Source organism: Fusarium flagelliforme (genome assembly GCF_020744385.1).
Source record: "Fusarium flagelliforme strain FIESC 12 MPI-CAGE-AA-0113 chromosome Unknown B0J16scaffold_4, whole genome shotgun sequence".
Taxonomy (NCBI): Eukaryota; Fungi; Ascomycota; class Sordariomycetes; order Hypocreales; family Nectriaceae; genus Fusarium; species Fusarium flagelliforme.
In genome coordinates, this window is record NW_025763506.1 from 3530324 (window position 1) to 4042108 (window position 511785).

The 511785-nt window shown below is 49.0% G+C and overlaps 153 protein-coding genes and 5 non-coding genes across 158 annotated transcripts; 66 read left to right on the plus strand and 92 right to left on the minus strand.

The window, feature by feature from the left end:
- Positions 1 to 428: 428 nt before the first annotated feature.
- On the minus strand, positions 429 to 2304 carry B0J16DRAFT_139913 (uncharacterized protein). The gene is made up of 7 exons (XM_046121878.1): positions 1734 to 2304; positions 1600 to 1675; positions 1069 to 1534; positions 989 to 1020; positions 865 to 938; positions 702 to 772; positions 429 to 652 (listed from the first exon to the last, which is right to left on the minus strand). The coding sequence occupies exons 1-7, from the start codon at positions 1832 to 1834 to the stop codon at positions 552 to 554; spliced, it is 921 nt and encodes a 306-aa protein (XP_045983367.1). The 5' UTR covers positions 1835 to 2304; the 3' UTR covers positions 429 to 551.
- Positions 2305 to 2392: 88 nt separating this feature from the next.
- Positions 2393 to 4250, plus strand: B0J16DRAFT_139987 (uncharacterized protein). Its single transcript, XM_046121880.1, has 3 exons — positions 2393 to 2551; positions 2629 to 3728; positions 3802 to 4250. The coding sequence occupies exons 2-3, from the start codon at positions 2776 to 2778 to the stop codon at positions 4013 to 4015; spliced, it is 1167 nt and encodes a 388-aa protein (XP_045983368.1). The 5' UTR covers positions 2393 to 2551; positions 2629 to 2775; the 3' UTR covers positions 4016 to 4250.
- Positions 4251 to 12054: 7804 nt separating this feature from the next.
- Positions 12055 to 13281, plus strand: B0J16DRAFT_384782 (uncharacterized protein; the record flags this gene model as incomplete). Its single annotated transcript, XM_046131455.1, has 3 exons — positions 12055 to 12312; positions 12377 to 12441; positions 12516 to 13281. The coding sequence occupies 3 exons, from the start codon at positions 12055 to 12057 to the stop codon at positions 13279 to 13281; spliced, it is 1089 nt and encodes a 362-aa protein (XP_045983369.1).
- A 5521-nt stretch (positions 13282 to 18802) lies between these two features.
- On the minus strand, positions 18803 to 19941 carry B0J16DRAFT_140151 (uncharacterized protein). Its single transcript, XM_046121883.1, has one exon. It carries the CDS (start codon positions 19756 to 19758, stop codon positions 18907 to 18909), a length of 852 nt encoding a protein of 283 aa, XP_045983370.1. The 5' UTR covers positions 19759 to 19941; the 3' UTR covers positions 18803 to 18906.
- A 1-nt stretch (position 19942) lies between these two features.
- Positions 19943 to 21449, plus strand: B0J16DRAFT_140144 (uncharacterized protein). The gene is made up of 2 exons (XM_046121882.1): positions 19943 to 20171; positions 20221 to 21449. Exons 1-2 carry the CDS (start codon positions 20050 to 20052, stop codon positions 21248 to 21250), a joined length of 1152 nt encoding a protein of 383 aa, XP_045983371.1. The 5' UTR covers positions 19943 to 20049; the 3' UTR covers positions 21251 to 21449.
- A 2734-nt stretch (positions 21450 to 24183) lies between these two features.
- On the plus strand, positions 24184 to 26483 carry B0J16DRAFT_399573 (RING-9 protein; the record flags this gene model as incomplete). The annotated part of the gene is made up of 2 exons (XM_046132448.1): positions 24184 to 26105; positions 26159 to 26483. 2 exons carry the CDS (start codon positions 24184 to 24186, stop codon positions 26481 to 26483), a joined length of 2247 nt encoding a protein of 748 aa, XP_045983372.1.
- Positions 26484 to 26868: 385 nt separating this feature from the next.
- B0J16DRAFT_342506 (uncharacterized protein) lies at positions 26869 to 28665 on the minus strand. Its single transcript, XM_046127907.1, has 4 exons — positions 28367 to 28665; positions 27990 to 28244; positions 27193 to 27933; positions 26869 to 27140 (listed from the first exon to the last, which is right to left on the minus strand). Exons 1-4 carry the CDS (start codon positions 28395 to 28397, stop codon positions 27073 to 27075), a joined length of 1095 nt encoding a protein of 364 aa, XP_045983373.1. The 5' UTR covers positions 28398 to 28665; the 3' UTR covers positions 26869 to 27072.
- Positions 28666 to 28707: 42 nt separating this feature from the next.
- On the minus strand, positions 28708 to 30789 carry B0J16DRAFT_342508 (PQ loop repeat-domain-containing protein). The gene is made up of 5 exons (XM_046127908.1): positions 30195 to 30789; positions 29988 to 30087; positions 29313 to 29808; positions 29213 to 29262; positions 28708 to 29157 (listed from the first exon to the last, which is right to left on the minus strand). Exons 1-5 carry the CDS (start codon positions 30306 to 30308, stop codon positions 28949 to 28951), a joined length of 969 nt encoding a protein of 322 aa, XP_045983374.1. The 5' UTR covers positions 30309 to 30789; the 3' UTR covers positions 28708 to 28948.
- A 606-nt stretch (positions 30790 to 31395) lies between these two features.
- B0J16DRAFT_342510 (phospholipase C/P1 nuclease domain-containing protein) lies at positions 31396 to 32823 on the plus strand. The gene is made up of 3 exons (XM_046127909.1): positions 31396 to 31778; positions 31834 to 32493; positions 32552 to 32823. The coding sequence occupies exons 1-3, from the start codon at positions 31712 to 31714 to the stop codon at positions 32731 to 32733; spliced, it is 909 nt and encodes a 302-aa protein (XP_045983375.1). The 5' UTR covers positions 31396 to 31711; the 3' UTR covers positions 32734 to 32823.
- Positions 32824 to 34608: 1785 nt separating this feature from the next.
- Positions 34609 to 36562, plus strand: B0J16DRAFT_140251 (uncharacterized protein). The gene is made up of 3 exons (XM_046121884.1): positions 34609 to 35150; positions 35205 to 35290; positions 35342 to 36562. Exons 1-3 carry the CDS (start codon positions 34819 to 34821, stop codon positions 36472 to 36474), a joined length of 1551 nt encoding a protein of 516 aa, XP_045983376.1. The 5' UTR covers positions 34609 to 34818; the 3' UTR covers positions 36475 to 36562.
- Positions 36563 to 37855: 1293 nt separating this feature from the next.
- On the minus strand, positions 37856 to 38554 carry B0J16DRAFT_140264 (uncharacterized protein). The gene is made up of 2 exons (XM_046121885.1): positions 38144 to 38554; positions 37856 to 38079 (listed from the first exon to the last, which is right to left on the minus strand). Exons 1-2 carry the CDS (start codon positions 38290 to 38292, stop codon positions 38064 to 38066), a joined length of 165 nt encoding a protein of 54 aa, XP_045983377.1. The 5' UTR covers positions 38293 to 38554; the 3' UTR covers positions 37856 to 38063.
- Positions 38555 to 38654: 100 nt separating this feature from the next.
- On the minus strand, positions 38655 to 41600 carry B0J16DRAFT_342516 (uncharacterized protein). The gene is made up of 6 exons (XM_046127910.1): positions 41154 to 41600; positions 40881 to 41041; positions 40076 to 40825; positions 39949 to 40021; positions 39686 to 39898; positions 38655 to 39631 (listed from the first exon to the last, which is right to left on the minus strand). The coding sequence occupies exons 1-6, from the start codon at positions 41194 to 41196 to the stop codon at positions 38988 to 38990; spliced, it is 1884 nt and encodes a 627-aa protein (XP_045983378.1). The 5' UTR covers positions 41197 to 41600; the 3' UTR covers positions 38655 to 38987.
- A 723-nt stretch (positions 41601 to 42323) lies between these two features.
- Positions 42324 to 45596, minus strand: B0J16DRAFT_140282 (autophagy-related protein 13-domain-containing protein). The gene is made up of 3 exons (XM_046121886.1): positions 45145 to 45596; positions 44986 to 45081; positions 42324 to 44933 (listed from the first exon to the last, which is right to left on the minus strand). The coding sequence occupies exons 1-3, from the start codon at positions 45370 to 45372 to the stop codon at positions 42471 to 42473; spliced, it is 2787 nt and encodes a 928-aa protein (XP_045983379.1). The 5' UTR covers positions 45373 to 45596; the 3' UTR covers positions 42324 to 42470.
- A 1673-nt stretch (positions 45597 to 47269) lies between these two features.
- B0J16DRAFT_342520 (uncharacterized protein) lies at positions 47270 to 52782 on the minus strand. The gene is made up of 2 exons (XM_046127911.1): positions 51640 to 52782; positions 47270 to 51591 (listed from the first exon to the last, which is right to left on the minus strand). The coding sequence occupies exons 1-2, from the start codon at positions 52299 to 52301 to the stop codon at positions 47484 to 47486; spliced, it is 4770 nt and encodes a 1589-aa protein (XP_045983380.1). The 5' UTR covers positions 52302 to 52782; the 3' UTR covers positions 47270 to 47483.
- A 1890-nt stretch (positions 52783 to 54672) lies between these two features.
- B0J16DRAFT_342528 (mitochondrial carrier domain-containing protein) lies at positions 54673 to 56538 on the plus strand. The gene is made up of 7 exons (XM_046127912.1): positions 54673 to 55011; positions 55093 to 55115; positions 55175 to 55185; positions 55241 to 55270; positions 55331 to 55411; positions 55465 to 56083; positions 56133 to 56538. The coding sequence occupies exons 1-7, from the start codon at positions 54966 to 54968 to the stop codon at positions 56238 to 56240; spliced, it is 918 nt and encodes a 305-aa protein (XP_045983381.1). The 5' UTR covers positions 54673 to 54965; the 3' UTR covers positions 56241 to 56538.
- A 637-nt stretch (positions 56539 to 57175) lies between these two features.
- B0J16DRAFT_320518 (uncharacterized protein) lies at positions 57176 to 60089 on the plus strand (the record flags this gene model as incomplete). Its single annotated transcript, XM_046125575.1, has 3 exons — positions 57176 to 58096; positions 58155 to 58655; positions 58737 to 60089. The coding sequence occupies 3 exons, from the start codon at positions 57176 to 57178 to the stop codon at positions 60087 to 60089; spliced, it is 2775 nt and encodes a 924-aa protein (XP_045983382.1).
- Positions 60090 to 60599: 510 nt separating this feature from the next.
- B0J16DRAFT_287569 (nuclear protein 96-domain-containing protein) lies at positions 60600 to 67591 on the minus strand. The gene is made up of 6 exons (XM_046124135.1): positions 67002 to 67591; positions 66822 to 66935; positions 62967 to 66727; positions 62627 to 62857; positions 60981 to 62576; positions 60600 to 60923 (listed from the first exon to the last, which is right to left on the minus strand). Exons 1-6 carry the CDS (start codon positions 67108 to 67110, stop codon positions 60813 to 60815), a joined length of 5922 nt encoding a protein of 1973 aa, XP_045983383.1. The 5' UTR covers positions 67111 to 67591; the 3' UTR covers positions 60600 to 60812.
- A 714-nt stretch (positions 67592 to 68305) lies between these two features.
- B0J16DRAFT_140368 (uncharacterized protein) lies at positions 68306 to 69630 on the plus strand. Its single transcript, XM_046121888.1, has 2 exons — positions 68306 to 68776; positions 68834 to 69630. The coding sequence occupies exons 1-2, from the start codon at positions 68618 to 68620 to the stop codon at positions 69278 to 69280; spliced, it is 606 nt and encodes a 201-aa protein (XP_045983384.1). The 5' UTR covers positions 68306 to 68617; the 3' UTR covers positions 69281 to 69630.
- Positions 69631 to 69712: 82 nt separating this feature from the next.
- Positions 69713 to 72215, minus strand: B0J16DRAFT_140362 (ENTH domain-containing protein). The gene is made up of 4 exons (XM_046121887.1): positions 71846 to 72215; positions 71711 to 71780; positions 71415 to 71635; positions 69713 to 71365 (listed from the first exon to the last, which is right to left on the minus strand). The coding sequence occupies exons 1-4, from the start codon at positions 71916 to 71918 to the stop codon at positions 69981 to 69983; spliced, it is 1749 nt and encodes a 582-aa protein (XP_045983385.1). The 5' UTR covers positions 71919 to 72215; the 3' UTR covers positions 69713 to 69980.
- A 912-nt stretch (positions 72216 to 73127) lies between these two features.
- On the plus strand, positions 73128 to 73987 carry B0J16DRAFT_342535 (uncharacterized protein). The gene has a single exon (XM_046127913.1). The coding sequence runs from the start codon at positions 73312 to 73314 to the stop codon at positions 73951 to 73953; it is 642 nt and encodes a 213-aa protein (XP_045983386.1). The 5' UTR covers positions 73128 to 73311; the 3' UTR covers positions 73954 to 73987.
- Positions 73988 to 74121: 134 nt separating this feature from the next.
- B0J16DRAFT_399584 (uncharacterized protein) lies at positions 74122 to 74841 on the minus strand (the record flags this gene model as incomplete). The annotated part of the gene is made up of 3 exons (XM_046132449.1): positions 74122 to 74510; positions 74570 to 74695; positions 74748 to 74841. 3 exons carry the CDS (start codon positions 74839 to 74841, stop codon positions 74122 to 74124), a joined length of 609 nt encoding a protein of 202 aa, XP_045983387.1.
- A 259-nt stretch (positions 74842 to 75100) lies between these two features.
- B0J16DRAFT_320523 (uncharacterized protein) lies at positions 75101 to 75709 on the minus strand (the record flags this gene model as incomplete). The annotated part of the gene is made up of 3 exons (XM_046125576.1): positions 75101 to 75414; positions 75480 to 75563; positions 75616 to 75709. The coding sequence occupies 3 exons, from the start codon at positions 75707 to 75709 to the stop codon at positions 75101 to 75103; spliced, it is 492 nt and encodes a 163-aa protein (XP_045983388.1).
- Positions 75710 to 76182: 473 nt separating this feature from the next.
- B0J16DRAFT_320524 (uncharacterized protein) lies at positions 76183 to 76826 on the plus strand (the record flags this gene model as incomplete). The annotated part of the gene is made up of 3 exons (XM_046125577.1): positions 76183 to 76216; positions 76269 to 76349; positions 76414 to 76826. The coding sequence occupies 3 exons, from the start codon at positions 76183 to 76185 to the stop codon at positions 76824 to 76826; spliced, it is 528 nt and encodes a 175-aa protein (XP_045983389.1).
- An 804-nt stretch (positions 76827 to 77630) lies between these two features.
- On the plus strand, positions 77631 to 78728 carry B0J16DRAFT_320525 (uncharacterized protein; the record flags this gene model as incomplete). The annotated part of the gene is made up of 1 exon (XM_046125578.1): positions 77631 to 78728. The coding sequence occupies one exon, from the start codon at positions 77631 to 77633 to the stop codon at positions 78726 to 78728; it is 1098 nt and encodes a 365-aa protein (XP_045983390.1).
- Positions 78729 to 78746: 18 nt separating this feature from the next.
- Positions 78747 to 82794, minus strand: B0J16DRAFT_415075 (uncharacterized protein). Its single transcript, XM_046133492.1, has 3 exons — positions 81779 to 82794; positions 81682 to 81729; positions 78747 to 81634 (listed from the first exon to the last, which is right to left on the minus strand). The coding sequence occupies exons 1-3, from the start codon at positions 82479 to 82481 to the stop codon at positions 79044 to 79046; spliced, it is 3342 nt and encodes a 1113-aa protein (XP_045983391.1). The 5' UTR covers positions 82482 to 82794; the 3' UTR covers positions 78747 to 79043.
- A 203-nt stretch (positions 82795 to 82997) lies between these two features.
- On the plus strand, positions 82998 to 83830 carry B0J16DRAFT_342537 (uncharacterized protein). Its single transcript, XM_046127914.1, has 4 exons — positions 82998 to 83196; positions 83252 to 83348; positions 83450 to 83544; positions 83599 to 83830. Exons 1-4 carry the CDS (start codon positions 83149 to 83151, stop codon positions 83617 to 83619), a joined length of 261 nt encoding a protein of 86 aa, XP_045983392.1. The 5' UTR covers positions 82998 to 83148; the 3' UTR covers positions 83620 to 83830.
- B0J16DRAFT_320527 (uncharacterized protein) lies at positions 83783 to 85012 on the minus strand (the record flags this gene model as incomplete). The annotated part of the gene is made up of 2 exons (XM_046125579.1): positions 83783 to 83790; positions 83887 to 85012. The coding sequence occupies 2 exons, from the start codon at positions 85010 to 85012 to the stop codon at positions 83783 to 83785; spliced, it is 1134 nt and encodes a 377-aa protein (XP_045983393.1).
- Positions 85013 to 85597: 585 nt separating this feature from the next.
- B0J16DRAFT_415077 (50S ribosomal protein L30e-like protein) lies at positions 85598 to 86839 on the plus strand (the record flags this gene model as incomplete). The annotated part of the gene is made up of 4 exons (XM_046133493.1): positions 85598 to 85648; positions 85770 to 85841; positions 85896 to 86405; positions 86456 to 86839. 4 exons carry the CDS (start codon positions 85598 to 85600, stop codon positions 86654 to 86656), a joined length of 834 nt encoding a protein of 277 aa, XP_045983394.1. The 3' UTR covers positions 86657 to 86839.
- Positions 86840 to 87554: 715 nt separating this feature from the next.
- B0J16DRAFT_140407 (uncharacterized protein) lies at positions 87555 to 88456 on the minus strand. The gene is made up of 6 exons (XM_046121889.1): positions 88265 to 88456; positions 88186 to 88203; positions 88044 to 88108; positions 87908 to 87979; positions 87748 to 87849; positions 87555 to 87691 (listed from the first exon to the last, which is right to left on the minus strand). The coding sequence occupies exons 1-6, from the start codon at positions 88272 to 88274 to the stop codon at positions 87581 to 87583; spliced, it is 378 nt and encodes a 125-aa protein (XP_045983395.1). The 5' UTR covers positions 88275 to 88456; the 3' UTR covers positions 87555 to 87580.
- Positions 88457 to 89756: 1300 nt separating this feature from the next.
- B0J16DRAFT_384809 (uncharacterized protein) lies at positions 89757 to 91592 on the minus strand (the record flags this gene model as incomplete). Its single annotated transcript, XM_046131456.1, has 3 exons — positions 89757 to 90107; positions 90163 to 90515; positions 90566 to 91592. The coding sequence occupies 3 exons, from the start codon at positions 91590 to 91592 to the stop codon at positions 89757 to 89759; spliced, it is 1731 nt and encodes a 576-aa protein (XP_045983396.1).
- A 1132-nt stretch (positions 91593 to 92724) lies between these two features.
- Positions 92725 to 94354, minus strand: B0J16DRAFT_415080 (tubulin-tyrosine ligase). The gene is made up of 3 exons (XM_046133494.1): positions 94107 to 94354; positions 93868 to 94052; positions 92725 to 93810 (listed from the first exon to the last, which is right to left on the minus strand). Exons 1-3 carry the CDS (start codon positions 94107 to 94109, stop codon positions 92871 to 92873), a joined length of 1128 nt encoding a protein of 375 aa, XP_045983397.1. The 5' UTR covers positions 94110 to 94354; the 3' UTR covers positions 92725 to 92870.
- Positions 94355 to 96176: 1822 nt separating this feature from the next.
- On the minus strand, positions 96177 to 98923 carry B0J16DRAFT_287581 (uncharacterized protein; the record flags this gene model as incomplete). The annotated part of the gene is made up of 4 exons (XM_046124137.1): positions 98716 to 98923; positions 98557 to 98661; positions 98218 to 98504; positions 96177 to 98166 (listed from the first exon to the last, which is right to left on the minus strand). Coding segments are annotated over exons 1-4 (2424 nt in total), but the record flags the coding sequence as incomplete, so codon positions are not given.
- A 267-nt stretch (positions 98924 to 99190) lies between these two features.
- Positions 99191 to 106705, plus strand: B0J16DRAFT_305309 (CCR4-Not complex component, Not1-domain-containing protein). Its single transcript, XM_046124744.1, has 4 exons — positions 99191 to 99881; positions 99946 to 100270; positions 100327 to 106283; positions 106338 to 106705. The coding sequence occupies exons 1-4, from the start codon at positions 99630 to 99632 to the stop codon at positions 106374 to 106376; spliced, it is 6573 nt and encodes a 2190-aa protein (XP_045983399.1). The 5' UTR covers positions 99191 to 99629; the 3' UTR covers positions 106377 to 106705.
- Positions 106706 to 107954, minus strand: B0J16DRAFT_342549 (uncharacterized protein). The gene has a single exon (XM_046127915.1). It carries the CDS (start codon positions 107684 to 107686, stop codon positions 106757 to 106759), a length of 930 nt encoding a protein of 309 aa, XP_045983400.1. The 5' UTR covers positions 107687 to 107954; the 3' UTR covers positions 106706 to 106756.
- A 3556-nt stretch (positions 107955 to 111510) lies between these two features.
- Positions 111511 to 113105, plus strand: B0J16DRAFT_140626 (uncharacterized protein). Its single transcript, XM_046121890.1, has 2 exons — positions 111511 to 112099; positions 112164 to 113105. The coding sequence occupies exons 1-2, from the start codon at positions 111666 to 111668 to the stop codon at positions 112918 to 112920; spliced, it is 1191 nt and encodes a 396-aa protein (XP_045983401.1). The 5' UTR covers positions 111511 to 111665; the 3' UTR covers positions 112921 to 113105.
- Positions 113106 to 113290: 185 nt separating this feature from the next.
- B0J16DRAFT_267448 (S-adenosyl-L-methionine-dependent methyltransferase) lies at positions 113291 to 114541 on the minus strand (the record flags this gene model as incomplete). The annotated part of the gene is made up of 2 exons (XM_046123444.1): positions 113291 to 114335; positions 114396 to 114541. The coding sequence occupies 2 exons, from the start codon at positions 114539 to 114541 to the stop codon at positions 113291 to 113293; spliced, it is 1191 nt and encodes a 396-aa protein (XP_045983402.1).
- Positions 114542 to 114769: 228 nt separating this feature from the next.
- B0J16DRAFT_342556 (uncharacterized protein) lies at positions 114770 to 116667 on the plus strand. The gene is made up of 2 exons (XM_046127916.1): positions 114770 to 115005; positions 115059 to 116667. The coding sequence occupies exons 1-2, from the start codon at positions 114893 to 114895 to the stop codon at positions 116425 to 116427; spliced, it is 1482 nt and encodes a 493-aa protein (XP_045983403.1). The 5' UTR covers positions 114770 to 114892; the 3' UTR covers positions 116428 to 116667.
- Positions 116668 to 117528: 861 nt separating this feature from the next.
- B0J16DRAFT_t139 lies at positions 117529 to 117610 on the plus strand. Its single transcript has one exon. It is a non-coding gene; the product is annotated as a tRNA-Ser (tRNA).
- A 1087-nt stretch (positions 117611 to 118697) lies between these two features.
- B0J16DRAFT_140652 (cell division control protein 2) lies at positions 118698 to 120192 on the plus strand. Its single transcript, XM_046121891.1, has 3 exons — positions 118698 to 119065; positions 119164 to 119839; positions 119893 to 120192. Exons 1-3 carry the CDS (start codon positions 119029 to 119031, stop codon positions 120155 to 120157), a joined length of 978 nt encoding a protein of 325 aa, XP_045983404.1. The 5' UTR covers positions 118698 to 119028; the 3' UTR covers positions 120158 to 120192.
- An 8457-nt stretch (positions 120193 to 128649) lies between these two features.
- Positions 128650 to 129792, plus strand: B0J16DRAFT_384818 (uncharacterized protein; the record flags this gene model as incomplete). The annotated part of the gene is made up of 1 exon (XM_046131457.1): positions 128650 to 129792. One exon carries the CDS (start codon positions 128650 to 128652, stop codon positions 129790 to 129792), a length of 1143 nt encoding a protein of 380 aa, XP_045983405.1.
- Positions 129793 to 131213: 1421 nt separating this feature from the next.
- On the minus strand, positions 131214 to 135187 carry B0J16DRAFT_140796 (E1-E2 ATPase-domain-containing protein). The gene has a single exon (XM_046121892.1). The coding sequence runs from the start codon at positions 135040 to 135042 to the stop codon at positions 131689 to 131691; it is 3354 nt and encodes a 1117-aa protein (XP_045983406.1). The 5' UTR covers positions 135043 to 135187; the 3' UTR covers positions 131214 to 131688.
- A 3644-nt stretch (positions 135188 to 138831) lies between these two features.
- Positions 138832 to 140878, plus strand: B0J16DRAFT_140861 (Sodium:dicarboxylate symporter). The gene is made up of 2 exons (XM_046121893.1): positions 138832 to 139228; positions 139280 to 140878. Exons 1-2 carry the CDS (start codon positions 138943 to 138945, stop codon positions 140428 to 140430), a joined length of 1437 nt encoding a protein of 478 aa, XP_045983407.1. The 5' UTR covers positions 138832 to 138942; the 3' UTR covers positions 140431 to 140878.
- A 123-nt stretch (positions 140879 to 141001) lies between these two features.
- Positions 141002 to 142168, minus strand: B0J16DRAFT_342585 (uncharacterized protein). The gene is made up of 2 exons (XM_046127917.1): positions 141756 to 142168; positions 141002 to 141700 (listed from the first exon to the last, which is right to left on the minus strand). The coding sequence occupies exons 1-2, from the start codon at positions 142007 to 142009 to the stop codon at positions 141205 to 141207; spliced, it is 750 nt and encodes a 249-aa protein (XP_045983408.1). The 5' UTR covers positions 142010 to 142168; the 3' UTR covers positions 141002 to 141204.
- A 511-nt stretch (positions 142169 to 142679) lies between these two features.
- On the minus strand, positions 142680 to 144069 carry B0J16DRAFT_305324 (peptidase S8/S53 domain-containing protein; the record flags this gene model as incomplete). Its single annotated transcript, XM_046124745.1, has 2 exons — positions 142680 to 143603; positions 143719 to 144069. The coding sequence occupies 2 exons, from the start codon at positions 144067 to 144069 to the stop codon at positions 142680 to 142682; spliced, it is 1275 nt and encodes a 424-aa protein (XP_045983409.1).
- A 2808-nt stretch (positions 144070 to 146877) lies between these two features.
- B0J16DRAFT_342590 (uncharacterized protein) lies at positions 146878 to 150459 on the plus strand. The gene has a single exon (XM_046127918.1). The coding sequence runs from the start codon at positions 147167 to 147169 to the stop codon at positions 150362 to 150364; it is 3198 nt and encodes a 1065-aa protein (XP_045983410.1). The 5' UTR covers positions 146878 to 147166; the 3' UTR covers positions 150365 to 150459.
- Positions 150460 to 151984: 1525 nt separating this feature from the next.
- B0J16DRAFT_t149 lies at positions 151985 to 152068 on the minus strand. The gene has a single exon. It is a non-coding gene; the product is annotated as a tRNA-Asn (tRNA).
- A 3368-nt stretch (positions 152069 to 155436) lies between these two features.
- On the minus strand, positions 155437 to 156920 carry B0J16DRAFT_355995 (FAD dependent oxidoreductase; the record flags this gene model as incomplete). Its single annotated transcript, XM_046129447.1, has 3 exons — positions 155437 to 155704; positions 155814 to 156057; positions 156134 to 156920. The coding sequence occupies 3 exons, from the start codon at positions 156918 to 156920 to the stop codon at positions 155437 to 155439; spliced, it is 1299 nt and encodes a 432-aa protein (XP_045983411.1).
- A 3678-nt stretch (positions 156921 to 160598) lies between these two features.
- On the minus strand, positions 160599 to 161454 carry B0J16DRAFT_384825 (uncharacterized protein; the record flags this gene model as incomplete). Its single annotated transcript, XM_046131458.1, has 2 exons — positions 160599 to 161022; positions 161087 to 161454. 2 exons carry the CDS (start codon positions 161452 to 161454, stop codon positions 160599 to 160601), a joined length of 792 nt encoding a protein of 263 aa, XP_045983412.1.
- Positions 161455 to 163377: 1923 nt separating this feature from the next.
- Positions 163378 to 166849, plus strand: B0J16DRAFT_141215 (fungal-specific transcription factor domain-containing protein). Its single transcript, XM_046121894.1, has 6 exons — positions 163378 to 163909; positions 164303 to 164935; positions 165012 to 165298; positions 165361 to 165974; positions 166172 to 166376; positions 166513 to 166849. Exons 1-6 carry the CDS (start codon positions 163645 to 163647, stop codon positions 166687 to 166689), a joined length of 2181 nt encoding a protein of 726 aa, XP_045983413.1. The 5' UTR covers positions 163378 to 163644; the 3' UTR covers positions 166690 to 166849.
- B0J16DRAFT_399603 (histidine-specific methyltransferase) lies at positions 166681 to 168131 on the minus strand (the record flags this gene model as incomplete). The annotated part of the gene is made up of 3 exons (XM_046132450.1): positions 166681 to 166938; positions 167038 to 167735; positions 167830 to 168131. 3 exons carry the CDS (start codon positions 168129 to 168131, stop codon positions 166862 to 166864), a joined length of 1077 nt encoding a protein of 358 aa, XP_045983414.1. The 3' UTR covers positions 166681 to 166861.
- Positions 168132 to 176033: 7902 nt separating this feature from the next.
- On the minus strand, positions 176034 to 177323 carry B0J16DRAFT_141281 (nucleoside phosphorylase domain-containing protein). Its single transcript, XM_046121895.1, has 3 exons — positions 177110 to 177323; positions 176543 to 177034; positions 176034 to 176487 (listed from the first exon to the last, which is right to left on the minus strand). The coding sequence occupies exons 1-3, from the start codon at positions 177135 to 177137 to the stop codon at positions 176084 to 176086; spliced, it is 924 nt and encodes a 307-aa protein (XP_045983415.1). The 5' UTR covers positions 177138 to 177323; the 3' UTR covers positions 176034 to 176083.
- Positions 177324 to 182579: 5256 nt separating this feature from the next.
- On the minus strand, positions 182580 to 183276 carry B0J16DRAFT_384830 (uncharacterized protein; the record flags this gene model as incomplete). Its single annotated transcript, XM_046131459.1, has 3 exons — positions 182580 to 182984; positions 183033 to 183167; positions 183223 to 183276. The coding sequence occupies 3 exons, from the start codon at positions 183274 to 183276 to the stop codon at positions 182580 to 182582; spliced, it is 594 nt and encodes a 197-aa protein (XP_045983416.1).
- A 2443-nt stretch (positions 183277 to 185719) lies between these two features.
- Positions 185720 to 187121, plus strand: B0J16DRAFT_415100 (zinc-finger of the MIZ type in Nse subunit-domain-containing protein). Its single transcript, XM_046133495.1, has 2 exons — positions 185720 to 186728; positions 186779 to 187121. Exons 1-2 carry the CDS (start codon positions 185802 to 185804, stop codon positions 186980 to 186982), a joined length of 1131 nt encoding a protein of 376 aa, XP_045983417.1. The 5' UTR covers positions 185720 to 185801; the 3' UTR covers positions 186983 to 187121.
- A 209-nt stretch (positions 187122 to 187330) lies between these two features.
- B0J16DRAFT_287611 (Alpha/Beta hydrolase protein) lies at positions 187331 to 189930 on the minus strand. The gene is made up of 2 exons (XM_046124138.1): positions 189126 to 189930; positions 187331 to 189069 (listed from the first exon to the last, which is right to left on the minus strand). Exons 1-2 carry the CDS (start codon positions 189579 to 189581, stop codon positions 187498 to 187500), a joined length of 2028 nt encoding a protein of 675 aa, XP_045983418.1. The 5' UTR covers positions 189582 to 189930; the 3' UTR covers positions 187331 to 187497.
- Positions 189931 to 190827: 897 nt separating this feature from the next.
- B0J16DRAFT_266942 (S-adenosyl-L-methionine-dependent methyltransferase) lies at positions 190828 to 191745 on the minus strand (the record flags this gene model as incomplete). The annotated part of the gene is made up of 1 exon (XM_046123431.1): positions 190828 to 191745. One exon carries the CDS (start codon positions 191743 to 191745, stop codon positions 190828 to 190830), a length of 918 nt encoding a protein of 305 aa, XP_045983419.1.
- Positions 191746 to 192428: 683 nt separating this feature from the next.
- B0J16DRAFT_342633 (DHBP synthase RibB-like alpha/beta domain-containing protein) lies at positions 192429 to 193861 on the plus strand. The gene is made up of 2 exons (XM_046127919.1): positions 192429 to 192829; positions 192892 to 193861. Exons 1-2 carry the CDS (start codon positions 192769 to 192771, stop codon positions 193536 to 193538), a joined length of 708 nt encoding a protein of 235 aa, XP_045983420.1. The 5' UTR covers positions 192429 to 192768; the 3' UTR covers positions 193539 to 193861.
- Positions 193862 to 194387: 526 nt separating this feature from the next.
- Positions 194388 to 195913, minus strand: B0J16DRAFT_141348 (Formamidopyrimidine-DNA glycosylase N-terminal domain-containing protein). Its single transcript, XM_046121896.1, has 5 exons — positions 195837 to 195913; positions 195640 to 195779; positions 195556 to 195590; positions 195450 to 195499; positions 194388 to 195400 (listed from the first exon to the last, which is right to left on the minus strand). The coding sequence occupies exons 1-5, from the start codon at positions 195853 to 195855 to the stop codon at positions 194517 to 194519; spliced, it is 1128 nt and encodes a 375-aa protein (XP_045983421.1). The 5' UTR covers positions 195856 to 195913; the 3' UTR covers positions 194388 to 194516.
- A 2033-nt stretch (positions 195914 to 197946) lies between these two features.
- B0J16DRAFT_399607 (Clr5 domain-containing protein) lies at positions 197947 to 198962 on the minus strand (the record flags this gene model as incomplete). Its single annotated transcript, XM_046132451.1, has 3 exons — positions 197947 to 198356; positions 198412 to 198795; positions 198844 to 198962. The coding sequence occupies 3 exons, from the start codon at positions 198960 to 198962 to the stop codon at positions 198086 to 198088; spliced, it is 774 nt and encodes a 257-aa protein (XP_045983422.1). The 3' UTR covers positions 197947 to 198085.
- Positions 198963 to 201026: 2064 nt separating this feature from the next.
- Positions 201027 to 202635, minus strand: B0J16DRAFT_267843 (uncharacterized protein; the record flags this gene model as incomplete). Its single annotated transcript, XM_046123461.1, has 3 exons — positions 201027 to 202256; positions 202320 to 202445; positions 202540 to 202635. 3 exons carry the CDS (start codon positions 202633 to 202635, stop codon positions 201027 to 201029), a joined length of 1452 nt encoding a protein of 483 aa, XP_045983423.1.
- Positions 202636 to 204346: 1711 nt separating this feature from the next.
- B0J16DRAFT_305349 (uncharacterized protein) lies at positions 204347 to 206774 on the minus strand. The gene is made up of 4 exons (XM_046124746.1): positions 206595 to 206774; positions 206386 to 206529; positions 205553 to 206315; positions 204347 to 205497 (listed from the first exon to the last, which is right to left on the minus strand). The coding sequence occupies exons 1-4, from the start codon at positions 206657 to 206659 to the stop codon at positions 204670 to 204672; spliced, it is 1800 nt and encodes a 599-aa protein (XP_045983424.1). The 5' UTR covers positions 206660 to 206774; the 3' UTR covers positions 204347 to 204669.
- A 4850-nt stretch (positions 206775 to 211624) lies between these two features.
- Positions 211625 to 214380, minus strand: B0J16DRAFT_141503 (WD40-repeat-containing domain protein). The gene is made up of 9 exons (XM_046121897.1): positions 214263 to 214380; positions 214049 to 214185; positions 213418 to 213983; positions 213195 to 213362; positions 212752 to 213137; positions 212414 to 212699; positions 212112 to 212294; positions 211962 to 212037; positions 211625 to 211849 (listed from the first exon to the last, which is right to left on the minus strand). The coding sequence occupies exons 1-9, from the start codon at positions 214265 to 214267 to the stop codon at positions 211767 to 211769; spliced, it is 1890 nt and encodes a 629-aa protein (XP_045983425.1). The 5' UTR covers positions 214268 to 214380; the 3' UTR covers positions 211625 to 211766.
- A 1236-nt stretch (positions 214381 to 215616) lies between these two features.
- On the plus strand, positions 215617 to 217960 carry B0J16DRAFT_141521 (mitochondrial Rho GTPase 1). The gene is made up of 2 exons (XM_046121898.1): positions 215617 to 215837; positions 215950 to 217960. Exons 1-2 carry the CDS (start codon positions 215828 to 215830, stop codon positions 217821 to 217823), a joined length of 1884 nt encoding a protein of 627 aa, XP_045983426.1. The 5' UTR covers positions 215617 to 215827; the 3' UTR covers positions 217824 to 217960.
- Positions 217961 to 217984: 24 nt separating this feature from the next.
- On the minus strand, positions 217985 to 219621 carry B0J16DRAFT_342662 (mRNA capping enzyme-domain-containing protein). The gene has a single exon (XM_046127920.1). The coding sequence runs from the start codon at positions 219529 to 219531 to the stop codon at positions 218098 to 218100; it is 1434 nt and encodes a 477-aa protein (XP_045983427.1). The 5' UTR covers positions 219532 to 219621; the 3' UTR covers positions 217985 to 218097.
- A 579-nt stretch (positions 219622 to 220200) lies between these two features.
- On the plus strand, positions 220201 to 222241 carry B0J16DRAFT_141572 (26S proteasome subunit RPN7-domain-containing protein). Its single transcript, XM_046121900.1, has 4 exons — positions 220201 to 220239; positions 220296 to 220851; positions 220923 to 221728; positions 221786 to 222241. The coding sequence occupies exons 2-4, from the start codon at positions 220393 to 220395 to the stop codon at positions 221982 to 221984; spliced, it is 1464 nt and encodes a 487-aa protein (XP_045983428.1). The 5' UTR covers positions 220201 to 220239; positions 220296 to 220392; the 3' UTR covers positions 221985 to 222241.
- A 1-nt stretch (position 222242) lies between these two features.
- B0J16DRAFT_141532 (pyridoxal phosphate-dependent transferase) lies at positions 222243 to 224437 on the minus strand. The gene is made up of 2 exons (XM_046121899.1): positions 223791 to 224437; positions 222243 to 223740 (listed from the first exon to the last, which is right to left on the minus strand). The coding sequence occupies exons 1-2, from the start codon at positions 224179 to 224181 to the stop codon at positions 222689 to 222691; spliced, it is 1443 nt and encodes a 480-aa protein (XP_045983429.1). The 5' UTR covers positions 224182 to 224437; the 3' UTR covers positions 222243 to 222688.
- Positions 224438 to 227020: 2583 nt separating this feature from the next.
- B0J16DRAFT_342673 (uncharacterized protein) lies at positions 227021 to 227790 on the plus strand. Its single transcript, XM_046127921.1, has 3 exons — positions 227021 to 227105; positions 227183 to 227299; positions 227357 to 227790. Exons 1-3 carry the CDS (start codon positions 227093 to 227095, stop codon positions 227398 to 227400), a joined length of 174 nt encoding a protein of 57 aa, XP_045983430.1. The 5' UTR covers positions 227021 to 227092; the 3' UTR covers positions 227401 to 227790.
- Positions 227791 to 233427: 5637 nt separating this feature from the next.
- B0J16DRAFT_141640 (uncharacterized protein) lies at positions 233428 to 234287 on the plus strand. Its single transcript, XM_046121901.1, has 2 exons — positions 233428 to 233833; positions 233884 to 234287. The coding sequence occupies exons 1-2, from the start codon at positions 233656 to 233658 to the stop codon at positions 234156 to 234158; spliced, it is 453 nt and encodes a 150-aa protein (XP_045983431.1). The 5' UTR covers positions 233428 to 233655; the 3' UTR covers positions 234159 to 234287.
- Positions 234288 to 234415: 128 nt separating this feature from the next.
- B0J16DRAFT_384847 (WD40-repeat-containing domain protein) lies at positions 234416 to 236834 on the minus strand (the record flags this gene model as incomplete). Its single annotated transcript, XM_046131460.1, has 2 exons — positions 234416 to 236384; positions 236722 to 236834. The coding sequence occupies 2 exons, from the start codon at positions 236832 to 236834 to the stop codon at positions 234416 to 234418; spliced, it is 2082 nt and encodes a 693-aa protein (XP_045983432.1).
- Positions 236835 to 237220: 386 nt separating this feature from the next.
- Positions 237221 to 241836, plus strand: B0J16DRAFT_320569 (mediator complex subunit 13 C-terminal-domain-containing protein; the record flags this gene model as incomplete). Its single annotated transcript, XM_046125580.1, has 2 exons — positions 237221 to 237259; positions 237313 to 241836. The coding sequence occupies 2 exons, from the start codon at positions 237221 to 237223 to the stop codon at positions 241834 to 241836; spliced, it is 4563 nt and encodes a 1520-aa protein (XP_045983433.1).
- Positions 241837 to 241963: 127 nt separating this feature from the next.
- Positions 241964 to 243468, minus strand: B0J16DRAFT_415118 (uncharacterized protein). Its single transcript, XM_046133496.1, has 2 exons — positions 243191 to 243468; positions 241964 to 243131 (listed from the first exon to the last, which is right to left on the minus strand). Exon 2 carries the CDS (start codon positions 243117 to 243119, stop codon positions 242220 to 242222), a length of 900 nt encoding a protein of 299 aa, XP_045983434.1. The 5' UTR covers positions 243120 to 243131; positions 243191 to 243468; the 3' UTR covers positions 241964 to 242219.
- A 919-nt stretch (positions 243469 to 244387) lies between these two features.
- On the plus strand, positions 244388 to 245519 carry B0J16DRAFT_399637 (uncharacterized protein; the record flags this gene model as incomplete). The annotated part of the gene is made up of 3 exons (XM_046132452.1): positions 244388 to 244917; positions 244969 to 245101; positions 245184 to 245519. 3 exons carry the CDS (start codon positions 244388 to 244390, stop codon positions 245517 to 245519), a joined length of 999 nt encoding a protein of 332 aa, XP_045983435.1.
- An 819-nt stretch (positions 245520 to 246338) lies between these two features.
- B0J16DRAFT_305371 (uncharacterized protein) lies at positions 246339 to 248516 on the plus strand. Its single transcript, XM_046124747.1, has 2 exons — positions 246339 to 247706; positions 247757 to 248516. Exons 1-2 carry the CDS (start codon positions 246601 to 246603, stop codon positions 248490 to 248492), a joined length of 1842 nt encoding a protein of 613 aa, XP_045983436.1. The 5' UTR covers positions 246339 to 246600; the 3' UTR covers positions 248493 to 248516.
- On the minus strand, positions 248517 to 250154 carry B0J16DRAFT_363003 (uncharacterized protein). Its single transcript, XM_046129837.1, has 3 exons — positions 249694 to 250154; positions 248822 to 249633; positions 248517 to 248766 (listed from the first exon to the last, which is right to left on the minus strand). The coding sequence occupies exons 1-3, from the start codon at positions 249734 to 249736 to the stop codon at positions 248629 to 248631; spliced, it is 993 nt and encodes a 330-aa protein (XP_045983437.1). The 5' UTR covers positions 249737 to 250154; the 3' UTR covers positions 248517 to 248628.
- Positions 250155 to 250174: 20 nt separating this feature from the next.
- Positions 250175 to 253736, minus strand: B0J16DRAFT_141668 (uncharacterized protein). The gene is made up of 5 exons (XM_046121902.1): positions 253478 to 253736; positions 253321 to 253416; positions 251920 to 253104; positions 250920 to 251866; positions 250175 to 250855 (listed from the first exon to the last, which is right to left on the minus strand). Exons 1-5 carry the CDS (start codon positions 253615 to 253617, stop codon positions 250476 to 250478), a joined length of 2748 nt encoding a protein of 915 aa, XP_045983438.1. The 5' UTR covers positions 253618 to 253736; the 3' UTR covers positions 250175 to 250475.
- A 6172-nt stretch (positions 253737 to 259908) lies between these two features.
- On the minus strand, positions 259909 to 260784 carry B0J16DRAFT_320575 (uncharacterized protein; the record flags this gene model as incomplete). The annotated part of the gene is made up of 1 exon (XM_046125581.1): positions 259909 to 260784. The coding sequence occupies one exon, from the start codon at positions 260782 to 260784 to the stop codon at positions 259909 to 259911; it is 876 nt and encodes a 291-aa protein (XP_045983439.1).
- A 322-nt stretch (positions 260785 to 261106) lies between these two features.
- Positions 261107 to 262386, minus strand: B0J16DRAFT_141703 (uncharacterized protein). The gene has a single exon (XM_046121903.1). The coding sequence runs from the start codon at positions 262177 to 262179 to the stop codon at positions 261382 to 261384; it is 798 nt and encodes a 265-aa protein (XP_045983440.1). The 5' UTR covers positions 262180 to 262386; the 3' UTR covers positions 261107 to 261381.
- A 1976-nt stretch (positions 262387 to 264362) lies between these two features.
- B0J16DRAFT_384857 (uncharacterized protein) lies at positions 264363 to 265965 on the minus strand (the record flags this gene model as incomplete). The annotated part of the gene is made up of 2 exons (XM_046131461.1): positions 264363 to 265866; positions 265934 to 265965. 2 exons carry the CDS (start codon positions 265963 to 265965, stop codon positions 264363 to 264365), a joined length of 1536 nt encoding a protein of 511 aa, XP_045983441.1.
- Positions 265966 to 267483: 1518 nt separating this feature from the next.
- B0J16DRAFT_399638 (uncharacterized protein) lies at positions 267484 to 270329 on the minus strand (the record flags this gene model as incomplete). The annotated part of the gene is made up of 2 exons (XM_046132453.1): positions 267484 to 268568; positions 268653 to 270329. 2 exons carry the CDS (start codon positions 270327 to 270329, stop codon positions 267954 to 267956), a joined length of 2292 nt encoding a protein of 763 aa, XP_045983442.1. The 3' UTR covers positions 267484 to 267953.
- Positions 270330 to 271198: 869 nt separating this feature from the next.
- Positions 271199 to 272016, plus strand: B0J16DRAFT_384859 (formyl transferase; the record flags this gene model as incomplete). Its single annotated transcript, XM_046131462.1, has 3 exons — positions 271199 to 271373; positions 271453 to 271687; positions 271749 to 272016. 3 exons carry the CDS (start codon positions 271199 to 271201, stop codon positions 272014 to 272016), a joined length of 678 nt encoding a protein of 225 aa, XP_045983443.1.
- Positions 272017 to 272590: 574 nt separating this feature from the next.
- B0J16DRAFT_141933 (FAD dependent oxidoreductase) lies at positions 272591 to 274300 on the minus strand. Its single transcript, XM_046121906.1, has one exon. The coding sequence runs from the start codon at positions 274043 to 274045 to the stop codon at positions 272624 to 272626; it is 1422 nt and encodes a 473-aa protein (XP_045983444.1). The 5' UTR covers positions 274046 to 274300; the 3' UTR covers positions 272591 to 272623.
- A 585-nt stretch (positions 274301 to 274885) lies between these two features.
- On the minus strand, positions 274886 to 276169 carry B0J16DRAFT_141770 (transcription factor TFIID-domain-containing protein). The gene is made up of 4 exons (XM_046121905.1): positions 275734 to 276169; positions 275585 to 275672; positions 275115 to 275529; positions 274886 to 275059 (listed from the first exon to the last, which is right to left on the minus strand). Exons 1-4 carry the CDS (start codon positions 275976 to 275978, stop codon positions 275043 to 275045), a joined length of 765 nt encoding a protein of 254 aa, XP_045983445.1. The 5' UTR covers positions 275979 to 276169; the 3' UTR covers positions 274886 to 275042.
- A 3553-nt stretch (positions 276170 to 279722) lies between these two features.
- Positions 279723 to 282328, minus strand: B0J16DRAFT_141765 (uncharacterized protein). Its single transcript, XM_046121904.1, has 2 exons — positions 280358 to 282328; positions 279723 to 280293 (listed from the first exon to the last, which is right to left on the minus strand). Exons 1-2 carry the CDS (start codon positions 282160 to 282162, stop codon positions 280194 to 280196), a joined length of 1905 nt encoding a protein of 634 aa, XP_045983446.1. The 5' UTR covers positions 282163 to 282328; the 3' UTR covers positions 279723 to 280193.
- A 1068-nt stretch (positions 282329 to 283396) lies between these two features.
- On the minus strand, positions 283397 to 284038 carry B0J16DRAFT_399642 (uncharacterized protein; the record flags this gene model as incomplete). Its single annotated transcript, XM_046132454.1, has 2 exons — positions 283669 to 284038; positions 283397 to 283451 (listed from the first exon to the last, which is right to left on the minus strand). Exons 1-2 carry the CDS (start codon positions 283983 to 283985, stop codon positions 283397 to 283399), a joined length of 372 nt encoding a protein of 123 aa, XP_045983447.1. The 5' UTR covers positions 283986 to 284038.
- Positions 284039 to 284615: 577 nt separating this feature from the next.
- Positions 284616 to 286596, plus strand: B0J16DRAFT_415131 (uncharacterized protein). The gene is made up of 3 exons (XM_046133497.1): positions 284616 to 285007; positions 285064 to 286202; positions 286255 to 286596. Exons 1-3 carry the CDS (start codon positions 284702 to 284704, stop codon positions 286352 to 286354), a joined length of 1545 nt encoding a protein of 514 aa, XP_045983448.1. The 5' UTR covers positions 284616 to 284701; the 3' UTR covers positions 286355 to 286596.
- On the minus strand, positions 286482 to 290477 carry B0J16DRAFT_142041 (uncharacterized protein). The gene is made up of 3 exons (XM_046121908.1): positions 289798 to 290477; positions 289539 to 289738; positions 286482 to 289492 (listed from the first exon to the last, which is right to left on the minus strand). The coding sequence occupies exons 1-3, from the start codon at positions 290295 to 290297 to the stop codon at positions 286758 to 286760; spliced, it is 3435 nt and encodes a 1144-aa protein (XP_045983449.1). The 5' UTR covers positions 290298 to 290477; the 3' UTR covers positions 286482 to 286757.
- Positions 290478 to 292302: 1825 nt separating this feature from the next.
- On the plus strand, positions 292303 to 295471 carry B0J16DRAFT_142045 (uncharacterized protein). The gene is made up of 3 exons (XM_046121909.1): positions 292303 to 292530; positions 292671 to 294827; positions 294883 to 295471. The coding sequence occupies exons 2-3, from the start codon at positions 292705 to 292707 to the stop codon at positions 295004 to 295006; spliced, it is 2247 nt and encodes a 748-aa protein (XP_045983450.1). The 5' UTR covers positions 292303 to 292530; positions 292671 to 292704; the 3' UTR covers positions 295007 to 295471.
- A 1-nt stretch (position 295472) lies between these two features.
- B0J16DRAFT_142057 (uncharacterized protein) lies at positions 295473 to 297932 on the minus strand. Its single transcript, XM_046121910.1, has 3 exons — positions 297055 to 297932; positions 296558 to 297005; positions 295473 to 296509 (listed from the first exon to the last, which is right to left on the minus strand). Exons 1-3 carry the CDS (start codon positions 297506 to 297508, stop codon positions 295738 to 295740), a joined length of 1674 nt encoding a protein of 557 aa, XP_045983451.1. The 5' UTR covers positions 297509 to 297932; the 3' UTR covers positions 295473 to 295737.
- Positions 297933 to 299177: 1245 nt separating this feature from the next.
- B0J16DRAFT_342717 (heterokaryon incompatibility protein-domain-containing protein) lies at positions 299178 to 301827 on the minus strand. The gene is made up of 2 exons (XM_046127922.1): positions 300219 to 301827; positions 299178 to 300158 (listed from the first exon to the last, which is right to left on the minus strand). The coding sequence occupies exons 1-2, from the start codon at positions 301390 to 301392 to the stop codon at positions 299443 to 299445; spliced, it is 1890 nt and encodes a 629-aa protein (XP_045983452.1). The 5' UTR covers positions 301393 to 301827; the 3' UTR covers positions 299178 to 299442.
- A 370-nt stretch (positions 301828 to 302197) lies between these two features.
- On the minus strand, positions 302198 to 304765 carry B0J16DRAFT_142104 (uncharacterized protein). Its single transcript, XM_046121913.1, has 3 exons — positions 303489 to 304765; positions 302566 to 303436; positions 302198 to 302508 (listed from the first exon to the last, which is right to left on the minus strand). The coding sequence occupies exons 1-3, from the start codon at positions 304549 to 304551 to the stop codon at positions 302343 to 302345; spliced, it is 2100 nt and encodes a 699-aa protein (XP_045983453.1). The 5' UTR covers positions 304552 to 304765; the 3' UTR covers positions 302198 to 302342.
- A 1383-nt stretch (positions 304766 to 306148) lies between these two features.
- B0J16DRAFT_342723 (ribosomal protein S7 domain-containing protein) lies at positions 306149 to 307643 on the minus strand. The gene is made up of 3 exons (XM_046127923.1): positions 307355 to 307643; positions 306930 to 307295; positions 306149 to 306876 (listed from the first exon to the last, which is right to left on the minus strand). Exons 1-3 carry the CDS (start codon positions 307586 to 307588, stop codon positions 306424 to 306426), a joined length of 1053 nt encoding a protein of 350 aa, XP_045983454.1. The 5' UTR covers positions 307589 to 307643; the 3' UTR covers positions 306149 to 306423.
- Positions 307644 to 308801: 1158 nt separating this feature from the next.
- On the minus strand, positions 308802 to 309538 carry B0J16DRAFT_142139 (uncharacterized protein). Its single transcript, XM_046121914.1, has 3 exons — positions 309291 to 309538; positions 309173 to 309232; positions 308802 to 309118 (listed from the first exon to the last, which is right to left on the minus strand). The coding sequence occupies exons 1-3, from the start codon at positions 309340 to 309342 to the stop codon at positions 308934 to 308936; spliced, it is 297 nt and encodes a 98-aa protein (XP_045983455.1). The 5' UTR covers positions 309343 to 309538; the 3' UTR covers positions 308802 to 308933.
- Positions 309539 to 315935: 6397 nt separating this feature from the next.
- Positions 315936 to 317846, plus strand: B0J16DRAFT_320592 (glycosyl hydrolase; the record flags this gene model as incomplete). Its single annotated transcript, XM_046125582.1, has 2 exons — positions 315936 to 317674; positions 317726 to 317846. 2 exons carry the CDS (start codon positions 315936 to 315938, stop codon positions 317844 to 317846), a joined length of 1860 nt encoding a protein of 619 aa, XP_045983456.1.
- A 107-nt stretch (positions 317847 to 317953) lies between these two features.
- B0J16DRAFT_287689 (uncharacterized protein) lies at positions 317954 to 319272 on the minus strand. Its single transcript, XM_046124140.1, has 2 exons — positions 318759 to 319272; positions 317954 to 318707 (listed from the first exon to the last, which is right to left on the minus strand). Exons 1-2 carry the CDS (start codon positions 319077 to 319079, stop codon positions 317967 to 317969), a joined length of 1062 nt encoding a protein of 353 aa, XP_045983457.1. The 5' UTR covers positions 319080 to 319272; the 3' UTR covers positions 317954 to 317966.
- A 1026-nt stretch (positions 319273 to 320298) lies between these two features.
- On the minus strand, positions 320299 to 323347 carry B0J16DRAFT_372588 (uncharacterized protein; the record flags this gene model as incomplete). The annotated part of the gene is made up of 4 exons (XM_046130476.1): positions 322716 to 323347; positions 322628 to 322638; positions 322229 to 322479; positions 320299 to 322179 (listed from the first exon to the last, which is right to left on the minus strand). The coding sequence occupies exons 1-4, from the start codon at positions 322898 to 322900 to the stop codon at positions 320299 to 320301; spliced, it is 2328 nt and encodes a 775-aa protein (XP_045983458.1). The 5' UTR covers positions 322901 to 323347.
- On the plus strand, positions 322752 to 324771 carry B0J16DRAFT_287695 (cytochrome P450; the record flags this gene model as incomplete). The annotated part of the gene is made up of 1 exon (XM_046124141.1): positions 322752 to 324771. Exon 1 carries the CDS (start codon positions 323183 to 323185, stop codon positions 324767 to 324769), a length of 1587 nt encoding a protein of 528 aa, XP_045983459.1. The 5' UTR covers positions 322752 to 323182.
- A 548-nt stretch (positions 324772 to 325319) lies between these two features.
- B0J16DRAFT_269045 (general substrate transporter) lies at positions 325320 to 326915 on the minus strand (the record flags this gene model as incomplete). The annotated part of the gene is made up of 1 exon (XM_046123500.1): positions 325320 to 326915. The coding sequence occupies one exon, from the start codon at positions 326913 to 326915 to the stop codon at positions 325320 to 325322; it is 1596 nt and encodes a 531-aa protein (XP_045983460.1).
- A 727-nt stretch (positions 326916 to 327642) lies between these two features.
- B0J16DRAFT_399655 (uncharacterized protein) lies at positions 327643 to 330064 on the plus strand. Its single transcript, XM_046132455.1, has 8 exons — positions 327643 to 327737; positions 327803 to 327816; positions 327914 to 327924; positions 327977 to 328073; positions 328122 to 329619; positions 329668 to 329696; positions 329744 to 329863; positions 329914 to 330064. The coding sequence occupies exons 1-8, from the start codon at positions 327681 to 327683 to the stop codon at positions 330017 to 330019; spliced, it is 1932 nt and encodes a 643-aa protein (XP_045983461.1). The 5' UTR covers positions 327643 to 327680; the 3' UTR covers positions 330020 to 330064.
- On the minus strand, positions 330023 to 331912 carry B0J16DRAFT_342743 (uncharacterized protein). The gene is made up of 4 exons (XM_046127924.1): positions 331322 to 331912; positions 331201 to 331273; positions 331058 to 331153; positions 330023 to 331006 (listed from the first exon to the last, which is right to left on the minus strand). Exons 1-4 carry the CDS (start codon positions 331720 to 331722, stop codon positions 330110 to 330112), a joined length of 1467 nt encoding a protein of 488 aa, XP_045983462.1. The 5' UTR covers positions 331723 to 331912; the 3' UTR covers positions 330023 to 330109.
- A 2267-nt stretch (positions 331913 to 334179) lies between these two features.
- On the plus strand, positions 334180 to 336089 carry B0J16DRAFT_342745 (uncharacterized protein). The gene is made up of 6 exons (XM_046127925.1): positions 334180 to 334516; positions 334642 to 334661; positions 334757 to 334790; positions 334846 to 334919; positions 334979 to 335448; positions 335503 to 336089. Exons 1-6 carry the CDS (start codon positions 334321 to 334323, stop codon positions 335945 to 335947), a joined length of 1239 nt encoding a protein of 412 aa, XP_045983463.1. The 5' UTR covers positions 334180 to 334320; the 3' UTR covers positions 335948 to 336089.
- Positions 336090 to 337232: 1143 nt separating this feature from the next.
- On the minus strand, positions 337233 to 339540 carry B0J16DRAFT_363023 (uncharacterized protein). The gene is made up of 5 exons (XM_046129838.1): positions 339239 to 339540; positions 339040 to 339159; positions 338841 to 338988; positions 338721 to 338789; positions 337233 to 338638 (listed from the first exon to the last, which is right to left on the minus strand). Exons 1-5 carry the CDS (start codon positions 339277 to 339279, stop codon positions 337289 to 337291), a joined length of 1728 nt encoding a protein of 575 aa, XP_045983464.1. The 5' UTR covers positions 339280 to 339540; the 3' UTR covers positions 337233 to 337288.
- Positions 339541 to 341689: 2149 nt separating this feature from the next.
- Positions 341690 to 343119, plus strand: B0J16DRAFT_320601 (uncharacterized protein; the record flags this gene model as incomplete). The annotated part of the gene is made up of 7 exons (XM_046125583.1): positions 341690 to 341845; positions 341901 to 341928; positions 341984 to 342155; positions 342208 to 342344; positions 342396 to 342450; positions 342497 to 342643; positions 342690 to 343119. 7 exons carry the CDS (start codon positions 341690 to 341692, stop codon positions 343117 to 343119), a joined length of 1125 nt encoding a protein of 374 aa, XP_045983465.1.
- Positions 343120 to 344933: 1814 nt separating this feature from the next.
- B0J16DRAFT_267980 (P-loop containing nucleoside triphosphate hydrolase protein) lies at positions 344934 to 348448 on the minus strand (the record flags this gene model as incomplete). The annotated part of the gene is made up of 2 exons (XM_046123466.1): positions 344934 to 345269; positions 345578 to 348448. 2 exons carry the CDS (start codon positions 348446 to 348448, stop codon positions 344934 to 344936), a joined length of 3207 nt encoding a protein of 1068 aa, XP_045983466.1.
- Positions 348449 to 350263: 1815 nt separating this feature from the next.
- Positions 350264 to 352153, plus strand: B0J16DRAFT_142439 (uncharacterized protein). Its single transcript, XM_046121916.1, has one exon. It carries the CDS (start codon positions 350477 to 350479, stop codon positions 352007 to 352009), a length of 1533 nt encoding a protein of 510 aa, XP_045983467.1. The 5' UTR covers positions 350264 to 350476; the 3' UTR covers positions 352010 to 352153.
- Positions 352154 to 354304: 2151 nt separating this feature from the next.
- B0J16DRAFT_267784 (uncharacterized protein) lies at positions 354305 to 357301 on the plus strand (the record flags this gene model as incomplete). Its single annotated transcript, XM_046123459.1, has 2 exons — positions 354305 to 355165; positions 355214 to 357301. 2 exons carry the CDS (start codon positions 354305 to 354307, stop codon positions 357299 to 357301), a joined length of 2949 nt encoding a protein of 982 aa, XP_045983468.1.
- A 544-nt stretch (positions 357302 to 357845) lies between these two features.
- B0J16DRAFT_t140 lies at positions 357846 to 357935 on the plus strand. The gene has a single exon. It is a non-coding gene; the product is annotated as a tRNA-Glu (tRNA).
- Positions 357936 to 358102: 167 nt separating this feature from the next.
- On the minus strand, positions 358103 to 361752 carry B0J16DRAFT_142479 (uncharacterized protein). The gene is made up of 4 exons (XM_046121917.1): positions 361587 to 361752; positions 361382 to 361532; positions 359362 to 361328; positions 358103 to 359306 (listed from the first exon to the last, which is right to left on the minus strand). The coding sequence occupies exons 1-4, from the start codon at positions 361649 to 361651 to the stop codon at positions 358226 to 358228; spliced, it is 3264 nt and encodes a 1087-aa protein (XP_045983469.1). The 5' UTR covers positions 361652 to 361752; the 3' UTR covers positions 358103 to 358225.
- Positions 361753 to 362809: 1057 nt separating this feature from the next.
- B0J16DRAFT_142493 (ESCRT-II complex subunit-domain-containing protein) lies at positions 362810 to 363805 on the plus strand. Its single transcript, XM_046121918.1, has 2 exons — positions 362810 to 363552; positions 363610 to 363805. Exons 1-2 carry the CDS (start codon positions 363102 to 363104, stop codon positions 363720 to 363722), a joined length of 564 nt encoding a protein of 187 aa, XP_045983470.1. The 5' UTR covers positions 362810 to 363101; the 3' UTR covers positions 363723 to 363805.
- An 83-nt stretch (positions 363806 to 363888) lies between these two features.
- B0J16DRAFT_384886 (BRCT domain-containing protein) lies at positions 363889 to 366591 on the minus strand (the record flags this gene model as incomplete). Its single annotated transcript, XM_046131463.1, has 4 exons — positions 363889 to 364512; positions 364561 to 365977; positions 366028 to 366461; positions 366514 to 366591. 4 exons carry the CDS (start codon positions 366589 to 366591, stop codon positions 363889 to 363891), a joined length of 2553 nt encoding a protein of 850 aa, XP_045983471.1.
- Positions 366592 to 367073: 482 nt separating this feature from the next.
- On the minus strand, positions 367074 to 369205 carry B0J16DRAFT_142519 (uncharacterized protein). Its single transcript, XM_046121919.1, has 3 exons — positions 368433 to 369205; positions 367810 to 368382; positions 367074 to 367758 (listed from the first exon to the last, which is right to left on the minus strand). Exons 1-3 carry the CDS (start codon positions 369023 to 369025, stop codon positions 367278 to 367280), a joined length of 1647 nt encoding a protein of 548 aa, XP_045983472.1. The 5' UTR covers positions 369026 to 369205; the 3' UTR covers positions 367074 to 367277.
- Positions 369206 to 371164: 1959 nt separating this feature from the next.
- On the plus strand, positions 371165 to 372538 carry B0J16DRAFT_356040 (uncharacterized protein; the record flags this gene model as incomplete). Its single annotated transcript, XM_046129448.1, has 3 exons — positions 371165 to 371344; positions 371392 to 371970; positions 372020 to 372538. 3 exons carry the CDS (start codon positions 371165 to 371167, stop codon positions 372536 to 372538), a joined length of 1278 nt encoding a protein of 425 aa, XP_045983473.1.
- A 339-nt stretch (positions 372539 to 372877) lies between these two features.
- B0J16DRAFT_142536 (uncharacterized protein) lies at positions 372878 to 375238 on the minus strand. Its single transcript, XM_046121920.1, has 4 exons — positions 374808 to 375238; positions 373791 to 374730; positions 373355 to 373740; positions 372878 to 373297 (listed from the first exon to the last, which is right to left on the minus strand). Exons 1-4 carry the CDS (start codon positions 374948 to 374950, stop codon positions 373180 to 373182), a joined length of 1587 nt encoding a protein of 528 aa, XP_045983474.1. The 5' UTR covers positions 374951 to 375238; the 3' UTR covers positions 372878 to 373179.
- Positions 375239 to 375641: 403 nt separating this feature from the next.
- B0J16DRAFT_142610 (uncharacterized protein) lies at positions 375642 to 377394 on the minus strand. The gene is made up of 3 exons (XM_046121921.1): positions 376804 to 377394; positions 376083 to 376753; positions 375642 to 376030 (listed from the first exon to the last, which is right to left on the minus strand). Exons 1-3 carry the CDS (start codon positions 377182 to 377184, stop codon positions 375748 to 375750), a joined length of 1335 nt encoding a protein of 444 aa, XP_045983475.1. The 5' UTR covers positions 377185 to 377394; the 3' UTR covers positions 375642 to 375747.
- Positions 377395 to 377635: 241 nt separating this feature from the next.
- B0J16DRAFT_342772 (glycoside hydrolase superfamily) lies at positions 377636 to 381374 on the plus strand. The gene is made up of 7 exons (XM_046127926.1): positions 377636 to 377727; positions 377795 to 378146; positions 378297 to 378415; positions 378468 to 379751; positions 379801 to 381029; positions 381080 to 381166; positions 381216 to 381374. Exons 2-7 carry the CDS (start codon positions 377917 to 377919, stop codon positions 381231 to 381233), a joined length of 2967 nt encoding a protein of 988 aa, XP_045983476.1. The 5' UTR covers positions 377636 to 377727; positions 377795 to 377916; the 3' UTR covers positions 381234 to 381374.
- Positions 381375 to 381546: 172 nt separating this feature from the next.
- On the minus strand, positions 381547 to 382721 carry B0J16DRAFT_384892 (ketopantoate reductase PanE/ApbA-domain-containing protein; the record flags this gene model as incomplete). The annotated part of the gene is made up of 3 exons (XM_046131464.1): positions 381547 to 382512; positions 382565 to 382631; positions 382708 to 382721. 3 exons carry the CDS (start codon positions 382719 to 382721, stop codon positions 381547 to 381549), a joined length of 1047 nt encoding a protein of 348 aa, XP_045983477.1.
- An 8468-nt stretch (positions 382722 to 391189) lies between these two features.
- B0J16DRAFT_372607 (uncharacterized protein) lies at positions 391190 to 392488 on the minus strand (the record flags this gene model as incomplete). The annotated part of the gene is made up of 4 exons (XM_046130477.1): positions 391190 to 391514; positions 391747 to 392041; positions 392119 to 392387; positions 392451 to 392488. The coding sequence occupies 4 exons, from the start codon at positions 392486 to 392488 to the stop codon at positions 391349 to 391351; spliced, it is 768 nt and encodes a 255-aa protein (XP_045983478.1). The 3' UTR covers positions 391190 to 391348.
- Positions 392489 to 392698: 210 nt separating this feature from the next.
- B0J16DRAFT_142701 (uncharacterized protein) lies at positions 392699 to 394454 on the plus strand. Its single transcript, XM_046121923.1, has 3 exons — positions 392699 to 392983; positions 393058 to 393216; positions 393294 to 394454. The coding sequence occupies exons 1-3, from the start codon at positions 392908 to 392910 to the stop codon at positions 394337 to 394339; spliced, it is 1281 nt and encodes a 426-aa protein (XP_045983479.1). The 5' UTR covers positions 392699 to 392907; the 3' UTR covers positions 394340 to 394454.
- Positions 394455 to 396855: 2401 nt separating this feature from the next.
- On the minus strand, positions 396856 to 397657 carry B0J16DRAFT_342785 (uncharacterized protein). Its single transcript, XM_046127927.1, has one exon. It carries the CDS (start codon positions 397449 to 397451, stop codon positions 397023 to 397025), a length of 429 nt encoding a protein of 142 aa, XP_045983480.1. The 5' UTR covers positions 397452 to 397657; the 3' UTR covers positions 396856 to 397022.
- A 5385-nt stretch (positions 397658 to 403042) lies between these two features.
- B0J16DRAFT_142792 (uncharacterized protein) lies at positions 403043 to 404444 on the plus strand. Its single transcript, XM_046121924.1, has 2 exons — positions 403043 to 403546; positions 403609 to 404444. The coding sequence occupies exons 1-2, from the start codon at positions 403403 to 403405 to the stop codon at positions 404293 to 404295; spliced, it is 831 nt and encodes a 276-aa protein (XP_045983481.1). The 5' UTR covers positions 403043 to 403402; the 3' UTR covers positions 404296 to 404444.
- A 1158-nt stretch (positions 404445 to 405602) lies between these two features.
- Positions 405603 to 410177, plus strand: B0J16DRAFT_342792 (ubiquitin carboxyl-terminal hydrolase-domain-containing protein). Its single transcript, XM_046127928.1, has 11 exons — positions 405603 to 405907; positions 406028 to 406135; positions 406195 to 406370; positions 406427 to 406553; positions 406601 to 407184; positions 407235 to 407654; positions 407702 to 407952; positions 407999 to 408252; positions 408305 to 408704; positions 408753 to 408966; positions 409017 to 410177. The coding sequence occupies exons 1-11, from the start codon at positions 405887 to 405889 to the stop codon at positions 409882 to 409884; spliced, it is 3423 nt and encodes a 1140-aa protein (XP_045983482.1). The 5' UTR covers positions 405603 to 405886; the 3' UTR covers positions 409885 to 410177.
- A 497-nt stretch (positions 410178 to 410674) lies between these two features.
- On the plus strand, positions 410675 to 413058 carry B0J16DRAFT_399686 (uncharacterized protein; the record flags this gene model as incomplete). Its single annotated transcript, XM_046132456.1, has 2 exons — positions 410675 to 410734; positions 410791 to 413058. 2 exons carry the CDS (start codon positions 410675 to 410677, stop codon positions 412963 to 412965), a joined length of 2235 nt encoding a protein of 744 aa, XP_045983483.1. The 3' UTR covers positions 412966 to 413058.
- A 65-nt stretch (positions 413059 to 413123) lies between these two features.
- On the minus strand, positions 413124 to 414981 carry B0J16DRAFT_342796 (uncharacterized protein). Its single transcript, XM_046127929.1, has one exon. The coding sequence runs from the start codon at positions 414886 to 414888 to the stop codon at positions 413200 to 413202; it is 1689 nt and encodes a 562-aa protein (XP_045983484.1). The 5' UTR covers positions 414889 to 414981; the 3' UTR covers positions 413124 to 413199.
- An 885-nt stretch (positions 414982 to 415866) lies between these two features.
- Positions 415867 to 416483, plus strand: B0J16DRAFT_384900 (uncharacterized protein; the record flags this gene model as incomplete). The annotated part of the gene is made up of 2 exons (XM_046131465.1): positions 415867 to 415912; positions 415966 to 416483. 2 exons carry the CDS (start codon positions 415867 to 415869, stop codon positions 416481 to 416483), a joined length of 564 nt encoding a protein of 187 aa, XP_045983485.1.
- A 101-nt stretch (positions 416484 to 416584) lies between these two features.
- B0J16DRAFT_142823 (cytochrome c/c1 heme-lyase) lies at positions 416585 to 418072 on the minus strand. The gene is made up of 3 exons (XM_046121925.1): positions 417672 to 418072; positions 417006 to 417616; positions 416585 to 416953 (listed from the first exon to the last, which is right to left on the minus strand). The coding sequence occupies exons 1-3, from the start codon at positions 417750 to 417752 to the stop codon at positions 416686 to 416688; spliced, it is 960 nt and encodes a 319-aa protein (XP_045983486.1). The 5' UTR covers positions 417753 to 418072; the 3' UTR covers positions 416585 to 416685.
- Positions 418073 to 418244: 172 nt separating this feature from the next.
- Positions 418245 to 420727, plus strand: B0J16DRAFT_415168 (uncharacterized protein). The gene is made up of 2 exons (XM_046133498.1): positions 418245 to 420455; positions 420507 to 420727. The coding sequence occupies exons 1-2, from the start codon at positions 418431 to 418433 to the stop codon at positions 420549 to 420551; spliced, it is 2070 nt and encodes a 689-aa protein (XP_045983487.1). The 5' UTR covers positions 418245 to 418430; the 3' UTR covers positions 420552 to 420727.
- Positions 420728 to 420905: 178 nt separating this feature from the next.
- Positions 420906 to 422708, minus strand: B0J16DRAFT_266460 (uncharacterized protein; the record flags this gene model as incomplete). Its single annotated transcript, XM_046123421.1, has 1 exon — positions 420906 to 422708. One exon carries the CDS (start codon positions 422706 to 422708, stop codon positions 420906 to 420908), a length of 1803 nt encoding a protein of 600 aa, XP_045983488.1.
- Positions 422709 to 424575: 1867 nt separating this feature from the next.
- On the plus strand, positions 424576 to 425848 carry B0J16DRAFT_142866 (uncharacterized protein). Its single transcript, XM_046121926.1, has 3 exons — positions 424576 to 424832; positions 424894 to 425593; positions 425648 to 425848. Exons 1-3 carry the CDS (start codon positions 424782 to 424784, stop codon positions 425731 to 425733), a joined length of 837 nt encoding a protein of 278 aa, XP_045983489.1. The 5' UTR covers positions 424576 to 424781; the 3' UTR covers positions 425734 to 425848.
- Positions 425849 to 426070: 222 nt separating this feature from the next.
- Positions 426071 to 427319, minus strand: B0J16DRAFT_384905 (P-loop containing nucleoside triphosphate hydrolase protein; the record flags this gene model as incomplete). Its single annotated transcript, XM_046131466.1, has 5 exons — positions 426071 to 426426; positions 426622 to 426846; positions 426895 to 427014; positions 427068 to 427194; positions 427257 to 427319. The coding sequence occupies 5 exons, from the start codon at positions 427317 to 427319 to the stop codon at positions 426071 to 426073; spliced, it is 891 nt and encodes a 296-aa protein (XP_045983490.1).
- A 325-nt stretch (positions 427320 to 427644) lies between these two features.
- B0J16DRAFT_372618 (protein BFR2) lies at positions 427645 to 429436 on the plus strand. The gene is made up of 2 exons (XM_046130478.1): positions 427645 to 427746; positions 427801 to 429436. The coding sequence occupies exons 1-2, from the start codon at positions 427686 to 427688 to the stop codon at positions 429369 to 429371; spliced, it is 1632 nt and encodes a 543-aa protein (XP_045983491.1). The 5' UTR covers positions 427645 to 427685; the 3' UTR covers positions 429372 to 429436.
- Positions 429402 to 430141, minus strand: B0J16DRAFT_142904 (uncharacterized protein). Its single transcript, XM_046121927.1, has one exon. The coding sequence runs from the start codon at positions 429824 to 429826 to the stop codon at positions 429431 to 429433; it is 396 nt and encodes a 131-aa protein (XP_045983492.1). The 5' UTR covers positions 429827 to 430141; the 3' UTR covers positions 429402 to 429430.
- B0J16DRAFT_342808 (uncharacterized protein) lies at positions 430134 to 434165 on the minus strand. The gene is made up of 5 exons (XM_046127930.1): positions 432853 to 434165; positions 432467 to 432483; positions 431289 to 432357; positions 430971 to 431237; positions 430134 to 430924 (listed from the first exon to the last, which is right to left on the minus strand). The coding sequence occupies exons 1-5, from the start codon at positions 433684 to 433686 to the stop codon at positions 430214 to 430216; spliced, it is 2898 nt and encodes a 965-aa protein (XP_045983493.1). The 5' UTR covers positions 433687 to 434165; the 3' UTR covers positions 430134 to 430213.
- Positions 434166 to 436166: 2001 nt separating this feature from the next.
- On the minus strand, positions 436167 to 438320 carry B0J16DRAFT_142950 (thiolase-like protein). The gene is made up of 3 exons (XM_046121928.1): positions 437981 to 438320; positions 437292 to 437926; positions 436167 to 437231 (listed from the first exon to the last, which is right to left on the minus strand). The coding sequence occupies exons 1-3, from the start codon at positions 438109 to 438111 to the stop codon at positions 436636 to 436638; spliced, it is 1362 nt and encodes a 453-aa protein (XP_045983494.1). The 5' UTR covers positions 438112 to 438320; the 3' UTR covers positions 436167 to 436635.
- A 1043-nt stretch (positions 438321 to 439363) lies between these two features.
- B0J16DRAFT_356053 (cytochrome P450) lies at positions 439364 to 440954 on the plus strand (the record flags this gene model as incomplete). Its single annotated transcript, XM_046129449.1, has 3 exons — positions 439364 to 439482; positions 439550 to 440771; positions 440814 to 440954. 3 exons carry the CDS (start codon positions 439364 to 439366, stop codon positions 440952 to 440954), a joined length of 1482 nt encoding a protein of 493 aa, XP_045983495.1.
- A 34-nt stretch (positions 440955 to 440988) lies between these two features.
- B0J16DRAFT_142968 (Bud-site selection protein) lies at positions 440989 to 442569 on the minus strand. The gene is made up of 2 exons (XM_046121929.1): positions 442264 to 442569; positions 440989 to 442204 (listed from the first exon to the last, which is right to left on the minus strand). Exons 1-2 carry the CDS (start codon positions 442447 to 442449, stop codon positions 441023 to 441025), a joined length of 1368 nt encoding a protein of 455 aa, XP_045983496.1. The 5' UTR covers positions 442450 to 442569; the 3' UTR covers positions 440989 to 441022.
- Positions 442570 to 447557: 4988 nt separating this feature from the next.
- Positions 447558 to 448590, plus strand: B0J16DRAFT_356054 (mitochondrial carrier domain-containing protein; the record flags this gene model as incomplete). Its single annotated transcript, XM_046129450.1, has 2 exons — positions 447558 to 448486; positions 448542 to 448590. The coding sequence occupies 2 exons, from the start codon at positions 447558 to 447560 to the stop codon at positions 448588 to 448590; spliced, it is 978 nt and encodes a 325-aa protein (XP_045983497.1).
- A 554-nt stretch (positions 448591 to 449144) lies between these two features.
- B0J16DRAFT_t141 lies at positions 449145 to 449227 on the plus strand. Its single transcript has one exon. It is a non-coding gene; the product is annotated as a tRNA-His (tRNA).
- A 561-nt stretch (positions 449228 to 449788) lies between these two features.
- On the minus strand, positions 449789 to 449871 carry B0J16DRAFT_t148. Its single transcript has one exon. It is a non-coding gene; the product is annotated as a tRNA-His (tRNA).
- A 69-nt stretch (positions 449872 to 449940) lies between these two features.
- Positions 449941 to 451104, minus strand: B0J16DRAFT_342830 (uncharacterized protein). The gene has a single exon (XM_046127931.1). It carries the CDS (start codon positions 450957 to 450959, stop codon positions 450180 to 450182), a length of 780 nt encoding a protein of 259 aa, XP_045983498.1. The 5' UTR covers positions 450960 to 451104; the 3' UTR covers positions 449941 to 450179.
- Positions 451105 to 452776: 1672 nt separating this feature from the next.
- Positions 452777 to 458043, plus strand: B0J16DRAFT_342832 (uncharacterized protein). Its single transcript, XM_046127932.1, has one exon. It carries the CDS (start codon positions 453022 to 453024, stop codon positions 457888 to 457890), a length of 4869 nt encoding a protein of 1622 aa, XP_045983499.1. The 5' UTR covers positions 452777 to 453021; the 3' UTR covers positions 457891 to 458043.
- On the minus strand, positions 458044 to 460740 carry B0J16DRAFT_342833 (uncharacterized protein). Its single transcript, XM_046127933.1, has 2 exons — positions 459870 to 460740; positions 458044 to 459821 (listed from the first exon to the last, which is right to left on the minus strand). The coding sequence occupies exons 1-2, from the start codon at positions 460671 to 460673 to the stop codon at positions 458172 to 458174; spliced, it is 2454 nt and encodes an 817-aa protein (XP_045983500.1). The 5' UTR covers positions 460674 to 460740; the 3' UTR covers positions 458044 to 458171.
- Positions 460741 to 461261: 521 nt separating this feature from the next.
- On the plus strand, positions 461262 to 462652 carry B0J16DRAFT_143020 (uncharacterized protein). The gene is made up of 3 exons (XM_046121930.1): positions 461262 to 461640; positions 461688 to 462051; positions 462103 to 462652. Exons 1-3 carry the CDS (start codon positions 461418 to 461420, stop codon positions 462539 to 462541), a joined length of 1026 nt encoding a protein of 341 aa, XP_045983501.1. The 5' UTR covers positions 461262 to 461417; the 3' UTR covers positions 462542 to 462652.
- Positions 462653 to 462868: 216 nt separating this feature from the next.
- B0J16DRAFT_415182 (uncharacterized protein) lies at positions 462869 to 465087 on the plus strand. Its single transcript, XM_046133499.1, has 3 exons — positions 462869 to 463640; positions 463686 to 464123; positions 464168 to 465087. The coding sequence occupies exons 1-3, from the start codon at positions 462925 to 462927 to the stop codon at positions 465012 to 465014; spliced, it is 2001 nt and encodes a 666-aa protein (XP_045983502.1). The 5' UTR covers positions 462869 to 462924; the 3' UTR covers positions 465015 to 465087.
- On the minus strand, positions 465065 to 466761 carry B0J16DRAFT_342839 (uncharacterized protein). The gene has a single exon (XM_046127934.1). The coding sequence runs from the start codon at positions 466281 to 466283 to the stop codon at positions 465159 to 465161; it is 1125 nt and encodes a 374-aa protein (XP_045983503.1). The 5' UTR covers positions 466284 to 466761; the 3' UTR covers positions 465065 to 465158.
- On the minus strand, positions 466663 to 467811 carry B0J16DRAFT_143099 (uncharacterized protein). Its single transcript, XM_046121932.1, has one exon. It carries the CDS (start codon positions 467632 to 467634, stop codon positions 467041 to 467043), a length of 594 nt encoding a protein of 197 aa, XP_045983504.1. The 5' UTR covers positions 467635 to 467811; the 3' UTR covers positions 466663 to 467040.
- Positions 467812 to 467849: 38 nt separating this feature from the next.
- Positions 467850 to 468999, minus strand: B0J16DRAFT_143048 (uncharacterized protein). The gene is made up of 3 exons (XM_046121931.1): positions 468526 to 468999; positions 468315 to 468331; positions 467850 to 468262 (listed from the first exon to the last, which is right to left on the minus strand). Exons 1-3 carry the CDS (start codon positions 468756 to 468758, stop codon positions 467988 to 467990), a joined length of 525 nt encoding a protein of 174 aa, XP_045983505.1. The 5' UTR covers positions 468759 to 468999; the 3' UTR covers positions 467850 to 467987.
- Positions 469000 to 470362: 1363 nt separating this feature from the next.
- B0J16DRAFT_267934 (uncharacterized protein) lies at positions 470363 to 471246 on the plus strand (the record flags this gene model as incomplete). Its single annotated transcript, XM_046123464.1, has 2 exons — positions 470363 to 470445; positions 470499 to 471246. 2 exons carry the CDS (start codon positions 470363 to 470365, stop codon positions 471244 to 471246), a joined length of 831 nt encoding a protein of 276 aa, XP_045983506.1.
- A 158-nt stretch (positions 471247 to 471404) lies between these two features.
- On the minus strand, positions 471405 to 472351 carry B0J16DRAFT_415187 (uncharacterized protein). Its single transcript, XM_046133500.1, has 3 exons — positions 471892 to 472351; positions 471768 to 471838; positions 471405 to 471714 (listed from the first exon to the last, which is right to left on the minus strand). Coding segments are annotated over exons 1-3 (195 nt in total). The 5' UTR covers positions 472015 to 472351; the 3' UTR covers positions 471405 to 471713.
- Positions 472352 to 472977: 626 nt separating this feature from the next.
- B0J16DRAFT_372634 (uncharacterized protein) lies at positions 472978 to 474457 on the plus strand. The gene is made up of 2 exons (XM_046130479.1): positions 472978 to 473416; positions 473468 to 474457. The coding sequence occupies exons 1-2, from the start codon at positions 473099 to 473101 to the stop codon at positions 474290 to 474292; spliced, it is 1143 nt and encodes a 380-aa protein (XP_045983508.1). The 5' UTR covers positions 472978 to 473098; the 3' UTR covers positions 474293 to 474457.
- Positions 474458 to 474767: 310 nt separating this feature from the next.
- Positions 474768 to 476508, minus strand: B0J16DRAFT_372635 (uncharacterized protein). Its single transcript, XM_046130480.1, has one exon. It carries the CDS (start codon positions 476450 to 476452, stop codon positions 474962 to 474964), a length of 1491 nt encoding a protein of 496 aa, XP_045983509.1. The 5' UTR covers positions 476453 to 476508; the 3' UTR covers positions 474768 to 474961.
- A 762-nt stretch (positions 476509 to 477270) lies between these two features.
- On the minus strand, positions 477271 to 478139 carry B0J16DRAFT_399701 (uncharacterized protein; the record flags this gene model as incomplete). Its single annotated transcript, XM_046132457.1, has 1 exon — positions 477271 to 478139. One exon carries the CDS (start codon positions 478137 to 478139, stop codon positions 477282 to 477284), a length of 858 nt encoding a protein of 285 aa, XP_045983510.1. The 3' UTR covers positions 477271 to 477281.
- A 3372-nt stretch (positions 478140 to 481511) lies between these two features.
- B0J16DRAFT_320647 (uncharacterized protein) lies at positions 481512 to 482482 on the plus strand (the record flags this gene model as incomplete). Its single annotated transcript, XM_046125585.1, has 5 exons — positions 481512 to 481814; positions 481867 to 481975; positions 482026 to 482125; positions 482180 to 482337; positions 482397 to 482482. 5 exons carry the CDS (start codon positions 481512 to 481514, stop codon positions 482480 to 482482), a joined length of 756 nt encoding a protein of 251 aa, XP_045983511.1.
- Positions 482483 to 486099: 3617 nt separating this feature from the next.
- B0J16DRAFT_342847 (uncharacterized protein) lies at positions 486100 to 487737 on the plus strand. Its single transcript, XM_046127935.1, has one exon. The coding sequence runs from the start codon at positions 486314 to 486316 to the stop codon at positions 487697 to 487699; it is 1386 nt and encodes a 461-aa protein (XP_045983512.1). The 5' UTR covers positions 486100 to 486313; the 3' UTR covers positions 487700 to 487737.
- A 3532-nt stretch (positions 487738 to 491269) lies between these two features.
- Positions 491270 to 492030, plus strand: B0J16DRAFT_320649 (uncharacterized protein; the record flags this gene model as incomplete). The annotated part of the gene is made up of 4 exons (XM_046125586.1): positions 491270 to 491399; positions 491496 to 491547; positions 491626 to 491809; positions 491863 to 492030. The coding sequence occupies 4 exons, from the start codon at positions 491270 to 491272 to the stop codon at positions 492028 to 492030; spliced, it is 534 nt and encodes a 177-aa protein (XP_045983513.1).
- A 728-nt stretch (positions 492031 to 492758) lies between these two features.
- B0J16DRAFT_305509 (Homogentisate 1,2-dioxygenase) lies at positions 492759 to 494378 on the plus strand. Its single transcript, XM_046124748.1, has 2 exons — positions 492759 to 492925; positions 492980 to 494378. Exons 1-2 carry the CDS (start codon positions 492858 to 492860, stop codon positions 494322 to 494324), a joined length of 1413 nt encoding a protein of 470 aa, XP_045983514.1. The 5' UTR covers positions 492759 to 492857; the 3' UTR covers positions 494325 to 494378.
- B0J16DRAFT_342858 (uncharacterized protein) lies at positions 494379 to 495598 on the minus strand. The gene has a single exon (XM_046127936.1). It carries the CDS (start codon positions 495103 to 495105, stop codon positions 494392 to 494394), a length of 714 nt encoding a protein of 237 aa, XP_045983515.1. The 5' UTR covers positions 495106 to 495598; the 3' UTR covers positions 494379 to 494391.
- Positions 495599 to 500061: 4463 nt separating this feature from the next.
- On the minus strand, positions 500062 to 500331 carry B0J16DRAFT_256068 (ankyrin repeat-containing domain protein; the record flags this gene model as incomplete). Its single annotated transcript, XM_046123122.1, has 1 exon — positions 500062 to 500331. A coding segment is annotated over one exon (270 nt), but the record flags the coding sequence as incomplete, so codon positions are not given.
- A 4080-nt stretch (positions 500332 to 504411) lies between these two features.
- On the minus strand, positions 504412 to 505462 carry B0J16DRAFT_372641 (uncharacterized protein; the record flags this gene model as incomplete). The annotated part of the gene is made up of 2 exons (XM_046130481.1): positions 504412 to 504772; positions 504822 to 505462. The coding sequence occupies 2 exons, from the start codon at positions 505460 to 505462 to the stop codon at positions 504412 to 504414; spliced, it is 1002 nt and encodes a 333-aa protein (XP_045983517.1).
- Positions 505463 to 506200: 738 nt separating this feature from the next.
- B0J16DRAFT_320654 (integral peroxisomal membrane peroxin-domain-containing protein) lies at positions 506201 to 508160 on the minus strand (the record flags this gene model as incomplete). The annotated part of the gene is made up of 2 exons (XM_046125587.1): positions 506201 to 506728; positions 506778 to 508160. 2 exons carry the CDS (start codon positions 508158 to 508160, stop codon positions 506201 to 506203), a joined length of 1911 nt encoding a protein of 636 aa, XP_045983518.1.
- Positions 508161 to 509018: 858 nt separating this feature from the next.
- B0J16DRAFT_399713 (uncharacterized protein) lies at positions 509019 to 511113 on the minus strand. The gene has a single exon (XM_046132458.1). It carries the CDS (start codon positions 510848 to 510850, stop codon positions 509246 to 509248), a length of 1605 nt encoding a protein of 534 aa, XP_045983519.1. The 5' UTR covers positions 510851 to 511113; the 3' UTR covers positions 509019 to 509245.
- Between the last annotated feature and the right edge of the window lie 672 nt (positions 511114 to 511785).

The following is a 511785-nucleotide window of genomic DNA, read 5'->3' on the forward strand; positions in this document are numbered from 1 at the left end:
GCAATTGGGGATGGTACTCACAACCTACCTATATCCGCCACGGAAAGCGAGTATATGATATCAAGGCAGTGAGGAAATCATCTGCGTATTGATTCTTGCTAAGTAACCATCTCGAAACACTCACAGATCGCCGAAGTCACGGACGGCTTCAACATGCAGAAAAGACAAATCAGGAGAATGTTGCGAGGCATGTGTTGACATTGTAATGAGACAAAGCGAGACGGGGAAAGTTTTTGTGGAATAAAAGAAGTCAAGACATCGGAAATAGTGCCTTCTATCCTCATTAATAGTTCCTTCCTTCCCATAATATTGAGCCGGCGTGTAGAGAATCTCCCCCTCTGCCTTCCATTTCCGAGAAATGCGCTTCCTGAAGCTCCCGGGTATGGCAGGAAGAATAGCAGCCCTTATTTTTGTTTTCCCAAACTTGACGTAACAGCAAAATAAAAGCAAATCTGTATTACTTGACACCTGCCCATGTTTTGTTTAACATGTTTCGCAGATGTCAAGTGTTGCGTGGCCTTGAGGCTTAGAGTGTTACGAAGATCAAGTGTTTACTCGGCCTTTTCAGCGGTTTCACGCAGAGTTGGGGCGGTTCCATCAGTCATTGAGGTATCCTTGTCCTCGATATCAGCAGCCCAAAGAGCAGCACCAACTAATCGATGTTAGTTCCTACGTATGGTAATAATGCATGTGTGACTCACCTGTGTTGCTGAAAGTGAAGAACATTGAAGCAACAGGAACCATCTCGAGGAGCGTAGCAACCAGTCCGAACCTAGAAAACTTTGGTCAGCTAAATTCAGATCGTAGCGTCTGGCTAGAAAATAAACGACGGCAAATTAGGTGGTAGCTCAACGGGTTACGCACGCAGTGTAAGGACCAACGTTCTTGGTAAGCCAGTCCTCCCTCTTGGCTTGCGACCATCGCTTCAGCTGGAAGTACTAGAGCACCGTTAGCATGGTTGCGAAGCCTGTAGATGGAATATACTTACTCGGCCATGAACTCCCTTGCCTCGAGTGCGGCCTAGAATGGATTAGCATATCTAAATATACATGAATACACGATTCCCACCTTGAATGAGAATGAAGATCACTGTGCCAACAACCGGGATGGCGTTGAGAGGCAAGTACATAATGTACCTAATGATTGCCTTGGGACTGAACTTCTCGAAGGGACTCTTGATGATTTTACCCAGTTTCTGCATCGGGTCTGCTCCCGACTTGACCTCACGCCCCTCGCTGACAATTTTGGTGTCTCCGCGAGCGAGAAGGGTGCCGTCAAAGACATCCAGCAGCGCATCTTGGAGAAGATAGGAGCGAGATACAAGGTTGATGATGGTAGTGCTCTCGTTCAGAACCAGAAGAACAGTTGTGAAAGGTGCAATAGGGCCGTTGACGAAGAACAGGACGGCGAGCTGTGGCAAGTATGTGAAGAAGAACATGCCACCAATAACGCCAGTAGATAGGAGGATCAGAGGACCGAGCTTAGAGACGAAAGGCTTCCAGAGCGAGCGGTGGGAGAGGAAGTAGAAGATGCCCTGTCAAAGACACGATGTGTTAGCGAGTGATCATCGTGGAACTTGATTCCCTGTCCTTTTCGTACCTTAATGGGGTAGAGGTAGGATCTACTCTTGGCAGCATTCGCGACATGGTCCCGGGCCTGGGCATAGTCCTCCTTGCTAGTTGAAGGTGTTAGCTTGAAGAATGTATGGGAGACAGTCGTCGTTTCAGCCTTACAAGACCTCTTGGGCTTTTTCGTTTACAGTGTCGACGACTCTGTTACGCTGAGAAGCTTGCTGCTGGTGATCAGCTCCCGAGGCTTCAGCTGTGTCGGCCATGATGTAGTGTCAGTGTCAAGATGAAGGGCTGCAGTAATGGATGTAGGTTCGTTGAGACCAAGCAAATCTGATGTTGTAGGATGAAGAGTAATTTATTTCTGGGTGCTCTGCTTTGTTCTTATCACGATGGCGAGGCTGGCAATCACAAGCTTTCCATTCCAAGTTCAAGGGAGGAACGAAGCTCTCATCGATGTCGTCATTACTACCTGTGTAGGTACGTACGTAGTACTGTAGAGCTCGCGGGGCCCTAAGGTAATAGTGGGGCTACCTTAAATCGTCAATCCATCAAGCAATACCTCCTCTTTGAGCAGGTGATGATGAGTTTGTTACGCTCCTTGACGACTTTTGATATAACAATTTCATCAATCCCAGGTCTCCAAAGTCACTCAAGCATTCTGCCAAGGAAAATCATGCGCTCTCCACCATGTTCTAGGTCGCCCTTTCAGCATTAGGCTGAACTTCTAAGGTCACCCGCTACAACGTCAACTTGCAGATCGCCCGGACAAAACATCCCATTAGACCCACCTCGACCGGGGAGCTCATGACCCACCATCGGTCCCCAACTGCTGGGAGCACATATAAGACTTCGGCCAACTGACGTCTATTTGTCTTGAGCTATAAGCCGATCGACCTTGAAACAAGGCAGATCAGTTTCATGTTTGCCTTATAGCCCCTACAAACCTTCTGAAAGAGCCTCTTGTCACTGATGTACTTATGGTAGGTCATGTCGCGTGAGCCTCGTTGCCCCCCTCCTCCAATTGCATGGTAACGAATTGCTGATCACCTCCCGAAAGATGAAAGGTATGCGTCACAGGATACCACGCTTATAATATCATGTCGAGCCCAAAGTTGACGACAACCTCATCTAGACAATGACAACCCGAACACGTTCTCGATAGTCCCAATCCACAGTGACGAATGCATGCATTAACACCACAGCCATGGCCCAACGATACATCTCGAACAACCTCCCTGCTCAGAGTCTAGGCTCAGATCCCAAAGAGCTGCTAACTTATGCGCTTGAACTTGTCGTCAGACACACGCCACCCCGCGAAGTGTACCATGAACGTCACCTTGGTGGACTATTCACCGGATACACTGGTCTTGCCTACTTGTTTCTTCAACTATCCGAATGGTATCCAGACCTGCAGATATCTGGCAAGAAGCTGATATCATGGGCGGAACGATATCTTGAGGGAGATCGGGGGAAGCTTGTCTTGGAGAAGGGTAACTGCGGCATCTCATCTGAAAAGATGTCTTTCCAGGCAGTAAGAGCATGCGTGACAAAGGATGAAGACCACTTGATCGAGTTCCTCAGCGGTATTCCAGTTCTGCTTGGTCCATACACGTGCCCCCAGGAAGACGCTTTTCCTTCAGAGATAGCATACGGAAGAGCAGGTACGTTGTACTTGCTACGTATGGTGCGACACTGGATGCCAAGGAGTGAAAGTCTCATCGAATCTCCTCTACGACGATTGACAGAAAGGATTATGTCCACTGATGATGATGGACGAGGCAACTGGGAGTGGCATGGAAAACGATACTTTGGTGCAGCGCATGGGGATATTGGTATAATCACGCAGGTCGTTCTTTCAAATCCATCGCTCGCTCCGCAACTCGCCCGACGACTGGAGAAGTTACTCGAGCTTCAGCTATCAGATGGCAACTGGCCATCAAGCGCGCGGAGTCTCAAGGAAGGCAAAACTGCAAGCTTGATCCAGTGGTGCCATGGCGCCCCTGGGTTCTTGTACTCTCTCCAATCCCTGCGCCCTTACTTCCCCGAACTTCAAAACCGGATTGACTCTGCTATTGAAAAGGGGCAGAGCATAATCTGGAGACATGGACTACTCACCAAGGAGCCCAGCTTGTGCCATGGAATCTTTGGGAACGCATTGTACGTTTATCCTACATTTGACCTAATCATCTGGCGGTCTCTAAGACCTTGGTTTTGACTGACCTCTACATAGGGTGCTCCCTAAGGGACCCAAACGACAACATTTCCTGGCGTTAGCAACTGCTGACGCCGTGGAGAAAGTGCGACGACATGATCCGAACCTCTTTGAGCCTGCATCTTACGGCCACAAAGCTGCAGTTCTCATGAATTACTTGCCGAGCGCCGCATGGACATGGGCTGTTTGTGAACAAGAATATCCCCAACTTATCATGTACAATGATGTGTAGCGGAGGGGAGTTGCACCCGTCGTTTTGTTATCGTCAAGAGGCACAGGCCTTGGAATTGTAGTTTGCAGTTGCGCAAGGGTGATGTCGAGCAGCACTGGCGTCTGTCCCTTCCATGTATCAGTTACACGTTCATGACGGGCCAATGTATGAATCAATGGCATTAATCCGAGAAATCGAAACATGGCCGTGATTGTCGGCAAAGTTAGAAGTGGCTACTTAACCGAGGATATGGCATTCTAGAATACTGTCAGACTGTCACAGGCTCGGCCTAGAAAACTCTCGATTCACGATAGCCCCATGGCCCCAGCTGAGCTGTAACGTCTGAGCTCGGCCCATCCCTTGGCTAGACGAGTTGCAATCATGCAAACACCCAGGAGCCGATAGAACAAAGACAGGTGTGCACTCTTGCGTGATGAGTCGCCCGGGGTGGTTCTTAAGGGTCCACTGTCACGTTGCGATGCGCCCATGGTCAAGGACCCATAAGTCGGGCGTAACTGGAGAAGAATCGGCGTTTGAAATTTTTTTGAGGGGTGACCAAAACCTGCAATACTCTATGTGAAACGCCGTGCCATTGGTTTGTGTCATTGAACAATGGCAGCTGAAGACAGGCGCGGTGAGGCTGATCATGCCGACAAGGATCTCGACGCCAATACCGAATCCCGTATTTCAAGGTACCATACCTTATATGGGGGATAACTTCAAGATGAACTGATGATGAGGATTGAGTGAAGCTCCATCCGGGCTCCATATCAACTGACTCCTGTAGAGACCCGGCCTAAGGGTGGTAGTCCTCGGCTTGGCCGAACGAGTACTGTCATTAATAATAAACGACAGAGGGAGACTTGGAAATCATAGCCATGTGAAAGCACGGCGGTTTGCTTGTGAAAGTGGTAGAAGCTCCAGAATCAGACGTCCGAAAAGCAAGGATCTCACTAAAACACAGATATCGCGAAACAATCATGAGGTTGTCGTGTTTATCATGTGAAGTCGATACATAGCCCATTGAACTGGAGGTACGGAAATTAACGTGGTTTGAATCGACGGGTTTCGGCCGGGAAAATCGCCTGGTGCGGCGCCGACCCACATCGGCCGAGTGGGGCCGAGGAACGGGTTATGAGCCTCACATGGACAAGGCATGACATTGATATTGGCACTGACAGCGGCACGTTCTGAAAAGAGTCTAGTTTAGTGAGGCGAAACGAATTGCCAAAGAGAGGAAGTGGAAAAAAGAGACTGAGACTCTGAAGCTCAAGGAAATAACTGTGGTTCATACTGTTGATTGTAGCCGTTCCAACCGTCATAGCCGTTCTTATGCAGGATTCAGCTGTGTGTAGGTAGGTAAGCCATAATCCTTGGACAAAAAGTCAAGGGTCGGATCGACAATCGGAATATGAAAACGAAAATAAAGAGGATGAAGGGGCGTGCAAGTGGGCTTCCTCAGCACAGTCCTTTTCTCTCTCATCTCATCTAGTCTTGTGAGGCATTTCTCAAAATGCCGACCTTGGTTCATGTGCAACACAACCCTGAAGATCATCAATCCTTCCCAGGGTTGCGACGTCGTTTAGAGAAGGTGTCAGCAGCCAACGGGCATAGCACGCATATAATACTGCAACAATCACATCGTCATGCAGAAGAAAGCCGACGGGGTCTTGAGTTGGAACCAACCTCGGAGGTTTAAACGCCGACTCGACAGCGAGTGGATCGACAGGCTGCAGTGAGTGTACAGTACTGTACACCCTCCCTCGGCACGGAGGTAGATGGAAAGTCGGGTTATTCAAACGGGTATCTACTTTGGCAGATCAATCGGCCTGGACTGGACTGGGCCGGATTGATAAGTGGTTAGCCCTGAATATCAAAACCGCCGCTGATCTCATCTTATTCTAACATTAGATACTTTCGTCTTCTTCAACAGCAGTTAGCAGAAACTCTCAGTAGAATAAACTACGATAATGATGTACTGTAGTACCTAGTCTACCTGCAGCAAGCCCAGAAGGAGACGGGAGAACCCCCCACATCGGCACCGAACGAGATGATGGAGAGTCCGTGCTGAATCGAAGCAGATATGGACGATGGACCGTCTTTTCACTATTTCGGTATCGCCCGAAAAGACTTGCTAACGATTTGACAGGCCTGATTGATCCAAGGGCCCTCAAATATTGCACAGTACAGTACCCACAGGTGCCGTTCCGGTGCCGACGTGGGATAAGGCCGTGGAAACCCCGCGGAATTCTCAGTATTCTAGAAAGACTTTCACCTAAGAGGAACTCCAAGCCGTCTCCTGATGGAGAAAGCCAAGCTTTCAAGTACCGCAATGCCGTAGCGCGGCTGAAAGGATGTGATCCCATAGGGCCAGCCTTGGTCGGGGAAAAGACATCATCTTGCATCACGAATAAACATAACGTTGCTCGGCTGGCGGTTGCCGAGTTGGCCAACCGCCTTTATCATAATCAAAATTGAAGAATTCTTGTAGAGTCTAGATTGTCTGGGCTATTACGACGCGCGCAATTGAGTGAAATCAAGAACTCAACCGCCTTGTTTCTCACGCATGTAGTTGGTTGTTAGCTGTAATATGACGCCAGGTCGAACAACACAGCAAAGTTACAGTAACCCGTAGACTACTGTAGGTACTGTACTGTGCCGTGTCTACGCCCGTTGCAGGTCACGTTTGCTGCACATGGTCTTTATCTCCGGTGTCTAACTTAGCTTGTACAGTATCAAGGTTCGATAGGTGATATTGCATGCTTGTGTAAACATAGGGTGTCTGATATCATATCTGACAATGCGTGTTGTTGTTTTGAGATGATGAGATGGTTACAGAATGGCTACGAGAACAAAGTCGATGAGAGGTATTTGATCAGTTGTGATGCGATATTGAGCAAAGACAGACGGTGGTCGAGTCATAGATAGAATTTACGTATTAGAGCCTTGATAGCGTTATACCCGGCGCGTGGGATCTATTTCCGGCCACCCATAAGCCAAGCCGATGCCTGGTAAGCTAGTGGCTCTCCCTTCTGGCGATCAGGGTTTTTCGCTTTTCCTCTGTGTTGGTGTCATTGACTAACGTTCCCGTTCCTTGTCACACGCCCTGCCTGACCTTGACTCCATCAAGTTCAAGTTTCTTCTTTTGGAGTTGTGACTACAGCATCTTTCTTCTTTTTCCAGGCTCCAGCATTAAACAGAGTTTAGTCTAAGATAAGTGCCGGTGAAACTGAGCAAGGCCGCCAAGTGCCCTACTGTACGTTCGTTGTGCCTCAGAGTCCCAATCCGCTCAAGTGGGATGGACTTTTGGTTGATAATCAAGCGCACATGACGTCGACGGTTAGATGCTGTTACCTGTACCGCTAAGTTGTGGGGAAGGAGAGTGGATAAAGAAGAAAGATGCATCGAAAAAAAGAATGCGAAAAAAGAGGGAAAGAAGATTTGGAAAGAAAAAAAAGTGATGGGACTTGACCACACCTTGGAGATTTGTGCGGATTTGATTCCGCTCTCGGGGAGCCTTATTCACTGACCCGTCTCATGCAGTTGTTAGTTTAATCGGGTACGTACTGCACTGTATTCCCATTTATTCATGTATCTTGACCAAGCTAATGATTGTTAAATGGCCTGATCTTGACTCACAGTATACTAGTTACCTAGTTAAAGAAAGAATTTGCATGTCATCAAGATCCAAGTCTCTCTCTTCGATCAGATCTGTATCCATCCGCATTTCTCAGCTATTGACACGTATGTAACGTAACAGAATCACAGCTGTATCAACTAACATCTGTGATACTCGGAAACATGGTCTCAATCGAGAGAACCAGTTCATTCATGCAATTGTCTCACTGTCAACTTTCAATGATTGATTGGTCCACAAAGACTCAGCTCCATCTTGGCTCATGATGAGAGTATCCACGATGCAAGATTGAAAGTGGAATCTCGCTTGACCAGGGGCATTTTACATGAAGAGTCTGTGTGTTTCTATGTACGGAATCATGAAGAAGCAGAGACTCTCGGCAGTGTTGCAACAGAGAAATAAGGAAGAGCACGAGCACACAATGAGATCATTCATTGTATTGCCAATACAAGCCAATGTTACAGTATCTATCACATTTCGCTAGTACTGGGTTTTCGGGAATCGAAGCACGGAGGTTTTCGTCCATTCGGCAGTTGCACAAAGGTGATCAACTGATCGACCACTACATAGCACCCTGTCTGCCTCATCTTTTGATCTCGGTTCCTCACTTTACGCAACAAGCACATGCAAATGGTTTCATTATTATGAGCAGGTTGAAGCAGAACAAAGAAAAAATAATAAAGTGTAAACCTGTAGATACACTAAGGGGTGATAATATGTGGAAACATGTTCCGCTGCGGACTCCGAACGGTTTCGGCATCATGGAGAAGCCCGGGCAGTAGAAACCCTTAAACACACGCAAAACAAAGACAGATTGAGAAGATAACCTCATACCTGGAGTAGGTTCTGTAATACCACCCCCTCAGTGACAGATGTCTTGAAGCCTTGTGCGTCACCGACTCTTGGGAACAGACAACACCAAGACGCCCGTGAACGCAAGCTAGACAGCTTTGATGTGTATATCCGCGGCATTAAGAAGGTATCATCGCGGCAGTTCAACGGTGAGACGGTACATTCTCGAGAGTTTTACTTCCTGATCACCGTCACTGTCACTCAGCTCAATGATCAGCCCTACAGTGCATATGTATTCGTATCATGAATCAATTAATCAATTCCCGAGCCAGCACAGCACAAGGAAACGGCACTTGTCGCGGCACATTGTAAGGGGTTTGTGCCGCTGACAGAAATGAAATTTCGGGGACGGGAAGTTGTACTTGTCAACCCAATGATGAAGCTCAAGATGAGAAAAAACGACCCCGAGAAGCTAAACCCTCTGACGCTAGATTACCCGCGTTTAAATTTCCCGCTTACATATGGCAGTGTTTTACTTAGCGTTATCAATGTTGGTCTTCAAGAGCATGAGTAGCAGTAGCCTCAATGATCCAACTAGTTATCTTGGAATGAGATCAAGCAAGTTGATACAGTCTCTAGGTGGGTAACAGAAGAAATGTTCTCTAAGGCTTAGGCTACAGAAATAAAGTAGCCTAAATGCTAGCCTAAGCTGGCATAAAGTGACCAAATTATTTCGTCTCTTATGCTTTTGGCGATCAATTCTTCTGACACCCTGCGGAGTCTGCAAATTGTCAACGACACCGAGGTAGACCCATATAATTAACCTTTGAAAAGAGGACGATCGCTCGCTGATTTGCCACGTACCTGATGAGTGTCTTCATCGGCGCCGGTTGTTGCAATCGGCGCCGAGTATCGATGCCCCTGTTTTGACAATAACAGAAGAAACCAACCCCATGGATTAGAATTAGTCACATGAAGCATCACGACTGCCCTTTGTTGTCGCGTAAGAAGAAGGTTGATAATGTCGGAAGTTGCCGCATGCCACGGACCGATATGCATCCCGTTTCATTGTGCAACGGCCGCAGGGCGAGGCCATGAGAACTTTAAGATGGTCATGATCCTAAATATCCTTGCACGTCAACCGCTGTCAGTTCATCAGTAAAGAAATGAGATATTAGACGGTATCCGTATTTGTCATTGAGACTCTACAATAGGTACGTCTCTCTTGTCTTGTCCTTGGCAAGCTAAACTAGCGAATTCCTGTTCGATCCGCCGCGCTGGAAACGTGTGGGCATGTGGATATCACTAATAGATGGATGTTACAGCAACGGACCCGAGTATTAGGTACTGTACGGAGGTCGGTGTCACGGAAGACCGACAAGATTCCGCGACTCCTTGAATCGACCAAGCCTCGGACTCTTACTCTCGCTCAAGTGCTTCGGAATCGGGCTTAGGCTTAGGCTTAGGCTTAGGCTTACAGCACCGTCCTCACCTTCTAGAAACGCCAACCATCCAGTCGGTGGCAATAAGAGTGGTGGATTTACGGCAATAAGTGGACGGAAGGGTACCCTGTGGGTGTTGAGCCGCCTCCACTGAACTGAATGATCTAAAATTTGCCCAAGAGTCGATATCCGCGATGCATCAGTAACAAAGGTTGGTTATCCATCAAGCAATGACCAAGAGATCGATCTGGAAAAAGTCTTCAACCGCAGAGAAGCGTCTTGGATATATATTCTTCTTCGGTGCAGAAATAATTGTGTGATGTGCTGGGTGGATTCACCCACACTTGAAGCAGTCAAGTAATCCATCCATATCTTACACACATGATAATATCTGACAACTGTTGGTGTTGTTGTACGCACAAAGCGATTAATTCCGTCTAGTTGAACTATAATGTACATCTGTTGCAACGAATGATAAGCATGAATTGACCCGTCTTACCACATTATAGGTATCTCAGTCAGGGTTGAAAGCAGTGCAATCAATCATTTGCCGTTCTGAAACCTCAGAAACAAGCTTCATAAGCCGGAGTGTCAAATCAAATCAAATCACCACCTAGCTCAACGACACGGCAGTCAGCACAGCGCTGCATTTCCGTCCGTATTAGGTTTGACGGTCATTAATCACGGAGGTTTTGGTATTACTCTTTAGGTTTAAAGCTATGGCAACTGTAATACGCAAATACGTATACGTACGTACGTAGGTGCACATACATACTTACCGCTGCCCAAGATTGACAGACAATGTATCCGTAATTATCGTAGTTACAATTCACAGCCACGGGGCAGCGAAACGAGGCAGCGTCAGAAGAAAAAGAGACGATCGTCAAACCCCAGCTCGCTTGGCTTGGCTTACCTTGACTGAACTTGGCCTGGCTTGGCTTTACTTGGCTTGAAGGTACGGTACTGTACGAGAGGGTCTGTTCTCGTTCTCGCTCGTACACGTCCCCTAATCTGATCAAGCATGGTCCTGGTCTTGACTTTGATCGCCTTGCCTTGCCTTTAGGTTTTGGGTTCAATTTGCATGCGCCCTGAAAATGCGTTTGATCCTCACTAAATCAGAAAGGATCATGGATGCCCAATCACGGTTGCATTCTAACGGCCACGCAATGAATTGCACCTGTCAATGCGCCCTTCTCTCTCTTTTCTACTCAATGTAAGCACCATTAGAGATGAAGCAGCAAAGCCTCCCGTAAGCCATGATACCAGATGGATGGGACGGAATGGGATGGGATGAGATGGGATGCGATATGGATTGGATGGATGATAATGACAGTGATAGCCCAGTGGAGGTACGCCTGCTGCGTCTCTTAAGTCCGCACGCTACGCGGACTTTTGCAGTGCGTTAGGCCCCCGGGCATGGGCCTCTAGCCTCTGAATGGAGCCCTGTAGTCTACTGCCTCCAGAGAGCTGGAGGTGCAGAGCACTATACCTACTGTACCGGAGCCCAGGCCCACACCATCAACTCATCATTATAGTGGGCCTCCCCTGACCTTACCTGGTCGGTCGGGTCGCTCCATAATCCCTGTTTGATTCTCTCTCACTCATTCTCATTCTCTCGCTTTCTCGGACATAAACACCACGCCGATTGACTATGCACACGCCCTGCCCTTCTCTCCTTTGCGGGCGGGAACTTTCCTACCGCTACCTGCTAATAGCTTCCGAGCACCGTGACTGGGTGTGAGATCAAGATCCCGTCAGGATCACTGCACTGTAAGTTAGTAGTAGTCTGCGGGCTTCTCACATAATCTCCATCCATAATTCCAAGGCCGTTGCTTGCGCATAACTTGGGTTCCATGACTGCCACTGTACTGTGTTGTACTGTACAGTCAGTCACACAAGCTTGAACTTGGCCTCGTCTGCTATTATTAAGCTCCTCGATCCCTTCTCTTCTTTGCTTCCCTCCCCCCAGTCCCAGTCTCCCACTTCTTCTCAATATCAGTTTATTATACATACTCTCTCCCCCTCCATCTATTCCTGTCCCAGTTGCTTGGCTCTTTCTCAGACACTCTTACTCTTAGTACCTACCCCAATATCTAATCCTTCACCTTCATCGTGGATCGCCTTCAACCCCAACATACTTTGCTCGGCATATAATAGATACTATAGCTTCTGCTACTGCTACTGCTACAATGGGATCAGGTAGCTTGCCCTCTCCTCCCGCTGAGGATCATAAGTCGACTCTTTCTCGAAAGAGCACATCATCAAGTACAAAGTCCGTCAAGCCTGTGCACCGCACCTCTAAAAGAGCCAGCTCAAATGCTGCCGCAATTCACCACCACGATCATGTCACACATACAACTGGCATGGACGGTCGACATAAGCGTGTGTGGAAGGCTTGCGAACGATGTCGCATGAAGAAGACCAAGGCACGTTTTCCTCGTACTCCTGTCCCCACTCTCAACTAACACAGCAATTAAGTGTGACGGTGAATTTCCCTGCAAACGATGCAAGGACGACGGTCTAGTTTGCACTGCTGGTGTACGAAAGAAGATGGAATACAAGCAATTGCCTCGAGGGTATGTGGTATCCCGCAAAGGAAAATCAAGCAACCAATACGGTGGACATGTCACTTACACGAATACCCAAACAGTTACGCCGAGGTTCTCGAGAACACGCAATTCGCTTTAATTGCTACCGTTCACAAGCTTTACTCAATGGTTCGAAACAACCAATCATGGGACTTGGGCGAGCCCGAATTAAACGATCGCGGCCAGCCCGTAATCCACAACATCGCCCAGAAGCTCGGATGTATCCGTCCCAACAGCGATATCGATCTTCCCGTGCATTCGGTATTCCCTGAAGACGAAGCTGGTATGGCCGAGCTGGCTCGACAACTCGAGGACCAGCAGAAGGAGCACGAGCCTCAGAAAGAGTCTGTCAAGGATACGGATTCTTCAGTGTGCAACCGAACTGAGCGAGCGTCATCATCGGAGCTCGATCACTCCGATATCGATGTCGAGTACGACTACCGAAAAGCCGCCTTTGGTAACACCAACGCCATGACCCTTTCACCGCAGAGCTTCACAGGCTCTCCTGACTTCGACTTCGCCCCTCCACCACCTGAGATCGACGCTTCAACTCTCTTCCCCTCGCAATCGCCCTCTATGAACAACTTTCCCGCCTGGTCAATGGTTAAACCTCAACTCACCGACCTCACTATGCAATTTCTACAACAGCAGCAACAACAACAAAACGGCATGATGGCAAATATGGATATGTTGAACCAGGGTCTCGTGGAATCAGAATTCGGAACAATTAAGCCTCACGTCCTCTCATGTCCCAACCCTGAGGTGATGCTGGGCATGGGCGATCCTATGATTTATTCAGGCTACGATGGCGAGCCAATGCGATTATAATCGAATCGACCGACAAACGAACTGAATCTTGACTGTACAGTATGATTAGACTTGATTACGGCCATTCTTTATTTCGTCGAAAAACTTGTCACGCGGCACGGTGTTTGTGGTATTTCTTCAACTACTCCAAGGGGTTTTGGGTGTTTCTTTTTCGGGTGGGTTTATACCCGTAGGGGTTCGGTGTTCAAAGGCACAGATTCACAGAAATGGTGCGGCGTTGTATGTTTTCCGAAGACCGATGTGGTCATGGATGGGATGGATATGGGACCAAAGATTTGGCACGACTGCAACATTGAAGTCGAGGCCATACAGAGGGATGGAGTAAAGTTAGAAGGCATATTTGGATAGACTCATGCATTACCATACCTAATCCAACTCCCGAAATGATCATCTTCGAAAGTTACTTGACATGTGCTGTGCTCTACTGCCATATCCAGTGTTTGCCCTGTCTAATCTAACTAAGCAGAGTTACATTGAGTGAGCCGCCCGCAATAGCATCGCAGCGTTAATACTGTACCCATGCGCAGCTCTTAAGCCACAAACAGGCACATCATCTTCTACCCTCCATCAGACCATGAAGCCAGTCGGCTACAATCTCACTGAAACGGTCTAGACCTACAGTATTGATCCCCGATTTCAAGCCTCCTACTGCACAATGCACTGTTCTTTTTACATCTCTTTTTAGGGTCTTGGGGTCTTTTGAGGGTCCATAGTGCAAATCACCGAGCTGTCAGATTCCGTCCCCCCGTGTAAATGCCGTAGGTCACACACACACACACACGCACACCTTCTCTGCAACGAACTTTGCAGTAGCACGGACCCTTGATGAGTGAGTTATTCCTAACAGTTATGGTTAAGCTAAAATACCTACCTATTTACTTTGGTTTGCTAGGGTCCACCCTGGGAAAGATTGATTGCAAATCAACTCGACTCATCGAACTTGAAAGGGGAAGAAGCGCCGAGTCTATGATAAATTCCTGAAGGTTTTCTGCCATCACAATTATTCTACCTATAAGCTCTAAAACAGTGACACTCAGGAGCCGTAGGGTTAAAGACACGCCTCTGCCGATTTGGTCCTAGTATGGAAACTCGGAGCTAAGCTGTAATACAGCAGGATGCCGCGCGGTACCTTTTAAATCCTTTCCTTTATTCAGAGTGAGCCGTAAACCCGGGAGAGGTTGTTAGCATTCAGTAGAGCTTTCAAATGCAATGTGTTTGATGACCAATGATTGAAAAGCTCCCTGGGGCTCTTCCTGTAATGTCAGTCTAGTCTGTTTGAGGAAGATAGCATAAGAGTCATCATTGATCATTCATCAGTCAAACATCAGATCAGCAATGGATCCTACTAGAGGCAAAAGAAAATTCATTGGTTCCTCATGAAATGGGCTCAATCCGTCATTGAGGTTGCTGCTGTAGCTAGCTGCAGCTTCTGGGTACAGTAGCAGCCCGGCCGAGTATGGCGGGCTGCTTACAATAGCATTAAAAGGCTTTTCATGGGAAAAGTCTTGCACCCCTTGGCATAACGGGATACTGAGGCAGTTTAGTAATACATGTGGATATGACTGTTGCCGATGGCGTATTTTAACCCCATTGTTCTCTTTCAGGAGTAGTACGGTAGACGAAGGATTGATTGATTGATTGATTAGTTTATTAGCTGGATTGTAGAGCAACATCAATTGATGATAAGTCAGACGAGGTTGGGAATGCATGTATGTGTGTCACTGTCAGCCCTAGCATGTTGTTGTTGTTGGGCGGACGAACCAATGCCGAGTCGGACAACGTAACGGCCGAAAGAGACGTTGAAGCTAAAGCCGCAGCTTTAGATGATGACACCGTACTGTACTGTATTGTCCGGCACTGTTCACCTTTGGATGCATGCAGTTGAAAGGGTTTCAACCTCAACATTTCACTACCTACTATTATATACTGCATCATTATGATTTCTCACCAGCGTATACAATAATATGTGCTGCAACTGTATCAGTGATGGTGGATCATTGCAACCTGGAGGTGGTCAACTACCTACCAGCATACATCACGTCATGGATTACAGTACTCAGTTGTCACTGATAGATAGACACATGAATTACACAAGATACATAACCCTTGTTTAATGAACAAGGAATATCAATCAGCTGTTTATTTAGGTGGTCTTGGTCGTTTAGACTGCAACCTCCTCCGCGGAGCCCCAAGTGGTCCCCGCCCCGCGGAGTGCGGAGTTAGAAAGAGACCAGAAAGAAGACGGACCAATGATGATTGATGGTGGAGACCGGCTTTCGGGGTTTTGCTACCCTCCGGTGCGCAGTGGGTCCACGGACGGTCACGGCTTCGGTCAACGGAGTCATCATAACTCAGGAGAAGGAGAGAAAGAAAAGAACCCCCAAAAAGAGAGAACGAGCAAGAGACAAACAGACAGGGGTGCTGTTAAGGATCGAAACCATCCCTTGTCCCTTTTGGGGTAAACCGTTGTTAAAACTCTTGTCTTTTCGGCAATAACTACTTGGAGTAAAAGGGTCAGCCACTGAAACGATTGTACCGACGATGTGGGCAACAGATCATATGCGATCCATGAGGACACATTGAAGAGCAAGTTCTTTAAGCTTTTAGCTAACGTGGATGTGTAATACGCAGTAAGCGTATTACGTTGGATAGCACCGCATAACATACCAGAAATAACCTGGGTGTCGATCAATTAGGTAGATGAAGCTACGATGATAAATTTTGATCTTGTTCAAAAGCTGTATATCATCCAGTTGGTTGCTCTTTGTGGAAAGCCCATGTATGATCTGAGGGAATTGTAAACGCGTTTTTTTTTTTTTTTTTTTTTTTTTTTTCGCATACCTCGCATTCTCTTATGGAAGTTCGTTTAAGAGAAAACGATCATGTGGGGCTTCTTGAACTTGACCTTGAACTGTCAATAAGCCAAGCCAAGCCAAGCCAAGCCATGCCATGCGGCAGGTGCAGTGCAGGCGTGCATGCATATGTGGGGCCGAGCTGCGGGAGGCAGTTGCTAGATAGAAGGTACCTACCGTACTGGACTGGACTTGCCTCATTGACTGTGACCATGCTCCGTAGAGGTAAATTCCATTTTGAAATGCCGTGCCGCTTATAGCGAAGCGAGTCCGAATTTTGAGATACTGATAGAGAGCATCTTATACGTATCACTGCATATTGTTGAGCCCACGATGACTTTTCTTCTTCATCTAGTATTGCTCCAGTCTGCTACGTAATTAGACTCATCGCTCAGCTACCGTATGCTTCTCACCTTGATGATTTACAACCAGGGTTTTACGTAGCCAAGATCGACATGTCAAGTCTTAACCAACATTCTCAAGGAACCTTTATTTTCGTATTTCTTTGCATTTCCAACCTCGCCAAACACCATGACTGGATCCATGTTGTATTTTGCACTGCACCCACAAAGAATCACATACGCCACGGGTCATTGTCACCCTGTATGTCTATATGTGTGACTGTACATACAATCAATCAATCACTGCTCCAATGATTCAACACCGAGTCCGAGAGCAGAACATGTACGGCGCAGTTCAATTCACAAAATACAATCCATGATATCAGACATCTCATTGACAAAACAAATAATCCATCGCCTGGCTTGGCTCTCTTGATTGCTTGTCTGCTCATTTCCCTGGCAGAGGCTTAGACCGTTCGTCCACGTAACGAAACCAGCCAAGCTCTTCCAAGCCTCCATCTTCCTACGCGTACAGAGTACTGTACAGTTAGCTGGGCGACTGTATACGCCGTAATTGTTTGACTTGCACGCGCACATGCTCTTCTGTTCTGGGTAAACCATTCGATTCGACTCCATACTGTGCTATGCTATGCCATGCCATGCCCCCCTGCAAGTTCGGTACATACAAGGGGCATGGCATGATAGCAGAGCTAGGAGCTATCTAGGAGCTAAGAGACCGAGCGAGCTGACTTTTGCGACAATGAGATGCTGCGCGGCAATTAGTGGTTGGAAGGCAGAAAACGAGATACGAAATCCCCATCTTAGCCTCAAACTTTGTCGCAATCCTGCTCGCCATTGCAGAGCCAAGCCTTGGACGAGATGCCCTATGCTTGGCTTGGCACGGCGTATTCCCCTCTCTTCTCTTCTCTTCTCGTTCTCGGTCTTGGAGCGAAGAGGGTTAAAACCCTGGACTGACAAAATAACAAAGACATTTGTTAGAAGGACACCTTTGCTTCACGGGTCCCGATCGACTTGGCCTGTCCTCGCTGTTACACAGCCAATTTGTCCGTACAGTGTCCGAGTCGGGCTTTGCTATTCTCCGCGTAAACGAGTCGCATATCAAACTTGAATACGCGTATTGCTCTTCCACAATCCGATCGGGGTTTAGAAAATTCTCCTCCAAGCTTAAGTGACAAAAGCCAAATGCACAATAGCTGGTTTAAACTCACACCATGTGATCAAATTATTTCGTCTCCTATAATGTCGGCCGCCAAGCTCATGATACCCTGATGGCACGTTTAATAAACTAGCAGGTTTCAAGAACACTCGAATAGACAGTCAGGTTTTATGAACGAGCAGGTTCGACAGGTAGTTTACCGCTGCTCTATCCAAATGGACCAGCTTGAAGAGATTGCTTGCCTTTCAGTAACTTTTTCTAGCTAACTGAGTCAGAGGGACAATGTAGCTGAGAACCTGTGAATAAATATCTTCGGGTTTATAGAATCGAGAGTCTTATAGACATTTTGCTGGTTTGCTTCGTAGCTAGGCCTATTATGTTAGGGGATGAGCAGCAAGATATAAACATAGATGATGAGTTTAAACAATGAATCATTCTGGTTTAGAAGCTGGCTTTTCATATACCAATGTTACGATGTATCACTTATACTTTAGATTTAGAAGTCATTCAGATCTGGCAGTCTGGTGTATGAGTTGTATCATGGGACATGTTCTTCATAAATGTATAACTATAAGCCACAGCGAGAGACTAGTACATAGAGATTATTATGATCTACTGAGAGCCGCGGCGATGAGCATCGACAAAATGTTGAAGAAGAAACTGGCAAAAAGAAAGAGAACGAAGAACGGAGAACTAGAACTTCTTAGACTCAAGTTGCATTGGTGGATTAGTTGGTCGCAGGGTTTGGCGGAAAGTGTTATCACCGCGTCGATATCTCGTCTACGATCCAAGTAATTCAGTATATCACCAACATTCTTGAGAGCAAGTCTTCCTTGTGGGCTTAGGTATATCTTGTTGTATGAATGACTGACTGGAGGTCGAATGGCGAGTACGTGTGCCGCTGTGTGGGCTGCTTTTCAGGATCATCTTGTTCCCCTGGAGTGCTACAAGCTAGTCGTGTTACATAGTACATTTGACGGGCTCGTGAGGGCGAGGCTGGCGTGAGCATAGCTTGGCAGCTGTTGAGCGACAGGTACGTGTTTGTCATGGTTGAAGTTCGGTTAGATGAGAGATTGTCCGAGCAAAATGGTGCTCGATATTAAAGGAGAATATACTGAAGTAACCAAAACTCCGGAGCAATAAATACCGTCAGCTAGCAGTATAGCCCTCAACGCCTCTGTTCCAGGTCCACATTCCTATCCTTCCAACGCCAGCCCATAATTCCATCATTCATACATCCATCCGTGAGCCGAACTTAGTTCTTGATATCCAACACCTGGGTCAATACACCCTCACTGGCTCTCCACCAGCGGGCTCTCTCCTCCAGATCGTCTGCTGCACCACCCAGAGCCGCCTCCTTTCTCCTCCTCGCCTCACGGGCGGCAGTCGCACTGTTCTGGCGCTTATTCTCGAGAGGCTGAAGTTCAATACGAAGTCTGTCGGCTTCCTTTCTCTTACGGGGGACCTTGGATTGTAGAGACTCTAGTTCTCGCGCGAGCTCCTGCTGCTCGAGTTTTCGTTGGTTGACCAGATCTTGTGTTTTGGCCAGGGGCAAGTTCATGCTAGGGCTGGTTCCTTCTGGCATCTCTTGCTCTTCGCGCAGCGTCTCAATCATCTCTTCCAGTTCTTGGATCTTGTCGGGCATCTCGCGCAATTTGGTTGTTTCGAGTTGTACACTCTCGTACTTCTTGCTCAGTTCGATACCTCGTCTCTCAAGATCGGTCACCATATCCGCGACTTCGGTCTTGAGTTCTTTAAGTTGCTTCTTGACAACCATATTTTCCTTCTCAAGCTCGAGGTTCTCTTCCATGGTGACAATCATAGGCGGGTCGCCAACAATGGCTCGGATGAATTTCTCCTTTGTGACTTGTTGCACATAGGAAAACCGTAACTTGGCGAATAGTTCCTTGTAGTGAGCGAGATCTGCTGTTAAGCTTGCAGGAGTTGGTGCGTCAAATGCTGAGTTCGACGCATCTGAAGTGCGTTGTCGTGCATCTTGAGGCTTTGAATTTGAGATGGGTTCACTGAGTTTGATGATTGAGATTTCTTGAGTTGACTGGAGCCTGGTTATAGTGTCCAGTACCTTTTGCGCATCGGGCTGACCCATTATTATAGATTACTGTTTGCCGATTCGATGTTGTATAAAGATCCAATGAGATAAAAAAGAGTTTCATTGATGGTGAGCGCGGATGTGATGTTGACAATAAGCCCAATCCGGATTAGTGCGGATCATGCGAGGCGGTCAAGGGCGGCAGATGCTCTGACATCAATTACAGGCAACTTCAAGCTGAAAGCCGATAGCCGCAACTTCAACTCGAATCTCTTTTTTGGCGCAATTTCTTAATTGACATATATACCTTGAAGCTGGCTCAGTTTGTACTTTTGAGAACGCGCGAGCATGTCGAATAATAACGAGCTTTTGACCGATGATTATGTCGCAGACCTTCTTGCGCAAGAAGCAAGCGACTGCTCCTTAAAATACTCAGCCATGGGCATGGACGCATATCGCACGAATAAGAAGTAATAGACCCGACGGATTTTGGCAAGTCTGTTGCTGACATGGCTTCAGACCTGCGAATATGATGAAACCGAACACCCGATTCTTACGACACATTATTAAAGATACCGATAATCACAACAAGGCGTTGTTGGCCAAAGAGGCCGCCGAGTCCAAAGCGCGCTTGCAGGATCTGGAGCGCACTGAAGAGATCAAGCGGCGCAAAACGAACCCGAACGTCAGCGACATCAGACGGCGACAAATGGGCGATATCCATGCCATTCTAGGAGGCAAGCGACGATCAAGAACTGAGGATGAGGCTGGACCCTCGTCTAGAGATTCAAAGCGCAGAGAAAAGGACCGAAAATCTGAGCGCGAACAAGATCAAGATACAGGCGACCTCTTCACAAATAGGCGCAGCGAGCGCAGCCAACACGGTCGATTGTCAAGGGAAGATCGCCGCAATAGGACAGACGACGACTCGAGACGGTCGGATAGGTCGCGGCGAGAGCACAAGCGACGTGACAGGTCACGGAACAGAGATAGAGACTCTGAGGACGAAGGCCGTCATGGCCGCAGTCAAAGGCGGAGAGATAGGTCTAGATCCCCCACGCGCCGACGACGGTCTCGATCACCCAGAGAATCTAAGAATAAGCATCGACATCGATCACCTCTGGATAAGAAAGAAGACCGCAAACGGAAAGAAGAGGAACAAGAAGAGGACTCGGATGTCTTGGAAGATCTCATCGGACCCGCACCACCTCCGAAATACCGGGGCCGAGGAACAGTGAGAGGGTCCTCGGGTATCGATCGACGATTTTCAGAGACATACGACCCCAAGACTGATATACAAATGGACGAAGACGAGGATGTTAATCCCTGGGATGATGCAGTGGAAGCGTTTAGAGACCGCCAAAAATTACGGCAGAACCAGGAGCAACGTTTGAAAGCAGCCGGTTTTGCAGATGAGCAGATACAACGAGCAAGTGGTACAGAGGAAAAGTCAGCAGAGAACGTTCAATGGTCCAAGGCTGGAGAAAAGAGAGCTTGGGACGTTGGCAAGGTGATCGGGGCTGACGGAGTGTTACAATCAGAAGATTAAGTAGTTGAACGTGGTTACGGTCGATGTGACGGATTGGGTTGGAGGTTGTGAGCCGAGACAATGATTCAGCGGTGATTGGATATAGCGTAACCTTCATTATCCTGTTTTTGAGGAGTTGGGTTTTTGGTAACACTTTTATCATGATAAGCAACGGTCAGACTAGAACACTGACGTACCTTGGAATATACGCATTGGGTTATAAAGAGTCGACTGGTCGATCGATGGAGAGGCTCAATCAATCTTTACAAAGCCTCCACAACCAACCCCAATCCGGCGCAAGCGAGCAAGGAATATTTGTCGAGGCTTAAAATAAACGCATGGGCATGATTATTAAATTTGATTTGAGTTTTGAAACAGCCCTTCGTACCTGGATCCGGGCGACAAAGCTTCAGTGGCGTCAATGGCGACATGGATCTTTCAACGCCATGTTTGACCAACAGAAACGAGATAGAGCTTTAGCAGAGAAGCTTGTACCACAATGCAATACAACATAATACAATACACGACCGATTCTGGTAACGACATCTGAACGTGGATGGGAAACGCCGATCAAGCGATACAGTTGAACCACCAAAAGCAGTGGCCGACCACCTTGAGACCTAAGGTGGTTACTTAGATACATAGCAGTCTAACAGATACCCAGGACGGTCAGGAAGGGGTTCTATCCAACATCAGGTTGAGCCCAAGCTCAAACAACCCCTTTGCTTTGAATCTAGATTTGAGATTTGTTGCTAAACAATAAACAAAGGGATGATATGAAATGGCAGAAGCTCAAGCCATTGGATTAGGGATGAATGAAGCAAAGTCCAGAACTCGAAAGCTTGGTCCAGGTATCTATTTTAAGCTAAAACCTTTGACATCGGTAGACTTACCAAGTTGAGCAGCTGTAGATCAGGTACGAGATATGAAGGGAGATCGTATGTAAAGTAATTTGCGTGTTGCAAAGATCCATTGCTGGGTTCTCTGGATTGGTCTTATACGAGGTTGATTGGTGAAGTCGTATTGAGTGTTGCGCAAGCATCTTGAAGATGATTGGAGGGAGCGTAAGCCCAAACAGAAGAGTTATTTGTTTATATGGATATCCAGTCCACTAAATGCCGAGTTTAGCGGTATGATTTGTAGGAGTGTTGAGTCTGGATTGCGGATGAGAATGCAATTGTTTCTTGTTCCCTTCAATCAGCTTTGTTAAGCCGACCTGATGCTCTCACGTGTCAGGGCCCGTGGGCAGGTACCTACCTAGGCAAATGACAGGCGACAGTGGAGGCTTCAGGAAACAGAAACAAACCATTGACAGAGTCAGAGCCTACCGTTTCACCGACGACAGGAAGAAAAACACGCGATACCTCATTAGCTAATGGATTACGACGTTGCACTTGTACAAGAACATCCATGCATGCATTCTCTGTTACTTGTTCTTGTTTTTGTTCTTGTTGCACGACAAATTCAGCTCAGGTCGAATCGAGGCTTGGGAGATAAACAACCGTTTGCGGTACAACAAGAGTCATATTCTAGACCAACTATTCTCAGGCACAAACAGGTACAGCGTGATTAACTTTTACGGCATCAAAGACTAGCTCACGATACGAATGGAGCAGCCTGCAGATGGCTGGGGTGAGCTGGCTTAGCTTTCTAGCCTTTGCCGCAACGTGACGTGATGTGACTGCCAAGTCCAAGCGAAGAGGACCCTGGTATTGGTTTTGGTTTCTTTGGAGGGCACCTGATCACGATGGGACAAGACAAAGACTGCCCAGCTGAGTTGGTTGGGTCTTACCTGGGTAGAGACTAGAGAGCTAGGTCCATTGCTGCAGGTAGTATCCGTAAGTAGGTTTCGGAATAGTCGTCATGGTCTCGGCTTGATCCAGGTCTCAGTCACTATCCGTTATCTTCTTTTCAAGTACTGTACTGACCAACTGATTCTGAGACGATGTTGGGTAACATCAAAAGCCCAAGTCTCCGCTTGGCCAAGGAATCTAGAGCTAAGCTTTTTCTTTTACTGTGAGTCGACAGGTCAAAGTGTAAGCCCAGCTAAGCTAAAAAGCCAGAATCAGAGAGTCAGGTCTGTTCCCCTGCTGTGAGCGCTGTAACCGACCCCCTGTAGCCTATTTCTGTTTCTCGAGGCCCCGCCCAAAAGCACCTCCACTTACGGCACATGGCCCTCAATATGCCGCGTGCGGCCAGTGGAGCTGGACCTTTTCCCCTCTGTAGATGAGTTCTGTTCTGGGCTGGACCCCTCTCATCAGCTCTAGCTTCCTTCCATTTCCTTTGTATTGTCGTCACTGACTGACTGTGACTGATTTTAGATCTTTTTGCTGCACGAGTGACCTTATGAGCTGCTTCTTTCCCACTCTTGCTGTCCGGTCCAATAGTTCCATGATACATACACGTACCTGCCTCTGTTTTCTTTTGTGTACCTCTTGCTCTCTGAATGGTCCTGACGGTTTAGTTGGTTTAACTTTTTAATCAGCCACACTGACATCAACCTCCTCTTCGTTGCATCCTCATCCCAAAGCTTCTTGTTGCATAGCACCGCATAGCATAAACCTTTGTTGTTTTCGACATATTTCTCTTAAAACCCCACTCACAGTCTGCAGGCCATGTCATAGTGTCCTTCTCGTCTATTCTCTCTTTCTCTATCATCCGATTATCTTCTTTCCATTCGACCTTCCATTCAGACTGGGCTAGATCAGACCAGACCATACTCAGTAACCAGCGGGTGATCGGTCTAGGCCCGAGGTGACGTCTTTGGTATATCTCCGACTGACCCCAAGGTCACCTCACCTCACCTCACTCGCTCACACCTCAGCTCATCAACCAACCAACCTCTCCTTCTCCTTCTCTTTTACTCTCCTCCTTCTACTCTTTCCTTTCTCTTCTTCTCGTTCTGCTATTTCTACTCTCCATTCAACCTTGGAGATACTTATCGACCGTACAAAATGCGTCCTCCACGCGTTTTCATTCTTATACTTTTCATCGCAGTTTCTCTCTTACTCTTCTGTCGCGCTATATCGTCCTCGCTTCGATCCGCCTACGCAGATTACCCCGCTGGGAGGAACTTCAGGTCCAAAACAACAAAGACTGGCTCCAAGTTTCCGGGGTCTCATGATGACCATGATCATGACCATGACAATAATGACAGCCCAGAAAAGTCGCCAAAGTCCGTTTGGAACTCTATGTACTATAACACGCCTTTTTCATTATTCCCACCAAATGCTGCCATCAGCTTGACCGACGACAACAGTACTTCCTTTGCCGCCCGTCCCGCCGCTTTTGGCCCCAAACTCGCCATTCGTGGTCTAAGTGGTCAATTATGGGTCGGTAGCGGTTTCGCAGAAGACGCACTTATACATGGCACTGGCGAGTTGGGCTGCAGCGATGTCCCAGGATGGAACGAGAGGGCTGAAGCCATTGCTTTACACAAGGCATTGAGGGCTGCTGTCCCTTCTATTGCCGGTTCCGAGTCAGGCTCTTCGGCGCATGCCAAGCGAGGTCGGGTTGTCATCCCTAATGCTGGCAATGGTCACACCACCTCTAGCCATGTTTCTGCGACGCACGACCGTTCCGAAATCGACGGCAAGGTTGCCCTCCTCATGCGAGGCGGCTGCGGTTTTCTCGATAAAGTAATGTGGGCGCAACGAAGAGGCGCTCTTGCAGTCATCGTTGGCGATAACCAGAAAGGCGGCCCTCTTATTCAAATGTTCGCTCATGGTCCCGAAGTTGATAATGTCACCATTCCTTCTGTTTTTACTGCCCGCACCACCGCGCAGCTTCTGTCTGCGCTCACACAGCCCGGCAGTTTCATCGAAGATACATTAGATAACCAGGGAAACCCGGTTCTGAGAGTCCAGCGAGGTCCCAAGTCTAAGAAGCATCGTGGAGGTGCAGTCAAGTCCACCATCACCGCTTCGACCCATGATAGACGGTCCGTCGATACAACGCAGCATAAGAAGCGCTCTACCAAGCCTGCATCTAGAAAGCGAAAGACAGCTGTTAGATATTCCAAGAAGACAGTCAGTCGAAAGAATGAGATCATGAAAGAATCATCAAAGAAAATCCGAAATCCTCTTCTGCCTGAGGACAACTACGATGATTGGACATCTGAGACTACTTCTAGAAAGTACAAGCCTGTTCTACACCCAAAAGCTTCCCTTATCCGGCACGAGACAAATGATGACGGCTATGAACTTGACGAAGAGGAAATTCTCGTCGAGTTCTTGACAGAAGATGAAGAGAACACACTTGATTTTACCATTGACCGATCCGGAGAGCGACACGAAGACCCCGACGAAGTCGACGATGACGCACACGATGGCCTTTGGGTCACCATCACCCCCACGAGTAATGCTAGCCCGTTTTTCGATACGCTTCTCGTACTGGTCATTAGTCCACTGGTCACATTGACCGTTGTATACGCCCTTCTCATTCTTCGCGCCCGAATCCGCCGAAGACGTTGGAGAGCTCCCAAATCGGTCGTTGAGCGTCTCCCAGTCCGTACATTTCATACAGTCGCTCCTTCGCCGACTCTCACGCCGAGAACGCCCTCACCATCAGCACCAACGCCTACCACTCCTCTCCTACAGGAATCTCATTCACAGGCGAGACCTCGATCGAGAGGCTCAGCTAGTGCGCCTGGAGATGAAACGCGATCAGTACCCAGCGAAGCCATCCCAACACCCTCGAACGCAGCCAAGAACAACGCAAAGTCTGAGCGCGAGAAGGGCTCCGGTGGTTTCTCTGCTGAATGGAAGAAGTATATGGGACGTCAGGTCGAGTGCGTAGTCTGTCTCGAAGAATATGTCGACGGTGTAAGCCAAGTAATGAGCCTGCCATGTGGCCACGAATTCCATGTCGAGTGCATGTGAGTACCAAATATTCTGTCTGTTTTATGATCAGTCGCTAATCTTGTTACAGCACCCCTTGGCTGACTACCCGCCGACGAACTTGCCCGATCTGTAAGGGCGATGTTGTTCGATCTCTCGCCCATGGTTCATCTTCAGAGCCTCATTACGAGCCATATCGCGACGACGCAAGTGATGACGACGATGACGATGACGACGAAACGATCGCAGAGGGTTCCGGAGCCCGTGCTGATGACCGAGAGCCCGACCTTGAACAGGGCTTGCAATCATCTGATCCTAGATCCTCACGATGGAACCGACATGATGGTTGGTTAAGCATTTTTTCCAACGGACTCACCAGGGCGAGGTCGCCTTCTCCTGAGGATCGTAGCCGCTGATGCCCCGCGCGGCCTTCTTATTGAAACAGTCAATAAGCCATGGGATTTGTCCTTTTGTTTGTATATCATTGGAGTTTTCTGGTATCTGTTGGGTGGCGTATTGGAATGGATAGCTGGCGCACTGGGATACAGAGCACAGCATGGATTATTGGAACTTAGATCGCATTTGGTTATAGCTATTGGGTCGCGCATTATGGGTGTCGAGACACTTGCGCTGGAACGGGAATAGATAGGTATACCCTTGGTCGGCGGCTGTGTATATTTCACAGACGATCTTGAACAATTAACATATTCATATCGTACCGACTGCAGTTCTGAGCATGACATAAATATATGCTCAATACGGTCTATATGCAATATCCTGAGAAATCTCGTAAAAGCTGGGACGGGCTTGGATAATCCATTATAAATTCGGCCAAGCAAAGCATTCAACCATGAATTTTGTCAAGATTCTGGTGCATTCAGGCATTCTATTTGCATCTATCATCACAGCATTGTGGTCAAATATGAACTTGAAACCAGTATTTGTATCTATGTCGTTTTCTATTTAACCAATCTTTTAGCGCTTCTCCTATCCAGCAAGTCCTTTTTAAATGTAACCCTTGAGAATAGCAGCCTCGGCGTTCAATATCGAAGAGCCAGCAGCACCAATGACGGCTGAAACAGTCAGTATAAGTCAGTTTTTGGAAATAGCGCGAACTGAACTTACTGTTATGACTCAGCGCAGTGAACTTGATGTCAAAGATACCAGCCTCATCCTCACGCACACGGCCAACGCTAACTGTGTAGCCACGACCAAGGTCGCGGTCGAGGCGGGGTTGAGGACGGTCAGGCTCGTCGTCGCCAAAGACCTTGATGGCGGGCTCAGGTGCTGAAGGGCAACCAAGGGACTGGGCTTCGCACTTGTAGTCGCGCAGAGCCTTGCGAACCTCCTCGGCTGAAGGAGAGGGCTTGCGCTCGAAGCTCAAGCTGACACAGGCAGTGTGGCCATCCAGGACGGGAACACGGTTGCAGGTAGCCGAGACACGAAGGCCTTCCTGCTCGACGAAGGCAGTACCACTCTCGTCGATGCGACCAAGAATCTTGCGGGCTTCAGTCTCAAGCTTGTCCTCCTCGCCCGAGATGAAGGGAACAATGTTGTCGAGCATGTCCATGCTGGAAACACCAGGGTAACCGGCACCAGAGACGGCCTGGAGAGTAACGATGGAAACAGTAGAGATAGGTCCAAAGACAGCCTGGAGAGCGGCGAAGGGGCCGACGAGGCCAATGACGGCGCAGTTGGAGTTGCAGACAAGGAAGCCCTTGTTGAGCTTGTGAACGGAACGCTGGTGGGGGATGAGGTCGAGATGAGGAAGGTTGACTGTGGGAACGACGAGGGGCACGAGAGGATCGCGGCGGTAGTTCTTTGCGTTGGAGAAGACGGGGATGTCGGCCTTGATGAACTCCATCTCTGTAGAGAATTAAGGTCAGTAGGCATATATCATGAGATGTTGGGGAAGAATATACCGATATCGCCAGCGACATCCGAATCGAGACCACTGAAGACAACATCACAGTCCTTGAACTCCTCGGCCTTACACTCCCTCACGACCATGTCGGCGATGTCGCCCATGGGGGCGGCCTGCTTCCATCGCACGGCGTCCTTGTACTTCTTGCCAGCAGAGCGAGACGAGGCGCCGATGGCGTGGAGGGTGAGGTAAGGGTGCTGAGCGAGAAGGAGGATGAAGCGCTGGCCAACAGAGCCAGTGGCGCCGAGAACACCTAAGAGACTCAATTAGATTTGCATCTTTCGAAGACGACGAAAGAGATCAGATGGTGACATGAGAACATTGGTTGTTGCGAAACCGGATGGAGGGGTAAAAGAAGGGCTGAAGATAACATACCGCACTTCTTGGTAGGGAATTGAGAAGCCATGATGGGTATTGAGTATGTAGAGCCGCTGCAAGGGGAATATATAATATCCAGATCAAGCCAGATAATATCGGTTGGGAGGTTGCAACTTTTTAAATTTTGGTGTTGAGGCGAGTGAGTCTAAAGTTACAGTAGACTAATGAGGTGAAAGCTGATAACCCCGCCAAATTTCTCCCGTCATCGGAGTTGACTCGCCATTAGTCGACGTTGACCCCCACTATGGCATGAGGATGGATTCATTCATGGGTCGAGTTTATTGTCTAATTCAAGGTCCGTGTTTTTATAATGGGTCATGTTTAGGATCTCCAATGACATCAGAAGCACGTTGAAATCTTTATCGAATTGATATAAAAAGTAAACCCAATAATTCGACCAGCAGTATGTCTCATGAGCCTCTATCCGGAGGTTTAATCAAGTCTCAACCCCTCATGCCACCATAAATCACCTAAATGTCAAACTTATGATTGAACGCCATTTCATGCACATTAGACTCCTCAAATTTGTCCTCTTATGCTTTCCAAATCTCGGTAATATGCCATGTACCCAGTTGTCGATTAGGGCTCAATGGCACTTTCTCGGTTGATGTTGGAGTAAATTCGGAACTGGGCGAAGATGATGAGATCCTCTGCGATAGTGCCGATGGAGCCAATCAACCAAGGAAGCGCGTTGAGCAGGTACTTCTTGTCTTGGGAATAGGCAATCAGGCTGATACCATACGTGAGGTTTCCACTCATGGAGAGCATGAAGAAAAGCAATGCAAGGCCTGTGAACAGTTAGCCCGATGTTATTATGTCATAAGAGGACAGAACAGAACCCACCTTCGCAAGACTTTTCACGGTGATTCTTGATGATCTGGGGAATTCGAGCACTACGAGACGTTAGCATAGTTCCATACTTCCTTTCCGAATGAAAACATACCATAGATATAGGATTGCACTGATATACCCCAAAATGAGTCCCGCGAGCTCCATTGGAGTCTGTGTATCTTCAGGCGCATCGGGGGTACCAGGGTCACCACTTTCCCAGGCACCAACCTTGTATGAGACAAACCAGCCAGCAAACCCAATGACGTATACAGCGAGCAGGCTCAGAGTGTTGTGGATCCAAGGGTTGCTATCGGGTGTGTCGTCTTCGCCGGTCACAATCTTCCTCAATGGATCCATTGAAGACTCGGTATGCGTCGCGTGGCGGCGCTGAGACCCTGGGAGGCCATAGGAAGAGCTTCGCCTGCGCGGCCGGTTGATGAGAGGTGATTCCTCTGAAGGATCAATTGGTCTGGCTTCTTCGGAACGACTCGCTCGACGGGCATTGAGGGCGTTGTAGTAAACCGCCTGGCCGATGAGGACAATATCGGCAATGCAGAAATAGCCTGCCAGGGCAATGGCGGTGGGAGCTAGGCGGGTGAACATGGCTCCTAGGGATACAAAGTTAGCGAATATCAAGGTTGGCGTGAGCGCAAGCCACTTCTAGCCGATCCCAAATTTTCTGACAGGGCGTCAAGAAATGTCGTAACAACGGCATTTGTCTCGGTGCTGCGGACAATTTCTGATTCGGAGTAGGTATGTAAGAATGCGCTTTTCAATTGGAACTCACCGATTAGATTTGTAACGTCGCCGAGAAGCCAAACAATGAGGAAGGCCATGCTGAGGCCATCAGCACTCTTGGCCTTGTAATTGGCGAACAATTGGGGTAGCTGCAGAGAGTGGTCAGCCAAGCTGTGCCAAAGGGCTTGCGACATGCGACATGCGACAGCGATTGCAGCAGCAAAATGCAACGCAAAGACGCGCGAAGGAGACTCACGAGGAGGCATATCCAAGAAGTTAAGCTGATGCTGCCAAAGATACCAGACAAAGCCAATGTAACTGGTAATGAATGCGCCGCAGCGGCGATTGAGGTTGAAGCCAGCAGAGGCATGGCAAAGTTTATCGTCGTTTGGCTGGAGATTATGGAACGAGAGGAAGGAAGAAGAGGTAGAAAGACAGATGAAATGAGATCAGATCTAAGATATGGAACCAAGACCAAGTAGTACGGTGGGAATATAAGAGGAGGTGGTGCGACAAAGGTGGGTATCACGAGGGCAGTGAAGAAAGGAACAAACGAAATCGGGGGATCTGGTTATCTGACTGCAGGAAGCAGCTAACGTTGAGCAAGTGCAGTGTATCCGTAGATCTTTCCGAAAACAAGGGTCGTGTTGACCCAATGCAAAGCTTTTAGATTCAAAGTTGACCGGTACTGTCACACTCGAAGTCGTGAAAGAGAACAAAACAAGAATTCAAATAAAAATTCAAATAAAAACTCAGAGTCAGCTACAACACACAATTAGAGTAAAGTTGCTCCACGAACGGTTAATCAAGGCAAAAGGTAAAGGCGATGGGACCTAGAGTGAATAACTTGGCTCACTACCTAGGTAGGCACCCTGGCTGATAAGGGAATCCTGTCCGTTTTCGGGTCTGATGTGTAGGTCTTATCGCTATCGTTTGCTAACCAGTGCTCTTGTATTGGTCAGTTGAGGAGCGCTTATCGTTAACAGTGACGCACTGGGCTTGGAGATCTTGTGAGCTAAAATATGGGGAATTCCAAGGCGCGTGAGTCTTTTTTTCATCTGCGATAATAAGAGGTAAAAGGTGAGAGACCCTGCATCTCTCGGGCCGCCTCCGATATCACACCGATAGCCCTTATTTGGCGGAGTTCATCATGATACTATGTTTATATAGACAGATTCACTATGATGGCTAGGGATATTGACGGAAAGACGCACTTATTCAACTCCTCAGCAGCGTTTAACCAATATAGGGTAGATTTACAACTTCAGCTCAGCCAACTTGATCTCCCTTCTTCCCAGCCACGCTCAATGTTTCACAAGGGGCGGCACATGCCCCTCATGATTCGCCATAAGCTCTGCTGTTGCTGCTGGCCGTCCCGCCTCCCCCAGCCTACATACCGTACTAAATGTAGCTTTGCCTTAGTCTAGTAGCTTGGACCCCTGACAGCTCATGAGAGACTATCGATCACGCTCCAGACCCAGGTAACATGCGTCGTGCGTCTTGCGTAGGCAACGTCAACCTCAGCCAACCACTTCGCGTCAGCTCTGCAGCTTCAAACGCTTTGATCCAATTTAGAATTCGCCTCTTCCCCAAGGGCGATTTACTTTAAACATCTGCACTCGCATCCTCAAAGTTCTAGTATTGTTTTGTTTCCTCCATCCTGTGACCATCAACATCCACCCTCACAAGCCATTGTTCACGGTCCTCCATCAGTGTCTCATCCTGTAGCTTCACACCATCTATCATCTCCAGTAAACAACATCACTCTCCATTATGAAACTCTCCAGTGGTGCATTGGCTCTTGGCCTAGCCAACTTGCCCGCCACTTTTGCCTGGGGCAGTAAGTGCTTTCATCCCATCATGAAACCATTCTCAAGATAGCTCACAAACCATAGGTCTCGGTCATATGACCACCGCTTACCTTGCTGGTCATTTCGTCGCCAACACGACCGAGGCACATTTCAAGTATATCCTCTACAATGAAGAGGATGACTATCTTGCCAAGATTGCTTCATGGGCCGACTCGATCCGATACACGAACTGGGGCCGCTTCTCAAAGAACTTTCACTTTATCGATGCTCACGACAGCCCGCCTAACAAGTGCGACGTCAATTTCGAACGTGACTGCAAAGACGACGGTTGCGTAATCACTGCCCTTCACAACTATACTCAACAGTCCGTCGAGCCTGAGTTGCCATTCTGGAGGCGTAACCAAGCCGCCAAGTTTGTCGTCCATTTCGTGGGCGATCTTCACCAGCCTCTACATAACGAAGATGTTGAAAAGGGAGGTAATGGGCTCTCAGTGATTTTTGATGGCAAACACTTCAATCTTCACCATGTTTGGGACAGCTCCATTGCCGAGAAGCTGTTGGGCGGCCTTCACGGCGACCCCTCCAAACTGGCTAGCAACTGGGCCAACCAGCTCGCCGTTGAGATTACCGATGGCAAGTATGCAGAGGCCAAAGAGGCCTGGTTGAAGGACCTGGACTTTGAGAAACCCATTGACACGGCACTTGCCTGGTCCCGAGAGACTAACGCGCTTGTTTGCACTCATGGTAAGGCGATCGTCCCGGCAACAGTTTGCATTTCACTTTATCTAACATGGATCTACAGTTTTGCCCGAAGGACCCGACGCTATTGTCGGTCAGGAACTTGGGGGCGAGTACTTTGAGAAGGCAGCCCCTGTCCTCGAGGAGCAGGTTGCCAAGGCCGGTTACAGAATGGCTGCGTGGCTGGACAAGATCGTGGAGGCTTACAAGGATGCTGAGCAGAAGCAGATTTCTGAGGAGCTATGATGTACACTTTTTGTTGGTGAGCATATTTGGATGATTTGTGCACACATACAGTTTGATATTCAAACATATTTGCCTACTGCTTACCTTCCCACATCGCCATTCTTATACTTCTTTCTGCGAAAATGCGATGTTGTGAAATGACCACCATAACAAAACACTAAGGCATATTGGCCTTCACATACAAACAAAAGGTATGCTCTGGCATGACATCATTAAGATAATGATATATAAACCATCTCAATAATACTCGCCAATGGGATGTCACTCGGCGCCTGAGACAAACGATAGCCCGGTTGTCATGCGGGAAATTTACGTGCAAGAGTACGGGATGAAACTGGAACGTTGGGGTAGACAAACAGAATTTTTGGAAATTCCATGTAAGCTTAACTTAAAGAAATGCGATGCATGGATATCGTCACAGGTGCAGTTACAGAGCAAGGGCCAAAGTATATTGATGCTACCTTGTGGCTGCAACGTTCATGTAGGGTACATCCATGGTTGCTATTGCTCGCCTGTGACATTTCTGCAACATGCGCATGACTATCAATCATCCTTTGAAAACCGGCTCAAAGAAACAGTATTGTTGTGTTGGAGAACGCGTAAGATTTGGTTGATAGATTTTCAGTTCATGTTGCCCTTTGAACTTTCGGGTCATTGCTCAGCCGGCTTAGACCTGTATATTAAGTTTATTCACATGTTTTGTTATGGACCAGGTATACGAGCGATAGCAACGGCGACTATGATATATGTTTGCATATGACATCCACTATCGCTTGGCATAGTTTTCAGATAAGAATTGAAACAATAGTAATTACATTCGGTGGAATATGACTGAGCCAAGCCAATGCTGCAGAATTCTGCAATCGAGAGAAAATATTGACAGTTGAAGAGAAATCTTTGTTGACCTCATTGAGGAGCTTTTACAGAGAGGCATGGCATGTAGGTACTGTAACAGAGTGGACACTCTCCGATACTTGGGCTTAACGTTGACGGTTTCGAAGATTTAGAGGGCGAAACACGCTGTGCCCGTGCCCCCTGACAGCAGCTGCAGGTACAACACGGCAGCCATTCTGATTGGCTACACCAACCGTTGCAAATTCCGTAAAGGGAAGGAAGGAGACACGGGATGAGACGCTTCCAGCCGCATCGCAACCTCAACAACACAGCAGGAGAATCAGATCTCGTTGACTCATCCGTACCTTCTCTCTTGGTCAGGCAGGTTCTTCGCTTCGGGATTATGTCCACCCGCCAAGTTTAGCCAAGCGCTAACCAACTTGCCCTGCTTCCTCACATTTCACTAACATCCTCCAACGTCTCTTGTTACACCAACTATCAGCCACCTGAGAGCGAACCATTATCTGGGCCTGCTATTGATTATTCAACTCAGGCATTGCTACTATACCTCCCTAGGCCTTGATGACTACGTGCTCCGCATCAGGTCGCCTGCTACTCTTGCCGCCGTCTCATGTCTCCGTTTTTGTTTCTCAAACACAGCTAGTGCTGTCTCTCGGCTCTCCGTTCCACGATGTTCTCTCTTGGTGTTTCTCATCAGGTTTGATCGCTGCCTCTTGGCCTTACCCCTTGGCCCTACAAGATTACATCCTTACCGAGCAAGCGAGAGGCGATCGTTTGCCTCGAGCCTCGCCCTCGCTCATGGAGTTGTGACCCTGAACCGAACCCTCGCCCCCCCCGACCGCCCAGAATCCATCCGGTCTGATGTGCGAGCCCGAGACGTTGAATTGTCTGGGATTGTCATAATGGAAGCCAGCATCCCTCTCGGCAACTTCGTTTCCGATATCATCTAGAGATGACATCTCCAGTTTTCCACAAGGCTTTAAACCCTCGTTCCACCGTCCCAAAATCGAACCATCTTCTTACTTTCTCTTCAGCTCTGGTAGTCTCCTTTCTTCCATTCGTTCCTTTGAGGCCCTAATTGAATTCCTTGTGTCTGTGACCATTCTTTTATCTTTGTTTCGAGTTGGTCTGGTACCATTCGAAAACTTTTAGACAACACATTATTCTCCTTCAGCCTTTTCATCCTTCCCTTTCCTTCAACAAGACAGTACCGATATACACTTATTCAAGATGCAAGTCAAAGGTGTAATGGTTGCTCTTTTGAGCATGTCTGTTATTGCAGACGCCGCCGTGGTTCAACGAAGACATCCCTTGGCTCGCGCACTCCAACGACGACAATTTGGTGGCGGCGGTGGTTTCGGAGGCGGCAACAACGGCGGCAACAACGGAGGTAACAACGGCGGTAACAACAACAACAACAACGGCGGCGGCGGCAACAACGGAGGCAATAATGGCGGAAACAACGGCGGCGGCGGCAACACTCTCCAGGGCAACGCCGTACAGACCGGTTCACAGCAGGACGGCAACAACCCCGGCTCGGATGAGCAAGCAGCCTCACAAACGTAAGTCAGAACCAACGCTTCTCAAAAAACGAATGCATCACTAACATAACTCAGAGACGATAACAACTTCATCAACTTCTGTTCTGGCCAAACACTTACCAACGGAGAGCAAAACCGAGATGGTTCATGTAACGGTATTCGTAAGTGGTAACTTATTCTTCTTCCTCGAATCTTATTAACACCTTTTGCAGCCATGGGAAAGATCCCCTCAGCTAACAACATGGTTTCTTCTGTCTTTACAAACCCTAAAAATGGCGACAACATCCAAGCCAACCAGGACTTTGACATCTCAGTGCAGTTTATCAACTTTGCACCTGGCTCTTTCACCAATGCAACGACCACTTACTATTCGGCTCCTCAGGATCTTGATGGTGGCGGTAACATTATCGGTCACACCCACATCACAGTCCAGGATACCGGTAACGATTTGAATCCTGAGCAGCCCCTGGATCCTCAGGTATTTGCCTTCTTCAAGGGTATTAACGATGCTGGTAACGGTCAGGGTCTTTTGACGGCCAACGTCGAAGGCGGCTTACCTGATGGCAACTACCGTATCTGCAGTATGTCTGCCGCTTCCAACCACCAGCCTGTCCTTATGCCTGTTGCGCAACGAGGAGCTCAGGACGACTGCATCCGTATCACCGTTGGAGGCAACGGTGGCGGCGGCGGCGGTAACAATGGTGGTAACAACGGAGGCAATGGTGGTAACAATGGAGGTGGCAACAACAACGGCGGCGACCAAGCCCAAGATAATGGCGGCCAGGGAGGTGACCAGAACAATGGCCAAGGCGGTGATCAAAACGGTGGTGACCAAGGAGGTGATCAGGGAGGCCAAGGTGGTGACCAAGCCCAAGGAGGTGATCAGAACAACGGCCAAGGTGGTGACCAAGCCCAAGGAGGTGATCAGAACGGCGGCGATCAGGGAGGCCAAGGTGGTGACCAAGCCCAAGGAGGTGATCAGAACAACGGCCAAGGTGGTGACCAAGCCCAAGGAGGTGATCAGAACGGCGGCGATCAGGGAGGCCAAGGTGGTGATCAAGCCCAAGGCGGTGACCAAAACGGCGGCGATCAGGGAGGTGATCAGGGAGGCCAAGGTGGTGACCAAGCCCAAGGCGGTGACCAAAACGGCGGCGATCAGGGAGGTGATCAGGGAGGCCAAGGTGGTGACCAAGCCCAAGGAGGTGATCAGAACGGAGGCCAAGGTGGTCAAGGTGGTCAAGGTGGTGGCTTCGGAAGAGGCGGCTTCGGAAGAGGTCGTTTCGGAGGCTTCCAAGCTGCTTCAGCAGAGGATGGCGCTGCCAACAATACAACTACGGAGGCATGAAGACAATGATGAGTTTCCAATGGCACAGGCAGAGCCATTCTACTTGACCGTGGCCCTGGCGGTTTTCGGTATGAGTACCCAGCGGTGGTCCCCGAGTCGAAAATATTACAATATTTGGCCAGACAGATTAATGAGGGTGGAGTTTTGGTATCTGGCTAGTTAGAACGGTTTGGGTTTACATCCACCTATGGACAATGTGATGATAGGATATTAGGTCTTGGAGGTGAATGTACGTCAAGATATGTTGTTTATTAGTTGAATAAGAAATGGTCACTTAAACACAATTGCTCATTGAATGGTGACTTAACTATCAGGATCCCATGAGAATTCATCACTAACTCTTCTCAAAAGATAAAAAAGGAAATCAGACAATAGGATAGATCAACTATAGATAGAACCTTGTCATAGGTCTGATGTGAAACGGGTATAGCATGACTCAAACTGCAGGAGTTTCGTGATAAAGAAATACTAAAGCCCTTTTGGTAGATGGATGAATAGGAGGGTGTTTATTATGACTTTGAAGTCTCAGACAGTGTTAGAATTATACACAGTAGGTAGCTTCTTGTATTGTGAAGGCATGCCTTGTGGGCAAATTAATGGAGGCGGGAGGCTTGCCAGGTCCACCAACAGCCGGTACTCAACTCACCCGGTATAGAGTTTTCATGCTTTCTGGTCCTTCACAACCCAGATAATATCAATACCATCAGGGGTCCCCCCTAAGGTATCGCTGCATGTCCTTGGAAGAGTGTAGAGGTTCTATGTATTCGTTAACTTCACGAGAGGCTCTGCCTGGTTTCTTGTTCATGTCGTGTGTTTAATGTCCTATTAATAAGTGCCTATTCCGTTACATGTGTTATTGAGAGCGTAGCCGGGCTGCGTGGGTACTACACTTCTCTGTGAGTCTCAGGGAATCGGTCTGGTCCGTCTATTACTGGGTCTATCTATTCTCAAGACAGTGCTTTTGCTTAAGCTCTGTATGTATGAGTGTTCTCAACCCAACAAAGACTGGACAATACACCCGTGTGTCTTCTGCACTACGATCTCCTTTCTGGCGCCTTCCTGGGTGTTTCTTGTTTATCCAGGCCTGGAAAATTTCCCGATATGTGATGTTCTCAAGCTTCTGCAGAAAAAGAAAGCTTCTAAAAGTCAAAGTCTGAAATCATTGATATCGACTCAGAGCAAATGGTAGTCGATTGTCACACGTATCTGTGTGGCGTTCACACAGTAGGACCATCTCGCCCATGTTCAGTTTCGTGATATTTGTTGGCGAAGGCTATTGTTCAAGATTCACTACTTTTGGATATTAGTTTTGCAAAATACGAGATTCGGCGACCATCTATGGCAATACTTGTACTGCGATGGAGGAGGGACTTGTACGAGACTGGTTATGAAGCCATCGTAGTATTCAACAAATCACGCAAGTTGTCTGCATGTATTATCAATGAAAGAAAGACACGCTTGAAGGGTATTATTTCTTCGCCCATCAATGAATGGCACGACCAAGTTGAACAGTTCCTTAGACTGACGTCTATTCCATACAGAACCAAAAACAAAAGCAGACACTCCCAATTCACCCAATAAGCCAAACTCTAACCACGCTGAGGACTATTCAGAGAGTCAGTATCAAAATGGACAGCCGGAAGATGCACTTGGAAGAGTAACAACTTACGCGCAACCCTCAGGTGTAACTACACCAAAGGGACAATCGCCTGACAGCTTCTCAACGATCTGATCGAAGAAGACGGGCGTAACGACGATGCCGGCGCTGACGAGAGACGCAGCAGCAGAGAGAAGCGTGACAAAGATTGTAGTCTTCATTGTGCAGTGTAGTGGCGTGATAGTGAAGATGAAGATGAAGATATGTGGGGAATGTAGAGAAGGGAAAGGCTTGAAGTTACAGAACCAGCTGAAACACAAGAGAAGAATAGGATTAAAAAGGCTGACAAGGGAGAGAGCGTAGCGCGTGAGGTAAGTTAATTAATTTTTGGTCAAGTTCAATGAATGAAAAGTGAAGAACAGAGGAGCGAAGGAAATCGAGACGGGGGGATATGGGGCGGGAGGCGGCAAAAAAGGGACTGTTACAGGGGCGTAACGGTCAAGGTTTCAGGTTATGAAACGAAACCACTGCTTAACTGGTTGATACAAGGGACACACTATTAATGAACCAATAGGGATATATAATCCGAGTCAGTATAATATAATATGTTAACATTCACAAACTATCAACATTAACATCCGCTGAAATAAATTCTGCAAGTGTGCATTGGTATTTTCCCCCTTCCTACAAACTACCTAGAAGCCTCTCTTCAACATTGAATAGCAACCTGGTATTTCAAAAATGTAGCAAAGTTTACCATACCCAGTAGACTGACATAAAAGCAACCATCGTATGGGTGAACAGAATAACTAGGACACGGAATTCGATAACCAGAAACCTCATAAATAGAGGAATGCAATGCTTGTTATTGAACCCTGTAGTAAAGGTCGACCATCAATCACGGGCGTCCAGGTCTCTAATAAGCCCCACCATTTTGATAGTAACTGTCTGGTGCTGGAGCAGAGGGGCCATCGCCGGGCGGGACATATGGCTTATACTGGCTCTGTCCACTATATCCGGCAGCATTGCCGGGTTGCAGAGGCGGAGGGGTCATGACGCTTTGAGGAGGAGGAGGAGCCGAGCCTGTTGGCATAGGAGGCACTTGGGAAGGATTGTAGCTCTGATATTGCTGAGGTTGTTGATGGCCACCGTAGGGACCAGCAGGCGGTGCACTTGCATTCTCGTCCTCTGGAGAATAGACTGAACTGGAAAACGTAGCAGATGAATTAAGCGGTTGTGGGTTGTTGGTCGCAATAGGTGAATCGTAAACAGAAGTGGCCAACTCTTGGGCTCCGTATGTGCTTCCTGGTCGGCCTCCCATAGGTCCTTGCGCATAAGGATTGTTGCTCTGAGATTGATTGTAAGGATTGAAGTTCGGACCGGGTGTCGAGGTGTTGATAGGGGCTGGCTGTTTGCCATTGGAAGGAGACTCATTCCTAGGAGGGTATGGTTGCGAGCCAGCGGGCACCTCAGTTCCTGCTACATAAAAAGGAGCCGCCTGGCCCGGGGCTTGGTTCTGGAAGTTAGGAGGAGGGGAAGAGGCTTGGTACGGAGGTTGTTCTAAGCGAGAGTTAGGACGAGCTATGCAGGCCATTGTTTAGAAAAGCTACTTACCTCCGGGTCCAGGTGTGTAATACCGTGATGGATCCTGAGGGGGTCCTCCTTGAGGGGGGTATCCGCCAGCTTGAGGATAACCCTGACCAGGAGCCGGTCGCATAGCATACTGCTGATAGTTATGCTGGGGAGGATGGGCCATGGAAGACTCCAACAAGGCCTCATAATCCCTTCGGGCCTTGATGAACTTTTCGTTCAACTGTGTGAAGTCGTCTAGTATTTGTTAGTCATATCCCCGATGGAAAACAATGCTCTTTGCTAACCCTTCTTCTGAGAGTACTTCTCAATTAACTTAATCAGCTTCGGCCGAATAGCGAGCGTCTGGTGGTATAGCTTCTGCAAATCATGTTAGCACGGATCAACTCGCCATGCTTGATAGCCAGAACATACAGAAATCTCCTCGTTATCCTCCTCTCGGGGTGCTGTGTTGGAAGTGCTGAGCAATGTAAGAAGCTTCTCAACATTCTTGATCTCGGCAAACACCTCGGCCTCCATCTGAGCTTCACGCTGCAACTCATCCGCCGTGGGGTCGGCGAGCTTCTCGACATAGTTGAGTGGAAAGATACCAGTCTTGCCTCTGAGAGATCCTCGCCACCAATCCTTGTAGACACTCTCAAGAACAGCAATTACATCGCCCTTCTTGAATTCAAGCTCGCCAGGCTCAGAAGGCGCAAAGTCGAAGAGAGCGCGCACTCGGCTCACTGTAGCGGCTGTAGTACCGGCTTGAGCTGCAGGAGCAGGACTTTCTGTCTGGTCACTGGGGCCAGCTTGAGCTCCTGGGCTACTGGCAGCAGCCTTCTTGCGTTCCTCCTCTTGAAGACTAAGTGTGAGTGCCATTTGCAATTCTTCCTCCTCTTTCTGGCGATCGACGTCGGTGAGGCCCTGTTTTTGAGGGGCACTTGGGGGCTGAAGGTTCGGGTTGCTTCGTGTAGCGCGGTTGTATGAGTCGCTCATAATACCCAGCTCAGGATCGTTACTAAACATATCGGACCAGCTCTTCATGTGCTCAATGATCTTTGACTTGACTTGTGTATGGGTATTACGGTCGTTGGTGAGGCGGAGAAGGGCGTCTGTAAAGGCTCGACTGGAGAGTTCGCGATGCATGTTCTTTCCGCAGTTTTGAGCAAGCGCATGCGCAAGCTAATTTGGGGTTAGCAAGTGACTGGCGACGGTGGAAAGTAGGACTTCAGCATACCTCGAGGGTGTAGAGTTGGACATTGGCGTTGCGGTGCGCAAGACGCCTGATGATGCTCTGAACAGCCTCCTTAGGGCCATTTGGATCGTTGCTTACTTTGTCGCAGACCTCGATAATGGCGCCCCAATCCTCGGATGTGAGGTTCTCGTCTGTAGCCTTGACTATGCTGGAGTTAGTCGCACGCACGAATAGACGGATGGGAGCGAGCGCCTGCTACAAAAGGCCCGCTTTGTATGTTTTGGGGATAATAATAATGAGAGGCGCATAACATACTGACGACATCATCGTAAGGGCCTGCTGCTGAGGCTCGGAACATGATGGTTGAGTTGGGTATCAGTTATCGACGGGCGGCGGGGAAAGTATGTCAACGCGGTAAAGGCGCGTGGGGAATTCGTTGGCTAGAAGCCTTGGGTATCTTGTCGGATATCGATCGTATGGCGTGAAGAGGAAAACCAACCAAAGTGACGAAGTTCCAGGTAGGTAAAGGCAGGATTGGGTTGGTGATAGCGATGCGAGATGGAGATGTACGGTACCAAGACCCTGGTTACGTTGGCCCTTGCACTCCACACGCACGTCACTTGATATTGAGGTAGTGGGCAGTTAGGTACTGTATGTCGTTCTTAGGTGCCTTTGTAGTTGGCTTGATCACTTCAAAGGTATAGCGACTGGTGAACAACTCGACTAAAAACTAAGGTTGTCCTGTAGAGTTGTAGGTGATAGTAAGGTAAGGTAGCGAGTGTTTAAACAGGCTTCCACCCAGCTTCTTTACCACTGATGACGAACGAGCGGCGAAGGAAGCAGTGGGGCTGAGCTAGGTACCTTGTCAAGCTCCCCTGTCAATGTTCATGTTCATGTGGCTAGAGGCCACGCGTGCGCCACACTTTACACTACACTACACCTTGGAGTCTAATGTGCACAGCCAACTTCTTTCCGAGAGTACTGTAATCAAACGATCAACATGACTGACTGCATCAAGATTGATTCCATCGTTAGTTCTTTCCTAACATTTAGCTTGGGTTTATTGAAGATCCGTACAAGTGTGATGAGCCTCGGACTTACAATATGCATCCGTTAGTCCATAATATAGGTAGTCTAGGTAGTCAGCCATCACCGTAAAATAGCCCTCATTACAACCTTCAACACTCTGCCTACAATTGTCGTGGTCAGTTGCGCGTCCTGGCTATGTTTGGTGACGTCCTTGCGTGGCGTGGCGCTACGATTGGGCATCATCGTACAAAACCTAAGCACTTCATATCAAGTGGGCATTGCAAGGGTCTCTGGTTTAAGATATGAGTAATATTCAACAGCATAAATGACTTTGGCCCTTCTCAAAGAGAGAGATGCCTCCTACTAGCTACTTTGCCTCGACCCATACTAATTTATACAAGTCCATGTACGCCATTCCTTCCATACCTAGCAATCTACTGTATCCATTAGGCAACCAATGCGCCATCCTGCCGGCAACTCCATCGTCTTTGAAAACGAAACGCAGAATTCTAACCAAGTTATGGATTCATGTCCATCGTCCGTCGTTAAACAACACTGTATATGTAGCGTATCCAAAATATATGCATAGATGGTATGTCGTTCTTACCAACCCCGTCTTGAAGCGCTGCGGCTTTCATATCCTCCCCTATCTGGCCCAATATTTGGCCCTCCAGATGCGCCACTGCGCGCCTCTTCGATGCTTCGTCGGCCTTGTGGATCCATTTCTGAAAGATCGAAAACCAAGGGCTCCTCGTTAACCGAATCATCATCACCGCGAACCTGTCTGTTGAGAGATCCAGTAAAGCTACCACGAGATGACTGTGGTGGGGTTTGTCTATGTGAAGCCATGCCCATATATCGGCGTCGGCCGAATGGTGAGCTAGAAGTCGCTGCTGGAATCAGACCTTCAGGTGGGTTCTCTTCCGAAAGCCCTTGCTGCAAAATGTCTGGTGTCTCAGCACTCCCAGTGTTGGCAGCTGGTTGAAGTCCGTCCGATTCTCTTTGTGTAGATTCCTCTTCAAGTTGCATTTGTCTCCCCAGTAGAATGCTCAACGTAGGCGGCTCTCTATCGTCAGCACCCAGGCTGATACTTCGGTGTGCAAAAGCCGAATCTGTTTCATCGTCATCAACCATTGAACGGTTTTGAAGTGCAACCGAGCTCGCTCGTCGTTGGTAAGTCGCAAGCCGGGGCGAAAGAGGAATGTCAATGGCTGTTGTTCCGTCCTGCGTAATTGTGTTTTCTCTAATAGTTCCCGGCTGAGTACTGTCAGAGGTTCGTCCTTGACGTGAAGTAATCCGTCCTTGGCCAGTATAATCGATAATTGAGTTTTCGCTCAATCTGGATGGGATAGCTGGCGTATGAGGTGTGTGTGGTGAAAGCGGCTTTCCAGGCGATGATGAAGCGGACACAGATGCTGGAGCAGTCATTCCAGGTACGCTTGTCAGTTGCCTACTGGATGAGCTCGATGATCTCTGCATCTGCACGGACGATGTCATCGACTCAGTAAGTGCGTTGTTTGAATCCTTCATCATGTGGAAGCGAGAGAGTTGCGCCACCGTCTTGTTCGTCGCCGATTCACCCTTTTTTGACGGCTTAAAACTCTGCAAGGTCTTCTTGCTGTCCAGAGCTTTAATAAAGTCCTCGAGTTGTTCATTGTCGTCACGGAGAGAATCTGAGCTAGTACCCGCAACCTCAGCAAGTAAACCTGATCCTGGCTGAGCCACTGATGAAGCCAGACTCTGCCTTCCGCTACTGCTCTGCTCATCGTCTCCAGCTCTGCTAGCGCCTCCAAATGAGAGGCGACCGCGGCGGTGGGTGAAACTGCTGCTATATCGACTAGTCGACGCGGGCCGTGGAGAGCCTGCAACTGCAGTATCTCCCGACGTTGCAGGTGGGCCACCTCGCAAGGAAGCTGGCATGCCAGCAGTGAGTGATGTACGGTTACCTGGCTGCCTGAGTGAAGGGATGCCTGACCGTGTCAACGATTGAGGGGAGGCTGGTTCAGCGTCGAGTTGTCTAGGGACAGGCGACCCCGAAAGGGACCCCGCCTTAAAAGGCTGAAAAGATACCGAGGGCCTTCTACCTGAGCCTTCAAAGGTTGGCAAAGGTGGTCGTGTTGTACTTTGGCGGACTGGTAGGGAGCTCGGGCCATCTACATCGTGTTGTGCTGGGACAGATCCTGGGGGTGAGCTTGTGTCAGAGCCTGGTGGTCGCACTGATCGCAAAGCCGAGATCGGGCTGGTCCCCACGGGGACATTTCCGTGAAACGTTGATAGGCTCCCATAAGCTTGTTGAACATCGCTGAGGTTTGGCCGGGAGCGATGATCGCGTAACGAGCCTATCTCAGCCGCAGGTGCTCTTGATGCATCATGCTGCTGAGGAAGAGAGGGCCTGAAGAAGTTCTCGTCCACACCCATGAACCGAGAGCTCAGCAGAGCCTCAGAATCATCTACACGAAAGTTGCAATCATTGCGATACGTGACAACTGTACTCAATCGTCCAACGGGCACCTCCAGATCGCCAAACACATACTCTGTCACCGGATCTGGCCTGCCGTCAATAGGAAGACGCAGCTGATCATAACGGGAGCGTTCCGGATGAGACAGACGTATCCGACAACGGGGAACCAGAGCTTGATGTGAGTTTTTCGCAGCTCCCTGGCTGGCAAACTTCCATGCTGGAAGCAATCGGGTGGTGATGAATAGCGATCGGAAGAAAACAATAGCCTTCTTATAGACAGTCGGTAAAATCGGGCCAAAGTCGGTGGACGTCATGCCTGAGTGCTTCAACTCAACTTGCCACCGCTCGATGACGACTTCGTTGTTTCTTCGTGATGCGCCAGATGAGCTGTCGGTAGAAGATCCGGACGAGTTCAACTGCTCCATTACATCCCATCTCTTGCCATTCTCATCAACAATGACAAGGCTTTGACTATCCTTCAATCGAGAAGCGTCCAGATAGACCTCTATAACCATTGGAGGAGGGTGGTTATCAAGGCTACCGCAATTCTTCCAGATCTTTAGTTCATCTCTAAAGTCGTCAATCTCATCGGTCTCTATTTGGAACTATTCGCGAATTAGCTGGTGGAGGATCTATACAGATAGGTAGTAAACCTACCCATTTATTTGGCTTCCTTGCGCCATTAGCACCGCGCGCAGGTCTGGATTTGATACGTGAGTCGAGAACAAGCACAGCTGCCTTTGCGTAAAAGTTCTATGCGGAGATGGTATCAGCATCAGGTGGCTAACTCAGTACAGGATGTCATCCTATCCCTACCTGTATTATTTGATCAAGCTTCCTCACAGAGTCAGCAGGAGGTGCCGGTGTCGGCGGACTCTCGAGATAAGGTGAATTCGGGACATCTCTACCGGCGATGTTGGAGCCGGCGCGAGGGCGAGAGCCCAGGACAGCCTCCCGGGTGCTATTAGATCGAGACGGCAAGTTCGGCTGGGGCGTTGCGCCTGGGGATGACACCCGGGCTGGGCCACGGGGTTGCTGATGCATAGTATATCGTGTTCGTGTACGCAAAGGAAGGAGGTAATGGTTGTCTGCTATCGGATTGATCACGAACGTATGGGAATCTTGATCGGCCAGGAGACCTGCTCATCCATGGTTCATATCGCTGCAGATAGATCGATCGAGAGAAGGGAGACTCGGCTTGGTATTCGGCGGTCTTGTCCTCCGGGATTGGAATTAGGAACGGAATCGGGAGAAGAGGCGGAGGAAGGTCGTATGTAGATGCAAGTGTGAAGTGTAAAAAGAGACAGAGGGACCGAAGGAAGCTTGGGCCGTTGGATATGGTCGCCGTCGGTGAGATTGGATGCAAATGCAATGCAGAAGAAAGCACAAACAAAAGCAAAAGCCAGGCAGGGTAGGACTGGACAGGCAGCTTCCAGGGTCGTTGTCGATAGATGTATGGATAATGGGCGAAGTGAGGTGTGAGAGAAGGGGATCTAACACTGTACTGGTCCCCGTAGGTACGTAGCACTAACAAGAGCAACTACCAGTAGAGTGCCGCGGCTGTCTGTGTATCGTATTTGTCGATTTATTTGTGCCCAGCAACAAATACTAAATAAACAACGGGTTACTGCAGCATGGGCCGTTGCAGAAATTACGAATGGGGAGGATAAAGTATGATTGTTTCGTTTGAACCGAGATAATAGAATACAACCTTAGACTACTACTACCTACAGCACAGAGACAGCCTGCCCGAGCTGGGCTAGAAGGTCACCACTCAGGACCTCGTGATGAGCGACTGGGGCTGTCGTCATCGGCTAGAGCCTCACGTCACAGGGCTCATAGGTATGGTACCTTATGTATGCGCCTGAGTCGAGTCAGAGACCAAATAAAGCCAAGGTAATCTTTGAAAGATTCAAGATTTACCGCAACTTGTCGATGTCCAAGATGGACAACTTTCATCGCTTGATTGTAGCCATGTCTTGTGACCATAAATCAATGAACTCAGTACAGTACGGATACGTATCGCAACCAAAAGATAACGATTCATATCAATGCACCTCCATGGACCTCAAACAGCGTTTTGGAGGGGGGCTCAAGCTCGGATCACCACCCAAACAGGGGTTTACTTTGAATCTCTCTGGGGCAGCTCCAGTGCTGTAACAGCGGTACGAGTAAGCGCCTCAAATCTCCATGCTGGCTCTTTCTTCGGCTGGATCTTTCAGGGTCTATTGGTCCCCACAAAGGTTCTCTTTCTCATCTGGGACTTTGTATTATCACGCAATCCAATGGAAAGAATATGTGCAATAGAAACTGCACCTCTAACGATACATTTAGGCAACTTCACTTCTGGTTGGTTCGTGATGGCTATCACATCTCAATGCCAGTCATCGACAGGTGTTGACTCATGACATCCATCCCTCTCTATTTTCCCCTCTTCCATTTTAGAGCATTTACATTCACCACGGACAACCCAAATAGAGGAAAAGATAAGCCGACTGGTTGAGATAAGCTGCGCTCACTTCACTTCACTTCACTTGACTGTCTGCCTGGCCACGCCCACAATGCAACTCACTCTTATCGTACAATCTCTATCTACAGTACTCTGTCTCCGATACGCGTTCTCTTTAGCCTCCTTTATTGAGTCTAGCCTTGTAGATCCGGAACGTTTTGCGTCCTTGATCCCCACAGATGCATCGCGTATTGTACAAGGATAGGAGTTACATGCCATAGCTTCTGTGTACGCATTCAGTAACCTTGAGAGCCACGGATGGCCAATTAGATATATGTCACCTTGATGGGGGCATAGTGGCATATTCCAAGCCATGAATACATGGTGGGACTGACTGGGATTGCATGATGGTACAAGAACTAACATACCTGCATACCTACTGGAATAGTGACTTGTAAACAATCGCAAAAAGATCTGTACGTTGCAGAAAATTGGTCTATTAGACAGCTCGAAACTGCTTTCAACTATTCTTCTATTGCATCCGGAGATTGTCATATATACGTTTGCCTTGTTAACGTACTAACCAAGGCCAGGTCAATAAATACACTGAAGCAGACCCGCCGACTAGGCACCACTTGGTGTTCCAATCCTATACCATGTCTCTTTGAGTCCTATGCTCCTCAAGGTCAACACCGCTATTGCCATGTCATGTTGCCTGGGACTTGTTACCACGTCCCTTCCCTCCCCTGCCTCGACTGCCTCCGACTCCACCTCGTCCTCCTCCAGCTCCAGATCCCCGGTTGCTAGTGCCTGGGCCTGCAGCACCGCCGCCTCTAGCTCCGCCAGCACTGCTCTGTTCGGTGTTTGCAACCGCTTCACCGGTGCTCTTAACCTTGCCACCACGTCCTCGTCGACTCTTCTTCGACCCCTTGCTGTCCTTTTCTCGACCATCTTTCTGCTTCCGTCGAGCCTCTTCTTCTTGCGTCCTGCGACTCTCTTGGTCCCACCATTCTTGGAACGCTTGCTCTTGCTGGATCTCTTGCAGTGACCGCTTCGCAACGGCTTCCTTGACGGCCTCTTGCTCGCGCTTCTGCTGACCAATGATATCAGCCATACTGAACCCGAGCGATGGCTCCGCCTTGGGTGCCGGTGTAATGTACGACTTTGAGTGTGGTACCAAGGGCTTTCTGGGCTGCTCTGTTGACGGGCCTGCAACAACTGCGGGGGAGCTGTTGGTTCGACCTTGACCCGGAAACCTTGTGTCGGGCGACGCAGTGCGTCGTGTTGCCGATTTAGGTTTCGTTTCTGAAGCGACAAGAGGTTTTGCGTTGGCAGATACCCCTTTAGGCATATTTGATTCAGCAGACATAGCCTCCTTGAGAGATGTCTTGGGCCCGGGGCTTGCTGATTTCCAAGGAGCTGGTCTCCCCTCTTCTGGGTTTGTTTCCCAGGGCACATGGTTTGCCGACTCGTCCTTGGCTGCGGCTTCTGCTGCCGCCAATGCTTGAAGCTGCCTCTTTCGTTCCTTTTGAGAAATTCTGGTCTGCGGTTTGTTTGCGGCTGCATCTTGAGTCCTTTGAGCATGTAGTCCTGCTGTTAAAGCGGATGTGGAAGACGCTTCGGACATGATATCTTTCAAGTCCAGTTTGGAAGTTGCTAACTTGGAAGATGGCCAAGGAACCCCAGATATTGAAGAAGTGCCTCTTGGCGTCTTCAAGCTACCCAGGTTAGATGGCTGAGATTCTGGAGATAAAGAGAATGCCAACGGAGCTGGACTGTGTGCAGAGCTTGCAATCTCCTTGCCCTTCGACTCCCGCCATGCTCTAGGAAGCCGGGGCATGTCGTCTGTGTCAGGAGGTGAACGAAGATTTGCAACTTCATTCGAAGGTGACTGTGGCTTGGCAGACAGAGATCCATACTCATCTTCCATGTCAAAGATCATGTCTGCCTGTGATTGTTTCGGTCGTAAAGTAGGACTAAAAGGCTCATTGCGGCCACCTCTAGACTTCCGCCGAATTGTATCTGGGGTCTGTAAGGGGCTACCTTCATCCATGCTGCCAATTCGCGTCTTAAACGAGGATGCCAACTTCTTCTCCTCATCCCTCTGGGTTGTTCTGTAAGCCATCTCCTTTACTCTGATCTGGCGCTCCTCGTCAATATCAGCAGCTAACTCAGGATTGCCTTCATGTAGCAGGAGTTCTGCTCTCCCACTTCGTACAAAAGGAAATCGTGCAAGTTGATTATCTCGAACTACATCGTCGAGCTCAAGCAGTAGATCCTCGTCCAAGTCATCAAGAAGATGGTTTTCAAGCATTGACTCCAGCTGGAGGCAAATATATTCAAGCCCGGTATCCTTGAACTCTGTGATTGAACATGGACTGATCTCATTAAGCAAGTTCGCAATATTTCTTGTCGTCACAAACTTGCCTATCAGAGCTTGGCAGACTTGTGATAATCTGTCAAGCATCAACTCGTTTGCAACGCTCATTACGTCAAGCACGAGCTCTGATAGCTCATCCAAGTTAGACACCGTGACATTGTCGAAGAGCTCTGGGCCAACATCGGCATATATGAAGGACAGGACATAGTGAAATGTTTCGGGATCGACGTGGTTGAGGTCGACTTTAATTCTCTCCGTAGCATCCATGCCATCACGGCGTCCGGCAAGCCACTGGCCTTGAGATCGGCCATTGAACATGCCCTCAAAGAAGGGGCACCGCTGACACAGCAACTGACTATGAGCCATGACGTCCTCTCCATCAAGCTCGATAATGATATCGCCATCATCAAAGAACGAGGGATCGGCAATTGCCAGTTTAAAGTCACTATGAAGTGATTCTTCAACACCTCTTTGTAAGCGAACTGCCGTTTCTAGTGTTGGTAGACCGAGATGAGTTGCGACTTTCATCAACTCTGTCCGAACATGTCGGAAACGGGGTGCAAGTAGAGGAGCCTCGCGCGTGTACTTCCATACAGGTACAAAGGTGTCCTGATATGTATGAACTACGACATTAAGAACAGTGTAAATGTCAACCTCGAAGAGTGTCAACAAAGGCTTATCCCCAACGAGCTCAATGCTGAAAGAGTCTGTACTGAACGTTGATCCTTGATTGCGCAGATCCGACAGCCCACGCCGTAGAACCGGGCTCCTTCCAGCAAGCACCCAGCTATGAACCGGGATCTTGATATCGGGCAGAGATGAGGAACAGATTGCCATATTCAGGTCGTCGTACTGGAACAGATTCATGTCTAGCCAGCGCCGCAGGTCTGACTCAATGTCGCCTGACCGGAGAATTTCGTAGGCAACAGGGTCACGTCGTTCTCTGACTATGGCTGCTTCCCATACTTTCCGAGCGTTTTTGGTTTCGTTCTGATATTGTGAGGCTTCGAAGTCGTTGATACACAACAAGGAACCGATGTCGTCACGAAGTGATTTGTCGCCAATCACAATCTCCTGCGCCATGACCTTGCTGTCCTGTCTAATAGCTGCGAAAGCGCCAAAAATGGAACTGCGAACAGCCACACAGTTGCTGATGTACGGCACTCGTTGGAACTTGACGTCTTTGCGTTTTGCGCCGTTCGATCCGGCAAATCCAGTCATTTTACCTTTGGTGCGTTTGACTCGGTTCCATACAGCCCCCGACTCTGTACAAATGATGACTGAGCCATGTTCACCGACTCCAACAGAGGTAACGCCGTCCTTGCGAGAGTCCCAGATACATTGTGGCTGTGTTAGAGCATTCTTAATCTTGACAGGGTTGGTGGTAGAAGCCACAGATTGGCTCGAGTCTCCCTTGTCGTTGAGATGCAGTGTAAAAAGGTCTCCGCGAGCAGTAACTGCCGCTATTGTTTCACCACCTGCGGTGATAAAATCTATCTCTCTTCGGCCTCCGGATTCGTAGCGTGTCATGGTGATATTGTTCGAAAAGACGTCTGGGAATGGAAACTTGACTAGATTGTAACCATAGTGGCTAAAGACCCAGACGGTATGGTTAGACAGGAGACAAATCGTAGCCTTGTCGATAGCCGATACCATCTCAATTGGGGCAGCCAGAAGTGAAGCAGCGACTTTTCGAGGGGTATGCTGGATATCAAGGGATCTTGAATCGGCGTCCATCAGAGCGAGCTGCCCTACGTTCCGACCCCAGGTAAATAGTGAGGATCCCGTGTGCGCTACTGAATGATTTGCAGACGCAGCGACCCCCAAAACAATCTCTTTCTTGAGGGATCCAAAGACCTGACGTGGGGTAAGGCTCATAGGCTCTTCGTCTGCCTTCAATGGCGCTGGTAGAGTGTACCCAAGTTGCGAGGCGGAATTGAGGCCCCATGTCCAAAGTTCTCCGTTATCAACCACGGCCATTGTATGGTTCTGCCCCAGGGCCACTTGATGAACTTTCTTGTCCAAAAACGGGCCCTGAACAGGAACGAACTTGAACTGTGTGTTCTCGTCTCCTAATCCAAGCCGTCCTCCACGGCCAACGCCGCATATGTATAGATTTGAGACTGGATCGGTGGTCAAAATGGCGCTGTGGAATTTGGACATACACACGTCTTGAATGACGATTGGTTGGTTTCTGACCAGTGTAGGAATGTCATCAATCTTGAGTGAAGATGGTGCCTCCACATCTTGCTCTTCCAGATGCGAATGATATAGACGGTGCACGAGAAGGTCGGGCCTAGGTAGATGGATCCGGTCAGGATACTGGCGGTCATCTTCATCTCCAACCCCAAGAGAAACATTCTTGTTGCTGCCAAAAACAAAAAGCTCATCGCCGCCAATCGAACTTTTTAAGCCATGCGAAGTTTTAACCATGCTGCAATAATGATCAGTTATGTCGGTATCACTAGTTCTATAGACTCACTGATGCATGCCATCACCTCCGCTGTCAACGCTTTCGGCGTCGCTATCTGAGCTGTTGCCATCTTCCATGCTCTTCAAAGACCTTGCGGCAATGGTCGAGTTGTAAACATCGAAAGGACTGTTGCCCTCATGGTCCTTAGTCTTGATTAAAAGACCTACTTTGTTGACGGCATTCAAATTGTGACTGGTCAAGTCCACTCGTTCCTGTTCCAGTAACAATCGCGCAATCGAAACGTTTCCAGCATATAGAGACCGGTGGAGGGCATTCCAGCCACTCTCAGGATCCTGCGCATAGAGATCGATTGCAGGGTGTTCGACAAGGGCCCGGACGAATTCATGGGCATTCGGGTCGGTGGACGAGGCGGCACGGAGTAGGATAGTAAGTCCAGCATGGTCGCGACTGTTGACTTCATTCCGTCCTAAATGTGTATTGCTGTCCTTTGATTTGCCTGGCGTCTGCGGATGACCGGATGTACGTCGCTGCTTTACTGCTGGCCTTGGAGAAGTCCCAGGAATACCAGGGCTTCCTCCAAAAAAGTTACCTGACCCTCCTACCGCAGGACTCTTTGATACCGACTGAGCATTGTAGCTGGTTGGGGCCAGCAGACGCCGAAACCGGTCGACATCGTTTTCCCAGTAATATTTCCACAGTAGGTGACTCATGGGCAGGGGAAAAGAAGACTCTCCCGGGCGCGAAAGGCACCTCGCTGTGACTCTCGATGGGTCACGGCTTATTTAAAGGTGCGATTTGAAGCGCAGGAGAGCTTGAGATAGATTCAAGCTCCAGATGGCGCGAAGATTGATGCTGTTGGCGCAAGTCAAATTGCGACAATTGAAATCGGTATAAGTTGCCACCGAAGGTAGATTTGATCGGCGAGGGATAGACAGGGCAGAAAGGGGCACTGATCGGTTCTAGGCTTCGTTCGAGATAATGGGTCGTCGATTAAACGTCTTTGGATGTTGTGTAACGATGATATTTGAGTCGAAATGACAAAAATGGCCGAGTTTGTCGGGTTCAAAGGTTGAAGAGGCGATATCGTTAATGACTTGGAGATAGATTCGATTCGAGGTACGGGTTAGCGAGGGGCCAATTGTGCGCGTCAGCAAGTGCCCGCCTTAGAATCTTCCATGAACGTCGGGTGCGTGCCCCAAAAAACGTGCGGTGGCCCAAAACAGGTAGGACCTACCCCGCCATGCAACTGCATGCAATCATTAATAGTAGCTGCTACCTACAGATTGAGCCAATGACGGCTCTTTTCTCAACGGTGTGCAGCTCGAATCACTACAACATAATATGAGACTTCACCACATGGTCCTGATAGATGCATTTCATTTGTCGCTCTTGATATTCGTTACCGGCTGAAAACTTGGTGCATGCGTGTGGTAGGAGATGTGCTATGAAGTTTGATCTGAGGCAACAGAAGGAAGTCTTCGAAAGACATAAAATGCTCTTCAGCTGCAGAAATGAAGAGCAAATAACGTCCAGTGCTATGATCTTGATCAATGTTTTCTTTTTACACTCTCTCGGAAACTAAAGCGACATGGCAATGGCTTGAAAGTAGCTGGATCTTCTGATAAGTGAGCAGGATATTCCAGACAATCATGGGCCCCTGTCACTCACGTGGGAGCAATGGAGAGGACCAACGGATTGGTGTAGCTGTTGATGTTTGAGTAAATATGGCTCCGGAGGCCCGAGTTCATGATCTGCCAGTCGTTTCGAATCGGATCTCTTGCCGTGGTATTGAAAGGAAGGAAGTCAGAGACATCATTCAGCAGAGTTGGGGAACAAATATATATCTTGGCGTTGGCATCAGTTTGCGGGGATCAAGAATTGGAAAAGGAGCACATTGGCTCTGTATAATATGAGATTCCCTTCAGTCTTTCTAAATATTAAGAATAAGTTAGTGCCGTACTACGACTTTATGCTCCAGGCTTATGACTAGGCCGGTACTACAATAGCATGAGCCCTTAACTGTTACCTGTGGCCTCGGGGTTTTCTCGTCTTATCCATCACGGGCTAAAGTGCCCGATCCGCTCGGTCGACGGGGATGGAGACCGGTGCACGGTGATCAACATCGCGGGGAAGAGGGATCAAGGATGTTGATTATGTGCAGCTAGGTTAGTGCCCAATTATACAGCACTCGTCAAGATTACATGTTCAAGAGAGACTATATCTCAATATCTTTAAATATCTAATGAAGAATATAGTCTTTCCAGTCTCTGGAAAAGTCATCCATTGAACACCCAACCGGCAAGTTTCCGCGGTATTTTCGATACCAAGAACAGCAGCTCATAACAATTTGGGCGATGTGTACCTGGGTTCCATTTAGTCAAATATTTAGTCCGCCGTGTCTCCAAATTCCTTCCTTTATTGGAATTCGATTGCTGTGCTCTATAGTCATGTCCGCAATACGTTATTTCTTCAACAAGGCTTCCTCGGACAGTGTCCGTTTATCTTTTGTAATGGCTTGATTACCTGTTCTTGATGATCAAAGATCCCAGCTCCGTGGAACCGCAAGTGCGTTCTTGCGCTCTTATTTACAACAGAGCCTATCAGGTATAAGTAACTTGTAGTCAAGGACAAGGGGCCATTTGGCGGCTGTTTAGGAACCCACGGCTTGAAGGCTAATTATGGCCGAGTATGATTTGGCTGAGGGTAGATATCGGGCATTCGGGCTATGTCTATTTGGTGGTGGTCTCAAATTGTTTGGAGGTTAAAAGATTACACAAACACAAACACAAACGTTCTTTGTGTCTTCTGGAATATGATGTCGGGTACCTAGTAATAAGTGCAGCCAAGACATTATCGATCGTAACCAGTTGCCTAAAACAGTAACTTTGGCAGCGTCGGAGAAGAATCGGAGACTGAATTAAACAACCTACCATGGATCGGTTGCTTGCCGTCTCCGGACGAGGATAGGACAGGGCATGACCCCTCCCCCAGGTCTTGACTGTATCTAGGTACTCCACAGCTGATTGATCCATTCGGCTTCGTTGTAATTAACGCCGTTACTGAGAACACACAGCGGCTAGGGTCCACTACAAATTAGGTCCAGTAGGTCCAGTACCTTACGGAATCTTATCACCAAAGCTCAAACCCGATAAGACAAGACAAGACAAAACGAACCACCAAAACAAATTCCCTCCACTCTCCGGCCCGGTCTTCGCTCGGAGCTCGTCATCTTCCCTTCCGTTATTTCGAATTGACTTGACTTGACTTGACTTATCCTCTTGTCAACTTGCGACAAACTCTCCACTCAATCTCGACTTCTCGTTCTTGTTCTTTCTTTCTGCATCATCTCCTCGGTCGTCAATACAATCGTCAATATGTCTTCCGATCAGCCCCTCCCCTTCATCTACCAGTTCGCCGCAGGTACGCAATTCGTCCCCGTTCGCCCGTTCAACTATAAACATTTCCCCCGGAATCAATGGATGGCTAACGTTTGGTGATCAGGCGCCATTGCTGGTGTCTCAGAGGTAAGCTCCTCTGAGTTTCGCCCGTTTGAGAGCCAATGCTAATTTTATCTTGACTGTAGATTCTGGTGATGTAAGACCACTTCTGTCTGTCGCGTGCTCGAGACATTTAACTAACAGCATTGCAGGTACCCTCTTGACGTTGTCAAGACCCGAGTGTATGACTAGCCTTGTGTGCGCTTTTTGAAATAATATGCAATTGCTAACTAAACAACCAGCCAGCTGCAGACTGGCTCTGGTGCCAACGCTGAGTACAATGGCATGCTTGACTGCTTCCGCAAGATCATCAAGCAGGAGGGGTACGCTTTGCGCCCAACACGACATTGCGATCGCAGCTAACAACATGCGCCAGTTTCTCCCGACTCTACCGTGGTATCTCTGCCCCCATCCTCATGGAGGCTCCCAAGCGTGCTACCAAATTCGCCGCCAACGATGAATGGGGCAAGGTCTACCGCAAGATGTTTGGTATGGACAAGATGAACCAGCCCCTCTCTGTCCTGACTGGTGCTACCGCTGGTGCCACCGAATCTTTCGTCGTCGTTCCCTTCGAGCTCGTCAAGATTCGTCTTCAGGACAAGGCCTCCGCTGGAAAGTACAACGGCATGATCGACTGTGTCCTCAAGACAGTCAAGAACGAGGGTCCTCTCACTCTCTACCAGGGTCTTGAGAGTACCATGTGGCGCCACATCCTCTGGAACGCTGGTTACTTCGGCTGCATTTTCCAGGTCCGACAAATGCTCCCCAAGGCCGAGTCTAAGAAGTCTCAGATCACAAACGATCTCATTTCTGGTGCCGTTGGTGGTACTTTCGGAACCGTTCTCAACACGCCCCTCGACGTCGTCAAGAGTCGAATTCAAAACACCCCCAAGATCCCTGGTCAGATCCCCAAGTACAACTGGGCTTTCCCTGCTGTCGGAACTGTGCTCAAGGAGGAGGGTTTCAGTGCCCTGTACAAGGGTTTCTTGCCCAAGGTAAGTCGTCTGGTAGAGAAATGAGTGTGGCGTACTGACAATCATTCAGGTTCTTCGTCTCGGCCCTGGAGGTGGTATCCTCCTGGTCGTGTTCACAACTGTTATGGACACTTTCCGCAGCTGGCACTATCCCGTTACCAGCGCCCTTAAGAACTAGGCTTTGAGATGAGATCGAGGTTAAAGGAACAAGTAAAAAGATACCAAAAACGTATTGGATAGCACGAGAAGGCCTCCGGAGGGCATCTGGTTATGGAACGACATACTAGAAATGGATTGATATATACGCATCCTGTTCAAGCCCCATCATACGGTTCGGATGAGCAAGAGCAGGTCATTTGCTTTGATGTAAGCTAAAGTATTGAATAGAGCTTGAGTCGAGTCATTTCACATTTCAAAATTCACGATGTACTTCATAGTTCTGTGCAATGTTTATCTGAATGAAAAGCAGAGCTACCACTGACATGCTTTTCAGAAATTAGCGGGTCATTCTCATACAATAACACGGCCGGCTTCATCGAGTTACCAGATGCCAAACCCGGGTGTGGAGTTTTGACGTATATCATCTTGTATGTGAGCGTCCCTTTATAGTCCACTCTGTATAGTGGTAGCCTATTTTCATCTCCACGCAGCCGCTGACTTACACGGAACTTCACAACTTGGCTTCCTTTTGGCTCCACCCCTTATCATCTAAACCTCATCACCACTTTCATGCCTCTCTTCTCTAAGCTTCTTCCCCTTAGTTCATTCTTGCCTCTTGATTCTCTTGACAGTGAATCATCATCCCTTTCAATACGTCTATAAAAGGCTCCCCTCTTCTCTCTTCTCGTTCCTCTTTCATCTCTTCCCTAACACAACATACCTCTTGGGCCTTTGAGATCTTCTCTTCTACCCTCAGACTTTCCCCCTTGGTTCCCTTCCACCTATTTCTTGACTCTCTTGATTCCTTTGACATTGAACCATCATCCCTTGCACTGCGTCTATAAAAGAGCCTGTCCCGTCTTCCATCTTCTTTCTTTCATTCCTTTATTCAACTTCTCATATTTTTAAGCTCTTCACTCAAGCTTCCCATTTCCTACAACAGAGCTTTCAAAGATGTCGGACGGGAGTCAGTCCGACTCGGAAGCCGAGATAGTCGATCTCACTTCCGAGGACGATCTTCCAGAGGCAATTCAAGACGATGGAACACCTGCCCCCATCGAGATCGTTATGATGGTCGATGGGCACGGCGAAGCGGTTAATCATACCGTTGAAGGGCCCGATTCGATTGACTCCATGGACAGTAGGGAATCCGATGTGAGCGACGATGAGATCGAAGATAATGATCCTGTCGATGACGATCTGAATGACAGCGATACAGGCGACGCAGGTGGTGATTCCGACGACGATGGCGATGACGAAAATGACGGTTTCGAAGACGACGAGCCAGATGATGATTCCTGGTCAGACGCTGGAACAGAGACCGACACCGACGACGACCCAATCAATAACGATGATGTGGAAGGAGACGTCATGCATGGTCACAAGAATGAAAACGCAACTATTGCGCAGTGCCTCGAGGAAGAAGGCATCCGCGTTCCAGAGTGGAACAGTAACTGCACCGAAACATGCCAACCCGGATGGAATAGCCTGGAAAGAGGATTTCAGTCATACCGAAACAGGTTTCTACAAAAGCGAAACGAATTGGCAACATGCAAAGCCAGGAACAGGTACAGATTAACTCAGAAGAACCGGTTCATCAGACCATTCAAGGAGGCAGTCAGAGAGTTTTACAGGGCGACTCGAGCAAACATCGACATGAATCGAGCTCTTCACGCAGAGAACGCTGCTCTTCGCCGGCTCGTCCGGGAAGAGGATCTCGAAAATTTCCCTGAACCCGTCGATTTGCCTCTCAATGATATGTGGGCGGCTTTGCCTCACGCGTTGCGAAGAGAGCTGCCTCCAAGATACAAAAAACGTGTAAGGTGGTTACGGGAGTCACAACAGCCAGGGGCAAGACCTCGAAAGACCGAGAGAGTAAGTATTCATCATGATTTTCTTTCTTGATAACGTTCAATTGACTTACATGCTGTAGGAGTGGCCACAGAAATATCGGGTATGGCTTCAGCATCAATACCAACCTGGTATCAGTAATTGGGGAGACATTTACAAACTTTCATGCATGGAAGAAAACATGTCATGGGCTTTCAGCCAGACCCAGAGACCTAAGACGCACCCTGACCTCAGACTCCGTCCTCCGACCGATGCAGAAGAAGAGAGAGGAATTTTGGAACGAGCCTGCACACCAAAATTTGATTCTGAAGACTCAAGCTCGAACGACGAAGGAGAAACCCAGTCATTCCGCTTCCAAGCCCTTTCACGAAAGGTCCAGCTCAAGATCCTTTGCTACGCTCTTGTCTTCCATGGCGATGCAGTTCACGCCATCTCCCGGCTAGATCCTTACTACGAGCTAGACTCGCTTCATCGAAACTGCAATGGCCGAACAGCGCTTCTTCATCGCTTTCATATCGGGAAAGAGCCTGTGTCTCTAACATTTGGCGCTGTTCATCCACAGTGGCTTCTCGCTCCTCTCTTGGTATGCAAAGACTGGAACCTTATCGGTTCTCACTTGTTCTATGGAGCCAATACCTTTGCCTTCTCTTCCATTGGCGAATAGGGTCGCTTTGCGAAGAAGATTGGGTGCAAACTTCAGATCCTACAACATGTCGAGTTGCTATGGATGGGTTCCCAAAACCTGACTTGGGAGGTAGATGGTCGAGGAAAATACACGTCTCGTCGAACACATGACTTGGCCGGTCTTCCCGAGGCCCGTCGCCTCAAGACGATCTCTGTTCATATCCCTGAATCTTCGCGGGCGTGCATGCGACGTAAGCATGAGCCGCGAGACATGATCCAATATCTGGGACGAAAGACGAAAGAGCAGCCGAACTACCGGCTATTCCGCGCATTGCGCACTGTACAGGGGCTAGACTACCTGTACTGCCTTCGTGGTCTCCAAGGGGTAACTTTCTGGGACTACGACAAGTGGTGTGCGACTGAGGAGAAGGTGCCGGTTCGCGACTGGACCTTCATTCAGGATGTGAACAATGCTGTGCGTCGAGACAAACTGCCCAGGGATGAGTTTTTGTCGAGAATTCGATACCTGGCGCCCATTATGGAGGGTTGTCGTCCCACCGTAGCACTTGCTGCGAGACTGGAAAGGTTCATCAATCCACCCTCAACAGGACTCTTATCACCACCACCTGATCTGTTCCCACAGCTGCAAACTGCTGTCCATGATGCTGAAGATGGAAGTGGAGATGAAGCTACTGACGATGAAGACTCCGACACAAGCTCTGAACACGATTCTGATGGCTCTGACTCTGATTCTAATGACGATCTTGATGACGATCTTGATGATGACCCTGATTCTTCTCATCCTGGTCCTAACATGGGCCTTGATACTGATTCCGATGCTGGTGGTAGCAATATGGATCCCATTGATCTAACCAGCGATAATGAGGATGAAGATGAAGATATGAAAGACGATGAGGATATGATTGAAATACCTAACCCAGAAGCAGCCGAAAGATCTGCTATGCCGCCTCCAGAAGTTCCTATTCGCGAACCACCCTTGGATGGACAGGGAGGGGAGCCGTCATTATTCATACCTCCTACTCCAGAGGTGTCTCCTCAGCCGCCGTTTGAGTTCAAGAAGGAAACCCCGCCTGAAAGCACCCCTGAAAGAAGTCGTTCTGAGAGTAGTTCCCTATTCGTGAGCCCTCTTTCTGCCCAGCAGAGTCCTGATCCGAGAGAGGGAGGGATGGACTCTCCTATCGACATCACTCAGGATTTCGACCCGCAGGGACAAAAGAGGCCTCTATCCTCCGTGAATGACGACGATGACGAGATTTCCTGCACAGGAAGCTCTCCCAAAAGGGCTCGAACTGATGATGGGAACAGTGATGGTACTGGAACCGTTCCCAGGGGGCCCACTGTACCTTTTTTGATCGAGGACGATGATGAATGATTGAAGGATGGAACATTGGAGTGAATGGGGAATATTTTGGGATGATATGCCGGCGAAATGCTCAGGACTTGATGATATTGCTATGGAGTTAGTTTACGGTTCGGATGAGACATCTTGAAGGAAACGTGCGCGATATATTCAGATTGACAAAGCGCCTACACTGAGGTAGATACCAGGCAGATACCAGGCAGATATGTATCTACGATACTAATAAACCCCCCCAAATTGCACCAAGATGTTGCGAAAGGTCCTAAGCTTTAGGGCGACAATAACAAAACGGCGTGATACTTAGTCCAAATCTGCATAAAGCGACCATATTGTCTTGTCCATTATACTTTGTGTCGCCAAGTAATTACAGAAGAACCTCTGAGCTTTGGGGCAACAATAACAAAACGGCAGGATACTGAGCCTGAATCCGTATAAAGTGTCCAAGTTATCTGTCTCATGCTCTCGGCGATGACCAATTCTTGATACTTCACAAACATAAACAAACATCACGATTGAGAAGATCTAAATCCTAAACCTTTTCCCTTAATGCTCCGTATGACTATTTAGACTATTCTACAATTTGGTCTGCTTCCCGAGACCATTAATGCCCCCGCTTTGACTCAACTTCCAGACGTACTCGTTTTGCCTTCTCCAGAAAAAAAGATATTACTAAACCATCGTAACGCCACTCAAGTGCGGCATCATTCCTATACAATCACGATCCGAGTCCTTCTTCTAGTGGGACATTACTTCCCGGTATCGATCCATGCTCAAGTCAACCGAATAGGCCAACAGGCGGTCTTGTGTCAGAGGCAAGTTGAGAATCCTTGACCTAAGTTCCTTGTCCTAAAAAACGTCAAATTAGTTTTTAGTCGCGAAGAAAGCATATCGGCTCAAACATACCTGTTTCTTCTTGCTGGCCTTGATAATCTCCTTAGCAGTCTCGTCCGCCATATCTGACACAGCAGCATATCGCACGACGCCTGCCTCGCCTGCATCCTCATCCATCGCGTGCAGACCAGCGAGAAGCTTTTCTAGAACATGCTGTGGTGCGATCTCATTCTTGGCGCGATGTTGGATCAGAGTAAGGAAGAAGCTGTAAATCTCCCCACCCAATGACCAATCCGAGATGAGTTCCTGTCGGCCATCAAACTGAGAAATGAGCGCGGAGAGATTTGCGTAGTCACGCTCGACAATAGCGAGTGGTGCGACCTCCTTGACGAGAACACGATGGGCCTCCACAAAGGAACGAGCACGTAGTAGGCACTGCACTTCCGAGTAGGCATCCTTCTTCACGCTACGCATGTACAGGGCTAGAGCTTCCCAGATCCATAATGATGGAACCAGAAACTTCTCAGTAAGGATGTTGAACGCGGACGAGTTCTCGTCTCCAATAAGACCAGCATGACGAGCAAGATGCTCCTGGATGGCCATCTTTCGAGCGAGAGGCTTGCTCAGATGCAACAGAACAAAGACAGCCTCGAGCCATTCGCCAGCGCTGGTGAGCTGAGAAGCGAACGCAACAGTAGCTGCGTCAGCCTTCTCGAAGCCATGCTGTCCAAAAGAGACCTTGCCGCTAGAGGAAAGGGCAAGACCAAGCTGCCATGTCAGGCGCGTATCGAGAGGAGAGAGTTGGGAGTTCTCGGGACGCAACACAGCCTCAAGGTCGGAAGCATCGTTAGCATACAGCTGCAGAAGACCCCAGAGAAGATCTTGTCGTTTTTCAGCGTCGGCATCGTCCCATAGGGGCTTGATGCCTTGATCGATATACCAAGGCAGTGGCAGATATTCTCTCTCCTGATCAACGTCATTCTTGAACCCGTTCACTGCAGCTGCCAAATCGTCGTCCTGTGCAATCGAATACCAAAGTCGAAGGCCAAAAGCCTGCTTCCAATCGAGACCAAACTTTTTCGAAATAACGAAAGAGTCCAAACGATCCTCAACAGGTACACCCTTCATACCTTCACAGACGCATGCGTTGCCCGAAAGAAGTTCATAAATGGTACGGATCGATTCCGAGAATTCCGAAAGCATTTTCGATTCATGCCAAGCCTTAAGCTGTTCTCGCATGTCTTTCTTGGCGGCGTCGCTGGTGCCAATAAGGGGAACTAGTGTGGCAAGGCGGAAGTTCTTTCCATCAAGAAGGTGCTTACAAGCATCAACAATGCGGTGGCCGGCCAAGCAAGCAACAGCCTTTTCCTCATTTGACCTTGCGAGGCCGATGGTTGTTGATGAAGCCGAGTCGACCAAATTAGACCAGAAATGAGAGAGTTTGGCTCTCCGAACGAGATGTTCAGGTTGTGTTGAATCATGAATCGAGTCGAAGAGGATGCTGGCCAAATCCCACACATGCTTCTCTTGCATGCTTGCAGGGTCGTTCATATCTTGATGGTGGAAGACATCCTGGAGCTGAGCAGCGTTGAGTGATGCAAAAGGGACATCGTCAACGATTCGAATGTCAGTAAGCTTGTCCTGGTTACCTAGATATCGCTTGGAGTGCTATAAGGCCAATCAGTGAATGCATACCAACCATGTCCGGAACAACAAACCTCGGTTGCAAAAGTCGCCAGACGAAGCTCTTGTTTATCAGTCTGGACCGTCGAACGCTGGAAAGAAAGGATATCGGCACTGTGAGTAAGGGACCGTCGACCATCCTGCGAAGTCAGGCGTCGAGGCACAACAAGCATCTCATCCGGACCCCAAGTAGGTCGGCCAGCGTCGTGGAAGGTTTTCTCGTAGCCGTCCAGGTGCATCGTTTTGTCTTGTCGCTCGTAGGGCCACTATTCAGATTCAAATTTAGCATCAATTCATATAATATAAAATCATAGATACATAAACCTCCAGCGTATTATATTCTGGGGTCAATCAGGATACGACTAGGGAACCGACCTTGGGAAAGCCTTTGCCAGACATCGAGGCTTGAATCTTCTGGGGCACTGGCTTGGGTTTCTCAAATAGAGAGTTCATGAGGTCGATGCTGGTCGCGAACCCACGACCTTTATCCATACCAATGGTGCTTGCCGCAAGATTATCCAATCTATCATTCTTTGCCATACTCTTCCTCCAATTTGATGATTTTCTCATGGTGTCAGCTCCACTCCTGTCGAGATCAATCAACAGGCCGGTTTGTCTCGATGGGGACTCATTGATTTCTCTCAAAAGCTGCCGATCTCGCTTGACTGGGCTGACAGTTTTCCTCAACATTTCCATCCAATCGTCGCCATCTGCGACTTCGAGCTGCATTGGACCAGCAGAGTCCTTAACAGCTCGCATTCGAGCTCTGAGAATGCCTCCTGGGGTAGCTTTGACAGCTTCAGGAACACCCTCGGACGAGTTATCGTCAAGCTCCGCGGCCAGATGCTGTTCGAGAGAAGACCTCGCCATGTCTTCATCCTCGGACACGTCATATTCGTCACCCATGTCATCGGCGTACTCCTCCTCGAGGGACAGCCTGACATCGTTGGGTGCAGAATCCGCGGAGCTAACCCCTAAAAAAGACTGCTGGGAGAGCTGGGTTTCAAGAGTTTGTTGCTGTTCATCAAACCCACCAGGTAGGCCACGATGCCTTTTGAATTCAAAGGTGTCGTCTTCCATAGGTGAGTTAGCAGAATCAGGGGAGGTATCAAGAGCCATTTCTTGAGGAGCAGCAGACTCGTTCTGAGCCATCTCCTCATCATCAGAATCGTCATCATCATCAAGACCATAGGTAGTGAAATGTTCGACCGAGAAGACCCAGATGCCAGTATCCTTGTCGTAGCTCTCGAAAGTGGTGTTTTCGATTCGCTTCAGACGCTCCACATGCTTGTTGAACCGTTTAGGGTCACTAGCAATCTTCTTGTCACGACCGCCGCGAGGCCAGGATTGCTCAAGAGCAATTCTAGCGGGAACGTTGAGACCCTTTCCAACCGGTGGCTTCTTGGCGGAGACGGGGTAGACGGTAGCAGAACGAGGCTCAAGCACAATCAGAGTACCACAAATGTCAGCAAGATCAATGTTGCTAATATCGACGGGAACCTTGAAAGAGACGTAGCCGACATTGTCACGGCCTACAGTGAACTGATCAACCTTTTGTCGCTGCATGCGGTTGAGCTTCTCAAGATCTTCCATAGGAGGTGAGATCCAATACTGTCCGGGAGTGGTGTCAGCGTTGCCAGTAGACGCCTCGGGAGTCGCATTGCTGTCCTCCTCCTGGACGATCGCCAACTCATTGCCCTTAACCTCCTCCATCTCAGGAGTCTTCGAGCCAGCAGAGACGTTTGAGACATTGGCTGCGCGAGACTGACGAGGAGTCTCGTCGTTAGCCGGGCTATCGACATCGCCAGCAGCAGGAAGAGCACCACGGACAGGAGTGCTATCATCCATGTCAACATTGCTGGTATCGAAACTGACACGCTTGGACAGCTTGCGAGAACCGGTTCCGGCGTCTGTTGCCTTATCCTTTTGAGGGGTAGAAAAGAGATCACTTCTAATGTCTCGGTTGATGATCAGCTTCTTTGAGCCGGTGCTGCCGTACCATCTGGGCTGAGATCCATTAGAGAAAGCGCCAGGGGCAAGGATACTGTCTTCAGTATTGAAGCTGCGGCGCAAGTTGTTGCCTGATAAGCTCTTGCTGAGGCTGCCAGATCTGCTAGATCCCAAAAGGCTGTGTCCAAGGTTGCCGGGTGTACTAGAAATGCTGCTTGCTGGGCTGCCTGAGGCGCTATAAGAGAATCCAAATCCTCGCTTTTGAGGGGTAGCATATCGGGAGGCAGATGCAGGGGCCAACTTGTACATGGGCAGAATCGAGCTCCTCCTAGGTTTGGAACCGCCGCTAAGAGGAGTAGCAAGAGGACCAGGGTTCTGAACCTCATTTCCTCCCAACCCAGCGAACAGGCCAGGAGATCCGAATGCAGAGACATCGTTGAGGTTAGCAGTCAAGCCCTGAGGAGCGTTGGCAGACTGGCTGTTGCCGAGAATTGAAGAGCCATTCTGCTGCTGCAGTTGGTTTGTGCTGCCACCGAACAGTGAGTTACCAGCACTTTGGTTGTTTTGGCCACCGAAAAGTCCGCCATTGGCGTTCCCTGTGCTGCTACCGAAGAGACCTGGCTTCTGTTGCTGGTTATTGGCGTTACCGAAAAGCCCGGTGCCGGTGTTCTGCTGGGCTTGGTTGTTCGATCCCAGTCCACCAAACATTCCTGTACCAGTGGTGTTAGTCTGGGCGGTGGTGTTTCCTCCAAATAGACCTCCACTAGCAGCAGGCTTGTTGCCGAACAGACCGCCAGAAGCGTTGTTGTTGTTAGCCGCACCAAATCCTGCGGTATTTGTTTGTTGCTGGTTGTTTCCAAACAGACCACCACCAGTACCAGTCGTTGCAGTATTGGTGTTTCCGAAGAGGCCAGTACCTGCGGGCTTCTGCTGAGCTGCATTGCCGAACAAGCCACCGGATTGTTGCTGGGGTTGGTTATTGTTTTGGCCGAACAGGCCAGAGCCGGTAGTTTGCTGAGCCTGGTTGTTGTTCTGGCCGAAAAGACCACCGCCCGTGCCAGCCGCCTGGGTGTTGTTGTTGCCACCGAAGAGGCCACCGCCCGTGCTCTGGGCCGTGTTGTTGGCCCCGAATCCGCTGTTCGTCGCTCCAGCTCCAAATCCACCTGTAGTAGTAGTGTTGGTGTTTGTGTTGCCGAAGCTGAATCCGGTACCAGCAGGCTTGTTCTGAGTGTTACCAAAGAGACCACCAGCAGCATTGTTGGTGTTCGTTTGACCAAAGCCGGCTCCAGCGGTGTTCGTAGCGCCGAAACCACCAGTTGTGCCAGTGTTTCCTCCTCCGAAAAGGCCACCACCAGTCGTATTTGTCTGCGCAGTATTGCCGCCAAATAGACCTCCAGCAGGCTTGTTAGCTGTGTTGCCAAACAGACCTCCACCGGCCGTGTTGTTGTTGGCAGTAGAACCAAAGCCACCAGCGCCGAAACCAGTGCTTGGGGTTGTGGTGTTGTTGGTTGTGTTTGATCCGAAGAGACCGCCGCCAGCAGTGTTAGTCGTCGTGTTCGCTCCGAAGCCTGAAGTCGTGGCGGTGTTCGTGTTAGTGCCAAAACCTCCACCAAAACCCGAGCTCACACCAAACGCACCACCGCCGGTAGCATTGCCATGCCGCCTTCCTTGAACGTAGTCAGCAAGTCGTAGCTCGTCGGCAGACCATTTCTTGTAGGGTTCCTGGAACAAAAGGTTTTGGTACGAGTTAGTCGCATTTGTAGCGCCTTCCTTCTCGGTGTGAGCTTGGAAAGCCGTAACAGCGGTTCCAGGAGGGTCACCCGCAGCACCGCCGAGGGTGTTGGTGTTGGCAGTACCGAAGCCAGCGCCGAAACCAGTTGAGGTGCTGCCTGCGGTGTTGCTACCACCACCAAAGAGTGAACCGCCGGTGGTGCCTGTAGCACCAAAGCCAGGCTTGTTGGCGGTGTTGTTTCCAAACATGCCACCTCCTGTGTTGCTACCAAAGGCCGATGTGGTGGCGGTGTTGTTGTTCGCAGTGTTTCCGAAACCCCCAAACCCTGTGCCAGTATTGGTCGTGGTGTTTGTGGCAGCGGAACCAAAGAGACCTCCACCTGTTGTACCAGTGGTAGATCCAAAAGCGGGCTTCGCTCCGAAGCCGCCGGCAGTGTTGGTCGCGCCGAAACCTCCTAATAGTTGTCAGTATATATCCATTTCAAGTTGCGCCCTTAATTTCTCTCTCAATCGTAGATGACAGCGGTGCGTGTTGGCAGAATTGCGTACCGGTTGTTGCGCCGAAGCCGCCTGTGGTGGTAGTGTTATTGCCCCCTCCGAAAAGACCACCACCACCAGCGTTGTTGGTTTGACCAAATCCACCAGTGTTGGTAGCTCCAAAGCCTTTTGAGCATTCCAATCAGCACCGCTGCCATCGACCATCCCGATGGTTTGAAAAAGATTGCTTACCTGAGGTATTGTTGTTATTATTGTTCGCACCGAAGCCTCCAAATGTTGTCGACTGGGTGTTATTGGTGTTTTGGCCGAAGCCTCCGAAACCACCGCCGCCGAAAGACATGATTATTATCACGCAGCTGGCGCGGTTCGGGATCGATGAAAGCTTGTTCGTATGCGAGCGAAGCAGTCGTCGCGCGTTTGCGGTTTGACGCTAAGAGACGAGCTCTCGTCGCGAAAATCGAATGACGAATTGATACGAATCGCGGTCACGGCAGCAGTAATCGTTATCGAAAATTAGATGACAGTAAAGCCCTATCTTCGCGACAGATGGCGCAAAGCTTTGTACCGAGCTGCGAGGTGAAGACGCGAGCTACGTTGCAGGACACTGCAGATGAAAGAGCCAGGGGAATGTAGCTGCAATCAGCACTGGAGAGCGGCAGAGGCCGCAAAAAGATGGAAAATGTCGCAAAAGGAGAAGAAGTTGAATATTAAGTAAGTGAAAAAGATGAGCGTATGGAGAGATAACGAGAGAGCGCGGACCAGAGAAGGTTGCACTCTTATACTCTCGAGCTCGTGCTGTAAAGTTGGTGGTGAGGTCAGTCTGTCGCTCCTGCCTTTCAGCCAGCTTTTTTTTCGGGGCGAGACTCTACTCTTCAGGCTGGGGCACTGCAGCTGGTTGCTGCCTCAGACAATAACTTTGTAGCTTTGATTGGCTTCCGAGGAGATGATGACTAACTTTGGCCAATCAGAATTGGAGCCCAGACTACCTACTGACTGAGTCACTGCTGCCTGTGCAATGCCTGAAATCTACCTGCATCAAAAGTACCAAGGCAGACACAATTCCAACCAGTCGCGCGTTTTGGTTGGCTGTGAACGCGCCTGATGACGATGATTCAGAAGAGACAGTCCTCCAGGTGACATATTTCCTTTGCAAATTATTCTTTAGAATAAGAACATTACCAATGATGCTTTCTAATCAAACTTTCAATTCAATTATTCTTTTCCAATGTCAGTGAAAGCACTTGGGAAATTCAATGGCTGGCTGTAAGTCGATGGCAGCAAGCACTCCTTTTCCATCTCCACTTGAGAAAACAAACTTAGATCACAGCAACGGATGACCAGATTCCTAATGTATTGAGACGAAACTCCCTATACGGCAAAAGGCATATCAATCGACTACTGAGCGTGCCAAAAACGGTTGCGTGCTTCTATCAATTTGTATTCCTCTATATAATATGATACTACCTCAGTACTTTCAATGCCTCGGCCATAAACAGCTAGATAATACACACATCCGTCTCAAAATGCGTTAGTGGCATTTTTCTTTAAGTCCTTACACCGCGTCAGTGGTCGCGTCGCAACCCAAGCAAGCTCCTCCCGCAGATCTCAGCGAATTGGCTCCGTACAAGCAACAACACCAAGCCAGCCAACTAACCCTTGCGCTTTTCCTTCCCAACATCGTCTCGACACCACGTATAGTGTTTTTGCTATTCTTGAACTTCGCGATCATAACTAGCCTCCAATTTCGCATACCCTTTGCTTTACAGCCCGACCATATCCTGTATCTAATTACTCGGCCACTGCTTTTTCTCATCTAGCCTTCCCTGCCACACTCAATAATCATCACCATGAATTCGCATACAACGCCACGCAATGCATTTCAAGGACGCTCGCTAGGTGGCTCGGGACTTCCTCCGCAATCTAGACAACCTGTTGCGCCTCAGGTCTCAGCAAACGAGGATTATAGCACGATACCTGAAGAGGATCGCGAACATATCGATGAAGTGGTAAGTTGAACCACTGTCGCAATTGGAACACCTCCCACTCACGAAGCATCGTCTTAGTTCGACTTGATGGACATGAAGAAGAAGGGATGGCTCAACAGTTACGAATTCCGACACTCGCTAGCAGCTCTGGGCTTCGATATGTCCAAGCCCGACTATTTCAGAGAACTACAGTCCTACGGCTCTGTACCTCCCGAATGGCAAGACCCGCATACCTGCCCTGTCAACCGCCTCTACGTTTACCTCGACCAGTTCCGGTTATGCGCTGCGAAACTGCTGGCGAGTCGAGACCCTAGACAAGAAGCAACCAAGGTTTTCAACATGTTTGATTACGATGGTGATGGCGTAATTTCGTTTGAAGATATGCGACGTCTTGCTTCTGATATTAAGGAAGAGAGGACAATGACAGACGAGGAGATTCAGAGTATGATCGAGCATCTGGACCACGAGGGCAAAGGCGGTGTGAACTTGGAAGAATTTATCCAGATGATGGAAGAAGCTGGCTAAGCTTGAGCACGGCAAGATCGAGAAAGGTATGAACACCAAAATGGTAGGCAAGGGCAGTCGGAGAAAGAATACCACACTTGGCGTCCGGTGTTTGGGTTTGCGCTGCCATCCCACAGCATCACATGCTTGAGCAATCGCGCGTTGTCGAGCTTGTGCTTGCTCATAAGTCAGACCTGACGCAGTCGTCGCAAAAGTTGTATTCACGGAACTGTCCCACAACCGCCTTCGCAGCTCTAGAACTACTCCACATGCATGAACGACTGGGCTAGCCAGTCAAACGGCAAAACTGGGCAGAGCTGATTCAGCTAGAGATTTTCTACCAATTCGGGCACGTAGGAGCATTGAAACGGAAAATGGGATGGCGCAATACGGCTACAACGGAGTCAGGAGTAGATTTCAATAAGATCTAAGAATTGTTTTTTGAATGCTTCGGGGGCGCTCTCTAAATCCCCAAGATTCCATCAGGAAAGCTTTCCCATTCTCATCACAACTTAACCTCCCACATGCTAGACTCAACCCACGAAAACAGCACCAACAGGGAAATACCATCCTTCGCCTGCGCAAAAAACGGGAATCGGGTTCAAACCGGAATGAATATGAACGTACAACAAAGAAAAGGGGGTCAATCAATCAGATAGTCGCTCAGCGGTCAGTGGGCCTAGTCAGTAACCACCGGGTGGACAAAAATTCCTAGCTGGCCTTAAAACTGAATCAGGTCTTGGTTTTGTTGTTTTTGCTGCGGTGCCTGTTGATGGGCGAAAGGGTTGTTGGTCTGGCCGTTCATACCCGCAGGTCCAGTAGCAGCAGGCATTTGAGCGCCATAGTTGACTGAGGGCATGCCTGTGAATTGTTGTCGCAGGAAGGGATTGTTTCCAGTAGCCTCAGCATTAATGCGGGCAGCACCCGAGCCAGCACTGTTGATAAATGTGCCAGGTGCTGTGTGTTGGGATGGAATACGCAGGTTGCCTGTGTTGCCAAAGGTATCCATGCCATCACCGCTCGAGAGCAGCGTGTTAAGTCGAGTCTCGTGCTCGGTCATTTCCTTCTGGGGGGCATTAAATGAAGGTTGCGACTGGGTGAAGCTGTTTTGCGATTGCATGGGGAAACTGTTTTGTTGCTGTAGCTGAGGCTGGGGCTGGGGTTGAGACTGATTGCCGAACGAGTTGAGGCTCTTCTGTTCGGGAAGAGCTCCCAGTGTTGACATAGGGTTTGGTCGGGCGGATTGAGGGCGGCTGAACTGGGCGAATGGGTTGTTGGATCCAGTAGGAGTTGGTTGCAAAGATTGCTGTTGGTTGTTGCTGGTTGCCCAAGGGTTATTGCTACCAGGATGGAGAGTCGGCTCGGGAGATGCTGGTGAGGAGAATGATTGCTGCTGAGGTTGCTGCTGTTGTTGTTGCAGGTACGGGTTGAAGCCAGTGGGCTGGGGCTGGAATGCTTGTTGTTGAGGCTGCTGCTGCTGCTGCTGGCCGAATGGATCAAAACCCATGCCCGTCTGCTGAGCTCCAAAACCAGTGTTGTAGTTTGGCTGGAAACCAGTAGGCTGGGGTTGTTGGAATCCTGTATAGGCGTTGTTCATGTAACCAGTGGGCTGGGGCTGGTTCTGCTCAATAGGGTTGGCAAAGAAATCGACGGGATTGCCTTGTTGATAACCCTGGTTGAAACCAGTGTACTGCGGCTGGCTAGTCTGCTGCGAGGGCGTAGGGTCATCGTCGAAGAGAGAAGCAGCGTTACTGGTCTCCAGCTCCCTACGCCTTCGTTCCTCTTCTTCCTCACTGAGCTTGATTGCTTTCGCAAGATCGTCATCGTCATTGGGTCCGTTCTGCCGGCTCTCGCGCTTCTTCCTGTCCTCCTCCTCTTGATACTTGCTTGCCTCGAGGGCCAGGCGGTATTCAGCATCTTCCTCCTCGTTCATTTGTCTTCTCGGCTGCTGTCGTCTGTTTGCCTGATGAACCGGCTCAGCGTGCTGGGGGGCGAACTCTTCGAGCCCAGTAACACGCGACTTCCACGATCTTCGGTCGCTTCGCTCGGCTCGCAGTCTTTCTTCGTCAAGAATGAGGGAGGTTAACTCCTTGGCGGCAACTCGGACTGGACAGATGTCAGAAGCTGCTTCAAGTGACGCAAAGCTGGTACTTACCATTTTGTCCTACATCGCGACCTTCCTCGTCTACGTATTGGAATTCGCGAAGGGTCTTGATGATGTAAATGCTCTGTCGAGCCCATGTAACGACGAGTTCCGAGCCTTCGTGAAGACAATAATCCAAAACCTTAAGTGCTTTAAGGACGTGGCGCCAGTTCTTGCCTTTATCGTTCAGGCGCTTATCGATCATGTCCATGATCTCGTAGAACTCGGTGGATCTGGTCGCGTCATGCCAAGTCAGTACTTCCCATCATCCCGGGGGAAATCTACCAATGCGCAGGCTGTTCACGTACGTGTTGTATGTCATTTGAGCAATCTCGCTCATCTGAGTACCGGTCGGGCCCCATGGGTCGTTGCTGGTAGCTGCGTGTCACTCGGTCAGCGATGATGGTTCAGGGCTACATATCATAGACGTGGGAAGATCTAACCTTCTCTGACCTTGACTTGGGCGCTAGAGTAACCCTTGGTCACATTTTTGACACTTCGCATTACCTTCGACATGGTGGGCGATGTGTGATGTGTACTGTATGGTTTTTGCTAAATGATTTAACGAGTAGAAATGCTTCGTGCGGACTAATCGATGGGCCGAGGTAAGGTTCCCTTTGGCGACTCGATAAAGTACAACTTGAGGCAAGTGTTAAAATGTTAATGCTCCTCAGGCGACTACCTTCGCGACAAGAATGCGATGCGCGCCCGTAGTCGGAGTCAACGGAAGAAATACCGGGAGGGGCGGTTTGAGGGGATTGAGCAAGCTCCAGAGGTAACAATGTAATGAGCTCCAGGTGTAGCTTTTGCGTGAAATCGCAATCAATCGGACAAGACAGAAGTGAGTCGCCGTTTGGTTAGAATTGGCGATCAGGAGGAACAGCGTTTGTGGAGGAGGCTGGAGAGTACGATTCGTGAGGTGATGAGGTCTCGATTTCAAGAGGTCGGGGAGACCGACCGGACACGACGTTATAAGATGGAAGAGGATAGAGGCTAAGCTAAGCACTCTAGGTTTTGATAAGAGAGGCGAATTCAGGTGTACTTAGAATTCGGTTTCGGTGGTGTCGAAGAAGCGACTATAGGGATAAAGGCGCTCTCTTTGTGACGCGACTCAACGAGGGAAAAAAAGGTTAAGTTGGATGAGTGCAGGAGCAGGAGCAGGATGATGAATTGGCGCTCTCAATGCGGGTTTGGGATTGGGGATTGGGGATCGGGGATGAGCCCATGCACGCACCATGCAGCCCAGCCCATGGAACCAAGGCCTAAGGCAAGAGAAGAAGAAACGGGTTGTGGCTCTGCAAAGCTGATTACGTATCCATTTTCACTTGCCAGCGAAGACGGCGGTTCAGAGAGCTACCGACTACCTACTACCTGCGCCAAGATTTGCGGGGGTCTTGGGCTTTACGTATGCATATACATATTGAGTTGATTTGCTATCTTGCAGACACTTCAAATTAAATCTACTGTCTTGCCTGCAATACCTTCTCGTCTAAAGTCTCCTAATCAAAGTCTTGAATACAAGGCTTCGTTGGGTACCATGGTAGGGAGCTTCGTCAAAGTGTGGCTGAGATTCCAACATTCACAGGCGTCAGAGCGTCTTTTACACCCGCTGTCCCCATTAGGCAAGTCCTACGTCACGTTCCCGAGACCCCTAGCCGCGTTAATTAAAGTCAAGGCACCTCAATGGATGCTTAAAACTTATAGAGCAACTTTACTCTTTGTCTTACCCTATACCTCTAGACTTGCTGCGTGGATCATAAATTGTCCTATGGATTTTATAAATGTTTGTCAGTCAAACAGCTGGTACTGTGATTCACAAAATGACAATTAGCATCAAAAAGCAGGCGCTTGTACAAATAAAACAATAGACTCTCATCGATACCTTTATTAAGCGTCCGCTTCTCGCGCAATGTCCAAACCCAAAAATTGGCCAGAGAGCTTCCCATACCTCAGAGCGCCTTTTCACGATAAAAGTTTGACTCCAAAGCATACTCAAGACCTCAAGGGCAAACCATCTCCCTCGAGTGGCATTCCCATCATTTCGTCAGCCTCAACAACAACACCATGCAATTTGGTCAAGATCCAGCCCATCTCTAACCCTTCACACCCAGCCAACGGCCAATGCGGCCTCTTTGCAGCGCAGAATCTAGCGCCTGGCAGCTTCATCCTTGCATACCTGGGTCGTATACACTCAGGGGCTGTATCTTCGACTGAGAGCGACTATGATCTGTGGCTGGATCGCGAGATTGACGCAGCGGTCGATGCGGCAAGTGAAGGTAATGAAGGTCGCTACGTAAACGACTTTCGAGGCGTGGGAGACAGAGCAAACGCAGAGTTTCGGACGGTCTGGTGTGAGAAATGGGGAGAGCTTTGCGTGGGAGTTTGGGTTCTCGGGGGTGGAAAGAAGAAGAAGGGAGTCGGGATCAAGAAGGGGGAAGAGATTCTTGTTAGTTATGGGAAGGGGTTTTGGGGCGAGAGAAGAGCAGAAGAGTACGAGTATGAGTATGATTACGAAGAGGCAGAAGAACAGGTTCTTGATAACAAAGAATGAACATGTAACCAAGTGTATGCCATGAAGAAAAAAGCACGGTTACTCATTTGTCTACCTATCCAACTATTCGTGATGTAAAAAACATCAAGCAGATGATCATGAAAGAATTCTCATCCGGAAACCACTATCTGTGGCTCAACTCCTTCCCATGACAACAGAGAGCTTCTACTAGCACCTGATCGCATCAAGATGGGCTAGAGTATATGCTGGCAGAGGAGTTTGCAATTGCTGTCCCTGATCTGACCCGGCATTGCCATTAGAACGAGGTAGATTGTTGAGTTCGACGGTATCGGGGTTCTTGGCAGGATCATAGTCCTTTGCGAACATCCACAGGTTGAACGTCTGCAAGCCCATGGTCACATATATAAGCACACAGGATATACAATCCCAAGCGATGCGACGAGAGGTGTTGTTGTTAATGAGACCTGCCCTGTGAATTCGCTGGCGTATCGTTGAATGAAGCCCCAGCAAGTTAAACACGAAGCATAAGACCAAGAATGTGAGGACTTGGACCTTAATCCTGAGTGTTGCTGCGAAGACGGCCTTGGGGCCAAGGACTGCAGCGTGTCAGCTTTTGAACTACAAGATGCTAATAGGTAGAGAGTGTCTGACTTACCTTGACCTTCTTCGTGACCTTGTCCATTGCCCGTGTCGCCCTCAATGTACTCGGCCTTACCCCATGCTACCCAACCGAGGATACCACACATTATTACAGTCGCGAAGGAAACAGCAACAATGATGACTAAACGTAGGTTAGTATACAAGATGATGGTCAGTTGGAGAGGAGATATTACTAAAACACCCCATTAGTTGGAACTCGGACCTGGTGATGCCTTCAAGCCGAACCACGACAGGGCCAAAGGATGGGATGGTTTCGTTGTCAAACATGATTCTGATTCTGATTCTGATTCAGGAGAGAATTGAAGGAAGAGTGTGAGGGCAACGAGGAGGAAAGTCAAAGAAAAGAAAAAATAAAGAGAAGAGAAGAGAAGAAAAGAAAAGGGAGCCGACTTGAGTCTTTTTATGTGTTTGTAATAACCTTTTCAGTGAGTGGACAGTATGAAGATAGACTCAAGATTTGACAAGGTTACTTGGTACAAGCCAATGAAAAAAGAAATTGAATTAGCCTTTCTGCATATTTGTAGATCTAGGGTTGGGTGTAGACATCATCCCCCTTAAAGTTTCCCTCCTCTTCATCTCCAGACACAGAAGCCTCAAAGTCATTCAGGGCTACATCCTCATCCATGTACTGTGAGAAGTCTTCATACCAAACAGGGAATATGGAGGCCAGAAAGATAAGGGCGTCAAAGAGTACGAGCAGAAGAAACAAGAATGTTTGAGCCCGTGGCTCGAATCCGTAACGAATCGTCCAAGTGAGCGAGACAACGACTGCTGCAATCCATAGTGTCACAGCCGTGCCTCTCGACAGCTTCAATAACCTCTTCCGATGGCTTGAGATATCTGTATTTGGTTAGTAGATGAGACATTACGAGGCAAGATGATGCTGGAAATGATCATGTACTTACTTCGGCGCGATCCTGACCCGGGGCGGATCTTGGTTAACATGAAACACGGGAGCACAACTAGCAAGATGAAGTCCAAGAACGAGCCTGAGTGATCAGAATTGATGTTTAACATCTAATAAATAGGAAATGAACTTACTTATGACGCAGGGAATGTCTAACGAAGCCGCTTCCATGACGGCTGATCTGCCAGGCATGACTGGCGTGACTGATGAGAGAGGCTGGGAATCCATAGTGTACGATAATGGTCGTATAAACCAAGGTATATCATAAAATGCCGCTTAAGAGTAGATATGCATGCAAGAGGAGGGAATGATGCTCTTATAACCTGAGAAAAGAATGTGTTTGTGGCAGGCCAGGCTACCTTTCTGTATAAAGTTCACACAAAACAGCACCTCTGGATATGATGACCTGTCAGACTCCCAGTTACTTCCTGTGCACCTGGTGGTAGCTTTGGAAGTATGAAGAGCTTAAACTATTCTCAACAAGCTTTGTGCTATGCGTAAATACCTGCAAATGAGTTTGCAAAAATGCGCTCAAACACTACCCATATCTTTTGCGAATGACTTGATTTCCTTCAAATAAGAACCCTACCGCTCTTTCTCTGTCTTACAAACTACTTCTATTTTACCCTACATCCAATCTCTGCTCATATTCATCTTCCAACAATTGCTCTGTAACTCGACTCAACTCGACCAACGACAAGATGGATGCTGCGGAAATCCCCTGGCTCTCAATCTGTTAGTGCTCCTGATACCTGCAAATAAAAAAAATTGTACTAACTCTTCCTAGGCTTTCAATATGGCATGGTAGCTTTGGCACAGGGTACGGTCGTAGCCTTAGGAGCAGCCATTCACGCCGATATCACATTAGGTATGCTATCGGTCTGTTCATTGCTAGTGGTTCCAAGATACTAACACAGGCTTTGTTTTCCCAGACGACTCTGAGTTACAGCGGCGCTTCTCTTCCCACTCCGCGGCTCTAGGTATGATGACCGTCACCATGATCCTCGCCGAGTGGTACGCCTCCGTTATTGTCACAGCATTGTATGGACCGTCTATTATTATTCCTTGGATGATAGTCGCCCAGCTGTTTCTCATGATGCTTTTCTTCTACCTTCCATTTGAGTACATCGATATTCAAGCGAGAGAGAATGAGCGGGAAGAGGTGAAGCACCTCACAATCCCTGACGACGAAGAGACCTTGGTGGGTGACGTCGACTATGACTGCGGCCGGAGTGTGTACGCAGAGTCCCTATCGTCCTTCGAGTATGAAGGCGACGGTATATGCAACTATGGGACCATGGACTTCTCGCAATTGTCCGGCCCTGGGAATTCCATGCCTATTTAAGAAAGATGTGAGACTGTCACATGTTGGATGAACATGTCTATTTGTTCGACTTAAAGGTTTGGGAGATCTTATACAGGGGTTCTGCTCTAGTTCTTTTATTGAATAGGCATGAGTAATGTTACAAAAGGAAAGTGTTCAACGTCCTTCTGCCTCTGCGTGAGGAGTGTATGTAGCTTGTGAAGATCGACGCTTCAATGACCCGATGTGACCAATAAATAAATTAATAATATGCATCCATGTTAGCCGGCTATGGGTGTGTTGGACTTGAATCTTGTAACCAGGAGATCTGAGCTTGTATAATTTTGTTCGGAACAAACATGTCGAAGACACAACAAAGGAGCCTGTCTCCTGAAGACATTGACCCGTGCTCTAGTTCTTTGAACATGTTTTGGTTTCTGGGACCTCGAATGTATCCGTAAAAGAAAGGGAGAATGCAGCTCAGAACAGTTATGTCTCTACAACCATGAAAACGAACAGACACCCCTGAGCAAGATACTACGATAGAACAAAACAATGACTCCACAATACCATTGTTTGACAATAAACAAATGCCACTCGAACATGGTATGCTATAGTCTGTACAACTGAACTGTGTCAGCCATGTTCAAGATATCCTCAGTACGGAAGGTCTATCTTGCAATGTATATTACCTCATGTGTATCCCACACACAGACAGATATCTTCAGACATTCCAACCACCACCAATATATACTAACGAGCAATCAAAGCAATCTTTCCAAACAAACAAACTAACCAACTCCTAGATCTTCAACCATGTTCTCATCTACCTCAAAACCCACTAGCATGGCTTCTCAAGGCTATCGTGTTAGAAAACCCTCTTACCGTCGTAGCGGTAGCTTGAATTACACGTCTGTCACGCCTGGTCTTAAGACAAAACTCGATATATTCGCCCACACCTTTTTTTCTCCTACTGATCCTAACCGCGGCGCCCAAGATCGTGCAGCTGCATGGCTACAGGCGGAGAAACTTGATACTGGAGCCCTCATAGTTTCCTCTCTTAACAAAGCAGCTGATACATGGGAGTGTAAGGATTGTAGCTGGAGGGTCCGCATACTGGCGGGTAAGTTCAACCTGAAAGTCCACAATCAGCCCTGTTCAACTCCAACTCCAAATACCTATACCTCTGCTACTATCAGCTCTCCCAATGGCGAGTCCATGCAGCTTGACTCCCCTGCACCCATTGGCACTCCTCGCAGTGGCGTTACTAACGATATCGAGAATCTCAGACGGCAAACGCTGAAAAGAGATGTAGGCAATCGCAAGCCGTTCTATGGAGTTCACCAAGCCCTCTTTGACCTGAGCCGTGGTGAGTCAGTTACTGTTCACATGCGCGCTACAGACCAGAGACACAGCCGTCATGATCTCAAGCGCGGAACCATCATCTCTGCTCCTTTCCACAGCCAATACCGCCAAGATACAGTCTCGACACTCGACCTCAACACGGGAGTCTCGGCTTTTGGGCCCGTCTACTCAAAGTACCGTAAGATGATCATTATCGAGACTTGGGCAGAGCACGTCGTCTGTCTACCCATTTTCACTTATAACGGTAATGGCCTCGAGATGCGTCAGGGCATGGTAGAAGAGTACATGGATGTTCGCGATGTCGATGATGAGTGTCCTGCACCACCCCAGACTCCATACGAACCGTTGATAGCTATTCGCGACGAGAAATGGCTTGGTAGAAACACATTCATTGCAGGTAAGGCTGTTGTGAAGCTAACTGAGAAGACCACTCACTCTTTATCCCAAAAGTGCTCTATCGAGGGCAAGCTTGAACCGGCACATTTCCAGCGAATGTACAAGGCTCTGCTCGAGTTAACTCAGATACAGGCCCTGGAAGTCTTTGGTAAACCGTCTGAGGGCATGTTCATTGTGCCCTGATAGATATCAAGGTATGGCCTCGTTCAATTCACTTACTCACTCACTACATTCTTACAGGGACGCTCGTTCAATCAAATCCGCATTGTTTTAAACCTCCTGACCCCCAATCAATTGGCATCCAACGCTGGGACTCCATGTTCTGACTGCCTTGTCTAAATAATCCAATAAAAAAATGCGCTTGCTACAAACAAAAGTCTTTGTCAAATACGGGATAAAGCTAATAAAGCAATCCGCGCTGTTCCTCCCAGGTATAATACATCCGTAAGCAAACTCTCATCATCTCTGTGAATGACCCGTCCTAGGTATAATAATTATTCAAATGTCCTCCCCTTCAGCGTCAACGTCTTCTCCCTCAGCAGCTTGTTCCCCGTTTGCCTCCTCGTCTCCAGGGGCTTTGCGTGCAGCGGCACTTCCATTAGCTTTTGTTCCATTAGCTCGCATCGACACCACGACCGAGTCCTCTGCTGGCTCTTCCACTGCCACCTCTTGTTCAGGGTCATTCCCTTCAGTGATGGCTCGCAACTTGGCTTGCTTGTCCATCCACCCAGGTGGCAGACCGGGACCGCTGGTTGCATTTCCATAGTCGGATTTCTTGGTACCCTTTGGCCATCGGCCTGGCCCTCGACCTGTTCCGCCCGTCTTTTTCTTAGATGAGCTCTTGGGTCTGGAGGAGGAAGAGCGATGGCTGTTGCTGCTGCGCTTTTGCCTTGAAATGCTGCTAGCAGTACGAGGCGCGGTCGGGCGGCTAACGCTTGGTCTTGTCCGCTCTCGTCTGCCGCCAGGGATAGCCGGAAATACTTCGAAACGAGTATATGGAATATCTTGATATGGCTTTAGCCAAGTAGGCGGGCCATCATCTTCTGCATCCTTCATCTCAACATCTTTGTCTTTCTCTTGTCCCGGTGCCACGTCTTCGATGGATTGAACCGGGACTGGGTCGGCATTGACACTTTCAGCTGCGTTGTCTCCGGCTTCTCCATTGACGTTTGCTTGGGGTTCAGCATCAGCGCCAACATCTGTATCTGGAACTGGCTCGTCCTTCTTTTCTCCATTTAATAGTGACTGACCCTCAATGCTAGCCGTACCAAGGCCTTCGTCAACTTTGGCCTCGTCATCCTCCCTGGGCGCAATAGCATTCATCGGCGGGCCCAGCTCAAAGTTGACAGCGTTGCTTCGGCCCATAACATACGGCGTCCACACAAGAGCTTCTGGCTTCAGTTGTACATAGCCCTTTGCTTCCCATTTGCCCACATATTGTCGGCAATAGTCCAGATCAACTCTGAAAGCATACGTTTTGGTCTGGGGGTCTCTGACGAGAGCTCTCAAACCCTCGAGGGCCGATATAACATCATCTGGTGTCATGCCGGTATTGTCAGATATACGCTTGATGCTAAGCCCCTCAGTGGCATACTTTCCTCCCTCCATCACAGTCAAGAAGTACCGACACATGACCAACCGCCAGTAGTTACGATATGAGACCAGGCCCATATCCGACAACGGCTTCTCCGGCGAGCCAGTCTTTTCCTCAACCTTTGTGAGTAGATAGGAAAAATCGATGAGTAAGTTGCCGTAGCCCTTTCGTTGATGTATGGGTAATGTAAGGATACAAGAGACGTTGTTCTGGCTACTTGCTCTCTTTTCTTTGGAAAAGTATCCCACAAAGTGATATCCTGTCTCATTGTATTCACACAGCACGTAGAATAGAAAGGGCTCCACGTCGTAGTATAGAGTTTTCGAACCTAAAAACAGCTTGGCAAGAAGGCACAGATTCTGGCAGTAAACCGGATTCTTGCGACCGTCGACTTCGAAAACCGAGACAGATCCATGTCGATAGATCTCATCGCCCGGGGGGTGCTTGGCCGGGCATTTGAGTTTGTGTCGCCAGGCAACGTAGTCAGACGCCATGTACTTGAGGCAGAACTCACAAATGTACAGGACACGGGTCGTGCAGTACTCGGCGGGATACGGCGCCGCGTACCAGGTATCAATTTCCCATCCGCCGAATTCGATGCATTCAATATGGCTGGCGTTGTCAGCCGCCTTCTTCGCTTTTCGAACAGGTGCATTGCTTTCTTCTTGCATGGCTAGAAGACGCGCCCGCCATTCCTGGTCAGCCTGATGGAGGGCATCCTTGAATCTTTTCTCATCATCCTCGGCTGGAAGAGTTTTGGATGTGTCGGCCTCTGCCTCAGACAGAATGCCGCCGAAGGGTTTGCCTTGCATCTCTTCTAAATCACGGTCGAAATAAAATGGTTGTGAGTAGCTGTCCGACGTAAAAGGGGTAGGGAGGACAGATATAGCAGCAATCGCTGTGGCTCTCGGTGTTGGGATTGGTCGTTGGGGAGGCGGCCGTGTGACAGTTCCAGGTTGTCGTCTTTTTTCTCGCCTTTTGCGAGAGAGTATTTCTTTAAGATTGCCAGGCTTGACATTGAGCCTAAGTATGAGCGACGTACGGGTGCGTTTCTCTATTGAAACGGGTGGGGGCCTTGAAACCTTGAGACGTAGAGTTCTGGAAGGGTTATTTCGACCTGGTTCAGCACTTCCATTTCGTGCTGTACCCTCAGACGTTGCATCGTTGGACTGATTTCGTCGACGTTTTCTCAAGGAGATCGTAGTTCCATCGTCTTCCAAAGATGATGATTTCCGTTTTCTCAGCGTGCGTGGTGCCTCTCTTGGCTCCTCATCTGACTCTTCATCATCTTCATGCTGGGATTCGCCATGGGAGCTGGCATCCTCGTCTTCGATTTGTTGTTCTAAATGCGCTCCACCCGAGAGTTCGTGAATGTCCGATTCCTGAGAGGCAAGTCCAACATCGTGATCGACATGATGATCTTCCACCTCCTCATCCTCTTCCTCAGCATCGGATTCTCGACCGAAACATTCTGGGCATTTCCAATGCTCAGGGACTGGTACTGTTAGAATTTGCCATACTCCGAGGATTAATTTGACTCACCATTTTCGGTATTCATCGCCGCAGCATCACGCGCGCATTGTTGGTGAGCTGCATCTGTTAGCATCCAAGTGCGTATTGTTGTAATTGTGGCGCTTACCATTACTACTGCAACGAACGCAGGCCAAGTATGCTTCAAACTCCTCGCTTGGATCGTCGTCCTCACCTTGACCGCAAAAAATGCAGTTGCTTGATGCGGCGGTTTCATCATCCTCATGGTCTTCCTCGGCTTCTGCACCATCTTCCCAAGCGGCCTCCTCGTCCGACTCCTCTTCATTAGCGCTGGGAAAGTCCGACTTGTCGCTTTCACTGTCTTCATCGTCGTCGTCTCTAGTTCCGGGTTGAAATTTGACGGCGCCTACACCCTCGTCGTCTTCGAAATCCTCCCCTTCTGCGTCGACATCCTCATCGTGGTCCTCTTCCGCTTCCGCTTCCTCTCCCTCTGCATCCTCCTCTCCCTCTGCATCCTCCTCTCCTTCCGCATCCTCATCCGCTTCATCACCTTCTTCCTGATCGGTTTGCCGGCTGTTATGAGACGATAATTGTGGGGGTGCCATGTAGTCGTTATCCTCCTCGCCCGATGCGTCTACATCCTCGCCTGAGGCGTCGCGATCGCTCAACTCTAGATCGGCGTCGTCCGATGGGTTTCGATCGACGCTGGACGTTCCTCCATTTCCTTTGGATCCTGTTGCAATAATTGTTGTGTCGCCTCCTGTTTCGCCAGCCGTCTCATACTCGGCATCCTCGTCTGAAACCATGACGCTATGTTGAGGTTCTTCTCCCATTGCTTGTGCGTTTATCATAGTTACCCCCGCGTACCGGAAGTAAATGTTCTGAAACGCAGCCTATATTTTGCATGTCGGTCGTTGTCGAAATTTGACGAAGCGTTTCTCGCAGTGTAATCACGTCTTGTTCATCGCGGTTGCGGCTGAAGACGCGGCCTTGAATAGAGGGGCGGCTTGGGACAAATGCGCGAAAGAGAATAGCCAAAATTGGGGTTGAACAATAGACGGAACAGTCGTTTCTGATTCGATCTACGCGTTCGTAGAAAGCCCAAATACCGTGGAGATGCAATAAGTCAAGCCACTGGAGACAGTCGCGTCGACTTGGTTGATATCAAACAGCTGTCGCGGGAGCTAGTTGCCACAGTGCGTGCGACAGCTGCTTGAATGATTGGGCACCACAAGTCTGGTGTTACACCGTGCGGCTAGCGTGCCAACTGACTGTGATTAATGCAGGGATAAGATCGGAGCTAAGTTTCGGCCTTAGGCAACAAAAACCGCATCACCAATCGCTGAATCGTCAATGGCTCGGCTCGACGTGAGCTTCAATTCAAGGCCCGGCATTCGAAAGATTCTCGACCACCCCGACGTACCAGGACGACAGGTCAGGTCTGGTCAATTCGATTCTTCGTCCTCTGAATAAAACAGCGAATACCTTCAAGTCTGCTCAGGCAGCGTCATCGCCACAATGCCCGTCCCTTTTGAGGCTCTTCTTCCCTATGCCATCATGATTGGTGTATGTCGCCATCCGATTCCGCAGCTGTACAATATGGAAGCTTATTGAGTTATAGATGTTCGGTATCTCTGGTACCGGTCTTGCCGTCATTAAGACCTGGCAGAACGAGGGCAAACGACCTCGTTACTCCGTGGATCAGTGGGATAGAGTAAGTCACTCGCGCCCGTAATAAATGTTCAATGCTAACTATCTCCCAGCAAAGTACGATATAACCGAACGAGTTCATAAACAGTCATACTAACCAATGAATTAGTGATGGAGCGTGACCGTCGTCTTACGGGAACCCTACGAGGACAAACAGACAAGCCGGAGGCACCCTTAGGGTTCGAATTGAACAACCCCTGGAAGGTAAGCTTCCTACTCTTGATATCACACGGCTCGGAAACTAACACGACACTACAGTTGGAAACCCGATTTTCTTAAACAACAATATGGTGGTTTAGAGCGAATGGTTATGGTAAGGCAACCCGGATCAACAAATGTAATTCTACAACCTGGGTTAGAGGCATGAAAGCCACGAGGCGGAGACTGGACGACTAAGAGAAGAATCAGACAATTTCAAACAGGTTCTTTTATTCTTTCTAAATCACGAATCTATGTTAAATTCGAGTGGTTTGATCTCGATAGCAGGGTATCTTGATTATATCGCTATCTCTGCTCTATTCTTATTCAGGCCCTCCAGCAACGTACAAGCCTGACACATAGTCTGACTTGACATGTAGCCACACTTGACGCACTTGCCTAAGCTCTGCTTTGGTGCAGATGGCCCTTCCTTCTGCTTTGGCTTCTTTGTCCTTACCGGTAGAGGCACCGCATCATCCTTTGGAGTTCCGTTGGCTGTGATCTCTGTCTCAAGAACTGCAGACTCGGGTTGCTTCTTCAAGCTGGCCTCGACCTGGGCCATCTCGTTACCTGAAGTTCGCCCGTTGGCTGAACCACAGCCTCCAATCCCCTCGCCTTCGTCACAACCACATGCCCCTTGACCCTTGTCAGGTGTAAGTCGGGCCATGTCCTCTCCACTTCTGACAATGTCCAAGATGGCACTTGGCCGCACCTTTTCCAGGTTCTTTATAAGCCCTCGTGCCGTGCCTCTGAAGGCTTCTGGGCTGTATATGCATTCTGTACTGAAGTAGTCCAGCTTCTTGTGGTGGGCATAAAGAACAATCTCCTTCTCATATGCATACTTGAGAGGCTTGCTTCTCATAACTTCACTGCTTGAATTTCCGGTGACAATGCTGGTGCTTCGAGATAACCGGGGCATATCTCCTCGTAAAAGGTTCATAAGGACAGTTTCGGCGACATCGTCGGCGTTGTGACCGGTAATAACATGCTGAATGGCCAATTTCTTGGCCCCGCGGTCCAAAGCCTGGCGTCGGAAAACACCACAGTATGTGCAGTTTCCCTTCTTTCCAATGGTTTCGACGACCTGGTCCATGGTCCATCCGTACAGCTCGTCGTAGCCAACAATCTCCAGAGGCATCTCGTACTGAACAGCATTTCGCTTAACTGTCTCAAGCGAATCGTCCCGATATCCCTTGATACCTTCATCCACACTGAGCAACACAAGGTTCAGCCCATAGTCGTGACGTTCGTTCAAAGTTTTCATCACAGAGGCCAAGACTGTTGAATCCTTGCCACCCGAAGCACCAATAGCAACTCGTTCACCCCGGAAGAAGAGCTTTGACGATGTGATTGTATGATGGACTTCATCTTCAAAAACTTGAATGAAGCAGTCCCGGCACAGTTTATGGTGGTTCTTGGGTCGCTTCACAACAGCCCTGTTATTTTGACATCGAACGCAGGGTGTAGGTGCCATTTTGTCGCTGTAGAGTGAACGAGACTCCTCTCAGTTGGGTTGGAGGATGTGTTTGTTGTCCCGGTGGAGAAGTTCAAATGTCTATAGGCTGAGTTTTATATCGATATTCACAAAGTTTCATGCAAGAGAAGCCTTTGTTTTCACCTCAACTTTACACATTCTAGACTGCCTTTTCCCCTTCCACTTGTTGCCTCCAATGACTGATTGACTCGTGATACTTTAGCCGCACTGTAGAAGTCACAGTCACGTGCGTTAGACGCCGAAGAAAAGAAAAAAAAGATCTGCTCCAGCCTCCGATCTGGAAGGTGGATCTCTTGAGGCCCCACAGCAACCTTCCCAGAAGCCCTAATTATCTTCCACCAGCAAAAAAGCATCTCGCAACTTTTCTTCTTGATTTTGTTTTTTTATCCACCATTCGTGTCCCGGACTTTTGCTCTTCAACCCACGAGCAACTACTAACCCGAACGATTCAAGATGGTGAGTGAATAAAACAATCAACTCGACTCTAATGGCCACAGTTTTGTGAGTCAAATGTGCTATATGCGCAATTGAAGCCGCAGCGTCGTCCATTTCGGTGGGCGACATATGCTGTTGGTATTCCGCCAGTATTCGATCACCGTAAAACGTATCGAGCTGGTGAAGACTTGGCTGGAGATGCGGCGTGTGCAGAAATGCCATGACCAATTCTCGTTAGAGTTCAGAGAAGACCTTTTGTTGGCTTGAATGCCTTGCTGATGTCTTCTTTTCTCAATGACAGCCTCCCAAGTCCGGCAAGAAGGTCGCCGCCGCCCCTTTCCCTCAGGGTAAGGCTGGCAAGAAGGCCGCCAAGGTTAGTAACTCCCGTCGCCTTTCGTTGAGAAGAAAGATCGCTGACAGTCCAAAGAACCCCCTTCTCGAGAAGCGACCCCGCAACTTCGGCATCGGCCAGGACATCCAGCCCAAGCGAAATGTCTCTCGCATGGTCAAGTGGCCCGAGTATGTCCGCCTCCAGCGACAGAAGAAGATCCTCCAGATGCGCCTGAAGGTTCCCCCGGCTCTCGCTCAGTTCCAGCACGTCCTCGACCGCAACACTGCTGCCCAGGCTTTCAAGCTCCTCAACAAGTACCGACCTGAGACCAAGGCCGAGAAGAAGGAGCGTCTCCTCCAGGAGGCTACCGCCGTCAAGGAGGGTAAGAAGAAGGAGGATGTCTCCAAGAAGCCCTACACCGTCAAGTACGGTCTCAACCACGTCGTCGGCCTGATTGAGAACAAGAAGGCTTCTCTCGTCCTCATCCCCAACGACGTCGAGCCCATTGAGCTCGTTGTCTTCCTTCCTTCCCTCTGCAAGAAGATGGGTATCCCTTACGCCATTGTCAAGGGCAAGGCCCGTCTCGGAACGGTCGTCCACAAGAAGGTAAGCAAAGTCAATTTGATCAAGTCTGAACGATATCTAACTAGTCCTAGACCGCTGCTGTCCTCGCCATCACTGAGGTCCGCTCCGAGGACAAGAACGAGCTCTCCAAGCTCGTCTCCGCTGTCAAGGATGGTTACCTCGAGAAGCACGACCAGGCCCGCCGACAATGGGGTGGTGGTATCATGGGTGCCAAGGCTCAGATGAAGATCATCAAGAAGCAGAAGGCTCTCGAGGCTGCTACCAAGATCTAAGTCTAATTTGTTTATACCCCTCACAATGCATTGCGATTATGGGATCAAACGGTGTTGCACGGTTCAGGGCATGGAAAATGAATGATTTTTCTCGGGTTACTTTTTGTCCCATCCCACTCGCAGTGACATGAGGGGCTGGTCTCCCAACCCTCCTAAAATAGATGATGAGCTTGCTTCTTGGACAAGTTTTAAGTGTAAACGTGATTGTAATGTCTTCAAAATTATTCTGTTGCAAGCAATTTCTTTTCCGTGAATTCGACCCATTATCACGTCCATATTGACGTGAAGTGACGGTTTGTATTCATTAGGCCAAGATCAACCAACTGAAGGACTGTTTTGATCGTGTGAAAGACTACGCCGTCAATTTGGTTCAGTCACGAGTGAGTCGCTAAACTACACTCGTTTATCTGAGTGAACCAGGTCCCTTGCCACACTTCTGCATTGTGATACATACTTTGCCGTTGAGCCTACTCAACAAGGCTGGTGTTCTCTGTCTAGGCATCGATGGAACGAGCTCATGGTGAAGCCTGACTCCGAATCAGCCCGTGCCACCACAGTCCGAGCAATTTCATTGTAGGATGTTCTGGAACACCCAACTCCTGATAAGTCTAGCTTTAGGCTAGCATCCAAGAATCTGCTTAAGACTTTCTATGTCACGTCATCAGGTCAGGCTGTGGGTTTATGCCCAGAGCTTTGGGTTAGTCCAATATCACCAAATCCTCACGAGTCGTGAAGGGAAAGCAGCCAATCCAGACATGCGCATTTTCTCTTTGAGATGTTGCTCTAAAATTCATCGTATCATTCAAAAGCTGTTCCATTGCCATTGCTGCTTTAATTTCCCTCGTCTCTTGCCCCACTTGGTACGTTCGTAGACTGCACTCTCATCCCTCCGTTACCAACGCGCTGGGCAACTTGGCAAGCTGCTTAACCGAAAACAAGCTTGAAAAGATCGTTGAAAACATAGTATTGACCTTGAGCATCGCGGTGGAGCTGGAAGGTCTGGGAGAAGTTCATGGGGTTCTGCTCCTCGTCGATCTAAGAACATTGTCAGTTGTTGTAATGCATGTCGGCCGAGCTGGATAAGCACGTACGAGAAGAGCGCCAGTGATGAGGATAATGACACCTCCCTGGTCGTTGGAGGGCTGAGCATCGAGAGTAGAGATTTGGTGCTTGACCTTCTGGAAAGGAAGGCTCTGTTGTAATATCGTTAGAAGGCAGGCGTTGGGCCGCAGTCGGGGTGGGGGTACATACGACAAGCTTCTCAGTGATAGCCTCGGCGCCGAGAACGGAAGCGGACTCAAATGTGAGCATAGAGTTAGGTCGCTATATTCGATAGTCAGTATATTGTCTTGTATTGCTGTCCACCGCTTAATGAAGGAGTACTCACGTAGAGAGCAGCCAGACCCTTGCGATCAGAGTCGAAGGTGTTGTAGTAGAACTCGATGAACTGCTCTGTTTGCTGTGTCAACTGCCTCGCTCATGTTGTCGGAATACAGGCTTGAATTAGCCTATTTGGATTCTAGACATACTGGCGACTTCCTCAAAGTCTAGAAGTGTGCGTGGTTAGTTTCTGGGCACACTAATCCTTTCCTTGCCGCTAGAACTCACTTTGGGCCATCTTGAAATCTGGGGACCTATTCTGGTCGGGTAAGTCGCTGATGCGTCGAAAAGAGGAAAGCGAAAAGGTTAAGCAACAGAGTCGTTGGGCTGTGTTATCGCAAAGTCTGCCCGAGGGGAAGCCAGCAAGAAAGCAAGAGATGAGATCGATGGTGGGGTTGAGGGGCACAGTGCAGATTAGGCACACGCTGATGATTCAATGCCATAGAAACCTAGTGCGCATTGGGCCCAGGGCTGTGTCAGCACAGTGTGGACCCGATAGATGCATAAATGGTGGGATGGAGCTTGGATAAGACGATATTCGGCCCATACCCCGGTTCGGCTGGAGAATAAAATTGCGGCTTCAGCTTCTTTCGAAAATCTTCTTTTGTCTTCAACAACAATTTCACCAGCTGCAATTGCCTGCCTCAAGGGAAATTTTCAAGCACGAAACTTTTGGACTCTGCAGGCAGCTGTTGCGCCATCACAATTTTGTTCTCACGGGCTGATTCTTACCCAGTAACAGTAAGGTACGTTACACAACACGACACGACACGACTGGTGTCTCGTTGTCCAACCCACGACGGACGCGTGCACTATTCCCCTTTTTCATGATGACAAACTCTTCCATTAAGAACGGCCAACTGAATCACCATGTTGATTTAAAAAATTATCAAGCTCAACAGTCTGACATGTCCCCCTCACATTCATTAAACATTGCAACCAAATTGTCAGAAGCATGTCGCTAACTTGACAATCAGTTTTCTAGATTTCTTTGAGAAAGGTTCTGTGCCAATAGGCCGGGCTGTTATTACCTAGTTTATAAAACAATGTATTCAATACAAATTATGTTGAAAAATGTCGCTTAGTTTGCTGTGATGCGTCTGTAGTCCAACTGGTAGAATACCAAACTTTTAGATCACGTAACAACTCTCACTACTCTTTACCACCGGCTTTCATAAATCACCGCCACACACCATCTCCTTCAATTTGCTAGTGTTGTAAAATCATATCTTAATTCTGCCAACAAGCTAATATATACAGTATTCCGATTCATGGAGCACCATGCCAGCCAGTTCTTTGTGGCTGGGTCAAAGTAGTTGATTTGGTCCTCCGGCCTCTAGTAACCTGCTATCCCTCGAAATAGAGAATTCCCTGTTTCCTGTAGCAAGAAAGATGTTACAGGTCCTTTCAATTCAACGCGCCACTTACTCCCAAAACGTTGGAAGCATCCAAGGCCTCCTTGACCATCGCCAATACACCTGTCATGTTTTTCGTGGACCCTTTAAACGCTGCTGCAACCATTCATTTCTGTCATAATCGCAGGCTTTTTCCGATATGATAATCCACCAGTCTATATCAAATCTGCTCGTGCCACCCGCATGAGACTAACAGCGGTTTCGTTCTAAACAAAACTGCTGGCTAGCTTTTCGTCATCTTCGTAATTCAGTTGCTAGACTCGCTCTAGCGGGGCGAAACATCGTGTCAGTCGAGTCGATACTTTCTATAGCTCTTCTTCGTCTTCATTCTTCCCTTTTGGCGCCTCCACGTTGGAAGGTGTTCCAGATCCGGACCCCCCAGACGGCGCTGCATCCAACTCCGTCTTCAAGCCCGAGCCTGTTCCAAAGCTAATACCATCGGCTGAGTAGTCCACGCTGGGTCTGTACTTCTTGAGAGGGCTCTGGAAGCTGGACTTGCTAGGGGTATCGAGACTTGCTGCATTTGACGAACTGTTGTTTGCAGGAGATCCTCCAGCGGTAGGTGCTAGGGACGTGGATGCGTTGGCTGCATTGGGAGTCTGTGATGCGGAAGAGGCGGCTATGCTGTCTGGGTCCGCGGAATGCGCCCTCTTAAGCTATATCCAAGATGTCAGGTCAGGAAGCCCAAATCATGATCATGTCAGAACTTACGTGAATACGGTCCACACCCTCAGCAAGTTCGCCCTGGAACTTGACATCTTCCGGCGCGAGTTTGGTGTCTACTTCCTTATCGTAAACTTCCTCCATCTTGCCCAGGTTTTCGTCGTCATCATCATCGTCGTCGTCGCTATCATCGGCAATATTTCCGTTGCTCTTCTTTCGAGCCTTGCGCCGTCTCGAGGCTTCAGTAGCTTGGTCGCGGAAGGCAGAGAAACCAACGGTACCACCAGCCTTAAGGGGTCCTAGGTTCGAGAAGTCAAGTTGACCCGATCTTCGCTTAACGGAGCTTGGTGTCGTCTGGGGGTTCTTTGACGATTGAATGACGCCCAGCTTTTGCAATTGTCCTGCAACAGCTTGTCAGTATGAGGAGGCCATGCCACGGTATAAAACTTACGCTCTCCACGATAGAAAAAGGTAAAGACGGCATAAGGCTTGTCTGGGCCATCGATCCCTGTCACAGTTTGTGTGCTAATAGTTTTGGGATCAAGAGTTTTGGGTTTCGCAAAACTCGTGGTGTGTTCAACATCGGCGTCGATTCCATTGCCTTCTTTGGAACCCATATCGTCTTCATCGCCATCATGGGCATCGAATTGAGGAGAGTACTCGCCCTTCTTGATTTCACCGGAGGCGAGGACACGGAACATAGCCACTTTGATTTGTCCAGTTGCCTCAGGTGGTTCATCGTCATCGTCGGACCAGGAATCGGAATCGTCCAAGACAGCCTCGATAGGGGACTTGTCATCGGCACCGTAGCGTAGTGTGCTCCTTCGGCTCGACGATCCTTCCTCTACATCGGCGCTTGCGTTGCCTTCAAGGGCCCCTTGTCGTCGCCGGCGCTTCTCAAACTTCTGGCGACGCTTCTCAAGTTTCTCGGCAGCATCATGTCCTTGGAGATCCAAACCGTTGAGCCATCGTTCCAAGCCAACCTCGCGGAACAAGAACTCGCGCTCGGCCAGACCGCCACCTTCAGAGTCAGGGACCTGAACCCAACGGCTGTTCACCCAAGTTTCCTCACCAGGTCGCAGCAGAGTAGCAACTTCCTCTTTAGCTCGACCGTCAAAGTAGATGTAGGCAGCGATAGTCTCGTTCTCGGAGTTGGTCATAGGGATGTAGGGGTTAACTACACCAGTTGACTTGCCTCGTTCGCCAGTGTTGAGCCCACCAACGAACTGTGGCTTTGGATAAGGGTTCTCATCACTTGGCTTTGGGGTTGAGTATGGGATAGGCAGTCCTGGGGTAAGGAGCGTGATGGAGATGGCGAATTTAGCAGGCTCAGGTTTGTTTGACTCGGCGAGCTGAGGTTGGGGTACAGGAATGTAGGTGCTGATCCGCGAGAGACGAGATTGTTTCTGCATGCCATGCTCTGGCAGCGGGGCAGAATTCGCATGGATGCTGACCGCAATGCCCTTAAAGCAGGGCATCGTGGCGGTACGTGTTGGGGATTGTTTTGTACAATCGAGGGTGAGGGGAGGCAGAGATGATGGTAACGGCGAGAGATCTAAGGTTTGGTCGGTACGTTTGGTCTCGTTTAGGCTCGTTGAAAGTTGGGCTGGTCAGGGCTAGGCTGGCGCGAAGCACGAGCAGCAAAGGCAGTCGGACGGTCGCTTGCTGGTGCTAAACTCAGCACATACGGTCAGGTCGGTGTGCTCAGCTCAGGCCTTGTCGTGAATGTTCAAACGGATGTGGTTCGGGAGACGTCGAGAGGAACAAGCGGGCGGGCGGTGGAGGTGGTCGCAGTAGTTGGTCCCGCAATAGAGTCCAGGTGAATCGAGCTAGTAATGGCGGTCGGTACGTAGTGGTAGTGGCAGCGGCACGGTGCTGTCGTGGTAGCAGTGAGGTGGTCGACTGTAGAGTGAGGTGGGTTGTTGGTGGAGACGATGAACAATTCAATAGTTCAAGGTCATATTTCTTATATGACTGGTAATCTGAGGAGTGAATAGTCTAACTGATGCACTGCACTGCAAACTAGACTGCTAAGCCGTGTCGATGAATGAACCAGTGTAGGTTGTTTGTTCGCGGGAAGAAAGTGGAGGGGCTACCCATGGGAAGAGAAGCCATAGGGATAGACTACCTACAAGATCAGCCAGAGCATGGGTGCTCCCTGCCTTCAATGGGGGGGTTGCAGCAATATGGAGGGGTTGGACGTGGATGCCCGCTATAAAATTCGTTGGTAAATAGCGGGCCAGAAGGCACCCGACCTACAATATGAAACAAAATTGAACCTTTACAATGTCCAAATGACTCAGTATTATACTATAAGTTATATACTACGTTATTAAATCTTCTGGTACTTCTTGCAATGTTGTATACAACATTAGAACTACTCGTAATTGCCGCTCGTCATATGGCGCGAATCCTGAACGCATTCAACAGTCAACTGCCAGCCAGCCTTCCATTATTTCCTAAACTCAGATCCATAGACAAGAGTAACCGGACGCTGTAATCAAGGTTCTGGCTGTCTAAACAACCAAACTTTGCCCGCTATGAGGTCGTCATAGAATTACAACTAAGCTGGCATGCACCAACATTGACCATAATGGTTTAGGATATGATATAACACATGCCTCAGATACAACCAAATGTCGTATAGTGCCAACTTCTCATTAGTCTACCATAAATAGTATAAGCCATGGGTATCTGGTTCTCCGGCTTCTCGCATCGTTCCTCCTGAGCAACACACATCACAACCTAATTTCGCATCACAGTCTATTGCGGGACGTCCGTCGCCGAATGCTCGATGTACCTTCCTCGCTGTAACTCGTTCCAATACCCGAATCCTTATGTTGTACATCCTCGTCGTCTTTGTCGTCATCGAAGCTGCCATCATCTTCATCGTCAGCATCGGCTCCTGCTCGAGGAATTTCTGACAGTGGCTGTTCGGGATCCAGTTCCGGCTTGATATCCGGCTCATACTTGAGAGGTTGTTGCCTTCCATACGTAGGAAATGTTTCTTCGCGATCAGTGTACTCATTTTCATGGTCATCTCTAAGGCCTTCGAGTCTCCTGGCTTTGGTATCGTCCTCTCCAGGCGACGACCCGGAAGCGACACTCCATAGTCCCCAAGCCACACCCATGAATATAACCTCAAAGGCCCAGAAGACAACAGTCAGAGCCAGGAAGGTCGAAATGCGGTAATGTACCATCATCCAACGAAGTCCGCGAAGCTGGGCTGTGAGCTGCAGGTAGGCATGGTAAACCTGGATAGTCTGTCCTGCCTCCACCTCAATGTATGCCGACTTGGGTAATACCGATTCTTTTGAGAACAGAACTCGCTCCGCCAATGGGATGGTCATTGAGTTCGTGCTGGATCCTGGTGTGAACAGGTGGTAAATCAGAAACAGGACACGGGATGCTACAGACACGAGCGGATCAACGTATGGAAACAGAGCAGGCCTGCGGGAGCTAAACAACACATTGGCTCCTCCAAAACCTTGGTGTAACGACGCATGTCGCTCAGCCTCGGTGTGAAGCTCAGAATCAGCTTTGGAATCGAGCATGTGCAGGCTAATCATAAAGTTGCCGCGCTCCACGTTTGGGTTCGAGCGCGGCATTGACAGTACCAAGGACACATCGTACTCTTGCTGCGTTTTCATAGGAGGCGTTTGTAGCGATGTGATCCCATATGGATTAATTCCAGATCTAAGGCCAACAGCGTCAGTGAGCCAGACAAACTGGTCGCGACATCAGAGCACGTACCCATATTGTAGATGTACTGGCAAAGTCACAACCTCATGAGGCAGAAAATTCTGGAAGAAGAGCACTGACGCAATGGAAGCCGTGCAGAAGAGAGTGGCAGCGGTTGAGACGAGGAGAACGGTGTTAACAACTGCTCGTTGGACAGGCTTAGAGGTGACGACACGGGCAGTTTCTTGAAGAGTTTCCTTGGGCTCGATTAGTTTGTGTGCAATGGAGTGAATGTCATCAGCACAACTCACCATGATGAACCTAACTAACTCATCAACTCGGATGAGGTGAAGTTAGATTGAGAGAAGGGAACAAAAGTGGCACACGACAAGGGAGAGAAAGCCCAAGGGAGTGAGATAGTGAGCAAGCGAGTGGCATGTGAAGGTGACAAAATGGACAGGGATGGATGGATGGGCAAGGAAGCTACCTCTCTAAGCTCTGACAGCTCCAACGTCATAGGCAAGGTAGGGTCCAGGGAGCTCACCAATTTACCATGGATACCTACTGTGATTGCTTTACATGGCATGCAATTCAGTCACAATTAGAATTGGAATTTACTGCAAAGAAAATTGATTCTTGTTCAAATTCAACATTAGGAAATAGGAATTCTCTAATAGTAATAGTAATAAAAAGCAAAAAGGAAGAGCTTTCATTTCAATCTTGCCCAACGATCATAACATCCTCGTACAACATACTGGGCTCCCTCCATCCAGACCCAAGCTTCATGCCAAATAAGTGAAGTGCTGTGTTGAGAAACAGCAAAACGAAAGGTATAATAAATCAAGTCGTCAATCAAGTCCATCAATGCCTCAAATACAAAAGTTAAAACATAATCATCAGGAAACGTCGCGCAAATGATCAGCCAGGTCGCTCATATTACAGGAAAATCAGCATGCCGCAAGATAATTACTTGGGACCAGCCCGACACTTCCATCTCCGCCATGGACTTCTGCTTCCCACCATCCGTCGTCCTGGTGGCGTAAGACAGCAAGATAATCGCCCTTGGCAAAGCTCAGCTCTTCAGGAATGGCGGCCTGGTACATATACAGAGCGCGTGCTGGAAAGTTCGTGTCAGTGTCGTATCAATACCATGAGATCGGGAGTGAACTTACCATAATGCAGAATAGCTCGACCATCTGGGGTATATAGTCGCGAAGGATCGGCAACGCTCTGGCTGCGTTGACGAGTGCTGCCGTCATCATAGTAGCTGTTAGCTCTGGAAGCAGGGCGGCTGCCTCGACTTCTCACAGAACCATAGGGGTCAGAGACTGGTGCTAGTTGAATTGCCATATCGCTGCCTGCATAACCACTTCCGGGTCGACTCTGCTGGCCATAAGGGTTAGGGGAAGGACCTCGGCTGGCAGGCGACTGGGGGTAGTAGCCTTGGGCGGAGCCGTTCTTCTGTGGTGAGCTCATAACGGAAGGAGAGCGTTGGCTGGCAGCATAAGGGTTTGGGGACACCGATCTATAACTCATGTTGTCGTTGATAGGTGGTTGAGGGGAAACGCTCCTGGCTGGTGCTGGCGAGGTGGCTCTCGGCATATCGGCGCCTCTGGTACCGGGCCGTGAGCCCGGCGACGAGCCGTAAATACCGGTTCCGCCACGGGACATGTCACTTCCCCTTGTGCCAGGTCGCGAGAGGGGAGTGGCATTGAAGGCGCGCGTGTCCGCGCGAGACATATCAGTTGCCCTCGTTCCTGATCGTGCGACGGGTGGTGTGCCGTAACCGCCAGCTTCACCTCGACCCATTTCGGTACCGCGAGTGCCAGGACGAGACATGGATGCTGAACTATAGCTTCCCGATTCGCCTCTACCGTGTGTAGCGGTTCTGGTGGCAGGCCGTGAAGCTGTGGGTGGGACACTTTGGCTCAAGGATGGCTCTGTTCGTTTAGTCTCGGTGGCGCGTGTGTTGGTTCTCGAAGCAGTGCTGTTGAAAGCTCCCGGTGAGGTGGCTCCATTCTCAAACATGCTGCGTGTTTGCGAGGTGGCCTTCTTTGTGGCCTCCTTCATCGCCCTTGAAGTGACGGCGGGCGGCGGAACACCTAAGCGTGATGCCGGGTTTTGATATGATGGCGGAGGTGTTCCTCTCTTTGCAGCCGCAACATCAGGATTGGTCGGGGTCGGTACTGTTCGAGTGGCAGAAGCTTGTCGTGAAGCAGCCTCCGACCCCAGTGCCGGTGATGCAAGGCCGGAATAATGATCGGCTGAGACCCTCATCGAGGAATTCTGACCCAAGGTAACACTCTTGAGTTCGGCGAGAGCAAGTGCTATAGGATCTGTCTCTTCTGCTGGTTCTTGAGTTGCGGCAGCAGCGCCAGGCTTCTTCTTCGTATCAGGTGTTGAAACTGAGAAGACATTCTGCCCAACACCGAGAGCCAGGCTGGCGTTGGCATCGATTGGCTCAGGGCTCTGAGTGCGTTCTTGGGTCGCCACATTGTTCGTTGACTCTTGGGTCTGTAGCTGGGGTCTACGAACCGGGCTGGTCGAGTTTTGTGTGCTTGGTGCGTGCCAAGTGTTCCTGTTTGATTGTTGGAGTTCCTTCTGGCTCTTGCGTCTGAAGGGACTGTGGTTCTTCAAGAAACCACCACTCTTCTTTTTAGCTACTAGCTTGACTGGGCTAGGAGTAGAAGCGACGGCGGCGGGTGCAGCGGCGGCAGCAGGGGTAGCAACAGGTGTAGAGACTGCCTTGGGAGCAGGTGCAGGAGCCGGCGTGGGAACTGCGACGGGTGCTGGCGCTTTTACAGGAGCTGGCACAGGGGCAGGGGCTGGAGCAGGGGCCGGATCTTGCCTGATGGGATCTTGCTTGACAGGCGAAGTCTTGCCACTCGGGGGCTCCACACTAGAGAATGAGTTCGGGTTCGAATAATCACTATGCGAGTCCCTGCTTGAAGGTCGAGCCGATGTCACCTGCGAACTGTGGTCGGAGATCGGACTTGGTCCAGTCCTGCAGAGCATGGTCATGCCGTCCGTGGGATAGGGATCATGGGGGACTGCTGAAACCGGACCGTGGCGGCTGGCATCATATGCGGTATAAGCCGCAGGTTGCTGACGCCGAGGAGTATCTTCGATAGGACGTCGTAGCTCCAAAGATGTTCTTGCGTCCGATCCTTGTCTCGTATCGACGCTAGGTCTAGATTGCATCGAGGGTCGTACTTCTCCAGAATGGCGCATCTCCAAAGAAGGTCTGGGCTCGTGCTGCCGTATGTTTGTACTTCTCATGTCTGCAGCTCTATTGTCTGCAGCTCTCATCTCCAGAGGTCTCATTTGTTGTTGCATGCGATGATCCATACTCTGTGGGGGCTGTTGAGAAGGGTGCTGGCGCTGCGGGGAATATTGATGTTGAGGTTGATGCTGGAGTTGGGAGGGGTGCTGTAGCTGAGCTGGGTGCTGAAGTTGGGAAGGACGCTGCGACTGAGAAGGACGTTGCATCTGAGAAGGATGCTGTAGCTGAGAAGGATGCTGCAGCTGAGAGGGATGTTGCAGCTGGGCGTGTTGTTGAAACTGGGAAGGACGCTGCAACTGAGAGTGGTGCTGCAGCTGAGAGGAGTGTTGCATTTGCGTCTGGTGCTGTTGACGCTGCTGAGGGGGCGCCTGGATTTGTTGGTGCTGGGTCTTCTGAGCGCCAATTTGAAGTATGTCGTCGGGAGGCAACGTGGCTGGCTTCGGGACTGGAGCGTTGGGCTCACGTTTGGCAGGAGCGTTGTCTTTGTGTGCCAGCTCCTTGGCTAATGCAGAGTTTGGGTCATGATGCGACTCAAAGGTTGACGGCTGGGGAGAAGATGATCGGAAAGCAGGGTTGATCATGCGAGGAAACTGGGCAACAGAGTAGTTGTCGTCCTCTGACGTCTCAGACTGGTTGTCCGTCACATCCCCACGACAGAAGTTGATGTATTTGGGCGCATCTGGAATCTCTTGTCCAGTTCCCTTCTCGGTGATGAATGTGATTATGTCCTTCTCCACATCCATAACTTCCAAAGACAGTCGGATCTTTTCGCACGATGAATCGTCACTAACGCATACTGTCGAGGCAATGTTGGCAAACGTCCACAAGCTGCTCTTGGTGAAGTCCAGGCGCTCTTCTTCCAGGTCTTGAAATTTGTCGGCAGCCGACTTCCACTCTCTGTTCCATCTTGCTGTTGTGTCTTCCAGTGCTTTCACGGCGTTTTCGTATTCGGTACTGGAGGCTGCGAGACTGATCTGCGTCTTTTCTAGTTTTGCCTTGTTGCGACGCTCTTCTTGGCCCATGACCATGTGGCCTTGAGCCAGGTAGCCTTTAATCTTCAAACATTCTTGCTCGTACTTGTCTCTTGTCTGTAGTCCTGTTAGTTTAAATCACTCGGGGTAAAGAAGGTAGCCGCTGACCTTGTTGACTTGCTGGGTTTGCTGCATCTTGACCTTGAGTAGCTTTTCGACGGTGTTTTGTATAATCTTTCGACGTTCCTTCATTCCACCTGCGAAAGCAGCGAGTGGTTCCTCGAGTTCTGACTTCATCTCTGCGCCGATGAGTTGATGCTGTTTGGCCATCTGTTCCACTTCGCCTCGGACAGTATCCAACGATGTCTTCAGTGTGCCAGATTCTTGAGAACCCAAGGCCTTGCGGCTAAGGTTTAGCATTTTACGGGAATATTCTTCTTCAATCGACGCTCGAGCTGTAGAAGATCAGTAAGACTGCCTTGAAATAGCTCACAGATGTGTACTTACCGCCATAGAATGCTCTTAATTCATCGCATGTTGTCTTCGCTGCCGTCATGCGACTGAGCAGTGGCGTAACTCCGGCATCTTCTTTACCCCAGAAGTTGTTTGCGACTGGACATTTATGTATCAGCAAGGCATACCAGCATCAAATTGGCTTTCACTTACAAGACAGCGCAACGGCTGGAGTCTCGACCGTTGAGCCAGGCATGATGCCCAAATGTCGGTCAAACAACTAACAACCTTTGCTAATTGACAGCTGGTAACGATATTCTTTTAAAATTGGATAGCGAAAATCAAAGGACCAGCCTCAGTCACACTGCACTCCACACTAATGATGGAGGAAGCGAGACACGAGGTATGTAGCTGATTCAAGGCTGTTAAAGAGTGCGTTGCTATCTATGGAGTAACTAGCTCGATTGTTTTGGTGGCGTCGTTGTTGTTGGCAGGGCAACGTCTGGAGCATTGGCCATCCCCCATGCCAGCTAAACCTGGTCCTCTGGGACGGGAGGATGTTGACCAACACTCAGCGACCCCAAGGCACGTGATGCGGGTATAGTGGAGCTTTTGACGGATCGGGATTTGCCGTTCTCCGGTACCTTGTCATTTTCAGTTACTGTACCTTGTCCTCCAAACCCAACATCGACCACGTACGGACTGTCTTGACGATATCGATACTTGCATCACCACGCGCCATCCATACTCTGACTTCCGCTGGATCAACTGACGCCGAATCGCTGCAGGCTTCCCCCCGAGCTATACAGTTTGCTGCGTTTTCGGCGATCTCTTTCCGACGACCATTGAGTTCGACACGTACCTCCATCTATCTCCACCTTCGAGTCGAGTCCAACTCACGAGTCTCTGGTTATCGAAACCGGTTGCACGATCGCGCAGTAACTGGTTCCGCCATCACGTCCCCTGGTTGCTGCTTTATTAGGCCGCTCCCCCATGTAGGAACCTTATATATCGACTTATTCTCCTAAACACTTCCCCGCTCGCTCGCTTCGTGAGCTTTCCGACCTGCCACCACACCGAGAGCAGGCGCTCCATCATCTCATCTCCCTCCGCCGCGAATATACTCCATGGTCCCACCACCTCGAGCGGGATCATTTTCGCCCAATCCTGCGCAGACACTACAGACGGGTGCGAGCCATTCACCCCACCCATCGCAGGCTGCCATTCTCAGTGCTGGCGCAAGTCCCAGCGCCAGCAGTCCAACGGGCACCAACTCTCTCACCAAAATTGTTGTGGCCCAGGTCTATCTTCTGCTCAGCACTATCAAAGAGGATAAGGACCGTGCGAAGTGGGAATTACAGGTTGATCAATTGAAGAAGGTTTGGCTACCTACCTCTGTTGCTATTCAGTTACCAGTTTGCTGACGAGTCATTTGTGCTATAGCTCATCGATGATCACGGCATGGAAGTCTTTTCAAAGTATTTCACCCGGCTCGTTGCCGGCAATGCGCCGCAAATATTCCCTGGCCTCAATAGGCCTGTCTCAAATCCCGGGAACTATCATATCCTCGTGGGCGAGATGCGAAAGATTTCACATGATGTCAATCAAGCAAGTAAAATCGCCGAGTCGATTGAAAGCGGCACCGAAGACATCTTTCGCGACTTTGATCTGTCAACCTTCATGGAACATTTTAAGCTCGATGCGTTAGAGAAGACATTGTTAGCTTTGGCATTCAAGCTTGGTTCTCGGGTAGATCTGAAGACAAAGGGTAAGTCAAGCTCCTTTAAAAAGCTACCTCGTCAATCGTACTTAATCCAATTGCAGCCGATGCTATATTATCCACCAACTTCCCCTCTTTCCTCGACATTATTTCTCGACCTACCCTTGACGCCCACGCCGACCTATCTCCTCCTTTCATCGCCATGATCCTGGAACGATTTCTTCAGTACCACCCTCCCAGCTTTAATGAGTCTGCTGAACTCGATCTCGAGGTTTCCGTCACGAAGCGATGGCTCGGTCAGACCCCGGAGCAAACACCACCGTCCGAGATTCTTGCGGCCCTCGATCTTAGCAGAGTGCTTGCTGATCGACCCTCCAATGGGCTGGTCAAGTACATCCAGAAAATCGGGATTGAATTCACCCGGGATGAGGAAACCTGTGTCTCGTACTTACAGAATCGACCCAGTAGCCTGCAAATAGTCCCCGAACAAATCTCGGCCGCCATGACCTTTACAGCCATCAGCCAAACCCCTCAACAAGATCCTAGTATCTTGGTTGCCGCGTTGAGACGGGTACTTCCGAAGACATTTGATTGGATGGAGGTAATAATCTTGTTCGATCAACCTTCTGCTCGGGTATCTTCCCAGCAGTTTCTGCGTCTCTACCAAGCCTTTCTACCCATCGCGCAGGACTCTAAGACTGGTTTCGATATTCAGAGGCTATGGGGCGGTGTCTGGAGAAACCCAGAGGCTCAGCTCTCTTTTGTTAGTGCCTATGCCTCTTTAGTTCCGGAACAGCTGGACGCGACAACAATCCCTGGGCTTCAGCGCAGCATTACCATCGACGATTACGCCAATTCACCTCACAACGTCCAAGAGCGAGCCGCTGTTGCTGTCAAGCATCCGCTCGTTTCCGTTGCCGCACTTTCCTCGATCTTCAACGTTGCGCTTAGTTCTGTCATGGCTTCCACTAGTATTGAAGCCAAACGGCTTTTCCAAGAAGTGGTAGTACCTAATTTGGACATTTTCTTGGTGTCTGCCTTCGAGGTGCCCCGACAACACTGGGCTCCCATGGCTGTGGAAACCCTAGGCTCCTTATTTGAGAACTTCCTCTACAAACGCTCGCCTGAATACGACTTTGTTCTCGATAGTCTGTGGAGGAAGGACAAGGATTGGGTGATCCAACGCTTGATTGATGCACATGCCATCAAGCCGGTGGATCTTCCGCTTGTTTTCGAACATGCAGTGAAGCACAACTGGCTGGACTCGCTTGTGTACCTACCCAACGGTTTCGGCATTGATTTGGCTGCTCTGGCACATGCTGAAGGATACCTGGATCTGTCCAATTGGGCGCGCAATAATGCTGAACGGAGCAACGAAATCTCTCGCACTCTTTTGCAGTTCCTATTGATCAAGGCCAATCTGGAAAGCCAATATCAACGGGGTGGAGCCGATGGTCAACCTGCTATTAAGAATTCTACCACGCTCCAAGTCCGTACGGTATCCGCATTGCTACGAATTCTCGAGGACTTTTTGCCTAGCACTCCGATTCCTGAACTGACCATGGTTCAGCGGCACTGTATCATCGCGTACCCACGGTTGATCAATTATGGCGAAGGCTACGACGACATCATTGACGCTAACGGAAAGGATGGGAACGCTTTGTCGCCAATTGCCAACGGCAAGATGGAAGAACATTACAAGAAGATGTACAGCGAAGAAGTGCAAGTTCGGAACATCGTCGAGGTTTTGAATCAGTACAAGCACTCCAGGGACCCTCTCGATCAAGATGTCTTTGCCTGTATGATTCATGGGCTCTTCGATGAGTATAATCATTATGGGGATTATCCATTGGAGGCCCTCGCTACTACCGCGGTTCTCTTTGGTGGCATTATCTCACATAAGCTTGTTTCCAACCTACCTCTTCAAATTGGATTGGGCATGATCTTGGAAGCCGTCCGGGATCATTCTCAAGAGGATCCTATGTACAAATTCGGTCTTCAGGCACTAATGCAGCTGTTTGTTCGGTTTCGAGAGTGGCCTACCTTTTGCAGACAGCTTTGCCAAATTCAAGGACTTCATAACACAGAGGCTTTCAGAAAGGCAGAGGAGGTCGTGCGTGAGCACGAGGAGGAGCTTTCACGAGGGCGCAACGGTGCCGGGACGCCCCATGGGCTGGGTTACCAAGGCGAGGCATTCCCGAATGGAAACGCTGAAGAGCTTGCGAGCGCCGATCGTCAAGCACCAGCATTCGCTTCTCTTAATGTTGATTCACCACCTCCCGGCGTTGAATTCGAAGATCCGGATGAGGGTGCCCAGGACAAGGTACAGTTTGTTCTCAACAACATCACCGAGGGAACGCTCCAGGGGATGTGTCAAGAACTGCGAGAAACCATGGAACGCCGTCACCAACAGTGGTTTGCCAGTCATTTGGTCGAGGAACGCGCCAAAATGCAGCCAAACTACCATCACGTGTATCTCGAACTGGTCAGGCTGCTCGAGGACAAGTCTCTGTGGAGTGAGGTTTTACGAGAAACCTATGTTAGCGTTTGCCGGATGTTGAACTCGGAGGCGACAATGCAGAACTCGACCGAAAGGACTCACCTCAAGAATCTGGGTGGCTGGTTAGGTCTCCTAACTCTGGCACGCGACCGCCCCATCAAGCACAAGAATATCGCATTTAAGCAACTTCTGATCGAGGCGCACGATACAAAAAGGCTGATTGTTGTCATACCTTTCGTCTGTAAAGTATTGACACAAGGCGCCACATCGGCAGTCTTCAGGCCTCCGAACCCCTGGCTAATGGATATCATCCATTTGCTGATCGAGCTCTACCATCATGCCGAACTAAAGCTCAACCTGAAGTTCGAAATTGAGGTTTTGTGCAAGGGCCTGAACCTTGATCATAAGAGCATTGAGCCCTCCGGGGAGATTTTGAACCGGCCAGTTGTCGTTGAAGAACCAGCTGATGTCTTGCCAGCCGAACAGCTCGACGCTTTCGAGAACCTGTCGCTGAATGGCATCGGTCCCGCTGTTGGCACTGGACTATCGCCTCAAGCGCTCGCCCCAACCATCCCAGATCTTGGTCCATTAATCAATATTCCTCCCACTAACGAGATGGTTGTTAGCACCACCAGGCTTCACGAGATTGTGCGTACGGCGCTCAGTCGTGCCCTGCAGGACATAATCCAGCCTGTCGTTGATCGATCAGTTACTATTGCTGCGATCTCAACTCAGCAAATGATCCATAAGGACTTTGCTATTGAGCCTGACGAGAATCGCGTACGAACCTCCGCTGTCAGTATGGTGAAGGCCACGGCCGGCAGCCTGGCTCTCGTTACCTCCAAGGAGCCCCTTCGTGCCAATTTTACTAATTACATGCGAAACCTTTCGAACGATCTTCCTCAGGGGCTTCCCGAGGGCACAATCATTATGTGCGTCAACTCCAATTTGGATCTAGCCTGCAACATTATCGAAAAGCAGGCCGAAGAGAGAGCTGTCCCTGAGATTGAGGAGATGATCGAATCCGAGCTTGAGGCCCGTCGACGGCACCGCAATCACAGGCCCAATGAACCTTATTTCGACTCGGGCCTCAGCCGGTGGGCCATGGCTATACCTCACCCATACAAGCTTTCGCCCAATATTAACGGATTAAATCAGGAGCAAATGGCCATATATGAAGATTTTGCTCGTCAACCACGCAGCGCCACCCTCCCCACTCCCTCCCATGGTCAATCAGCCTCTGATGCTACGAGATCGATGGCGAACGAGGTCTTGCAGGAGCCATTTACTACTGTTCCCAACATTCCAACACCTGCAGAAACTCCTTCGATCCAGCAACATCTGGGTGCTCAAATGCAACAACCTTATGCGCCTGTTCACAGCGGGGCTAACGCCATGTCTAACGGAAGGTCACCTGGCTTCCAACTGAATGTTCAGAACATGGCTGAGCGAGTTAACAAATTGCTCCAGGAACTTGTCAGGGTGGCTAGTGAAGCACCCGAGGAACATTTCCAAGGCTTGCCACGACCTCATTCGCTTTTGGATGTTGTCGATGCGCTTGTCCAGCTCATCATTAAGACATCCCAGAGCTCTGAGGAATTTGCTATCTACGCTGCGGAGCAAATCATCGGTCTCATCTTCGCGCAGGTGGACGATAACTTAACTCTTGAAAGCTTGGTTCATGTATTGGAGACACTGAGAAAGATCTCCGGTCCTGCTCTTAACAGCCGTATCCGTACTCTCTTCGCTCAGCAGCCTGGATCTACCTTCTTGAACTTGCCTTTGCTCGCAGCGTTGGTCCGAACGGATCTACTGGAGTGGAGAAGTATTGATTTGGCCATGTCTAAAGCACTCCAGGCTCGCAAGGAGGGTTCTCTCGATTTCTTGGAGCACATGCTGGATCTTACTCTTCTCGACGCTCGACCAATTGCTCTCTACGCCGACTTTGCTTCCACCTTGGAGGCAGCGTGGGCTTGGATCTTGGAGGAACCTGACTCCTCTGCCGGCCAACGAATCAAGTCGAAGCTAATCAACTCAGGTCTCACACGCCCAACACCAGTCGATAACCAAGCTCTCTACAAACACGACCAGATAGAGTATGTTTTCGAGGAATGGATTCGCCTTTGCCATAACAACAATGCATCGGATAAGATTGTCACTGCATTCGTGCAACAACTGCAGATGGGCCAGGTTCTGCAAACCCGAAGCGACTTTTTTGTCTTCATCCGCATCGCGCTTGATCTCTCTGCAGATCGTTTCGAATACATTGTACGCACAGGACCTATTGGCGATGCCTACTTGATGGTGGATGCACTCTCCAAGCTCATCGGAACTTTTATCGGCATGGGTTTCGAACCGACATCCACTCGGCCAGCCTTCATCGACTCAGTTCTTTCGCTCATTGAGCTTATCCTTAACAATCACCATGTGAAGCGCGGAGAGGATTTAAACCAAAAGGTTTTCTTCCGCCTCTTGTCTATGCTTTTCCATGAGATCCAAGCCATTTCCGAGACCTTGTCAGACGACGAACGCCGAGAGGTTCTGATCAAGGTTGCAGCTCGACTCAACAGAATGGGACCTGTGTTTATTCCTGGCTTTATCTATGGCTGGCTGTCCCTTGTTCAACACCGCGCATTCATGCCTGCGATTCTACAGTTGCCCGACGGTGCCGGCTGGAGACCCTTCGTCAACCTCGTCTGCCAGTTGCTTGATACTCTGGGTAATCAACTTAAGGTATTCGAGGTCTCCAACATTGCAAAGGATATTTATCGCGCTACCTTCAAGCTCCTTGTCGTTCTGTACCACGACTTCCCAGAGTTTGTTGCAGCTAATCACGTCAAGCTTTGTGCTAGCATTCCACCTCATTGTACCCAGCTGCTTAACGCTGTCGTGGCTGCCAGCCCTCACCACCAAATATCAAGGTTTGGTGATGCTAGTGCCAAAGACCAGCCTGACGAGGCGCGCGTTCATCCTGGTCTCATACACGATGCTGTCTCCGTCCTCCAGGCTTATGGACTATTCGATGCCATCGATCAAGCGCTTCAGAGTGGCCCAACAGAAGACATCGCCGCAAATATCACACGTGCCATGAAACTGGATGTTCCTAAGACGACTACATACGGCCATGTTCCTGTTTCTGCTAATACTGCGGTCATTGATGCTATTGTCATTTATACCGGACAGCACGCAGCGGAGAAGGCGGCGCAAGCGGGTACTGCGATTTCTGTGACCGGTGACGAGCATGGAGTGTACCTTCTTGATCTGATCATTCATGAGCTCACGGCAGAGGTTAGATACTATCTCCTTGTCAGTATGGTCAATCAACTCAGGTTTCCAAACGCGCACACCACTTTCTACCGACAGACACTTCTGCTCCTTTTCGGCAAGGACCTTAGCGATCCCGAGGAGACCGAAATCCGTCAGGAGATCACCCGAGTGTTGCTTGAGCGACTAGTTAGTTATTGGCCTCAGCCATGGGGTCTTCTATGCACTGTTGTGGAGCTCATGAAGAACGAAAAGTACATGTTCTTCGATCTCCCCTTTATCAAGGCAACTCCTGATGTAAGTCTAAAACGCAAATCCACCACTTATCTCAATACTAACATGTGCTCTCAGGTTGCCGAGAAATTTTCACGGGTACTTTCACAAACTTAAACTGGAGGCCACGTATTTAGTCCATAACGGGGCACTTGGGCATAACGGCACAAGGAAGAAACTATAGGAGAATCATAATATGCTATCAGTAGGGGTTTTTTGGTTTGGGAGGCGATGCATCATGATGAATTGTGAGATGAACGGGGCGTTGGGTCCAAAAAAAAGAATTCAGAATTATAGAGGAGCGTGTTGTTATGAGGTGCTGAGTCGACTCGTCTGGGGGGACGAGAGTGTCTTCAGGCCGAAATCAATTCGCGGCTAATACTGTATTACTGTACGATAGTATTTACGATTTGTCAAAGACAATACCATACGCATGATCGATTTTGGATCTGCTGTATTTATTCGTATAATATTTTGATCTCGCTCGGTGCGGTGAACTAGATACTGATATGACCGCGCATCACCGGTGTAGCTGTCCCTGAAAGCTTCACAGTATCGATCTTGGACTCCTTCACATCAACGTCAACTATAATGTTACTCTCCCGGCCCATCTCGACCCCCTGGTCAATCTCATATCGAAAGGCATGATCACTGAGGTCAGTCTGCTGAAGCGAAAGATAGCTCGAAAGCGCACTTGCAGCACTGCCTGTAGCAGGGTCTTCGATAACAGCTTCCATCATTCTCGAACGAATACAGCAAACTGTCACGCCGTCTTCCTCGTGTTGGCTGTTGATCACATAGTAGTACTTGCACAGGAGACCATTCTCCCAACCAGCGTCAAGAAGCTTATGTACGGGCAGGGATGTACCACACGTCTGGACCTTTCTGAGATGCTCAAGATCTGGAAGCTTGATGAGCGCAAATGTCATGCCATTGACAATACTGAACAGAGGTGCGTTAAGTTCATATTCGCGTATCGCAGGGTCTGAGGATATTTGGCCAGGGGCTGGTACAGATAGGTCGGCCAAGGTCTTCTGGTGGCAGCGAACGTTGTGTGGGATGGCAGCTTGGATATATCCAGGGCGGGTCTGGACAAGAGCGATTGGGCCTGCCTTTGTTATCACTGTATCAACGCCTTTAGGGATGAGGGTGACAGCGGCGCCTATGGTGGGATGTCCGGCAAACGGGATCTCAGTGTCAACGGTAAAGATGTCGATCACTCTGCGGGTGACATCACTGTCCACGTCGGGATCGTTCTCGTGGATAAATACCGTCTCGGAGAGGTTAAATTCGCGGGCAATGGTTTGCTTCTGCTCTTGTGTAGGCTTGGTAGTCTTTCCATCTGCGGGAATCGTAACTACGGCGAGAGGATTGCCTCGATAGCGAGTCTTTGTGAAAACATCGAGGGTAACAAAGGGAAGCTCCATGGTTAGGGTTCGGTGGCTTTAGTCGATTGTCAAGCTTCAATTGGAAGTGCAGTACAGTAGCTGTAGCTGTATGATAGTAGCTGCAGCACCAAAGAGATCTGTTCAAGGCTGAGATTGGGCGCAGGAACCTTTTCAAAAGCTTGAGCTTGACATGAGCTTGGTTTTGGAGTGATCTCGATAAAGCAGCAAGTTGAATGAGGTTATGACGAAGGAGGGCGGAAGAAGTGTGGTGGGGCGGGGTCACTGAGCAAGGAGCAAAAGTAAAAACTGAGTCAGGAAGGTTCGTTCATCTGTTGAACTGTAGGGTAATCCCTCTTTCAGGAATGGAACTTCAATTTGCTAACTAGACCTCTATCACAAGCCAAGATATGTACTTTGATCACTCCGAAATTGTTCAGGTTTCAAGACAGGGCTTCCAAATGAACCCTTACATCTGAATTTGAGAAAGAAGGGGGCTCGTTGGAAGAGAGTTGTCGTGTCCGATATGGCCTTTTGCACTTAGGTAAGACACAGAGTCTAGCGAAGCGGAGCAAAAACGGCAGTGGCTCCAATTGACCAATCAAATAACAAGGATTATCTAGTGTGGATTTCTGGCCTGTGACAAGACGGGCGAAGCAGCCTCAGGCAGGCAATTGAAGAGCGCCAAGACACGAATAGTTTGACGAACGACGGGGACTTGCAAGGAAAACAAAGACATCTCGTAGGTTGATTTTCGAGAGATCTACAGGCTAGTCATTCTCAATGACTTCATGGCGGATAAGGTATGAGCAGGGCAGACCAAGGATCTTACAACAATATGTAGACTGCGACCGCAACTGCGGCTCGTGATGACTTCAGATGTCCCGCAGTTGAACAGACATGTTGGGACTTGGAGCCAAAAGTCGGCATTTCCATCATTGCAGCCGTAAATGGAAACTCATCAGACGATGGCCCAGGCATGGAGCCATGACCTGAACCCGGTCTCGGCGGGGACTTTGCAGTGATGGAGAGGAGCAAAGCTTGAGCAAGGTCTAGGCGAAAGTGGAGAGCATCCATGTTAGTGGCAGACGCTTGTCGCAGCTGGCGCGGCAAGGGGCAGGGCTAAAGATGCACCGGTGGATGTCCACCTCGTGGCATGCATCTTTTGACTGAGTGACATCCATTCAGCCAGTTCTCGATGAACTGTAGGGTAAATATAGAGAAGGTTGGTCAGGTTGATCAAGAGGCAAACTTATTCATCTTCAGAATGACGCAGTGGTGGCTGGGCTGGGTCCAGGCGTTGCTTGCGCGGTGGGTAACAGAGTCGTGTAAGAGAATTGGATAAAATAGATCTAAGCAGATCTCGACCAGGCCAGGGGTGACCAGTCCGTGGCTGGCTTGAGAGGCATTGCGTGAGGTGGTCAAAGTTTGATGTGCAAGGGCAGCTTATCGCGATATTGCGTCGGTAATCAATGCCCAACGGTCAATCCAACATGGGATTTTAGTCGAGGCGAAAAAGAAACGAATGACCTACAAAGTACGGATACCTACACATTCAATCAAGCCGCGTACCCCAAGTCAGTCGCTCACTTACACATAGGCAAGTGGAGGGCCGATCAAAACACCGCGGCTACAATGATAGCAATTGTAAGTCACGGGGAAAAAGGAAAACCTCGGCCGGACAGAGCGGACTGATATCCACCACAATGTTCCATATTGACGCCAGTCGAGAAGAGGCAGAGCGAAATACCAATGGTGTCATTGGCTATCGAGGCTAATGTATGTAAGAGTGTAATGTCAAGCGAGACGAGACACTTACACACATATCCATCCCTCCATGGCGTACCCTGGACATAGCCTTGCACCTTGGCCTCAGGCACAAAGATATTGTACAGAGTACCTTCACCTGCACTGCAACAATAAGGGATTACTAGAGTCGATTGCCATGGGTGACGGTTGAACGGAGCCAAACAAGGGTCCAAGAGGGCCTCGCCGCTGCTGTCGGGACTCTTTTTTTTTGATGATTCGGCCCACTGCTCATCTGGGCTGGGCTCCATTGATTTCAAGATGAAGTGGATACTTCCGTATTCTGCAGCATTAGGAATTTCAATTGCAACGGGTCCGGCTCTCTCTCTTGCCTTGGCGCCCATAGTGAACTGAATATAGATGCTCATGCATTAACTGAGTGTGTCGTCTTGCACAGAACAAGCGTGTCAAGAGAATGCGGTGTAAGAAAGATGGTCGCACGGAGCAAACAGATGCATCTGCAGATGCAGCAGTTGCAGATGTAGTTGCAGATGCGGTGTGATCTGTAACAAAACAGAAGAGGTCGAGGCCAGGGTTCATAGTCTGCCTGTAGTCTAGGTACCTAGGTATTAAAGCACAGTTATTTGACACGCAGTTGGCAGGTAGGCAAGGTAATGCCTGTCTGTTCTGCTGTGCTGTGCTGTAATTATTCTACCCGCTCTGTTTGTGACCTGAGCTCTGAGCTCAAATCAAATCACATTACCTACTGTACGGCCATTCTCGGACGTTCCCCAAAAAAGATTTCAGGGTCCTCCGAGCACGCGCTAACTAACAGTGACCCGACGTGGCCCGGGTCCCGGAGATACTTTGCAGAATGAGCCAAAGAGAGACGGACGCGGATGAGGCGGAAAAAACACAGTCGGGCATGAGGCGAGGCTATTAGTGAGAGGCTGCAAAGTGCGGTCCAACCAGAGTCGACTGAGCAAAACTAAACCTAAACTAGAAAAGAAATGGAAGACGTTGGCGAGTCAAGATGGCTAAACTCTTCACAGTAAGTACTAAGTTCAATGATTAAAAGTCATACAGTACCTGGTTGCGTAAGTCTCATTGCCTCTGTCTGATGGTCATCGATACCTCCAAATTAGCCATTCATCATTCATCATGGACCTTTGGATTGGATTGGATTGGTGTGAGAGCGTGAAAAGGCTGTCTGGCTGCCTGATCGAAGAGTAAGCGCCTATGACTGAACCTGAACCTCCTGCGACCCCAACTGCATCTGCCTGCAAGGACCTCCCTCACTGGAGAAGCAACAGCACAACACAGCAGAGGGGAAAAGTGCTGTCGGTCGTTTTTCACAAATTTGGTCTTGCGGCTGGATGGATACCATGAATTACAAGGATGCTTTCATAGACCCACATGTATGACCCCACCATAAATTTAGCGCGCCCCGCTCTCGGCAGCCATGCACGCCAGTCCCAACCAATCCAGTTTGGCTGAAACGAAAAAAAAAAAAAAAAAAAAAGTTCGAGCTCTCGTGCTGTGTTTGACTGCGCGCTCCAAAATGTGGCAGTCAGCATACAGTTCTTCTTTCCCGTCATCAAGAGGATCATCGTTCCTGCTCTTGTAAGTCAAAATGTGCCTCCAGTCTTGCAATGGAGTCAAGTACATTCTCTCCGAACCTATCAGCTTACAAGAATTGATTCATTGCAAGTCCCTTCTAAGCTAGCTTCCCCGTTTGTGCCTTCCCCAGCACCGCTACTGTACAAGTCTCATCGCCCACTCTTTGCCCCCCATCTCATCCCCTTCCACTGGACTCCTCCTCGTGGTTGCCATCGTTGCTCCCTTGCTCCCTTGCTCTTGCCTGCTTCTGCTCTTGCTCTTGTTCTTGTGCCTGTGTCGTCAACACCCGTAGACCGCCTCCACTTTCGGCTTCAACACGACCTAAGCCAACCCATCCATCAATAACAAACTCTCCCACCCCCCCTTCGATTATCATTCCTTCGACATCTCTCCTCCTTCATTCTTCCATCTTTAATCCATACCCATACCCATATCCATGCCCATAAACCCATCATCGTTGTTCTCGCTAGATTGATATAGTAGACCCTTGGCGATCTCTTTGATCCGTTTCAACACTTGAGGTTACAACTGCTAGCGACGTCCCGGTGACCATTCTACGAAAGTCGACAAAGTCCATCCATCATCTGTATAGATAGACCCGACTTCTTCTCTTCCAATCTTAATCCTCGTCTTATTTCAACACAACACAATCGCCATGCCTTACAATACGCGCCGCAAGTCGCTTTCGTTACCCAGCCTCGGCATTCACGTCCCAATGACACAAGCTGCTCGTGCTGCTGCCGCAGCTTCCAAGAGCGCCTCAAGATCGTCTTCGTCGTCTTCATCTAGTGCTGCCTCATCCGCCTTGTCATCACCCTCATCGGGTTCTGAGGCCCGCGAGGCGCATCCCAGCAAACGACAGAAGCGATCGCATTCCGACGACATTGCCATTGAGCAGACACCACCTCCCTCGCCAACACTAGATTCGAGCCTTGATTTGGATACAGCCAAGGCAAAGATTGATTTCGAGGCGATCCGCGACGACATCGTTGAGGCCGTCGTTATTCAATTGCAATCTACTGGAAACCGTCCTCATTTGGTCAAAGAGCTGGCTACCGTTTTGGCCCAACGTCTTACCTCTGTGCAACAGTAAGTTTGAGACACCATTCCCCTCAACCCCTCAGCCTTCCGTGCGCTAACATTCCGATCCCAGTTCTGCCAACCCTTGCGCCATCATCTCTTCCCGGTTGGCTTCATATGCTAAGCGAACATGCTGGACCGCCCAAAAACCGTGCCCTCTCGCCAAAGAACTCGAGAGCGTCCACCCTCGGAGGACCTACTACTTTCTCACCACTTGCCCTCGTCAACCCATCCCTGAACCTAGTTCCGCTGTGCCCTCACTTTCCGCCCTTGACACACCTTCCGTGTCGCTGACGGATGATTCTGGCTCTGATGATGTTGAAGCTCGCAGACGTGAGCTCAGTCCCTCTCCCGAGGTTGACCTATCGGACCATGGATTTGAAGAAGGCGACGATGAAGTCATGATGCCTGCTACTCCCATCGGCTCTCTTCCTTCTCATCATCGTTTTGTACCAAACCGTCGCAACAGTCGTCATAACTCACCGCCTCTGGAAAAAGACGAGCGGGAGTTTACACAAACGGCCGATTTCTTGCAGAAACGCAAGTTTGCCGAGGACACCCCTGCTGCTGAGACCGCCGATCGCACCACTCACACTTCCGAGTATGGATACCGCGACGACTTTTGGTTCGGTGACCACCGCATCTTCACTTCAAGTGCCTTGCTTACCAGCCCCGCGGTCAAGCCTAGCTCCATGTCAAACATGACATCAGGTCCCCGAAAAGAAGATGATGGTGAAAACTGGTTGAAGTTCAGCAAGCTTATGGAATGGGACCAAGGTGCTGAGAGCATTGAAATTGACGAACTTGATTGCCTGCTTGACACATGCTGAGCGATCATGACTTCCTCAGCGGATGCAAGAGATCGAGGATGAATGAGATGATAATTCCGCCATGTCTGTGACGACGGATAACGACACACTTACATACTAATTGCATGGAGAGGCGCCTGTTGAGGTATTTGTACATTTAGAACAGTCTGGTGTTTTGGTTGATTGGGTTTGGGATACCAGGAAAAGGGATCATAGCGCATCCCCATGGTTTTGATTTATTTGGCGCAAAAAAAGGATGCGCATATCGGGTTTCTAAAAATGCAATGCCGCTCATATTGCTTTCAGCTCTGAATATTGTACATAATCTCATATTCTACAAACCCTTCTCACTCTCTTCATATCGGGTTTTCAAACCAACGCGTGACATTTGCTATGAGGTCTGGTCGTTGACTCGCAATTCGATCCAAACCAAGGTCCCCATTTGGAGAATATTGGGTCGTTCGACCTTGACGATTTCAAGGCCTGGTGTTTTGCTCGCTGCCTCTTCGACGAGGCCCTCGATGTCGCGATTCCACCAACAGCCGTACTTTTCAAAATGTTTGCCTGCATTTCGATCGAGGAGGCCGTTGACGATGCCGTACCAGCCTTTACCGTGCTCAAGGAGGATGATGCGACCCGACCCTGGCTTAACAACCTTGGCCAGGTTGTTGACAACAGCGACAGGATCAGAGACGGAACATAGACCAAATGTCTGAATGACTGTATCGTATTTCGTGGTTACAGGGCTCGCAGGCCCGGGAATTGGATGGTGTGCATCGGAATGAATCAGTCGGAGTTGATCGTTGAGGTAGGACAGTTGCCCACCAGTATGGTCGGCCATAGTCGATGCGCGGACGATGGGAGCGGACGATTCCATGGGGGGAACGGTTTTGACGAGGCGTTTTCGAGCTACATCCAGCATATCGACCGAGATATCGAGACCGGTGAATGATAAGACCCCTCGAGGGATCTTGCCGCCGACTTTGCTGAGTTTGCCCTCCACGCGTTTGTTAAGTGGCTCCCAGTTGAAGTATTCCAAGTTACGACCAGTGCCCATAGCCAGTTCCAGTACATGTCCATCCGCGTGCTCTGCTATACGCTTTCGTAGCTTCGTGATACCCATCCACCATTCGGGAAGAGTGAGCTCCTTATCGAATTGCTCTGCATTGTCGCCATCGAGGGCTGGTGGTCGGCCGGTCGGGGTAGCGTGTTCGCATGCGCCGCTGCAAGGTGTCGCTTTGAAGGATGCGGCAGCTGTACCGAAGATGTAGAAACCGAGTGCGCCAGCGAGTAGAGCTGCTCCTGTCAGAGGAAGCCATGTTGCACGCCAGAGATCGAGGAGGGTTTCGGCTTGTTTGGGAGCTGTCGAGGATGCAGAGGTCGAGGATGAGGATGGGGTCGGATAAGCTTTTGGGAGATGTTGAGGTCGAGGTTGACTGGACGTGGCGTATTAGTATGCTCGTTTTGGAATATCGCATATGCATCAGAAGCTGTACGGTTTGTATGTTTTCGAGACCTTTGGTGGGGGTCGAGATGCTGGTTGTGTCTTGATATGAGGGCGGGGAGTTCGAGGTGTAGAGCTTGCAAAACGGCATTGGGTGTGGAAGGCTCTCATCGTGAGGCCTCGAGCAGGGGCGATCATAATGACGGTATTTCCATGGATATCGTAGTGATGTGTACGATGTGAGGCGTTGGGCGGTAATTTGAAGCTGTCTTGATGAGGTTTTACATGTGGAAGTGACTGGAAAATACGGTTACAGGCAGGGTTTCGTTTCGTGGAGCGGGTCTGATCCATTAGGCAGGTGGGTCTGATCTCTGGGGCAGCATTCATCATATCGCGGAGCGAGCGTTGACGGTTAGAGATAGATGGCTTAGGACTTACAACATCTACATTCGACTCACCAGGTCCTGTTGATCAACTTACACATAAGATCTGAAGAGTGTCTCAAAAGTAACAAATCCTTCTTTGAGATCTGTTCTCTACAAAAAAGAGATGGCTACACAAAATGACCTGCAGGAGCTCATACGCCTACTCACGGCGCGTAAAGTGTCCATGATGGCAGCAATGGGTCAAGTAAAAGCCCTGCAATCAAAAAATCTTAGAAGGTAATGTTCATTTACTCTGTCATACTCAATCTATACTAATGCTCATCTCATAGCATTGCTCAAATTGCTGATGCCCCTTTGACTACAATCGAGGATGCCCTCGGCGATGCTAAGACGGCAAAGAGTCTACACACAGCGTGCAAGAGCCACGAAAAGAAGAGTGGTACCAAGCGTGCAGCCGAAGATGGGTCTGCTACTACCACTGAGGCAAAGAAACCAAAAATTGAAGCCCATCGACGAGACCTGGATTACAGCGCAATGTCTGGAGATGATCTTGAAGCAGCACTGGAGTTACCCCTTGAGGAAGACGAGGACATTATTCGCAACACCACCGTCATCACAAATAGAGCACCCTTATTCTTGGCTTTTGCCGTCGAATTATTGAGATTCACCATGCCGGAACAACCTCCGAGTAGTCGGCTGAGCCTCGCTCAAGCGGTTGTGAGCGCTAATTCGCGAACAAAAGCTGTAAGTATAGGTATAGAGAAAGCCCCCTCAGGTGGCCGAGAAAAAGCTCCTGAGGGACAACCAAAGATTACAATTATGAACCGTGCCGTACCGGTTCTCAAACGAAGCGGATACACCTGGTCAGGTTCTTCTCAGTCTACGTCGTCCAACGCTTCCTCGGCAACCCTTCAAGGCAGTCAACCGAACCCGAAAGGCTGGACCGCAAGTCAAAAGTTGTCTTCGAGAGGGTCTGTATTCATAGCCCATGCGATACCTATAACCTCCCCTTCTACACGTGGGACAGTCTTCAAATCTTTGATGGCGGAGAAACCGGAACTTGAGACTGCAACACACAACGCCTGGGCTATCCGAACCAGCTACGGAAATTCACCTCTCAAGCAAGAAGCTTCTTTTGATGATGGTGAATCAGGATGTGGAAACTTTTTGCTTCAACAACTACGCGATCTTGATATCAGCAATACGCTTGTTGTGCTTACGAGATGGTATGGTGGTGTCATGCTCGGTCCGGATCGCTGGAGACTCATGAGAGAATGTCTCAACGACGCTCTGTCATCGCAGAAGCGTACATCAAGTCTTAGTGGCGAACCGGTATGGGCTCTTGATCTAGAAGACAAGAACCCATCAACGTCGACCGTAGGTATGCCAATCCACCGGCCAGAAGGCGCGCGAAACTATATACTACGAGCTTTTGCGCCAGTTGAGGATAGCGGGAAGAAGACAGTTACAGCAGCAAATGAGGAGAAACACGAGAACCTAGGCCGTGTTCTTGGTGCATTACGACTCCTGTTTGCAAGCTGGGCCAGTACTCTGGGCCGCGATGAGTTAGACAAGCGAGCGTGGACTTGGTATATGAATCTTCGGCCGGATGTCGATGCTGGTCCTGCAGGATGGGGAGCCAAGGGGACTTTGAATCTGGGAAAGATATTGGATTTGAGGAGGAAAGAGAGTACATGACGTGCGTGTGCTGTGGTCAAGTAAAGGCAAACTATCGGAAGGATGCAAGGAACTTCTACCTCAGAAACTCGGTCAATGTGACTCTCTTGAGTGATGCCATAGTTCATGAATCTGAAACATCAACAAGTGAGTGAGTGTAACATAGGCGGAGGGTGAGCGGATGATAAACACGCAGTTTACTTTTGGGTTGCTCCAGAGATACGACAAACTTCACGTATGAGCGACATGTCAAACATGGCTAGATTGTTGAGTTTATATATGTCGTATCCAGAAATCATAGACTGAGCAACGACTGGACATGCATGACTCCTTGTTTATCTTGAGTTCAAGCTACTCGGCTACTCCTTCAAATACCACGGTGATATTAAAGAATCGTCTTAGATGAAATACCAGGTGCTGGGTATGAGTAGTCCACGACGGTACGTGGATTTATATCGACCTTACCTAACTACAACCCGGATAGAGACTGACTTAATAACCACGCAGGCGGTCCAAAAAATAACCAGGACACAGAAGTCTATTGACAAAATGACTTAGATATGTTTAGGTACCAAAGCCTAGGATAGACTATCCTAATCTTTATGACACCCTTAACTAAGTCTCGGTTTTTCTTTGGTCCACCTGCCACGCCAATAGCCATGAATTCGTATAGAGAGCCGCCGTTCGGACCTTGACAATATATGTGCATAGAGGTTCAGCCTGTCTACAGCTCCGCATCTAAAGTACACAGAGTTAAGCTTTGGGGCTACGGACAACACTGAGTGATTTGGACCCAATAAGAAACCCATCCATAGACTCGGCTCTTTACAGTTTATGTTTGAGCATAAACTTGCCGGACGTTTGGCGACAAACTGGCGTATTTGCATTTCTTTGTCCAAGCAACATGGACTGAATACGCCATCTTGCGGACTCGCCGCATACCAACCTCTCCTTCCAAGTGCTAAATGAAAAACAATCTGGTTTAAAGTTTATTCTCAATATATATAAAGCTAATTAATCTTTTAGTCGAAGAGGGTGAAAAGGAGAATGATAGCTATGTCCTACCGGGTTGGAGTGTATAAGTTCTAAAACGAAGTCTCCTTCCATCAAACAATTCTTTAAGGCGCAGTGGCAGAGTGGTCTAATGCGATAGACTAGAAATCTATTCTCTTCGGAGGCGTCTGTTCGAATCAGGCCTGCGTCGAATTGACTTTTTGCATCTTTGGTGTTCCTCATACAGTCGAGTAGTATGGTCAATGGTTCGCCTATTTTCTTTTGCCAGCAACAGAAGTTGATTCATTGTGACTTGTATCAGTTAACGTTAAAATGTTGCTGGGTGGACATCTGCATGTCTGAGCAATATTGACTGGACGAAGCAAAGCAGTATAAGCCAAAGCATCTTAGCCTTGTCTCTCCTCAAAAACAAGGAATTGTTTGCTGCCCTATCTGTACATATTGAAACCAGGTTTATGAACATTCCGAAGAATGTCTTTCTTTGAACTACACCGAGACAAAGAAACACGACCAAGACGCGTACAGTAGCGTAGTTAAGCTTCATAGTCCCCGTCTCCCCGAGACCTAAAGAAGCAAGTAGGTGTTCGCAGATTTAATTGAGGTTCAAGTTATTCTCACCAATGGACAGCCAGAACTTCAGTGTTAAGCAGATTGAGCTAATAGAACCGAGGCGCCATTGGATGACAGTTACCTGCAGACCTGATCGCTACAGGGGGGGTCTTCTGGAGATTTACTGATGCTAACCACTAACACAAACCAGTCCGTGGGACTGATAGAAGCCGGAACCGCGCCAACAAACCAAACAAATACCGCCTGTCCAATCTTGTCCAAAAGTAAACATTGGATATCGGATTTCACCTGGTAATCCCCATTCGTCCATCGCAAGCCAGGAGCATCGGCACTGCCATCTGTCGCAACGCCCGCCACAAAGTCAAAGCCATTCATACGAGACAACTGCTGTCAACATCACTGTCTTCGAACCTGTCCTCTGTCTCACTCTCTCACTCTCTCTTCGTATAACACGAAGCCATCCAAAAAAGTCCTTGCATTAGCTGGCGTCAAGTTTTCTTTGTTCTGTTTCACCTTCTTTGCGCTGTTCTGCTCTATTCTAATTTATAGACTTGAGCGTTCTCGTACTGGACTTAGACCCTTTTCCTTTCTTCTGCCTCCCCCGCCTTCTTCTTCCTCTTCTCCCCCACCATCGGCGGAACCTCTTTTTTCTTTGGTCACCGACAAGCAAAGATAGTCTCAACTCCAAGACATTTTTCTCTTTGCTGCCCGAGCAACTCGAGTCTAGCTCATTTTTCGACGTTTCACGATTGATGATCGCATAACGAGACGAGACAAGACAAAGACAAAGACAAAGACAAGACACGAGACAAGATACCCACTGCGCAATCTCGATTCATGCTAGACGTCCGGTGACTTGCATCACCGCAACTTAAACCCCTAGAGCTCTGCTTTACAGCTGCAGCTACAGCTACTACTATCCACGCCGCCGACGCAGTGTCTCTCGCTTAGATTCTCTCAAGACGACTTGCGCATTTCATCCTTTCTTCAACCCGACCATCGATTTGCGATAGCTTCTTTGTATACGCATTGTCGACCATGGAAAATTATCAGAAGCTGGAGAAGATTGGTGAAGGTACGTGTGCTTTTCCCTCCTAAGCTTCACCCTGAAGCCCTTGCAGATCACCAGCTTTTTTCCTTTACTGTCAGTCTGTTATTCTGACATTTTTCAAGGTACCTATGGCGTTGTCTACAAAGCTCGAGACCTCACCAATGGCGGCCGAATTGTCGCCCTGAAGAAAATCCGCCTCGAAGCTGAAGATGAAGGCGTTCCAAGCACCGCTATTCGCGAAATCTCTCTCCTCAAGGAAATGCGGGATCCCAACATTGTCCGCCTGTTCAACATTGTCCATTCTGATGGTCACAAGCTGTACCTCGTTTTCGAATTTCTCGATCTAGATCTCAAGAAGTACATGGAGTCTCTCCCAGTCAGCGATGGTGGTCGAGGCAAGGCCTTGCCAGATGGTTCATCACCGCACTTGCAGCACCTTGGCCTCGGTGACATGGTTGTTCGCAAATTCATGTACCAACTTTGCGACGGTGTAAAGTACTGCCACTCCCACCGCGTCCTCCACCGTGATCTCAAGCCCCAGAATCTCCTAATTGACAAGGAAGGTAACCTGAAGCTCGCTGATTTCGGACTTGCCCGAGCTTTTGGTGTGCCTCTGCGCACATACACTCACGAAGTCGTTACTCTGTGGTACCGAGCCCCTGAAATTCTCCTGGGAGGCCGTCAATACTCGACTGGTGTCGATATGTGGTCCGTTGGCTGTATTTTTGCTGAGATGTGCACACGGAGGCCTCTTTTTCCTGGTGACTCTGAAATCGATGAGATCTTCAAGATCTTTCGGTAAGTAATGCGTGCACACAACAATTGTTCCAAGGCAACTGACAATTCCCTAGCACTCTCGGTACGCCCTCTGAAGAGGGCTGGCCAGGTGTTACATCTTACCCCGACTTTAAGGCATCCTTCCCCAAGTGGCAGCGCAACTACAGCAACCCTCTGTGCAGCAACCTTGACGAACACGGTCTGGACTTGCTTGAGATGATGTTAGTCTACGACCCTGCAGGGCGTATCTCGGCCAAGGGGGCCTTCAACCACCCTTACTTCGAACCGCTTCTGGCACAGGAGCAGGCATCTGCTCAGGCGAATGGCTATTATCACTAGATGGGATACGGAGCTCCATACCAGATGATGCAGATGCAAATGCACTAGACTTGCCCTGCCGACGGGCTGGTCAACCAGTGGAAACAGTAATAACTTTCAGGAAACCTTTGACTGACCAATGCCAAAGGGGCGACACGGACGAGAGAATGACATCTTCCAGTTGACTCCGTGCCGTTGGATGCCTCTTGGCTCGGACTACGCTTCGATTGGCCTTGGTAAACTTAACCTTACAACTTGCTAGGCGATTCCCATTACTCGGACCAGGCATTCTGGCCAACACGACTGGCTGGTTGTGCTATGGGGTCGAAAGCTGTTGGACCTAGTCAGCTAACGGGGGCGGTGATGTGAATTCGATGTGACAGTGAACGGGGATAGAATCAATAAGCAATTAATTGCCTGTCTTTTTAGGCGTTTGGAAGGCAAAGAGAGGACATGCTAAAGCAGGTTCTCAGGAAGGGTGGCTAATCTTTATTCGTATGGCTTTGAATTTGAATGTGCTTTGTAGACGGTAGGACTCAGCGTGCGGTTTGATATCCGGTGTGTATTACAAGGCAGGACAATTGATTAAATTTTCTACGTATGGCAATGGTTACTGTGTCTCATCCTTCTCACCGATATGTGATCGTGGAGCTGTGTTGTAAGACCAACTGCATATGGGGTAGGTATGGGATAGGTGGCCAGCATCGATTGCATAGCGACAATTCATATGAAGCTGAGCGATCGTTGAGAAAGGAAATGGCCGGCCAGATCCCACGACCTACCACGACACAGCCTCTCGGATGGGGTTTGAGGTGTTTACCGAAGACCCGGGACGAACCAGGCCGGATGATCAGGACCGGCCAGTCGTATCGACCGTAAATGATTGTGCGTGTCGCCTTCGTAACCAACAACTTGTTGGTCTCGACCATCTTGGCACGATTGCACTGCCACGAAGAGGATAGAAAGGACAGTTCTCGTAGTCAATGCCAAACGGCGTCTAGTAGTGTCGAAATAGAGCATATAGACGCCCGTGACTAATATAGATCGCCCAGACCGCGGCTCCATCTAAACAACCGCCAGTGCTACAGTACAAATCTATTCTGGTAACTATTTTATTATTGTCAGATCTGGCAAGGTCCATGTCGTGCTTGGTTCGTTAGGCGCCTGGTAATGACAGCGAGCCAGGGTCTGTTGTGAAACGCGGCGCTTAGAGGAACATGGTAAGCGCTCTCATCTGGGGTGCAGGGTAGATGATGGAGTACTGAGTTTCAGCTGTAGTGAAAGGTGTGTTAATCAATTTTGAAACGTCTGGGGCGAACGTTGAGGCTGTGTTGTCTTTCTTGGTATTGTTTTTCATGCATCACAGAGTATTGGTTACGTCTTCTTGTTGGTGTTGCGTTGATATTGGGAGGCATCCAAGAAGAGTAAATTGATAGCCGAGAGGCAACACAGTCACGATGAACACTCTTGTAATAGAAGCCCTGTAAACTCCACAAACAAAGCATCGCGAGAACCGTTGAGCTATGTCATTCATCATGCATCAAACTCAAAAACCCCTACAATGCTGAGTTATCATGCTGTTCAGGCGATCATGAGCGGCAGTGCACAGCTCGACCAGGGTTTTGAGAGCGGGAAGCGCCAATCCCGCGGCTTCAACCGAGGTTCTGAATGAAAAGTGGAGACAAAGAGCAGAGGCAGCCCGGGACTCGGATGGGGCTCGCCCGGACCGACCGATCGACCGGAGCGGAAGAAGAAAGTATCAGACGCAACCACGGAGGATCCCAAATAAAGACAGACATAGACATGGGTAAATACTATATTTCGATTAAATGATGGTTAAAAGTAGATCCAGCAGGGAAAATACGAGTCGACGGTAGGGATTCTAGGGATAGTCCACTGAACACGAACACTGTAGATTCACTCAATTGCCAATTGCAAGGATACTGCGGGTTTGCATTAAATGTTCTACACCGCAATATACCACCAAGAGTCACCCATTGGGCTCTTTCTCCATTGCCTCCCGATCACGGCTCCAATCCAAGGCATTAGTTTACGATTTAGTTAACTTGTTCCCCGCATCGTCACAAGCTGGGTAGCTTGATGTTGGGCATGAGGCTAGGACCAACCCAACCACGCGGACATGCTGGCCAAGGCCAAGGTCATGAGATGTTCCGTTCCACTCTTTGCAGCCACTTCTTTGCTATTGCTGGGAAATATCCTTGAAATCAGGAATGGCATTGTTTTGATCATTAAAATCACTCATGATAGGTTCAAGATCAAGTGATGACCACGACAGTCCTGCTTTTGTTGTGTTGTAAGGTTCTGCTCTGTTCTGTACAGTATCGTGTCGTCCTGTCTTGTACCGTATTCAGCTGGTTGAGGTTAGTGGATACATGAGCTGTACGCATGAGTGTGAGTGGAGGACATGTCACGAACTAGTCTGCCAACTCCTTGTGTCTACTTTACTAAACTCAAGATCTAGACAAGAACCAGGAGAATACTAGTAACTGTGGACTTGGGACCGCTGCGAATAGCTGCATATACCGAAACCAGCCAAAGGTTAGACCGTTTGACTTGACGTTAAGTGACTGCAGGCTCCGAAAGCGGTCGGACCAGTACGTGTCGGCGTCGCCACATGCCTCATCCGGTGCTTGAGCCACACTTGCTCTGCGTAAACAGTGACAGCGAATGCATCAGCCACATCTCGAAAGCAAAAACTCAAACTCTTTTGCAGGGGAGAACGAGTCAGAGCCACGCGTTGGGTGGGAGGGCCTTTGACATGCAGGCGTCAGGGATGTGCATGCAGGGCTGACCAATAAGAGGACGAGCTTTAGAAGAGATCTTGGGGGCGTGCGACACGAAGGCTTCGTGCAGGTGCGCTACTGGTTTAGCTGGCTCAGGGGTCAGTGGCCAGGGGTCAGGATCAGGGGCCAAGGACCTTCAGCAGCAGCAGAGGGTTGTTGGCTATCGTGAGAGGATGGATGGATGGATGACTCTACGTGTGCTGTCAGTGGTTGACCTTGATTCATGCTATGCCTCCAACCAAGATTGACCCAACGCCTCCAACAGTCGGTGAAGCAGAGTTTTACAACCAGAGAAGTCATGTTGAATTATGTGGTGATATTGACCTGTCACTTGAGTTGAAGATAGAGCCATAAAGTCAATCAGTCCACTTGCTGCAACAGATCTCGCGATAGACTCAGATGATCACCACGTCTTCGATCGTGGATGCCCTCATGGCAACTGAGACCAGAAATGCATCGAGCAGACTAACTAGTCTCGGCCTGCTGAGAGTTGATAGCCAAGTCGAGATTTGCTTGTTGCTGTTAAATGGTGATGTGCGCTACAATGCACTCACTGTAAGGCTATTGTGATGAAGATCCTAGTTGAGCTTGACCTCGAAATCGTGAATGGAGATCTCCAGGGCAGGACTGGACTGGACTGAACAGGACAAGGGGTGGGGTGGTCTATCAGTGCAGGGGCCTTTTGACTGGTATGCAGATGCCAACCATTTGATGGCCTCTTTCTTGCTTGAATGGACGTTTTTGTTAACAGAGCAGCTGTATAAGGTTTCGTACCTATTTGCTGTTGATCGATTGCCCTGAACAAGTCTATCGATTGGGTTTCGCTCCTCTATCCAGGGCAGGAGAAGAAGAGGAGATGAGATAAGGTACAGACAGTACTGTATCAGCTGGGCTTGCCTCCCTCGCGTGAGGTTCAACGGGAACCATTGGCGGTGATGCCCACCCTTTTACAGGCGCATTCCTCGAAAGGGCTGCTCCCGAGTTGAGCTAGTGGTGTCTGCCGACACACGAGATGCAGCTCATTGCGGTGCAGGGGGAGTCTTTTAGTGTCTGACAGGGGACAGAGAGTCCCAGAGAGGCAGTAATAACACGGAACTATTTGTATGGACTGAGACATGATGGCAGCATGATTACCTTGTGTTTGATCCTCACGGACAATCACAATGGGCCAAGGGATGAAACGGTCAATTGCCTTTCAGTTGATGGCTGATAGCGTCAGGTGAAGGAGGTTGGTGATTGATCTACTCCATCACCAACCTGCATCAACAACTGTAAGGGATGAAATATGCATCTGCATCTTGTTAACGGTGGTTATTCTCCTTTCCCTTTGCATTACCCCGCAGTCTGTGTTGAAGACAGTCGAGGCTCGGAATGCAGAGGACGAGATGAGTCTATAGCGGACTGGCCGCTGTAGGTTGATGGATCCCCCATGACCCATAGATCCATGCCAAGACCAAGTTTATCAAGCATTGTCTGCACTGCTGTATCTAGCCGTTTGGATATCTTCAATTTTTCTCGAGTCCAGTGTCGTCTTGGCAAACATATCTGTCATCCCCGTGGCTGATGTTCCGAACGCCATCGGCCTTTAGACGAAGCCATCGTCAAGGGGAAGATCAGCAAGAAAAAGCAACGGTCAGTGATGGGATTTGGACAGGAATGTGATTCACTGGACGGTCAACGACAAGCGGTACCTTAGCAAGTGCACAGGCAGTACTACTCTTAACGCCTCGTCCGCTTTCCGTCATGTCTAGGCTCTGGACCTGAACCAAGAGCTCGGTTCTACAACAAGGCGCCACGGCTAGGAAGTTAATTGGAATATTATCGTAGACAGCATAGCAAACAAGTTGAAAGTGGTCTGACAGTAAATTTCGACCATCTATCTACCTACACACAGACCAGGCCCGAAAACGTGGACGCATTGGCCTTCTTTACCAATGAAGGCGTTAAGATCACGATCCTCGGTATCCTCAAGGCACGAGGTGGTGGTCCGTTCCAAGCTGCTGGGATCATCAGTACTGTAGTGAAGGAAGGAAATATACCGGGCTCACAGAAGCGGTGGTGAAAAAAAAATACGCTGGCGTTTGTGTTTGTGTTTCCGCTGGCTTCGCTTCTTCAGGACGATGGGGGCCATAATCCATGGAGATATCGGGTAACTGTGTCGCAGGCCAGCTCGTCTTGGCAGTCTCACATTTTTTTTGCTTTTCTGCAGGGGCTTTTTGTTTCTTAAAGCATCTGCCTTTTGTGGCTTGTAAACCTCTTTTTTAATTGATGGAGTATTGAAACGAATCATGCTAGCCAGTGAGTTTTGGTGTCGAGTCCAACTCATAAACTTTGGTTGATGGGTATGAATTGAATTTCACCTAATGCAGGGTCTGGGGGCCTATTCCTGAGCTTAGCCAGGGGAGGCAGGTACATACAGAACAGCCACAGTTATAGGCCAGGTACAGACTTTACGAAGTCGTCTATACTGCAGGCCTCTGGGTTCATAGGTGAAACGGCTGTACCATTCGAGATGAGAGCGAAATGAAAGTGCCAAACAGTCAATAAATGGGTTAATTAGCCAGTCAATCAATGTCTTTGTGCTTGTGTCTGTACAACTGCTGCACGAGGCGGGACGAGAGAGCCGAAACCGAAACGGCCGTCACGCAAGGTCAACCGCCACTGAGAGGCCTGAGAGAGCGGCCCGTTAGTTATGGCAGTTTAGTTTGCCGATATTAGGGCATTATCTGCTAGGCAGTGCATTGATGTTCATACTTCCATAGGTACTGTACTCTTATATATGGATGAGCGCTTAATAAGATGAGATGGACATTTTCTGTAACGGTGATGAGGGGTTTCTTACGAGAGAAGAAGGAGAATCAGAAAGTCCCTGTAGATCGCATACTCGTGGTACGCGTACAAAAAGAATGGAGAAATCAATTGTTGAATGTAGGGTCTGTTGATCTTGTTACTGAAGAAGAGAGTGATCAACCAACTTTGCCTCCCCCTCAGTTGTTTCCAGTGAAGGTTAGAGGGCTTGTAGTGAACTGGCAGCAGCCCCAGTTTTGCTTCAGACAGCCTGGTTTCATGTCAAACGAGTCGACAGCCAATCGCTAGCCTCGCAACCGCCCAGAGGCCTGTTTCGTGTGTTTGAGGACCCCCACAGCCAATCATCGACCCTGTCAATATCTTCCCGAGCGTTTAAAGAGATGCACGATATGCGCGTCTGACTGGTTGAGGAGGAAGTCGTTTCTAAAAACGCTGACAGACAGGCATTAGGCGGTTCCTTTTGGTCCATGGCCTGGAGATGAGCATGTTGTTTATGCAGCTTGGTTGGTGGTTGAAGGAGAATTTCCCTTGCCATGAGCTTATTATTAGCCATCTATTCGTGGCAAGCGCAGAAGAGACTCGAAGGGATCCATCTATTGTCGTGTCTATGGGATCAGGATCAGGATCTGCAGCCAATGAATTTGATCGTCTCTGATCTTCTGCTGCAATGTCGCCTAAGGACAAGGAAACCTCATAATTCGAGCCTCTTAGTATTAAGAGGGACATCCCATCGCTGTCGTTTCATCTTGTGACTTTTTTATCTACACCATCTTCATCCCGACTCCACTGTTCTGTTCCTTCCTTCTCCTCACCCTCACCTCTTTCCCTCTCTGTCTTTGGAATTCTTAGGTCGATCTTATTGTTTCTTGTTTGCCACGTTTCGACATCCATTCCCCATCCACCCGCATACCTCTGGCAGGTACAGCATCAGCATCAGCATCATCCCTTTGACAACAATTAATCACGTACTATTGTACGGATACAACACAATAGACCGAAGAGACTCTTGACGATTCTCCATCATCATCATCATTAATATCCACTTCGGTGCAGGCCGCCAATCTACCAACCCTTCAATACTTTGCGGAGGAGCAAGACTCTCTCCCTTTGTATGCAATCTTAAAATTCCAGTTGGATTCAACCCTCACAATAAATCAAGAATCAATATTCCTCCCCTTGTTCAATCAAGCCGGTCTTGATACGAAAAGTTTGGGTTATATAACTCTTGAAGTGTTCAACTGTTTGCATTTGATTCTCATCATCAGCATCACAATCATTCATTCAGTCAACTTGATCATCATTAATCAATCCGGCCAACTTACGAGTCTTCCACTCACGTCACCCTGACCACCCAAAAATAATATCTCATCATTCACTTTCACCACCATTCCGATTGACAGGTCCTTCCAACGCCTCCTCCTCCACGACCCTCAATTTGGACTGTGTTCTCGCCAGTTTAGTCTACACAACGATTAAACTCGAAGCCAACGAGGAGAGAAAAAAGTTTAAATTGCTTCGACTTTATTTCCGCTCCGATCACTTTCGCTCCTACAGCAACTGTTCTCGGAAAGGTCAATTCTATCGCTATTCGCTCATCGCCGTGCAATCAAGGCCTCGACCGCCTTATCCCGTACCCGGCAAAGCAAACAGCAAGCACTTATCCGATCTGTTCTACCCAGATTAGATTTGAGGCTACTAGATCTGGACTTGGAAGACACAAAGTATTCTTTACCCTGGTATTTTAATTAATATCAGAAATCAAGTAAAGACAAAGACTCTCGGAAGCTAGTCTATCCTGCAAGCAAACAAAGGAAAGCAGCACAGCACAATACGAAATACAATCTCGTTGTTTCGGTAAACTGAGACACTCAAACGGACGCAGCACAGCAACGAGACATTTTAATATTTGCTACGCCGCATCTGCAACGCAACACTCACTTCACTCACTGTTGAGGTTTCTCTCCGTTCATCTTCCCTTTATTACGCAGACAACCACGACTGCTCTGCTTTTCGGTTTTGCCACCCACACTTGCTCCAAAAAACTGTCAACTTTACCTTGCCCGTGGCATCTGCCTTTACTTGGCTAGTTACAGGACCTGCTGGAATCGATCTAAGCTCAAGGCATCCAACCAAAACGTTTATCCTCCGGCCAGACCGCTCTCCAATTCAATTCAGCTGCTCTAGTACTGTATCTACCTACGGTTTCTTCCTCTGCAGTATCGACACTACAGCACACTAGGTGGACCTGACCTAGTCTCGAGGCATCTCCGTTCCCCTGCAAGAACCCAGTGAGTGACCCCCTCCCCTCTCCACCCCCTTACCCCCTGCACACACCCGACAGCCAGCCAAGCCCAGCCCGCTTGTGGCACTGGGAGACTCACTGAAAGTGAACCCCTGTCCACCTCAACCTCAGTGAGCGACGCGGCGCTCAGCCTCTACATGACACGCCCCATCCACCCCAAAAACGTCACTTTAGCTTCCTGTACTTACGAAGCAAGTTAGTCCCAGTCGGCCTAGTTTAGGGTCCCGTCCCAACCTTTAGGTCCCTCACCTCAGTACCTCACATGAGCCGTTCTGTCTCTTGATTGATATATCAAGCACTACATCGCCTCACCCCTGGCTGGCTTCCTTTTCCAGTCACATTCACTCAAGGTATTAATCACCTGCTTTCGCTTTTAGCTTTGCTCTGCATTTTGTATTTCGCAGTTGCTTTTGCATCAAAGGTCAAGGCCTACCAATCCTTCTTGATTTGGTCAGCTATATCTGAGCTAACCCAACCTTTCTCACCCCACCCTTCACTTACACACGGTCCTCCTTCCTGTGTATCTCTATCTATATACTCTCTACATCCTCCAATTCTACTCACCTCCACCTCGACCTTCTCCCTCACACACATTCACAATGGCCTCTACATCATCACTACGATACCTTACCATGGAGGAGCTCAACAAGACTGCCCTGGAGCAATTCGTCTACCAGCCTGTCGGCCGCGATATGATCGCATACCTCGCCCAAGCCGCTCACAACGTCATCGCCTGCGACTCAACTCTCATGCCTCCCGCTCCTGCCGATGCTCGTCACAACATCCCAACTCCTCCCCGGAGCCCGGAGCCCCGCACTGTCCGATCCGAAGATGGCGCCCTTCCTACTCTTGAGGAGTTCATCACTCAGCTTGTCGTCTCTTCCAACGTTCAGGTTCCTACTCTTATGTCCACACTTGTCTACCTCGGTCGTCTCAAGTCTAAGCTCCAGCCCATGGCCCGCGGTCTGCGATGTACCGCCCATCGCATCTTCCTCGCTGCTCTTATCCTCTCAGCAAAGTACCTTAACGACAGCTCACCAAAGAACAAGCACTGGGCCAACTACAGCCACATTACCACCGAGTGCTACAACTTTGGCTTCAGCCGCACAGAGGTTAACCTGATGGAGAAGCAGCTTCTCTTCCTCCTTGAGTGGGATCTTCGCATTTCTGAGGAGGACCTTTACCGGGATCTCGACGACTTCCTTGAGCCTCTCCGCCACAAGATTGCCGAGCGACACGCCAGGAAGATGCGACACCGCGAGGAGAAGCGACGACAGAAGGAGGCCTATATCGCATCCGCTCGATACCCCAGCCCTGCTTCTTCCCGTGGCCACTCTCGCTCTCGAGGATCAACACCCGAACACGCACGAAACCTCTCTGGAGGATCCACCACTCCTCCTGGTCTCAGCTACAGCAGCTCTTCTAGCTCTTATGCCTCATCTATCTCTTCTGGCCGCGCTTACTCCCAGGCTACTACTCCTCTAGAGCCTTCCGAGCACGAGCCTTACTACTACGAGTCGCAACAGGGCAGCCTCTACGATTCACCAGTACAGATCGTCCCCGATGTCGATTACCCCAAGGCGCATATGCCTAGTGGACGCATGCTTCCTTACGAGATCACTGCCGATGAATACCAGCAGTACCAGCACTACCAGGATGCTTCCAAGAAGCAGCAGCAACAGCAGCGTTCACGACGGGGTATGTGGGGTCGCCTTCTCGGTGGTAGCGTCGCTGTGCGATGAATAGCCACGATCAGGCCTCGCGCGCGCACGTACTCGATACCTAATGCATAGTCTCGGCGTTCACACGGACCGACGTTTGGCATCACTTCAACTTTGCACTTTTTCGCATGGTAAAAGAAGGCTTTGCAAGGCGTTGATTGGTTGCTTTTCTTTACGTCTGCTTTTCTTCCAGAAAACCAGATACACAATGGGACGGCTCTAACCGCCCATCATTATTCCCTTTGTTCTATTATCAATACTACCGACTTTACTTGGGTTTCAAGTTTTCCCAACGGGAAAACCGGCGTTTTTGGGTTTTGCATGAAAGACAGGAGTCTACCCGGGGATAAGGGGGGCGTGTGCATTACAATTACTGTTACGGGTTGGGTGGTTTCTGGGATCGGCTGGATGGGGCTGGGTTGAATCACGCACTATCAACGTTTTTTGACGGCCTCTACAAAGTTATTACTTTTATGCTCTGGTTGGGATAGGATGGGATGAAACGGCAACAGGAACATGGAGTACACTGCCTCGGATTCGAAGGATTTGGGATGTGGAGTTTTTAATTTGGAATGATTTTTGGGTACAAATTTTCAGGCGGTGCATACAAGAACAATAAGACAAGACAGACAAGATACCTTTTTTTACACTACATTAAACAAGTATTCAATACAAATCGGGCGACATGCCGCGATATGCCTCAAAGAATGCCTCTTCTAGCCTTGTGAATTACTATTACTATTACAACCACATTCTTACAATTATCAGACTAAGGTATCACTAATGTCGAATGAATGCTACTGTAGATCTCACTTGTGTTAAAAATAAGCCTTATTCACTGCCTGACAGTCGGCCTGGACACGCATTGCAGGGTTGTTCCCAGGGCAATTGCCAATTTGGTAGGCTGAGTTGGCTCTACAACCAATCATGTCATCCAATGTGCGAAGGGACTGCAAACAGCTCGAATCCTTCGAGGTCGGATTTTGACGAGTCCGACCGTCGGCGTCAGCAGAGGAGACAAAAGAAATGGAGAAGTTCAATATACCGGATCAAGGACCAGGAAGAAGAACGAAAAAAAAAAAAAAAAAAAAAGGATACAATGATGAAATATCACATATCTGCAATGACTCAAAATGAAAGCGGAAAACTTGGTAACAGGGCGGGGCGTGCAAGGACAACGTAACGTACAGTAGATGGTTGCGTATGCAGGTGGCGGATTGGGCGAATGCAAATACGGGGATTTGAGCTTGTTTTATGGAGTTTATTAAACATGTTTACTTGATACGAGATCTGTGAGCGCATAAACAGCGTCATGTTTCATTCTCAATTGAAACGTGTTTTATTAAACATTTACTACAGTATGTCAGTAAATACAGTATCTGCAGTAGTCAAGAGATATTTTTAGAATTTGATCTGCATTGAATGCGTCATATCTGTTGATTGATTAATCAACTGCGTTCATTAATTAATTAACTAAGAAACTAATTCCTACTACTACGCAATCAATCAATCACTCAACGCGGGGGAAATTAATCGTGGCTGTAAAGCCATCGCGGATCCTTCGGACGAAGAGCGAGACACAAGATGTGACCGTTAAAGAGCGAAATGGTGTGCATATTGGTCTATCTCTAGTACAACTCTGCAGCCTCTGCGCATGCCGTCGGGACCGAGAGCGCAGTCATTAGGGGAAGTGTTTCTAGAAATGGTGTTTGCGAGAATCCATCCATTGGCTCTTGAATAGATCGACATAATGGTACATGCGAATGAGAAACCCGAGGGGTAAGCCGTGCATGCATACGTATTATCATATTATCTAAACGGACCCTGAAATTCAGACCCTGGTGTGCTACAGCACTTGGTTGGGGCTTAGCCAAGCCATCACTATCTAAACCGTGGCATAATACGCCGCCCATCCCTCTACACCTCGACCTCAATGTTACGGTGCCGAAATCCGACACCGGGAATCCGAGCCCGTAGGCTAAGACTGCTCAATACTACACTGATACTTGACAGAGCCATCGCAAGAGCCGCCCACACGGGATCTAACTTGACATGTTCTCCGCTTGAAGTCACCACGGGATAGAAACACCCAGCCGCAACTGGCACAGCCAGCATATTGTACACGAGGGCCCAAGCAAAGTTGACGCGAATTCGACGAAATACGACACGGCTGAGATCAAGAAGCGTAACGACAGCCGTCAGCTGCGACGTTGCGAGGACAAAGGCCGCGCTACTAATGGCCACGTCGCTTCCCGTCCCTATGGCGATGCCTACGTCCGCAGTGGTGAGCGCCGGAGAGTCGTTGATTCCGTCGCCGACCATGGCAACGGTTGCGCGTTTGGACGTTGATCCGCTTGCGTGGAGAGAGGCTTGGAGCGATGAGATTTTGGCTGCCTTGTCCGAAGGGAGAACCTCAGCTAGAACATTAGACGAGGGAATGCCTGCGCGCTGCGCCACCGCGCGGGCTGTCGTGATGTTGTCACCAGACAACATCCAAACTTGTATACCTCGTGAAATAAGGGCTTTGATGACGGGGATAGTTTCGCGACGAATGGGATCAGAGATGGATAGCGCGGCTGCAAGTGTCCAAGATTCAGCCGCTGATGGCTTTGTAGCGACCAAAGCGACAGACTTGGCTTCGGACTTCCAGGCGTCAAGAAGTGAACAGATGTGAGACGAGATGACGACCGAAAAGTCACGCATGAGAAGCTCGTTACCGACAATCATGTCAGTTTGGCCCTCGACACCCTTGAACGAGGCTTTCATACCCCTTCCAGCCAACTCCTCGAGGTCAGTGATGTCGGCAGCCGGGACATCAGCGCAGAATGAAACGATTGCCTTGGCTATCGGATGACTGCTGCTTTCCTCGACAGCTTTGAGCGCCGATAGAAGTGCCTTTCGCTTTCCATCATCAGCTGGAGTGTCTGGAAACACAACGGAATCGGTAATCTGCGGCTCCCCTCCCTCGGTGAGAGTACCCGTTTTATCAAACACAACGCAATCAATCTTGCTCGCCTTCTCAAACGCCTCACCACCACCTTTGGCAAGAATGCCGTGCTTGGCCGCAATACCACCGCCGACGAAGATGGCCGTGGGCGCAGCAAGTGCAAGACCACAAGGGCATGCAACAACGAAAACAGCGATAGCAAATTGTAGAGCAAAGACAACCGGACCACCAGAAGAAGTTGTCCCGTGATCAGGGATATCTCCGGCAAAGCCAATGATCATCCAGATGACCCAGGTGAGTACTGCTATCAGAGTAATAACAGGCACGAAATACGTAGTCAAGAGGTCTGCAATCTGCTCGATAGGTGCCCGCTTTGTTTGACCTTCTCGGACAACCTGGACGATTTGGTCGAGCATGGACTTTCCTGAGGTTCCAGTGACATGCATGGTGATCGCCGCTCCTTTGTTGATGGTGCCAGCAAAGACCTTATCGCCTTCCGTTTTCTTGATAGGACGTGACTCGCCAGTGAGACTCGACTCATCAAAGTTGGTCTCTCCACTAGTGACGATACCATCTGCGGCTGGAGATGCACCCTGAGGCACGCGAATCATATCTCCACAATCAAGTTGATCAACAGGTACAGTGCTGATCATTTGGCTCCCCGATAAGTCCTTTTCAACAAGAAGAGCGGTTGTTGGCCGAAGCTTGCCCAGCATCTCAACCGCGTCGCCGGTCTTGGACTTGCTATATGCCTCGATGAGCCTGCCTGCAAGTAGAAACAGAGTCAGGAAGACCACTGAGTCAAAGTACATTTCGGCACCAGATCCATGATGATTGCGGCTAGATGCAGCTGCGGCAATCATCTGTGCGGCCGAGGATATGTAGGCTATGCTGGTTCCCAGCGAAACAAGCATATTCATGCTGCCAAATCGGTAGAAACGTTGCATAACGGGCATGCGGCTTCCCGAGCGCCACATTGTTCGCACCTCTTTGATTGCTCGTATATGAAACACATCAGCAGCAAAGAAGTAGACTGGAGTAGCGAGGATAAAAAGTGCAATGTCGAGGCGGCTCAGCCCGGAGACCCAAGGCTTCATGAGGTACATCTTGCCATGGTCCGAATCGGGTAGTAAGCTCATGTACACTATTCCAAGGACAAAAGTAGGTACGGCGAAGATGATGGTGAGGATCTCACGATACAACAGAGCTTTTTGATGCTTGGCTCTGATAATTCGAGATCGCTCCTCAAGTGTTGGAGGGTGGTAGATAGACGCTTTAAGAGACTCATCGGCTGCTTCAATGGAGCTCAAGATCTGTCTGATCGTAAAGGAAGGAGAATTAGGGGTATATCGGATTTTGAGAATGGGGTTCTGGACAGTTGGTTCTTGAAGGATTTGAAGACGATCTGGAGCAAGCCCCCTGAGTGTCGTGACGATTCGGGGTGGGCATCTCGAGCAAAATATACCGTCAACGCTGACCTCGACCTCACGCTCATCGACTGATGGCTTGCTCTCTTCCAGGTTGACAACTTGATCGATAGCAGCCTCGTATCCAAGATCCTCGATGGCATCTACAATCTCTTGAGCACGGTCTCCATCGGTGTATTCGATAGTTGCGCTGTTAGACACGAGGTTGACAGCAATCTTTGTGACCCATGGATATTTTTCAATCTCTTGTGTGATTGTGTTAACGCAAACAGCACAGGTCATGCCGCCGATAGAGAGTGTCACTCGCGACGATGCAGCTGGCGCTGTACCTGTGACGACTTTTCGTAAAGGATAAGGAGCAGAGCCAGGTCTCGTAGTAGTATCAGATACGGTGGAAGAGACTCGTACCAGCTGGGGCTTATCGTCTGCTGGGAAAGATTGCTGAGGGTTCTCGTCGAGTTTACATGCTTCGCAGTTCTCGAGATGAGCTGCTCGAGCTCGCTCGAGAGCAAGAGGTGAGACTTGTGGGCGCCAGAACTGAAAGAAAGAATCTAGCCATCCCTCGGCGTGTTCAGCAACGCGACTGCTTTCCCCTTCCACTTGCGAAGCTTGGTGGAGATCATTTGCAGAGTTTGCAGTGGTGTTGATGCCGCACACCTCAAAGCCGGCGTCTTGGAGAACTCGTTGCATGCTGTTAACTGAGGCGAAGGAACTATCCTTGTGCTCGACTGTGACGACAGAAGTGACGAGATTGGGAGAAACCCATAGTACGCTGTCGCCGAATGTATCGTGTAATAGGGAGCGGATTAGGGTGACGCAAGTTGGGCAGTGGAGGTTGCCCAAGAGAAAGGAAGTTGTGACAATGGAGGGAGATGACATGTTTGCGGTGTTTGTCATAGTTGAGAGTTTGTAATCTCGTTGTGTTTGTAAAGAATCTTGGAGGTTCAGTGAATAAAGTTGATGCGATAAACCTTGGCTGCCTGATGAATGTGCGCGAGTTTTTAGGATCAAAAGGGGCGGGAAAAAATATTAGAAATTGTATTGAATGAATTGATGAAGAGTTCTGTTTGTCTCGAGAGGCTTCCAGAGCCGGTATTTAATATCATCTGGTCGTGGCCAGAAACCGCACAAATGTCGCAAATGATGACTCTATCGTCATGGCCGCTTTGTCACAAAGTTAGTGCACGGTCAGTGAATGATATGTTGTATTCTAAGGCCATCACAAGTCTTGCTGTCGATAAAAATACATAATAAAGAATGTAGATGCGATTTCATAATTCTGTAAAATTGTTTGATGACTTTTTCAGACTTTCAATAGTTGGAAGGTATTCAGAGCATCACTTGAGTCGCTCTTTCTCTTTCTCTTCCTCGTTCTCTCAGACCAGGCAGGAGGCAAGTCCCACTAAGCCAAATGCAGTAAAGTTCGAATGCGCGGTTTGTGCCAGCCGCTGCGTTAATTGTGCGTCTCGCTCCAACTTAACAGAATTGATTGATTGATTAGTCAAACAGAATACCGGGAGAATGAAGAACAATAATCAGAACCTGAATAGCTGGTATGAACTGGCCAAGACTGGTATCTCCAATAAGGGGTAACGGTAGTACGTAGCAGTCAGTTGCTGAGTGAACATGGGTTGCTGCCAAGACGAAAGACGGCACGTGGTCCAAGGCATCACCAAACTCGTCAAGGAATGAATAAAATTTGGGACCGGCTTTCAGTATGCGATGCGTCTTTGAGTTTTGTGGTCAACAAAACCCTACCAAGAATAGATAGATATCGTATCTATTCAGTCGAAACAGCGGGAAGCAAACTACCTGTGTTTTAGCCAAGACTTTTGAGGGAATCTATTAGCAACACGGTTGACGCAGAAATGGCCCGACTGGCGAAACACCTTTATCAGGTCGCCGCTTGATAAAGAGTCATGGATCAGTATCCATCAGTCGATGGATAATTAAGTAGGACCACCATTTTTTTCTTTCTCTCTCATCGTGCGTGGCCATAGCTCAGTCTATATATGTTCTCGGGGACTTGACGGACACCAGCGGAAACCAGTATTGAATGCCGACAAACCTGGTCAGAACCTCTAGAGGCCCCATATGTCGGATATTTCTTATGGGGACCAGTATTTGCAGTATCGAGACTAGCATAGAACAGATGCTATTCTCCATTTCGCCTGCACGCATATTCGTGTCTGCTGTGAAGAAAGTGAATTGAAAACTGTCATCACCAAGTCCAACAATTCAACTTTAAGCGAGACAGGCCTGCACTGTAACTCCAGAAGTCCAAGCTTTTGTCAATTCCTCGAGATTGCGGAGAAGTTACTGACAGTCAGTATTTCATTACGTACAGTCTCCTTTCTGCATCTCAGAAGGAGCACGAAGCCTCGATGAGCTGTGGGGGATCCAATCAGCAGCCTATCAATATCTTGGCCTTTGTCTGGGGGAGGGGCCAAATATCAAGGCCAGAAACGGCTATAAGCGGGTTGTCAGCAACTTTGATCACTCGTCAGATATGACCCCAATAAGCTTTCCAGCTCTCCAAATCCTTGATCAGCCCCCCTCCTATGGGAGCTTCCATAGAACTTCCAAGACTTTTGCACATGCCCTTTACGGAACGATCAGTTCCCAATCTCACTATCCGCCAAGCCGCTGACGCCCGCAGGCAAGGTCTTGCCATTCATCTGATCTTGCTTGTGATGTATTGTAAATCAGTACGTAGTGTTTCTACCTTTTGCATGCACTGTAATCTAATCATCAGTTGTCATCCTCTCATCAAAAGGAGTTGCGCAAGGGGGCAAGGTTGGTAATTTGTTCCTCAGTTGGTTGAAAGGAACGACGAGTCAGGCAACCTTGTTCACCTAGATACTCTGTTCAGCGGATACAGGTGGATACTTAGACGTAATAACTCAATATTCTGCGGGGTGAAAGTGTAACTCTCAAACAAAGAAATATGAGTTGTGTCTACTCCGCACTCCGTTCCGGTATCCTACGCCGTGATGGCCGTTAGACGTGAGGCCTGTGCTCTATGTCGGGTACAGTACGGTGCGTACAACATTGCCCGTTCGTTGGATATCCATGCTCCGTCTCACCGCGTTCAGGTGTGCGTCGCAAGGGTCAATGAGAGACTTTTGTTCTCTGCAATGGAGGATCCTCCAATTTCACCCAACCAGCCGAGCAAGCTATCGGTCGACAGCCCCCGTTTGTCGACATAAGGCGTGCTATGTCCTTCCGAATAAAGTTCTGGAATCTTTTGGGGTAAAGGCTTCTCCAAACAAAACAGACCATGGGATGTTGTTGGTTAGTCGACTTCCACTAAGCCGGCCGCCTCTGCAGTAGCTTATTCGGGGCGGAGCCCTGATCCGTTTATGCTTAATCGCTTCATATGGTTATTATCTTGATGATCACACCCGGTTATCTCCAGACGCTACCCGCGCATATGTACCTACAGTAGGTGCAGTCGATATCGTCTTGAGCTAGATTTCATGCGCACCTTGAAGGGGAAACGACCTGACAGCAAAATGATTCCGAGACAATGGTCGACATGGGTTTCGATGGAACGTAGCAGTTGTACGCGTGATGATCCAGGACGCGGTCAGCCAAGAGAATGGGGTACAGGAAATATCCACAAGATGGATTTTGGCATGTTCACTGCGCTTGAAGCTGTTACCTAAAGAAAAAGAATTAGCCGCCAGGTCAAGTCAACATGTGGGATCCGAGGTAGTGAACGAGTTAATTTCCGCTACGGCAACAGCAGAAACGACGGAGAGGATTCTCCAATCTTGATTGCATAGGGTTCCACCCCCAGGGGGCTTTAGGGGGCACTGGAGCAAGCTTTGGAGGCATATCAAGACCCTTGGCTTATTTCATCCAGCCTAAGACTGTAGCCAGTTGAGCGATATTAGGGGCAGTGGCGCTAGATGTTTCTGTTAGTCAGCCTTTGTTCAAGGTACGTACAGTAGGTAGTTGTAAACGCCGCGGCGTCTCTTTCTTGTTTGACAGAATTGATCTGCCATAGTTCAGCAACGTCCTTTTAACGGTAACCAGTCAGAATCGTCTTTCAGCCTCTTATCTCTCGTGAAAGATAGAAAATGAATATATATGGGGAACTGACCAAGTCTCCGCACCGCGTTATCAAGCCTTGGTATTTCGTAAAACATGTCGACTTGTTTGCATCCACCAGAAGCTTGGCTAGATAACGCAAACATTCGTCCCCCGTCTGTGCGATCCCAAACCTCTCTGTCTGTATCTGAAGCGTGGGTCTCAATCCCCGTAATGCATGGTACTCTGTCGTGTGTGGCGCCTTGGCTTGGGGAGAATGTACAACATGTTATGGGCTGGAGAACTGCCTCGAGCTCTTGGCTTTCTTGGCCCTTCTTCTCCAACGACTCGTCTGCCTGCACTTGTTCTTGGCATCGTCGCCTCCTCGGGCAAATCCCAACTCGAAATCAACAGATTACCCTGGGTCTTGCCCACAATATCCACCAACGGGCGATTCTGAGTCGGTCTACCCGAGCACCCCCAGGTTATCAACACTGCACTGATGCTTGCCCTCTTGGCAGTGAAGAAAGAATCTCGTAACGCTCACCTTCTCTTCTCAGCAAGGCCAAGCTCGAGCGCTTTCCCTACCATGCAACCAAGTCGTCTTGGCGATGGCGAGCACCATGAGCTATAAATGCTGGGGAACTCTCTTGAAAGTTGGTCAAGGTTCCCAACATCCGTCCTCGCTTCCTCTTTCACCACCCTAGCAGACCTCTTGTCGTTCTTCCCGAAACAAACTCAAGCCGAGCCTGCTTCTTTGCAATGGCTACCAAAGACGTCAAGGAGGTGCCTGAGGAGCGCCCGGTGCAGGTGCCCACCAACTCCAGCAGCGATATTCCCCAAGGCTATACTGAGGAGGAAGTCATCAAGAAGCCATGGTGGCATGGTTTCAAAACACCTGGCCATGCTCTTCAGATCATTAGTGCTGCGATCCTTGCCATTGCCATTGGCTTGATTGTCGTTACCCAGGTCGACGAGGTTCCCCAAGCTGCCATCGTCCTCCTCTCCATCATCGGTAACCTTTGGTTGAGAGCCCTCAAGGCAGTTGGTAAGTTCCCAGATGACATACAGTTCCACTCATCCACTGACAACTAGCCAGTTCTTCCACTGATTGTCTGTTCCATGTTGCTTGCTATCAGCAGACTTCGAGCAATGTCCAACGGAGGTTCCCTGCTTGCCAAATGGACCATTGGATACTATATGATCACCACCCTCCTTTCCATCACGATGTCAAGTATCATGCAGGGGCTGGTCTGGTCCAAACAGTATACTGTGGTCGATGAAGGGCCTTTGAACACGGATGACGATTCTCTTCCCGACACCTCGGAGCGCCCAATCTACAAGGTTGTTGAGAGCATGTTCTTTTCCTTCATTCCTGCAAACATCGTCGGCGCCCTGGCGAATGATGAGCTCCTTGCTGTCATCATCACTGCCATCATTGTTGGATACCTCATCGAATCCCCCCGATCACCCATCATTCGAGTTGCCGAAGAGATTGAGCGCATGGTAACCAAAGTCGTCACCTTCCTCATTGCTGCGGCCCCTATCGGTGTCTTTTTCCTCATCTTGCCCAATTTGATGAAGCTAGACCTGGCATCGATGGGCTCCAACTTGGGACTTCTCATTGGCGCTACCTTGTCCACCATGCTCATCCACATTTTGATCATTGTCCCCATCATCTTCTTCGTCTTTACTCGAGGAAACGCCTATTCGTACTGGATCAAGATCTCCCCAGCCTGGATCACAGCTTGGGGATCTGCGTCTTCTGCTGCCACTCTTTCGGTTACCCTTCGCTGTGCCAAGGAGCGTGGTATCCCCGCCACCATCTACAAGTTCGCTTGCCCTCTGGGTTGCCTGATCAACATGGACGGTACCGCCATCTACCTCCCTGCCGCTGTGGTTTTCCTGGCTGCCACCCAAGGCAAGGTCCTGGGACCTACCGACTATGTCATTGTCGCACTCCTGTCGACCTTGGCGTCGATTGGTGTATCTCCCATCCCTTCGGCTTCTCTCGTCCTTCTGGTCATGATTGCTCGCTCCGTCAACGTGGAAATCACCTCAATGTACGCTGTCATCGTGGCCATTGATTGGTTCCACGACCGATTCCGTACAGCCGTCAACGTCTCTGGTGATTTGTTTGCGGTGGCCATCATTTACAAGCAAACCGGCATCGAGGACCCGCCTGAGGTTGTCGAACAGAGCGCCCAGGAGGAGGACGCCCAGGAGAAGGATGCCACCAACCGGGTCTAAAACTGAACCAGGTATGGATGGTTGAGGACGAAATATTGTAGCCGGCGTTGTAGCGTTGTTATTTTTGAATACTATAGCTTGAGAAATGAATTGATAACCATCTTTGTAAGATGAAGAAGAAGCTTTTTCTCCTTTGCATCTCCAGTGACTCATGTGAGCTGAGCAATACCTTCCCAAGTTGAATAAAATTGTATGAATGTGATGACTCAGGCCAAGAAGTGTTGACAGGGAAGGCGCTGGAGGGCAAAAAGCTTGGCCTTGGGAAACGAATCCATTGTGTGGGGAAGGTTCTTGGCAGAAGAACAATTAAATAACGACGAAAGAAAGAACAAATACTTGACAGGCTTAATGACGATTGATTCGTGTGGTTACTTTATGAAGGGGATTTCGTTGCGTGATATCCATTCATGAAAGCAGAAAAAGTCGAAATGATGAAAATGAAAGGATGCGCAAGAACAAAAGAATTGAAGCATTTCTTGGCACTGGGACTCGACTACTTATAGAAAAAGAGAATAAGAAGGAGGAAAGGGTATTGATAATGCCTTATGCAGTCTGGTCTAATCTCAAACGGGTAGGTAGTAGGTAACAGTAGGTTCTTATCATATCTCCAACTGCTTCTAGACCTTGAAAGACCACCACCAACGATCAACACGCTATGCTGAATTCATTTACAATTAATGTACATTCGAATACTCAGAGTACCCAAGTACCTACTAGATAAGGGTAACGGTTAAGTGATGATTATATACCCTTGTCCCAATAGCCAGAGACAACTCATTGCCTATACAGGTTTTGGAAGGCCACATTATCCAATATCCTCGAGCCATTTAGATTCAAGATACCCTGGCCACCCGCATCCAACTGCTTGTCATACTTCCCCATTGCCATCTCCGTCAAAAACAGTCCAAGTCGTTCAGTTGGACTGTGCAGAGAACTAATCACCGTCCGTATAATTGGCCCAAAGACGACGCTTAGCGCATTGTGCACCATACCTGGATTGGGAATGTGCGGTTTGATGACATCGTGGTTGGCAGCGTCTACAAAACAAGGACGCACAGTCTCGATATGAAACTTTGATGTCCGTAACTCAGAAAGCTTTGCCTCGGCCTCTCCCTTCACACGTCCAAAAAGAGGAGTGAATCTCCCTGGGGTTGTGCTTGCACCGTAACCAGAAACATAGACAAACCGAAAGGGTTCCTCTGTCGGTGATATGGTAGAGAGAGCCTTGACAGCAGCGAGAGGGAAGTCTCTGGTAATAGTGACATATTCTCTGTTACACAAGTTAGAAAGTCGAGGTTAACCTAATTGGAGCGATGGCAACGAACTCTGGTGTCACTTTGAGCTGGCTGATCCCCAATGCCCAGACCACTCCATTCGCGCCTTGTAGCTGCTCGAGAACTTGAGGCTCATAGTTTGTAAAGTCTTTGTGAATTATCGTATTGACTTTTGGACTTTTCTCTGCCAGAGGCACTGGTCTTCTGCTCAGTATCGAAATTTTAGTGATCTCCTTAGACTTGAGCATGGCATCTAGAACGCTAGACCCGACAAGGCCAGTGGCACCAGTAAGAATGAGATGCATGGTTAAGGAAGGTCGAAATAAGGTTGACAAAGAGAGTTGAATGGATGTAATTTCAGAATGGTATAACAAGGTTGGGATGTGACATGAAAGGCGCCCAAATAATATACTGCGACAAACTCCGCAATATGCGGACTAAATGAATCTGAAATGAGGTTCTCGGCAAGACTCAGCAGCTACTGTTTTTACAGAAAGCGGACAATCAATACATCTATTTCCGGAAAACAAACTATCTCCATTTCGGATCCCGGACTTAAGACTACTAATTCCGCTCTGCCCAATAACTTATACAGGTTGGATTCTATGTATTGAAAGGGTTCAGAAGAAGGCATTGGAGTAATATCATGACTTTCTAATGCTCAGTTGAGGCCAGTCTAAAGTAGGTATGTTTACCTAGATATAGAACATGCTTTCACCACCTTGTAAAGGGTTGCTTGATATCACCGCCGCTATCACCATCAAAGGTTCATAACCAGGCTACAGTTTTCCGCAAATATGTGCAAAATCAGTAAAGATTGAATTGAAAGCAAAGTCTATATGTAAGAGTATAAATCGCTAGAGGTATATATGTGTGCTATCCTCCCCAAACGCCATGCTATATCGTTTATCCTTATCTAGGTACATCAAGTCTGCTTTTGGAGAAATCAAGCTCATTAAATAGGGTTTAAAGGAATCACTTGCTTTGAGCAAAGTTGTTGTTGTTGGCGATTCGGTTGGGAGAGCCACGGCGGTCACCAACAACCTTTTTGTTGGTGGCGTACTTCTTAAGGTACTTCATAGTCGAACTGACTCCAACGACGCCATCCACTGACTGAGCATACAGCACAAGACCAGCGACATGAGGACAGGCCATGGATGTTCCGTTCTCGATGTATGTGCCGTTATCGCTCAGCCACGAGGCCGAGGTGATGCCGACGCCAGGAGCCAGGATGTCAACCAGAGAGCCATAGTTAGACCAGCTGGGGATCTTCCAGTTGTTATCAATCGCTCCAACGGTGATGGCCTGGGGAGCAGATGCAGGAGATACAAGCTTGGCCTCCTTGCCCTGGTTGCCAGCAGCGACGATGACGATGACACCAGACTTGGCAGCGTTCTTGATGAGATCGTTGAGAGCACCAGAAACACCGTCGACAGCGAGGGACAGATTGACCACAGAGAACTCTTGGCGCTTCTTCTTGACGATGTCGTTGACGGCCCATTCAATTCCAGACAGGATGACTGATAGATCAGCTGAGTCGCCCTGGAAGACCTTGACAGAAACGACCTTGGCCTTCTTAGCAACACCATAGGTCTTACCAATGATGGTTCCAGCGACGTGGGTACCGTGGCCGAGACGGTCAGTGTGGTCCTTTCTAAAGGCAGTCCATCCGTGCTTGGCACGGCCCTGGAACTCCTTGTGGGTGATGCGGACACCACTATCAACGACGTAGGCATATGAGTCAGCGCCGCTTGACTTGTGGTAGTAGTAGTTGTTGAAGCCATTCTTGCGGTGTGAGATAGTTCCAAGACCCCATGTGCTAGGAGTCTGGTTAATCTCGGCCCTCTTCTCGAGTGAGCTGTCATCCTCTTCTTCACTAGGCTGTTCGGTTTCGCCTCCCTCTACTGGGGCTTGTGCAGGCTCATCTTGTCGCTTGCTTGGCTTCCACATCAACTTGACTCGACGGTCAGGTTCAACACTGGCGACCTGTTCAGTTTATTAGAGGAGCATTAACAAAATTCTGGTCAGTGCCTCTTACCGCTGAGCTCTTCTTAATTTCCTTGATTGTTTCAGGGTCGAATGTGCCAGAGTAACCTCGGAAGCCAGCCTCGGTCTCAAATGTCTTCTCAACACCATTATCGCCATCACGCTTCTCAAGACTCCGCTTCTCGAGACTTCGCTTGTGAACGTCGCCAACCCATTTCATATGAGCCTTGACTATAGGTTGCTTGATATCAGGCTTAAGTGTAATAATATAGCTGTCGGGAATCGCACTGTCAACGCCCTCTGGCGTCGTTGTGGGAGCTGTCAGCGCGCAGCCAAAGAGAGTGGTCGCAATGACTGCGAAGGTCTTGAGTTGGACCATTGTTCAGGTATATGATATAAGGAGAGACTGGAGTTGGTACAAAGGCTATTGCTTTCTGAATGAGAGTGTTGGTTTGGGAAAGAAGAAATAAGTTCTACTCAAGCCGTTCCTGTTTCAGACTTAAGTACAAATCAGGAATACCACCAGAAGCCCAGCCTTTGGTATGCTTACGCCCATAAAGCTTCCAGGGCGGAAACGCACGAGACCCTGAAGAGGCGTCAATGTCACCAGCCGTTCCATGTTCTAACAGACGCCTCGTCGTAACCAAATACCGGGTATTCCGCCACACAGGTCCCTGTTGGCCTTGTTTGACGCAGGAACAACTCAGCCAAGAGGTTAGAAATGGTGAACAATAGCTGGGCCATGACTCCAGCCAGGAGTTAGAGGGCCAAACACTTCCTTGATAGGCAAGGTCTGAAGTAAGAAACCACGCGACGGCAGGCATCTAGGACGGTCTGTCAAGCTCACTTAGGGTTAGCAAATACATTCCTGTATGTACGGAATGGGAAAGAAGATGCCAATATTTCCAGGAACCACATCATTATGGAGCCGAGTCGCGTGGTTTTGTGATTCTCAACTGTTCAAGGGAAAGCTCGATAGGTTGAGTAGCCAATGGGGGTTGAAGATATTCCGGAAATGGTATAAGTCGACGGTTTAGAGTTGGGCGCTGATAGTCTGGTCCAGATAGATTCGAGCCGCATTCCTTTACCATAGTCCACCTTTATATGTGCCAAGGGTCTTGTATTGGACTAAAATTCTCCGGATGGTCCGCAGTATGATGCAGGAAGCATGGTCGTGGGTATGTCACTGACGCTGCCGACGATCCACGGGGCGTAACCTGCTGGCTGTCAACCTGGTATTCCAGTTATCGGGAAGTCCCATATGCCAAGACAGTATTACTGAACAGGGCTATGATTTAGAACCTAGTATTTCATATCTGTACCAAACCTCGCCCCTCGCGTACGGGAGTGTTGACCGAGTCTACTCAATGTCCAGATTAAGTTTATGGTTCCTGACTTCCCAATCGCAGATTCTAGTTGTGAGCAGCCCTTGACTCATGAAACAAAACAGAAAGCTATATTATGGTCTTCCCTGACTAGCTAGAAGAATACACGGTTACAACAGTTCTTCTCAGATGCCTTGGCCGTACGCCACACACGATTGCCCTCACTCTTATTGATAGATCATATAGCCTGGCTGAGTCTAGAACTTTTAGTTAAGTAGCATATCATAAGTACGTTTTTACCCATGATTACCCATGTCTTACAAACGGTCGCGGGTTCTAGGTGAATTTGCTAATTCGTCAAGCGAGCGTCATATTATTATCACTTCAACATTGCTCAGAGTGCGCAGAGAAGATTGTTATCATGACGAGTACAATCAGGTTTGCCGATCAGATCGATCTAGAACGTATCGTAACGTAAGCCTGGAAGTTCTATGCCACAGATTTGATAGAACCGAGACAGGCCTGGTGACACATACGGATTGTTGACATGGAAATGCAGTTGTCGAACCAGCTCTGGGCGCCACATATTTTGTAATCCAGCTTCATGTTTCAAAGCTACCTAACTCTAACCGACTAGTTTATCCACGATGGAAATTCCCGAGCGTCGTACTATAATCAAAGTGATGCTTGCGGCAGGCAGAAGCTGCCAAGCTGCCAAGCTGCTCTATCACATCATTCTAACCACAGCTAGTAGAATACTATATCTGACTCAAGTAGAATAAATGTCAAAAAGGTCACTATGCACTTTATTTTATGCCGGCATCACTAATCGATTATGATCGCCAATATAGCCTCTCGACGGGCGTAACTTGTACTGAAAGCAGTTACCAAGGAATATTCATTCCATTTGGGACTTTCACGATCGTGCCTCGGACTATTACAAATTAACCAAGTTGGAATGAGGTGACGAACTGCTGTTTCTTGGCTCTTATACGAGGGTTAATCATACTTTCGACTTACATGACACTCGTTTTGAAATTCAAATGTGACGAGAAGCCGTCAGCTATCCATATTCACCCTGCCAGTAAACGTGTCATTGATATCTTCTTACTGAGAAACACTATCAAATGTCAATTACACGTACTTATGGTTCTCAGCAGTTACTTGAATACAGTTGTCGGCGAAACGGTAATTGCATGGGTACCTAGCAGTGCATATATGGAGGCTGATCCTAAAAAAAAACGTCGATGGTCCAAATATCCTATCTCTTTAAACTTCAGATTGTAAATATATAGTGACACTCTGAGTTTCAATATATTTTCCTGTTGCCTCGAATACATAGTGCATCTGATATGTGTGCTGTTTCAACAATTGTTGTCGAGCATGCATTGACAATGCCCAGGAATAGTACCCTTTACGCTGAATAAGCATATTCAGAATGGCCAGTCAGGCAATGCTAAACAAAACACCATGATTGGCTTCAGATTATCTGATTCATGTACTGTAAGGACGGTTTTGTCTCCGATGCTTAATAAAGTCAAAAGCGGCAAAATGTGATTGCGACACCGCCGAGTGCCGGTCGGAACATCGGGGGCACTAGAAAAAAAAGTCGACCCCGGCAGCAGCATCGGAATTTCGGGGTCTCCATGAGGGGCCAGACTCTGATGTGGGGAAGCTACCAAAATAACGGCCATACAACGGCAGGAACAAAGGTGTCAATTGACCCTGCCCTTTTTGTCATGCAACTTTCCCATCTTGCGACATCGATGTCCTTTCCGAAGTCGGCTTAGTTCAATTGCGTGATTCTGTCGAAGCATCAACAATTCTCAAGACCGAGCAAGATCCGTCAAGTCAAGGGCGGCGATACAGCAAATTGGCGCAATGGATTTCGCTACCGTTACCGTTACCCCGTTGAGTCGCCTCTTGAAGGGTTCTACTTCTTCTGCGACTCCGCCTCTCATTCTCTTCCCTCCTCTCTAGTTTTCCTCCACCCTGAACTGGAAGCATCTCATCTCGCTTTTAAGAGCCAGCGACTTGAGTTTCGTTTCAGTCGGTAGACCTTCTTTTTGACTAGAGTCAAGAGTCAACCGCGGGGTCTTATTCTCACATCTTTAGTGACTCTCGGAAACTCACAGGTCTCTTACTCTCAAGATGCCTCACCAAGAGTCGGCCCCCGTGGCCAAGACCAACTCGGCTGACTTCACCAAGTTGTCATCCAGCCTTCCCTTCGGTCAACAGGTTCCTCTATCGTCCATCTCCGGCCCGACATACGTGACTGCTCAGTTGCTCGTTCAACAAATCGCCTACAAGTTGTCCGACAAGATCTTCTCATACTCTCCCGAGACTTTCGACCTCGATATCGCACTCAAGCAGTGGGCCTCCCAGAACGAGAAGAACATCCACGGATACTCTACTGAGGTTCTACCTCTTCAGACTCGAGTTGGTGCTGGTGCCCTCGCTCTTGGCTATATCTTCTCTCCCGACTTCGATGTTTCCAAGCGCCACATTCCCCAGTCTCTGGTTGCGCCCTCTGGCAGTCTTCAACAACTTCGCGGAACACTTGACCAGCTTTCTCTCCTCTATGGTGTCTCCAGCCCCTTCGTCGCCCATGTCGCTGCTCTCGACTACTCCGACAGTAAGGGTCTGATCTCCAACTACGACAGTGCTCTTCGTCTTGCTGAGGACCTCGGTCTTGGTCTCGTTGCCAGCACTTCCACTTACGAGGCTCAGCACATGTCCGTCTTCGCCACCCTTTTGGCTACTCTTCTACCCACTCTTCACATCTACGACGGTGTCCGCGTCGCCCGCGAGACCCTCCGTGTTGTCGATGCTTTGAGTGAGAATGGTGTTGCCGACTTGTACAACAAGCTCTCCGCTGAGGCCGGCAAGCTCAACACCCGCCTTGACACAGCCGGCAAGGCTGTCGAGCTTCTCAAGCTCTTCAACGATGAGCTCGGTACCGTGTACGAGCCTTTTGAGTACCATGGACACGAGACATCCGATGTCGTTCTCGTTGCTTTCGGCAGTGTCGAGTCCCAGGTCTCCAAGGAGGTTCTGGCCAAGCTCTCCGCTGATGGCGCCAAGGTTGGTGTTATCAACGTGCGAATCTACCGCCCCTTTATTGAGGAGGCTTTCCTCAAGGCTATCCCTGCCTCTGCTCGCACCATCGCTGTCCTCGGTCAGGTCAAGGATGAGCTCGCCGTTGAGGATGAGGCTACCCAGTCTGCCCTCTACAGTGACGTCCTGACTGCTGTCGCTTTCTCTGGTAAATTCGACAATGAGCCTGAGGTCCTTGACATCAAGTACACCCCTGCTCAGTCTTTCACTCCTCAGGGTCTGGTCAGCACTCTGCACAAGATCTTCGGTAATGAGGGCGAGGCTAAGAAGCTGCCTTCTCTCGTTCAGGCTCAGCAGTTCACCTTCTGGGACCTCGACAGCTCACCCGCTCTGAACTCCCCTAGCGTTATCGGCAACCTCCTCTCCAAGGAGTCTACCTCTAACGTCTATGTCAACGAGATCTTCGACAACCTCACCCAGGGTGGTGTTGTCCGTAGTGACCTGCGATCCTCCAAGAAGGCTCTCGAGGCCCCCTATGACATCGATGAGGCCAACACCATCGTTGTTGGCGACGAGAATGTTCTCAAGGAGATTGACGTTGTCAAGGGTCTGGCCAATGGTGGCAGCGTCATCGTTAAGCTGTCCAACTTCAAGGATGACGAGGTTGAGAAGCGTCTTCCTGTTGCTTTCCGAAAGAGTCTCCAGGAGAAGGCTGCTCAGCTTTTCATCCTCGACTCTACCTACTCTCCTGCTTTCGAGAAAGACCCTCTCTTCTCCAAGCTCCTTTTGGAGTTGGCTTTCTTGAAGGTTGCTCTTCCTGACTACACCCCCGAGAGCATTGCCAAGCATATCCTCGCTGAGGGTCATCCTCCCACTCTGGAGGAATCCATCGATGCTGTCGGCCTCTGCCTCCGCCAGTTCGAGGTCCCTGCTACTTGGGCTGAGGTTGATGCTGATTTTGCCGACCCCAACCTTCCTGCCACCATCCAGTCTAACAGCTTTGTTGTCCACGACAAGGAGGAGGCTGAGGAGACACTTGAGCTCCGTGATTGGCAGGCCGCTGCCAAGTCCCTTGCTTTCAAGGAGGCTTATGGCACCAAGAACGTTCTGCGACCTGAGTTGACTGTCAAGACCTCCACCATCACTGTCAAGGAGAACCGCCGTCTTACCCCTCAGGATTATGACCGTAACATCTTCCATATTGAGTTCGATCTCGGTGACTCTGGTCTCACCTACAAGATTGGTGAGGCTTTGGGTATCCACGCTGAGAACGATGAGGAAGAGGTCAGCCAGTTCATCGAGTTCTACGGCCTCAACCCTGCCGAGCTGGTCCAAGTTCCTGCTCGCGAGGACCCTGCTCTCCTCGAGACCCGTACTGTCTTCCAGGCTCTCGTCCAGAACGTCGATATCCTTGGCAAGCCTCCCAAGCGCTTCTACGAGGCTCTTGCTGAGTTCGCCACTGATGAGACTGAGAAGCAGAAGCTTGAGGCCCTTGCCAGCCCCACTGGTGCTGAGGACCTGAAGCGTCGCACTGAGGTTGACACCGCTACTTACGTCGACATTCTTGAGGAATTCAAGTCTGCTCGCCCCAGCTTCCAAGAACTCATCAAGATTGTCAGTCCTGCGAAGCGCCGAGAGTACTCCATTGCTTCCGCTCAGGCTGTCACTCCTAACTCTGTGTCTCTCATGATTGTCGTCGTTGACTGGGTTGACCCTCGTGGCCGTACCCGATACGGACACGCTACCCGTTACCTCAGCCGTCTGCCAGTCGGAGCCAAGGTCACTGCTTCTGTCAAGCCTTCCGTCATGAAGCTTCCTACCAAGGACACTGCTCCTCTCATCATGGCTGGTCTCGGAACGGGTCTCGCTCCTTTCCGTGCCTTTGTCCAGTACCGTGCCATGCAGAAGGCTCAGGGCAAAGAGATTGGTTCCATCCTCCTTTACCTTGGTTCTCGTCACCAGCGTGAGGAGTACCTTTACGGTGAGGAGTGGGAGGCCTACCTGGCTGCCGGTGTTGTCACTCTCATCGGTTCTGCCTTCTCTCGTGATCAGCCTCAGAAGATCTACATTCAGGACCGTATGCGCCAGACTCTCAAGGAGATTGCCAAGGCCTACGTCCAAGATGAGGGTAGCTTCTACCTGTGCGGTCCTACCTGGCCCGTACCTGACGTAACCAAGGTTCTCGAGGAGGCTATCGCCCACGAGGCCAAGGCCGCTGGCAAGAAGATTGATCCTCGCAAGGAGATTGAGAAGCTCAAGGAGGAGGGACGATACGTCCTCGAGGTTTACTAGACGATGCGTCTCTTTTTACGATTAATGTCCAAAATGGTGGTCAGTAGTATAGAAAGCATTGAAGCGTTTGAATACAACCGAACTTTGACTATTCATGTTACATTCGTCCTTCCCTGAAGTACCAGGTGACTTCCATCACGTATGTTCTGACTTAAGACCCCAGAACAAGAAGACCGGTGATTTTGTCCACTATCCCTTGAGACGTCCTACTTACTGGTCAAGTCCATGTCCCCTGTTGCCAACGTTGGGAGACGTATGCCCGGCCACGAGCACATCTTAGCCCAGGGAGACAGACATGCGAGAGTCCCATACTGCCAGGCTCCTGGACTCATCGTTGCTTTGATCACAACCGGAGCATTGGAAGATTACGCGCGCGATTATCGGTAAAACTTGAAATTGTTACCCGCCTTAACAATTATTCCAAGATGTTGCCCAACATCAATATCATCTCATTTCGTGTAAGTGGTCTAGACCACAAGACCAACCTCAGCGAAAAAGCAAATACCGGCGCAGTGAAACTGACTAGTGACGAGCGAAAATAGGGTTTCCGCAGTTCTCCGCCGCGGACAGAACAAATCTGGAAATCCGAGCTCAATTTTCCTTTTGTTTTGATCCCAATTCCCCTCTTTCAAGCGAGGGTTGCCGATCCTTTTGGGCATCAACCCTATATTCTCGGGCTTTTTCGCTCGTATGAACCTCTGCCCAACCCCAAGAATGCCCAATCTCAGCTCACGTGGAGGACTTTTTGGAAATAGGGGTCTCAGCCTCTTCAGGTCTCAACGCTCAAGGAGATGAGCTTTGCTCTGCTCGGTCGCGGAGATTGATCGGGGTAGTGAGATCCCCGATGGCATGGGTGTGGTACGAAAGCAGCCATCCGAAGTTTGGAGGTTGGTACTGGTAGGCTGGGAGCCTGCATGCTGAGCGTCAGGTCGATCGTTTGGGGGTTTCAGCGACCGGTGAAAGAAATTAAGATACCGATGATAGCCTTTTGCCAATAGCAAGACTCGGGTGTCAGTCATGATAGCATCATTGGAAGTTCAGGAATGCACTTTATCCCACTGCGATCGAATCTAGGAAGCCATCGATAGATCTGGTGACCAGCAAGAAACAAGCAGGATCATCTGGTATCCAGGACGATGCACGTGCTATAAACAGGCTGCATGAAGCACATAGATAGAGTATGTGATCAGTCAGCTGAATCCTGTATCTGAAACTGCCCAGCGGCCCATCGCGTGCGATCCTGGACTCTGCCGAAGTACCGAGCCAGCGAAGGGGGACCTTGTAGTATCAACAAGTTCACTTCCACATCAATGCCTTTTCTAGAGATACAGGAAACCTTTACGACTGAACTAACAAGGCTTCTTCGTGAGCTTGTTGAGGGTATCCTCATTCTCATAGCTTGAATCTGAAGCAATGGAGGTTGCGGAATCGCTTAAGCTTAGCGAGATCGCACGGATTCTTATCAGGGGCAATATAGAAGGAACGATTCTTAATGCCTGTCAAGAACAATGAACTTGCCAATTACGATATATGAATTTTAAGGACGAACAAGTATTGTATAAGGGTGATAAGCATTGAAGCATACACAAAAAGAAATCGATGGAAACAGCAAAAGAAAAACTCCCCCGGGAAGGCTCGAACTTCCGATCTCCCGATTGTCTATGAATAACAGTCGGACGCTTTAGCCAACTAAGCCACAGGGGAAAGGCTAACTTATGGTAAGGCGTATCTTATCAAAAACTATGTACTAAGCAGTTCTGCTCAATCTGAACAGCAACTTGGCCAGCTCATTCCATGTGAATTGACGATGTAGGTAATTGGTAAACATCATGTATGTGTTGTTCTTCTAGGTTGCTGAACTTCTTTTCCGTTAGTCTATGGTCAACATGCCATAGCTTAACTGGTGGATGATTCGCCAGTGCCTCGGCAAGTCGATGTTTTCGAAGACTCAACAAAGTCAATTACCGTCAAATCAGTATTATTCTTGTCCCATAGCAAAGCAACTCAACTTCTAATAGTCGGAAAATATGATTCTCGAGAGTTTTGTTTGAGTCTTCTGTTATTCTATTGTAAAAACCTTAAGTGAAGTACTTACCCTAAGCTCCCTTCTACCCATGCAAGTACCTTTTCTCCCCTCCCAAGTACCTGGCACGGTATGCTGTACGGTACCGTACGGATGGTACGATGCGATTCCCTCACCGATCTCAAACAATCAAGATCGAATCTCATCAAAAGAGTCCGAAATGCGAGGGACCGATCATCGGCCGACGAGTTCGTACCCTGACGAATGTCCACGAGACCAATCGACGTTTTCTTTCAACGCGAACGCCAAAAAGCAAACATTATCTGCCGCCCGGCCAATCGAGAAGGAAAAAGTAACGCGAGGCTGGCTCGCCAAGGTAATGAGAGGTGATATGGAGCTAATACTGCGTGATGCCGAAAGGGTCAAGATCTCATCTCATCGTATCTCATCGGACCTGGACCACGATCGAATCAAATGCAGACGGGCGCCGCGTATAGACCGACTGGTCAATATGCGACATCTCCTGAATTGCGTATCCGTATTCTGCAGCATCGTAAGTAGATGTACAAACATGGTGATAGTAACCGACAGCTCACATGAGGCTGAAGGGAAAGAAAAAAGGATCTTCAAGTTTACCCTGCAAGCGTTAAATCCGTCTGAGTGTTAAGTGAGGCTGTGACGATCATTGAGCCGTTGCGTGGAAACTTCGCCATCATCAGCAGACGTGCAATTTTTCAGATTCCCCGTCTTATTTGCTTTTTTCTTGTACAACCAACAACATGGCATTCTGCTGCCAACTGAAACATTGCGCCGCGGACAGGACAAGGGAAACGTCATAATTATTCAGTAGCAGACTCCGCAGCCCAGTTGGCTGGTTATATTGATTCAGTTGAGCTTCAGCCTGTGCAGGCATTAGAAGCAGGCGAGAGCGACTGTACTGCGCTAACGTAAATTGAAACCAATGGTGAAAGAAGAACCTTGGACGGCCTCGAATCCTTTCATTTGCAACTTGTACCCTTTGCATAACCTGTCTCACTTCTGCGATGCTTCTCTCTCAGACCGATATGGAGATGGTATCATTCATCTCTTGGCAGAAGTAGGGACAAACAACTTGATCACAAGAAAGGAATGGACTCAAGTTTCCCCTTGAAACGAAGAGTTCTAGAGGCAAAGTAGAACGATGCAAGGGCAGGTTTGTTGAGATGATAGATCAGATAAGGCAAGATGAAGCAAACATACGATCATCACTGGTTAATTATAGAAGGAATATTCATGCAACATAATCTGTAACTCTGTTGACTTGTCGTTTGTTACAGTACTGTACTGTATCTGCTTCACTCGACATGCTCGCTTGGACGTCCTACTCCGAGGGCCTTGTCTTTAAAGGATTCTTCATTGAAGCTAATAAAAGAGTACATGGTACGTGCTGTAGTGGACCTGGAGATGGTCCAAGCGAGATCTGCGATATCCCTGTCTCAGCTCTACCCAAAAGCTGCAAGCACAAGCCCATCAGCCCCATCCAGAGGAGCTAAATAAAAGTCCTACAGTGAGTGCATGGAGAGGGTATTCGGGAATGTGCACATGCTCAGTTCAAGAAAGGCGCTCTTGTATACCAAGAACTCTCACTACTTCTGATAGGTCCAGTACACATGCTTATCTATCCCAACGTGATTGTAAAAGGAGGAGAGAATAAGGTCTCTTTTCTCAGCTTCGCTTGTTGTCCCGTATCCCCCGAAGGTGCTGGAATACGTGCCAACTACCGGTAGCAAGGACCCTGGACCCTTGTGGAAGTCCAGTCCTTGTGATCTTTTTTCATATGCACTATGATATAACATGGCAGATTGAGGAGTTGGCTATGGTGGTATTCTCCCCTTACCTCAGACGAACCTCAACCCACATCTTGTCCTGTCATGTCATGACATGTCCCAAAGAGAACAATATGCCAAGGCTTGTGTACCAGACCCCCTTTACTGTGCCGATGTCTTTAAGCAGCCGTAGGTAGGTTTTGTTGTCTCACAGGAAACTTGTCATATATCACAATAGCCAACTAAAGAAATTCCCCGGTCAGAGACGGGCCTGACGTTATGTTATGTTATGATTCTTGGCGTTGTAATGCTTTGCTGGCATAGTACAGTAGATAATTGCTCCTCAAATGTTCTTAGATAGGAAATGAAATGCTAAATCGAATGTATTGTTCTTGTATCTTGCTCGCCATTTTTTAAACTTGGATGCGTTGGTGGATGCTGGCTGACCTTTGTATAACCCCAAAAAATCCAGAACAGGAAAAAAGCAATAAAACGCGCACGAATGACAAGAGAGCATTCTGACATGAATGTGATGACAAGAGAAGAGAAAAGAAAATTACAAAAAAAAGTCCAACGGAAAATATGATAGGTATGTTATGATATCTCTAGACACACAAGAACAAAAAAAAGAAGACCAGACAGCACAGCCTGGAAATGAAGAGGAAAAGAAGAAAAAGAAAAAGAAAACAAATCGACTCCCAAGTCGCCGCAGACTCCTCATCTTTGTCGCTCCCAGTTTGTGAATGCTGTAACCAAGTACATAAGAGATAGAGAGAGAGAGCTCCATGTCTGAATCTGAACCAAACCAAACCATCATCATCATCGTCATCATAATCAGCCATTCATCATCCCTGCCTAGGTTCGTTCAACGTTGGCTCAGCTCATGGAAACTCTGTCGTATGAGAGGCCCAGTCCTAGTTCGTCGCTGTCTCGCTCGAACTGCCGGGGGAGGTTCCAAACTTTGGTGTCGATCAAATGCTAGACATGGGGCAATGGCTCGTGTCTACCCCCTTGAATTGACAACAATCAGGACCCCTGTTCCCTGTACATGTACCATGCCCCCTGTAACTGTCGCTGTAGCTGTCACTGTCCCCGTTGGTTGGGTTGGGTTCGTTTGGGGTTGATCTTGGTTTCGATCCTTCGGGCGAGCTAGCGCTATGGCTATGGTTGTCTGTAGTTGTAGCAATCGATGGCTTTGGCTCAAAGAAAAGAGAGAAAAGTCTAATCTTTTCTTTTCTCCTTCCTCAGTTGGCCCAGCCGCCAGTCCAGTCCTGGAGATCCCCGACAATCTGGTATGTAGGGTTCGCTGAGTGGCCATCACCGCCCTTCTTGTTCCAGGCCCATCGATCGGCTAGGTCGCTGTCAAGGGTGCCCTGCATCATATCGACGACGTAGTCACCAATGACAGGCAGGAACTTCCAGCCGTGGAACGAGCCTCCGGTTGCGATATACAGATTGTTGGATTGCGGGTGAGGAGAGATGAGGAAGTCATGCGTTGGTGTTGATGCGTCCCTGTGGCATAGACCGGTCAGATTGTATTCTTAAGACAAGGCAAGACAAGATAACATGATGAAATCCGGAAACAAAGGAAAGGAAAGGGGGTGGCCGTGGCCTTGCTTACCAACACATCCGGTAGGCCTCAATCTTGATGTTTTCAACTTCCTTGCCGTATAGACCATTAAACGTCCGTCGCGCCCGATCCTCGAAGAACTTGAGGAACCGAGGCCCTGTCCACGTGTTGTACACGGACTGGTCAGGCACAACTGACATGGCCTCACCGGTCGGAGGAAATACTTGGTAGTTGGTAAAGCATAGGTCGCAGTTGAACTTGATAGTACCGTCAGACAGTATCGACATGCCCTCACCTGAAGAAGAAGAAGCCTTGTTAGTACAGAGCCCGATGATATCCGCCTTGCCTCAGCTCGGCAGCCGCCTACGTACCTTTAACCTGGGGCAAGCAGTTCTTGAGAACCGGAATCGTAGCGAACTTGTCCTTCTGCGCGCCATGCAGCTTTGCGTAGAAGCTCACAGCACCTGTGGCCAACAACCTTTCACCAGCATGGAGCAGTGGCTTTTGGGGCGCGCTCTGGGCAAGAAGCGACGCAGTTCGAGCCCCTGCTGCCAGAAGGGTCTTGTCAGCACGTAATGTTGTGCCATCCTTGAGCGTGACACCGGTGCATTGATCTTCAGATCCAAAGTCCAGTGTCGTCACCTCGCCCATGATGAATTCGGCTCCGAGGTCGACCGCAGCTTGCACCACTGCGCCGAGCGCCTTGTCCGCCTCCCCGAACCCCACGTTGGGGTTCCAGAGGACCTTGTCCACGCCCTTGAAGTTGGCAGTCTTGAAGGCTCCGTTCCAGCGGCGGCGCACTTCTTCAACAGGCAGTAGCTCTGACTTGTTGGGGATTCCCATCTCGCGGTACGAGGCAATGCTCTCCTCGCCGAACGAGGTGGAGTCAGCACGGAGCATGCCTACCTCGTGGTAGAAGGACTTGTAGAGCTCGTCTTCTCTCCAGAGAGGCATGGCCTTCTTCAGCAGGCGCATATAGAGCTTGTCCGGATAGTCATCGCGGATGATCTTGTTGATGTCGTGTGAGGCGGCTCTTGGATTGGGGTAAGCTGCAGGGTCGACGATGGTAACCTTGACGTTGCCCTGTCTTAGCAGAGAGAGCGCCGTTGCGGCACCGAAGTTGCCGGCCCCTATAATGAGGACAGAAGAGATGGCCATGGTTGAAGGGTAGATGTGTTCAATTGAAGTCTCAGAAGTCTATGCGCAAGAGGAGAGAAGGATAAAAGAAAAAGAATAGAATAGAATAGAATAGTTTCTGTATGTATAAGAAAAAGTGAGACTTGTCGACGCCATGTTAGCCATCATGGGTGCGGACAACAAACTTTATATCATGACGGGAGCCTCCAACTCCTGAACCCATGGCCGGGCCGGGACTTGTAGGCCAATGCCAATGTCAATGCTAATGCTAGATAATACTGGACTGTACATGGCAAATAGCGGTCGACTCAGAGACAGACGCCAGAAACCCGAAACTAGTAACCGTTGAGCAAAGGCAATTGCCGGTCAGGTCAGTCTCGTGTACATAGAGAGACTCCCTACTGACCGTCATGTCCACATGCGTGCAAGTAGGGTAAGGTAAGGTAAGGTAAGGTAAGGTAATGTAAGGCTAGGACAAGGCGTCCAAGCATCAAACGTCCAATCGAATCGAATCCATAGCTAGGTACATACGACACAGTATATTGCTCTGCTCTACCTGATGTAGTGCAGCCGCAGCAACCCAGCTACAATACAGTGCAGGTCCTGGGTCCTGGCGCCTATGTACAGCCTAGTTCCACACTCCTTGAATGAGTAAATCCATACATACGCTTGATTAATTAAATCGACTGATGAATTGATTAATTGACGCGGGCGTATGCCAAGGGGAGTTGTCTCATCTTGACGGCTTCAGCGAAGGGGGGTGTATTGATTGAGAAAAGAGAGAAAGGGAAAAAAGAAACCATATGGGTTAAAAAAAAAAAAGACTTAGACTAGCAAGAAGCAACACAAAAGAGAAACACCAAAAAACTTAGACAACTAGTTCAGTCTAGCGAGTAGTACTGTACCCCTGAACTCTACGTGCGGTTGGCGGCTTTTGGGGGGTGAGAAAAGTGTTTCGTTGGAAAAAGAAGAAAGAACAAAAAAGGGCGAATGATATCAGACGAGACACGAACAAAATGGTTGTGTCGTACTTTTCTCATACCGTAGAGACTATCAACCTTGTCAACTCGGGCGATCTCTGGGCGGGCGATAGACTAGAGAGGGAGAAAGAGAAAAGAAGAAAACATACTCTTTTCTCTCTTCTCTTTCTCCACTCAGCCCCCGAAACGGTCAAAAAGTAAAACAACCCAGCTGAAGTCCTGGGACTAAACTAGACGGCAAGCTTCGAGTACAGTAGTCGACGGTAACTTGAGACAGTCAGTACAACCTGAAGGCCTGGACATGCTTCTAGCTGGGCCGTGTCAGGTACCACAAGCCTCCAGGGTGATATGATAAGAGGGACTGACGTTAGCGTCTTCACTGTACTGCTGTCGTCTGTATCGCCTAGATGAAATTCTGCAACTTGCCCCGAGGGTGCTGTGCAGTGCTGTAGAATTCCTGGATGGCATGCATCAAAAGTGTAGGCATGACAGAATCTCCAACAGATCTACTCTACCATCCATCCAGTACGTACGGACGTACCACTGTAACCTAAGCGCTGGGTAATACATAGCCGCAATAAACCCTGGGTCTGACAGGCACAGCACAGCGCAGCACAAGACGGCCCAGTACAACTCCCCGAGCATTGTCAATTGCCTATTATCGCTTGCTTGCTTGCGGAATTGTGCATTGTGGATCAAATATCGACAGAGTCAGATTGCTTCGCTGCAACTGAAGCTGAAATTGACGGACGCTATGACAAGAGGACGAGGTGCCTTGCCGTCATCCCCGGAACACACCGCTTGTTTCCTCTTTCTTTTGTTTTCTCTCTTTCCTTCTCTTTCCTCTTTTCTTCTCTTCTCTTCTCTTCTCATCTCGTCTCGTCTCGTCTCCTGGCATGGTATGGTATGGTCTCTTGTCAATCCCACTTTACAGTGGAACTCCCCTCATAATACAACCCCATGCAAGCTTCCAGGTGCTAACGCCCTAGTCCCGCACCGTTAAGAAGCCACGTGCGCCACTAAAGGTTGCGCGGAGCCTGTTTGTCTTGTTTCTGGAGTTGAGATGAGATGTCGAGGGGAAACATGTGTGGGGAAGGAGTAGATTGACCATTGAGATCGGATCGTGATGCCGGGCTGAGGCTACTGTATGTATCTGATGGCATCGTGCGATGAAATGAGATGTCCTTATCTGCATGCCCATGGGCATGGGCATGGGCATGGCATTGCTTCCTTGCTGCCACCATCTCCATCATAGTACATCGGTTATCACAATTGCTGTTTCCAACTGGCTGGTTCATGGTTTGATCGCCAGGGTACACGTCCGCCCAACGACTTTAGCGTCAAGATCAGCGTTTAGGGCTGCCCAAGAGAAGGAAAAAAGAAGGCGAGATTTCAGCTGCTCCCTTCCGCGAGAGGATTCTGAAGCACTCCAAAGTTGAAATGTCACATTGCTGCAGCATCAGATCGTATGGCTGCGAGTCATCCATGTCTTGCCGAGCCATGACCAAAGGCCAGACCACACGTCTGGAAAAGCCACCGGTTCCTCGCAGTATACGGTCGGGTCTAACACTCTGTATTGACCTGTACTCTATAGAGTAGCTCCTCCAACCCTGCCATACCTCCTGGCAGCCCGTCGTTTCCCTGTTCTCTTGTGGAACTCCAACACGTTTCACTTTCAGACGTGGCTGCGCTTCCTCTTCTCGAACGATCTGGATGTATGTTCCCGTCGTACGACTCAATCAACAATCGACAGATGGGTGTAACCGAAACGTCAGGCGCCGACATCCATTTCTAACAATCCCCATGTTGCTGTCCGGCTTGGCTCGATGCTCTGACTGAGCTCTTGCATGCGGTGTAGCATGCGTTGCCTGGCCTCTCTTAGTCTCGAGTCGTTGAGGCCTACCATGGCCGTAGAGATTACTCAACCTAGTATACATAAGCCAGTCGATCCTTCGCTAAGTCTAAAAGGCATGCCCTGCAATTCCGTATGAAAAAGAATTCCCGCACCTTGCCCGGAGGCTACCTGCATATGTAACAAGTGTTTGTTTTGTGATTCTGACCGGTGATGCACCAGCTTGCAGATGATTGCATCATCCATGAGATGAGGTGTCTTCTACCAAATATTGGTTGGGCGACCAGCTCAGCAGCAGGAAGTGTGACCGGCAACCGGTGATGTCTAACTGCCTTCTGAGTTGTTGGAGGCCCGGATAAAGTACCGAAAGGTGGCTGCCACTGCAGAAGCTGGTCATCTCTGGCTCGCATATTCCTACATAGTCCATGTGGAGGCCCAAATCAATCTCCATGATTGAGTTACAGCGTTGACAGATGAGCCTAGGGAATGCGCTCTTGTGTAAATAATCTCTTGGCGTAGTGTGATTGGTTCATGCAAACGTCAGGCAGCTTGGGTTTCTTATGAGCCGCATGCTTGAATTTGACCGGTGTCGATCCTCCAATCAAGGGCAAGTCTCCCAATGTAGGGAAACTGACCGGTCCAGGTCACGCAACCCAGGATTAAGCTCGTGACTTGGGGCCTCAAGATGTCATGACGCGATGCTTGACCGTCAATTTGTGCCTTTCGAGTCCATCTCTGCGAGCAAACTTGCGTTTTTTGGGCGGATTTGGGCACCCAGGCACATCGCACCGCCAAGGTTTTCTGTGCTTGTTGCAGTGTTGTCTATATCAAGGTCAGCACAAACCAGAAACATTGTGTATGTAAGTCTTACGCGAAAGAAGAGTTTCGGTCAAAGAGCACAAGTTTCCCATCCTTGTCGACACCACCTTTATCGCATCGAAGCCCTAGCGGGCAGTAATATGAACCTTTTCCTCTTTGTTTGAGCGCATCCATATCGATCTTGCTGAACTGTTCATCCTCATCTTCACCTGAATCATCCGAACCAGAGGCGTTTCCGCCACTATCATCGGTGCTTTGCGATGCTAGATAATGCTTCTGACTACCGCGAACTCCAGAGTTGACATCGTTCCCTCTGCCGGGCTGTGGAGCCCAGCCTATAGGTTCAGACTTGATAGCAAGTGCAGAGGAAGTCTGGTAAGTGGAATCAGATGCTCCCATACCAGATTCGGGCCTTCGCCGCCAGACTTCTTGAACATCCTCTGAAAACTTCTTGGCTAGATCACGAATTTTGCTAGAAGAGACTGGTAAGCCGCGGTATATTATATTATATCAGAGAAATGAATGGCAGAACGTACCTAAGCTTGGTGAGGTTGATATCCATGGTAGCCATGGGTCGCAAATCCGCCATATGAGTTGTGGTAAAAGACTGCTCATGAGCTGCTTCCACAGCCATCGTCACATGTGGCCCTTTGACGAGTTTATCTGTCAGGGCAAGCCACATTTGGGCAGTTTGAGCAAGGTATTCACCCACATCATCGATGATGTTTTGTTGATGCCCCGGCGATGTTCCGGGGGCAGGGAATTGGTTCTCTGACGCCAGCTCTCTAGAAGCAGCCTCTAGTTGATGGCGGACCAGGGCATCCAGAGAGTTGGGTCCCATCGGGTTGCCAGGTATAGCGTGGATCCCGGATTCAAAGACAAGCGTAGCTGAGGGGATTGACATGATGGTAGTATCGTATGGTATCGTATCCGTGCCCTGTACTCTTCCAACGAGTCGAAGTACTAAGATAGATACTTGTGTATTTGCTGTTGACTAGCGTCTCTGTATGTATCTCGAGCCACTATGTACTCAGTACCGTACTATGCTCGGGCACTTGAACCAACCAGACGGGACCTAGCAGTAGCGTGTCGTACTGTAAATTGTGGCACGGAAGCTAATGAAGGGCTCGGGACCGGCGCGGCGCGGCGGCGACCACGGTAAGGGCAAAAATGGAAAGCTTGGGGTAGCCGAAGGAGGGGAAAAAACGATCGCCCACCCTAACGTTGTGTTTGGGTTAGTTTAGGTTAGGTACGGATACGTAAGGAGGGTTTCGCTGTCCGCGGTCCTGATGTGAAGACAGAAGAAAGGAAAACGATGTTCATGCACTTGCTTGGTGACCGGTCAAAGGAGGGAGATGGGACAGCACAGCGTGTAGTGCACAGTAGGTAGTAGGTGAGTAACCGGTGTCGAATGCCCATAGGTAGGGCAGGTAGGCAGGCAGACAGGCAAGTTTCTGCTGTGCTGTGCTGTGTTGTGTATGTACTGTACAATACTGTCTGTACTCTGTCTGTCTGTCTGTCTGGTGCTGGCCTAGAAGCCAGTGCTCAAAAGAAATGCTCGGTGAGCGTCCTGCGTCTGCGTCTTTGGGCCTTGGGCCTTTGAAAGATGACAACGACAACAGCAACACCCAACGGGGAATTGACAATTTGAATGCTGTGGTCTTTTCAGTCAGTCCAGTCCCCTTGGAATCAGCTCCTTATGAGGCCGCCAGAGAGGCAAGACACGCGGTGCCGGGCGCAAGCACAACTCTTCGTACGAGCAGCAAGTGACGAGGAAAGAGACAACAAGTGCAGGGGGAAAGAGAGAACTGGGTCTGGGTTACGCTAAGGTGCTAAGGTGCTTGTACCGTCGTCGTTTACAGTATTGTTGGCACTGGACGGATAGCCCCAGGTCAGGACCTACTCTCCACGCCGCAGCGTAGCGTATAGGTACCTAGCGCCCTGCAGCGCAATAAACTGTTGTGCATCCGGTCAAGGTTCAGGCTGTCTGCTGTCTCCATACCGGTCGGTTGACCGTCTTGACCCTGAAAAAAAGCAAAGACGGGTAGCGACGCCATGGCGTTTTCTCCCCTGTCCACTAAAATCCATCTCGCCTGGCCTCCCCCCTGTACCTGGTCCGGCGCTATGAGCCCATCACATCGACGGACTGTCACGCTAGGGCACAAGCTGCTCCCCCCTCTCTGTCCCTGTACCAGTACCTATACCTGTACCTGTACCTGTACAGACAGACCTTACCTTAGAGGTAGGCGGCGGCAGCAAGCGCGTAAGGCGCCTGAGGCAATGGAGGGTGAGATTTGCCTTCAGGTAGTCGTTGTCCGCCCTACCGATCGTGACCAGGCGGCACTGCATCTAATATCGTGAGGCGGCCTACCAGCCCAGCCCAGCCCGGCCATGAAGCTCCCTTCCCTTGTGTTAAGGGCTTTAAGCTCAAGCTACTGCTCCTTCTCCTGCTCGTCGGGTTCCAAGTCCAAGTGGGGAAAGCCGCAATCCAACGCCAACCATCACCTTGACAGATTGGATCTTGTCTTGTCTTGACTTGTCTAACGGCTCTTAGACACATTTATTTCTTTTAGTTAAAGCTCTCAACGGGTCCAGAAGAGACTGAGTAACACCTGGTCAAACGTGCCTTTTAATGCAGGTACTCTCCCCCCAGACTCACACCATGACCTCAGGCTCTTCCTGACTCTGACTCTGCTTAAACACCCCTCTGCCGTTGTTTCCTCTTCGCTTCCATCTTGTTGTCTCCTTTCGCCCCCGCTGTTCCGGTGGTTCAGGTTCACTCCCAAAATCCACTCTCGCCAGGCCTAGCTTTGGGCATTGCCTTGAAGCGAACCACTCTACTGGTATTCCCATCTATCCATCTCGTCAATAAGCTCTCGAATCGACGTGCTGTGCGTTTGCCCCTGGGGCCCGGCGGCTCATCCAACATCTGGGATCGCTTCCTGTTACCGCCTCCCGCTGCAGTTGGTCTTCTTGGTGTTCTGATCCGGCTGTCTCCGAAACGACAATACCGCCTACCCAGGTTCTGTTCTTATCTCATCTCTCTTCTCAACAGTGGCCCATCGGAGTCTCACTCCGGCGCCGAGCCGCTCAGATGGAAAGCTCACCAGAGTCAACTCGTCCGCTGAAGCGTGTGAAATACGAGCAGCATGACGATGCCATCCCACTAAGTATACATGGACCCGATATCAGCGTCCCTGAAAGCATAAACGGCCTGAATGGGTCTTTGGTTACCGACGATTCATTTTTCGATAACCCATGGCCTTCGACATCGGGTTTGTCGTCTCCTTCTCAGGTACTCTTCAACCTTCCTGAAGACTTTAGCAACAACACCACCTCTTGGGCCCATACTTCTACAGGTGAGAAAGTCAACCTGTCAACCCTCATCTAATACCTTCTTTCCTTCCCTTCACACCTCTTTTCGTTTCTGTTTTTTACTCCCTCAGTATTCTTCCCAGCATGGTTCCTGCTCATCCTCCCTGTCATATCCCTGTGGGGGATCTAGAGTTGAGATGGGTCTCATCGAGAGGTGCAATGCTTTGAGCAGTTGTAAAAGAACATGCCGCACCCACTCACCCCGCTCTCACTCCTACCCTCACACCGTTGCCCATCCCAACTCACTCACAGTTGATCTTTCATCCATCAAGTTCTTGTTTTCGTTTCAGTTGCAGTCATAAAGAAATCCAAGCTACTCTCGTGACTCGGTCATGCCATGGTAGACTATCGAGTCTGTGAGCTGACGTTCCATGCAGCACCCCAGCCTGCGACGTTGAATCTTCACACAGTCTCAGCACCTCAACCCGAACTACAGCGCCAGACACAACTTTTGCCTCGACTCTTGCCTGCAACATCAGAAGACACTTCTCCAGTCGAAAATGTCGAATCGCAAGTCGCAACGAGGGACGATACAGTATTGTTTGTTGTCAGCCCTTTCACAAACGAGGATCGGTTGACTGTGACGGCTGTTCCTCGTTTCTCTCGTCCCAAGAATGGACAGGTGAATGGTTATGTGAAATTCAACTGGCCCACGAAGCATGAACCAACTCAACCAATTCAGCCATCTCCCTCGGCGCGAGTGCAAACAGACGATGGTGTTGTGGACATATCGTCACAGGTATCGCGATCGCGCTCTGACCGTCGCGATTCCGGTGTGGTATTTATACCTATCCCAGTAACCACGGCAGCTCAAATGCAAATGCATAGCAGGAGAATGGCATCTCACAATGTCGAGATAATATGGCCAGAGGGCACCCAACCACCAATAACGATGACGAATCCGACGCCTTCTCCTCACGAGGTATTCTCAAGAGCCCCGAGAAAGGTTCCAACGCTGTTTGGCTTCTACATTTACATGGATTATCTTGACAGGCGGATTTGGGAATTTTGTAAGTTCACAGATGGTATCACTGACTACATTGTCAGTGCAAGCAAACTGAGCATTCTCTGACCGTCTTGTCATAGACATTAATAACTGGTGTCCTGGAAGGAGTGTGCTTGATGACACAAATTCGTGGCTGAAGGATTTGGCTCCAATGTGCAGCAACCGAGGCATACTGCATGCTATGCAAGCCCTTGCCGGTGTCTATATCTATGACTATTTGCCAGATGAGCGTGTGCGACAACGAATCAATCAGCGATATGTCGAGTCCAACCAATACTTTATCGAACTTCTCAACGATCCCGAGAGCAGAATGCCAGGAAAGGGACAAGAAGTCATCACTATGGCCATACTCCTCTCTATGCACGACGTACGTACCCTCAATTATATCGTCTGTCAGCTCAGTTGTGAGGAAGACTAACTGTCGTGGAGGTTATTCTAACCGAACGACGCTTGAAAAAACCCAACAAGCCACGATGGTTGGAGGGCTTCAAGCAGGGTGAATATTTTCTGCAGCAGACAGACCCCGGTAAACGTTTTTGGAAAGAGCCCAAAACAGCCGTATACGATCCCCTTCGAATCTCCCAATCTATTATCGTTGGTCGTGCAGTAATTCTTGCTCAGCCCATGATGGCTCTCTCCAACCCTGAAACGATGGATCCCCAGGCCGAATCCCACAGATTCAACTGGCTCCTGTACGGCACAGAAAGGGACCTATTCGAGATTCACGGTGGATGCGGCTTCTCAAAGAAACTATTGCACACGATGAGTCAAGTCACGTACTGCGCAGCGCGTCTGTGGCAGGAACCCGAGACCGCTATTGTTCCCGTCACTGCAAGATATCTCTCCATGACGCTGACGACAATGCGCCAATGGACCCGCGAAGGTGCAGCCTGGGAAGAGTGTCAACGTCATCCCCAAACGATAAACTGGGTGCGCAAGACCGCTGACGACTTTGTCATCTCTTCGAAGAATGACATGACGAACGTTACAGCCGAAGCGTGGAGAATCGCGGCGATCATTTATTATCAATGTCGTCTTTTAAGGTATGTCTGGACTGAGGAAAGAGGGGAACAAAGAAGAGGGGGCAGGAGCGGGAGTAGAAAGAATTGACTGGAGATGGACTGTAGAAGCAGTCTCCTTCCTTCCTTCCTTCTTTCCTTCCTTCCTCGTTCTTGCTACTTGAGGAGAAAATTAACGAAAAGTATGGCAAGTTGGCTAACGGTTCTACCTACCTACCTAGGCTACCTCGAACCCATCCAGAAGTTCTTGCCAACATGAATGATCTCGCCAAGTGCATTAATATTATGCCAACCTCAGGAACACACTTCACAGCTCAGGCGCCCTTACTACCCGTCTTTTTCCTGGGTATGCTCGCTACTGATCCAGCCCACAGGGAGATATCAAGAGGCTGGTTCGAACAAGTTGTGAACACGCCAGTTCGAAGTGTAAGTCAAAGAAAAAAGAATTGCAATCCTCCCATTTTTGTGATCTATGGAAAAGGGCAGGCTGGTTCTGCCCTTGGTCAGGTCTACTGCAAAAATTATTCTAGTACAGAATTAAGGTGCTAATAATCCCTTTCAGAGTGTCCCCCCATTATACGCAGCGCTCAAGAGAATTTGGAAAATTATCGACACCGATGCGACGCTCCAGTGCGAACTGATTTCTCTTCCGGAATCTCTAGGCCAGAGAGTTCCCTGGTGGGAATACCTCGTCGACAGGGTCGAGGAGCAAGAAGACGAAACTCTTTGCCTTACCTGACGAAAACACCCGCTGTGTTCGTCTTTCTATCCATTTTGGGATCCCAGTACCCGGACGGCATTCAAATACTCGCAGCAAATAGTTGCCCGCCTTTTTAGAGGTGAAGTCCTTTTTTTTTTCTTTCTCTCTCGGGAATCGACAGGGCGAGATAAAGGTTGACCACAGGGACAGATTAATTGACTCCCGAAACGGCGCTGTCGGCGTCGTCTCGCTGGTCCTTGCTGTCCTTGCGGCGTACAAGATATTGACCTATGTGCCCATCAGTAAGAAATACGTAAAAGAAGAAAAAAACAACAACAAAGAAGAGAACAAAACAAAGTTAAGCGATGGGGACAGGGAACTGCTTACGAAACTCAGAGCCAGGTGCCTGCCAGACATCGATCACGCTCAGTCCCGCCTTAGAGCACATGAGGCGAACGTTGATCTCACCATACTTGTGAGAATCGAACCAGTCAAGCTCCTCTCCTTTCTGGATGACACGGTCCATCTTTTCAAGTTTGACGTCTTTCTTGGCGCGGAAGAAGAACCGGTGTCGAGTTGTAGGCTCCTCCTCCAGCTGAGCAAGGAACTCCCAATCCTCCTCATGGAACCAATCCTCGCCTGCGAGGCGATTGGCATGCTTGAACCCATTCAGGAAGAACTTGTGGTACAGGTCATCACACGAGTGATAGGCATCCCAAATCTTGTCTTTGTTGCCTGGAAGGGTGTGACCATCCATGCCGATGAGAAGGAGGTCGTTGGATCGAAGAGCGTCCGCCCAAAACTTGAGGTGGGACAACGCTTCGGGCCAAGGATCGTTGCAGAGTACCGATCCGAGCGAGAGGAAGAGCCGAGGTGATTCAATCTTCTTCACATAGTTCATGCCATCGCCAAAGGTTCCCCAGATACCTGCGCAGGTTACCGAAGACTGATGGTCCGGATGCTGCTCTACTAGGTACTTGATGTTGTGGTCTAGTGATGATCGAGAGATATCCAATGCAAGGTACTTGGTGGGAACGTTGGCCTTGTCGAAAGCAGCAAGGAGGTGGCCAACCTTGCGGGTGTCACTAGATAAAGTCGCGTTAGTTTTGACAGGGTAAGCTGACAGCCGTTACCCATTGAGGGTGGGCGGAGTGCGGGGGCAACAGAGGAAATACTAACCCGGCTCCCAGATCAACGATAGTGACACCAGCCTGGCAGCGTGCTGCAACATCGGCACCGTGCTTATCGAAAAGCGCAATCTCATCATGAGTTTGGTAAAACTCCGGAGTGAAGATGATTTCATTCCAAATCGGCAAGCCTACATCGTCATAAAGGAGCTCATCAGGAAGGGTGGGCTTGGAGGTCGAAGAGTAAGGTGCCATGAGGGTTTCCTCCAGTCGTTTAGCAACATCATCATACATGTTGCTGCCACCGATGTCGACGACAGCTCCATGGATGGGATCATCATTCGTGAAGCTCATGGTAACGGTCGTGTTTCATGAACCAAGTCGAGCAATTGTTTATCCAGAATTTTTATCCAAAATCGGAGGACAGTTGAACTTGGCGTCAGTCGTAACCGGGACGTGTTACACGCAACCGGTGCGTTGGTGAAGTGTTACCTTGGAGGGCCAGCAAAAATGGAGGAAGTAAACGACACGGCACAGGGTGGCGGCGGTGTCTGCAAAAAAGAAGAACAAAAAGAAGAAGAAAGGGCCGACAATGGCAAGCGATGTTGATGCCGAAATCGAAGCTAGTGGAAGGAGAAGATATTGTGGTTGAAGGTCTGAGTCGGTCGATTCTTATACCCTGGCACTGGAAAAACAATTCGATCAGATGCCAGGCTCAACTGCTGCTGCCAGTGCCAGTGTCGGGCAGTGTCAGTGTCAACAATAGCCAGTGCCGCTGCTTAATGGAGATGACCCCGGGAATCGAAGAAGGCCCGTAGAAAGCGCTGAAGGCGGTAGGAAGGCGCGAGACAGAAGAGACAGGCAGGCAGCGAACTAGCAAGGGCCGTGATATGATTTGAGGCGATTCAAGAAGAACGCGGACCGTGGATCCTGTACGCTGAAACGAAAGTCTGCCCCTCAATGAAAACAAAGCAGTGCAGCATCTAAATCTCCCTTGGCCTGGTCTCTCTTTTTCTTTTTGTTCTTGCTCCTGCGGTGCCGGTTTGACAGCTCAATGCCAATGTTCGTCAGTGCACTGCTGGCAACTGTTCCCTCCTCTGCTACTGGATGACACACCCATACCCCAGCACTTGAATGCACTTGTTTGCGTGCGCAAGGTAGCATCATTAAATGGGACGGATCTTGGCCATGTACGGGCCTGACCAAAAGCGGTTCATCCTACATTAGGGCGTAGAGTGAGGGTGTCGTCCCCATGCTCCAACACTGACCTCTCCACTGCGTGACATGGGGTGTTCCGCTAAGTTTTGGGGAAGATATCAAGACCCTTGTTTTTTTGTGTGTATTATTTTCAAGACGGTTGTTTTTTCTTATGTTTCTAGTCAAAGCTCTATGAATTGAATTCCTCAGATATCTGTCTTATGTACCGTGCTTCAGCCTTTGGTAAAGGTCCATATGAGTAAGTATTGCTGTACACATGTCGTGGTTTGAAATCACGTGTTGAGCAGTCAAGTTCGATCTCGACTCCCAAACTCTCGATAAGTAATATCCAGGCATGGTATGGTCCCTGCACGAGCGAGCACTAATATGATTTCAGGATGTGGTAAGAAACGAGAACCTATTTAGGCATTTGGCCAACGTTCCTCCATCGTCGTCGCGTCGTGGAGGGGGATGATAGAAACTCCAAAGTAGCATGAGCCTACCTCCAATTTCTCTACCTAGACACCTACCTACCTTAGTAGGTACTTCATTCATTCATGGGATGGCGCGCTTTACATTCATGCTATTGTCTAAAACATACTCGACCTGAGTATTCCGCCGAGGCATTTCGTTCATGACTTGCTCTCCACAGACCGACCCGCCTTCGCCCGCCATTGCCGTGCTGGCTAGATAGCAGCTAAGCTAGACGTTGTTTGTCTGCTGGGCCATTAGGTAGGTGATGCTGGCAGCAAGTTCTGGTAAGATGACCAGTCATCTCGGCCCAGAAAAAAAGAAGAACCTTTCAATTGATACTCGAAATCAGGATGGTTGTGACACATGGCACTCTGTCAGCCCCCCCTGTCCCATCCCCATCCCCAGCTCCAGCCCTGGAAGGTGGGCGACGGATGCACGTCATGGTTCAAGACGAATCCCGCTCAAGCTAGAGAGACAAGCAACAGAGGGTGGCAGACGGCAAAGATAGCGCGGTTCCCATGCCGGACTTCATTGGTCACGATACCTTTGGTCTACCGCTCTCACGCCGAATGCGTGATGGGCTGACTCTCTGAGTAGTATAATGGCGTCGTTGGTCGCTGATCCTCACTGCTATCTCGACAACGGTTCCTGGCCCTGGGTGCAAATCGCCTGAGGCATTGTCCACCTCGCAAGTCTTGCCGGAGACGGGGCACAAGGATAATATCTTTGCGTTCCTATCTTAAAAGTTTGACCGCCTGTTGGTGCAGCATTTGAAAGAGAATGCTCTGTGGTTCCTTGACCAGGCTCGGCCCCATCTCTGCTCCATCCTACCGCGGCACAGATCATTGTTGCATTTCAACAGCCTGTCACATGGAAGCGGTGGAGAAGAGTGCACGCGTACATACACACATACAAATAATGTACGCTCCAGTACGTACAGTCCGGGCCTATTTATGGCGGATAGAGGTAACTCGGTAAGGGTCAAGGTTTGACAAGCAGGCTTTCAAGTTCAGATGGAGTCTGCAGAATCGAGAGCCCTGCATGGGAGGAGGGTGTGTTGGCATTCGTTTGTTGAAGTCAAGCTTTGTTCGCTGGTACTTTTTGGAAGCAATCGAATGGATGAGCGTTAGTCTACAAGTGGAGGTGTGCTGTGCTTGCATGCAAGAGTGAGATGCAGAAAAATAGCCCGCAGTTGTTTACAAGGGCTCAAAGGGTGGGCACTAAACTAGACTAGACTCTGAGCTGGGGGTACTGTACAACAACCCAACCACTATCAAGCCCTTGTCAGTTGCACGGGATAAACATAAACGGACAGAAGGTGATATGCTAATTACTGGAGATGGAGATTAACCTTGATCCTGACGCCGAACATCATACAGTAGACCCTGCGGCCGCCTCAGCAGTGAGCCAAGCTCCAACGTCTTTGATGGGTCTGACTACCTAGGTAAGTACATATAACGTCGACTTTAACTAAGGTAAACGCGAGGAAGGGAACTCCCGTCGTGCTAGGATGGTTTCCTTTCTTTTGCCGCAGGTCCGTTCAGAGTTAAATGGGGCCGTCTTTCTTCTCCACTAGTATACGTTAGTCAATGACTGTTTGAGTCTTTCCAAGAACCTACCTATATCAAGCAAGGCTTAGTTGATTAATGCTTAGTAGAGCTCTAACGTTAGTTCCATGAGTTAGCACGTAGTCGGTGGCTGGGCGCTGTACATATGTCCTCGAGAAGGTGCTGTCTCTTGTGCCATAATTACTAACGACTGGTTCTGCTGCCATGGTTTCCCTTGTTTGCCCTCTCAACAACTTTTTATTTAACCTTGAAAACATTTGCTGTAGAGCACTTCTAAGTAACAACATGCAGCTATCGTCAGGGATCCTAAACACTGACGTTGCATAGACGGATAATAACCCGCCCTTCCCTCTGAGACATGCTCCTCCATCTTTCATAGCCGCCAAACCAGGAACCCAACTCAGACGCCTCCATTGGGACCCCAGCTCGCGGTGTTTGGTACAATTGAGGAAAAGTCAGACCCGTCTTGTTATCGACCCGGTTTAGCCGCTTCCCAGAAGAGTATAATGGCGTAAATTGACCAGAAACGTACCGATTGAATGATAATAGCCTTGCATAGAATGATATCGGGGTGTCACTGTACTGTATAACCTACGATACGACAACACCCTTTGTCGTCCAAAGTTAGGGTCAATTGACAATATCTCGATTGACAAAACTCCCTGCACCCCTCCAACGACCAAACCAACGGATGGATGGCCATTCACGATCATATCATAACTATCGTACATGCGATTTATGTTGGTGCGCATGATTCTACTGAGACATGAGTTGAAAGCCTGCAGCAGCATGCATAACAAAAAACTGTCTTGATCCTGGGAGACTCGAGGGTCATGGAGTTGTTCTGCGAATTACATGGGAAAGGAGCTCCGGAAAAAAGACGGGAGTTGCTGAGGATCATCACATTACGGGCCCCGGTTCAAGTCAGCACCAGTTCGACAGATCGCGATTGGGGACTGTCACTCTGGCTGTCTCTATGTGCTCTGTACCACAGTAGCTAAAACAGGGGGCAAGAGTGGTATGGTGTGGTGTCACTGAGGATCAGCATTCTGCCTTTTCTGCCGGACTTCAGGGCCGGGAAGATGATCGAGCAGTGGCATGTCGTATGTCCCACTCCCGACAGCCTGGTAAGGCCTGAACCGGCTCATTTCCGAGTATTCCTTTGACAACTAAAAACGCCATCTCACTCGCTGCCCACGTCAATAGTTGCCATTCGAGTTTGGCCAGTCTGCAGTGCTGCCGAGAGGTGATGCAAAGGGCAAGCGAGCAATGTACTTGAGCAAACGTCCATATGTACGTTCTTGTTAAGAACGACTACGGATGCCTCCCTGGTCCCAGTCGCTTGCTTACCTACCTCGCCAGCTCTGGGCATCCATCCTGGCTGAATAGAGGACACGATAACGCACTATCCGGTATCCACGGCTTGATTTACGGTGCGGGATGGGGCCGAGTCGGCGGGCCGCGTCCGGTGCAGCTTTAGTCTTTAATGCAATGGATACTCAGAGAGGAGGAAGGGCCACTTGAAACTGGAGTTTTGAGGTTACGAGAACCTCGCAGAGAGCATCCAAGCAGCAATGGGTGGATGCGTATAACGGGCAATTAAATCAAGGTTGTTTCCTCCGGGCTTGCCGCTCGAAAGCCATGAACAAAGATGATTCGATGCTATTAGAAGGATGGATTCTTGTCTTGAGCTTTGATCCTCTGTTTTGCTTTGCTTTACTTTGCTTTGCATTGCATTACATTGCATTGCTTTGCAGACAAACAGGCAGGTAAGAATAAGACACAAGACGGCTAATGTGCTGCTGCCTTATGAATCGAGGTGATATGATACCTACCTAAGGTACGGAGCCAAGGCGGCTTCAGTGGTCTTAAGGACCTAAAACGGAAACAGCAGGAGGTTTGTCACCCGCAACCAATCGCAACAATGCGGCTGACCGAAGCGTGATCCCAGCTCCAAGACATTCTTCTTCCTTCATCCTTGACTATTACCGAAAATCTGACCTCCATTACAAGGTCATTTGCCGGAAGTGTAACCCGCCCTTGTTGGATCCTCGGTGGCTTTCAATGATGCATTTCTGTCAATTGTGATGGACAAATGAGAAGCCTCAACCATCACAGTGCAATGGATTTTTCAGTACCCCAAGATACCTATCAATCAACCAACAACGCCATCGCTTACTAGCTTCGCAAGCTCCTAACCGTTAGGGTCCCAGAGTGATAAACGATATTACTACATACTACCGCACAATACAACGCGATGCGATACGATGCGATACGTATTCCACGATGCGACCCAGCACGGCACGGCACGGTTCTGTTGCCTCTGAATGGTCCGTCCAATGGTCTGATGCCTGCCTGTCGGTCTCGTTTCTATTGTTGACAAGACAAACCCCAGAACTATAGTAGAGTAAGTTCTGCTGGTGATCCTTTTGCTTTTTCTAGACCGACTTGTCACATGCCACGTGGGATTGATAGCTAACGTTTGCTAGCCAAGTTAAACCACATCGAGATGAGTCGCTCCATGCTGACAGACGTCGATCATTCACTCGGTTACAACACCCGTGTCTCTGTCTCGAATAATAGAGCCTGGGTCTATCCAGAACTCTCGCTTCCACTCAATGACGAGCATTCTCTTGGTCACACCCAAGTAAAATTACCCAAAGGCGAGCATGGCCATGCGAACCCTAGGCACGGTGAGGATCGTCATCGGGAACAGGTCCGTCGTCCGCCAGACGTAGCAGCAGCTACTGCGGTCTCAGTGTCCGCATCCTTCTATTCCGAGACCGGTAGTTATAAGGGGAGTCCACTCAAGGACATCCTGTGCCTGCAGGTGCGTGCTTTGACAGCGCTTGGTAATGCAGCTCCAAGGCTTTAACCGAAGACAGCGACAGCTAGCCGAGGCTGGAACGCACACAACTATGCCGTGCCCACGCGAGTCGAGACATGACAGTGAATAAGGTCCCAAGTTACTTGTCATGAATCATTCTTTTCCTATTCAGCTATCAAAATGTTTGGTTCCAAACCAATCCGCATAATGTCACAGACGGTCCTCATACAATTGAGCACTCAGAAGTCAGGAATAGGTTCGCCGAGGTGTGACACTTGCCAGCATAATAGCTGGGGGAAAAAACAACAAGCACAAAAAGCAGGCATTGCAGATCAGGTCCTGGTCAATGGCTGCGGAGAGCAAGGGTATTGATGTTGCTTGATTGCCTTTCTGAATACGTATTGTGGACTTCACGCGAGCAATAATGAGATAGACAGGGTCCCTTATCTTACCGAATTTGCGTCGACCACTCCTCTCTTCCACGAAAACGACCTGTGCTTCGACCGCAAGACGCCGGCATTGGCGCTCCGGACGGGAACCATAATTCCCGGTCTATATGGTGATAGTCCTCCGCGACAAATGCCTGACAGCCACCGATCCATTCCGGATCGGTCTGGAGTCACCTGCCTCAAGAACTCTTCTTTAACATTGTTACTCTACTTAGAGAACAACATGCCTAGGGTATCTACTCTAAGGTCAAGATTGATAGAAGTCTTTGTTAAGAATCATACCGCAAAGGTGGCAGGGAGATGACCAACCCTTTACCAAAGTCCCAACATACCTCGTAAGTTGGATATTCTTGAGGCTTTCCCCAGCAACTTCCTCTTGAAGCATCACATCATCCCAGATCAATTTTTCACGCCAGATCTTGAAGATATAGCGGCTAGCTAAACTTTGATCTTACGGCAGTGTTAACGGAAACACACCCCCATTGTGAATATCAGCATCTACCAAGATACGTTACTCATGAAGCATGCGCGCTTCTACTGGGGGTGTAGAACCCGGAATGAGGAGAAAACAACTGAGACAACAACTCTGCTCAGGGGCCGCGGAATCGGAGCCGGCACTGCATATGTACCCATACTGCAGCAGGGCTTTACGCCAGTGTTCCGGCCGAGATAAATTGCGTTGTACCAGCTTTGTTGAAGATGCAGTCAGACGGCGTCTGCGTGTAAATGGCGCGCAGCCAGGAGGGTGTGACGAAGCCCAGTTGCCCTTGTACCGATTACCTTTACGCAGCGGTGTAACTTGAGCTTTGCATACAACATTGCGTCAGAACTTCGTCTGAGTAGCAGACATGAGCGCTCCAGTTGCATATGTCTGCACCTCGAAAGAGCAGAGCTTTATCACCCTCGAAAGAGGTGTGTACCTACCATCGCAGAAAATAGAGCATTGCAGCCGGCAGTCGTCATGATAGTCGTTACTGTCTGCACGACAGCACTAATGTAAGCTGCAAGAAATACCAGGTAGCATCGGACAAGGGCCCCAGTAGACATCAAACCTAATGCACTGGCCATTGCTGTTACATGATTCATCGCCGTGGACAGAAATACGTAAACGCTAAAAGTTTAACCATGACCCTGCGAGCTCTGCAGCTCATGTCCTGCGTTGACCTTGCAGCAGGAGAAGTTGCAGAGTGCATTAGGTGCGATATTCGTTCCATTGGGCCTTAACACTTCATGAATACATCACAAGGACGCAAAACAAGAGAACAATTGATGCATGCAACGCAGTGGACCGTAGGAAGCAATGGAAGAGCCGCTTTTTGCCACATCAACTGGCATATGCAGGGCCTGAGAGAGCAGACGAGAAAACACGACGCTGGTGTTGACGAAGCTGCCAACAGCCAGAAAACGCCATCTTCAACCACAGTTTGGGTAGGAATGATGCACCGACAAAGACCTTGTCATGGGTCAGGGGTCATTCAACACCCTTCATTCTTACGTCTTGGTATGGTGACGTCGCAAAATACCTACTTTCTCATTATACCAGAAAGTGCTGGTGAACAGTACGTAGAGCTGGTTTGTATCTCAATTGCCTGCAGTATTCAACAGCAATTGCGTTCTACATGTTCCACGACATTTGTGCCGGTCTGTTTACACCAGCAATGCGCAAATATATTGGTTTCAGTGACCCAATGACTGTTTCGTCGCTTCGCGTAACGCCTCTTTCAAACTAATACCGAATGTCTATCTAGCACTTGCTTGGCCTTCAAATATCCACCTCTTTTATTCGTTCCCTTACTCCTCCCAGAAACCTGGGAAAAGGTATTCAACCTTCTTCATGGCCTCAGGGTTGCGGCCTGCAGGCTTGGTCATGAACTTAACAGCACCTTGAGAAGAGCCAGCCAGATGCTTAGCTAGAACCAAGTCACTGTCACCAAGCTCGGCGAGACGATCCAGCACACCGGCGACTAAGCGCTTGGCATTCTCGTTGTTAGCCTTCATGTACTTGAGGACCAACTCGACGTTGACGTCCTCAAAAGAGTGCCAGCAGTCGTAGTCGGTAGCCATGGCAATGACCTGGTAAGCCAGCTCGGCCTCGCGAGCAAGCTTCGCCTCGGGAAGAGTCGACATGTTGATGACCGATCCACCCCACGATCGGTACATGTGCGACTCAGCGCGAGTCGAAAATTGCGGTCCCTCTAGAATGTTTGTCAGATCGTATTCAGGTTGGGCTCTTGGTAGAAACACTCTTACCCATCACAACGACAGTGCCCTTGTCGTGCAAGACGACACCCTCACCTTCCATATGAGCGGCACAATCCTTGACCACCTTAGCAAGACCAGCATCAAAAGGGTCAGCGAAGCCGACGTGTCCGACAACGCCGCCCTCGAAGAAGGTGAAAGGTCGAACACCCTTTGTACGATCGATGGCCTGGTCAGGAATTACAAAGTCCATAGGCTTGATCGCCTCCTGCAACGAACCGACGGCGGAGAAGGCGATAATGGATCGAACACCGATATGTCGTAGAGCAGCAATGTTGGCACGGTTTGGCACCTCGTGAGGAGCAAACTGGTGGTGAACGCCATGGCGGGCAAGGAAGGCAACGTAGCCACCCTTGTGGGAGAGGATCTGGATCGGCGACGCGGGAGTGCCCCAAGGTGTAGTTGGGTTCAGGGCAGCGACAGGCTCGAAGCCTTCAAGTTGGCCAAGGCCAGTACCGCCAATGACGGCGATATGGACGGGCTCTGTAAGAGTGAAGAATCAGCATTGCGCCTTGGATGACTCGGGTCGATCGATGGCTGGATCCTGGGTCTGCGTACTGTCAAATGTAGTGGGGAGGTCGGCCATCTTGTCGAATTGAAACGTAGACTCGTAGGAATTGAAACTTGAAACGGTGATGGCAAGGAGGAAGTTATCGTCGTCACCCGGAAATATCTGTCGTGCCCAGCACCGATAAGAAACCTGAGAGCGACTACCTACTATCTACTATCTACTACCTAACTACCCCGCCATGCCCAATATTACGTGCTTGGGCTATTGAATGGAGGGGTCGTGGACCCTTGGGAGCTCTACCATTGGTTGGGTCATCTGAAGATCATCAGGTCTTGTAAATTTTGGTGGTGAAAGCAACAGGTTGCTGTTGTTGATTAAAGTAGCTAAAAGTCTAGGTAGATAGGCATAGTATATTTCTTATCCGAAGTATGAAGTATGTGTAGAGCTACCGCAATGGATCTGTGTTGCCAGTGTTCAAGCCAGGCATACCTAGGTAGTTATCGTGGGTGGGCGGGCATTTGATGCCTACAGTGCTGTACTCGTAGCTTTGTGTTTTCATAGTTTCAATGAGCCGGTCACTCGATCGTTCATGTTTAAAACTATAACTATATGCTTTTTAGCATTTACAGAAGTATTTACAGAGTAAATGGCTACCTAGGTATCGTTGGAAAACTCTGTCTTACTTTTCGAATTATTCTGGATGGTGGGGTTAATCTTTCGTCTGGTATTTTCAACCTTCCAGACCTGCACTTGATTAAAGGCATGCGTGAATGATAATTCTTATGCAACAAACCAAGACCACATAAATATCGCTTCTCATTGAAATTCTTGACTCGTTTCATTATTTGCCTCCCGTTTTGAGAGCCTCAGCCCAACTCTTTCCTGCCTACTCAGGTGCTGACCAAGCTGCGGGCGGCCAGAATTTTCCCGAGCTCCGCCAAAATTCAGCCCACCACAACTTCACCAGCCAAATAAACCACTACGATACATCCATATTGTATTGGCCAGGAGCCTCATATACCATGACGCAGGTGGACGAAATGACGCGAATCTCAGATAATGAAACTCTACTAGATGAGGCGCAAGAAAATGGTCACCCCGACGAGACTATCGAGGAGCGATGCTTCTCTGCTGCCCTGGTCTGCCTTGAAGGGCACTATACCCAGTCCCCTCCCATGGGACCGCACACAGCGGCCAGAGTGAGCTCTATGATCACCAAAACACTAGAAAAGACACATACGCTACGCAAGGCTCGGTAGGCCAGAACTTTGTTATCCGTCGGGTCTCTTTACTGACCAGCTTATAGCGAGGCAATCTCAAGAAATGTGGCGATTTGGATCTGGCTCACAAGAATTTTTGCGGCAGCTATACCCAGCCTCACCACAAGATCCGTGGGTCCCTTATCAAGTCTTAACGATCCAGAGAAAGGCGTCACCCCGCAAGAAAGTACGGCACTGATTGTCATGAACCATGCCTCCATTAAAGAAGATCTTGGAACACTCATCAAGCTCATGCACATCGCTCGCAACTTGCTTGTCAACGCTGAGCCCGAAGTACCTCAGGATATCTGCGCTGCGGTCCACTTTGATCAAATGGTGTATCAAACGATCATTCTCTGCGTCAACGTTACGAGCAAAGGCTATGATGGAGAAATCCTTGACGAGAACCAGAGATTAAAGCTGGGTGATGTTACAGAGCTGTGTAAGTTTCTGGCCAAGGTCGACATCAGCAACGCAGCTTAACTAACATCTACCAGACAAAAAGTTGCTTGTGACATCTCTACAACAAGCACATAATTGGACAGCGAAACATGATAGGAACAAAATGTCGTTCTGGTTTGATGTTTTGTTTGACGACGATGGCGCACTTTCATGTCGTGACGAAAGTTCGGGCGACTCGCTAGGTTTTCGACCAGAAGTGGCCAAGGCACAGGTCCAACACTGGCTGGACCGAAACTCCAAGCTATGCGACACCGCCAGGAAACTCCTTACAGATTACGCTCAGAACCATGCTGGTAAACCACCAGGAAACCTGGCCCCGATTCGACCACTGGCCTGGAACTGGCTCCCGGACGGCTCCGTCGATGTTCCTGCGGATGTGGTTAACATCGATGAAAAGATCAACCCGGTTTGGAAGCCAGATGAGACCGATAAATTCGAGCAAGATCGTGCTTATGGGCGCGTCTCTAGAGAGGTCGATACCTGGTGGCTGAATGCTCGTGACCCCAATTATGAAGAATGGCATGTTCCAATGCCAGCTGTGGAGTTCGCTCAAACTCGTCTTGAACATTGCCGTAACAACCTTCTTCATCAATACGCTCACTCTTGCGGAACAGATCGTTCCCCGCCTTCAGGGGTTGTTGAGGAAGAGCAACTCTCGGAACACGAGCATTGCCATCACTGCGAGCACGACGACCACGACCATGAGCACGACGACCACGATCACGATCACGACCATCATCATGAATGTAACCATGACCATGACCACGACCATGAACACCATCACGACGACGACGACCATACATGCGAGTGCGATTATGGTCACGATCATCACCACCACCATCATCACCATCATGATCATGAGTATGCTCACGACTATGTGGAGGACATAATGGATGATGAGGACGCTGACGATGACGAATCTTATGGCGAGGGGCCATTGACCGGGCTACTCACTGAAGTACCAAACATTCTGGACCCGAAACAGATCGAGGCTTTGCACATGATAGTGAAGTCATGTATACTGGACAATGCCGGCTCTGGTTTGACTCGCGCAGGCGAGAACTTGCAAAAGACACGCTGCCGTATGTTCCTTGCACTCGACTGTGGAAAGAGCTTATTGCGAGAGATGCTGGTCTTCATTGCCGTTTGGGAAAAGGACGAGCAGTCACTCATCTTCCAGGTGACAACTCAGATCGTGGAGGCTCTCCATCATAGCGCTCTGATCCCATATGCATGGAACTCTTTGCGCATAATGAAGGATATCATTTCGCCAGCGCAAACAGTTCTCCTGCGACTCGTCAATCACATGTTCAGAGCCCGGGTCAACAACTCGTCTTCTCAGGAAACCAAAGACAATGCTCGTGACATTAAGCTTGTGCACTTCTTTTTGAGTTTTTTCCGAAGTCGCATTGTCCCGGAGTGCGCTGCTCTGATGCACCTCCAGGCTCAGATTCGAGAAGAAAACTTCGATCCATCCGAGTTCCCTGTGGACAGCTGGGATATGGAGCGTGCTAAAGATGGTTTGGCTCAGTACCTTGACTTCCTTACGACTGTTGCTGAGATGATGGACACCCGGGCGAAGCTTATTGAGTGGGAGGCCGTATACGACCTCATCACCATTCTGAGTGGACTAGAGGCAGGTGTGCCAAAGAAACCTCTGATTGAACTACCGAAGCGATCGCCACGAAATGAGAACGGCGGCAATCCTATGGTTGAACGACCCTATTCCTCCGCAGACGATGGCCTCCCACCTTCACCACCACCTCCTCCTCTGCAAGAACCAGCGCACAAGTTCCCCTGGTCTGGAATCAAAGGCCAGATATTTACCATCATAGCTACCCTACTACAACCGCCTCCAGGTCAAAGCAGTCCTGGTAACCCGGATGTGCAGATGCAGATGGTCAAGTACAACGGAATTGTACCTCTTCTCAACTGCTGCGCTTACGATGACCACAACCCTTTTGCTAAGGAGCGAGTAACAATTTGCCTCAAGTGGTTGTTGGATGGGTGTGAAGCTGCCAATACCTTTTTCCGGGAGCTTGTCAATCTTTCACCTCCACCAAACCTTCGTCCTCCGCCTGGGGGCACAACTGTATCGACTATCAGGGTCGATGGTATTCAAGGCGACGTGAAAGTTCAGGTTCGCTCAAGCACGGCCGGTCCAAGCGAGCAGGATACCAACGACATCGTGGAGGGAGCTGGAAGAATCGATCTGAATCAACCAAGTGGACGAGGCAGCATCGAAGATGATTTCATGGCATAGATGATCGAGCGGTTTGAAAATTCATGTACGGCATTCAAGAGTTAATGAGAACACGAGGCGGTTTGTGGATAGAAGGGAAAGGTCCACGACAGCTCTGCTGTGCATTTCAATTGTCATAAATCGCTTGGCTAGGGTCGATTCCCCAAATATTGCATTATTTTGGAGTTGGGTCATTTTTATTATAGATACAGGTTCTTATACGAATTGCCAATCGGTTACCAACGCTCTCTAGCATGTGACGAGTAGTGAAGATTATGCACTGGTCTCGGCGGTTTGTTGCCAGGGATGGGTGTTATCAACACTACCACTGTCTGCAGGTTATCACGTTGACGGCTCTCCCGGTTGAGTATGGACTTGGGGTTGTTTGCTTCAAACAGGAGGCTTTCACTTATGACTGCCATTGAAGCCTGGTCTATCGGTGTCTTCCAAAAGCTTGAAGGTCCCACAGGCAATGGTAAGCAGAGCCGCTCAGCCGACCATCCAGTATCACCCTCATGGAAGTTGGAACAAACAAATGCTGGGTCCTTGCATGAAACTTGATCTACGTCTTTTCCGTATTAGGCGGTGACAGCTAACGGCCGAGACCTGCCTTGGGTGGCTTTGACTTGTTTAAACCTTTTTAGGTATTGGTGAGTACCGCAGTACGTATATTTCTTGTTGGGTCCTTGTTTCGATCCCGTAAGTGGACAGGGAGGCATGAAGATCGAGAGCTCAGACAACAAGGGTCGTCAGTTGAGAGAAGACGGGACCACGGGTCAATCACAAATGCCGAGTCAGAGTAAAACTTGTTGGTACAAATACATTTGTATAATGATCTGATCTGACGCTGTGAGATCATCCGCCTAGCAACTAGATATTCGGCATTTCTTGATTCTTTGGCGATCTCATGCTCTGTCGATCAGCCACTGATGCCTGACCGACTCCTTCCAACTCCACGTCCTATAATCTTGGACAAACACTGAGAGATAAACAAAATGTGCTCCTGAAGCGCCTAACTGTGTATGCCCGTGCCTGAAAGCAACGTCTATAACGAAAAGAAACCCATTGTCTTTGCGCAACCATGATGCTGTACTTTTCAGGCCCGAGCCTGCTTCCAGCGAAATGTAATCTAAAAATTCGAAAGTTTTACATGGCGCGTAAATCATCAAAGTATGATAGTGAAGACCAAGAACGCAAGTAATAAACAACGCTGAACCATATGTTCTAGAGAATATGACCCAAACACCTTGAAGTGCTTCCGATGTGATGAGTGGTAACCGTTTTGAAGAAAGAAATTTGCCAATGCAGAGGGTATCGTAAAAATTCGTGAATGCCTTGAAGCAGTGATACCAGAATAAAATGAAGCCTGATGTTCGTATATCGATGGGTGGGCACTGCCAAGTATGGGGTGGTGTCGTATGTCGGGCAGGGGAAGTGCCCTTGTTATGTCGTCGTGAAACATACGAAAGAGTGAGACGTAAGACTTCGAGTCATTGAGTTGTTGTCGTTGTTGTGGTCGTCGTCGATGCCGCAGTGTTGCAGGCAAGGTACCATTTAATCCATCTCGCATAGAAAGCCAATGCAGTAACAACAACCAGTGTTGTCGACAGGGACGGGGATGATGGTTAGAAGGTTGTTGAAGGGTTGTCCGTACTTCTTGTAGTTGGTGACGGAAGTCTGGATCTCCATTCCAGCCATGAGGGCCTGTCGCATACGGTGCGATGCAACCTTATCCGAGCCCTTTCTATCGAGGCGGCGTTCCTGTCCAGGTGGTGCTTGCAGGAAACGGCAGTTTCGACCTAGGGCCTCACGAGAAGAGTATCCTGTGAGCTCGGAGAAAGAGTCTGAAACATAGACGACCGGAGCATCGGCTCTAGCCATGTCGCAAACAACAAGAGCAACAGAGCAATCGACAGGGCCAAGAACAACTTGGGGGTTGGGTCGTCCCATTACTCGAAACTGATTATTGTTAGTCATTGAAATATAGCAAGAAACAAATGAACTCACCAAGATGGACATGATATCAATACCACTGGGAGCATATAGACCCGGGTAGATGACAGGGTCTTGAACTCGACGCCAAGTACCAGCAGAGTTCACTGTACCATCAACGTTCAAGGAGCCTTCTTGAGGAAACTCGTACTACTGAAAGTCAATAGGTGTTTTTTTATGAATGTGATATCTGATCAAGACATACGTTGAGAGCATTGACCTCCCAAGGATTCATAGCGGGAACAGTCTTGGACGCCATGGCTGAACAATGAGGAGACGGCGAGCGCGAGGATGAGAAGCCCAGATGTAGTGGTGAGTTGCTGATGGTGCGCATTGAAGCTGTCATATGGAGGTGAAGTTAAAGGTAAAGGGAGAAGACGAGTATGGCGATATATAGAGCTGATTCCGTATGGCTTCAAGGTCTGGTAGGGCCAAGTAAGGAAGAACCGGGTCGGGTATGACGGTGTAAGCAGTTGGTAAGGTATCAATGGAAGCGGATAAGTATGTAGGATGTGACTCGATATCGGACGGCAGGTTGGTTGGTTGGAGAAGAGAGCTGTAGTATGAACTGGCAGGTAAGCGAGGAGGAACTCGTGGAGTCTCCCAGGATGCGGCTGGATAGTTATCCCAGGTCGAGTTTGCTAGACCAGTCAGGGTAGAATAGCAAGGGCGGAGGCTTTGAAGGCTTTCGAATGCAAATCGTGATGGACCCTGAGACGAGAAGAACAAAGACGGGTGATATTGGGGGCGTGGAGAAGGTTGATATGGTGTGGATTTAGTATTTAGATGTTAGTGTTGGCTGTCATGATGATGCGGCGCGGCCTCTCATTGGGGTTTTGAAGAGGCGTAGTTTTTTATTGTACAAGATGGTTTCAAAGCATGAGAAAGTTGAGTCTTGGCTTAATGGCTGATTTAAATTGCAATTGATTTATTTGTTTGCAGGTGCCTCGGGGCCTGTACGACATCCTCATCTCTGCTAACAGAGACAATCGGTAGTGGTTCAGCAGCCGTATGAACGACAGAGGGCAAGGGGGTTGAATCATGAGACATGAGGCGTATCTGCAGTACAGACGTCGACGTGGGTAAGGATCAGACATCGACGATTGGTCGAAAGGGCTCGATTCTCATGATCCCCGAACAGTTGAAGAGATCGCTGGCGACCGGCTCAGACACGCGATCGGTAGCCATCGGCCCTCTTTCTCCACTTTATACTAGAATCGGCTTGTCAGATTGGTGAAACCAGAGAGGCACGTCTTGTCATGATCGCCGGGTACTTTAGACCATCACTCTGGATCGGTGCAATGATTGTGTATCTTCTGAATCGGCAGTTTTTGCAGGTGCTAATCAGCAATGGCAATCGACTTTCCGCTTGCTTCCAGATGAATGTTTTGTGTTTCCTGATCTTTTAGATAATATTGAATCTGTTGTTTCTTCGTGGCGTTCAGATTCCATCAATGGCTGCCAATAGCCTTCGATCGATGTTATTGTTGCTGATGCAACCCTATAAACCTGCCATCACGATGTTGTTCAACTGCATCGTCGATGCTGTCTGCTTCGCTCACAGACACAAGACAGCATCCGGACTTGATCTGGACCCTCTCGCTAAGAAATGAATACGCACAGCTGATGAGCCTTGACTGCGGTATTCAGTTTGAATGATCGATGCTGTCGTCGATGCACGATGGTACAGATTACAAAAGTTGTTGGTGTTGAGGCGCGATGGCTCGCTAAGGCTTCGATGCGTGGGACCAAGTCTTGTTTGTCTCGATCAAGATAATAGAGGGATTTGGGGAAACGGGGCTGCATATTCTCCACGCTTTATTTTTGTCCCCGATGAAAATTAACGTCTGAGACAAGGATCTCAACTCGGTTGGTCGGCTTATTCCCAGAGCAGACACATCGGAAAGTGCATCGAGATATTGGATGGGCCTTAGCACCTGTTCCTGAGGGTCCAGACCCAGCATCGTCACTAGTGACGTTTGTGGGTTATGAGCTGAGTTGAGCTGCCCTGTGCAAAGATGCTTGTACCATTCGCTGATGCTGGTTGATTGAAGCCAATTGATGTCGGTCAATATATCAGGGGTATTTCGTGCGTATTACGAGTATTCAATCGATCCGTATCCGTATCTGTCAGGAATCAGGTAGGCAGTATAGTTGTATCTTGTAACTCGGAAGAACCCATACTGTAATGTCAGACAAAATATCAATGACGGCGGCAACTACCTGGTTTCCGAGACTAACAAGGGAGGGACCCTGATTAACATCGATTCTCAAGCACTGGCAAGATCGGCGGTTTATAGTCTAGGACCCTTTACTGATTTTGGTTCCTGTTGTTATGTCATCCTTCGTCTTCGAAACCGTCATTGAGATGGCTGTCAACTTGGAGGCTTGTGACTGGACGACGAGCGGAACAACCCAGGATCATAGATACTATCTGCCAATAAGATGATTGGAATAATATTGAAAACACAGATACTGTACTGGCAGAGTTGTCTCCGAAACGAACGAACAATATGGAAGATAATTGTCCTGAGAATAGGAAGTTGTCAACCACCCAAAGTTGTGCAGGTTAGGTTGACTGACACACGACGGGAAGGAACAAGCCAGGGAAGGAAAAGTTGATAGCTGTTGCGTTACAGGGTAGCTCAGCCACAAATGCCCCCACTTCAACGTCGCGTCAACTTTCAATTTACGCGTCGCACCCAAAATTGAACATCATGTCTATCTTAGTAGGTAGCTTCAATACCAAAACCAAGTCATCATCCCGAACACCTTAAGCCCATCATGTCGCGGAGACTTCTAAATCGCCAAGGCGGAGTCGGTCCAGCGAGTTCTTCTGTAGACCTTCCCGAGTACGAACCACCAGCGTGCCCTCTCACGGATAACGCCCGCAGCAAGCTCAACGACCTTATTAACACACGCACGAATGCCGTATATCAACAACAAGTCAGCGAATCGATTCGACTCCTTGGACTCAGCGTCGGAGATATACACGAACGTCTACGTACGCAAAGTGAGACTCTCGCAGGACTGAAGGCCAAAAGGGAGGAAAAGGGCACCGACAAAACCGAAGATGAACAGCGCCTTGAAGCGCATCTTGCCGAATTCCAAGGGCGTGTTAATGAGTTAACCGAGTCATCGGAAAAAGCTGTTCGTGATTTGATAGATCGCAGAGCTGAATTGGAAGATGAAGCCGGTCTACTCAAAGAATTGTATGACACAGCTAGTGCCGAAGCTCGACAACAGAGACAAGAGCAGGAGCAAGAGGGTGAGGGGAGTGATGAAAGGGAGCAACTCGCTGCATCAAGCGTTATCGAAACTTTCAAGCAATTACGCGCGAGGAAAGAGGCAGAATATACAACCATGTCCGCCCGCCAGCGGTATGCACTCAACAACGACTACGCTGGCTTCAAGAAGGTATGGCATGACGCTATGGCTGGCGAAGATGGCCCGCCGCTTCCAGATGCCTCGCGCTGGTTCACACATGATGGCCAACCCGTCATGAATGGCGCTGATGCGGGTGCTGCGGATGACGACGACGACATTGCTGTTGCGCGCGAGACCATCAGCATCAACTGTCCTTTGACTCTACAGCCCATGAAAGACCCATACACCAACCGGAACTGCAAACACACGTTCGAGAAGTCTGCTCTGCTGGAGTACCTGCCCATGCGAGGAGAGGCGCAATGTCCACAGGCAGGCTGCTCACAGGTCCGTACTACTCGTTCTTGTCGTGGAACATTGACTAACACAAGATGCAGGGTTTCGCACGTGCGCGATTCGATCATGATTTCTTTCAAGATCAAGCAATGGTGCGCCGTATCAAGCGCGCCCGCCAGGCACAGGCACAACAAGACATGGAAATGGACGACGATGATGCCGATGGTGATGACGATGTTGTGGTTAGAGGCCAGAAAGTCGCATCCGGAAGAGTCCCAAAGAAGGAGCGCGAAGACGAGGATTGATGTGTCATCCCAAACTACACGGACAGAAGCATCAAGGAACATAGCCTGGTGGCACAAAGGTTGTACAATACGAAGAGATGATAGAATGATACCCCTCCACAGCTGACCCTTGATCAACGGGTGCGCTGTTGGATATTGCCACAAGAAATGCTGCTCGTTTCAATGACCCATTCGCACGTGTATGATGGACCAGAACTACACACATCACATACCTAGTACTGGCGTTGCCTCTATAGGATGATATAATTTGTTCTATATAAATATGTACGGCAATGTAGGGTATCTCACGCAATCCATTACTCCCTCTACGCTGATTCTCCAGCTGCCCCAATCCAATAATAATAATAATAATAATAATAATAATAATAATAAACTGTGCGATGCTTTTCCAAACGAATCATTACCAGTACCCAGAAATCTCAGGAGTAACGCCATGAATGTTCAGTAATAATACTGCGTACTTTTCTTTTGTACGAGGGGTATAGTGTCGTGTCCAGCATATTGACTTGATATGTTCACACAATAACTTGCAGGGCCATCATGCCGGCAATGGCCACCACCAAGCCCGCATTTGGCGGGTTCCACGCGGCGGCATCAGGTGTTTCAGTGGCTGTATAAACGCCAGTCAGATATGACGTTGCGCTAGGTTCTGTTGTAGATGTTGTCGGCTCCTCGGTCGCCTCGGCCTGTAGCGGCCAGTCATCCTCAGAGGCATACAGCACACCATTGATGACAACCCCCTTGCCATCAGCAGCCAGTTTCGCGGCATTGTCGTCGCAAGTTGCTCGGAGGTTGCGTATGTAGCAAGTGGGTTGTGGTTGATCAGGTAACTTGTCTGTATGTGTGGCATTGGCGGCACCTGTGGTGTTGTATGTGGTGGAATCAATGTCCATGCCAGTAGAGATAGAAGTACCCAAGATGATGCGAGCAAAGACCTGGAAGGCAGTTTCAGGCTGGTATGAAGCCACAGCATGACCGGCTTGATAGATACGGCTGAAGGAAAGATTGCCGAACTGACGCACGACACCGCCAATATATGAATCGTTGACGATGATGGGCGCATATCCTGCCTCGGGGAACCGCACACTGTACTCACTACCTGCTTCCTGAGCAAGGCTTTGAGACACAGCCTCTCCTCCCATCCAGTTGCATATGTAGTCTCGATCTCCATAAATGAGGGCGATCCGAACGCCTTGGTTGAGGAGAGCGGCCAGGCGTTGTATGTTACCACCTCGTGCTTGATCACCTGTATTTTGAAATTCGAGACTAACTTCGTTATTGTTTAGGGTGTAGTTGATAGGGGCACCAATTGCATCCTGTACGCTTTCTTGGTTAAGGTATTCCAAGAAAGTCATGGGTGGAAAGGGGTCGAATGAAGATGCCGCCAGGTCGTACACGCCGCGACCTGAACTTGTGTAGGCATCCTGGATATCGTAGCAGTTATTCAGAGCCTCGGAACAGACATCATTTATGGAATCTTCGGTTCCTTGGCCTTCGGGATCGCCCACAGACGCCTCAGTTGCACATTTCTGGAGCAATTCATGGCAGCCGCCCTCGGCGGAAAACTTATCCTGGTAGAACTTTACATCTCTAGCGGACAAAGCTTCATAGCCATAGGTGTTGTCGCTAGCGAATATTGGGTAGTAAGGCACTTGCGTTTCCATATCAACACATCCATTGACGATACCTAAGGAGCTCAAGTGGACGTCAATGGTTGAGTTCTGTGGTAGCTCGCCGCTCCCGCGACGGGCGTTTTGTTTCACAAAGGTTTCTGCGAAGACAGGACCATAGCGGCCACCGTAACTTTCGGCAAAGAGATTGATCCCGAGTGAGCTGTTGTGAGAGAGGGTGGAAGGTTGATACTGGGGAAAGGTGGTTAAGAAGCCTTGAACCATGTGCCAAACAGCCATGGCTGCTGTTTCAGTAGTGTTGGCAGTGAAATCCTTATTGTTGGAGCTGAATGTCCCGTTGCGAAATGCCCATTCAGGGTAGTCGGTGTTGGCTTCAGGGGGCGCTACAACGCTGTTATTGGCAAAGTTTAATGTGCCATTAGTTGGTGTGTCATATGAGAAGCCGACTTGGTTGGGCTAAAGGTGGTACATGTGAGTGCGATGAACTTGTGATACTAGCCGAGGGAACGTACCTGGTCAATGAACAGCATATTGGAGGCTCGATCCCAACCCCATTCACGCACAAGAGTCTCATACTCGTTCAATCCCTTCTCAACAATCTCACAGGGGCCATTGCCTGTGAAGAATCCATATAGCGAGCTGGACCCTGGTCCTCCGTTGAGCCATATGGTGAGGCTGTCGGTGGGCTCACGAGCCTCGACGAACCAGAAGAACAAATTGGTTGGATAGTCGCCAGGGACTGATACCCAGCCTGTGTACTGCTTCTGGGAATCAAATGCCGTTGAGCAAACGTCGTCGGGGGTTTTATAAGAGACAGTGACGTCCTGATTTGCGGGTGAATGGACGACTGTTAGATTACGCGCCTTAGCATTAAAGCTAGGGAGAAACTGAGAGGAAGACGGAGAAACGACGGTGAAGATAAAAAGAAACCGTATATATAGAAGCGAAAAGAGGCGAGGAGCCGCCATAGTGGCGGACAGAGCGATCGAGGTTTGCAGCAATGGATTAAATGAGATTTTTCAAGAGTGGTGAGAGGATATCGGCGCAGTAGTATCCGTCGTAGTAGTAGTAGTAGTAGTAGTCGTCGTCATCCAGCAAATAAGCAAACCCATCGCAAGACAACAAGGGGGAAGAGACGAGGAATTCCTGAGACAAGACAAAAGACTGTCACTGCCGAGACAAAACAATGGATACGAGATATAAAAGATTGGCAACCAAAAAAAGAAAAGAAGAAAACGGCCTTGTATGCAGCTCAACGAACGACGACGCGCATCATGAGATGGTACCTGTAATTTGATGAGAAAGAGGAAATGGCCGATCGATCAAGCTCAGCACGTAAAAGCAAAGTTTGGGGCCAAGTGGGTTTTGGGTGGGCAAAGAACCGTTACAGCCACCCGCCCCCGCCTGCCCACGACTCCCCCAGGGCTGATCCTTAAAGCGTTTTGGCCTGTCGAGCCCTGTCAATTAGCGGAGCCTGCCCTAAATTGAATTGAATCCTAGCGGGGATAGCATCCATCGGATCCATGGATCAAAACACTCCCTCTTATTAGATTTTCTAGAAATACTGTTATACGGCTATGGATCCCTTTCAGTCTGAGATGCTCAATCGTCGAATTCTGTTCATATCCACGATCTAACTGTTTCTGACGGGTAATATTGCTTCATTCTCCGTGGTTACATGAAACACGAACCTCTGTCACACCCATGATCAGTCGCAAGAGTATGGATACATAGTAAGCTGAAGCTAGAGCACCTTGCATAGCCACAGCAACGTCAGATACCATGACTGATTTACTTGCGGTGAGAATTGATGATTATAGATTCGCAAATGAAGTTAAGATTTCTTCCTAGCGGTGCAGTATCATACGTATGTGATTCATCCAGAACGGGTAAGCTGAGCGATAATATTGGGTTTTCGGAAAAATAGTCGTCTTACCAACCGAAACACGGAGGACTAGGATCCTGTACCATGACGTTCTTGTGTTTCGATTACAGATTCTTCGAATCTCTCCCCGATTTCAACTTGACACAACCCTGTGGCCTTACCAGGGTCAATAGCGTATCAATGCAAGTATATCTAGAGTCGTGCTATCATTACGTTTTGCAAGTATGCCATATTATTACACTAGAATACAATGGGTTTGCATTGACGTTGCCCTCTTTGGCTTTTGTATAACCGTACAAAAACATAAATCATACATGTACCCAAGCCCATTAAGGCTCAGATCTTCGCACGGCGAAAAAGTAGTTGCCCACCTTCTCGCTTCCATTGACCTGCTTCCAGCCAAGTCCAGGAACATATATAACGCCCTGAACCATAGGATGACTCCAGCCTCGGCCTGCGAGAAACGTCCTTAGCTCTTCCTCGTTGAGATACTTGTTCCAGTCGTGGGTTCCTTTGGGGACGATACCAAGAACATCCTCAGCCATAAAGTTGGTAGTAAACCAGCTCATCCAAGTGCGTGCGATTGTGCTCATGACAAGCCATCCGCCAGGCTTGACAAATGGGCGCACCTTTTCCAGGAATGCGCCTGGAGCATCGATATGCTCAATGACCTCGAACAGCGAGACGATATCGTAGGCCTCTTGTGGTGTCGCAGGGACAGGTAGGTTCTCGATGGATGTCTGGCGGTACTCAAGCTTAGAGCGAAGACCAGGATCTTTGCGGGCATGCGCACGCGCTATAGCGAGGACTTCGGGGGTGGGATCGATGGCGGTAACATGGCGTGTAGTCGGTAGGCGGGCGGCACTTTCAGCAAAAATTCCGCCACCGCAGCCAATATCAAGGATTTTAAGGTCGCGAGTTGGAGCATCGGGGTCGTTGCGCTGACATTCGCGGATGAAGTCGTGACGTAGAGGATTCATGAGGTGAAGTAGTCGGGAGGAGCCATGAGGATCCCACCAGTCGGCGGCGAGGGCATTGAAGTGTGAAACCTCATCGGGGTTGACAGAGGAGAAGTTCTGCGATGAGTTGTTGGAAGACGAGGAAGTAGAGTGCCATCGTAGAGCAGGTGATGTCGTGGTAGAAGCTGCGATAGCACGGTTTGCTGACGATGGGAAAGCCAATGATCGCCGACTAGATCGGGCGAGGTTGCGGAAGAGGGCACCCGCCGGCCGGGACGGAGCCGACATGGTTGGGAGCTTGGAAGGAAGACAACGGTGAAGTCAAAGAGGTTGGATCTGGATGGGTAAAGCGTGGACAGCCAGTGGGCTAAGCGGCTGACAAAGCCACGAGCCAAGAAAGATAAGATGCACCCAATGAACCCTAAAGATACAGTACTCAGATTAGATTTAGAAGACACAATCGGACAGCTCCGCTTTCAGTTCCACTACTGTAGTCTGCTGGGCCTGCTATTCCAGAAGATTTCTTCCCTCGCTTTCTGATTTCTTCGCTGACTGATGCTTCACAATTCCTTAGTCGAAATGTGACTTTAGAAGGCTTACATAATAGTCCTGCTCCGCGGAACCAATCAGAATCAGGCGAACACAGCCGAATTGCCCGATCAAGTAAAGACCCTTCTCGCATGTCCAACATTCGCTGACACATGTGAGCTCAACGCCGATACAACGCGGCAAGGGAGCCAATAGCTCCGAGGATAAACTTGACCGGGAATTAGATTTCCTTCAAAGTTGCACTGGATTATGTCGGATAAGCCGGGCAGGAGTTATCAGAGCCCGAGCGGGAAATTCGCCGCGCGGTTGTGATAAAGACCGGAGGAGAGGGTAGTGGGGAGGCTTGACTTAGAAGAGGGCTTGAATCATGCGATGCGAGAATCAAGAGCCGACTTGACCTTATTTGATAGATATATGCTACAACATCCTTCTTGTTTCTATCAATTGGTTGATTGTTAAATAATTGCTTATACTTGATTATCGTTGCTCAATAACCAGCAGATCGGCTCTCCCGTCTCCTGCTATCAATTGATTCCCCAGTTTAAAAAAAGTTCCCCTCCTTCCTCAATTCAATCCCCCGCTGCCGCTGCCGCTTCCGTCTCCGCCTCCGAACCCGCTCTCCTCGTGCGTCCCGTTCGCGACCGTCGCATTCGCATTGTCACAAGCCGAGGTCGAATAGCCAAGCTTTCTCAATCGCTACTCTACTTTTTGGACGTTGCGCTGCTCAATTTCTCCTCTACTACTCCCCATCCCACCTTCAAGATGCCCGCAACAATCCCCCAGAACAAGTTTGACTCAATCCCCGACTCGATTGAGGCTTTCCGTATGTGATCAATCTCGGGCAACTGTCCTCCTCTGTGCCAGCGCTAATGCGATCTATGACAGGAAATGGAGAGTTCCTTGTCGTCCTCGATGATCCTTCTCGCGAGAATGAAGCCGATCTGATCATCGCTGCTGAAGATATGACAACCGAGAAGATGGGCTTCCTCATCCGCCACTCCTCTGGCTACGTCTGCGCTCCTCTCTCCCCCGAACTCACCACCTCTCTCGATCTCCCTCAGATGGTTCCTGACAACCAGGACCCCCGAGGAACAGCTTATACCATCTCCGTCGACTCAGCCGACCCTTCTGTCACCACAGGAATCAGCGCTCGTGACCGCGCGCTCGCCTGCCGAACACTCGCCGACCCCAAAGCTCGTCCCGATAGCTTCCGCCGCCCCGGCCATGTCCTCCCTCTGCGATCTCGCCCTGGTGGTGTTCGACAGCGACCAGGCCACACTGAGGCTGCCACCGAGTTTTGTCGACTGGCTGGCAAGGTCCAGGCTGCGGCTATTTGCGAAATTATTGACGATGGCGAGGAGACCCCAGGTCAAGCTCTTGTTCAAAACCATGGCATGCTGAGAGGCGAGGATTGTATCACTTTCGCCCGCAAGTGGGGCTTGAAGGTCTGCACTATTGCTGACTTGGTGGCCCATGTTGAGAAGACCGAGGGAAAGCTCGAGGCCAACGGTGCTGAGTCCAATGGCAACTAAACGAACATTTTCGTACGGTTTCTGAGTAAATTTGATGAGAATATTGCGTGCAGTCTAGTGGCAGACTTGTATCATGTACGCATGCACAGGGTGGCTGATGGTTGATGGTTGACGAAACGCTATGGTGGTTGCTTCATGTATTTCTTGCATATGTTTCTGGATTCCTAGGGTTATTTGGTATAGACTGGGTTTCATATGGCGTCCCGAAAAGTGTTGGTTGAAAAGAGAACAAAAAGATATCAAATATTGCACTCTTCCCTCCATCTTTTAGCATGTAATGTATTTTTGTGTACAAGCTAGCAATACTCAATCTGCTCATCTGACACTCGCAGTGCTTATAACTCCCTCAAGCGTAGTACATGATGACTCGAGGTCTCCGCCTTGAATCGCCCGCTTTATGTGTTACGTTTCCCATCTTCAAGCCTGCGGCACAGCTCACAAGTAATTCAGTTATGGAGTCATGAAGCCACGTGCCTGGTCTATAAGCAAGCAGTTAAACATACTAATTAATGCAGCGGCATATCATAAGAAATACAAAGGTTGGGTTCTGTTCCCTGAGCCCCTTGTCTTGGATGACACGTTGCTAGACATCGCAGCGATTCAAAACGAGAGATCGGGAATTCCTTGATACACGAGATAAGAGCTGCGCAGTCTGAGTTCCTCGTCATCTCAGCACTGTCATATACTCTTGGGTAAGCCATAGTCCAAGTCGAGTGTGTTGCACCTCAGCAAGTAGCCTCACTTTCAACCTCCACACCCAAATAATGTGCCGTCGCCCGGACGTGTACAAGAAAAGCAACGAGTTGCGGGCACCTATAGCAGGCTGGATATTCCAATCATGATCATAGTGGATGCTGACATGCTCAGACCTGCTGTAGCGATCCATGTTAAGAAATCTTAATAAATATAGTATCTGGTTCGCCAGTGACCACAAACCTAATGATTACATTCTAACTACACAGGGAGGTAACCTATGAATTACTTCCTTAGGCGAGCTGACCTCCTTCGACTTGGGTCTGTCTTAGCTTCCTCTGCATTATCCTCTTTCTTTACAGCATCACCATTCATCTCCGCCTTGACAGCCTTTGCACGCTTCTTCTTCGGGGGCGAGACCGCTTCTTCATCTGCATCTGATAACTTCTTCCGTGATTTCTTTGGAGCCTTCACTTCAGCCTTGCTTTCCATAGGCTCTTCTTTGATTCCGGGAGCCGTGTGGCCGGTCTTCTTCTGTACGCCTGGAGCGTAACAACTCGTTCGTCCACCAACTGTGATGAAAGCTAACTTGTCGCCGTTTGGCAGCTTGGTCGCAGCATCTTTGGATCCCTTGCCCCATCTATAGTTGAAGAGCCAGTGTTTGGGGAATTCGTCCGAGTCTCCTAGCTTGTCGACAGCTGTTTGGCAGACGTAGCGTATCATATTGTATAGAGTCGCGATTTGCTCGTCGCTGAACTGGTCGCAATACTGTTCAGGATGAAGTTTGGCTTGATATAATGTCTCGTCCGCAACCCAATTCCCAATGCCACTGATCATTGCTTGGTCCAGCAAAAGGGCTTTGATAGGGACATGCCGGGCTCGCATCTTGCTATGCAAGTATTCCTCGGTGAACCGATCAACGTCGACCACCGGGTCTGGGCCATTCTCGACAAGAGGTGAGTGTTTTCTTATCTCATCTCCTGGGCAGTCGATGAGTCGTACACGACCAAACCTGCGTGAGTCTGTGAAAGCGACTTCAGCTCCAGGGGAACCCTCTGTCTTGAACTGAAATTTCCAGAACCTTGGTGGCCATTGCTCGTGCTCGCCCTCCTTCATCTTCTTATAGTAGTTGGTATATGCGGTCTGTTCATCCTTAATATGCATCCAGCCTGGTCGTGTTAGTACTTCATATAAAACGCCATGCCTCGAGCGTATTACCTGTCATTCCAAAGTGCATAACTAGGTGTGGAGGCTTTTCGAGGGTGATCCTGTTGTTGCTTGTAAGTCGAGTTCAGTAACCATAGGGTAGATACTGAAGTCTCACCAGAAGTACTTCCCCTGACTTCCAGCAGATATGATCTAGGATATATTAACAGCCTGCGTATTGGTGATCGATAAAGCATTTTACCTTCTTTCCCTTCAAGGCAGCTTCCACCTCCTCACCACTTGTTCCAACTTTGCCAAACACATTCTTATCGTCTACTGCTGAAGCGGATACAATGCGTTTCCCCACAACATGAAGTCGCAGAAAGTGGACGATTCGTGCAACTGTTGCTTCTTAGTAGTGCATACTTATTTTTCACGAAAACTGAGTCACCGACAGACCTTCTGCAATTTCAGGCATTTTGACATAGGTTTAAAGATTGCTATATGGCTGCAGAAACAGTAAAGGAGAATTCATTGCGTCACGACTCTCGGCTGGCCTGAAAGGCGCGTTACCTTGTCTATGCGTCTGTCACAGACGCGATATCACGTGATGTCTAAAGTATCACTGCAAACTTGACACCAGCCTCTGGATTTTCCCAATTCACTATGGTTACCGACCTATACGTAAGACGATCTGGAAAGATCCACCATAAACCTTGCGATTCAAGACGGACAATTTTATTTTCAGGTTAAAAGATCCATATTTGACTGAGTTTTCTCGGGGTGGATCGTGGTTGCTCGTCGCCGACCATCTTTCTGCCCCAGAATGAAAGCCCGGCAGCGGAAGAATGAGCACCCGTACTCCCCACATAGCAATATTCGTCCGAGCTTTTTCTCTACAAAAACTTTTACTTCTCCAAGCTCTTTTTTCAATCTTCAGCAACAACAACAACAAAAACAATCAATCAAAGCTGAGGTATGTTCTGCACTCGCAGCATTTCGTGCTGCTACTCCCTGTCTTTCTGATGACACACAAACACCGCAAACTAGAGTCTTTGACCTAAATGGAATGAAACCTCTGTTTTAGCACGTCAGTCTGAAAAGACTACCCATCACGCATTCGTTTTGACATTTTTCACACCTCGAACATGCGCTGACCAGTTAATAGCTCTCTCATCACCAAGCGGTGGATCATTGCGACGATGCTCAAGCTTTTCCCCACGCCCGGAATGGGTTGAAATGGTACGTTCCAATCGTCGCACTTGCGACATATCTTTCCCTCTCATGTGATGATCATTTCTTTTTACAATATACGCTGGAAATTACCGGCTGAGTTATTCTTTGACGATATAAAATGGCTATTTCTGATTGAGACTCAAACTTCACTATTGTTGTACTTCATGGTGTAGCATTACGCTAACATGACCAAAAGATTCTAGTCACCAGCAAGGTATGCGATTTCAAAAACACCGAACCGCTCTCGACGTTTTATGATGAAGCGGCACTGGGCTCCGAATCATACCACATGAGCACGAAAAGCCACTTTGCGGCAGGCCTAGAAAACCTCGCCCACTGACTCGTCACGCTCTACCTTCATTTTGCTGGATGTTGTCGAGCCACTGAGGCTAACCTACCTCGAGTGCTAGTGTGCTATCGCTCAGTTCTGTGATTGTAATGATGAATGCACTCCGTCTGAAATTGTAAGTCTTTTTTATTAGCATTATCACAACACCCTCGCTTTCCTGATGAACATCAGATGACGAGTCTTATCCGAGTTTTCGATGCAGACACAACCTTACCTACCATTCATGCATTACCTGAATTGCGATTTTCATGCAAATTTTTACTTGCAAGCATTTGGTAGCTTATGCTAACCTACTCTCAGAACATTCAACACGTAAGTAGCCAACCGGCCCCAGCATTTGCACTTCGCATCATCTCTATGATGATCCAAAATGAAAACGACAAGCATATGTCCGAGCTTACGCTACGACGACAACTCATTTATCGACTGATCGAGATGCTTCACGTCACGTCAATGCAGTCTTTTCAACGACAGCGGCTGACATTTCGAAAGCATACTCAGCTACACTCAGTGCCTTTACGCACTCGGTCCCCGTGCCAGCCAGGTTAGTTTTACTATGTTCTTTCTCTCCCTCCGCTTTTAAATGATGTTACAATATCACGACGGTCAACGTAGCCATATTGCTTTGACGATAACGCCTGTGACAAGGCACTTTACCCTGAAATTCCACCCTTATTCATCTTTGTTATTTGCCAACTTGGTATAGAAAAAGTCGCTAACCTGACTTCAAGGACTCATCAACTTAGCAATAGTGCCAATTGTCTATCTATGGTTTAATACTGTAGCTTTGACTGCAATCGGCTTGTCAAGTGACAAGCTGAGACATCCCAGCTGGCCCTACAGTTGTCATGAAGGTGTCGATCAAACTCGGACCAGCATCCCACATAATGAAATTGATTTCTAAACCGCAACGGTAAGTCAACATAGAATTGAATAGTATCCTATTCCATAATACAACGTATTTGCTTGCATTTAAGACTGTCGAGTCGAAACTCGAATATATGTGCCCAATATTTGTGCAACTTGTGAAAGGAGTGTAATCCCGTCAACATCTGTCAAGTCAAGTCCTGATGCTTAAAAGATTGTGGTGGTAGCTGTTTCTTGCTGCAGGTCGCTTACATACTTAGTCTTGAGCAACGTTCTGATAGTCAACCGCATGGAATACAGTCCCTGCTCCCCCATGGCCCTTTCCCACGGAAAGGTCTGGAGCGCGCAAGACTGATCTGATTTCCCCGCCGCGGGAATACAGCGTCGTCGGTTCAGGCACATAGCGTGGCACTGCATCCTGGAACGGCGCTCGACAATACGCCTGTGGAGGGCTTGCGAGGTACGATGATCTTGCTCCTCGAACAGGCCAGCCTGTAGACTCAGGGTAAGGCTGGATAGGCACACCTCTGTGGGCTTTTGTTAACCCAATGACTTGGAAGGGTTAGAAAGGGGGATACGCACGACGGCAACACTCCATCAGCAACTTGCGAATTGCGAAAGGCGCCAACATCAATGTTTTCCCAAACTGGTTCTCGACCGTTGTTCTCAACCTTGATTTGCGGATCATCTTGAGATCGAGCATAGTCGTAGAAGTAGGCTGTGTACATCTGAGGCTGCTTCAAGACAGGCAGAGGTCTCTGGTCTGAGGAGCGTCGGCTCATTGAGCTGCTAGAGGAAGATGCGGGCGAGCTGCCCTCTTCTCCGCTGTACGGTACGTCTGAAGGGGAATGTGGTGGAGAGGGTGGGAGGTTTTTGCTGAGAGATTGACGACGGCGTTTGTCGCGCTTCTTGCAGTTGTACTTGCCAATCTGCCAGATATCAAAGTGTTGGCGATAGGAGCGAATCCTAAGGGTTAGTTAGCAGATGTTTAAGCAACTGGAATGAAGAACTTACGATGCCTCGAAGTTATACTGTATCCTCATGATGTTGCGAGTGTCTTCGAGTGTTCGTCCTTCTTGGATATACAGCTTGGTGATTGTCCCACGGTGTTCGTTCCAAGGTTTGGCCATCATCGTGAATGCTTTTTGGTGTTCGTTTATTCTTTCAAACTTGAGAATGTTGAATTGAACTTGTGTGCGGCTTTTGAAAAATGGTTGTTGTGATGGTTATGTATGGCTTCTACTCTTAGCCTGGGACAATCAAGGCTGCGGCAACAGTGGCAATCTCCTCAATCATCGGAGTATAACACTGAATAACCAACCAGTCTCTATTTTTTCAGAGAATGCTATCATAAATTGCGTACGCTTGCTTTGCTCAAGAGCTGCCGGGTCTTGTTAAATTGTTCAGGTTGAAGTTGGTGTTGTGATGGAAGTACTGTAAACCTTCCAGGAAAGACGAGAAGCAGGACTAGGCCGGGAGTCAAAGCTGAAAAGCTCTTACATAGGTAGGAGGGGGTACCAATGATGCTACTTCTCTTGAATTATTATGAACGTTGGTCGCGAGCCTTATTAGATACTTAACTGTAGGTCACTTTCCAGCCGATACTCGCAGAGCCTCGTTTTACTTATGGTGGTAGAAAGGCGTAAAGGCACCCGCAGCAAGGCATACAGCACTTCTTATAAGGAAAAAAATCCAGTAAATATGATGTTGTCTATCTTCGTGGGCAAGTTGAAGTCCGAGGTCAAAATAGGGCGAACTTGTGCAAGATAAGATTCAGTTCGAGACTATCGTTGCCTACTCGCATATACACATCGAGATTTCATTGTGACACATTCTTCTGGAAGGACTCATCCTTCCAGTCGCCCGGTGTGGGAGACAAGTCATATCTGTGTGTATGCCGAGTCTCAGGCAGTCTATATTCAGCCTCATCCTGCCCAGGTCGTCACATTGCACGCATCACACCAACTCGCACAATTGTGTGAAAAACAACTCTACAATATCATGGCGATTACTCTATAAAGGTAAATAACATACAAAGTTGTAAGCGTTTGATTCGTACAGTTTAAGATCCTTGAATAGACAACTCATCAACGCTTCTCAAGACTGCAACTTTCATTCACTTTACCCCAGAGCCTGATTGTTGACCCCTGCATGCGATCGATCGCCCTGGCTGTCCGCCATAAGGCATCCTAAACACATCTACTTTTTGCACTTTGTCTACTCGCCCTGTTTTACTTAGAAGGGCCAGCCAGGTGCTTGATTCCAGACAGTCGAAACGCCTATAGACCAAGACACGACCATGTCAGCCTGCTTGAAACGGATCCAAAGCTCCTCGATGCGCATCATGTTCGCCTCACTCTTTTTCGTGCACTTTATATAGCTGGGGTAATTGCGCGTTGTTGTGTAGTTTTGACACATACACTTGCCTGTTAATGCCAAAGCCTCAATGAGATCCCTCCACGACACATTGTCACAGGTGATTGCTGAGATTGTACCTGTAAGCCACACTGTCTATCACATAGGAACCCGCGTAGGAACGCGGAGTATTCAGCTCTGTTGGTGACGGAACAAAGGACGCGCTTACGGCTAAAACTACTATGCTTGTGATTTGACAATGCCACTCTGGCTGGCTTCTTCGAAATTCAACACAACCATATTCTCACCGGCCCCAGCTGACATACATATCGCGTCGCTTTACGTATACCTTGCAAAAGGAGAGAGGCTTGCCAATCGCATGTTAATTTCAGATACTGAACTCAATCACTGATCCAGCATCATCGGCTGTATGCACCTATAGGAATAAATGTGTATAACTCAATTGTAGTGTAGGGTCTGTGAACAGGCCAGTAAAGACATCCGCATTAATCTTCTCCTTCTCACTCAAATAAAGGTCTGGAACCACAACCAACAAACAGTACACAGGTTTGAAATTCAATGTGAAAGGCAATGCTGTCGTTTTCATCCATCTCTTTCTCAGACCACCAAAGGCCACGTCGATAGCACCATCACGAAAAAGTGTTGAAAGATTACTGCCGCCAGCCTTGCGTTTGGGCTACAGCCAAATAAAAGACGGGAAAAACACTTGTTGCCTGTGTGTGTGTGCAGGGCTGGGTATAGGAAACTCCGTCCATTCAAATGGATTGTGCGAGCGCACGTACGAGATGGCTGTCACTCTCCGACCGCCTCACTTCGATTATCTAGGCAGCGGTCTCCTTCTTCTCAGCCGCCGCGGGTGTTGCGACAGGTGCTGCGGCAGGAGCCTCACCACCTACAACGCCAGCCTCTTGAGCACCTGGCTCATTGGCAGGGGAAATAGGAGACTGAACCTTGGAGTCGAGAGGGTTGGCGGTGACCTGAGGGTTAGGAGATGTGGGCGTAGAGCCAGCAGGGCTAGATCCTGTGCTAAGAGGAGCCGTGGTCTTGCCGCACTCGGAGAGAACCTGGAACCACTTCTGGGCGTCGGCAGCTGTGTGCGCCTTGAAGTTGAGCTCAGTGGACCCCGTGAACTTGCTGCTCATGGTCTTGGACTTGTCCTTGCCCTTGACGCTGAACTTCTCACCCTGAACCGTTCCGATGACGGCATCAGGAAGGTAGACGGAAAGTTCGGGCTTAGGGTCCTGGCGGTTGTTATCCGAGTCCTTAAACTCATGGAGGTACTTGGAGGGGGTAACCACGTAGTAGCCAGTTGTGTATCCCCAAGACAGCTTGTTACGTGACTTGCGCTCGAGCGAACCCTCGATCAGAGCCCTGGTACCAGGGTGATCCATGTTGGGGAATTGGATGGCATCAACAGAACGCGCTGGCTCGTTGGGGTCGACGAGACGGTCGCCGCTGCGAGCCTTGAAGGCGTTCCATTCGAAGTCGGGGGCAACGCGCTGAATCACTGACAGCTGGTCGTTGTAGAGAGCTCGTGTCTTGTCAGCCTGGCCACCGGCAAGCTGAGTGAAAGCCTCCATGGCTTGCTGAACAACCTCAATGACATGAGCCTCAAAGGCGTGGAAGTTGTTCTGAACAGCGATCAAATCATTTCGGTGGTTGTTCTCAGCAATGACCTGGCTGTTCAGGCGATGCAAGACACCGCGGTGCACAACGTAGGGATCATCGTGACTGTTGAGGTGACCTCCGGCGGAGTCGAAAGAGGCAGAGTGTTGGCCGAGCAGCTCGATCTGCTTCTGAGTGGTGTTACGGGCCTTCTCGACCTCCTTGGCTCCCTTCTCGGCACCGTGGGCGAGCTCCTTGGCCTTGTGCTTAATTTCCTTGTGCAGACGCTCGAGGACGGGAAGGACGGAGCCCTTAATGCTCTTCTCGGTTTCGATATTGGTATTGATAAGGGATTGGGTGTTGGTGCGCATGTTCTCGAAGAAACCAGCAACACCGCCGAGGCTCTGGTCGAAGTGGTGACCTTCCTTCAGAGGGTTGTTGATGGCCTGTTGAGCACTGTTAGTATATACTGTCACTGGCGCAAAGCAGTATTATCTGGATCGTCTTACCTTAAGCGCCTTCTCATATTCCTTGGCGTGATGGCCATGGATTTTTTCCATAGCCTTCATATATTCCTCAATATAACCGACAGCATGTTTCCATGCCTGGAGTCGCTCGGCGAGCAAACCAGCAGTCTATTCGCAAAAACATCAGCTCAATCCCTTCTAAAGATTGTCACCTTCACGACGGTGCATCGCGCGCGCAGAAGAAGGTGTTACAGTGACATACGCTTGAGGGGTCGACTTCAGGGATAGCATCTTCGCTCATGGTGCTGAAACCAGTTGTGGCCCTTGAAGGGAGTTCGGTAGTCGTAGGTGAGGCCATTCTGGGCGATCGCGACGTCTGGTGGTAGAGCTATTGTTGTTGTTTCCTCTGTAAAGGGGTCGTGGGTACTGGTAATAATGATAGACAGTCAGGATTGTCACAGTATCCGTAGTAGCGTTGAGATTAGATTTAGCTGTCCAAGCTTGGCAGACAGGGTCAGGGAGGTCCGCGGGTAGGTGCGAAGAGGGGTATCACGGCGCAGTCAAGGGTTCTGAAGCTTCTTTCTGCAGGGGTTGGTCAGTGGATTTATAGGTAGGTATGCAAATGGAAGCCAAGCTTGGTCTGATGCGATGGACAAGTATTTAAAGATGTATCCGAAATCTTGTGACCTGGTTTTAGACAGCAGAGGTAATTGATTAAACACCTCAATCAAGTTAGTGTTGACGTCGTCGATAGAGGATCGCCAGGAGAGTCTAGATGACGTCGAGGCTCAATATGTATCTAATTGGCGCGCGAGGGGTTGTTTAGACACCAAGAGCTGAAAGTCCCGACGCTAGACGCCTGCTGCACGAGGCCTCATTAGCAGAAATAGATCTGTACAACTAATCGAAAGCATGTGGCTCATGACCTCCTTGAAACAAATGTTTACTAACAGTTCAAATGCATGATTGCAGTTGTGCTTGTGCGTTCTGTGTCCCCTTTGGCAGCATAAGAGTTACAGTTTCAGCTATACTAGGATAATCGACTCTGACTACATACTACGGAAGGTAGGTATCTATGTACAGTAGTATGATGCTGTATCAAGACAAGAAAGAAGATACCCTGAAGTAGATCATGTTTAGAGTGACAACTGTCAGAATCATAATTCGCTAAAACCATCATCAACTTCACCTTCAACTATCACCAGATCTCCTGACTTCCCTGAAAATGACGTCAACCGCCCTCCAGCACTTGTCCCTACAATAGCACAAACTCTGGGCGTGGTCCCTTGAATTTGTCGCGCCGACATTTGCACTAACACAGACTTGGCATAGTTGATCTGGGTATCTTGAATCTTAGCTGCCCTAGGTGGGTAACAGAAGAAATGTTCTCTAAGGCTTAGGCTACAGAAATAAAGTAGCCTAAATGCTAGCCTAAGCCGGCATAAGGCGACCAGATTATTTCGTCTCTTATGCTTTCGGCGATCAATTCTTCTGACACCCTGCGGCTGCCTCAATATCCTTGGCTTCGGAACATTCTCTATATCGGGAAGCAGGATAAATAGTATATGAAGTGCAAAGCCATGACGCAGTCTATAGCGTCTATAGCGTGTTGAATATTAATCAGAAACACACAAGTTACAAGGAGAGATAGTACTCTCAGTACCTGTTTATCAATGTTTTTAGGGGTATTGTACACCACCACCATTAATCAAATCGCCACGATTCTAGACAGTACCCACTGACAACAAGCTTTTCTGGTCGGATGTCACCGAGTGCCGAAGAATTTCGACATGTCGCCACCATACCGTTGACGCCCCCTATGTCATTATCGATAACTTGAACAACAACCGTACTGTACACCAGTACTCCAAGTACCACTTCCTGAGATACTATATTGTTCAATGATGGGTTGCTTCAGTACAACAATTAATCCACTAGACAAGCTCCAGGGAAACATGGGGCTCAGAGGAAGATAGGAATGCGGCCCTTCTGATTTCAATAGTCACGCTTTCTGTGCACTATTGTTGAACATTAATGGAGCTGCCATTTGGTAATAGTTATAACGAATACATTGGTAATGAATACATCTCGTTATTCATGTTTCTTTCCTAACATCATGCTTCTGGGGTATTATTATACAAGTGTCTTCTTTTCATCCATCATCTTCGCCGTGCCCTGTTCTGTTTCCAAGTATCGCACTGATGTCGTCGATCCAATACCTCGCTAACAGAAGTATGCCATGTCTATAATTGCTTTGAACACCATCCCATAACAACAAAAAGAAAAAGCAAGAACGCCAGCCGAGCCTTTCGGACCTATCGTTCGTACCCATAAAAGTATATATCACATAATTCAGTATCTGCGTGTTGAGGACAAGAGCCCAGGCGCTTGTTTAAAAGACTTGGTTGCGGTTCTGCGACCTTCGGTAAGTCGCAGCGTCGTCAGTGTAAGAACGACCACCAGTGATCCAGCTGGTTGGGCGTGAGACATGTTGAATATGATCCTCGCCATCCTGATCCTCCGAGATTGTACCCAGGGGGTCTGTTACAATATCGTTTGCTGGAGGTGTTCGGGGAGCGCTGAGCGCTGTTTGGTAATCGGGTAGAAGCAAATCGCCAGTGCCAGCACGCGAGCGGGCTGGGGTTTTAACAGCTGTCTGATAGCTGGGCACCTTGCTCAGCTCGGCAAGATCAGTGGCGTCGAGATCAACATGTTCAGCTGAGTTCCGTGTTGATTCTTCAGAACTGTTCGTCCGGGTAAGCGCTGCAGTTGCAGGCTCGGATCGTGGAGCTGGCCCCTGGGGTGCTGATGTGGGTGACATGAATCCTGGAGATCCCGCTGAGTGGACTGAATGTATAGAGGTGTATGATGATGTTCGCTGGGAGGGGTCAAGTGACACATTGGCAAGCCGAGACGACAGTGCTGCGGGTGCAACAGGTCGACTGTGTGCAAGTGCTGCAAGATTCTCATTGGATCCAGCTCGTGATTGTGCGTAGAAGGGACTGCTGACACCTGATTGAAACCCAGGCGTTTGAAAGCCGCTCACATCGACATCCGCGTACAGCTGATCCAGGACATGCTCGCCATATCCGGGAGGAGCGATAGTCGAAAGTTCTCGTTCGTTGTTAGGTGTGGTTGGTGACTGGTCGACCAAGTTGCCTTCTTCGTCAAGAGGCATATTGGGAGAGATAAAGATGGATACGGGAAGAGTTGCTCGAAGCTGTCAAGGAGCTGTCAGTAACCAGATATCACAATTCTCTCGCGCCGGAACTTACCTCAGAGATATGACCGTCAGGGTTGCAGAGCGCAACGGTCAGCTTAATCTTATGTCGAACCTTGATGCCATGGTGGTTCAAGTCCTGAATGCATTGGCGCAATCTCTTGGGAAGGTTGAGTTTCTTGGTCAAAGCCCAGCCTTCTTGGCCAGTATCCTCAATCATATCTTGCCAATGCTCTTCCCTTGACGCAGCGAACTTCCACATTGATACCTCGCGTTCTGTTCGATGCTCTTTCGTGCCGTAACCGGAAGAGGATCCTTGAACATAGCATTCGCGGACTTCCATCAACCTTGCTGTGATGTCTCCTAATTCGAGACCTTTGAGAAGCGGTGTAAATCGCATTTCCATCGTAACTAAACCCCCGAAGACCACAGCCTTTTGTGGAATGATGATTGAGTAATCAACCTTGTTGGGCCAGATATTCTCCACGCTCATAGCGTGCAGGAATTCAAGAGCACCAGGCTCCAATGTTCTGATAATTCGAAGGTGTTTGTTTGCGTGTAGATCGTATGCCAACTTTCCACGTCCGACGGTTGCTCTCAGTTTGTAAGTAATTGATGCCTCGGGGATTCCTTCAACACTTTCGGCCATATTGCCTGGTAGCATGTATTCGAAAGGCCATTCGTAGTTTCCAGCAGGGAGTGTCATGCTTTTCCCATGTGTGCCTATGAAAGGCGCCCATCGGTGCTCGAGGATCGTCGTCGTCTTGTCAACCTTTTGTCCCGAAACGCCGGGTGCGGTTCCTCTAGGGTCAGCCCAACTGTTGCACATCACATGTCAGCTATGGTCCTCACATTGTGTCAATGCTCAATCTCGAATTTGCAACTTACACATGACGCAGAGTTCCGACGAGCCTTAGGCGGACATCTTCGATCTTGAGTGATGACTGAAGGCACAGAACTAATGTGCCTTTAAGTATTTGACCAGACGATTCATGGTCACTTCCGCGGAAAACGATAAAATCGCTGTCCAAGCTGAACGTCAAAGTCGATTAGTATTCTGCAATGTTGTCTGCAGTGGTAAGTGAGTGTGTGCGTACCGAATGTCAAAAAGACTATATGAATTTCGCCCCGTTACGGAAGCGAAAGGCTTAAAAGACGGCATGGCAGCGTTTTGTCTGTCGTATAAGTGGTTGTGGTTTGCTGCAGAGCAGCAAAGAGGGAAGAGGTCAAAATGAATAGGTTGCGAAACTGCCGAGAAAGGGAACTAGAATGGACGAAAGAATAAATTGGAGGAGATGGAACGCTTTTATTTAGATCACGGCTAAGTTGAGAGCACGAGTGACGAGTTACAGCAGCCCAAGCCACGCACGAGTCGACGGGATGCTGTGGATACGATACAGCCTCTAGAAAACTTGAGTGGGGCTGTGAGATCAGGAAAAGCCAAAACCTACGAGGATCAGGTTAAGCAAGGGTAGGATAATGGAAGTTCCATGCAATGGGAGGCGAGGGTCGATAGCGCAAAGCAGAGCAGATCAAGCGGCGCGGCCTCTAGTGGAGTCAGGATTGCGATGTGACAAAAGTAGAAAAGAGGGTCTTGTTCTGATAAGACGCCCACCGTGTCGGTCTCACTAAAGATTTGACATCCAGGCCAGGCAAAACTCAGCAGGGGAAAAGATATCAGACAAGAGGTGGGTGAGAGGGGAGCGGGAAAAACTAAGGTTAAAACAGGGCCTCGATTGGAGGCGGCAATGGCCTTTCTTTTAATAGTGGTGTGGAGCAGAACGAAGATGCTTCCAGATGTGTATAACGAGAAACATGGGAGAGCAGATTGGGACGTTGAAAGAAGAGCAGACCGATGTGCATGACACCTGATGCTCGCATCTGGCTTTGATCATGACGAGCCAAACAGCCTGCATCAGAGATACATCAGTCATGTCAATCAATCAGTTCAGTGATACCACCCCTGCAAAGCACAGGTTTAGGGCATGATCCAATCCCCTTTGGGTAGTGATAACTGATAAGAGGGTCTGGTCTGCCCTGTTGAAGAACTTCAGTCAGGTTAGTAGCAGTTCCCGTAGACAAAGCCGAACAGATCGCCATGGTGTTATGGCGCAATTAACGCAGGAAAGGCGCTGGCTGTAACGGTAATAACGGGACGAGACACGACCGCCCTGCATCTGGCTGCAAGTCTCATGTATCATGTATCATGTATTGCGCGTATCGTACGTGCCCGGAAGGTTGCGAAGGTACAGTAACGGCCGTCGGATGATGACGGGCCGGTGGAAACGGATACGTACGGTGAGAACCTTTAAGTGCCTTTGTTGACATAGAAGATTGAAACCGATCAAGGAGCAGTACTGTAGTCTTTTTCTCCAGATAAGAGGGCCTTGTTGCGCGTAAATTGTCTCGGCCGTTTTGTGTCGCTAGCGAGAACCAGCATGTTTTAGCTGACTGGTGAGTGATTGAGATTGATCAAGACCAATACGTCTAAGGGCTGGCATCGCATCGCAATGTAGGTGGGGCGGAGACGCCGGCCGCACGCATTGAGGCTGGTTCGCTGCTGCATGAGTCGGGATGATTCGTGCTATCGAAGCCCGATCGAAGCTTCTGCCCTGTCCTGCCCTGCAGTTTCAACGCTGCACCGAGCGTCTGTGCTTGGTAGCGCCGAAACGCCGAGAAAAGGTACCTACATAAAACAGGTAAATGGCCGCCAGTTCTCGGGACGACAGACGGGAATGGCCTCGTTTCGAATCGATGTATCCGATAAACACTGATGACGGAAGAGATCTGTTAGATGTTGTAAGACCTAAGATAACCTTCCAGGCTTAAGTGGGTGGTGAGCAAGTAGATTATCTGTAGGGAAGGCACACAGGTGGGCGTGCCTGAGCAGGTTCTTGCTACCTCTGCAACTTACAGCCACGGGCAGCCACAGGAGGTACTTGGTTCCAACGTTCCTGTATTCTCAACGACCATTGCTTCCTCTCACAAACTCATCATGAAACATCACAGCTCCATGTATACTAACTCAATTCTCGTTAAAAGATTGCAACGTGCCCCGTTCTCGTACACAAGCATTCTTCTCGTCACCGCAAATGCTATGTGGTATCCGATACAGAACCAGAAATCACAGGGCAAACCAGTCTGTAGAACCCCCACGCTGACGCCCCCAAAGTATGTACATATTCTCGAGCCTTAACCGCAGTTCTAGACAAGGCTATAAGGCAACCCCCTGGGATAGCTCCCGTGGGTATCACTATACCGAGGGCAGGCGGAACGAAAACTACCCATGGAGAATCAGGTCCGGAAGACAAAGAATTTGACTCGGAGCTCAAAAACTCTCCCCTACGTTCACCTTATTCTTGCGGCTCCGCTAATATTTCGTGCTTTCTCAGTTCAGTGTAACATACCAGGCAGGTTGTTGTGGCGCACGGCCATAACGCGGAGTTTCTCGCTATCATTTCGTAGCTTATCGAGAGCTGGAGCTTTCAGCCAGCCAAGAATTGTACAACAATTTTCCAAATTCGGAATATCAATCCTGATTTGTTTCAATCAGCTACTGGGCTGGTAATCACAGCTGGATTGAGTAGACACACGTGCTTACTTTTCAGCAGTCCTTTTTTACCACACACCATCATATCTGATCATACGGTTCTGGGATGTGCCAAAAGCTGCAGAATATGGGGTTTCAGTATCAATGGCACGAGACCGTCACTGCAGCACTTATAATATTTCATTGGCAGGACCTCAGTCGACAAAAGCAAGATCTAGATCAGTGAGGCCCAGGGCGCTGGGGTCTGTACAGAACTTCCCCGACCTGGAATATCTGCGAGAATGATCCTGATCTGACGGTATCATGGTACGTAGTCGTTCCCAGGCTTGAACTTGCTGGTGTCTCGAACTCGATCACCAGGACCATGCCAGTAAGGGCTGAGCCTAGGCTTCAGTTTAGCCGGTCAGACGATGGTTGCATATCTTAATTATTCCCCATGGAATCTTTACAGAACAAACCCTCGTCTACTACGACTGCGCCTGTACCAAGACCCGTGCCTCTCAAACAGACGGTCTGACCGCCCCATTGTACCTACCTCTGCAACTCACAACGACCTTGATGCATGCGGCAGACTGGCCCCTTTGACTCGACTTGTCTCCATCAAACAAGCATATGTCGACGGCAACTAGCGTGCCGTGATAAAGCACCGAGAGAGCGCAGCAAGAGCTAGCTTAGAAAGAACGGTTCCACCGATTGTGTACCTGACAACTTATTTGGGCACCACCGCTACCTGTCGGCTTGCATCTTCTCTTTAACATGGGCCGTCGTCCTTTGTGTATCTGTGGTGGTGTCGCTTCTGGCCCCCATATAAAGGCTTACTGAGCGTAATACGGGAAGAAATCGACCGAAGATACAATCCCCTGCGCCGGCACATGCGAAGAACTCGTCTCGAGGACAATTCAGGCAAGCTTGTGTGCGCCCGAATGCTAACCTGAAATTACAGATATGAGACAGCCTTTCCTTTCGCTTAACCACTTCGAACTTGACCAGAAACGACAAAGTCCATTTTTTTGTTGAGGCTTTTATCTTCGAAAACTGGGCCATTCGATTTCGGAAACTTAGAGAACCGGACCCATCGTCAGAATCAGCCCTGTAGAATGCATTGGCATTTTGCAAGTTGTATCAAAATCAATGAGATCCTATTCCTGTTGTTGCTTAAGATTGTTACCTTGGTCAAGTCTTCGGGGATTGTCGAGAGAGCCTACAGATGCCAGAGAATGCAGTCAGCAAGGTATTGCGATCACTCACTGTCGAATCTGAGCTCCCAGTATCGACCGCCAGAGATATCTATCATATGAATGCCGATGGTTCTTTTATGTGACTTGACTACATTGCAGGTATATACAAGAGGCGGAAGACAGCTTTCGTGATTTGTTTACATTGCATTGAACTTACACAGCAGAAAAAGCCTACGGTGTATGGGCACCGAGCTATCACGCACAATGTCTGTCTTTCTGTCTGTTTTACTCGCCAACGGCGCCTCCAACTCTTTACCGATATGTCGAATTATATGGACACATCCTCTTACCGACGGCGACCAGCGATTAACACACACCATCTGTCGAGCCACCGCATAATGGTCTGTCCTGGCCGGCCCCTGTCTATCAGGTCTGGTTCGGCAACGGCCGTGTTAGTGGACTGAGTGGTTCCCCTCCCCTTTTTCCCGATTTGCAAGGATCACAAGCAATGGCTGGCTGGTTCTCATCCAACCAGCCACATCCAATCTGATATCTAGCTTTCTCGTGAGTCGTGTCTGAGTTTCTGAGGCTCAAATTACGCCCTCAGCTTCTCGAGCGCCCTGATCCTTGATCCTTGTTCTGACGCACAGGCGCGCGTCGATTCGGTAGATGGCACCCGGTCATAACGGGCGTATAAGCTTGCAGTAGTCTAAGTGCACGATACACAAGTTAGTCAAGGCAATAATTTATTATTCTTCGTCAATTTGGAAAATGGTGATCAATTTGCTTCAGCAAAGCTTTGAGAGATCACAATCACTAAGGTTAACGAAATCAACACGTGCGTCAGAGTGAGAGATGACTGTTGTACACTGCTCTCCGTCGTCCATGTCATGGATACGTATCAATTAACACATTTCAGCCTCCTTCTCGTTCATCCCCTGCTTATCTCAAATCATGCCACAATTGGATGTATGTAATCGTTACGTGCGCTAGTTGTTATCCACTGATATCTCTAGGAACAGAAAAAAAATCGAACACTTAAAATCAGGGTCCTGCAGCTATAGTGGACCTCAAACGCGGCAGCTTGTTGCTCACCGAAGAGCCTCCGGTCGCCATGTGGGCTCAACGGAGACGTTTGATTGATAGGACCGACTTGGTCTTCTCTCTGGGTACCCAAAAACGGATTCCCGAAAGCTATATGACTCTTCGACAATCCCAGCCGCGCCCCGAGCAAATTTGTTAGCTGCCTTGGAGACATAATTTGTTGACGACCGGGGCTGAAAACTTGTCAAAAGCCAAGATCTGAAGTGGGTTTTCTGTTGATGCTCCTATGATACTTCGCCCTCGAACACGATGCCTACTCTGGAAACAACCAATGATTGAAACAACAACAGCCACCCCCCTTTGCCTACAGTAGTGATTGCGCTTACACGAGCGTTTCGTTGTCAAATATGCAAACAACTCGCCATGGTCTCCTATTCGTCATCGCCCTCGTCTCAAATTTCATGGAAGCGTTTTACCGCTCAGCATGCACCTGTTCATCATGACGCCGCCCCCGGGGCTTCTGCTCCCTTGGTCTGTGCCGCAAGCTCCGATCCAGGTCGTAGCCACGTTCTCATGTGTCCTATTTTGAGAGTTTCACATGTCAGCGCATATCAGGAACAAGCGATCGCTGATCTCAATAGTTCAGTCGGACCGGCAGATCGATATCTCAAGGATAGTTTATTATCACTTACCTGACTTGCAGCTTGTGATGATAGCGTCTTCTGTGAAGTCCAGCCAACACACTGGGTGCGTGTCAATTGATTTGTTCTATCTCATTAGTTAGTTTTCAAGATCTGCAAGTCGACTCTCATCATCAATCGGCTTGTCCTGTCAAGACTTACCAGGACGGGAGGAAGCATTGGGATTCTAGCTCGTGGCTCGACCGGGTGAGCGATGGCTGTCTCTTCATCTTCGATATCAAGATTCGAATTAGATCGTAGGCGGGAGTTGGATGTAGTAGCCGTCTCAGCCCTCTGCAATGCTGTATAGCGTGATGAAACCGATCCGCGGTGTCGCACAGATTGCTAAAGGGCGACCATTGTCAGCTTACAATATCCTTTAAGACACAATACTTATCGGAAAGTGACAATGCATCACAGCATGACGATTCCCGGCGTGATTGAATGCAGAGGTTATCACATACCGCTTTGGGTCGGTGAAGCATGCCAACACTAAAGTCCCACAGACACAGGCGTCCATCTTCTCCCACGCTACCGAATCGATAGTTTCGTTCATCACATCTCCAAGGGTCGAAAGCAACGGCTGATACCCAAGACTGGTGTCCTTGGCATCTAGCTACTAGCGCTGATTCAGACAGTGACCAGACAGATATCAAGTCATCTTGTCCACCAGTAAGCACATATTGGCCGTCTGGGGACCAACAAACACAGGTTAGACCGCCATAATAAGAGTAGAAAACATCTAGGAGCCTTTGGACAAGTCAGATACAGAAACGGCATGGGTGAATGCAGGGGTTCGTACTCTTCCTTCAGATAATCAATGATCCTTAGTGTGCCATCCTCGGAGACAACCGCCAAGTGTCGATTATCGGGCGAGAATGAGAAAGCATTGATCCGATGGTTGGAAAGCTTCCAGGCGGCGACAGGGTTGACTTTTTGGTTTTTGGAATGTACCGACTTGTTGATGCGAATTGAATTGTGATGAGAACCAGGGTTGTTGGCGTCGAGCGACTCACCACTGGTCCCGTTAACATTACCATTCACTGCCTCCTCCTCTGGATTGAACTGGGCATCTTCTTTCTCCTTATCGTAAACCACAAGTGAGCCGTCCATGTGGGCAGCTAAGAATAGGTTTTCAGAACCTGGGATCCATCGAATTGCTGCTACCGGCGTGCCATTGATAGCACCCTAACATTGGCGTTAGCGGTTCTAAATATCACATCTCAGCACCTTGGATGTTCTCACATTTTTGTTCAATCGGGTGTAGCGCTGAGAGATTGGCTCCCACCAAATAACCTCGCCAGTAGAAAAGCCCATGATAACATCAAGGTGGGAGACGCTCTTGGTGTGCATGTTTACGTCATGGCATAAACAGTGCGCTTTTGTGAAAAGGATTTTGGTCAAATAGTCTTGCTGCTCGCTCTATCAGTAAATGTTTGAGATTGACTGTACTCACAACTGAACATGCCTTTGAAGAAGATGACATATCAAGCCATTGGAAGGCTCGATTAATATTAGCAAAGGCAAAAATACCATCGTTTGGTCGCTCTGTGAGCTTCTTCGAGAGGCTCTCGTTAACAATGACACGTGAGATAAAGGAGGAGTTACTCTTGGTCATGTTGTTCTTGGGCTTCCTCTTCTTGTTCACATCCTTAGTCGGCGCTTGAGTAAGTAAGGCATTGCCTTCGCCAAAGGCGGGCGCCGAGCCTATGGTTATGGAGGCAGCGGCGGCATCGCTTGTTGAGCCAGTTCGCCCATCCTCACTAGCCATACCTCCCTCGGCGGAGTAGCGCCCTTCATTTGGATGTTCCTGAATACTTGATGGTGCACCACTCAGAGCAAGCGTAGTGGACGAGAGGCCTTTGTACAAGAAATTCGGGGCTGGCCGACTTTCGAGGGCGATGAGGGAAACTGAGGTACCAGCGCTGGCAGGCTGTGGGAGGGTTGACAGAGGGTTCGGGTTCGGGACGGTAGCTTCGGAAGGATGGGGCGGAGGTGTCGCAAGATGCAAGTCTTCTTTAAGCGTGTATGTTCCTGTTGTTCTCTGTCAAAATCTACTCAGATAACTTAGTGCCTTGCAGAAATGCCGAGTATGTTACCTTCTCCGACCAGGAACTGCCACTCGGGGCCCGTTGGGTTTGACAACGTATTGTTTGTCTCTATCAAAGGTACAGGGTGTATTCCGGCGCCATATGGCCCCCCCATGGTGGGATACCGTGGCGGAGGAGGTAGAACGCTGGAATCCCATGGCGTCAGTTTGTGTCAGGCGCAAGTGGTCGCAGGCAGCATGGGTAGCCGGGACGTTGTACGTACAACATGATGAGATTCTATGCACTTCTTGTGTGTCTAATGGGTTCTACTGTCAAGCCGAATCGAGTCTAATTGAATGAGGATGTCGCGATATTTAGTTGTTCGGTCGAAAGGTCGGATACCAGAGGTGGAGGTGGAGGTGGCTGTAGGATGAGAGGCACAGCAGGCTTGGTCGAGATTGGAAGGTGCCGTTCGTCGCAAGGCGTAAACGAGGTCTCCTGGAGATAGAAAAACTCAATGGGATCTTGGATTGGCGATAAATTGACTTTCCAAGCTCGCCCTTGATATGTGAGGCTGGGAAGAAACAGGCGAGGAGTATTTGAGCAGTGGAGGTTGGACCTGAATCGGACTATGAGCGCGCAGGAAGGAGCATGTGCAGGCGCAGTCGCAGACGATAGTGTGGGGTAAGAACTGGGGAAAGCGCCATCAACGGGCAGGGTTCCAGATGGATGGAAGTGAACATGAGGCTAGGTACTGTACCTCCTATGGAAGGTGACATAAATACTGGGTCAGTTACGCAAACTCAATCCATACCCAAGACTGTGATCCATGAATACTACGTATTTCTATGATCCATTGCACGTAGATAGTCTGGAAAGTGACTGTTGGAGAATTGTGGCACGAGAGCCATGATCATTCGGCCCACTGAAGCCTCCGATTAGGGGCATATTGTGGTTAACTCTCGATAGATCGATTAGTGAGTATCTACCTCTAGTAGACAACGTGATTGAACGTAGTCTTATCCAGTTGTCATGCGAGCCTGTGTCTAGGCCACTGGAAGAAGTCATTGTCAGTATAAATCGTTTGGCATGATGTACCCGGATACCTAGTATGTAAGTCGAAATAAGGAGTGTTAAGTCCAATGACAATTTGAAGAACTTGGAATCAATTAAGCGCTCAATCCTAGACTAGAGTAGATGATTAACCTGTCCACTGACAGAACCATCCAATGTGTATTAAAAGAACCCTGAAGTCTACCTCTAGGCTCGTGCGGTGAGGTGACAGCGGCAAGCGGTAGGTCCCACGCATGACAACACACCCAACCTCAGAGAAAACAGGCGGGGACGATCAATTAAAGATGCGTCCCAAAACCACCCAATCCTTGCTGGTCGCGTCACTTCTTTTCTGCCATCGACCACAACCATCCTAGCTCTGTGCAGTCAGTTAAGTTAAGTTAAGTCACCGTTACCGTCTGTACCTGACCTGAGTTAGCTGCATCTTGACAGCCCTGCATCGCGTTGCACGGCTCTGCTGTGTTGTGTTGTACTCTGCACCGCTCTTCTTCTTTTTCTGTTTCTCTTTTCAACTGAGACATGGTCTGACCTACTTTACCTCTTTTACTGTCCTCCTCCCCTCATTTCTTCTCTCCAATACTTCCAATCTATTGTCATTGTGCCTCATTACCTTCAATTTGACCATTACTCAACGCCGCTGCTGCTACCGCCGCTACGATTCATTCCCCACGATCGACGACCAAACCCACGATATCAGCAGACCGCCGTCCCCTCTTGGGTATGGAACCTTGATGACGACATACTTCGACTCAAAACTCCAATAATACCTCCATCATGGCCGCTGGTGCGAACACCCTATATCCATCTTTTTATATACCTTGAGCCCTCGCCAAGCCTTTACTCGACAACGAACAATAATTAGATACCCAAACAAATGACTAACCTCCCTTGTTCAGTCCGAATTTGTGTCTGCGGCGACGAAAGCACCGGCAAATCCAGCCTCATCGCCTCTCTCGTGAAGGATCAGTTCGTCAACAACAAAATCCAACCTGTCCTTCCGCAAATCACCATCCCACCGAGTATCGGTACTCCTGAAAATGTCTCGACCACCATCGTCGATACCTCGGCCCGCCCGCAAGACCGGACTACGTTGCGAAAAGAGATTCGAAAGTGCAATGTTATCCTTCTTGTCTATGCCGACCACTACAGTTATGAAAGGGTAGCGCTGTTCTGGATGCCGTATTTCCGATCTTTAGGTGTCAACGTTCCTGTCGTATTATGTGCCAATAAATCCGATCTGGTCGGGCAGGGCACCACACCACAGGTGGTTGAGGAAGAACTGTTGCCCGTCATGGCCGAGTTTCGCGAGGTCGACTCTTGCATTCGTACCAGCGCCCGCGACCACCGAAACGTAAACGAAGTGTTCTTCCTTTGCCAAAAGGCTGTGACTCACCCCATCGCTCCTCTTTTCGATTACAAGGAGGGTCATCTCAAACCTCTGTGTATCAATGCATTGAAACGTATCTTCTATCTGTGCGACAAAGATCAGGACGGGTATCTCAACGAACAGGAAATGCGTGACTTCCAAGCCCGTTGTTTCGACAAACCTCTGACCACTGATGACTTGGACAACATCAAGCTCAGCATCTCCAAGTCGTTACCTGCTTCCGAACTGGACAAAGGGATTGATCTACCAGGTTTTCTGCAACTCAACAAACTCTATGCCGAGAAGGGACGCCACGAGACGATTTGGATTATCCTTCGAAAGTTTCATTACACTGATAGTCTAAGCCTTGAAGACAAGTTCTTTCGGCCGAACTTTGAGGTCCCGGAGTACTCGTCTGCTGAGCTTAGTCCTGCTGGTTACAGATTCTTTGTGGATCTCTTCCTGCTTTTCGACAAAGATAACGATGGCGGTCTTAACGACGAGGAGTTGGAGGCTCTCTTTGCCCCGGCTCCAGGACTTCCTAGTTCTTGGACCGATTCATCGTTCCCCTCCTCAACTGTGAGAAACGAAGCTGGACATGTTACTCTCCAAGGCTGGCTTGCTCAATGGAGCATGACGACTTTCATCGAACCAAAGACGACTATCGAATATCTAGCGTACCTTGGTTTTGAGCCCTCAAATCCCAAGGACCCCATCACTGCTGCACTTAAGATAACGAAGCCTCGTAAGAGGAGAAGACGTCCTGGACGAGTCGAACGTAACGTAGTGCTCTGTTACGTTCTTGGAGCATCAGGTGCGGGCAAATCTGCTCTGCTCGACTCGTTCCTGAACCGACCTTTTTATGGTTTATATCATCCTACTATCAAACCCCGCCGCGCGGTGAACAGCGTCGAGTTGCCTGGTGGAAAGCAAGTCTACCTTATCCTCGAGGAGCTTGGTGAACTGGAGCCTGCAATCCTCGAAAACCGGGCCAAACTGGACGCCTGCGATCTTATCTGCTACGCATACGACTCATCCGACCCCGACTCTTTCTCGCATATTGTTGACTTGCGGAATAAGTACCCACATCTCGACGAGCTTCCCTCTATATACACTGCACTCAAAGCCGACAAGGACAAAACCAATCAGCGCTGCGAGCTTCAGCCAGACCAATACACCTCTTCTCTTAGTATGAGTTTGCCATTGCATGTCAGTGTCACTTGGGGTAGTATCAGCGAGCTATTTGTAGCATATGCAGATGCTGCTACGAACCCAAGTACTGCGTTTCCCAAGAGTAACGAAGAAGGACCCGACAGAACCAGTCTGTACATCGCACTTGGAGCTACAGCTTGTGCTGGTGTCGCAGCGTTGACAATCTGGCGACGCGCAACTAATGCATTTTAATCGCCACGATAAAAATCACGTATAGACAGATAGGTTTGAGTCAGGCTTCGTCTAAGGATAGTCATTGCTGCATGAGAAGGAGTTGGATTTCACATTCGAAGAAAAATGATACCCAGTCTCGCTGATAAACTTGGTCACATACAAATATATAATAACAGCATCTTTTCTTTCTTTTATTAAGCTCCTAAATGCAATAGCAATGCCTCCTATATATTACAGACCAGACTCCATAGCGCCCATCCCATGACTTCGTTCCTTATACCGGTGTAAAATATTAGACCTTGTAGAAACAGAATCCGACATAGAAGCTAGCAGCTTCCATCTCCTCGTCGGAAACGGCCAAGGGACCACCGCCGCGCTCACGTACACCCATGCGCTCGCTCAGAGGACCCAACTCTCGGTCGTCCTTCTCGGCCTCCCAGATCTCAGGGAATGTCCGGTGAAATTGTAGTTCCAAATTGTAGTCTTCGGCGAGAGCACGGAAAGCCTCCCAGGGGACAACGTACTCGGGCACCTCTTCCACTGCCTCATCCAGAAAGAAGTTGTATTTCCAGCCAAACGCAGGTCGGAATACACCGTCATCTGGCGTCTTGCCGGGGAAGCGCACACGGTATATAGAGTTACCCCATTCGGCAGTCGGCTCCTCCTCGCCCTCCTCCAGTTCGCCATCCTCAGGCTCAGTCTGTTGTGGGGTTGTTGAGCCATCGCCATTCTTCTCTGCATCTTGCTTGGCCGCGCGCTTCGCAGCAGCCTCCTCGTTGAACTTGCGGACTCGCTCGCCCAGAACATCAGAGTTAGGAATACAACCTATGAATCGCCCTCCCTTCTTGAGTGCTCCGGCGACGTTGCGGAGCATGTTGCGAGCATTCTTCTCAGATTCGAAAGCGTAGTGCATGGAAAACATCATGCTGACAACGTCAAAGCCTCGGCGGTTCATTGGTGAAGGGTCGAAACCAACTTGCTGGATGATTTCAAGATTCTCAATGGTGTCGCCAAAACAGTCCTTGACATGGAAACGAGCGTCGAACAAGCGGGGTGGTGGTCTTCTATGACCACCTCGCCCACCTCGTCCACCGCGACTACCCAAGGTTCTATAACGATCGCGAGCTTGCTCAATACTCACGTCAGCAGGGTCCAGACCGACGTAGAGCTGGATAGGCTGGGGAGCCTGCTGCCACTTGTTAAGGTCGCCTCCTTTTCCACATCCCATATCGAGCACAAGCAGATCCTTGCCGCTGGAGCGTCCAGCCTCGCGCGAGCCGGGAGTGTGGTCTTCATCGGGTGAGTATCGTTGAATGATACAGCTCTTGATCCAATTGTTGAAAACACGCAATCCCTTGATTTTGCTGTCTCTTGTTCTCCAGTCGCGACCGCGCTCAGGTACGTTGTTGTAGTGCTGTCTCACGAGATCGCTGTTGTTGCGAATTCTCTCCTGTTCAGCTTCGGCGGCTTCGTCTGCCGCGGCCTCTCGTTCTCTGTCGAGCTGGCGTTGGCGGATGGCTTCTCTCTCGGCTTCTGAAATACGCGCACGCGCGCCCGGGCGCTTCAGCTTTCGGGGTTGTTCGGAAGGGGAGAGGGCGCGTCGCTTCGCTGGCTGCAGCGACTTGGCGTTGTACGGCTGAGGTAGATCATCTTGCGGTTCGTTGGTGGCAGGGCGTTTACGACTGTTGCGCTCATCATCGCTGCCGCGATCCGAGTCTCTAGCCATTGTGAAAGCCTTGGGTACTGGGCTATCAGTCGGTATTGCGCTTCTTGTATTGTAATTATGAGATTGAGATTGAAAGTTTGAAGATTGCAGATTGGAGCGTGAGATGGTGAAGTCCTCTATCTAATCTCTATTAGCTTGAATATATGCAGGCGCTCGGACCATTCGCAGCGAGCTGTCTACCCTGAACTCTCTACCTACCTAGGTAGCTTGGCCAGCCGCTGCTAAAAACAAACAATACGGCTGTGGTTTAACAAAGGAACAAAGTTCTTCTAGATCAGGAATTCTTGTTAATTATAGGTCATTCTATATGTATGTTTTCACTCATAATTTCAAGTGGTGCGGACAAAAGGTTCTTTTTCTTGAATGATCCAAACAACTTGAACCTACCCCCGTCAACGGCTTCCTGCATCAAACAGACCATTTAGAAGTTATTGAGCAATTGAGTTCGAAATTGGTAGGATACTACAATCTTAGAATCCAGTAGTCGCGATGTTACAGAACATCTCACATTGAAATCCTACGATTTCTATGAGACTGAGTGCATGGAGTTGTAAACACAGTACTGCCTTATTTTGATATGGTACGTACCTTGAATCAGTGCGTGTTCCGCTGGAGCCTTGCAGCAACCACCCAGACCACTCCACTGTCGCCTTGCCATCCAATTGCCATTGCTCTTGCTGTACAACACCAAGCTCTACCGACCTATCTGTGAGCTTCTCTCGTCATCCATCTCCAAAATCAACAACATCACCAACACTTAACAGCAGATATCGTCGCACTAACGAGTCACGTACATTCCTCGATATCGCATCCAGCGCATAAAACCAAACACATACTCCAGAACCAGTGACCGTCGTCATCATGGGTTCCGACCCCCAGTACGCGAAATGGCCACTGCTGCCTCTGTCGCAGCACGTCTTCACCCTCACAAATGGCTACGCCACCAAGAATGCGCAACAAGCTGCTGTTAAAGCTCTCCAAGATGCCATCTCCCAGGACAAGATGGCTCCTTTTTACCGATATCTCGCCCACCCCATCGATGGCGTCCTCAACACTGTTGGCGAGGGTGGCTCTTCCGCTCCCGGACGACCTCTCAGTAGGAAGTCGAGCCTTGTTGGAATGATCGCTACCAAACCTGCCGCCGCCAATATCAGCCTCCCTTGGGATGAGGGCCTGTACAACCAGCTGAAGGAGGACAACGACCGCGAGCTGCAAGAGATCCAGAAAGAGGAGGATGACGCTGTTGAGCAAGCAGGTGATACTGAGGTCATGGCCGCCCAAGGCAAGCGAGCAGAGTTCTGGGCCCGAGTAGGAGACAAGGCATGTCTATTTCTGCCCAGAGCTATATAGCCTGGTAGTATCTTGAGCTTTCTGTGCTAACACCCCTACAGGACAAGGCCATTGCCGCCTACGAGAGCCTCTTCGAAAAGACGGGTATCCTCGGTACCAAGATCGACCTCGTCCTGGCTATAATACGTATGGGCTTGTTCTATGGTGACAAGCCTCTCGTAAAGAAGCACGTCGAGCGTGCCAAGGGCCTAGTCGACACAGGCGGTGATTGGGACCGTCGCAACCGTCTCAAGGCCTACGAGGGCCTGCACCTGCTCACCGTTCGATCCTACAACCTCGCTGCGCCGCTGCTCCTCGACTCTCTTTCCACCTTCACCAGTTACGAGCTCTGCACCTATTCCAACCTCGTCGTGTACTCAGTTCTTGCTGGCTCAGTTTCACTCAAGCGAGTTGATTTCAAGTCAAAGGTTGTCGATGCACCTGAGATCAAGGCTATTCTTGGTGATGGTGAGGACAAGCTGCTTGCTCTCAGCGGCGCTCTCAGCGCTGGCCCTGGTGCTGATGACACTACCGGCTCGAAGGCACCCAAGACGGCCACCGCCGCTGTCAATCTTACTACACTAGGCTCAAGCACTGATCAACCTGAGGCTGAGATGGCGATTGACTTTAGCCCTCTGGCTCTGCTTGTTAGCAGCTTGTATAACGGCAACTACAAGACCTTCTTCAAGTCACTGGCTGAGGTTGAGGAGCAGTTCCTTAACCAGGACCGCTACCTTCACGAACACAAGAATTGGTTCATCCGAGAGATGCGACTTCGCGCCTACCAGCAGCTCCTGCAGAGCTACCGTGTTGTCGGCCTTGAGAGCATGGCTAACGACTTTGGTGTCACTGTCGACTTCCTTGACCGGTACGTTAATTTATTCACTGTTGCTCGAATTAACTCCAGCTAACTTCATTTCTCTAGTGATCTTGCCCGCTTCATTGCCGCTGGCCGTATCCCTTGCACCATCGACCGCGTGACGGGCAAGGGTGTTATCGAGACCAACCGTCCTGATGACAAGAACAAGCAATACCAAGACGTCGTGCGACAGGGCGATCAGCTCATTACAAAGCTACAAAAGTACGGCCAGGCTGTGCGGTTGAGGGGTAGCGAAAGAGCATAGATGGGGGACAGCTAGAATAAGCAAGCTGGTGTTTGGTAGTGTCATGCCAAGAAAGACAACGCAGTGGGGGAGGAGATGGGGTTAGAACAAGACGATTCCCATACCTTTACCTATTTGTTTGACTGTATAATTCGTATTAGACAGGTCATTGCGGTAATAGATTGGCTGGGTCCCGGTGAGGCACCAAAAATGGGCTGATGTTTAACCCCCCATGTCGTCCACACCGAGGTGACAACTGTGGAGTTAGTTGCATGTGTGTCGGATGATGTTATAGAATTAGGAATCGGTTTACCCCAGCATTTCTCTCTTGTACCTGCGCATGCAGGCAAGGATAATATCGAAAGATCAGCAGCACAAGTGCATGGTGTATGTACACCCCGGAATCATGTTCCGGTAAGCTCACACTTCACGTATTGATTGGGTCCTGATGATGGTATATCATAAAATGCTAGATTGGTGAACTTCTGTCTATCCAATACCTAGTAGTACGCTAAACGATGCAATGCGATTTCCTATTGAATGATGAATGATTTTTCTTCTCTTCATCCGCACGCCGTGGGTCTCATGCCACACAACGCAATGCCGAACCTTCGGCTCCGCATCGCCGAAACCCCTCTGGAGACCCCGCCACAGGATCGGGCCCGCGATAAATGTAGCGGGGCCGATTTCCGAAATCACCATCCCGTCCGATCATTATTGCTGCTTCATCGGTACTTGTCGAGGAACTCCTTGTGGAACTTGACAATGCTGCCAACCCACTCGGTACCAGGGGCGAGGAAGGTTGTTCGGAAGTGGAGGGTGTTCTCCTTCTGACCGAAGCCGGAACCGGGAACGACACAGATACCGGTGGCCTCGAGGAGGCGCATGCAGTAGAACTCATCGGGGCTTCGGCCCTCTGCCTTGGCAGCTTCGGCAGCCTTCTCAGGGAGCTTGATGGTAGGGAAGAGGTACATGGAACCTTGGGGCTCGGCGCACTCGACTCCCTCCATCTGAGAGAAAGCCTTGTGCAGGGCGGTGGCGCGCTCTTTGAGCCCGGCGAAAATACCATCGTACTCCTTCTTGTAAAGCTCGTATGAGGGCTGGCCCTGCCTGGGAGGGTTGACCATCAACTCGACAATACATTGGCCGATGACAGGGGCGCAAAGCATAATGGAGATGAACTTGTAGATGTTGGCCTCGACATCCGCGTCGAAGTTGACAAGCTCGAAGTAGCCACCACGGTGACCACACTCGCCTACCATACCCTTGGAGACACTGTGAAGAGAGGCGAGCTCGAGACCGTCGAACTTGCCAGGGTTCTCCTTTTGAAGTGTGCACAGAACCTGCTTGAAGCTGTGGAACTTGCCGACAAAGACGTTTGTCTGGTAGACCTCATCGGCCATAACGACTAGGTTCTCCTGGTTGGCGAACTCGAGGACGGCGCGGATATCCTCCTCGGGGAGGGAAGCACCAGTGGGGTTACCAGGGTTGATGATGACAATGCATCGAACATCAACGCCGTCGGCCTTGGCCTTCTCATAAGCGGCGCGAATAGTATCGACGTCAGTACCCCAGTTCCTTGACTCATCGAGAAGGTAGGGAACAGCGGTGGCCTCAAGGAGAGACAAGGTAGCGGTGTAGAGAGGGTACTGAGGAATAGGAATGAGGATACCGGTCTTAGGAGAGGCGCAAATGACATTGAGGAGGGTGTTGACACCGGAAGAGGCACCGGCGGACAGGTAAATGTGATCAGGGTCGGCAGGGAAGCCATCGCGACCTGGGAGTTGTTAGTGATAAAGCACATGTAACAAGGACCGCACAACTCACGCTCAATAAACTGTGCGATGCTATCGCGGATAGCAGGAACACCAGTGCTGGCACTGTAGGCACCGACAGAGCCGATCTTGCTCAGGAGGTACTTGGCACGCTCAATGACATCGGTATTGTAGCCAAAGTGCTTAGTCAGAGCCTCCTCGTTGTCGAGTAGCATGGGGTTCTCAAGAAGACTGGCGACCTGTCGGAAAAATGTAATAGGCTTCTGGTCGAGTTGCTGGGGGTTGCCAATGTTGGCAGAAATGACCTCGTTGAAAGGAAGATCGCCGGTATCGCCCTTTGCGATCTTGGCCCGGTACTCCTCGGACTTGACAGCAAGTTCGCCACGGACGGCATACTTGGCGGCGACAACCCGTTGGTTGATATTTTCGGTAGTCAATCTCATCTTGGCGAAGTATGTAGAGAATGAAGAAGTTTGTAGGTGTAGGTGAAGGTTGTGGTTGTAGTAGTGGGGTGGACGAGCAGTAGAACTTTTTGGCGGGGTACAAGTCGATGCGAGTAAGGGTCGTGGGGTAGATGTGGCAGTAATAGATTTACTCCAAGCACGGGGACCAACTTTATATGTTTAAAAAAGTCGAACGAGTTAGCCAAACTGGTCGTACAGTTGCAGAGTATCCAAATCGAGTAAATTGTCAATGCTTTGGGGCCTGAGTCCTGCGTTGCGTCAAGGGGAAAGAGGGATGAGACAAGGATGAGGAAACCCGGTGTGTGTAAGAGAATGAGAAAGAGAGAAGCATACACTGGAAAAGGCTACTACGCCAAGACAACACTGTTGTTGCTAGTATAAGTGTAAAGTGTCAGAGGGTATCGTGAGCTGGAAGGGAGAGAAGACGGAAAGTCGAGGGCAGAGCCGGATACAAATAGAGCAAGAGAAAAAGAGAAAGAGACCGAGGAAAAAATGTCTAATAGAAATCCGCATGTAGATGAAGCGCCCATTAGCAATACTACCAAGGCAAGCAAGACCAAAAAGCAAAGGCTAAGAAGGCCGAAACCCTTCACTACCCACTCAGACAAGCACATCGACATCGAAAACGCATCCACGTCTGGGGGGCGGATGGAGACCCGGGGTGGATGCATGGGTCATCATGGTCATGGTCATGGTCAAGGTCATAGCCCGATACCTCCAGCAAAAGCCTCAAAAGGTAATGGAAATGACAAGGTTCCCCAAAATCAGCGCATGATGCCCTGTAAATTGCCTGACATCAACGGGCAAGAGTCCGGGGCGCAGTGTCCATGACGAAAAGACTGGACAAATTATATTCGCCTCAGCTCAGTTCAGCCCATTCAAAGTCAACTGACGGATGACGCTTTGGGGGGAGGAACGTGGAGAGAGCGTGGGCAAGCCCCTACTAGGTAGCAGCCCAGTAGCCCGCCCTGGGGGAGAAAACACAGGTGGGTGCCCAGTGTTGGCCCGTTCCATCCTCCAAAATGGAAAATGGGGGGCAGATTTTGGGGAATACCTGGTCCGGAGCCGGGACCCCGGAAGGCACAGACTCGGAGTCAGAAAGACTCATCAACTTCTGCACTTGACAGACCATCTGAAATCCATGATGATGCAGTGCTTACAATGAAGTACTATCCGATATCATCTTCGGTCAACTTATCCGAAAGAAACCCTTCGGATCACCCCGAGATAACAGAGATACTTTTGGGGTAACAGCAACAATGCCCGATGCTGGAGGTCTTCCGAGACCATCCCGGAGTTTAGCTCGGGGCTACAACACCGGTCTTCGGCTCTTGCTCATGTATAAAAAAGCGGCTGAGAATGATTTGCAAAAAGAACAAGGGGTACGCACTTGCAGATATATGAAAAGGGAAAAGATTGATATGAGATCCAATAGAACGTCTTGCCTTGCGCCAGATTGTTCATTGGTACCAACTCTTTGACCTTTCCTCTCTGCCTCCTGTTCTTGAGAGCATCTTGCTCAATGGGACCGGACCGGCCCGGCAGATGTGTAGAATCAAGGTAGGACATGTGGTTGGTTGAGATAATGAGAAAGCACCCAGAAAAATCTTCTATCATCCACAATGGAAGATCTCTTGTGACCATGGAACGTACCTGAGATAGCGGGGCTCTGATTGCTCGCCCATCGTTGTCCGTCGACAGCAGATCCATCGACCTCAGCACTAACAGCCACTCGCGAAGAGTTCAGAAGAGGCTGGCATCGCTGCGTTTGTCCAAGGCGGACTGATGCCACGGGGGTTCGACGTGCTAACATCGGATGCTATTCTCTCTTCTTTCGTTTCCTGGTCGGTCTTGTGGATGTCGAGGATCTGGGTGGGCGGAGCACAGATGAGTTAGTTGCAGGAACCGGCAGTTGAATGAGTAACAAGCACGTTGGGAGTGACTTGTAGAATGAAGAATAGAATGCCCAAAAACTAAGAAACAGGAAGCGGTAAACCTACAGTGAAGCGAAAGTCACTCTGTTGTCTGGTCAGATAAGCTAAGGCAGCTAAGATAGATATTGGATGGCAGTTGATAATTGATAATGGATCTGATCGCCAAACCCTCGTCTCGCTTACTCCCGTGGCGGCTGGGTCAGGTAGGTACCTAGTTTTATGAATACCTGATGCGACTGTAACTTTGGGTACGAAGAAATCTACTCGGATAGGTAGGTAGCCGATAGCACAGTAAACCTGATGCTGTAAGACAATGACCTCGACGATGATTGAAGTAGATCTTTGCGGGGCGCGAAACAAAGATCAATTGCTACCCCGTTGCATGAGGGGGAATGGTATTTGTTGGGGTTGTAGGAGCTGAGATTAGAAACGTCAGCTGCGGCAGGTGATTAATACGGACGCACGTTGTACACCAATCTACGAATAGTTCTTCGAGAAAATCTACTTGGGGCACAGGAGGGATGAATGCATTCTGGCTCTTTTATACCGCTTCGTAGAAGAAGGGGAAAATGCCCGATATCGTACTTGTAACACACCTTACAAGGATTCAGCGGTTAAAGACACCGGTCTCGGATCCATACATATACACTTTCACTTATTGCTTCTCCAAATAGCCTATGTTGGATCTATTGGATACATCAAGATATTGGTCAAGCTACTCCGTACAGATAAGCTACACATGCACAGCCTCCAATTGGCCGATCTAAGCGTCAATTGAACCCCACGGTGAGAGAGTTCAGCGCGCCTACTCACCGAGATCTGAACATGGGTCGCTGTCTGGCGGCATCACGTTTTCCCGATTCCCGACCAACGTCGTGGGATCCGTAAATTTCCTATGTACTTTCATAGCGCCTGAGGTGCAGCAAGTCTAAGCCATCAGATCATCGTCAATCATCATGGCAAAGAAGGGTATGTATAGCCTCTAGATGCATTCGTAGCTATCTCTCACACACGAAAAACTTCCGCTGACTCAATTTCTTCTATAGCTAAGGCTCGTCTGGTGCATGCGCGCCTCGTCTCCATGGCTATGACTGGCTTCTTCTATACCTTCAAGCGTCCTAGAACCGCACCCATGATGAGCATGTTAAAATACGATCCCATCGGTACGACCCTACAAACACACAAGAGACTGTCCCAATAGCTAATGCTGTCAATTGCAGTGCGCAAGAAGGTCTTGTTTCTCGAGTCCAAGAAGAGGAAGTGAACGCCGACCCCATCTCCTTGGACGACTATCGATATAACAATTTCGACTGCCCGATCTCTTGTCCGAGCCAGAAATAACTCGCTCGCCGGCCGCTACTACTCTACATGCGGCATGTAACACTACATACACTAAAGAGCATTGTTGGAGTTTGGGCTTGGGGATCCTCGCTCTACGGATGCGACTGAACATGTACAACATAGACTACAACTTTACCCTCACGATATGGCTGCACCGGCATGCCGCTGAATTTAACGATCAGAATTCTATACTGTCGCCCATTCCGTGTTTATAGCTATGTCTACTGGTCAATTACAGACATTGGGGTGCATATTCTCATTCCGTCCACCTACAAATGGTTCCCTTCAAATCGCCAAAAAAAAAAAAAAAAAACATGGACCATCATCGGCCACTCAATATTGGTGCCCGTTTTTTGGAGGGGATGATCACTGCATATCGTGCTCAAAATCTTGTCGCAATGACTGATAGAAGCGTGCCATGCATGCCTATCATATTTCGCCTTGCCGACCTGTTCCTGTGTTAATTATATAAGTCGCAGATCCTTAGAATGCGGTCAAAGTAGCTGTTGTTCATTTGTCGCTGATACCCATATACCTCTGCCGCCGGCTAATTCTCTGTTTTGACCTTTTTCATGGTATGGGGAGCTTCGTTTGCTCCATCGCCAGGCGTAATGTTGCGCTTTTGGTTCTGCTTGACTTCATCCTTGCCCCTCAAAGCAGACTCTCTAGTGAAGTCCTCAAGGGTAGGAAAATCCCAGCCCTGATCTCTCGGCTTTGTGGGAATCAAACCTGACCGGATTTGTTCCACCACAAATGGATTGGCACCACCCGCAGCTGAGCTCGCTCTGGCCATCACGGGTCTGTTGTATTGGTCATGATTCACGGCAGCCCTGACGAGCTCAGCATCTTGTGTTGATGCAGTTGTCGACCGTAAGATGGGCCGTGGAACAGTGGACTCTCGACGTCTCTGCTGCTCCTGTGCAACTGAAGGCGGAGGGGCTGGCAACGAAGCTTCAAGTGCGGGACTGGTTACGACAACCTTGCGACGATATCTGTCTCCTTGGACATGAACATTGATCGTGGAAAGGTCATTGAGGTTGGTAGATTGTTTCACATCAGTGTCTTTGGTCTGAAACCCAGTGAGGAGCTCCTCATGACGTTGCTCCTGAAAGTGAGCTGATTCGGTTCCAATCCCGCTACCCTGCGTTTTGGCACCTAACTGGCCCTTGACCCAATTGTGTTCTTTGTTCAAGTAGAGAGCAGTTGATTGTAATACTTGATTAAGATCGATCATTTTGTTGAAAGTTGTGTTCAGGTTCTCTACATGAGGCACTTGCTCACCCATGGCTTCCAGCTGACGCTTGAGTGTTTCCATAGCGTTGAGGTCTTGGCGTTCCCTCTGACAAATCTCATTGCTGGTGCCCACATCGTTTTGTAGGTTGACTACCTGTTCTTTCAAAGCAGAAGTCTTTGTACGTTCTTCAGATAGTGCCTCTCGTAGAAGCTGGGTTTCTGGTTCGTTCGATGACGCTGCTTCCAATTGCAGTCGAACTTGCTGCAGGTGGGTTTCTATCGTGTTACGCAGGGCTTCGGATTTTGAAATGTCCTCATGAGATACGACCTTCTCCTCCTGAATTCTTTTCTCAAGAGTCTCCCCGATCTCGCGAAAAGCTCCCTGTAAAGCTTTCTTGGCCTGTTCGTGATTGTCGGTTACAGATGCTTTCATGATGTCGAGCTTCTGGGCCCATTCGCGAGAAACTCGGTGAACTGTCTCTTCAAGCTTGTCAATCTTTGATTCTCGGTCTTTGAGCTGGCTGATGACCTCATTGTGAAACTTCTCCTTGAAGCTGTCCTTCCAGACCGAGTCACTTGCAGCGAAACCGGCCCAGTTGTTCTTCAGTTCTTCGCAAGATTGACGGGTTTCAAGACCATCGGCAGACATGTTGTCCAGGTGCTCAACGACAACCTGGTGAGCTTCCTCGTGCCATTGTCTGTACTGAGATTGGGCTGTCTGCCGTTCTGCCATATTACTATGCAGCTTTTCGAAGTGATTTTGGACAGTCTCTTGGAAACACGCCGCAGTCTTTTCAGTCTTTGTCTGTGACGAGATGACGTTGTATATCTCTGATGCCAATCTAGAAACTTTAGTGAAAGAAAAGCGGCAGTGGAAGCAAAACATACCGATTGGTGATGTTGGTTTCCAAGTTCTGTAACATTGATCTGACATCGTCATTCATAATTCGGCCCTCTGTGAGTGATTTCACATCATCACTCATGCGACCGAGTCTAAAAGTCTGTCAGCAAGATTATCTTGAGGCAAGCGCCGCCACTTACGTTTCCGAGAGACTGTCCGTCATCATATCTTGCCTCCGGCTCCATTCATTGTGGTTGTCGTTGTTCTCTTTTAGTGAACAAATATCAGAGTGCATGTTCTTGACCATGTCTATCAGAGTTGACTCTGTTTTGAGCTTGCTCTGAAGCTCACTGGCTGCACTTCGCTCACGATCGAGCTCCTGCTGTTGGTACTCGATCTTTGCCTTCAACTTGTCAATGGCATGGTTTTCTGGACGATACAGTTAGTCAACATCTTCACATGGAGTACCGACACTTACTCTTTTGGGTCTCTTGCTCTGTCTCAGCTCGGTATTGTTCCACGCAGTTTCTGAGCTCTTCTCGTTTCTTTCGACTATCTTCGAGAGCTGCTTCAACAGCTTCGACGTCGACGGCACGTTTCTCTTTCTCTTTCTGCAATTCCACAATCTCATCGTAGAGCTTACGCGCTCTGATAAAAAGATCCTGTTGTTCTTGGATGGCTTCGTTGAGCTTGTTCTTGTTTTTGCGATACTTCTCATGGAAGGATGTCTTTTCTTCGTGAGATTTGGCCAGATCTGAACGAAGGGATTCAACCTCTTTCGCTAGCCTCTGGGTTTCCTTCTCAGCCAGAGATCCTTCTTCTTTTCGAGTCTCATAGAGGTCTTTTAACTCTTGAATTGCTGCTTCTTTTTCAGCCACGATCTGCTTTGAGTTTCCCAAGGCTTCTTCTGCACAGTGAACCTCGTCCTCGAGACGGGCGATCTCTTGGATTGCCTCAACTCGCTCGGCCTCGGAGATTTGAATGCATTCATTCCAGTGTTGAGCCACATACTGCATGGCAAGCTTCTTTCGGTCAGGAGCTATTGAAGGCTGAGATCGGACATGTCGCCTGAAGGAACGTTTCCGGGAGATATTACTTGTTCTGGAATTTGGACGATCATAATCTCTCTCTGACTCTCTGTGGTAATCAGACCTCGTGGGCAGCTGCCTCGACCTGTGACGACGTGCAGTGCGGTTTCGTCTTGCAGTCCTTGGACTTTGTGGAGTAGGCCCCTCTAGATCACCGCAAGTGCTGCCAGGTGATGCATGATATTGAACTGGACCACTCCTGGCGATGTGTGGAAGTGGAAGCTTCAGATGCTCAAACCGTCGTTCTGCTAGCACGTATCAGTATGAGTAGCTCCCGAAGTAATTGGGCTCAGCTTGCCGTGATCACTCGCCGGAACCAACACGGGCTGGTCTTCTTCCTCTGTTTGTCTGGGTACTTCCACTTGCTTGGATACCTCAACATGCTGTGGCGAGCTCGAGAATGCTTTAGCCCTCGGGGACAGTGCATGCATAGTAGCAAGAGGGGCTGTGCCTCTAACAGCAAGCTTTGGGCTCTCAGCATATGTTACCGCGGCACTAGTGACGATCTTCAGAGATGTTCCTTTCTGAGATCCTATCCCAGATGATCTCGGTGAGAAGTGATCATGCTGTCCAGGGGACTCTGTGACATCTCGACCCGATGGAGGGGGAGGAGCCTCGGGGGAAGACTGCCTTCCAACCAGCCCGATTTCAGGCAAATCTAAAGGTGGAGGGCGGGTGGCCTGGGCACCATGGGGACGAGGTCGACTGAGTGGGGAGATATGAGGGACCTGTACATCAGGGGGCTGAGGTCGACTAGGTGGAGGGCGAGGAATCTGGACATCAGGGGGACGAGGTCGATTGGGTGGAGAGATACGAGGGAAGGGATCAATCGAGCCGGGGGAAAACTTCGAGGATTCATTAGACTGAGAATGTTCAACTTGGGGCCGCTGAGAGAACTGCCCAGGACGGTGTGGCTGCCTTTCACCAAAAGAGAATCCTTCAGAGAGGTTCGATAACGAGACTTCTTCTTTTGGTACAGAGAACCGCTTGACAGGAATCTGGCTTAAGTATTCATTTGGTGTAACTTGCGAATCGGGGATGACGGAGGGAAGCTTCTCAAATCCTCGCTCATTTTCGACATGCTTGAAGGGTGCTAAGGAGATACCTCGGTCGGGCACTTGGGATCTTGAGCTCGGCGAAGCCGACATTCTCTTGTTAGCTGTCAGACGATTTTGGTATGGTAGAATGACAAAGTGATTGGACTTGCAACGATAGGCAATAAACTAGAGCATCTGAATCGGAGGGGTAGGATGCTGAAGGGGAGGAGACGAGGTTTGAGATACCGGATGAACAGATGCTGTGTAGATGGTTTCTCCTTCCAGTAAAACTTTCTTGACTCGATATAGGCAGACCTGGGAAGTGCTTTGTGATGCAACTTCCCGTTAAGTTTCTGATTGCCTGGTCATAAACATTTAGAGAAGGTGCAACTACCTCGGGCTCTTCGCATAACACTAGGTATTCAGCTGGAAACAGTAAATAAGAAAAGCATCTCGACTGCTCATGCGTTTGCTTGACTCCGAAGTCAAAGTAGGTACTTCCTACCCAGTCCTACCATGCTGGTAATTTCCCGAGTTCTCTTTCCCAAGCAACCGTATATCTGCACTATTCTTTCCACTATATGCCTACCGAACAAAACTATCGCTTTGCCACCCATCCTCCCCTGTGACACCTTTGGTAAGGAGTGCGTAAGAGCTTGAATATTTGGAGGGCAGGAGACTTGGAAAACATTTGGCTCCTTCCTAATCTCACTTACGACTTTTTCAAACTTCCAATGTTCACGAGTGTTAGTCAAGCTATAGGGTATCTACAGTGCCTCGAAGAACTACTGTCATAAACCGATATCTTGGGTTGTTATTCTTAGTCCTTTCCAAGAATGCACAGCTCGAGGCTGACATCCCCAAAGAAACAGGGGGGCTATTGGGTTGAGAAAGAAATGGCTTGTGATAACGGCCTCAATATGATCATTGAGCTCGCACACATCCGGCTCTGCAAACCCTGTCTACTTTTTGGCAGGGGCGTAATGATGACATTGTCATGAAGGTCTTGCTCTTAATTGCAAAAGTTGTCTTACCTGAGGGTGTTACCTTGTTGAAACATGCTGTGTTGTCGAGTGTGGTGGCGCCTATGATCTATTCCAGAACATATCGCATCGCATCGCATCGCCAAGCTTCTCGCTTAGGCACAAAATTGTACCGAGGCGGTTATCTCAAGATTAGGTTGTTCAAACTCCAGATGAAACCCAAACACCCGCCAACACCATACTGAAGATATGGAAGAGAAGCATACCGAGACCTGTATCTGGCCTTGGGCGCTTCGTTTGGTCCTCAAGGATAGATGTCAGAGACGCTTGGACCCTGGACTCTGGCTCCCAGCCGCCGTTATCACAGACCAACATGACAATGAAACCCTTTTCCAACATCCATATGCACTACGACTTAATCCCCAGACTAAGGTCCGGCACGACCAATCCAGCGGCTCATCACTGTGAATATACATAGTAAAAAAATATTCTCTTAGGCACAAGTAACGGCCCTGCATTAATCACCCTTTGGCGCGTGACGAGCAACAGGCATTGTGGTTGCTTAAGTGCCTATGTGCTCATCTTATTGGCTAGACCCCTGTTGATGGCTTTGCCGCTCAGCGCTTCGAGCTGGACTATCACCAATCAACATCAAGTATAGACCTATATCGCGGTTCCTGATGCTGTGCTTAAGTCTCGACCCAGTAATGAGGATCCAATAACCATTCGTCTTCAACCTTCGGGAGTTGAGGACTAAGACGGTATCAAGGGGTGCTTAGGCTTAGTACTACGTATGTGGGGGATGAAAGAAAAGATACTCGTACATGTAAATACAACGGCTGTCCTCGCAATACGGCTGTTTTCTCGAAAAGAATTCTGGTCCTTCTATCTTAATTATATGGTGTTGCTGGGTTCTTACACTTTCAAGGTTCTGTGAACCTTCTTCTGCTCATTATCAAGCAGTCAACTCCAATAACCACATCCTATTCAATCATAATGTCTCAAACCCAAGACGCTTTCCCGCTGGCATCAGAGGTATACAACGATGCACCAAGTGCTGACTCTGGCACCGAAGCTGGGGCTGCTGGCGACAGCTCAAGCAACTCCGTTTCCATCTCCCAAGGCGGCATGATCGCTATCATTGTTGTCGTCGTCGTTGTCAGTTTGATTGGTAGTAAGTGTTGCCAAAACTTTGTCTTGTTACATATCCTGACTTCAATACAGTTTCCACAGCTGCTCTTTTCTTCATCGCAAAGAGGCGTGAGTGGACGATGCGAGAGACAATTAGAAAGTCTGCGCGCAAGGTTGTCACTGCCCTCACACCTCGAAGAACAGAGTTCCCTTCTTCAGTCAAAGATGGACCTATTCCAACACATCGCAACCGTACACGGATTGATGATGATGTCCCGCCAACACCAAGAATTCGACCTGAAGATTTAGAAAAGGGACTAGCACAAGCGAAGGCTAAAAGGAAGGAAAAGAAGTGGGCAAGGAAATAAACGGAAACGCAACGGATGCCACCCAAGAATAGCCTAGCTGGCAGTCACAATGGCGGAGGATGGTCGTGAGTAGTTGTCTGACACATTATTTGATGATCGTGGTCTTAAACTGGTGTTTCCAACGGACGGGATCCGGGTATCATCCATGTATAATAGTAACCCTCCACGCATGGGCTGTCTCATCTTTTCTCCATGAACTGAACGATAACGCCTTTGCTATTTTTGATAATGAATTCCAAGCGCCTGTTTTCTCCTTCTTATATGCGTCTAAATGTGTTGCCGCTGGCACTTCGTCGAGCAGCTCCAGTTCGCTTATCTCGGGGCTCAGCAGGCAACTCCTCCTCTCGCTTCTTCTGCTTCCTCTTCGACTCTGGGATAAATGACACTTGTCGTTCACCGACAACTTCGCCACGAGCCTTGTTAACGCGCCCTGACTTCTGATGTCTTGAACCAAACGCTGTATCCCTGACCTCTCGTCCCTGATTGCTGGTTGAGGAGACGCGCATGACAACATCGTCGTCCTTGGACTTCTTCCTGGGTGCGGCGACTGGCTTCTCCTTCTCCTCATCACCAGACTCATCTTCATCGGAGTCCTTGCCTTGGTAGCGGGTCGAGCCCTTGGCTTCCATGGCTTGTTCCACCGCGGTGCTTGGGTTGAGGGCTCGGAACTCTCCAGTATTCTCGTCGACCTGGAAGGCTTCATCCTCGAACATCTTGCTGAAACGAGAATCGCCAAGAATACCAGCCTTCGTGTCGACCTCTTCTCTGTTCTCCTGTTTCTTGAGAAGCTTGTCGACCAACTTCTGGTTAACCTTGACCTTCTTGGTGCCTCTGATTCTGCTTGCACGCTCCTTCTCAACCTTGTCCTTAATACGCTTCGTCCTCTCTTCCTCCCAGACGTAGGGGTTGGCAATCAACCTAGCCTGCTCGTACAGCTTGGAGGCAACAAAGTAACCGTGCATGTATGGTCGGAGTAAGTTGGTCTTTCCAACAAGATGAGACAAGCTCAGTTGCTTCAATTCGGGAAGCGTCAAGAACTTGTAGTTGTCGTATGTCTCGGTGTGTACCTCCTCCGCCATCTCTTCGACCATGTTGTCCAAGAATGAGCACCACTTGGGCGCTGGGCCAAGCTGAGGAACGAAGAAGGCGTGCTGCTGCTTGCCTTCATTGGCTGTCATGATCATACCAGTATCCTTGCACCAAGCAACGTCGTTGATGTCCACAATAGGTTCCACGGATGTCCAGGGGTCTCCTGTCTCCTCATCCCACAGCTTAATGATGCGCTTGTCAGCTGATAGGATCTTCTTCTCTTGTGAAACCGTTGTCATATGCATGAGCTTCTTGATTGCAAATCCGTAGCCTTGATCCTTCTTCATGAGAGGAACGGGTCGTCGCAGATCAAAGATTTGCATCATACCAGTCGACGAGCCAGTCACGATAGACAGACCAGAAGGACTGAAATCAAGTGCTGTGACTTCACCTTCGTGGCCTCCCAACAGGGCAACTCTGGACTTGGATCGAGGATCCCAGAACTCGACTGTTCCTATCGAAGTACCGAAAGCAAGCAAGTTATGAGTGTTCTCAGCAATGGCCGCAGTATTGACACTGCCGACCCCGATGCCTCCTTGTAAACCGCCGCCGGTCAATTCATCGTCGCCACCGACGTCGACCTGGTACGACTTCATGAAACGTCCCAACTCTAGGTTCATGCGGAATACTTCACCCTTGCCGTCACCATCCAAACCGACAGATGGCACAAGTGCCTCGGTAGACTGTCGATCGTAGACAAGGTCTCGGCCATATCTAGGAAGACGAACTTCGTAGTGGCAGCCCATGGGAGTGTGAAATTCGAGGCGGCGATCGGTCTGTAGATGGATAGACTTGGAGTAGTCGGATGATAGAAATTCAAAAGAATGGTTGAGAGAGTTCGTGTGACGGGCGAAAGAAAGCGACAGCTGAGGTAAGTTGTGAACATGCATCTGCGGCTTGTATGTGCCGGTGCTCATGATCCAGTCACCATCCTCACTGACACGGATGCAGTTACTGGCTTCCTCGAACTCGAAATCTTGTAGGAGCTCGACACGGTTCTGGTATTCGGCATCATCCTTCAAACTTCGCTTTCTGCGTCGCGCAAGCCAGTCGGGAAGAGGTCGGGCTGTAGAGGCGCCCGAAATTGTATATACGGGAACAGTTCCCGGGTTAGACAACTTCATGGCGACGGTGTTCCTGAGAAATCACAAGAACAAAGGTTGGTTGCGGTACTGCAAGTAAAAGCAAGGTTTGCGATTCTTGGGCGGATGCGACTGGACTAGGTAGAGTTGGAAAAAAATCAAGGTGAAGAAAAAAATGCCCCACTAAGCTCGGTGAGTTCGGTGACCGGGCTTCGGTGAAGCAGCCCATGGGCGGGCAGCTGTCTATCACGGAAGCCAATAGGCTATGTCCGTAACAAACCCGGTCCCTTGAAGGGCCCCTACCTACGTCCCTAAACCTGACCACCAAAACCACTGACGCCCTCCATCAAACATTCCATCAGGGACCCCCTAAAACGTCCCTGATCACTCACTTCCCGTGGGCGGCGCCCCATCCCAGCTGAGGCCCTGGCTCTTCCGCGCGCACCTCCACTGAATTTCTATCTCCGCCAAAGCTTAGTCTGGTCGCGACAGACACCCAACGCATTATCGAGCATCGGTTTAATACACATTATCGACACATCAGCCACTACCTATAAGGCAACACACAACTAATGATTTAACTCTACCTTAACCGTTGCAGTTCGAACCTTCGTCTCGCAGACTGAGCAAACCAAGCTCTCCGCGGCGCCATCCCCGTGCTGCTTGCTCGGCATAAGTATCTCGTTCGTTGAGATGGAGTCCGGGGAATCGACGGCTCCAACAAGTACAATTTTAACAACCATCTTCCGAGGACCGCCGTGTTAACCTACGCCTCAACTGATCTTAACGGTGACAACGATAATTATCAGGCCTATCTAGGCTTGCGCCTAGTCGTCGTGCCTCAAGCCGCATTCACGATTGCGACTTCGGAGCGACAAGGAAGCTTTCGCAATGGAGACCAGCGAATATGAAACGAATACTTTGTCGATAGTCAGTGATGAGGCCCCCTATTACCATTTGAAATCTGACGTTTGGACCTGCAGAACAATATCGCGTCGATAGCCTTTCGCATCTATGAACCATCTTCAGACCAATCGCATAGCTTCCAATCATCCGCTCTCGAAATTCAAAGTACACTTCGTGATCAAGGAAAGCTAGTCTCTTACGACGCCGACCGAGGGGGAATATGGGTCTTTCAGATCACCAACAGAGATGGAGCAACCAAGGCTGTCAGTTTTGGCTCGGGTGCTAGTCTTGAAGCTTGCGGTTACACGCTGGGAATGGTCGAGGAGGGCACACTGGAACCTGCGGCTCTACAAAAGAGCCGAATTCCAGGAAACACCACTCAAAACGCTCCAGCAAATACAACCGCGACCACGTCTTCCACTGAATCACATCAGCGCAACTCCTTGATCTCACCAACTCAGACCGCTGGAGGGGCCCTGGCAGAAGGGGGTGCCCAACTCCCAGCTCAGGCTATCGATACCAGGACGACGCAGCCAGTGCCGAAGATCATATACGAACAGTTTATTATCGCAATAATTTCCTCTATAGCGTTTGCGTTCTGCAGCCACTCCATGGCGATTCCCCTTAACTACAGGACGATCTTAATACCACCACTACAAGCCGATGCGAACGAGCACGAAAAGGGTTCTTTGCAAGCCAATCCTGTTATTGGTACATTTAAAACTTATCTCACAACTACCGGATCTCTTGTGGTCAGTCTTAGCTTCTCGTATTGCAAGAACCTGGCCACAGTAGAAGATGCTCTTTCTGGCGATTCTTCCTCACCTGGCTGCTCGATTTTGGCTGCCCCCTACGGAGTTTTCGCCACTAAACATGGCTCTACCAACGGAGATGCGGATCGGAGTCTCGCGCAGACACCGAACACACAAGCGCTGAGTGTCAGAAGCGTCCCAGACACACATGATTCGCTCTGGAAGCATTCGTGTCTCAAAGCACTTGAATATTGCGGACTTAATCCCTCTAGTTTCAAAGCTGGTTCATGGGTCAATCTTCTCATTACAAAGCCCACTTCGCAGGATGCGGATGGAGAGCCGAAACGATTACGCGCAAATGTTCCGTGGCCAGGGGCTCTTTGCTTCCGCAAGAAGTCCTTGGAGGTATCAACTACTCATCGCCTCGGGGAGACCATGCTGAGTGGCCACGAGGAGTGCCACGACCCCTTGGGCGATGCCCGTGAATGGTTTGGCGGTACTTCCGAAAGGGAAGAAAGGATTTCCAAGCGCAAAGCCGAGCGTACACATGCTGCCCAAAAAGAGGCCAACGGTGCTAACTCCCAAGCCCAGAACCTCAATGGGCAATCTCCACTATCAGTACGGCGTCCAAGTACGGCCGCTGTTGGTGTCATGTATCCGACTCCTCCTGATGCAATTCAACAACACCTCGGAGTTACACCTTCTCTAGACGCGGCGATCTCTAGTCCCAACAACCTCCCTCCAACTCTTGCAGTTGTTGACGCCGATATCACGATGCCGACAGTGACACCAATGGTCGACGTTGATAACGACGCATGGGAAGGTGGTCACGAACAGAAGAGAGAACGAAGCGACAGCAACTTGCTTGGCGAATCTGAGGATATAATAAACGATATGGAAGGGGACGTGTTTGGTGACCATGATGTGACAGAAGATGACTTCAACTTTTTCGATGGCCCTGGCGGTAACGACATGGACATAGACATGGCGGACCTACAGCCAATTTCGCATGCACCACCCCCTCAAATGATGCCCCCACCGATGATAACGCAACCGGAGCCCCAGAAAGCTATCGAGCCTCAACCCGAGGTTAAGCCCAAGCCCAAGCATCATGAGCCCGTTTTCACAAAACCAGAATTCGCAAAACCAGAATTGAAACACGCCAGAAGTTCTCTCAATGACGAGCTCAACCACAAGATCAAGACTGAGCGATCAAATTCTAACAAGCGAGGATCGAGCCCCTTTGATCCAGATACTGTGTTCAAACGAGTTAAAGCATCGCTGGCTAGCCCTACGCAGGAGAACTTCACTTTTCAAGCCCCTCTTCGACGAAAGAGTAGTATTTTCGAGAAAGTCGAGTTCGATCCCAAGATTCCCTTGATCAACAAAAAGTACGAGCAGGGTGGCGCGTTTGACTTCTCAAGGGATCAGGGTGACGGAGAATCTAAGCGCGATGCTCAAGGTTTGTCTAGAGACGAATACCTTGAACGGCAAGGGAAAATCAAACCAGACTCCAGGACACTTCCTGGCGCCTCTTTAATAAGAAGCTTGACTGGCGTAGACGGATCCACTAACCATGCAAACCACCATAAAACGAATGGGAATGCATCCTTCTCAGAAGATAGTGACATCGATTCAGAGGCGGACGACCTAAGTTCTCTTTCTGGTGGCCCTGTCTCGCCCGTCAAGTCCAGTGTCAAACGAACCGTTGTGGATGATGATGCCCTTTCGCAAGCTACGACATCGCGAGATGCGGAATTTTTAGATGACACTGCAGAAGAGCAACTCGCGATTGAGCTTCCCAAATTATCAAAGACAGAGTCACCAGAAATGCCACTCCATCGTTTCTTTTCAGATCCGGAGCCTCTCAACACGGAGGTGGGACTTTCCAATCATGACTTTGTCGAAGTTGCACAGATCGTTACTGAGCAGGCTGCTACTGGCCGACTTGATATTGGCATTGATCATAGGAATGAGTCGTCAGTCTCACTTGCAACGATGAGAGGTCACGAGCTCAATATTGCCCGCAACTCGCTCCAACTTCTCCACAGCATCATCCCGGCGAATCTTGGAAGCGCTACGGCGGTGCGACTGAAAGGATTGCTCGAGATCCTAGATCTTCCACTTGTTGGACAACCAAACCGACTCCAGCCCCGACCGATCCCTGGGAGAGATACTAATGTAGAGCAATTGCGCGCAAACAACCTCTACCAGATTCCTGTGCCTCATCTTGAAGTTCGCAGATCAGAAACGAAACTATCAGTACTTCCATCATCCATGTCATTCTGGGAAGGGCTGGGATTATCACCTTCGTGGGGAGCAAAAGACATTACTGCTCTTTGCATCTTTCCTGGTTGGAAAGGAATGGCGGATCACGTCGGAAGCTTTACCAGCCGTTTGAAGAGCGTATACGAATCCCTGAAACTAGGCACCTTCAATAACCTAGCATTATCTGGAGACTGGGACGATGGCGTTTTGCCTTATGAGATTGATAGGATCTCAACCTCACCTGACGCAACTATTACCGGTCATGGCTCCGCTCTAGTGGAAAGCATGGAAGTGCTCCGAAGCTCTCTACAAGAATTGAAGTCGAAGGACAAGAACCTGGTCATATACTTCGTCTACTCACCGGATAACCCCGCCTCCATCATTGAAGCTTGCACTACTTTCTACCGCTTCTTTGACGAGTACAGCGACCTTCTAGCAGCTCGTAGAGAGTCTCCACAGAACGAATTAGTATTGCAACTGGTGTCGTCGGATCTGATATCTTCCACAACGTCTCTAGTTGTTCCAAGCCCCGCGGAGATGATCAAACTCTGTTTAGAAACCTACGATAGGTGTACATTGTTTTTGGATGCTGAATTTGGTGGCCCTACCCCTGCGCCGGCAGTGATGCTTGAGCAACCTCCTCCTCGGATGATCGACTTCAAGTTGACAACCTCCCCTTCTCAATCCCTTATGCATGAGAACTCATGTATCCATGTTGGGTACGCCGAAAGTGTTGATGGCCGATGGATCACCGCTGCGTGGACCGATAATCGGGGACAACGACAAGCGACCGCATCTTATTCTATCACGAGGAGCAGAGCCCCTGATCGATCTGTTTCCCAGCACAAAGCGGCCATTATGGCTGAAATTTGGGCGACGACGTTGACTATGATCTCGATTTGGAAAGTACATTGGCGAGTGATCATCACAAAGTCGGGACCGATGGATCAGAAAGAAGTCGAGTGGTGGCAGACCGCATCAACTATTGATGACAAGTACTCTTTCACAATGATATTGATGTCAGTCGACACCAGTCCATCCTTACAGCTTGTGCCGCCCGTCGTCAAGATTCCCCATACGGCAACCTCGGCGTTCTACTCGACACCGGTGTCCACACCCCAGGCCAACATCGTTTCGCCTGAGCAGACAACAACCCCAGCAACTCCCATGCGGGAAACCAGTACACTGGCTGCTACACCAGGTGCTGAGAGTGCTACAGAACCAGATGCTGACTCTTTCCTGATTGATGCCACCGACCAAACATGGGGCGCCATCGTTGGACATCGACTTGGTAACTCAACTACCCTTCTGGAAGTCAGACCCGCACTTGCTAGTGGCTACTTGATCAAGAGAACGGGAATCAAGCTTGAAGATCCTCCAGTTGTGATGGAGGTCAATCTTGTACACACTGAGGCTACTCCTCGTGCATATGAGCCTCTTCTTAGAGAAATGCTCTGTTACTTTAGAGGTCTTGGTACTCTAGCCAGGGCCAGGGGCGTCACAGATCGTGAGATGGATGTTCGACCTTGGCATATCGCCGCGGCGGAAAAGGGCGTACGAGCCCTGCATCTTTTGTTATAATGATCCAAGCATTGAAAGGCGTCATTTTGGGGAGAATGGTGTATTTGTGGGTGTATGGCGTTTCTCCTTTGCGAGCATATATCATGGTTGGATAGCAACCACAATGCAAATATAGTTTGGCCCTATGCTGCCTTGGAAAATACAAGATATCATCTTAACAGACAATCTGGCCTTGTGAAACCTGAATAAAACAGCCTCAACCCAGTATTGAACGAAACATAACCACAAACATTAGAAACCACACAAAGTTATTCGAATAGATCTAAACCCCCTAAATACATATAGGAAGAAGAGCACTTACCGTGCCAATGCGCATGTTCTCTGTCTTCAGCCTTCCGTGTCCGGCTGATTCAAGAGATGCATTGCTTACTCTCAATTGACTGTTATTGGGGAGACGGCTCGATAAACCAATCCCTTTCATCCAGTCCGGTACACCCTCTTCGACGCCAGAGTTGTCTTTGGCGGTCCCAGACCCAGAAGCGATGGCCAGGATGCGCCTGAAAGTCGTTCTGTTGATACTGTTGTGTCACTTCCTGGTTCCCTGGTTCCCCAAAGTCTTTATCAATGAGGGACCAGTTGGAAACAAATGAGTTTGCTTGGGAAGCAATAGACACAGTTTCCCAATCCTTACTCGCAGGCTCGAAGTGAGTGCGTCGCAGATGTGCAGCGGCGTTGTAATAGGCACCACCTGAGCTACCTATACTGTCGCTATAGGAACAAACAGGGCTACCAAGTGATAGTCTCTCGATTTTCACCAGCTCTGAACTCATATCTTCGGAGTCGCTGATGCGCGGTTGAGCTTTTGGACGATGAAGGTTGACCAAATGTCTGAACTTGTCTTCAGACGTCTTATTGACAGGCAGAATGCCGTGTTTTTCGAAATCCTCTCTAGTATTGAGCTGATAAGGCGACGCCGCTTCTGGGGGACTGAGATGAACACTCTCGTATAGATCGTCCGTGTTGTCTCCAAGGACGAGGTCTTGCTCTAGCTCGGGAACGATGTGAACTTGGCTGGTCTCGAGGTTCTGGTTAGGTCCATCGAACGTCCAGGAGATCGAGACAACAGGAGGGAACTCGGTCGTTTGTTTTCCGTTGGTGCTAAGTAGCTTCTGTGCAAGTTTGTTGGATATGAGCCCATTCTCTCCTCGTCCGTATACGAGAGCAGCGATGTGGACTTGAGTGTGAGATTCGTGCTGTCGTTTCGTCGAGAGATGGTCACCGGTTGGCTCCCAGTGCGTTATAATAACGATTTTTCTTTCAATATGGGACCAGTCCTTTGGCATTTCTTCGGTTTTCTGTGTTAGGCCTGTTAAGGCTGAGTCGAGGAGGAAGACGTGGGATAATCGAGGCTTACACGACTTTGGATACTAAGATTCACATAGGGGTCCTAAGGAGGCTCGATGATGCTGATGGTTATTGAAAAGAGTGAATTGACAGTCCGGATAAGGGAATAAGGGAGGGTTGGATCCAGGACTTGTAGAGTCCCGAGTTGCTTGAGGCTCTAATAGCGACACCATGTTGACGAGTCATCAGAACCGCAGATTGTGCAACTGGAATTGAGGCGGATCTTATAATATTGAAAGAACAAACTGGCTAAAGCTTTTCGAAAAAGGTCAGCAGATTTGGCGACCGCCCTGTAGGAGCGTTGCATAGGGAAGTAGGTAGGGTCAGAAATGCTCTTTCCAACATGTATAGAATCAGGCTCTGGATTCTCCAGATAAGGAAGTCGCAGCTGAGACAACGACATACTGCAGGCAAGACACCCTGATGTGAGTTGAACCCAATCGCCACGTTCGATATCACATCACATCACATCATATTATATCACATCACTTCGCATTAGCCTGAATAGTTTCATGCACGAAGTGATTTGGAAATTCCAATTCAATAGGTAGCTCCAGTCTTTCGAGTCTAATTGTCTATTCCGTTGACGACTTCAAGTTAAGCTTAACTTGCAGCAATTACAATATCCTCATAGATACGCCTATGTCATCCTCAATCCATACTTATGGACCCTTGCAATCAACTGTGTTATGCTGGTTCATGCCCTGCCTCCAGATCAACTATCTCTCGGACCCCCCTCTCTTCAATCCGCCTAGTCAACCTGCATGACAGCTTGGTTCCCATACAAGACGACTGCATGACCACCTGGCTGATGAGTTGGGTAGCTTGAAAATGATACAACCATCTCATAGGTGAGAAAAGCTGGCATCTGAGAGAAAGCCTCCAGTACGATGGCGTGTTATCGATGGAGTAGCAGTCGGCTTTGTTGTTTTCCCTGTCTGCGCTGAGAAATGGAAATTACTACCCATGATACACCTATTGAGGCTCTGCTGAGAGCAATACATGCATTGTTAGTATATGGTTGACTCCCCAGATCATTGGATCTGGATCTTTCCCATCTAGCCTCCCGAGATCTGCTGGAAAGTGAAGCTGGAGGCTAGGTACTTTGAGGTTCTCTTCTTGCCTATTACTCCACCATCTTTTCCTTTCTCCTCAAAATCATCTGCTTCGCTTCTAAACGAGGGATCCGTTCCCATGTTTTGTGGCAATGATTTCCAGATGTACGAACCCCAACCGAGAACCCAATGTTAAAAAGGAAACTGAAAGGTCCATACTCCTTCCATCTTTGATCGAGGACATACGCCCTACAATATCAGCACGTCGGAGAGCAGAGCGCGAGAGAAACGCCCGCCGTAGACGAGCTCGTCGTCGAAGAGTACAACGCCCTCTACTGACGCCGAGGACTTACCCGTCTATCCCTACCGGGTCTTTGACACCGTCATCTTCGGAAGGCTTAACCAACAGAGTGAGGTCAAGCCAAGATCTCATTATTCCAAGAAACTATACACCAGATACACAGGCTCATGTCCCTGTCGAGCCTGACGACAGTACTCAAGAATCATACGGGGTCGAACACAATACGTTCACTGCAACGCCCTCAGCTGCTGTGCACGAGTCTTATCACCAGAACCCGAACTCGGCATCCGCTCCCCGGACCATCGACTTCGATATACCAGGTGTCGATGAAGAATATGTCTTATTAGAACCAGATGCGACTGTGTCTCAGGCAGAAACTGGGTTAGTATTATTATCTACACTCTTTTTCTCTCCCGTCTAACATCTCTCAAGAATTCCATCGACCATCGGAGACTTGGTTCTCGACTCGTCCAGAGAATACGAAGACCACTTCAAGCCCCGCAATATGAATCAGATCCAGCTCGAGGATCATCTAGAAGAAATAAGCCGCGAGGTTCAACAAAGGGTACCACTGCCTGATCTGGACCCAAACGCGAATGACCCATCTGTTAGGATGACCTTTGAGAATGGATATATCTCATGACAAGGTCTACTTCAACAACGACTTGAAGTATAGCTTTATGTCTTACGACTATCTCTGGAGAATCCGAACTGCTTCAGGGAGGCCCCCGCATGTGGTTGATGCACCACCTGTGTATAGAGAAATACTGACTCCTAATGGGGTGCTGGCTCCTGTCAGATATCTTCTCTATGCTGACCTTGACTGGGAGTCTTCTGGCCTCCCGTTCCCACGAAGCAAACTATACTTCATGCTCTACCGGGGCGACGGAACCATATACGATACGAAGCCAGTCTTGGGGCAAAACTGGTCCAAGATCATTGAGGGGCAAGCAGCCCACGGTACCTCCATCACAGCTTTGTGAGGACCTCCTCACAATGCTACTAGAATACGTTATTAGGTCATATTGACCACGCCCCATTGGGATACCATCTTCTTCCTCTTGGACACCACGGAGTTTAATGAGTGAGCTATTGTCGGCATGCTTCGAACTGCAGTGACTGACGGATGCACCACAGATCAATGGCTCGGAGGATTGCCGCACTAACACCTTAAGGCGTTGTGAGTTACTGATTCATACACGAGTTGTGTCTCAGAGAAGGATGCCTTCCCTCTGTCTTTGTCTTTCTTTTGTTTTCTTTTGTTTTCTTTCTTTTTATACTTTCTTGGTGAGCCTTATGACAATAAAGGTACTATGGCGACGGATGTCTCCAGGGTGTATCAATAAGCACCCTAGATACAAGATGAGTTTGCATTTAATGCAACATAACGGGACTTCCTACAGAGAAGGGAAACGACAGACATGTAATTATTTTCATGTTCGATCTTTTTTATTTATTTTTATTGTTATGACTTTTCGGTACGAGGCGGGCATCATGAAATTGCCAACGAAGGGATGGTTTGCTGGGCGTTGGTTGTTCTTCTGTCACAATCAGATTGTAAAGACGACTGTACTGTATTTAACGAGAAAACAACAAAGACACATGATTTGTGCACAAACCTTTTGCTGTCCAAGGTTGAAAATAGTTCTCCAAGCTGTTTCCTATGTAGGAGGTAGTTAGTTAGGTATGCAACTATCGAGAAAAAAAGATAGTCCAAGACCCGCAATGACGCTCTGTTTCTTAAATTCTAGGCAGACAGACAGTAAGCATCCATTAACTGATAGGTTTAATAAATCCTGACTCACCAGGAAGTAGTTACTATAAGATTCTTCCCTCACTCTAAAACAATTTTTTTCATTTCTCATAATAGACAAGAATATTTTACTTGTATTTTCCTCGTAATTGATGGACCTGCCAAAATCGAATTCTGTTCGTCGATAAACCTTAACGACTCAGTCATTGAATCGCAGGGTGAGAAAAATACGCCATCACAACCACTTAGTCTAGAATTTCTCGGCGAAATGCCCTTTATACAACACCCAACTCCCCAACCAAGAAAGAACCATGGATAAGACATCTCTAGCAAGCCTTCCAGATGATCTCGTTCTCGATATTGTCGAGCATCTCGACACGGCACGTGACGTAGCTCACGTCTCAGCCCTGACAAAACACCTTCACTCTCTCGTGAAACAGGATGGGTGGCGGACTTTTGTCAAGACCAGATTTCCTTCGTTGGATATAGCTACAAACTCCGAGACTCAATGGGGTAAAGTTGCGGACCGCGCGACTTATCTGGATCGCTGCTGGGAGAAGCGTGGGTTCTGGGTCAATGTTCTGCATGAGAAGAAGCAGCAGCCGGAAAGATTTCAGCGCAGGGTTGCTGGAAGCCAGTCAGTCTTGTTCCATACTGTTCTCGATGCTCGGCTTGAATCATCGCTTCAGAATGAGGTTGTTGCGGCTGGAGTGGGTGAGAATCTTATGGTGAGGATAAAGCCTGTGAATGGGCAGCCTGATACCTGGCATCAGATCGAAGGCCAGACTCATGGATATCGAGCAGGAACTGGAGATGTCACAGCAGTATCAGTCATCGAGAGCGATGGGAAGCCAGGTGTTGTCGTTGGCAGGGCTGGTGGAGAGCTCGAAATCTTATCTGGCAAAGACAATTTCACAACGGTCTCGCGACAGCTGAGGCCAGCAGGCGAGGTATTACAGAATCATGCCTCTGATCCTATGCGAAAGTCTCCAGGACAAGTGGCAGTTTCATCCTTGCAGTGGCACCCCGAAGCGAATCTTCTCGCAGCAGGCAAAGGCTCCGTCCTCACCCTCTACGATCTCTCAGCATCGGACGATGCCGAGTTGGCCCCTATGGAGTACTACGACTTCTCTAAGTTAGGACCAAACGACGAGGCGTCGCTCCTGCGAAGTACCAAGTTCATGAGCAAAGATGTAGTTGCTTGTGCTCTGGGCGGCAGTAGAAACCCCCTTCGCTGGGGACAGCTCACGCCAGCTGGTATACACTTCATGAACGCTGCTAGCAATCCTAGACCGCTCGATGATGCTGCCAAGTTGACCGAAGTAAGAATGGGCGAGAAAACGACAGTTCGGGCGATTGAGCCTGTTAGAGGTAATGAGAATCTCCTCTTGAGTACATGGGACGACGGTACATATAGGTAAGTGTCCTTTCAAGTCTGCTAGAACCAGTTACTTACTGCTTTCAAAGACTTTCGGATATCAGAACTCCTTCAGCCCAGGACGCAGTATATCGTGATCGTTTCCAGCCTTACGAAGCAGGCAGTTCTCTCCTAGTATACGGCACTGAACGTTTCGTGGCTGGTAGCAACACGGCACCAGATATCCGTCTCTTCGACTTCAGATACCCCAAGCCGTACCACCACTCAAGTGCTCTTCCATGCACAACACAGTGGCCTTTCCCCAGCCAAAAGGACGATCACAAGATGTGGAGGCAGGGTTGGGCGCCAGACTGTCAACCTCAGGGCTGCGACCCCCAAACCGGACTACTATGCAACTGGCATAGTACATCTAGGCGGAACTACTGGCGTCCCGACGCAACGCTTCATATTGGCAGTCCAACCTACGACAGGATCTATTGTCTAGCAAAAGCGTCTGATCTTTCGGATACAGTGTACTGCGGTCTCCGCGGCGCAATCCTGGAGATGAACCTCCATCTCACAGACGACGCAAAGTACGATTCTGGCCATCGAACTGTTCCAACAGGATGGAGCATGGGAAGACCCGGAGGCAAGATCTCGCTCATTGAGACAGGCGTGAGTCTCTGTCAAGCAAAGGAATGGTCCCTCGAGAATCGGGGCGTACCAGAGCTCATCGTTCAGCAACCTCGACCACAGAAACAAACGGAATCGTCAGACCAGGTGAAGCGGCATCGACTAGACTACGCGTTTCATAAATCGCAGGACTTCGATCAAGTACAGGCATAGAATCGGAAAATCTATATATGCATAGAATATTTTCAAGATGTAAAATCTCCTCGTCAATGTATTTGCTATCAAACAGAAAAAGCAGATCTTTGCATAAGCTCTAAAACAGTTCTCGCAAGTCTAGTGTAATCTAGCTCTATAGTTTAGACTCAGGCACCAACAGAGCGAGTCTTTCTTTCAAAGCCGTCTCAGCCTCCTTCTCAATTCTTCCGACAAGCTCATTGCATGTAGGAATATCGTTAATCAAACCCATAACCTGTCCTGTTGTCCAAACCTGCAATCAGTTAGCAAACTCATCTTTCAATCAAAAATCAGGGGAAAGGACTTACGCCATAGTCGACATCTCCAGTGATAAACACTTCCTTTCCTCGCTTGCCGCTCATATACGGCGCAACCTCCGCAAACTCGCCCGTCGTGCTCTTCTTCTCAATCTCAAGCGCGTCCATGGCAACCTTGTTCTTGTACAACCGTGTAGTGTTTGTCCATCGTCGGAGTAGAAGTGTTGTGTCGGTCTCTTGCGCGCGAACAATCTCTTCCTTGACCTTGACATGCACAGGCGCCTCGACAGTGCACATGAAGCGGGTTCCCATGTTGATACCACAGGCGCCCAGGCACAGCGCGGCAGCAAGGCCGTAACCGTCTGCGAAACCACCGCTTGCGATGAACGGCACACCGAGTGTCTGACGCGCTTTGCTAAGAAGAATAAAATTCGTGATATCGCTCTCTCCCACGTGGCCGGCGCACTCAAAGCCATCGATGCTCAGGAAGTCGACGCCCAGCTTAATGGCGCTCTGCGCATGACGAATGGTGGTGCACTTGTGCAAAACAATAATTCCGGCCTTCTTGAGCTGCGTGATGACAGGACCAGGTGAGTTACCGGCTGTCTCGACGACCTTGATACCCTCGTCGATAATGGCCTGGGCGAAAGCGGCGTAGTTGGGAGGGACCATAGAAGGCAGAAGGGTGATGTTGACACCGAAAGGGTTCTTTGTGAGAGTGCGACAGCGCTGAATCTCCTTGCGCAGCTCCTCGGGCGTCGGGTAGATGAGGGCGGTGATAAGACCCAAACCGCCTGCGTTGGAAACGGCTGAGGCGAGGTCGGCGGTGCCAACGTGCATCATGCCGCCTTGCACGACGGGCACTGATGGTAGGTTAGCATGAGGTTTGAGAGATCTTGGGGGTAGAAAGATGTGGTACTAACCTCTGATGCCCAGTCGCTTTGTAAGTTCAGTCGCAAAAGGCATGATGATGACTGGCTTGCTATGGAACAAAGAGTAAAAAGATAGTGAAAAGGACAGAGTTTGAAGGACGGTAGAACGAGAGATCCTGTATATCTACGTCTATCTAGGTACCTAGTCTTGGCTGTCTCACATAAGAAAAATAGATAGAGAGAGAGAATGACCGAGGCTGTTTATTTTCCAGGTACCAACATTCATCAAGTTTCATAAGGGGTTAAGCCGCCTCATGACCATGACCCCAAGACAGACCATGGTCCATCGGCAACCCAACCTTAAAGGTGCCGAGGTATGATGCCAGTCGGGACCCACTTCTTCCCCCACACTCGGCTCGGTCCTCCACTCTCACATGCGGTAACAGTAACAGTCCAACTTTGCGGGGAACAACAACCAAAGCTTCTTCATCAGCAGTCAGAATATAAACAAGGTCACGGGTTGTTCATTAAGTAGTTAATAACAAAATTCATTTCATACACTAGATTCCAACTAGTATTGGGAACCTCAGCTCCTGCTTAGTTTGCAGTGTTTGAATCAAACATAATCATAAAAACCCCGCTTGACAACGCCTTGATGTACAGGATATACCATATCGTGAATCATCATAACCACACTGGTTTTCCCGACTATTCCAATCCTTAATAGATGGATGAATTTTCATCCTATCTCTTCCAACGCCTGAAATTCGTAATAACTCCCTTCCTTCCAGTCCCATTGCTGGGTATATCAAATAATCTTTCGCCATGTCCTTTCAGTTAACGCTCGGCTCTAACAATCGAACAGGGGGACTTCTATCCCTTGGCTTCTCGATCAAGTCCGCATATGCGTCCAGACTTTGACCCATAACCTTGACAGTCTCGAAAATATGTGTTCCCTTGAAGGTCTCGGCCCACAGTCGCACAACAGCAACAGCCAGTTGTCGTAGCTTAGCACTGTCGCTTGATGGCACATCGTTCTGTCCCGAAAGTGATGGGTCGATTGGCGGGACTGCAAATTCAGTTTCGTCAAGCATTCGGCGCACCATATCCAGCAAGTTCGTTTCCTCCTGAGAGGCAGGCGCATCATGCGGCCCAATCGCACCAATCGTCAAGAGCCACTTGGATACCAGGATGGCGCACTCAAAATTACATACTGTTAAGCCAAGTCAGTAATCGAATCAAGGGATAAGGCGGGGTTGTGTCCATCTAGTACTTACATGAGTGCTGAATGCTCCATTCGGCCGATTTGGTACTGGCTACGTAGTTGACACCCGCCTTGACTAACATAGACAGGGCATGGATCGCTTGGAACACTGCCCTGTGCAGTCTTAGACTTCGTACTAGTAAGGGGGTCCTGCTCAAGGCCGACGCCACCAAAAGCGGATCCCGAGTCTCGAGCGCGGTCGACGGAGTCACATCGGTATAGAGTCGGATGTACGCTTGTCGCAGTAGGGCTGTTGCCGTGTAATCCAGAGTTCCGCCCTCAATCGAATCCGATATGCTGTAATGTCCCGATTCCGCAGCCCTAAGCTGGTGCTGGTCTTCGAAGCTGGTCTGCCACACGCGCAGTGCCTGCGAAACCTCCTCAACATCTTCAGGCTTCATAGTTCGATGAATATTGTATGGGAGGCCAGTCGCAAAAGATGTCTGCTTGAGCAAATATATGTGCTGTATCAGTGCATGAATGAGAACATAACTGCCGAGAGACGATAGATGTTGCGGGAGGCCTTGATTTGTCCGGCCAAACAGTCGTGAAAAAGCGTCGTGCAAGGTGAGCTCGATGATCGGTGTCGATTGTCGCACTTCCTGCCATTGCCATGCCGTCTCAGCCCTCCAAAGCTTGCCTCTCTGTGGTAATAGGAGGTTCAGCTCAGATGTCAATAGTAATGGTGGCATGTTGTACGCAATGCTGCAAAGATTGAAAAAGCAGTAAGCAACGAGTTTGGTCCTTGTTGCGGTCTCCAATCGGATCCATGTCTCCCAATCGTTGACCACACTTTGGTTCACTTCTGCCACAAGGCCTTCTTCCCGGATCAAGATGGCGAGATTACTCTGTAGTGACAATGCTTCGTGCAGGATAGTTGGCACACCCCAAAGACCGACAGCAAAAAGAAGCAAGACTGCTTGAATAGTCTCAATACGAGCTTGGGGAGTATTTGGTGAGCTACATAAACAGTTAGGAATACGATCCTGTCGATGGATTTAAATGTGACTTACTAAGGCTCACGATGAGTGTCCTGTGTTGTTGGCCGCTCGGATTGCGCAGACGCAAAGGAGTGGCGGTATGTGGCACTTGGTGAAGGACGTGTTGAGTGAGGACTGTAAGCAGCCGCAGTTGGCAAGAGGGCATGAACTTCTGAAATTCGCCTTCGTCGAATCTGCTCCATCGCCACAGCCTTAGCAGCATACCATAGGGCATATCCTCGGTTCTTTTCGAAACGATACTGGGCTCCTACGGCGAGAATAGCAAGAAGCAACTCAGGCGCGGCTTCGGCGGGTGAGAAAGTTGGGAGGTGGAGGAAGGGCAGATGTTCGTGAAGTCCACTGATATAGCCTTCCAGAAACCGCGTCAATGTATGCCGTGAGGGAAACACAAAGTCGGTTGGTAAAACTGCTGAAAATTCGTCTAGTCTGTTCTTTATCACAGTGTGGTCGGCTACTGAGATACGGAGGGCTGATTGTCGCGCTGCTTCATCAATACCTCGGGCGGCAGGGTCGGAAGGATCTCGTGCCTCAGTCTGCATAGGTGGGAAACGACCAGGAAGGAATGAAGACTTCGACAACCGACGTTGTGCAGCACTGCCTTGGCTTCGAGAGTACATCATTTGCTGCTCGGTTTCGAAGCTCGGGGGCAAAAAGTGAGAAGAAGCAGCGAACTCGTCGAGGAAAGGGTTGTAATCATCATAAGACCCAGGAGGTGGTTGCTGTGGTACATAGCCCGATCCCAGGGGCTGGTCCTCCCGAGGACGTTCGGTTGTGTAGGCGACGATGGATTCCCCATAACTGCTCTTTCTTCGAGATTCTGGAGAATGTGGTGGAAGAGGCGCAGGCGCTGCATTTCTCTGAACAGGCGTTACCGAACTCGCAAGGGCTGCGTCGGATAGCAAGTCAAGATTACAGGCAGCCGAGCGAGGTTGTGCCCGGTGATCCTGAGGGCTTTGTTGGGGGCCCGGAGGCGGGCCATGGTGAAAGACCTGAGGTTGTGGTAAAGGTTGCTGAGGTGGCGGTGGCCGTGAAACGCTGGGATGTTGGTGTCCGATAGCCTCAGTATTTATTTGACCTTCAGAAATGGAGCTCTTATGTGAGGTTGAAGAAGTATTGGACGACAGCTTCCTTGGCCGACTGTTGTCTTTACTACCTTCGTTGAGATGCACGAGCTTCTCATGTCTGACAAGAAGATCCCTAATATCCATGTAAGCATATGTTTTGACAAAGATGAGTCCAAAGGTGAGTCCCGGTTGAGATGGCTCATAAACAGAGGGGAATGTGAAGATCAAGAGTTGATACAGGTTGGGGATTGAGTGGACGAGTGAGCGGTGACTCAGTTACTGTATATGAGTGACTGGGTGGGACGGCCTGGGAAACGGGGGAACAGAGCGGAATTAAAGAATCACGTACCGTCTTCCAAATGTCTTTCCACATCGATCCCATCCACATGAAAATGGCTTCTCTTTCGTATGAGTCCGCTCATGACGCTGCACATGCTCGACACGTCTATACATCGAGAATCCGGTCAGCCCACAACAAAGCCTCGAGTAAAGCAGAGACGACAAACCTGAATCGTTTGCTACAGTACTTGCAGGGAAGAGTCTTGGGCTTTGGCTGGCGCACCTCAGTCGACTCTGGGCCTACGAGGGTAGAAGGAGCGCCAGGAAGAGGCCTAGGAGGGCCTTCCATAGACTGAATAGCAAGCATCGTAAAAGTGTACTCTAAGAGTTCAAGACCTCGAGCGTTTACCGGTTATGTTTGATACTTGATATCGAGGTGTGGGGTGGAAAACTTCGAGGAGAGATAAAAAGATAGTGAAAGAAAAGAAGGAGCAGAGCAATACAGATTTGGATTTGGAGCTGGGACTGGACCTGGGGAGATAGATGCAGGAAGATTGCGGGGTGCGTTAAGGGTAGAGCATGGCATGTGGAGGAGGAAATAGACGATGGCCCGTGAGCTAGACTACCTTACAGTGCAAGTACAAGTGCAGGCGCAGGTGCGAGGAGGGTGGAGGGAGTGGAGGCTTGGGTTTGCCTTCCGCGGGAGAGACAAGACAAGACAAGCAGGAGACGAGACGGGGATGGGGGAAGGAGGGATGGGGTGGATGGGGTGGACGGGAAGAACGGGGGGAAAGTCCTGGAGGGAAGGAGCAGGCAGTGAGTGACTGGGGTCCAGATCCAGTACGAGAGACCAGAGACCAGAGCCAAGCAACCAAGCCTAAGCCAAGAAGAGTGAATGAATCCAAGGAGCTGGATGGGATGAGATGGATGGGACAAGGTCAAGGTCAAGGTCAAGAGCAAGCCTCAAAACCATACACAAAAACAAAAACGCCCCTTTAGTGCTTCCCCTCTCGTGTACTACGGTAGGTACAGTGCAGTATGATATCTCGGCTTTTCCCCCTCTCGTGCCGATAACAAGGTACAAGGAGATACTTGGGCGGATGAGGTTCAATATGTACCGGATGAGTACTATACGGTAGTCTCGTTAAGTTTTATGAGTCGGTGATGTTGGTTGCAACTCAATGAGGAGGAGGTGAGGAGCAACTTGGAGGGACGAGGTTTTCGGAAACTGACTCCGAGCCGAAGCGTGAATATGGATATTGTGTTTTCGACACCCGCTAATCTCAAGATCGTTTATCGTCAATCAGCCTAGATTTTCTGTTTTTCGTAAATGTATTCATCCGGTAAATAGCACACTCGCCCATGTGATGTGTGGCCGATATGGGTGGATGGAAAACGAGAATGTGAAGAATGAGAAATCTAGAAAGGCAGGTACACAGAGTAAACAGCGGAATTACAAGCGAGGAGGGGTTTTGCCCCGGTATGGAGAGGGGAGGAGAAGAGAGAATATGGGGAAAACAGAATGGATGGATGGGCTGGCGCGTGTCAAAAGTTTACGGTGTAAGTCATCGGTATAACACCCGAGGAACTGGCTCTGATACCGGATCGACCAAAGATGGAGTACCTGGCTGTGGGTTTATGACGATATGGTACATTGGTGAGATCTAGAGTATCGAGATGACTGTACTGTCTCTCGCTTTGATGTTCACTCGCTTGAGACTGTTGGCTTAGAATTCCGGGGTAATTCAGTGATCAACTTTGCTGTGAACAGGCGTCCAGGGTCTAGATTCGGGTCAGGTAGCTGCAAAGCTCTGTCTTATCCTGGCCTGTCGTCCCTGGCGAGTGACTTGACTGGGCGGTGGGCGGAATACACCGAGGAGAGGGCTTGGGGACAGCTCTAGCATGCCACGTTGATACGCCGAGAGAAGAAAAGAGCAGGGGTGTAAGTAGAAGAACGAGACAAGAAAGAGACAAGACAACCTAGACGTGGCGAAACAGCCAACCCCGGGGCAAAGAGGGGAAGAGAGGAGACAAGCAGGAATGGTGTGGCAAGGTATAGTGCACTACAGTGAGTTCTTTTGCTCTGAGAGCGCTGAGCGCTTGAGGTTTAGGTGTAAACGCTCGCTCGGGTTGCTGCGACCTGAAGGTCGGACAAGGTATGACGGCGTAGCGCGGGCGCAAGGGCCAGGGCGGGGAAATTGGAGGTGATAAGCTACTTGCTAGTAAGTACTTATGATACATCCGAAAACAAAAAAAAAAAAGCTGATAGGCTTGGGCTTGGGTTTGGGTTCGGCTGTAAAAGTGCTTCCATTACCTGAGCCTAGTGTAGCGTTCCTGATCGTGCCAAGCCTTATTGATAGAAAGGGGAATATTGATAGAATAGGTTAAATTTGGCCGAGAATAGATAGAATAACAGCGCTGTATTCTTTGCAGATAGCATCAATCTCCCCTATCAGATTCAGGTTATCTTGTACGTAAGTGATTGTAACTCGACACTATTCAAGCGAGAACAAAGTGTGGGGAGTGTGAGTGGGCAACTGCATCAATCTGGGGGAATGGATCTCAGAGAGCCACTGACTGTCTAAAAAAGCAAGCCACAAAGCGGAATGAAAACAGCAGGGCAGGGACAGTTGTAAGAAAAAAAGAAAGGAAAATAAAATAGAGCAATCAATATTACAGATAACCCCCAAGAGTCAATTGCATCCAATTATCAATATCCAGTACCACACAGAGGATACAAAAGCGTCACAAGTAGGCCTCTGCAATGGATTAGCACCCAAACATTCCATCTTAGGGCACGGAGTAGACGGGATTCTTGCCGCTCCCTCCTTATTATACGCCAGCCCAACCTAAAGGATGACAGAACAGACAACGTCAACCTCACGGGTCAACGCAAGGCAACAAGGCAGCCTGAGGAGAAACGGTAGGGCCAAGCTCATCATGTCAGTGACAGTTCGGCTTTGTTCTTGTTAGTTGAAATAACCTCAACGCAAGCCCAGCCCAGCCAAGATCACGGCGTCTTGGGGCGTGCAGCATAACAAGGCTTGTAGGAAGCCTTCGTCATCACTGAATGAAGCCCATAAGATTCCCATTGTATTTGACCGACGCCAACGCTGCACGGGCAGCCAAGTCAACTCTCACCCAGTCAAAATTGCTAAGCCACCCTGGGCATGTGTCAGAGTGAGTCGCGAGGTGAAAACATAAATTGTCGCGGTAAGCCACCGTGAATAAGGACGATTATTGATGGGTGAGGCGCCAACAGAAGAAATAGTTGGTCACAAACAATTGATGTTAGGCTGCAGGCGAGATCGGATCTCATGAGAGGGCATGAGATGCTTTGCTGGAGACTGCAGTACAATGAGTTGTGGTCATGTCGGAGGAATCCCGTTATTCTCCAGCATCTTTAAGCCGGGGGCATTCCAACGCTCCACGGCTACTACCCGAGCGATGGAACCTACCTTTCAAGTACCGTAAAGTACTACATGCGGGGGGACTTAGCACTAAATATTAGACTGCCCCCCATGGGGATTGGAGACCGCCGGGGCGGCCAGACCTACCCACTTCGTCGTACCCCAGTGGGCAAGTTCTTAAAGTGCTTTCCGAACCAATCACGTCAACTTTTTTGGATCAAACCCAACCATATCTGATTATGGCAGGTACATGCCCTACCTTTTCTCTACAAGGCAGTTTTCACGGGTCAATGGCCCATGACAGCGCTATTGATTTTTTGACGTCAAAAATATTGACTATAGAGGAATCGTGGTTTCCGCCAACGTTGAGCTCTTGGCGTCTCAAATATCTTCAGCGCAGCTCTTGGGGATTTGTAGAACAAGCTCATTTGGCGATGAATCTGAAAGTATGAGTCTTTTCCAGGGTGGGATTCCCCATCGTCATGGACGTTCTGCGACATTTGCGTGCCGGATTATTGTCGGTCGATTTCCGGATATTATACCATGTTAGTCGCTTTGAGGCTGATCCGGTTGCTCTTGCCTCTATCATGTTGTACATTGTACGCAACTAGAAGGTCCCGAACCGATGATGAAACACACAATTGTTCATCTCTTGAAGGCGCCTTCCTTATCTGAACTGCTTCACTTACAACTTCCAAGCACGTGACAGCGTTCTTCAAAACAATCACAAATTTAGACTTCATCCAGCTTATGCAACCAACATTTTCAATGTTTCTTTCTGTGGCTTCTAACCCATGCATCGCATCCAATCAAAGCTACTCCTCTTTTCCTCCTCACTGCCGCTGCTTGCGCCGTTACTTGGAGAATAACACGCACGAGACAACCTTGCGAAAATGAAAATCGCTTCTCGTTAGGGTGTCAAGCGGAGACAAGGCTCGTGCGGAGCAAAGGAAGAGCAACGCAACACCAAGAATAGTTCCTCGTCTATCTTTTCTTCTCCATGCGCTGTCGTGCAAATCACGTACCCTTGCCTACCTACCAAGACATATGTACTGTGTCATGATTATCACAACCACGGCTTGATGCTGATCCTTTTGAGACAACCAGGGAATACCAAAGCAGGTGGGTAACAGAAGATTTGTCCTCCGAGACTCAGGCTGTCAAAATAAAGCAGCCTAAGTGCTGGTCTAAGCTCACATAAAGTGACCAAATTATTTCGTCTTTTATGCCTTCGGAGGCCAATTCTCCTGACACCCTGAGGCAAAGGCAGGTCTGAGACTTCGAAAAGCAATGATACGGTATGACCGGAATAACAAGTCAGTTACCCCCAAACTCTGTTCTCTCGAATGATAGGATCAAGCAGATCACCCAGGCATTTGGGGGTGTTCTTAGACTATCTGCTTATTCAATGCAGGACTTCCTGCCTGAATGTCAAGCTTTGCAAACTTATGTTTGCCGTATCTTGCCAGAAGCTTGACAGCTGAGACCACCATTCTGATTCTGCTCTCGGCCTCCACCTCTGCGCTTGCCTCCACGCAACTACAATGCACCCACAGTTAGAACACTCAACACCATCACAAATCGTAGTGGTGATCAGCTTCTGCGCCAAGGTCCCAGGGTCCTTGTTCGTGGGCGACGTGTTGGGGGCCTCCGCTTGCAACTTTGTTGAATCAACCAAGTCTTACTAGACTGCCATTGGACGACCCGTTTACACCAGCCTTGTCGTTGTCAAACAGTTTACACCAGCCTGAATGGCTCGCGTCTAACTTGACTGGGGGGGCAACGGGTTCGCTCGAGTTGGGGAACTGAACCAATTTCAGGTCTCCTCGGATGAGGTTACGGTTGGCCACTTTCAGAAACGTTCCCGGGCACATTTACCAAGTACGGAGTACAGATATGCACCTTTACAGCGTCAACAGTATGAAAGGTCCTTTTGGTATCTGCTCGTTCTATCAATACCCAGACCTGGTGGATTTGGCTCAGACAAGCGAGTTCTGGGGGGACTTATGGAGGTGCGGGGATTGGTGGTCGGTGCGTGTGGGGTAGTCTAGATTTAGGATCTGGCATGGCATCCAGACGCGACTGAGACGAGAGATCAGGCTTAGGCTCAAGTTCAACTCTCAACATGGACACACTGTCTCCAGAGCTTTGCATGGGAATATGAGAGCTCATGGGGATTTACCCTGTCCTGCACTATGCCGCCACTATGCAGGTAGGTATTCACTCTGCACTATTATGCCGCCGCCCCCTGAAGGTGCAGACCGCTAGATGATGGATTACGGGTAATAGCACTGGCTTTTACTCAATCTTCGGGTTTTGCCCCCCGCGTGAGGCTTCATTTCCCCGTGGGGTTTTCTATCATAAACCGCGTGTAAGCCGAGCCCACCCTTTTCTTTCTCTCCGCCGGGATGCTACCGAACCCAGAGGAAGAAGGTTTGTTGATGATTCCGAGCTACGGTACGCTGCATCATTTGTTGACCTGATCGAGTTAAACTTATATGGACACCTACCTGACTCGCATTCTGCACAAGATGCGCTACCTTGCGAGTTTGGACGGCAATTACAACATCAATATTGCTCTGCCCTGGAACGCCAACAATTAAGTCCAGCCAATTCAACACTTTACGTGCTCAAAATCCGGGGTCCCCAAATGGTCCCGAGATATCCTTTGCATCCGGGGTAATAGAGAATGATGCGGGGTCATGGACGACAGTGCCATGTGTATGAGTACTGTGTATATATCAGGAACCGTCAAAGCAGTGATCGGAAACTCGGATATCATGCCGGGAACTCTTATGCTTACCTCGGTCATATCTACAACATGGGTAAAGATCACTCAAATCCTGTTCAGTTACCGATATATCAGAGTATCACTGAAGTCTTTCAACTAGCCTGTACATTCTCAAAGCGCATGATGCTCGTGATAGGTACCAGACCGGATTCAGAGTGTCTGATAATGATCCAGGACACTAACAATACCTGTGTCGGCTGGTGCTGGCATGCAGTCTTTCACTTGATCAGGATGACTGCAATTGTCAAACATACATACAGCATTGGCTAAAGATATCTTCAAACGGGGAGCCGGTGTCCAATTACAAATTATGGTCACTCAGCATCCCTTGCACAAGTAATGGCCTTGTGAGATACGCCCCTCCAAGCGCCCTCTTATAACCTGAGGCCCGCCGCAATGAGTGAGCACCAAATCCAGGTATGACATCAAAACAACTTGATGTCTTGTCTCGTTCCTCTCAGCCTTGGAGTGAGTAGCCGACTTGACCGCTCTCGCTGCCTAGTTGAATCAGACGCTGTCTCATCTCTTCAGCTCGTCGCCTATCATTTTCCAGCAGCCGCTCGAAGGCACACCTATCAACCCAGCCACCAACTCCGTGCTGTAATACGTTCCTTGCTCGAAGAGTGCTTCCCTGTACATGGCCGACCGATCCGTGTAGCGTCATTCGCTCCTTGTTGCTCTTGTAGGCGCCGCGATGCAGAATGTTGTTGTTATAAAATACAATGTCACCTGGTTCTAGTTTAACGATAAGCTGATCCGGCAGAGACTTTTCAAAGGGGTCGGCGTTTCGCTCAGTCAAGGTTCTTGCGCGCTTGTGTGAACCAGGCACAACGATGAGAGAATCATCCTCCCACAAGGCAAAGTTATACTGAGCATGATAGGCATGCTTGCCAAGACGCTCCATCTCCTCCTCTTCGCTAGCCTCAGCGGGGATATCATCGCGGTGCCATCTTAACTCGAAGTCTTTTTCTGGCCTAACAAGCATGTTGAACAGCTCCATCACGAGATGTTCATCTTGGCACTGCAGCAGCTGCTTCACGATGCCCAGGATGGTCTCGGAAAAGTATAGCTCGGTAAAGAGGTCATGGCCTGGAAGTTCAGGGTTCATGAGATGCTGCACGCCCCATATCCCGTGCTCGCGCGCTTGGCTCGCGTCCCATGGTGGGAATTGTTTTGGGACCGTACGTACAAACGGCCATTGTCCGTCACGAGCCAGCTGGGTCGCTTTTGAGCTAACTTCGCGCAACTCTTCGAGTTTATATTTTTCCACGATTGACTTGATGACGACAAAGCCATCTCTCTCGAGATCTTGAAGATATTGCGAAGTCGGCATGATGTGATGTGATTGATAGTGCTGACTTGGTGCTGTAACCCGTCTACTGCGGCTTGCGGTGCGGTGCGGTGTAGTGCGCGGCGCGGGATGTTGCGGCTGTGGACCGCCGGTAAAATAGGGCAGAATTCCGTACCCCTCTTGAGGTAATGCTAAGCACTTTGGGGATACAAGCTGGTGACGACTTTTCGGCCAGAAGGCTCTGCACTGCAAGGGCAGGGTAGCAGAGGTTGGAGATGCTTCGGGGTATCTCGAGACGAAGCGAGACTTGGCGCGGATACGTACAGAAACAGTTTCAGTGATGTTGAACAGTTGTAGGTAGCAAGTCCAGGTCTTTCTTCGTGCTACGGGAGCCCTCTTTATCAACGCAAGTGGGGAACTTCGCTACTGTACGGCCGGCTTGTTGCATCTGCCATGTTGGAGGTCAAGTAACGTAGCAGTTGGAGTATTGTTCGTAGTCAGACGCCTCGCGTGTATTGAGATTCACGCCAGTATCAACTTTTGTTGTCATAATCGTCATTCATTATACCGATTTCCAAAACCATCCCTATACGAAGCCATTTTGTCTATCTACCATCCCAATGCATTCATCATAATCCCTCACCTAGATGCCTTAGCGGACCACCGCACAGCAAATCCCTTGACAGTCTTCTGGACATCCAAATCACCAGGATCGTTCTCAAACAACGGCTTGTCGAGCCTTCGCTCAGCGATCTGCTCCACCTCGAAGCCCTGCTCGCGTGCAATATCAAAGAAACCCATGTCAAGCTCCTTCTTCCACGGTCGGTATGAGGTGAAGAATACGTAGGCTACGCTCTCGCGCGAGATCTTCAACGTCTCCTTGATCGTCTTGACCATGTTTCCATGCTCGCTGTGTCGGAAGAGAAGATCGGCGAGGATAAGAACATCGAAGCGGTCCTTGTAAGACTCGTCTGATGGGTTCAGACGACTGAGCAGTGGGATCGGGTCAGCACCCCAGACAAAGCCCATAGCATCGACGGTGTTGGCAATGCGACCATGAGGCTCAACAGTCTCATCACACTCGTCGATGTTCTTTTGCATAATCCTAACGATATCGGGGTCCGGATAGTCTGTCACGACGACCTTGCGTGCGCCTAGGATGGCGGCGACAAGACTGGGAAGGCCAGCAGCCGCACCGAGCTCGAGAACAGTCTTGTCCTTCACTCGAGAAGGGTCCTCCTCGAAAAAGTCGGCAATCATCTTTGCGCCATTCCACAGATGATGGGCCTCTGTAGGACTGGCGCCGACGAGATGCAGCGTAATGGGCTTGCCACTCTGCATGGTGAAGACCTGAGATGTAGGTGGGGGAGTGGGTGGGCAATAATCCTCAGGGTCGTCCATGAGGTCGCCGAAGCCGTAGTCTATTTCTCCAGACATTGTGATAAGTGATAAGTGATGGCGTTGATTTAAAGGTGAGTTTTAAGAGTCAGACTCGAGCGATATAGTGTAGTATGACGAAGCGCGCGTAGTTAAGAGACCTCGTATGCTGAATGAAGCTGAGACTGCAATCTCAAATCCTCTTCTTCTAGGGTTTCCTATAGTTTTGCTTCAAGATCCTGCTCCTGGAGACGAAGTATCATCGGTCGATAGTGTTGAATGTTGTGGAAAAAAGAGTTTTGATCTGAGTGGTGGGCCAAATGTGCGCTTCACAGTGCGTGAAAAATCCACCTCTTTTTAACGCCATTATGTGCGAGGAGTACGCCGACAGAATAGCAATATACACGAATAGAAATTGCGCCCGTTACCACGGCCTCTCAGCTTTGACGAGCGAGAAAGAATAGAAGCTCGTTCTATCCGAATCGCTGTCGCGCCAACTCCCTCAACATGCTCACAGTGCCTTCTTCCCTTTCCATGTAGGCCCTCTTCCTTTCCTCCATCTCTTCCCTCTTTGCCCTGTCAATCTCCTCTCTGCGGATCTCCCTTTCCGTCTTGCGCCGTTGCTCTCTTTCTTTGGCTTTCTTGTACTCGTCCAAGGAATCTCCGCCACCCATGAGCTCTTTCTCGTCGGTAACCTCCATAGCACCTGGGCTCTTGTCGCGGAACGAGCGCATCTTGTCTGCAACAGCTGCCTTCTTCTCGAGCATGCGCTCGCGAGTACCGGCTTCGGCACGGGGGACTAACTCATCAAGTCGTTCCTTTTGTAAAGTCCTATCGGCTTTGCGCGCGTTGCGTAGGTCTGTAACGGACGCTTGCCTGTCTTCCTCAGCAAGCTCGGCACGTTCAGAAAGATCCTGGAGCGTAGGGATTCCTGGACCAGAGCGTCGTGCGCGGTCTGATCCTGGGAGGGGAGGTCCGTAGTCATCATCATCATCATCATCATCGTCGTCGTCGTCGTCGTCGTCGTCGTTGCCTTCGTCTTTCCCATTCGTCATGGGCTCCTCTCTTTCTTCCTTATGCACTGAAGCGCGCCGTGACCGAGACGTAACTGGGTTTTCCGCGGTGATCCGAGCAAAAGTGTCGGGGTCGTACCATCCCGCTGCAAGTTCGTTGTGATTCCATTTTCCCACAAAACTCTTCCATCGGCCCTTGACCTCACGATCATCCATAGTGTCGATATTCTTTTGCTTCTGAACGCTGAGATATTCACCCAAAAGAGGCTCAAAAACATTCAGGTCTGCTTTTGACAGAGGCCGGGCATCGTAAGGAAGTTCGACTGCAGCTTGCGTTTTACGACTTGAGTGATCCCTATGTTTATGTGATGAACGGCGATGGTGATGATCATGATGTCTGGATGATGAATGATGGCCGCTTGGCTCAGAAGATCGTCTGTCATGTCGAGATGTTGATGTTAATTTTGATCGTCCATGCGCTGGTGATCTTGAGCGTGAGCGCGTGCTCCTATAACCAGCGTCGCGATCGTAGCTTCCTCTGTTGTGAGAGGCGTAGTCACGGCGTGGTGACCTTTCGCGAATCCGGTCATGATGGCCCATTTTGATACTGTAAGGCTATTGCGATGATTTTAGATGAGACATGCGGTTCAGATTTAATGTATCAATATAAATAAGTAAACTGAGATCAAAGCTCTAAAGAGATGAGATTTTGAGGTCAAGGGATAGCACAGTGCGCTCCGCTTTTCCTCAACGTTCCACTACCAGTAGCCTGGTTGTCATTATTTACTCCAATTCTATCTATTTTCCCGAGACCTCATGATACGACTAAGTGCCTAGGAACATGATAAACTGTATTAGTGAAGTAGGCTTTTACCATTCCAGACCAGCTCTTATGATGTTTATTCGTCATCAGCTGGGGTCTGAAAATCAAATCCCCATAATCTCACTGACAGGATACAGGGAGAAATGAAACTGGTAATGAGTGAGCAGTCTTCAATTCGACAATGGTTTGTTTAACTACATCATTTAATTGTTTGTAGACGCTATATTTCTTGGTCGCTATTCGACCCTTTCATATTACACTTGAGCTCCAAAGGGGTATATCATCCTCCAAATTGACAAAATCGTGTCGTGATAGTCTCCTTCGTTTGTGCCGTTCACCATATGGCATTAGCAAGCGAATAATAAGAGTTCAATACTAAGGTTACCCTCTCCCCGAACAAACGCCTCCTAGGCCTGGCTCTCTGTTTCTACCACTGCCTCGTTGTTTCCATGAATGACACAGCCTAGACATTGACAATCGTCTCCGCACGGACAACTGGCCTCCTCGCCCGCACAAGAGTCTCCAAATGGATAGCTGACAAAGAAGAAGTCATTAGCCGACAATGCCTGCTCCTCGCTAATTCCAGAGGCTGCCTCGGAGGGAGTCTGGGGGGCGACTGGCGACACGGTGCCTTCAGCAGAGCCGACAGGTGGTACAGCCGGTGTGCTTCCGTTCATGTTGTGGCCATTTGTCGCCGGTACCTCGCCGTTTCCGTGCCCGTTGACATGGGTGTAACCGGTGTCCATCATACTCTGCCAAGCTGATTTTACGTAGTTCTGCGTCGCCTCGTTATAGGGATGGGCCGCACAACCAACACACTCACATGAGGCACCGCAACTGCATTGATGAGAAGTGCCCGAGGCTGAGTGTGGAGTTTGAGGGGCTGTTGGGTTCTGGAACGGCGTCGCACCTGGCATGCCGTAAGGTGAAGGCATACCTCCTTGACCAGCAAACGTCATCGTAGCCATGACCTGTCTCCATTGTTCCGGCTGAAGAGGCTGCAAATATGATCCATACTGAGGTGGGTACGTAAAGACTGTCGGTTGAGGATAGTAGGCATACATGCCGTTCGGCATCATGATAGGTGCTGGGAAAGGCGACATCATCATACTGTTAGGCGTCGGTAGATCGTTAACTGACATAGTATCGGTTTTGTGATCAGCCTTGGGTGAGTCATTGTTCGAAGAGCAGCAACTCTTTTTGGGTTTGGGAGGGCTCGGCGCTGCAGCAAGAGTTATGGGTGTAGATGCAGCGTTACTGGAACTCCCTCCTCCGCAACAAGAGCCAACTTTGGGCGCAGGTGGATTCGATTCTTCCAAGACATGTGTGCTTGTCATTGAACCCGACTGGTTGGCCATTGTCCTTTTCGAGATATCCGGACTCAGAATAGGGGGTTGGACGTGCTGGAACATTGGATACATGACAGGGCCAAAAGGGCTATCTGCAGGAGTCATTCCCATACTCCCATAGGGGTTCATATCGGCAAGGGGCGTGGCAGACTTTTGAGCAGTGTCCTCAAAAGAAGGTAAGATGTTGAGCATTTTAGGGTCCATCCGTTGCAAGGCCGCTGGGTCAACCGATTCTCTCCGGCTTGAATTACTCCCCTTGGAACTCGTCTTTTGTACTCTATAGCCCGAACCCGGGGTCTTGCTAACAGGGCTCTGAGGTGTCGAGCTGCTTGCACTGTCGCCATTCTCGGGCTTGAGGATTGGTGATTCGGCATCTTTGCTGGGACCACAGTGGCAGGCTTGTTTCTTGGGTATGGCAGCCGTAACTCTTCCACAAGAGCAAGGGCGTGAAGCCGGATGAGGACAACTACTTAGAGGTCTACCCGGCTTCCTAACGGGTACCATTAGCCGCTCGTTGGCGTGTGTGCATTTGGTTGAGCGATGGCCTCGGATGCAAGGCTCGCTACAAGGTCAACAGTTAGCTAAATCTGCCGAGTCGTGGGTACCGATTGGATCAAAAGGCAACATACCAGGCCATCTTTATGCCGTTGATGAGAGGCATGATGGGGTCGGGAGGTACTACTTCTGGGGGGTATTAGAAAGATTGACCTCTAAACGGGGTGCAAAAAATATTAACCCTAGAACCAAGTCTGGGCGGTATAAACTGAACCACTGTTTTCGTCTCTTGCGTTCTCAGCAGTCAAGTTTTCTCATGCCCCAAGTATGTACGACGGATGACAGAGGTGGAACAAGCCGGATGGGCTGTGAAAGATTTTGGCCGGCGCAAAGCCGCAACGCCGCAACGTGAGCCTACAAGTGCGCAATTTGGACGAAGCTCGACATAGAAATGGAAGGATCCGTATGAAGCGACGCGAATTATTTGACGATGATCGACTCGACGGTTCAGAATGTTTGCGCAATGATCGTAGGGCTACAAAAGGCGAGGCTTGCGTCGGCTGTAGCACAAGTCGTCGATCTCGAGGCGGGGGGTCGTTAGTTGATGCGATGCGATGCTATCATAAGGCGCTCGAACTCGAGGATATAGGTAGTGATGATGACCCAATGTAGACAGGCCGTAAAATGACTGACTGAGGCCCAATATGTTCTATCGCGGGCGTTGTGTTGGAAGCAGAAGGTGAAACAAAGCCAACAGGTCCGAAGAAGGTGCGATCTTGAACCAGGCCAGGCCTAGACTATTACTATTATTCAGGGACCCCAACCTTCCCGTTCTGCGTCTGCCGCTCCCTTGTCAGCAGGAGCGAACGGCGGGTTTCCTACCTGCAAAGGTGCATCGTCCCCCCACCATGCGGGGGCTGCAGCGGACAAGCTAACAGCAGGAAGCGCTCCAAAAGGTGTCTAATCCTAGCGAGGCACTTGATTAGCAAGATCACTGCGACGCTAGTGACAAGCCAAACTTCAGGTGCGTCCATCATCTGTTTGATGTCCGCTCAGATCCTTTGAGAATAGACGTCGATTGTACCGTGTTTAAGGTTACGAAACAAGTGATTTGCATAAGACATTAGATACGTCGACTCCATAGACAAGTAGATTGGGTAGTTGACGGTTTATATCCAACGTCTCTAAGATTAAACATGAACTTTACGTCAACAGCGTCCAAAAGCCAAGGCCTAATCCATTCCGCAGCCCCGTTCCTTCCTAGAGACCACGAACCCATTCATTTTCCGGCCGCCGATACGGAGCAGTGTATTTGATCGGCCGGAGACCCGATGATTTACCTCCGTACGACGGCCAATACTGCCTTTATGCCCAGCAACTGTCGCCAATACAAGACAAAATACATTTAAACCCATATCTTGATCTTTATAGTATCCAGGTATTAAACAATAAATTTCCCCCCTCTTTACCGTATTTTTAATCCTCCTGCCGCTTTGCTCTTCACTCTCCACTACTGTATGCTCGCTCCATCAGCCAACCTGGCCGGTGAGCAAGTTTCCATTGGCTCACGGGCCCCGGCCACTTCAACACCATCATAGCTCATGCACAAGTCTCTTGTCCTTTTTTTTCTTCCTCGTCTTGTCTTGTCTTGTCTTGTTTTTCTCTGATGCACACCAAGACAGTCGATAATCTCCTTTGCATCATTATTCTCCGTGACGTAACATATACTTTGACAGTTGTAAAAGGCACGGTCCGCTTGTTAGCTTGTACGCAGCCCTGGGCATCGTCAGCCTCTTTAACCAACGAAGAGACAGTGATTACAAGCGTTATTTAAACATGTGCTTTACACGACAGCGTTACATGGACTGTCTGTTCTAGGTTCATCTCCCGTAAGATCCTCGTCTAGTTTTGCCACGGCTTCCCCTACTTGCTCGACAAGCACATCTCTTGATATGGATTCTAGCTTTGATATTGGATCTCTTCAAAGTGATCTTCAAAAGACCTGGCGTCACGCATCATCTAAGACACATCCGATTTCTTGGTCCGGTCTGGGCCTTGGCTTTGATTTTACGCCGTTGAATTGCGCCATCTTGCAGATCGGAACGGTTACGCTTAATTCATTAACTGTTATGTATCCATGAGCTTCGCCTATCGTTATGCGCCCTTCTCCTTATCTGAATCGTCAGAGTCCGCAAACATGTCCACCGCTCGCATCCGCCTTCTAGGTGGTCCGGCTCTGGACGAGTCTCCTTGGACCTTGTTTCCGCTTTCAGCAGGGGTTTGTTCTGAAGGTGCTGGTACTGGTGGTGGCGGTTCACTTCCCACAGCCTCATCCTCGTCCATTGGTTCTCCAATCACTTCGTCCTCGTCAATCGGCTCACCTTCGATGTCATCCTCATCAATAGGTTCCCCTTCGACGTCGTCCTCTTCCACCGGTTCTCCTATAATATCGTCTTCGTCGATCGCCTCACCCGGTACGTCGTCCTCTTCTTCCACTGCAGTCGAAACTGGGAGCATTCGTACTTGTGTATCCTCGACCGTCTTCCATTTACCCTTTCTTTCTTCGCTACTCTCCTTTTCGGTAGTAGCCAATGATGGAGGGTTCTCAAAACTTCGGACGAACAGTTCCTGGCTTTCGGCTGGAAAAACACACCATCCCTCCCACAGATTAAGAACGAGGTGGATACTGCGCTTCCACTTCTCGGCACGGAGACGACCCCATTTGAGTCGCTCGGCCATGAGACCGAGTGTCTCAAAGGTCTTGCGATCCTTCAGTGCCGTCTCGAATAGTTGCCGAAACCTCCATGCATGCCGTACGGTGCTGGTCGATGAGGACGACAGTATATCACTCACAACATATAAGCCTACTAGACTGGCAGCACTTATATCGACGCCCTCCTCCTTTGATGCCTCCTCCTGTCCGCTTGGCTGCAAGTCTTTGGCAGCCGGTTTCTTTTCAGGGTTTGCGCCGGTAAGAGCAAGTGGCTTCTCGACGTTAAATGTGATCATTCCCACAACCTCGTCCACTCCACAACTAGCATGAGCGATCGCAAAACTTGTTACCCTCGCAACGTCGCCCTTCCTCAACCTCGACATTGATGTCGGCAATCGCGCGAGTAAATGTGTAAGCTTAGCCTTATCCAAGGGATTAAGGAACGTTTTTTCAGAGTCGGCATCTGCGGTTTCTTTCTTGTTCTCGTCGTCAAAATCCTCTTCGTCTGATGAGTTGTATTCTGAATCAGATACGAACTCATCGAGTTTCGTTGTGTACTCGTATTTGAGGTTCTTCTCGGGGGCCTTCCATGCATGCGAACCGTCGAAAAGGGGGACGTATTTACCCTTCTGTCGTGACTGTTGTGAACCTGTGATGATCTCCCATAGCCTCCATCGATACCATATGCCACCTTGACTTCTTGCATCCCATATCCACGCCCACTTTTCTTCGCTCTGGACTTCAGGCCGTGACATTAGCAACGCCTCAAACTCTGGACCGTGCTCGAGAACTCCCTCGATGACCTTGCTGATTAACTGGATCGTTTTAACATCCGATGGCGGTTTCACTGGCACATGTAATAGGTTCGACCTGTTGATGCCAGCCCCTGGAGGACCATATGAGGTAGGAGGCGCAAATCCTTTGTGAAAGCCATGCTGTGCTTGCGCAGTCTGTGGTCCTGACGACTGTTCGACAGGCTTCGCTCCGAAAGGATGGGATGCTGCGTTGGAACCAATAATTGGCAGCGCTGCCGAACTTGCGACAGCTGAAGAAAGATGTCGATGGAGAGATAAGTAGTAGCCATAGCCTAAGTACCGGTTCTGTAACGCATTCACAGCCGCTTCGATTTCGTTTGCCGGTGTATCCTGGGACAATACCACTATCGAAACAGCGTGCTTCCGTTCTGATCCAGCGGAGCCCGTGGAGGGAGTAATTTTGACATCCTCAACTCCCAAATTCGCTGGGATCAGTGCCTTTATCGTAGCTGGTGAAGTTCCGGGTGGTATGTTCGACAGCCGTAACGTGGGCTTCGCGATCGCTTTTTCTTCGGCTCGATTTGTCGCGCCATCCATATCCTCATCGTCGCTCGTGCTGAAGGCCCTAGATGCTGGAATTGGTCCTCCACTACCGCCTTCGTCATAACTCAGTACTCCCTTGTCGCGAGGTCCCCGCGCAAAGTCTTGAAAAGACCGCTTCTTTCCAAACGAAGGTGGTGGTGGCCCCAAACTTCCGGGACCACTCTTCAGTCCTGATGTGCCGAAGTGTCGTCTACCGGGTCCTGAGGGAGGCGGCGGGCCTCCAAATCCAGGTCGTGAACGCGAGGGCGCTGAAGAGCTGGGTGCACCATGACCATCGTAATCATCGTCGCGATCGAAGCTCTTAACAAATTCGTTGTACACGGCGGCGGTTTCGGCTTCTTCTCGTAGTCGCTTGGCTTCGGCCTCTGCTTTTTGCTTCTCGAATGCGGACTGCTTGGTGGGTTTTTGAAGTTTAGCCTCCAAGTTCGGAAACTCGGATGAGCCCTTGCCAGAGGACATGGTCGTTGTTATGTCGCGAATGATTTTTACCGGGGCATTTCTAGTCCTCGTAAGTGATTTCGGGGTCAGAAATGGAGAAAAAATCGATTACAAGAGAGCGAAAGTGATGTCGCCTGGAGCTGAGCTTAATTAGCTGTCGCAACTTGAGGCGCGCTTGGATTAACCTGGACTCGAGCATGGGTGGGTCCCTTCAAGTCATCGCTTTTTAGTTTCACTGGTATGAATATGGTAACTGAGTCCTGCACAAGAGGTATCAGAGAACTGACCTCCAGAGATTTAGCATATAAGATATACTAGATAGCTTAAGATCCCAGTCTTAAATTATATCGACCAATCTACTTATTTTGACTTACATCTTCTCTTCAGCCAGGTCTTTTGCCCCGAGAATAGGGTAGCTTCGGGTTCACGATAGATGTATAGGTACAGACCATCCTCTAAGCAACAATCATCATGTTTTCGGAAATATATCTTTAGCTTGAGATATCTGGCTAGTAAATCCTCACTGTAAAATGTTCCATCGTTTATCTAGGAATGGAAGGTTTACATGTTTTTACTTCAGCAATCTGATTTGCATCTGAGCTTTAGTACAAGTTCGGAAACGACTTCGATAAAAGGTATGGTCCTCGTTGGGCTGAAATGCAGGAAATAAAGCGGAATACCGACATACAAGAAACCAATAATAGAAAAGAAAAGCTTTCTGGACCCTTGATGCATTCAATTTACTCATATCATTTTCTGAACGATTGTGTGTCTGCCGCTATCGGCATCACGTGATAACCTTTGGAGGGGAAAGTTTTGAAGCTGGAGGAAGATTGATTTGATACCCTGAAACCAGTAACTCACGCATATTGTGCTTTTATTTCTCCAAAATGTCCAGCCAGGATAATTCACCATGCCGGATCCTTGTCATGGCCTCGGGCTTTGGCTCTAACTTCCAAGCTATCATAGATGCGATTTCTTCAGGATCCCTCCCAAACAGTCGCATCATTTCTCTCATTGTGAACCGCAAGAATGCACATGCGACTGTTCGGGCAGAGAAAGCAGGTAGGGCATATCGTGTAGCTTTGTACACAATACGGCGAATGCTGTATACCTATTCTCACAAAGACTAACTCACAACCAGGTATTCCCTGGGAATATTTCAACCTGATCAGTGATGGATTCCTGAAGAAGGGCGAGACAGATGAGCAGAAGGTTGTCGAGGGTCGTCAAAAGTACGACGCTGCATTGGCCGAAAAAATCCTCTCAGCAGAGGTGAAGCCTGAACTGATTGTGCTTGCTGGTTGGATGCACGTCTTCTCAACTGCTTTTCTGGACCCCGTAAAGAAGGCGGGCATCAACATTATCAACCTTCACCCGTCAGTACCCCTGAGATGTACTGCCTCAGGACTCGCTCGGATGCTAACAAGGCTTTTCCAGTGCCCTTCCTGGAGAGTTTGACGGAGCCAACGCTATTGAGCGGGCTTATGATGAGTTCAAGGCCGGACGACTAACACGATCGGGTATCATGGCCCACTACGTAATTGCTGAGGTTGACAGGGGTACTCCCATCCTGGTCAAGGAGATAGAGTGGAAGGGCGAGAGTCTAGACGAGTATAAGGAGAAGGTGCACTCTCATGAACACGAGCTGATCGTGAATGCAACGGCCAAGGTTGCGCAGGAGACAGTTCAAAAGCGATCGTCATAGCATTGGGACGATACCATCAAAATTGGATCTCAAAGCAGAGCCATAAATAAATGAAACAAAAGTACACTACAAGTGTATAACGCAACATATCGTTTGTGAGATCAGACGAAGGGGCAGCTGGTGTCTCGCTTCTGGATTAAATGTGATCACCCAAACACTACGTGGAAAACGGTAAGAGACTCGACCTGTGTATTTAATCCAGGAATAGACATCATGAAGCCCGAACCTCGGCGGATCTATTAAGCTTGGACAGACAATTTCTCCTAGAATATGAATTCATTTCCGAGGAACGAACTCATGTACTGAATATCCGCGTTAACTGAAACGCCGTCTCTCGGCTTATTTCACCTGCCTATTCCACTCGCCCCGCTATAGGACTATGCAGTCAGAATGCCGTCTAAGTGGTGTTGCCCTTAGCTCACCTTCCCTTCTGGTCAGCTCATGTCATATCAGGTTTCCAACTTCAACTTTTAACAAACAAGTTTTCTTTTGCTGCTACAAACGCTTCAACTATTATCATCTAAAATCCTGTTTGGCTTGAAATGCACTTTGAAAACAAACATGAAGGTAAGATGGAGAGTATCTGACAAGTCCATCTGATGTTCTATCATAGCTTGGACTTGGCCTCTCCAACAGGCGCCCTACCCTTTGCAAGCTCGTCACATAATACTAACGGACGACCACCTCGGCTTCCGTCTTCTGTCATCAAACCTTGATAGACACCGTTCGTCTCTCTTCCGACACCATCGTTCTTCATTTCTCTCCATTGCCACTTCTCGCCGAGCTTACCACCCTGACCTTGCATAATGTCGACAATCTTCTCACCAAGGTTGGGCAAGAACTTGTACCCGTGTCCACTGTCTCCAGTTGCGACGAAAAGCCCCTTCCAGCCTGGGTGGTAATCGATGAGCCACTCGCCGTCTCGTGTATCCGAGTACCAGCAAATTCGAGCCTCCTTCCAGGGGCGGGTTTCTAGGCCTTGCACGGGACAGAGGTCCTTGAGGGCACGACGGAGATCCTGGTCGGCCTCAACAGAAAGAGGGTTCGCGGCGGCGTTGCGAGAGGTGTATGGTTGCGATGCGATGAAGGATTCCCTCTTGTCGTTGGGTGACGGGGGAAGAGCGTTGTCGATTTTGACAGGGTTGATATATCCGAATGTGTGGCGAGCGACTTTGAGGACATTGTTTCGGGGAGGAATGAGGAAAAGACCAGTGCTAAGGTTCAACACCACGGGGAAATTATCCAAACGCTTCTGCTCCTCTGGTGTAATGTCCATGTATACGACTGCATGGCCAGTAGCCTCCGTTCTACCTCGAAGATCGACAAGCGAACCCGACCAAGCACCGGCAGCGACCATGACCACATCGGCCTTGAGAATTTTGGAGTCGCTCAGCTTTGCACCAACGACTCGGTCACCCTCTGTCACAAGCTCCGTGACCTTGCCATTGACGAACTGAATACGTCCTGTGGCATTGGCCTGCTTGTAGAGCCACTTCATGCCCTCTCCTGCATCGGCCCAACCAGAGTTGCCGTTAAGGTAGCCCCAGTCTCCAGGATATCCCTTTGTGCCGAGGAAATCCTGTAGTGCCTTGGTGCTCTCCAGCTTCTGAATCTTGTCCATGGGCAGACCGGTCTTCTTGGCAATCGATTCGACGTTCTTCGCGCTCTCCTTTGTATAGTCCATGCCGGACTTCTTCATCTTGAAATCCTTGGGTGTTTCGCTTGCGCAAAGGACAAAGCCGGACTCAGAGTACCGTCCCTGGCCACCGACATCGTCGTCGCCCTGCTTACGCCATTCCTTCTGCGCCTCGGCGGCGAGCGCAGCATAGTATGGGTCGGAGTAGTCCGCTCGCACGATTCGAGACGAGTCTACACTGGCACCATCCTCGGGAGGGAATTCGCCAGCGTACTCTTCGACGATGGTGATTGTGGTGTTGGAGTAGTAAGGTCGCTTGGTCAAAGCCCAGGCGGTACCAAGGCCAAAGACGCCAGAGCCGACGATGAGGATAGACGAGGGAGCACCAGCCATTGCGACAGACGGATGAGAAGTGATTGCAGTTGAAAGCACAGAGTACAAGCTTCCTGCACGGGAACAGTCACTTATTTACAAGATTGTCAACAAAAGAAAGTCCAAATGGGCCGATAATCGCGAAAGACTTTTCCCCGTTCCCACACCGATCCCGGCGCTGGCCGGCTGGGGAGGCGTCGCCAAAGTCACTAGAACGGAACTAAAGCTCGGTTGATGAGCATTGGGGTTGCCGACAATCGGGGTTAGTCTGAACGTTGTTGACCTTGAAAGATACCATTATTGGATAGGTACGTGAGTGGATTCTGGGGGTAGTGAGTGGATGCAGCGGTTTGCCTTATCGTTATCGCACAAGCATGCACATTTTCCGAGCACGAAAAAAAAAACGTCAAAAAGGCTTCGAATTTGGGAGAGAACTTGAACTTTATTCATATCTCACTACTATGAAGAACTATTGACACCTGGAGTCATATTTCGCAGGTGTTGGTTCAAGGCATCATGGTGATAACCATATGCTTGTTGCCTCGCCTACCGACATCTGTCGGGGGATTGCTCTCCATTACGTTCACAAGCTTGTTACCAAGCCCGCGTTGGTTTCTTCGAACCATCAAGGGGTTCGCCGCGACAACCTCTCTCGACTTTGTTTCCTCAGCCCCTCCCAACTCAACGGATCCCTGAAATATTAAGAAGCACTCAAATCAATTGAGTGCTTGTGCGGCAGTACCGGCACGAGCAATCTATGAGATGTGTCGCGGGATGAGTATCTTTATTTTTCCCCCTGAACCGAAATCCCTCGTAAAACCGCCTTCATAACCGCCCCTGCGAACGCCGTTGCAATGCAGAAAAGATTCAAAATGGTACAAACGCAAATTCCTGGCTTCCGACCTGGGCATCAAGACCAGGCGGAAACCAGAAAGTAGAAAAGCAATCGTGGTATCGTGACGGTTTATCTAGTATTACACGTCGATGAAATAGTGATATGCCGGTAACGGATGGCATCTTAGACCTTTCGGAAATCTTTGGTTTCGGTTAGCACTAAGGCAATGAAGAAGAAGAGTGAGCAAAAACCAACCTTTCAACACAGGGTAGATCATCTCGAAGGCCTGGTAGATTTCCTCACGGACTTTTGCACCAGTCAAGACGATCTTTCCACTGACGAAAATAAGGAGCACAATCTTAGGCTTGATCATGCGGTAAATAAGACCAGGGAACAACTCAGGTTCGTAAGAACTGAAATTGTGATGGCGAGATGCCAGACCCTCCAGTCGGATAGGGAACTTGATATCACAAGAACCGACAATGTTCTGAATCTTAAAGTCGGTGAACTTGGCGTTGAAACCAAGCTTCTGGATGATACGAGCGTACTTTCTTGAAGCGAGCTTCGAATCATCCTCCGACTTAGCACCGGTGACGACCATCTTGCCGGAAGCGAAGATCAGAGCAGTGGTCTTGGGCTCGCGAATACGCATGATGACGGCGGCAAAACGCTTTTGGATGTTAGCAACGTGCTTGAGCTTATTATACACGTAGAGTCTCATGTACCTTGGGGTTGTACTCTGCGTTGCGCGCGTGCAGTGCAATGGTCTTGAGGTCCAAACGGCAGTCAAGGTTCACTGTAGCCACGATGTTCCTTTAAAGTTTGCGAGATAAGCCTCACTGAGCATAACAAGGTCACTCAGGAGGATACATACTGTAGAGTGGGAGTGATTCCACTGGGTCCTTGAGTAGCAGCAGGCGTCGCGACAGGCGTTGCGGGTTCCACCCCATGGCCATTTGCCGCCTGCTGGCCATTGGGAGCAAGTCGCTGAGCGGCGTCACCATTACCGATGGGCGGTGGTGTCAACTCGTTGGTCGCTCCGGGGAACGACAGCGATCCGGGCGCAGTGAAGGCCTTGGCTTGCGCCGCGTTCGAGGGGTGTGTTTGGATACCTTCCATGGTTGGTGTCGGTATCGAGAGAGGTCAACGGTTATGAGCAATCGCTGAACAGATCTAGGAGCAGATCGAGGTTAGCATCGCGTATCAAACGATAATTGTATGCATCCTACCCTGGTCGGTAGATGCTATCGCGATTTGAAGAATGCAACGGGATACAAAGAATGCAGCACCGTTATTATGCAGAAGGGAAGTTGAGGAAAGGGAGAAGAAGCTGGCCTTTTATAGGTCGAAGTGGGGCAGTGCAGTGAATCATGGAGCACCTACCAATAGCGGGAGAGAAACAAGTGAATGTGTCCCCTACAAAGAAACTGACCCAGCAATTGAATAGATAAAGTTCTTGGAAAGCGCCGAATAACAAATTCGATGCAGAACAGTTTGGAGGATGCGTTCGATTTTTTTTTTGGTGGGCGACACTGAAAATATCGACCAAAGTATTAGGTATAGGAAGACCAAGAGCTTCCTTCACTTCACAGCAGCTTCTTTGTTTTTTGTCTTTTCTTTTTATTGTTGTCTACAACAGCACAACGATTCGAGGGTGACGATGACGGTGGTCGGCGGGGATCGCTTCGTTCCGGTCGTCGTTGATATCGATTGCGCGCAAGGAGCGAAGAGTGCAAGGAACGTGTTTCAGTCCTTTTCTTTGTGACCTGGTCGCTGAGGGTTGTCGGCACCAAGGTCTTTTCTTCCTGAGCTAGGGAGTGGGATCACGTCTGCGAGAGAGCAAGACTGTGACGTAGAGAGAAAAAGAGAAATGACAATAACCTTTTTATCCCAGAGATATGAGGCTGTGAGTATTGTCAAAAGGGAGTTGGAGGTTAGGTGATGGAGGTGTGATGTGGGGTGTGACGTCGTGGGGGGAGCAAAGATAAAAGAGAGGCCGGACGTAAGTGGTTGGTACGTAGGGCCGTCAGTCGAGACTTCCGCGCAGGTCCTTCGAAACAGGCGGGCGAGGGGAGGGCTGGCTTCTTATAATTTTGGGCAAAGGCTGCTCAGGCAGGACACCCCAAGCAACAACACAACCTGTGGCGTCGCCGCTGGCAGGCTTGGCGTGCGCTAGTGCAGACACTAAACTATGTCGGTCCAATCAAACACTCTTGCGACGCTGACTTTATCTCCTTTTTTCCCACCCACGCACCCCAGTCCGGGCATTGAGCCCCTGAAGTGTCGCTATAACAAACTCCAAGTCCATGTACCAGTGACTTTGCGATACGAACCTCGGTTTTCGTTGGTTTACTTTTTTGCAGTGCCTACCACCTGCACTGCAATGCACTGAACTGAACTGAAAAACAAAACTCTCCAGGATCGCCACTAACAAGCAAGCAAGTTGGCAAGGTGCCCTGCTGCCCAATGCAGGCCGCGTAGCGGCTCGCTCTCGCTCGACCTTTGTTTTCCTTTCATCGCTCACCGAGAAACGAAAGATCACAAGAAAAGAGTCGTGCTCAAATGGTTCTTTGGCTTTCTTTCTGTGCTGACAGGAAGTCCGGCTGCTGGTACAAAAACAAAGAAGGGAGTATCAGATCAGGCTGACCATGTTCTTTGTCTTGTTTTTCCCATCTCTGTCCTTGATTAATCAGACGGTTCAGGCTTCTTACTCCTGTAGGCCCCTAGCGCGGGCGAGACGGGAGTGGTCCTGCGTGTTTGGCGCGGTCAGCCCACCTGTTTCCTCCCTCTCGTTTCTTTTCCTGTCGTCATCTCTTTCCCCTGGACTTTCTTTTCTGTTCCTCCGTCACTTCACCTAACCTCTCACCTCCTCTTCCTCTTCAACAACCCACAAACCTCACCTCAATCTGCAGGTGAAAGACGCAGCCACAAGCATACGATTATACGATCGATATAACGAACGACGCCAGCACATTCGAGGTGTACCATGCAACCGTTGTCATAAGACTTAAACACAGCAATAAAGCAACAAATGACGAGAACCGGCACCGACCGAATTACTATGGACGAAAACGAAGCCCAACACCGACGGGAACGATCACGAAGGTGGGAAAGGCGGGCACCAAGACCCAGCGGCGAGCAGAGCCTGACTTGACCTGGACTGGCTTGACTCAAGCCGGAATTTCGACCACAAGAGCACGCAATCCGGCGGCGACAAGAGCGTCACAGCGCCTATCCATGGAGCCCTCAGATGCCTGTGGACCTCGGATACGGACTGAAATTATGGACCGGGGGGGCTAGTCCGACGCGGCGTGGTTGGTTACCTTTCGGCTTTTCCACTCAACTCATTTCAGATCCGACTCCTCTCACCTTTCAGTCTGATTGCTGTTGCCCGTTAGCGTACCAAGATCACCTCGGTTGCTCCAATCACAACCGCGTACCCCCCGTCGGTGTCGGAGCGGACACCCACTACGATCAAGTTCCAGCCATGCTCGGTCCTGTCAAACCATCTTGTCGCCCCCGTGGGACTCTTGTCCCAACCCAACCACCAAATCTTGCCAGCCACCAACAGCATGACGGGACCCTGAAACACGCTCTGCCCCCTTCGCTGATAATTTCCTCAGTCCACGCGCCCTCCATCGCGACGCGTCGTCATCCTAGTAGCCTGAGATCTCCTGCGTGGGTGAATGTCGCCCATAGCGATAGTTGTCTCGCAAGCGTCTCATCATATCTGAAGAGTCATGCTATGATATGAAGCTGCAGCAGATAACTTCCGGCACAGCGCGACTCTGCAGCACCAAGCCTGATTTCCGGGCACACCGCAAAGCAATTTTTTCTTTCTCGCCCAGGCGGCGGCGGCAACCAGCAGGTAGGCAGGCTATGGGTTTTTCCTTTTTTCTTTTCTCCGGTGTCCTTTCGCCCTGTAGCCCCAGCCGCCCGCTGACTTAGTGAGTCATTCAACTCTGACCAACCATGAATCAGTCCACACCCAATCAAACCCCCTCGCAATGCTAGGGAGGCTTGCTCTGTGCGCCCACTAACTGGATTCTTGCATCATGTACCAGGTACAACAACTCTTTGGCAGTTGCTATCCAAATTTGCAGTCGTCATGATGGTTCAGTCGTTGATCTTCATTCATTCTCCATCATCCTGCGTCTGTTTTTTTTTTTTTTTTTTTGCATCGAACCTTGGTTTGATGTTTGAGTTGCCATATTGTGATGCGCCGACTCTCAACTTTGGGGTCAGATCTTGGAAAAGTTGAGTACAGTCTTGCGTACAAATCCCCGTCTGCATAAATGATACGTTCCGGGATAAGGATGCTGCGGGCAATTTGACGCCAAATGGTGACACGAAAATTTTGATTGTCAAGGATCGCCGAGTACCGTTACCCATTACGAGAAGGCGCTCAAGAATTCGGGGGGCTGCTGACAGAAGTACCTCACTAACAATTTTCTTGTCTCGCGACTTGCTCCCTGTCCAGTCCTAGAAAGATGTCCTAGACTTAAGTTGGTCTGGACACTGACTCCACCTCCACTGAACGCTCTTCGCTCAAAGGTCCCTCCCTTATACCAGCCTAAGCCTCACTTGAAATTCTCTAGGCTTCTACCAGGATCTGCCATGTCTTGCAAGCCTCATGGCAATCTTGCTGAGTTCTGATCCGACTCCGCACTGCGTTGCTCGCTTGGAAGATCGTGCTTTTTATGGGACTTCTATCTCCATTGAGTGTTTTGAGTTATGTGTTCTGTTCAGTTCACATGGGTTGAACTGCAGATAACCTTTGACCAACAGGCATCTTTTTACTTTGTTGATTTTTTGCGGTCAGTCACCGACTCTACGGTCAAACTAAAACTGCAACTCTATATGCAGTGCTCCTGCATGAGTGAACCACTTGTACAATAACTTTCTGCTCAAAACATATCATACATACCCGCGGAAACCGCAAGGACCAGGCGCTCTCCATGCATCGGAGGTTCTAGATCTTGACTTTATCATCCCCCATGCTCACCTGCTGATAAGACCAGGACTCGGTAAGTTCATGCGGCTCAGCGGTTGTTCTCGCGCTTGCTGCCGGCTAAAAGAGGCCAACTTCCGTTGCCTTCTGCCTACTAGCACGGTTTTGTTTGACCTCCCAACTTCAAAAGTCTAGATGTGTTTGTATCAAAGTAATATTTGGTAGCATGCCTCTACTCCAGTATCCAAATGCTAGTGGCCTTTTGACAAAGTTGCTTCCCCCAACACGCCAAGTATGCATCCAGGTATATAAATCAGGTATCATACATAATAAACAATGAAAAAAATAAAAGAGTTCTCAACTGAAACAGGTGTTTGCTTTTCTTATGTCATGTAGTACTTGGGACCCTCACCTCCCTGTGGCACCTGCCAGTTAATATCTTGGTGAGGCGCCTTGATATCACATGTCTTGCAGTGGATACAGCTATTGCGATGTTAGTAACTATATCCCTAACTCGGATCAGATAATGAGGATGAGCGGAACTTACTTCTGTGCGTTGATCTGGAAGCGAACACCGTGAGGCTTAGATTCATCCTCAACATACTCGTACACACCAGCTGGGCAGAAGCGGTTCTCCAAACCCTTGTAGGGAGGGTATGTTGATTCGGTGTGAGCGTCCCAGTCCTTGACTTGAAGGTGAACAGGCTGGTCCTCCTCGTGGTTGGTTCCAGTACGGGATACACTGGTCAAGATATCAAAGGTGAGCTTGCCATCAGGCTTCTCGTACTCGATCTTGGGACACTTGTCGGCGGGGAGAATAGATTCGTGGTCGGTGGTCTTGTGCTTGAGAGTCCAAGGGACTCGGCCCTTGAAGATATACGCTTCAAGGCCGGAGTACATAATACCACCATAGAGACCGAGAGGGTTGTGGAAAGACGGTCGCATGTTGCGAACCTCGTGGAGCTCCTTCCAGATAGGAGAGTCCCTCAACTTATTCTCGTAGTCGTACAGGAAGACTGTGCCCTCGTCGGTCTTCTCACTAAGAGCAGTCCATGCTGCCTCGGCAGCCAACATACCCGACTTCATGGCATTGTGTGTGCCCTTAACCTTGGGAACATTGACGAAACCAGCCGAATCACCAATGAGCGCACCACCAGGGAAAGCGACCTTGGGAATGGACTGGAAACCACCCTCGATTAGAGCGCGAGCACCGTATGAAATGCACTTTCCTCCTTCAAGAACGTCACGGAAAAGTGGGTGACGCTTGAGGTTCTGGAACTCTTGGTATGGTGACATCCAGGGGTTTGAGTAGTCAAGCGAGACAACAAGACCGATCTGAACAAGGTTTTCACCAAAGTGGTACATGAAAGAACCACCGTACACATCCTTGGGCAATGGGTAACCCATTGAGTGCACAACCAAGCCCTTTTCGAACTTGGCAGGGTCAATCTCCCAAACCTCCTTGACACCAAGACCATATGTCTGGTGTTGGCTGTCCCTCCTCAAGTCAAACTTGTTGATAACCTGCTTGCTCAGACTTCCGTGGCAGCCCTCTCCGAACATGGTGACTCGGGCGTGGAACTCCATGCCTCGCTCAAATGTCTCCTTAGGCTTGCCATCACGACCGATACCAAGATCGTTGGTGGCGACACCCTTCACAGAACCATCTGAAGCGTAGACAACCTCGGAAGCAGCAAAGCCAGCGTAGACCTCAACACCGACCTCTTCCGCACGCTCGCCGAGCCACTTGACGAATTGGTTCAAGCTGACAATGTAGTTTCCGTGGTTGGTCATCTGAGGAGGCGCAGGAATAGGAATCGCAGAGTTCTTGGTAAGGAATCGCATACGGTCTTTGCCAGCGGGCGTAGCATGTTCGAATCGGTTGGGGTTGTTTTCGTCGAGCCAGTCGGGAATCAGTTCGTTGATAGAGGTGGGCTGAATGACAGCTCCAGAGAGGATGTGGGCGCCAAGATCGCCTGCCTTTTCGAGGACAAGCACACGGAAATCCTCGTTTCCAGCTTCGTTGGCAAGTTGCTTAAGACGAATAGCAGCACTGAGACCAGCAGGGCCAGCTCCTACAATGCAAACATCGACCTCATCGGACTCGCGTTCGACGCTCGCGGGGTCAAAATCTGTGTCGTCGTCTCGAAGTCTCGAGGTGGTGCTAAAGGCGCGAGAAGCAATTGGCACTCTAGCAGCGGACCATACTGCTGTGCTCGTCCTCCTTGGGATAGAGGATCTGGCAGAGATTGTGGCGGAAGAGAAGGTTGATCTGGCGGGACGCAGCTGGGTTCGAGAAAGTACTTGCGAGCTGCGCTGGACGTATCGCGAAACTGGTCGTGGGGCAGGCATGATGACGAGAGGAAGGCTGAAGGGTGGAATTGAGGTTGTTCAGCCACCAGAAGGAATAATCAAGAGGAGAGAAATTGGATTTGGAGAAGAGCTCAAGAAAGGAAAGAAATGTCCTGGGGCCGGCGGCGACTAAAACAACTTTCGGCTTGTTGGACTTCTTTTCCTGGTGCGATGGTAGGTACTGTACGTTAGTCTAGTGGGGGTGTTCTTGACAATTATCTCGTCATTTATTGGTTCTTTGGTGGGTGTCGTTTTAGATCCTGGGGCTTTGATCTCGGGTCTCTCTTTGCCTCAGATGGACTCTATCCTCGGGTCATACCTAGGTTATTAAAATGAAGGTATACAATGATATTATAGATACTCTCGTTTCTAGCTGGTTTTTACTGTATCTTTGTTCTACTATGTATCAGGCAGTGAGTGGATTTGTTGCTGTCTTGTTCTCGAGGCCCTCACCGGCAATCGGCTTTATATAACCGAGGCCACAATACCATGATACTGTAATGTCTTAAGCTTACGGTTGGAACTCGGCTGATCAGCATTGCATCTGGTTTTTAGATGTAGTAACCGTAACCTGGGGTATATCCGTGGCTGTGGTTAACGTTAACACGTGCAAATCTCTCATCTCTAGTCTAGGCAATGTCATCATACATGATAGATGTTGGTCACATGTGCTTTTGATTGTGTAGTGGCTAAGCAATCAATCGCTATAACCTCAAGTAGTCTCAGTGACTTCAATTGATTGATCATGGCTATTTCTTGTCATCAATGTCCATCATACAAGGGTCCATGATCAGTTACGTCAGTCAAACATGCCCCAAGCGTTCGGTATTATGCTGCTCTTTTCCCGATGCTTTCATTCGGCTTAATTGTGTCATGTGCCGAGGCTTTGTCTCTTGGGGTATTGGCGGATTGCTTCGGTATAGAGACTTCTTTCGCCGTCTATTACCACATCTTGCCATGATAATTCCATAAATGGTCTTTACGAACAGCTGTTTGTGGTCATCCTATCTGACATGTCATGAGTGGTTCGAGTTTGAGTGTTCCTGGCGCATGTTGGAGTTTGATGGTGTGCGATCTCGCATCTTACCAAAATCTAGATGATGGGTCTGTAGGTATTCACATAAGACCCAACCATCACGTTTGATGTGCAGCAATGACATATGAGCCCGAGAAGCATGAGAAGTACCAATACAAACATTATCAATTGCAGTGTCTATCCAATTTGAACATGACATTATCGTGAGAACGCTGGTTTCGAGATTTCATCTGTCAGTTCCAGTCCGATTACCCTGTAGACTATCAAGATTTCGTGTGTGCTAGGCTTGGCGCACACCTGGCTATGACTTCCTTCACAGTAGGCAAACGAGTTTCGTCAAATCCAAAAAAAATAGAAGTTGAATTATCATGGAAGTCAATCCGCTGCAGATTATGTCCAGAATTGACTGCCAAATCAAATAGCAGATCCCCCTTCATGAACCTGTCGTCCTACCCAACACTCCAACTTACACCAACGGTTGCATGAACCAGTATCTGACTAACTGGTAGTCATCAGCAGACGCACCGCTATCAGCCAGTTCAGTCAGTGTACGACGAACACCAGATTGCTTCATGTCTACGTGCTGTACACATGGGGACAGAGACAGGGCCCAAAGGACAATGCTTCCTTGAAGATCGACACAGATGGCTGTAGGCCATGGATGTATCTCTATGATAGGTGTAATGTCGAAGAATGAATCGTAGTGTTCGTTCATCAATCTGAGGCACTCTTCTCTGATGAGGTAGTTTGCAGGAAGAAAGAAGTCGAATGCTGTGGATTCGGTCATCTTGTAAGCTGAGACTGTCTGAATTAGTGCAGTGGTACACAGGATGTTGCTCAGCTGGTAATGTGAGCATTGTCGTCCATGATGATATCGTATTTATGTTTCTGGATGCACCAAGACGACCAGAGGACAGAGAATCACGCTGTGTATCGCACCATTGACAATGCACTTGGTCACGGCCTGATGATGGAGCTGTCACTGCTACTGATGTACGATTGTATCTATGGCACTGATTTTGAATGACATCTTATCACAGACTTGGATGTGACAAGGAAATGATGGTTCATATGAAACAATACTGGGTACATCGAGACAGGTACTCCATTGTTAATGAGTCTTCCATAATACCTAGATCTTCTAAGGGAAGGATAGATAGACTAAAGCCTAGGTAACTTTTTAGACATATTGCAACATAGATCATCATCTGAGGAAGGGTTCTCAAGGGATTAAGTTAACCCTTGACAAATCGATCTAGGAACTGTGTAGTCTATCTGCACTCGCTTCCCCAACTTCAACCCGTCTTGGTCCTAGTCAGGGGTAAGGATTGCCGTTAGTCTGGGCTCCACCAACCCAGGCAAGACCCTGAGATTCTCCCCCCCCTAAAGGATGTGTGCCTCAGTGAGGTTGGTACTCGTCACAGTTCAGCCCATGCAAAACAACCCACCAACATGTTTCTGTTTCCTCGCTGAACAACGTCAAATGACGGAAACATTACCAAAATGTACCGTCTTCTTTCCATTCTTTCAGGCGTAGCAGCTGTCTCTGCTAATTGTCCCAATTACGAGCAATTCGCTCGTCAGCAGCATGAACCTCTCTCCACAGGGCGCTATGCGTTCCCGCTTCAGCGACCCAGCAAAGAATGTCGCACGTATTCAGTGCCGGCAGTCGAAAATGTAATCTACGAGCAAATGGACCAAGCTATTGGTGATCCAGATCTTTATCGCTTGTTTCTGAATACATGGCCTAATACGTTGGATACTACTGTGAAGTGGAGGGGTTATTCCGCAGACAATGCAGAGGAAGAGGTAAAGTGATGCACAACACCAAGGTTGAGATCATGCAACTGACAGACACAATTTAGCTGGCATTCATAACCACTGGTGATATTAACGCTGAATGGTTACGCGATAGTGCAAATCAATTGCAATCATATAAAAGTTTACTCTCCTCTAGTGTGTCGTCCGACGAGAACGATATCGCCTCCCTCTTCCGCGGAGCCATCAACCTTCAAGCTCGATATCTCACCAAGTCACCATTTTGTAATGCCTTCCATCCGCCACCTGAAGCGAACCTGCCTCGTACAAAGAGATCCATCCAGGCTCGAGATACCGTCAGCCCGAAATATGACCCCAATTTCGTCTTCGAGTGCAAATACGAACTCGACTCTCTCGCCGCGTTTCTCCAGCTATCATGGGACTACTACGAAGAGACAGAGGACGGAGACTTCTTTGGCAAGTTCGGCTGGGTTGAAGCCGTGAAGAAGATCATGAAGGTCGCGGAGCATATGCAAGAGGGCACATATGACGAGCAAGGCATGGTTCAGAAGCCAGCTTATACATGGCTGCGCAATGCCGATAGTGCCTCGGAGACTGTGTCTAATCATGGTCATGGAGCGCCTGTTAAGGGTCATATTGGCCTCGTACGCAGCTTCTTCCGACCATCTGACGATTCCTGCCTCTACCAATACTTCATACCCGCGAATATGATGTTCTCGAGGTATCTTACCTCATGCGCCAAGATCATGCGACCCTTGGACAAGGAACTGGCCAAGAAGATGGAGGCAATGGCAAGTGGCATCGAGTATGGAATCAACGAACATGCCATCATTCAGCATCCCGTATATGGAGAGATGTATGCCTATGAGGTTGACGGGTTTGGATCTTACAATCTCATGGACGACGCGAACCTCCCTTCTCTGCTTAGTATTCCACATATGGGCTACAAGCCAGCTTCGCAGCACGTCTACGACAATACACGCGCCTTTGTTCTCAGCTCTTCCAACCCATACTATGCACGAGGGCCAGTCCTCAATGCCACAGGCGGACCACATCTTGGTCCCGGAATGGCATGGCCTATGGGACTCATCGTTCAGCTCTTGACGAGCGACGACGATGACGAGATTGTGGATGGGATTCGGCAGTTGATGAATTCGACAAGTGGACTTGGCCTCATCCACGAGACGGTAAATAGCTTCAATGAGAAGCATTGGACAAGATCATGGTAAGCGATGCCTCTACAAGGATGAGTGAGAACGGTACTGACAGACAATTAGGTTCTCGTGGGCGAATGGCTTGTTCGGTCAAATGATCTTGGATTTGTATAAGAGGAAACCAACGCTGATAGCCAAGAGCTATCAGGATGTCCAGAAATAATGATTGATTGACGTGACTTGTATTTTGGGTAGCAGAAAACTGGAATTTGGCAGTATAGTAGACGAATTAATAGACCAGCTCTGAGACCAATTGTAGCCCCACGGTCAGAAGAATTAGCTGCCGAGAGTATAAGAGACGAAACAATTTGGTCACCTTATGCTAGCTTAGAGTAGCACTTAGACTACTTTATTTTGGTAGTCTAGACCTTAGAGGTGGTAAGGTATTACGGAAGTAACATGAAGATACGCTTGTTTATCATAATACGTTTACTGTATACTTCATTTATCATGTGGAATAAACTACCCACCAATAGCAACAATACCATCCGACGCCAATGCAAACAAAGTCCTGGGCTCCTGGCTCCCTATGCATCATATTTCATTAAGAACACCGGTAACCATGCTTAGCTCAAATCAAAACCTGCCCCAGACTGCACAGCGTAGAGCAATTTCTCACGAAGCGTCTTTTCCGAGGTGTATCTCGGAAGCTTGAGCAAATTGACGCATGTGCTAGTGCTTGGCAGCCTCTCCTCATCTGTACCTCCATCACGAATACTGAACTGTGGCCTCAACTGCGAGAAGCCCAGGAGAGGCGCTCGGGGTGTCGAACTGACATACTTAAGCACATCACGACGTTGAGCATCTGTAAAACTGCGCATAACCTTCCAAAACAGCTTGATAGTGTCGTGTTCTTCTCCGTCGTCACCGATTTCGTAGAGGCCGCTGTAGATGGTGTATCTACGGAGGTCTTCGATATCGATCTCAGACGAGTCACCGCCCACGAGACGCTGTAGTTCCGATTGATTGAACATGGATAGCCAAGTTGGGCGGATAATGGAGCGTAGGCCGCGTAAGAAGGCTGTGGTTTGGGGAGACGGTTGCACCACTAAGCGATGGCGAGCAACGTACGAGATGTATAGTAGTCGATTGTCGTTCGTAACGTAAGTTTGGTCGCCATTTGCTATCAATTTCTTGGTAACAGTCTTGACTGGTTCACCGGGTGCCGAGACCTGGTCTGCTATCGTGAAGTCGATGCCCAGCTCGGAAACGTCACCTGTGTAGTTCTTGAGTTGTAGCATTCCGTTGTAAAGCTCCATATCCATGTCTCGAAGATCGTTGACGCTACCCTTGTAGTTCTTCTCGTCGGTGGGACCTGTTGATGCCCACTTGAGGAGGAAGAAGCCAGCAAAGCTGAGGTCGACGAGAATACCTTCGTACATGCATTTGCCCACGATTCTTCCAAGGAACTCGAAGCGCCTGAGTAAGCTTGCAATACTGTCTCGATATTCGCTATCCGTTTCCGAAAGACCGCGACTTTTGAGTTGTTCACGAGCAACATCTAGGGCCGTAGGATCAGGGAAGAGTAGCCCCTTCTCGTTTGAGGTAAACATGCCCTTACCATGCTCAGCACCAAACGCTTCCGTCGTTACGCTGATAAGGAACTCCTTTGTGACACCTCCGCCATCAATTCCCGCTTCCTGAGCACCAAACTGATCGACGAATGTGATCTGAATGGGGTCCTTGAGACCCTCCCCAATTTCATAGAACTGTTTGTAAGCATCCTCGAAGAGCCGCTTCCGTGAGATTTGTGCATGGTGTCTTGCAAAAGGACTCATAAAAGAAGGTGGGTTATTGCCCTCCCTCTGAGCCCGATCCAGCTGGATGAATTGGCGAAAGATTTTGACACGCGTCTCAAAGGGAACAGCATAGGGCATATGCTTCAGGATCTCCAACTTAGGCCCCATTTCTGCCATACGACGCTCTCTTTGGGTTCGCAGTTGCTGAGCCTTCAGTCGCTCGAGTCTTGCGTGTCGTGACAATCGTTGACCTGCTATGGTCGAATAGAACCCGGGAACATTACCATAATCGCTCTCCATATCATCATCGCTGTCGTCTGAGTCTGCCTCGAGCTGCCGCTTCTCTTCTGCAATCACGGCGGAGATGAAGCCTTCCTGATCAAGCTTTGATGTCATGAGCCAATGTTCTTGATGCAAGAACTTTTTCCTCGAGTCTCGCTCATACAGCATTTTCATGGCTGATGTCACAATGTTCCGCAAGCTGTCAAGATCCAATCTTGTCGGACTCTTGAATGGTTGTGTACCCTGGCCTTGACTCGTTGGTGCTTCTCCAGTACCGAAATAGGCGTCCATGCGGTGTTGGGAAGCTACCTCCGGATTATTACGCGACCTGGAAAGTTCCTCAGCTTTGTAATGGAGGGTGAAAGCTGTATTTTTAAGGAAGCTCGTCAGCATTTCGACATCTTTCAGCGAAAGACTGCAGGACCGGATGCGAGAAGTCGGCCGATCTTGTTGCATAACTGGTGGATAAATCCCACTGAAAAAGTCCTCATCGTCGCTCAGGCGGAGGATGAAGACGTAGAGTTCGAGGAATAAGAGGGCGATTCGCCAGTCTTGCTCTTCTTCCGAAGAGCTCGCTCCCGACGCACCAAGATATCTGCGCAGGATATCCAGGGGCGGCTCCGACTCTGTCCTCAGTTTGTGAAAAACTGAGGTTTTGGACATCATATGCCAGAGAAACTTGATGGTTGGGACATCACCGTGTAATGTGGGGATTTCCTCGAGGAAGAGGCGCATTCGTATGTCGTCACCACTGGAGGGAAAGCACCGTAGCAGGGTCAAGATATACCCCGCAAGGAAGCTTGTAATCTGGTATTCTTGCTGTGATGATCCCGCCAGATTGATAGAGAAGTCGTGCAGTGTCTGCGAGATACCATTACTGTCCACCAGGGACATCAATTGAGAAGTAACATATGGATCGAGTGGTGGTGCAAGTGGCTCTTCAGAGTCATCTTCATCGTTTTCGCTTGTTTTGACCGAGAGTCTAACGCTTATAGAAGAAGAGAGAGCCGATAGCTGAGTGTATAATGTTTCCAAGATACCCGTGCCAGTGCTAGAAGTGGTGCTGAAGCGACTCAGATCGATAAAGTGAGCAAGCTGCCACAGTTGAGCATCCTGGGAATATCGCGGACCTGAGCTTGATGACAAACCGGCCACAATAGCCTGCGACAGATGAGAAAGGATGATTGTATTAGATAAGCTGGAGACATTCTCCTCGAAGAAGCGAAGGTTCTCATTTGTTAAAAACGAGAACGCCAAGGCATGATACACTTGTGGAATCGCTGGAAAATGTTAGCAGACTCCTGGAAATATAATTAAAAGACTGACCTTCTGGAGAAGAGATCTCAAGTGGGCTGGTGATAGCTTGAATCACAATATCTCGCCACTGTGCATCAAGCTCATGGGCTTGGCACACTTTACCAACCACTTTATAATAATTGTCGATCGAGGGAAGACCTAGGTCAGGATGACTCGTAACGAGGCGGATGGTAAGCTTGAAGACAAAGTGTGTATCGCTGGAAAGGTCTCTGCACATGTGTTAGGAGTTGATCAAATACAAGCTTCTCGAATATAGAATTCCACGTACCCTGCCGATACGGCTTTATTTAGAGCAAGTAGAAGCAGTCGAACAAGTTGTCCTACTCTGGAGGAATGAACGTCCGATGGTGCAATATCTCTGAGATTCACAGATTCGGTATCACGCGCATAACAGATAGCTCTTCGAATGTCGTCATCTCGTCGCAAGGCGAAGAAAGATAGAAGCAGGGTAAATGCTTCAGGGAGTCTTTCGGAGGGAGATTTGTTGGATCCGGGACCGTATAGAGCATCGAAAGCATTCCTCTGAGATTCTCTCAACTCTGCTCTTATTCTGTAACCCCTCCATGTTCGTTGGATCTTGCCAGCCGCTTTTAACCTTGTTCGTTCAACTTGTCGCTTTTCACGTTCGGCTTGGGCATTTGAGACTGTTTTGGTGGCGTTCGATACGGCGGACGGTGACCACGATGTGTTGGCAAAAGGATTCCCGGCGGAACCACTGAGGTTGACATTTCGAGGGCGCCGTGAGTTGCCCGTGAATGTCGAGAACATAGCTGCGGTCTGCGGGAGCGGCGGTACGAGGCCAGTGCCGCGCTCGGAGTTTGGAGATATATGTACTGGTGGCAGTGGTGGGGATGACGGGAAAGGTGGACGTCACTTTGGAGCTGGGATGATGATAAGATAAGAGCAGAGCGGGTACTTGAGCCTTGAGCAGAAGCGGGCATTTGCGTGTTGCGCGAATGCGGGTTGAAGATCACTGAAGAATACGACTATGCGCTAGTAAGTCAAGCACAAAGAGCTTTTCCAAAATTGCTTCTCTGTTTTCTCTGTCTTTTATTTTACTGAAGAGCGTGCGCTTCGTGGATCGTCAAATGAGGACATTGCTATGGAAACTGATGTAGAAGATTACTAATGTCCGTATTGAAATCTAGGTATGGCTCAAGAAAGTCCTCCAGGTGGAGGGATGTCAGAAGAATTGTCCTCCAAGGCTTAGGCTACAGAAATAAAGTAGCCTAAATGCTAGGCTAAGGCTAGCATAGGATGACTAAATTATTTCGTCTCTTATGCTCTCGGTGGCCAATTCTTCTGACACCCTGACGGTCCTCGTAAAGGCACGAAAACGCTTTACATTGGCTGACTCATCACTTTTGACGGCATGTGAGTTCTTGCATTTCATAAAACACTCTTGAATCGTGCTGCAACAGGTGCGTTGCCTTGAGCGTGGTATAGATACCTAGTGATGACTAGGAAATAAACAAAATGAATGTCCTCTTTATGAAAGCCAATATTGATACACCCTCATAATCTCATCAGTTCGGATTATTATAAGTGATCATCCGGTAGACCGAGTTCATCAATTTATATAACAAATCTTTTGTGTGATGGTAACCCACAAGATGGTTTGGTTGAGAATAAGTCATATATCAATTTTGTTTGCTCAAGGATTTCGTTCTTTCGAAAGCTTAGTACGCAGTTGTCTCGCATCATTTATCGAAAGGTTTAATGTGACCTACAGCACCACACTTTATCTGAGGCTGGCAGGCTGGGTATCCCAAGTCAAGAGGCCATTCGTTTGAGTTCATGCGAGAACATACTGTGCATGTGTCTATCTTTGGCGGTGTAGATGGGTAGTTTCAAGCATCATGACATGGATTTTGACTCTAAAGGCGGCTAGCGCATCGGGTTGTCTTGATGTCCATTTGCTTTTTCGAACATCCCGGCCAGAGCAAGAGGAGAAATGTCATTCTGCCGGCGTACGGTTCTAAGATATGAGACACGATATAGTTAGAAATCGTCATAGTCTCGTTTTACAAATCCATGCATATACTGTACAAGTAAAAACGAAATTTCTCGCACAGTTTGTCCTGTTTTCTTTCAGACCAATTGCCTAGGCTAGTCTATTTGCTAGCTTCGCAACAGCGTGGCATGGCGTGGTTAAAGATTGACAGAAATTTCAACGTTTGCCATTTGCTGCACGGCGGCGCCGCAAGTACCTTGGCCACTACCGAGATGGTCATGATAGGGCACGTGTCCCCGCATCTTAGCACTGTAAGGTGTGCTTCAGAGCATAAATCTGTTAGTGTCGGGCATATGCACTACCCGTCTGCTTATCAAGGCCAGCTGGCAAGTACCCCACTTACTCAAGGCACCTTTCTCTTCTGGCAGGTCTGAGTGCGACAGTGACGGAAGGTTGGTGGCAGGTTCAACTCCACCAATCCTTCCCCCTCCACCATGACCACCCACCACTGGAACTGGCTGACCAAACCAAACTTAAAAAAGTACGTACCTTGTAGCCTCTGAAGTTAGGTCCAGTCAGTAAGTGCGGCCAAGCAAAAAAATAATTTCTATCACAGGCGACGAATTTCTCTTTCTTCCCTCCTCAACCGCAAAACCAACCTTTATAAACAAACCCCAAAAAACCCATAAAGTCGAGCCAGTCCGGAGGAACAGTATTCGTACTAGTTCTCTGTTTCTGCTCACTTCATTTCCACTCGGAAAGAAAAACACAAAAAAAACTTGAAAAAACCCCAAAATACACAACCCACCACCACCCCCTCATCTCACGACCCTCTCTCATCTTTTCCTCTTTGTCTCTCTCGCGACACCGCCCGAGTGACTTTTTCTCCCTCCTACAACCTGTTTCATTATCGTCTTTGAGTCTTTCTAAACTCGAAGACCTTTGAAACTCCCTGCGGTAGCCTCGCTTTGTTCGTTGCTCCGTTCTCTTTGTTCGCTCAAGGTTCAGTACCACGCGAACTTGATCCTCTGTCGGCTTCATAAACAGGTAGGTTTGCGCTCTTGCCGTCTGTCCTCTCATACTCTTGAAATCTTTTTTGCCTTGATTCATTTTTCCTTGCAAAATTCCACTTTTCTCCGCTGCCCAAAAACCTGCTTGACCTTTTACTTACCACTCTTTTACTCCAGGTTCATACAAAAACCTAGAAAACCGATATTCACAATGGCCGCCAACGCTGCTTCCGGTGCTGTTGACCAGCTCGCCAACGACCTCAGCAACACCTCTATTAACGGAAGTGAGGCCAAGGCTCCTGCCGTCGACACTGCCGTCGCTGCTGCCAGTGACGATGCTGCCGCTCCCACCCCCACCGCGGCTAACCCTCACCCCCAGAACTCGGCCTCTCTCTACGTCGGCGAGCTCGACCCCTCTGTCACCGAGGCTATGCTCTTCGAGCTTTTCTCTCAGATCGGTGCCGTCGCTTCTATCCGTGTTTGCCGTGATGCCGTCACCCGTCGCTCCCTCGGCTACGCCTACGTCAACTACAACGCTACTGCTGATGGTGAGAAGGCTCTCGAGGACCTCAACTACACCCTCATCAAGGGCCGCCCCTGCCGTATCATGTGGTCCCAGCGTGACCCCGCTCTTCGCAAGACTGGCCAGGGCAACGTTTTCATCAAGAACCTCGATGTCGCCATCGACAACAAGGCTCTCCACGACACCTTTGCTGCTTTCGGTAACATCCTGAGCTGCAAGGTTGCCCAGGACGAGAACGGCAACTCCAAGGGCTATGGTTTCGTTCACTACGAGACCGATGAGGCCGCTTCCCAGGCTATCAAGCACGTTAACGGCATGCTTCTCAACGAGAAGAAGGTCTACGTCGGCCACCACATTCCCAAGAAGGACCGCCAGAGCAAGTTCGAGGAGATGAAGGCCAACTTCACCAACGTCTACGTCAAGAACATTGCTGCCGATGTTACTGAGGATGACTTCCGTCAGCTCTTTGAGAAGTACGGCGATGTCACCTCCTCTTCTCTGGCTCGTGACCAGGAGGGCAAGAGCCGTGGTTTCGGTTTTGTCAACTTCACCACCCACGAGAGTGCCTCCAAGGCTGTCGACGAGCTCAACAGCAAGGATTTCCACGGTCAGGACCTGTATGTTGGCCGCGCCCAGAAGAAGCACGAGCGTGAGGAGGAGCTCCGCAAGTCTTATGAGGCTGCTCGCCTGGAGAAGGCCAACAAGTACCAGGGCGTTAACCTGTACATCAAGAACCTTGATGACGACGTCGACGATGATAAGCTCCGTGAGATGTTCAAGGACTTTGGTTCCATCACCTCCGCCAAGGTGATGCGCGAGACTCCCACCGAGGGTGACGAGGACAAGAAGGAGAAGGATGAGTCCAAGGACGAGAATGAGAAGGAGAACAAGGAGGAGGTTAAGGAGGAGGTCAAGGAAGAGACCAAGGAGGAGGGTGAGGAGTCCAAGGAGGACAAGAAGGCTGAGAAGAAGACCGACAAGAAGCTCGGTAAGAGCAAGGGCTTCGGTTTTGTCTGCTTCAGCAACCCCGACGATGCTACCAAGGCCGTTGCTGAGATGAACCAGCGTATGTTCAACGGCAAGCCTCTGTACGTTGCTCTGGCCCAGCGCAAGGATGTCCGCAAGAGCCAGCTTGAGGCTAGTATCCAGGCTCGCAACCAGCTCCGCATGCAACAGGCCGCTGCCGCTGCCGGTATGCCCCAGCAGTACATGCAGCCCCCTGTCTACTTCGCTCCCGGCCAGCAGCCCGGCTTCATGCCCCAGGGTGGCCGTGGTGTCCCCTTCCCTCAGGGTGGTATGGGTATGCCTCAAGGTCGTCCCGGCCAGTTCCCCTACCCTCAGCAGGGTGGCCGTGGCGGTGTTCCCCAGCAGATGCCCCCCAACATGTACGGCATGCCTGGCCAGTTCCCTCCCGGATACGGCCAGCCCGGTACTCCTCAGTTCATGGCTGCTATGCAGGCTCAGCAGGCTGCTCTCGGTGGCCGTGGCGCTCCCCAAGGTGGTCGTGGTGGTCCTCAGGGTATGCCTGGCATGCCTCCTATGGCTGGCAACATGCCTGGCTTCCCCCCTAACAACCGCCAGGGTGGCCGAGGTGGTCCTGGCCGCAACGGCAACGGACCTCAGGGTGGCCGTGGTGCCGAAGCTGCCGGATCATCTGTCCTTCAGCAGCAGCTTGCTTCCGCTCCTCAAGGTCAGCAGAAGCAGATCCTGGGTGAGCTGATCTTCCCCAAGATCCAGGCCATCAACGCCGATCTTGCCGGTAAGATCACCGGTATGCTTTTGGAGATGGATAACAACGAGCTCGTCAACCTGTAAGTTCCTTCCCTTTGACTCATTTTTGTAATTGGTAACTAACACGTGTCATAGTATTGAGGATGACGCTGCTCTCAAGGCCAAGGTCGACGAGGCTCTTGCTGTCTACGACGAGTACGTCAAGGCTCAGGGCGCCGAGGGTGGTGAGCCCAAGAAGGAGGAGGAGACCAAGGCTTAAGTCTTCTCTGACTGATATCATTTCCTTTTTTCTTCATGGTTATCTGACTGGGCATCCCCCTCAACTGGAATGACGAACGCCTCTACGAGGCAATTTATGGAACAATCAGCAACGAAACATGCTTTACGAACCTGTGCTACCCAATTTGAGGGGGCGCATTATGTACAGATAGACTTGGTTGCTATTTCTTCTCAGGAAGGGAGATTCAAAAGTTTTGGGACTTTACGGTGGCTGGCTCTCGTTGCGAACCTTCGCTTGCTCACAGCAACGGCGTCGGCGCTTTCGGGAGAACCCACCAGGACGGCGTTGACGGTTTTCTGACACTCTGGCTGTTGGCCTATACCCCCCCTACCAATGGTCCTCGTTTGCAGGCATGATCAACGCAGAGGTTTTATGCGGTTAGGGTTTTTAATGAAAGAAATGTTAAAGTATTTGCCTATGATGCACGTGAAGGTGACCTCGCAATCGTGATATAGCGTATCGTTATTTTGAGCATGTGAAATGTGTTGTGTGGTATTCTCTAAACTGAAATCTAGAGCTATTTATGATATACACAGAAGCAACCCGGCGTGGCTGTAATCAACGCCTGTAACCAAACACCTGCTTAGTGGAGGAAAGCAAAACCATACCCAAATCCATCCGGAACTAACTAAATACAAAAACAAAGCTGATGCTATGCCAACCGAAGATGTCTAATAAACCGTACTGGGTTTTCTCTAGGGCGCCTGTTCTTAAAGGGGATTCACGACAACAGTGTCGGCTTTTTCCTCAATTGTATATTTCTTACTTGGAACGGTGCCGAACAGTGTCTCCATAACTTTGCCCTTCTGCTGTTTCCTCACATCGCCAAGGTAGTCACTGACGTCGCTTAGACCCCGAATCTGGTCCTCGAGGGTAAGCGTTGTAGAGTTGACACCGCGGACAAGCGGCGAGACGAGTTTGCTGCGAAGTGTCTCGAGCGATGCCTTCAATGTCAAGAGCTTGCCGTTGTGGTCGACGAGAATACCCTTGTTGCGTACCGTCTTCTCACGCACGTCACGCAACAACAGACGATTTTGCTCAAATTTGCGTAGTTCAGCAGCTCTTGTGCCAAGGAGTCGTGTCCAGAGGCTGGAGAGCATATCGGCGTGAAGCTCTTCCTGTGCAGATGATTCGCGGACGACTGTGCGGGCAAGGTTAAGAAAGTGATGGTCGACTGCTTCGAAAAGTGCGAACAAGGTGACGCTATGCTGCAGCTCGGCTTGAATCGAGTCCTCAAGGACAGTGAGGAACTCAGTGAAGAGAAGCTGCACCATGCGCTGCTCCCTTTGCGGGTTCGAGAGACCGAAAACATGACTGGTCAAGCGACCAAGAGTTGTCGGTGAGCCGGTAGCATCTTCGAGGATGTGAGCTTCAGAAAGGAGGTTGTGAATGTTGTCGTAGGCGGACGATATGGTCGATGGCGAAGGAGATGAGTTGAGTCGGTTTAGATGCATCTTTGCCCAATCCATGACGTTGAGAATACTGCGAAATGTCAGACCCTGACAGAAACTTGTCCATGGAGTGGCTTACCCATCAATATCACCGTCAACTCTGGCAAAGAACTTGGTCATTTCCAGTGCCAGTGTTTTCATGGTCTCACTGAGGGCGTCCAGATTCGACACAATGCTATGTGCATCTCGCATGTCGCTGCTACGTACACTTTCGCCAAGATCCCAAACAGCGACACTTGTAGCCTGGAGATCATGTACTTGTACGACAGCATGCTCGGAGTAATAAATGAGAGGCTCGAACGAACGAGCGAGCCCTGCGACCTTGACAAGATCACCAACTGGACGCGGGGCAGCGGGCTGTAATAGTGACTTGAAGATGGAGACAGCGAAGAAGGCAACAGCAATGGTAGTTAGTGTTGTTGGCCATGTTCGTGTTAGGGCTTTGTAGTGATCACGGACGGAGCTGATGGCTGTCTCAATAGGTTCAGTGCGATGCTGGACTTCTGCACGAACAGCAAAGCGGATATCTAAACCATGTTAGACAAAGATCGAGTAAATCATGTCACGTTCACTTACAGTTGTCAGGCGATTGCTCATGCACGCTTAACTCCTTTACAGGACTTAGCCTTTCTTGAAGTTGAAACTGCAATGTTGTGTCGTCGAAACCAGGGCTGACACTCCTCCTCTTTTCTGGACTTTGACTTCCCTTGGGCAACCTTGTGCGGATTGCCCTCTCTAAAACCCCGTCGTCCTCACTGTCGTCTAGCTCAGGCGAGCTCTCCATTAAGGCACTCATGCCTCGAGGTGGAAAATCTTCAGGACCTCTCCAAAATCCACTACTCCGGTTTCCGTTTCCTAGTCTTCTCCAAGCTGGAGGTGAGTACCCACCCGCGGACGCGATCTCCGAGTCCTCGAGATCCCCTTCTGTCAGTGCTGCTTCGCTGCGGTGGGCTGAGAGGTGGCGCAGCGATGGACTTGGTGGGAGATCGAAGTCCTGTAGGGACGCGTCCAGAGTGTCGAGGGGATCCATGATCACGGCTATGCTTTGATGATGTTGAGCTTTGTCGAGAGTCTCGACGAAGACGACGTTCTAGCTCTTGGAATTGAAGTTGCTTTTGTTGTTCGAGCAGTAGATGCTGTTCATGCGCTAATTGTTGTTGTTGAAGGTAATGGCGACGCTGTGCCAGGACAATGTCCTGTCCGGAGACGACCAATTGCTGCTGATCTTCAAACACAAGCCCAGATGCAGCAAAGGGTGGTGCTGGGAGGGCCTTGTCTGTCCTGGGCGGTAGATGATGATCTGTCGGATCTCCAAATATTGGCCTTAGAATCGATGCCAGAGATGGCAATGGTATGCCGAGGCTGGGGAATCGGAAGGCGACAAGACGAGGTACGTAGATGATAGCAAAGACAAGTAATAGAGCAACAGTGATGAGGTAAGTGCTTGGAGCAATTGTAATGCTGATAAGCGAGACGTTGTTGTTTACCGTGAAGAAGGAATTCATAGAGACGATTTATGGCTGAGTCACAACAGCGGTTTCTGTTTCTGTCTTGTCTTTGACGGTTGGAGAAAAACGGTTTCAAGTAAAGTTTATTGAGGCGTTGTATCGATAATTGGTAGGTAGAGGAGATGAGGTGAGAGGGCAAATAGAGTCTTAAAAGACGAATTGAGTATCCAACTATTTGCAGGGCAGGTGAGAGGTGAGGTGGTAGGTGAGTAGGTACGTAGGTACTGTATGCAAGGATGAGGTGTGCAAGGCACGGCAAGGCAGGAACCTAAGAATGGAGGTCGCAGGTTCCTTGACCGACCTGTGGTTTTAGGTACCAAGGAAGGAAAGAGGGAAAGGGAAGGAAAGGACGAAAGAATAGAATTTGGGAATGGAAGGAAAGAAGGCGAAACATATGAAACACAAGTCAATATTCGGCTATTTGACTAAGATAAGGTACATAGATGATGCGCATCACTTGCAGCTGAACCAGGTACCAACAATAACAAACGTTGCCGTTGAACTGAGATCGTCCCTCCAGGTCCCCTCGCTCTTGCCCTCACTCACCTCAGTCAAGTCGCAACTTCCCCTCCATGGACCCCATAATCGACGAGGTTGGGCCTGCCCTGGACAACGCATAACGTCCAATCAAGCCCCGCCAACCGTGCATGGCAAGCTCCATTTCTCGAACGTCCCGCACTAGTCCGTGTATAGAAAGTCCACTTTACGCGTTTGGATGATTGAAACGCGAAGTTTAAGAGGTCACATGGTGCCTTTTTTGTTTATTGTTGTCTCAGATCTCCCTTATCTTTTCCCTCTTCGTTCACTTTATGATGTGATTCAACACGCGAAAACTACAAACGAACTACCGCGTTATTGTTATTCGATATTAGGTCAATCGTAGGCATTCACGGGCCTTGACCGTGTTGTTTTTAGCTCGCATAGCCAATAAAGACCGCCACTATGACTCGATGGTCACGCTCTTGATACGCTGGCAGCGCTCTGTTGTTGATGCCCAGACTAGGAACAGAGCCACTTTACCTAGTGGACCTGGGTCTGTAACTTGGGCCTTGGTGTAGGCCATCAGACCAGCAAGGGCTGCAGCACAGCACAGCACCTAAGATCTGGCAAGCCCAGGCCAAGACAAGATGCTCTCACGGACCGAGCGGAAGACGGATGACAGACGTAACTACAGTGATGGAATGTCCTGCATAGATAATGCATGAACTAATGCCCTCTCTGGGCTGAATTTCTATACTGTATTATATTAAAATCATTTTGTTTAATTTATAGAACCAGTATATCTGCTGTATATCTAGTCTATCCAGCCAGCCATCGTCTCACTGCCATTCATCTTCTCAAAATGGTGGTACAAATCTCATGCCCATAAAAGCAACATGCTCGCCCTTCGCCAATACATGCAACCGACCTTGGAATCCAGTCCAATGCAATACAACTCTATGCACAGATGCCAGCATCAGGGAATCTCGACGTTGGGGTTCTTTTCTTCAATGTCCAACTCACAGCATAGCCGTCCCAAGAATTCGACTCTTCTCATAGACGCCTTGAGTCTCATTCCCCAGCCGACACACTCGATTATAGGCTGAGAGCACTGCGTGAATAGCTCAATTACCGTTTCCGTGGCCATGGGTTTGCTATCGCCAATGGCATTCTGCAGGTTCAAACCGTCTTCCACTTCTATCACTGAAGGTCTCTCAGTTCCTTTCCATGGGAGAGGAAACTCCTCGCAGAGCATGTTCACAGCTAACGACTCGGCGAGTGAGGCATCCCATGCGTCTAATCCTGTGAGGTTCTTCCAAGATTGGGCAAAACACACAGGTACACTGTTACTCCAGACTCGAGGCCCGTTGTGTCGGTTGTGCACGTCGTACATGGCTGTGCCTTCTTCTATCAGACCCCACCACACAACAAGCTCAGTGTCGGTCTCATCGTCTCCCAGAAATATCACTCCGTATATCGGATTTTGCGTTGGCTTGATTCCTAAGTGGCCGCCCACAACGTATCGCTGAGACCCTGTGTAGGCCGCGCGCTGCTTAAGCTCGCGGTCCTTGAGGGTCATGTTCACTTTGAAGGGAAAGCTTCCCCGTAAACGAATTTCTGGCTCGACTGTATCTGACTCGAGCAGAATTGTCTCTGTCTGAAAATCAGGCTTATACTCGATAGAGTGTATAGCTAACCCAGTCAGTTCTGCTGTTTGAAAAAGCTCTTATCGATGCTTGGGTCGTTACTCACCATGTCGATCACCGCCGGTATCCAGGTATCCCGACTTCATGCGATCGTGCTCTATCACCATGATAACGCTCGTAGGGTCTCGTCGGAATACACCTTCGGAATATGGACTTTCCCCGAGAATTATGGCAGGTCGTGACAGCGTATCCGGTGACAAGCTGCAGTCGAGAACAGCCAGCCATCGATTTCCAGCGTCTATAAGTTCCGTCTTGTCGTGGTTCCAGCGCGTCAATTTGCAGGGGCACTTCCAAACGCGAAGGACCAGTCCTTGATCCGTCAACCTGACTCCAAACTTTTCCGAATCCTCCTGTCCTGCGTATGTGCGTAAGTTGAAGTTGGCTGGGCTATCAGCCAAAAAGTGCATCCGTTGTGTTTTCGTCTCAGGTTTGCGTGCCAATGGCCATCTCCACACAAGAATGGACTGATCCTGTGACTTTTTGAGGATCTCCTCTTGTAGTCGCAAGAAAGCTTTGCTGCCTTCACCGTACAGAATCTCCATGTTGATGCCGAAAATGCCCAGCAAAGCGTATGCCACATCCTCGGGGCGGGTCGTTTCTCTCTGGGCCATCCAGCCCATCCTTGTGGCCACGTTTTCACGCTGAAGCTTTGTTGATATCCTGCGGTCCTTCTTCGCCTCCGGCTTGTGTAAAAACAACTCATCAATGCCTGTGATTTCGCTAATCGTTGAAGACAGAGCATGCCGTTCACCTAGTGGTGACCAATTGTGATCGAAGAATTCCACTTCATTAGGAGCAAGCAGCTCCTGTAGTGTCCAGCCGCGGGTGAACCAGCGACTCTCCTTCAAGCTGTCGACCAATTCGACCCCGACTTCGTGAAGGAAGACGTCTGAGAGATAGGCATAGCATACTTCGGATTCGCTGTACCAGCGGAACATAGAGTTGATGGCCTCTGAGAGCTCCGCGCTGCTGGATTTGTCGATGCAGCATGTGTCGATCCAGATGTAATTGAGCTCGCGACTTTGCGCCTTTTCGCAAGACTGCGCTATCTTGCGGTACCCAGGACCATTCTTCTTCCGAATCTCGTCCATGCGCGTGGGACTCTGAATGTCATCAAAGAGAACCTCATCATTACCCCACGTATGCGACAAGATGGCGTATTTTTCAGACCCCTCCTCCAGGGTCTCAAGCTGCAGCGTCTTGGTATTGACGAGTCTCATAGTTGCGCGAGAAAAGAATGAAGAAAAGAAAACATCAGATAAGACCAGCCACTAAACTCAATTTCATTCATGAGATTCAGATTCGGTTCCAGTTCCAGATCCAGACCCAGTAGGTAGTTTAAAGGGGTGCAGTGCAATTTGTAGTGGCGGAGCACTTTCATGCTATCCGTTGTCGGTTTCAGCCTCGTAGTTGGTCCGCCCGGGACGAGACGAGACAAGGCAAGGCAAGGCCAGAACCCAAGACCAAGGCCCGGGCCATATAATATGACAAGCGAGTCAGGCTTGGCTTGAATACGGATACCTACCTATCTAGGGTTGGGGTTGAGAAGCCAATAGGATTAGTCAAACCCCCTGTGGCAAATCTCGCTGTCAGCTGGAGAATAGGTAGACTGTGATATTATGGGTGGGTTAAGTTAATAAAAAATCACATCACAAAGTACGCTCAGAATTTCGATAGTTTTGGTCCAATTACACGCCGGCAACAAAGCGCAAAGCTTATTTCTCCTAAGTTAGACTCAACCCAATTACGGTTCTCCCCAGCGTCAAACTTCGGATATATGGTGCACGTGACGCATCTGAGACAGCCACTTTTTCCTAAGTTGATGCAGCGACAACTACCTAAATAGTACAGGGATTCACTGATATTAACTGGACAAAGCATCAATCAGCTCCTGAAAACGCTGCTTAATTTACCAATCGCTTAATACCATCTGTTATTTATCATAGACAAAGACTTTCTACCCATAAACATAACGAGCGATCCATCTTCTGCTTCCCTCTCGACTCAAGGAGCCAAGCCCAAATCACCAAGTTGATGGAATTCCTGACGCCGCTTCTTCCCAGCAAAAAAAAGTCATCAAGTTTCGTAAAAGCATGGCTTGATATACATCCGTCCCATAAATCTATCCACACCTCTAGTTGACCCCTTTCGTCACCATATCGATTCACAATTAATCGATCTTAGCATTGGCCAGACTTCGAGCTGTTGGATTGCTGAGGTTGTTCACTGGCTTTACACCTCTATACTTGCCCTGTTTCCGGAGACGTTTACGCGCTACCATCACAGGAACAGAGCTTTTAGTAACCAGGTAGTTGGAGAACGATCCCAGAATAACACTATTGTATGTCAGTTGCTATTGAGTCTCAAAAGTTTGACCGTGATAATGAACTTACCCCTTGAGTGCACTTCTTCCACGACTTCCTATGACAACCAGGGTTGGGTTTACGAGGTCGATCACTTCTGTTATCAAGTGTTTTGGGTTCTTGCAGTGCAATACTTCCACGATGACCCTGACCTGAAGAGTTGTCTTTCGCAAAAGGCGGAGCACTTTATCGGTGATTTGCTTGACGGCATGGCGTCGCTCGTCTTCTGCCCTGCCTCTTTCTCCTCCTGCTCGGCTTGATCCCGCCGGAGAAGTGTTTGGGGTGTTGTTCTTGGACGAATCGCCCCGAATTGAGTTTCGTACGAAATCTGGTACTGCAGACATAGACGGCGCAGCGGATCTCGAGCTGGCAACGTTATTGATTGCAGCCGCTTGCTCCTTCATGGCCTTTGGATCGTCGGGAACCGAGTTATCGGCTCCGCCAATGCTAGTTTCTTCGTCCACGCAGTATATGCACATCAAAGTATCACCATCTCGCAAGACCGTGCCGATGGCCCATTCCAGGGCATGTGTTGATTCGTCGCTCAAATCTGATGCAACCAAATATTTTCGTAGCCGGTGTTGTTCCTCTTCCGCTTGCTGGGCGATTTTGTTGTAGTCGCCTCGATAAATCATGCGAATGGCCCGATGAGACTCTGGGGTGGAGATGACGTTTGACATTGAGCATATCAAATTTTGAGCTCTCTTGATATCATCCATATCTGCCTCCTCATCTGAATCGTTTGCTGAGGCAACAGTTGACATCTGGTCATAAGCAGTCTTGGGATGCACACCGCTGCCCTTGTTGATTCGTGTGTTTTCACCTAGAGGTGTAGTGACCTTAATCTCTGGCTCATCGAGCAGAGAACGGTACTTTGGTTGCTTCGATGAAACATTCACCCCTATGAAACCTTTTTAGCAAGTATCCGTATATGAGGGTCAAGGGTAACGTACGCTCTTCTTCAGCAGCAGCCAAAAGACTCAATGACTTTCGGCGCTCTTTGTCATCGCTGGACTGGCCTACGACGTCAGGGTTGAGTGACCTGGGAGCTTTCTTACGACCACGATCTTCGTCATCAGATGAATAAGGCTCGTCTTCTTCGCTGGAGCCTAGAACTTCGCCGTCAGGACCCAAGTAATCCTTCACCATGCGGCCACTATCGCTGTTTTCACGTTTGCGCATAGGAAGCGTCGACAAACTGCCGGTCGAGTATGCCAAATTGGCGTCGGAAAGCCGACGGTAAGCACTGCTCAAATCCACGATAGTACCATCGTCCAGCATAGCCGTGCCGGGATTCAGCGTTTGCGTTATATGAGGTGATCTAGACCGCGATCCCAGACGATTGTGCGGCGACTTTGATTTTCTAGAGCTGTTACCACCAAACCAAGAACGTTTGCGGTCGCTCTCGCCTGGAATCTGGAGGCCACTGAGATCCGAATTCCTAAGTGCTTCACTCAAAGCATTTCCAGATGGCTTTTTGCCGCCCTGTGTGTTTCTCTTGGGAAGTTGCTGGCCTGAGTTTCGCGTGATAATATCAGAAAACTGGTAGCCTGCAGTAGGGTCGTTGCGAGAAGCAGCAGCAGCAGCTCGAGGTCCAAATTCGACGGGGTTTGAGGCGGCATCAGAGAAGCTGCGAGTGTGTCCAGCAGTGGCAGGCGCAAGGGTTGCTTTGGTCATAACCGGAGAGTTGGGAGTTGTGCTGGTCCCAGATGGCTTTGCGGCGGATAGAGGTGTTTCAGTATCCAGCATACTTCGAACTCTGGGCGGAGGAGGAGAGGTGGTGTCGAGCATGCTACGCACTGGAGCTTGGCGAGGAGAGCCGGGCGCTGGTTGATTGCCTCCGACGTCCAGCATGCTTCGAACAGGCGACCGAGGAGTAGCATAGGGTGAGGCAGATCGCATGGCGCCTTGCATTGCAGGTTGGGGTCGAGGCCTATTCTCAAGCAGTGCTAGCACTTCCTTGCGTTCCATGTCGAGCATGGCCTCTATGCTCATGGGTTGCTGGTTATGTGACATGGCGGCGGGAGGATGCGATGAGTATCGATGGGAGTAGAAAGGTGTGAAGTAAGAGAGAAATGCAGTGGGAGTTGGATAGCAGTCTCAGCCGTACACAGGATCAACAATTTGCTGGGGTTCTTTTAGATAGAGCTCGAGGTGAATGTGAATGTAGAGCGAAATGGCATTGCGTGGGTTCGAGACTGTGTATTGTGCAAGTACTGTCGCTTTTTAAATCAAGCGAACAGGTGCTGACTATATTTGGCGACGACGGTTGCTACAAGTCGAAGTGAAACTATCGTCGTCGAATTCGAGTCGATACGTCAGAGGGAACTCGGTGAAGCTGGCCAGTGCTGAATGGCGGCCCAGTATGAAATGTAGTGTTCGGTTCGCAATATCGCAATTCGGGGCAGGCGTGCGTTATAATGAATCAGTCTAAATAACTACTCTCAAGTGCCGTATGTGCTTCGTCGTGTCGTGCGACGAGAAAAATGAGTTGTGATTGAGGAAGAGGAGAAGATGAAGAAGAGGGGAGAGGAGAAGGTCGATGTGCCGGTAATCCAGTGGGATCCAGGTCTAGGTAGCCTCCGGGGAAGGAGCTCAGCGGGCAGTCCAGTCAAGGCGTGGAGTCTAAATGTTAGAGAAGTTGAGCCCAGACAAAGAGCGGCGCAGCCTAGACAAGCCCCCCAATTTGGGCCACAGATGTGTGGGAGATCATCGCGTAGTGGGGGAAGCAGCTAGGAATGCCCTGGAGGTTGGGCACTAAGACAACTAGAGTTGTGCTTATTGTGGGAATGATATGCGCGAGGTATCGGTTAAGGTATTTTAAAGTGGTGTAGTCACCACCTACTGCACGAGGTTAAATTCTAATTGTCATATCGTCAACCGAAATTATAGATGCCCAAGGAATATACTTGAAACTGGTCAAGCAATGCCTTGTCAAGTGTATGGAATTGATATTTTAACAAACACTTGAACCTTCAGCTAGATAGAATTGCCCCTCATCCCGTTCTTGGCCTTCCTAGTCCGGGAGTGATTGTGTCGTCATGTGAAAGCATCATTCAGCCGCGTTTAAATCCAAGTTTCGTCATTAGATGACAACGGGCTGCTACCAGATGTAATCCAAACCAGTATCCACCGTAATTGTTCTTCTTGGCTTTTGGATATCAGAAGAGTTTGTCGCTGAGACACTAATAAGGAACGAAATAATGGTCACTTTATGCTGGCTTAGACGAGCATTTAGGCTACTCTAGGTATTTTGGCGCCTGAAGACTTAGAGGACAATTCTTCTGGCTGCTACTCAGTTAATCAGTCAATATTGTCACCAGTGAGCAAATACATCAAAATCCGACGTCGAAGTCAGGAGCAACAGAGGTGATGCTTGTAGATTAATATATGGCAGTCCAGGGTGTATCATTGTGTTGCTTATCTTTCATACTCAAACCGGGAGGTCACCGTCTGGATCGGTCAGTTCCATCATCCATGGCTGCCCGTTCTCGTCTCCACATCCGGGCCCGGATTCTCGGTACCCTCCGTGGCTGTGTCCGCTATTTCCATCTCTTACGACGGGCCCAATCATAGAGTCCATCAAAGCTCATTAGAAGTAAACCCTGCGCCAACCTCAGGGCTGTAGCAAACTTGGCTCTCTTGACTTACCTACTACCTGGGCAAAAGCCATAGATTAATTCAGTCGTTGTGTATAACACATCGTTCGAGTACGCAGACCATCAGATTTGGTCTTTCATTTCTACATTATAGAACACAGCGTGACCCCTACTATGACGATGACTTTTGGATGCCTCTTTTCATCAAATGGCTGGATATAGTTACATATTTGGCACATCTACTGTACAACCCAACGGAGAAAGACCTCCGGCCCTATCCCATCTAAATCTACATCTTCTTCTTGACCTTGAGTTTGTTGGATCCAACGTTCGCTCGGGCTGCCGTACCCAGCTTGTGAACCGTCTTGCGCTTCTCCCACACACCCGAACGTCCTTCCACAACAGCAACGATCTCCTCTGCAATTCGGTAGGGGAATTGCTTGCGTCCACTGCCCTTGGATGGCTTCTTGTTGATAACATCCAGAATCCACTGGAAGGCAATTCGTCGTCGCTGCCTCACGCCCAGAGGGACAGGAAGTTCTAGTGCTCGACCACCACCACCAGCACCCGCCACGTTACGGATCTTAAGGAGAGGGGCCACCGAGTCGACGGCGACGGTAATGTATAGGATCGGGTTAAGAGGGAGATGAGGGGCGGGGGGAGTGCCGGGTAGGAGGGGGTATTTCGGGCTGTAGATCGGAGGAGGAGCGGTTCGTAGGTAATTCATGACAATGGCCATATTCTAAATCAATTGTTAGCCAGTTTTCACGGTCCCTCTTCACAAAGCACACTTACTCGTTGAGCAACACTAAGCTTACCATCCTTCATGAGGAGTCGAGTAATTTGCTCCAGCACAGGATGGTAACGCTTCTTCATGTTGAGACCTTCCGGCCAAGGTCGTCTAGGCAGACCAAACTTGTGTCCAGGATTTCGCACCTCAGTACTGTCAGGTGAATCCAATTCAGCCTGCTCCGCTTGAGCAACGAGAGCTTCGGCCTTTTCAGCCGGGGGGATAGTACCCTCTCGGTAAAGGACATCCTCCTGCGCTTGTGTCAAACCACCCTCGGTCGGACTCGATTGTGGGCGGCCGCCGTAGAATAATTGCTCGAGTGTCGCATCGTCGATAACCTCTTCGGAGGAGGCGGCTGGCTCAGAATTCACCTAAATCGCAGCCCCATTAGCTGCGAGACATGGGAGCTTTTCTCAATGCCAATTCCTACCTCGGCATCCCCCTTTGCTCTTGGTGGCGAAGGAACGTCCACACCGTCCGGAATCGAGACGTCCTGAATCCTTTGGTCGTTGTCAATTGCCTTCGGAGGCTGATCGTTTCCGTCATTCGAGTACCATCGATTTCGAGGAAGAGCGCTGACGAATGGGGCTGGTCGAGGGGCGACAGGTCTCGCCCGGATTGCGAGAGCTCTGCATGCGCCCCATATACTCGTTCTCGGAGACATGACTGGGCTCCGCGGTGCTGACAGCGTTCGTGGAGCGAGTTCTACAGCAGCCTGGTGGCTCTTGTGATCGCTCGATGAACAAATTCGCGATGCAAAACTCAGGTCACCGGTAGAACAATATTCCGATAGTTGTGGTCCCGCTTTAACCAACCTGCTACAGCCACGATGTAAGTCAATTGGCAGGAAACGGTTCAATATTTGAAGTAAGAGTCGAATGTGAATATCGAGAGGCTTTCAACTTTTCATCTCGCATAAAAGTTGTTAAAGTTGATATGATCGTGTAATGTTCTTCACTGGAGTGCAGTATCACCATACCTTAGCAAGATATCGAACTCAGTGGGAACAAAATGAATGCTCCGAGACAGCTATTGAATTGGCAATAATGACTTGAAATAATTCATTGGAAAGCATTGAACTTGTAGAGCTTGGTATAGTGAATTCGAGTCGTAATCGTTGCTTTCCACCGCGATATTGTCACTGATATTCCATGTGAGTGATGCACCGTGTACTGCTCTCCGAAGTCTATCCCTTATCCCTAAACTCCGAGACCGGGCTGTTCGAGTAGAACAAGCCACAGACCGTTATAGAACTGCAGATTCATGTGATACGCTGTACAGGTTTACACCCGGATCGACCGTGGCTGCACCGAGGGTGGGGGTACAGCATAGATTGAGCATGAGCTTCCATTTCTAGCAAAGACCACTGACTAGGTATACTTTATGACATTATTATCGATTGGCTCTCATATTGTATGGTGTTCTGTACAACGAACTGAACTCGATATATGGACTCCTCGCCTCTTCGAAGCCTTTTGTAAAAGTTGGCAATAGGTGACCACGTTCCCTAGTCAAGAACAATAGTAATATAGTATAGAATGACCGATATTTTTTTTGAAGCCTCTAAGAAAGCAATAAGAAAGTCCTTTAAAGTCTAAACCAATCCAACTCATGTTAGGCATACTTTTATGATGTTCCTTGTGAAACCCCGTTGGCCGAAATCCTTCGTGTAAATACTCCGTCAAACACCAAACCCGAACGTTCAAACCTAAGAAAGATCCTCCCATTTTCCACGTCATACACATATAATAAAATCCAATTTCCCCCGCTCTTTGTCCTATAAAATACAACCCAAATCCCAAACAAAATCTCTGTTGTTACAGCGCTAGTGCGTGGTGACCCTTAACCTCCCTATGTTGATCGGGTGAGGTTACCAAACTCCGGCTGCTTGAATTGATAAGGAAAGACTAGAAACAAAATGCAAAGTTGAGAGAATGACTCCTCCGTTCATCAACGGCCACTTCAGCCTGATCTAGCAGAGGCCATTGCTGCATGAAAGGGTTGCACTTTTAGTGACCACCACAGTAACCATAGTGTTGAGGAGGAGAACTAGTTTCTGATCCAGTCAAATACTTGACGGCACACTCAGCAGCATCTTCTTTGGCATTGTTGATGTTTTTACCGTCGTACCAAAACCGAGACGAGTGGGTTTTGCCATGAACGGTGACTGCACTTGACCAAGCAGTTCTGCCACCTTTGTAAAGCTGAGTTAGCGAAGTCCATAAGATTGGGAAGTCAAAGAGCGTACCACGGCGGTCTGAGAACATTTCAAATATGGGTCTCTGGATCCGGTGGCTATGGCAAACATCTATATCAACAGTCAGTATCAGATTCTCGGAACCCGGAAGGTGAGTTGCAGTTCATACTCTCAAGCTGGGACTGCCAATGGCTGTTTACGTTGTCGGATTGAGCCTCCATTGCGATTGTAACCGGTTTGCAAAGATGAAATAGAATTGAAATCTGATCTCTTGATCTCGCAAGCTGAGTTTCGAAGACCAAGCTGGTTCCAGTTGATATGCTTAGCTATATAGGCTTCGAAGGCTGAAAGTCGAAAAGAATGTTGGAATGATGTCAAAGAATGGTGATAGAACTGTTGAATCCAAACAGAGTAGTGGGCGACGAAGATGGTTTATATATACACAATCAAGCCAAGCTGTACGCAGACAACTATAAGGGACACCGGGTGTAAGGTTTCAAGCAAGATGTCGAAAGCAAGTATCTTGAACAATAGCCCAACCGACGATGTATCTGCGAGGCCTGAAGGGTAAGACGAAGGCTAACAGCCGGGATGGGTCCAGGATGCCGGGACGATGATGTGGCAGAAGAAGATTAGATGCCGTTTGGCGGAAAGGGTGACCAAGGCGGCAACGGGCTGTACGCAGGCAAGAAGCTTGTGCAAGGTCAAGATGCAGATAGATGGCACAATGTGGGAAGCAATTGGTGATGACTTGTACTGTGAAGAAAGCTTGATTCGGAACGATCACAAGAAAAGGAGGAGGAAGCGTCGAGAAAGAAGGTTTGAGGAGAAACTACATATATAAATAGTCAGGAGGATCCAAGCTACCAGACTACCAGTAGGCGAAACGCTCGAAAAAGAAAGACTGAAGTTTTTGCTGGGTGACAAGCAAACTGCCTACGCAACAAGTGTACCATCTATCGGTACATCACACACTAAGGAACTATGGCCCTGCAAATTGGTAGATGGGGCTCTAAGTTGGGTTTGCTTTTTCTTAGCCCCTTGGGGGGAAAGGGTGGGATCTGACACATGAGGTACCGTACAGTACAGTAGTTGACGGGTGTGGGTGAATTTGCTTTGACCTTAAAATGAGCCGTGCCGGAATCCGTCAGTCTAAGACGAACGAACGAACGGCAACGGCTACGGGAGCGGGAGCGGGTAGAGAGGCGACATGCTGTATGTACTGCAGGACTAATCAGTGATGTATGGTACCCAGGTATTCATGGATGTATGGATCTGAGGCCCAACGAGGCTGACCTTGATCAAGAGAAGCGAAAAGCTGTCAATGTGCGATCGGGACAGGCAGGGGCCATCTGAGATGAAGAAAGAATAAGAAAAGAATAGAGAGGGGCGTGCGAATACCTGACACATATTCGAGGGCGTCGTCAATGGGTAGATTGCCCGCACGCTCGTGGCCGTGGAGCATTCTCAGGTGCAAACGTGCAAGGGGACAGACAGACGGATGTATACGCGCGCAAAGATCCTTGCAACAACTCGAACTAGGAGCTTGATTTGGAAAGGCTGAGAGGTACTGTCACGTTGGGCCCAGGCCAGATACAATACAAAAAGCAAAGCTGACAAGGAATACGTAGTCCACAGTAGACTATAGGGCATGGCAGGTAGGACAGTCCTGGATGCATACCAAAACACGTCAAGTTAAAAACTAGGAAGAGAAAATTGAGGTTTGAGGAGAAAAGAGAAGAAAAACAAGGTGAGGCTGACCATGACGGAATTAGAAAGAAGCAAGAGGTGGGCAGAGCGAAAAGAGACGACAAAACAAAGGAAAGATATTCCTAGGTGAGTTCGATGATGATGTGCAGGATAAGATATCATGCTTGTAGATGATGTCGCACACGAGCATTCAAATGCAGGCACAGCAGGTACAGGCTTAGGCCTATATGTGAGTTGGGTATGCATACTACTAGATGCAATGCCATGCCCATTGGGGAAGAAGGAGGGGGGAGAGTTGGGCTGGCAATTTTGAGGTGGTGAGAAAACAAGAGTAGCATTTTCCTCAGTTGAGATAACTTCCACGACATCGATGATGAGCCTAAGCCTAAGCCCAAGCCTGAGTCTGAGTCTGAGTCTGAGTCTGAGCCTTGAAGAAGTGGAGGCCAGCTGAGGCAAGCCAGCACAGGGGAGTTGTGAACGAGGTAACAGAAGGCGGCCAATGAGCCAGGATCTGCTAGGATTTGAAATCGTCAAGGGTCGGATCCATGTGTAGATGAAAACTTTCCTTCACGATGAGAGGGGAAAACTATCTCTACGTAGGTACTCGCAAGACAAGGCGTAGCGTAGATAGCGTGGCATGGCGTACGGAGTAGTGTGGCCGGATCATTATGAAGGGGGCTTGGTTTCCCGGTTCTTTCTTTTCTTCTTTTGTGTTCTCCTCCTTCGCTCATGTCTCATCTCCTTGACCGTTCGAAAAAATTTGACGTTTTCCCGTTTCGTTTCTTTTTCCGATAGGCACTCATGATGTGGAGTTGACAAGATCACCGTCATAGCGCGTGGCATGGCACCGCCTTAGCGCTACCTAGGTTCTAGTTTTAGGTAGGTGCAGTTGGCTCTAGGCCCAAGGGTCAACTCCTTCCAGCACTTACCCAAGAACAACATCCCGGGAAGGAGCCCGGAACTAGAGCATGTGGGGGTAAGGGAAGGTGATATCCGCTGCACTATGGTACAGGTACAGAAGGCAGTTACGGTTTGGCAGCTGGCAAGTGTCATGGTGCCTTAGGCTAGGTGAGCTAAGTAGCAAGCTAAACCATCAGGACGCTAAAGAAAGCTCGATGAGATGGACGGATGGTGACATATGACCGACTTAGCGTTGTCATCTACCGGTCCCAGTCCTTGACAAAGCAACAAAACATCCAGTCCTTCCACTCTCGCTTAGACCAAATCGTCATCTCTTTGTCAGACCAGAGCCAGCAATACGGTTAAACCTCTAATATGCCTGGACCGGAGCTACCAAACCTTCTTTACCCATGTCTCCCACAGTTTCAGTGTTGAGACCATCACCGCGATCATCATTCATGAATCTTGGATGCCCTCCCTTGGCGACGATTGTCAAGGGGGATGTGGACCCGGTCAAACATGCCCAGTACCGCCTTATCAGGATACCTACATACCTATGTGCGGTATGGTATGATACAGTAGCGTCTTCACACAGTCAGTACCCAGATATTAGCCGCGTGATGCGATTGATACTGAGAAGTCCCTGCATCATTCCATTCTTCTCTGGGTCGCCTGCCTAACCCAATGCCGGCCCGGAACCTCGATGAGCTTGGCTTCAAACGAGCTTATTTCGGAAGACTTCAACGTCAATGAGTATTGTCGCCATCCCCCGAATACTCGGATGGCTATATGAGAGCGTCAATTTATCCATTCGAAACTGACTCTTGTATACGACTCACATTTGAGAGACTGGTGCCTTGATAAGGCAGCTGGAGCAACCAATTTGGGTTTGTGTTCTTTCAAAGTCCCAACCTGGGCTTTGCAATAGTGCCGGGTATTATTGCTGAACTTGCCGCGGAAGGACATATCCGCTGCACTTTAAGCGTCAGTTCAAGGCCAACGACTGCCGAGCCCGCTGCGTCCGTCTTCTCGGGACTCTGGTTTGGGGTTGATGACATGCCGGACCCCTGCATGTAGCATGCCCATTGGCCTTTCGGTTGAAGCTTTTCAAGCATTTGTTCAAGGCCACTTGAATAATACTGGATACTCATCTTGACTACAGCCAGTTGGTACTGAATTGTTTGCGCTGTGGCCTTGGCTTTCAGTTCTCTTGGTGCACTGGATGCAATTGTTTGTGGTGCCCAGCTCCAACAAGATGGACTCTTATTTGTGTTCGATATCTAGTGCCACCCTCTGGTTCAGTCTAAGCCAAGCAGCAAAAGCACCAGTTTGCTTGTCTGAGCGTGCTATCCCTCTTACGTCGAGCTTCTTCTCTCACTTGTTTTCGCTTTCACGAGACAACAAAGCCAAACCCTTATGGACTTCTACATACTCGAAAACGAACAATGCATGCAAACTTTTAGTGTGACAACTTATACATGTTCAACCCCACGTCAATATGCACACATCCCCTGCACCTTGGACCACACAAGAACAAATCGTGGTAAGCTTGGGCATTGACCGGTACCAAGTTGAGTGTCGGAAATATCTTGGAATGTCGGTTAAAGAACCCTTTTCATGATACAGCATCTCGTCGTATTTGATCTCGACCCTGCGACGTCAATGCTGCTGGATCAGTCATGTAGGACAAGGGAAGCATTCGACAACCCAACTCCACCAAGAACAGGCGCCCCAGTCCTTGCAGGAAACCTGTGTGACGTGACATTAAGCAGCTCTGTGATCCGGCTATCGGGCACCGGCCGCGCCTATCATGTTTTATCGTTCCACGAGTTGTTTGCTCAACCGCCTCCGTGGTACCCCAGCAAAGGTGAAGCCATTCTTCACCGGTCTGGAGCCTGTCGTAGATCTTCACGTCAAAAGCTACAACGTGACCACTCATCTGCCTGTTTCCTTGCATGTTCTCCAGCCCTGCGCCTCGCCGTTTTAGATAACCATGCCACTGCCCATTTTGGTCATGCATGTCTAACGACCACTTCTCAAGAAGCTTCTGGACTCACCTACTTCTAAAGATTAATAAGAGTCCACTAAGAGCTGCGTGTAGCCGTTTGTAGCTTACATCTTACCAAGAGAAGCAAAGCTTTGATTTCAATGAGTAACGGCGAAGGTTCTCCGCGGCATTGCCCGATATCTCTCGAGAGCGGAGTAGATGTTAGTGACGGACGGTTTGGCCGGGCGTAAGTTGTCCAGACTGACGTGTAACGGTATACTGACGCACAGTAGAATTTATTTTGCCATTTGTTTTACCGACTTGTCAGCATTGAAGTGAACACCGGTGGCAGGACTATCTGTGTTCCTTGCACGACTGCTTGATAAAAACAATGGAATCTGTGTAAGTCACATGTGTCTGTTGTATGGTACACGATGTAACAGAAATTTGTGTACATCTATATTGACGTTCTGTTGCTCGTGTTGCAGAGAACTCCCAAGAATGCCTGGGAATTAATGGAATCAGCTCCTGATTACATACAAACATGATCCGAGGTTGTCGACACGAGAGTCAATCCAGAATGTATCTTCTTTCTACTGTAGTTCGACTTAAACAATGCTCGGGTTTAGGCTCAAGGTTAGAATCAGCAAACAGCATGCCTTGCCGTACATACATGAGCTATATACTAACCTAATACTTTTTGTATGAGACCATATTTACAATTGTGAAGCTGATAAGTTCCTTAGTATCTCTGATAAAGTAGCTCCTGGCGTAGGTAGTGTTATTGTAAGCCTACAGTGTCAATATGCCATATGAACGAACCATTGGATGCGATGCGAATTCGGTATGCACGCAAATCTTCTTTATAGTTCTCGATGTAATGAAAATGCCGAAATGTCTATCCGAGCCAAGTAATAGGACTGTTACTGGGACCTTAACCTGTTAATTCTCTATGACAAAAGCCGATAGTTAATGCTTTACCTACAGTTTGTTCTTTCTATGAAGCCCACCTTACCCTAAACCTCTATAAACTATCCTCAAGCTACTGAGTTTAAGCAAGGTAGCTAAGGGGATGGTCTCAAGGGAGTTCCCTCATGGGATAAGTAAACAAAGAACTTCCTCTTTTGTTCTGGCAGAACTCTGTATAAGCAGGCAACTCGAAGCCAAGACGTCCAGTTCATGCAAAAACGAGATGAAGTATGCAATAAATACCCTGATGCAGACCCAATGTTTGACCCCGGTTGTTGAATTCATTCTGCATGAAAATGACTTACAATGCTGTTATAATACACCTCTTTATATGGGCAGATAGTTAGTCTGATGTGTTGAGCCGCATAGAAATCTAACCTTTCCATATCAACCATGTCACTCCACAACGAGGAAATACGAGTGAATTAATACTGTGCTAAGTGCTGTATGTATGTAAAGATCTTCAGAGGAACCATTTTTTTTCTTCGAGAAATAAGGCGGTTTGTGAGTTTATTCTGCTCATTGCAACGTCCATGCTTAGGACTTAGGCGAATCAGTACCTGCTTCTCGGACCGACAATGGCTCCGCCGGACCCCATATGTCATTCGACAGCCATGATTCCCCAAAACAAAACATCAGAGGATTGATTCCCCATTGTACGGTTCAGGATACTACACAGTGAGTACACCAATGGAAACTGCAGATCGAGAATCTGTCACAACCTCGATCATCTTCAAAGACATCAATTGGCTAAAACCTGATTCCAGAATTTTAAACGCAAAAAAGCATAAACTCTCCTAGCGCCATTCGCCAAGCGTTATTCTTTACCGAAGCCTACGTCACCGCGAACTCAACACCATGTTCAGCGCCCTCGGGGTAAACGAGAAACTGTCGATCTCCCCACACAGACTCCACAAATCTCCGGACTCCAGGTTCACTTTGGTAACGAGTTAATTTGAGAGACTCCAGAGTTCAAGGCTCAGGTGCTGCTATCTGCCCTGTTCACGCCGTGGTATCGCCGAATATCGCTATGGGACAAGTTATAATCCCGTCCTTTGGGTCTGTCTAAAGTCTGGGCAGCCATGGACTTGGTTTTCTCGTGACGATGTTACCCTCCCCGCTTCCTTTCTGTCGGGGCGACAGAATTGGTCTAGGTTATTGTGATCAAGGTATATATATCGGCGTCAGCGGCTCTTTGAGTATCGTTCTTATGATCATCGACTGTACAAGGTCGTCGACGCATCAATCATGAAGTTCTCACTCGTCCTAGCAGCTGGCTCTCTCGCCTCAGCCAGCCCATCAACTCCAAAGCTGGACTACAACCGAGCTCCTCCCAATTTGTCAACCCTGGCCAACCTTACCATCTACAACACATGGCGTCCACGAGCTCACGTCCTTCCGCCTACCGGCCAGATCGGAGATCCTTGTATGCACTACACTGATCCCAAGACTGGACTCTTCCACGTTGGCTACCTTCACGAGGGCGCTGCTGGTGCCACTACGGATGATCTGGTCACCTACAAGGATCTCAACCCAGACGGTGCGCCTTTCATTCGCGCCGGAGGTTTGAATGATCCAATCGCTGTTTTCGACGGCTCTGTCATCCCTGTTGGTATCAATGGCACTCCAACGCTCTTCTACACCTCTGTTTCGTATCTCCCCATCCACTGGACTATCAACCACACCCGCGGTGCTGAGACTCAGTCTCTGGCTGTGTTCAAGGATGGAGGACGCAACGCCACAAAGGTTCGAGGTGGCCCTGCGATCCCAGACCACCCCTTCGGTCTCAACGTGACGGCTTTCCGTGACCCCTTCGTCTTCAAGAACAAGGAGCTTGACAACCTTCTGGAGAGTGAGCCAGACGTATGGTACACCGTCGTCTCTGGAGGTGTCCAGCAAAAGGGTCCTAGCATGTTCCTCTACCGCCAGTATGATCCCGAGTTCCAATACTGGGAGTACATGGGCGAGTGGTGGCACGAGAAGGCCAACACAACATGGGGTGAGGGTATTTGGGCTGGTCGTTACGGCTTCAACTTTGAGGTCGCCAACATCTTCAGCATCGACGAGGAGGGTTACAACTCTGATGGCGAGACTTTCATGACCTTTGGTGCCGAATGGTCTGAGGCGCCTGCTCCTCAGCAGGTTTCTCAGTACCGCGAAATGCTCTGGACTGCAGGAAATACCACCATTGAGAACGGAAAGGCCAAGTTCACCCCCACAATGGTTGGCAAGATGGACTGGGGACACTCTGCTTATGCCGCTGCTGGCAAGTACTTGCCCTCTGACTCAAAGGCGTCAAAGAAGAGTGGTGCGCCAGACCGATTTATCAGCTACCTGTGGCTCACTGGAGATTACTATGGTGACCTCAAGCTGTTCCCTACCCCTCAGCAGAATTGGACTGGATCTCTTTTGCTTCCTCGTGAGCTCACCGTTGGTAAGATCAGCAACGTTGTCGACAACGAGCTCTCACGCGAGGAAGGTTCTTGGCGCGTTGAGAGAAACGAGTCGGGTATCCTCGAACTCGCCACTATGAAGCAGGTCATTGCCCGTGAGCCCATGGCTGAGTTCACCAAGGTGAAGCCTATCGTCGAAGCAGGCCGAAACATCAGCAAGTCTGGATCGACCACCTTCGACAACAACCCCGAGTCAAAGTTCTATATCCTCAAGAGCTCCATCTCCTTCCCCAAGTCTGCCCGTGACTCGGACCTCAAGGCTGGTTTCCAGATCCTGGCTTCTGAGAAGGAATCCACGACTATTTACTACCAGTTCTCGAACGAGTCTATCATCATTGATCGCAGCAACACCAGTGCTGCGGCGCTTACAACCAGCGACATCGACTCTCGAAACGAAGCTGGTCGACTTCGCTTGTTTGACGTTGTTATCGATGATGAAGAGCAGATTGAGACTCTGGATCTTACTATTGTTGTTGACAATGCTATTGTCGAGGTCCACGCCAACGACCGATTTGGAGTAGCCACCTGGGCTCGGTAAGTTTAATCGAATGTTCCACGCTGTAGTATCTTACTGACCTGTTTTAGTTCTTGGTATGCCGATTCAACCGATATTCGCTTCTTCCACAGCGGAAGTGGTGAGGTAACTTTCAGTAATGTAACGATTTATGAGGGTCTTGCGAATGCTTGGCCAGAGAGAAAACGATAGATGGATCATGTATTATATAATGAACCGTGTATATGACTTTGTAACAAAAGATTAAGATGTAAAGATCAATTATTCTATACGTTTATTCAAATGCCAATATGCTCAATCCTTGAAACACTTTTAAAGCTTAGAGTCCTCCGTGCGGCGACCAGTCTCATCGAAGCTGATCTTCTTGCCCGAGTTGAGCGACTCCTGCAGAGCGCAGCCAATCTTGACAGCCTGCACAGCTCCTGACAGCTTGAATGGTAGTCTAGTGTTGTCAAGAACGGCAGCAGTAAACTCATTGGCCTCTGTGACGAAAGCGTGCTCGAAACGACCGTAGTAGTCGCCAGGAATATGTCTTCGGACACCAGCAGACTCGTGCATCTCCACCAAAGTACCAATAGGGTTTGCGTTGATAGCAAGCTTACCTTCTGTGCCGATAATCTCAGACATATCATGCTGACCAGCAGCCATCATGCGCGAAGAGTAAAAGTAAGCGACCTTTCCACCGTAGAATTCTACCAGACCAACAGCGTTATCAACATCGTTATGCTTGCGAAGGTCTGGTTGAACAGCTGTGATACCAGTAGCCACGACAGATTTGACGACGGAGTCTTGGCCAAAGTACCAGAGCGCAAGATCGATATCGTGGATGTTGCAGTCGACAAAGATGCCGCCGCTGAACTCGGCGTAGGCCACGAAGAAGCCTGAAGGGTCGAGCTTGTCGCATGTTTGAGATCGGAAGATGGAGGGACGACCGATTGCGCCGCTGTCCATTCGTTCGAAGGCATCGCGGTATGAAGCGTCGAAGCGGCGAGAGAAACCGCACATGACTTTAAGATGGGGCTTCTTTGCAGCAGCATCAACAACAGATTGGGACTAAACGAAACAGTTAGACACAGCTATACGAACTCGACTAGAAGAACTTACAATCTCAACACTAGTGCTAAGAGGCTTCTCGCAAAGAACATGCTTATCAGCTTCAATAGCTTGGATAGCCTCTTCTGCATGAGCAGTAGTAACAGTAGCGACCACAACAGCTTGAAGACCAGGATGCTTGAGCATTTCTTGGTAATCACTGTAGATAACGACGCCTTCGAGATGGACTTTGGCCCATTCGGCTTCTTTTTGGACGGGAGTGAAGGCGGCGACGAGTTCAGCGCGAGGAGTGCGGTTGTGGAAGTTGAGGGCGTGACGAGCGCCCATGCGACCGAGGCCTGCGACGGCGACTTGGAGCTTTGGAGAGGACATTTTACTGAGTGAAGAGCGGAAGAGGACGGTTATGAAGCTGTTGTTGGAGGTCTTCGAATTCTTAGAGTAACGATGGACTGGAGAGTAGAGAGCTACAGAACAATAAAGACGAGCGCTTCCTGTCCCTTATACCTTGAACTCTCGGCGATCGGAGAACAAGAGTAAAATACCGATAGTCGGAGCTTTAGAGAACATTGTACTCTACTTTGTGCCCCTTGGACCCCTTCTCGTCTCTTTTCCCCATATTCGTTGGTGTAAGTTAAGGTCCAAGTTGAGCCGATCAACTCCAATACCCCACGTTGCACCAGTATAAGCGGTCTGTCTATAGTTCCCGTCAGTGACAAGTTTAACTAGCAAATTGACTACTATAATGGAGAAAGATGTTGTTAAACCGTCGAGTATCCTCTTGTTAGACAGGCAAGTTCGAGATGCAGTCACAAGTGGATACTCCAGATATAGCAAGTAGCTACGAAGTTGTCTTTCGGCGCTTCTTACTGCATTTAGACATTCTTGATCCCTGTTGGTCCCCCGCATTGTAGCTGAGGCTTAAGTCTGGCCCCTCTATTAGTTACTTGGATGAGACATGATCGGAAAGATTGGCCGAAGGACAGAGGCTCTGCACTATAGTAGCTTCCCCATTGGATTCATGTTTAGTAGGGCATTGGTTGAGGTGATGTTCCCCACAGTGATGATCAGGAAATTTCCTATTTGGTTGTTCTGGATTGGCTGGGAAAATAATTCGTTAGAATACTTCGTTACGAATATTCGGTAGAATATTATCAGAAGCAGAAGCGAACTTGATACGAAGTCATTTAGAAACATCCTTCTAACTCTTCCACATGTGATGTAGGTGAGAGGAGAACGAGACCCTCTGCTGCTCGTATTTTATCAGTATACGCGGATAGATTCTAGTCTAGTCTAGACAATCCAGGTTCTATCATTGCTTTGAGAATAGCATTTACTTGATGTCCTGCATAACATTTGAAGATTCTGTTCTACCTCTTCATCCTGATTGTTTGGACCCAAATCAACATGCTCACGCATAGAACGAAGTAATCTAGGAATAACAAATAATGATTCAGCTATTTTACACACTTAGTAGTTAAATCATTCAAGGACGAAAGCATTAAAGTAAATATCAAATGTTCATTCTTCAACGTCTATGACTCAAACGAAAAATCAATCCAGCTAAACGCCATATAACTCCTGATGTAACATCTCAACCCCAAACATCCTCAAGCCACTTGTTCCCTTTCTTAGAAGACTCAGCCCAACTCCTCGCCTCAGCATCACTCCAACCATTCTGCATCTTCATTGCCTCCTCAACCACATTCCCAACCTCCCTTGCCATAGCTGCCCGACCACAAAAATAGATACTAGCACCCGCCTCCAAAAGATTGCACACTTCCTTTTTCTTCTCTCCAACTTTATCTTGCACATACTTCTTAGGCTGTCCGTCAGCGCGTGAGAAAGCAGTCACAATCTCAAGAGACCCTTGTAGCTTTGCAACAACCTCGGCGAGTTCATCGCGGTAAAGATAGTCTTGGTCCGGTAAGCGGCATCCAAAGAAAAGAAGCATTTTGCCAAGAGGCTTTCCGACAGCTTGAAGACGAGCTCTTTCGAGGATGAAGCCACGGAAGGGAGCGAGTCCTGTACCTGCGGCAATCATGATGATGGGCGTTGAGCTCATTGTGGGAAGTTTGAAATTTGAGCGACGGATGCATGCAAAGACTTTATGGCCCTTGAGGACGTCTCCAGGACCAGATAATGCATACGTGGGAGTATCTGGATCATCTACTTTCTGCAAATCCTCGCCATTGATAGAGTTCCCTAGGGCATAGAGGTAGTTGGTTGTGATGCCGCGGATGGACTTGCTGGAGTCTTGTTGAAGGGGTGAATTATCGACACCGACAGTTATCGCTAGTTTTCGGGCCGAGACGGTGCTCGAGGAGGAGATGGAATAATAACGTGGTTGGATGGAAGGTAAAGTCTCGACGACGTACGAGAGAGGTAAATTGTCCCAGACAATTCCAGGAGCGACGAGATGCAGCAAACGACCCATAGTGACATGATTTCTGGCGATATAAGTAGCATAAGCTTCTTTACTCTTGCCCAGAGACACCAATATCTCAGCAATTTCAGACGAGGGTGCGAATCTCGCCAACTGTCCAACAGTTTCTCGAGACACAGGTGCTGCTACTTCAAGATAATGGCGAAACAGAGCGAGCGCTGACGTCGGACTAGGAATCTTGGTAGAAACACCTTCTTCGAGCGTTTGGACAAGAAGAGGTTTCTCGGCTCGGTCTTCCAACCCAAGAGCCTTGAGGAGAAGCTGGACTTCGTGATCGGGGTTGATAGGGTACACAGCCAAGTGGTCGCCAGTTCGGTATCGAAGCTCAGGCTGATCCGAGATGTCGAGTTCCATGTGAAGACAATTTCTTCCGGGAGATGTGTAAAGCTCTTGTGATGACTGAACTGTCAAGGGACGGATAGGTGAGTATTGCTTCACGATTTTGGCAGGTCCAGTTCGATTCTGTATAGGTTCTCCGAGGTTGAGATCCATGATATCGAGCGACTCGTCCTCGATGAGACGAATACTCGGCTCGTATGGAATATCACGCTCCTCATAGCCCAATTTCTCTTGGAAGTGAGTATAAACATCATCTTTCCAGGACAAAAAGTCTTCTTCGGTACCGCCTTGGGCATCATTGGCTTTTCCAACAGGCATAAGCCTCTGAGCACCAGCTTTGTCAAGATGTTCAACCACAACGTCGATGACACGGTTGTAGTATCGATAACTGGTATTTCCGAGACCAAAGGCCATGTATCTCAGGTTTGGTAATTGGATGTTGGAGGTTTTGGTGAGCCATTCCCAGAATGCAGCCGTGTTGTCGCTGGGGTCACCTTCTCCGTATGTTGAGATGATGAAAATGGCGAGTTTGCTCTGAGGAAGGTTGGTGATGGATTCTGGGTCGTAGTCGCAGAGATCGGCGCAGAGAGTATGAAGACCGAAGCGAAGATGACATTCTTTTGAGAGTCTGTTGGCGAACATCTCTGCAGTTCCAGACTGAGAGCCCCAGAATATGACAACATCTTTGCCCTATCACATATAAGTAAATACTTTGAGTCAATGTAGGTGTTGAACTTACAGTCTCTTCCAACTTCTTAGCAATATCACGAGTTGCTTTAGGTCCTGAAGAAGTGCCATTCTTAGAACCCATGCGCTCAAACCAGAGATGGTGATAAGGGTCTGGTCTATCCCAGGCGATGCCTCGCAGGAGATATGCTGCTGATGCGACGCCGAGGGCACTTAGAGCCGCGACATCTGCAATTGTCTGGGGAGGACCCAGCTGGGAGAGCCGGGTGAGGGCATCTGCTGTGAATGCGTTTGTCATGATTGCTGTTGAGGAGGAGTATAGTTGGTTTGGCGTTGTAGAATTGCAGAAATGAGATACTAATATTCATATCTATTCCATCTTCCCCATGGGGATTGTTTCTGTTCCTGACAGAAGATACTAGCTACGGATCTATTTTCCATCTTGACTTACAATAAGAGAATCTGTTCCAATTCGGTTAGTCAAAACTTGGGGTTGTACGCAGCCTCTTTGGAGATCTAGTGGCGACGGGGAATGTTACCTATTTGATGGGTTGTCTGAATGAGGGAAATTCCCCAATTTGGCTGCATGTTCTAGGCGCTTTCGGTCACTCCCGTCCTCAACACCATCTCGACCTTTTAGACAGTCCCTGATAACCATGGAAAAGTAAAAGGAGAAAGAAACATTCTGAATATGGCAATTCTTGAGACTTGAGATCTCTGACATGTCTTACCCCACGTTTTCTTCCCCGCAGATCTCGTCATGATCGTTGGTGTCTTACGGGGTCTTAGTTAGTCTATCACTCCGCAATATTTCCCTAATCAGTCTCTTTCTTCTTATGCCAGTTATGGCAAGTTAGCTTAAACTTCTCCATCTGGGGTAGCATGGAGGTTCCTGTTGTTGGACTTATGACGGATCAAGCCAAGTACGTCAATATGTAAGTATATCACATCTCTTCAGATCTCAACTTCTCCCTCAAACACTCCAACTCCCCAAACTACTATCAAAATGTACGCCCAACTCTTGGCCCTCTCTACAGCTGTATTCCTCCTCACCTATTTCATCCTCTATCCCATCTTCCAATACCTCCGCGATGCCAAGGGTCTCCGTCGTTATCCCAACTTCCACCCACTGGCGGGAATAACAAACCTACCTTTCGTGCGCGAAGCTGTCAGGGGTTTCCGCTCAAAGACTCTCTATGAGATGCACAAAACCCATCCCGTGATCCGCACCGGCCCTAATTCTTTATCCTACGGTTCCGTCCAGGCTATCAAAGATATTTACGGCCACGGCACAAAGTGTACAAAGGGAGAGTTCTATGAGACTCTTGCTGGAACGCACTATCATCTTGCTGATGTGGTCGATAAGGCGGATCATGCAAGGAAGCGTCGCGCTCTTTCTGCTGCATATGCTTTGAAGAATCTTGAGAACTGGGAGTTCAAGGTCGCTGATAAGGCAGAACGATTCATTCGCGCTGCTGATGCTGCTTGTACTTTACCTCTCAAGGAGGGCTTTACTCGTCCTGACCCTCAAGATCTCAACTTTGACTACCGCGCTTTTACAAACTTCTTCACTCTTGATGCGATCGCGGATATTGGCCTTAGCGAACGTCTTGGGTTTTTGGATCAGGGTCATGATCTTGTCAAGGCTGAACGTATGGATGGAACTACTCACCATGTAAACTTTCGCGAGTGTCTTCACTCAACAGCCCGAGCTCAGTCCATTCTCGCCTGGACAGAAAAATGGTACGACCTCAACGTTGAGTTGTCAAAGTGGTTCTCCAAGGACTTCCGCAAGTGGTGGGGTCTCAACGAGGGCTGGAACGATATTGTTTATCATCGTGCAACTCAGCGTCTTGAACGCTACAAGAAGGGGGAGAGATTGCCCGACTTCTTCCAAGCCTTGATGGACCACAGCGAAGCCAACCCTCCTGGTCTTGAATGGGGAGAGATCGTTGCTGAGGTTTCCATCATGATGAATGCTGGATCCGATACTACGGCTATTGCCATGAACAATGTCATGTACTGGCTTCTCAAGAACCCATCTTGCATGGCCAAACTCCGCGAAGAGGTAGATTCTGTTTTGGACCCTGAGGAAATCGTCGCTCCGTACGATAAAGTTAAACATCTTCCCTACCTACGCGCCTGTCTTGACGAATCCCTTCGCATCACGCCCCCTACAACATTCGGTCTTCCACGCCGCACACCACCAGAAGGCTGGAACATTCTAGGCGATTATATCCCCGGTGACACAACCGTCTCAATCTCAGCCTATGTTACACATCGCGACCCTCAGATCTTCCCCGATCCTGAATCGTATGTCCCTGAGCGCTGGCTTGGAGAGAAGGGCAAGGATCTGCAGCCGTACTTTATCTCCTTCAGCGCTGGGGCTCGAGGATGTATTGGAAGGAATATTAGTTATCTGGAGCAAACTGTGCTATTGGCTAGTGTTGTGCATCGCTACGAGTGGGCGTTGCCTTATGCTGAGTGGGAGCCTACGAGGACTGAGGCTATGAATCTTGCGCCTGGGCCTATGCCTCTTAAGGTGTGGAAGAGAGATCTGGGAGTGGATGAAATTGATGAAAAGCACAGTTAGAAGAGACTATGATAGCAACAGAATGACTAAATAGAATATGCTAGTTTAATTTGAGATTTTGATCTATTTTCTGCTCCTAACTGCCTCCTTATCAAGGGCCTGTCTTTAACAAGTTTACACCATGGTTCATTTGGACCAAGACCTACAGCTGGAGTTCTAATACTTCGATGGCGGATATTTCGGCGTATTGAGAGGCCTGGCTCTAGCAGCATTGAAATGAAGTCACTGAGATGATAGCATAGACCGAGCTGCTTATTTGCCTTCATATCTTGTGTCTTCCGTCGCCTTCCTATTAATAGACGATTTACTGAAATACTGAAGCTTGAAAAGAAGATTCGCTAGTCACGGAGTTGGAACTTTTGGAAAGTATTGGTACTGAAAATAATATGATAGTGTAGATTTGTAGTCTCGATGTAATAAGCGTCCAAACGTCTACGATAAAAAGTCAAAATCGCCAGAATCCAAACCCGTAACCGTTCTCAAAGAAACTTATGCGCCAATAATCCAAACCGATATCCAAAGCCAACGCCTCCATTTCTTCGCCTTTCAACTAAGCCTTGTTGATGTCATCAGAAGTGGCTGCCTTATTGAGCAGCTTCATCTCCTTCTGGATCTCTCGTGCTCGCTGAACACCGAAACCATGCTGGAAGATTTCTCGGATATCTTCAAGTGTCATTCCCTTAACTTCAGGGTAGCAGAAGTAGATGCATACCCAGCCGAGGATGCAGATGGCAGCGTAGAAGCCAAAGGCGCCTGAAGGAGTAGTGTTCTCCATCTGAGTCAGGAAGGTAGAGGCGACGATAATGTTGGAGCCCCAGCAGGTCATGGTGAGCATCATAGTTCCCATAGCTCGGACTTCCATGGGGAAGAACTCGCTAGAAAGCCAGGCGGTGTTGCCGATACCGGAAGAGTAGAATCCAACGAAGAAGACCATCGAGATGAGAACAACAATGGCAGACCAACCGATCTTGGCATCCGAAGCAAGGCTCAGATCGTGGTTGATGGGGATGAACTTGAAGCAGACGGCAGCGATGACAAGAAAGAGACCCATGAAAGGAACAGTGCAGAGTAGAATTCTTCGGCGGCCAGCACGATCGACAAGCATGAGATTGACCCAGGTGAAGATGAAATTGGTTCCAGCGATAATAGTACCAACAGCAACGGGGTTGGAGAAACCAACAAGGGAGAAGAGAAGAGGCGAGTAGTACATGAGTGAGTTGAAGCCGCTGAGCTGAGAGATGGCCATGAGACCACAAGCAGAGACGAGAGCACGGAAGTTGGCAGGGATAACATAGAGCTGCTTGAACACCCACCAGCCAGACTTGCCAGCGTTGAGAGCCTTGGCCTCGTTAACGTGGTGAGTTAAATGGCGGATCTTGTCCTGAACCTGCTGCTCGGTACCATTGGGGAAGATTCTTCGGATAACTGCGGCAGCTTCCTCAGGCTTTCCGTGGTAGATAAGCTGACGAGGGGACTCGGGGCAGAAGGGGAGGAGAGAGGCCAGAATAATAGCAGGAAGAGCTCCACCTCCAACCATGTACCGCCAACCGCCAGAGACGTGAGCAAAGGCAGCTCCAACACCGTAGGAAAGAAGTTGACCACCAGTGATGCTCATGTTATCAAGACCAATCATGCGTCCTCTGTACTTTGAAGGGGAGCACTCGGCGATGTAGAGAGGCACGATCATGGCTGCTGAACCAACACCGAACCCCACAACGATACGGCCGACAGTCATTTGAGCGACGGTGAAAGAAGCAGCTTGAATGATAGCACCGATAGTGAAGAGAACGCAGCCAACATAGATAGCCACCTTACGACCATATCGATCAGCTGTAGCTCCAGCAAAGATGGCTCCGATGAAAGCGCCACCTGAAGTGACCGAAGTGATGAGTTCCTTCTCCTGAGAAGTAAGAGTCTTGCCGAGATCTTGACCGATGTAGACGAGAACAGCAGAGATGATACCGGTATCGTAACCAAAGAGCATACCGCCAATGGCAGCAGTGATGGAGACTAGCCAGGAGAACTTTCCAGTCTTGGTTTGTTCGATGGAGTCGAGGTCATCGATGTTGACTTCTTGGATGGAGTCTGGGGAGCCTGTATCTTCGAGATGCTCGAGATGCCCCTTGGTATCTGCCTTGAGAGACATGATGATGGAGTTGTGTAGAAAGCTAAGAGGCAGGAAAGGAGTAGAGTAGTGATGATTGAAGACTGAAGCTGATGATGATCTGGATATCAACTGGAATGGAGTTGCAAACGTCTTCTTATATATCTGATGTTGTACTTGAAGTACGCCACACCAAGATGTTGAAGTTGGCACAGCTACTCCAAAACCTGATTATCTTCAGCTGGAAATGATAGAAAAGGAATTGCCTTTCTCAGCTTCCCCTTCCCCAGGAAGAAAAACGTGGAATTAACTAACTGACTAGCAACGACACTGCCAATCTTGCCCCCAGACTTCGCGGCATTTCCAAGTCAAGAGTAACCTCTCCAATCATTGGTCAGAGGATAGTCTAGACCCCCCGGACAGAACCGTTTGCTCCGGAAATTCCCCAGATGATGCGCATTTGACGAGATTTGGAGGCTGAAGCTATCCCCAACGCTGGCTAGACCACGATGCAACCCCATGGGGAAGGGCGGGGGTTGTTCTCCAGTCCAGTGACCTTCAGGGAGTCGATCATTAAAGTTTGGGGCTAGATCTCAGTAAAGAAATGCGGGGTTTTTAGGTACTTTACCAGTCTCGGGGAGAGTTGCCCTTTCTACCAACTTTGGGTATTGCAGTATATTACTCAAAAGGGCAATTGCCGTTTATGATGAGATTTCCTCTTTTCTACCTTTTCATCCTCCATCCTCATCATTTTCAGTTACTGAGTCCCTTCTGTGTTTATTCATGACGTGAGACTACCTACGAACCATGCAAGAGCCTCAGACTTCAGCAACGGTTACTACCAGGCCTCTCAACCCCTGTACGGTAAGTTTGACCCGCCAGTGGGACGCTATAGTAGGGAACTAGGGGTTGACAGTTGCTGTTTCTAGGTCTGCAAGCAAAAGTAAGTCTATTTGGTCAACGAGGGCAATACTGCCCGTTTTGTTGCTTTGGTGTGTTGTATGAAGTAATTGGTCTAACTATCTTTTGGTCTTACATAGACATCTCAAGTGTAAGTCTTGAAAGCATAGGTCCTACCCTCTTAGTTACTTATTGGTCAATAGGTGATAACGATAAACCATCTTGTACAAACTGCCGTAAGAGCGATATCGAGTGCATTCGTGGTTTCAGTGTAAGATTCCGTCATGGGTTGAATCCAAGGTAGCTTCTTTTTCCTGACTCTATTCCTACTTGTTAACCATCTTCAAGCATACGTTCTGGCAAAGCTCTTGAAGCCAAGAACAGAGACTACAACTTCTCACAAGACCAACCATGGGTCAAAACAAACAGAGCTCTAAGCTTTGTCGATGAAACTCCAGACATCATCAATATCCATGACTCCAGCACCGGCAACTTTGATACCTTGGACAACTTCAACATAGACATCGACAATACCAGCACTCACTCTTCGCCGCCTCTTTACAACCTTCGATCAAGGGACTCTGCTTTATACTCCGAACAAGACAGACCTAGATCTGCCACGAATCTGGAAGAAATTCCTTCGAATGATAGTGGCCGGCCTTCTAAGAAGAGGGCGTTAAGTTCGTCTTCTGCTGGGGCGTGGAGGACTACTCCTCGGTCGAATCCTCCTGATGCTCTGTCGCCTAGTCAAAATTCGGATAACGCAGGCCCTTTTGCATCACCTGTGCTCGACAATAATATTATTCTCGGTGTAGGAAGTCCCCAGGTCGCTGCTGCACTTGCAAGTTCTCGCGAAACAGATCTATCCATACCAATTGATCATGTCGCCGAAGCTATCTCTGGTATATACCTAGATACGCCGAGATGGCCACTCGAAGATCCACAGGAGGCTATGCTGTTTTACAACTTTATTCATGTCTTGGCTCCTCTATTCGACTTGTGTGATAGCGAACGTCACTTTGCTACCATCGTTCCTCGTCGAGCCGTTATCTGCCCTCCTCTCATGAACGCAGTTCTTGCGGCCTCTGCCAAACGCCTGAGCAGAGTAGATGGTTTTGATGGGTTAGTCGGCGACCGCTACCACCAGAATTGCCTTGATGCTCTTATCCCAGCATTGTCCAGTTCTGCTGCTGTCATGGATGAGAACCTTCTAACAGCAATTGTAATTCTTCGCTACATGGAAGAACTCGATGTACCTCTTACCTCAGCCGACACAGCAAGCGAGTCCCATCTGGTCGGCACGAGAGTCTTCGTGGCAGCCCAGGAGAAGATCCTTGACTTTACTGGTCTGCGACGGGCGGCCTTCTGGGTTGCTCTTCGTCAAGAGATACACATGTCATTTATGCAAGCTCGACCTGTTCACCCAAACTTTGCTTTAGAGGATATCTCCCGTCTTGTCCAGAATGACGATACGTGCTGCACCTTTGCCAATCTGACTATCTTGCAATGCGCCGCATGCCTTCGCTACTGCTACGGCTCGGAAGACCAGAGCTTCTCAGCATGGGAAAGATTACAAGAAGCACAAGAAAGATGGTGGGCCGAAAGGCCGTGGCACTTTCATCCCATGTACATCAACGATAGCGATGACGCTCCTGGGAACTTCCCACAAGCACTTTATCTCAACGATGCAGTCGTCACGGGGGTACTTCATTATTTGTTGATCCAGGTTCTACTTGCAGCTCATAACCCTCGCACACCGAAACTGGGACCTGGACAGGCTAAAGCAGCGAAGACGATAAATGAGGAGATAAGAAAAACTGTAAAGATGGTTTGCGGAGTAGCTGAGGTAAGTTGTCTCCTTTTGAGAGAAAGATGTATGCTGACATTCATCAAGTCGAATCAAAGAAATCCAACAGGATATGCGTACGACTCCCAGGTACCTGTATTAATCTCTTGCTGACAGTTTTCAGATATGCCTGTCTAGCCATAACCATGGCTGGTGACCGATTCAACAATATGTGGGAACAAGAAGCACTATATAATGTCCTGCAAAAGGCCGACGTTCAATTTGGTTGGCCAAATCGATCAGTGTAAGAGTACCAAAAGATTCAGAGAAGGACCATTCTAACGCACAATGCAGACAAGAATATCTTAAAGAGGCATGGGGTTGGACCGAATCACCTGTAAATGTGATTTCGGGAATGCCTATCGCGGGGATGCTGAACAGTAATTTGCAATTAGTTTAACGAGCCAGCAACTGTTATTGAAGTGAATGAATTGAAATCTATTCTTCTATGCTAAAACAATTTGAATTTTAAATCTATGATGGATATTGTTTAGAAGGGAATCTTGACTCCAGAAGATCGAAGCTTCTGGAAGACACCCTCAGGGTCGTACTTCTTGCTAGCAGCACGAAGCTTAGCAAGAGCCTCGTCACCGACAGTGGCCAAAGGATCCTGGCTAAGATGAGCATAGTTGATGAACTTCCATTCCCAGAAAGCATCCATCTCTTTAGCCTTGGTCTCAATATCAGTCATGTAAGCCTGGAGCAAAGGCATGGCATCCTTCTCAGCTTGCTCGCCCTTGGCAGCCCAAGTAATGAGGAACATAATTCCATCACCTTCCTTTGTGTAGTAATCAAGTCCCATGACGTTACCGCCATTGGCAACACCCTTGTCTGCGATGGCCTTGGTGATAGGCTGGAACATGCAGAGAGTGTTGAGCTCAGACTTGTCACTGGGCATGAGGGCCTCAAGATCCTGGTTGAGCTTGTCGTACTTTTCGACGACGTAAAGAAGAAGCTCAGCGTTGGGCTTGAAAGAGCTAGTGAACCAGATGTTTCTAAAGTGAGGAGGTTGGCCAGATCCAAGTTCCTTGGTAACAACGCTCAGCTTCTCAGAAACAGTGGTGTCGGTCTGGATATCGGGGACAGCGTAGTAAGCATCGAAAGCAGGAGGCTTGACCTCGCCCTTTGTGTTCTCGATAGCAGCGTTGAGGATGGTACCGCCAGCGATGGCTGGGAGGTAAGCCCAGTAGACGATGCTGCTTGAGTTCTCGTCCTTGGGAACGTTGGCAGTGAAGTCGATGAGGGCGTCGATCACGGCTGGGCCTGAATCGGGCTTGTAGAGGAGGTTGCCTCCCCAGACAACAGCCTTGGAGCGATCGACGAATTCGATAGGGTACATATCGATACGGGTGATGAGACCAAAGTTACCGGAGCCACCTTTCATTGCCTATGAAGAGTCATTTTATTGAATAAGAAATAGTGAAAGAATATAACTTACCTGCCAGAGATCGGCATTCTCGTCGGCGTTGGCCTCGACGATTTCACCGTTGGCCAGGACTACCTGCCAGCCAGCGACTGTATCACAAGCCATTCCCTATAGTCTGTGAGCTTGTGAAGTGAGTTGGGGACGTGCATGCTTACATGAGAGGCAGAGTAGAATGAGTTTCCTCCGCCAGTAACGAAGCCACCAACACCAACTGTTCCTGCACGGCCACTGTTACATGTCAGTTGTGAAGATTCGCAGTACATAAGAGTAACTTACCCAGCGACAGCAAGACCATATGGAATAAGAGTATCATATACATCTTGCCAGTGACCACCAGGTCCTACTGAGACGATGTTCTTCTCTTCATCGTATGCTGTACCATTGATGTAACCGAAGTCGATGGTGATGCCCTCATTGACCGAGTTGGACAGTTCAAAGTTACCATGACCACCACCTCGAATACCAAACTTGCATTGGTTCTTGGTAATAACTTTCATGATCTTGGAAACATCCTTGGCATCTGAAGGCAGAACCATACAGTCTGGTTCCAGAGCAGCACTAACAGACCAATAAGAGTCCAGTCGATCATTCCACAAAGTCTGATTCTTGGTGACGACCTTGTCTCCAAGACCAGCTTCACTTAGCAAAGCAGCGCACTTAGACTTGATGTTAGTCATGATGTCTGTATAAGGCGTGTAAAAGAGGTGATCGGCGGTGGTAAGTCATGCAGATGCAAAATGATGGATCAAAAGACACGAAGGATGTAAATAGTGTCAAAAGCACCCGTCCAAGCGTCTCGATCACCAACAGTGTTTCAAGTATACAGAAAGGATCTTCAACTTACGCATTGTTGAGGACTTTGAAGAACCTTGACACCAGCAGTTGCGCTCAGGGCGGCTCTGGCGGCGATATGGTCGAGTCTCATTGTTGCAACCGTATGATGTGATGGATGGAAAGGTGAAAGGAATACCCTCGGTGTTAGTAGTAATGATATGGATGAAGGGAATAGAGAGAGAGGTAAAGATCTACAGGTCACGCTTTGAAAGAGAGATCGTCTCTTTATTAAACAAATATTACTGCGGAAATTGATAATCCTTTACGGATACTGGAGGTAAAGCCGAGGGGCAAAGGGGGAGCTTGGCCTGGATACTGTGATACTATTCCTCATATTGACTCAGTTGTCTGTCTGTCAGTGTAAAGCATAAGGACTGAAGGTGAACTGCCACCGTAAGGGTCCACTGGAACAGGGCATATACAACGGAGGAAGATGTCTACTTTAAGAATGGCAAGTCTTGGTGTCTCGGACCTCGTCGAATGAGCTGCAGTGTCTTGACCTACACGTGGGATAGAGCATCTCATCTGGCTTATGAGAACCTAGGACACCGCCAAGGGCTGTTTCGGCACTGTTCCTCGCCGTACTGATGCGCCTGCAGAGAGGTATCGATCATCCTTGATGGAAAAGTGATATCTGATATGTTGTAAGAGACCTCGGTTGTCCCGTCTGACTTGTCGGGGGACCTTGATAGGAAGGTTACAGGGCAAATGAACTCTTGGCTTGGTACCCCTGCATCACTCCACAGATGCGGCGCGGGCTCAAGTACCGGGGTCTCTGAAGATATTCTACAGGGGTTAGGTACCGTAGATGTGGTATGTATATGTATTATGGTAAGTACTATGTAAGGGCCTCGCATAATAGGAGGAGTCAGGTGATGAAACGTTGTTGATAGACCCTTATAGCATGTAACTTGGCCATACGATTAATTCTCTAACGAACCCTCTTTTATTTAGGTCATTCATGCGTTGTTTTCTTATTCTCATCAGCCTGATTTTCTGGAGTGATCCGAGGACCGAGAGCAAAAGGCCCACATAGTTCTTTAGTGTTGCTGATCAACTATATCCTTACCAGTAACTGATCTTCGTCAACAATTCCCCAGGGGCCTTTATTCCGTAGACACTGTCACGGAAGTGTTTAATTCCGCGAGTTGACAGGTGCTTTGACAGCACTTCTTTAATTAATTTCCTGGGGCTCCAGATAAACGAGGCGGGCAGTATAATGAGGGGAGGCTGCTGAGAGACAAGAGAAAAGAGACAAGCCTATTGTCCATCCATTTGGGAAGGAGAATAACGAATAGAGACAAGAATAACTATCCCCTGATCAATCCCAAACGTCAGTCCTGGTAACAGGGAAGTCGATGGGCAGGGGATACCCTTGGCCATATCGAACATCTCTACTGGGCGTCGAACGATTATGATTTGCCTGACCTGAACTTTACGTTGAAGGAACTTTTCAACTTTTGCTGGGACTTTGTCGTAAGTTAACCAGTGACGTATGAATCGGAATTCGGAATGATTGCCTTGAAGAGCCTCCAATTCGTAGACGAAGCCTCGACTCATAGGTTGTCGTTGGTTGATCTTAGTATCCTTGCAATCTCCTGCATGAGCAATTAACATACATGAACTACTCAGATCGATAATCCCGAGCAAAAGGAAAAATTAAGAAGGATGCACTCAAAGTGTTCTAGAAGTACAGAGATAAGGATAATGCTACTCTGTCATATAGGGCTTTGCATAAACGGTGTTCCCGTAAACGTACCATTCAAACACCTTAAAACAAAGGAGATATAAACTCACTTAGGTTCACTCCGAATCCTCCGACCGAATCCCCCAACCGAACGAAGCCTCTTGGCGTCCTGACGATCCTGCGTCTTCTAAAGTCCCTAGCTTTCTACGGTCCAAAACACTTACCTTTTCAGGACTTAGTCAAGACAAGTTTCTTCATGCATACATGGAGTATCTTGCCAAGTTAAGTTATCTTGCAGTATCTTTTGACTGTGACTGGGCCGAAACACTCGGATTGTTACCGTACTGGCCGGATCGGCAGCCCATGCTTCTGTAACTAACTACCTCATTCATGGATCGAGAGTGCGGAATGGGCAAGATCTTTAGAGAGGAGACAAGGATGGTAGGTGTTTTGTCTCTGGAGACTTGGCCTTTGTCTGGGTAAATCCCCCTGCTCAGGCCAAACGGGACTCTTTGTAAAGCCTATCATTATGTAGTAGCGTCGGTAACTCGTGGCGAATAGAGGATATAATCAGTATAAACACCCCCGTCATTTGAATATCAATGGAGAAGGATTTAGATCCGCAGGTTTCATCTGAAATAGTCTGCTTCTCCTCTTATTCTCAGACCTTTCTCTCCTCCTCCTCTTTCTTCAGGTCTGCCTCCAACTCGATCTCGACAACCACACTCCTTTGTATCAACAAACCCTCGAAAAGATGACGACGATAGACGGTGTTATGGTGCTCCTCCCACCACCGGAGGGCTACGTGGTGGATTTCGACAACCCAGCGAGACAAGGTATACCGGATGCTTACTTCGTTGCTGGATTTGGGTTGGCGATCAGTTTTCTATTCTTCATGCAGAGGATGTATGTTAAGGTGTTTCTTGTGGGAGGTTTACAGTTGGATGATTGTAAGTGTGTCTCAGTCTGTTGGTTCGTCGAACCGATCGAGTTTGTGGGGGTGCTGGGATGTTGTTGACGTGATGGGATCGGCGTTGACGAGATGAAAATGAAATTGTGCTGACCACTTGGATAGATTTACTCATATTATCATATGTACGTGCATAAACACAGAGGCCACTGGTGTTTACGGTTACCAATGGCTTTTGCAACGAGAATACTGTTGGATAGGTGCTGACTGACACTCACAGTTAATGGCGGTTACAACGGTGGCATGTTGTATTCGTAAGCACATTCAGATACCCATGTCTGTAGAGGTCAATACTAACAAGATTTTCAGACATGTTTGCTTCAGGAGCTGGTGGTGCTCACGCTTGGGAAATCCCTATCTCGACATTCAACATATATCTAAGGGTTAGACTCACTTAACCTCAACTCGACTACAGTCAACAACAAAACTAACAACGAAATAGGACGTCTACATATCTGCAGTAATATATGTCCCCTGCGGTTCTCTCGCCAAAGTCGCCCTCCTGATCTTCTACCTCCGCCTCTCTCCTCAACGATGGTTCAAGATCGCCGTCTACGCCTCCATGGTCTTTATCATCGGCTACACCATCGGTCTATTCTTCGCCCTCTTACTCGCATGTGCTCCCATGAATAAGAACTGGGACGTTCTCGTTGAAGGAACTTGCGTTAATCTTCCAGCACTGTACTTCGCTACGGCAGCAGTCAACATCGCCAGCGATATCCTCCTCTTCTTTCTACCGCTTCCCATGGTGTGTCAACTTCAGTTGCCTTTTAAGCAGAAGATTGGATTGATGGGGATCTTTACGATTGGGTCTTTGACTGTTATCACGTCGATTGTGAGAATGTCACTTTTGCCGGGCATGTTGCAGAGTATGGACTTGACTTGGGTTATTGCATACCCGAGCATCTGGATGTAAGTATTTTCCTGGCCTCATCTCTAAGTTATCTATTCTGACTTCAAGTCTAGTATCGTCGAGTCAAACCTTATCATCACATGCGCTACGATGCCAACCCTCCGCAAATTCTTCAAACACGTCGCCCCCAAGCTCATCGGCGAGTCTCGCTACGGCAGCAAAACAGGACGATCTTCAAAGTACGGCAAAGCAGACACAGCAGCCTCCAAGCCCTCCATCCGAGGAGCATTTGGACCACCATCATCTCAGAACCGACGTAACCGAACAAACTATTCACAATTCGACGAAGAGAACAGCCCGCCCGCTAACGAGTTTGTTATGGGACCCCTCAAGGGCGTGGGACATGATGTCAGTGCGAGTGTAGGAAACGTCGACGATACGCAAACAGCGGCTGGATGGGGAGACTCTGATTCAGAGAAGGGAATTGTTGAGGGGACTGTTAAGCCGGCTATTATGCAGACCAAGACGGTGACAGTGCAGTATGAGCGTTCACTATGATGTTAAGTTGTATGATCTGGCAGGGAGTTTGAGTTTATAGGTAACGGTAATGGAGGAGGTTCTGCATATCACGGTCTTTGCAATTCTAGATACCACCAAGCAACAATTCCTTTTGTATTATATAGTCTACAGTCATTGAAGAATACTAGACCTTTCAGTTTATTATACTCTAAATTTGACTCATTATTACTTTGCTGATTTGTATGCTATTCTCTGTAGCAAAGGTCCATTGATTTTACATTACGTAGTGACTTCTGACTATGATCTAATCACTAAAGATCTGATAATAGAAGATTTGCTAGCGGCTTAGGGGCGTTATACCTTAGTTTGACAGGTAACGCAGAGCTAAAGAAATCCTAAACACTGGCGGCTTATCACTTGAAACCACAGTTGAACAACAACTTCTGGAAGCCTCAACTCTGAACTTTTCTCCTCTGAAAGAAATGGAGCCATTTCTCTTCTTGCATTTCTCTTACCTTTTCATATCAATCATACCTCACCGCAACCTGACCCGATCGTGAGGCTTCGCGAGAAAAAAGCAAATCTCGATTATGACAGCAAAGCTCATTTCAAAAGATCAGCGCTTATGTCAAAGCGCAACTCAACTTTCGGTCATGACAGAACCAAGGACACGGACACGGACGATCTGATCAACATCATCCAATTGACCTTCGGGGCTGATCGATTGGAGAAATTGCCAAAACCTGAGCCTCGGGTTTGTGTTGAGCCCTTACCTAACATCCATATGGCAATCAATATTCGTAACCTGGTCTAGGAATCAGTATTTGCGGCCCAATGATGACCCCCGGAGAATCTCTAGTCAAAGGACCGTCGCTAGCTGATCGACAGCCGTCGGTTCGGTCCTAGACTGGCTTTTCTTCGTAAAACAGCCCATTAGAAATCTCTCACATAAACTTGGCGACGGTGTCACAGGCTTTCTCTGGCGGTCTCCGTAGGATTCTCTGGGGACAGGGTTAGCAACCTGGTTACGTACCGAACCAGGCAAAATTAGGTGCAGGGGAAGATCTCAAAGTTACAGAGTGTAGATCTTGGCATTCAGCCAGGACAAGGGTTAGACTACAGGGGGATGTTCACATTCACATGCTTGCAGTTGTATCAGTGACTTTGACCCGCAAATCTACGGAACCGATATTGGTTTCGGAGCGAGAAGACACTTACGAATTACTCTCTATAGTAAGAGTCAATACTTTGTCACCCTATAGGAAGAAGTGAAGGATACAAAAGAACCAATTGAACCAATGGCAAGACAAAGTAACAAGAACAACTCATTATCATTTGCTCTAGGGTATGCTAACTATCGCTACCAATACAATGGCTCTCCTAAGCCCACGCCTCCTTAATCATATCAGCCGCCTTCTCACCAATACCATAAGCGGGCATCTGAGTATGTCCGTTGTTCACAGTAGGCATAATAGAGCAATCAGCAACTCTCAGCCCCTTAACACCGTAAACCTGCAGCTTCTCATCGACAACAGCCTTAGGATCGTCCCTCTTACCAGCAGCGCAAGTTCCACTGGCGTGGTAGCAAGTAGTAGCGTTATCCTTGACATATTCCTTCCAGTCATCGCGGGTCTTGTGCTTGTGGTGAACCAAGTCAGAAGGCCACGAGCCCTTGACGATGTCCTTTGTACCAGCACCTTCGACGATGATCTCGTTGCCGAAAGCGCAGGCCTCGGCAAGGACTTCGAGGTCCAGAGGGTCGGAGAGGTAGTTGCAGTCAACAACGGGGATAGCTGTGGCTTCGGCATTACGAAGGGTGACGGTACCACGGGACTTGGGGGCGAAGAGCTCAGCGATCATGCTGAAAGCGTGGTTTCCGTTAATGGGGAATTGGTCGAATTGCTTAGGACCGCCGTAGCACTCAGTAGTGAAAAACTCGACCTGAGGCTGCTTAGGAGACAGACCCATGGGATCGCGACCTTCCTTTCGGGGAGCGTTGTTCCAGATCTCAGAGTCCTTAAGACGCTCGTCAATACGAGCATAAGCAAAGATACCGAAGGGGAATGCAGTCATGGGACCCTTCTTCTCCTCCTTCCACTGAGTAAGGGCCGTTGCGAGGGCGTCGCCATGGTAAACGAGGGAGTCAGTTGTGATGCCCTCCTTCTCAGTCTCGTAGAACATGAACACAATCAAGTGATCCTGGAGGTTCTTTCCAACACCGGGAAGGTCGACGAGTGTAGTAATACCGTGCTGCTCAAGCTCCTCCTTAGCACCGATACCTGATCGGTTAAGAATGTTAGGAGAACAGTAAGCTCCTCCACTAACGATGACCTCCTTAGCAGCCTTGAGCTCAATAACAGTGCCATCTGGCTTGACAGCTCGGACACCAGTAGCCCTGAGGTCACCGTTGGCGTCCTTCTCGATAACAACCTTCTCAACGTGAGTCTCAACCATGAGATGGAGGTTATCTCTAGGCTTTTGCTTGGTGATAAAGTCTGCACTTGTGGTTCGGAGACCCTGGTGGACTGTTCTAACTGAGTGACCGCATCCGTGGGGGTTCTCGCCTGTAGAGAACATGTCGTGGTCCATTGGGAGACCCTTTGAGACCATGGACTCTGCTATCATGTTGGAGATGGGAGCCAAGTCATGGGGCTCAGTGTGGACAAAACCTTCATGGCCGTGAGATCCCTTGGTCTCCTTGAACCAAGGTTTTGTGTGAAAGTACTCAGCCTGTATCACAGTTAGTCTCTCATTTGCAGTGAAAGCTTCAACTCTTGTTGTGATAGAATTTATATGTATTGATTTTACATACCTTGGCCATATACTTGAAAAAGTCCTCACCGCTCCAGCCGGGAAGGTTCCAGTCATCATAGTCTTGTTTCTATAGAATATCAGTATACTGAGCAATGCTAGGACACAATCATGAACTTACCATTCCCTTAACCATCAAGGTACCGTTGCATCCTGAAGAACCGCCAAGGAACTTTCCTCGACTGAGCTTAACTTGACGGTCGTTGACACCAGGACCTTGTGTAGAGACGACATTCCAGTCAGTCTCCTTGTCAAAGTTCAGAGACCATCTGACGAAGAGTTAGTCTGAGTATCTCATCGAGCGGCGAGTGAGCTCTTACCCTCCAACCATGTGGACGTTCTCGAGATGCTCATTATGCTGACCCGCCTCGATGACGAGAACCTTGACATTGGGATCTTCAGCAAGACGTGCAGCAACAACGCATCCAGATGTGCCGCCACTGTTACGAGTTGAGTCAGTGAACTGTTGGTTCTGATATGCATTATCACAATGTCTGAGCGATTTAGGCCAAGACTTACCCGCAGACGATAAAGTCATATGTTGTTTCCGGAACAGCCATATTGTCGGTTTTATTAGGTAGTTGATTCGGGTTAAGGGAAGAGTATAGTATAGTATAGCTGGGGAAGTATAAGGCGGAGATGTACAAGTCAAGAAGACCATGTTTGTATGCAGGCGTTTAGATTTCTCTTATATGCGATAGCCTCAGTCCAGTCCCACTAACGTATTGACCACCACCTGTACCATCAACGAGGAAACGAAAGAAAGTGGTGCCACTGAGCAACCTTGTCCTTGTCCTGTGTTGCCTCGCCTTACCATTGAGGGGGGTTTCAAGGGTTCATAAAAAGGAAAAGGATTCGTAAAGGTGTAGCAGAGATATGCAAGAGAGATCCATCATACCAAACCGAATAAAGACTCTGGGCACACTTTCGTTTCTCTACGCTGTCTTATTCCCCTAGTCTGGCCCTCAACCCGGCCGAGTTCCGTAGTTCCTGACCTGACAAGGATCCTTAAAGGGTATCGGACAGTCTCAGTTGTTGAGTCGAACCAACAAGATGCATCTCTGCATGTGCTATGCTATGTTATGCTAACTGTTGCATGGCAAGGATGATATGTTAAGAGCCAACAGACTAACTACTCCTGTAATTACCCTACTACTCAACAGGTAGATAATCAACTAATTAGCTGTTGTGGCCACTAAACTTGACTAAACTTAGCTGAAGATTGTCTCCATCCCGGAAACCCTCAACGTTTCCCCTCAGGTGAACCAATCGGGGAAGGCCCCTCGACTTATTCAGTCTTTGATCAACAACGTTGCATCGCGGGACAAAAGAAGCATAAAACCGCCGTCAAAGCCGGTCCGGAGACAGTAAAGACCGGGTCCGTGACCCTCGTAAATCCCCTATTTTCACGCATAGCCGGAAGTTCTTGGATTCTTGGCTACAGGGGAATTGACTCTATATAGAGTCCTGTTGGTCATGCATCGTCGGCACTTGACAATCAGGTTTGAGGCGAATGTCTCAGCTTTGATCTTGATCTTCCAAAAAGGAAAGGAAAAGGAAGAACAGAAAAAAAGAATAGACAACCAACAGACATAAAAAGGCCGCTTGACGACGTTGCAGGTACGTATCTCGGGGGTAGAAGCTAGGGGTTAGCGGCTTGAAGATCTGCGCGTCTAGCGAGTTGAAAGGCTGAGTTTAGTTCCTATTGACCCAATTCTCCAGGCATTAGACGCATCAGTGGATCTGAGCACGTCCTGGATTACTTTTCTTATTTGTTCTAGCGGGGGCTTTTATCCTCTTGGCATTATCATTTTCTTTGCTTTTGCTCTTACTGCCTTACGAATCTGTACTAGAAGCACCAGCAGTGACCGTTTTCTCTATTAACCCCCACAGACGGCGTTGATCTCTAAACAGGGTCTCGAGTAATGCACTGACTGAACTCAAGTTTAGAGGGCAATACCGTTGCCGCAACCCTTGTCTCTATCACTTACAAGGGACCAACCAACACTGTGGATCTGCATATGCAACGACCAGGTTCTGGTGAAGAACAAGGAGCAGAACGACAGGAAGAACTCCAAACGAGCCGGAGAAAAATGGTTCGAGATTACATTGCGACTTGTCTGGAGAAGTCCAGGGTTCAAGGATCACACACCAGAACCGAGTAACCGTAACAAGTCTGGAGTAGTATTGCGGATTAGAGTACACAATGACAACTCCCTGTTATTTTACCCAGAGAAGCAGGTAATGAACCTCATCAATCCGATATAGACCAATAGAAGTCAACTAAGTCATGCACTCATGGTTATGCAGCTTCCGATCCACCGAATCTCCAGTTTATTTCCTTCAAGGAAGTGAAAGTGCCGCAGCGGCAAGGAGGCGAAGTTTCCATCCATCATGATCGAGCGTCAGGGTGTCAGAAGAATTATCCTCCAAGGCTTAGGGTGTCAAAATGATAGAGCTCAGCTGCTAGTCTAAAAGATCATAAAGTGACTGAGTTACTTTGTCTTCGAGGCCCTTAGCGGCTAATCCTTCTGACACCCTGACGTCGAGTTAGAGTCTCGGTGGTTACCCTCAGACGAGGCGAGGCAAGGCACACGAGATGGTCAATGCCTCTATGAAACTCGGCCAAAAGGGGGGCGTGAAGAATCCTACAGCTACGGAGACCTACGACATAGTTACAGACACTACCTAGTACCTTGCCTAGGTAGTGACGATACGTACAGTCGTAACTTGCTCTCTGTATGGGTGACAGCTTCGTTAATTAGTTCATAACATGGCTATGCCTGCTATTTCCAGGAGTCGCCATCGTTGCAATTCCCGAATCACATAAACGTGGCTGGCATCTGCCGTATCACTTACATTAACAAACGCCATCGCTGTCTCCATTCTGCATCTTCGACTCCTTCAAGTTCAACTCCATCACTCCTTTTGCTTTGATTTACCTTGCCTTGCCTTTGAGCAACAGTCAACATGCCAGCCTCTCCCTTTCAGACAGAAGCCTGGATAGAATATGGCCTTGGAACATTGGTTCTACTCCTACGATACTTTGCAAGATGGAAAACGGTTGGCTTCAAGGGATATCAAGGAGATGATTACTTTGCTCTTGTTTCGTTAATCTTCTGGACAGTATGTCATCACTATCTTCCACTCTCAGCTTCAGTCACTAACAAAATCTCCAAAGGCAGAGTTGGTCATGTTGGAACTAATCGGTAAGATCATTAGACATTGTCTCTGTTGGTTTGCACAACTAATCCCTACAAACAGGTCAATCCGGCACCAACATTGGCGTTACCGACGAGATGGGCGCCGAGATGTCAGCCGCAGAAATCGCCAAGCGAGAATTCGGCTCCAAGTGTCTCCTTGCAGGATGGAACTTTTACGTTACTCTAATATTTTGCTTGAAAGGAGTTATGCTTTGCCTATACGGCCGCATGACGTACGCACAGCCAATCCTCTCTGCGATTATTTACTAACATAACTGTTCATAGACTTGGGCTTTGGCAGCGAAAGATTGTCATCTGGACACAGGTCGGAACAGTTCTCGCTTACCTCAGTGTCCTTGCTGCAATTTGGGGCCATTGCACGCCTGTTGAGAAGAACTGGCAGATTTACCCCAACCCAGGTGGTAAGTCCTCAACTACCTAGATGTCAAGAGTCTGAAGTCTAACAATAACAGATGCTTGTACACTCGCTGTTGCCAACTATCTCACCTTGGTTGTCTTTAATGTCGTGTAAGTTCAACCGCACTCTTGCTCTATGCCTTGCTAACATAATTAGAACCGACGTCTTCATTGTTTCTATTCCCGTCCCTCTACTATGGGCAGTCAAGCTCAGCGTTAAGCGAAAGCTGTTGATCGGCGTTCTCCTTTGTTCTGGTGTTTTCATCATTATCGCAACACTACTTCGCTGCATCTACTCTCTCCAGTAAGTTCTTCAACTCTAATTCTACTACAGCTCTAACAATGTATAGGGACATTAATGGTATCAACACCTCGACCATCTGGGCCATCCGAGAAACCTTTGTCGCCATCATCGCCGTCAACGCCGCCGCCATAAAACCTCTCTTCTCCGCCTCCAAATGGCTCGTCTCCAGCAAGGGAAGCAGTCGCGACAAGGGAGGCAGCAGCTATGTCCACAAGCACGGCCACGCTCTGGCGACGATTGGAGGCTCTGGAATCACTGGAAGCTCAGCGAACCGACACCAAAACAAGAAATACATGGCGCATCTCGACGACAACTCGAGCGAGGAACACATTGTTGGAAAGCCAGAGTTTGTTTCATACAACAAGAACGAGGTTAGAGCTGGAAGTACGACAAGTGAACGAAGCGACACTCAGGATGGTATCATGGTTACTCGAACATACGAGGTTTCACCTGGAAAGTCGACTCTGGACGTGTAAGAGTTAGCAACTACTTGGGTTATGGAGTTATGTCAAATTGGAGATACCAGGGACTATGTTCAAAAACAGGAACATATACACAATTAATTTAATGGGCCAAAATACAGCAGCTTGATGCTTCATTGCATGCTATCAATCAGATTATTCTGCTTCTCAAGGATCACAGTATCTATCTCAGCTCAGTCGTCCTAGTAATAGCTTTAATTCCTTCAGCACCAAATCTCCGCATTCATTAGCCATTAGCCCCTGGAATGGAGTAATCTCGACCTGAATCCTTAGCTAAACAGAATCCATAAGGCGTAGTTAGTGCTGTATTCCTTCTCTGGACCTCTGTAGTTGGTGGTTGGTCAACTGAAGTTCACCAGACTTGCTTGTCTCGGCAGTCATTAGTCTAGCGTCCGTCCAGCTGACAAGGCGTTAGCCTAGTGAGCGATAGCAAATAACAGTCATTAGTTAGTGGCCTCCAGTTACGCTATGTTACCTTGAGTGTTTTAGTCTCTCGGGTTCCGCAGTCTCAGGTCTCCGAGCCGCTTCACCTAGACCGTCTAATTACCGTTTAGTTTCCCCTGAATCATTCTTTTTTTGCCGCGTCAAATCCGGCTGAAGATCTTTTCCTGTAACATGATTCGGGAATAACTTGGCATCTTCAGGCTTTCGCGTCACTTTGCCGTGGAACAGAAACCTACAGGGGAACCTGGCTAGTTCAGCACGGGGGTTGGAGCGCGGTCCGCAACTCTCTTTTACAGGGGAGGGAAACCTTTTAACCCTAACAACTTGCTGATATCCTGGCCGATCGTTTCTTCCTTTCGACCGGAAAACTGGTAAAGATCAAGAGATCCTATCATATTAGAGTTTCGCCAAAAAGCAATTAAGACATGCAGATAGAAACTGCCTGCCACTGAGATACGAAAGAGAGATCTTCAACAGGGCTCTCAATACTCCACGTGCTTCTCAATCGAGTGCAGGCCAAGATGATTTGCATGCCTTTTTTGGATTGATGCCATATAGTCGGTGTTCGTTCCTGCCAGCTTGCCCCGTAACTGAAGCTGTTGATCCAAGACTGGCTTGAGTCAGTTCCTGTCATGATATAGTTATGTGTATACAAACGCGTACTTGGCCACCAGCAATGTTTCATTTACGAGTCGTAAAGAGAGGCTGTCGCCAAACTGTCACGATGATCAACATGCCAAGTCCCTTGATGGTTGGTGCTGTTGGTTCTATCGATTCTTTCGGACAATCACCCGTAGGATCTGCCATGAGATCTGGAGGCGCAATCTCATCACCCTGAATGGCTTGTTTACTCTATCCGTACATTGACTCCCTTCTCTCGGTCTTCGGCAAGGAGGTAAATAGATATCCCTGACGCGTCTTTATTGCCTCATCACCTCGCATCAGTTTGTCCCTAGGTGCCTGGCTAGCTGACATGTCACTCTATCACCGACACCGTACGCTAGAACTTCTAGCTCTTATGAGCAACCTTTAAGTGCATTAGGAAGATACTAAACTGCGGACCATATTCTCCTGCAATTTCGAGGTTCATGTTATATGATTTCGTAGTAGCCGCGGTGGCCAGTTACGTCTCCAGTCACTTCTTGAGCTCACTTGAAAGGCTTCTGCTTTACCGAATCTTGGATTACAAAACAATAAGCAGGTGCACCAGAACTACTATATAGATACACATGATGAGAGATTTCCAAGCGAGTGTGCTTTCTTCCTCCTTATTCACAGTCTCAACTCATCCTTCGCACATCAGACAAATCAATAAACATCCTTGGCAAGATATCCTCGGTGGATTCTTCAATTCAAAGCTCCTTTCAGTTCTTTCCAGCCTTCTCAGCACCGCTAAACCAGCTCTGAATAACAGGCCAATAGGTGTAGTGCACGTAGACATCTGCCACGGCGGCGACCGTGAGGCCTACTTTAGCGTATCGCTTGTTTTGGGGAGAGAGGTTGTTCCATTTGGTCATGAGGGAAGCCGGAGCGTTGCTAGTAGCAATATTCTGCTTGGGCGAGGTAGTCGAGATATACCTGCGAGCGCCCTGTAGGGCAGAGGTGGAGAAGCGGGTGGTGATAGTGGGCATCATGGTGTTTTGTGCGGTTGAAGTTGAGAGTGATAAATTATTGAAGCTTTGTTTTGTTTTGAGATGATTCTTGGTGCTGTTGATTGATTGATTGTTTTGGATCGTGTTTTACAAGTTCTAATCGAGTTACAGGTATTCTATATATACATCGTTGAGCAACATGACCCTTACACTTGACACCGTTATGCTTAACTGTTAAGCTTAACGACCTACCAACGCCTCGCTCTTAAAAATATTCAACATTACTCCAAAGTCCAACATTACACATGACGCTATCAGCCACCCGGCCTTGTCGGTCGATTCATCGTCAATGGCTTGAATGGTTTTCTCAATCGGTCCATTGATGGCGCCGGTCCTAGTCCAACTGGTCGTCTTACACCACCATTAGGTTTAGCCGACATGAATGTAGTCGCATGAAGACTTGAAGCAGGCTTGTTGGGCATTTCTTCTTCGAAGTTCTTTTTGTCTTCCTCGGGCTCTTTTCTCGACGGAGGTCGTGGCGGCGAACTGGAGAAGCAGGAGTACGGTTTTCGAGGACCGCCGTCATCTATCTTGGGCACATTAGGCTTCGCCAAGGGTCGTCCGGTCGGCAATTTGTGCTTCGCCAGTTCTGGATCAATCGCTGGTTTTTGAGGTGGTAATGCAGATAATCCAGCGTGCAAACTGTTCTGTCGCGACAAAGTTGCCTGATACCGAACCTGCGCGAAAGACCTGCTCTGCTGCGGTTGTGGTTGAGGCTCAGGCGGAGGCTTAGGTGCATTTGGTCCTTGGTTAAGCCAACCAAGCATACTTCTCTGACCGACGCCCCGTTTGGTTGATCCCTTCTTCGGTCCTGGCTTCGAGCTTGTCACCTGCGCTGCGCTTGCTGCAGCTGCAGCATCCAGAGCGACTCTATGAGCTCCGGCAGTCGTAAAACCTGGCAAAGCAGAGACAGTGAAATCGGATGCTTGCTCCATTGTTGTAGCGTACTCCCTCTGCCAAGGAAGCTCATCCGTCTCGTCGTAAGAAGTAGTAGGTTGCGCCACACGCTGTCGTTTCGGTGCTCGAGAAAATTGTCGACCAGTTTCTTCATCGTACCTATCCACGTTCTTTGGGTCGATAGGGTCAATTGGGAACATGTCGTCTTCGATTGAGGACATAGGAGGGAGCTTTCCAAAAACTGTCTTCTCAGTTGGGGCATCTCGGCCAAGGATTTTGGCAACGCCTTCAACAACCGCTCTGTCGAATGATGGGCCCTTTTTGGCGAAGACCTTGGATGCAAACGGTGCAACGAATGGTGAAAGCTCGACTTTGCTACTCATACCTTGAGAGCCATACAGTGGGCAGCTCAGATACAGAAGGGATTGTGCTCGTGTCATTGCCACGTACAAAAGACGCCTTTCCTCGTCTGTATCTTCTGATCTTGAGTGAGGTATCGATCCTGTGTAAACGGATGGCACAAACACAACAGGCCACTCCAATCCTTTTGCTGCGTGAATCGTCGATATAGTGACTAAAGATTTCTGGTCTTTTGTATCGCCCTTGTTCTGTGCGTCTGATGCGAGCGATACATTGGCCAGGAAGCGGCCCAGCATATCATCATTCTTCACCTGGTCAAGGTCCTCGATTTCTGGAAGCGCATCCTCTTCTGGGGCGCCAAAGTCTTTCATGAAGTCGGTAACCAGATTGATAAACTCCTGGACGTTGGCCCATCGCTGTTCATGATCTTCCGTGTATTCTTCTTCAAGATACTTCTTGAATTCGAGGTGCGTCAGTAATTGTTCTAGCAGATTAACCAGAGTGACGGGACTACTCTGACTAATTTCACGGGCTTGGTTTTGTAAACTCGTAATAGTTCGAATAAGTTCCGTGTTGAGCTTTTGTTCCATCTTAGGTCTGATGTTGGCTTTGGCTTTGCGGTCGCCTCTGCAGTGTTTCAGGATCAAGGTCCAGAGGCTCATGTTGGACTGCTCGGCTTCTTCGATCAGGGACTTAACTGTCGCCTCTCCAATGCCTCGTCTTGGTACGTTGATGATTCTGGCGAGCGCGTCGTTGTTCTCAGGCTGGCTGACCACTCTGAGGTAATCGATCAACACCTTGATCTCTTTTCGTTCGTAGAATTTGTGTCCTCCAATCATTCGGTATGCGACACCAGCTTTTCCCAGAGCTGATTCAATATGGCGGGATAGGGCGGCAGACCTCAAGAGAATTGCGACATCCTCAAACTTGAGCATTTCTCCAAACATCATGATCGCTCGCTTGATTTCGGAAACAATCCATTCGCCTTCAGCAGACGAGCTCTTCAGCATTCTGAGTACCGGTCGCGCTCCCTTAGTATGGACCGGTAGCAGGACTTTCTTGTATCGCTTCTTGTCTTGCTGAATGACATCAAGCGATACATCCAGGATGGCCTGTGAAGATCGGTAGTTTTCTTCCAGTGAGATTTCGTCTGTATTGGGGTATTCTCGCAGCAGACGGAAAAGGTTTTTGACCTCGGCTGATCGCCAACCATAGATACTCTGATCGGGGTCACCAACAATCGTTATTCGTCGGTTTGCTTGAGCGAAGAGTTTCATGAGTTCGTACTGGATGCCGTTGGTGTCCTGGTACTCGTCGATGAGGACAGTTTGAACATTGGACACGCAAGCTGGGTGGTCTCGAAGCAGTTCAACGCATTTTACCAGAAGATCATCGTAATCCAGCAGATTTGATCTTTTGAGTTGAGCCTGGTATTCGTCGTAGCATGTCCTGAGCGCTGGGTTCTCCTTTCTGCCTTTCTGCGATGGAAGTGGCACCGCTGCATTTGGGCCTTTCGCTTTCTCTTTGCTAATCCATGATTTTGCGTGTTGAGGTTCGATGGTTAGACTCAGCCTTTTGCAGATTCTCTGAATGATTGCCCTGGAGTCTCCATCATCTGCGATGCCAAATTTCGCCTCCAATCCGATCCGGTTTCCGTATATGGACAAATATCGTCGTGCGATCGAATGGAAGGTTCCAAGCACAATTTTCTTTTCGCACTCTTCGCCCAGTATTTTTCCAATTCGTTCTTTCATTTCCCTGGCGGCTTTGACGGTAAATGTTGCGACGACCACGTCGGAAGGGCGATAGCCAACTTGTTGGATAAGCCATACTACGCGTGATGTAAGGGTGTGAGTCTTTCCGCTTCCAGGTCCAGCGAGAATGGCAACAGTCGATGCAGTTGATGTTACGGCGCGGCGTTGCGCCTCGTTCAGCGATTGAAGAATCGCATCTTGTGTGGTCGCGGACATGCTGGGTACGTGGACGAATCCACGGGATGATGTTGGTCGATAGAAGAGAAAGGTATCATCGAAACATACAGGCCCATGCGAAATTTTCGAATGGGATAAATGTTGCTTGAGTTTTCAATTGTCGAAGTTACGGTCGTCCGCTGCCGCTTTCGATCGAGGGGCGCGTTGATGGAATGGCCCATTAAGGTCCCGCACGCGCGAAAGTTCGCGATGTCACGTGATTAGCTGAACTAATCTACAGGGTAGGTCTCATTCGAATCCCCAATTCTATCTCGTTGCATCTTCAATCCCAACGGATGAATACAACCATCAAGCTCAGCTTGTTTATGTCGTCTCTCAGTGTGTCATGTGGCTCTACAGATACAGACTTTTCAATCAAGAGCACCAATACCTTGCTGGACAGTCCCATCGTTTCTTCACCAATTGCTGGGCTCAATAACCATCAATCAATCACAAAATGTTTCCGTCTGATATATCATGTTGCTTATCACCACCCACTTCACCTTCACATTACTATAGTCACATTGCAGATACGCTAAGACCCTAATATCACTATCACTATCACGGTATTTGCATCAGTCACCGCTAATCAGTTACAAAAGTTCGTTGCGACCGTGATTCCCACTTTGGTTAATGATCGTTGAGTAATTGAGATACAGAAAGAGTACGATATTGAGTTGACTTGAACCGCCCACTCGAAGCTTCTACTGTTATCAAGCTCTCATGCTTAGACTGGTAAAATAAAGTAGTCTAAATTCTACTCTTAATCTGGAACAAGATAACTAAATTATTTCGTCTTCTATGCTTTCGGGGGCCTATTCTTCTGGCACCATGACGATCTCATGCAGTCCAAGGCGGCAACTCAGTATTGTGGATCAACGTTCACTTACACGCAAGCTGGGTTTACACAAGACAAAATCCTCACCGCATCGAAATATGTTTTAGCTTTGTATCATTGTCCGACATGGGAGTTGTATTAAGATTGTCACGTCTCCAGTCAGTCGTCACCAACCATATCGCTCAAGTCACTTTGCCAGGGTAGTATGAAGTTATAGTCGTGCGATAGTAGTGCGACTTTATACAATAGGCGCCGAGACCAGCACTTCTATTCGAGGGCATCAACAACGCCATCGCTCTAGCAATGCCGAACAACCTGATGTCACACCAAGAACAATACCTCATTCGAAGATTTCAGCACATCACATGATGAGAAGCCGAGTGGGAATATCCCACATGGTCCAGGGCCCGACAGCATGGAAGACGCAGGCAACACGCACAATTGGCCTCAAAGCAACCCTAACGGCTTCGCCTATGCCGTTAGCTGAGTGATAGATCAACGGTTTTCACCTATCACTGGTCAGTAACGATGTGCAGATTCAGGAACGTGAAGTTGACCCCTCTTAGTGATAATGAAGACCCTCACCCAACTAGCATGGATCGCCCCGCCCCGCTCGGAACCCTTTAATGCCAGAAACGACAACCATAGAAAAGCTTTAAAAGAGAAGATAAAAAAACGCTGCAGTGTTCAGTATCCCGGCATATTGGAATCTGGAGCCAATTATCGATCAAGATATGTGGATATTGGTGGTTGGTGGTGGTAGCTCAACACCAATCAATCGCTAGCACACTATATCGCCCAGCGGTTACCCATCCAATCACGTCTTGTAGATGGCCTCGTCACACTTCGACCCTCACATATCGCCTGCAACCACTGTTGCCATCACCAAGGGTATTGAGCTATTCTCGGGCGCCTCCTCATGCGTGCGTCTGCGATTCGACCACTTCCAGAGGACTGGCGTTGCTTCTCCAGCGACTCAGCATCCAGCCCTGGATAGCTCAGCGGCTAACGCATGGTGATGGACGATCATGACCCAGCCCGCTATATACCTCGTTGAGACCGCAAGTTCCCTCTTCCGTGCATGATGTTCTTCTCCTAGTGTTTCGTCTCATCGTGTTCAGGAGGTCACATCGCACAAGCTGGCTCCTCCATAAAGAATAAGTGTCTCGCCTTCGACCTCGTTTCCCACGATGCTTCTTGAAGGTGCTCGCTTGTCTCTATTGCCCGGCCTGCTACTACTACATCTGCCACTCTTTGCAAGTGCTCAACCTGGTCCTCTTCTATCCTCGGTGCTCGAAGCCCGGGACACAGACAGACCTATACCAGGACCTGTAGATACAACATATCTTCCCGCTCAGATTGGTGGTATAGTCGGAGCATACGCCGTCTCATTGGTGCTGGTCGCCATAACATTGCTTGCTCTATCCAAGAAGCGCCGCGAACATATATCAGCTGGAATCGACGACGCCGACTTCGCTGTCCGCAAAGATATTGTCAGCCCCGACTTTCCACCAGAAGCGCCTACATCTCTGAATATCATCACCGACCCCGAATTCTTCAAACCAGGCCTTCCGGATTTTCACGAAGGTGGTAATCCGTATATTCACCCGTCACCAAACTCGAGCATCGGAGCACCCGGCACAAACCCTTTCGTGGACCCTCGCGTTGTCGCAGTAGACAGAGTCATGGCTCAATCTCAGCTTGAAGATATGTACAAGCACGTGCTGGAGCATGAGGATGCAAAGAAGAGAGGAGTTGTGTACGAAGTTCCTCTACCTCCCACTGCTCACCACCAACCACGACCTTCCGCCTCTGGATCGGCTTTGTCCCTGAAGTCTTCGACATCCTCGCCCTCAAAGAGAGAGAAGAGCAAGCCGGCAACACTCAACCTTTCGGCCTCTCGTGAGGAAAAGACCCAGTCAAGGACCTCTTCATTCCTCTCAGCGCTCCGATCTCCCAAGAAGAAGGCAGTCAAGGGCATGAGCATTTCATCACCTCTCATGACTCCCCAGACTGGTGAATTCCCTCGCCAGGAATACCAAGAGATGAATGCGATTCCTCCCCGACAATATGCTCCGGCCGCTCCGCCTCCGGTCCCCACCAACCAGGCCCCATACGGATCTCCAGCTTTCCCGGCCAAGGCCCATGCGTCTCTCCCGACCCCGGATATTTCACCCGAAAGTGTCTTGAGTATCGATGAGCGTATCGGAAACCAGCTGCCTCCTCCTGGCCATCACCGAACAGTATCATATGCGCCTTCAGAGCGTGATCCTGAGTCCGCCACCTCGGAGCACTCCCAGGTACCGCTTGTCGGTCTGCCATCTTCTCCTAAGCCTGGTGCACGATTCCCGTCCGGGACTCTCCCATCTCTCCCTGCATCGCCCAAACCTGGTCAGACCTTCCAACGCGCCAACGCACCATCAGCTGTCCGCACTGGTGGTTCTCTGCCCTTGCGTGCCTATGAGCCAGCGCTGGCCTCGCCTAACACCATTGCACAGACTACCAAGCAGACAGTGTTTGAGAGGAAGGGACCCCTATCGCCCAGCGGAGCAATGACTCCTCATACAGCTGGTGCCGTGCCGTACTCACCTTATCAACCCTTCACGCCATGCATGCCAGTGACACCGTCACTGATTACCAAGGAGGACCGAAAGAGGATGAGACGTATGGTACCCAAGACTCCGACGCTGGAGATGGTACAGAGCTCAGATGACGTTTGGTAAAAGAAACAGGCCGGTCGGTTGGAGTTTGTGAGATGATTTACGGGGCATTACACTGCATTGTTTTCCTAAGATATCACGGGTTATGAAAGAGACGGATCTTCCCGGTTCAGTCAAATGAAATGCTTAGAGCTAGCCCACGGGCTCGCGGGGACTTATTAGCAACGGCCGCAAGGACCAGAACAACTTTATTCGCATAAACTCTTTTTTTGTATATCACATTTATTACTTCAGAATACGGATTCGGTTTAGATTGAATTGGCTTTCGATACATCCCACAGTGTGCAGAAATGTTTCTCCTGAATACAACGCGTTGTTTATTCTCCCCTGATCGATGGTCGCTAATCGGGGACCAAACAAGCCATTCAAGCCATTCAATGCAATGTCATATTAGAAAGCGACAAGCGTCGAAACTAACGACTGACGCGAGTTTGATCTTCGATATGGATAATCTGGTTTTAACCTTTCAAGATCAGGAGTCAAGGGTCTCGGGCAACAACTGTCGCTTTGATCATTTCGTGGCGGCGGGGCGACCTGGGAATAGTTCGCCGTGGCGGTCACTGCTGAGCGGTAGGGCAGCTGAAATATGCGGCAGCTAAGCAAAATACGGAAGAAAAGGTCCCATTTCCTGTTCAGCTCGGGTTCGTAGGCTAGGCAGAGCATTGACAGCTCGGTATCTGTATGCTGCTATCCGTCAACCAGATGCAGTTTGCCGCAGCGATGGTTGTACAGGATAGTAGATCAGACATAGAATGAACTGGCTTTCAGTTCAACTCGGGTTCCTAGAAATAAGCCTTCGCTTGCTATTGGCAGCCGTTGCCATCAAGTACCTGCCCAACGACACTCAGCTGCATCCGAGATGCCGGGATCCCGTCGCTTGGGTTGTGACTGCCGCTGGCTGGAATGTATAAATTTTCGTCAAACACACGAGGCAATGAATGTATGGGCGTGAGACTCGCGTGGCTGGCCCGAGACAAGCTTAGTAGGTAGTGCTACGGAATTGTTTCCTCTCAACAGTGTACTGTAGGACATTAGTTATCTCACGCGAATAGCAACAAGTGCGAAAAACAGAATCGATGTCTGCGCGTATTGATGACTTCATCTTGTTAATACATAGTAATTGTTGGGTATTTCATCGAGTAATTACTTTTTTGAAGAACAGACCCCTGGTTCTTTTCTTGACGGGCAAGGGTCTTTCATTCCAATCGAAGCAATAAAGTTGACATGTTCCTGGTGACAAGCGACGAGTCTCGACGGGGCGCACAGTGTATGTTACGGGGAAGCCAATTGTCTGAGACGGAAAGTGTACCAAAAAGAGGGGCAGAAACCAAAAGTGTACTGTGTTTGGTAGATTGCTAAAACTGTATAGTCTAGGCTGCAAATCCTCCATTTTGCCCCCTCCTCCGGGGACGTGTAGTGTCTCAGTTGCTGGACCACATACCCGGCCGCCCCAATCAATAATGCATTTACACTGTATTACAGCTACCAACAGAGAGTGAGCGACAGCGACCTGTCCATGGCATGGTAAGTCGGTTCGGTTACAAAATGGAAGGTGGAACCCAACGGGAATTCGTCACTCGCTTGACCTTAGTATCCGTATTTCTTTAAAAGAACGAGCTTGGCCAAGCGCGGACTCGACTGGGCGTCACTGGGCTGATACCCGGTTACCATCGTACGATTTTCCGCCCTCTCCTCAAACTGAATTCCTTGCATCCATCGCTCGTCTCCGAATCTCTGCTCAAATTGCACGTTCTTTTCACCAGCAAAAATATCAACCGTCGCTTGCCAGTCGAACCATAATCACCAGACTGACTGCGCTGCTCTTCCCTTGCTGTAGAACCCCTGCACTGTCCTTTCTCACCCGTCAAACGTCCGGCAACACCCGCTTAATCATTCGATCACTGAGGCATTGAGACACCATCACTGCTTTCTGGTTACAGTACGCCCTCACCACCGACTCTATACCGACCGATCGACCGTCTTAGCATAGGCTAGAGGCCTGTCAATTGATCACTGACCCTCATTCAGCACGGTCTTTGCATCATAGCTAGCTGTCCCTGCGCTGCGCTGTAACTGTCGCGATCGCGGCCAAGTCCACTCCACGCCCGGGACTCAATTCAAACTGCAGCAATAGGTAGTCGGCAGTCCATCAGATCCTTGCTATACCGATTGGTAGCATCGTCGGCCAAAGTCGTTGTCTTCCCGAAAGGCCTCGATCTCTAACGGCGACTCCTTCGGGGTCACCCAATTACTGGGTCAATCAATCAGCCCATCGCTACTGCATGGTGCTGGCCCATCATGCCTGGCTCTCACTTCTCTGACATGGCCGACCAAGAGTCCAACGGTCTTTATGGTCTTCAAGATCCGAACCTGGGCTTTGTTGACGATGGCTCGGTCGTGAAATCTGACCCCTCCTCAACCTCCCTGCCCAACGATTCCTCCCGCCCCCAGACCCAGCAGCAATACTACGGCGCTGCATGGCAGTTCACCGGCACGCCCCCTTACGACTCGTACGATCCTTCCAGCAGTGCTCCTCCAGCTCAAAGTAACTACCAGACCTCTTGGAATTTCAATTTAGGTGATCAGCAGAATCCTCAACAACTGCCAGTCTCTACTGGAATTGACAGCCTTGCGGCAACCACCTTCAGCCCCGAATCCATCTACGCCGCTTCTGATCCTTCCCTGGGCCAAGGCAACTTTCCAGACAACCTCGCTCTTCAGCCGCCAATTATTAGCCATCTTACTCCTGCGCTGCAGGAGAAGCTACGCAATATCGCCATGCCGCCTCATCTCCAATACCACTCTCCGAAGAGCGCCTCCAGCCCCGACTCAGCAAACGGCGAGCTTGTCAGAAGAGGACTCCTCTCATCACCGGACCCTGCCGATGGATCTTCGAAAGCGTCCCGAAAGCGCAAGTCTTCCGCCGACCCTGAGGATGACGAGGACGAGGAGGAGGATGGCGACCAACCGGTGAAGAAGACCGCTCACAATATGATTGAGAAGCGATACCGAACCAACCTGAACGACAAGATCGCCGCCTTGAGGGACAGTGTTCCCAGTCTCCGTATTATGACCAAAAGTGCCCGTGGCGAGGATACGACTGAGGATCGTGAAGAGCTTCATGGCTTGACTCCGGCTCACAAGTTAAATAAGGCCACCGTACGTTGTGCTTTTCTGATGAGGTGATTAATACTGATCGATAAATAGGTTTTGAGTAAAGCGACAGAGTATATTCGACATCTTGAGAAGCGAAACAACCGACTACTTGATGAAAATGGTGCCATGCAAGCCCGAATTGCTGCTTTTGAAAAGTTGTTTATGGCTGGTGCTATGAATGGAGCCATTAGCCCTCTTCAGCAACCGCCCACACCTATCCAGTATGCCCAGGATTCTCAACAATTCGGAAACTCGCCCATGTCATCACAAGAGGGTAACGCGCAGCCTGGTGGTATGATTCAAGTCCCTGAGGACATGAAGAGAATCATTTCAGCACAAATGGCCGCTGGTCAACCATATCCTGTGCCCCAACAACAATACAGAGGCGGTAACCCTGCGCTCATTAGACAACAGCAAATTCAGCAACAGCAGCAAATGCAACAGAATAGATGGAATAATGCCGGCCCTTACTTCGGTAAACTTATGGTCGGCTCGCTGGCTGGTCTTATGATCTTGGAGGCGGTTCGTGAAGATGAGATCAGTAACGAGAAGCCCGAAGGCCGTGGCCTATATGCTGTGCCTTTGCAGCTTCTCAAGGCTGCGTCGTCAAGCCTTGACCTAAACGTTGGAGGCTATCATCTTCATACCTCACTCCGCGTTATTCTTTTGCTTGGAACATTCCTTTGGGTGTTTGTTCCTTCGCTCTTCTCACAAACCCAACAGAAGCCTAAGAAGCCCCAAGCTGGCGTCCTCCAGGCTGCACCATCACTTGCTTCACCAATTCACGTTCGCCGACAGGCTTGGCTCACTGCTATCCAGACTGTCTGGGTTCCCCGTCACAATTTCTTTCTTGAGGCTGCAGCCCTCATTCTGAAGACCCTCAAACTCAGCCTTCGTAACGCGATTGGAATCCACGGTTATCAGGCCATTACTGGTCTGACGCAAGAGCAGGAGACTGCCCGAGTTCAGGCTTGGAGCATTGCTCTTGACTCTCAGTTGGCTGGTGGTGATGTCGAGATCAACAAGAGCCGCCTTGTTCTCACTTTTCTTGCTTCTGGTACTCTTCCTGACACTCCCGCGAGACTCATGCTCAAGGCACTCCACATCCGTGTTCTTCTCTGGGACTTTGGCCAAAACCGACTGCACCTGGGAGCAAGCAACATCATTGCTGCTAAGCTTGCTCGTGCGAAATGGAACGAGGCCCGCCAACTGAACCGTCTCCTCATTCAACTCCACCGCGAATCTACAGAACAGCATGACGACGACCTTCCCGATCATCTCGCCATGTTGGTTGAGCAAGACTGCGACGAAGTTCTCAACGATGATGTCATTCAACGCGCACACAATCTTGCCTTCAACGCCGATACCGATTACAATGCTGCAGCCCCCATGGACGGCATGGACGCTGTCGTCGACGATACCGCCATTGGATCCCCTCTTGATGCTGTTGCTGCTTGGTGGTCAACTCAAACCCTGCATCGAACCTTGGTCGCCACGATGGAAAAGGATGAGGAGGCCCTCAGCACCAAGGTCGAAGACATCGAACTCGCCATCAAGACCGCACCTATTGGATCTACCGCCCAAGCTCGAGCCATTGTGGCACGCGCTGTTCTCGTTGACAAGGCCCGTGGCGCTAACATCGCCTCTGCATTGCAGTCAATGGGTAACGAAAAGGTCGACGCTCTTCTGAGCACTTCTATCTGTGTTGTTGATTCCAGCTTCCAAGCCTCTACTTCCGATTTCCGACTGGCCCTTCGCTGTGCCATGGCAATTGCTCATCTCCGACGCGTCGAATGCACCCCTGGCAGCACCCATCAGGGCCTCCGAATGATTGAGTCAATCATGACCCGCGGCAACGCCTCACAAATGTCTCTCCTCGGATGCACCGCAGCTCTCGAGCTTATGGAGGAGCTGTACAAGCACAAGGCTGCCGCTGAGACCTTCCGCGCCTCTCTCGAACGACTTTCTGGTGGTCTTCGTCTCTGGATAGGCGGCGCTCCAGGTGAGAAGTGCGGTGTTACCTCGGATGTACGAGAAAAGGTTGTAAACCGGTGCCTGACCATCACCAAGAGTATGGTGGGAATGGACTCAGACACTGGCTACGGAAGCCTTGACGAATGTGAAGACGATGGATGTTAGACGACAAGAAGCGATTTCCTTTTTCATTATTAGCGACCTATACACTGCCGATATTTTATTAGCAACCCCTCTTGCATCATGTCATGACGGGTCGATTCTGCGTCTCTGACCTTTGTTGGATGACTTTCTTTCTGTATGAACATGGGTATCTGTTTTTCTTAGAAGGGGGCGAAATCCCGGGCTACTACTATCATGGAGTTATACTGGGCAACGGGTAAAAGGGGCGATCAATCAAATACAGGGCGAAGAACAGATAGTTCCAGCGGACCTTGTTATGGATAAATCGTAGCGAAATAGCGTCATATTGATTTGACATCAAAGAGATTTCCTTATTGTTATTCAAAGCACATTATTTGGTGACCATATTGCTCCTGTGCTGTGAAAGGTTTCTCGATATGTGAGAGACTGGCTTTGGAAACTGCATCTGGAAGGTTCAGGGATCATCTTCCCCAATACAGGGGTGCTCCTTCAACAATTCACCAGCCAATTCCGGTAAGAAACCGCGTTGGATCATGAGACCAAATTGTGAAAGTAACTCCAACAATCCGGTATGGTGTAGTGGCTAACATTTCGCGCTCTCATAACCTGAGAGATCAGTACCGCGGAGCCCAGGGTTCGATTCCCTGTACCGGAGTTACCTTTTTTGATCTTTTTGCAGCAGGTTCCCCGTTCTTTCATCAGGGAATCATAGAGCAGTCGACCGTGGTCAGTGCGTTATCAAAGAGTGACCGGTCGATCCCTATGGTCTACCTTTGTGCACGTTGCTCTTAAAGCGGTTTATGGAACACTGGACTTCTCATCCTTTGATTCTAATATTCAACAGTTTTGATATATCTATTTAAATAACCATGCATTCATTCATAACAAACACTCCAAACGCCACCCCATGATATATGCCAACCTCTGTTTATCCTGTATACCCTTCTACCACTCTGGTGCACCACCACCACATCCATTGGAAGCCATCATAAGATCCATCGGCTTCGTGGTCATCTTAGCCTGACCAAGGGGCTTCACGTAGGGCTTCTTACCACGGATACCCACGAACTTAATCTTGCTATCAAGCTTAGCCAGAGGCGCCTCGCCAGCTTCACCCTTCTTGACCATCCACTTCTTGGTTCCTAGAGCACTATCGAGCTCGTCCACAGGGGGAAGCTTGAGGTATAGCATTCCGTCAGGACGAGCCTCGGTGGGGAATGTGGCGATGGACAGAGACTCGTCTGTCTTGCAAGCACCGTTACCCAGGTCAAAGTTACGCTTGTGATGAGGACATGAAACCCATGGCGAAGCACCAGTCTTGTCACCGTTTTGCTCAGCCTTGTGAGGTTCTTGGCCGACAAGACCGTCGGAGAGGATGAATGCACGCTTATGAGGGCACATTTGCTGGGTAGCGTAGTAGACACCCTTGATACGCCAGATGGCGAGTTGAGTATCACCGCGCTTGACGGTAGCAGAGATACCATTGGGCAGCTCATCTGCACCATCAAAGTAGGACGACTCGATGATGGGCTCCCAAGAAGTCATGGACCACTTATCCTTGAGACCCTGGAAATCTTCCTTTGCTGCAGCGTCAGCAGGCCAGAAGGCAGGTCGCTTCTGACCACGATCATCCTCAAGCTCCATGTTGCGTGTTGTGTCATTTGTGTTGGCGAACTGCTTGAACTTCTCTGCGATGGCGGGAGTCTTGATGGCCTCGGCCCACTCATCGAAGAAGCTGTCGACAAGCTCTTCCATCTGTGCCTCAAGCGAGGCGTTAATACCAAGCTTGTCCTCGAGGATGACCTCTTGAAGGTACTTGATACCTCCGGGGAGGTTCTCAATCCAGCGTGCTGTTCGCTGGAGTTTGTCGGCGGTTCGCATGTAGAACATGAGATATCGGTCCAGAATTGTAACAACATCGGTTGGAGGCACGTCCTTGGCCAATAGCTCGGCATGACGAGGGTTTGCACCACCGTTACCACCAACGAAGATGTTCCAGCCCTTTTCTGTAGCGATCAAACCGAAACTAGTAAAACTGTTAGCAAACTGGAGAACGGGAAAGGGTTAAGGTTGTAACGTACTCTTTGCCTTGAGCTTCAGCGCACTCACGCACACAGCCACTGACACCGCCCTTGATCTTGTGAGGAGCTCGGATACTCTTGTATCGCTCCTCCAGGCGTACAGCCATACCAACACTGTCACTGAGACCAAATCTACACCATGTAGAACCGACACAACTCTTAACGGTTCGTAGAGACTTGGCATAAGCGTGACCAGACTCCATACCACCAGCGACAAGCTGACCCCAGATGTCTAGGAGATCCTGCTTCTGGGCACCAAACAAGTCGATACGCTGTCCACCTGTGATCTTGGTGTACAGATTGTACTTCTGTGCAACCTCTCCAATGACAACAAGCTTGTCAGGCGTGATTTCACCACCAGATACACGAGGGACCACAGAGTATGTTCCATCTCGTTGAATGTTACCCAGAAAGCGATCGTTGGTCTCTTGAAGGCCATGGGTCGTCTTGTCCATGACGTGTCTGTTCCAAAGCGAGGCCATGATGCTTGCTACCACAGGCTTGCACAACTCACATCCAACGGCACTCTTATCGTTTCCAGCCTCTCGCATGACTTCGTCCATAGATTTGAGACGCTTGACCATGATAATGTTGAACAGGTCAGCACGCGAGTAGCTGAAGTGTGAGCAGATGTAGTTTGTGACCTCTTGACCCATAGAAGCCATCGTCTTGTTGAAGATGGTGGTGACAAGGGGCACACAACCACCACAGCCGGTGCCTGCCTTTGTGCACTTCTTGATGCTGGCGATATCCTTGCAAGTGCCATCCTTGATAACTTTGACGATGTCACCTTTTGTGACGTTGTGACATGAGCACACTTGAGCGTCATCGTCAAGATCATCTGAATCCTCGCCTTCCTTCTTAGCACCTAGGATCAGCTCGCTGGGAGACATAGTGAGCTCCTTCTGAGACTTGACCATGGGTAGAAGCTTGACGTAGTCGCAGACATCGCCAATCATCATACCTCCAAGAAGATACTTTCCATCCTTGGTGAAGATGTATTTCTTGTAAACGTTGGAGAAAGGATCTTTGTATGTAAGAGCCTGGACAGAGCTGGGGGATTTGGCATCGCCGTTGACCATCTTGGCGTATCTGGGAGGAAGAGTCACGGGGCCATCGCGGTCGGCGAAGCAGTCACCAAAGCTGGCAACATTGACCCCCAGAAGCTTGAGCTTTGTGCTCATATCCGGAGTCTTGAACATCATGGGGCTGTGGAGCTTGGCTTGTGTAAGGTTGAAAGCAACGACTTCAGCCATTGCAACACCAGGGGCAATGAGACCGTAAGCCATACCCCGCCAACTAGCACATTCACCGATGGCGTAGATATCGGGCATGCTTGTTCTCAGGTCGTCGTTGACAACAATGCCTCCTCTTTGACCAACCTCGAGGTTAGCTGATCTCGCGAGGTCATCTCTGGGCTTGACTCCAACAGCAAAGCAAAGTGTGGAGCAGTCGATTTCGGTTTCATCATCAAAGATGACACCGGTAAGGTTGTTGTTCTCGTCCGTCTTCAGGCTGGACACACCCTTGCCTAAGTTGAGTCTCACGCCGAGTTGTGAGACCTGGTCTGCGACCATCTTACCGGCCGTCTCGTCGACCTGTCTACTCAGAACCCATTGGGACTTCTCGATAAGATCGATCTTATTGTAGCACTCGAGATCCAGCATAGCTTTGGCAGCTTCCAGACCGAGCAGGCCACCACCCACGACAACGCCATTGGTGCCTTTCTTGTCGTCGGAGAACTTGATAAGCTTGTTCAAGTCGTCAATAGTTCGGTATACAAAGACACCGTTGGAGTCCCATCCTTTTAGCATGCGAGGAAGAACAGCATCCGAGCCGGTAGCGAGAACAAGGATGTCGTATGGGTAACTCTCGCCGTTTGCGCATTCGATAAACTTGTCATCGGTGTTGATATGTGTGGCTTTTGTGTTGATGTGGCAATTTAATGATGCTTCGGATTCTGTGTACTGTAGGCTTATTAGTACATGAACGAAATGCATGTGATTGAAAGATAGCTTACCCATTCTGCTGGATTCATGTATAGGTCCTCGACTTTGCGGTGCTCGAAGAATGTTGTGAGGCCTACTCGGTTGTAGGCAAGATATGGTTCCTCTCCAACCACTGTGATAGCATATTCTTTTGTTTTGGCATCATATTTGAGTAGCTTTTCTCTGCATTGTTGTCAGATCATGTATGTGTAAGGGTGTTAGTGTAAATGGACTTACATGAAAGCAATGCCCACCATGCCCAGTCCAACGACGACAATGCGTTTTTGTGTCGTTGCAGCCATATTGAAAATCTGGTATCAATAATAATTAATGTTCTTCAGAAACAGAAGAAGCCTGTAAAGACAGAATTGCTAGATCTCTCATGGTTATAAGTGACCGTCGAGGTCCAAGAATACCCGATATAAAAGAGGGTCTCTTTGACATGCTACCATGGATGCTGCCATCTCATGTCATGATTCCTTACTCCCTATCAAGAACAGACATCTCCGGGAAGCCTGTGCTTGCGCTTGTGGCGTAACAAGCATTTCCGCTGTTCTGCCCAAACAGCGTGGGCGCATTTGTCGTACTCGTCTCAACTTGGCAGGGCTGATCTTGATAAGGAGACAGGTACCGTAGACAAGGAGCCAATCAGAGGCTGTCTTTTTCAAGTGTGTTCTCCGCGGAGAAACATAGTCTGGACCAAAGGTCGTACGTCGGAGCAGACCACGACAAACTCAGAGCATGATATGATATGAGATACGGAGAGACCCTCATATTAACTCAAAGTAGAGGATCCGGTTTCTGGCGAAGTTGCACCATATCAATATCATACCGCACTACGGTGAAGCTTTTTGTGGGTTGTTGACTGATATAAGTCTCGGTGAACCCATCGTAAATATAGTCTGAAAATCCTCCAAGCTTGTCTTGATCCAGCACCTGAGGGAATGGGTAGTCTACATGCTGGAGGTCTGATGTTCTAGATTGTTTATCGTCAGTCATCGATAGCTCCAGAGTCGCAATACTCAACCGAGCTATTTCTGTGCAAAAGATCAGTGATAGGTAGGGATCGGAAATAATCACTAGCTCCCTTATTCCATGCAGCAAGCTTTCTCCTCGGAGGCAACAGAAGAGCCTCCTTCGAATTGCCGCAATAGATAAGCCGCAAAGATACACCTCCTCCGGATACCAGTTTTCCAACATCACGATTCTGACTGGTCCCCCACAAAGATAACGTCGTGTTTCGGCAGTATCTCAAGTTGCAATCATCAGGAAAACGCGGAGATTCAGTGATCAAGCAGGCATTCTCCACGGAATTCACAGGATATGATATATCGTTCGCCTGGGACTCCATTCATTCTCCTCGCTTCGTGTTGTTAGTGGAGAGAGAGTTTGAAGTCGTACGAAGAAATAGCTCGATTGGCAATTAATCCTAGTGCTGAGACCGCTACACGATCCAAGTGAACAAGTACGTCAAATGAGGCCCAATCCCATTCCCACAGATGGTTCGACTGGCGAAACCATGAGAGGAATTGAATTGATTCAGATTTTGTTTGAGTTGGTAATGGATGTAAACGGGCAACGGCCCTGTCCGGCCGAACCTCAGGTACCCATGATGCACGTGTTTAGCGGCCTGTAGCCTGTAGCCTGTACCTTAGAACCCCCCGCCACAGAACCCCTCCCACGTCATCGTCGCAACCCGTAGCTTCAACACCACACCCAAACATCACCAACCTTTATCTCAGCCTCGTCAAAATGGCTACCACCGCTACCACAACTACCGCCGACTCCTCATTCGCGTTCCCTCGCGAATACCACTTCCCCGCCTTCTTCACCCGCCAAACAAACCTCACCACACTCCACGCCCAGCGCAACAAATGGGCAGACCTCATCCTCGCCTACGCCCGACATAACCGCATATTCCGTCTCTCCCTCTCCGAAGCTGCCGACTCAGATCTGTTTGTCAACCGCAAACTCGATCGTCGCCTGCAGTTTGACGATATTAGAGATGTGGTCTCCTTTATGCACACCGATGGCCGTGTAGAGTATGTCGGAGGCGGTACATCGGGCGATGTCGTCTTTCTGTACTGGAGAAAGCCAGAGGAATGGGCCGAGCTTGTAGAGAATTACGTTGAAGAGTCAGGCCAAAAGGGCAGTGTCCTGACAGTCTATGAGCTTGTCGAAGGAGACGGCACAAAAGGGAATGGTATGTTCAATAACAATCGCGAAGCTGTGTCTGTATACACTTTACTAATTGTCGCAGATATTCACGGCATGGACACGGACGTCTTACTCAAAGCTCTCAACGTCCTCGTCAAACGAAACAAGGCGCAAATATTTGGCCAGGACGACTCATTAGGCGTGAAATTCTTCTAAAAACGCTTAAACCATTTTCACATCTCTACGTAAAGTACACATGCGCCGCTCTCTTTATGAGCCATGAGCGCAGGAGAAAGGCAACTGCCAGTCCGACATTGGCGCCGCTATCAAGAACCCTCCAAACGCCATCAAGCAACACAGCTCGTCCAGACTTATCCGTACACTATTCCATTTCGTAGAACTGTTCCACCTTGTACTTTTCGTCAAATCGTACTTGTTGGGCCATCGCAACGTCGAGTAACCAATCCGGTACTACGATCCGCGGTTCCATGTTGCCTTGGAGCGCCATCTCTCGAAATTTGGGCCAAAGCGATTTCTCGTCTCTGGCATCACTGCTCAAGAGGTAAACAGGCTCGGGGGGCTTACCCTCTTCCTCGGCGGTTGCTGGTCGAATTGTTGTTCCGCTTCGCGCTCGATAGATCTTGAAAATGGCACCATTCGCCTCGGCAATGGCTTTGTAGCTGTCTGGCCCAGCGCGAATCTTTTCCGTGCAATAAATCGGGATGCCGACGAGTAGCTTGCCTTTGTTTGCCTTGGCGCGGGCGACTGATTTCTCGAGCTTGATGTTGTGCTTTTTCTCCGCCTCATCGTCATGAAGAATAAACTCATCCACATCAGGTAGATTACCCGTTTCTATGGCTTGGTCGATGAACGTCGATGAGATGACAGTTGGTCCACGTGCAAGAGCACATAGAAATTTGACAGTACGGACAATGTTAGGCGCTGCCAGATAGTCGCAGGGCTGACCCTCCGCAACGATTTGGATTCCCATTTCTCGTAGCTTTTTCTGTAAAAACTTGTTAGAAAATATATATATTGGCTCGGGCCTACTTACTCGATCATGGGCTTCCTTGTTCTTGTCTCCAACCCATCGATTAAATCCGGTTAGAATGATGCGCATGGTAATGTCAGGAAGTGATGGTTTCGCCTTCTTTGCTGGTCGCTTGGCTGCTGTCGTATTCTCGTCGACTTCTGGGGTCACACTTTTCGTCTTGGTGTTGGTCTTGGTGTTGTTCTTCTCCGCTTGGTCCGCGGCCCGTTTACCACCCCAGATTGCATTCCCTCCTTTGGCCATTCTCTTCTTCTCTTTCTCATACAGAGCAATATCATCACTTAGGCCATGTAAAGCTGCCTGTGCTTTTGCTTTGGCACTGCGACCGCCTGTAGAGATCACCGAAGGGGTGTCATTCTCCTTTCCAGCATGCCTTGTCCGAATAGGCGTTTCAACAGCAGTCTTGGTAATGGCCTTCTTCTTTGTAGGTCTCTCGTTCTCTTCTTGGACGTCTTCCATCTCAACGTCTTCACTGTCGATCTGACCGATTACAACGCCCTCTGCTGGTCCTCTTGGGTATGCGTTCTCCTCTGCAGCTTCGAGAATCTTTCGCTTTCGCTTCGCTGCCGGAGACAGGTTTTCGTCGCCACCTGGGTAGTACTTCTCCCTCAGTTTTGACTCATCGAAGAAAGTTTTGCCAATTATCTCCCCAAGATTGGTACGCGGAGGGAAATGAGTGTACTTCTTAATGCTGATCGGCGTGATCTCACATTTGGCATAGCTCTCCTCGATCCAGAGATGATTGACAACCTGAATACCCCATTCAGGCGCTGCTTTGCATTTCTCACTAGAATCGCGTGCCGTGACCAGATGTGTATTCTCTGCTTTCATCGTCTTTGTGAACTCGGCTCCACACGCCTTGATGAGATTCTCCAGGTAGATACGTGCTTCACCGCCGTAGTTCGATAATGTGATACGCAGTTTCTCAAATCCTTCGATGCCGTTTTTGGGGATAGGATAGTGCAGTAGTCTCTGAAGAGGTGATGTCCAACCATTGTGCACAATAAGCCAGTAAAGCCAGGCCAAGTTGCCAACATCCTTACACGATTGCGCTGCTTGAACGTACTCAGGCCCGTCGCGGTACTGGCAAATGAACATGTCGCAATTATCAACTTCGTCCACCACTTTTCCGCCTCCATGAATGATGATTTCTTGGATCACCTTTGACAATCGGTCGGTAATGTTCAAATCCTTGGACAGCATAACGTGACGGTCCTGGAACACGGTCACAGGAGGGCGAACCACCTCACCATCGGGTGGCAAAGGTAGGTACGCCGGGGTCGGCGATGTTGCTCCTGACAAGTTCCCGTTTGTTGGAATCTGCACCTCATCTTCGGGAGACTTCTTAAGAATCTCGGGGTTCGGCAGTAGATATGGACCTTCGTCGATGCGCTTTCCAAGCTTGAAACAATCATCGAACCTACATAATGTTAGCAGTCATGCATGGCAAGCTCCTCGCACAAAACACACCAATGTGGCAAAACCACCTTTCCTTTCCATCCCCTCTGTTTCGCATTTTCAATCTTGGGATGTTCCATTGATAATGCACAAATATGTGTGGTCAAACGATTCGCATCTTTAGACTCCTGCCCACCCAGAGCCATCACAGCACCGGCAATGCTCTCTTTGTCTGTCTCCGGTAGATCGGCGCACGTAACGACCACCTCGGAGAATATCATCCTCGGGTCAGGTGAAAAGGGTCTGATCGGGCCCTGCTTTCGACGGGCAATGGAGATGGTAATCCACTGTGTTGTCACGACGGGGATCATGAAAGCCTGCGCTTCGGTGAACTGTGGGAAGTCGATCGTGTTGGAAATGATGTGTGTGACTTTTTCGATAGGCAGGGAGCCATCGCGTCGGGGTTCGCAGATCGTAGCACCATTGTCTTCCAAGATAGTCGATAGCTACAGAACAGTCAGTACGTGAGCAGTCTGCAAGATAAAGTCCTTAACAAACCTCTCCGATAAGCTTGGGAGTGAGTTCATTACTCGCGACAAACGCGATGGCGCATTCTTCAAAGAGGTTAGAAGTCATCTTCCGTTTAAGAAGCAAAAGAAGAGACGAAAGAGAGCAAAAATAAGTTGGAAAAAGAAAACTATGACTCCGTGGTTATGACATGAAGCCTAAGTGTGATTCTAAAGCTCAAGATTGGCGATTGGTTTGGGAAATTAGTGGTAATAGCAAATATCGTGGGATGCCTAGAGGAAGGTACGAAGGCATTTGTCAAGCTTCCCGTCCCTGCAGACGCGCCACTCAACGCGAGAGACTGGCGCGACCACGTGACTGTGACGAAGGAAAGAGACTTATGATGGCACCGGGTTTGTGAGGAATCTTGAGTACCTACCAGAGACCCCCGCGACGAGTCAAACCCCACCAACAGAACGCGCTCTACCCACCTCGACTTCTGCCTCAGCTCTTCACATGTTACACCAACTCCCGTCTAAAGCACTATTCTCTATCGTCAGGCATTGATTTTAGCCAACCAGGACAGATCTACGGTGAATAGGTAGTCTTGGGAACTGTGTACTTTGAGATTGTTCATTACTATGATATGTCGAGATATCTAATCCATCATTGCTCCGAGTAACTGGTGCCCAGGGACAGCCGTAGTACATTAACAAAGGGTGTTTCCCTCCCAACAAAGCAATCATAACTCCAAACACCTGTACCTATGCTTCTTGTCATTAACGTTGCGTCTTTCTGTGCACTTTCTCTTCTTTTTAGCCCACTACGCCCAACGGTCCCTCAACAACTTCTTCCAAAGACGCCAGCGCCACAGCTGCTCCCATCAAGGAGCTCTCCTTTGCCGAAACAAGCTTGATTGTTCGGGTTTCAGCCTTTTCCTTTTGATCACTTGCTACCAAGTCATCCAAGTATGACTGGCAGCTGTCAAGGTAGCCTGGGTAGCTCTCAATGACTCCGCCGTTGTAGGCGACCGTTGTCTGGGCAAGATCACGGTCTGCCTCGGCGCCGTCCCGCTCAGCAGATCCTGGAGATAGAGTTTGGACAAACTTGTCCTGGCTGTCAATGCGAAGACTCCAGAATGCATGAACTCCGGTAGCAACGAGCGCGCTTGAACGCCTAGAGATGAACGACGCTAGTTGCTTGAGCAATGCTAGGTCGGCTGTCGTGGGAGCATGACTAGATGGGTGGCGAGAGGAGAACTGCTTGCGTGCCTCTTCAAGACCAGAACTTGTATCCCTGTGCATTGTTAGTATCCTCGACATCGTTGAACAGGGTGACGGAACTTACTTCTCAATAATAGAAAGCGTCTCAGTCGAGAATGAATAAGGCTTCTGCAACGAAGCGGGAATCACGCCTCCGAAGGCCCCTGTTATCTCGATGGCTTCAACAAGCGCAAGCCTGCAGATTTCGCCGAGATAGTAGCCACTGACCATGTGCTCCAGAGGCTGAAAGTCGGGTCGAGAGTGGTTGGCCAACAACTGTTTGTCCCATCTTGTCAAGGGCAAGATATCACGTCCCATCATGCTGATCTCGCTGTTGATGATAACGTGCGTCGCTTTCTCGAACCATTGAGGGGGACGTTGGCCGAACTTGACTCGTCCAATGGCTGATACAGGAAGGTAGGCAGCGAGGTTGACGCCAGTGCCAAGGATAAGACCGAATCGTGTTGTAGGGTGGTTATACGACTCTGATAGTAAGCATGCACTTGAGTCGTTGACAATAGCTCGGAGTTCTACGTTAAGACCGCGGTTCAGACAAGCTGTTCGCACAATCTCTCCAAGGTCCTGGCCTAACAAGCCGTTGCATGCACAAAAGCCTTTGCCCATACCTTGCAGCTTGCCACCTGCCAGTGATGTTTGTCTAGAGAAATTGTTAGCGCTATATGTAAGCATGAATATGGATATACATACTCGATAGGGAAACTCCATGCCATCGACATAGGCAAAGGTCCATCAGATCTATCATCCTGCTCTAGCTCTGTTGAAAGGGTTTCCATTATCCTCTCCGCCATCCAATCGAAGAAAGCCATCCCCTCTAAAGCCTTGATCTCGGGGCTGATGTAGAATTTCCGCGTGCTGATAATTTTACTCTGTTCCCCGATATTGGACATGCGACCACACAGTTCCACCAATGCTACTCTGAGGGTTGAACCGCCAACATCCAAAGCTACAAAACGGCCGACTTCTGTGCCTCTTGGCAACTGGTGACTGTACGACGGCAGCATACATTCCATGTCTGTCTCAAGTCGTTCTAGAAGCTGTTTTCGCAGGTTGCGAGATAGTTGCTGCAGACCATCTTGGGCGATAGGGTCGAGGAACAGAGATTCGGCTTCTTTAAGAAATTCTTGGATAGACCTGCGCGGTGTGTTACCAACTCGAGGTTTGCCGGTTGTGTCATGACCCAGTGAACTGCTCCAGTAAGCCAAGAGAGACTGAACCAGTGATTTCCCTCGAAGGAGACTCTTGATGATAGCAGCCAAGAGCTTCTTTTGAAAAGTCGACATTTTGAAAAACGAGTGATTATGTTATGAAAGATAGTAACGAAGGAGGAGAGGGAAAAGGAGCCCGACTACCATGGGCACGACGGAAAGTAAATACCAAAGAGAATACGAAAAGAAGAGACTGAAGGAGTCTGGTGTCGAAGGAACAAATGGGGTGAGGGTGAGGATGAGGGTGAGAATCTTACGCCCCAATGGACCTACTACTACTAGCAGGTGGAGAGAGAGTCTGATGGACAGGCACAAGTCCTGGATCGGTAACAGAGGCGAGATCTAGGTTGAGAGAAACGATACGGAGATGGGGAATAGAAACGGGCCACCTCTGATGGGACATGCCAAAAGTGACTTTTGACTGGGTCAGAGAGGATGGGAAAGAGGACGGAGAAGGACGGAGGGACTCGACGACGTTGCAAAGGAGGTTCGAGTCAAGTTGGGTCGAGTCGAGTTGTGGTCGAGTCGTGGTTGACTTCTGTTTCAGTTCACGCTGTGTCAAGTCAAAGTAGTAAAAAGCAAGGTGGCATATCACATCCGTTTCAGTTCATTATGAGAAGAGAGGTACCTCGTTGAGGTTGATCATTGATGAGAAATTGAATTCAACGTCGCACAGCGCAACCAGAATAAGGACAAGGCGCCCGCTGATGCTGCTCAGGCGACACGCGACAACCGCCACCGGAGGTAAACACACTAAAGCAGGCGCTACAGAGCACATTGCGTGTACTGAAATGAAAGTATACTTGTAATTGCTGTTGACATTAGAGTCGAAAGGCTTGTTGGGTCAGACTTTGAATGGTCTGGAGGATCTCTACCAAATGGGGGGAGTTGTAACGTTGCGTGTGAGTGCCCCGTGAGAAAGTGGATTGGGTGGTTCTTTTACGGGCGGGCTGGGCTACCTGGTAATGGATCTGTACCTAGCCTAGGCCTAGTCCCACCATCCCACCACTAAAGCATCACGTTTTGGGTAATTGTTAGTGCACCACTAGCACTGCATCTTTAGCCTCTCCTCTCCATAATAAATAATAGTATTACTCCAAGGGTTCATCTCATCTACGTACATGTTACCTTTTGACCCTCTTCCTCGTTACACTCGTTTTAAACCTGGATCCCCGATTCCCAAGCAGGGTAGGTAGCTATTGCATCGTATCGCCAAGAGGCGTAATTTGAAACAATCTGCCCTTCTTCGGTGGCTCTACCATTACCCTGGCAGGCGGATCGCAAAAAAATAGACACTTAGAGGAGGCCAGACGAAAGAATTAGCGCACTCTTAGACTAGATTTCCCAAGAAGTTGGTCTGTCTTTTCTATCAACCACTTAATCAGTGTTGGTTTTTATGCAACTTACCTGCCTGGACCCTTGTGACTGTCACCTTGAACAACAGTGCTTACCTACTACACATAATCAATCTCGGACTTTGATACTTCGGATTTGATTCCTAGATGGGGGCTGAAAACCATAAGCTTCTAGACCAATCAATACGATACGATATAGCTAACACGAGCAAAGACTGTTGCCATATTGCCACCAAGTAAACAAGCGAGTTCATCCCTACCCTTGATCAGATAACACGCTTCCAGGTTCTAACGCTACCTTACATCGGAGCTAATGCCGGCTACTGCCTGTCATTATCTATCTCCGTCTTTAACCCGGAGCGTCTTCAGAAGCTTCTGTAACTTGATCTTCAACCAATAGCAGTTCTTGTCCAAGCAACCTTGACGATAACACCAGAAGCAGTACAGTGCGGGCTTCACGACAGTGTCAGAAGTTTTATCTGACGTCTACAGTAAACGTTTCATCCCCTCCATCATGATTCAGTACAAGCATCGTGACTCTATCCTACCTTACATGGCCACTGAGCGAAGTCGCTTGCTCCACGCTACGCCCTGGTTGGCAGAGGGAAGGTGGTGGCCGAACCCGTTGCTCCTGCCATGATGCAACTACTCAGTGACTCTTTCTTGGTAATGACTTGCACCTTTCGGATGTGTTCTTCCTCATAAGCAACCGGCTCCTCCAGCGGGTAATCTCACTTCTTCAAAGCTCTACACACCCATAAACCCCTACTACAATTCGATAACACTGACTATTATCTTCATCTATAATCATCACCACTCATAAGTCCACTACAACTTTCTACTCCTTACACCTTACAACATGCGTCTTATCATCCGTGACGATGAGAACGAGGCGTGCAAGTATGTCGCCAATTACGTGGTGGAGCGTATCAATGCGTTCCAGCCTACACCTGAACATCCCTTCATCCTAGGCTTGCCTACAGGCTCAAGTCCTATCGGCGTCTACAATGAGCTCGTACGCAGATTCAAGGCTGGCCAAGTATGTCCTACATTGTCTTATATCAAACCATCATCTAACCATAACAGGTCTCCTTTGAGAATGTGGTCACCTTCAACATGGACGAATACGTCGGTCTTCCTCGAGACGATCCCAACTCATACCACTCCTTTATGTGGAAACACTTCTTCTCTCATGTCAACATCCATCCTTCCAACGTCCACATACTCAATGGCAACGCTGCCAGCCCAGAGGCAGAGTGCGATGCGTATGAGAAGGCCATCAAAGACGCTGGTGGTATTGATCTCTTCCTAGCTGGCATTGGTGAAGATGGCCACATTGCTTTCAATGAGCCTGGATCTAGTCTTGCCAGCCGCACCAGGGTCAAGACACTGGCCTACGATACCATTCTTTCCAACTCACGCTTCTTTGACAACGATGTGAACAGGGTGCCGAGAATGGCATTGACTGTAGGTGTCCAGACGGTTCTCGAAGCGAGAGAGGTTGTTGTCATTATTCTTGGAGCTCGCAAGGCACTTGCACTACAGAAGTGCGTCGAACAGGGCGTCAACCACATGTGGTCACTATCCTGTCTGCAAATGCACCCGCACCCTATGATTGTGGTGGACGAGGACGCTACATTGGAACTGCAGGTCAAGACAGTCAAGGTGAGCACCTTTACCCCTGCCAAAAAACCAACCGCTAACAAGTGAATAGTACTTCAAGAGTATCGAGAAAGTTGCGCGTGAGCAGGGATTCGAGCAGATTCTCCCCTCCAAAGTGCGAACTGGCAACGTCGCCATCCCTGAAACCAAGATCCATCGAGCTCAGAGCCCTGTGATCATTGCTCCTGAACCTATTGCCTCGCATCTTCTACGAGCAACACCTGCGGGAGACTACTGCATGAGAACACCTTCGCCCGACCTTTTGCCCGATCGCATGGCATCGCGTATTCCTGAACCGAATCTCAACCGCCGACTTACACCAAACCTTGAAGTTCAGACCGATGTCCCAAAGACGAAGGTCGATTTGATCGACAGCGCTGTCGCCATGTCTCCTGAGCATGTCGCCTCTAACTTGCTTCAACCGATGCCAGTAGACATTAAGATGCGGTCCCCTTCCCCTGACCTAGTTCCGGATCGCATGGCCTCGCGTATTCCCGAGCCAAATCTGAACCGCAGGTTGACGCCTAACCCCGAACTGCAGAACAAAATGAACGCTGTTGGAGCTCACTGAGTAGTTACTAGGAAATCGAGATAGGATGGCGGATATGTGGTAGAGACAGATGGGTTTGTCTGGTCTCTATAGAGTTTGCTTAGGATCGAGATTACCAGATTGTATCAATATGGATTAAAAGAAAATCAAGTTTAGCTGTTTTAAAAGGGAGTTACTTTTGGTTAGTTGTAGATTAAAATACCCAGTGGTCATTTTGGATGGTTTGGGCGTTGGAGTGTGTGGTATTGAACTATTGGAGTGTGGTACTTTCAATACACATTTTGAAAACTGGAGATATCGATGTCACTTACTTTGCTTTGCTATCAATGGGTGAATTATGCAGTTTATGCTTGCTACTGACAGTTTTTTGAGTGACGGGTAAACTAAGCAACGAGATCTACGCACTACACATTCGGTGTATCATGACACAGAGCATCGTAACAGCTAGACATTGCATTATAGTTATAGGATACTGGCATGGCTCATCTCATGCCCTCAGTAATAGCCCTTTCGTCCACCATAAACTAGATCTGCTTCCCTATGAAATCGCTACCCAAGAATACTCCCCTATGCCACAGTGTCAACAAAGCAAATCAACTATAATATACAGCAAGACTTTTCCAGCATTTCATAAATCATCTGTATAGACCTTTCAACACACCTCAATCTGAAGCAAAGTATCGTTTGGCCTTGCTCTTGAGCTGCTGTGCCTTCATTTCGGGTGGCATGATCGTGTGATGTACCACGTGTGGCCGGTACACAGCATCCACAGGCGGCATCCTGGTCGAGGGTTAGTAACGTCTCAAGTGGATAGAGACAAAAAACATGGTAACGTACCAATCATCCACAGTTAATGGGAAGTATTCGTACAAGGGATCGGCGCCCTCGTCCGCAGGACTGTTTTCTCGATTTGCCCCCGATGTGGTATAACCTTTACCGGAATTGGGACTATGCAGCTCGGCGCTGGAGCGGTTGGGGCTTCTCTCGTCCTCGGACAGCGACAGATTGATCGGGAGAGAAGGGTTCTGGCGTGGAACCGAATTTTTACCGTTGTGAGCATTTGCTGCTTTGGCAGAATTGCTTGAGTCGCTGGACCAAGCTGGTATCGGGGGCCTGGTCATCGACGGTGATAAGGCAACCCGCTTTGCCGGATGTGGACTTGCACCCGGTTGAGGACTGGGCAGTGGGTGAGATAGTGACTGAGGGGTTGACCAGTCATTTGGCTGCTTATTTGTTAGCACTTCCATTTAATATATATGAAATCGTAACTTACTTGAAGATTGCCGGCGGGAGGGAATCGTTGGGGAAAGTTTTGTGAATTTTCCCGTTCCAGTTTAAGTGTTGGATGGTCAAGATTTGATGTCGAAGTGCTTCTCCTCTCAAACCTCTTATCGCCCGTCAAAGGGACGTCTTTCCTGCTGTCAAAGTTCCTGGGACTTCGACCTCTTACGATAACCGGTCCTGACTGTATCTCTGCTATCTTGACAAGTTCTCCGGTCTGCGTCTTGCCTAGTAGGCTTATCTTTACCACATAGTGTTGCTGCAGGCCCTTTCTTCGGCCATTGTTGGCAGTGGCATGCTTGAACTGGAGTCGTTTCCAAGATATAGGCAGCGAGATACGGTGTGCGTCAAGCTCCTGTCCTGACGTGATATCCAGTGTGATAGTTGGCGGCGCTGTAACGGATTTTGAGTCATCGCCGCCCTGAGGGTTGGCATTCTTCCAAGGTATTGATATAATTTCAGTTGCTTTCCCTTCGATAGATTCAATGGCTGCAATAGAGGCCAGTAGCTCAAATATTTGGATGTGCTGCCCCTGCTCGTTCACAAGATTCCTAATTACCCGGGGCAGGGTAATCTGCCCCGAGCATTGCCATAGGTTACGCCGATAACAGGTTAACTCTAACGGCCGTCCTGTAGCATCTGCTCCAAAGACGTCTTCGGCGACGAAGAACATACCATATAGTTCAGCAGTCATACCGACCTCTACTAGCTGGTTGTTCTCGTTGAGAATAGTAGCGCTCGCGGCAGGGGCAGAAAAGCCGAGAAGCTTGTTGTCGGGCTCCTGCGGCGAGGACTCTTCATGCAGGGCATCTTGAGTCTGAGGAGGCTGAAATTGTCGAGTCGAATATGAAAAGGGATCTTCAAAAGTTGAGGAAAAGGCATCCAAGTCGTACGAACTGCCGAAAGGCAGAGTCTGCAGTGCAGCCCCATCTCTGTAGATCGATTGTCAGCTTCGACTACCATTGTCCAAAATCTTGCGCGCGCGTCGCAAGTGCGATGCAGTACGTACAGTAGGGACTCATCAAAAGTAATGTCCTGATCAAAGACGTCCATGCTCATACTCGTAGAGTGCGCTGATCCAAAATTCATCGCCATCGCTTCGCTGGAAGAGGCGCCAGTAGGCAGCCCCGACATTGAGTTGTAGGTGGACATGGCATTGTTCAGTTGAAAGGAACCGTCAAAGCCTCATTGGATCAAGTGCGCGCGGCGGGGAATGGAATAGCAACACAACGTGATCGCGCAAGTATGTGTAACGATGCAAAACGATCAGTATAAGCTGGCGACACCAGCGATGGCGGTTTTTATTTCCCCGGTACAGCGCCGAGGATAGAAAAGGAGAGAGTTGAAGCGACAAGCAAACAAAGTGCCCTGAGGTTAGAGTGAGCAGAGTAAAGATAGTTCGACTGGAGGAGAGCGGAGGGCGGAGAGTGTGGAGGCTGGACCTGTCCATCCGCTGTATTGCAACTGTAGCCGTAGCCTGTGGAAGGTAGCGTTGTGGGGAGAGACCCACTGGGCTGGCTGACCCTTTCCTGTTCTTGTCCATGGTTCTTATCGTTGATTGGCATTCTATTTTACAATTGGCCCGAGACGGAGAGCTCCATGTGAAGACAGAGGAGCTAGACCCCGCGACCAGCTTTGATCTGCTAAAAATAAAGATTTCGATGAATGCGACACGGAAGGAGGCTTTTGTAGCGGTGTTTGCTATCGCCAATTCATCATCTCGTTGAAACAAAGACATGATTTCAAACTCGACAAGATATTAACAGATACGTAGAACGAATGATGTTTCTATTGATGCTTTTAATCAATGCTCCTTATACGTTTTAAACCAGTCCAGAAACCTTTCTAACGCCAAATACTCTTTGGAATCTACCTCTCGATGCAGCCTTAATCTTTATTCTTATGATAAGCAAACAGTGGTAGCGCCACTGAACACCGACCAACATCATTTACTTCAACTTGCTCTCGTCAGCAGAGTCAACGACCCTCTCCCCAAACTTCCACACTTCATTCAGCACGAGGAATTCGCTTGATCCTCCAACTTCGTCCTGGCTTCCAAAGCTGTCTGATAGAATCACCAGATCTGCATCAGCGCCAGATTCTAGCGTACCCTTGACCCCTTGTAGGCCGAGCATAGCTGCAGGTGTTGAGGTCACGGCTCCAAGGGCCTGAGGGATGCTAGCTCCCGTCCATTTCATGAAATTGTTGACACATTCGAGCAGAGTAATTGAGCTTTGACAAATTAGCTTAGCTCCAAACCTGGCCATAGTGGATTGGCACTTACCTTCCGGCAATAGTTTCAGAGTTCTCAAGAAGAAGCTTAGAACCCCGTTTAACGATATTGTTTGTCTTTCCCCCATTCATCCAAGGATAAGCTCCATCAGGGAGACCTACAAGATGCATGGCATCTGTGACCAGGACGAACCCATCTGGATGAGCGCTGTAGGCAATTTTGATGGTTGTAGGATGCAAGTGAATTCCATCAGAGATGATACCGAAGTAAGGTCGCGGCACACTTTCAGCCTTGCCCAGAACCCCAAAGACTCCTGGGTTCCTGTGATGCAATGGGCGCATGGCATTGAAAAGGTGTGTAATCATCGTAGCACCCTTACTGACAGCCTGAGATGCCTCTTCGTATGTTGCTTCGGTGTGACCAATGGAGTAGATGATGTCTCTTGATGTAATCTCCAGGATCAGATTCATCATCTGTCCCCGTTCAGGTGCGGCAGTAATCATCTTGATGGGGATTGGAGAACCGTCAGGCCCAGGGACCATATTTTCTCGACCATAGCATCGTTCGACATCCTCGATAGAATGAGCTTCGGTGAGGACATTGGGATTATGGACTCCGTTCTTGGTAGGGCTTAGAAAGGGACCTTCACAGTGAGCTCCGAGAGATTCGGCTCCATGCCCGGGGATCCGCAGTTCTCCGGACGGACCAAGGTACGGGAGGGCCTGTCGGTGATTAGCTTCATGTACAATCGCCCCACCAAAATAAAACGCACCTTTTGGTATAATTCCGGTCGTTGACTTGTGATGGTTGGGATGTAAGAGGTGACCCCTGTCCTGACCAGTAGGCGATTGACCTTTTGGATGCTTTTGCCATATTCGGTCATGTCATCGAGTAGGGTTGAGAAGTTGAAGCCAAAGGCGCCATTGAGCTGACACTCGATGAGACCTGGAGCAATGATACGCCCGCCAAGATCAATAGTATCTTCAGGCATATTGCGGCCACCGTAGAAGGAGGCCTGGCTGTCGACAATCTTGCCATTGGTCGAGCTGACCCAAAGGTCTTCCCAAACTAGATCGTTGCCTTTCAGCAACCGGCAGTTGGTAAACTTGGTAAGGCCATTCTTGGGCAGCGTCGGCGAGACGGCGATAGGCATGTTGAAGGATTATAGGAGTGATCTATAAAGAAGCGTTAGGTATTTCACCGTATGCTTGTTGTTTTCGACTGTCGTTCTTGATCTTTGCTCAGAGTCCCTAAGGACAATAAATCATATTCCAAACCGAGGGCGAATCGTGTTATACTAGTATCCCGAAGATCCCATCACCAGACCCGAAAAGCTCCTATCAAGGCGCCGAAGACGGCCACGTTTTCCTGATAGCACGATAAAATTCATATCGTCATATCGTCATTGCGACTCAGTGACCGTGCAAGTTTGACCCGAGTGAACGGTGCCATCGTCGAAACCACGAACAGAGACTGTGTGGGGAGGCTCAACCTGGTGTGGTATGGTCTGGTTCCCTTTGGGTATGTTGCTGTGCATATTGACAGACCAGGGTGAACTTTGGGTACAAAGACCATGGCACCCGTCCATTTTGCCTCAAAACTCATTGCTCATCCTTACCTGGTTCATATTGACTCAACACAACGTGAAACTCGACACCAGCCAAAGGCTTGCTTTGTTGCTGTTGTTCCATGTAACGTAACGTTTAACTGCTGGGGCGTCAGTAACCGCCATAAAGAACAACCTCCACTGACAGAAGGACCAGGACCCCACTTACCACCTTCCCCAACCTCCCCTTGTACTGCACCGTACCTTCCACAAGCAGCCAATCAATATACACCAATCATATCAGCCGAGGTTTAGGCGTTCGGCAACAGCCATTCCATTATGGCCCCTCCTGGGTCAGCATCGTCCTCGTCGTCGCGAGAAGGCTACCGTCATGCCAACGCATCGCATCGTTACCTCAGACTCAAACACGCGGGGCCATCGAGGGATGAGCATCGTCTTCACCACCAAAAGAGATCAAAGTATCATGTGACGAGGCCTCGTCGCCGCCCAACCATCATGGCCCATTCAGATAATAGCGACCTGGATCCATCATGGCAGGATCTCGACCGGTACGTACCCACTCCCATGGTGGTCGGTCCAGTCCATCTCTCCAGACAATTAGATTTACCTCCACCCTTCGGCTCCGAAGTTCGGAGAATTTGAGTCAATTGGATGAATGTGTGAAGTAACAGATTATGCTAACTGGGCCGGCCATGTAGTGCCATTGGGCAGATCCTCATCATGGGCTGGGATGGCACTGAAGTCACGCCCCAGATCAGGACCCTTATTGAGGAGCACCACCTTGGGTCTATCATTCTTACTGCTAAAAACCTAAAATGTGAGTCTTCATCATGGAACTTGGCCCGTTTTATAGTACTGATGTTGTGAAGCTGCTCAGCAAACTGCTGAACTAGTCCAAGAGTTACAGACCATTGCAAAGAATGCCGGTCACTTACAACCTCTTCTCATTGCCCTAGACCAAGAGAATGGAGGTGTCAACAGTCTTTTCGACGAGGACTATGTCTGTCAATTCCCTAGCGCCATGGGTATCGCGGCTACTGGCCGAGCCGACCTAGCGTATGAGGTCACCAAGGCTACTGCAACTGAGATATCGGCATGTGGTGTCAACCTCATGCTGGGTCCCGTCCTTGATGTTCTGAACAATGCTCGATATCAACCATTGGGAGTACGCGCCACCGGCGATGATCCCCAAGAAGTTTCTCAGTATGGCCTTGCTGCTCTAAGAGGAATTCGTGATGCAGGCATAGCCTCCTGTGGAAAACATTTTCCGTCATACGGAAACCTGAACTTCCTTGGCTCAAATCTAGATGTGCCTATTATTACTCAAACTTTAGAGGAGTTGAGTATCAGTGCTCTTGTCCCCTTTCGCAATGCTGTTGCGTCGGGAAAGCTGGATGCCATGTTTGTCGGAGGCTGTGGTATATCTAACCCATCTATGAATGTCAGTCATGCTTGTCTCTCTGAACAAGTTGTGGACGAGCTGCTGCGAGATGAACTAGGATTTAACGGCGTTGCAATCTCAGAATGCTTGGAGATGGAGGCTCTCAGTCATGAGCTTGGTGTCCAAAACGGCGTTATTATGGCCGTCGAGGCAGGTTGTGACCTTGTCCTCCTATGTCGTGCCTATGAGGTTCAGCTTGAAGCCATCAAGGGACTCAAATTGGGTTATGAGAACGGAATCGTCAGTAAAGAGAGAATCTTCACGTCTTTGAGAAGGGTACTCAACCTAAAATCGACTTGTACCTCATGGGAAAAGGCCCTGAACCCCCCAGGCATTTCTCTTCTTTCCCAACTTCATCCATCTCACCTGGCGCTGTCACTCCGCGCCTACGACGACTCAATAACGATCATTCGAGACAAGGAGAAGCTCATTCCGCTCACAGCGTCTATGCACCCAGGAGAAGAGCTCCTATTACTGACACCCTTAGTCAAACCACTTCCTGCATCTTCTCTCACAAAGAAACTACTTGCTGCTAAAGACGGCCAAAATCAAGCAGAAGGCCCGCACGAGATGTGGGCGCATAATGATGGCCGCGACCGCCGCGCAATTCTAAGCGGAGAGGGTGTCTTTCGAGAGTTCGGCAAGTCACTTGCCAGAGCTCGTAATGAGAAACTGCTCCATACCAGCTATACGGCTAACGGAGTTCGTCCAGGTAATACTGTTGTCTTCTGTTAAATGTATGCCTTTCTGACCAGCTACAGTACATGAAAACCTCATTCACAGAGCCTCTTGCATCATCATTGTCACCGCTGACGCCAATCGAAACCTATACCAAGCTGGCTTTACCAAACACGTTGACATGATGTGTTCCATGCTGCGCACTAGAGGCCAGAAGAAGCAACTGATTGTAGTCGCCGTCAGCTCTCCCTATGATTTTGCTATGGACAAATCAATCGGTACATATGTCTGCACCTTTGACTTCACCGAGAGTGCTTTGCATGCCCTTGCGAGGACACTAGTGGGAGAGATTGCACCACTTGGTACACTTCCGGGAACGTTGCGGAAGAGCAAAAAGGTGGTCAAGTCGAGACAACACTGGCTGGTGGAGGAGTACAGCTCCGGGCGTGACGCATCAGGGTTGAACGACCTTCTTCGAGCTGTCCACCGAGCAAGCGCACCGGATCTGCAGTTCTTACGTGCAACGACAGCTGCGTCCTTCCAACTGAACAACCCCAACATTGTCGAGTCGCACTTTGTTGTCAGAAACAGTAGCACAAATGCTTTGTATGGCTTCGCTGCTACTTATTATATTCATGGGGTCGGTATCCTGGGCGGCGTCTTTGTTGAGCCTACCAAACGTGATGTGTCTATCGGAAGGTCTCTTCATCGACGAGCACTCAGGAGCCTTGTGCAACACCGAGGAATCAAGCAAGTGCAGATTGGCTCGTCGTTCCCCGGTGTCTTCCTTGGCATCCCTGTTGATGTCGAGGTAAACACAATTAAAGAATGGTTCACAACCAGCGGCTGGGATGTTCAGTTTCTCCGCCGCGTTTCAAACATGATTATTCAAGACCTAACAAACTGGTCCGCTCCTGAAGGCTTATCTCAAAGTATCCAAAGAGCGGGTATAAGTTTTGATCTAATCCACGATTTAGATCATGCGGATGGCGTGCTGAGCCATGTCCGTAACCACGCAAGCCCAGAGGTCTTGGAACTGTATCGCCATGCATTGTCAGAAACGAAGTTGAGCGGGATCGTCCGAGCAAAAGATGCTTCAGGTAATCTGCTGGGTACAGTCATTGTTTGCAATCCGCACAGCCATTTGGAAACCCATTTTCCGTCTCTGAAGTCCCGCTCAGAGCACATCAGCGGTATTCTCGCTCCAGTTGTACCTTCTATGCCACTGGCAACTCTTACTTTGCAGGGCCTGGCGTTTATGGGCGTTCGTCAAGCCAGGAATCACAAAGCGACGAAGGCTGTCTTGGGATCGGTAAGCTATTAATTTTCGCTATTGGAACTCGCAGTTTACTAATGAATCAGGTTATGGACGATGGCACCGAGACTTTGACAGCCATGGGCTTCGAGACGCTCCAAGCGTTCGAGGAGATCACCAACTCTCCAGAGAATGTAAGTCACCAACACTACTAGATTTGAGGCAGCAACTAATTTGAAACAGTTTTCAAGCCTAGCATGAAACACGCATTGATCTGCTGTGCATAGTTGTAGTGAAATTGCTTGGAGTTGGATTAATGGGTGACCTATATCATATTTGACTTTTATAACTGCATGCTTTGATGATGTTTGATCCTCTATATGACATCTTAACGACTTGATTACCAATTTATAATTTCTATCATTTGTTTATATCTTTGGCCAAAAGCGCCTGGGTGTTCTTCTTGGACCATCGTGATCCGGTGAAAACAGGAAACCAGTCTACATGATGAGGCAACAATGGCTGCTCTATGCGACGATACCCTTGTTACCTAAATTGGTAGATAGTATTACCATTACAGCTTGCCCTTGATGTCTCGTTTCCTCATCGCTTGTGCGGATCTCAAGAGGGCATACAAGCTCTGCAATCTCGGCATCTCAACACCTCTGGCCCTTGCGATTCTCACGGGGTTGCCCAAGATCACCTCGAGCTCCAGCGGCTTGCCAGCTTCCCAGTCCAGCAACATACTCGGCCTGGCACCCTTATTGCGCGCCGTACTCTCGATGATCTTCTCCGGTTTGGCCATACTATCCGGAAAAGGTCGACCCAAGATCTTTGGCACAGCATCGCGGATCTCGTGCATCACGCCTGATAGATGTCGCTGCAGTTCGTCGTCTGCGACCATGTCCGCGTTACCGCGACCTCCGGAGAGGACGGCTGAGGGGTTCATAGCTGCGTTGATACAGAGCTTGTGCCATCGCACGGTCTGAAGACCGACTTCATCATGAGGATCCACGTCTTTGATACCGCCTAGGTCTGACCACCAACGGTTCAGCGCCTCAGTTGACTCTGTTCCGCGGCGACCTAGCTCCGAGTCTTGCGAGGCCAGGCCATCTGTGTAAGGCCCAATACTGATCCGTGTCCAGCGGTTCTGGCGAATTGTACCTGGAGAGATCTGCTCTGCGCTGATAACTGTAACAGCACTGACGATGGGGTTGTTAGGGAATCGTTTCCTGAAGGGCTCCTCCACACCGACACCGTTCTGGATGAGAACGATGCAAGACTTTGGACCGACCAGAGGCTCAATTATCGAAGAGTCATCGCTGATATCTGGAAGAGCTTTCGTTGTCACAAAGATATAATGCCAGTCTCGCTTTGCGCCTGATGAGCTGGCAGCGGCAGCGGCATCAATAGATGGGAATGCCGCGTCTGGATTGAAAGTGTAGTCGCCGAAGCTTCGCGTTTGAAGCTTCACGCCATCCTTCTGAATAGCGGCATAGTTTGAGCGCGCTACGAGAGAAACATGGATGTTTTGCGATGGCTATTACGATGGTTAGTTGAAGTGCGCTACTCATGCGATAAGGAGACGTTACGTGATGGAGTCGCGAAGCATAGAAACAACCGACGGCGCCAGCGCCAATGAAGATAATATCAACACGACTACAGATGGGTTATCATGTTAGTACTGTATTGTGGAAAAGACATATACGCGATTGGACGGATGGCCTCTTCTTACCTGTTGTCTGCCATGATGACGATGTATGTTTACCTTGAGGCTTTCTTTACGTTATTGGTGGAGTAACGAATGAATCGGGGTTTTACTGCAATCGTGATACAGCTAATTTGGGTATCTGTACTTCAGTAATAGTGGTGCTGCAGAGTCAAGTCGAGTCAAGTCTGGTTTCTTCGATACGAGTATACAAAGTCAGGGAGTTACAGGAGAGTCTTCCTCTGACAACCAACCCCTCCACTTTTGCCTTTGCCACGGCACCGAGGTCCATGCCGTAACAGTAAAGTAACGTAACGGGAGGCTGGAATTGGAAACTGGAAACTGGGGATGCTGGAGCACACCATCGATACCCAGGCCAGCCAAGCTTATGGTATCTTGTTATTTTTATGGATTTATTTCAGTACGAACACCGTATGAACCGTAGAGCTTTCCCGATCAGTCATTTCAGTAATCCACAATAGAAAGTCCGTCTGCTTGGCCCTTTACGTCGGGCGATCGGCCATATGTAACTGCCTGCAGTACTGTAGCTGTCATAATAGCAGCAGCTTTATTCGTTCGTCTCTAGGTAATTCGGTTGGGTATCAAGCATCAGCATCAGCAGCAACCATCTCATCAATTGGCCGATCGACCACCACCTGCTGTATCCGTATACGGCTCTTCATCGGACTCAGCCGTGGTTTCTCACATCACAGCATCCATTCTTGTGAGACGTAGATTGACCCAAACAGATGCACTGCATGAAGAGAAAGTCACACTCCCCCATCTGACAGTTTCGCATTAGACTCCCAGTCCTCGCTCCGATACACCGTTTTACGCGACGGAAGAGGGAAAGCAAATAGTCTCGATTTAGCCCGTATACTTCCTTATGCCGTCAGCAGGGCATGTTCAAACAAGGCAAGTCATCACTGGAAAATAGGTATCCGTAATCAATCAATCGTTAAATCAACGGGAGCTATGCCTATACAACCCCCAATCTTCCAATCGGTCACGCCGTTCGCCCGGCTCGGAACACCCCGCCGATCGTTGATCATCAGGTTTGGGTTGTCGCTTTGGCTTTGGCGGGTGAGATTTCACGTTCGACAAATACTTGAACCCTTTGCATGGCCTGGACCAACGGCCTTGATCACTAAATCCCACGCGACTGAAGCCACGTCGACGATGCAGGGAATGGAAGCATCGCAGGGCAAGCCAAGCTCTGGTGACCCAGGCCGGCTAGCCAATCTATCAACTGCCGGTTGAAGAAATATCCAATAGCTGCAAATTGACGGGGCATAGCAGCATAGCATAGGCATAGCGTGCCACTGCCGTCGTAAACTACCGGTCGTATATCGACTTCATATGATCATAATACAAGCTACAAAGATACTAGTTAATTGGGATTGGTATGTGCCTACAGCTGATTCCCGGCCTCTCAAAGAGATCAAGACGACTTCTAAAAGCCGGGTGCCCAGCAACGAGTTCAGATTTATCTATGCCAGAGCAAAAACATCCAGGTCTATGGAGAGCAGACACTGAATGCCGATTACCACGCCGAGAAGAATCTCAACGCGGTGACTGGCAAAACATCACATCACGCGAAAGCTGTTCAAAGGTTGGTTAGTATCATATAATAGCAAGGGTGTGCATAGCACTTGATCTATAGCTGAAGATCCTGTGAAATGATGCATCAAGCTTCGCACCAACACGCGATTTGCGTATTGAAGCTCTGTCGCCCAGCCCTGCCAGAAAGGGTCTACCGTAGGGGCACACTCGACTCAGAATGCACCTGACACAACGGTAGCGGCAGCGGCCGCTTCCCAGACATACAAGACAATACTTGACCCGACGCCAAAACCATGACGCAACGAAGGAATCGAGCTTGCTAGGTATTGTAAAGCCATGTATGTGAGGGTTGCAGTAGCTGTCGGGGATCAGCGATGCTGATGGATGGTAGAGTATCTCGTGGCGTGCCCAGCGAGATGGAAGGGTATGTATGGTAAGAAAAGATATGGTGGTAGGCAACCCAGGTTTTTGTGTGGTTGCGAAGGTAAAAGTTTTCTGCCTGTCAAAGATATGCTCGAGTTTTGATTTTGCAATTTGGCAAAGTCAGCGCGTGGGGGTATTTTGATTGCCCGGCCGCCGATCGGCCAATCATCATCAGCTGTGGCTTGGACCTAAGCATGGCCAATAGACGCTCCAATCCAAAGCAAGGCGCCGCACTTGAACCAATCAGAAGACGGCGCATTCGACTTGCCTTTTACGGTCACGATGGAACGGTCCAGCGGCCCCAGTCATCCATGGCTTCATGGTCGACTGCATTGCAACTCTCCATACCCATGGATATGGATAGCCAGTAATACCTTCTGCTACTTGAAGATATATGGGCCTTGGTGAAAAGCCGGCCCGTTTCGAGGTTCCTTTCCTTTCCTTTCACTCTTGCCCACCAACAACCGCGGCTTGCCATGATATACCGAGAGCCATCGATCACAATCGTGCCTGTGATGTGCTGTCAGCTGTCTGTGCCTGATGGGACAGACGAGGCTGTGACAACACAGTTACATAATGTCATATGTACGCAACTTGTCTTGTCTTGTCTTGTCTTTTGTAAAAAAAATTGCAAGCATGTGCATGCCCATTTCGATCCATTCCATTCTTGACTTGGTTGGTGTCTCCTGGCGCTTAACCCGTTCAAAACTATCGTCAACTTAGGGCTCGTGTTTCGTTTCATTTCGCACCGAGCCTCATAATGTCAGTTGGTGGAAATTGACCCCGAGTCTAACAAGCAAAAGGCTTTATCCGTAGAGGCTCAAGAGACACCTGACCGGGGCGACCCTCACCCTCTGCTTGCGCTGACCTGAGACGAGGAGATTGGCTATGGATCGAAGCAGATGCGGCTAAAGAGAAGCGCCATCGCAAATGTCGACGTGCAGATGGAGTCCAAGACTCATTAGGAATCGCGTGTGCAGACCTACCGATGAACGGCGCAGATGAGCCCCATCACCAACAAAACACAAAATGTAATAGACTGACTGTCAGAATTGTCCGTGCTATTAGTGAACACGGCTCGGTCAACAAATACCTATGTCGGTATCTTATAGGCGAATTGTTAAGTGGAAGCGAAACTTCATTTGCCAAATGACAATCGGTCGGCCAAGGTCTCTGACGCAGATCAGCAGCATTTGGCCAAATGCCATATGCTACGTGGTAATTATCATGGACCGATCATTTAACTCCACTCCGAACATGGGGAAGAAACTTACCTAAAAAGCACAGATCTTATTAGAAAAGCCGAGGATTGAAACCGCAGGGTCCATGATGGGATGGATACCCTCGAGTACTGTAGCAACCTGTGCGTAGCGACCAACAATTGCATTCAACAGAGGATTTTGCTGAATATGCACGAGCTGGCACATCCGCTAGTTTTGCTGCGAGCAATGAGAGACCACCTTGACAGGCTGGTCCAAGCTCCCTACATTGTACTACCACGACGCAGGGGCGCAGGCTTCTAGAAAAGCTGCTGGAACTCACAGCAGCAGATCAAGGGTCGGGGTGTGTGCGAGGCAAAGAGACAGCCCGAAATCCTGTTTGGGGGAATTCACTGTGGTGCCAAGAACCAATCATGTCGATATATAAAGATGCGGGATGGTGGGGGCAGAGCTTGGGGCCCCGATGGGATGTCTGGAGTTTTAGACAAGCCCAGACAAGGATTCCGGTCCGTTTTCGAGTAACTTGGGGAACGGTGCAAGCCCGAGATATCCAGCACTGTCCTGACTAGTCATGACATGACATGGCATGGCTGAGGTCGGTTTCTCATGTTGATCAGTGCTAAGTGTGACTGTAAGAGTGAATGGCTGATTGTTGTTTCAAACTGCCATATCTTCCAATTGCAGATTGACAGCAAGCCTGTTTCCATCAGTTAGCCTGTGACTGATAATGGCGGTGTCTGTGCAACCAGGTAAAACCTGGAGGCTTGTGGGTTCCTCTACTGCATCGCACCTCTTGTTTGGCGACTAAAGAGCCGAAGTCACACAGCTGCGAAATATCAAGTTTGAAGAAAATCCAGAAATGGTCCTCACCTTGACAGCTTCATGAAACGATTGGTATCAGGCATTTTGAACAAGAACTACGTGTTGGTAGAATGCCGATCTATAGTGGACCAAAAGGCTGTATTTGATTCCGCTTACATTCAATAGTAGGTGTATATCACGAACAATGAGACTCAAGCTTCCATGGCCGCATTTCTCAATATGTAATCATGATGCTCAGGATGTTGTCAGCTGAATCAACTATCCCTGCTTGGTCACTGCTGTTCTCCATACCTGCAATTAAGCAAGTCACAAGTGACATTGACAGATGCAAGTAAGAAGCAGGCAGGTGTGGTACAGACCCTGCGTGAGCCTCTTGGAGTGGACACATACAGGTAAGGGTCTGCCAGAATGCAGAATGGACCTCCAAGTCAGACCTCCAATCGAACACTACGACAGAGGTCATCATGACCGGTACCTGCGTGGAGTCCCTGACATTGCATTTGTTGCGGTCAAGCAATGACTCTTCTTTTCATCTCTCATCTTGAAAATAAGTTTGATACCCCATACACGTGGGCGGACGGCGTGGAGATCATAGATCTATCTCCCTAGGCGGTCTGATAGATAACTTCCGAAGCTTGCTCGGTATCCCACTCCAGCGCGGCTGTCGCTTTTGGCGGCTCCAGAATTTCTTTTGATGTTAATTTAGCAACCAGGTTGCGGGGCCAGAGCTGTCATTTCCTGTTCTGGTCCTTGTAATGAAGGATTTGATTCATCCGCTCTTGGTATCTCCGGCGGAAAAGGAAGCGAAGGGCAAAAAAAGGACAATGATTTGCCGTCACATGACACTACTGTGAGCGAGATGATCGGTATAGTCTAGCTTCTGTTGTAATTCGCTTGTGAATAACGACTGGTGTCCATATGCTCAGTATGTATCAAGCCATTTGTGGTCATAGTTGGCAGTGATGCTCTCTATACATATAAGTCAGCAGGTACGTAGCCAAGACGACAGCACTACAGCGAAACCAGCCAACGCAGTGATAGCATAATGGATCCCTTCCATTACTATCAATGATTCGGTCGGTGCTGTCTTGACTAGGTCACGGCGTTTGTGTCTTGTTTGCCATGACCGGCAATAAACATCTGCCATGGAGTGCAAAGGAACATCACGACTAAGAGACTGGTGGTGAAAAGAACCGGGGCTCAGCCGACTGCATTGTGTTCGTAAGTAGCCAACAATAAAAGGCAACGCCTATGGCAAGCTGACCACAGCCACGGGCCGGAGAAAGCAATAAAAGTCATTCAACCCATAAATATTCGACGATTATGAGTCGTCATTGTGTATAAGCCATCTCAATTTGCAAAGGCAAGCTCCCGGCACCCGCTCGCCCGCACTTTCCCGTCGGGATCCGTGCATCGCGGGGGAAGTTGGGGAAATGCTGTCAACTGAACTGCAGGATGCGCATGTCACAAGCACACAGCTAAGACGCAAGTCTGCCGCACCTCGGAGTGTATCCGTTTCTATGGATTCCGTACGGAACGAATCGAACCCGACAGGATTGGACGCGCCACCGGGCGGAGACGGATGTTGTGTAATGCTGATGATGCGGAAAAGTCGACAATGCCAGTGGATGAACGGAGCATGTCTCAGCCACCCGTCCAGCTCACGCTGAAGCACTGCAGAATGTCTGCAGTCGCTGCCCTGGGTAATAAAGCATATAGTCTATCGACTTTGCAGTTATTCACCGTCGGCCACGATATCCGTCTGGGCTTGAAATGAACGACGAAGCACCGTATAGTCCCCGAAAGATTATTCCGAGATAGGCAGTCCGACAGGGAAATAAGAGGCAAGGCTACGAATAGCATCGGCGAATCTCTAGAGCCAAGACTATTCAGTCTGTCAGACCCAATACCTACCCCTGGATCAGCGGTCTGCACACAAGTGCGTTTGTCATGGTAGCACGGTCGGTGCTTAATTTGGCTTGGGGCACCCTGGACCAATGATTTGCAGGGTCCACGAGGGTCTTGGAAAGTTATCCTGAGACAATGCAGCTTGTTGGTCAATCTTCTCTGTCTGCATACGCCTTCTCGAAATTCCACAGCACGCACAAAAGAAAGCCCAGCGGCTATACATAGCCCGGTATGCCTGTAGTGGAATAGGTGCAAGTGAATAAGCTGGGGCGCTGGGGCTTTGTGGATTAAAAGATCCGGGATATCTGGGCATAGAGAGCTTCTGACAGTCTGGGCCTTGATCAGAAGGCGTCGCGTGAACTCTAGACAAGGGGCATCAGGTATGATGATGCTGTTGCCTGCGCGAGAATGGAGTCAGCAATATTCGAGTGGAAAGCGATGTACATGTACCAAGCAGCAAATGAAGGAACAATAAATGAGTACGGAGAAGCGGGAATATGCCCTGTGCACAATGAGCTCCGTGTAATTATGTGCTTGTTTGAACAAGAACAAGATGTACATACGGCAAGTCGCTGATCGGTAATTCAGCCGGCCAATTCAGGACTGTATGCGCGTCTCCGATGGAAGTCTCTAGACGGTAGAAGCAGAGCCGCGGCGTTACTGTTTCTGCCAAGCATTTAGTCAAGACACATCAAGAATCATTCACCAGAATTCGTAAATCTAAGACAAATTTGTGGATGTACGCGAACATCAAGCGCGCCCTATCAGAAGAGTTTGAGTAGTTTGATGCAGGAGGATGTTGATAGGTGGAGCTGCAGCAGTTCAAAGTGCAGTGCAATCACTCAGCCTGATCTAAGACGGTGCTTGCGTACAGTGTGACACTGTACATCGCAGCGGCACAGACAGGAGAAGCCTTGCCTTGCATTTCACATCCGTTGTGCTTCCATTCTTTATGGAGATTGTACGGGTAATAACGAGATGAACTAATTGTTACCTGATATAGTTACCGTTTAGACGAAATCGTTACCTCATCAATCTACCCATCTTACCTGACAATTATCTACTGTATTAATACCAGAAACCTACCAACAAAAGCAAGCATTGCGGGTTCCCGAGCAGATACCGACCCCCAGGCTATTACTGTACTATACTGTTACTACAGTGCACTCATGCACGACTCAACCTGATGGATGGATCGTCCCGAAGATGCTCCGCCGATAAGGTAATGCATGTATGTACGTAAAACTTTTCTTTTTTCGTTTTGATGACCTTCCATCAATCTATCAGACTAGCCGAGTTCAATCGTACCCGTTGAAGCTTGAGTCCAGCCAATAGTTGTAAACCTTGTCGTACTGTACTGCACTTGGTTGCTTGCCTGACTGTCCTGCCGCGATCCTCACTGACGAATGCTAACTGCTTGCCCTACCCCCAGTCTAAAAACCCCAGCCAACGGCCACTAGACGAGACGGACGGCCTGTGTGAGATACAGCAGATGTCAGTCAGTTTGTGTAGGCCTAGGGACGGTACCGTCTTACCAGGTACAGAACAAGGCATGGTGTGCACACGACGATACCTGCACGAGAGGTTCCCAAGACACAGCCGATACCCGGCTGCATAAGGCGCCATCTAGCCGTCAGATTTGGAGGCCGAGTTGCAGCAGAAGTGGACTGAAGAGAAACACGGTAATGCTACCGTCGTGTCGAGGGTTATGACCGATCACCATCCTTACGCATTTGTTGGCTGGCTCCGTGACTCTGTTGCACTGCTCACAACTTGACTCGAGCAAGACGGTACAGTACAAAATAGAATACATACCTTGACGTGAAAACATAATACCTGATCAAGGAGTTGTGGCTGATTCTGATCCCGAATGTTGGGACCAGGATACCAAGTCAAACCAGTCAGCGTCGCTGCATGGCCCCGAATTCTCCCATAAAGTTAAACATGGATATTCTGATCGTCCCTCCGTCCCGTTATGCCAGTCAACCTAATTTACCCGCAGTCGGTCACTAATGTTTTACGGTAGGCAATCCCGAAAGAAGCAACCCTTTCAGACCAAGATTATGTGACCTTTTCCAGTTGCCGATATCGAATTGATGCTGCTATTTTCTGCATTGTTGAAGGAGGCAGGTACGGTGGACTAGAGTGTCAGTAGGTACCTGCCTTAGAGAGGACACATTTTTAGTCTGGCACCTTCCTTCCTCCTCCCGTACTAATCCATGTGTAAAACGGATTCTATGCTATGGCGATACGATGTTATGCGATGCGATGCGATGCGTGCGGCTCCTCCTTCTCACTTTGTGCCCTCCGCGCTCCTCCACTGTAATCTGCCTCGCACCAATCTTCCCCATTCATCGTGATCCATCCACTGCGGACAAATCCCACAGGCCCACAATCCCCCCCAAGCTCGCTCACTCGACCTAAATTACCCATAACTAAATTGTCATGACAATCAATCAACCGGCCATGCGAGCGTATCAAGTTCCATCCTTTTTTACAGTGCACAACCGAGTACTGTCGATCTGAAAGTAAATATACTGTACTGTACAATACAGAAAGCTGCACCTCTCTAACCCCCAATCATACAGGAACTGGTGCCCAGCCAACTTTGTATCACAACTGAACCCTTGAGAGCAACAGCAAGAAAGACGCTATCCCGTACTCGGTCTCAATCCCACTCTTCACTAACCATGCCACGGGCCACGGAGGGTGACGATGCCCTCTCAAGCTCGTCATGGTCGCTTCAGAACCCTTGTCCCCCATCCTAGCCCACGCTTCCACCCCGGTGCCCCAGCCCGGTCACCTTGCTGCTTGCGCCATCGTCCCACACTGTACAGCCGAGTATCCTCGATCGCGCCCGTGTCCGCGACCTCCCTCCACGCCAGGCCCGGTCTTGCACTGTTGCTGAGTTATTGAGGACAAATCTACAAGGATACTGGACCATGGGGCCTGGGGTCCGTAGGCACAGAATAGAACAAGCGAGCGGGCAGGCAGGCGGCGGCGGAATTAACCAGCGAGAAAGCAAGAATTCGATTCGACATGGGCGGGAATCTATTCGGCACGACTTGAGGATCAAGGGATCATGACCGAGCAAGGGACCAAAGGGTCGAAGTGCTCTGCTGCCACTTACAAACATATCACATTGTGATGGGTGCTATGCTCTGCGCACCACGCCTCGGTGCTGCTGCTCCTGCTGATGGTGCTGATGTCCTCCGTCATTGTCTCCTGTTGTATTGAGAGGCATAAGAGAAGCCCTCCTCCTTGGATCTTCTCTTTGTCTTTCACTTCTACTTCTCTCTCCCGTCTTCTGAACATAGCACCCGCTCTGTTTTTCAGTGTGTTCCTCAGGGAGCGCGCTTCGTAGTGCGGTGTGCTCTCTTTTTCATCCTCTTCACAGTTGGTGTCGGCCGCCGACGTCACCAAAGCTACAGTACCAGGTCCGACGAACAACACAACGCAAAACGAGAACGCTCCGACCATCCGGGCCGACATCTCCACCTACAACGTCTCCAGCAAGGCGGCTTGGCTTGGCCTTGGTTGTCGATGTCGTTGTCTTGTCTTAGCTGGCTCTGTAGCTGAAGGCGCCAAACCCGCTTGTGCACCAGGAGAAACCCCGGTCCTGCCGCCGACCTCGTCCGCCCATCCATTTCAGGTATTCCTGCGGCGCACTCCCTCTGGCCCTCCCTCCCCACACCCACCCAACCACATCTATCGCACACCCAGGGCCCAGGGTTACAGTAGCGAGCGATCCAACCCGGCCACAAGCTAGGTCTAGGTACCGTACAGTTCAAGAGGAGACCCCAAGACACCCCAAGGGAAAATTTACCCACCCACCGGTCGGTAGCATCTCCACTCCTGTTCCTCTTTCTCATCAATTGGCTTTGACAACTTGCCCTCGAAAACTTTTATTGTCCTCTACTCCCTCGTTCCTTGACTGGATTCATTTTCCAGCCTCTTCCAGCTCTGCTCAAGCTCCTCCGCGATATGTTCCTGTAGCTGTTCGCTTTACCAAAGCTCTTTCGGCCCATTTTCCCCAACTTCAAGTCCACTTGATTTAGCGTGGAAGTGCTTTTGCGGGACACTTACACACAAGCCTTTCGACATCGGTGCCGATAGAAACCCACCATATTCTCCCTCCACCTTGTCCGAACCAAGCATATTCGACTGGAAATTGATCACTTTGAGACCTACATACCAGGCTTTGACCAAAAATCAACTCTTGTCGCCATAGACCAATTCGCCTTCTAGCTCTCGAGTCGACTGCATCTTAGCCAGTCAACACCCCGCCAAAATGATAATTGATGGAGAAAAGTATGCTTGCGAGGCCTGCGTTCGCGGCCATCGCGTGAGCAATTGTCAACATTCTGGTTAGTCTATACTCTATTATCAACGTCTGAGTTCTTGTATAGTCGAACGTCTACTTACCATATGCATTTCTTAGACCGTCCTCTTCAACATATCAACAAGAAGGGTCGACCAGTTTCTCAATGCGCCCACTGTCGCGCCATGCGCAAGTCTCGTTCTGCCCATGTCAAATGTGACTGCGGCGAAAAGACGAGCAAATGTGCCCATTTGCAGCCAACTGTCGAAGGGCACACTGGTAAGCTTCCTCTTACTTCGAGCTGTCACAGACCTCGAAGTGTTCGACAAAAGTCCCATTTTCTAAAACTTTCGCAGAGACATGCTGCTGCAACCATGGTGGCCACTGCAGTTGCTCGCACAAGACCGAGCCTGCTCTTGACACCGTTCCCGAGTCTGACTCGGAGCGCGAGTCCTTGACCATGAGCATCACTGGCCGTCCAAAGCCTCCTGGTCGACGACGACGAGCCAACACAGTTCACTCAGATGGTGTTCTGACTTTCGACCAGCATGGTAACCACAAGCCTGCTCACCGAAGTGCCCGAGCTTCGCAAAAATGTGGCCCATACCAGCTCAACAGGGTGAACTCGGCTCATAGCACTACCAGTCTAGGCGCCGACAGCATGCTCCAGAAGAGCTCGCGGGAACCTCCTAGTAGCCGAGCACGCGCTGCTACCAACCGAGAACGCCGAGTCAAGTCGGAAACCACTTCACCACTTATGACCGGTGCTAGCAGTTTCCAAAATCTGAACGCCAATCTTCCTCCTCTGGACCTGTCGGGCATCGAGTATCCTCCTTATATGGCCAATAGCACGACGTTCGATCTATTCGGTTCTGGTTTCAACTCTGAGACAGAGGCTCCTATGTACAGCGCCGGCCTCAGCGCTGCTTCAGTCGACTGGAGCCATTACGACCTTGCCGAGATGAAGGGCGATACCTTCACGCCATCAAGCTATAGTCAGGCTGGCACTCAAAGCTTCAATGGTCTCTTCGACTTTGGCAGCGGCTCAGAGCACTTGCCCCACCTTGCCAATACTACATCGACTTCGGGAGAGGTTTCCGAGGTAGAGGACTTCCTTCCTGGGGGAGATGATGAGATCCATGGCCTAGATGGATTCAGCCGCGGTGACAGCTTTATCCGACAGAACGGCAATGTTATGGCTAACTCCGCCGACCTCACCACCATTGATTACGATAGCTTCTACAAGGGAGCTGATGCTGGCCCTATGGCTGGAGCCGGTCTTTCAATGGTTGAGGATGACCCTGCCTTCTGGATGCCCAACTACAACGAAGGCATCGCGACAATGGACGAGAGCCCCGACCCTCTCGGCCCTGCTTCCATGCCCGGCTTTTGGGGTATGTGAAGATTGATTGAGGTTTCGAATATCCTGGCGTACATAATACCCATCAGTTTTTTATTTTCAAGTCATTAGGGCGACGCACCGGTAGGCGTTGGAAAATACCATACGGGATGAGGCCATGAGAGATATGGCTTCTTCTTTTCTTTTACTTATTTTGCGCAAACAGCGGCAACATATACGTTTCATGTAGAGCGGACTTCCGCTCACCACCATTCGAAAAAGGACGCCGTTGTATGACGTCTGAATTTCCGATGGTGATGATGATGATGACAAGACGACATTTTCATCCAAAAGGTAGACGGTTTGGGAATCTTGATGAGCATGAATTTTCCTACTATCAACTGGGAGGAATAGGAGATATAGAACAGGCGCAGGTGGTTTTTATTTTTGAATTATACAAGACTACGGTGCAGAAGTGCACATGCATGTGTCGGCATTCAAGCAAAGAAGAGCAGTGCAAGTGGTTTGGTGAATTAGCTTCTTGGAAGAGTTGTGACCAGGACAAAATCGAGCTGGAAGCAACACATGCAGGAACATGACAACAAGCCAGGGCAAGACGTCCCACTATCTCGCATGTTCTGTCAGTTGTACATGGTTTTATCTGCAAGACAGTTTGCATATCAATCGATGGGAACAGGACGAAGGTTCAGCTTCTATACTTGATTATCAGGCATCCATGTTGTGTCTGTTGATTCAATCGTTCCGCTCGTGCCTTTATCTGGCTCGATGTTTCCTGCTCCTGGCATCACATCACACCGTGTACGAAAAAGAGTACTCGGCGAGGATCTGTTACAACGCAATAATAAACTTCATGATTGAGGACCAAGACCAGCCGAGTCAAGGTCCATGAGCCAACACCACCAAATAACTGTTCCTTCCATTCACGGGTGATCATGATCATGTTGACGGGGACTTGAGAATAGCTGACACGACTTTGCTGTGAATCTCGGCGGTATCAGCTGTTATTCCTTCAAGGCAGCCGCACACGGATCTCATAGCAGCACGTCGTCGGACACCCGGAGATGAGATGGGTTGACTTGTCGAGGTATAGGTGTGATGAGATTCTTGACAAACACATATTCTCTGTGGTTCGATGCTCATCCAACGACAACGGCAATTACCTGAGCATGGGTTTAGAAACGTTCAGCGTTTCTATCATATTAACATTACACTATAGGTAGTGCCAAAAAGCAGCGCTTGCTAATGGATACTTTTCCCCCGTCTTTTAGACCCCGTACTCACCCTAGTCGTCCCCCAGCCGGGGATCCTTGGGGTCATGGAGAAAGAAGATGTAACGCCAGATGACATGATCGACTACAGTCATATACATAGATCCGACAAGTTCTCGTACTATTATGTATTGAAGATTACTCCCACAAAGGGACATTGATTGTTGGTCTTGAAGAAAAGAGACAGGTCGTTTGAGCATCACAAAGGATGAGATGTCGTGGGCGGCCCCACCACGCCCAACGAAGATTCTTCAACGCCAATGCAGCCTATATTTGCTTTGTCTAGGCCCAGAGATGCATACAACCTTGTGTTTTGCTTCTGCGTTGTGCTGTGCATACAGTACAGTACGTCCAATGCTTTACGCTGGGCCGGGACCGGCATGAGAGCATCAGTTCAGTAATGCAGGGCCTGGCCTGGTCTATTTCTTGTCTAAAGTGCAGTAGGAGGGGGCGTACAGCAAGCATAGAAGGCTTCCATACGGCTTCTCAACACGGGCAGCCAGGTACGCGCACGTCGGTGTCTTGGGTGCTGGAACGACACTGGATGACGACTGACTACGCAGCTAGCTTCAGAGATTTAAAATCATCCAGCCATTCATTTGCACGGCTAAGCGGAGCCGTTCTATACTAATCGTGTAGCGGAGGCCATCGTCTTTAACTACCCTCTGACCGACAGATCAGATTCAGAGACAGATCCTGGCCCTAACTATCAGTCTACTGACAGTAGGCTAGTCGAGCTGAGAAGACTTTTAATTGATAAGGGCAAGTTACGTAAACTCGACGCCATTACTCGTCGGGTCCTTAGCATCTCCCGGTCCTCGGAGACAGAAGAGAAAGCGTCGATCAGGTACAGCTTGAAATACGCACGATTTGACTTTTCTCCCACTCACTAGCTTCAGTAACGGCATGAGCTTTGATTGACTGAACTAGATTATGACAGCAAAAGGGAAAACTCTGTTTGGAACCGTCTCTGCATGCGAAATGAATTGTCGGTTACAGGCCAGTTTGATAGGGTAAGAGAGTAACGACATCAGGGTTCTTTGATCCCAAATGAACATCTCCGTAACGTCTCAACAAAACTAGACGCCATCGTTCACAGTAGTCTACAAGCTTGGCGCTATAATTATTCGTCATTTCTCCATTTTCATCAACCCCGGTTTGATAAGTGTCAATCGGGGAATAAACATACTCGTCAATGCCAGAAGAATTGGTTCCACGAGCCTAAGAGACGACACAATTTGATCACTTTATACTAGGTTAGACCAGCCTTTACGCATCTTTACTTTAGAGCCTCGAAGACGAAATGATTTGGTTATTTTATGCTACTCAGACTAGCATATAGGCAGCTTTATTTTCCTGCCCTAAACCTTAGAGTATTATACACGGAGGTTGTCATCTCCAAAGGTCGTCCCTTCATTATGACCTTTTACGTCGCCATCTACCAAGGATATCCATCCCTACGCCATTTCCAGATAGCCCAAAGCCAATGACGGACCAAAAGCAATGTCATCGCCTCCCTCGTGGGCTGTGGCTAGGTCTGCCAAATGTTGAAGTCCTTGGCTTGCAGTCGATGCTTCCACAGATGAAGTAGGTCGCAGTTGCTCTGCGAGCTTTTCGCGGATAATGTCCCATATTGTAGCGGGTTTGTCCACGACATCCTTGATCAGCTGTGTCGCTTCTTCTCGCGACCGATCCATCTTGATTAGCTTTGCCAGAGATACGTAAACAAGTGAAACAAAGTGATTGACGAGCGGGCTACGCAGATAGTCGTTCGCGGAGAGAAGGTTGACGAGTTCCTTGGTAGCCCACAGTGTCTCTGATGATGTGGCTCCTGGCGTAAGCAGTATTATTATAAGCCTGCAGTGCCAGTATGCCATATGAACCATTGGATGCGATGCGGGCTCAATGTGCGCGGGCAAGTCTTCTCTATAGTTCTCGATGTAATCCGCGAGGATTTTTGCTGTGTGTTCCTCGGTTGTTGATGCTCCCGGTTGCAAGGTAAAAATGGCATGCCAGAGGCGATTGAGTAGCTTCGATAAACGAACAAGGTAGAAACACACTTCTCCTAGGATGTTCTCAAGACCAGGAGGAGCTACCACGCTGTTGTCTGAGATATAAGAGGGTCTTCCTGTACCAGTAGCATGCCAGCGATCTATCAGGATCAGTGACCACCACAATCGCGCACAAAGCGCATCATCTGAATCCGACTCTGTGATCGACTCTATGGGGGTAAACCTCCATAATCTCATCGAGCCTGCCAGAGCAACGGCGCGTGAAAGTGTGAAAGGCAGGGTTGCTGATGAACGCAAGTCGGCATCGATGGTGAGTAGCAACAGAGTTTGCAAATGAACGATGTTCACAGCAGTTGCAGCAGCATGCCCGTGCTGCTCCAATGCCGAAAGGAGCGAGTCGGCATGCTTGATGTCGCCATCGCCCGATCCTACAACAGCAGGAAGAGCATTCGCAAATGCATTCTGAAGGGACGTTGGGCATTGTGCGAGTAATTCCTGCATCCGCCCCTTTGTGCTAGGCAGTATCGGATAAACAGGCTGGAAGCTGGACAAATAACTGGGTAAAAATTATTAGCTACAGAACATTCAGATGGGTAACAGAAGGATTGTCCCACAAGACAAGAGACGAAATCCTTATGGTCAGATTAGGCTATCTCGTCTCTTATGTTCGTTGCGGCCAATTCTTCTGACACCCTGACAGTGAATCAGTGACTAACCTGTGCAGCATGCCTTCGTCGATGTCTACAGCTTCGTGGGCGTCAGGCATCGACACATCCATAGTGGCGACAGGCGGCTTGGAAGGTGAGATTTCGGGCTTGAGAGGTCCAGGATGTGGTGCTAATGAGCTGTTGTCATAAGATCCATATGTGGGTTCAGATGTGCCGGGTGAAGCTTGGATTCGATGAGGTTCGGAGCCCCATGGTGTCTGCCGGGAAGGTGTTGCAAAGTCATTTGTCGAGATACTGGAAAACGGTCGCTTGCGAGCAGAATCTTCACCTTGGCTCGGTCGCGGTCTATCTGTAACGAAAAGCCTATCAATGTCGTCTTGGCTGAGGCCTCCGTCCGATTCAAGCTTGTTCTCGATACTGTGGATACGATCTGCGAGCTCTTTGATGTATCTGCAATACATCAGTATACACGTTCATCAACCCATACACCATAGACATACCCTTTACTGGGACCTCGTTTCTGAGGTACACGGCTAAACAAACATCTTATGGATGACCTCGCACAACTGGAACACGGTGCATCGCCAGTATCGGACTGAGCATCGCACTTGATCTTCTTCCTGCGGCATTCATCACATGCTCTAGAGACCTTAGACCTCTTCCTAGGAGGAATACTGTTGTCGATAGGATACTGGGAAGACATAGATGGTCCGACCTGGACAGACATAGGATGCGATACCATTGGGTCGCTCGTGGGAGTGTCGTGTACATACGACGGTGTTTGCTGTTGATCAGGCTCCGGATGAGGCATGATGTTTCGCAAATTAGGGTCCTCGACATTCATATTGGGGTCTGTAGCAGGCATCATGGATGTCCCAGCTAGACCCTGGCCCAGCTGTGCTGCCAACTGAAGTTCTTCTAGGTTGGCGGGACGAGAAACGTGGTGTTGGATAGATTCTTGTTCCGGCTGCTGTAGTTCACTCTGGCCATGCTCCTGGACTTGTACATGTCGCACTTGTTCAGGGACTTGATGTTCGGGCTGCTCGTGGTGTTGCTCATGATGGGGCTCGACATGGTCATGATGCCCCTCTTGGTGTTCTTGAACACCCTCTCGACCGCCAGTGTTGTAAAAAGGACCAGATTCCAACGCCTCAGCTCCTGGGGAGGGATACGTGACGTTGGAGCCGTCGGCTTCGGGCTCCATTTTTGTGCTCATGATTCCAGCCACCTGGACATGTACAGTAGAGTTGTTCGGCACTTGCGGGGTATTAAATCGTCACTCAAAATGGCAGTATGGGCCTAGTGATGAGAAATTATTGCAGTACTTCAATAATTGTAATGTTGATACGCGATATAAGCGCGTTCTGCCAGAATGAGCAGTGCGCGACGCGCAACGATGTCACTGGACGAAGAAGGCATTGTTAGCAACAGTTCGACGCGATCATGACGAAGTCTACACGAAAAGTGAAGTTTGGCACTGGCGCAACGACGAGAATGCGCTCGTGCTGTGAATTGGGAAAGCTATATCTTGGTCATGACGACTTACACGACTCTTGTTCCAGCTGGGATCTCGGAGCTGAATAAATGCGATACAACGCCTCGACGGAAGAGGAAGAACTCGGCCCCGATGACTTGCGAATAGGCGGCTTTGTGTGGGTGTGTTTTTGGCAAGATCACGGAGAAGGAAGAATTTTTCGGAGGGGGAAATGCTCGGGCTGTGGCTACAGGTGATTAGTCAGCTACCCTAGAGTTATCGTCGAAAGTTTGACGATAAGCTTTCAGAATTTAATACCAATCTTGGTTACAGGTCAAATGGATCTGTTTATTTTATTTTATTGAATCTGTGAGTCTAACTAAAGACTACGTGGCTTTGTTTTGCTACCTACCATAGGCGTTCGTCATGTCGTCATGTACCTATTGTTGGTGATGCTTTCCTTATGATCTCCAACCTTCCAAGTAGACGGGCGTCAAAGTGCTACAACAGTTGGCCTCCGGGAGCATAAGAGATGAAATAATCCAGCCATATGCCAGCTTAGAACAGCACCTGGGCTACTTTACTTTGACGCCCTAAGCCTTAGAGAACAATTCTTCATTACCCACCTGGGCCGCCAAATAAATGGTTACCTGCTTTTTGCAGAATGATAAGGTAACACGCACGAAAAAGGTAACGGGCATACATACGCTGAAAACATACTTTGGAAATCACTTGGTCATCTGGCTACTGAAGAAGCCAAGTAGACGTGCCACGTAGGTCCAAGAAGCGGCTTCAAGCAAAGCTGGCAAACCAATAACTTGCATATGTAGTTCAACGGCTAAGCTTCCAAGGTTGGAACATGAAATAGCAAGGGTTCTTTCTATAGGGTTGCTGCGCCGTTATTATACAGCAAACCAGTCCTGTTTAGACGGAACAATGCCCCCTTTCATTATGTTTGTTTCGACGTAGATGCACCCCTTTATCTTGATTGCATAGAAACAAGGTAAATGAAATAGAATGCAACTTCAAGATTGAAGTCGTCCAACGTCCAATCACACGAGATTGAACACCCCTGACACGTGCAAGTTGGGGGTCAGATCAATATCGAACTGCCTAGATTTGTCTAGCTGACAGCAATATCTCCTGCATGCGCGAGAACCGCGGGATCGTCATTGAAGAACGGCCTCAATGACAGGAATAGCAACCATATGACCAGATCTGCAGACGAGGTTAAAGATTGAAGACGGTAGGAGGTGGTCCAGGTGAAACATCGTACCACACAAGGGCTGGGGGAAAAGCGCAATTTCCGGCATATGAGTTGAAGGTTGGATGATGACATTGGTTTCCAGAACCAAATACCTAATAGCCGTGTTTGTCACTCAAGCCTCAGCCTCAGCCCTATTCATAGTTGGATTCGTCTGATCGGACAGAGGGAGGAATCGTTTGTGACATTGCCAGCGTGTATCGCAGCTAACCGGAACTTCAAAACCGGATTGGAAGCATGGGCTGGCATAAAGCTTGTAATCTCCTTTACGACTTGAGGTCGAATGCCTCAATGTATCCCTATTCCATCTTGACTTCTCAATACTCGGTGTGTGATCATTAATCACCCCGACTGTATCATTTCCCTGGGTTTACATTCCTTTGTCTGAGAGCCTGGAGTAACGGTCAACCTATTCAATCTCTTTTCCTAGTTTAATGCGACATGTGTCGATCACTTTTATGCATCAAAACATCCCTGTCCTTGCTCAAGGGCAGTTGTAATTAATCTCTGTAAGGATATATCTGGGGAAGAACGCAAGTCCTTGACCTGAGAATTAACTACCTAAGGCCTTACACACTATATCATTCTGACTTTCATCCTCAACGTCAAGCTTTTCTGTAGTGTTCTTCTCGGGATTGTAGACCCTGTCATCAAGACGGCAGACGGGACCTCGACTGTCTCAAGCCCCTGGCAGGTGGCGCCTCGGTGGAAGGATGGACGTTTCCCGCAGCGGAGGCTAGCGGGTAATATGTGACTAGCTCAGGTAGTCGCTCCAGGGGGTATTCAGGAGGGTCTCGCTCAATTGCGAATGGAAGTAAAGTCAGCCTCTGGGCAAATGGAGAAACTGCCAACCTTACGTATTCATGTTTGCTTCTGTTGGTCCGAGTCTCAAGAGGCAACGCTCAAGTAGCCAATGGGATAATACAGAGCAGTCTGACAACTTGTAGAAAAAGTGACAATTGATACTAGAGCGTACAGTCACCTATGGCTGATGGGGTGATGCGACACTACAGAGTGTTTTGCTTTTTGTTCCTTCGACCGTTATCATATTTGACAACTGAATTGTTGAAGAAATAACGGACGACTTCGGTCATACTGACTGTTCTAGAACTTGGGTAAGGATTTGCTGTGCTGAGCCAAGATTTAATTGTCAAAGAGTCTGTACAATCACTATTGTCGTTGGCTGACCAAAATCTCCGGCATCAAAAAGTCCACTTACACGAGCGATTAAGCAATCAATAATCCAATACCATGTCACTTCAACTGTCCGAGTGAGGCCGGAGGCGTTCGACCTGTTCGCGAACCAGGGTTCTCAGAGTGGGTATTGGATGAGCGACAGAAAGTGATCCGGCAACTCCTAGTGGATCAGCTCAGACTCAATTCAGTGATCAGAACCTCAACAAGGAGTGAGTGCCATCAGAGCGCTGGAAACAGAATGTGGTTGCAGCGGGAAGCGGCAGTCATAGCGAGTGAATCCCTGAAGAAAGGGACCCGTGAACGGGTATGGAAGGGATATTTGGGTAGCTAAGAAAACGGATCTAATTTCCTTGACGATTCCAGAAGCTAGAAATCTCTCTCCAAGTCATGGGAGTGTTGAGTAATACATGGAAGTGGGCCTTATGAAGATCATTCGGCCGCAATCGCATCATACCAGCAAGCATAAACATTTAGCTGCTGTGGCATGTTCGCTCTCTCGGGCTTTCTCTCGATTAGCTTGCCTTTTAGTCGTCTTCTAACCTTCTTTTGAGCCACGTCCCTAATCTGCTCTATGCTTAGATTGTTGAAACGGCCCTAATTCTCCCTATACCCGCGCTGATTAAAAAGAGGATCCATAGTAGCTTACCATTACCTGGTACCTGTCGAATGTAGGCGATGTACAAGACAGGAGGTAGTACATACTACGTAGTACGTAGTATGTCAGGTATCCTTGTTCCTTGTCTACCTAACTCGTCTCACGAACGTGCAGTGCAAGCTTATTAGTCGACTCGGCGAGTTATCGAGACCGCAAAAGTCCCTTGCCCTGCCTTGTCTGGCTCCCTAAGGTTTTCGACTAAAACCTATGGATGCGTAGCATCGCATCCACTTCTCTTTTCTCTTGTCTCAGAGACTTTATTTTTATATTTTTATATCCATTTCCATTTCCATTCTTCTCTTTTAAGTTTTCTCCCTTTCCCTTCCCTGTTGATACGCCCTTGTTACTCTGTTATGGCATCATTGGTCGTTCGTCTCCTGTTTTGAGGGAAGGGTCGCTCCTGCACATTTCGCATTTGGGTTTCTCAACTTGTTGTTACTCCTCTCAGACGACGTTTATTACAGTTTCAATGACGCATGCGAAACAACCTTTTCTATCGTTCTACAACCGCCGATCTGCGTTTGACTCCTTCGCACAACGACAACCGTTTAACTTTCTCATTCCATCATGTTGTTGAGTATGGATGTTATGAAGGTGCGAGACTGGACATATCTCGAGGACCCTCCTCAAGACATTGGCCCAGCTCGACATCTTCTCGAGGTTTACAGCAAAATTCCATACAATGACCTGGACGGTCACATACGCCGTGTGGTGAGTTCAGAATCTTATCTATCATTTCTGGCACAACAACTGACTCGACCTTCTGTTTTCAGCGAGAGAAAGCCTGGTGCATCTCGCAGTACCCTTGCGTTGGACGATGGAAGTTCCTCTACATCCCAGACCCCAAGGACCCTCGCTATCAACAGGCTCTCTTCCGCCTTAACGTCGCCGGCTCCAGGGATGTCCTTCTCGATCTCGGATGTGGTGTCGGGCAGGTGATCCGACAATTCCGCGCAGACGGTGTTGACGGAGCTCAACTTATCGGTACTGATCTGCAAGCCAAGTTCATCGACATCGGGTACGATTTGTTCCAAGATCGACACCAACTGGGCGCTTCCTTTGTCGCTGGTGATATGTTGGACCCTGAAGACAAGGAGATGGCTTCTTTGCGCGGCAAGATCACCATGGTTCATGCGGGCAGTTTCTTCCACCTCTTCAATTGGATCCAGCAACTCTATATCGGCAAACGCGTTGTCGAATTCCTCAAGCCTGGCACTAAAAACGCAATGATCTATGGCCGTCAGGTCGGCACGAATCATCCAGGACCGACTTCCACCAGCACCCGATCCGCTTATTTGCACGATCAAGCGAGCTTCCAACGACTTTGGGACGAGGTTGGCGCCCTAACGAAAACGCGATGGCAGGTCCAGATCGAACCCACGGGAGAGCCTGTATCCAAAGTGCCTGGCTTCAACAATCACACATTCCCGGTCAACTTTACTGTTTACCAGGTATCATGAGTAATTGCTTCGTCAAAGTGAGGCGTATCATGACAACCTAACAGTCCTAACTACACGGAATGAGCGGAGATCACATCACGACCCTGGTCTCGCCTCATTTCTCCATATTATCCGGCATTTCGACCCTATCGCCAAGCTAGCATTCAACCAAGCGGCTTGCCCTCTTGGGTTTGGTCAGGATATACCCAAACTAGCGCCAGTGCACTCGGCATTACAACGACTCAGACTCACGACCAATATCACAAAATCCAATATTGGAATTTTTTTTGGCTTCGCCCGCACTTGTCGCGTTTAGGCTCAGTGCTTCACCAATGCCCGTGGCCTACCGATGAAGCTTATTTGGGTTTGGAGCCGCAGAGGGGCGATTGCCTGGCCTTCACCGACAACTATCGGCCCTCCCAACATTTTATTATTGCGGATATGAAAATGATCAACATGGTCTATATCTTGTGGGACCATGGTTTCTTGATCTGCGGATGTCAACCCGCAAGCTCTTGACATACATGAGTTGGTTGCGTCAAGGCTGGCCACAGTGGCCGAGAGCATCGCAAGACAATAAACAACTTACAAATAACAATTTATCTGAGAGCAAGCACTATTCCAGGAAAGGGTTGCATGCCGCGGGTAAATTGTTCGCATGATTAATGATACACGATGTTATAGTCGGCTGCAGCTGGGCAACAACTGGTGCTCTTCAACACTGAGCTAGTCGACTCATGCTAGTCCTCTTTTTGGCGTTCAACACTGGGAATTATAGACGGGTTTAAGGAGGAAAAGATAGACCGGCTCAGATGGCTATAGATTAATACATAATTTACGCAGCTGCTTTTCTAGAATTGACCTTGTTTGGGTCGGCTATATCGTTTCTTGGCTTGCAAGCCATGCTGCCTGCCCACTTACACGCGAGGTGAGGACCTCATGATTTGGGTACTTCGTTAGTACCTAGGCAGAGACAAGTATTTTCAGACTAGAGGTACATGAGAGTACTTTTGCCTATTCATTGGGCTTGTGTACACTTTGTAGCAATTTCGACTCGGCGATTAATACATTGTGTGTGTATTTGTTTCCCAATTTAACAGAGCATAAGATCCTATCAAGACGTATTGATGATGGATGGAAGCAAACCTAAGACATTCTCTATTGGCCCGGCCATAAGATCCTAAGCCACCAAGATCAGGCCAAACTTACTATCTCTATTTTCTAAAAACACACTCGCTCGCATAGTAGACCAATGATTACATTGTTTGCTCTAGTACCAAGTAACAATCATTTAATGGGCAGGTGCGAAGCTGTAAGCGCGTCAACTTCGCGCGTTGGTTAAACGTCGGCTAATGGAAGGAAGCTCGATGCCCCTCCATCAAGCTTGGGAGCTGGTGGTGTTGGATCCCACTTCCGTCACCGGCGCCTGCTTCTATCAATAAACCCAATATTGGGGTATTAAGAGGCTAATTCTACACTTTTATTGTTTTAACCGATACAGATCAGATACACGCACCCAGAGCCTTTGTCCAGACCTCATTGAGGCTGGCGCACGAGTTGGTGCCTTCTTGTAAAGCTATGTGCCTACGGATAATGCCCATATTCTGCTACAATGGATGCCGATTGGGATGAGGTACGTTTCCTGACAGCGACGCACGTTGTATACATACAATATAATGGAGAATCTGGCTACGATTTAAATAGTCTTTCAAGTCTTGTTCTTTATGCATATGCTTACACGCTGTTGTCGCAGGTCACCCGGATACCCTTTCCGCCTCCGGGCGTGCACGCGATGCCGACGCCAGTTACTACCATGACCTTCGACACATCGTATGAACTTCTTTGGACCGGAAACGACTATGTATGGAAAGATCAAAGGACTGGAGGCTGTAAATGGGCTGTCGCTAATGCGAATTCTAGGGTCGAGTTACATCCTTCTACGGCACCAACCTTGAGCGATACACCTCACTCAAGGCGCATACTTCTGCCGAGGGTCCAGTTCGTCAAATACTCGTCAACGACAAAGGCGTAGTAGCTTTAGGACCTCAGGATCTCCATATGGCAATACGAAGGGGACCACCAATATGGCATATCAAGTAGGCGAATTCTAGGTCACAGACAGCGAAGAAAGACGGGCGCTAACCCCGGGCAGGCATGATGAGATGAAAGATTTAAGATGTATGTCTTTTACGTCAAAGGGAACGGCAGAGATCATTGCCGCTGGCTGGCAAGATACAATGCTTGTCGTTGACCTCAATAAGGGCGAAGTCACCAAACAAGTGAGCGGCATGCCTTGACTGTTGGAATTCCTCCTAACGAATACCAGGTACCTACCGAACACCAATACACCATCATGAAACGTGGACGTTACATATGTGCAGCGACGAGGAACGGCTCTGTCAACCTTTTAGACCCAATCAGCTTTGCAGTCGTCAAGTCATGGAATGCGCACTCCGCCGTTATCAATGACATGGATGCCCAGCACGACTTCATTGTTACCTGTGGTTTCTCCCTTAGACCGGGTCAAGGTTACATGCTGGACCCCTTTCTGAACGTGTTCGACCTCAAGAAAATGTCATCCATGCCCCCTATTCCCTTCCCAGCAGGCGCCGCCTTTGTGCGAATGCATCCCAGGATGCTCACTACTAGTATAGTGATATCGCAGAGTGGTCAAATTCACATTGTGGATCTTATGAATATTAACACTAGCAATGTGCGACAAGCCAAGACTCTTGCCGTGAGCATGTTTGAGATTGCACCTTCTGGCGAAGCCATGGCTTTGACGGATTCTGATAGCTTCATTCACTTATGGGGATCACCATCAAAGCTTCATTTCGTAGATTTACCGACTCCTATTGAGCTTGCAACTCCACAAGAGCACCTTCCAAACATCGAATGGACACCTGAAACGTGAGTTGTGCCTTGTCAACATTATATCCTTCATTCACTAATCTCTATAGACCTTTGAACACAATTGGTATGCCTCATTATCGAGAGGTCCTAGCATCTGCCTGGCCGGACATACCTTGCGATGTTGGGGCGCCCCCTGTCAAGTTTGACGGGCAGTTTCTCTCAGGACTTAAGGCTACTGAGTTTGGGCTGTATGGACGCAATTCTCGGGGATTGCGAAGAAACCAGGCTGAGAACACGCGAAACGTTCATAAATCGGGCGGTTCTGGGCTCAAGGCCCCCAAGTTTCTCAGCGAAAAGGCTCGTGAACTTGCTTCTAGCAACACCGCGGATTCCGATGATAAAGTCGATGAACTGCTTGGTACTCTCACTGATATGGGGATCGAAAGTAAGAAGTCCGAAGTGCCGGTTATGTATCGCAATGTCGAGATCAAGTACAGCAAGTTCGGAGTGGATGATTTCGACTTCGGGTTAGTATTCTTGCACTGATAAGTGGCCTATCGCTAACCAAAAGCAGATTCTACAACAAAACCCGTTACTCGGGACTTGAGACGCATATCTCAAATTCCTACGCAAACTCCTTGTTGCAGATTATGCACTTTACCCCTGTCATTCGGAATCTTGCTCTTCAGCACGCTGCTACGTCCTGCGTAAGCGAGATATGTCTGCTGTGTGAGCTTGGATTCTTGTTTGATATGCTTCAGAAGGCTGAAGGCTCAATTTGTCAAGCAACAAATCTGCTGAAGACTCTCAGCAGCCACCCCCAAGGTACGATCAGTTTCCCTTTGGCCTAGAGCATCACTGACTGGCGCAGCGGGACCGCTCGGCCTACTCGAAGAAGACCCCCATGGCTCATCTCTTAATGTGATGCTCCAAGGGCTTACTCGATTTCTTTTGGATAAGATCGTGCATGACTATAAGGCGATTAACACGACAGAGATGGATCAGTCTGCCATGGACCAGATAATGGCAACGTCGGCGACGACCTCAATTCGGTGCATTAATTGTAGGAGCGAGTACACGCGCCCAGGCTCGACTTACGTTAACGACTTGCTTTACCCTTCTGCTGTGAGTACTTGAATACCCCCCCAATGAACAAATACTTAATGCAGCCTAGAAGGTTGGGGGTCGAAATGCCAAGATGCCACGCACCACATTCTCCCAGGTTCTTAAGAACAGCGTTGAAAGAGAGACAACATCAAAGGGATGGTGTAGCCGATGCCAACGATACCAGACGATAGCAACAAGAAAGAGTATCCATAACATACCTTCAGTACTCATGCTGAACACCGCCATTACCAACCAAGAACAACGGGCACTTTGGTCAACACCAGGGTGGCTCCCCGAAGAAATTGGAATCATCGTGGAGAGAGAACAATTCTTCTGCTATGAGGGTGAAGATTTGAAGCTCCATCTCCAGCGAGGCATGCATAACATAAAAGTCTATTCACTCACTGGAATGGCTATCAATATCGAGAGCGGGCAGACGCAGAAGTCTCATCTCGTATCCATGATCAACGGTAAGTTATTGAATTCTTGCCGGAGTCTGTAACTAACAACAAGCGCAGTGGCACATGCGGAGCCCGAACCCCCGGCAGAAAGCCGATGGCATTTGTTCAACGACTTTCTGGTGAGATCAGTTAGCACGGAAGAGGCACTTACTTTCAACACATCTTGGAAGGTTCCTTCTGTGGTTGCGTATCAGGTGAAGGATGAGAACAACAAGATCGATACGGAATGGAAGAAGAATATCGACACCTCTATCCTCTACAAGGACTTCGGGTATGTGTTAATCCGTCGTCGTTGTTTTCCATTTCATTGACATTCTCTAGTCCAAATACGGATCCCGCAACAAAGACATATCAGGTACTCAACCCTGAAACTGAAGCCCCTGGTCCAGATACAATCATCGCGCTCGACACTGAGTTCGTTGCTGTGCGACAACCAGAGATCGAAATGAACTCGGATGGTGAAAGGGAGACCATCCGTCCTATAGCGTACGCACTTGCTCGAGCATCAGTCGTTCGTGGCCAAGGTGAAGACGAAGGCACGCCATTCATCGACGATTACATCAACATCAGAGAACCGATTGTCGATTACTTGACATCCTACTCGGGCATCACCGAGCAAGATCTTGACCCCCGAGTTTCAAAGCACAGTCTGCTGCCATTGAAATTGGCATACAAGAAAATGTGGATTCTTCTCAACCTCGGATGTAAATTCTTAGGCCATGGACTGAAACAGGACTTCCGAGTTATCAACATACATATCCCCAAGTCACAGGTCATTGACACAATTGACCTGTTCTTCCTCAAGTCTCGACTGCGAAAGCTATCGTTGGCCTTTTTGGCATGGCATCTTCTCAAAGAAGATATCCAAATGGAGACGCACGACTCCATTGAAGATTCCCGGACAGCCCTCAAGTTGTATAAGAAGTATCTCGAGTTTCAAGATGCCGGAATCCTGGAGACGATGTTGCAAGATATTTATCGTGCAGGTAGGGACGTCAACTTCAAGCCGCCTCGCAAGGGCGACCAGCAGATTCCAAGGGCCGATACGCCGCCTCCTTTGGTACCTGCTGATGGCTCAGCTGGGCCGGTAACACCGGTTAGAAACACCAACTATTTGGCACAGACGCCTGGATCTGCATTTGGAGGTGGATCTAGTTGGACGCCAGGAAAGGGATCCCCGCTGCCATAGTGGACGGAAAGCGGGAAAAGTTCCAATGATACGAAACCGAACAATTCTGAAGATCCAGAAAAGGACGAAACTAGGGATCAAGAGGATGATTCTTAGCATTTGGAAGGGGTAGAAGGTGTGGTTGATTTCGTATAGCGGGATCTAGAAGCGAAGATTAGAGTGGGAATTGGTGCAAGCTTCCATTGTTGTATAGCCATGAGTGTCAAACTCAGCAGTATTATACCTGCCCAAGCGTGTAGCAATGCTTGCACATACAGAGCGACTATAAGAATTATTTCAAATAAAAAAGCCACTTCCTTTCATACTACTCACTACTGTTTTGTCCTTGTTATATTGATGCTCCTGCCACACTATTGCTAGGTAGTGCGTTTAGAATCCCGCCCTGAGCTCTTTCCTTATTCTTATGCTAAATAGTCTTAACCATGGCTAGGTACTAGGGAAGGAAGGACCGCCCTACCCGGGCAGATAGCCTCTTTATATCGTACTACCGGAGCTCGTCTCTTCCGCTTTGTCATACCACCTCATATCAATCTTGCTAATACTTCTCTTTATCCCCTATCTTACCGACCGGTGTTGCATAACCTATCTATCCGCACTTAGTACCATCTGAATCACTCTGACCCATATTCTTCCGAGATGGAGGGTTACGACGACACACGGTGTCTCCCTAAAATGCCAACGCTCTTCACTACTTCTTCTGATACACATCCTGACCTTGTCTTGTTTTCTGCGTCCTCTGATACCGAGGATTCGACAAAGAACACTACTCCGCACGCACTTGACACCTGCAATGACTGCAGCAAGCAAGACAGTCATGGAAAAGACGACGAGAAAGTTCAGACGCCACTCAGTAACGCTCCTCATTCGACACTCATGAGCCCTGGAGATGGAAAATCTATGTTCTAGAAGAACGATAATTCTGATGAATATCCAAAGCCCTCGAGAGCGTTCACGGCAAAGAACACGGAGTCCCCGCAAGACGACACGTCCTCACTTCACTCTTCTACCAGCTCTTCATACTCTGGCGAGGACTGCCAGAAGGAGACTACCAAAGACTTGGAAGACCGTAGCGAGAAAGCTCACGAATTGGAAGACGACACAGCCGGTGGGAACTCAGATGCTTCGGGCGAAACAACGCCAAACGAACACCCTATCGAGACTGGCACAGCTTCGACCAATACCGAGGAACAGGCACCACATCCCTTAACGAAAACCCGCTTACGATCAATACCGGACGCTCGGCTTTACAAATTGGGTTCAGTATATAAAAAGTTGAAAGAGATGACTGAGGACTCTCAGGCTGTCACCGCTGGCAGCGATACACCTCGACCGGAGCTGGACGCTGATTCAGATAGCACTTTGGAAGACCATAAAACAACCTCGGAGCCAGTGTATCCAGCTTACTATATTTTCGACCCTCGATCGAATGGCCATGCATACTACATGTATCAAGATGCTGATACACAAGAAGGCTACAAGATTGAGAAAGTTTCCTTCAAGCCCACATTGCCAGAGCCTGGGCTAAGAGCCTACTATATCGAGGCATCGGAGAAAGATCAAGGCGAGCCGAGGCACGATAGTCAAGAGACACTGTGGAGAGTCGACTCTTCAAGGATTCCTGCAGTAGTCATTGACTCAGACAGCTCAACTTCTCACGAAGCAGTAGTGGATACAGACGAGCCCCTGTACGATGGAGATGAAGCAACCCAGAGTATCGCCAGGAAAGTGAGCGATCGACTTCAGAAGATCAGACATTTGAGAGAGCACTTGCGTGTCATAAACGGAAAAGGACGAGATGTTCCGGAAGCCAGGGGATTGTATCTCATTGGTGACAAGGACATCCAAGACGTTGTTAGTATTGTGCTGGGTGAAGCGTTAAAGAACGGCCATATCGACAGGCCCGAAAGAACAACTACAACAACAGAAGAATCTTCTGAGAGTCGTCCTTCATTAAAGCTGGATGGTGACTCGAATACTATAATAGTTTCCACGCCTACAGTAGTAGACCCAGCAACTACCATCAACCTGCCATCAACCTCTTATGCGAATATCAACGCAACAAACATGGAAGTTCATACTAAAACCCGTGGAGCGGAATCGGATGCGACGACTACTGTTATCACCCGTCGCAGTGTTGCCGAGATCACTTGGGCTCGGGCATATCCTACAGGTCATGAACCAGATTCGCGAACACATGGCCGAACTGTGTCTGACTGTTGCTCACCCACCCACGGGGGTTCGCGTTCATGCCCAGATGACCGACGACAGAGTGACCAAAAAGCACCCAAAGGTGATCCTACACTGAGACACTATACTACACCAAAGAGCACAGCTGAGATTCTGGCGGACATCATGTGTAACAAGAGCTTTGAACAGCAACTGAGAGTCAGCGATGGCACTGTCATCACCTCATTCCCTAGACTCTTCTCCCGTGATCTGACCACAGACTGGGCTTGCGCACCCGCTGAAGGCGGAGACTCGAACAAAACAGCGCCGTCGACTTTCTACCACCATGGTATCGATGCCCGCAGTGGTCTTCGCACACCACTGCCAACCCCTGCTGTTGAACAGCCTCCAGTATTGCCAACCTCAACATACGACAAATCGCTCTTTGACGCCAACCCTTTCAACAAATCCAAGGGCAAGAACCTTTCGACTCTGCTGGCATCAGAGAGAAGGCTAAGTGCTTCTCTGGATGCCGACACTCAGAGACGTCGCAGTTCGCAGATAGCTGACATTGAAGAAGAAGTTTCGGACCAAACTTGTTCACGTCCTGGTCTCATGCACAAGATCAAGCATGGAGGTCACAAGTTTTTCCACAAAAGCCACTTTCGGCGGCCAAATAGGAGTGCAACAACCGAAGAGGATGCTTTTGAAGAGAGCAATGTCGTGCGTTCAGGGAACAGTACAGGAAGAGGAGGAACTCCCGAGCCGCCCAAACCGGATAGCCATGGAGCTCACAAGACCTTAACGGGGAGCAAGCTCGACGGGCCTTCATATGAAGAGGGCGTCTGCTCAGAAGACGATAAACCACATCGATGTGTGAACGACTTGTCGTCCCGAGACACTTCTCCCAAATAGGGGTGATAAGTGGAAAGGAACATAGAAAACGAGTATGACTAGCACACATACCTAGACTTCACTGATAGAAAGAATGCAAGTACTTGATTACCGGTTGGTTATTAAACATACAATTCACAGGTACCGTCTACTGTCAAACAAGCAAGGGCATAGATGGGCCCAGAAAGTCATACATTATCAACGCATATGCATCGTTATGTCCTATTAATGCCTCTTATGTCACGTCTAAAAGTTCTATACCGCCTTGCTTGCTCTAGCCTTGTTCTCCCTATGTCTCTTCTCCTTCGCAGCTGTCTTGCGACGCTTCATCCACGATTGGTTGAGATCGCGTCTGTTATTCCAGAACCAAGCTTGGAAATCACTTGAACTCGAGGGACCAGATGCATTCTTGTCTCCTTCCTCATCGTCCATCTCAGCATCTTCATCACCTTCTTCGTCATCTTCAGGCCAGAAGTTGCGCATGCGCGGGGGATGCGCCGTATCAGGTGTAGGAGCAGCGCTTCTAACGTTGCGGAACTCAAAATCTTGGCGAGAGAAGGGGGTCATAGGCGCGGGAGTTGCGATGGTCTGGTTGGCGGGATCTTGGTCCTCCTCTTCCTCGATATCGTCCTCGTCTCCGCCGGCACCGAAGAAGCTGAAGGGCTCGGCTTCCTTCTGGGCAGGCGTCTCGGTGGCGTTTTCGTCGGGCTTGGCTCGTTTATAGAGGGCCTCGAGGGGATGGACTTTGGTGGAGGGGGTCAGGGGAGGGGGGATCTTGATGGTGAGACTGCGGGAGGAGCTTGAGGACATGGGTCTGTTGTCGTCGGCTTTGATGGCTGAGAGGGGTGTCTCTTGTTGAGGTGCTTCGTCAGAGCCTTCGTCGGCGGCGGACTCGTCAGAAGAAGACTCGTCATCTGTTTGAGGTTTGGCCTTGGTTGTGATTTCCTTCTTTTGCTTTGCTGGAGTATCGACCTTTTCTTTCACCGGGGTATCGACCTTCATCTCATCCTCGCTCTCGCTCTCATCCTCGTCTGACGAGCCACTGCTGCTAGTGCCACTGCTGCTGGTATCGTCGTCTGACTCTTCAACCGGAGGAGGCGTGGGGGCCTTCTTGGCCTTCTTCTTCTTGGGCGCGGGCTCGGTGACCTTTTTCTCCTTGACAGTCTCAACCACATTGCCATTCTCGTCCACCCAGCCCTTACCCTCGACGAACTCAGTCGCTGCGCTGACTTCGCCCTCGGCCACAGAGTTCTTCAAGAAGCTAGGGAACTTTGTCGTCTTCGCGAATTCGTGGATCACCACCTCGCGGCCCTTGCCCTTCTTCTTGCGCTTTCGAGGTTGGTCGTCCTCAGGAAGAGTAGAAACCAGGTTGGGTGGGACCTTGGTCTTGAGTAGGCACTCGTCTCCCTCTGTGTACTTGGATTTTAGGCGCTTCTTCTTCTCTGTGTACTTGCCATCCTTCTCCTTCTCCTTGTCCTGTTTACTCTTCTTTCTTCTTTGGTCGGCGTTTTCTGTCCATCCTCGCTTGACTTTGCGGTCTGTTAGAGAGACACCCTCTACAATCTCGGGATCACGCTTTCGTTTCCGCCTCTCTTCTTTTGATTCCTTAGGCTGCTTCTTGTGCTTCTTCTCATGCTCCTCATCTGCCTTATCGAGCTCACCAGTAGGCTCAACTCGTTGTTCTGGCCGGGCCTTTTCAATCCGTATTTTGTTACCCTTCAACACAGCGCCATTGAGCTTCTTTTTCAACTTATCAGCGTCCATGGTCGGAAGTTCGACGTAGCCGTAGCGCCGCTCGGGAAAAGTATCAATCGAGTGATAGGAGATGTTTCGCGCCTTGGGAGCTGCAGAGGCCGGCAGCACGATCTTGAGAAGCTCGGGATCGAGAGGGCTGATGTGAAGCCGGATATAGTCGCTTGAAGCAGTTTCAGCTTCAGCGGACATGGCGAAGCGGAGGAACGCTGATTATGAGGATGTTGTGCGACGCAAAAAAGCGTCGGTTTGGAAGGGCGAATACCAGACTTTCTTGAAAAAGGGACGGGACGAGCTTTTGCTTTTGCGATTTGGGGAAAAAAAGTTCCAGGGACCCTTTAGCGTTGGAAGAAAATCGCAGTCGCTGATTGGCTGAATGGAGCGACGTTGATCCGGGCGATTGGATATGAATGTCAGAGATGTGATAATATACGATGTTCATAAAATCCGATAAAACAAAAAACAAACATTATTTGACTTTGTCAAAAGAAGAACCACTAGAGTTTTAGAATTCACCACCAAAGATTCATGAAACTTGGTTGGTAGGCTGACTCAACTGTCTCAGTTACCGCTGAGATGGATGTCAACTCTTCTTGTTACAGATCCATTGCCCAATGTGGAAAGTATATCGAAGACCTGAACGCAGTGGCTGCAAGACAGATGCACACAGACACAGACTTCTTGACGATAAGCTTACATTGGAATTGGAGTAGGGATGATGTAACCCTATGCGTCAAAAATGTTCTAGATTGTGGTGTCGATAGTTTGGGTGTAGTATTGCGACGTACCAGGGATCCTTGAAACCCTTGGCTTGGGTTGTTGGGACGAGGAGTGTCGCAGACAGCCTCAAGACAAGAGCCATGATACAGGCACTGTCGGATGTACCGAGTATTCGGGATGGGAACATAGTCAGGTCTATCGTTTGGTATCATAGTCGATTCAACTTCATACCGAGGCTAGTTTTGCTTAACGATGGTCACATATAGTTTGAGTGTATAAAAGGCGTGTAGTTCCTGTTCATTAGAATGAGTTTTAGTAGATATCATCCCATCTTGTTTATATCTCTTCAATTCTTTTCAATCCCTGGAGGATTCTTTATTTGTTAATTTATTTTTCGTTGTACTCTCACTAATACCATTCCCAACCGCTCTTCAATCACCCTCATCATAAATGCATTTCCCCGTTCTTCTCGTTTTGGCTGGAACTGCCTTCGCCGGTAAGGAACAACCCAATCGATATTCATGTCATGATACTGACTCGTCATGTTAGCGCCTCACCTTGCGAAGAGACAAAACCCCTGCTTCATCGTTGGCAACGAAGCCCTGCCAGAAGAGGTTGCCTCCTCGGCCGCAGGACTGGCCTCTGCTGTCACCTGCGACACCTCGCGAACCACCATCGACGGCGTCCCTGATGTGAACTCAAACGGAGTGACCTTTTCCTCTGTCAACTTCGCCGAGTCTGGTCAATCACCTTTGGCTTTCGCCCTTGACCAATTCGCGACTTCATCACCGCTGGCGGATAACGATGTCAACAAGTTCCAGAATGAGCTGAATGTTTACCTGGCTACCGAGGCGGGTATTAGGGCTGTTGGAGGAAACCTCGCTATCAAGGTCCCCAAGTTCTTCTTGCAATTCCAGATTGCTCGAATTCAACAGGCCCAGGGCGCTGTGTCGGACATTCCTGGCATGACCGTAGAACACCAGCTTGGAAAGGTGGTGAAGAATGCAGCTGGAGAAGACCAGGCTCTCATTGACCAAGTGAACGAATTGGCTGTTAACTTGAACTAAATGCAAGCACATGCAGCGCGCAGTATAATAATACAAAATGGTCCTAATTTTTCTCCACCTTCATGTTCATACAAGTGACTCCTAAACCGCCGTCGTTATAAAAATACACACCATCATAGCAATTAGAGAGGAGAAAAAAATACGCTAGAAGCATCTCCAAAACACCAGCATTCGTCGTAACCCAAGCGCCAAAGAAACGAGTCTAAGAAGAGCCGCGGAACCAAGGCGTAGGCTCCTGCTCATGTCTGTCGCCACCAATGGCCTTCCACCAGGTATCGGTACTCCAACGGATAATGCGCTCGGCCGCGCCCAAAGGAGTAGCAGCAGGACGAACATCAAGGAAGAAGACAGGCTCGCCATCAGCATCAGGCTCACCAGAGTAGTAGTCGATAACGTATCGAATCTCCTTCCTCTGGCCGTTGATCTCGCGTGCGACATACCAGTCATGTCGATCAAAAGGAGGCTCGGTGCTGGGATATGTTAGCCAGACAATCTTATGTAACCGAAATAGTGAGAACCTACCCGAACTTGGAGGGATAAAGCATGCCCAAAACCTGCATCATATGGGCCTTGGGAGTCAACTCCTTGGGTCGACCCTGGAAGCGGACAAGACTTGGCTCAGTGCTGACACCATCCCAGTGCTTGTTGAGCTCTTCTTCAACATGGCCTTCGCCTCGCTTGCAAATTTGCCAACCCTTGACAAGACCCCGCGCAAATCGTTGCTCCCAGCCCAGAATCTCCTGCCATGCGCCCTCATTGAGGAAGTTGTGCACCGAAACCATGCCCTCGACGGCAGTGATATCGGTATCAGTGTAGCCCTTGCGCAAAAGCGCATTATACATTTGCTGAGGAGATGGGTACTCCCAGTTGCCATCGCCAGAGCCCTTAGGAATGGTAGACTCATCTCGGCTGGTCGGTAGAGCGAATTCCTGGTTGGGTGCAGGCTTCTGAGAAAGATCGGGGAACATGTAGTTGAGAGGGTTAAGCTGGGAGATCAAAGACTTGGGCTTCTCCTCGGTTCGAGCAGCGTGGGGAACAGGACATCCTGAAGTGGGAGGAGGGATCTCGGCGGGCTTAGGCTTAGCGGCGGGATTCAAGGCATCGGCGGACTTTTGGTGCATGGGACATCCAGGCTGGAAGATGGTCAGTATGCGAACAAAGAAGAGAATGCTGAGGATGTGAACGTACTGGAGGAGCCTTGTCGGTAGTCGCTGGATGACCAACAGGAACCGCAACAGCGGGAGCAGCGTCTGCCCAGAACCAACCCATTGTTAATAATTATAGATTGAAGTTGCAACGTTCGATAGAGAAGCCAAGAAATTGAGAGGATCTGCGTGTAAACCCTAGAATTTGGAAGAATCGAAAATGTCGATTGACGATGATGACAAGATCAAAGAATTGGAGAATGGATAAATGGATGAACAAGAAATTCCCCAAAAATGGATGGATACTTTCTTGCGCCTAACAAAAAATTTGAGGCGTAAAAGCGGCAAAGACCGGGGCAAACAGCGCCAAGTGCTTCCCACTTTCTTGTCACTCCAACGAGAAATGTTCCTGCCTTTGGTCAGCGCAGCACGTGCCTTCCCGAGTTGTTCCCGAGAATAATTCAAACATCAGCGGAAGTTAGAAGGAAGGCATCGTATCGGAGCTGATAAGCCGATAGTGATAATCAGTGCGTACTTTGTACGTCACTTTAGTTAGTAGCTCGACGTCACTAACACCATTTGTTAGCTTGAGCCAGGGGCACCGCGGGCATCCCTGCAAGAGTCGTTGCATCATTAATTAGCACATGTAAACGCATTCGTCTCTTTTTTTAATATCTACTGTACCAAAAGCCTTCCAACGATTTCCTTCCCACTCGTCGAATGCGATCGCTTTTTACCTTTTCTCGAACATGAGAGTGTTCGTGTTTATTCAATTCTTCAACAAGACACTTTCTCCGTCGCGATGAGAGCTGGCCTAATAGGCCGCTTTTTCGTCCATCCGGGCCTCCGAACATGTCCGAACGTCAGGCCCAACATATCCATCCTTAGCCGTCGATTCGCCTCTCAAAGTTCACGCAATCCTCGATTTACAAAATGGTCTACAACTGGTCTGAAAAGAGTGACTTTGCGTGCGTCTGGCGGTGCTGTGGCACTAGGAACAGCTGCCTTCGTGGAATTGTCGCAACAGGAAAATGGCAATGATCAAGAAACCGGAGAGAAGCGCATGCTCGAAGCGTCGCGAGCTGAAGTGAAGAAAGGTGTCTCGGCTGAATCAAGAGGTCTTTCGCGATTGGGAGAGCGTATCAAGTACTTGATCGATCTCTTAGTCATTGAACCTGTCTGCACAGGATTCCGCTTCCTCCAGCTTGTCGTTATTTTCGTACCGGTCATTATTACAATCCCTGCCATTTACTTTGGAGATCGACAACCCAATAGAGACAACGAGCGATCAGGGACACTCTGGTGGTATGGCTTCCTGGTGAACGAGATGGAACTAGCTGGCCCGGCCTTTATCAAGCTTGGGCAATGGGCAGCTTCAAGAACCGATATCTTCCCTACGGAAATGTGCGAGATCATGTCAAAGCTTCACTCGAATGCGCCAGCTCATTCGCTCCATGCTACGCGTACCACTGTTGAAGCTGCATTTGGTGGTCGTCCTTTCGAGGAGATCTTCGAAGAATTCCAAGAGAAACCTCTAGGTGTTGGTGCAATCGCTCAGGTCTATAAGGCCAAGTTGAAGCCTGGTCTAGCCAAGCCCGAGGAGGCCGATCTGCGTGATTCATACCCCTTGGCGCACAATGTCAAGCGCAACGTCGATACAGTACTGAAAAGTTCACCACAAAGGATACCGTCATCATACGTTGCTGTCAAAGTTCTGCACCCCCGTGTAGAGAAGACAGTAAGAAGAGACCTTCGCATTATGGGCTTCTTTGCTTCTCTCCTCAATCTTATCCCGACCATCGAGTGGCTTTCATTGCCAGATGAGGTAACTCAGTTTGGAGAAATGATGAAGCTTCAACTTGATCTCCGTATAGAAGCTGCGAACTTGGCAACTTTCCGCAAGAACTTCAAGGATCGGTCCACAGCTTGGTTCCCATACCCCTACACAGAGTACACAACTCGCAACGTTTTGATCGAGGAGTATGCCCAAGGTATTCCATTGGCAGACTTTATGGAAAACGGCGGTGGAGTCTTCCAACATGATATTGCCGATGAGGGCCTCGACGCTTTCCTTCGCATGCTGCTGCTTGACAATTTCGTCCACGCTGATTTGCATCCTGGCAATATTATGGTGCGCTTCTACCAATCGGCCCACCCAGAGCTACGCCTGCGAAAGACGATGACCAAGGCTCATCCTGATGAAGCGGAGGACGTCACTGAGCAAGTGCTCGAGAGACTTCGACCCTACCGACATCGTAAGGACCCAAAGGCCTGGGAGGAAGAACTGGCTAAAATTGATGCTGAGGGATTCCGTCCTCAGCTCATCTTCATCGACACGGGATTAGTAACAGAGCTCAATGCTGTGAATCGCAATAACTTCCTCGACCTTTTCCGTGCTGTCGCCGAGTTTGACGGGTATAAAGCCGGTCATCTCATGTGCGAACGTTGTCGTCAACCCGACGCTGTGCTGGATAAGGAAGTATTTGCTCTCAAAATGCAGCACCTTGTTCTGAGTGTTAAGAGCCGTACTTTGGCCCTCGGCAATGTCAAGATTGGAGATATTCTTCAAGAGGTGCTTAGCATGGTTCGAAATCACCATGTCCGACTCGAGGGAGATTTCGTCAACGTCGTCATTAGCATTCTGCTTCTCGAGGGTATCGGTCGCAGCTTGAACCCCGATGTCGACCTACTTAGCAGCTCATTGCCAATCCTTCGACAGCTTAGCGCTCAGAGTGGTACAAATATGGCCAAGGCCGGAGATTTCTCTATGATCATGGTGTGGTTAGGCCTAGAGGCCAGACGTTTCATGCAAGCCAGTATTGAAGACGTAAGTTCACGAAGTACTCATCTCAGCTACCCATGTGCTAACATCAACCAGGTGGAACGATGTGTCAAGTACGATCAACTTTCACCGAATATATAATTGTGTAGAGTTCTGTATTAAACCAGAATATGTGAAGCATGCAGCGCATCATTGGCGTTCGGACAGGGTGGCTGTTAATTGGATTACGAGAGGCATGCTTTGGGAATCGAAGAAAGAGATTTAGACGTGTAGATCCACTCATACAATATACAAGCCCGATTCGTTTTCAATTATCAGAAGTAAATTCTGGAATAAGATTATTATAAAACATATTGTCATTATATGACGCTCTAAAAGTGACGTCTTCGACTCATAGCCTTCTATACCTATATGCTAACCAAGCACTTCCCATCCTTGATGCACCATGCGCCCCTTTCCCTATAGTTACAAATATGTGGCCACAAACGCAGGCTTCTAATCCGTGCTGGCACTCAATTCTGCGGACTTCTCCCACAGGTTTCTAAGCAGAGTGGTCGTTCCATCCTCTTCCTCGCCCCCAACAAGGCTTGATCCGCTTAATCGATCCGTTAATCTACCGTCGTCGTCGTTACCGTCGTAGCTCGACGCTGCGCCGTTGGTGCGAATCGAGGTAGCACGTTTGGGTGTAACAGGCCGCGATCGAGCATCTGGCATACTGACATTACGAGTGTGCTGCCGCATCATGAGATCTCCAGATCGCTTGCCGTTTGTCGAGGCCGAGTAAGAATGCGGGATGCGTAACGACTTTGCTACACCTGGGAGGTGGTTGAGGCGTTCGATTGAACGCGCGATAGGGTTTTGGTATCGTCGAACGACAAGATACTCCATACCGGTGCGTTCCAAGAGCTTGCCGACACGAGGGTCTCGACTGTTACCTCCATCATAACCAGGACCACCAACGCCAATAAGCGGCGTATGGCCGACAACTCCTCCAACACCACCAACTGCCTGCCCAGGTTCGATCACAGAACTGGCTCGTTGCAAGTTAAGCTTCTGCTGCGTCCGTGATGTCTGGGCAGCGGGTGGCGCTGTGCGCCTGGCTGTCTTGGGTGCCAGAGCGCTGTCGTCGACTTCTTCCTTTGGTGCACTGGTGGGGGGCTGTCGACGCTCATCGAGATCATCTTTCAAGCTAGTCACAGAGCGAGCCTTGTGGGGAACATCATCAAATCGACGGAACTCTCCTCGAGGGGCCCGGTAGAAAGAGCCGTCACTAGTCAATCCAGAACCAACTGCCTCGACAAACCGAGATGTCAATTCATCCGTGTTACTTCCTGCAAGAGTCCCCGACCCGTGGGCTTCAGCAGAGGCTGGTGCAAAGTGCCGCGGGGAGATCTGCGCTAGGTCGGCGCTCATCTGGGGCGGGGCTCCGTGAGATGGAGTGCGCTTTAGGATGCGGGATGTAAGATACTCCTTGTGATGCGCCGTCTCTCGTTCTGGGCTCGTCGAATTTTGCTGTTCCGGTTGTTGTTCCCGTTCGGCCTGCTTGAAAGCGGCGATGTCGCTTGGCGTTACCGGTCTCGAGCGGTCGTCGGGATGAACAGAGTGATTGCTGCTGTTGAGGGAACCCTTGCGGGAGAGATACGGCGAGTTGGAACCACTGGCATCAACCCATTCGTCCTCCTCGTTACCCAAATCGAAATGCACCTGCGACTTGCCGCCAGAGGTTTGAGGCTGATAGACAATTGTAGTACTCGAGGCGCGCTTGAGTTCTGCAGATCGCGTTCGCTTGCCGATTTCTGTATGTGAACGATTGCGCTTGAGCTTGGAGTGGGACGGGCTCTTGACAATCTTGGTGTTCGAGGGGCTCTTGTTTAGTTTTGTACTCGAGGAATTCTTGGTCAGCTTTGTTTGTGACGCGCTCTTTGTGAGATTGCCCGAGGAAGAGTCGCGCGATGAGAGCTTGGCGTCGCTGGCAGCTCGTCGATGGGAATTGGATGCTGCGGCGTTTCTATGCAGGAGCTGCTGCTGCTCGATCTGATCGGGGGTGTCGGTATGTCGACGGCTTAGCTTTGGCTGCTTGAGTGCTGTTTTGGAGCCAGGGCCTCGGGCGTGATGGAGGTGGCCAACAGTGTGCTGTCGCTGGTGATGACGAACGTGTCGGCGTTGTTGCTGGTGTTGGTGTTGGCTCTGTACGCCGCTGCTCTCGCTCTGGGTATCACTCTCCTGATGGTTGAGCGGAGGCCGTTTTGATTGGCCGCTCGTGGACGATGCGCTGTCCGCATCTCGGGTGTGAGGCATGGCTGTACTGTACTGCAGGGCAGGATGTAGATGTGGGAGGGTAGTATTAGGGCAGAGGTGGTATAATACACAACGTAAAGGTTGCGCGCAATTTCTCTCGGTAACGAATTGATCAGATCGGTCCGAGTTGTAGAGAATTGGGAGTTTCGCGACGGCGGTTCTCGTTTTCCCCTTTGTTTGTTTTTTGCGATTACAGTGTTATGTTCCTCCTGGCCGGACCGACGACCCGAGCATATATTATCATGAGCAAGTACTTGGAAGGGCGAATCGCAAAGGAGGTCCAGGATCGAGAATAAGAAACGTTGTAAGAAAAACAAATAAGAGTATGAAATTTGCAGTTGTCGGATCGCGAATGGTATGGAGTACTGTAGTTCCGTTCCCGTAGCCGAATATGGAGCTCCCTTTAAGTGTAGGTCGGATTTGTACAGTCTCAGTCTAGGGCTCCTTTCAGTGATGTCAATGTTCAATGGATCGACCAAGTAAAGAATCGGTGAGGTCGAAACTTGGTGGAGGGGCGGAGATAATCTCCGACGATCACTGAGAAAGAGTCTGGGGATGGCGATACGATGAGATATGAAGACAGATAGCCAAAAAGTAAAGAAGGGAGGAGAATGAAAAAATGCGATTGCGCAAAGGAGGAGAAACAACTTTTTGACGTAGTGTCTAGTACGGATAGTCTAGGCGAGTAATTCTAGACCAAGACCCCAAACACAGACCAAGTAAAAAAGGCAAGGAAAGCCCCAGACGAAACGAAGGAGCAAACAAAATGGCGGAGATTGAAACTAGGAACTAGTGTTGCCGAGATGCTAGGACCAGCTTGTAATGGATTCGGAGAGGAAATCAAATGAAATGAAGCCTTTTTGTAAAAGAGACGAGTGAGATTCGCTGGTTCCGAAGAGGGGTGGAAGTTTAAGTTCTCTGACAACACAGCAGAGGCAGAGCACTACCTAATGAGAAATACAGTGACTAGTGAATGAGCGAGAGATGATTAGGTAGGTCAAGGTGCCTGATGAGACTAGCGAGTGAACTTGTTGAGAGTGAGAGTGAGAGTGAGAGTGAGCAAAGAGATGAGATGAGAGATCAACAGGAGATAACCATTGTAGTAGACATATGATAAGTTACCTTATTAACGACAACTGAGACGGAGCCGCACTCGGAATGTAAAGGAATCTCCCTCTTTGGCAATCCGAGAGAAACCACTTACGAAGCCTCGCTGTGCCTGTGGAACTTTGTCACATAAAAAAAAAGAGACGAGTCACTCGTATAAAATTGGCTGGGCTGAGCTGAGCCGAACTCACGGATGCGTCACTTGTAATACATGATGCATTAGTTCACGAACCATGGGCCGGGGCTCACGGACACGGAATCACTAGTTGGGATAGCAAATGAACGATACTGAGCATGGTCCGGCATGTCCTGGTTTTAGACTTTTGACTGTTGAGTCTGATCCCGGGCCGACTTTAGGCGTGCAGTGCAAGTGTAAGCCGAACTGGTGTAGAATATCAAGGTACATATGAATATTAATCGCCAAGATATATCCTATCTTTAACGGAACTTTTATGTCGCCAATGCCGTGTGTTGTCAGGTTGTGCCAAATAGAGAGTTGCCATCATGTGATTCTATCGTTGTTTAACATGCATGTGTTAATATCCCTTCGTTAGGTAGGCTATCTCTAAACTCTTTCTGCAGGGAAACTAAATCCACCTGCATTAGGCTTCGTTGTTGAATATTAGCAACTGATTAGAGCACGAAAGATTTCAACGATACAGGGAGTCCTGCGTAACATGAAATTACTTAGGTATCATCAATAATTTGAATCCTTCCACACCCTTTTGCATCATTTCTTCTAGAAGCTTTCTTTGATGGCGGGGATAAGCTGGGGCGCCTGGTGCGTGCGTGTTTGTTACAGTGCATACTTTGCACGTGACCTTTAACTTCAATCTTCATTGTCAGTTGTCTGTGTATCTGTATTGGCAAACAACCAACATATCGCCGCCATCAAACATTTGTCAGACCTACCTCAACTCCAGATATCAGTTACCCCATCGCCGAACGCCCGCAAACACCGCAACCATGTCGTCCATCGCTGAAATCGAAGAGGAAAAGAAGGCCTACCAAGAACAGGTGCGACACCCATTCCCATGCCTGACGCTTGAATACATCGTACTGACCAGTTTCTTTCCAGTTCGAAATTGTTCTTGGCCAGCTCCGCGACGATCCCGACAACGGCGAACTCAAAATTTTAAAGGACGAGTTGAATGGCTTCATCGATCTTCTCAATGAACAAATTGCTGAGCTCAAGCCTGCGCAGGCGCCAAAGCCCGCCCCCAAGCAGCCATCACCGCCACCCGAGCCCGAGAAGTGGTCGCGCGAGAACCACCCCGCCTTTAAGAAAGCAACTCCGGCCGAGGAGAAGGAACCGGCTCCCGCGAATTATCACGTCAACGACACCGTCCTAGCCAAGTGGGTTTCTGGCGACAAGGCTTTCTACCCGGCGCGCATCACCTCCATCACTGGATCCTCTTCGAATCCCATCTATGTCGTCAAGTTCAAGACCTACGATAACACAGAGACTCTGCAAGCCCGCGATATCCGACCCGTGTCTAACAAGCGGAAGGCGGATGGAACACCGACGACTTCAGCGCCCGCGACACCGCCTGCTCCTGGACTGGTTACCTCCGCAGGCGCGACGGTATATCCCGAGGCGAAGAAGGCAGCTGAAAACGATGGCGAGGTGAAGCCTCCCAAGCCAAAGAAAATCAAGGCCAAGAAGGAACTTGAAAAGAATAAGAATAAGTGGCAAGAATTCAGCGCAAAGTCCAAGTTTGGCAAGACTCAAAAGAAGGACAGCATGTTCCGCACTCCCGAAGGTGTCCACGGTAGAGGTATGCGTCCCTTTATCAACCGATTAACAAAACAAGATACTAACATAGTTCCAGTTGGCTTCACAGGCTCCGGCCAAACAATGCGCAAAGACCCCACACGAAGCCGTCATATCTATCAAGTGAACGATGAGCTAGACTAATTACCATTCTCTCTTGGCAGGGTACTCGGTTCGACACGCAAAGGGCATGCGGGGGGCGTTTGGAAATTTCTGGACCTTTCTTCTTGTTTGGTAACATGCCTTAGAATTAATCATTGCAGAGGCTAACGATTCATCTTTCTGGCGTTTATTCCAGTTTATCTTCTCTGATTCTAGTACTTAGGAGCGAGGGGGTTTCGACAGGCCAGAAGAGGTCAATCAAATAGCATTATATGAGCACATCACATCTTCCCCTTAGTTCGAGCGTTTTACTAAGTGAGCTGATAGGAACCGTTACTGTGCATAATTCCTTGCTTTGTTTATTTGGTGAGTCTGGCTGTTATTTGCTGCTCAGATCGATCTTTGGACAGATATCCTGCGCTATCTTAAGGAAAGCATTTGCCCTCTCACTCTCAGGTTCTGCCACAACTGTTGGCTTTCCTCTGTCCCCATCGTCTCCGATGTTGGGATGTAAGGGGATATCTCCCAAGAAGTCGATCTTGTGCTCTTGGCATAACTTCTCCACTCTCGCGTTGGAACCAAAGATGTTGGTCTCTCCGTGGCAGTGAGGGCATTGAAAAAGAGACATGTTCTGCACCACGCCAAGGATATTGATATCAACTGTCTTGAACATGTTGATGCCTTTGACAGCATCCTTGGTGGCTAAGGTATGAGGCGTAGTTACGATGACGGAGCCTGTTTCTTATTAGTAAGAGTGACCACCGTAAACTGTCAGGTGCATAACAGAAGAATTGTCCTCTTAAGGCTTATGCTACTATAATAAAGTAGCATAAGTGCTAGTCTTAGCTGGCATAAAGTGACCAAATAATTTCGTCTCTTATGCCTCCAAGGGCCAATTCTTCTGATACCTTGAGGACTGTGAGAACATACCATCGAGAATGACTTGTTGCGTGATAGTCAACTGTGTATCTCCTGTGCCTGGTGGCAGATCGAGGACGAGAACGTCGAGGCCACCCCATTCAACTTCATGGAGCAGTTGTTGGATGGCCTTCATCACCATGGGACCTCTCCATACAACTGGCGCATTCTCGCCGACAAGATAGCCCATGGACATTGTCTTGACACCATAGTTTGTCAGAGGAATCAATTGGTTGTCTGGAAGATATTAGGATCTGTGTGATTATTCTGCGATTGACCACTGACTGTTTGATAACCTTGGCTCTCCTGAGAGGTCAAATAAGGTCGGTACCGATGGGCCAAAGATATCAGTATCCAGGATACCGGCACGGAAACCCAGACGAGCAAAGGCCAGAGACAGGTTCGCTATATATAGATTAGAAAGGCCTCAGTGCCTACGATATCTCTTGATCAAATACCTGCAACTGTACTCTTGCCTACACCACCTTTGGCAGATGATACAGCAATCACCTTTTCAACGCCTGTGATCTTGCGACGGACTGGACGTTTACCCCAGGTTGGAGGTGTTCCAGACCGAGGAAGGCCCTGAAATTTACTCAATGAGACACAAGCTTGAGAGGCGTAGGCATATATCAGAGACCACTCACCAGTGGGTTCTCATGTTGAAGAGCTCTTAAGCTCTGAAAGAGCCGAGCGTTTGTTGGTCTCATCTCGAGGGCAATGACACTAGGTACGATATGACTTTATAAACAGCCCGAGTGTAGGCCGGATTCTATGGGTGTTAACAACGTAAAATGAATGAATATTTCAAGTTGTCTACCTATGTCAATAATACACGAGACTGACCAAATAAGGTGTCATGGAAACTCATACACAGTGAACGCTCCATGAACTCAAAGCTAGCGGACTCTACAGGGCACCATCCACTAACGCTGAGCTGTGACAATTCTGCCATTTTCCACCGCCTAAAAGTTCAAGGTCGAATCTTAGAAAATTTCCAACGTGGGGGCTACCTACTGTTAGTGGTAGACCTTTGTACCATTCTACCAAAGAAAAAGTCAAATAACCAATTCACAATGGTTAAAGCAAAGGGTCGCGCGAAGAAATTCCAGGACGCGGATGAGCCTGTCGCCAGGGGTATGTCGTAACTGATCCTTATTATACCGTGACATGTGTTCTAACCATTTCAAGATTACGATCCTGAGGCCAATGTCGAGGCGAGCGAGCAGGGCAGCGGAAGCGAAGATAGCGAGGACGAGAACGCTGGCACCGAGCACTATGTTTCTGTCGGAAAGAGCAAACTGAGGAAGCAGGATGGCCTGTCGCTTGGTCCCCAGTACCGAGGTTCGCGCGTCTCACGAGATGCTCTCGAAGAAGAGAGCGCATCCGACGAGGACGAAGATGAGGACGAGGGCGATGAAGAATTTGACGACCCTGAGACCGCCGATCTCAAGCGCGACGAAGCTGAGGCCAACGACTCGGAGATTTCGAGCGACGATGCCCTAGGCGAGAGCGACGAGGAGCACTTCAAGGACTTCACTTTCCGCGGAAGCTCCAAGCCCAAGAAGCCTGCTTCAAAGAGAGCTACTGCCGCCGACTATATGTCATCCTCCGACAATGGCGAGGATGGCGCTGGTGCAGAGCTCGAGGGCTCTGACTCTGAGGATGACGACATGGACGATGGCCTTGACGCTCTTGTCGATGGCGAGGACTCCGAAGATGATGAAGAGGAGGATGACGATGAAGAAGAGGGCTTCGGCGAAGACCAAGAGGATGGTGAAGATGACAGCGACAGCGATAGCGACGAGGAAGACCCCAAGGCCAAGGCTCAGAACGCAAAGCCTATGATGGCAGCTCTGTCAACCCGACCCGACGTCGACAAGGGTCTTGCCATTCGCCAACAGCGCAAGGCCTATGATGGACTCCTGAACATTCGAATTCGTCTCCAGAAGGCCCTCATTGCCGCCAACACCTTCGAGACCCTCGACGCCAGCCCCGAGCCCGAATCAGAACCCTACGAGGCCGCTGAAGAGGCTGCCATCAAGCTCCTCAACACCATCAGCAGCCTCAAGGACAACTTCGGACCCTCTCACGCTGGTGAGAAGCGCAAGCGCGAGTTGAACGTCTCCATGACTACAAGCCAGATCTGGGAGCAGATGCAGGCAGAGGAGGAGAGAGCCATCAAGTCTAGAGAGGATCGCTTGGAGAAGTGGTCTCGCAAGGTGCAATCTGTCAACGTCACGGCGCCAAAGGGTCTCGAGTCGCGAAACAAGACACTTATCAGCGCGCTCAAGGATCAACTTATCGACCCCGACAACCGTCTCGCCAAGCGCTCCCGTACCCCTCGCTCATGCGCTCCCGCGCAGGCTGCCAAGGGCGTGTCAGAAGACAGCGACATTTACGACGACGCCGATTTCTACCAGCTTCTCCTCAAGGAGCTTGTCGACCAGCGAACAGTAGAGGGCTCATCAGGAGCTGGCGCTGGCGAGGCTGTTCCTACAGTGGTTCTCACAGCTGCCAAGGATGTCAAGAACCGTAAGCACGTCGATCGCAAGGCAAGCAAGGGCCGCAAGATGCGCTTCACTGTCCACGAGAAGATGCAGAACTTCATGGCTCCCGAGGACCGACGTGCGTGGGAGCAAGGCGCTATTGACCGTTTCTTCGGCACACTGTTCGGACGCAAGATGCAGCTCAACGAGAACGAGAGCGACGACGATATGGAAGATGTTGAAGAGGCGGGACTCAGATTGTTCAGAAACTAGAAGGGAAACACATTTAAAAGTTGTAATTTGTAGATACACACACATCATAGACTTATTATCTAGGCATTGCCGAATAACCAAGTTCCAAGAAACATAGTCAACAGAACGATGTGAACACCCAGATGCACCACAGGTCCTCCTAGTGTTTTCGTCGTTGAAGCTTCTTCTTCCTTTGTATATCCACTCATGCGCATGTAAGCGCGATAGCAAGGCCAGATATGCCAGAATGCAAAAGCGAGAGCGACATGGCGCGCGACGTCGTCGAAAGGCCGACGAATAAAGACCAGAGCGATGAGGTTTGTAGCGAGTAAGAGACCACCAAAGGATTGGACGATGAGAGCCGCGGAAGGAGGTAGAGGTTGTAGTTGAGAGGATGGTTTGAAGATGAATGTGAAGGCCGCGGGAGTTTCGATGAGGGCGTGGGCGACGAACGGAGCTGTTGCTGCAGATACCATTGTGAAAACCTTGGGCTGTTGGAGGATTGAAGATCAATTGTTCTAGTGTTGATGTCTTCTGAGATGAATGGAAGTTCGAAATAATCGGACATGGTGTTTATTCAATTGGGTGACTTAGTAAGCTTGGTCTGCTTACCCACAGTGATGATGATAAGGATCGAATAGCGAGGCAATTCGACATCTCAATGAAGCTCTTCTTTCCGTATGGTCCATCCTATTTAATTCCTGGGAGGTTTTGTTCATGTTCACGGCCTGCTTCTTGCAGTTCACCAGCCACAGCATCTGCTGGCAGACCATTTCAAAAAGATTCTTTAGAAAAGTCTGGTCACTTATTACAATTATACTAGGTTCTAATATTAACGTCCTTCGACATCTTTCGATAGATCATCAATACATCTCCTTGAATTGTGCGAATACGGTGCCATCGAGTCCATACATGCCACTCTGTGGCTCAGATACCTCAGCATTCGAGGTTTGCCCTTGGCCCTGCCCCTGCCCCTGCCCCTGGCCTTCGTTCTCGTTGTACTGGAAGCCGTTCAAACCCACATAGCCTTCAAACATGCGAGACATCTCAGCCTGGATACGCGATCCGTTCTGAGCCACCGAGTCTGATGCTGGTGCTGACGACTGTTGGCCTGGTACCGAGGGCTTACGGAAGCCCTGCTGTTGATCCATGTGACCTCGTGCGAGTCCTATCATTCCTAACGCAGCTGTCGACTGCGGATCATCTTCAGGGTTCAGTCCGAAACGTGGTGCCACATCTTTGAGCGAGCGAATTGTCCTCCATAGCCGCTGTGATGCCCAACTCTTGGCAGATAGGTCTTTGACAAGTTCCAGGGCCATATAGAATTCCTCGCGGCAATTAGAACTGAAGCGTACCGGAGCGTGAACGGACGCGAGGAAGACGACGGCGATGGCTGATGTAAGGAATTGGTGATAAAAGACCTGCACACGCCTGTATAGGTTGGTCGTGTTATTTAAGTGGCTGAGATAGCGGATGGTGTCTTTTGCAATGTCGACAACACGCTCTGACTGCGCAGGGTGCGCCATGATGCTTGTCGCGCTATGAAGGACAGGTGTGTAAAGCCAGATTCGCATCTAAAGGCTGTTAGTTTGTGATCAGAATCTTTTCCAGGATACTCACTTGATTCAAACGCAAATATGTCCAAATTCGCAAGCGTTGGAGGTTATATGATGGCGTTGAGGTAATGTGCTTCTCTTTGTCCCAGTTGCGGACTTTAACCTCTTCAGGGATCTGCTCATACCACTGCAGCAGCTCTTGGTCAACGTTTTCCAGCTCCTCAGACCGTACATCACGGGCAAGAATTGGACCGAAATGAGCGACCTGCCGCCACACCTTTGCGCCTATACGGGAATAGGTGATCATGGCAACGAGGTACGGGTATTCCTCCTATTATCTGATTAGCCAAGTTCATATGCGTGCCACGAGACCAATACTAACAGGAAACGGGAGCTGTGAGTCAATCTCCTCATCTTGAACGACAAAAGGAAGTCCGGTTGCAAAAGCCCACCTTCTGTCTAGGACATAGGCTGACCAGAAGCTGACCAGAGCATTCTTTCGCTCCTCTTCATCCTGAATCCTCATCAGACCTGTTCTCTGATGAATACCAAGCTCCAAGCATAACCTGGCAACGTGACCCATCACGCGCCACGCCAGGATTTCATCATTGGACAGGAATCGATAGCCAGCGACAAGGGCCAATATTGGTAGCGTTCCGACATCAGCAGCTTCAGCCATGAGTTTTCGGTTAAGCACTGTTTCCATGCTTTCGAACAAGCGAATTGCTTTGTCGCTATGTCCATGGTCTTCTACCACTAGCGCACAGCACATGATTATCTTAAGTTGTAGAGTTTTGTCGTCGTTGATAAGCTCTCGGGGATTTTGTTGTCGGACTGATTCGAGATAATTCGACAGACCCTTGGCGTGAGATATGACATTTTGAATATTCAGCACCGGATACATGATGCCTATCTCTTCCTCGTGCAGGCGGCACAGGCGGACCATCTCGTCCTTGTCGAATTCGTGAAGGGGATCTCCTGGACGTGAGGACATCGTGCCCGCTCCTTCAGTCATATGAACGTTCTCTTCGTCAGAGATGCCCTTGTACCCCATGTTGTTGATGGTGTTGTTGGCAACATCCAGACTGAAGGCCATACTCGTGGGGCCACGGAAAGAACCATACTTTGAACCATCATTACGATTGAACGAAGCGGAGCTATGGGACGGTGAAGGCGCAATTGTTGGTGTGCCATGACCATGTGACATTACTCGATCACCGCCCGAAGAGAAACGTGCAGGTTCGGTCTGCATGGTCTTGACTGTCTGGTGCAGCCAGCCAACTTCTTCTTGAAGTCGGCCAAGTTGCGCTGTCATCTGCTTGAACTCGTCTGACTCTTTGAAGCTTCCGGAACAACAGTTGGGCGCATAAAGGCAAGCGAGGTTGAGGTTGCCGCACCGCTGGCATGGAGTTTCACCGTTGCATTTTATCTTGCGTCTCTTACATTCGTTGCTGCGACATGTTAGCTGAATCCGCCGGGTTGATGATGGAGAGTGAGTGCGCCACTGTGTTACACGCCAACGGCGACAATGGGAACATATAGCAAAGAGAGTGTACTGACCATGCTATTGATATATACTGTCATTGAGAAAATCGTATGTTAGCCAAGTGATCTTGCATGATATATGTAGAAGGGGTTTGATGCGTTGGGGAGCAAGGACAGAGGGGGGGACTAGAGGAGTTGGTGACCCAGCAGCTTGGGTCTGATTATGTTGTGCAACGAGAAAGCCGAAATGTTTGACGCTTAGAAGCCTCATCATGTTTCGATAGGCGAATATCGCCAAGTCACGCGCTGCTGGAAAAGACCCTCATTGTTCGTCTTAACCCTCGTCTCATCTTCCAGAGACGTCACCTCTTATCTCACCCCTTGTCCCATCCGATCTCATTTCTTTGGCATCACGATGACCTGGGGCGGGAGGATAAACATAGCAAATGGGCAGGACTCACTCTGTTTCTTTTACTTCTGGTTTGCTTCCCAGAGTTTCCTTCATCTGTTGACTTCCTTTTATTGGCATTAGACACACTCGCACCGTGGGCGGAATTGTCCCCGACAGAGGCGGAACTTGGGCTTGGTTGATTCTCGTAAGCAACAGCTGCACCCGCAGATGCTCCTACGGCGCTTCCGGGGGTCCGGGCAGGAGTTCCACCTCGTCCGGCGCCGGAACCAGGGCCGAGAGACGGGCTTGAAGTAGGATTCAAGACCGGTACTTGAGTAAGGAATCGCAAGTCGCTTGCTTGTGTCTCAATCTGCTCCATTGCGCCAAAATGGCCATTGACTGGGCCGGGATTTCCGGCAAGGGGCGATTGAGGATGTGAATGATGAGGAAAAAGTATTTGCTGGTTCTGCAAGGGGAGTTGAATGTGGTGTGTGATTGGTGTTTGAGGATGCGAATAAGCCTGAGACTGAAGGTGCGTTTGGGGATGAGAATGAGGGTGGATGTGATTGTGAGCGCGAACTGCTAATGGTGACGCGAATTGGGCGAAAGGTATCGAATCTGGGGCTACAGCAACTGGGACTAGTCCTTGGCCCCGTACGGCTGGAACTTGAACCGGGCGCTGAGAACTGCGCCTACGCCAACGCCAGGTGCCACCATCGCTATTGCCAGGATAATGACGGCCTAGAGGTGATCCCACGTGACCCGGATATTCCGCGATGGAAGGAGCGGAACCCACACTCTGACCCTGGAAATCATCGGCATCAACAACTTGAACTCCGCCGTCGTCAACATCCCCTTCCATCACCCCAAAGACGGAATAATAGTCGTCCACTTCAGTCTTCATTCAATAGACTTTTCAATTGACTTTGCCGTTGAATGTTCCTTTCCTTCTCGATGACACGACGCCAAGCTCGAGGCGCTGCCGGTAGAGGAAATTTCAGCCGCAGCCAACCATAAGCGGCTGTCTCCTCTTACACGATCCGGATCCGCAAGTATTATTGACTCAAGTCTCGGAGCCGAGTCCAAGGCAATACAAGCCAGTTCAACAAGCAATTAAGCTTGTGACACAATTGCCTTGGTGCCAAAATCCCAGGCGTTTGGTATTGCCTGATAGTCGACTGGCTGACAAATAACGCTTGAGTTCCGGCTATGCCGATGTCTCTGTGATACTTCTGCAGCTCGCCGGTGGTGAACTCGTCGATAATGCACTTGGTCGTTGGCTGGGAATGGCTTCGTCAAAGATTCAGTCGATATCGAGAAATGAACCAAGTTTCCGCATACAATTCTTCGATGTTCTTCGTTTGCGATTTTCCGATGTCGTGGTTAAGCATACTCTTTAGCCACGGCCACTCAGGGGATTTCCTTCAACTTAAACAACTGCACCAGCGCTGAACTGTTTGACTATCAACTCTTCAGAGCGCCCAGCCCTTGTTCTCTGCCTTACGTGTGGAGATAGCATACACCCTCTAGTTCCCCTGGAACGCCGTCGTCCTATCACGCCGCACGCCGCATGCCGCACGCCTAGCCTCGTAGTCACAGTCTTCATATCCTCTGGGCGGAGTCCCCTCAGCTGTGCGCTGCTGGTTTCCTCAATTGGCATCATACCCTAGCTGCCTGACCAGATGTCAACTATGTAGCGCGGTCTCGAAGCGAGCGGTCCGGTATCGCACACTACACTACTTTGTATACCTTCGCCTAAGGTTGCAGAATGCTTGGTACCACCCCCGCCATTGATACATCACGCATTCGAGAAGAAAGGGGTGAAACTATCTTGTTACCTGACCGGCTTAAAGCCTCGAAGATCCAGTGTACGGGGATTTATGTGTTTCTGGATAGCGTCGACACGGACGGATGTACGCCACGATATGTATGTAAACATCGCTTCTCGAAAGCAAAATCAAGCCGCTTTCCCCACGGCTGGATCATCAGAAGCCATTCTGCGCGCCGTGCACAAGAGTTTAAACCCACGAAACCATCTTCACCTCTCATACGACTTGAGCTCGGCTCGTATCACAAGATAGTCGTGCCGCCGTCGATTATCTGCGGGAAACCTCATTAGCTACCATGCTAGTGCGAGTGGGGATCACGTTGTCAAATCTGCAAGCCACAGGGTTGCTTCTCCAGACGAGTTCCTGTTTCGGGACTATCGCTTCTTCCACTTGTTTTTGATTGGGCCTAAAAACGTTTCGGCAGCTGTTGGGTTCCAAGTTGCCTTGGAACTCAATGGGTTATCCCATGACTAGTCGAAGCCTCAACCTGCTTCTTGGGTCCCATCCCTATAAAGGCATGTTTCAGGGACACGGACACACAGCCAGATGGTCAGAGAGCCCTAGCCTTGTCGATGCCACGAGGTGGTTGATCAATTTACCCACTTAGCAAATTTAAGCTGAGAGCACTGTGGGGCATAATCCACTCAGAGGTTCGCAACTCTTACGGCAAGCCCCATCACTCTCTGTACCGGTTATATGGCATCCTCCACGGCAGCTAGTCCATTTCCACTAGGTTACCTGTCACGATGTCACTCTGATTAGGTTCTGCACTGATCCTGAAACCTCGGCATGAGCCATCAAACATGGCACATCACGCAACGTCAAAAGTGATCTGATAGATTGTGCTTAAACCCATCGATATGGGACGAAATGACAAAGCTCAAAAACGTGTTTGAGGAATATTCCCTACTGGCTAGCGTGTCTATCTTATTGCCGAGCACTCCACTAGCCTCGGCATCTGAGATGAAGATGCGGATGCGGTACACCTTCATCAATGCACATTTCAGCCTCGAAACCACGCGCTTGGGCGATCTCGTTCACGTCAGAGTGGTCGGTTCTCGGCAAGCTAGTTTTCATGAGTCATAGGGATATACTCGTACCACTCCTCAGTCTGGCTGGGCAAAGTCTAAGCTGGGGAGTCCACTTCAGTACTGTAACTAATGTGTACAAGGACATTAGATAATCTGAGGTATGTTGTTGTCATTCACGCCTTTTGCCCTACAGGACCCCTCTTACCCTTCCCCTTGCATGGGACCAACGCTTGTGGTTTTAACCCTGGTTTGCCTATATTCTAGTCGTTGGCGTGAAAGTGAGGGCGCGACAAGCATACATCATGAACTGCCAAGCGATCTTAAAGGCAACCCAGTCAATACTGCGATCAGACCGCTCGACTATCACTAAACCTTTTTGAGCCAATTATAAGCCAGTATTTGATCGTCAGCTACTATATTGCTTTTGCCCAGTCCCTGGGTATCGATATATTGGAACAGAAACAACATGAAATTAGTCTGATTAAGTCAGCAACCAGCTTCATCCTCGTTCAAAACTCCAGAAGTGCCCCATGTCGGTGAACCATGAACTGAGGCACGGTCACACAAGGTTTCATCTCGCTCTCCAAAAACGAAAAGCGGACCTGGCTCAAATCGGTAATGTATTCGGCAGCGACTGACACATTGCGAAAGATGTCTTGGCAACTGAGCGAGCTGGGGGTCACAGTACACCTATCGACAGGTCTCTGAATATCTATTTGTCGCCAGATGTATCTCGTACGGGTGTTGTTACCCGTCCTTTTCGAGGAGTGCAGTTACAACGAACTAATCCCAGTTAAACAACATCATGGCTATCGATGCAAATGACATGGCTCGAGCGATAGACGAGGGTTGCAACCCTTGGAAGAGGCTTACAAATGTCCCTGGCATTATTATCTACCAAACTGTATTATTTGGGTCGTGTTTGAATACTATGGTCCGGTCCACTAAGCTGTCCCGCAACTGGGGCAAGCCACCACGTTTTTCTGCTCTATTCTAATCGAGATCTAAAGACTCTAACGACTCAGCAATAAATTTTGTGTACTGATCTTGCGATTCAGACACAGAGTTCCGTTCGGCCGGCGACCCGCTGTTCTCGGTGTCCCACTCGCCCCCGTCTCCGGTCTCACTTGGCTCCGTCTCGGTTTCGGCCGGTGTTTCCGGCGGTGTTTGCAGGCCGGTAATACCCGTTCTAGGAGTCATGTTTCTCTTCAACATACACATCTCAACTGTTATACCAGGGCCAAAAGCACATCCCACAACGTAGTCGCGCACCCGGCCATCCGGTGCCATAGCATCCATCTCCTTTGACCGCAGGCGATCCATGACGCTGAAGATTGTGGCTGAACTCGAGTTCCCGTGGTTGATGTAAGTGTCATAACTTGCTCGCTGATGTTCTGGAGTGATATCCATGACTTTCTCGGCACCAGAAAGGATGGTAGCACCGCCAGGGTGCATGGCCCAGTCGAAATCCGCTGCATTCTGGTAGTCCGGGGGCAATTGCGGTAGAGAAGCTTTAAGATCTGTGAAAGCTGGACCGATCGAGGCAGCAGTGAGCTTCGGCACGCGAGGTGTCAGTATAACTTTCCAGCCTGTACGGAGATATCATTGTCAGTATTTTATTCCGACCAGTTGGAAGGGCCGGAGCTTACCGACTGGGTCAACGTCAAAGCCCAGATCATCCTCTGTGTCAGGGATGGTCCTGTGATCCCAGCCGAGCAGATCATACACAGGTTCAGAAGGCTCACCGATACCATTGCTCAATACGACGGCACTACCACAATCAGAAAATAGACAAGCGCCTATCCTTGTCTCCTGCAGCTCGTTGATGCTGTCTAGCTCACTGCGCACCATAGTGGTGCTGACTTCTAGTGCTACACATAGAACGCGGGCCGGCAGTCCCCGTGCTTTATGTCCCAGAGCCAGGTTTGCGCCTGTTCGAAGAGTCGCCAGTCCTCCACTGCAGCCCACGCCATGCAACAAGACCTTCTCGACGCCGTGAGTTATGCCTAGACCTTTTGCGACAAAGTGATCGAAACCCGGGTTTGCGCTGTCGGTACATGTTGTGGCGACTATGTGTGTGATGAATCGCGTATCGATCTTGGCCTCATCGATAGCCTTGCGAGCAGCTCTAATTGCGAGTGGGACACCGTCAGATTGGAATATGCTGTGGAGCTCAGCTATTGACGGGGCTTCTTTCTTGTTCACGGCTGGGTGGTCTGGTGTTCCAATAGACGATCGTGTATCAATTCCAGTATATCTGTTGATTCCGAGAACTTTCTTCATACTGTCATGATCTGATTAGCTATTGACACAATTACAGTCCAGGGAGCCGACTTACGAGGGTGTATCGGGATAGAATCTGTCGCTGAGAGTATTGATGCAAGTGTAATCTAACGAATGAGGCGGATACTCAGCGCTCAGGCCGATGATGGAGAGACCCAGCTCTCCAAACGCGCTTGGAGCTGCCATGGTTGAAGCTTTTCGTGAAATTTGTGGCGTTTTCTATCCCCAACGTTTTGTTCAGGTTGAGGTAGATAGAACAGAATCAATACACAGCGATTGAGCGTTGCAACGTTATCTCCAGTATGATCAGATGAAGTATCAACGTCGATCAAACTCAATTGAATTCCTTGGACTCGAGGCAAAACAATATCGTTGACGTGTTTAATCGCTAATGTCTGTTATCTCGTTCGTCTTGTCCGCGTGAGCTTAATCGATGACGCTATCTTGATGCCAGAGCTAGGGGGGTAGCTGCAGGTTGAATGCAGGGGTGAGGAAAGAATGAAGAGGGGAAATATGAGATGGCGATGTGTGTTTGTATATGGAGTATTCGTAACTGGGTAAGAGGAAGAAGGTAGGATAGTGATGTGTAAGGATGGAGGATTTGTTTACGCGACGGGAGGTAACCCAGAGAGTAGGCATGTAACAGTACTGTCTCGGGTATTGTTTGGAGGGGTTGACGAGGGGTTATTATGCGATGCTTGGGCCAAGATATATGCAAACATCCAATAGACACGACATGAGCTGCCTATTCTGTCATTTAGATATGGCAGCTTAAAGTTTCGCTTGTCTGTTCTGGGCAAATTATTGATATTTAGCATATATACGCGTTCAGCTGACGCAATTGAATTGAATTGAAGTGTCTAGACAAATACAGTATCTGAGTCTTTAACCGCAAGCAAGGAAATCTAGTCTAGACTATCCTGTGATAACTTCCATTAAATCTGTGAAACTAATGCTGAAACCTCGTTGGTTCGCCCCTGGCTAAGAGATGTTTTGGTGCCCTCCGTTGCAACGTCATCCCGCCGAGGTGGTGGGCTTATGTCAATCACACCGACGGAGGGACTGATAGCTGACATGGAGGTCTCTCTGCATCTCTTAGCTGCTGCGAATTCTTGATTGTCAATTTGTCAATTGTGTAAAGGTTGCCATCTTTGTCGCTAACGAATACGAGGAGCGACAACACCACTTTATGTTGCAGACATTATCGCATTAGTTGCGAATACGTCTCGTACTATATCGCGAATACTTGCGCAATAGTTGCTAGATGAGAAACTCCCGCGCAGAAGGGAATTGTTCTTTATCTGGGAAGTCAATGAAACAAACAAGTTTCTTTCATTCAATGGGTCGATTTGAGGTTACATCATGATCTCGTACGTTTCGAGTAGTTGAGACTGCGACAACTTCGACCTTGCAACTAAACAGCGTCACCGAGCCGATCATGGCTCTTCTCAGCCTCAGCCTCCGGGATGGAATCATTCTAGCAGCCGTGGCGATCATTTTCCTGTATATCTGGGAGAAGAGAACACCGAAAATTACTCGCAATGGCGAGGCTCTCAGGTTTGTCACAACTTACCCTATGCTTGCACCATCTCAAGTTGGCCAACATATACTAACCACCAAGCAGAAAACCACCAAACACACTGCCACTCGTAGGAAATGGAATCATATTCCTTCAACCGCGTCAAAAGCTCTTTTCGTGGTTTCACCGCTGTGAGCGTCTCTACGGTTATGAAACCCTTCACATCACGGTCCCCTCTTTACCACCAGGTGTAATCGTCAACGACCCGCAGAATCTGGACTTCATCTTCCGCAACGAGGGCGTTTTTGAAAAGGGCGATTTCTTTAAGCAGCGCTCCTGGGATCTCTTCGGTCATGGCATCATCAATGTTGATGGCGAGTTCTGGCGGCTTCAGCGCAAGGCGGGGTTGCGATTCCTGTCTGCGGCGGCTTTGAAGACTTTGACGAGTGAGAGGTTGCCAAAGTATTTGGAACAAGCTATTGATGTGCTTAAAGGGAAGGAAGGCGGAGGAGAGGTGGTAGATTTGCAAGCTGTGGTTCATGAGGTGACGACGCAGCTGATGGGACGTATGGCATATAACATGGAGATGCACGCGGATGATGACTTTACGGTTGCTTTTGAGCATGCTTCTGGGGCGACTGCTGAAAGATTCCAGAATCCCCTCTGGTTTCTTACTGAGATGTTCACCGGAGCTCGGATGCGACGATCAATAGCAACCGTCAAAGCGTACGGGAAGCGTATCGTTACAAGTGCTGTCGCAGATCGCAAGGCAGCGGAGGGCAAGACTCAATCAGACGCACCGGGAAGTCTTATACAATCTCTGCTTGACTCCATCGGTGATGAGACTCTTGTGGCAGATGCTGCCCTGAACTACCTCTCTGCTGGGAGAGATACAGTCGCACAGGCTCTGACATGGACGTTGTATCTTCTCATGAAGCATCCACACGTGGCGACCAAGCTCTGCGAATCGGTCGAGAGCCTACGAGATGAAGCCGGTACCAAAGCCGAGAACGATCCTGAAACTCTCACACCAGTACGACTACCATATGTTCTAGCCGTCTTCTACGAATCACTCCGCCTTCGACCTCCCATCCCTTTCGAAATCAAGCAAGCCCAACAAGCAACCACCCTTCCCGACGGGACATTCCTACCAGCCGGTGCAATCGTAGTCTGGTGCGCTTGGGCAATGGGCCGTTCGCATACGACATGGGGCCTTGATGCAGACGAGTTCCGCCCGGAGCGCTGGCTTACTACATCATCATCTGGAGATGTGACGGTTGCTCAGCGTCCAGCGTCCGAGTTTCCTGTCTTCAACGGCGGACCGCGAGTGTGCCTGGGAAAGAAGATGGCAGAGTTGGTCGCGGTACAGTCATTGGCAAGATTAGTGCCTCTGTTCGATTTTGAACCTGCTTTTAAGGGTGAAAGAGTGAGCAAGAGCAGTTTGACTCTACCAATGGAGGGAGGGTTGCCTGTATATGTGCAGCATCGAGAATCCCCATCTGTATCATAACTAGAACCATCTTTCTATATATAACCAAACTTTTATTGACTCCTGGTATCGCTATGCTTTGTGTACGCCTAGTCAAAAGTAATCTTTGATCCCGCAAACGCCGCCGTCTTCTCCGCATCCTTGGCCTGCTTCCTCGCCGCCCAACTAGGATGTAGCGGTCCCTCATCGTCCTTCTTTGGCGGCGGCCTGTTCACCTCAGGCTTGCTCTCTACTCTAGCACCACCAGAAAGAGGATTGCGAATGCCCTTCTTCCAGGGTGTTCGTGGGCCATCATCTGGTCCTACAGCACCGCGCTTACCATCCCAACCAGAGTCACGACCACGCTTTGTTTCCCAAGCTGGTTTTTGCAAGTGCTTGGCCTTGTTACCGTATTTCTTCTCCGCGATAGCCTGTCGTTGTTTCTGACCGAGTCGCTTCTTGGGAGGTGCGACATCAATATCAGACGCAGACTCGGAGCCTGAGATGTAACCGCCCATGAGTGAAGGTAGGAAAGTCGAGCCCTTAGTAGTGGCGGGTGCTGCTGCCTTAGCCTTCTTCTTCTTGGCTGGGGGTGGTGAAGGAGATGCGGACACCGACATCTCTTCTTGAGCATCGGATTCTGATTCTGATTCGGAGCCAAGATCGGGTGCTGCGTCTGAACCGGAAACGGAAATATCGTCGAGGTTGACCTGTTCCTTGCCCTTGAACTGCGCATATTTCTTGATGAAGTCTTCGTCATCCTCTGAATCTGAAGATCCGCCTAGTAGATGATCGTATTTCGACAGAGATTTCTCTTCGTTCGCTGCGTCTTCGCTATCGATATCTTCGGGTTCCTGGGCAGGCTCATCATTATCCGAGAAACCTCCCCATTCCGACTCTTCCTCATCCTCTTCTTCCTTCTCGATCGACGCGCGCACGTCTTCCTTATCACTCTTCGCCTCAACCTTGGAGTCCTCCTCTATCCTGTCTGACGGTTGATCCTCTTTCTCTTCCTTCTTGGACTTTCTCACGCGCTTCGCCTTTCCGGGCAGAGGGACGTCGAGGGCTTGACAGAATGTGGCGATGGCACGGGTGATGGCTTGCTTAACCAGCTCGCGATTGTACAATCCACTTGTGACATTATGTAGGGCAGTTTGTTCGTCGGTTGTGAGTTCGGGTTTGGGGACACCGGTGCGGATCTCTTCGGGCAGGTTGGGTGATGCGGCAAGGTCCTTGACTTTAAGAATTGACGAGTACAGGTGAGCGCGGGCGGTTTGATGGAGATCGAGAGACTAGTAGAATCCAAGTTAGAAAAGATTTAATTAAAAAACCCAGAATGAGTAATTGTTACCTTTAAGACAGTCACCTCTCGTTCCAATCTTTCCTTCTTCGCAGGCTCGACTCCATCTTCGTGAAGTCTCTTGCTGTATCGCTGACGCTCCAGACCCTTTGCAGCTTTCAGGGCCTTAGAAACGTCATTGCAGTGCTTCTCGAGCTTCTCTCCCAGATTGGGTTCTCCGCGCTTTCGTTTGGGCATGGTTGTGTCTTTTTATGTTGGTTGGTGGTCACTTTCGCTGTGTCGCAAAAAGTTCTAAATCAGAGCCGCGACAAAACTTCCTTACAGTGTGAGCGATAAGGCGATAACAGTCCAGATGCGGGCAAATGTAGTGGGTAAACACGGTGTAAATTCTTATACTAGCCTCGTCCACATGGTGATGGTGGGGTTCACTCTAAATGCCCGCGTATCAACTTACATCAATTAACTCTTGTCAAGACTACAATTTGACTACTATATAGCGACTTAGGCTTCCTTTGGATAATGTTCCCTTATGCATGTGATATGCTCTTATACTCTGTAACTTACGTTGTTGATGTATAAAAGTCCGGACATATCTAATTTAATAAGCTGGCCAGCTCGATCATAACGTTCATCTATCGTGAGATACCACGAGATAATAAGCCGAAAGACGATTTCTTATAACCTCGTCCATATTTATCGACCCTCAGTCACGATCTAAGTCGAGCAGACATACTCTCGGATATCGACCGAGTCTAACTCTTTGAGAATATCAATATTTCTTTTCTTGATATGAGGCCCGAACGCAGCTTGATACCCGACGTCATATAAAATTGTATGTCCTTGAAATACCCGCGGTAGTGTTCGGTAATAGTATTTAAATAGCTCGAAACATGGATGACCGACTTTTTGGCGGCCTATTCAACTTCCATGAGTCTCTGATGCACGTTGCTACATCTCGTAATCCGAAAGGCTCTCGACCCAGCTCGGGTCGATTAGTTGCCGGTTAGTTACCGCGGACAAGCTACCATCATATAAAACATCAATCAAATATGTAAGACGTCGTTGGATAGTGTGGATCTAGACTGCATGGATCGACAAGGGAACAAAAAAAGAGTGCATTCCCGCAACTTGAAGTCCGGAGACCCACTGATTGGTGTTGAGAAGCCAAGAGGCTGAAAAGCATGGGTCAGCATTGAGAGAATGTTTCGGTTGAGTTAGAAAAAAAAAGTCAACTTCATGATTTGTTGTAGAGGCAGGGTTTTCGCACATCGAAAGCCGGTGCTTATAGCCAATCCTTTAGCATCATGTTATCTGGGACAAGCGCAAGGGGTGCGACGTTGCGAACTTTACATTTCCGATTAGACATACAATATGACCCTTTTCAGGAGAGGCATAAGTCTTGGCTTACTCGAGACGTAATGGGTTACCAGGTTCTCCGGTCAAAACCGGGTGAGTTGGGGAGAGATATTTCAAGAGTATGAACAAGACATCATGACGGTGGAGTGCTTTTGGGGGTCAAATTAAACTACGAAGTAACATAGTTGGAGAGAAGATGAGATGACTCTCTCCAATGTCATGAAGCGTTGGTAACCGTTCTTTGCCGTTTAATGGCATGAAAAACATGGTGAGTGTTTTGGGACAGCCCCCAAACACTCTAAATGGTCGTTATCATGATACCTCAACATTTATCCACCTATCTCTCCCCAAAGTCAAATGAACCCTTCCTCAAAACCCCATGTGAATAGGCATTCAGGACCGAAAATACCGGTGAGAGTGAAATCATGCGAGGTTTGAGGCGCTGCGACAAGCGATATTGCTGTAAGCAAGAATCTCGCGATTTTGGGGTCAATTGCTAGGGCTGAGGCTCTTTGGGGGTTGGGGTTCCATCATGAGAATACTATGTCTCAACTCCAACTTTCTTTACTATTGGAGACAGCGGACCAAGAATACTGCGCTTTTGTTGAAGCCCCAACCCAATTCACATGCTTTTAGTATTATTAGGTATGATAAGATACGTCGTAGCGGTCTGCTTATCGGTATTTGCGACTCCGAAGATTGGTCGCTCCTCGGAACATACTTCCTCGGACCCTGCACCGGACATGTAACAGCGCATATCAAACCCTGAGCCATGATGGAATTTTCTAGTTCACGCCTGTCTTTCTAGAGACACTACCGGACAGGGGATCTTAGGTTGAGGCTCAGTTTCAAGGCAACCGCTATGCCGATAAGTATCTCATTGTTGAGCGTTTGCAGCATGTTGCAGATTACGTTAGAATAAACGGGCCGTTACAACTGCTAGGATATCTCTTGTTGAGAAAGTCGCGGCTGGCTGTTAGAGACAGTTCACATGTGAAAGATACTTGTCTAAAGTCAGGATGTAAGACAACTTGTGGCCATGATACAGCGTCTCGACCAAATTCAACAAGTTATGTTCCTCGGATTCAGTTCCACAAAGCCCTTGGAAATGGCGTCAATACTACTCGGTAAACTCATCCTCTGAGGTTTTCATGTAATAACCGAGGATATCAAGAATGAACGGACCAGTGTTGCGGCTTTAATGTTACAGTGGTTTCTGATCTAGACGCCGGTAAAGAACAATATTTACGCATCCTTGCATCATTCAGGACTTCAATGTCCTAGTCTCAGACGATCCTTGTTGGTTCCTGATGACGATTGACCGGGGGTGAGACGGGAATTGGAACAAGCTAGCTGGGAATTAGGTGCATCAACTGTTTTGTTTAGGCACTGAATGGTTTCGATATGCAAGTTTAGTACCTTTTTCATGAGGATCAAGTGTTTCAATCTGTATTTAGAGCACATAACAGTTGCAATATCTAGGTATAAATCGAGTCAGCAGTTGATGGAGACAAGATAGACTCTGTGGAGCTGAGATTCGGTAGCTGTAGTGGAGTCCTTGTTCGGTTCGGCAGTGCTGACGCCTGTATCCACCAACATCCACTGCGAGCCGCGCTGACGGTTCAGTTGTTGAGCGTCAAAATGAAGGGCTGCTATCTTCATTGTACAAGGTACTCAAGGGCACCAATTGAAGACATTGTCAGAGAAGCGCCGACATCTAAGAATTCCCTCCGTTGGCTGGGAGTATATGGAAAGCTCAACGGGCCTTTTCAAGGAAACTCGGTCCTGAACTGCGGCGGCACAAGCGGCGGTAGTCATTCCATATATAGGAATTTCATCTCAAATGAGCTCACAAACAACTCTTTCTATACCCATTCTACCAAGATATTGCCCTTTCCATCGAAAGTGTTAAGACTTCATCCTTTCATCAGACCAGTATCAATATCTGATGTTGATATTATGAATGCAACCAATAGAATAGCTCCCGTTTATTACCGTCTGTTGCGTCATTGCTGGAGTTTCATTCCACCACTCCCATCAACAGAACAGCACTTTTGGGATCCTAAACAAGACGAAAGCCCAGACCTTGGCTACATGTGACTGTCTTTCTCCACGTCTGGCGTTGCTGCAGCTGCAGCTGCAGCCACAGAGGACGCTTAATTGCTTATGGACAAGGCCAGCCCCTCACTTGCAGCGTAAGCAAAATAAAGCTTAAGGTACAAGGCAGCTCGAGTTATCAATTTACTATCAATTAATATCTAGAAATTCGTGTGAAACCTTGGTGAGAAGCATATCAAATAGATAGATTCTATAATTAGTTATTCAACAGTTTTGACACAGCTCATTGGCGCCCAACATGGCCTGTCAAATAGCAGAGCTGTCTACTGTTACAGTAACTCTGACGCTGCAACAGCTCTTGGTTACAGCTACCAACTGAGAATGAGGGGGTGTCAATCCCGAGGAACCAACGGCGTCACGTTGATTACAGCTCGAATTGGCTAAACAACGCGGTAGCTTCTTCGACTACGGGACCTTGATCATCATACCATTAACCCGCTTCAATCATGGACGAAAACGCAACGCAACGCAAGCCTGGCAGGCCAGACCAGTTCAAAGCACAGCCATAACCCCGCATTCAATACAAGAGCCGATGGCCCGTTGCACTGTACCGTACTCGACAAAGCTGAACGCGTCGACACAATTGCTTCACTGTGTTACTGTACAGTACAGTATCGACGGACTGAACCTTGGTATGTGACCTTGTTCGGTGAGTGGCTCGGCGGGCGCCCTTCTCTTCCCTCTCTGGTCACTGGTGGAGGGTCGCCAGTGGTTGATATCGACGCGCCAGCTTCACAACGATGAGCTGGATCAACATCACAACAGGTCTCGTGCTTCCCTTTCTGATGTAGCAGTAGCAGTAGCGAAAGCAACAACGTTTTGTCAAGTCTTTCGTTCGCCGTTCTCTCGGTCGTTCGGAGAGATTGTGATCAATCCCCCTCTTTCGTTGTCCATCTCAAAGAGGTATCAATAGCCTGTCCTCTCTTGTTGCTTGCTGTTCTATAATTCTTGCTTCCTCCCACATCTCACTCCTCCCATCATCATCTGAACGTGACGCCGATCGTAAAGCCTCTTTTTGCTCTGCTACAGTACAGAACTGCACTGAAGCTTGTTGAGACCCCAAGCACTTACCTCCGTCTTGTTCCCTTGAGATCCCAATTTCAACAGTTCCGAAAACTCCCTCTGCTCAACCATCAACAAGTGGCTTTGCGCCTTGTATCAAAGAGCTTCGCTTCGCCTTTCAATTTTTCCCTGTAAGCTCTCCTCGCCCGGCAGTTGTCTCTGTTTCCTGTTTGTCGCTGTATCTAATGCCTCGTGGCAATTAGACACGGAAACATACGGGAGCTTGAAATCCTCGGATATCGACCTTTTCTTTCTGCTTGTTCTTTGGTAAGCTCATTTCTGTTTCTGGTGATCCCCCATATCCAGCTCCAGCAAGCCTAAGACATGGCGGGGAAGGCCCACTGTGCCGCGGGCGGGACCCAGCAGCGGGAATCTACCCCCGCCCCGTTCATGCCTGGCTCTTGTCATCTGCACACCCCTCGAGTCCTTCTTCAGACCCCCCAAGACAAGACTCGATGTCCCCCACACCCAAGGCACTTCAGGTCCGGGCATGCACCTCCATTTTCGAGCCAAGCTCAAGCTCAAGGCTATGTCACTGCCCTCGGATGTCTTCGGTTCCTGAAAGATGGCTGTAACTTGGTTGTATTGGCCGTAGTTGGCCATGATTAGTGCCGCCCTCCACGAGCAGTCATGATATTATAAAAACCCAATCATGCCCACCACTTGTATCTGGACCTGCACTTGAATCAGACCAACCTCAAGAAGATTTACTTACCAATCCTCCTAGACGACAACGACTCATTCGAACCGGTCGTGCCTTCTTTCAGATCGACCTCTCTTCGAACACAACTCATCCCCATACATCCATCATGAGCCAAACATTTAAGCAGGCAGCTGAATCAGCTCGCTCAAAGGCTCGAGGAGACTCAGCCGCTATCGCCAATGATCTCCTCCACACTCCTGTCATGAGGGCCGCCCTCCCTTTCATCAACGGTGGTATCGCCGGCATGGTAGCCACAACAGTCATCCAACCTGTCGACATGGTCAAGGTCCGCATCCAACTCGCTGGCGAGGGAACTGCTACCGGCCCTAAGCCTACTCCCTTGTCTGTTACTCGACAAATCATCGCCAGCGGAAAGGTCCTTGATCTTTACACTGGTCTATCAGCAGGCCTTCTGCGCCAGGCCGTCTACACCACCGCCCGCTTGGGCATGTTCGACACACTCATGGGCAAATTGTCCGCCAGAGCAAAGGCTGATGGCCGATCAGTTGGTTTCAAGGAAAGAGCCACTGCCGGTCTCACTGCCGGTGGTATCGCTGCCATGATCGGTAATCCCGCTGATCTTGCTCTCATTCGAATGCAGAGTGACGGTCTCAAGCCACTCGCCGAGCGAAAGAACTACAAGTCCGTTATTGATGCTTTGACCAGCATTGCGAAGAGTGAAGGTGTCGGCGCTCTTTGGGCCGGTGCTGCTCCCACAGTAGCCCGCGCTATGGCTCTCAACTTCGGTCAGCTTGCCTTCTTCAGTGAGGCCAAGGTCCAACTCAAGAACAACACCGATCTCTCTGCTCGAACCCAGACCCTCACAGCCAGTGCCATCGCTGGTTTCTTCGCTTCCTTCTTCTCACTACCATTCGACTTTGTCAAGACACGTCTGCAGAAGCAGTCCAAGGGTCCCGACGGCAAACTCCCCTACCGAAGCATGGCCGACTGCTTCTCCAAGGTTGCTAAGCAGGAGGGTCTCGGTCGCTTCTACCGTGGCTTCGGCACATACTACATCCGCATCGCTCCTCACGCGTAAGTGCTCGTTCTCGCTGAATCTCGATGAACATTTTGCTAACTTGTCTCGCAGTATGGTGACACTAATCGTTGCCGATTACCTTGGTTTTATTACCAAGTAAACGAATTGATGAATGATAGATGAAGAGGAAGAATAATCGGTCGGACGGATAGAATTCGACTGTTTGGCGTTAAATGGCGTGGCATTGTAACTTTTCGGATAGGAGCTGCAGATACCATTGCTGCTATGGTTTAGGATTTTCTTATGTTATTATGAAGTAGTTCATGAGATATTGACCAAGTAAAAGAACACTTGTCAAAAAGATCTTGGTTGTGCGGGTGATTGTGCAGACGTCGAGCTGTAGTAAATTGGCTCATGTGAGGTGTAACTTCCTTTTCTCCGTGAGCTGACTAAATGTTGAAGGCAGGAGCAGACCAGTAAATGGAAGGATTAGACTTTGGGTTTCCAAATAAACATTCGTTGTGAATTATGATCTAGACATTAAAGCTATGCGTTACGCAAACCGGTTTATTGTGAGGGTTAATAAATTCAATTGTGCTGACCGTTTTCTGCTCTTGAGCTTAGAAGCTTCCACAAAGCTCCTGCCCGATAACGGAGTGGGGTACAGTGAAGCCATCATATACAGCTTTTACCTGATCCTTGTCAATACAAAAAGCCGTCATCGTATAGGGGTCAGTACATCAGTTTGTGGCTCATATGAAGCACTGAAAACGCAAGTTCGAGTCTTGCTGACGGCAATCCGATTATTCTTTTGCATTTTTGGACAATATCTGTAGATAGCTGGATGGTGTAAGTTTTTGGTGGTGAGGAATGATGACTGCCCCTCCATTACGCTGATGGTGGGGGAGAGCCGAGCTGCCGGTGCTGGATCGACAAGCTCTTCTTTTTTAGGCTGTTCTCAAAAGCTCAATGTTTTTCTCTACAGAATGGACAGTATGGGAGATTGATATGGCTACTTAGACTCATCTGCATACAAATAAAGTTGCATCAGTGCATAACGGTATACCAACGTTCAACATCTCCAGAACTGCAATCCCAAAGCTTCGACATAAACGCTAGGGTACTCTTTAACGGACTATCGTTAGGACAGGCGCATATAGAACGTGCACTGCAATATTTACAGCGCCTCTACCTTTATCAGAACACGGCAACACGGCGGGAAATAAAGTCGTCCAGTACACAATTGCCATGGTCCTTGTACAATCAGCACAACAAAAGACAAAATGACCAAAAATAAAAAAACAGATTCTAAGCTTTACAAAAAGATATTTTCCGTCTGAAAATCAAACTTGACGATTTGCCGTCAGCAAGACTCGAACTTGCGTTTTCAGTGCTTCGAAAGAGCCACAAACTGATGTACTGACCCCTATACGATGACGGCGTTTTCTTGGTGATTGACAGCAGAATTGTTTTGGTACATATACACTACTCTAGCTCCACCATTACCCTACAGTGATGAACACAATAATATGGGCTTCCTCTTCTCACTTGTACAATGTTGGTCTTTGTTTATGATTCCTTTTTCACATTCATTATCAATCTAGGGGTATACTCTCTATGTTCTAATTAACTGCTTGTCTCCTCAAATACACGTCATGTCCATTAATCGTGAGGCCATTTCCCATCTCTTCGTGAAGCGCTGACCAGCAGCACTCTCTCTCCAATTTATTCAGAGTCAACGATGCGATCTCAGAAACCTCGCCAGTAGCCTCGGTTCTCAGCATCATCCCTGACAACCTGGAGCTTCTTTACGGTAATGTCCTTTACCAAAGCTGACTTGTCCTCGTGGTCTCGTAGGATCTCCTGGATTAATACCCAACTTGCGTTGAACAGCTCTCTTTGAGCCGCAAGTGTCTTGTCCATCTGGGCGATCATTGCCTCACCAGCTTCAATAGGGCCTCTAGCTCTGCACTCCCAGTCGTTCAGCACGCGCTCACACTGCGCGCCGTGAAAAGCATTGTGCATCTCTCGGCGCATCTGAATATCGTCAAGGAGCTGAGCCAGTTTAGCTTCTAGGGCGACGATGAGACGACCTACATGTAGGAGATTGTCAACAGCCCCATTGAGGTGCGGCGAGATGCTCTCCATGTGTGGCATACCCATGGGGAAGAGAAGGTCGGTTACATCCAGGACAAGAGGCCAGCTCTCAGGTTCGTCCTGGGTGGGAGGCAGGCTCCAGATTGAGCTGGTGCTGGTTTTCCAGATGTTTCGCCGCCGGGGTCGAGCCTGGACATAGCGATGAAGTTCGATAACCTCATTGCATTCGTGGATGTCAGGACACCACTTCATTTTGGCGGTCTTCATACAGCAACCATGATCATCGCACTGGAGCCAAGGACGATCAAGATGCTCGTTAAAACAGGTGCATGATAGGGTATCTGCAAAGGGATCCGTGTAAACGGTGATTCCGCTGGAGATGACTGGGCGCATGTCGCAGCGCATTGTGTGGGTAACTACTCGATAGCACATGTTGATGGTGTTGTCGTTCGTTTTCTGCTGTTTGCTGATACTTGATCGATAGTTCAGCTTCTGCTGATGATTTAGTTCTGTTGGTATTGTCGTAATGCTGGTTTAAGCTTCAGACTGCGATTTTGGAGGCATGACTACGACAGATATATACTGGATCTGAAGCTCTCGAACAGAATCACATCTGAATAGTGGACTGTTGACCCTTTGTTCATATCACGAACAAGGTATATGTAACTGAATTTTCAGTGAACAAGAGTGACGGTTAGACAAAGGCTGAAGACGTTGTTCACTCACCTCTGGCATGTTCATCAGTCAATAAAGACATCTATATGTGAACACATTGTAGATTCTTTGAACGTACTATATATCAATGCTATGTTCGCGAATTGTTTGCTCTGAGCCTTCATGGTCTCTTTTCTATGCGCAACTCGACTCCAATGTTCACTTTGCCAGCCATCATTTTGGCAAGCAACAACAAAGAAGTTAAGAAACAAGCATAATGGACAACATCAATATCTAGAACACAAACGATTTGTTGCCAAAGCTGGCGATCAGATGACTTCTTGAACGCATTTGTCTGGTCACTTCGTCGGTATGCCTTGAAGTAAAGATTAGTACGTCTTACACGGATAATAATAGGTAGTTTTTAGTATAACGGGGATTAACAACGGCAATATTGTGAATTTTTAGCGCCGTAGACATATACATGGAATTCGTAAGGCTAACTTTAACACAATTGTGATATGAAGTGAGCGAACGCAAACACTTTTGGAATGTAGTGCGACACGCAATACGAATATCGAGACAGTGCAAGTCTACCGGTTATCATGCAGTCAGCTTGGCAGTAAGAGAGCTAAGTGACATCTTTCTATAATATCAGCTGGAGGAAATTCCGTCCAGTAGATGCTTTCCAACCCAAGAGTTATCCGCTATTTGTCTCCATTACAGTTGGATCTCAAGATTCCTTCAGTGCGACTTAAACACTCTGGTCGGGCGAAGTCTAGACTAGAGTAATTAAAGTATGAACGCCAAGGGCTTGGACGCGACGCTACAAGGGTTATAGCGCTGGGCTGACAGCATAGACGTTGTCATCGGCATGATTTATGACCCGAATTCCCGACATGGAATTCAGGAAATCCGGAGTGGACTCTGAAATGCGATTAGTTTCTTATTGGGTGCTTAAGTTTTCCCCAGGACATTTCGACGAGAGTGACATTCTCGGCTAATGCCCCCAAATGCTTGTCAAATTGAAAAAGGAAGTACGTATCATAGATATTCAACAGGAGGCGGCTCTGGTTTATATGCGGGTCCATTGTCACACAGACGATGGATTTGATGGGTCTGGTATGGATGGAAGCAGTAAGCTCCGATCCTCCGACCCTCCGAGACAGAAGGAGATTGGGAAGCCTCCAAAACAACTTGATGACGAGTAAAGAGAAGTTAATATTGTCGCATTCGTTTTTGATTGAATTGTCGTACTCCGTATTCCTCGTACCAAACTTAATTGCGCGGCCCGACCAAAGACTCGTCAGACGTCGTTGCATTTAAGATCCCGCCACACGCATTAGATCCAAGCCTTACAGGGGTTATTCGCCTGTCTCAGCGCCTCCCCTAACTAAGTGATCGCCTAATCGCGTAACGATCCTTTAAGGGAAAGGCAGTGTTGATGTAGGACTAAATGATAGACATGGCTGTACTAGAAAACAACAAAAGTAGGCGAAGCTCATGGCCTGACAGCTAGACTAGTTAAAAGACATATGAATATGAAAACATCCATCTCTTTTCTGGAAGATTATTCTATATCCATTACCCGGTCCCAAACTTCCTTCAACTCCACCCCGCTGTTCCTTCCCCGAAATCCCTTACAGTAGCGCTTTAGTTGTGGGCCCTGGACTGAGCCACTCTACTCTGATTAGGGACTACCTCGCTTGCTCCGACCTGATCTTATTAAACTTCGTTCTTACACTGAGCATCTTACAGGTTTCTTTTCTTAAAGTATTCCCATTAATCGATACCCCTCCTTTGTGCACTCGTGGCCTCTGCCACTCTGCACTGGACCATCATGGCCTTCCTCAAGCAGATCGGGACCCTTATGGGGAAGAACTTCCGCATTCTTCTCTTCAGGCACCTGGCGCTATGTATTTGGATGGCCTTTATCTTACCAATTTTCCTGGCTGCTCTGTTTAGTTTCACCAAGAACCTCCTCGTTCCTCCAGCCAAATTCGGAATCGGCGATGCTGCTCCTTTAATGCCTCTCAGCCAAGCAATCGAAAAAGCAACCGACAATGGACGTGAGAAACTAGTACTGGTCAACAACGCCAACAATGACACAGATATTAACAGCGTATTCGATACCGTGAAAACCCAATTCGAGGATGCTGCTCAATCTGCTGGCGCTGATTTCGAGGTTGTCCTTGTTGACAACGAGGACGAATTAACTACCAACTGCCCAAGTAACCTGAGAGGTGTGTCGAGATGTTTTGGTGCTATCGTCATGGAGTCTTCGCAAGGTATCTGGAACTACACTATTCGTGCCGACGGAGCTTTTGAGCTAGCACCCGCCAAGTTCCGTATAGACAGACCCAATGATCAACAAGTCTATATCATACCACTTCAACATGCTGTCGACCAAGCTATTTTACGCCTTAACAGTTCGGACAGCACGGCCTTAGATAACGTACAGGAATGGGCCTATACCAGTATGACACCAGAAGAGCGCGACAGAGAGATTCGAAGACTTTTTCAAAAATCGATCATGGGCTGGATGGGTGTGGCCTTTTTAGGCACTGTTGTTTGGGTCACCTACCATCTTACTGGCTTCATCGCTACAGAACGCGAGAGTGGAATGTCTACTCTGATCGATGCTATGATGCCAGTTCGGAAGCCTTGGCTTAGCATGGTTGCAAGAATATTCGCTCACCACTTCTCATTCTCTCTCATTTATCTTCCTGCTTGGGTCATTGGCTCTATCATTGTGCGCGGTGGTGTTTTTGCCAAGACCAGCGTTGCTATTGTCCTCATATTCCACGTCCTCGCTGGTCTCGCCTTTTCTTCTATCTCTATGCTGTTTGCTTCGTTCTTCAGAAAGGCTCAGCTGAGTGGTATTACTGCCATCTTGGTTGTCGCAATCCTCGGCATCGTTTCGCAGGTTCTTACTCAACCTGGCACGGTTCCTGTTACTGTGCTATCGTTGCTATTTACCCCATCTGCGTTCGTTTTCTTCATCGCAAATATGGCTCGCTTCGAACAGCAGGAACAGCCGACCGATCTTTTGAAAGTGGCTCCAAACAGTCCTTCAGCTCTTCCCGGCATTGTCTTTTGGGTATTTCTGATCATACAGATCTTTGTCTACCCGTTGATTGGAGCTTTCATTGAACATGCTTTGTTCAGCAATGACACCCCAGGCCGAAAGATTCTACAAAACCAGTCCGACATTGACCGAATGGGCAGCAACGCCGTTCAACTGCGACAATTCTCGAAGACATATAACCCTAATTTCTTCTCACGAACTTTCCGTCGGGGTGCTAATAAGAAGCAGCCTGTTCACGCTGTGAGCGAGCTGGATCTCAACATTGGCAAAGGCCAGATCATCGCCCTCCTCGGTGCCAATGGAAGTGGAAAGAGTACAACGCTTGATGCCATCTCCGGCATGAACAAGTTGACGAGCGGATCGATCGAAATCGATGGCAGAGGCGGTCTTGGAATTGCTCCCCAAAAGAATGTGATCTGGGATGATTTGACGGTAGAAGAGCACATTCGAATCTTTAATCACCTCAAAGCACCCAACGCCAGGGCCGATGCTAAACAAATCGAAGAACTCATCAGATCCATCGACCTTTATCCAAAGCGAAAGGCTTTTGCCAAGACATTGTCGGGTGGACAGAAACGAAAGCTTCAATTAGGTCTCATGTTGACAGGAGGCAGTGCTGTATGCTGTGTCGACGAAGTCAGCAGTGGTATTGATCCCCTGTCTAGACGAAAGCTTTGGGACATCATTTTGGCCGAACGTGGAAGGCGAACTATGATTTTGACTACTCACTTCCTTGACGAAGCCGACCTTCTCGCCGACCATATCGCCATCTTGTCCAAGGGCACTTTGCGTGCCGAGGGCTCTTCCGTCGAGCTAAAGGATAAAATGGGCGGTGGATACCGGGTTCATGTTCCCAAAGATATCGGTGTCGGTATTCGTGAGACTCCTGACGTTGACGGAGTCGTGAAAAAGGATGCATTCGACCTCGTTACATATACCGCGCCATCTTCACAACTTGCTGCTGTTGTCATCAAGAACCTTGAAGCTGCTGGCATCCGCGAATATCGGTTCTCCGGACCCCAGATCGAAGATGTCTTTCTACAAGTTGCTGAAGAGATCAGAGATGAAGAAGCTTTCCGTAACAACAACCGAGCTTTATCTACTCCCTCAACCGAGAAAGTGTCATCAAAAGAGAACGGCAGCGAGAAGCAGGGACTGGAGCTTACGAATGGACAGCACGTTGGATATGTGAAACAGGCTATCATTCTTTTCCGCAAACGTTTAACAATTCTCAAGCGAAACCGACTGCTGTACCTGTTCGCCTTTCTTCTACCCATACTCGCTGCTGGATTGACGGCAATTTTTGTCATGAACGAAAGCACGCCGACTTGCAACCCAGCAGACCAAGCCTCCCGAACCACTGATCGTGAAGACATTTTCAGCCAACAAGACGCTGGTAAACAAATCTATTTCCTGGCGGGACCAACTTCAAAGCTGGAACAGTCTCTATCTGGCCTTAGTGGCCTCGGGTCCCTTCTTGGTGGAGGGTCTGGAGCTTCGAGCTCGTTTAGCTTCTCCCGCGACAATCTTATTGAGGTTGAGTCTTGGCAGGAATTCCAGGATACGGTCGAAAGTGACCGGAAGAGAATCACCACCGGATTCTGGCTTGGTGATGATACGCAGCCTCCTACCTTTGCTTGGGTCGCCAACCTTTTCATTTCGAGCCCTATTCAGGCGCAACAGATTTTGGATGTCCTATTGACGAACATCACCATCTCGACAACATGGAGCAACTTGGAAATTCCTATCAGCCCCTCCACCGGCGACTCGCTACAAATGATTGTGTACATGTCAATTGCGCTTTCAGTTTATCCAGCCTTCTTCGCTCTGTACCCGAGCAATGAGCGACGAAGGAATGTTCGTGGTCTTCAATACTCAAACGGTGTCCGGCCTTTCCCCCTCTGGATTGCATATCTGTTGTTTGATCTTATCTTCGTTCTGTTTGCTACGGCTATTGCAACTGCACTTTGGGCCGGTGTGTCCAACATCTGGTTTCACCTGGGCTACGTTTTCCTTATTCTCTTCCTCTATGGAATTGCCTCGACCCTCTTTTCATACCTCATCTCTCTCTTTACTTCAACGCAACTGGGGACTTATGCCTGGGCTGCGGCAAGTCAGACCCTTGTCTTTGTCGTTTACATCATCGCATACATGTCTGTCCTGACGTACACACCCGTCACTCAAGTTGACAGCAGCCTGCGTGTTGTGACCTTCGTCATTTCTGTGTTTGCACCCATTGGATCGGCATTGAAGGCCCTCTTCATCGCCACAAACCTTTTTTCTACAGCCTGTGAGGGCACTGAGCTGACGGACAACCCAAGTGGTATTCTCTACTATGGTGGCCCGATTCTGTATCTTATTCTTCAATCAATCATCTTCTTTGGCCTCCTGGTTTGGCTAGATACCGGATCAGCAGGAGCCTCGATCAGAGGCCTTCTTCTGGGGAAGAAGAAGAGCAATGATTCAGACGAAGAACAGGTCGACCAAGACATCATCGACGAGCGCAACAAGGTCATCAATAATGCAGAGAACGAGCACGGTCTTCGAGTTATGAATCTTACGAAGAGCTTCCGGAGCAATACAGCCGTGGACAATGTCACTTTCGGTATCAAGCGCGGTGAAGTGTTTGCACTTCTTGGACCCAACGGTGCTGGAAAGTCGACGACTATTTCTCTGATCCGTGGTGACATCAAGCCTGATCGAAACGGTGGTGATGTGTTGGTGGAGGACATCTCCGTCAACAAAAACCTTCCCGCTGCTCGCGGTAACTTGGGAGTGTGTCCTCAGTTTGATGCCATGGACCAAATGACAGTTCGCGAGCACCTGGAGTTCTATGCTAGGGTTAGAGGCATTCAGGATGTGGAACACAACGTGAGGGCAGTCATGCAAGCAGTGGGACTAGAGTCATTTGCTACCCGTATGGCCCATGCTTTGTCAGGAGGAAACAAACGAAAACTAAGTCTGGGAATTGCCTTGATGGGCAATCCTACTGTTGTTCTGCTTGACGAGCCTTCTTCTGGTCTGGATGCAGCCTCCAAGCGTGTCATGTGGAAGACGTTGGAGGCCACCGTCCCTGGAAGGTCGATTCTACTTACGACCCACAGCATGGAGGAGGCCGATGCACTTGCCGGCCGAGCTGGTATTCTCGCACGACGAATGCTTGCACTGGGAACACCAGATAACCTGCGTCATCGCTTTGGCGACGCTCTACATATTCACCTGGTCTCTACCAGCGCCCCACGCACATCTGACGAGGAGATGGCACGAATCACGGACTGGATTCGCCAGACTTTGCCATCCGCTGATGTTGATGAGAAGACATATCACGGTCAAATTCGCTTCTCCGTTCGTGCTGCTCAAGTACTCGCAGCCACTTCGGGCCGCCGGGAAGATGAAATTACCAGCAAGGATGAGGATCTCAGCCAGAGCGCGATAGGACATCTCGTCGTGCTGCTGGAGGAAAACAAGCAGCAGCTCGGTGTTGGCCATTACAGTGTTAGCCCAACAACTCTGGACCAAGTTTTCCTAAGTATCGTAGGTCAACACAACGTCAAGGAAGAGAACTCTGAAGAAAAGAAGATTAGCACTTGGAAAAAGATTTGGAATTTTGGGAGATCATAGGTGTTTCCCTTTATTGTCCTAAGCTTGGCAAGTGCGATTATGTTGAATTTTGATGGCGCAGTACAGGCTTTGTGGAAGCTCGCAGAGCCCTGATGGAAGAGTTTATGTTTTTATTGGTAGTTCAAGTATTGTTAAACATAGAATACCTATGGAACAATAGATTCTTACACATCACATCTGCCAGCATGCTTATAACATGCACTAGGGATATATATGACTACCAAGGCCACTGTGACAAGTAGCTAAACAAACGCCTGTTCTACCCATTCTCCTTCTATAGCCTAATCCACGATAAAACCTCCGCCCATATCATCATCGTCAGCCATGTCAAACTCTTCAGTAACATCACTCGGCGCATCCTCAATCTCTTGATCAATCTGTGCCTCCCTAGCAGCCTTATCATCAGCCGCCTTTCGCTCCTCAGCATCGACTCCACTCCAAATCTGTTCCCTGATACGCAACGCCATCAAAAACTTTCTCCATGTCTTTAGCGCACGATGTCGTCTTCGCTCATTTTCTACCTCTTGCTCCAAATCGCCCAAACTGTCTATTATTGTTCGTACAGCTTCTTCGTGCTCTTTTGCGACGACGACTCCTGTTAATACGGCTGTTCCGTGACGTCCTTTGAAGGAAAAGCCTGTGAGGGCGGGGGCGTAGTCGACGCCTGCTAGGAATGCTGCTCGTGCGGCGTGTTCGTGGACTATATGTGCGCCTCCTGCGGGGACCATGCTTGGGACGTAGACATCGATGTTGCCGAATTTGTTCTTGGGGACGATGCCGTTGCGAACTGGTGGTGGCTCGTACAGCTCGGTTTGATCTTCGGTGTAGATCGGCGTTCCTGCATCTCCCTCGGTATCTTCTTCGTGGTCATCGTCCAGAGGGTTCTTTGGTTTGACTTTCTTCGGTAGCCATTTGACGGGTATTTCTAATGGTTTTACTTCTCGACCCATGGAACGGTACCATTTATCGGCGGTTCTCGCTACCCGTACATCTCTTCGTCGGTAGATCTTCTCGAGTGGACCCCGGCTGCCTGCTGCAACAGTCCCTGATGGTGTAGCGCCTGGGACAAGAACCTCGTTACGTCGTAGATGTCGTTCCAGAGCAAAGACGGGGTGATCTTTGAAGTCCTGCACATTTCGTGGCATAGGCTCTCTTGCCTCAATACCCACGAGTTCGTTATCCTCGATTTGATCGAGATCAGTTCGCCGTCTTCTGCCGTAAAGCTTCATAACCCGTCTCCACCAAGCATCGCCGTCCTCAGCAACAGTCTCAACTCTTGCTCTTCTCGTTTTTGCCGTGTAAGCTTTCGCATATCTCTTCGTAACATCCCTCGCAGTACCATCTGCATCGAATGCCACCACATAAGACAAAAAGTTCTCTTTATCGGTAATAGGAGGCTCCAAAGCTTTAGGTTTCCAAAATGTATGCGTGACGACTGCATCTACCGGTTGCCATTTTTGGTGTCCAACATCCAAAATCTCGACCCAGTATACTGGGTATGCTGACTCTTTTATTCGTTTGCGAGTTTCAAAAGTAGGTTGTGGTTTTGGAGGAGATATTGTCGGTGTGAAATTATATGCAGTTGCGTTTGGATGGCCCAGCCTTCGACGTGCCGTTGAACCACCAGATGGTGAACCATACCCAGCAGTAGCCATTGCCTGGTACTTAGCCAGGGCAGCCTTTACTTGTTCGTTCTTCTCGGCTTTCGTCAAGCCTTTCTTGGGCTTTTGTTTTGGTTTCGGCATCGTCGGCGCTGAGTTTGTACATGCCAAGGGTTGCAATGAACACACAAGCCGAGCCTCCACACCAACACCGCGCAATAGGGCGCAATACAGTTGAGCTCCGACATCCCTGGACCCTTGCAATTTCTTCGCCACTTCGCGAAAGTCATCACGGTCTAAGCAACTTTCCATATCCTCAGGTGGCTCATACTGCATGCCTGGTTAGCAGCGAACCAACGTTGGGGTAATTTTACATACGTCTTCCAACTGTTTAGGATCTTCCGCCCATAGAGATCGTCGAAGACCCCGTTCGTTGACTTCATATTTCGTTTTCCACATACTTTCGGCTTGTTTGAGACCCGTTTTCAGACTCTCCGTTCGCCCAAACTGTGGAAGATGCGCACCAGGTGTTAGATAGTTGACTGTCTTGTCCGTCAAATGCGGTCTCAAGAAATCTTGCACTCTGCCATCGTTGCACCAATGGTTGCGCCGTGCTGCATGAGCCAACAGGCATAGTATATGCGCTTTGTGGACATCGATCCGGATCTTGCGCTCTTCTTTACTTATTGGTTTGCGCCTTTCTACCGCCTTCTTTGCTTGCGCTGTGGATGATTGCTGGGCTGATAGATTGAGCTCTAGCGACGTCGGCTCTTCTGGTTTATCTTGGAGAGGTGCTGTGAAGTCCACGTCTTCGAACATGATATATTCGTCATCATCTTCGTCGTCAGACTCTAATTCCATTGTCTGCATGGTAGGTTGCGGTAAGGCGACATCTTCAAACTCAATATCTTCGTCGTCTTCATCCTCTTCCTCATTTTCCTTCACTGCAGCTTGCGGTTCAGGTTTCTTGGGTGATGGTTCAGGTGACTTTATCACTTCTGCAACTGGTTTCTTGGGTGTAGCGCGACGCCGTTTCAATGGCCGTTCTGGTGATGACGGAATTCTTCGATTCACGCCAGCTTCAGCGAGCATATCCAGATAGATCTCTCCACCGGTTGGTTCAGCGGCAGAAGCAGCCCGACGGGCGCTTGACCTTGTCGCAGGGCGTTTGCGACCTACCATTTTAGTAGCATGTTGAGAATTGTTTTATAGGGTGATTGTTTGATGAGCGCGCAAACTTGTCGCAAACTTGGTGTGAATTAGTAATTGCCTACTCTGGAACCGGCTGCGTCATGGTGGCCACGCTGGGGATCGCGAGGTCACGTGCGTGTCTGACCCGGAAATAGCATCACTCATCCATCATTTGCAGATCTTTTGTTCTATATTGATTTCTGGAACATTGCTTTCTTTAGCGTCGTAATTTCATTACTTGATAGAGGAATTGTGTTCTTTGTTTCGCCGTTTGACTACTATTGTTCGGCCGAGCCACGGACAACTCGAGTACCGATCAGTAATTCGAAAAATCCACTAAAGACGCCGAAGCCGACGGAGTTCGTGTTACTAAAACTTCCGCTCTATTGCTTACTCACCCACTCAATCAAGAAGTTCAGCTGAAACACAAGGGTACATCGTTTCAAGCCATGTTGCGATCACTAATCTTTCAGAAAACCCACATCAAATCAGCCGTCGCGAAGCTGTCGCTAAGTGCTTTGAGATTATGCACTACTCAGCCGGGCTTCTTACAACCTTGGCCGGAAAGATGTGTTCTACCATGATAACATCAAGGGTGTCACGATATTCGTATTTGTCAGTGAGGAACTCAGTGAATATAAGAAGAAGCATCATGGCAGTCCAGATTCTAGTCCCGGCAGAGAATTATACCTTAACAATACTGTTTATTTACCCATTCTTCATACTTAACCCATCATGTCTAACAAACCCATTGTCTTGGTGACTGGCGCAAATGGCTACATCGCCGGCAGTGTCATTGAGGCATTCCTCAAAGCCGGCTACGCTGTTCGCGGCACTGTTCGATCAAAGGCTTCTGCAGATCCTCTTGTAAAGGCTCTTTCTTCATACGGAAATGATCTCGAGATTGTTCAGGTACCAGATATCATTGCTCCTGGAGCTTTTGATACCGCTGTTAAGGGTAAGTGAACAAATTTATCGACAAAGAATAGCTTCTTACAGTACCAGGTGTCCATGCAATCGCACATCTAGCTGCGGGTGTGAGCCTGAGCTTTACAGACCCCGACCCTATTCTTGAAGTTGCTATTCAAGGAACACTGAGTGTTTTAGAGTCTGCCCTCACTGAGCCATCGATCAAGTCGGTCGTGTTGATGTCATCCATTGCTGCTATTACTGGCATCGACAAGGCGCTTCCCCATCGATTCACAGAGGCCGACTGGAATGATGCTGCTTTGGCTACGGTCAAGAAGATGGGCAAGGAGTCGCCTGGCCCTTTGATCTATCTTGCGAGTAAGGTAGCTGGCGAGAGAGCCTTTTGGAAGTTTCGCGATGAGAAGAAGCCATCATTCGCGATGACTGCTCTCAACCCTACGTAAGTTGACCTCTAAGCTCCCACCTCTAGGTGATTCTAACAATTCTGCAGCTTCGTTATGGGACCACAGCCAGGCCTCGACTCGATCTCCAAGATTGGTGGCACCACCGCTTTCATCTGGCAGGTGCTTTCAGGTCAAGAGATCCCACAGCCCTTGACACCAAACCCCAGCTACGTCGATGTTCGAGACATCGCCCGAGTTGCAGTGTTCAGTGTCGATCATCCTGAGAAGACCAACGGAGAGCGATTCCTGTTGACATCAGGAGTAGTTCCACCCCAGGCAGCGGCAGATGTTCTTCGCAAGGCATATCCTGATAGACAAAACATCATTAAGGTCGGACAGCCAGGAGAGGGATACTATCCCGGTTACGCGTTTCCCGAGGAGAAGGTTCTTGACGCTTCCAAGACTGTCAAGTTGACTGGACAGGAGTTTTACCCAGTTGAGCAGACCATTGTCGATACAGCCAGGTCTCTGGAGAAATTTCTGTAGGATAGCTTGATAATAGGTTTTGGATGTTAGTATTTAGTGAATAATAATATTTGTTTCCTTGGCCACACTCGTCCACAAGAGCTGCATCAAGTCAAGTCATCCATACAGGCTCAGGAGCAATCTCAAGAACTCTTTTATTCTTGAGAAGATACCGGAGATAATGCAGAGTGATGAATCGGATAAGACACGGTTATAGTTGGTAGGATTTCTTGGAATATGCGCTACCTATTATCTGTGTCGTCCCCGACCCACCCAACATTAGCGGGCGCGGTATGAATCCCGCGGGAAACCCATCGTTCGGTCCATTTACAACATCAACAATTACGCCGCGGAGAGACACCCCTATCAGGTTTCTCGATTGAAACTCAAAATATAAATAAGCTATGCAGCAGGAAACGCCCAATGCGCGGCCATATCGGTCACACCTCCGACCGGCCTGTTTCCCCTGTCGGAAACGCAAATCCCGCTGCCAGTCGGAGGAATCAAGTGAGGCATGTCTTATGTGCAGAGCCCACCGGACTGAATGCATATTTCCTCCGGAATCTGGAGGAAGTCAATTGTCGACTCCTAAGGCCAGAAGAAGGGCCAAGAGAGACTCTCGGACTCCAAGAAATGGTAGCTTGGCTCCCGGGCCTCCAGCAGATGGCTCGGTTATCGATCAGTCTGCACTTGATATAGGACTAGACTCAATACCGAGTTCAAGTCGCGGACCTAATAATGGTGCAATTGCCAGAAACGTCGTGCCCATCGCGCCATTTATACCGAGAAGCGCACAGCGGCCTCAGCAACAAGATGATGAACCAGAGGAGTCGCCATTGGCGCTGGGATCCAGTGATGAGCAACAACATAATCTTCATATAGTAGGACCAGCTGTGACATCAGATAACCAGGTCTTATCCGACTATCTGTCCGCAATGCCTAGTTCAGCACGGGGATCACGAATTGTGAGACCGGTTCCGGGAAACAGATCTCGACCTGTCTTGTTTACTATGGTTCAAAAGCGACCAGTAGGCTTGGACTCGAATCGCAGTTTTCCGGAGGAGAGACTACAGCTAATTGAGAAGATACTGGAGCCTTTCGCTAGTGATCTCATAGACGTGTAAGTCGTTCAATAACAGTCACTAAACATACTGACCTCTCTTAGATATTTCGAAAAGGTCAATACTTCCTTTCCCTTACTTGATGAGACCCATTTTCGTAAACAGTACAAGGAAAACAAGAATGGAATATCCCCCGCGCTACTAAGCTGTCTATACGGTCACTCCATCACCTTCTGGAATAGCTCTCCCACTTTGGCTCGCCATAGATGTCCCGATGGACGATTCATATGGAATCTTGCTACCGAAGCTATATACTCACAATTGCATAGATCACCTGGACTATCTGTGATCGAGGCTGCTATTTTGAACATTGGCGGCCGAGAGGTTACTGCGCTTATTGGTAATGGAGTTTTGTTCGCTTCGTCAGTTGCGATGGCGCATTCGCTGGGGTTGAACCACAGTCCGACGCAGTGGGAGATTCCACAGTCGGAGAAGAATTTGCGGATGAAGATTTGGTGGGCATTATTGATTCACGATAAGTGGTAAGTGTCAGTCAAACTTCACTGTCTGGTCTAACATGTAACAGGTTAAGTTTAGCGCATGGAACGCCTCCGTTGATCTCTATAACTTTGAACGACGTACCAAAACCAGTCATAAAGAACCTCTGCGAAGAAGGCGCCCCTTCGGATAGAGTCCTCAAATCTACTGTGTACATCGCCCTTGTTGGGTTGACCGATGTTCTAGACTTACATCTCAGACACGTCCATCAGCTCAGGAACGCCGATGAAACTAGAGATACAACGCATTTGGAACTAGCACTGAACAATTGGGTGGAAGATCTAAATGACGATATCCGTAGGGTCGTCATTCGCGGAACCAACCTGAAGATCCCTGGAGCTGCGAACCTGCGCTTGTCATACTTGACGGTCAGACTCTTATCCCAAAGAATCGAGCTCGAATCCGAAAAGCGCATTCGCGAAGCTGGCGACAGCCGACTTCTAAACCGCTACATGCAAGCCCGAAGAACCGCAGAAGACATCCTCATTCTAGCACAAGAATTAGAACCAGAACATCTCTCCGACTTTTGGCTTCCCAGCAGCGCCTTCGCATTCTCCACGACAGTCAGCTTTCTTCTCCGCTGCGCTCTAGAGACAGAGAACTCAACATCCGGACTAGTCCAAAGCTCATCACTAAAGATTGCTTCTGATCTGTTATCTACGTTGCGCTCACATAAGGAGAAATATGCGTGGGATCTTGGTGATATCTGTTTGGCGCAGCATAGTGAAGTTGTGGAAAAGCTGCTTGCAATTACGCCGCCTGAAGATCCGAGTGCGGAGGAGCCACAGGACTTTTCGAGTTTCTTCATGGCTGATGATGCGTTTATGGATCAGTTGTTTCCGAGTTTGTGGGATCCGTTGCAAAATGTTTGGTAGTCACCTTTTCCGCGGCAAACTTGGTCTGGGGGAGTCGCAAGTTGAACTGATTCTTCAATACCATATCTTTGATCCCTCCGGTGCATCAAAGAGGTACAATGCTGAACAAAGACAGACAAAGGATCTACTGAACAAGTGAAGCTCTTAATCCACCTGCAGACAGCCCCCCGAGTCCAAGCTATTCCTATTCCCCTTCTTGTTCTCCTCTTCAGCCTCCTGTATAAAAAGACCCTCCACTAGGAGCAAGCTCTCCTCAACTTCCCCTTCTCGTGGATGAAGTGTTTTCCAGTCAATCGTCCCTTCAATGTACAGTTCTAGACAGCGGCCACATGAACCTCGTGCGTACTTGATACATCCACAAGTCTCACACATCTCTCTTCGTCGATGCTCTATACGTACAACGCTCATGGGACTCATTCCCATGCGCCATACACATTGGTGGCAACGCATCTTCCATATCGTCTCAGGGGTTTCCTGAGCCATAGTGATGTGTTTCTCTGTGAAACTTTCCTTGGGATAGATTCTGCAACATATGTAGCATGGGAAAGCCGAAATCTTGTCGAAATCCATGTTCTGAATATCTTTGGTCCATTTTTCATGAACATATTGATATCGTGTGTGTAGCGGAAGCCATTGATTCAGCTTGACAGTATCGTTTAGCGCGCGGCTGACTTGTGCGAGGTGCAGAACATCTGCAAAGTTAAGGAACGATGATATCTTCGCCACGATGTGTACAGGCAGATTTTCAATTCCCTGTCGTTCCCGTCGTGGTTTCGCACAGAGAGCCAACGCCTCAGCAGCCTCAGCTTCCATAGTATCAAGGTAAATCTCCTTCCCTTGACACTTCTCAGACTCAGTCCGATACTCTCCACAGTTATGACAAAAGTAGTATCTCAACCTCCCCTCCGCAGTAGTGACCGACTTTAAATGGCGTGCCTTTTTTAAAGTACCCATACAATCAAGACAGAACCTTGCCGACTGGCCGATATCGTAAAAGTTATTCGTCTTTATAAGCTTCTTCTTGGGGAGAAATCTTAAGCAGTTGCTGCAGGCGAAGAGCTCGTGACCTATTCTTCGAAGGTGTCCATCGCGTCGGGTGACGAATTCGAGGGCTTCTTGGGCACCAAGGATTGTTCTTGGATTGAGGGCTTTGAGGAAGTGGCGATTTGTTGCTGCTAGTTTGAGAATTTCGTTGTATGCCATGTGCTTTGCTATTTCGAAGTGAATGTCGTAGGGGAGTGCCTGGAATGTTGTGAAGTGTTGGGGCATTTTGGCCGGTATGACGATCGTGTGGTTCGAGTGTAAGATATCCAGTCTGGAGATAATTCTTTCCAATCTGGTGTTATTGATGAAGAATAGTATTGATAATCTGTTCAATTGATGGTTATGATTCTTTATGATGATGTTTAGTGTCTTCTCTCCTGGTGTTATCCTTATTTATATGAGCTTTGCTCATACTAGGATTTTGCCTACCGTTTGAGTCACACGGCACACAACGCAATTATTGGCTACTACAACTACAGGTGCCTGATATATATCGCAATCAAGTGCGATTCTGCCAATGGGAAACTAAGCCCCGTTCACGGTTCTTGGCTTCCTATGCTGACGGTGGCTGGGGATCTGGACAATTAGGCAGATAGTGGATTAATGACAACTACCGACATCCTTCCTAGGCATATTCAAAGATCAACATGGTACTTTGGAACGATAGCTATTATATCATAAATTTGTTTTAGGAAACAAAGCTGGACTGGGAAGTCAATTTGTGAGTCATTCGCTACGCTATTGAGAGTAAAGGATTGTGTGCGCCTATATATACTTACTTACCTTCAAGACTAAACTCCAGTCGCTGTCTATCTCTACTCCAGAGCTAGCCTATGTATCAAATTCTGCCAATCAATTTTGAAGATCCTATGAAATAGTGTTGTGAGATAGTCGGCCTCATATCGGAGACCTTGTCATGACTCACTGAAGTCTCAGGGCCAGCCCGTCAGATAGTCATGAGATCTCCAATAGCTTGCGAGCCTCAGACCATTTCTTCAGGGTCCAAATTGCCAGTATAGATCTTGTGTTCAGGATGCACAAACTTTCCCAACGAGCTCTCCCATCTCCAGTCCTCTGGCAGAATCCAAGTCTCATTCTTGGCAATCCTCATCGCAAATCCCGTCTCACTATAGCCCAAGGCCGCCAGTCTAGCAACAGTCGACTCAGGAGCAGCTCGTGGATCCTTCTTGTCAGCAGCAAGGTCACCTCTTTTGCTGAGCCTCTTTCGGCATTTGTCGCAGTGGACATAGACAGTGAATCTCAACTTCTGCTCTGCACAGTCAAGTCGACGACAGCGGTTCTCGTTGACAAGGCGTGAGCGCATGTGGTCTTCGAAAATCGCCCGGACTGCAAGTTCTCCTTGACGAACTAGGTGGTACACAACCCAGTTCTTCTCACCACCTTCAAGAAAAGCCTTGACGCCCTTTGCACCTATCTTGAACTGACAAATCTCGCATACCTTGTTTGACTGATGAAAGGGGTAGTACTCGCAATGAGGACACTTGCGCTTAGGTCTAGGTTGCCAAAGACTAGGGATATCCTTGACCGTGGTCGACAATTGTGAAGTATGAGCCATGATGATGGTTAGTATTCTGTACAAATAAGCGGCGTTATCAACAACTGTGAGAGACGAAGATGTAATGTCGAAAAGTAAATGGCATTAGCTAACAAGAACTGGGTATATATAGTCGTAAATCATCATGTTCTCGCTTCGAGTGAATAAACGCATTGTGCAGACTGAAATCCTGCGTCAAACAATGAATAACCTTCGTCCCCTTTTTTGCAAACAATGAATAACGCCTCCTGTCAAATTGATTGTCGTGAACAAAGGAATAAAATGTAGTGATCGTCGTAGTCGTTGTTCATCCGCTTCACTTTTTGGTCATCGTTCCCGCTCTTCTTTTCTTCTCTTGTCGCAATTTCAAGTCGTCATAATGTTGACTTCTCGTTTTCGATGTGCATATATTGGTGAGGCGCATAACTTGTCGAAGGAGTAACAGGTCGTATCGATTTGGGTCGTCGGTGGGCTTTGACTCTCTTAACAAGAGCGACGGAGATGACGCCCAGAACCATAAGGACTTCCACCACGAGAAGGCCGACGTAGACGATGTTGAGGATTTTTTGCTCGCGCAGGTAAGCAAAGGTGGTCATACTGCCGGGCAGTGGTGCGGAGCTTGGAACGAGAGGCATAGCAGGTTTTCTTTCTAGTCCATTTGTTAGTGGCGAGACATGAAAGAGGATCTGTCTACTACATACCTTGATATTTGGCAAGTCTGCGAAATTGAAACGACTGAGCGATAGATCTTTTTGTCTTTCTCTGGGCGATAGAATGAAAGAGAGAATAAAATTGAAGAATAAAGTGAGCGGTGAAATCACCAAGTGAGAGAAAAATGACAGAGCCCCCCAAAAACTGGGAATATGGGATGTGATGGGATGGATCCTTTTTTGACCTGGGTCTTTAACTTACAGTAACTTAGTTTGTTTCCTTGGCGCGAAACAAAAAATAGTTATGGGATGGTGTGCTTCCCTTTCATGGTTAGATGTTAATAGCCTAGGGTTGCAAATTCGCATTAATGCGGTCTGGTCCTGGTTCTGGTTGCTCTGCGTCTGGGGGAGGCGAGGCGTTAGAACCCAAGTCCTAACCCAACCGCTTAGACCGCCTTGAAGCCCGTGATGGATACGAGAGGGGCGTTCCCTCATGGCTTACCCGTAATCAATACTATGCAGTGAGATCTGTATATACAGTGCAGTCACTGTAACAGAACCATAAGCTACTCTCAGATCGCCAGGTGTCCTCTTCATTCTTTGAAACCCTCTCCTTTATTCCGTTCTCGATTGAGATTAATCAAGACAAGAAAAAAAGAGTCTCGTCCGGTTGGGAACAAGGATTGTCAAAACCCTGGTCTTATAAGTCGATCGCAAACCTGGCGTGTGACCCTCAGCGCTTGTTCTAAGGAAGCGGGAGAGTGGATGTACTTGACCAGATGAGGAAGCGTTTAAAAAAAGAGTGGCGAGAGCTATTAATCGATGGAGGCGTTTATCGCGTGATAGTTATCCGTATTCTCGTTGATACTGGTGGTGTTTAGCCTACAGCCATGCTAATTCTAACGTTATTATGGCATGACCATTCCCCTGCTGAAGGAGTAGTTGTCGCAAATTGATGGCGGATGGAAATTAAACGATTAAATTGAAGAGTCGCATTGGAAAAAATCCATCAGCGCTTGATGGACAGGGGTTGATGCGATAGAATGGAGACGTGTTAGTTGGCAAGCGTGGGCAGGGTAAGGTAAAGGCGGTGATGAAGAGCGCATGGTCTGGGCCTTTTCACCAACTATACCAATTGTTGAGTGAATGAATGAAGAGTCTATTGATGAAACTATTCGCATTACAGACATCACATAATTGACACTGATGTCGATACTCGTTATGCGCCATGCATCAAACAGATTAATTTAGGGGACGGCAAGGTTCTGTACCTTAACGTTACCCACAGGACGGGAACTATTAGCGCCCATGAATGTGCTAAACCCAACACATAAAAGGTCTCAAAGGTGTCACGTTCTCGAAATGCAGCAGCCTATCTGATGACCTACAGCATATAAAGGCAAAACACCACGAATGCATCTCGAGTACATACGCGTGTCATACGCGTAGACAGGATATCCCATGGCAATATGCATAGTCTACTGTTGAGAAGGCAACAACAAGTACAGCCATGATGATCACCTGCCAAGACGATCATCAAGAGAAGAAGGGTCTTCACATGTAAAAAGTAAAAAAGAAACTTCATTCATCTGCAACTTGATTTGGTCTGAGACTGTTTCATCACTTCGCCACGGGACGACGTAAGGGATGCGTTCCTGAAGCCCAAGCATGAGCGACAGCTTCTAGTTTCTTCCCCAAATGCCAATCCCAACAATTCTTGGTGCTGCTAGAAGGTACTTCATTCTCCACTACTTTTGTGCAGAAAAGGAAGTCACTATATAACACAATCCACGTGCTTATCATGCCATCTCGATGACGTCGCTTCCTGCCCCGCAGTCCAGCGCCTCCCCTCTCCCTTCCCCTCTAGGCCTCCACAGAAGCTCCCAGCTCCAGTTACAGCTCCAGCCAGTTCCAGCCCGCAAGCCAAACCAAAGACACTGCCTCGTTGCCTCGTCACGACCATTGGTGTCGTCATTATTTAGTACTTACTTATTTGCTTTATAAACACCTGTCTGCCCTTTCACCACCTACAACCTTTACACTACAAGATTGATACCCCTACCAAACAACACCAAGTCTCACAAAACAACACATTCAAAATGTCTGCCAACTCTACTATCAACGTCAAGAACATCGCTCCCGCCACTAGCGACAGCGAGATCAAGGACTTCTTCAGCTTCTGGTAAGCTCTTTCCCTAGTGACTATCAGATGACTCGAATACTAACAACACCCAGCGGCAAGATCTCTGATATCAAGGTCACCCAGGAGGGTGAGACCAAGTCCGCAGAGGTCATCTTCGAGAAGGAGACTGCCAAGAAGACCGCTCTCCTCCTCAACAACACTCAGCTCGGAAACAACCATCTTGAGGTCACCAGCGCTGGCGCCGATGGCGAAGACGATGTCCCCACTACCAAGAACGCTGATCGCGACTCCGACGAGATCACCCAGGAGGAGAAGCCCCGCGCCCGTATCCTGGCCGAGTACCTCGCTCATGGCTACGTCGTAGGCGATGCCGCCATTCAGCGTGCTCTCGACCTTGATTCACAGCACGGCATCACCAACCGCTTCTTCTCTACCCTCAAGGGTCTCGACGAGAAGTACCACGCCACCGACCGAGCCAAGGCTACCGATGAGAGCTACGGCGTCAGCCAGCGTGCCAACAGCCTCTGGCTCGGCCTGAGCTCTTATTTCGAGAAGGCCTCCAACACCCCCACCGGCAAGAAGATCGCCGAGTTCTACACTGAGGGCAGCCGACAGGTTCAGGAGGTCCACGCTGAGGCTCGTCGTCTCGCTGACCTCAAGACTCAGGAGCACGGTGGAAGTGCCTACAAGGCCGCTGGTCTTGAGAAGGTCTTTGGCAAGGAGAAGACTTCCGGTACTGCCGCTCCTGAGGCCGGTCACGGTACTCTGGGAACATCAGTCCCTGCTGCCTCCGCGGATGGCCCCACTGTGAGCGCCCCCGAAGGTGGTGAGAAGCACTAAGCAATCAAAATTGGAGGAAAATAATGAAGGATGGGATGTGCTTTTTTCAAACCTGATGAGATAGTACTATTGTGGCTCTGTTAGCCTGTTAACGAATTGTTACGACTTTTACGCACGGCACAATCGATTAATACAAGAATTATATCTTAAAATGTTTTCAATGTGACCCAAACTGAGTGAGGTGTTGTAAGTGTCTCATAGTATATAAGTCCAGCCATCTTAATAATGACTATGACCGTGTGCCTGTAAGTAAGCGTCTGTTCAGGGAAATTGTGAAAGACCATATTCAAATATCACTCGGAATGTCACGAGAATATGTGATAGCAGCGGGTTTAGAGACAAGGCGTGTCACAAGTTCACATAGCAATACACGAGCGATGAGACAGGCATGATGATTATTATCGTGATTTATTAATTCTATCCATACACTAATTCCATCAAGTCATTACCATCGTGGTATCATTTGTTCTTCAAGATGTTAGAAATTGATCGTTCTAAATTGTTCATTCGGAGGAACTGACTATTTCTCGGTCTTGGAGAACTTCTCCTTGAGGACATCCTCGGTGATACCCTTGGGGTTTGATTCGAGGTTCTGTACAACAAGTTAGTATGCTGTTCATATCTCAAGACTTCAAAGCATCTTACGTCGAGCTGGCCCTTGGGGTCCTTGTCGTCGGTCTTGTTGATACCGTGACCAGAGGCAGGAGGCTCCTGCTGCTGGCGACCGCTCTGCTGCTCGGGAGGAGGAGATTGACGTCCTTCAGGCATGATTGCTGTAGTGTATTGTTTTGTGGGTTGAAAAGGGTGGTAGAAGTTTGTTGTTTGTTGATGAGATTTGAATGAAAAGAAATCAGAGGTTAAGTATTAAGAGCAAGAAGTAGAAAGCACGGGCGGATGATTGCAAGTTGACGTCGAGGTGGAATAGTATGCCGTCATAGGTGCGATTACATCATGTTGAGAAGATCGAGATGATGTTTATGGAGCACTTTCATAGGCCCGCATCCAATCTTGAAGAGGGGTTATCAGGACCTGATACGGTCCTTTTTTTGACATTCAGGAACGTTGAGATGTAGATTTTCTTGGTGGTTGGTGTTGAAGACTGAGCTTGTTGATCTTGAGGCTTGTCCCCACTTCCAAGGACTGGAGGGAAGTTGGAGGTTTGGTTTATCATGCTGACTTTGAGGATTGAATAATATTTACAAATTTTGATAAGACTCTTTTAAATGCTTTATAATCTTTGTTTCCTGGTTTCAGTTGTATTACTTGCTTCTCTGCTTGTGATGTTGCTGTTTGTTGAATTGTTTCATCATGGAGTCAAGCATGAATGATCACGAAGCCTCAGCAACCATGCCTGAGCAAATTACCTTGTGTGATGGTGCAATCTATCGCAATCATGATCCAATGATTGTTAACACCCTCAATCACTGTTAACTATTTTTTGTTACTGGTATCACCTACAAAAGGCGACTTTCAACCTCATCATGCTCATTTATAGGGTAACCTACTCACAAACAGACAGCTTCATACCGCAGTTTCACAAACCCCACCAACCAAACCAGTCGGAAGCTCCAATGAGATCCCCGTAGCATGGAGGGGCTCTGGTGTGTTTTAGCGTCCATCTCGGCGGTGCCAGTGGCCTCATGCTAGCTCTAGCTGCCCCGGCCCGCGTTGGACCCCGCACCCGGTCGGCTTCAAGGGAAAGGGAAACGCGCGACCGCCGGAGCTTTTGAAGTCCCGTCTAGTCTTTTCAAACACGCGTACCTAACCGAACTAACTGATATTTCCTTCCTTCTTTCCAAAATCTCCGACTCTTTCCAACTACCATATCTATCTAAAACGAAACACCATCCTCATGACCGGCATGCCGGACCTCAACTCAGTCCCGCCTTCACCACTTCCTCTCGCGACATCCCGTCGCCAGTCTTCAACTCAGATGGCTACTCCGCCAGGTCCCGCTTCGCCATCTCTCAATATCCTTCCATCGAACCAGAATACTGTCAATCATCCTCATTCGCCTTCTATGTCATCGCCTGTCTTGACCGCTTCACAACCTTCCGCAACTCTTCCCGGCGAGCCTGGTGTTGGGCCTGGACCTGGACCGATAAGACATCCTCGTCCGTTGACCGCCGCCGAACTTCACCTCCAACTTGAAAAGGAGCAGGAAGCTGTTGTAAGTACCAACTGAGGACTATAGTTCTGGTGTCACTCTAATGTCTGCTAGGTCAACCGCTTAACTCGCGAGCTATCACTTCTACGAGCTGCCCAGAACGCTTCAGTCGTATCCAACACTTCTTCGACTTCCGCTGCCAACTCATCCCACGATGTCGCCGCCGAACAGTCTCTCCTCTCCGGCTCGGGCTTCTCTATCCCTACCGCTCGACATCACCGAACGTCATCGACCACGTCGCAGGGAATAGCCCACCAGCAGTTGTCATCGTCCTACGAAGCACGAGTCCATGCTCCTCGCCCCTCACAGGCTACCCCTCTCTCACGGCAGGATAGTACCGCTTCTCGACACAGCCTAACAAATTCGCCCGGACCGCAGCACAGCAGTTTCGACCCATCCAATTACTTCCAACAACAGCGACTCCCAGCGCCCACTTCTATCCCACCGAGCTCCGTCGGTGCCACCCCCGGAAGCATGAGCGAGCAACTCAGTCCCGGACTCATGCCAACTACTATGCGTTACGAAGAGACTGCGTTTTACAGGAATGAGCTCGAGAACGCCAAGAAAGAGAACGACGCTCTGAAGCGAAAGATCAGAGATTTGGAAAAACAGGTCCGGCAACGAAGGGCTAGTGACACAAGTCGAACTAGAAGCGAGAGCGTGAGCACCACAACTAGTGTCAGCGTGACTCCAGCTGGAGGAGCCAGCATAGCAGGACCACGAGAGGGAGGCCTCATCCGACCAGGCGGCGAGCGAGAGCGAGGCATGACGACACAGAGTATCGCCAGTGTAGCTAGTGTTGGTGTTGGTGTGCCCGAAGAAGAGGTGAAGGTTGGTGAGAGTGCTGCTAGTGCAGGCGTTGCACAAAATACGCAATAGTTTGCGAGAGCGACTGGTTGAAGCATCAAGGCATTATCGCTTTTGTTGACAAACGGGAGCTAAGAACAGCGATGGATTACGAATTGTTTTGGCGTTGGATGAGGGTTAGACTTATCACCATAGTTTGCACCTGCTAGTTGAATTAAAGCGTTTCTTTTCCATCTCGTCAAGCTATAGTTTGATTTGCCGAATGCATCTTGATGTCATGTTGAAAGTAAGCTTGTATCTCACACTTGCTTCCTAACAACCGTTCCCGTTGATTTGCCATTCGATGACTTGAATGCTATAGAAGCACCAAGTGTCAAACCTGTAGTATCTGCTGCACCCCCCGAGACAATCAAATGGATGTGGAAGCGTCGAAGAGGAAGGACAATTAGCTTGTACCATAGCAACATCTTTGAGAGACTGAGATGTTTGGGATTGGGTCCTCAGTGGAGCAGAAATCTGATATCAGATACGTGTCAGAAGAGTTAGCCGCCGAAAGCCTAAGAGATGAAATAGTTTGATCACTTTATGTTAGATTAGACAAATATTTAGCTAATTTACTTGGCACCCTAAGCATTAGGGTAATTGTTCTGACGTGGTTGCTATCAAGCTGTTTTGTAAATCCCTTTACATACAGCCAACAAACAGGTAGCCAACCAGAAGGGTGACTCCATTCTACCATCTTCACTCATAACCCTCAAGCCTACGACACGCTTTGCAGGCATAGTGAAGAGTTCCCCATTGTGGCCACTCAGATGTCAAGCTCTCCGAACTCTCCACTGCAGTTGCCCATAAATTCGCATAGTGATCAACTATCGACATGTTGGGCGGGATAGTCCTTTTGTGAACCGAATGCCAATCATCAGAGCCAATGGGTTGACGATGCAAGAAAGGGTCCTTGGCCGGAGGTCCCATGGCCCTTCTGGATACCGGCAACATCGCATTCTTGGCTTCATTGCTGTTGATGAAGTCGACGATCTCTTGTTCAGGTATAATCTGCGCCGCAGCAGGTTCGTCTTTCTTCCAAGGTCCCAAACCGACTTTCTCAGGTATGCACACTGCGAATCTATGTAATCGCAAAAGAGGATCTTCAGCTGCAAATCTGACCACTTCTACCAGTCCATTATCGCTTCCGGCGCAGTTGTAAAGAAGAATGTGCTTCAACGTCTCTGAATGCGTTGCGACCATCAAATTGAACTCATTTGTGGAGAAGACCAAATTCACAAACTTGAGGGTAGTGAGATACTGGAATTGTAGCTGATAGAGTCCTGGAAACGTGGTTGAATGTCTACTGCTGGGTTCAAGCTCGGACTCCGGATCTGTCGAGCGTAGGGATAGGATGCGGAGTTCCTTGGCGACGGCGACTCTGTCGACCAGCATGGACTGCAGTTCCCTTCGTTGAAATTCCCATGATGTAGCCGAAGGAAATGTAGCGCATAGATCGAGTTCTTTCACGTTGCGTAACGCCATGGAGTCGAGTCTGACGCTGAGTGAACGGAAGGCCTCGATCAAGGCTCTATCGTATGACGGAGGATCACCGAAAATACCTTCCCCAGGCCGAATGGCTTTTGCACTGCCTTGCTCTGGACCTTGATCTTGATCGTCAAGCATTACACTCTTGCACAGCATACGTAGAGACTCGACCCTTGATCCGTAGCGGAGCATGGCTGGCACAAGGAAATTGTCAAAGCCTTGAAGAAGATCTAGTTTTGAGAAAGCATAGTCTGGGATACTTCGTAGCGCCACATTCTCATGCCAAAGAGCACCCCGTGATTGCGAGGGATGCAACATGATAGTGGTGATGGTTCTGAGATTGACCATTGCATCTAGACCATCCAAGAACAATGGCCGAAAATTGTGGATCGCATCACTGGACAGAAATGCTTCAAGTTGGTCTAGGCCGATGCTATCAGGGTAGTCTTCTGTATGACATAGTGAATGCCATCGTAGTATCCGAACATGAGGCGCCAGATGAGGCGAAGAAGATATTCCCAGGAACTGAAGGCGGTGTTTCTCCAGAAAGGAGAGCCGGATCACGCTGAAAAGGCGGGGGAGAATTATGGCCTCGAGAGAGGGCCAGACAAGACGGACATTTCCAAAAGCTTGACGGTCGCTTTCAAGATGACCTAGTATAGTATTCAAAAGCTCTTGGGGGAGATCGTCCAGTGTTGGCATTTTCAAGAGGTGAAGTTGTGTTATTGGAAAGTGTATGTAAGCGCGGAATGAAGTCGGTCTGGAAATTGAGGTCATCACGTGTGGAGATTAGGCTACTACTGGTCTTGTACAACTGCATACTAAAATTGAAGTCTTTACTACAAGTACTGAAACCATTCTCATAGATGAAGATCAAGCATATAATTCTATTGGCTCACTGCTCATTCCTTGGAGTCTTGGCCGGCCAAGGTTTAGTAGGTGATCTTCCTCCCAGACGGAAAAGGCTTTGCGCCAGCAGGTAAGTAACAGAAGAATTAGCCACGAGAGCATAGGGACGAAATAAGTTGGTCTTTTTATGTCAGTTTAGACTATCTCTTAGGCTACTTTACTTTAGTAGCCTAAGCCTTAGAGGATGTTTCTTCCGTTACTCACCTGCTTTCCTCTCAGACTGACAAGGCTTTGGGCCAGATAGCCTGGATGTCCATGATGTGAGCAAAAGGAACCAATACAAGAACGAGGTTTGTGGAATCACGGCATGTTCACTCCGAGGAAGCAAAGAATCCAGTGATTTTGTGATTGAGCATTGCAATATCTAGTGCTAGTCAAACAGACACCAATCACCAATCAGCACTCAAATTCTTGTTGTCATAACCTGACGTAGTCGTCCAACTCCCAAAGACATTCATTCCAATCGAGCAGATTCGTATTCGGGCGTAGACTTGTGTAGGTAGTTTGCGATACTCGGTTTGCGCAAGCAGAGACTCATTCTGCCTTGCCAGATTCCTCCAAATAGCTAGCGACAAGCTGATAGCAAGTAGTTGCAGACTCTAGATTACCAGGCCACTTTGTCTTAGGCAGCAGCAAGTAGCTGGAGCTTCTGTACGTCTTCCTCGGTGATGATATCCATTTTGTCGTCGAGAATTGTGACAGATGGAGTAGCAAGCAGCTGGTGCTTTTGTGATTCTTGGTTGGCGTTGACGTCAGACTTGTTGTCGAGAGTTTGGACAGGCGAGGTAGTAGGCGACTGGCTTTGTACTGGCTCTTCGTTGATTTCGACGTTAGGCTCGTTGATAGTCTGGACAGACTTGTCCTGGAGAAGCTGGATAGGTGACTCAAGACTCTGTTTGTCCCAGTTGACGACAAGACCTGCTTCTTTGAGGACATCAGAAACTTCCTGGTTGATGCCGTCTTTGTTTGGAGTCTTCTTTGCCATCTCAAGGATCCTGGAATATGTGACCTGTTCATCCAAGGAGGGCAAGATCTTGTATGCCGCCTTCAAAGCAACTTGCATAACCCGATTGGTAGCAATTTTGCGGCGAACAATAGCAATCATTTTGGTGACCTGAGCATCGCGTCGTGAAATCTGTGCCTTGGTAGAGCAAAGACGCTGATTGCCTGCGTCATTCTTTGCCTTGAACTCTTCGTTCTCCTGTCGCATCTTGGTCAGATCCGCCCTATAAAGCTCGCAGTCCATCTTCCAAGAGTTGAGCTCGACGCTGAGGCCCAAAATCTCGTGATCTTTCTTTAAGATACTGCGCTCGTAGCACTCTATCACTTCCCGGAGGGCCTTATTATCCTTGGCGTAGAACTCAATCTCAAGGGAGAGGTTCTTGATCTCGGTCTTCTGGGAAGCGCAATCTTGTCGTAAGTTGTTGCGTTCGGAGTACATGGCGCTGACCTGCTCGCCAATGTCGGGTTGCTGCGACATCTTGGGCAGATGCCTTTAAGAAGGCGAACGTTCGGAAGCAAAGCGATGGATAAAATGAGTATTGAGGAAGACTCTAGGTATGTTCAGGTATGAGTTGATGATGAAAGGTGATGAGGAATGCTAACCTGAGTGTGCACTCTAGGCTTCCTCAAAAATAGATGCCTAGGAGAAATTCAGCCATGAGAGGATCTCCCCTCACTTGAAGTCTGAACCAGAATGACGGGGCAGTGTCAAACTTCTGCCTCCTCATCTACCATGCCCCACTCCCTTGGAACTATTCACAGTGTTTATCACTTTCTGTCAGTGACAGCCACTTGAGCACCACTGTTTATGGACCAGCTAATCGTCAGTTGTGCATTATTCTGCAAATGTACAAATGTACAAAGAAGACGAAGGCTCGTCTCTTTGACCCAACCTTGGGGAAATTGAACCCCTGGCTCGCAATGCTTTCAGCAACCAGCTGAAGATTTTTTCTATGTAAGTTCTCTATACCAAGATTAACAACTTCTGCCTTGGAGCTTGACTAACACTACCGGAAGCAGCATTCATTCAGCAGTGTTTGGAACTTGAAGGTCCTCTGTAAGGAGGCCGACAGAACACAATAACCCTCTTTGATGCCACCACTGGTGGTTCCAATCATCCATGGACAGACAAGAGCGGAACAGTCACACTCAGCTTAGTTGTCGCCCTTAATCGTATCACCCATATTTCGAAGATAATCTCCATATAAATTAGCTCTTTACTGATGACTGGATATTCATCTTCCCGTCGAGACGTCTACACAACACCAACGATTGGTGTTCTCTGCTGACCATGCTAGATGACCATCCCCTCACCAGTTTCTTACTATTCAAGGCTGCATTCATTGAAAGCCTTAACTAGGAAGCAACTGAGCCCGCAGGCAAATACAAGGATTGTTATACTCAACTTCTTGATGCAACAACCTTACGACGAGGTTGATGCTCCTACCTTGGTTGTTGTACAGTAACTGCGCTTCTTCTCACTTATGTATACCTATTGAGGTTCAAATGGAAACATGGCACGGTGGCTGTGCTTGTACTCGCTACAGCCGTCAGAATTGCTTGATCGCCGAGTCGCATCAAACGACAACGTATTGTTGCGGCTAGGCTCTCCAGGCCTTTGACTGGAATCACTTGCTATGCCATACAAGACAACCATACAAGACAACCATACAAAGCTCTTACTGCCCCAAAGACCGCTTCCCAGAGCCTCCTTAGACGTAATACACCCACTACCGAAAGTCTAATCGAGGCTGTTATATATACTTTGCTTTCTTGTGTTCAATATTGGACTATCTCTTTCCAGACTACTTATTTCTATCAAGGAACAGAATGGACTTACTTCTCCGCCGAGCATTCAACGAGGCAAACTGCCGCCGGCCACTACCCCCTGGAAGTAGATTTGATGACGAGGACTGCGCCCCCTGAAGTCGTGCTTTTCCCTTGCAAGCAGTGTATTGGACGCCTACTGGAGTACAGCTGGCTCATCGACTGTGTTCCTGGCTCGCATGGGACGTGCTCGTGCTGTTCGAAGGTCAAAACCAAGTGTACCTAGCTAGACAACCTGTTCGCTACCTCGCCGGGTCTGACTATATACTATATTTCATGGAATTCGAGTGGTCGCCAGCTGCAAAGGTATAGTATATTAAGAGGTGGGCTTTCGTTTGTTCTGCGAGTTCTATATTTCTCTTTTGCCAACTACAACTATTCCCTCACTTTTCGTTGCAATGGACTTGGAACGTGACATTATCGTCGCTCGTTTGGTCTTCGACCGCGAGTCAAGCCACGAAGTGAACACCGCCGTCTCTAAAACCGTCTCCACGATGCGAAAATTCAATTCAACGAAATCTTCGACCAAACACGACTCGTGGGATGAATACGGTGTCAAGATGTTGAGCGTTCGTCGTTCCACAGCTATTGTTTTTGATAACGCCGCAAAGCTTGTTCAGCATTCCGTGCTCGTGCAGCGTTTCCTCTTGGATGAGCTAGCCCTATTACTTTTATATATTGTATTATCTCGGCGAATGAAGGAGTACGACCAGCTTCAGGGTGTTGTTGAACCAATGAGATAAACAATATTCACTATATATTACACTTTATGAGGCACAATTGTGTACAGAGGACTTTCTTCGTTGCGATTTGAGAATTCTTTTTTTATCCTCTCAACTACTTTTTCCCTCATTATATGGTAACCTCTACCTGTCCCTCTGCTACGAACTAAGCTCCATCATGAACCTGGAACGAGACATATTGCTGGCAAGGATCGTATTTTCGACCGAGCACCAGCGAAATGGAGATGGTAACACAAGAATTGTGCGTCTTAGAGACGCCAAGTCAAATTTCCAAGAGATGTTTGACACCGATGCGGATACCATCTATACCAATGACTTCAAGGTCATCAGCCTCAGACGTTCGTCGGCCATGACATTCGATAATGCTGGAAAAGCGCTGCAACGCTCAGTGCAATATCTTCTACTATCATCGGCTGTATTCCCTCTACTTTTCATTCATTCCTACCGTGATTAAACAATGGCAAGATCGTTGACAGTAGACCTGGAACGCAACAACATCTTCGCTCGTTTAGTCGTCGAAACCGGGCCGAGTCAAGACGAGGATCCTGTCAATTTACGAGTTGTACGGGTCAATGATGGCCATGCGCCAGTCTTGCAAGGCGCGCACAACGCACAATTCCAAGTGTTCGTGGGTGAACATCTTCTATGTTGCCACACTTTTCCGAGTCCGCTCCGTCTGAACAGGATGAAGGGCAATGGACTCTACAATAACATCACCGAGATGTCAAGGCACACGAATGTACCCTCGCGGGTGGAGACGAAGTCGGTAGTGCAACCAAACCCTTAACTCATTCTTCTGCGATCAACCAAGAAACCATTCACACCGACGACCACAATAAGGCTATGCCCCCCCACAACTCGTGCTTCGGAAGCATCATTGTGAATTGCAGAGTCGAGATTCATAGAGCTGAAACTCCACTCAAAGCTGGCCAGTCCTATTGTTATTATATATTGCAGTCTCGCAATATCTCAGCAAAAGGAGATGCTTGTAAAATCTCAGTTGGTATATTAACTATTCAATAAGGTAAACGATATTTTATATATTATGCTTCATGAGGCAATATGTGCACATCACAGACAATATAGATCAATCATGATAGGCCGGTGCCACGGAAGCTATTGTCAGTGACTGGCTGGCACTGACAATAACTGAACAGAACCTGAGTAGGAGCTAGCTGCCAAAATATAGTATATTACAAGAAAGATCTTTTCTGAAATCTGAGATCTATTTGTCTTTTCACAACTTCACAACCATCATCTCACGACCAACATTATCCATCATGGATCTAACAACCGATGTCCTCCTCGCCCGCCTAGTATTTGGGACAGGGCCTGGACGATACGACGAGCCGATTAGCTCTCGAGTCTTGCGCCTCCATGACGCGAAGTCGGAGGCTCAGGAGGTCTTCGTCGCCCATAGCGACTCTTGGGAAGCTATGGGCACGAAGGTCCTCCGAGTCCGCCGCTCGCCGACGACAATCTTCGACAACGCGGAGAAGCTTATCCAACATTCCATGGTCGTAGAACGCGCCCTGAGGTCAGAGCTGGATCTGCATCAGACTCCCAAGTTGGTCGAAGCAACTGTAAGATAAAGTCCCCTGGCTACCCAAGTGATATTTTACTGACTTTAGACAGATCCTTTATGGTGAAATTGACCCGAGCAATCAAGACATGGACATTATCCATGTAGGTCCCATCAATATTACCATACAGACAGACATGCCCTCGTCTTGGTTCAAGACAGGTGAGCCAGGAGTTTCACCCTTTGGGAGTATACATCTAACTCTTTCACAGGGCCAACTTCTGGGATGGTTGAAGAATTCCTACGACGCTTCTACGGAGAACGCGCCTTCGCCTGTCTTCGTGCCCAGCACTCGCGCTGGGACCTCGTAGAGTAAGTCATTAGTCTGAGTAGAAATAGAATGGAAACTTACTGTTACCTGTGCAGGGTTAGCCACTCTCTCTCCGAGCCGATGGAGCACTATCCATGGATTACCAAGGACACTCGAACTTCAGCGGAACGTTGGTTGTGCTTTTATTCATTACAACCGTCAGAGATACTCGTTCGTCGGATCGCGTCGAGCGACGAGGGTGCTCACATTTGTGGTAAGTTCCAATCCAGATGTGAGATGTTTTAAGAACAAGGCTGACTATTGTCGTAATAGGGCCCCTCGTCAGCTCCAACGTCACGGGTGATATGCTCGTTACACCGGAACACAGGATGAGCTTAAAGTTTATTGTCTGGATCTAGTCCTTTTTTATTTTCTATCATTATACAAAATGAACACCTCTTCTCTCTCTTGCGTACTGTTAACTTACTTACGTGCAACCTTTATATCACTTTATTTTTCAACATACACTTGCTCTTCTTAAATCTGTTTATAAACACACTCGCAGTTTAAAGTACTGAACAAAAACGCATAGCCATCACCGGAGACTTGCTAGATGTTCCCGAGAACAGGATCAGTCTTCTTCTGTTATTTGGACCTAGTAATTCTTCTTCTTCTTCTTCTTCTTCTTCTTCTTCTTCTTCTTCTTCTTCTTCTTCTTCTTCTTCTTCTTTCTTCTTTTATACTAGTCGAATGAATGCATCACCTGCCTCTAGCCTTTGCTGCCGCCTTACTTTCTTGCCATTCTACATCATTTTATCATTTATACTATATAACCTTGAAGTTTCTACCTTTGTTTACACCCGTCATCTTCTTTTAAGCGCGGAACAAAAACGGATAAACGTCACGGGTGATATGCTGTCCAACCCAGAACACCGCGTGGTGCTCAAGTTTGTCGATTGGAACTAGGTAGTCCTCATTATCGCCAACCGAACAATACTATAAACTACCTACCTACCTGCTATCTCTACCCCTGAATGTTGCTGCCACTTTACTCTCTCTCTTATCCTACCATTTTTATATTATTTTAGTGTTGAATGTACACTCCAACCTCTTACTTTATTTATAAACGTCGACTTGCAGTTCAAAGCGCGGATCGAAAACGTATGAATATCACTGGCAACGTACTGGCCTTCTTAGAATATCCAATGAATATAAGCTTTGCCATTTGGAAGCAGTCACTCGCCAACTGCTATTCATACTATCAACTACCTTCCTGTCAACTCGGGAGATATGGTTACCAACCCGGAACACCGGATGGTGTTGACGTTCGTCCTCTCGGCGCAGCTCAATATCTCTCGTCCCCATTTACTTTACTATACTACGATGGAAGAGTATCTGTCTAACCCTGCCGTGGGTCGTTGCTTCCTATTTAAGCTCTTTGTTACTATATATCTATTATCCTCTCGCCGTCCCAGAGGACAGAATCAGCAATTCGAGGCTGTAATGAACAAAGTCTTTCCTTTGACTACTATACGAGGCGGAAGAGCTTTCGAACAGCTCAACCTGCGTTTTCTCCTGCGTCAGGGTGGCCGCCAAATGGCTCGAGCCAGAGAGATCACCTTAGCAGAGTTTGACAAGATCCGATCAACCATGACTCGAACGTGGGGGCCAACTGCTATGGCTAGCAAAGAAGCCAGAGTTTGTTCCCGAGTGCAGCCCAAGCGAGCTTACGGTCCTGGCTGAAATGAGAGCCTTAGATGTCATCATGCTTGAAATGGGCGCCTACCAAGAGCCAGCTATATGATGATCAACAAGGCTATATTATCCCGCTTTCCATATCGATCTGTGTACTACAGCTACCTCCTCTTACGTCGAGTATACACATCCTCATGACTTTTGACAAGCTCATCGCCCCAACCGTTGACTTTGTCATGGCGTGTGTTGCATCTGAAGCAGCCTAGTCCTCAATTCGACACCACTGTTATCGCAAGTGGTACCTCTATCTACGGGACTACGACTTCGGTTTTGGTCCGCCTCCCTGCATATTGTTATGTGGTAGGGAAGCTCGGCAGGCCGCTCTCGAATCCATTGCAACCATACCACAGATGTTTTGTATCAGCATTCATTCAGGACATTGCAAAGAAGCGACAAACTCCACGATATCCATGTTCAGACAATATATACTATATATCCGGGAACACTCCGGATCAGCTCTAAACCAAGGCAATATGTGAAACCGTTGGCTGGGCCTTCACACCGGAACGGAAACAGTCAGGCGAAGAGCTCCTATGACAGAATCATGTCGAAATCTTTGCTACCAGGGCCGAACTGCGAGACAACATCATCCCATCATTATGGCAGCGCGGAATCCGACGGAAAGAGAGTCACATACCGCCTGGCTTCAAGCTTTATGATGCATTCAGAAGAGAGCTTCTTGATCAGACTATTAGATCTTAAAAGCCACAAAAAGGCAGTATATATAACGAAAATCGCCCTCTTTCACATCCCTGTCGACAACGGGACCTCGAATACGGATTGGGGGTAGACAAAGACACCAGGAACGTCATCAACTTATTATATTTCTCCTTCAACAACTTCAAGGACATCATTCTATCAGCTTTGGCTTCTTTGAAACAAGCCATCTTCATATATCCTTTTGAGAATATTTACAAGATACTCTTGAATGTCCTGAAGCTTCTTAGGATATCTGATCGCTTAATGAGTATGTAAAACCATACATAATGGACCTTACAAACAATCTTCTCTTCACCCGTGTGGTATTTACGACCGGGCTGATTCAGGATGATGATCGTATTAAATCCCCGATCGTACGGCAGGCAGATGCTCTTTATTGTTGTGATTTCTTGGGCGAGTTACTCCACCCATCTGCCGTGTCTCAACAGTGTCGTGGCTCCGAAAAGTGATAGGCGGTGCTATGACACAGCACTGTGGCCAGCGTTATGAGCGCTGTGATCCCAGTAACTCTTATATATATATATATATATATATGTGTAAGTGCGTTGTCTGTTGTTACCGAGGTTTATTTGTCTAATCTGAGTTCTAACCAGCAGCCGGAAATTTAGCTCAAACAGGTGCTGCATCTACTCCTCAGTCCACCGTTGGAACGTCTACAGTTTCTCCTCAGTCTGCAACTATACCACCTGGACCTAGTAATAGTCCCCAGTTTCTTATAGCTACTCCATCTACTTTTGCATTTGCTTACCTAGGAGGTGGCTCATCTTTTTCTTGCAGTCCCCATAGTCTTGCTGCAACTTCTTAAGATGCAAGCCAATCCTTCTCCGATACAGCAGCTCGGCCTACCTGGCTTCCACTAGAAAATCATTGTAACACATAAGAGGCGATTTGGATATCCAACAGTGACCCCTACTGAGCATCAGCATCACCAGTTCCGCCTGTGATTTACAAAATAGGCAGTAAAGGATGGTAGAGAATAGGAGAATTGCAGATAGATAGACGAAAGTTATACGTTGCTGTCCATGCTTTCTGCCGGCCGTAAATGTAGCCAAGATAGGACATAGCATCAGACAGAACTACAGGTCAAAAACGAGTTTATTATTACATGATCTCCCACAAGATATGTCACGACAGAGAAGTCAACGCTCATTGGTGGTGATTTGTAGTCGGCAATCGAAGATTGATAAGCGAATGTGCACTGTTTACACTGTGCCAAGGAGCTACACTACACAGCCTCATTAACCAACGACATTTAAAACCAAAACTCTATTCTCTTTACATTCATTTTGATCTTATCTTAATATCTTTCAAATAACTTAAAGAAAAAAGGAAGAGAAAAGCGCTATTTTTCTAATAAATTACTCACCGTTAAAGAGGGGATGATGGGGACCCATCTGATCGCCATTACGCGGCCCGCAACGCAGATTTTGAGGCACTTACACGACAAAATTATCAGCACCACGACAAAAGAAATGAGAGACTCGTAACTGGATAACCGATTATTATATAGCAGGTCCGAGTTGGTAGTAAGCTTATAGGTAATTTAAAATTAAACTTGTCCCCTCTTTTTGATTCATTGTTCCGGTGGCGTAAGAGGCAGACGTCGTCTTTGGCGAGGCCACGCAATGCTGCGTCGCAAGCAGTCGACTACTCCTCACCATCAAAAACTTGACCAATACCTCTTTACAAAATAGTCACAGTCAGTCACATACAAACGGAACATTCCATTTACTCACTACTTTAATCTCTCTTTGAAATGCAGTGAAGGTTATAAAATGACGATGCCCCCACCACTTCCTCCTGTGCTATCTACAACGCACGACCACGAAGTAGATACTCCCTCAACTTCTATTCTCAACATCATAAAACCACCCGTTCCAAGTCGACGAATAAGAACATCTCAAACGCCCAACAATGCAGAAGTTTTGGTACCGCCTCTTATCGCAGGCACACTCGTCGCTGCTTTCGCAACTGCCCTCGCCGATGGATTAAACAACGAACTTCTCACACATTACTACCTCCCCGAACAAAAGTTCCGAGTCAACATCGATAGAGTGTTGGACAGATTATTATCCGAGTTTACTTCGATGCTATGGGATGAGCTTTGGGCTTTTTACTGTGACTCCAACCCAAATTCGACGGAGCAGATTAAGAAGTTGTTTGATGGACCGGTTTGTCAACTTATACTCATCCTTAATGGACCTGAGGCACCGAGATGTTTGCTCGATAAGCTTGGCCCGGGGATCTCGAGACGGCCCTCGACATGGTCCGAGTTGGCGCAGGGGATCGATCTTCCTGTTGCGCTGCAGTTGCTTTGCAATTATTGGGATAGGGAGTATCCTGCTCGGTCACCCAGAGGTTCACCCAACGAGATTGCTGCATCGCTGCACAAGTATATCACAACAGGAAACTCTGCTAAACGACTAATCTTGAGGATCCGGGAGACACTAATCTCACCGCACCATGTGCAGATGCATGTCATGGAGTCGGCGATGTGGCATATCCTTACCAAGCCCCTTTATCGACCACCCGGAGATGGCTTCCACGTTGTACAGTTCAAGTTTGAATGTCAACTACCCGGTATACTTCAAGATATAGACGACCCTCAGCTCGTCAAGATTGGTAGTCGGACAGCTATCACTGGAACCGCTAATGACTGTGTCTACACTACTATATCCGAGTACACAACCAAGCAGTGGCCCAAGTGCGGCGAACTACTCCTAGGATGTATCGAAGACGCCGTGAAAGAAGGGTTGACATCAAGCCGCGAAGGCCACTCATTCACTGGAATGTCCATATGGGATGGAACCGATAATCCTTTCCTATGTCCTGGTCTGCGTTTGTTGCACATTGAAGTTGAAGACGGTTGCATTCGGCTCACTGTATCAGCATGGACACACACCATGATTGAGATACTCCAGCAAATGGCATGGACATGCTCCGTCCTCAGCGCCTCACCACTCCCTGGTTCATTGTCTGAGTCTACTATTGAAGTAGCAGACTGGCAATATATGGAGGACTCAATTTTTGTCGATTGCAGCCTCTCACATAGGCCTGTGCCGGAGGGAGATGGACCTACTTGGTTGAAGCAACTGGGAGGGGTTGCTATTGCGAATGGGTTTCCTATAAGTCATATTCGGGAGGATACTCAGATGTCATGACAAGGATTGAGAGGGATTAAGATAGACTTATTACGTGACGAGGAAACGTTTACTGTATTATCAGATGATACCCGTAGTTTAACAACATATTTTGACAAGCACTGCGTAAAATTGAAAATTGAGGTGAAGAGTTTGTGTATTTGTCCCACGATACGTGTAGTTCCATCGTCCATGCTTTCGTCAAGGTAATTCACAGAGGAGTGAGAATCTTCTCATTGAGGCAAAATTCCTGCCAAAAGTAACGGGTTTGAGAAGGTATGGCGAAGTATGTTTGATCGCGTTGCATCAGTTGTATATGATCTCCAAACTCAAATTGTCTCATTGAACCCTTTGTCGATGATGTATCCGTTGCTGTTGCGACGTGTATGATGTTAAACCTTCAACCTCCACCACAAAAGTCCCAACTTTGAGACGCCCATCCCTCAGAGCCTCCAGTAATTGCTCATGCCAAAACGCCCTCGCAATTGACCATCCCTTCAGTGTCCCATGCCTGAAATCAAGATTAGTTGACTTCTTCACCATGATAGTCTGTGGTACCTAGGCATCCATACTTTGTATTGCGGGCATCTTTTGCCGCCCTGTTACTCCAGGGTATCCTCCAAGCTTTGGCCATCCATTGGCACTTATACGATCGTATAGGCGATTGGCGAGCTTATCTGTCACGTGGCCATCGGGAATGGTGTTTAAACTTTGAATGTGGAAATGTTCTTGGTCTTCACTTGTAACGATACGGTTGGAACGGGGGCGAGAAGCTTCACGTGTGGCTCGGCGTGTTCATTACGGTTGAAGTCTGTCGCGGGCGCATGAGACGAGGTTTGGCGGATTCGCGAGGCTAAGGACTAGGCTATGCTAACTGGATGCGATTGAAGGTGAAGGTGATGGTTTCAATTGAATCGGCGTCACAAGGAGAGCGAGAGGATGGAGGTTTTGAGATAACTAGACGGTATTGTCAGTTTCGCATCCAAACCCCGATACCTACTTTATTTGTGGCTGTAATCCGATTGCGATGCTGGATGGATGTCGGCATATTGGCGATAAGATAAGACTAATAGGCGGCAATTATTGAATGCTGTTTGTAGCTGTACGAATTATTCCTGGATGTTGTTGGAATGATCTGACGATTGAAAGTCGGTGTCGAGGCTGATCTGAGTTTAATTGATAGAATGGCTTATCGTGGACTGTCCAGAGTCATTGTCCTTGTCATGGGGGTTGCGTATAATGAGGTCATTCTGCGTCGAGCTTGTGTTATCGCTTCGTATCGCGTTTCACTGAGTGAGTCTCGGCTTGAAGAGGAAAAGGAATAGCAATGGCGAAAGGCAAAAGTGAGTCAAAGAGACGGAAGGATGTTCTCGTGATCAATCGTTTAGTTTTTACTCTTGAGTCAAGTCGTCGCTCGGCGTTCGCCTGTCTGTATCTTGTCTTTGGCGGTCGAGGTCGTTGAGAAAGGTGGCATGCTCTCGAATGAGCTGACTTTTAGCAGTGCGTGCTGTGCTCGTGCTCTAACCAGAACAAAACGCCCAGGGAAAGGGAGCCAGGGATCAACGGGATCCATTCAAAACGTCTCCACTTGATGTCGCCTGTTGCCGACCCCACTATCGGATGTTCATGTTAAATGTAAGACATGGAGTTGATGAGAAAGTGAAGTTATAGCAAACGACACTTGGATAGAAACGATGAATGAAGAATAAGAATCGATACTCGATGATGAGGATTCATCAAGTTCATGGTGTATGGACCATTATCCCAGAAGTGGAGGAGGGTGCTCGAGATGCAGAGCTGCCCTCTTTATGTGGGAGTAGCCCACCTTGTTTCCGACAGCGTCATGGTCCAGAGAGACTCAGGTACAAGTTACAAAGTCACAAGGAACATGGCACGCGGTCTCTGCCCATGGGGAGATGAACATATCTCCACGCCATCACGGCAGTTTTAGCTCTCACCCTGGTCTAAACAGCATGACGCTGGTACGATACCAGCATAAGGATAAACAAACCATCTCTAGCTAGCTCTAGACGATCTCTGCAAACAAAACATGGCTGATTGACACCCTTCTGATACCCAAAGACGTCTCGCCGACCTCTTGATTGATGGACTGGACTGGACGGCATACTAGTAGCATCATGACTAGCCAATCGACCTAGCACTTCCCCTCAATTTACTACCACAAGGTTTCACGCGGGCGTTCTTGGAGGAGGGGAAAGGAAGTTTATGATTGATTGCAAAGTCCCTCTTTAGTTGCAACCCTAGCAGTGATGTACCTGTCTGGATTGATACCAAGAGTCAGGTGAGTTGCGCCAACAAGCGCCAAAAGCACGCATCCGCGAGCCGAAGGCTCCGGGGGACACGGACATGGGCTAGGGGATGAGGGATGAGGGATGAATGAGGGGCAGGATAGAAACTGGCGATCCATCGTCATAGGTCATGGTTGAATCAACAACGTGCCAATCTGTTGGTTTGGTTTCGTCTCTTTCGATCGGCAACACCCAGTTACAGTAAGTTGCTACCCCTCTTCAGATCCATCTCAGCATGATTCCAACTGCCCTAAATCTCAATGCCTAACTGATGATTCTATCGCGGGCTTCCGCGACCGTCAATTGCTCTCCATTGAATCACCTCACTCGATTGCCGGGGCCCATTGAACGCGCCACAAATCCACAACGAACCCGATCGCGAGTGGATCAATGGACAAGCTTTCCCCGGATTCTGCTCTCCCCAGCTAGCTGTATCTGGTAGTAAAGCGGGTACGAGCCCGGTACGTAGAGCGGGTTCCCACCAAAAACCTGCAGCTGCGTCGCGCCAGCGCTAGACCCGTTGCGGCTTCAGGTGTGGTCTGCTGAGCTTGGAGCCAGGGGCGTCACGCCTTCCGTCAGGCCAAAGTCACGCGATTATCCAACAACGACATGTATTGAGCTGAGTGGTGCAATAATCCACATTCAATTGTAAAGTACTTGATTATAGTAACAATCCTAATGCGTGAGGTGCTTGTAACATTGAAACAAAAGCAGAAATCGGAGCGAGGCGCAGGCACAGCACAGTACAGTACAGCTTGCAGACACGCAATTAGTTCCTTAGCTGTACCCCCCTAGGTCGTGCCCTTCCCTTCCCTTCCGGGTGTAGGCATGAGCAGTTACCCCGCCCAGTCTGACGACAGCTCATTGCAGTTAAGGTAAGGGCATGTAAGGTGAAGCCTTAGGATAGACGGGAACGGGATCAGATGCGGTGCGGTACCTTCCTCAGGTACTGCCTTGCACTGCCTGTAAACGACTTCCCGGTGGAGGTGGACGACGCCGAGAGGAAGGTGCACATGCCCGTGCCTGTGAATGCAATAAGTAACAACCCCTTCCCCTCCATCTGGTCCTTCTTTCTCTCCTTTCCTCTCATCATCACACCTTCAAACCACAATCAGCAAACCAACACTTACAATCTTCTGCTTTTGACGCAAAAGGTTCGTGGTCCTTCTTACTACTCCTTTCCTTATCAACATCACTAACATTCATTCCTTAGCAGAATCAGCTATAACAACCAGATCTCCTCGATCAACTCACAACAAACCTCCAACAAACCTCCAACATCATGTCGGAACCACTCTCCAAGGTCGATTCAGCCGTTCAAGGTCTTTCAAGCTCTCCTCCCGCCAAGGATGCTAAGACGCGGCGACAAAGTTCAGCAGCCGCACCTGGCGTCTGGAACGTCAATGACCTAGGTAAGTTATGACATATTCATCCCTCATGGCTCCTTCCGATATCGGATGTGTTGTCGTGAGGGCTTCATAAGACATCTCACTGACCTTTTACTATAGAGGCTGAGGGCAAGGAGCTCGAGCTTGCTCCCGAGACTCAAAAGACAGGATGGTAAGTCACTAGTCCTTCACGTCGTCGACCCCGCACTTCGACATCATCCATCATGACGGCCACTGACATCCCCATTAGGAAGATCAACACCAGCCCAAACACGGTAGAAGACGCTGCTATCCTCAAGCTTCCCCTTTCAGAACCACCAGTCAAGAGAATCGACCTCCATTTCCCATTAGGAAAGGAGGTGACAGCACGAAACCTCAAGGGTGTAACAATCAAGGATGCTCTTGATGCCATCCACAAGGCGTACAAGAAGCGGGTATGTTCTGGATCATCTCACACTTACGCCTCGACGCATGCTAACATTCTCAGGCCGATGATGAGCTCGACAAGCCCTACCTCGCTGGTTTCGAGTGGGACAAGGAGGAGTCATGGACCCGACTTGTTGTTCATCTCCAGGCCCAGCCCACAAGCACAACGTTGGACGGACCTTCGGGTGGCGGTAAGAAGAAGAAGAACAAGAAGAACGCCGAGGAATAAGTTCTCTCCGCCACCCTGGTATCTGTTCCAATAGTTCCTATAATTCATGTTCGTTTCGCTGGTTTCGTTGCGAGTCGGCGCTCGGGATATTGCGTCTAGATATTCTCGGTCCGGTCATATTTTGTGCGAATGCTGGAAGCGTCGCCTGGTGTACTCCTCAACTCTAGTTCATGTCATCGCTGGTCGATTCGGTCGGCGCCCTGAGATTCCATGATGTCATGGTTCTTCAAATAATATACATTTCCGAACAATTGCATTTCCGAACGCATGTGAAGAGTGGCTGTTGAAAAAGCTGATTAATGTTTACCATGTTATCCTCCAATTCTTAGGCTACTAAAATAAAGCAGCCCAAGATCTGGTCTAAGCTGGCATAAAGTGATCAAAGTATTTCGTCTCTTACCCCGACACATGGAAGACGATAGCTGCCTCCAGACCCACCATGAGCTTACCCCGCGATAATGATATTAGCTTCGGTGAATTGTACCTGGTCCCTTGAACTAATTCGAGGTTACACTCATTTTAGATTGATAATACAATTGTGATTTCTCATCCCGATCATATGCGATAAAATGGCCTGTTATGGCTTCTCCCGTCTTTGTTGGGTAACATGCTCACCGTGCAAGATCAGCGGAATCAAAGCGCGATGATCTACGGCTAACGTCGGGCCGTGCCCAGACTCAAGATGCGGAATTACACATCAACGGCTTACACGGCTACTCACTGGACGTCATGTTCCCAAAGCCGTCAAAACACAGTTATAAGCATCCTATTCCCACTCCTGTCGATCTATAATATCTCTCATTCGAGCACCGGACTTCACTGTGAATATGCCCATTACTACCTTTGATCTCAAGGAGAAATACCGATATCAGAATGGCTTCAACTGTCATTTAGAGTGAGTTTCACATGCTTTCACCCACTTTGATCCAGGGAAACTGACATTAATCAGGTCGGAAGCTGTAGAGGGCGCTTTGCCTATCGGTCATAACTCCCCTCAAAAGCCCCCATACGGTCTCTACGCCGAGAAGCTCTCCGGAACAGCCTTCACTGCACCTCGCCACGAGAATAAACAGACATGGCTATACCGAGTTCTTCCGTCCTGCGCGCATCCTCCCTACCAAGCAGACACCAAAGCCGCATCTGAGGATAACAAAACTCTCGACGGCTCAGAGGATGGAAAACTACACTACATCCCCAACCAGCTCCGCTGGGATCCCTTTGACCACAATGAGGCCAAGGATCAGGACTTTGTCACTGGTTTGAGGCTTGTTGCTGGGGCAGGCGATCCTACGCTTAAGGAGGGATTGGGTATGTATATCTATGCCGCGGGGAAGAGCATGGATGAGAAATCAGCCTTTTACTCCGCAGACGGTGATCTTCTTATTGTTGCCCAGGAGGGTGCGCTTGATATTCGCACAGAGTTTGGATGGCTACTTGTGAGACCCATGGAAATTGCTGTTATTCCCAGAGGTGTCAAGTATCAGGTCCATCTGCCATCCGGTCCAGCTCGTGGCTATGCTTTGGAGCTGTATCAAGGACACTTCAATCTTCCTGAACTTGGCCCCATTGGATCTAACGGTCTAGCCAACGCTCGAGACTTCCAGTCCCCTGCTGCATGCTTCAGCGAGGACTTTGGCGCTACGGCTTCAGAGGGATCAGGCAAGTATACCGTGTCTGTCAAGTTCAACAACAACCTCTTTAAGACCGTCCAAGCACACACACCGTTCGACGTCGTCGCCTGGCACGGAAACTACTACCCCTACAAGTACGACCTCGGCCGGTTCAACACCATCGGCAGCATCTCCTTCGATCACCCCGATCCCTCCATCTTCACCGTTCTCTCCGCCCCGACAAACACCCCCGGCACTGCCGTCGCCGACTTTGTAATCTTCCCACCGCGCTGGCTCGTCGGTGAAGATACCTTCCGACCACCATGGTACCACCGCAACACGATGAGCGAGTTCATGGGTCTTATCCAAGGTGGCTACGACGCGAAGAAGGGCGGCACAGGAGGCTTTGTACCTGGGGGCGCGAGTCTGCATAATGTTATGAGCGGACACGGTCCTGATGCGGAGAGTTATGAGGGTGCGAGAAATGCGGAGCTTAAGCCTGTCAAGGTTGGAGCGGGTAGCTGTGCGTTCATGTTTGAGAGTTGTTTGATGGTTGGTGTTACGCAGTGGGGATTGAGAACGTGTCAGAAGGTGCAGGAGGGATATAATGAGGAGAGTTGGTGTGGTGTTAAGAACCACTGGAAGATGCCTGAGGGGCTGAAAGTGAAGTCTCATATGCTGTAAGGAGATATAAAATTGGTGTTGAGGGTCCGACTAGCAAATTCAGACAAAATAACAATTCATATTCATTCTATTGTTCACCAGTTCTCAAAACAACATTCGAGGGCATCTCCCTATCCTTGAACTCCTCATCCATCTCATAAACCGTCTCACTATCCGCCTTGAACCCCATCTGCAGATACACCAATCGTCCCATACTCGAGCCCTCAGTAATACACTCCAAATCGCCCCTTCTCACAGCCTCATCCAATCCCCACTGGACCAACTTTCTTGCAAGACCCCTTCTCTGAAACTTGGGATCAACAGCACAAAGATCCATCGCAAAAACCGCCGGCTTCTCAGCGGAGGCCTTCTCCTTGATGATCTCGCGTCGACGACTGAAGAGTGATTTATCCGCCTGCACGAGGAACTTTTGCTCAGTCTTGTTTCCAGGATACAAGTCCTCCAGGAACGATCCCTTTGTGAGATCGCCTGGTGCGTCGCCCCAGCCTTCTACGACAGAAACCTGATGCCAGATTGCGATGCCGGCGATGGTGTTGTCGACTGTAGCTTTGACAAAAACAGTATTGGGCTTTCCGTCGCGGTTTTGAGTAATTGAGTTGAACTGGTCTGCTAGACGTTGAGCACCAGCTTTTGCGCCCTCAGCTGTATCCCATCCTGGGTTGAAGGCGATCCAGATTGCATCGTTGGTTTGACGACCGAAGGCATTGGCCACCGCCTCGAAGGCGCCTTCGAAGTCATCAGGATTGGTGATGGGTTCGATGCGAATATCTTCGGTAGACATTTTGTAATGAGATTTCGGCTTTGAGATGCTTTGGACTGATGAGATAGAATGAGATTGGAGACAGTATTTATACTCTTGGTGGATAAATATGAGAAAGTGTTCATCGCGATTGAGGCATTAGTTCTCGTGAGTGCATGATAGTGGACCAGGATTCCACTTCTCTATTATAGCCCCGTGGGGGTGTGGGTTAGCCTCTATACCAAGATAGGTTGATAGACTATCTGTCAACTCTAGTTTATTTACTCTCTCATAGCAGCGTTTCACTGCCACTTTAGTAATTTGTCAATATATCAAGGTGTTGTGAATAACCAAATGCATAATGTCCGTGACCAGCTTGGGATAGCTTCAATCTCCAGCGGGGAACTTCTCTGTCCGGCGTGAGTCACCATAAATGAGGTGGTGCTGTTTTCAGTAGGTGATCGGGATTTGAACTGTTCTGCCATTCTCATATCAAGTACTGGAGGAAAGTTGGAAAGTGTACAATTGAGGCGCGTAGTCACGTAGGCCTCCAAACGTTTCTAAGCCTTTCATCTTTGGGAACACAGTCAATCTAAAACGGTATACCTTGAACGCCATCCATTTCTCATCTTCATACTAGTAAAACTTATAATCCATCTTCGCTCCAGTATCATAGTATCCAACCAGGTGAGAAACAGAAAAAAGGTCCTCTAAATCTTAGGTTGCCAAATAAAGTAGCCTAAAAGCTGGGCTAAGTTGCCATATCATCCCTAAGTCGTTTCGTCTCTTAGGGCTTCGGAGGCCAATTATTCTCACACCCTGACGGTCCTCCTCGGCTTCATAGATCGGCTCATGATAGTTGTTCCTCTCTTCCTAATAGTCATCAGAATCATATCCGGCCCCTGTGTAGTTTCCACCGACATTATATCCATCATCATCAGAATCTGCCTGACCATAATTGATCACTTCCCCATCGCTACCATCAGCCTGTCCGTCTAACTGGTTGTCGGACTCATCCTCGGAATCAGGCTGCACCTGCTGCTGATACTGTCCGTACTGGTTTTGTTCCTGGTATTGACCATGGTAATGATCTTGTTGCACTTCATTTTCATCTTCGGAATCAGACTGGTTAACAACATGCTGCTGATTGGAATAGTGGACTGGCTGATCATCCTCCTCATCAGACTCTTCCTGCTGGAAGGTCTGTTGCTGATACTGGTTCTGGAAGTGCGTTTGCTCCTGGTAGTGAGTTTGATCTTGATAATGAGTTTGATCTTGATAGTGAGTTTGTTCTTGGAAGTGTTCTTGTTCTTGGTACTGATCATGGTAATGAGTTTGTTGAACTTCATCCTCGGAATCAGATTCTTCAACAGCATGTTGTTGGTGATTGCCATAGTAGCCTTGCTGCTCTTCATTGTCGGAATCAGCCTCGTCGTACGTTTGTTGCTGGTGATATCCAGGGAAATTATCATGTTGCGGCTCAACGTCGCTATCTTGATCCGACTCTACCTCTTGCGCGACATCTTCGTCGGAGTCTGAGTCGTCTTGACCTAGGTCTGAATCGTGGTCGCTGTCTGACTCTGCTTGTATGCTTCGATTGATGATCTCATCATCTGAAACATCAGCATCAGTGTCTTCGTCCGCCTCCACATCGCTCTCATCCCCATTCTCATCCTCGTTCTCGTCATCTGTGAAATTGGTAGCGAGGTGTAGGCTGTCAGAGTCGTCCTTGTCAAAGTTCAAGCTTTCAACATCATCTCCATCATCAGAATCACCGCCAATGGAATCGAGGTCATCATCTTCTTCATCTTCCGACAAAGCCTGATCATCGGAATCTTCAGCATCGGAAACGTCCACGCTGAAAGAAACCGACTCGTCAGCTGCACTCTCATGAGCTTCACTTTCATCATCTGACTGGTGATCATCTTCGGATTCTCCAGCCTCAGACTCCTCTGCTGAGTGTTCAGATTGCTCTGCAGGTGTCTGCAAGTAATAGTACTCCGTGTGAGTTGAAGGTGGAACGGGTTGATAATAACCTTGGTCCGGGTTCATGCTCCTCTCCTCATTAACGAAGTTGTTCTCGTAATGATGCTCTTCATAATAGTTGGATAGCATGTAACCACCAACTCCACCAGCAACCAGACCAGCACCAGTAACTGCAGCGATCTTGCCTGCAGAGGATTTTCCTGGACCATCATTCTTTGCGTCATGGCTCTGTGTATGCATGCCGCGAGAACCGTATGTCTCAAATGACCTCTGTCCGGTGGTGGGCTGCGCCTTTTGCAAAGATCCAGAAGATTGAGTTGGCGAGGGAGACGGCTTCTTGAGCACTGACGAGTCGGGTTTTTGAATCGATGAGGGTTGCCCTGGTGTCTTCGCCGAAGCGGATGGTACAGGCTTCTTCTGGTCTGAAATGGCCTGCTGACCTGGAGGAGGTTTTTGAGCTGAAGAGGGCTTGGAGGCTGAAGCAGGTTGCTGTGCCGCGGCGGGCTTTTGAGCTTGGGGGGCCTGACCAGGAGCAGGCTTCTTGTCTGTAACTGCTTGTTTTGCTGACGGGGGTTTCTGATTTGTAGCCGATTGTTTTGCTGGTGCCGGCTTTTGACCTTGAGGAACCTGGGCAGAGGCAGGCTTCTGATCGGTAGCTGCCTGTTTCGCTGGTGTGGACTTCTGGTCTGCGGTTGCTTGCTTTGCTGAAGCAGGTTTCTGGTCTGCACCAGGCTGTTTTGCTGGGGGAGGCCTTTGAGCTTGGGTGGGCTGACCAGGCGTAGTCTTCTGGTTTGTAGCTGGTTGCTGTGCCGGGGCAGGCCTTTGACCCGGAGGAGCTTGGCTGACTGTAGGTTTCTGGTCTGCAGATGGCTGCTGAGTTGGGGCTGGCTTTTGAGACGATGGAGGCTTCTGGGCTGAAGAGGCCTCGGGTGCCCGGGCAGGTTGTGCCGCAGTAGGCTGTTGCTTTGCAGCAGGCTGTTGAGCTGGAGCAGGCTTCTGAGATGGAGTAGCTTGACTAGGAATAGGCTTGCGACCCGGAGTCGCTTGTTGAACTGGAGAAGGCGTCTGGTTGTTCTTTGCTAATATAGGCCTCTGAGTCGTGATAGGTTGCTGCGCGGGAGCCGGCATCTGAGATGGGTTCGACTGAGCCGCCACAGGCTTCTGAGCAAGAGCCGGCTTTTGGGAAGCGACGACATGGGCGCTCGAAGTGGCCTGCTGAAGACTAGGGGGCTTCTGAGCTGAAAGAGCCGGCTGGACGGGCATCGATTTCTGAGATGTACCAGATGCTGGCGATTGCTTTCCATGGGCTACCTGTGAAGGTGCGTTTGGTCCAGCAAAAGGTGGTGAAGTGACACTACTCTGAACATTCTGCTTTCCTGGTGCAGCCTGTCCCGTAACAGCAGGGGTCTGGTAAGGCTGCCAGAGGTTATTTGGCGATGGTTTCGCAGACTTGTCTGCCACGGGCTGTGTTGGCTGATGCCCGCCCACAGGCTTGCGTCCGAGGCTAAGGGGTGCCGTAGGCTTGATAGATGGATCCATAGGACTCTGATAAGGTGCTTGGCTCTGGTATGGCGATGCACTGGACGTCTGGGTGATGCTATTAAACGGCTGATAGCTTTGCACTGCTCCTTGCTGGGTTGCTGGTTGACCTAGAGACCTCTGCGAAGGCAGAGAAGACCTGTGGTCGACCTGATTTTGTGGCCTTGGAGCTGCAGCCTGTTCAGGCTGGAATGGTTGGAAAGGCTTGAACGAATTGCTACCAGAGGATTGTTGGGACGGACCAGAATACGAAAAGTACGTATTCTGTACGGCCGGGGGCGTTCCTTGGGATGAAGCCGGAGAGCCTGATGATAGCGCGCTATACATAGCCCAGCTGTTCCTGTGGCTCATGGGAGCCTTTTGCTGCTCAGTGACTACCACAGGTCGAGGAGGTTGAGCAGGCTTTGCGAGAGGCCCTCCAGCGTTGGACGTCACTTGCTCCTTAACTCCAGTGGTGGGCTGCGAAGGTTGATAAGACATGAAACTGGAGGTCTGCTGATGTTTGTCCGCAGACATTGAGGCCGAGGTGTTGGGCTTGGATGTCTGTTGTTGCTGTACAACTGGTGTCACTGGGGCCTGACCACCAGGTGCGAATGGGGAGTGTGTGGTCGCCGTCGTCTGGCTCTGGGTAGTAGTAGTCGTAGTTCCAGGTTGAGGGCTATGCTTTGCAGAGTCCTGCGGTTCTGTTACAGGGGGACTTGGTTTCGAAGTAGTCATTTGTGCGCCTGCACTGGCGGTCGGTTTAGCGACATCGACGGGTTTGACAGGCTTCGGCGCCCTTGTGGCCTTTGGAGGAACAGAAGATGACGGTGGTGCCGTTTTCTTCTTGGACTCTGCCTTAGGCTTTAACTTGGCGTCCACTTCCTTCTTCTTCTTCCCATGCTCCGCTGCAAACCTATCTTTACAGGCTAGCCATTCCTGATCCCAGACTGAGTATCTCTTCTTGTAGTGCTTCAACAGTAAAGAGGCAACGAATTGCTCTTGATCCGACAGCAACGGTACTGGCTTTTCCCTATAGACCGCGTAGTAGATAACTGTGTGACCTTCGCCACTAAGAGCATTTAGATCTGGGTTTGCCTCTAACAGAAGCTTCGTGATCTTCTCCTGGTTGGCTCTCACTGCTAGCATAAGAACACTGAAACCGAGTTTGTCCTTCATGTTGACATCAGCCTTAGCTTCTAGAAGTAGCTTGATGAGATTGACGTGGAGACCTTGAACGGCATATACCAGCGCTGTTTGGCCATGCACATCCTTCCAATCAACCGCTACTTTCTGCTTCAAGAGCTCCTGTGCGCATGACTTGTTTCCCGAAGCGGCTGCCACATGAAGAGCCCTCTTTCCCTCCTTGTCACCGATATCCACTCGGCAAGAGCGTTCAAAAAGAACTTTGACAACGGCCGAACGGTTCTCTGCAATAGCGAGATGCAGTGGCGTACGACCTTGGCCATCTTGCAGGTTGATATCCGCGCCACCATCGAGAATGAGCTTCAAGACACTCGCCTTATCCGTAGATACAGCATGATGAAGAATGGAGGTATTGAACCGATCTAACGCCTTGGCATCGGCGCTTCTTTCCAGAAGAAGCTTGATGGCAGATGAACTACCACGAACAACCGCCAAAAGAAGTGGTGTCTGGGCGAATTCATTCGTAGCAGACACCAAACTTGGATCGCTATCGAGTAGAGGCTTCAAAACACTTTGATAGCCTTGTAGAACAGCAAAGTGCAGAGCTGTCTGCCCGTTGATTGCCCGAGCGTTCGCCTTTGCACCGGACTTGAGAAGCTGCTTCGACGCTGCTAGGTGTCCATGTAGAGCGGCATGATGCAACGGGCTTCTCCTCTGAGTGTCGAGTAAGCCCAGGACCCCCGTGCCAGCTTTCTTGATGCCTACAGAAAGCAGGGGAGCATGTCCATAGACCGCAAAGATATGTGCCCACAATGTCCCTTGTAGCTCCGCGATTGCCGAATTGTCCTGGTCTAGCTTTACCAAGGGGCTGAGAACGCTGTCTGAGGGCCATTGGAGCAACTTGAGTATCTTCGAAGCTTCCGGCTTGTTTAAACCTGCTGCCGAAATATGGAAAGACCAGTTGGTACCGGCATACTGCAGGAGATGAAGCGCAGGTTCTGTCTGGAATCTTGATTGCCATTGTGGCTCCTTAGGAAGTAGTGCAAGATAGCGCACGAGGCATGTGGCAAGGGAATGGTGGGCCTTTTGCAGTGGAGAGCTTGGGCTATCCGGCTGCTGAGAAAACGACAGCATGTCTAGCCCCTTTGAAACGAAGAAGGCTGAGATGCTATCGTGCACCACCCTCACGACTCTCTGGTCGCGTAAGCTCACAGTTTCTATCAACCCCCACGAAGTGGTCTTGATCCACGATTGGAAGCTCTCATCTGAGCTATATCGAGAGAACGGCTCAGCATCCAAGAGATCCTTGCTGGATTCAAGTTTAGGCATCATATCCAGTGACAAAGCAACTCGAAGCTCACCAAGGGTAAGTGGCCTAGATGCCAAACAACACCAAGTCAGAAGTGACATCAGACTCTTGTTCCCTGGTTGCGCCAGGTTCTGGAAGTAATCGCCTAGGAGGAAAGAGATAGGAGCGGGTGTAGGAGAGGGTTGCTGGACAAGAGAGGACTGCGCCGGACCAAATAGTTTGATGTGATTGATTATCAGACGAGCGGAGATAAACGAAGAACCGGATTTCGACAGAACCAGCTGTCGTGTGTTGAAGTCGGTGGTTGAGAGCTGTTCTTCGAGGAAATGTGCAAGACTCGGCCCATTCTTCTCGTCCACATCGATGTAGGATCGAGGGAAAGGATCTTTCGCGGGGACCAATATGCTGGAGAAGATGACCTTAAGCCCATGTGTAATAGTAGGCTCTTTGGCAGTTGGTTTTGGTTGAGATTTCTCAAGAAGTTTGGAAAAGTCTTGCACGAGTTTAGGAGCAGTTTCTCCTTCCGATCGGTCGATACCGTCAGCGTAAATACTGACGGATCGCGTCTTCAGTAGCTTGGCGACAGCTTTGGTCAGGTCTTCATAGAGCTCTTGAGCACCCCATGCCACTTGCTGTCTGAGAGGCAAAGCTGATTCGATCTTGTCAAACCTCGCCTTGACGTCGCTGAATGTTTCGGGAGACTGTGGGATAAGTTGGTGCATCAGCGCCTTGTAAAATCCAAGTCGTGACCTTGGAAATTCATTTCCACACATCGAGAAAGAGTAGGTCAAGTGAATAGCGTTTGGCTCTTCCTGCAATTGGGAATGAAGGGCGTGCTTCATCAAAGTGGACTTTCCGCATCCCTCAGATCCCCGTAGCCAGAGTAGCCCATGCTTGGAACGCTTCCAGCTGATGAAGAGGGGATCCTGGTTGAGCCATTGGTAAGAGTTGGGGTTTGGCGCTGTCGGTTCGATGTAGAAGTTATGCATTGAAGGGAATTCGAAACTTTCCAGAAATGCAGCCGGGTTGGCCTTGAACGTCGGTTTGCGCGGAGGTAGTAGCGGGGCTTCAAGTTTTGTTAGCCAAGTAAACTCTCAATATATTGTATCGCATACCTCTTTCAGGTCCCTTGGTCATGACGGGAGATATATTTCCCTCGGGTATTTTGTTCTTGCGGTCGTCTGTATTTTGCTTGGGGATGCTCTGGGGGGCATTGGTGATAGGTTGAACCGCCAATGGCTTCCTCGCGACACTGCCGCCGGGCTTCATTGTGTGCGACTCAACGTCTACGAAGTAGGGCATTTCGTATGATTGATCACTGAAGTCGACCGTGGAGGAGAAAGGCTTCTTAGCCTCTGATCCAGCGCTTTGGGAGCCATAAGGCTGGTAAGACTGGAAAGGCTGCGCGAAGCTCATGATGAAACAGGCAATATGAAGAAGAAGAAGAAGAAGAAGAAGAAGAGGAAGAATAGAACGACTGAGGAAGATGAAGAAACAATGTTTGTTAAAGAAAGCCAAGAGGGAAGCCTACATATATGGAAATTATCTGACATTGCGTCTTCCATGGTCTGGAAGGAAGGAACCACAAGACCCTGCCTACCTAGGTAGGCTGCCACCCGCAAGCACCGGCGGCTACTCCATACAGCGCACCAAATCAAGCATTCGAAGAAGACATACCCACCAGTTTCAAAATTTGGAATAATGGCTCCTTGCGCCGCGTATATCATGCAATGAACTACCTACAGCTCTGCCGTGTTGATGGAAAGTGTTGGGGGCCAGACAGCTTGCCAAGACGCCAGGGTCGTAGCCTTATAAACCCTTGTTTGCTGACTGCATCTTCCTCCGGGTATCTAACGAGGTTATTTGGTTAGGATAACGTTGCAATAAGGCTCGGGTATCTATAATGTTGCCTAGTGACCCGTCGAAACTCCCTTTTGGGTCACAGGGACTTTGGGTCCGTTAACTCTAGAGACGATCCATGGAGTCTAGGCATTTTGTGGCTACTTTTGTTAGCTTCCATGATTCAAACAGTCTACTTCTGTTGCTCCAAGTCTTGATCTTAAGTCCTTTGCTACCTGCCGTCTTGTCTTCCTCACCTGACCAAATGCTGGGGAAGAAACTCTTCGTGAAGCCTTGGCTCTTACACCGCGCCACTAGCCACTAGCACGCGATGCTCGAGTTGTCATAAGGATACAAAGACTTCACTTGTATGTAACTCTGTACTCAGGATATCTACGTAAGAATTGTGTTGGCTTTATCAGATCTCTCATCTCCATATATCCAGCGTCTAAGATGTCTAGAAAGTAGTCTTGCAGTTGAGTTCAGGTTTCCTATTACGATCCTTTATACGTTGTCCTAATTGGAGAAACTCGACACTATAGCAGTGCCCACTCTTTGTATTCCTGTTGACTCCTCTATATAGTAGAAGTTCATTTTAGACGTTCCCATTATGGAAGAAAAGGTTAGTATCTGCTTACTCCCGGTGGGTCAATAGCGAGCCGAGCTTCGTTAATGGGACGACTTACCTTCTCAAACGGTAACAACCCTTGTCAACCGTAAGCAACCCCTGAAGAATTGGGGGCCATTTCTTATCATATCAAACCTCCATTGGCCAGCCTTTATACAATTCTGGGGTTGGCCCAAGCCTTATTCGAAACCCCTGTTCATTCCCATGCAACGTCAACTACCTACCCTAGCGTGATCCTTCGCACAAACTTGGGGGCCAAAGTTCCATTTGAGCCTCATGGCATCTAACAATTACATGGGGTTGTGGCAGGCTGAGACTTTTAATCCACTTACAAGAGTAAGCACTTGTATGTAAAAGGAAAATGAGAATAGCCGCGGGCCGTGGTAGCGTTCACGGTTTCAACAACCGCTTGAATAAAATGTGCAAACGATATGCCAATGTTGTTCTCTGTGATACCATTCACCCGGGAAAGACTCAGAACCGGAAGTTCCGCACATGTACACCCTCAAAGAACAGAAACAGGTAATCTTCTGGTCGGCTGGCGTTGATGGCAGATATCTTGCCTAATGCAGACTCAGTCACAGAAACGGAGATACAATATCTGGTGGTGTGCTGCCAAGCGCTGGCCAAGACCATTCAACACCTTTACCAAACAATATTGTTTCGTTGAGAGGTTATTGCTAGTCTCAAGATCAGTATTGCCTGTCACTGGAGGCGGCAAGGGACTCCTATTGTTGTCGAGATGAATGTCTCTAGGCAATCCTATGACCAACCAAGGTTGCCTCATAACTCGCCAGAATGTTGAAGATCCTAAATGTGTATTAATTCTTGTTTCATGAGCTATCAGCTCCTTTTGTAACGTCGCGGGCGTGTCTAACACCCATCCTAGAGCCCAGTCCTATCAGACTCTAGAGTCAACACGCTACAGAGACTCTATCCTCTCATCCCATGGGACAAACGTCCCATACATAACCGCCCTCTCCTGATCGACATCATCATCAGCCGCATCAACCTTCCAAATGACAACCGCCCTGACGAATCCAAAGAACGCAAGCCCCCACATCAAAAAGTTGCTGCCCATTAGCACACCTTTGACACTTCGGCTTTCCTCCTGGAAGCACCGCGTCCAAAGGACGAAACTTGCGACGGTTGTAGCGACTAGGATAAGTGATTCGAGGTAAAGGAGTGCGACAGAGGATAGGAGTTTGACTTCGTGGATGATCAGGCTTGTGGAGCAGAGGAGGAGAACGATGACGAGACTTGGATCTGCGAATTTCCAGAGCCTATCATAAGTTAGGAGATTGCAATGAGGTTGAGGGGGCCAAGACTAACCAATTGTCAAAGTCGTTACCGGGCTCATTCTCCTTCCAAACAGTAATCCACATCAGAGCGCTAAAAACACACAATGTCACAGCAAACTGTAGCACAAGCACGAGGCCATGTATGACAGAACTAACAACCCACCTCCCCTCAACGCGCACAATCGTCACAGGCACATGACCGCCATCGTAACTATGTCTTTTGGTCGTAGAGTTCTCCCAGGTACGATTCTCACACTCTTCGTCGCCCTCGTCTTCTTCCTCGCTGACCCACGGCGGAAAAGGCGTGAGAGGCGGCGTACCTCCTCGTTCGAGAGTGGATGTAGGAGGACGGACTGTTAGGGCGGATTCGGTTCGTGCTTCGGAGTGCATGGAGCCATAGTCGATGGAGCTGGGCGAGGGACGGGAGCCTGAGACGGTGCGGTGGTGTTGGGGGGATGATGCTGATGCGCTCCGGGTTATGAATTCGGGAGAAACGAGAGATGAATGCGTCAAGCGTGTTGCGGAAGATGATTTAACGGGAGATGTTATGCTCCGTTGTTGTTGGTGATGCGAAGCTCGTTCAGGAGAAAGGGATATAGTGAGGGTGTTTCCAAGACTGCTTCGCTTCTTGCCAAGGGTTCGACCCGAGTCTCGATGAAGCGGAAGGTCCATAGTTGAAACCGATGGATATCAAATGAGTGTGAAGAAAAAGGATGTTTGTTGAAGATGTAAAGGTGAAGAAGTAGGAATCGTAGGTAATGATGCGATGTTGATAGAAGTCGAGAAATGGCAGTGGCGGGCACTGGCAACCAGCAACACCAGCACAACTGCAAAAGAACCATCACGAATAAAGTATCATGGCAATCCGATCTACACTACAAGTGTGACAACCTTTTTTCTTTCTGTGTATCCCAACAACGCTAACCAGTGCCACCAGCATCGTTCTTTGTTCCAGATGAAGCATCGACATCGGGCCAAACTACCGAAAGAGATTTCTTCGTCAAGATGGCTGCAGAAGCGCCAGGGTGTCAGAAGAACCCGCCGTTGTAAGCACAAGAGACGAAATAACCTACTCACATTACCTATGTTAACTTAGACCAGCACTTAGGCTACTTTATTTTGGTGGTCTAAGCATTAGAAGACATCTCTTCTGCTACCGACCTGAGTGACAAGGGACAAGTTCTTTGTTTATAGTCGATCGACTTAAGTAATTGGTAATGGTCATAAGTTCCGCTCCTTATTCTTACACAGAATGCTCAAATCAGCCATGCGCCATCCGACAACTACCTACCATGAGTTGTTCATCCCGTACCTTATCCATATACCTAACCCTTAGGCTATCCATATATACCTGATCCATCAAACGCCAATAATCTCGATATGCAGTATCGACCCGTACAAAGTATCCCGTTACTCAAGACCCATTCGTGCCTCGTCGCCAATACCCCATTGTCCTCCAGGCCTACCTTGTTTCTGAATCTCCAAAGCTAACTCCGTACCGAGCGCACTGGCGTCATCATCGTTGTACAAACTACTCGTCCTACTAGCTCTACTGTCCCTTCTGGCGCGCTCTTTATTGTCCGCTCCAGGAGCCCGTTTTCGCATAAAAGGTGATCGAAGGAAAGACTTTGAGGATGTCGACTGTACTGACGTCGAATGTACTGATAATGAATCGTCTGCCGCTTTGGAGCTTGCGTCATCGTTACTGAGGTCCTCGGCTTGTGTGTTGTCGGCACCGCTTCGTGTTGCTACCATCGTCTCGTTGCTGGAGTTGTATGGTTGAGATCGTAATTTCGCTACCGCTGGCGAGTCCTTGTCTTTCTCGGGCTCTTTGGAGTCATTCTTCTGGTCAACTTCGACAAGCTCGGCATCACGGTACCACTTTCTCCTTCTTGTCCATCGACCCCAACCATCGGAACCTCGTTGGCCGTATTGCCACTAGAAACATGTTAGATGCATAAGATCATGGATTCATCAAATCACTTACCTTGTTGTCATAGAATATCCACCCATTCTGCCCCTCTTTACCATCATAGTCTACCGGACCATGGTCGTCTGCTACTCCGTCAACACGCCAGCGACTTCCAGGAACCCATCTCCACTCCATGCGGCTTCCGTCTGAGACGTCAGGCAGTTCAAAGTCATCCTTGGCAGGCACAGAGTTGTTATGATCATCAGTCCATGCAGCTCGTTCATATGCGAACAGATTATTAGTCCACCCCAAACCGATCCATCGTCTTTGGTTCTCGTATATGATGAAGGTGAACTTAACGCCCGCAGTCTTCCCTGTACCGTTCATTCGTCTATGGTTGGTTTGGAAGCTTGTCGTCTTACCAAGAGCCCTGGTGAGTTCCGACTCTTGCTGCTGGGCGACAAGATCGGGACCTTTCGTAGCTGCCTTGGCCAGGTCCTTTCGGAGGGGTTGTTCGGGGGTGTCAAACTGAAGACCGGTAATGCCGGCAGCGAGTCTCCGAACTGTGGAGCTTCTCCAGAGAATGGCCCGTGATACTCGGAGAACCCTTGCATGCCAAGTCAAGATGATGGTTCCAGCCACTAGTATTACACGTCTTGTTGTGACGACTCTCCACGGCGGAACAGTAAGCGCAATCCAAATAGGCGTGATAATAAGCAATCGCATGAAGATGACTGTCAGCGCTGGGCGAGTGGTGGCACTGGTTGGGGTCGTCTGAGTGCTTAGGAAATCCGTCATATCGAGCAAAGGCTCCATAAGCACGTTGCATCTTCCTGTAAGCTGCTTGAGGGTTTCGACGATTTCGTCGAGTGTCTTTTGATGTTTTGTGTTCGTAACCTCGGAATTTCCTCTAACATGTTTCGATTCTTTCTGGCCGGTGTGTGCCTTTCCGTTCTGTTGGCTGCTCTCGCCGGTATTTTGGTTTGTTCCCTTGGGACCAGCATTCTGACTCCGGGACTCAGTCCACCCGCTACTACTGAGGGGACTGTATCTCCGGCCGTACATGCCGACGATGAGGGCTACTCCGACCAGGACGGGGCCGGCCCACGTTATTACTATATCGCCATACAGAACAACCGCCCAGAAGAAGCTCAACAATAGGAAGCTTTGCCATGGATCTCCAGTACTCCAAGTGAGGAGGCCGGCAAGTGTATTTAAGGGTAGGAGGAACGGATGGCTGTATGCAAGGGCGCGGGTGATCTGGGGAGGAGTAGCGAGGAGCAGGGGACTCTTTTGGTGGACGAGGATAGTGGATCGTCGAGAGGATCGTGAGGGTGTATTCGCAGAGAGGGTTACGGGAGAGAAGCTGGCGAAAGTCGGGGGTGCGCCGGTAGTTGAAGATTGAGGTTCGTAAGAGGGAGGTGATGCGCCGTGAGACGCATCGTCGCGGGAAGACATGGATGACGGTCCAAGATGCGACAGCCACGGTGTGTCCTGGAAAAGATGTTATGTTAATAAACAGGCTATGTTTCGAGTATGTACGGTGATATCGAGATAAAATGCAGAGCAATCTTGGTTGTGCTCATCTGCCCGCGTGAACTCAACAGCCGCGTCGCGACGTCAGAGGGTCAGAGTGATGTCGCTAAAGGACGGGACCAAACCAGGGCCAGGGAGAGCTGAGTGGAGGTGGAGGGACGCCTTAACGGGACGGTAGAGGTTATGTCATGGGGCGCCACTTTTTAGCGGCTGGAGAGAGAGACACACGAGCAGAAGGATAGCCCGGTAATAAGTAAAGAGAAAAGGTGGTAGAAGGAATATAATGAAAAAGACAAATACTTACAAAAGCTGCCATTGACGCGGAGTTTCCAGGTTTCTTCTGCGACTTTGTAAGCCACGATTTAATGACAGCGTCATTCAGCGTTCAGGTTGCGTTTCCTCTACCCCAGATTGTACCTCTGTAGTGGGTGGTTGCTTTTCTGCCCCGCGACGTCAGTCACTCTCAGCTCTGCAGCTGCATGTCAAGTCCTCTAATCCTTGAATCCTCAAATAAAGCAGACACTCTAAAAAGAACAAAATCAAGTGAAAGGGGCACAAAAGAATGTTACAAGATGGAATGAATAAAGAAGGAACATTGAAAAGTCCCACGTGAGCTTTCTCGGGGTTGGCGCAGTCATCCATTTTCTGACTTTCCCGTCGGTCGGGTCGCTATTGTCACATGCTAAAGCCTTTCGGTTCCGTTCAAAGCACATGAATCAGGTTCTCGGAATGCGCAACGTCCTTGATCAGCAGGGTCTATCGCTGTTTCTATCCAGTCACGGGATACTATTTCATCTTACTGCCGTGTTCTGCCAAGATTAAAATATTATTGGTCTCGTTGCTCTGCATTCATCTAAGGATAATTTGTGATTCAACCTCTTGCTATTGCACTTTCAAGCTTCTTTTTGCTTGAGTCTAGGAAAAAATGTATTGAATCTCCCGTCACTGCTCGAGACCATCGCTGATCATCTTGCCCTCGGGTGGATCGAGCTTAGCAAAGCTACCTCCTAGAAGCAACTCGGAGAACTTGTTGATGCAGTTTTACTACAGCCTTGTTCCTGTAACGTAGGGCATGTCCGATATCCCCAAGGCCCATATCCCCAAAGTTCATCTGCCCAAACTGCATCTCCCCGAGGTCCATTTCCTCGAGGGCCCTCCTCACGCCTCCGGCCTTTGGGTTCCTTGCTTTTCTGAACTGAAATGATCCCCAGATGTTCTAATGTCTCCGTATCAACATCTGGCCGCTCGGACTCTGGGTCCAATTCTTCCATCATTAGGGTCCCTTTACCGGCGCAGTACTCGTAGATGGGTTTGAACTTCTCAGAACGCCAATAAGTCCACTCCGTATACTCTGACGGCAGATATGGACTATCTCCATGGCGATATAGGAATTCGCCGATCTCAGAATCAAGTTTCACTCTCTGGCTCCTGGGCCATTCCAAGAAAATCTCGGATATTTGAATGGTGACTGTCGGTCTCAAGGATCTGTCGCGCCAGCCAGTCTTATCTCTTAAGTCGAAGAGAAAGTCTCTGGGGTTGTATGTCTCGTAAAGGCTCGCCCCATAACGTCGTGTTAACTCTTCGCCCCCGCAGGCTTCAAATCCAACAGAGCGTAGTTCTAGATATTGAAGTGAAATCAGAGAATCCAAGAGTGTAATCAGGCCATCTTTATGCACTGAGATCTTTTCGAGCACGAGACTATGGAGCTGTTGAACGAGGCACTCCGGCAGTATAAGTCTCCTGGTTGGGATGTCAACACGGTGCTCCCTACGAGGTCTCCTATCGCCGTATAAGCAAAGGCTCCGTAGGCTTTCGGCCTTTTCGAATGCTTTGAAAAGTCTTCTGTAGTGTTCGTGGTCTAAACTCAATCTTTGGAAACCGGGTCTTTGTATGAGTGAGCAGAGATCATCAAATGTGTAACCTCGGTCGTCCATCCTGGCTGTATACTCGTCAGCTCGCCAGCGGTCGTGGGACCTGTATTGCCTGTGCCAGTCGTATTTGCGGCCCTCATGATCCTCAACGATAAATCCAGAGACTTTATGTTTGCCATGCTTTGCAAGTACCCTCAAGGCGGAACAAAGGCCACGCCTGAAAACTTTGTACTCGTTGGACGGTTCGGCGTCCTTGTCTTTCCATATTATTCTTGAAGTCTGATGAGCGTCGGGGAAGGGCCAAGGGCCAGGTAGAGCATATACGAAGTTATAGGGGAACGAACGGATAAGGGGAGTCTCGTAACGGGGCATGAACAATTTCCCATGAACTTTGGTTGAGATGGTGACTCGGCGGAGTGAAGGAAATCTGTCGAGGGCATACTCAAAAACCTTCCAATCTGCCCCTGACCTGAGCATCCATCGCTCCTGCTTCACCAACTGGTAATAGTAGTGGTATGATTCCCCTGGTAACATCGCTGCCGCAAGCCTACGCATCCTAGCAAGAAGATTTGGTCGGTTCGCGACAGTATCATTTCCCTTGCTTTCAGCCAGTTGGCTAATGGCATCACAGGCACCCCTAAAGTACCACAACGGGCAGCCGTCAGAAAACATGAACTCGCCGTTCTTGTACTTGTAGTCTGGTGGGGTGGCTTCCCGCCATCCAAAATAGGACTCATCCATATTATCTCGGTGACACCTTTCCGAAAGTATTCGTGATTCGCGACTTCCTCGACGACATGAATGTTAAGGGGATTTGCGGAGATGAAGACTCGATCTAGTCGTAACTTGACGCAGTTGTGTACAAAGCGGGATGTGAGGCGTAGTGATTTGATGTCACGATTGGGTAGGAAGCTGGCGATGTTATCCACCAACTCTGCTGGGAGGGTTGGCAGATTAACGGGTGGTCTTTTCTCTTCCATTTTGCGTCGATGGATGGAGTAGGAAGTCGATATTGTTAAAAAAAAAAAAAAAGAGGTGTGACGAGAGATTCTCGTGTGTAAGAGAGTGTATATATAAACAGTCCAAACCTTGTGTTTGACTCATCTTCCTCGTTTTAAATTTAAGCTTTTCTCTCACCACTCATATCAAGGATAACTTACATGACTCACCTTCACTCCTCCGATCTACGGCAGAAACGATATAAAGTTGTTAATGAGAATTTGAGAATTTATGCTGTGCGGTACGAATGGGGGCACTTGTTCGATGACCTCAGGACGCATCCTCATCCCAACCACGTCCATCTGCCACAATAAAATGCCAAACATCATCGTGGCACATGCATGGCCGGTTGCTGTGAAAGCTTTAGAGCGACCGTTTGAAGGTTTAACAGTCAAGGTCATAAGAGACGAAATAGCTTGGTCGATTTATGCGAGCTTAGATCTACCCTTAGGCTTATGCGCTTGGGGGGTATTTCCTCTGCTGCCAAGTAGACAGGTACTTTGCCCAGAGGAAAATACAAAAATGCAGACAAAAGTTGAATGGCTTTATTCCGGATAGAGTTCAAGGTTATTCAGCGTCCAGAAGAAGAAAAAAGACATGATAAACTATGACCATTAGGCCACAGCCCGCATGACGAGACGCCTTGGCCGGCAAAAGTACAGTAGACTAACCCGGTA

What these genes read in the sequence shown, in the direction of transcription:
- B0J16DRAFT_139913 (XM_046121878.1), bottom strand. Translation starts at nt 1,834, where the DNA reads ATGGCCGACACAGCTGAAGCCTCGGGAGCTGATCACCAGCAGCAAGCT. An exon ending in CCTACCTCTACCCCATTAAG is followed by an intron (nt 1,535 to 1,599) that starts GTACGAAAAGGA and finishes TGTCTTTGACAG; the next exon opens with GGCATCTTCTACTTCCTCTC. An exon ending in CTTCACTTTCAGCAACACAG is followed by an intron (nt 653 to 701) that starts GTGAGTCACACA and finishes AACATCGATTAG; the next exon opens with TTGGTGCTGCTCTTTGGGCT.
- B0J16DRAFT_139987 (XM_046121880.1), top strand. Translation starts at nt 2,776, where the DNA reads ATGGCCCAACGATACATCTCGAACAACCTCCCTGCTCAGAGTCTAGGC. An exon ending in GGAATCTTTGGGAACGCATT is followed by an intron (nt 3,729 to 3,801) that starts GTACGTTTATCC and finishes ACCTCTACATAG; the next exon opens with GGTGCTCCCTAAGGGACCCA.
- B0J16DRAFT_140151 (XM_046121883.1), bottom strand. Translation starts at nt 19,758, where the DNA reads ATGGGTCAGCCCGATGCGCAAAAGGTACTGGACACTATAACCAGGCTC.
- B0J16DRAFT_140144 (XM_046121882.1), top strand. Translation starts at nt 20,050, where the DNA reads ATGTCGAATAATAACGAGCTTTTGACCGATGATTATGTCGCAGACCTT. An exon ending in GCATATCGCACGAATAAGAA is followed by an intron (nt 20,172 to 20,220) that starts GTAATAGACCCG and finishes ACATGGCTTCAG; the next exon opens with ACCTGCGAATATGATGAAAC.
- B0J16DRAFT_342506 (XM_046127907.1), bottom strand. Translation starts at nt 28,397, where the DNA reads ATGGCTTCTCAATTCCCTACCAAGAAGTGCG. An exon ending in ATTCCCTACCAAGAAGTGCG is followed by an intron (nt 28,245 to 28,366) that starts GTATGTTATCTT and finishes TGAGTCTCTTAG; the next exon opens with GTGTTCTCGGCGCCACTGGC. An exon ending in CACTGCGCTGAGTCATAACA is followed by an intron (nt 27,141 to 27,192) that starts GTAAGTTCAGTT and finishes TGACTGTTTCAG; the next exon opens with CCGTCATTGGTGCTGCTGGC.
- B0J16DRAFT_342508 (XM_046127908.1), bottom strand. Translation starts at nt 30,308, where the DNA reads ATGCCTCTGCTGGCTTCAACCTCAATCGCCGCTGCGGCGCATTCATTA. An exon ending in CGACGTTACAAATCTAATCG is followed by an intron (nt 29,809 to 29,987) that starts GTGAGTTCCAAT and finishes TTGTATCCCTAG; the next exon opens with GAGCCATGTTCACCCGCCTA. An exon ending in CCGTGAAAAGTCTTGCGAAG is followed by an intron (nt 29,158 to 29,212) that starts GTGGGTTCTGTT and finishes AACTGTTCACAG; the next exon opens with GCCTTGCATTGCTTTTCTTC.
- B0J16DRAFT_342510 (XM_046127909.1), top strand. Translation starts at nt 31,712, where the DNA reads ATGAAACTCTCCAGTGGTGCATTGGCTCTTGGCCTAGCCAACTTGCCC. An exon ending in CGCCACTTTTGCCTGGGGCA is followed by an intron (nt 31,779 to 31,833) that starts GTAAGTGCTTTC and finishes CACAAACCATAG; the next exon opens with GTCTCGGTCATATGACCACC. An exon ending in CGCGCTTGTTTGCACTCATG is followed by an intron (nt 32,494 to 32,551) that starts GTAAGGCGATCG and finishes ATGGATCTACAG; the next exon opens with TTTTGCCCGAAGGACCCGAC.
- B0J16DRAFT_140251 (XM_046121884.1), top strand. Translation starts at nt 34,819, where the DNA reads ATGCAAGTCAAAGGTGTAATGGTTGCTCTTTTGAGCATGTCTGTTATT. An exon ending in GAGCAAGCAGCCTCACAAAC is followed by an intron (nt 35,151 to 35,204) that starts GTAAGTCAGAAC and finishes AACATAACTCAG; the next exon opens with AGACGATAACAACTTCATCA. An exon ending in TGGTTCATGTAACGGTATTC is followed by an intron (nt 35,291 to 35,341) that starts GTAAGTGGTAAC and finishes CACCTTTTGCAG; the next exon opens with CCATGGGAAAGATCCCCTCA.
- B0J16DRAFT_140264 (XM_046121885.1), bottom strand. Translation starts at nt 38,292, where the DNA reads ATGAAGACTACAATCTTTGTCACGCTTCTCTCTGCTGCTGCGTCTCTC.
- B0J16DRAFT_342516 (XM_046127910.1), bottom strand. Translation starts at nt 41,196, where the DNA reads ATGTTCCGAGCCTCAGCAGCAGGCCCTTACGATGATGTCGTCA. An exon ending in CCCTTACGATGATGTCGTCA is followed by an intron (nt 41,042 to 41,153) that starts GTATGTTATGCG and finishes ACTCCAGCATAG; the next exon opens with TCAAGGCTACAGACGAGAAC. An exon ending in TTACACACCTGGACCCGGAG is followed by an intron (nt 39,632 to 39,685) that starts GTAAGTAGCTTT and finishes ACTCTCGCTTAG; the next exon opens with AACAACCTCCGTACCAAGCC.
- B0J16DRAFT_140282 (XM_046121886.1), bottom strand. Translation starts at nt 45,372, where the DNA reads ATGCATCAGCAACCCCGTGGCCCAGCCCGGGTGTCATCCCCAGGCGCA. An exon ending in AGCTTGATCAAATAATACAG is followed by an intron (nt 45,082 to 45,144) that starts GTAGGGATAGGA and finishes ATCTCCGCATAG; the next exon opens with AACTTTTACGCAAAGGCAGC. An exon ending in CAAGGAAGCCAAATAAATGG is followed by an intron (nt 44,934 to 44,985) that starts GTAGGTTTACTA and finishes ATTCGCGAATAG; the next exon opens with TTCCAAATAGAGACCGATGA.
- B0J16DRAFT_342520 (XM_046127911.1), bottom strand. Translation starts at nt 52,301, where the DNA reads ATGAGTCACCTACTGTGGAAATATTACTGGGAAAACGATGTCGACCGG. An exon ending in GGAGGTGATGGCATGCATCA is followed by an intron (nt 51,592 to 51,639) that starts GTGAGTCTATAG and finishes TCATTATTGCAG; the next exon opens with CATGGTTAAAACTTCGCATG.
- B0J16DRAFT_342528 (XM_046127912.1), top strand. Translation starts at nt 54,966, where the DNA reads ATGTCTTCCGATCAGCCCCTCCCCTTCATCTACCAGTTCGCCGCAG. An exon ending in GACGTTGTCAAGACCCGAGT is followed by an intron (nt 55,271 to 55,330) that starts GTATGACTAGCC and finishes CTAAACAACCAG; the next exon opens with CCAGCTGCAGACTGGCTCTG. An exon ending in AAGATCATCAAGCAGGAGGG is followed by an intron (nt 55,412 to 55,464) that starts GTACGCTTTGCG and finishes AACATGCGCCAG; the next exon opens with TTTCTCCCGACTCTACCGTG.
- B0J16DRAFT_287569 (XM_046124135.1), bottom strand. Translation starts at nt 67,110, where the DNA reads ATGTCTTTCGGCGGCGGTGGTTTCGGAGGCTTCGGCCAAAACACCAAT. An exon ending in CTGGCAAAGGCTTTCCCAAG is followed by an intron (nt 62,858 to 62,966) that starts GTCGGTTCCCTA and finishes GAATCTGAATAG; the next exon opens with TGGCCCTACGAGCGACAAGA. An exon ending in TGGCGACTTTTGCAACCGAG is followed by an intron (nt 62,577 to 62,626) that starts GTTTGTTGTTCC and finishes TTGGCCTTATAG; the next exon opens with CACTCCAAGCGATATCTAGG.
- B0J16DRAFT_140368 (XM_046121888.1), top strand. Translation starts at nt 68,618, where the DNA reads ATGAATTCGCATACAACGCCACGCAATGCATTTCAAGGACGCTCGCTA. An exon ending in GCGAACATATCGATGAAGTG is followed by an intron (nt 68,777 to 68,833) that starts GTAAGTTGAACC and finishes GCATCGTCTTAG; the next exon opens with TTCGACTTGATGGACATGAA.
- B0J16DRAFT_140362 (XM_046121887.1), bottom strand. Translation starts at nt 71,918, where the DNA reads ATGTCGAAGGTAATGCGAAGTGTCAAAAATGTGACCAAGGGTTACTCT. An exon ending in CCAAGTCAAGGTCAGAGAAG is followed by an intron (nt 71,781 to 71,845) that starts GTTAGATCTTCC and finishes AGTGACACGCAG; the next exon opens with CTACCAGCAACGACCCATGG. An exon ending in GCTCAAATGACATACAACAC is followed by an intron (nt 71,636 to 71,710) that starts GTACGTGAACAG and finishes TGACGCGACCAG; the next exon opens with ATCCACCGAGTTCTACGAGA.
- B0J16DRAFT_342535 (XM_046127913.1), top strand. Translation starts at nt 73,312, where the DNA reads ATGTCCAAACCCAAAAATTGGCCAGAGAGCTTCCCATACCTCAGAGCG.
- B0J16DRAFT_415075 (XM_046133492.1), bottom strand. Translation starts at nt 82,481, where the DNA reads ATGATAAACGCACAAGCAATGGGAGAAGAACCTCAACATAGCGTCATG. An exon ending in CGTTCGTTGCAGTAGTAATG is followed by an intron (nt 81,730 to 81,778) that starts GTAAGCGCCACA and finishes TAACAGATGCAG; the next exon opens with CTCACCAACAATGCGCGCGT. An exon ending in GGCGATGAATACCGAAAATG is followed by an intron (nt 81,635 to 81,681) that starts GTGAGTCAAATT and finishes TAACAGTACCAG; the next exon opens with TCCCTGAGCATTGGAAATGC.
- B0J16DRAFT_342537 (XM_046127914.1), top strand. Translation starts at nt 83,149, where the DNA reads ATGCCCGTCCCTTTTGAGGCTCTTCTTCCCTATGCCATCATGATTGGT. An exon ending in CCTATGCCATCATGATTGGT is followed by an intron (nt 83,197 to 83,251) that starts GTATGTCGCCAT and finishes ATTGAGTTATAG; the next exon opens with ATGTTCGGTATCTCTGGTAC. An exon ending in AATTGAACAACCCCTGGAAG is followed by an intron (nt 83,545 to 83,598) that starts GTAAGCTTCCTA and finishes ACGACACTACAG; the next exon opens with TTGGAAACCCGATTTTCTTA.
- B0J16DRAFT_140407 (XM_046121889.1), bottom strand. An exon ending in AGGGTCTGGCTGCTCTCTAC is followed by an intron (nt 87,980 to 88,043) that starts GTGAGTACTCCT and finishes TATCGAATATAG; the next exon opens with CGACCTAACTCTATGCTCAC. An exon ending in TCATCACTGGCGCTCTTCTC is followed by an intron (nt 87,692 to 87,747) that starts GTACGTGCTTAT and finishes CAATGTTCTTAG; the next exon opens with ATCGACGAGGAGCAGAACCC.
- B0J16DRAFT_415080 (XM_046133494.1), bottom strand. An exon ending in CCAGTACATCTACAATATGG is followed by an intron (nt 93,811 to 93,867) that starts GTACGTGCTCTG and finishes TGTTGGCCTTAG; the next exon opens with ATCTGGAATTAATCCATATG.
- B0J16DRAFT_305309 (XM_046124744.1), top strand. Translation starts at nt 99,630, where the DNA reads ATGGTCCCACCACCTCGAGCGGGATCATTTTCGCCCAATCCTGCGCAG. An exon ending in AGGTTGATCAATTGAAGAAG is followed by an intron (nt 99,882 to 99,945) that starts GTTTGGCTACCT and finishes TTTGTGCTATAG; the next exon opens with CTCATCGATGATCACGGCAT. An exon ending in GGTAGATCTGAAGACAAAGG is followed by an intron (nt 100,271 to 100,326) that starts GTAAGTCAAGCT and finishes ATCCAATTGCAG; the next exon opens with CCGATGCTATATTATCCACC.
- B0J16DRAFT_342549 (XM_046127915.1), bottom strand. Translation starts at nt 107,686, where the DNA reads ATGGAGCTTCCCTTTGTTACCCTCGATGTTTTCACAAAGACTCGCTAT.
- B0J16DRAFT_140626 (XM_046121890.1), top strand. Translation starts at nt 111,666, where the DNA reads ATGCCTTACAATACGCGCCGCAAGTCGCTTTCGTTACCCAGCCTCGGC. An exon ending in CGTCTTACCTCTGTGCAACA is followed by an intron (nt 112,100 to 112,163) that starts GTAAGTTTGAGA and finishes TTCCGATCCCAG; the next exon opens with TTCTGCCAACCCTTGCGCCA.
- B0J16DRAFT_342556 (XM_046127916.1), top strand. Translation starts at nt 114,893, where the DNA reads ATGGCTACACAAAATGACCTGCAGGAGCTCATACGCCTACTCACGGCG. An exon ending in CAATCAAAAAATCTTAGAAG is followed by an intron (nt 115,006 to 115,058) that starts GTAATGTTCATT and finishes CTCATCTCATAG; the next exon opens with CATTGCTCAAATTGCTGATG.
- B0J16DRAFT_140652 (XM_046121891.1), top strand. Translation starts at nt 119,029, where the DNA reads ATGGAAAATTATCAGAAGCTGGAGAAGATTGGTGAAG. An exon ending in GCTGGAGAAGATTGGTGAAG is followed by an intron (nt 119,066 to 119,163) that starts GTACGTGTGCTT and finishes ACATTTTTCAAG; the next exon opens with GTACCTATGGCGTTGTCTAC. An exon ending in GAGATCTTCAAGATCTTTCG is followed by an intron (nt 119,840 to 119,892) that starts GTAAGTAATGCG and finishes ACAATTCCCTAG; the next exon opens with CACTCTCGGTACGCCCTCTG.
- B0J16DRAFT_140796 (XM_046121892.1), bottom strand. Translation starts at nt 135,042, where the DNA reads ATGACAAACACCGCAAACATGTCATCTCCCTCCATTGTCACAACTTCC.
- B0J16DRAFT_140861 (XM_046121893.1), top strand. Translation starts at nt 138,943, where the DNA reads ATGGCTACCAAAGACGTCAAGGAGGTGCCTGAGGAGCGCCCGGTGCAG. An exon ending in GAGAGCCCTCAAGGCAGTTG is followed by an intron (nt 139,229 to 139,279) that starts GTAAGTTCCCAG and finishes ACAACTAGCCAG; the next exon opens with TTCTTCCACTGATTGTCTGT.
- B0J16DRAFT_342585 (XM_046127917.1), bottom strand. Translation starts at nt 142,009, where the DNA reads ATGCATCTCATTCTTACTGGTGCCACTGGCCTTGTCGGGTCTAGCGTT. An exon ending in CAGCTCAAAGTGACACCAGA is followed by an intron (nt 141,701 to 141,755) that starts GTTCGTTGCCAT and finishes CTTGTGTAACAG; the next exon opens with AGAATATGTCACTATTACCA.
- B0J16DRAFT_342590 (XM_046127918.1), top strand. Translation starts at nt 147,167, where the DNA reads ATGCCTCACCAAGAGTCGGCCCCCGTGGCCAAGACCAACTCGGCTGAC.
- B0J16DRAFT_141215 (XM_046121894.1), top strand. Translation starts at nt 163,645, where the DNA reads ATGGAAAGCTCACCAGAGTCAACTCGTCCGCTGAAGCGTGTGAAATAC. An exon ending in TTGGGCCCATACTTCTACAG is followed by an intron (nt 163,910 to 164,302) that starts GTGAGAAAGTCA and finishes CGTTCCATGCAG; the next exon opens with CACCCCAGCCTGCGACGTTG. An exon ending in TACTCCTCTCTATGCACGAC is followed by an intron (nt 165,299 to 165,360) that starts GTACGTACCCTC and finishes ACTGTCGTGGAG; the next exon opens with GTTATTCTAACCGAACGACG.
- B0J16DRAFT_141281 (XM_046121895.1), bottom strand. Translation starts at nt 177,137, where the DNA reads ATGGCCGACCTCCCCACTACATTTGACA. An exon ending in CCTCCCCACTACATTTGACA is followed by an intron (nt 177,035 to 177,109) that starts GTACGCAGACCC and finishes TCACTCTTACAG; the next exon opens with AGCCCGTCCATATCGCCGTC. An exon ending in GGGCACTGTCGTTGTGATGG is followed by an intron (nt 176,488 to 176,542) that starts GTAAGAGTGTTT and finishes CAAACATTCTAG; the next exon opens with AGGGACCGCAATTTTCGACT.
- B0J16DRAFT_415100 (XM_046133495.1), top strand. Translation starts at nt 185,802, where the DNA reads ATGTCGCGGAGACTTCTAAATCGCCAAGGCGGAGTCGGTCCAGCGAGT. An exon ending in CACAGGCAGGCTGCTCACAG is followed by an intron (nt 186,729 to 186,778) that starts GTCCGTACTACT and finishes CACAAGATGCAG; the next exon opens with GGTTTCGCACGTGCGCGATT.
- B0J16DRAFT_287611 (XM_046124138.1), bottom strand. Translation starts at nt 189,581, where the DNA reads ATGGCGGCTCCTCGCCTCTTTTCGCTTCTATATATACGGTTTCTTTTT. An exon ending in ATATGCTGTTCATTGACCAG is followed by an intron (nt 189,070 to 189,125) that starts GTACGTTCCCTC and finishes TACCACCTTTAG; the next exon opens with CCCAACCAAGTCGGCTTCTC.
- B0J16DRAFT_342633 (XM_046127919.1), top strand. Translation starts at nt 192,769, where the DNA reads ATGCCCGCAACAATCCCCCAGAACAAGTTTGACTCAATCCCCGACTCG. An exon ending in CGACTCGATTGAGGCTTTCC is followed by an intron (nt 192,830 to 192,891) that starts GTATGTGATCAA and finishes GATCTATGACAG; the next exon opens with GAAATGGAGAGTTCCTTGTC.
- B0J16DRAFT_141348 (XM_046121896.1), bottom strand. An exon ending in CTGCCTTGAAGGGAAAGAAG is followed by an intron (nt 195,591 to 195,639) that starts GTAAAATGCTTT and finishes AATATATCCTAG; the next exon opens with ATCATATCTGCTGGAAGTCA. An exon ending in AGTCAGGGGAAGTACTTCTG is followed by an intron (nt 195,500 to 195,555) that starts GTGAGACTTCAG and finishes AAGCAACAACAG; the next exon opens with GATCACCCTCGAAAAGCCTC.
- B0J16DRAFT_305349 (XM_046124746.1), bottom strand. Translation starts at nt 206,659, where the DNA reads ATGCCGTCTTTTAAGCCTTTCGCTTCCGTAACGGGGCGAAATTCATAT. An exon ending in TATAGTCTTTTTGACATTCG is followed by an intron (nt 206,530 to 206,594) that starts GTACGCACACAC and finishes TTTGACGTTCAG; the next exon opens with CTTGGACAGCGATTTTATCG. An exon ending in CTGACGGTCATATCTCTGAG is followed by an intron (nt 205,498 to 205,552) that starts GTAAGTTCCGGC and finishes GCTCCTTGACAG; the next exon opens with CTTCGAGCAACTCTTCCCGT.
- B0J16DRAFT_141503 (XM_046121897.1), bottom strand. An exon ending in CAATGCTTCCTCCCGTCCTG is followed by an intron (nt 212,038 to 212,111) that starts GTAAGTCTTGAC and finishes CTAATGAGATAG; the next exon opens with AACAAATCAATTGACACGCA. An exon ending in CATCACAAGCTGCAAGTCAG is followed by an intron (nt 211,850 to 211,961) that starts GTAAGTGATAAT and finishes CTCTCAAAATAG; the next exon opens with GACACATGAGAACGTGGCTA.
- B0J16DRAFT_342662 (XM_046127920.1), bottom strand. Translation starts at nt 219,531, where the DNA reads ATGGCTAGAGACTCGGATCGCGGCAGCGATGATGAGCGCAACAGTCGT.
- B0J16DRAFT_141572 (XM_046121900.1), top strand. Translation starts at nt 220,393, where the DNA reads ATGGGTTCCGACCCCCAGTACGCGAAATGGCCACTGCTGCCTCTGTCG. An exon ending in GGGCCCGAGTAGGAGACAAG is followed by an intron (nt 220,852 to 220,922) that starts GCATGTCTATTT and finishes ACACCCCTACAG; the next exon opens with GACAAGGCCATTGCCGCCTA. An exon ending in ACTGTCGACTTCCTTGACCG is followed by an intron (nt 221,729 to 221,785) that starts GTACGTTAATTT and finishes TCATTTCTCTAG; the next exon opens with TGATCTTGCCCGCTTCATTG.
- B0J16DRAFT_141532 (XM_046121899.1), bottom strand. Translation starts at nt 224,181, where the DNA reads ATGAGATTGACTACCGAAAATATCAACCAACGGGTTGTCGCCGCCAAG. An exon ending in CATCGCACAGTTTATTGAGC is followed by an intron (nt 223,741 to 223,790) that starts GTGAGTTGTGCG and finishes AACAACTCCCAG; the next exon opens with GTCGCGATGGCTTCCCTGCC.
- B0J16DRAFT_342673 (XM_046127921.1), top strand. An exon ending in GTTAAAATACGATCCCATCG is followed by an intron (nt 227,300 to 227,356) that starts GTACGACCCTAC and finishes TGTCAATTGCAG; the next exon opens with TGCGCAAGAAGGTCTTGTTT.
- B0J16DRAFT_141640 (XM_046121901.1), top strand. Translation starts at nt 233,656, where the DNA reads ATGTCTCAAACCCAAGACGCTTTCCCGCTGGCATCAGAGGTATACAAC. An exon ending in CGTTGTCAGTTTGATTGGTA is followed by an intron (nt 233,834 to 233,883) that starts GTAAGTGTTGCC and finishes ACTTCAATACAG; the next exon opens with TTTCCACAGCTGCTCTTTTC.
- B0J16DRAFT_415118 (XM_046133496.1), bottom strand. Translation starts at nt 243,119, where the DNA reads ATGCCAAAGGACTGGTCCCATATTGAAAGAAAAATCGTTATTATAACG.
- B0J16DRAFT_305371 (XM_046124747.1), top strand. Translation starts at nt 246,601, where the DNA reads ATGGATAAGACATCTCTAGCAAGCCTTCCAGATGATCTCGTTCTCGAT. An exon ending in TGGGACGACGGTACATATAG is followed by an intron (nt 247,707 to 247,756) that starts GTAAGTGTCCTT and finishes CTGCTTTCAAAG; the next exon opens with ACTTTCGGATATCAGAACTC.
- B0J16DRAFT_363003 (XM_046129837.1), bottom strand. Translation starts at nt 249,736, where the DNA reads ATGCCTTTTGCGACTGAACTTACAAAGCGACTGGGCATCAGAG. An exon ending in AAAGCGACTGGGCATCAGAG is followed by an intron (nt 249,634 to 249,693) that starts GTTAGTACCACA and finishes ACCTACCATCAG; the next exon opens with TGCCCGTCGTGCAAGGCGGC. An exon ending in CTGGAGATGTCGACTATGGC is followed by an intron (nt 248,767 to 248,821) that starts GTAAGTCCTTTC and finishes AACTGATTGCAG; the next exon opens with GTTTGGACAACAGGACAGGT.
- B0J16DRAFT_141668 (XM_046121902.1), bottom strand. Translation starts at nt 253,617, where the DNA reads ATGCTTGCTATTCAGTCTATGGAAGGCCCTCCTAGGCCTCTTCCTGGC. An exon ending in GGAAAGACATTTGGAAGACG is followed by an intron (nt 253,105 to 253,320) that starts GTACGTGATTCT and finishes CATGGATATTAG; the next exon opens with GGATCTTCTTGTCAGACATG. An exon ending in GACACTCATCGTGAGCCTTA is followed by an intron (nt 251,867 to 251,919) that starts GTAAGTCACATT and finishes CTGTTTATGTAG; the next exon opens with CTCACCAAATACTCCCCAAG.
- B0J16DRAFT_141703 (XM_046121903.1), bottom strand. Translation starts at nt 262,179, where the DNA reads ATGTCTGGAGAAATAGACTACGGCTTCGGCGACCTCATGGACGACCCT.
- B0J16DRAFT_141933 (XM_046121906.1), bottom strand. Translation starts at nt 274,045, where the DNA reads ATGGCTGGTGCTCCCTCGTCTATCCTCATCGTCGGCTCTGGCGTCTTT.
- B0J16DRAFT_141770 (XM_046121905.1), bottom strand. Translation starts at nt 275,978, where the DNA reads ATGGAAGGTATCCAAACACACCCCTCGAACGCGGCGCAAGCCAAGGCC. An exon ending in GGAATCACTCCCACTCTACA is followed by an intron (nt 275,673 to 275,733) that starts GTATGTATCCTC and finishes CAAACTTTAAAG; the next exon opens with GAACATCGTGGCTACAGTGA. An exon ending in ACGCAGAGTACAACCCCAAG is followed by an intron (nt 275,530 to 275,584) that starts GTACATGAGACT and finishes AACATCCAAAAG; the next exon opens with CGTTTTGCCGCCGTCATCAT.
- B0J16DRAFT_141765 (XM_046121904.1), bottom strand. Translation starts at nt 282,162, where the DNA reads ATGCCTGCCCCACGACCAGTTTCGCGATACGTCCAGCGCAGCTCGCAA. An exon ending in TTCCAGATCAACGCACAGAA is followed by an intron (nt 280,294 to 280,357) that starts GTAAGTTCCGCT and finishes ACATCGCAATAG; the next exon opens with CTGTATCCACTGCAAGACAT.
- B0J16DRAFT_415131 (XM_046133497.1), top strand. Translation starts at nt 284,702, where the DNA reads ATGTACCGTCTTCTTTCCATTCTTTCAGGCGTAGCAGCTGTCTCTGCT. An exon ending in CAGACAATGCAGAGGAAGAG is followed by an intron (nt 285,008 to 285,063) that starts GTAAAGTGATGC and finishes GACACAATTTAG; the next exon opens with CTGGCATTCATAACCACTGG. An exon ending in AAGCATTGGACAAGATCATG is followed by an intron (nt 286,203 to 286,254) that starts GTAAGCGATGCC and finishes ACAGACAATTAG; the next exon opens with GTTCTCGTGGGCGAATGGCT.
- B0J16DRAFT_142041 (XM_046121908.1), bottom strand. Translation starts at nt 290,297, where the DNA reads ATGTTCTCGACATTCACGGGCAACTCACGGCGCCCTCGAAATGTCAAC. An exon ending in AATAAAGCCGTATCGGCAGG is followed by an intron (nt 289,739 to 289,797) that starts GTACGTGGAATT and finishes ACACATGTGCAG; the next exon opens with AGACCTTTCCAGCGATACAC. An exon ending in TGAGATCTCTTCTCCAGAAG is followed by an intron (nt 289,493 to 289,538) that starts GTCAGTCTTTTA and finishes AACATTTTCCAG; the next exon opens with CGATTCCACAAGTGTATCAT.
- B0J16DRAFT_142045 (XM_046121909.1), top strand. Translation starts at nt 292,705, where the DNA reads ATGGCCGCCAACGCTGCTTCCGGTGCTGTTGACCAGCTCGCCAACGAC. An exon ending in AACAACGAGCTCGTCAACCT is followed by an intron (nt 294,828 to 294,882) that starts GTAAGTTCCTTC and finishes CACGTGTCATAG; the next exon opens with TATTGAGGATGACGCTGCTC.
- B0J16DRAFT_142057 (XM_046121910.1), bottom strand. Translation starts at nt 297,508, where the DNA reads ATGGATCCCCTCGACACTCTGGACGCGTCCCTACAGGACTTCGATCTC. An exon ending in TGAGCAATCGCCTGACAACT is followed by an intron (nt 297,006 to 297,054) that starts GTAAGTGAACGT and finishes AACATGGTTTAG; the next exon opens with ATATCCGCTTTGCTGTTCGT. An exon ending in GTTGACGGTGATATTGATGG is followed by an intron (nt 296,510 to 296,557) that starts GTAAGCCACTCC and finishes GACATTTCGCAG; the next exon opens with TATTCTCAACGTCATGGATT.
- B0J16DRAFT_342717 (XM_046127922.1), bottom strand. Translation starts at nt 301,392, where the DNA reads ATGAGACTCGTCAATACCAAGACGCTGCAGCTTGAGACCCTGGAGGAG. An exon ending in TACCGGCGGTGATCGACATG is followed by an intron (nt 300,159 to 300,218) that starts GTGAGTAACGAC and finishes TGACTGGGTTAG; the next exon opens with CTATACACTCTATCGAGTAT.
- B0J16DRAFT_142104 (XM_046121913.1), bottom strand. Translation starts at nt 304,551, where the DNA reads ATGTCACATAACCAGCAACCCATGAGCATAGAGGCCATGCTCGACATG. An exon ending in GGCTGCTGCTGAAGAAGAGC is followed by an intron (nt 303,437 to 303,488) that starts GTACGTTACCCT and finishes AAGGTTTCATAG; the next exon opens with GGGTGAATGTTTCATCGAAG. An exon ending in GGAAGAAGTGCACTCAAGGG is followed by an intron (nt 302,509 to 302,565) that starts GTAAGTTCATTA and finishes GACATACAATAG; the next exon opens with TGTTATTCTGGGATCGTTCT.
- B0J16DRAFT_342723 (XM_046127923.1), bottom strand. Translation starts at nt 307,588, where the DNA reads ATGTCTCCGAGAACGAGTATATGGGGCGCATGCAGAGCTCTCGCAATC. An exon ending in GAGCAAAGGGGGATGCCGAG is followed by an intron (nt 307,296 to 307,354) that starts GTAGGAATTGGC and finishes GCTGCGATTTAG; the next exon opens with GTGAATTCTGAGCCAGCCGC. An exon ending in AGCTTAGTGTTGCTCAACGA is followed by an intron (nt 306,877 to 306,929) that starts GTAAGTGTGCTT and finishes CAATTGATTTAG; the next exon opens with AATATGGCCATTGTCATGAA.
- B0J16DRAFT_142139 (XM_046121914.1), bottom strand. Translation starts at nt 309,342, where the DNA reads ATGGAGGCTCAATCCGACAACGTAAACAGCCATTGGCAGTCCCAGCTT. An exon ending in TTGGCAGTCCCAGCTTGAGA is followed by an intron (nt 309,233 to 309,290) that starts GTATGAACTGCA and finishes CTGTTGATATAG; the next exon opens with ATGTTTGCCATAGCCACCGG. An exon ending in AATGTTCTCAGACCGCCGTG is followed by an intron (nt 309,119 to 309,172) that starts GTACGCTCTTTG and finishes AGCTTTACAAAG; the next exon opens with GTGGCAGAACTGCTTGGTCA.
- B0J16DRAFT_287689 (XM_046124140.1), bottom strand. Translation starts at nt 319,079, where the DNA reads ATGTCCTCTCCAAAGCTCCAAGTCGCCGTCGCAGGCCTCGGTCGCATG. An exon ending in TTAGCACTAGTGTTGAGATT is followed by an intron (nt 318,708 to 318,758) that starts GTAAGTTCTTCT and finishes TGTTTCGTTTAG; the next exon opens with TCCCAATCTGTTGTTGATGC.
- B0J16DRAFT_399655 (XM_046132455.1), top strand. Translation starts at nt 327,681, where the DNA reads ATGCAAGAGCCTCAGACTTCAGCAACGGTTACTACCAGGCCTCTCAAC. An exon ending in TGGTTTGCGGAGTAGCTGAG is followed by an intron (nt 329,620 to 329,667) that starts GTAAGTTGTCTC and finishes ACATTCATCAAG; the next exon opens with TCGAATCAAAGAAATCCAAC. An exon ending in GGTTGGCCAAATCGATCAGT is followed by an intron (nt 329,864 to 329,913) that starts GTAAGAGTACCA and finishes CGCACAATGCAG; the next exon opens with ACAAGAATATCTTAAAGAGG.
- B0J16DRAFT_342743 (XM_046127924.1), bottom strand. Translation starts at nt 331,722, where the DNA reads ATGACTAACATCAAGTCTAAGTGCGCTGCTTTGCTAAGTGAAGCTGGT. An exon ending in TATGGTCTTGCTGTCGCTGG is followed by an intron (nt 331,274 to 331,321) that starts GTAAGTTACTCT and finishes GACATGTAACAG; the next exon opens with TGGCCGTGCAGGAACAGTTG. An exon ending in AGAATGCCGATCTCTGGCAG is followed by an intron (nt 331,007 to 331,057) that starts GTAAGTTATATT and finishes GACTCTTCATAG; the next exon opens with GCAATGAAAGGTGGCTCCGG.
- B0J16DRAFT_342745 (XM_046127925.1), top strand. Translation starts at nt 334,321, where the DNA reads ATGACGACGATAGACGGTGTTATGGTGCTCCTCCCACCACCGGAGGGC. An exon ending in AACGGTGGCATGTTGTATTC is followed by an intron (nt 334,791 to 334,845) that starts GTAAGCACATTC and finishes CAAGATTTTCAG; the next exon opens with ACATGTTTGCTTCAGGAGCT. An exon ending in GCATACCCGAGCATCTGGAT is followed by an intron (nt 335,449 to 335,502) that starts GTAAGTATTTTC and finishes CTTCAAGTCTAG; the next exon opens with TATCGTCGAGTCAAACCTTA.
- B0J16DRAFT_363023 (XM_046129838.1), bottom strand. Translation starts at nt 339,279, where the DNA reads ATGGCTGTTCCGGAAACAACATATGACTTTATCGTCTGCGG. An exon ending in TATGACTTTATCGTCTGCGG is followed by an intron (nt 339,160 to 339,238) that starts GTAAGTCTTGGC and finishes AACTCGTAACAG; the next exon opens with TGGCGGCACATCTGGATGCG. An exon ending in TTTTCAAGTATATGGCCAAG is followed by an intron (nt 338,639 to 338,720) that starts GTATGTAAAATC and finishes ACTGTGATACAG; the next exon opens with GCTGAGTACTTTCACACAAA.
- B0J16DRAFT_142439 (XM_046121916.1), top strand. Translation starts at nt 350,477, where the DNA reads ATGCTTCTTGAAGGTGCTCGCTTGTCTCTATTGCCCGGCCTGCTACTA.
- B0J16DRAFT_142479 (XM_046121917.1), bottom strand. Translation starts at nt 361,651, where the DNA reads ATGGCTGCAACGACACAAAAACGCATTGTCGTCGTTGGACTGGGCATG. An exon ending in ACATGAATCCAGCAGAATGG is followed by an intron (nt 361,329 to 361,381) that starts GTAAGCTATCTT and finishes ATAAGCCTACAG; the next exon opens with TACACAGAATCCGAAGCATC. An exon ending in GCTGAAGCTCAAGGCAAAGA is followed by an intron (nt 359,307 to 359,361) that starts GTACGTTACAAC and finishes CAGTTTTACTAG; the next exon opens with TTTCGGTTTGATCGCTACAG.
- B0J16DRAFT_142493 (XM_046121918.1), top strand. Translation starts at nt 363,102, where the DNA reads ATGGCTACCACCGCTACCACAACTACCGCCGACTCCTCATTCGCGTTC. An exon ending in AGACGGCACAAAAGGGAATG is followed by an intron (nt 363,553 to 363,609) that starts GTATGTTCAATA and finishes TAATTGTCGCAG; the next exon opens with ATATTCACGGCATGGACACG.
- B0J16DRAFT_142519 (XM_046121919.1), bottom strand. Translation starts at nt 369,025, where the DNA reads ATGTCGACTTTTCAAAAGAAGCTCTTGGCTGCTATCATCAAGAGTCTC. An exon ending in GCATGGAGTTTCCCTATCGA is followed by an intron (nt 368,383 to 368,432) that starts GTATGTATATCC and finishes CAATTTCTCTAG; the next exon opens with ACAAACATCACTGGCAGGTG. An exon ending in ACGCTTTCTATTATTGAGAA is followed by an intron (nt 367,759 to 367,809) that starts GTAAGTTCCGTC and finishes AACAATGCACAG; the next exon opens with GGATACAAGTTCTGGTCTTG.
- B0J16DRAFT_142536 (XM_046121920.1), bottom strand. Translation starts at nt 374,950, where the DNA reads ATGTCCACCTACAACTCAATGTCGGGGCTGCCTACTGGCGCCTCTTCC. An exon ending in ACTTTTGATGAGTCCCTACT is followed by an intron (nt 374,731 to 374,807) that starts GTACGTACTGCA and finishes ATCGATCTACAG; the next exon opens with AGATGGGGCTGCACTGCAGA. An exon ending in CCATTAACTGTGGATGATTG is followed by an intron (nt 373,298 to 373,354) that starts GTACGTTACCAT and finishes ACCCTCGACCAG; the next exon opens with GATGCCGCCTGTGGATGCTG.
- B0J16DRAFT_142610 (XM_046121921.1), bottom strand. Translation starts at nt 377,184, where the DNA reads ATGCCTATCGCCGTCTCGCCGACGCTGCCCAAGAATGGCCTTACCAAG. An exon ending in GACCGGAATTATACCAAAAG is followed by an intron (nt 376,754 to 376,803) that starts GTGCGTTTTATT and finishes AATCACCGACAG; the next exon opens with GCCCTCCCGTACCTTGGTCC. An exon ending in TCTGAAACTATTGCCGGAAG is followed by an intron (nt 376,031 to 376,082) that starts GTAAGTGCCAAT and finishes AATTTGTCAAAG; the next exon opens with CTCAATTACTCTGCTCGAAT.
- B0J16DRAFT_342772 (XM_046127926.1), top strand. Translation starts at nt 377,917, where the DNA reads ATGGCCCCTCCTGGGTCAGCATCGTCCTCGTCGTCGCGAGAAGGCTAC. An exon ending in TACTGCTAAAAACCTAAAAT is followed by an intron (nt 378,416 to 378,467) that starts GTGAGTCTTCAT and finishes GATGTTGTGAAG; the next exon opens with CTGCTCAGCAAACTGCTGAA. An exon ending in CGAAGGCTGTCTTGGGATCG is followed by an intron (nt 381,030 to 381,079) that starts GTAAGCTATTAA and finishes CTAATGAATCAG; the next exon opens with GTTATGGACGATGGCACCGA.
- B0J16DRAFT_142701 (XM_046121923.1), top strand. Translation starts at nt 392,908, where the DNA reads ATGATAATTGATGGAGAAAAGTATGCTTGCGAGGCCTGCGTTCGCGGC. An exon ending in GAGCAATTGTCAACATTCTG is followed by an intron (nt 392,984 to 393,057) that starts GTTAGTCTATAC and finishes TGCATTTCTTAG; the next exon opens with ACCGTCCTCTTCAACATATC. An exon ending in AACTGTCGAAGGGCACACTG is followed by an intron (nt 393,217 to 393,293) that starts GTAAGCTTCCTC and finishes AAACTTTCGCAG; the next exon opens with AGACATGCTGCTGCAACCAT.
- B0J16DRAFT_342785 (XM_046127927.1), bottom strand. Translation starts at nt 397,451, where the DNA reads ATGGTTCATATGGCATACTGGCACTGCAGGCTTATAATAATACTGCTT.
- B0J16DRAFT_142792 (XM_046121924.1), top strand. Translation starts at nt 403,403, where the DNA reads ATGTTGTTGAGTATGGATGTTATGAAGGTGCGAGACTGGACATATCTC. An exon ending in ACGGTCACATACGCCGTGTG is followed by an intron (nt 403,547 to 403,608) that starts GTGAGTTCAGAA and finishes TTCTGTTTTCAG; the next exon opens with CGAGAGAAAGCCTGGTGCAT.
- B0J16DRAFT_342792 (XM_046127928.1), top strand. Translation starts at nt 405,887, where the DNA reads ATGGATGCCGATTGGGATGAG. An exon ending in TGGATGCCGATTGGGATGAG is followed by an intron (nt 405,908 to 406,027) that starts GTACGTTTCCTG and finishes CTGTTGTCGCAG; the next exon opens with GTCACCCGGATACCCTTTCC. An exon ending in ACTTGCTTTACCCTTCTGCT is followed by an intron (nt 408,253 to 408,304) that starts GTGAGTACTTGA and finishes GCAGCCTAGAAG; the next exon opens with GTTGGGGGTCGAAATGCCAA.
- B0J16DRAFT_342796 (XM_046127929.1), bottom strand. Translation starts at nt 414,888, where the DNA reads ATGTCCGCTGAAGCTGAAACTGCTTCAAGCGACTATATCCGGCTTCAC.
- B0J16DRAFT_142823 (XM_046121925.1), bottom strand. Translation starts at nt 417,752, where the DNA reads ATGGGTTGGTTCTGGGCAGACGCTGCTCCCGCTGTTGCGGTTCCTGTT. An exon ending in CTACCGACAAGGCTCCTCCA is followed by an intron (nt 417,617 to 417,671) that starts GTACGTTCACAT and finishes ACCATCTTCCAG; the next exon opens with CCTGGATGTCCCATGCACCA. An exon ending in CTTTATCCCTCCAAGTTCGG is followed by an intron (nt 416,954 to 417,005) that starts GTAGGTTCTCAC and finishes AACATATCCCAG; the next exon opens with CACCGAGCCTCCTTTTGATC.
- B0J16DRAFT_415168 (XM_046133498.1), top strand. Translation starts at nt 418,431, where the DNA reads ATGAGAGCTGGCCTAATAGGCCGCTTTTTCGTCCATCCGGGCCTCCGA. An exon ending in TGCAAGCCAGTATTGAAGAC is followed by an intron (nt 420,456 to 420,506) that starts GTAAGTTCACGA and finishes AACATCAACCAG; the next exon opens with GTGGAACGATGTGTCAAGTA.
- B0J16DRAFT_142866 (XM_046121926.1), top strand. Translation starts at nt 424,782, where the DNA reads ATGTCGTCCATCGCTGAAATCGAAGAGGAAAAGAAGGCCTACCAAGAA. An exon ending in AGAAGGCCTACCAAGAACAG is followed by an intron (nt 424,833 to 424,893) that starts GTGCGACACCCA and finishes GTTTCTTTCCAG; the next exon opens with TTCGAAATTGTTCTTGGCCA. An exon ending in CGAAGGTGTCCACGGTAGAG is followed by an intron (nt 425,594 to 425,647) that starts GTATGCGTCCCT and finishes ACATAGTTCCAG; the next exon opens with TTGGCTTCACAGGCTCCGGC.
- B0J16DRAFT_372618 (XM_046130478.1), top strand. Translation starts at nt 427,686, where the DNA reads ATGGTTAAAGCAAAGGGTCGCGCGAAGAAATTCCAGGACGCGGATGAG. An exon ending in GGATGAGCCTGTCGCCAGGG is followed by an intron (nt 427,747 to 427,800) that starts GTATGTCGTAAC and finishes AACCATTTCAAG; the next exon opens with ATTACGATCCTGAGGCCAAT.
- B0J16DRAFT_142904 (XM_046121927.1), bottom strand. Translation starts at nt 429,826, where the DNA reads ATGGTATCTGCAGCAACAGCTCCGTTCGTCGCCCACGCCCTCATCGAA.
- B0J16DRAFT_342808 (XM_046127930.1), bottom strand. Translation starts at nt 433,686, where the DNA reads ATGAAGACTGAAGTGGACGACTATTATTCCGTCTTTGGGGTGATGGAA. An exon ending in ACTCACAGCTCCCGTTTCCT is followed by an intron (nt 431,238 to 431,288) that starts GTTAGTATTGGT and finishes ATCAGATAATAG; the next exon opens with GAGGAATACCCGTACCTCGT. An exon ending in CATATTTGCGTTTGAATCAA is followed by an intron (nt 430,925 to 430,970) that starts GTGAGTATCCTG and finishes AACAGCCTTTAG; the next exon opens with ATGCGAATCTGGCTTTACAC.
- B0J16DRAFT_142950 (XM_046121928.1), bottom strand. Translation starts at nt 438,111, where the DNA reads ATGGCAGCTCCAAGCGCGTTTGGAGAGCTGGGTCTCTCCATCATCGGC. An exon ending in TTCTATCCCGATACACCCTC is followed by an intron (nt 437,927 to 437,980) that starts GTAAGTCGGCTC and finishes AGATCATGACAG; the next exon opens with TATGAAGAAAGTTCTCGGAA. An exon ending in CTTTGACGTTGACCCAGTCG is followed by an intron (nt 437,232 to 437,291) that starts GTAAGCTCCGGC and finishes ATCTCCGTACAG; the next exon opens with GCTGGAAAGTTATACTGACA.
- B0J16DRAFT_142968 (XM_046121929.1), bottom strand. Translation starts at nt 442,449, where the DNA reads ATGCCCAAACGAAAGCGCGGAGAACCCAATCTGGGAGAGAAGCTCGAG. An exon ending in GAGAGGTGACTGTCTTAAAG is followed by an intron (nt 442,205 to 442,263) that starts GTAACAATTACT and finishes GGATTCTACTAG; the next exon opens with TCTCTCGATCTCCATCAAAC.
- B0J16DRAFT_342830 (XM_046127931.1), bottom strand. Translation starts at nt 450,959, where the DNA reads ATGTGCTATCGAGTAGTTACCCACACAATGCGCTGCGACATGCGCCCA.
- B0J16DRAFT_342832 (XM_046127932.1), top strand. Translation starts at nt 453,022, where the DNA reads ATGGCCTTCCTCAAGCAGATCGGGACCCTTATGGGGAAGAACTTCCGC.
- B0J16DRAFT_342833 (XM_046127933.1), bottom strand. Translation starts at nt 460,673, where the DNA reads ATGGTAGGTCGCAAACGCCCTGCGACAAGGTCAAGCGCCCGTCGGGCT. An exon ending in ATCCTAAACAGTTGGAAGAC is followed by an intron (nt 459,822 to 459,869) that starts GTATGTAAAATT and finishes CCAGGCATGCAG; the next exon opens with TATGAGCCACCTGAGGATAT.
- B0J16DRAFT_143020 (XM_046121930.1), top strand. Translation starts at nt 461,418, where the DNA reads ATGTCTAACAAACCCATTGTCTTGGTGACTGGCGCAAATGGCTACATC. An exon ending in TTTTGATACCGCTGTTAAGG is followed by an intron (nt 461,641 to 461,687) that starts GTAAGTGAACAA and finishes TTACAGTACCAG; the next exon opens with GTGTCCATGCAATCGCACAT. An exon ending in ATGACTGCTCTCAACCCTAC is followed by an intron (nt 462,052 to 462,102) that starts GTAAGTTGACCT and finishes ACAATTCTGCAG; the next exon opens with CTTCGTTATGGGACCACAGC.
- B0J16DRAFT_415182 (XM_046133499.1), top strand. Translation starts at nt 462,925, where the DNA reads ATGCAGCAGGAAACGCCCAATGCGCGGCCATATCGGTCACACCTCCGA. An exon ending in GCTAGTGATCTCATAGACGT is followed by an intron (nt 463,641 to 463,685) that starts GTAAGTCGTTCA and finishes GACCTCTCTTAG; the next exon opens with ATATTTCGAAAAGGTCAATA. An exon ending in TTATTGATTCACGATAAGTG is followed by an intron (nt 464,124 to 464,167) that starts GTAAGTGTCAGT and finishes AACATGTAACAG; the next exon opens with GTTAAGTTTAGCGCATGGAA.
- B0J16DRAFT_342839 (XM_046127934.1), bottom strand. Translation starts at nt 466,283, where the DNA reads ATGCCCCAACACTTCACAACATTCCAGGCACTCCCCTACGACATTCAC.
- B0J16DRAFT_143099 (XM_046121932.1), bottom strand. Translation starts at nt 467,634, where the DNA reads ATGGCTCATACTTCACAATTGTCGACCACGGTCAAGGATATCCCTAGT.
- B0J16DRAFT_143048 (XM_046121931.1), bottom strand. Translation starts at nt 468,758, where the DNA reads ATGAGGGAACGCCCCTCTCGTATCCATCACGGGCTTCAAGGCGGTCTA.
- B0J16DRAFT_415187 (XM_046133500.1), bottom strand. Translation starts at nt 472,014, where the DNA reads ATGCCTGAAGGACGTCAATCTCCTCCTCCCGAGCAGCAGAGCGGTCGC. An exon ending in ACCCCAAGGGCCAGCTCGAC is followed by an intron (nt 471,839 to 471,891) that starts GTAAGATGCTTT and finishes CTTGTTGTACAG; the next exon opens with AACCTCGAATCAAACCCCAA.
- B0J16DRAFT_372634 (XM_046130479.1), top strand. Translation starts at nt 473,099, where the DNA reads ATGACCGGCATGCCGGACCTCAACTCAGTCCCGCCTTCACCACTTCCT. An exon ending in AAAAGGAGCAGGAAGCTGTT is followed by an intron (nt 473,417 to 473,467) that starts GTAAGTACCAAC and finishes AATGTCTGCTAG; the next exon opens with GTCAACCGCTTAACTCGCGA.
- B0J16DRAFT_372635 (XM_046130480.1), bottom strand. Translation starts at nt 476,452, where the DNA reads ATGCCAACACTGGACGATCTCCCCCAAGAGCTTTTGAATACTATACTA.
- B0J16DRAFT_342847 (XM_046127935.1), top strand. Translation starts at nt 486,314, where the DNA reads ATGACGATGCCCCCACCACTTCCTCCTGTGCTATCTACAACGCACGAC.
- B0J16DRAFT_305509 (XM_046124748.1), top strand. Translation starts at nt 492,858, where the DNA reads ATGCCCATTACTACCTTTGATCTCAAGGAGAAATACCGATATCAGAAT. An exon ending in GGCTTCAACTGTCATTTAGA is followed by an intron (nt 492,926 to 492,979) that starts GTGAGTTTCACA and finishes GACATTAATCAG; the next exon opens with GTCGGAAGCTGTAGAGGGCG.
- B0J16DRAFT_342858 (XM_046127936.1), bottom strand. Translation starts at nt 495,105, where the DNA reads ATGTCTACCGAAGATATTCGCATCGAACCCATCACCAATCCTGATGAC.
- B0J16DRAFT_399713 (XM_046132458.1), bottom strand. Translation starts at nt 510,850, where the DNA reads ATGGATGAGTCCTATTTTGGATGGCGGGAAGCCACCCCACCAGACTAC.